The sequence below is a fragment of the Amblyomma mixtum genome, chromosome 3 (assembly GCF_055824585.1).
Source record: "Amblyomma mixtum isolate Tamu chromosome 3, ASM5582458v1, whole genome shotgun sequence".
Classification (NCBI taxonomy): Eukaryota; Metazoa; Arthropoda; class Arachnida; order Ixodida; family Ixodidae; genus Amblyomma; species Amblyomma mixtum.
The window spans coordinates 273,855,684-274,432,399 of record NC_143014.1 but is presented as its reverse complement, the minus strand read 5'-3'; the positions used below and the strand labels follow the sequence as shown (position 1 = coordinate 274,432,399).

General features: G+C 47.7%; 1 protein-coding gene, 2 long non-coding RNA genes, 1 other non-coding gene and 4 pseudogenes across 6 annotated transcripts; 4 read left to right on the top strand and 4 right to left on the bottom strand.

Annotated features, from left to right (window-relative positions):
• The first annotated feature begins 156,830 nt into the window (after positions 1–156,830).
• On the top strand, positions 156,831–173,306 carry LOC149354895 (uncharacterized). 2 transcript variants are annotated; one of them, XR_016291398.1, is made up of 4 exons: positions 156,831–157,028; positions 168,814–169,056; positions 171,465–171,537; positions 172,970–173,306. It is a non-coding gene; the product is annotated as an uncharacterized LOC149354895 (long non-coding RNA). The 2 variants fall into 2 exon arrangements; XR_016291397.1 differs by having other exon boundaries at positions 168,814–171,537.
• Positions 173,307–181,006: 7,700 nt separating this feature from the next.
• Positions 181,007–185,978, bottom strand: LOC149354894 (uncharacterized). The gene is made up of 2 exons (XR_016291396.1): positions 185,579–185,978; positions 181,007–184,848 (listed from the first exon to the last, which is right to left on the bottom strand). It is a non-coding gene; the product is annotated as an uncharacterized LOC149354894 (long non-coding RNA).
• Positions 185,979–279,104: 93,126 nt separating this feature from the next.
• On the bottom strand, positions 279,105–454,912 carry LOC149354891 (uncharacterized). Of its 2 annotated transcripts, XM_089583546.1 has the most exons (5): positions 454,815–454,912; positions 367,438–367,544; positions 362,021–362,157; positions 290,061–290,309; positions 279,105–281,189 (listed from the first exon to the last, which is right to left on the bottom strand). In XM_089583546.1, exons 2-5 carry the CDS (start codon positions 367,453–367,455, stop codon positions 280,670–280,672), a joined length of 924 nt encoding a protein of 307 aa, XP_089439672.1. In that variant the 5' UTR covers positions 367,456–367,544; positions 454,815–454,912; the 3' UTR covers positions 279,105–280,669. The 2 variants fall into 2 exon arrangements, with proteins under 2 accessions (XP_089439672.1, XP_089439671.1); XM_089583545.1 differs by lacking the exons at positions 362,021–362,157; positions 367,438–367,544; positions 454,815–454,912 and adding an exon at positions 327,517–328,272 and having other exon boundaries at positions 290,061–290,313.
• Positions 349,923–351,028, top strand: LOC149354893 (uncharacterized; annotated as a pseudogene).
• LOC149354892 (uncharacterized) lies at positions 375,638–381,345 on the top strand (annotated as a pseudogene).
• LOC149354889 (uncharacterized) lies at positions 424,975–540,752 on the bottom strand (annotated as a pseudogene).
• On the top strand, positions 513,112–513,182 carry TRNAG-CCC (transfer RNA glycine (anticodon CCC)). Its single transcript has one exon. It is a non-coding gene; the product is annotated as a tRNA-Gly (tRNA).
• An 8,103-nt stretch (positions 540,753–548,855) lies between the features above and the next one.
• LOC149354888 (uncharacterized) lies at positions 548,856–549,570 on the bottom strand (annotated as a pseudogene).
• Positions 549,571–576,716: the final 27,146 nt, after the last annotated feature.

Below are 576,716 nucleotides of genomic sequence, written 5' to 3'. Positions count from 1 at the left end.
TCGGTCATTCTCTATACATTTGGGCCGCCGCAGTGGCTCAGTGCAGGTTGTGGCGCTCGGCTGCTGACTCGAAAGACGCGGGTTCGATCCCGGCCGCGGCGGCCGAATTTCGATGGAAGCGAAATTCTAGAGGCCCGTGTACTGTGCGATGCCAGCCAGTGCGCGTTAGCCCGGAACCTCAGGCGGTCGAAACTTCCGTAGCCCTTCATAACGGCGCCCCTCATAGCCCGAGTCGCTTTTGAACGTTAAACCACTATACACAATCCACTTTACATTCATAGATCCTTGGGAGTCCTTATACCACTCCTGTCGCAGTGGTGCACTGGTTAAGCGGTGCGCCACTGCCCTGGGATGGCAGTTGCTGCCACTGGTGGGCCTTGTGCGACCCAGGTTGCTCTTCCCGAGGGAGCAATAATTAATTTAAGTGCCGCCTGCCACGGTAGGGAGTTTTCTCACTATTCGACGGGCAGCTTGTGATGACGCCGCAAGGTAGGTGCCCCCCCCCCCCCCCCCCCCCCCGACGCCGACGATGCCGACGACGCTTATGGTGACGAAGGATTTTCTGCGACACGAGCTCCTTAAAGATATCGCGTTAAAATTAGTATTTTTCTTAGTGTTTTAGCAACCACAACCATTATACTGTCCTGAAGTTATGAGAACCGCAACTTGTGTATATATACCGTTGCCGACGCTGCAAACATTTGTTGAAGCCCTCAGCCAGCGCATGGAGTGGTGAAATGCTGCAAATTCGTAACTGATGTCCATCTATCTATACGTGGAAGTATGAAACCGGAAACTATCGGTAACATAGCCTCTGCGAATTCAGACTGTGCAGACATACTTGTAGATTCCTTTGTACCTCAGTATGACACCTCAGTATGACATCATTGCTGTAGCACCGTAGCAACGAAATTACAAATAATAATAGGGGAGGAGGAGCAACCAGCAATGATTGTTATTGTGGTACAGCGCCACTTGCTTAGACCGGTGTAAGCACAGCTCAGGAGAGGCCCAGACCCTGGGTCGACCGACTTGAAATTTCTCTTCGCGGGTTGGTCCCGCCAAGCCGGTACTCTCCGTCAAGCCATTATGTGTGAGCGCATTTTCTTCTAGATTGAACGACACGATGTAAAATGTGTCCACACAATGTAAATACTGACCACTTCGGCTGCGCCTAGAATGCGCCACGACATCGCCAACCAACCGTATAGCCTCCTACCTCGTCACCTGGCGAACTGTATTAAAGAAGCCGCGAGGCAGAGAACATCTTGGATATGCGATTATAACTGTGCGATATAGGAACCTTGCTCTTTTCTCCTTTGCTTCCTTCTCTTGGCTACTGATCTCAATATCTTAGCATCGAATCCCTTGCAGTGATCTCACGCCGTCCAAGTGCATCATGCTGGGGTGCCATTCTCGACTATAGGTAAATTTTTCCCCATCCCTAATTTCAACCGCGCTCGTCAGTCATTGAAAGTTATGCAGCAGTTTCAGCCTTGTCGCGATGCAATGGACCAAGGCATTCGCATGCGTTTTAATAATGCCAGCCCATCAAGCGCTCATCCTAGGCTTCGACTAAGTGAATCACTGTGTTTCGGTTCCTTGTTCTTACTTCATCCTCATTCTTAGTGCCAATTCAACGTTTCTTGATAGTCAGGAACTTACTTCTGGCTTTGGATGGGAGCGACGATAATTGTTCTCATTGGGATACGCTTAACCCAGGGTTATTTGATGCATATGCTATTATGAAGCACTTTTTTCGCGGCTAGGTAGAAGCACTGTGAACTTTAATTCATTTCCATCAGAAATTAATAGAAATTGAAACATATAAATGTCTTCATTTTTTTTTCTCATCAACGCTTCCAAACCCCTAGTCGTTGGTAAGCACGAGACGATTGAAAGATATATCGTACTGAAATAGGTTTGACATGAGTGAACCTCACGGCTGGGCTGCATCACAAAAAACCGTCACCTACGCGTACATTTCAGAGACGCTGAGACGCTCCACACATAATTTCCAACCCAGACACTTCCAACGAGATTGACTTTGCGGGGCCGTTCTTATTCTGGAGAAACGAATGCCCACGGAGTTAACAAAAAAAACCGTCACCTACGCGGACATTTCAGAGACGCTGAGACGCTCCACACATAATTTCCAACCCAGACACTTCCAACGAGATTGACTTTGCGGGGCCGTTCTTATTCTGGAGAAACGAATGCCCACGGAGTTTAAAAAATACCGCGTGACAGCGCACTCCGTGCGCCCGAATGCGCCGCGATTACAGCGCTCTCATCTGTGCTTTGTAAAAACCATCACTCGCTTCGCGCCTTTCGTGCTGCCCAAGACAGAGCTTCGCGTTGTGCTTGGTTCCAAGATAAGCGCCATTGGGTACAGGCGGCAGTTGAAAGAAAGCGCGGCTCCCGTTTATGAGGCGATAACTACGCTCTAACGTTATCAGAATGCATGCGGAGGAACGATGATAATCTCATGAGTTTGAATTTCGGAGCAAGATCCCAACAAGCAAAGACGCATATAACGAGCCCTATAACGTTGTGTGAATTACGCTGAAAAACAGGAGCCGTGCTTTCTTTCACCTGCCGCCCGAAACCATTGGCGCTTATCTTGGAACCAAGCACCGCGCGAAGCTCTGTCTTGAGCAGCACGAAAGGTGCGAAGCGAGTGATGTTTTTTACAAAGTACGGATGAGAGCGCTGTAATCGCGGCGCGTCCGGGCGCACGGAGCGCGCTGTCACGCGGTATTTTTAAACTCCGCGGGCTTCCGTTTCTCCCGGATAAAAACGTCCACGCTAAGTCTATCTCGTTGGAAGTGCCTGGGTTGGACAGTATTTGTGGAGCTCCACAACTCTCCTATTGCCGCCGGAACGTTTCAAGCTATATTTAAAAAGTTAATTTATTTATCTCGACTAATTATTCAAGCAGAACGAGCGAAAAAAAATGGTACTGTAACTTTAGATAAACCCTAACAACATCCACACGATTTCAGTTCTGAAGAACGCTTAGTTTGTTTTTTTTTTTAAATAAATCTTGATCTAAGTTAGCTGGGAACCCTGTATATCTGCGTGATGTCACTGCATTTCCAGCTCTTTTTTTTTTTGTACTCAAATATCCTGAAAAGGTGCACTACGTAGGCAAGAAAAATGCAAAGATGCATAATGCGCAAAATAATGTCGCGCTCATTTAAGCAACTAGCAGTTTAAATAGGAGCACCTAGAAAAGAAAAAACAACAAAAAGCTTGGAGAATTTCTTGTTCGCAGACATATAACGTTCACTTACTTGCCTCCAGAGGGAAGGAGGAATTTGTATGTTATTGTTATATATGTTCGCTCGGGATCATGGCTCTTTGGTTAGGCTCTAATGTCTGATGCGCTGATGGATCCCAGATGTTTCAAAATTGTTTGATTCCATCTCCTACGGCAGCGCTTGCAGTACATCGTGCTGTCTCGGACCGCTGCGCTCTATAATCATAATTTTATTCGGAGCATCTTGTGCAAATTTGAGTAGTACTTACGGCTTGCCTTATTTAAGCAAATTTTGCCTGAACACAGAATAAATCACTGGCGTATATAGTGCTGCGCCGCCGTGCATGCTGCCTGAATACAAAGCACGTCCTTATAATTTCTTCCTCGTTCTAAAACACCCACGGGCGCCCCGTCATCTTTCGGGCCCGTCCGTGCTTCGCTCAGCGCACGTCCTCCAAGCGCCTAATTTTTCTCTTCCAAGACCACCAGTTTATGCCTTATCTGTCAGCTATGAGACGAATGACGAGGAAGCGACGGCTGAGCAGGAAGGTATTATGGCTAGACAAAGCAGGCAGTGGCTGCAGCCACGGCCGACGCGGAAAAGGCAATCACGGCGATCAGCTGACTGTGACGGTTGACGCGAAAGCGCCGCGGTTCTCTCAAGAACTCTGCGCACGCACACACGCACGAACTCGAGCCGCAGAATCCGCGCACATCAAGCGTGGCACCAGAGCTGTACGTGTATATGCATTATACTTTGCCACAATGTAGTTCCGTGCAGAGAGGGGCAAGCCGCGACTGCGGTGGAGAACGCGCTTGTAGCGCCGACTGACTGCTGCGGGCAGCCGAAGCGACATCACATTCTGGGCACGCATCGTACGTCAGGATGGGAAGGATGTAAACTGTCGGGCACACTACTCGGCTTGTTAGTGCAAAGCACAGGAACAGTTCTATTCTTGATCCCGCTGAGAAAGCAGATGTGGGGCGTAGCTTGCTACACTGGAATGTTGGTTGGTTGGTTTATGGGGTTTAACGTCCCAAAGCGACTAAGGATATGAGAGACGCCATAGTGGAGGGCTCCGGAAATTTCGACCACCTGGGGTTCTTTAACGTGCACTGACATCGCACAGTACACGGGCCTCGAATTTCTCCTCCAAAGAAATTCAGCCGCCGCGGCCGGGATCGAACCCGCGTCTTTAGGGCCAGCAGCCGAGCACCATAGCCACTGAGCCACCGCGGCGGCGCTACACTGGAATGTAAATGGGGTGGTGAACCCGTAGTCAAAAGGCGTTCATTTAATTAAGAAGCGATATTGCGAAAACTCTGCAGATATTGAATTTCACGCTACTATACGAAGAATATATAGCTATGCACCCCCCGATGCACGGTCGTCGCAGTATTGAGAAGTTCAGCCAGGCGAAGGAAGTTACTATGAGAAGAACTTTTTTTTTTTTTTTTAACGAGGAGAGGCTTCTGACGCACATTTCAGCTGGCAGTTCCCTTTCGGATAATTATTTATATTATTCTAAACACGTTTCCCGTAGCGCGTACTGGTTGTACCCTTTCAGCTGTCGCCTTTGCCGCCAGGACCTGCAAATGTTTTGGACGATTGTTGCCGTGGTAGGCTGCGCATTTACCCAGCGAGAGGCTGCGCGTGTTCCATTCTGTTCGGGATGGCAACGTCGCCGTCGCGTATACCCTTTACTGCACTGAAAACTGAGGAAGACGCATATAGACAACCTGCCTTTTCTTCTCTTCCCACTTATTATTAAGTGTTACGCCTCGCGGAGAAACGCTCATTGCTCACCTCTTGAAGCCCGCACCTCGGCCTACGCTGCACGAAACTAAACGTTCACAGCTTACATGTAAGCCGTCAGCGATTGCTTGTGCGCGCGTGTACGCTTCCACGCTGCCGACGTGGGAAGCAACGGGCGAAGTGGATGGGCTTCCTTGTTATCTCTTCATTGTATTATTTCTCGCGATAGAAACGTGTAACCGCTGATGCTTTCTTACACGCTTTGGAAACCACGCTGGCAGCGGAGTCGCGGTATATAGCCGAGGACGATGAGGTTCGCGGCTTCGGCGCGAAGCGGACCACGGCGGCCGCTCCGTGTACCTGAGAAGACGCGCGCGCTCGCGCAGACGTCTCCACTCTTAATGGATCGGTTCCCGGTCCCGGCGCGTATCCCTCCATACACGATCGCTGACGTGACGCCGAACTCATTCTCCGCGAACGCGCCCCGTGCGCCCGGATCTGTGTGCGCTGCTCTCCAAAGCGTAACCCGCAGCGCAGCCAGCGTGTGTAGCGTGATGTGCCGTAATAGGCGCGTTTGGATCACAAAACATCTTTAATTCATTAGGGCCCTGCGTACGGCCTGCCATTTTTTTTTTATTTTTCTTCGTTCTATTCTTCTCTGAGATGCAGGTAGGGAACGAGAGAAAGAGGGGACGCCGGCTGTCATGCCCGTTGAGGCCAGGAAGTGGATAAATTACGTGCCCTGGCTCTCATCCGTGTTCTGCACGCTGTTCCTGTAAAGCGCGTTGCGCACTCATGTGAGCGCCAGCTCCGCTCAGATGCGAAATAAGGAGAAGGGGTAAAAAAAAAGAAGCCGAAGAAAATATAAAGTGCGCGTTTTTATTGCCCCGGCCACGGACGAAAAGAACGACATCCATATTAACGCGTCTTTTCACCGTGAAAGACATCCGGAAATGAAACGGCCTCTCTGGTCTCAATGCGCAGGTGAACATGCAAAGAGGCTCGTATACGGTCGCTGCGCAGGGCTTCGGTCCATTATAGCGTGGGGTCGAAGACCCTCCACCCAATGACTACACCCTTAGCAAAAACTAATACGTTTGGAATATACGGAGGTCTATTTAAAATGTATTTTAAACATATTTTGTATTCATGAATGCACTAAAAATATGTAGGAAATACGTTTCTGAAATTTCATGCTTGGTATTCGAAATATATTTTTAAAATGTGCCAAAAATACCTCACTTAAAGCATACTTCGAGCACTTTTCAAATACATGAAAAAATATGCATGCAGTTTTAGCATCTTGTCAGTGTATTAAAAGTGTAATTTCGGAAATATGAAATTAATTCATCGAAAGTATACTTCAATTCTAGAAAACGGGCAGCCCTTGTAAACGTATATGTATGCAGTTTTAGCATCTTGTCAATGTATTAATAGTAAACTTTCGTAAATATGAAATTAATTCATCCGAAATATATTTCAATCCTAACAAACGGGCAGTCCTTTTAAACGTCTTTGCACACTTCTAGCTGCCATGAACAGTCGAGTGCTCGAAATCGTGTTTCGGGAAATGGCATTTGCGTGTCGCCAATGTATTTGAAGTGTACTTCCGTAAATACGTAATTAATTCGTCCAAAGAACACTGAAATTCTAGCAAATTGGCAGTCCGCATTAGCATATTTGCAGCGCACTACAAGCTGTCGTTGAACAATCCAATGCTCAAAATCGAGTTTCGGGACATCGCATTTTGGTGCTGGCCATCTATTTAAAGTGTACTTTCGTAAATACGCAATTAATCCGTCTGAGGTATATTTAAATTCTAACAAATGGGTTGTCCGCGTAAACATATTTGCATTACACTTCAAGCTACCGTGGAACAATCTAAGGCTCGAAATGACGTTTCAGCGAAGAGTGAAAACTTTCCCTTTCTTGTCATCCTTTCGTTTATGGTAACTTCTAGCAGGAAGGTGATCACCACTTATACCCCTGCTACACGGGCGCTTCGAATGCCTTCCAGCCGAATGTCATCTAACGATGCTACATGTGTTCTGTCTAAGGGAGTGCTTGAAGATAATATTACGCCAATGAATATTAACCGCGTCAGCATGAAATTTCCCCGGGAGTGCGCCGATGAGGACGACTGCACTCATACTGTTGTTTACATCGCTTGTTTACATAACATAAAACGCAATCTGCGCTTTGGTTCTAATAAACAATCTGTTTTCTTTTTTACTGGTTGTACTCGTGATTCTTTACGCAGTGCTACAATGTGTGGGAAGCGATGATGCGATCGCACGCCTGAGAAAGCCGGGTTGTTGGCATCGCGCAGGACTGGCGCTTCTCGCTTCTTGTCCCGGCTTTCTCCGACGTGACCAGTACTTTTTTTTAAACTACTTTATCCAGAAGTATGTATGGCGACTGTTCGCTTTAACTGAAACGGCCTAACTTGTTATCCACAAGCTAGCGACGGCGACGACTGCTGCTGGCCGTAAAGCACGGCTCGGCTGTCTGGGTCACACCGGCGATTCCCGTTCATCGTACGCGTGCCCTGCGATGTAAGCAATAGTTGATTTCAGGTCACTGTTGCCAAAACTACACCTGGTGACCATTTGCATTCGCTAAAGCTTGTGATTCGCTCTTCACAACCGCCGAAATCACAGATCCAACCCTGCGAACTCGCTGGGCCTAGTCGTCGCGGAAGGGAACAGAGCCGTCGTCGATTGAAACTGATTTGGCAAGCGCTTATCGCTGGTGAGTGTTCAGGTATGCACACGTGAAATATAGCCGTTTGTTTCGCTCATTTAGAAGCGCGAGCATGCACACACCGCCGCCTCATCACCGTGCTCTCGCTCAGCCGCCGACAAGGCTGACCGTCCGCCGACCGGATTCGTCGGTGTCGTTGGCCTGAAAAACGTGTCCCTCTAGAATCATATTATAGTAATAATTACATGCTGTTGTTCAGCGTGATATATACTGTCGTTGTCGGACTAGTGTGACCGCCGTCGTCGTCGTCGCTGTACACTGAAAACGAGCTGAGGCTTTCGAATCCGTTTCGAAAGTGTCGTGCAGCACCGCGGCAGTCCATCGAGTCCGAATGTCATTCCTATTCTCGAATGCCATTCCACTCAATGTCATTCGAACATTTCCGTGTGAGAACGTGATAGCATTATACCAGCAAAAGCGCCTTGGGTACTTCTGGGTCCGAATAAGCCAGCGGAAAGGACCCCGTGTGGCAGGGCAGACCGGCTCCCTTACACGCCCATGTATCTGTTGGTTGACAGTTCGACTCCTGAGCTGTGCCTGACGCAAGTTTCAACTAGCAATTCCGTTCTCAATTAATCCCAGATTCGAACGCGACCAGTAGGGTACTTCTGCGATAATTTGGAAGCCCACAGTATTTGCGCAAAAAAAGGTGTCACCGTGCAAAATAGTGCGTCGCTTTCGCTGGGTATATATACGGCAAGCCAAGTATAGCGGTTGTCGTAGGATTTGTTGTTTGCTGTGTCGCTGTCGTCTTGGTATGCTGTATGTAGGTATCTGCCGTTCCCATTCAATCACGTGACCTTATAATATCAGACTCCTGTTGATTAATGATAAATACCCGTGTACGATTTGTTCTCCACTTGATGAATTAACCCGTGTCATTCCATGGAGCCGCCCAGTAGACTCTTTTTTAAGCCCGAGTAAACACATTTTTAATGTATTAAATGTATATTTTTAGTATATTTCTAATGTATTTTTGTATTATATTTTTAATGCATTATAAATATGCTAAGCGGGCAAAAATGTACTTTTCACGTATTTTTAAGAACGTTTAAAATATTATTCCTAGTATACTTAGAAAGCATTCGTATTGCAGTTTAAGCATAGGGACAAAAAAATGCGAAATAAATATGAAATTAATACAATACGTTGGAAATGCATTTTTAGCACATCCTCTTTTCGCTAAGGGCACGCACGCAGCACACCAATGTGAATAGTGCAAGAGCATTAATTCCATTCCGACGTAGTTTAAGGGATCATGAAAGTGTGGTTCGATTCCGAAGGTTCGAAAAGGAACTATAAGTTCGTTTTTTTTCTGTTGATTCTCGATTCCCAAGTAAATAAGCAGGTAAATCACAACCTCTTTCTGAAGACCCCGTTTCTAAGCGTAAAAATTCAACAGCGGTGACTGGCCCCTACGATACCAGCGCAGTAGTTCGCAAGAAAACATATGAATGAAATTTTGCTTGATTACCTACTGCTGAATACTTCTTGCAAGCTCGTGTGTTGTATCGCGAGAATGTATAAGGATGGATGGGAAGACGAGGAAGGGACACAAGACAGAACGTCTTCACGTTCGTGTTTATGTTCTGGCAACCAAACAAGCTTCCATGTCAAACTAGAACACCCAGCCTACTTTTAGACCCCTTGATGAGACCTTATTGTCTGATATACGGGGTGTTTCACCTACACCTTATGAAAAAGGGACTAAAGGGGGCGAGAGGTTAGACCTCTTGCGGACTGGGTCATTTCACGCCAAACGTCCCAAACCGATGGCAGAAGCGTCCACCGCCGATTCTTTTGAAAAGAGTTGGGCTAGGTGGCGATTGTCAGAATGAAGTTTCAGTGAAGTATTTTTTTCGAAAAAAAAAAAAATTTTGCTCACCTGAGCGCTCTCTGAAGCTTAGCTCAAGGAAGAAAAAGTTGATTGGAGTAAAAAATTTGAAAGGAAACGTGAAACAAGGTATCATGACAAAGTTTATTTCAGATAATTTCACTTGCTTTGTTCTTCCATCTCTCTTCATTAATGTATCCGTGCAAGAATTTTTCTTTTTTTTTGTCAATGAAAATGCAATAAATGTGGTGTTGTTAGAAATTTTTTGACATAAACGTCGTTAATGTTTCAACCAAAAGGATTTTCTTCTGCTTTCAGCGGTTTCTGTACCTTCTGCTAAAAATTAAAAAAATTTAAACAGTATTTTTATTAAAATTTCTTGCAAAGTTCTTAAAAAGTGAATTTTCCCCGAGATTCAGACCTAATTTAAGGATCAAGGCCCTCCAGATAAAACTACGATAGATGGCTAATAATACACAGCAACTTTATTGCATGCGATCTTGAAATTTTAAATCAGTAAATTTTGTATGAGGCGAGAAAAAAAAAACTGAAATCTGTTGTGAGCCCCCTCGGTAGATAGTGCCGAAATATACCTTCACTGCAGAGCTCCAACTATTGTTCTCAGTACGAATTGCCACGCAGGAGATGTGACAGCACGTATTCACTTGGCAGAGGGCCACAGGGCTAATAAGTCGCATAAAAATAGGTGACGGCACGTCATATTGCACTCCATATAGCTTGCAACACACCCGATGAGAATCAACTGAGGTTTCCGCTTTACGGTAAATCAATGTACCATGTAGTAGAGCAACGTTCAGTGTACTTTGTCGTTTGCATCAGCAGCGAACTCCAACGATTTATAGCACCATTGGGTTCGCACTGCTTCCAGAACTGAGCTCCTATAACATCTTATGCGTTGCGTTTAATATTGAGCGCAATAGCGCGTGTTCTGCGGTGAAAACAGAGTTCGGCAGAATCTACAGAGGCGGCTGGTTGCGGGTTTAAAAATTTTTTTCTCGCCTCATACAAAATTTACAGAAATCAAAATTCCAACACTACAAGCAAAGAAGTTGATGTGTACAAGGAGCCATCTCACGCATTTTTATTTGGAGGGCCTTCATTCTTAATTTATGTCTGAATCTAGGGAAAAAGTAACTTTTTGCAAACTTTGGAAGAAATTTTTTCAAAAAGTACTATGTTTAATAATTTTTTTTATTTTTAGAATAAGCTACAGCAGCCGCTGAAAGCACGAAAAAATATTTTTTTTGCTGAAATGTTAACGATGTTTACGTAAAAAAATCCTTAGATCGCCACATTTTCTTGCGTTTTCACTGCATCAAGAAAACGCGGAAAATTCTTTGCATGGCTTCAGTGATAGTCAGATGAAAGAATAAAGCAAGTGAAACGAAATTTTTCATTGTAACCAGGTTTATATATCATTTTAAAATTTTTACTCCAAGCAACTTTTGCTCCTTCGCGAAAACTTCAGACAGCGCTCACGTGAGGAAAACATTTTTTTTTTCAAAAAAAAAAAAAACACTGCACTGAAACTCCAATCACACAGTCGGCAACTATCGCAATTTTTTTCAAAGGAATCGGCGGTGGTCGCTTTTGCGGTCTCGGTTGTTACGTTTGGAATCACCAAACTAAATTATTTCCCGCAACCATGAGTTCCTTGTGGTACTAACTGCAAATGGTCTAATTGTTGGTCCCTCTGGAACTAACTGCAAATGGTGCAACACTCAGTCTCCGGGAGCAGTCATTTAAAAAAAATGCCAATGAAGAGTAATTCAGAGGGGGATAGTTTCCGACAGCCCTTATCACACACAATAATAAGAAAGGAAGCAGAAATAAACACACAACAGAATGGCAATATTCGAACCCACAAACTTTGGAGTAGAGACAGAGAGTGGATATGACAAGGCCACCACAGCAGATGGTATGGAGCAGGAATAAAAGCCTTCCACAGGGTGCTTCAGGAAGACTAATTCTCAAAAATAGGTTTTTTGAGGTAAAAATATGGCTCTTTCAGCACAGTATTATAAGTGTTGGCGGACACCAGAAAACCGGTGAATCCTTCTAACTAATTTTAATAATAATTAACTAATTTAACTAATTTTTAATAATTAACTAATTTAACCATAATAGTTAGGCGCCTTGTCGCAATTAGAGATTTGTAGCCGGTCGTTAGTAATAGCCATATCAGTTTTGAGAATTTAGAAAACGCGATTACCCTTGGCGCAGTGGCTTGACAAAATTTGACTTTTTTGACTAGTTAGGTGCACTAGAAAGGATGCTTCGCCTGCGTGTTTTTCGAAAGCGTATGCATTTCGCCACGACGTAGCCACACTTTGTCGAGCCACAGCGCCGAGGGTGATCGCGGTTTCGCAATTCTAAAAATGATAAGGCTATTACTAACGACGACCGGCTACAAATCGCTAACACACCCAACAATTGTGGACAAAAGCATTTTTGATCGGGAAAGCTTTTATGAACACAATTTTTTCCTTATAATGTAAGATTTAACTATAACAATCAATATATCCGCAGGTCACCCGTTGGCAGTCTTCGATATTTTTTTCTAATAACGTTATTGCTATCATCCAAAGCGTTCCCCATAGGTTTTCTATGGCTGTATCAACTATTCAATGCGATCAATGGAGCCACATTAAAAGAAAGATATTGCGACATATCAGAAGAGTGGATCATACATTACCTTCAATATTTCCATAACAGTGTCTTACAACTTTTCAACTTTCAAAAAATTTTTGTCCGAGAATGTTGGACATGCTGCAACCAGTTGCCTAGTTGAGATAGTTAAAAAGTTAATTCTCAGAAATTAGTTAGCCAGCTTACTACTCAAGACAATTCACCGGCTTTCCGGTGCCCGCCAACACTGGTAATACTATGCCGCAAAAGCCATATTTTTACCCCAGAGAGCCTATTTTTGAAAATTACTGAAACTCTTCCCTGAAACACCCTCCATACGAAGGTCACACATTGCTTGGGTTTACTGCTCGCAGTTTTATCAAACGTATTGCTATATAGAGCAAAGTATGATGATTTTGCTTTTATATTCTTCTGCAACAAGCTACGGTGAACATTAAAGCATACGCTCAGCGGTCTAAATCGCGTTTCTGGCCAAAAAAGAAATGACGAACCGTGTATACCTCACGCCCGGTACTTTACAACCACAAATCGTCGGGTTTTTTTCCCTTGTTTTTTGCGTACAAGGTGGTCTTATTTGTAGCAACTGCCAGCTGCACATTACGGCCTGTTGAAGAACAATATAGAAGGCCATGGTTCACTCCATTTTCTCTTTCTGGCGGCAAGCGGCTACGGGGAACTGACTGCTTGCCACTCATCGTTTCACTAAGTGTCTCTGATACCAGCACATCATCACGCAAGCTCATAAATTAAACGCAACAAATGAAACTACTTATACTTGCTTAACGCAAACCCTTACAACTCACTTTCGGCACGTATTGCAGCTCGTAGTACTTCTTTGTGCACTTTCTCACCTGCCGGTCGCTTCGGTTCTGCGAGGCCTTTCATTGTGAAAGCATCACTACGTGAGTCGCCGAGCCATTTCGCGGAGCTGACGAAAGGCCATACTGCGCATGCGCGAGGAGCAGTGACGTCACAGGGCGCACAGCTGACGCGCCGCCGCCGTCGCTGCGCGGGTGACTAGAGGTGCCGCCGCCGCGCTCGCCAGTTGCGCATGCGCAGTAGCGGCGCATAGCTAGCGTGCCGGGGCCGCTGCCGCGCGCTCTCCATCGCATCTCTCTCTCTCCTCGTTGATTTCGCAATCCTCCAGGTTTAACCAGAGCTAAACCACTGCCAATTTTTCTCGCGCAACGGACAGCGGCGGTGCCCTCACTGGCCCTAGCCATCCTGCGCTTCAAAAATCGGGTACAATTGTAGTCGACGTCTTCTCACGCGATTTTCAAGTGTTGATATGCTGCGGTTCGTCCCCCATTTAGTCTCTTCCTCTGCAGCTACGCTGAGTTTGGGCGGCGTGCATTTGCTACAAAAGGAATGACTTGTGGAAACGTAGGGACTAACGGGGGTTTTTGAGGACTAACCTTGTCTTTCCAGAGCCGCAGGGAAGTGATGATGGTGCCGTCATGCAATTTTTTTTTCAGGTGTTCATGTGTATGAACAAGGGTGAATTTGTCAATGTGGTGGTTCTTGCTGTTGTCCGGAGCGTCGTATATGTTTCCTCGTTTCAAGCAATAAAACTTTTGTTGCTAGTCAGCACCTGTCCTGGTGTTTCTTTCTTTTCGTCCCTGTCAAAAGACGCGTCGATCCTTTTTGAAATGGCGTGCCGGCTCCCCCAAGCATCAGTTCTGTTGTCTTTGCTCCTCTCTCCTAGGCCGGTTTTTGTTTCTGATAGTGTACGACGTTCTGCGATTTCAAAAATGGGCTTTTTGAATTGGAGGCGCGCTTTTTCCGGCATAGCATTATCAGCGGTGTAGCGCGTCATAATACAGCTAAGACGTGCTATCTAGTAGGCTGGTTAACTAATGCTGAATAGTTAACTTTTCAACTATAGCTGTGAGTCCCCTTATTTATTAAAAGGCGTGTAGCCGACCGTAAGTAAATTCATACAGTTTTTAGAATTTCGAAAACACAGTTACCTTCGGCGCTGTGGCCCCATAAAATTTGACTCTTTCGACGAGTTACGTGGAGCTTTGCCTGCAAGCTTCTTGAAAGAGCATGCATTTTGGAGCGATCTAGGAAAGATCTATTGGGGCCACAGGGGCGTGGGTAACTGCGTTTTCGAAATTCCGAAAAACTGATACGGATATTACTTGCAGTGGGATATACTATCGCGCTCAATATGAGTTGCAACGCGCGGCCATCGACCGGGGCTCGTCCCGTGGTGTGCCTCCTCCAAACAGTCGCTCGGAATTCTGGGAGAAACTGCTGTTCCAGGGAACAACAGCACCCCCACTCAGGAAAATGTTTCTCCCAGAATTCCGAGCGACTGTTTGGAGGAGGCACACCACGGAACGAGCCTCGGTCGATGACCGCGCGTTGCAACTCATATTGAGCGCAATAGTACATTTCTCAGTAAATAAGGAGACTATAATGTAATAGTTAAAAAATTAACTATTCAATATCAGTAACAGAGTGAACAAGGGTGGGGAAAGACTCATGGAGCTTGCCAACGTTTGGACAGGAGGACTCGTCTTTGTCTGGGCAAAGCCTTCATCATTGGCAGGGTTTAAATAGAGGCTTCACTCCGAGAGGAAAGGCCTGGTGAGGGGGAAGAGGGCGTGAGGGGGGAAAGATGTTTAGAATAGGGAGCGTCAATTTTGTCCAGGCATGATGGCTGCTAAAGTTGATTAGCCGGTTGGCCCGAAAAACTGCGAAAAGAAAAAGGCCAGCTCGGCAAAAAGGAATCCGGGGGAGTGGAAGAGATAGCGAGCGTGGGCTTGAAAGGCTTGTGTGTCCAGCAGCGACAGGTGGCTTGGTATGACTGGCTGCGTTGACCTGAGAAACACAGATAAGGAATTAGTTAGCATGGTGGAACGAAATACCAAAAAAGAATAAAAAGTAATAAAATTTTAACGAGGCGAAGTAATTAAAAAAAGGAACAAAAGCTAACAGTTAACAGCCTCCTGCACGTATAACAAAATACTCGAACGCCATTCCGAACATAAACGATATTCTGCTGAAATATCACCCTATTTAAACTGGCAACGATCGTTTCAAGAAAATATTTCCTGACGCACCAAGCGTAACTTACAAGCGCAACACAAACCCGAAAGACGTCCTACACACGATAGGCTTGATAAGAAACCCCCGCCGACAGCAAGCCAATGCTTTCGACCATGATTCAAGACATGCAAGCATCTGCAAAGCGACACTACAGTTAGAAATACAAGTGACTTCAGCTTGGATATAAAGACTAGATTTAACTGCGTGTCGTCTAATGTTATCTACGTGCTTCCATGCTCCTCTTGCCGGAAACAATATATCCGAGAAACTGCGCTCTCGATGAGCGCCAGACTAAACGGTCACCGAGCTGACACAGCAAGGAACCCACAGAAGGCCGTGTCGAAACATTTTAATCAACGCGTTCGCAACTTCGATGAACTTAATCTGTTCATTCTTCCATCAGGCTTCAAATCTGCAAGGGACAGAAAATACAGAGAGGCATTCCTAATACACAAATTTAAAACCTAACAACTAGCAGGAATCAACGTATCCAGAGAAAACTTAGAAGCTCCCAGGTACACTCCGGCTCTGGCGTAGTTCTTTAAAAGAGGTATTGCACATGGTCAGCGTATTTCGCAATACTGTATACCGCCGCTTTATCGTTTCTCTCACCCTACTCTTCCGCGCCGACCCGTCCTTTCCCCCACAATGACAATTTTTTTCCGCTCTTTTTTTTTCAGTTTATCTTTCGCTTGTGCCCTGCTTCTCTTGCCAGCATTTCTCAGGAACGCTTGCCTTCCGCATTTCTTCCCTCCCTCTTCCTTTCCTGCTTTCCCTGAACTCGCCCCATGCTTTCGCTTTTTTTACTTTTTTATTCTTTTTTTCGGTATTTCGTTCTGCCACGCTGACTATTTCTTATCCGAGTTGTTCCAGTCAACGCAGCCAGTCGTACCAAGCCGCCTGTCGCAGCTTGACACACAGCCGTTTAAGCCAGTGCTCGCTACCTCTTCCACCCCTCCGGATTCCTTTCTGTTGAGCTGGCCTTTTTGTTTTCACAGTTGTGAAAACAAATCCTTTTTAGCAGCCATCATGCCTGGACAAGATTCACCCTCCCCATTCTAACACCATTTCCACTTCACACCCTCCTCCCCCTCACCTGTCCTTCCTCGTCGAAGGGATTACCCTATTTCCCGCCAATGATCAACGTTTTGCCCAGACGAAGACAAATCCTGTTCTCGAAACGTTGGCAAGCAGCCTGAGGTTTCCCCCCCCCCCCCCCTCACCTGTCCTTCCTCGTCGAAGGGATTACCCTATTTCGCGCCAATGATCAACGTTTTGCCCAGACCAAGACAAATCCTGTTCTCGAAACGTTGGCAAGCAGCCTGAGGTTTTCCCTCCCTTGTTCACTCTGTGAGAACCGTCTGGCTAATCTCCCACTACCATCTACTCAATATTAGTTAGGAAGCTTTCTAGTTAGCACATCTTAGCTCTATTCTGATAAGCTGCACCGCTGACACTGCTACACCGGAAAAAGCGCTCATCTAACTGACAAGATCTAGTTTTAAAAATTGCAGAACATATAAGGTGAAACACCCGGTATTGCAGCTTACTCTGGACAACGATAAAGGACGTCAATGAAATATCGCGTAGCATAAGGTTTTGTTACTATATATTGCTATTACCCCCGGTTAAGATCCCTGCATTTTCCTTCTTCACACTCTCGTGTCATCCCGGACGCAGACAGCTGCATTCCATTAGCGGCACACCACGCGTCGCTATGATATACAATTCTCCCTATCCACGTATAGTTAAAAAAACAACAACCTGCATTTGATTATAGCCAGGAAATGGCAACTAAGCAATTATGACAGAGAGAAATGACGATTGCTGTGGCAGTGAGCAAGTATGAAGTTTATGGCGAAAAGCTGAACCACTTGGCCGACTGCGTTCACATGATGAAAGTGTTAAAAATCACAACTTGGGACGTCGCTTGCAGCGACCTCATTCGCAGAACTGTTGAATGCAGAAATTGTTAAATATGTTTGACAGTGCTCAACTTGCGCACAGTGCATCTGTGCGAACTCGCTGGGGTTGCTCGTCATATAAGGACGCGAAAATTTGTGATGGTTTTCATTTTCATTTTGTTTGTCAGGCCAGTGGCAATCCAACTCTTCTGGAAAGATCGCAACCGCGCAAGAGTCTCTAGGACGTTCAAGATTGTTAGCGGCGTCTCCTGCGCTTTATCGCAAAAGAATTCTCATTTACCTTTAAATTTAAGGCGGCCGATAACGACAGTTTCTGTTCTAAGTCGACCGCCAAGCGCACTTCCTGCTATCGCCGCGCCGAGTTGTTTCTCTTAGTTAACTAGTTTGATGCTTTTACGCTAATGAATACTTTTACTCTAAGCCGAGACGTGGTAATGGTGGGTCGAGGGTGGGGGTGGACAGGTGGGGAGCCCCCTACTAGAGGGGTGGGGTGATGAGGTGGTGCTTCAGGAGGGCAGCTGGCTTTCACTCTGCGTCTTTGAATACGATTTGGCGGTCACTTTTAAGAGCGTCATCTCTTACTACTTACGTTTGTCAAGGACGCGTCTGTCTGCAATCAAGGTCAAATTGACCAGAACAGTAACCACGTTAACGCACTATATCACACAGCTGCAATTGATATCTTGTCGTGTCCGGTCGCTGTGTTGAATGCAGCGAAAGACGCACACGGTACTTTAAGACTTTGTTTATTTAAAGCCGATGAGGGTGCGACCAGCGTCGACCGAGGCAGGAGCCGAACTGGCCGCCCGAAGAAAGGAGGGAGCGGAGAAGCGTCCACGGGAGGGAGTGGCTTCCCAAAACAGGAGGAGGATGCGGGGGCGCACCATGGGGGGGCATCTGGCGACAGCGTGCGACGAGGGGCAAGTGGTCGTTAGGAGGAGGATGCGAGTGGTCGTTAGGAGGAGGATGCGGGGGCGCACACACACAAAAGCAATAAGGGGACACAACACTTCCTTCCCCCTTAGAAAGTTGCCTGGTATCGTGCAGGGGGTCGGCGCTCACGCGTGGAGGCGCGCTGGCTTTGTGCGCTCGGGGGAGAAACACTTGTAGGCTGGCTGTTGTTCGCTGTGTCTCCTAGGTCTGTCCTGGGCGAAGTCTCTTCTTCCGGGAAGAGGTGCCAGGCTATGTGGGAAGATGGTGCACGTGCTCTCTCCGCTGGCGGACAGCTCTCAGACGGCGTCGTAAATCTACGCAGATGGTTGAGATGTCGGCGTGCTACTGTGCCATGTATGTTGACGAGCCAAGAGCGCAGGCCTATGCGTCTGACAATTGTAGCTTCCTCCCAGCGTGGCTTTTTCAGAAACTGTCGGGCGAGGACGCGCTGCCCCTCATTAAGCGTGCCGCAGCGCGGAATTGCTTTTTCTTCCCGGAACGTCTCTGCCTTTGGCTCGGGGAGGATGGCTGTGAGCTGGGTTCGCATTTCACGCTCGAACATCATTTTCGAGGGGGTCTCGCCTGTTGTGCTCTGAACCGTCGTGTGCTGCTTGAAGAGAAAGCGCTCAAGGCGGCGCTGCAGCGAGCCTGTCTGATCTCTTTCAAGGGCGCGTTTTAGCTCGGCTACGTAGCGCTCGGCTTGTCCGTTTGTCGCTGGGTGGTAGGGGGCCGATGTAACTGATGAGATCCCGTTGTCGCGATAAAACTTGAGGATCTCCGCAGACACAAACGGTGTTCCGTTGTCCGACACTACCTTGCGCGGCAGGCCGAACGTTGCAAATAGTGATCGGAGGTTGTCAATGACTGCTGCCGAAGTCGTCTGTCCCATTTGCCTTATCTCAAGCCACTTTGTGTAGGCATCTACGACCACAAGGAAAGTGCAGCCCTCAATTGGTCCTGCAAAATAAATGTGCAGTGTGTGCCATGGTGTGTCTGGCTTTTCCCATTCTGGGACAGGAGCTTTCGGCGGGGCGCTCCGGCTGCTCTGGCAAGGCTTGCATTCTCGCACCACTGTTTCGATGTCGTTGTCAATGCCAGGCCACCACATGTAGCTTCTGGCACACTTTTTCATTGCAACGATGCCCCGATGTCCGGCGTGGATGAGAGACATAGCTTGTGCGCGTAGTTCTCTCGGCATCACAACTCGGGACCCAAATATGATGCAGCCGCGATGGGTGCTCAACTCTGTAGCTCGCCTGCGGTAAGCGTCGAAGTTGTCCCCTTTGAGTTTATGCACGTTGCCTTGTTGAACAGCTGTGTAAACTAGCCGGAGAGCTGCGCACTTCTGCGTAGATGCTGCAACTGTGCCTGCTGTAAGCGGAGGTTCTGGCAGTGCTTCGAACATCAGAACGTCTCCTGGTGGAAATGGTTCGTCAACAGTTGCGTCTAGTGGCAGACGGCTTAGCGCATCGGCGTTTTGATGTTTACTCCCATTGCGGTAGACCAGAGCGTAGTCGTACGCTGAGAGTTTGATGCAATGCTGCGTCGGCTCGATGACACCTTGCTGCTCCAGTTTGTCCAACTCTTTTTCAACTGAATCTCGGAGAGCAAACGGCACCGGCCTGGCCTTCAGAAATTTGGGTTGCGCGTTGTCCAACAACTCCAGTGTGACCGGGGGCCCTTCGTTTCCTGGAATCTCTTCCGAGAATACTCTTTCGTATTTCTCTTGCAGTTGCTCAACCATGTTCTGGCTCGGCGTCTGGTGTATGCCGCATATCATCACGCCTAGTGGAGAAAACCAGTTTCTCCCTAGAAGGCTTGATCCTGTGCCCTTCACAACAAGCAGAGGTAGCGTATGGGTCTGGCCGTTGTAGTTAACCTGCACGTTGGCAGAGCCCAATAGTGGCAGATTCTGTCCTGACCACGTTCGCAGGTGCGTGTCGTCTTGTTGCAGGGCGGGTGCGTCAGATGGCCATGAAGTTCGGAACGTGTCCTCACTGATCAGAGTACAGGCTGCGCCGGAGTCCACCTCGAACTTAATCAGCTGGTGATGTACGCTTACTTCTGTAAAAATCTTCGGTCGCGTGCCGAGATTCATGGTGTTCAGGTCGTACAACACAGATGGTGTTGCTGATGTTGTTCCATGGAGATCAGATAGCGGCGTATTCTCTGAGGCGTTGACGCTGTGATTAGGCTGGGAAGGTGACTTTATCTTGGCAAGTCTCCGTTTCGTAATGCATGCTCTTTCGATATGCCCTCGCTTGTGGCAAAAATTACACGTGGCTGACTGGAATCGACATCCCTGGGGGTTGTGTTGGTCGTCACACCGCCAGCAGCGTTGTGCCTTTTTGACCGATTTTACAACAACAGAAGGCTTGCGCACCTGGTTGCTTGTCTGGTGTACCGGCTCGGTGTTCCGGCGAATCCCTCTCTGCTGGTGACCGGCGCTCTCCGCTCGAACGGCGATGTCGTAAGCTTTGCTGAATGTGAGGTCCTTCTCAGCGAACAGGCGCTGCTGCAGTGACTCGTCACTCAGTCCGCACACAAATCTGTCGCGTAACATCACGTCCAAGGGAAGCATGGTGGTGTTAGCAGAAGAAGCTGCGTCTCCCTCCTGCCCGGTAGCTGTTGTCGACAGCGTTCCAAAATTGCAGTCGGCAGCGAGCTTCTTGAGCGCGGCTACGTAGGCGCTCACAGTTTCTCCTCCCAGTTGATCTCGTCGTTGGAAGCGAGCCCGGCTGTAGACCTCGGATGGCCTTGGGTCGTAGTGCTTTTGCAGCGCTTTTACGATGTCGTCGTAAGACACTGCCGCTGGTGTGCTTGGCTGAATAAGGGCGCAGACAGTATCGTAGGTCTGCTCCCCGCACAGCGTCAGCAGGTTGGCCCTCTTCAAGGCTGGGTCTGTGATGTTGTTAGCTTCAAAGTAGAACTGAAGGCGTCCAACCCACGATGACCACGATGAGCCGTTGAATTCTGGGATCTGATTGGGAAACCCTCGCGTAGCCATGGCTTGTCAATAGCGTTGCGTAGCGCGGGTCGAATCCACTTTCTCGTCGCCACTGTCGTGTCCGGTCGCTGTGTTGAATGCAGCGAAAGACGCACACGGTACTTTAAGACTTTGTTTATTTAAAGCCGATGAGGGTGCGACCAGCGTCGACCGAGGCAGGAGCCGAACTGGCCGCCCGAAGAAAGGAGGGAGCGGAGAAGCGTCCACGGGAGGGAGTGGCTTCCCAAAACAGGAGGAGGATGCGGGGGCGCACCATGGGGGGGCATCTGGCGACAGCGTGCGACGAGGGGCAAGTGGTCGTTAGGAGGAGGATGCGAGTGGTCGTTAGGAGGAGGATGCGAGTGGTCGTTAGGAGGAGGATGCGGGGGCGCACACACACAAAAGCAATAAGGGGACACAACATATCTATAGTTTCGATCCGTTATATACGTGCCAATAGAGCGGCCATCGAAGTGGGAGGACCCCCCTCCCCCCGGGGGGACCACAATTTGCATAAAATTTGGGGGCCAACCGTTTGATGCAGAAAGTTCGAAGTGGTGTCAAATCACTTGGCATGTTCCCGAGGATAAAATCACTAATTGCGATGAAGCCCAAAATATGTGTGGGATTCGCACCGAAATCCTTTCCGCCCCCAAACCATGCATTCCGAGGACCTTCAGACGGCCATTACGGCCGAGTCGTTTGTTGCAGGAGGTTTTGTATGGGGTCGAACGATTCGTCGTGTTCAGATGCACACGCTGACGAAATTTTATAATTGATATAACGAGGAATTATACCGTATATAGCGAAGGTGGCTCTCAATCGGAACAGTAGGGCAAAATATATGAGGTAGATGGCGCTGCTTGTGTCTTAGAATCGATGTTCCCGGAAAGGAAACAACGGCGGATGTTTAGATTTGTCTTCACTTTTGCTGAGCACACCAATGTAAAGACTTGAAGCTTTCCCGTAGCTAACCCTATAAGCAGAACACTGAGACAGTGTTCGCAGTGTTGGCAGAGCCTTTTTTCGTTCTGCTCGTGCGTGGGCTTCTATTGGGTGCAAGCATTGGGCAGGGTGAGGTAGGTGAGTGTGTGTTGGTTTAGCTTGTGGAGGGTAAAGTTGGGCGGATGGATGACGGATGGCTCTTCTGGAGAGAGGCGGGGGTTGGGTGCGACGATGGATCCAGGCTGGAAGCTGGCAGGCAGAACCCTAATAGGGTGTGCGTAAGGAGGTGGCTGGTGGTAGTGCTTCTTTCTGGAAGGTGTAGGTGTAGGCTTCTCGCCTGGGTTGTAGGCTTCACTTCAGCAGACGTCAAATTTCCGGCGAGCGGGGGAGGTGACTTCAATCGAACTTGACTCCCTTCAGTCTCAAGTCAGCTCCATCGCGAGTCATAAACCAAACTGAACTTGAAAGGCAATAGCGATTGACTTGGCTCGATCGAATTCGGTGCACCTTTCAAGTCTGCTCAGGGCCTAGTTTGGCGCTGCCTTCATGTGTTTTTTCAACATGGCCGCCTGCCCAACGGACGTCGCGCGGGGGGAGCTGCTTTCGAGTTTGCTTGCCACGCCATGGAGGCAGTGTTTTCTGAGGATCATTCTTTGCCGAAGGTTCCACGGGCAGCATTATGCGATCGGGGGAACCCAGTGGAATTCTACAATCGCTAGCAATCCTCTTCCGTTATCGGTTCTCGAAGAACGCCGCGCGGAAGCTGCTCACCATGTTGCCTCTCCGAGGAAGTCCCGACAAAAGGGTACAGCCTGTGGCTCCGGTGCTGCAACTGCTGCTGGCTTTAAGGTTTTATGGGGCCGGCACGTTTTAAACGATCACCGGGGACCTGGCGCGGATTTCGCAGTCTGTGCCGCGCAGTTAGCAAGTCAACTTGCTGATTGCCAAGCACCTACGCCCGACGCTGGTGCAGTTTCCAGCCGTCTCGCAATTGGCAACGCTGATGTGGGACTTTTGCGAAATTGCTGAGATGTCGGGAGTCTCCGGCTGCATCGAATGCACGCATGTCCGCATCAGCAGCCTCTATGGCGAAGGCGCAGAAGTCCACCGGAACCGTAAGGGCTATTTCTTCATCAACGTGCAGGTGCGTAATGAAAATTGAAGTTCTCTGAACACTACCGACTATTTAGCTTACGCGTATTCTTTCCTGTAGTGCACGTGCTGTCTTTTTATTTCTACCCCGAGGTGCTACGAACGTACAGTCACAAGCATTCTTGTTCAAGAACTGCGTTTTCTCAACGATCAACTATCGTGCCAACAGAACTGTCGTGTCAATAGCCACATTATGAGACGAAGAAATAGAAGGCGCCGTATGTCGCCCTAGTTTTGATGACTGGTCTATTACGGGTTTGTTGCAGGCTGCCAGCGGACCACAACTGCAGTTTTTGTTGCGTTAGCAACACTACGCCAGGTTTTCGCCTCGTCGCGTAGCCGGTGGCCGGTAGGCACGAATGGCGTTGAACAGCCGTTGCCTAGCATTCGTTTCAACCGACCTCCGCCAGATGGCGTCGCCGTCGTCGGCTCCGCGCCGCTGACGCGCGCGTAGCCGCTCGCTCCCGCCAGATGTGTGCTCTCCTCCGAGGTAGAGGGTGAGGAGGTGGCTCTGCGCGCTTCGCCTCGGTGGAATCTTGTCCTTATGGAGAGCAAGAGAAGCAATGGCGACAGGACCAAACTAGAAAGCGACAACGCGCCAGAGAGACAGCAGAAGAACGCGCTACACGACTCGAAAAGCGTCGCAGCTAACGCAACTGACCAGCCTTAGCCAGAGCTACACCAAGCCTAATTTTTTGACATTGTTGTCCACTGGCCAGGCTCTGTCCATTACAGTCTGATATTCGACAATTCTCGGCTGCGGCTGCTCTTCGAGGAGAGCCGGGTGCCTGGAGTGCTCTTAGGAGATGCTGGCTATGCATGCCACCCCTTCCTGATGACACCGCTCTCAGACCCTGGCCCAGCAAACTCACCACAAGGCAGGTTAGTCAATATGTTGGCAATGACGCTGCATGACAAACTTCCACCCCACTTTTGAGCCGTGGCATTCAGTCAACACATATAGGGCGACGTGTAATATTTCTTTATGCATGCAGGTACGAGAGAGCCCCCATAAAGACCCGCAGTGTGGTCGAAAGAAGAATTGATGTCGGCAAGTGCCGCTTCCCCTGTCTGGATATGGAGCTCCAGCACAAACCAAAACAAGCTTCGGTTATCGTTACAGCCTGTGCAGCACTGCAAAACTTCGCCTGTTTTATGAAGGAGCCGTAGCTTCCTGTTCAGTTCTCCCGTCCAGAGTGCTCCGCTAAACAGCACCAGCTAGACAGCAGCAAGGCGGCCACAGCACCGGCCACCTGTTGATACTATCACTGACAGCTTGTCGGGAATGCATGAATGACAAGTGCTCATGCAGAAGAGCGTCACTTAGGTAAGAAGTCCAAAATCTCCATGCTCTCCCATGCATTTGGAGTCAAGTATGTTTATAATGTGCAGCTACTCATTCTACCCGCACCCCTACTTTTGTGCAGGAATTAAAGGAATGTTAGAATTTTTTCCCAGCTTGGGAAGCGTTTGAGTTGCGAGCTTATTGCACTTAACAAGTTGCTGTTCTTGAACTTCCTCTTCAAGTTCAAGCTCCTGCATTTGTCGCTAGAGTGTCCTATATCGAACGCCATTTTTCAAGTACGCTGTATTGAACTTGCAGAAGGTGAATACTATTGCGTAATTCTCCCACCAGAAACCTATCCACCCTTGTCACTCGCCACTGACCACTTCTAAAGGGGAAGGACAGCTGATCTCAAGTGCACGAGCTACCGGACCACTGTTGCATGCTTTCTGCACCTGGTGACGGGGTGCGCGCGGGTGACTTGCACATAAAAATTCTCCCATCTGCCTGGTGGATAGTTGGAAGTACAATTTTGCGTGTTGCATTGTAAGTGTATTGAAGTGTTGGCTGTAGCAAACAAAGCGTACACTGTTGTAGAGCTGACTACTAGTATTGTCGACCGGTATGGCTTCTACCTGAGATATTTTCTGAGGCAGTTATTTGACTACTTATTTTTTTTGAAGAGTTGGATCGCTGATGCCTCTTCGGAAATCTTGCAAAGTCTTCACAGTTGCTTGGACGAAACGTGAAGTCCAGGATTGTGATATTGTGCTGCTATTTTGTTCAGTGGTCCAGCTGTCATGAGACACAGTTCAACTGCTGCGTTTCTTCGAACGTAGGCCAATCATGGTGTACCGCTGCAAGAGTAGTTATGACCTCCGCAGTCAGAGTGACGATTTATTCAGTAGTCCAATCAGTGGCTTTGTGATCCGACTAGATAGTGACTTCCAGCACGCAACTGCAGTAGCCATGAAATCTCACTTGTGAACACTGGCTAACAGTTCTTCCTTGATTTTTACCTGCAGCTGCTGGGTGGTTGTCAAAGCTATTAAAGCACGAAGACTGCTTTTAGGTCTGCCTTGCGGTAATAATGTTTCCATTTCACAAGAACTAGTATCTGTTGAAATTGTTTTGAGCGTTGGAGGATCAAAATAGCAGAGTACGACTGTCATCAACTGTTCACTGATGTTGTATACTTCATTTGAGCCTCCACATGGCTGGTGCATGCTGGTGCCTCGCCTTAAGTGTGCAAGTGGTTGCAGAAACGCATTGACCTTAATTGCAGAGGATCTGTAACTAACAGTATGTCATATTAGGGTAATGTATTGCAAAGGCTCAAGGCACTTAATGCACCCAGTAGAGAGCAGACACGCAGCTGTGTTCGTTAAAGCTGGAATTATGTAGTTCTTGTAACCTGAACTCGTGCGGTCACTAAATCATGTTGAGGCCAGCTGAGGAGGTGATGGAGAGGTGCACAGGGCCGCTTTGAAACAGCAACGTTGCTGTTGTACATTTAACCAACAGGCTCGCTTCTTGGGAAATTCATGCTCTCTATATGTGTTGCTCATGGCTTACCATGTGGTGGAGAAGCCTACAGACACATCTGTCAAATTTTGTAAATTTTTCCCATCGGCTGCCAGCTCTTTCTGAACCTTGTGATCTGTTGTGCTCGATGCTCAGCATGGCGGTGGCACTGTAGGAGTTACTGCCACTTTAGATCAATGCCTTTCTCAATGCCTTGAGATACATCAGAAAAGCCACCAAGCACATTTTGCATGCCCTGAATTGATGTGCTTACAAATGAAGCTCTATAAGGCTGTTATTTTTTTCATAATAGCTCAGTGCTATCAATGCATGTGCTACCATTGATTCAGCGGTTGTAAGGACGCAATTCTGTTTTGCGACGTTTTGCAGCGGACCTCGAAAAAGCGAATTTATATGAATTCTCATAACAAAGTGCCATACGATACCTTACTGCAGTGCAATATGTTCATGAACATTTTCATATTCTTTTTTGTGATCAGTCTACACTGCTTACGGAAAACTAGAATGATGGCCCGGCAGTGTGAATCAGTTGTTTCGACAAAACCTCATTTCCGCCAAATGATTGTTCATCCAGGGAAGTGTATGAACAGACAGAGTTAAAAGCAGAGCGGCACTCCCTGTTGGTGGTGGGCTTAGCTGTACCTCCCGTCGAGTGCTCTGCTGCTCTGCCTTTCTTTTAGATGCCTTTCGTTCCGTTTCTTAAAAGCTTTTTTAACAGTTGATGTAAATATAACACAATTTCAGTGTAATAAATATCATGTTTAAAAAAAACAGCTTTGTAGCCTATGGGTTGCGTGCTTGCCTCGTAATCCAATGTCCTGGTTTTAATTCCCCGCATCTTCGGAAGAAAATTTCATTTGCGGGTAACCGGGTTTTTGTAACGCCCAATTTTGCGTGGACATCAGCTTTCGTTGCCGATCAGCCATATAATGCTTTCGCATTAAAATATTGCAGAACAACTACCCTGGTTGTCTACCAATGGCGGGAGCGTTCGTCATGCTACTCGCAACACACTGAGAGTATCTCTTTGTCTCGCTCTTGCACAGTCCTGTCCATAATATCACAGAGTGCGCTTTCGCGACTAAACTATTCTCAAGCTTCACCTAGCGAAAATTAGGAAGTGCTTTTACATATGGCAGCACATGGAGGTGGTGCAATTGCGTATGACCCCAAGAACACATATTTTGAAACATTGCAGAGTGCTCCGTAATATTTTGGACACACCTGTACACGCATAAGGTACGACGTAAACGAAAGTCCATCGCACACGCTGCAAGACATTCGGAGCTCATCCTGAGTGAAGTGCTTCGCAAAATTGGCATCCCGGCAGTAGACGGTTGTTGAAGCACACGACGATGCCTAACTTCACGCATCTTTTCGAGCCTTGCCTCGTGTTCTTCGGCGCTTATGTGGGCGCGTCCTTGTCAAAAGGCTTGCGGCATCTGTTGTAGGCGCTGTTGTTTCCCATAGTCCTGTTTCGCCGCTTATCGGCGGCGCTCGACGGCTTCACCTGGATGTTTTCTTTCAAAGAGCTCCTCTTCTATGAGTGGTGGCCATCTGTGAGGCCCTATCTCGCCTGACACGACTGCTTCGAGTTCGGTACGGCGGCAGTGTACCGACTGGTCTCTATAGCTCGGGGAACGAGCGCCGGCTAACTGACCGGTCACATGTGCGCATGCGCGGTGGTAGAAAAATTGCGAAATCTTGGTGAGGTAGTTAAAGAAAGCGGGGGAATTAAAACTTATTTATTTTTTTTTTATTTTTTTAATACCTCAAAGGTCCCGATGTGGGACATTACATGAGGGGTGGGCGGGTGTACGGCGATAAATTGTGACACGCTTGTGGTATACACGGTTATGATGAGAGAGCTTCTTCGGTGGTGTTATTGAAGCGTGAAGCATCGCCAATGAGCGCCAGATGGTTGGGAAGGTCATTCCAGTCGTGAGCGGTGCGCACGAAGAATGACTTATGAAATGAAGTTGTACAGGCATGGGGTGGAATGACGCTGTTAGGATGGCCTGCGCGAGGCGTTCGATGCACTGGTTGAATGAGCCGACTGTCACGGGGTCATGTATGAACAAACTTGCGATATAGGCAGAGGCGTGAAATCCGGCAGCAAGAGGCGAGAGGAGGCAGTTGTAGCTGAGTTTTAATGGTAGAGATGCTGGAGAGGTACGAGTAGTTCGAGAGAATGAAACGAGTGGCACGGTTTTGAACAGATTCGAGAGCTTTAGTAAGGTTAGAGTGATGTGGATCAAAGATAGCGCTGGCATATTAAAGTTTAGGTCGCACAAAGGTTTTGTAAGCAAGTAGTTTTACAGAAGAAGTTGCAATAGGCAGGTTACGGCGGAGGTATCCAAGAGTACGATTAGTGGAATTAACTATAGAGTTTACGTGGCAATTGACCATGTAAAATTATCAGTGAGGTGAACACCGAGGTACTTGAACAAGCTAGTTGGAACAATAGTAGAGTTGTTAATTTTGTAATTCGGGGGCGTATAATTTTGGCGGCAGTAGAAAGAAATAAGCCCAGTTTCAGAGGCATTCAGGGACATAAGCCATTTAGTGCACCATTGCTGTATGCGAATTGGGTTATTTTGGAGGGCGGAAGCATCGGACGAGTTAGTTACAGAGCGGTATAGTGCACAGTCATCTGCAAAAAGGCGGATGGCAGAAGTTACTGATGTAGGAAGATCGTTGATGTAAATTAGAAAGAGGAAGGGGCCAAGGACGTTGCCTTGGGGCACACCTGAAAGAACACGCGAAAAAGAAGAGGACTGACTACTAGCGGAAACAAACTGCATGCGGTCGGTTATTAAGCCTTTGATCCAATTAAGAACTAGTGGATGGATGTTTAATCGAGATAGCTTAAGCAGAAGGCGGGAGTGAGGTACTTTGTCGAATGTTTTCGCAAAATCAAGAAATATAGCATCAGTAGGGATGTTGCGATCTAGATTTCAATGAATGTCTCGAAGAAACAGAGCAAGTTTGGTTTCGCATGAATGACTTTTACGGAAGCCGTGCTGGTTTGGATGAAAGAAGTTGACAGATTATAGAAAGGAGGCTATAAGGGAGTAAATGTCGTGTTCCATGATTTTATAGCACTCACTAGTTAATAAAATTGGTCGGTAATTACCTGGGGATAAACGGTTACCTTTCTTGAAGACTGGAATGACCTTCCCAATACGCCAGTCTAGAGGAATGGAACCAGTATCAAATGACTGCTGGAAAATGCGGGATAGGACAAGGCTGCAAACATGTTTAGTGTTTTTTAAGACTTTGAAATTGATTCCGTCAATGCCGGAGGAGGATGAATACTTTAGCGAGTCTATGATTTTAACAGTGCCGTGTGGATTAAAAGTAATCCCTTCCATTGGTGGATGCGAGAAAGACAGGAAATCGGGAAGGTCATGGGTGGTTTCGTTTGTGAAAACAGAAGAAAATGAGGCATAGGGTACATCGGATACGGTTACAGGCGAGCCGGAGTTGTCACAGAGCGAAATGTATTAGTTACCCCATGGTTAACTGTATTCCAGAAGCGTTTTGGGTTGGTCTGCAGCGTGGCTGAAACGGTAGAAAATAGAGCTGGCGTTTAGTTTGGGCAGCAAGGTTAGAATAATGTTTCCCGATAGTATTGTTACGTGGCAGGAGGCGTTCACACCCCGCAGAACACTGGTGCAGTCACACTGAACACAACACAAGCACAGGGCGCACCGGACGCCAAGACACAAGCCACCGCGCCGGATTCAGAGCCCGAGCACGCGCCAAGCGCCCTCTCACTTCGTCTGCCTCATCTTCTCTGAGTCGACCCGTAGCATGACCCCCGGGCGTGAAAGCACCGTCGCGGTGCGGCTCAGCGAGTGTCAGAAGAGGGTAGGTGGTAGGGCTTAAGGCGCGACACGTGCACAATATCGGAGGGTGGAGTACGGGAATTGCACTCGGTGAAGGCAGGCTCAATCTCGTATGTGACGGCTGTGACTTGGCGCAGCACGCGATACGGGCCCACATATCGAGAAAGAAGCTTTTCCGAGAGCCCTACACGGCGAGAAGGCACCCAGAGCAATACAAGGGACCCAGGCAAGAAGGCACTGTCCAGGTGGCGGCGGTTATAGTGCTCTTGCTGAGAAGCTTGGGAGGCTTGCAAGCGGGAACGGGCGACTTGGCGAGCATGGTCAGCATGGGCAATGGCTTCACGGGCGTATTCAGAATGTGCGGGAGGAGACGTTCGATACAACGTATCAAGCGGCAGTTGAGGCTCACGGCCGTACAGGAGGTAAAACGGAGAGTATCCGGCAGTGTCGTGGCGGGAGGAGTTATATGCAAATGTAACGTATGGGAGTGCGACGTCCCAGTCTCGGTGATCAGAGGAGACGTACATAGCGAGCATGTCAGTGAGCGTCCGATTGAGGCGCTCAGTGAGGCCATTAGTTTGGGGGTGGTAAGCGGTCGTCAACTTGTGCTTAGTTGAGCACGCGCGAAGAATGTCGTTTACCACTGCGGAAAGGAAGGTACGGCCACGGTCAGTGAGCAGTTGGTGGGGTGCTCCATGATGAAGAATGACGTCCTGAAGAAGAAAGTCGGCGACATCAGCGGCAGTACTCGTGGGGAGCGCACGCGTTATCGCGTACCGGGTGGCATAATCTGTGGCGACTGCAACCCATCTGTTCCCAGAAGTGGACTCAGGAAATGGGCCGAGAAGGTCCAAGCCGATACGGTAGAACGGCTCCGGAGGGATGTCAATGGGCTGAAGAAAGCCAGCGGGAGCAGATGCAGGGCGCTTGCGACGCTGACACTCATCGCAAGCACCAACGTAACGGCGCACTGAGCGGTAGAGGCCAGGCCAGAAGAACCGACGGCGGATGCGGTCGTACGTGCGAGTAACGCCGAGATGGCCAGCAGTCGGGAGGTCATGAAGTTCGTGGAGAACGACTGTTCGTAAGTGCTTCGGGACGACGAGGAGAAGGTCAGGACCAGTTGGTTGAAGATTCCGGCGGTATAAAATACCATCAACGAGAGCAAAGCGGTTCAGTGAAGGGTCGGTTGGGGCGGACGTTAGGCGATCGATGATGGAGAGAAGCTCCGCATCCCGACGCTGTTCTTCGCCGATAGTTGTAAACGGAGTTACAGAGAACAGGTCAATGGTGCTTGCGCTCGTCACAGTATTAGAGTGGGCAACAGGGTAACGAGAGAGACAGTCGGCATCTTTGTGCAACCGGCCAGACTTGTAGATCACAGCGTAGTCATATTCTTGGAGTCGTAGCGCCCAACGACCGAGGCGACCGATAGGATCCTTCAGAGAAGAAAGCCAGCACAGTGCGTGATGATCTGTCACAACTGTGAATGGCCTGCCATATAAGTAGGGACGAAATTTGCCAACAGCCCAGACGAGGGCCAAGCACTCTCTTTCGGTAATGGAGTAGTTCTTCTCGGAAGGGGATAGGAGACGGCTAGCATAGGCAATTACACGATGTGTGCCGCATTGACGCTGGGAAAGGATTGCACCGATGCCATGGCCACTAGCATCAGTACGGACTTCCGTAGGAGCGGACACATCGAAATGTGCCAAGACCGGTGCAGTGGTAAGCTTTCTTATAAGGTGGGCAAAGGCTTGGTCTTGGGAGGACCCCCAGGAAAAACTAACATCCTTTTTAAGAAGATCGGTGAGCGGCTGAGCAATGTCGGCAAAATCTTGAATGAATCTACGAAAGTAAGAACAAAGGCCCAAAAAACTTCGGACGTCATTGCTCGAACGGGGTACTGGGAAGTCTTTTACTGCTCGGATCTTGTCTGGATCGGGACGAACCCCCGTAGCATCGACGACATGGCCTAATATATTGAGCTGGCGACGCGCGAAACGGCATTTTGAAGAGTTGAGCTGCAGCCCGGCATGGCGAAAGAGGGAAAGAACTTGTGAAAGGTGGCCCATGTGGGACGAAAACGAGGGCGAAAACACAATTACATCGTCTAAATAGCACAGGCAAGTGGACCACTTAAATCCTTGCAGCAAGGAGTCCATCATGCGCTCGAAAGTGGCTGGGGCGTTACATAAGCCGAAAGGCATAACCTTAAACTGATATAAGCCATCAGGAGTAACAAACGCAGTCTTCTCCCGGTCCTGGTCATCCACAGCAATTTGCCAATAGCCAGATCGGAGGTCTATGGAGGAGAAGAATTTGGCTCCGTAGAGGCAGTCTAAGGCATCGTCGATTCGAGGAAGCGGATAGACATCTTTTTTAGTGATCTTATTCAAGTGACGGTAATCCACACAAAAGCGCCATGAGCCATCTTTCTTCTTGACCAAGACGACGGGCGAAGCCCAAGGACTGTGAGAGGGCTCAATGATGTTCTTCTCCAGCATTTTTGCCACTTCCGCCTGGATGACCTGTCGTTCTGCATGGGAGACCCGGTATGGTCGGCGGCGGATAGGAGGAGCATCGCCGGTGTCGATGCGGTGCGTAACGGTAAGAGCTTGGCCGAGGGCGCTGTTATGGAGGTCGAAGATGTCGGAATAGGACTCGAGAAGCGCACGCAGCTGACAAGATTGGGCAGGGAGCAAATCGGAGGGCATCATTGCCGTGATCGCGTCAGTCGAAGTAGGATCGTGAGCAGGGGCTGCAGGAGCTGATGCATGGGCAGTGTCCAATGGGGCAACTTGGCAGGAGCCAATAGGTGAGAACGTTGCCACGCATATGCCAGGTGGAAGGACTTGGGCTGAATAGCTGAAATTGATTAACGGAAGTGACACACTGTTTCCCCTGATTGTAGCGACAGTATGGGGCAGTGCAACGTTGCGGTGCAGCAAGACATCTGAAATAGGGGCGACTAAGTAGTCACCATCGGCGACTGATGAGGTAGGACGTAGGGTAACGAATAAGGCGGCTAGGGAGGGCAGAGAAACTTGGTCGGGCGAATACAGTCTGGGAGAAGGCAAGGGTTCAGGATCGATGGCTGGGAGATCGAGGTGTAGGATGCCGTGCGAGCAGTCTATCAGGGCGGAGTGTTCTGATAGGAAATCGAGGCCGAGGATGAGGTCATGAGAACAAGGGGTCAAAACATTGAACTGCACCGGAAGGTCATGGCCAGCAACACTAACGCGTGCAGTGCAGAGTCCGTCAACACTAACTGTTCCGCCGTCCGCGACACGCACTCGAGACCGAGCTGGCGTGAGAACTTTACGTAAACGACGACGAAGTTGTGCACTCATGACAGAGATATGCGCTCCAGTGTCGACAAGCGCACGCACGGGAACACCATCAACACAAACGTCTAGTTGGTTCAAGTGGGAGGTCTGTAGAGGATTTGTGGGCCTGGGCGTGGATGCAGCGTCACCTCCGGGAGCTGCATCAGCTAGTTTTCCAAGTCAGAGCGGTCGTATGAGGCTGCAGCCGATGATCGAAGGGACTGCGGGGATCGGAAGCGGCGGCCTCGTGGAGATGGAGAGCGGGAAGAACGACGGGGTCGGGAGCTGGTGAGATCGTTGGCCGAATCTGATTGGTCATGAGGTGGTCGGGGCGGAAAACGGCGGGGAATATCTGAACGGTTGTCGTAGGAGAGCTCGGTGCGAGGAGTCGGAAACCATCTATTGCGGCAGTGCCGGGAAATGTGACCGACACAGGAACAATTGAAACATATGGGGCGATCATCAGGCGTGCGCCACTCTGCTGGATTTCGGTAGCGACGAAAGTTCGGAGCCCTGGGACGGTAAGCATTCCTGGTTGGTGGCCGGACGCTAGAGTTCCCGATGGAACAGATGGCAGGTGAGAGATTCAAATTTGCGAGTTCCTCTCGTACGACGGCTTGAATCAGGGACACATCGGGCAAGGGGTGACTGGGGATGGTAGGTTGGAGGGCCGCAGGTGCACAGGCCTCCATTTCGCGGCGAACGATCCGGGTGACTGTGTCGTTGATGTTGAGAGGCGAAGTGGGAGGTGGGCTAGTTGGCGGCTGCTGCAAAACACACGAAGATGTGGCGGCCGTATGGGGAAGTCTTTGAAATTGTGGAAAGATGCGCCGGCTCTTTACTTGCTCGAAGAGACGGCACTCCTTAATAAGGGCATCCACGGTATCACTGCCTTTGCAGAGAAGTAAATGAAAAGCGTCGTCCGCGATCCCTTTTAGGATGTGGCCCACCTTTTTCGATTCCGACATGGAGTTGTCAACCTGGTGACATAAGGCAAGGACGTCTTGAATATACGTGATGTAACTTTCACAGGTGGACTGAGCACGCGAGTCGAGATGTTTTTGGGCTGCGAGCTTCGAAGCATCTGGAGGTCCGAAGAGAGCGCGAAGCTTTTCTTTAAAGGTGTCCCAACTCGTTAATTCGTCTTCATGGGTTTCGTACCATTGCCTCGCTGTGCCAGACAAATAGAAAATGACGTTGGCCAGCATGACGGTGGGGTCCCACCTGTTATGGGCGCTGACGCGTTCATACATCGAGATCCATCTGTCGACGTTTTCAGTTGAGGCACCGGAGAAGATGTCGGGGTCACGGGGATGAGCCATGACCATGAATGTAGTGGCAGTGGGACTTGGCGAGTCACCGGGCTGCGTCATTGTAGCGGTCCCGGTGTAGCGACCGCTGCGAAGCTCCGTGATGGAATAGGCCAGAACGAGAGGAAGGGGAAAGTCCTCACCTCCACCAAGATGTTACGTGGCAGGAGGCGTTCACACCCCGCAGAACACTGGTGCAGTCACACTGAACACAACACAAGCACAGGGCGCACCGGACGCCAAGACACAAGCCACCGCGCCGGATTCAGAGCCCGAGCACGCGCCAAGCGCCCTCTCACTTCGTCTGCCTCATCTTCTCTGAGTCGACCCGTAGCAGTATGATGTTTGTTCCAAGCTAGTTCAGTGTTAAATGAGTTGGCAAGTCGAAAAAGTCGTTTTTTCTTGTTTTTTAGGCGTTTGAGTGCCACATTACAACGCGGCGTTGCGTTCACTCAGTTAAGATTACAACAGGAATGTAAAGCCTTATCAAGCGTAGGAACTTAGATTTGAAAAGCATCCAGTTATTCAGTAGAACGTAGATGATAGGTAGAGGAAAAATTATTATAAAAGGTAGTGATGTCACGATTCATGCTTATGTAGCCACCTTTGTCATAAAGAGTTAGTACCTTCTTAGACTTAGTGCTTTTGGAAATGTTTGGAGAAAAGGTGGAGTAAAGGGTGGTTCTTTTCTCTTCTTCTTTGTACGGAGAGGTTGTCCCTCCGTTCTTCTTTCTTCTAACGAAGTACTGAGCCAGTAGGATGAGACTTGCAGGAAAGACAGGGACTCTTGTCGAGCACTGATATAGGTTTTATGTACACAGACGACTATTTACAAGGAGTATGTACATGACAGCATGATGTCTGACCAGCCGCCCCGTGGACCCACTCTACGGCTACTCGAGAGCACGGTCTGCGTGCCTGGCTCCGGTCGAGACCAAAATCTCTGTGTCGCGATGGCGGCAGAGCATAGCGCGCCCCCGCGCTCTCTCCCCACGCGAAAAGAAAAAAAAAAGCAAGAAGTTATTCTTAAGCCGCGAGCAGGACGAGCCTCGTCACTACATGTGTTTTTGCTCTCTCCCTAAAAGTCCCGGCCTCGGCGCCATACACAGCTTGCAAACGCGGCGACGAACGCCCTCCCGCCACAGGGACCGCGACACCCCCCTCGGGGCAGGTAAGATGCCCCTAACCGTTCCCAGATGAGGCTAGCAAATGGGCGCGCAGCCACCGGGCATTGTCCGTACCGCGCCACGCCATGTGGCACCGGCCCTGTCAGAGAAGGGATGTCTTCGATAACCTCAAGCGCGCCCTCCGCGAGCCTAACCCTTTGAAGAAAGCCGCGAGGCGCCCATGCTGCCCTTCCCTCTCCCCACAACAGACCTGTGGGCGATCCGCACTCGGCCACGGAAGATGCTTTCTTCCCGCAGGCCGCTACCGGGCAAAAACGCGACCTTCAGCTGATAGGGGAGACCTCTCGTTTACTTTGGGAAAAAAAGAACACGGAAACGAGCTTCTAGTGAAACAGCGAACGCCGCCCAGGCTAACGACCACGATGCTGTCGCCGCGCAGCTCGTAGAGCGGCTTTTTCAGTCGTTATTACGGCGCCGGTTAAAATGCCATTCAATCGCCGGTTAAGGCGATTGAATGGCGCCTACCTTACAGGTGGCGTAAAAAACGACGTGATCACTAAGGCCAGGAATGTATGAAGGGGCAGATTATTCGTCAGGGTGAGATGTCAGTATGAGATCAAGAATGTTGGACTAATGATCAGCCTTGCACGTGGATTCCGTAACAATTTGTAACAAGCCGAAAGAAAGGCATGTGTTCAAAACTTTACAAGCAACGTTACTTTTTATCAGGGTATTGGCTATATTATCCCAATCTTTGAACGGGAAGTTAAAATCACCGAATAGTAAAATAGGGGTATTAGGATAAGCCAATGTTATTGACTGCAGCGCTTCATGAAGTGTTATGAAGGAACTGTCAATAGCAGGCGGACGAAAACAAACACCGATAAGCACTCGAGGAAACGAAGCATGACAACATATCCAAATCCATCAATACCATGTTACTAAATTACGAGCAGATTAGATCACACAGCGAGTCACGTTTCGGTGTTAAGCTACGAATGTTAGTGTATAGAAGGGACAGATGGTTACTCTTATGCTGGAAATTCTTAGTGGATGCGATTGGTGGTTACTACGGATTACGTTCAACCACTTTTTGCGATGCATGATCAAAAATGTAAGTTTTCTCAGCTGAAATTAGTCTATCATAGCGGAGTTTGAAAGACAACTGGTTAGATTTGGCGAATTCAGCTAGGCGTTTGCGGGCGAGTCGAACGCTGGAAGAAAAATCTTCGCTGACTGCGTATTCAGTTAATTTGAACATAATGCATGACAAAATTGGCTCTTTCTCCATAAAATGAGAAAATTTTATGATTGTGGGACGGTTTTTTTCTTCTACAAAAGCACCAAGTCGATATGCTCGTTCAGTGCCCCGATTTTCGATAGTCACACTTAGTTTATCCTGGCAGAGGTCAATTATCAGCTTCTCAGATTCCTTCCAGCTTTCATATTGCGCATCCTTCCGCCTGTAGAACAGCAAGTTGTTTCTCCGAGATCTAGTTACAAGGTCATCAATGCGGGCAGTCAGTGTGGGTACCTGTGCAGAGCAATTGGTCGCAATACTTTGCATGCTATCGACTTGACACGTTAGGTCAGAAAGAGATTTGAAGTCGGACTCAATCTGTGCGAGTCTGGTATTTAGGCCCGCGAATGTTTCCTCATGATAAGAGAGAGTTGTTTTAATAGAGCTTAACTAATCGAGTATCGTCGAGTTCCCGGATTGTAAAGACTTGAGCGCGGCAAGCACATCACTAGAGGAATCGGCACCGGAACCACAATTGGAAACGCTCAATGCATCGTAACTGGGAAGCGGAAATGTGCCGGAATGAGTTGCGCTAACTTGTGCGGATCAGATTGTTCAACTTAGACAGGCTCGAAAAGTCTGGCTTATCAGATATCGTCTAAGTGGAAACAGTTCACAACTGTGTCTCTGGAGATGACAAACCTGTTACAGCGCAAAACCTTTCGGGGCAGTCATCCGTGTAAAATTTGGGAATGAGCTCATCATTTACTGGAAATAATTCATGTTTGTATTGTTACGTGACGGCAAGCCGATAAAATCAGAACAACATGAAAGATGGCGATGGCACGATTTAATGGCGGAGGGCCTGGCGCGAGCACTCCTGCCCGCGCCACTGCACGGTTCGTCCTCTTCTAGCCAGTCACAATATGCATTGCTATCTACCATTCCAATATTAGAAGCCCTATGTGGGTATTTTTCTACTGGATTTTAATTAGAGGCATCGGCTTAAAACAGTTGTCTAAATAGTTTGGGAAGACATAACTTAAGTGGGACACAAATGTTGATTATAAACGCACTTTGGTTTGTAGTAATTAATTTTTCTTGAAAAATTTTTCGTGTTAAATGTAACATCTTGTGAGCCAACTGCTTACGCGTATTGGCTATGTGGTGCAGGGGACCGTCCGGTGCCCTGTCCATACCTCAGCATGCGCCCATGCATTTTGCCCCTCGTGCGCCTGTATTTCGGGTATAAATGCAAGCCTATATTTAGTTTTGCTTCTGCCTGTGACTAAGGAACAACGTGGCAAGTACGATTAAATTAAAAATTTGATTTCATTTGTAAATGAATGCCAAATTTTAATTAGCTGCGACCGCAAACAACCAAGCGGATGCGTGCCAGTGAAAATAAAAATAACAGCAACAATGGATCGCCACCATTGGAACTATCGGTGTGGTGACGCATTGCAGACTGCTTTCTGATGCTGCATATGATCATCGCATCCTGTGTTGATGCTACAGTAATTGCGTGTGCAGGCCAGCAGTGACGCTAATGTCACCATGACAACCACGTCGCCCGCGCTGATCGCATTCGCGGACGGCCACAACTATTGCCGTCATTTCATCACCATAATGAAAATTTTGTGCCAACGATGTTAATGGGATCGGCGGCGAAATTAAAAGAGAACTCGATTCAGCGAACGACACACACACACGTGGGCGCACACGCGGCAACTCACGGTCTGAACGTGCTGCCGAAAAGGTAAGCGCTTGTAGACGTGATGTGCGCAGTAAAGATACAATACGCCGTGCCAGTTTATGGCTTTGTGTACGGTCCTGCACAACAGAGATGCTAGCGGTGTCGGCGCATGGGATGATTTATGACTCCATACGCATTCTGGCGCATGAACACCCTGACAGGGGCTCACAAGCTGACGGCGAAAACACTGGTGTCTGTACATTCACTCACAAGACTACCGGTGTTGTACACGGCAGTTGCACACGGGAACACCTCTTGCATGGGCTACATGGCAGCGTCTTTTTCACGTGAAAAGGCGCCAATTTCCCCCAAACCACAGGGGCGTCAAGAGGTCAGTGGGAGCCACCGGTTTCGCTCCTTGCCATCTTCACATCGCGCACGAACGAGCGCAGGTGGTCCGGGCGGTAAAACGGAATGAAGCGAAAAGGTGATACACCCCTAGTCCTGCCTCTGTAGCGCCCCCTCCTGACCCCGCGCACGACCCGGCCACACCAGAACAAAAGCGGGATAGAAGAGGAAAAGCGGCGCCCTGCCTGCGCGATTAGCCTAAATGCCTGCGGGATGCGCCACCGTGCTGTAGGAGGGTGGAAATCTGAAGCGGCGCCTCAGAAGTGAAGGTAGCGGCGTGGCAGCTGTACGCCAATAACAGCTTCTCGTGCTCTTGTCTAGCGAGCAATGACACGTTTGCAACTGCATAGGATCTCCTACTGTTTCTATGCAGCACGCTTTACTTTATAATACAGGTGTGTTTTCCATGCCGCTCCAAAGGTCACGCCAAAGTTTTTATGATTCGTTTTTCTTAAATTACGAGGACACACAGTTGTTGCGTGTAGCTTTTTTTCAGGTTGATAATAAAAATGAGCTCAGAAAAGAAGAGCGCAGGGTAAGTAATTAAGTACAAGCTATTTTTTGTCATTAGTTCCGATATTGCCTACCGCTGTTTCGAGGCTCCTCTTTGACGTCATAATCAAGCCACTCCAGCGAGTTGATCATTTGGCTAGAGCCTGGATGCATGCATGATCACGTGGGCTCGGGAATCTCTGAAGCATGCTCTAAGTGGGGACAAGTTCGTCTGCGTGCGTCTTCATCATGCGCCGGCAAGCACAAGCAGCCTGTCAGATTCCCCGTCACCATTTTACTGGGCAGCAGAAATGCTTTTCACTGTCTTTGTCCTCATATGGCCGCTAAGACGCCCCGCTGTTTACGATTTGCCCTTCATACATTACTACCGCGAATGGATGTCTTAAATCTGCACATACTTCTGTTCACTGTAGTTCTCTTTCTCCACTCCGTTTCACTGCACATGACAGACAGACAGACAGACAGACAGACAGACAGACAGACAGACAGACAGACAGACAGACAGACAGACAGACAGACAGACAGACAGACAGACAGACAGACAGACAGACAGACAGACAGACAGACAGACAGACAGACAGACAGACAGACAGACAGACAGACAGACAGACAGACAGACAGACAGACAGACAGACAGACAGACAGACAGACAGACAGACAGACAGACAGACAGACAGACAGACAGACAGACAGACAGACAGACAGACAGACAGACAGACAGACAGACAGACAGACAGACAGACAGACAGACAGACAGACAGACAGACAGACAGACAGACAGACAGACAGACAGACAGACAGACAGACAGACAGACAGACAGACAGACAGACAGACAGACAGACAGACAGACAGACAGACAGACAGACAGACAGACAGACAGACAGACAGACAGACAGACAGACAGACAGACAGACAGACAGACAGACAGACAGACAGACAGACAGACAGACAGACAGACAGACAGACAGACAGACAGACAGACAGACAGACAGACAGACAGACAGACAGACAGACAGACAGACAGACAGACAGACAGACAGACAGACAGACAGACAGACAGACAGACAGACAGACAGACAGACAGACAGACAGACAGACAGACAGACAGACAGACAGACAGACAGACAGACAGACAGACAGACAGACAGACAGACAGACAGACAGACAGACAGACAGACAGACAGACAGACAGACAGACAGACAGACAGACAGACAGACAGACAGACAGACAGACAGACAGACAGACAGACAGACAGACAGACAGACAGACAGACAGACAGACAGACAGACAGACAGACAGACAGACAGACAGACAGACAGACAGACAGACAGACAGACAGACAGACAGACAGACAGACAGACAGACAGACAGACAGACAGACAGACAGACAGACAGACAGACAGACAGACAGACAGACAGACAGACAGACAGACAGACAGACAGACAGACAGACAGACAGACAGACAGACAGACAGACAGACAGACAGACAGACAGACAGACAGACAGACAGACAGACAGACAGACAGACAGACAGACAGACAGACAGACAGACAGACAGACAGACAGACAGACAGACAGACAGACAGACAGACAGACAGACAGACAGACAGACAGACAGACAGACAGACAGACAGACAGACAGACAGACAGACAGACAGACAGACAGACAGACAGACAGACAGACAGACAGACAGACAGACAGACAGACAGACAGACAGACAGACAGACAGACAGACAGACAGACAGACAGACAGACAGACAGACAGACAGACAGACAGACAGACAGACAGACAGACAGACAGACAGACAGACAGACAGACAGACAGACAGACAGACAGACAGACAGACAGACAGACAGACAGACAGACAGACAGACAGACAGACAGACAGACAGACAGACAGACAGACAGACAGACAGACAGACAGACAGACAGACAGACAGACAGACAGACAGACAGACAGACAGACAGACAGACAGACAGACAGACAGACAGACAGACAGACAGACAGACAGACAGACAGACAGACAGACAGACAGACAGACAGACAGACAGACAGACAGACAGACAGACAGACAGACAGACAGACAGACAGACAGACAGACAGACAGACAGACAGACAGACAGACAGACAGACAGACAGACAGACAGACAGACAGACAGACAGACAGACAGACAGACAGACAGACAGACAGACAGACAGACAGACAGACAGACAGACAGACAGACAGACAGACAGACAGACAGACAGACAGACAGACAGACAGACAGACAGACAGACAGACAGACAGACAGACAGACAGACAGACAGACAGACAGACAGACAGACAGACAGACAGACAGACAGACAGACAGACAGACAGACAGACAGACAGACAGACAGACAGACAGACAGACAGACAGACAGACAGACAGACAGACAGACAGACAGACAGACAGACAGACAGACAGACAGACAGACAGACAGACAGACAGACAGACAGACAGACAGACAGACAGACAGACAGACAGACAGACAGACAGACAGACAGACAGACAGACAGACAGACAGACAGACAGACAGACAGACAGACAGACAGACAGACAGACAGACAGACAGACAGACAGACAGACAGACAGACAGACAGACAGACAGACAGACAGACAGACAGACAGACAGACAGACAGACAGACAGACAGACAGACAGACAGACAGACAGACAGACAGACAGACAGACAGACAGACAGACAGACAGACAGACAGACAGACAGACAGACAGACAGACAGACAGACAGACAGACAGACAGACAGACAGACAGACAGACAGACAGACAGACAGACAGACAGACAGACAGACAGACAGACAGACAGACAGACAGACAGACAGACAGACAGACAGACAGACAGACAGACAGACAGACAGACAGACAGACAGACAGACAGACAGACAGACAGACAGACAGACAGACAGACAGACAGACAGACAGACAGACAGACAGACAGACAGACAGACAGACAGACAGACAGACAGACAGACAGACAGACAGACAGACAGACAGACAGACAGACAGACAGACAGACAGACAGACAGACAGACAGACAGACAGACAGACAGACAGACAGACAGACAGACAGACAGACAGACAGACAGACAGACAGACAGACAGACAGACAGACAGACAGACAGACAGACAGACAGACAGACAGACAGACAGACAGACAGACAGACAGACAGACAGACAGACAGACAGACAGACAGACAGACAGACAGACAGACAGACAGACAGACAGACAGACAGACAGACAGACAGACAGACAGACAGACAGACAGACAGACAGACAGACAGACAGACAGACAGACAGACAGACAGACAGACAGACAGACAGACAGACAGACAGACAGACAGACAGACAGACAGACAGACAGACAGACAGACAGACAGACAGACAGACAGACAGACAGACAGACAGACAGACAGACAGACAGACAGACAGACAGACAGACAGACAGACAGACAGACAGACAGACAGACAGACAGACAGACAGACAGACAGACAGACAGACAGACAGACAGACAGACAGACAGACAGACAGACAGACAGACAGACAGACAGACAGACAGACAGACAGACAGACAGACAGACAGACAGACAGACAGACAGACAGACAGACAGACAGACAGACAGACAGACAGACAGACAGACAGACAGACAGACAGACAGACAGACAGACAGACAGACAGACAGACAGACAGACAGACAGACAGACAGACAGACAGACAGACAGACAGACAGACAGACAGACAGACAGACAGACAGACAGACAGACAGACAGACAGACAGACAGACAGACAGACAGACAGACAGACAGACAGACAGACAGACAGACAGACAGACAGACAGACAGACAGACAGACAGACAGACAGACAGACAGACAGACAGACAGACAGACAGACAGACAGACAGACAGACAGACAGACAGACAGACAGACAGACAGACAGACAGACAGACAGACAGACAGACAGACAGACAGACAGACAGACAGACAGACAGACAGACAGACAGACAGACAGACAGACAGACAGACAGACAGACAGACAGACAGACAGACAGACAGACAGACAGACAGACAGACAGACAGACAGACAGACAGACAGACAGACAGACAGACAGACAGACAGACAGACAGACAGACAGACAGACAGACAGACAGACAGACAGACAGACAGACAGACAGACAGACAGACAGACAGACAGACAGACAGACAGACAGACAGACAGACAGACAGACAGACAGACAGACAGACAGACAGACAGACAGACAGACAGACAGACAGACAGACAGACAGACAGACAGACAGACAGACAGACAGACAGACAGACAGACAGACAGACAGACAGACAGACAGACAGACAGACAGACAGACAGACAGACAGACAGACAGACAGACAGACAGACAGACAGACAGACAGACAGACAGACAGACAGACAGACAGACAGACAGACAGACAGACAGACAGACAGACAGACAGACAGACAGACAGACAGACAGACAGACAGACAGACAGACAGACAGACAGACAGACAGACAGACAGACAGACAGACAGACAGACAGACAGACAGACAGACAGACAGACAGACAGACAGACAGACAGACAGACAGACAGACAGACAGACAGACAGACAGACAGACAGACAGACAGACAGACAGACAGACAGACAGACAGACAGACAGACAGACAGACAGACAGACAGACAGACAGACAGACAGACAGACAGACAGACAGACAGACAGACAGACAGACAGACAGACAGACAGACAGACAGACAGACATGTGACGATTCGTGCGCATACACCAGTGGCCGCACAAACACGGTCAGTGACTCCCGGGAGGCGGCAGACCGCGCCATCCTGGCGGCGTGTCTCCACGGAGGGGCAAGGCCATATAGCGCATAGGATGGCCGTCGACGACTCCTACGGTGGGGATTAAGCCTGTCACGAAGATTCCAGGGGAGATCTGCGCGGAGGGAACAAAAGGAAGCGGCGAGCGGGCGGCGCCGCGGGGGCACCAGTGGCCGCACAAACCCGGTCAGTGACTCCCGGGAGGCGGCAGACCGCGCCATCCTGGCGGCGTGTCGCCACGGAAGGACAAGGCCACATAGCGCATAGGATGGCCGTCGACGACTCCTGCGGTGGGGATTAAGCCTGTCACGAAGATTCCAGGGGAGAGCTGCGCGGAGTGGACCCGGTCAGCGACTTTCCCGGGAAGCGGCAGACTGGCGTCGCGTCGCCACGGAGGGGGCTCGACGCTGTCACGAGGGAGATCTGCGCGGAGGGAACAAAAGGAAGCGGCGAGCGGGCGGCGCCGCGGGGGCGGCGTGAAGCAGCCAGCGGCTACGGCGAAGGTGGAGGCTGCAGAAAGAAAGAAGCAAAATGCTTAAAAAGGGGGAGCCGACGGGAGGAAAGGACAGAGAGGGACGACTCGAACGAGCTGACGAGACGGAGGAAGACAGAAGACCGGGGCCGCGCATTGACCAGGGAGCCCGGGGTCTAGCCTTCGCCCACGTTCGACCTCCGACAGCACGCTTCCACACCAGCAGCTCCTCCAACGCCTGGCCGAGAACGAGAGCTGCACAGCTGCGAAAAGTCCCCAGCCTGGCCGCAGAAGACATCCAGCCACTCGTCGAGCCCGTGCCACAACAAGCTGACTGAGCCCCGACGTGGACGAGCCCTACTGCATTTCCCGTAAGCGGCATCAAGCCAGATCCATTTAATTAAATCATATTCTAAAATCATTCTTGGAGTCTGTGTATCAATCTCCTCGTGCCCAGTGTGGGCCCAGGGCCAATTTAAGAAACCGGTCTATCACAGACAGACAGACAGACAGACAGACAGACAGACAGACAGACAGACAGAGACAGACAGACAGACAGACAGACAGACAGACAGACAGACAGACAGACAGACAGACAGACAGACAGACAGACAGACAGAGACAGACACAGATAGACACAGACAGACAGAGACAGACAGACACAGACAGACAGACAGACATGCATCCATGATGTATGTGTGCGCGTGAGTGTGTGGGTGTTAAGACATTATGAGACAATAAACCGTAAAAAAATAAAGGCGACAGAAAACTACGAATACGAAAACCGAAGGACCAAGCATTGGCGTTCTTTACATGCACGCTCTTTTAGACAAAATGTATGCGCAAGTTAGGATAAGATGCAGTACCATTAAGTCAAAGCACTTTTAAAAGCTAGGCGCAGCTCAGAGATGCTGGTTCAAGTGGGCGGCTTATCGTGCGGAAGTTGCCACCATTCCCTCCCTCTCTCAAAACGGCATACTTACGCAACGCGGTCATTTAACCTGTTATTTCTACTCAAAGCTCCGCAGAAGACCCCGCTGAACACGTGCTCGTTACACAGAGGCGCGATGTGAAGGCGGCAAGTCTGGAAGACAGCGCACAGCGTCGCCCGTCCGTACGCACGCAACACCTTTCTATTGTCTTCGTAATTGCCGAGTTGCACTTCAGGACACGGCTAATAAAAACGCAATATCGTGAGATGCACGTATGGTGCACGCCCCTTTATCTCCGTAACGCTCCACATGTGCCGCGTTTATTTTGCGCGCTCGCGCCGTTTTACCGGGCCCACCATTCCGCGCCAGTTTCGGGCTTGCGAAACATATCTGCACTTTTGCGCGGAAGCGGACCGAATGTGCGGTGAATTTCAGGCTCCAGCGCCCTTTAATTGCTCCTCCGAATAAAGCTTGCGCTTAAAAGTCTCGGCTACGCCACGCGCCATGCATACTGCAACCTCCGTGCATGCATGCCGCGACGCCCTTCGGAAGCATGGAGCAGGGTGTATGCTCACAAGTCCGTGTAAAACGAGCGCGGACCTTTACAAGGCGCCGCGGTAGAGCAAACAAACAGCAGAGCGACGTTTGGAGCGCTTGTAACCTGGCACACGGCAGTAAAGTCTGTTTACTCCGCGGAGCAAGTGCTGGCCGATGGCCGGCTTGGTCCCAAAACTTTCCGTGGCTATAATGGCATAGAAGAACGTCAATTTGGGCTAGATGGTGCATTATTTGAGACAGAATAGCGCTGCAATAAGACGTACACAAGAAAGACTGACACAGGACATGCGCTAACTTCATCTGATTTTATTTACTGCAAAGCCAGCAAATATATAGAAAATTCAAGGCATGCGCAAAAAACACCGCTACGACAGGCATCAACAAAACCGTTCAAGATATGCTATCTCAGTCTTGAAAAGGCGGACCGAGGTATCACTCACGCAATCTAATCCCCTCTTCCTAATGTGGAATGCTTCCAAAAGCTTCCGCGCCTTCGTATCTCCACTCCTGCCCAGAATCTTTATCTCCCGAAGCCAAGATCGCTAACAAATCTAGGAGGTGCACATCTTTCGCAGCACTGCGCTGAGTGCTTCGTGTGTAATCGTGCGGCAGAACATGGGCCGGGTCAAAAAAGATGCCAGCAATGCAAGAAGTGTGAGCCACGTCTTCGGGAGATAAAGATTCTGGGCAGGAGTGGAGATACGAAGGCGCGGGAGCTTTGGAAGCATTCCACATTAGGAAGAGGGGATTAGATTGCGTCAGTGATACCTCGGTCCGCCTTTTCAAGACAGATATCATATCTTGAACGGTTTTGTTGATGCCTGTTGTACCGGTGTTTTTTGCGCATGCCTTGAATTTTCTATATATTTGCTGGTTTTGAAGTAAATAAAATCAGATGAAGTTAGCGCATGTCCTGTGTCAGTCTTTCTTGTGTCCTGTGACAGTCTTTCTTGTGGCTATTACCATTTCTGTCCCTCTAATGGCAATTTTCACGAAATTGGCATCACATGCGGCGGCGCCGCGAACTATAGTCTAAGGAGGATCTACGCCAGAACACACTCTGTTGCGTGAGTGTGTTTGCCGGCACACTCAGATGTTGGTGACAGAGTTTTGCTTTAAAAATATATCTTATGAGCTCTGTTACATGGATGTTCGCATGCTGACGAGATAGGGGAGGCGGTAGATGTCATTGCGCGAGTTCGCTTGCGGCAGCAATACGAAGGGAGTATGGAGGAAGGAAGTTTGCACGCTTTGTAGTGGAGCACTTACAGGACTATGATAGCGTAGTTCTTATCAGTCATTGAGCCTCTATTTATAAAGAGATTATTTGCGCGGAGCTATTGAAATACGAGGTGCTGTATGTTAACAACCATCGCTGAGCACACACGGCTAACGGTAGCGCCAAGGGCTTATGCATGAATGTCCCTCTATTGATTCGCCTTATTGCAGCATGCATTTTTGGCGGTTTTTTATCGAAGATATAGGGGTAGGGAGAGGGTGACATGATTTACTCGAACTCTAATTGGTTATAATTCTTTCTGCATTTCTTCATAGCCCTAGGCCTTCCCTATGACTGAAAATATGAGCTCAGACGGACAGATGGTAAGAACCGAATAGAATCCGACGAAAAGATTGTTTCATAGCGGCCTTCCATTCATTAGGTGTCTTCCATCCACTGCTTACGAGACAAACAGCTAGCACAAGGAAATGTTGTTCCCAGAAAATAGAGCTCGCGGTAAATGTGACCTCACACTGTTCTCGCTTTCTACATGTGCACACGATTAAAAACCTCTACTTGTCTGTAAAGTAGCAGGTGGTCATTGAGCTTTATGAGCACAAAAAATGAAGAACGAGGTCAGCTTTAGCAGTTACAACTCATGCTTCAGTGATAAAGTTTCTAGCTTGTTTTCTGCCTAGCTAAACGACAGTCGCTGAGTCTTGCTTACCTATAGTGCTGAATGCAACAAAAAAATGCTTACAGTTCTGTCATTTACCCGTTGTACGAGTCTCCAACGTTACTGATTTCAAATTTTGTCCGAACTGCGGGTCCACCACTCCGCACTCGCACCAGCTGTTTTCACACGCCACAAAGCGATTTCTTTTTGGTCGCTTGCAGACCTTTTACACCGCCGAACAACACAACCCTTACTTACGCGAGGTCGCCACCGCTGTCAAACAAGTGCGAGTTTAACGTGAAATTTTAAAACAAGCACGATTTCACCTAGGCAGCGCCCAGAAGAGTCTTTTTTTTTATTCGAGATGTTTGCCATTAGGCATAATGAGAAAGGGAGAGAAAGTTAGAAGAAGGAATGTAAACAAGCCTCGCTTAAAAAGTGGTAAAAGTTCTCGATAAAGCGGTTATCATGAGTCCCCTTGCGATACTCGCCTGCAACGTCCCATCGCAGGCCTACCTTCCTTAGGAAGCGTCGTCTCACTGAGCCTGCAGCCGGGCAAGTCCACAGCAAGTGTGTTTCGTCACACTGGTGACACACACTAACGCATCAGACATCCCGCCACCTTCCCCTCTTCCCCCAGGTCCGTTCCTGTCCCATGTTTCCGAGAAACAGGCTTTGCGTCAACGAACACGCGCTCTAATTCCTCCTTGTTCGTACCCTCTCCCCCGGAGTCTCACTCGGGAGGAGGAGGTATCTGTGCGCCGGATTCGAGCAGGAGCGGCTCTGACTCCTTCTGTGCGTCATCGGTGGCGTGACAAACGTTTAGAAGTGACTGACAAGTGTCCCCATTGTGGTGGTGCGGCCCAGAAGGAGTCTTCTGCAGCGCTGCCATACTACATAAACTAAGACGCCCCATCTAGGCCGTGAAAACCGCCAACAGTTACCAATTACAGCTTGAACAAGAATGGCAAATAGAAGTCAGTAAATTAGGGAGATAAGTGAGGCAGGTGAGCCTATCAAGGTTTTTGCAATAGTTCATGCAGAGCGACCCATAAAGCCCAATGATAATACGTGTAATGTTCTAGTCCTGTAGGGTCACGTAGCATTAGTAAGTTCGAACAAGTATGGGGCTTTCATCCATGGAATTCCTTTCAGCACGCTTGCGGGGTCATGGGCGCACGGTTTTCCTATCACACGTGGGGTGATAGTTGCACCCAACCACGGCACCAGCCTGGCAGGTTCGTCGTGATTTCTAGAGTACCTCGATGAGCTTGGTTGATGGCGCCAATGCTTCTATGACAGCCGAGAGGGTGGCGCATGGGGCAATTAAGAGAGTGAGCGTTACTGGACGTTACTGAGGGGCCCTGCTGAGCGTTACTCGCCGTTAATGAGCGTTAATGGGGCGTGGCTCATGGGGCACGGTTCTTGTGGCCACGGATTTTCTATACCTGTTTGTGGCAAGTTGCATCCACCGAACCATGTCATGGAGCGTGCGTGAGGTAGCGACGTTCTTTTCTATGCTTCAGCGATAGCTTTACATCGAAGCGCATTGCCAAGAGCTCCATAACTCGTATCGCTTTGCTACAGATGGAGGTAAGTTTTTTAATGGTGCAAAGGCAACTAAGGCCAAAGAGCGCCATGGCGCAAGATATTCCGGTCTACTCAAGGTGAGGTCAGAGGCCCATTTTCCTAGCATTTCACCCCAGAGAAGCCGAGCACCAGGACAGGGGAAAGCTTGTACCCATTGTGTCACCGGTGGGTACCCGGCGGCACTATGGGATCGAACCTCGCCGATTTCGCATACGAGGCGGATTTTCACACGACTAGGCCATAGCTGCGGCAGTGTTGCGGGTTAGTGTTCAACTAACGACAATGCTCCTGTTAAAGCTGCTGAGGTCGTTGCCGTGTCACACCTTTCACTCGGTTCCTTGGTTTTGCTTGCACTAAACCGGTGTTTGGCGTTTTGCCTTGTGGCTGCGTTACTCGTCGGGCGAGCGCAGTCTCGCGAAGCCAACTGACCAAAAGGCGTGACTTTCGCATTTTACCTATCCCCGTGGAAGGACAGGGACGGCAGCCATACGCTTACTGTGCTGGTTAAAAAGCTATCATTGCGATCTCACGTGTTCACATATACCTTGTTCAGCGTCAAAAGCGCGAAGCTAGGCTTCGCGGTATGCGTTTTTCTTTTTTCGGCGGCTTTTGTCCAGCAAAATACCCGTAGAATGCATTTCAAGTCACGACCGCAGTAGCATTGTCGTTGCCTTCGCACACCACTTCCACCCGCTTCTATGCATTTTACTCGACGTTGTTCTCCCCTCTCTGGTTTCGTCGTTATTGCATTTTTCCCTCTTGAGCGTCGTTCTGCGTGAATGCCGGGTAAAAGCCATACCTGACATGAACGCCCTGAAAGCCCGCGTGAATAGCTGGCCGAGTGGCCCCATGTATGAAACCGTACATTTATAAGCATTGTCAGCTGGTTCGCGGTGAACAGCGCACAGCCTAGCACAGCCGACCGCCGCGCGTCGATCGGGCAGCCCGAGAGGTGTCATTTGGCGCGTATCGCGGTTTTGCTCGATGAAGGTGTTTCGTGTCAAAAGAGCTCCTGCGATCGCCCCTTGCTTTGTCCGCGTCTGCTTTCTTTTTTTACCCCGGACGATTATCCAACAGCTGCAGACAGGAGTCAGAATTCAATCCTCGTTATTATACGAGCCGACTACTGCACGCGCGCACTTTGGAGCAGCGGGGAGGGAGGATTGCTCCTTGCGTTGTGCTGCTCGCTAGCTTCTTGCCTTTGCAGTGGCTTTTATTTTCTGTACGGCCGCTGCGCGCCTTTCTGGCCCGTTTACGCATCAAGACGACGGCTCTTTGCGACTGCAATGTGACGCGTGTTCGTGCGTATCCGTGTGCGGTCGTCGCTAAGGGGAGCCGCGCGCGTCTCGGAGGCCTAAAATTTTCTCCGCGGCTGGCGGCTTGGTGACGCCAGGGTGCCCTGCTGTCGCGGTTTCGCACGCAACGCACCCCTCCAGGAACCCGGATACCGTGCGTGTGCGCGTGCAAGACGACATCTAACGGAGGGAGGGCGCGGCGAGGAAAAGGAGCCGTTGTACAAACGCCGGTCTCAAGACCGGAAGCCGTCACCAGTCATTACATGCGGCTAAGGAGCGATTGAAAAAACATGGCCCCGAGTGGCCGCGAGACAACGTCAAACTGTCCATCGTCCCGTGCCTAGCGCGCACGGCGCAAAGCTACAGCTCGGCAGTTCGGGGCGCCAAGCGGCGGGTGTCGTCCGCTCGCAACACGTCGTTAGCGCCTCTGTCTGTGTACGGGCAGCCGCGAGACTGCGACCCGGGAGGAACGAAAGATGGAGAAGCGAAGCAGTAAGAGCGGGGGCAGCGCTGCTCCGGGCCTGATCCGGGCAAAAGTGCGCCGCAAAATGCAGGCAACAGATCAAGTGATGCGTGTACGCTGGGGTGCTGCCAAAACGCCGGGACATGCGACCGAAAGTGGACCGTGCGCTCTTCCGCAGCCGCTGGCGACGCCGCATAATTCTATGCTGTCACGTGGTCCGCACGGGGTCATTTGGGAGCTCTCGCAGCTCTTCGTTTGCTTCTCCTCGCGCGCTGGCGCCTGGCGTGTGTTTTGCGGCTTTGCGGACGCTGCACTGCGGGGCTAAGTAACCGCGTCTCGCCATACTGACGCCTCCTCTGCCCGGATCAGGGTTGTGTGTAAGTGCGCGCCTGAGCAGCAGCTGCTCGTCGATCGCCGGGCGGATGCGTGTGGCAAGGCGTTTCTTTGTCGCTGCTGGTGGCTTGATTTTAGCGCTCCTTTTTACTTAGCTGGGACTCTTTGAGGGGTTTGTCCTCTTTGTCGCTCACGCCTTGGTGATCGTTCCCGGTGGCTGATGCCAGTCTCTGCCTGAAAATTTGCGAAATAAGCCAGGTAGAAGCTTGGGAGTCGGCGGCAGGTGACGGAAGAGGCACACCTCCCGTTCTGCGGTGATCGCCTCCCCCCTGTTGTGAGAGAGGGCGACGCGGTTCCGGCGGCACAGCCCTTGACGAAATTAGCCCACGACGAAAATTGCATGGGTCCAGATAGTACATGACGATGGTGCTAACGACGGGTCGAATTGCTGTCGTTTCCACACTTAAGCACAAGAGCAGACAGGCTAAAATTCTAAAAGATTTTTCTCTTTAAATGCCCTCTCCCGTTACATTTCATTGAGGCATGCCGTGTAGAATGAGTGCCTTTCCTTGTGCGATTATTTTCACGAAGGTTTCATTCAGGTGCCTTCGGAAGAACTTCAAGCGGCAGCAGCGATCAAGCTAGAATAGGAGGGATGTGCAGACCTGATACAACTGTGATTCTCAAGAGCTGGCATGATGTAATGAATCCTTTCTTCCGATGTTATTGGGCCCATTATTATAGTCAGACACGCTCATCGGGCTATTGTGGAGCGAGCAGAGGTACGCCTGCGCTAAAGCAGGACAAACGATGAAAAAAGTGGGGATTAAAGGACAACGGCAGAGGTGACAGAATTCGAAGAGCTTATAGGGGTTAAATGTGTAAAACTCGCAGGTAAAACATGCGAAATACTTTTGCGCTAGCATATTAAATGGTGATGTAATCACCAATTAAAATCGAAACGGCCTTAAAGCTTCTTCGCGGCGCACAGCGTCATGGGGGGGGGGGGGGGGGGGGGGTGGGGGGGGGGGCATGACGACTTCGTCTACGATACCGTTACATTTCCTACACATAAACACTTGCTTTGAACGAAGAAAACCAATGGCCCCGAAGGCAGAGGCTGCCGAGCGTTGTTTCGCAGCATCCAAAGATGTCCGACGGGGTGTGGTTGACGGCAGCGGAAATTTGAAATCTTACGATCCGTGACGCCGCATTAAGCTTCCCCGCACTCCTCTGCTGATGTGAGGAGAAGCTTAAAATTTAATCGTTTATTACGTCATCATTTTAAATGCTAACGCGAAAACCTTGGAATGATTTACCTGCAGCCTGCATAGATTCGAATCCAAGAGTATCCCTAAATTCTCAAAAAGTGATGCAGTTACCATTTTATGTAATGAAAGTGCAAAATGATTTTTACATTGTCCGCCTCATGGATCGCTCTTCCTGGGACGATGCTCTTCATGACGCCGACCTGATGAGCAAGCGAAGACTGTTCACCCGGGCGAGGCGTGAGGCGGATGCCAGAGGGCCCCTGGACTTTTAGTAGCCCTCCCAGGGTGCAAGAGATAAGTATTTTTTTTTATAAAGAAAGTTTATTCCTCCACCTCCGCCTCATGCTCGATATTTCACATGACTGACACTTACCGAATTCAACCTTTGGATTAGAATTCAAGGTCAAAGCATGGTTGCTTTATCAGCGGGAGGCGCGCAAAATACCAGTGTCCTGCCGTAAACATGCGTCGTGACTCTTTATAGTGTACAGAGCCCAGCTCATGTAAAGTGCAATCTGAAAGCTTCTATAGGAATTCTTGTTGGTTCACTGCATCGAGGTCTAGAATGCGTTTAATCGTTCCTACTTATTTTGAGGTCAATAGTCGAGTGATGCTGCAAAGGTGGTTTCTATGTTTTAATAGTTTCAGTGATTTCGCCGGATTCATTTTGCCTCTCTACAAGAAAACAATTTTCACATCCTGAACAGAATGAACGCTTTGACGTTTCGCATTAATGCTGCTGTTCATATCTGAAAAATAAATAAAAGAAATGCTGGAATTCAGACACCAGGAGACCTATACCGTCAAAGTTCGCTGCATTGTTCACAGATCGCGAGGTAGACTTACGGCCGCGGCATTCCGATGGGGGAGATAGTACTTCACGATGACAGTGGGCATTAAAAAGCGCACAAGGTCAAACTTAATCCGTAGATCTCAATACGGCGTCCCCCATATCACACGTGAAACACGGGGGCATTAAATTCCATAATTGTAGTCACTTGCCTAAGAAGCCATGTTTCATTTAACTTTTCCTTAACTGCATTTATTCATGCTGTCAGTATTTTCAGGCCAGGAGTGACGTGGAAAATATAATGAAAAGAAATGCGCAATCCATAATGACTAGAATTAAGCAAACAAAAGGATCGGACACAAAATATATACGAACGCACTGTATGCAGGGCTAAAAAATATATTACGTAAAAGTTAAGACACAAGTGCTAATACTCATGCGCACTGGGATGCATAAATTGTTTGAGCTTTTCAAGAAAGTCATCAAGTGAATCACTCCTCACAACGAAGTCGGGCAACAGGTTTCAGCTTTTGCCGCCGCGGTGGCTCAGCGGTTATGGTGCTCGGCTGCTGACCCAAAAGACGCGGGTTCGATCCCGGCCGCGGCGGCTAGAATTTCTTTGGAGGAGAAATTCTAGAGGCCCGTGTACTGTGCGATGTCAGTGCACGTTAAAGAACCCCAGGTGGTCGAAATTTCCGGAGCCCTCCACTACGGCGTCTCTCATAGCCTTAGTCGCTTTGGGACGTAAACCCCATAAACCAAACCAGGTTTCAGCTTTTAACAGATGGTGGAAAGAAGCTTTGTCGAAAGCAACCATTACGAGAAAGTGGCACAGGGATGTGCTGTCAGTGAAAATAAACGTGGACAGCAAAACTGGATCTCAGCAAAACTAGATCCCGTCTCCACTGATACGGACTTCCGTATACAAAAAAAAAATTGAACCACCATTTCTTTATTTACACAATATTTGTACAACAATTTTTGTGCACTTTATTGTTGAAAAATCAATAGGATGTTATACCACAACTCATGCTTTGAATGCTAACTGTTACGTGAACCATATTCATATATAATGCATATCTATTTATGATTTATATATCAATATTCCTCACGTAACCATTGACTTATATAATTCATATGTACTTACGCGTCGGTCGAATTCCGATCGAAGAAAATTAGCCGCCGCGGTGGCTTAGTGGTTATGGTGCACGGCTGCTGACCCAAAAGACGCCGGTTCGATCCCGACGCGGCGGTTGAATTTCGATGGAGGCGAAATTCTAGAGGCCCGTGTGCTGTGCGATGTCAGTGCACGTTAAAGAACCCCAGTTGGTCAAAATTTCCGGAGCCCTTCACTACGGCGTCTCTCATAGCCCGAGTCGCTTTGGGACGATAAACCCCATAAACGAACCAACCGATCGCGAAAAAATTCTAGCGGCTCGCGTACTGTGCGATGTGAGTGCACGTTAAAGAACTCCATGCGCTCGTAATTTCTGGAGCCCTTCGTTACGGCGTCCCTCATAGCTTGAGTCGCTTTGGGACGTTATACCCCCCTAAAACACATAGATATATTTATCTCGCATTATTTCAAATTGAATGATAGTTCCAGTCATGAAGCTCAAAAATAACTGTGAGGGCACCGCAGGGCCACGATACCTCGACAGTCATGTACGAATTGCACTCGTATAACTACCAACCTGTTGGTAGTTATACGAGTGCAACTAATACTGTTGTTAGACAGTATTTGCTTACAACGTCCCTTACTAGCAGTAGGACACTGGTGTGAAAAATGGCAAATGTCTTTAAATATTGCTAAGTGTAAGGTCATGCATTTCCATAGACGCTCCAAATTAATACCACATAGTTACTTTATCTGCGGTTCTCGTTAACATGCTACTGAAGCATACAAATATCTTGGATTACACCTGTCTGACGATCTTACGTGGTCAACGCACATCAACCACATCACTGCAGCATCCAGCCGATCCCTTGGCTATCTTCAACGATCAATAAAGTTTGCCCCGGCACATGTAAAATTACTAGCCTACACCGCATTAATGAGCCCAGAATTATAATATGCAGCAGCCATTTGGAGCCCACATGAGGAATACCTTTCTGAGAGCATAGAAACTATCAAAATAACGCCATTAGATTTGTTCATTCAGATTATTCATTCTGCACAAGTGTAACCGATCTTAAGAACCGATTCACCTTGCCATTATTGAAGCATCGTCGATAATTAATCAGTTTAGCCCCTCTTTATCGTTTCTAGTGTTCATTTCCGTTAAGCATCTACGTCGCAAAACACTCTCTGTTTTCAGCTTGTTACAAAAACAGTCAACAGGTGTCATACCCTTGCCCAAAAATACAAACATTTGCGCAGTCTTTATTCATCTGAAAAGCAAAAGATTGGAACGGCCTTCCCAAGGCCGCTGTAATAATAGAAGACACGCTTGCATTCAAAGATAAGCTTAAATCTTTAGACACATTTTAGGTTTTCGTGTACCTTTCCCCTCTAACGTTGACCTATTGCACTTTGTTTTACTATGCGGGTTTTACTGTTCTATAATCCGTTATGGAATTCTTACCCACCATTGAGCGCTTCTTCCTGTCTTTTATTCTGGTCTTGTTTTTTCTTTTGTATTCGAAAGAATTTCAGCGTTTTGAATTTCGATTTTCTGAGCTGTTTGCCTGTTTCATTTGTATTTAAACCTTGATGTTGGCATTGTACAGAATATGTTCGTTTTGCAACTTTGGCAACTTATCAAATTGAACGCCAAAGATGCAGTATCAGTTCCGCCGCTCGAAGATAACGGCAATTTGATCCATATCGACCATGTAAAAGCAAAACTTTTCAGCGAATACTTTAGCTCTGTGTTTGCTGGACGCCTTAGCAGCCATGACTATAACGCGCAGACAACCGATGTGGGCGCAGAACACATGGAAGACATTGATTTTGATTTGCGAGGAATTCAAACATTGTTAGAAAAATTGAATGCTTCAAAAGCCACGGGGCCAGACGGCTTACCGGCTGCATTACTTTCTTCGTGCGCAGGCCCGGTATCAAAATACTTGTTTGTTATTTTCACGAAATCGCTTCAAGAAAGTGCTTTGCCAGATGACTGGAAATTTTCTCACGTCGTGCCCGTGCACAAGTCGGGGCCCCGCAGTATCGTTTCAAATTACCGTCCAATCTCGCTGCCGAGTATTAGCTGTAAGGTGCTTGAACATATCTTCTTTACTAGCATAATAAATCATTTGAACGCTTTTTCGTTACTATCCCCCCAGCAACATGGTTTCCGTAGTGGATTTTCTTGTGTCACGCAATTGAGCGAATTTACATATGATCTGGCTGGTGCCTTGGACGACGGATTCACTATTGACTGTTTATATTTGGATTTCAGAAAAGCCTTCGACTTAGTCCCCCATTCTTTACTGCTTGAGAAACTATCGTGGTACAACATAAATTGTTCAGTTATTGCCTGGATTAAAGAATATTTACATTTGAGACGTCAGATAGTAGTGTTAAATGGAGCGCAGTCTGATCAGGCAGACGTATCGTCTGGTGTACCTCAGGGGTCGGTTCTGGGACCACTGCTCTTTTTAATCTATATGAATGACATATGTTGTGGTATTTCTTCAAAAATGCGTCTGTTTGCAGACGACTGCGTTCTATACAGGGTCATCCATACTTCCAACGATTGCAGTGCCCTACAGAATGATTTGTCCTTGATTACTAACTGGTGCAATACTTGGCGCATGGATATTAACGTGAAAAAATCTGTGTACATGTGTTTTACTAGGAAAAAAAAATGTCATGACTTTTCATACAGTATTAACGCGGAAACATTGTCAAAAGTGTTCAAACATAAATATCTTGGTATTTTCTTTACTGCAAATTTATCCTGGCGTGACCATATAGATTACATTACTAGCAAGGCTTCCAAAGTGCTGGGTTTTCTTCGCAGAAATGCGAAGAATTTACCGCCTAAAGCCAAAGAGCTCCTGTATAAAACTAACATTAGACCAGTACTTGAATATGCTTGTTGTGTCTGGGACCCTTGGCTGCTGGTAGATATTCACAAGATTGAAAGGATCCAGAACTTGGCCGTGCGATTTGTTAATGCCAACTACTCCAGAAATTTTAGCGTCTCCGCTGCAAAGAATGACCTTGGATGGGAATCACTCCAGCAGCGAAGGAAACTTCTTAGACTAAAATTTCTCCACAGTGTCTTTCACAATAAGACTGGTATTAACAGGGAGCATTATTTGCGACATCCCGATTATGTCTCACCGCGTCTTGATCATGCCTTTAAAATTAAAGAGATCAGGTGTAAAACGAACTTCTTTAAGATGTCCTTCTTCCCCCAAACAATTCGAGAATGGAATAAACTCCCCCATGATATTGCTACCATTACCTCCACTGATGTTTTTTTTCCTCACTGCGAAATATGCATTGTAATTGAGCCATTGTTTCTTCAATGATTGTGAAAGTGTTACCTGTCTGCTTGTTTGATTGTAAATTCAGTTGCTTACCTATCTTCTTTTTATCTGCATTTCCTGCTTTTTCGACTGTGTTTGAGTCGTCTTCCCCCCCACTGTAATGCCTCACGGCGCTGTGGGTACTGTAATAAATAAATAAATAAATAAAAATATTTTTGTACAACCTACCCCTCATGCAATGCCCCTTGTTTGTGGTCCTTGAGGTACCAAAATAAATAAATAAACCTGTAGAACGTAGAATTGTGTGAATTAAGAGAGACGCTAACACGGTGAACGTACAAAGTAGGAGACTACTTGACGCATCACAGACGCAAAAGCTTTCCATTTCTACGTCAAAAATCACATCTCGCCGTATGGGAGCCCGAAAACGGACGTTCGGGAAAATGTGCAAAGGCTTTTGGGGGAGGAGGGGGGGAGGGGCGACGAGGGGTGCAGAGGAAACGGAAGAAAGAAGAACTTGAGCTAGAAATGCTAAAGCAAAAGGTTAATAAAGAGGAGGAAGCCATGGCGGTCGATATATTGACAAAATTGGGCAGCCTCTTGCAGCCCTTCTGCGTCGGGGGAGACATAGGTCTATACTTAGTAAATTTTGAGCGTGTGTGCAGAAAGAGGTGCTTCGTGGAGTCGAGCTGGCCACAAAGGATTCTGAGCTTGCTGCTAGCGGAAGTGGCCGACGTTCTGGCAAGATTAGATTCCAAAGAGGCGGATGACTACTCGTCCGTAAAAACCTGCCTACTGTAGAATTACAGGTTGCCCCCTGAGGTTTTTCTAATAAAGTTTCGAGAGGCAATGAAAAAGCCAGAAGAAAACTATGCTGAGTTCGCTTACAAGTTAATGGGCTTTCTAGTGAGTTGGCTCCGTGGTGTATACTCTTATGAGGACCGCGAAAAGGTGCTAGGACAGATTACGCTCGAGCAGTTTTTCTGTTCTATTCCTTCAACCCTGAAGGATTGCATTCAGGACAGGCCAGATGTAAAAACCGTTCAGTGGCGGCTTATTACGCAGACCTGTATTGCTCCAGACATGGGAAAAAGTTTGATAAAGAAAAGCCTAGCTTTGCCTGAAGCCACGAGCGTTATCTAAAAGTGCAGAGTGGTCGACGCTTGTTCCACCTTCAAAGGAAGTGTTGGATCCAGAAAAGCAAAACCTAAAACCAAAGTCATTTGAAGCAAGAAAGCGTATTCTTTGCTACAAATGTCACCAACCGGGTCATGTGGCTTCAGGCTGTCGTGTGCCTAGAGTGTCCCCGGTTAACTTGTGCATGGATAAGGCAGAAGACCTGCTTAGGCCGTACTTCCACGACATAGAAGTAAATGGTCAGTCTTCGCGCAGGCCTTAAGAGACACCGGAGCATGCACGACCTGGTTCATTCCTCGCTAGTGAAGCAAGACAATTTCACAGGTGACTGCGTGTGGGTTCGGCAGGCCCTGGAAGATCGTACAATCAGCTTGCCAGTAGCCAGAGTAAAACTAGACGGGCCTTTTAGTGTAGTAGACACGGAGGCAGCAGTGTCCGACGGGACATTGCCCAGCTGTCCGTACATTCTTTGGAACAGAACGACAATGCAGCTCGGTGACTCGGGCGTCTCGCTTGACATGAATCCCGTTCTAGTAGTCCCTCGCTCCATGACGACAGCGAACGGCTCCGAGCAGCAAACGCTCGCGAAGAGGGCAAAGCTGATAAGTCAGATAACGAAACGGCGGAAGCGATTCCGGAGGATATGCTCGAAGAAGCGGACGTAACCACGCTGATTTCGCCGGAAAGCGCAAACTTCAGTGACCTAGTAAATGTTGATAAGTCCATGCTTACCAGTGAACAGGCCACGGACCCAAAGCTAGAAAAATGTTGAGATAGCCTGTGAAAAAATCTCTGCCTCTCCCGTAAACGAGAGTAGAGTAAGCATGAAATGTCTACGGGCCTAATGTCATCTCGGTGGACACCCGAACCGCACCGTACAGGAAGGGAGGAACGCCACCACCCGTTCGGCGCGATGCGTTGGCATTTGAACGCAAGGTTGTTTGAGGAAAGGAAATGGCGCAGTAATTCTCTGCCATCTCGGTGGACACCCGAACCGCACCGTAAAGGAAGGGAGGAACGCCACCACCCGTTCGGCGCGATGCCTTGCCCTTTGAACGCAGCGCTTCTCCCCGGGCCCCTGTGCGCCTGCGCGGCTTTGCTTCGATGCGCGAAGCCCCTAATAGATCACGTATGACAACGAAATGTAACGTGGCATTTATGTGCTTTTTGCACGCGTTATTAGAAATCGGAAATTATAATTCCGTGCATTATCAAACCCACAGCTCCACTGATATCTTGATAAACATTGAGAAGGCACTGGCAGCAGTTATTTTTTGTCTCGTTTGGAGACCAACCGGCGCTTGCATGCCGGTCGCGTAGAAGGGCTTAGAGAGTCTCGTTAAATCTCGTTAAGTCTCGTACGGTGCCCGGATGTTCTCGTTTCAGAGCCCGGATGACTGGAATTCAGTGCCCGGATGAGTGGATTTCAGTGCCCGGATGAGTGGATTTCAGTGCCCGGATGACTGGAATTCAGTGCCCGGATGAGTGGATTTCAGTGCCCGGATGACTGGAATTCAGTGCCCGGATGAGTGGATTTCAGTGCCCGGATGAGTGGATTTCAGTGCCCGGATGATGGCGCTCGGTCTCGGCGTGACGTCACCACACTGCCGACAACGGGAGCTAAAAGCATTTCATGCTTAAAAACGTAGCACCGAATATATCCTTTCATGTGAAGAACGGCATTATTTATCGCCACTTTAAGGACAAAGGCGGGAATGAAGTAGACCAGCTGGTAGTTCCATACAAATACAGACGTGACCTCTTGCAACTTGCTTATAAGGAATGGTGGTCGGGGCACTTAGGAACCACGAAAACGAAGTGCAGGCTACTGGAAAAGTACTATTGTCCCGGTTGTTTCAAGGACGTTTAGGAGTTTGTTCGTTCTTGTGACACGTGTCAAAGAACGGGACGACCGAACGAGCGACGAAAAGCGCCCCTTACCCTTGTGCCGATAATTACGGAACCATTCAGGAGGCTTGTGATAGATGTCGTAGGTCCATTACCTACCAATAAGACTGCTTATAGGTATCTATTAACCATGTTCTGCCCTGCTAGCAAGTTTCCCGAGGCCGTGCCCATGAAAGACCAGACTTCTGTCGAGGTGGTAGACAGTCTGCTCACAATTTTCTCTCGGATCGGGTTCCCAACTGAGATTCAATGTGACCATAGTAGCGTTTTTTCCAGTGTTTTAACAAGCAGCTTTTTCAAAGGTGTGGCATCAAAATTTTGCACACTTCGGTAAACCATTCACAAAGTTATAGCGTGGAGAGAACGCATTCGGTCATAAAACGTATCCTCAGGGCCTTATGCCACGAGCTGGGACTTGGCTTTGCCGGCTATTCTTTTCGCTGTGTGAACCGTCGCTCCCGAGTCCACGGGTTTTGCGCCCGAGCAATTGGTCTATGGCAAAAACCTTCGTTCGCCTTTGCGATTGATGCGTGAGGGCTGGGAAGGCGAAGCCGAGAACCCCATGGTACCAGAGTATGTACTCTCACTATTGAACCACCTCCACAAACCTCGAGAGCGTGTACAAGCAAATCTAGAGAAAGCTCGGGCTCGGGGTAAGGTTTACTACGACAGAAACAGTCGCCTTCGAGTGTACAAGGAAGGAGACAAGGCGCTACACTTACGGTCTGCTAGGGCTAATAAATTGAAAGTACAGTGGGAGGGACTAGCAACGATCCAGCAGAGACTACCTGAGACAAACTATGTCGTAAAACTTCCTGGACGTCGCAGAGAGGTTCGCATATATCACTTCCACTTAATGAAGCTGTACCTGCAGAGGGTACACGTCGTCAGCATTGCCCTAAATCAACCAAAGGAAGCTCCAGCTTATATTCCTGACTTGGGGAAAACCGATGGAATGTTGACAGTCAGCGAAATCTTAGCCCTTACGACTGATACGAAACAGCTCAGTCGGGATCAACTTGCGGGTCTGACTGCCCTAATCGAAAAATACCAGAATCTGTTTTCCACAATTCTCGGAAAAACCAATCTAGTCCAGCACGCAATTGAAGTGGCCAGTCATTCGCCAATTCAGTGCAAGTCCTATCGCTTTTCCCCACGTCAAGAAACGCTTTTAAAACAAGCTGTAGATCAAATGCTTCAGCTGCAGTTAATTGAGAAGAGAGAGAGTGATTACGTGTCTCCCATGATTTTGGTAGAGAGCCCCGGCAAAGATCCGCGTCCCTATGTGGACTACCGGAAGTTAAATGCCGTTACTGTAACCAAGGTCTACTTGACCCCGAATATTGAAGCCTGCATCGAGAAAGCATGCAGGACAAAGCACATTTCAGCCATCGATCTTGTCAGGGGATACTGGCAAGTACCACTTACTGAACACGCGAGCAACCTGGCAGCGTTCATGACTCCGTTCGGTGTCTTTAAGCCGCTTGTTCTAAGTTTTGGTTTAAAAAATGCTCCGTATGCATTTTCAAGGCTAATGAATCAGGTTCTGGCCGGAATAGAGGCTTTGTCACTACCTTACCTGGACGATATAACAATTTTTTCAGACACATGGGCGGACCACATCCAACATATGCAGCAGGTGTTTTCCCGCTTGCAAGAAGCAGGGTTAACGGTTAAGGCTGCTAAGTGTAAATTCGGCCGTAATGAAGTCGAATATCTGGGTCATGTCGTCGGTCAGGGAGTAAGACGACCATAACAACTTAAAATTCAGGCAATCGGAGAGTTTCCTTTGCCGCAAACGAAGAAGGGTTTGATGTCTTTTATCGGACTGGTGAATTACTACCATCAGTACATTCCCCGGTTCTCGGAAAATGCGAGACCACTTACGGATGCCCTCAAGAAAAAGAAGCCCAACAACATTGTGTGGGACGATTGTAAGCGTCAAGCGTTTGAGTCCCTGAAGCTGGCATTGATAACTCAGCCTGTGCTGGCCACCCAGACTACGCGAAACCTTTCATTGTGCAGTGTGACGCTAGCGAAAGAGGGATGGGCGTGATACTAAGCCAAGAAAACAACAAGGGGGAAGAACACCCCATTTTGTTTGCCAGCAGGAAGCTTACTTCGAGGGAACAAGCTTACAGGACTATTGAAAAAGAATGCGCTTGGCTGGTGTGGGCTGTCCAGAAGCTTCGCTGTTACCTTTTTGGCTATGAATTTATTTTAATTACTGATCATCGACCGTTGACATGGCTGCAGCAACTGTCTCAAAAGAACGGCAGATTGCTCCGATGGAGTTTAATTCTCCAGGAATATGCTTTTGTGGTAAAGCATAGGAGAGGTAAACTTATGCGAACGCAGACTTTTTAAGTAGGACGCACGAATAAGTACGCCGTCTAGTGTTCTTGTTTCTTTTTTCTCATCTGCATCACTGTAAATAGTCTCATCAGGCAATCATTCATGCTTACTCCTCTTTTCAAATGCTCGCTACTAATATATTTTAGAGTAAAAATCTGGTTGTATTTAGGAATACTTTTTGGGCAGTATAATGAGGCAAACAAAGGCACTTTCGGTGAACAGAATTGACATCTTGGGCACCTCGGCGACTTCTGTGGGGCTTGGTTGTTGTTTGTTCCCCGTCAGCCTCTTTCAAGAAAGGGTCACCGGTGGCTTCGGCGGAAGGTTCAAAGGGACACCATCGGGGCAAACCTTGAATCCTGGGCAGTACAGTCCCCATCTCTTCAACGGCATGGAGGCCGTCACAGTTATGTGCGGGGGCTTTCATTCACGTGCTACAACCCCCTCCTCCCGCCAGATCTCGGAACAGTGTACCGATGTGCTGGTGCTTTCGTCTGTGGACTCCGCCGCACTGGATCTCGGAAACAGGATTTCACTTGCGCTGAACTCGTCGTCATGACTGTGTTATATGGAGCAGTGGTGTTGCACTTACGAGCTTCATTATTGTTGACTTGCGACTGTAGGGGAGCTCTTCACAGCGGTTTGCACAACAGCGGAGAACTTGTTCAGTTCATGTGGTGCTCTCCTAAAAGGGAGAGGAGTTGTTACATTCTACTGGTGGTAACACACTCTTTCGCGCGGAATGCATTGCTGATTTCTTGTTCATCGTGAGGCGTATGAAAAACGCTGATATCGCGGGCTATATAAGCGCCACGGCAGAGCGCTGCGTCGCTCTTTCCTGCCCGGCTGCCGAGATGAAATAAAGGCATTCCTGACAACCTTCGGTGTTGCCGCTCGCTCGTCGTTCGTCGAATCGCCCAGAAACGTAACACCATCGAGGGAGATAATCGAGCTCCTTTCGCTACGAACTTCTTTAAACTTTCTTCCTAGGACTGCCATGTGAAGGTGCAGGTGTGCCGTGTTGAAAGAAGTTCGGTCATGCCGATGCGACAGGGGTATTCGATGCAATTTAATCTTATGTTATTCTTCTGTAAGCAAGGATTATAGCAGTTGCAAACGGGATAGTGGAATATCTTAAACTGTCAATAGAAACTCAGAGATATGAATATTACCAAAGTGTAAAAATATTGGTTATTAAGACTTTGCTAGAATAAAAATTCTAGTGAGGAAAGTTGTTAGTAGTATATAAAGCAAAATAAACAGCAAAACCAATATATCACGTTGCTGCGTTATGCAATGAAACAAAAATACTGTACTGATATGCTGCCCTAAAAGCGAAAAGATATTTTGATGATTTTTTTCTCAAGAGAAAGCAAGATAGTCCATTTTTCTCCTTTATACATGGAATTTTCGACTATTAATTATGAACAGTGGCTGATTTCCGAATGGCATTGGCAAGAACTGTTACGCAAATTTCGAATGTAATACATGCTTTAGATTTAAAAAAAGAATTTATCGCTAGCCAACCTGATCACTTCAGTGCACTGAAAGAGAAGATTTTACAAACGTACATCACCAAAGATCTAGTTTTTTATTTTATTAGGCAAATGGAACCACTTAATTACCAAACTGCCCACGGCCCTGGCGCTTACCCACTTTTCCACAAGCAGGGCTAAGGTTGCAGTTAAATTTTTAATTAACGTTCCTCTTCGTAATGGTCATCAAGACCATTTCGGGCACCTTCCCAGCGCTATGGATACATCAAGCATATAGTATTTAATTTCACCCTGAAAGTTTTAGCAGCGTAGCACTTAAATGAGCCTCTGCGTGGCATATCTTGCAGGCACAAATATCAGGTGCACAGCTACAAGATCCACAGGGGAAAAAAAAGACCTTTTCAAATACAGCGTACGGCTTTCCCAGCGTTCGGGAAGACACTTTGGCGCCCGCCCGCGCAGTTAAAACAGACAGCGGAGGGGAGCAAGGAAATAGAATTTGACAGGGGTGGGAGGGTTCACTGTATACCGTTACTCGGGGCGGGAACGTGAGTAAACGAATTGCGCTTCATCGCCGACCTCCCGCTGTGTTTTCTTTTCAGCGTATCGAGTGAAAAGCGCTTTCAAAGGAGGCTGGAGGGGAAGGGGCAGGGTTGCGATAGCGGGGAACACCCACCGTTGTCCCTGATCCCATTTAAGAGAAAGCTACCGCTGAGCGCGGATTTTGTACGCGGGGCGGGCAGGCGTGAGGAAGAAAAAATGTCAAGGAAATATCCCTAAGTTTAGAATCACAGCTTTGCCACAGCGCCACCACAATCTGTCCACCTCTCTTGCTTATTTATATTTGCCTGGATTGAAATGTTTAGCCTGTTAAAGTTTGCCAGTCTGGCCGCACTGGAGGAAAGTGCACTTGATGGTCTTGATGGAAAACGCGTCTATTTTTAGTGGTTATCAACTGCAGTAACAAGATGCTTTAAAAGCAGGTAGCCTAATATACCGCATGATATGTTAATCAGCACTTTAAAAAATTCATTTTTGAGGCTTTACTAGTTTTTATACTTTAGTTATATCAATACGTTTGAAGCCCTAATAAAGCTACGAGGAAACTGCACACTAACGTAGCGTGATTTGGTCAATTACGAAAAAAACACCTTTCATGCACACTGTAAGAAATCCCCATTAAGAAACTGGACCTTCCCATTTTCAAGTTTCCACACAAGTCCAGTTTCGATAAAATAAAATTAACATTTCAGTAAACATTTCGTTAATTTTATTTTATCGACGTAGGCCTAGAATGTTATTTACATGAAGGACGCAACCTCCTTTTCGGAACGATTTTCCTCGCCTTCATGCAATATTCAGAGTTTTTTCTGCGGCCATCGTTCTTGCCATCCCGCACAATCGCTTAATGCAGCAGGTTAAGCTCTCATTGGAGAACACCATCGGAACCTCATGTAACTTATAACGATGCCGCAATTTTCCGCTGACTGCAAACCAGGCTTCTCTCTTTGTGTAGGAGGAAATGAACCAGCAACACCAAAGATGCCTATCGTTTCTAGCTGGAAGACGGTGGCTCTACCATAATATCAGTGCTTAGCAGTTCTGCAGACAGTTCGACCCGCCGCGGTGGCTCAGTAGTTAGGGCCCTCGGCTACTGAGCCGGAGTTCCCGGGTACGAACCCGGCCGCGTTTCGATGGAGGCGAAACGCAATGGCGCCCGCGTGCTGTGCGATATCAGTGTACCTAGAATATCCCCAGGTGGTTGAAAATATTCCGGAGCCCTCCACTACGGCACCTCTTTCTTCCTTTCTTCTCTCACTCTCTCATTTACCCCTTCCCTTACGGCGCGGTTCACATGGTCACCGAGATGTGAGACAGATACTGCGCCATTTCCGTTCCACACACACAAAAAAAAATAATGTTTAATTTCAGCTCGACAGAACTTATAGACTTCAATATACTTTCAAAGCATACTTTCGCTGAAAGTCCGTTAAACACTTCACTTGGATAAATTAGAATATCTGGAGCACGCACCATTGCTGGAAGTAATTTAAACTTATATCATATGCTGTGGGGAATTTAGTTGATGGATCTGCACGAGCGTAAATCGCCGTAAAAGAAAATCGTTTTCGTGGGAAACATATCTCTTAAGGTTCAACACACTTCCCTTACAAAAATGAGCATCGCCTTTCTGGTGACGTAGTGTTGAGATTTTATAGAAACTACAGCTATCGAACAGAAATGCAACGCTTCTAACCATGGTCGATTTTTTTATCAGGGTTGAACGTCCCAAAGCTACTCAGGCTATGAGGGACGCCGTAGTGAAGGGCTCCGGACATTTCGACCGCCTGGGGTTCTTTAACGTGCGCTGACATCGCACAGTACACGGGCCTCTAGAATTTCGCCTCCATCGAAATTCGGCCGCCGCGGCGAGGATCGAACCCGCGTCTTTCGGGTCAGCAGCGAGCGCCGTAACCACTGACCTACGACCGCCTACGACCTACGACCGACTACGACCGCTAAATATTTTACAATTGAATTTCTTTTCTGATGATATTTCGGTTTCGCTTTCGTCAGCCGAACGATGTCTGTAACGTGTAGTTGATCTTTAGGTCACGTGGGGCACTGCAGTTTGCAGTATAAACGTTAATACGTAGCCTTAATTGACTACAACAATTAAACGAGCCTGCTTCATGAGTTAGAATGATAACAAACCACGTATCAACAGTTGTATTGGCATTTATTTCATGCGTTACGTCACCTAACGGTCAACTACACGTCAAAGAGATCGTTCGGTTCCACACCACCGAAACATTGCCACTAGCTGTTTTTCACGACTGTCTATAACTTCGGAATTCACACTTAATTCCTGAAGTCAATAATTGAGAAGTTAGCTAATTCGTCTTTATTCATTAATCAACTTTTGAGAACGAGAAAAACAGTGCAGACAAGGCCACGCAATTCTCAACAGCCCTCATTTGGTTTCACTGAGCTAGGAAACTCCGTATTTTAAAAGCTTCGTCACCTTTAGCTGGGATGCTGGGACTGGGTGCTGTGGCAGCATCACGTTAACGAGAGGTACAGCAATGATGTGCGAGCGGTCATTGCCTGCTTTTTTTTAAAAATTAAAGCAGATGTAACGCGCGAATTTCTTTGGCAGTGGGCCTTCCAGCGTAATAGGAGCGCATACTTATTAATTTTTTAAAACATTTACGTGTAGTCAGCAAAATGTATACTCAACTAAATAAAAAGTTAGCAGGTAGTCAATAATTGTGCAGTACCACTGTTCATCGATTCGGCAACAATATTTCTTTAGTCGTTTCCTTTTCGATTTCGTGATCGTGTTGAGGCAATTCAACGAAAAGGGAACAAAACGGAAGCACTAATTTTTGCAAGGGATATATTTGCATCACGCCGCAAGCAACTCAGCCGTTTGTATACTAGGGGGCATCGCCTCATCCGAACGCTCGTTGGGCAGTTATAGGCGTCACTGCTCCTGGTGATTAATTTAGAACATATAAAGCATTCCCTATTCGTACTGCAATTCCCTACATCCCTTGCAGGACAGTTCTGGAGAGCTGTGGCTTAATGCATTGCCGTGATTTGTTCCTATTGTAGTATAGCGAGAGGAAAAATAAAAATAAATAAAAACAAACAGCACTTCTCTGCGTCTCTGAGGTGGCATTCTAAGACGCAGTTGGAAAGGTCGATCTGCCACTCCTTAGTTCGGCGGCTTGTGCAAGCACCTGCCAAAGCTATTCGCGCAGAATCGCCACATGAGCATCGTAGTGGATCCGCACCTCGGGACACCGCCGCCGCAACCGATGCAGGGCCGTGCTGCGATGAGTACGGTGCAGAGGGATGGCAGCGCCGCTGACGCGATTAAGGTGGCCGCAGCGGGAGTAATCCACTTTCGGACCGTCACCCCCTCTCTAACCGGTCCGCAATTGTACACGCGCGCGACGTGCAGGCCAGCCGACTGGCCGTGGCGTCTGCGAACGACCTCCCCACGTACACCCACATATCCTCCCGTTTCCCCGGTAGCCTCAGCGAGCTGGGTGAACGCAGCGCTTGCCTCGCCGGACACACGCATCGACGTTCATTTGTGGGGTTCGGTGATTGCGTTAGTTTTTCCAGGTGCCTCTTAGGGCGAATCCCGGGCGTTCCCCCTTGCCCGTCCGGGCTCCCATGATGGGCCAGTTTTCTTTCCCCGTTATCGCGAGCCTCCGCTGCCTGCCACCCTCGCCCCTGTTTGCACGGCTGCGTCTCGAGTGCCATTTTCCCATTCGCTTCCATTTATCGCCATTCTCTTCCCAATGAGGGGGGAGAAAGGCGCTTTTCTGCGGACACGCAGCGCCTTGTATCGTTGGCTTGTTACCACCTTTTGCTTATTCTTTGTTCCTACAAGAACAACAGTCACCTTTCTTTTCCATATACCGTGTTACGACGCTATTTTTCTCCTTAACTTGTGGGTCGTGTCCTTTCTGTACTTTTCTTTTTTTCGGTACGGTCTTCTTAGATGTATTCCTAATGGGGTTTGCTTTCCTTTCGAAGCGTTGCAGCGCTAGAAGACTTCAGATAATCCGTAATTCGCTCTCTTTCTGTTCTCACACCTCCTCTCGTGCCCACCTGCCTTCACACTCATTCAGTCGCTGTCACTCTTCGCCCACTTTGGATGGTCTCCTCATTGTTTAGGCTGACACATTTCTTTTTCTTCCCCTGTGGAGGGTACCAGTGCCTCGTATACATTTCCCGTCCGCTTTCATCTCCTCCAATTCGTCCCCACGTCCCCAGATGCTCGTGCCCCCTCTTTCTTCCTCCCCAACCGCGCTCCCGATGAAGCGCGAGCCGCGCAGGACCATTAAGTGATCGGGTGTCGCCATTGTCGTCCGCTGAATCCGGGAAGTGGATTCAATTTTACGCGTTCCGCCTACTCCGCTTTTATTCGGCCGCAATTGGCATATCTGCTTTTGCGCCCCGAGTACGCTGCTCTTCACTCCCGCGTCTCGTTTTTCTTTATCTCTCTATTTTGCCTTGATTTAGCGAGCCCTGCCCCACCGTGGCCCGCGCATTATACCGCCAATCCCGCTTCGTATTTCCCTCTGTTCTGCTTTTGCTTCGTTACCCGCCGCTTTCTCTTCGTTCGTCCCATTCTCGCCCTCACGCCCAATCCATCACTTTCCGGCTCGTGGCCGGTTCGCACGTCGGCGCGTGCGCGGTCGCGACTCGCTGCTTCCGTCCCGCCGCGTATATGGGCTGCGCGTGTCCACGCTTCGTTACGGCCTTTCAGGGACGCTCTGTACGGACTTTCGCTTTCACTTGCTGTTTTTCTCTCTTCCATCCCTTCGTCAGCCGCTGAGTGCACCCCAGCACAGTTGCGAGCTGACGGGATGGAATAGCACACCACACATTTTCATACCTGGGGTTTCGCTCTGTTGCAATGATTCACTGTTGGCTCACGGGACCGGTACACTCATGGCGGGCATGCTTGCGAGGCGACAAACCAGCGTGGAAAGGTCCATGTTTTAAACGTAGATTGCAGTGCCTGCTTGCTGTAATATTTTGTAATGCTTAGACAATAGCGGATGTATTGAAGAGCCGCGTTCTGTGCACTGCCTTAGACAATTTCCGAACGCATTCGGTGTGCCTTCTGGTTGCCGTGCAGCCAACAAATCCCTTTTTGACCTCTCTGTCCTCATGACGAGGCTTCCAAAGTTTCGGTGCCATTCACAAAAAAAAAAAAAAAAACTCGGCACAGGCCTCTTGAGAACGAAACGTTGCTCGTGTTTGATGTAGCCAGTCGTGAAATTTATACAAGCATAAAGAATACGAAACACTACAACAAGACGCACTCAGATTTGCATGTTGCATAGATTAATCAATGGATTGATCAATTAGTCGATAAAACGCGTGGTCCGTCATTGATCAGTAATGGATCGATTTCTTCGCTCATTTCCGCGAAAACTCACCGTAGACCTGCAAGCTCCTCAGCCAAGCCATACAGTATACTGCACTAGTGCGCACAAGGGTCTTCGGAGCATATATGTGCGCCATCTGCCGGGTCTTGCCTGATGTCACGAACGCACAAAACAGCGACAATGTTTTAATCTGAACTTCACATAGCCTGGTCGCTAAGCGCCAGCAGATTGAGCAGCTATATGTGCTTCGGCGGCGTATAGCGTGTTCTACACAAACATTTGCACATATCTTTACGAATCGCGGTTTCCTAAAAAATATATAAAAGTATATATTGTAGCATGAAGTACAAAAATACATTCAGGAAGTAAAAGATGATGACATGAATGACAGGTTGTAGTTTGAGGCGTTTAAATGGGTAAGAAAAAGGGCCTCTCCAGCACCACTTCACTCTAAACACAAATAAGCCTACATGGGAGTAAGAAGAACAAGTTCTCCGATGCACATCGCGAGAGTGTTGTGCAGTTAAACCCGAGGTGTATTGGCTGCGGCGATAGCCTAGAGGTCTCGCTGGGCGGCCCTCAAAGGAGGTCGGTTCGTGTAGCCGCGGGATCGACTCCCAGTCATGGATATGGATCCAATTTCTTTTTCTCTTTTCCATTGTTTGACCTCTAACTCATCTGAAGGTGAAAACTAGGCACCCGGCGATCGAAGCACGAGGTCTCGTAGTGAAGCTTTCGCTTCGAAAGCGACCCGAAGGACGCAATCACAACAGCTCCTCAGGAGTTGATCCTGCGCCAGTGCCCTCCGATGAGCAGTTCCGAACAGTGGCTGCTATTAGCGACAGTATTGTACTTGAGCTTGTGAGAGCACCGGATGCTACGGAGCACAAGGCATCCTCCCAACGCAATGACAATGAGCCGTCGCAAGCATCAGCCACCGAGAGGCGCTAGACAGTCTGTGGCCGAAATGGTGTGGAAAATCTGCATGCACTTAGAGGAACAGTGAGAGCGCCGCCATAAACACCAAATGGCATTCCTGAGCAAGCTTCTGGCGGATGCAGATAAACCAAATGAATAAGTCGGGGCCAGTTAAAACTCTCGCTTCGGTTTGCGTGTACTGACATATACAAGGTACCTCAGCTAACTTTAGCCGGGGTTTAAAAATACGCCGAGGCATTCTAAGACGACGCTACCAAAAGCATGTTACTGGCTATTGTATGGAGCAAGTCAAACTTTTTCTGCAATTAAGCCCCATACAAAAAAAATAGTGTGAGTTGCTTCATGCAATAGCCAGCAACATGCATTTGGACGCGTCGTCTTAGAGTGCCGCGGCATATTTTTAAAGCCTGGCAAAAGTTAGCTGGTACCCCTTTTAAACTGTACACATTAACGTTTTTTTTTCTTTTAAGGTTCTTTTCTGTAACACGACATTTGTTGCAGTTGCGTGGCGAATGTTTTTATTGCGAAAGCAATACTGCTTGCACTTTTTGCCATCGATGGAGGTTCATCCTTCGCTCCGGCGGAGCTGCGGCGCGCTACCACGTGACCGCGTGACGTCGCGACAAGAGGAGAGCTGGGGGCCCAACTCGTCTCATTGATGGAGGCTCATCCTTCGCTCCGGCGCAGCTGCGGCGCGGCACCACGTGACCGCTTGACGTCACGACAAGAGGAGAGCTGGGGGCCCAACTCGTCTCATCGATGGAGGCTCATCCTTCGCTTCGGCGGAGCTGCCGAGGGAGGGCGCTCGCTAGACTGGGCTGAAGGCTTAGCTTACAGTAGACCCATGTTGTGTCCAGAGTGAATCCATACGGGTAGCCATATTAGCAGAACCAAGTCGTGACCAGAGTTGCACTATACGGGATACCATGTCCAACTACCAGCAGAACCAAGCGCATCCAGGTGTTATTGCTTTCGCAATCAGCCAGGCTTAACCAAGCTAAGCCTTCAGCCAATTTTTTTTTTAGTTGTATATAATGTAATATAGTTTTAAACGAACGCTTATGTGTTGTTATCTGTAACTGCATTCAGCTAGCTTTTCAAAACATACACATAAAGCCACAGGAGTGCTATGACTTTTATGGCACACACGTTACACCAACACTTTTCCAAGAGAAAATTAAGGCATTCTGGTTACATGCGCGGAAGCAGGTAGCGCAGTCTCTTTGCTTTTGTTTTCTCCTAACTGCCGCAGCAACCTATCTTTCCTCGTGCAGACTGGCACCACTGTTTTGGTGGAACAGTGCTAATTCACGCTGCTTGTGCTTTCACTGTCATCAATGTGGGTATCACCTACTTCAATACACAGTTTGTGTAGTATGCAACAGGCAAGTGTCAAGAACATTGCTTTCTCCACTGTCCGAAACTCGAGGTAAAGAAGCTGCCTGAACCGGCCCCTCAATAGGCCAAATGCATTTTCTATGCGGACGCGTTTGGCTGAGCCTCAAACTGTTGTTCCTCTGTTCGGGGGTGAGAATGCGTAATCTCTTCACGGAGTCAACAGATACTCCCTAATGGGGTTTGTCGCATGCCCTTGGATATGGTATCATCCTACAGAGATCCATGCCAAGTTATCTGCGACAAACAAGCGCCTGAACACTTTTCCATAATTTGATTTTCCTGTGTGTCCAAGGAAAACGTCACTATATTTGCGGTCGCTGTCACAAATAGAGTGCACATTTTTTTTCATGCACGTTGAAATGTATGTTGACCTTATCTTATTGTCGGGGCACCTCGTTTTCGCATACGTTCTGTCCACACATCCAAGCACATCAGGGAAGCCGGAAATGCGAAACATGGAAACCATTCCACTCACCATTTAGCTTGCATTTCATGCTTATGAACACGAAAAAAGCTTGTTCTCAGGGTAGAAATTAAGTTAAATAAAGAACATTTAAATTATATGAACGGAAAAGTTGGATCGGAAAAGTTAAATTATATGAACGGAAAGAGCGTTTTCCGGACCACTTTCGTTGCTTCTGTGGCACTGTTGGCGTCACAAATAATCGAGTACTAATTACAAAGTGATGACAAATCACTAATTAAAGCTTAATTACTGATGACTGCCTGAATACTAATTCACTGCTAATTAATGACGCTTAAGTTTCGCCTTTACGAGTGGCACGAGACAGCGTGTTGTAGCGCTGCCAGGGAGTCCACGGAACGCCACCACCCGTTCGGCGCGATGCCTTGCCCTTTGAACGCAACGCTTTTTGAGAAAAGGAAATGGCGCAGTAATTCTCTGTCATCTCGGTGGACACCTGAATCGCACCGTAGAGGAAGGGAGGAAGTGGGAGTGAAAGAAGACAAAGAGGGCCCGTAATGAAGAAAATGAAAATTGTATTTGAGGAAAGGAAATTACGCAGTAACTGTCTCGCATATCTCGGTGGAGAGCCGTCAAAATTCAGGGGGGCACTTTTTTGACCTAAAGTGTGGTCACTGATGTGTGGTTAAGATGTTAAGCTTCGCCTCTAAGACTGGAACGCGACAGCGTCTTGCAACGCTGCCAGGGAGTCCATAGAACGCCATCGCCCATTCGGTTCTACGCCCCGCTCGTCGGTAAATTGGTTTTTGAGGAAAGGAAGTGTATCTGTCTCTCATACCTCGGTGGACACCTAAACCTCGCTAGGAGCAAAGGGAGGAAGATGGGAGTGAACGAAGACACCGTATTCACTAGACGCGCCTTTGTTCATTCCAAACCATCGCGCTGGCATGGCGGAGTGGATAGCATGCTCGTCTCGCACGCCGAAGACCGGGGTTCGATTCCCGAGCTCGACCAATTTCCTACTCGGTTTTATTTATTTATATGGCCTGACTAGAAAAGTTAATTAGGGTAATTGGGTAATAAGCAATTAAGTGAGCTCAGTCCCACTTACTTGGAGCATCACTATACGATCCCTTCAATTGGTTGCATGGTTACTAGCCAAAGTACAATTGGCCCCGTTTGAAATTCGCGCACTGTGACGTCACGACCGTTTCGACCAACTGAAAAGCGTGACATTTCTGTCGACAACTGCTGCTTACAACGATGAGACATTAAAGGCTTTCGCCTTAATAATGCTTCAGAATAAAGGCTAGCATTATACATCAACGCCTATTGGTGATGGAAGTAATGATCGCGGTAACTTACCTCGGTGTCATCAAAATGTCGCACCACCCCGTTCACAAAGTTCACAATTTTAGGCCGTTCATTCCCTTCGTTTTCCTTTATCAATGCGAGCATTTCTTCATCATCTGTGTCATACGAAATTGAAAGCATGTCAGCAATGATCGCAGCAAGCAGAGCAGGTTTTTTTTCCACGCGGACACCATTTGTCGTCTGCTTGTGTGCAGTCTGCTGAAATGCCTGCGGGGATTGCTTACCTGCGCATCTCGGATTTTGTCTGTGCGCTTTCGAACAACAGAAAAGTGACCCTAGAGAGTGGGCTCAATTTATCAAAGGTAAAACTTTGCTGCGGTGCCGTTTATCGACGACACGCGCCGTTTATCGATGACACACGCACACGCACACACACGCACACACACGCACACGCACGCACAGACACGCACACACACACACACACGCACGCACGCACGCACACGCGCGCGCACACAGACACACGCAAAGACACGCGCACACACGCACACACGCACACACGCACACACACACACGCACACACACATACGCACGCACACACACGTGCGCGCGCATACGCACGCACACACGCACGCACACACGCGCGCGCGCGCACGCAGCAAGAAAGCATGCACACACGCACACACACCTTTCTCCTGCCTGCGAGATTATTAGGCGTCACCTGACGAACCCTTGTTCTTGTCTGTTAGTAATCGAGAATATGACTTCTATAGTAATACCCTCGCCTAATAGTGATGCCGTCTCCACGAAATGTCGTGTATTAAATATATGACTGTTTTCAGTTACGGGCCTCTGCTGTGGCTGTCAGGTGATGATGAGAAGAATCATGTACAGTGACAGAAAATCTGTAGAGAATTGAACCCCAATAACTTGCAGTGCTTTAACAAAAGCAGGACTGTTTTAAAATAAATTTAGAAATGTAAACGAGCAAAAAAATTTTAAGCAGTGCTATCAGCATTCCTTCTTTCTATCCACAGCGAAAGGCTGGAGCAAACTACAAAATAATGTAGTGCTTTCATCAAGTGTAGATAACTTCTCTGCTGGTGTTCTTGAATTGTTAAAGTCTGGTGCCTGATGTAGGGTAGTTTTGGCATTGCGTTAGACATGGTGTTCTCGCACTGTGTCATATTTTGTTGTATCGAGATTTTCGCGAATGTTTGTTCATATTTTGTTGTGTCGAGATTTTCGCAAATGTTTGTTTGTTGCCAACAGATCAGTCCCGTTATGTAAGTGTTTAAACTTAGTGCCGACTGGACGGCACTTGTATTTTGTTACTGTGTTCACCCTTGTTACCTTTGTTGCACCACTCCTATCTTGGTCTCGACTGGACTGATGGTATCTCTAATGAATGAATAAAAAAGTACTTCATATTCAAAGTCAAATATTTGCTGTCGAAAGCAAAGCACTAAGCATCGACAAAACTCGGAGTACGCTCGCAAATCTTGAGCCAGTCGTTGCTAGCCGCAGTGAAGGAACGACTAGTCTGCTTAAACATGTGTTTCAAAAGAGGAACATGAAAGTTTAGGAACTCTTATAGGAAAAGTACTTAACGGGATGTTTAGCGCCACTAGGAAAGCGAAAGTAACTTTAGTTGAAAGAATTCACAGGAGAGGCAAAAAATTGCCTGGTAGAACACGTCCAACTAACTTGACGGTGGCAGACCGCAGGGATACAATAAATAGCGTGCATAAAAAAGCAAAATGGTTGCAGAAATTAGTTTTGGTGAAGCAAACGCTGGTCCCATACTTCATCCATTTTTCAAGAGCTGGCAAGCGCGCTACAATATGACTTCTCGTGAAGAGCTGCACCAGAATTTGATATGTATATATATATATATATATATATATATATATATGAGAGAAGCCAACAGCCACAGTAACCAAGGGGCACAGGGGATTTTTAATTTATTTATTTTGTGGTGTTGATCAATTTCTAATATTACTGAATATGTTATCACTTAAAGCTAATTGATTAGAAAAGCAGAAGAAAAAACAACCACATGCCGCCGGTGGGATCCGAACCCACGACCTCCGAATTACGCGTCCGGTGCTCTACCGCTGAGCTACGGCGACGGCTGTCAAATCTGCTGCTTTCGGGGGTATTTATGTTTACAAGTAACCTAACCTTGGGAGTGTTCACCAGCGCCACCTACGTTCTTAAGCGGCGGACGTAGCACGTCCTGAGTTACCGCTGATGTGACGTAGAACGTCATCGAACGGCGAGGGTGGAAGCTGTGTGAGAACCCTCTTATGCTTCCTATGGCGTCAAGGCTGCCAGAACCGAGGCCCTCGCTAAGCAATTAAGCAAACAAGGGAAGGTGAATGAGGGGCTCGTTATAAATATGAGAGAAGCCAACAGCCACAGAAACCAAGGGGCACAGGGGATTTTTAATTTATTTATTTTGTGGTGTTGATCAATTTTGATTATTACTGAATATGTTATCACTTAAAGCTAATTGATTAGAAAAGCAGAAGAAAAAACAGCCACATGCCGCCGGTGGGATCCGAACTGTGGGTTCGTCAACACCGGAGTGACGATGTGCTAATTAAGAAGCACTTCGCCCACATATCGCGGGTTCGGGCCGGAGCAAGCTCAGGGCACTGCCAGTGTTTGGTGCGCGCCTGCGCTCTGGCTCCGAAGGAAGGAAGGCGCAGTTAGTTGAGAGCACAAGTGTTTATTACACAGAAAGCTGCATTACATAACACTGCACTAATCCCCAGACCTCGGTGCAACCCGTAGCCCCGCCGCAGCACCCGAAAGCGGGCCCGCGGAGCCGCGCGTTCAAAGCAAAAACTACACACACGCGGGACAGCACAGCTAAGGGCGATCGCATGCCGCGCGGCCAACCAAAGGGTTAAATCGCGCGCAGCGCAACACGAGGGAGGATGGGGTCTACGCGGAGCACATCTTGACGACGCAGGTCGCACATCGATGGCTCATCGCGCGTCGTCACCGGCAATGGCCCGGCGATGACGGAGAACCAGCCAAATCAGGCCCTCCCGAATCCGGAGCGCGTCGGCGCCGCACAGGCGGGCTGCACGACTCCAGAGGTTCGGGCCTGGACTCAAGCATACATACTAGATGCGCACGTTAAAGCACCCGCGTTCTTGGGCCCCCGGCAAAGGCCGGGGCACCCGGGAGCCAAACTCTACGCACCTTTCTGCTGCCCGAGTCGGTGGCGATCTCCCCGTTCATTTCCCGCTCGGGACCTCTCGCCGAACAACGCCCCCAACTGTCACTCGGAGTGACCCAATGGGGACGCGAGGTCGAAGCGGGAAGAACGGAAGGGAGGGTGATTTACTGCGGTTCTCGAAAGAACTTCCCTTGCAAGGGAGGACAAACAGCGCGGCTGCCCGCATTCCGCTCGCGGACACACCACGGGGGGTCTCTCTAACGAACGAAACGGCAGAAGCGGGCGCACACTCGGGTAGCCCACAGAACCCACGACCTCCGAATTACGCGTCCGGTGCTCTACCGCTGAGCTACGGCGACGGCTGTCAAATCTTCTGCTTTCGGGGGTATTTATGTTTTACAAATAACCTAACTTTGAGAGTATACATCAGCGCCACCCACGTTCTTAAGCGGCGGACGTAGCACGTCCTATATATATACTAAAGGCCCTGTAGAATCCCCCTGAAAGGCCATCCGGGAAACATGTCTCGATAAGTCCGCATCTCATGAGTGAGTGCCACGTGATAAATGACATCTTTGAGTGGTTCTCAAGTGAAAGGTACACTTACTGCTTTGCACAACTCCTCTGAAAAGGGCTTCACCAGAGGCAGGAAGCACGCTATGTCCTCATCATCGGTGACTTGGGAGGAAGCGATACGCGGACATGTGTAATATTTTTCAAAATTCGGCACACTTTCGATCCCACTAATGACAAAGGCGCCACTATACCGTAGAGGTCTGGGATTCACATGACAGCCGCATGGTTGCGCATACTCAGCAAAGCCTGTAAAGTCAGTTTATCAGAGTGCAAGGCGCTGTTGGCGCGAAACTGAACACATCCCTTATGGCGTTCGACACTTAATAGTGGAAGCTCGCACCTAACAGCAGCAATTCAAGTCAGAGCTTTGAACTTTACTTCAGCCTTCAACTTACTGGTTAACATTTTGCAAGCTGAATATAAAAGCCTCCCCGTGGAGAAGGCATGATTCCAAATAAAAAAAGCATGCATGCTTTGAAATCCTCATCGCTAATTAATGGATGCAGCGTGACGCTTCAAGAGAGCCCACCGGGGTTGAAACTCCGGGAGCGCGCATTTACCGATGCGCGCAATGACTATGATCAGCGAAAGAAAAAAATCCGCAGGCAATCATACGATGGGACGCGACAAATCTGCGTTAGCACTACTGGCTGTTCATTTTGATTCTACAGTGATTGCTTTTCCGTTGTGTCTTTGAATTGTATGTCGTCATCGTCTTTTCGTACCAGCGCTGCATGGCCTTCTCGTGGGTGGAGGAGTCTCGAGGCTGAAGGTGAGAGGATGGATGACAGGGGTAGGACCTTCTGGAAGGTGGAGGTGGGTGAAGCTTCTGTAGGGCAAAGGTGGGTTGGTAGTGGGTGGAGGCTTTTTGGAGGGTGGAGATGAGGGGAGGGCAGGTAGGTAGCTAGGATTTTTTTTTTCGGTAGGGACACAAGGAAAATTCTCGCCAGGAAGGGGGACTTGGCGGTTCATGCCCAACAAAAGCAATGCCTAGAAAACTGCGGGGTGGGAGGTTGAAATACCCCCTCCCCCGTTGATGTAACGTGCCTGATGGAGGGTAAAGGTGGGTGGGTAGTCGGCGGAGGCTTCGTGGAGGGTGCCGACGGCAACACACAAAATACGGACAGATGTTGCCGTAGTGAGGGTAGTAATGCTAACGCATTAGATGTTTTAAGTCACACGAGATGTGACGAGTAAGGATTGCTGAATAGATGTAAATGCGGCCAAGACAGGCATGGGAATTTCCCGTAGTACGCATGTAAGAGCAAGATGTCCGCGTTGGCATCCCAGTAAAAATTAGTAATGCGTTCTCAGTGATGCAAGATAGCAGAGGATAACGCCTATCGCATTTTGCCTTTCTCCAGTATGATAATTCTAGTCAGACACGCAGTTAACTGCCCCATAAAAACAGCATAATGTTCACAACTGAGGAGGGGATCTAGTTTTTCTTCTTCAAAAAGAAGAGACTAGCTGCTTTGCCCCGTCATTAAAGGAGTATCGAAACGTAATTTTGGTGGCATGTTTTATTCTGTACAATGATGCGGAAGGCACTACCATGCATGAATCACCGTGTGGTATTCGCCTGCAACCGCTAAATAATTTATAATCGAATTTTTCTCTCAGGCTGTTTCGGTTTCGGTTTCAACAGACGAACTATGGCTGTGAAGTGTGCTTATCCGTCACGCGATGCATGTAAAGACGTCGATATAATCGCTGCTTTATCGTTTTAATTCTCTACAGTGCTGAAGCCAGCTTTCTCAGGAGTTTTAATGGCAATGAATGTAGAAGCAGCGATTATATTGCAGTTTTGTCATGCCTCACGTGACCTCTAACCACATTTGGACGTCACAGTCATCGTTTGGTTGTTGAAACCGAAACAGCACGAGTCAGAAATTTGATTATAAATTATTTAGCAGTCGTAGGAGAACACTGCGTGGCAATCCATGTATAAAAATGCCTTACGCATCGTTACAAACAACAAAACATGCAACCAAAAATTAGGTGACTATACTCCTTTAAAAGATCACATGTTGATCAACCGCACACGATTAGCAACACGTCCATGGAAGTCACAATACGTGAATCACACCTCTTTAGATATGTATACAAGAGCAGAATGGGGGATGTTCTTTTTCAAGAAAAGGGAACCCATCGAATGACCCAAAGAGTGTGAAACTCAAAAATTGCAGTTCGCTAAGAAGGTCGCGCGGTCCTTTCTGCTGGCTCACGAATTCCTATCTTCTGCAGCAGACATGACAGTGTTCAAATAAATGTAAGGCAATTACAGCAGTTTATTTTCTTCTATCGGCAGTTTTTAATCCAATTAATTATTTTTCTGGTTTAATAATTTAATACTAATTTTGGAGTGAAAATAGTTAATCACTCTCCAAACATTTATTAACAATGCACCACTGCTCTTTTTGTCGGCAGAGATTTGACCTCTCGTTTGCCTGGTCGGGCACCTCAATAACAGGAGCAGCGCGCGAAAAGCCTGTGCCAGCAAGCCAGCGAAGTTGCACACGTGGACGAGTGGTGATGTCCACGCGGCTTTAGCTGACACCTTGGAACTGGGGGAAAGGAAAAACTGCATATCTACATACCTACTGGCACTTCCCACGAACGCAGGCATGCCAACACGAGACTTTGCTATTTTTCATTTGCGCACAAGACTGAAAAAGTTTGTCACATGCTCAAGACAGGGTTGCCCTTAAATGCATCAGTAGAACGCCTATTCAGCATGCCACAGGGCTAGGTATCTTCAAAGCAGGACAAAAAGTTCGAGCCCCACTTTGAAGCTCAGCTGCTCCTGCGGTGCAATAAATTGAGAAATGGGAAATGAGTGCAGAGGTTGCGTCGTGGAGGGTTTTTTGTAATTTGGAAGATTAAAACGTCATTTAGGATTAGGTTTGGTTTGGGTTATGGGGTTTAACGTCCCAAAGCGACTAAGGCTATGGAGACGCCGTAGTGGAGGGCTCCGGAAATTTCGACCACCTGGGGTTCTTTAACGTGCACTGACATCGCGCAGTACACGGGCCTCTAGAATTTCTCCTCCAAAGAAATTCAACCACCGCGGCCGGGATCGAACCCGCGTCTTTCGGGTCAGCAGCCGAGCACAATAACCACTGAGCCGCCGGGGCGGCCCATTTAGGATTAATTACAATTACTTTATGCAAGTATTGCAATGTAATGGCATTGTTGTTTGCCAGCAGTAATTGACAATTTAATTTAATTACGTTTTAGCAATATTCCTGAAAGTAATTGGTAATCTAATTCAATCACTTTGAAAAAGTAATTTTGCCATGTATGCTCTATAGCAACAATGCCTAGCTGGCTGCTCGAAAACAGGAGGCGGGGTTGCACGTGTTCTTGTCGAGTATTGAGCCCACAAACGTCCAACGTTGCTAGATCAGTTGCTGGGCAGTTGCCATAGTGTCCAACCGGCGATTAAACCGCGCATTCGCAAGGTCGGGCAATGAACAGAAGAAACAAACATATCTGGAGGCAACATCCTTCCTTTTTGATCTCGAGCGGTGGGATTGTTTTCTTAGTGCGAAAACACTACTTAACACGGTCAAACCCAGCCAAGAATTTTGTGGCTTGCATGACCTTCAGGCTGACCTTGGCCAGCCTGCAGAAATCAAATACTGCCGCGACTGGGATCCCAACCCGCGGCGGCGCAAACAGCTGAGCTTCGCTGGCCACTGCACGAGGGCACTATGCTATCGCCGCAGCCGATCACACCTCGTGTTAAATTGCAACACAATCTCGCACTGTGCATTGCACGCCATGGTCTCCATCAATTTCCATCTGTGCACAGAAGCTTTCGCACGTATTTCTTGGTTTAACTACGTTACACCCTACCATTTTTTATTTTGTTCATGGATGTTTTGCACCAGGTATTTATGCCCGGCGCAGTATACGTCCTCAGGCTCCTCAAAAATATGTAACTATGCGAAACTCAATATTTCGGTGCCACACTTGCACAGTACTGGTGAGCACTAGAGTGCACATCGGTCTGTAGAACACATACTAACACTGGCTTTCAGGCGGCTGCACGGTGCATCCGCTCTAGGCAGCACATCGTTGGAAAACACATTGCCATCTGTCGCGAGTGTTTCTGCCCCAACATGCCTGTCACCGGAGTGGGCGCTGAGCGGCGACACAGTGAACGTGGGCATCGGTGCATTTAGAGATCGCAGTTGACGAAGGGATATCACTCTCAGGCCTCCACATCACCTACGCTTTGGGTAACCTTCACACAGCATCCAACTGCAGCCTCAATCCAGCGACCTGAAAAGCAACCCGGACCTTCGGCGCGAAAAAAAAAGGCCTCTCTTGCTCACTCACTCCGAAGAAATCAACCCCGCTATTTTGTTACGAGGTTTTGCTCGTGCAGGCTACAGACGCCTGGAAGCTGCGACAGATGGCGCCGTCGCGTAGTTTCGATTTCACGTTGGGTGGTACACACCACAGCTGCGCCCCAACGAAGAACATTGTTTGTGTTCTTGCAATTCATAGGTATTAGCTCGAACAGCAAATAAATAAAAGCGCTCTCACTCGAGATTCGGACTCATTTTGTTGTCTGCATTTAGGTTGTAAATGCATTTCATCCACATAACTTTTGTTTAGCCGATGAATAACCCACAATAAACCTGTACGCTCATTGCTTGTTACTGACATGTTCAGTTGTCATCATGCTTAATGTGACTGCAGGGACAGCGTGGGAAATCTTTCCACCTTAATTTCGTAATACAACTGCGCCAAGTGACTTTCGGGTAACTGATAACTCAGGTATTTAGACCAAAAAGCGGTAACTGGTCTGTGCAGGCTCATACCCAGCATTTCTGAACAAAACCACTTTTGAGCGGGAAACCGTTCATGAACGCAATTTGTTCTTATTATGTAAGATTTCCCTATTTTTCTATGGCAGTCTTAAACTGTTCGATGCGATCGATGGAAACACTTTAAACGAAAGATTTTGCTACATGTAAGAAGAACGGACCATTACCTTCAATATTTTCAGAACAGTATCTTGCAATTTTCCAATTTTCAAAATTTTTTTTCCGAGAATGTTGGACATGAACTAAAATAAAACAGCGTGATGCCGATTGCCACGGCACATACATTGAAATGGTCAGAGAGCACAAATTTACAAGACGATGTTGCAGGTAAAGGAACAAAGTAGTTGCAGAATTTAGTACATGTACAGTCACGCGCTGTGTCCTGTCCACTTCAATCCTTTCTCCTCGTCTTTGGGTCAGATATGTACCAACTTGCCTTTAAGAATATCCGTGTACAAAAGTTGGCGGGATACGGATTCGGGCAAAAAAAAATTATTTCTGCGTTCCCTCACCAGGCAGTCAGCTGATATTTGTCGGGAGGATGGAACACGTATGTCCCCCTGTGCTTGAATACCTTTTATTTAACTTCTTTGCCCGACCACACAGAAGTAATTTTTTTCCCGCGAACCGGATCTCACAGACTTGTGTCCATGACTGTACCACAGAATATGGACTATAGGGAATGGGGTAGGTAGTAATTCAGAAAAGGGCACACAGTGCGCAAACACGGGAGGTAAAACGTTGCATTATTCCTGACCGTAAAACTCCCCTTGAAACCTCTGGTTAATATGCAGTTACCTTCACTTTTCGTCTATCCAAAACAAGACAGCCTGACGAATTTCTGTAGTGACCGTAACACTTTTTGTCCGGACAAATGGAAAAAAAAAAACCATAGGTCATGACTTCTAAGAGAGATATCGCAAAAGTATGTCAAATTATGCGATGGCTGTCTTTGTCAGGTTGATGCGTCTCATTTTGCGTTTTGATACGAAGCGTTACTCGAAATGACAACTGCGAAAGGCTTTACGAGTGTCTGCTTGAAAAAGAGCGCCGAAGTGACCTTTTCATGCGGCTCGGAGGCTGTCCTTTAGTTTAATGCGCTTCACCGAAAACCGATCGCACAGAAGCTGCGCACGGTGCGTGTTTCAACTGGCAGGCAGGGTAGTCGAATCTTGCCGGCCCTTGCGGCGCCGCATATATCGACCTCCGGAGCTTTTTATCGGCTCCTTTGACCGCTCTGCTCGGATTGGCCGACGAGCCGTTCAGGCGTTGAACGGCACTCTTCGTGCGCGCTCCTGGGAGACAGGGTTTCCGCGCTGGCGCGCGCGCGCATATTTATGGAAAATCTCTGTCGTTCTAAAGCGACTTCACTTTTACCGTCCGAGGCAGTTTATGTCCAATGATTCTGCGACTTGTGGAGCTCTTAGCGTTCGCCGCTCCTGCTTTTCTAAAGTCTGCAGTAAATTTCTCAAACAGCGTAAAGCGCGACTTAGACGTCTCCCCGATTGTGTAAAGAAATAAGAGCTCAAGCACACAAAGGGAGCGAAGAGAAATGGCTTCAGTCTTCAGTGTTCCTTTTTTCCCTTGCTTTTTGCTCAAGAGCTGCCAGTTCTTGTCTCGATTATGCCTCGTTGATTCACCCTCGCAAACTTCCGTTATGCAGGGTGAGCCCTTTTACAGTCCCCCGCTGGCGGACGATTCTTTGCTGTGGGAGCAAAGGGGGATAAGAACTTTCAACGTACCTCGAAAGCGAGTGGGACGAGGGCCAGAGCGCGGGGCCAAGGGGGCGGAAAGCGACCTCCTAATGGACATATTTAAATAGCGGGAGGCCCCGCAGCGCGCTTCACTCTGGCTGCAGTAGCAAAGGCGGAGAGCACGCCAGGCCCGTGTAGAATTAGCGAGAACAGAGTAGTACTGCGGGCTTCTGCATGCTCAAAATGCAGTGGTGATCTGTCCGGAGGAAGGGCCGACGTTAATGCCGTATGTGAGCTTTTTCCACATGCAAATGTTGGGCCGTATCATGCAACTATTCTTTTTTTTGCGATTTATTATTTTTTCTTTTTGTTGCTTGTCAGCGCCTTTCTTAATATCGGAGCCAGCGGCATACATTGTTTCCTAGCCATCAGCTGCCATGAAGGTATAGCTGCTTATGGAGTATAAGAGAAAATGGAGGAGCCAGAAACAGAATCGTTACGAAATATGGCCCTTTCATCGGGTGATATAGTTTTAAAGTGGGTTGACTGAGGCATCTGCATCACTGAGTGAACTTCAGTCACTTCCGGAGAGGAATGATAGTACTTGGAATGCTTATAGGTACAAGCACATGGAAAAGAACGCATATCAACCCCTGTGTGTGTCTGAACCAAGTAAACGAAACGGAAAAGTGAACCAGCTCATTTAGAAAGAAGTTTCGCAGAAGGTAGCGCTGCTGCTTAGGCTAACCGTTCGCGACAGCTGTGTACAAGCTTTGCCTGGTGGAAGTATGTGTGTCCTGGCATCAGAATAGTTATTAAATTCCTACGTTCACCAGGGTACTGATGCATGGTGGGTCACAGGTGTCGTGGGCAACACTTATTAATGAACGTTTTGTGTTCGGTAATGTGTACGTGTGTCGCATCGTGCAACCAATAAGCCGTTCTGCATATAGTCAGCGGGCACTCGTCACTGCAAGGGCCATATAGGTGTATGCTGAAGGCACTTGCGATGTTTAGTGCCCCGTTATGAATCACCCGCGTATATGTGTCGCACTAACTAAAATCAGAAATGGAGGCAACATTGACCCACGAGACGTCCGTTTTTTGAAACGGGACGAGAATGATATTATAGGTGGAGCAGCGTGGGATAAGTTGGCTTTCTTCCAAGTGCTCGGTTTTTCCGCGCGCACTTGCGCCGTACGCCCTAAGTAACCTCGAAGCTTATGACCGCCTTACAGTAAGCCCAGCCTATACACAGAAATACGGGGAGGGATGATGGCCGAGGCAAAAGCCTGTCACCCGGTTGAGAAGAAAATTCCCCCAAAGTTCGAGCCATTGTGATGCACATCCAAGCGCTGGCAGCTGAGTGCCCCTTAACGTCTGCTTGCTTTGAGCGCCGCACCCACTTTGCGCTCTGGCATTATGATTGATATGACCATCATCATCTCCAGCTCACGGTTCAATGCTGGAAAAGAGGAACTTTACTGCAAGTGTGTCGTGATAAATCGCCAAAGTGCAGCTTTTGCTTTCTTTATCTTTCTGATCTGTTGCATCTGTTTGCGATTTACTTAAGCTATTTGTTTCCCCATTCCTTCGATTCCAGAAAAGTGGAGCAGATAAAGCCTGCAGTGAGCACACTGGTTTACAGGGGGAAAAAAAACATAGTTTGTCAGGAAAACCTATCCATGCGCTTTGCTTTCTTGTGATTTATTTAGTTCTTGCTAATAGTTGCGTGTTTAGGTGTGCTTGGGTGTGCTCAGCTTTGCCAGCGTTTGCGACATTCATGTTTATAACCGAAGACTACCCGTTCATGTCGATAAGCAAAAAAACCCCAGCTTTCTCTCGAAGGACTCGAATCAGAAGCGCCACTTCCCTTATGGAACCAGTGGACGCGTATAAAGGCAATAAATGCTCTCCTCAGCGTCGTGTGTCTTCTTCTTACCCCACGTTTTCGTGCTTCGGAGCCTTCCCAAGTATGATCCAGAACGAAGTTTCCATCACAGCATTTCCATACACGCGTAGTGCTGGGTGTGAAAAAGCTCGCAAGATGAGTTAAAGAAGACATTGTATCGAGTTAATTAAGTAGCTCGAGTTTTCATTTTCGAGATCAAAACCACTCACCTCATTCTCGCTCTGCTTTTATTTTTCTTTTCACAGCTACCCAGCCGCAACCATTGCTTTAGCGCATTTAATATCAGTAATTGCTGCGTTTTGTCGCCGTCTTGAGCAGAAATGGCCAGTTATAACCCTTCTGCTATATGGAAAGTGGTCCCAGAAGCGAGGTACCCGAACATGTGCCTTAACTAGTGCTGTTCTAAAAAAAATGGTGAAATATCCCATTCGCGGAGTTTTCATTTCGAGGCCAACTTGCGAGAATTCGGAGTACAAATTGGCGCGGTGAAGGTTAATCGTAGCCAAGGAGCCGTGAATAGTGAGAACAGTATTTGTGTTTTCTTCATACGGAGTCATCCTGGAAAATAATGAGAGTTATTCTTACTAATTGAAACAACCGTAATGAAAACAATTTACAAGCCTATGTTAAGTTTTTCTAAATATGACGCTTGACCTTGAAAAATGCTATAGACGAAGGAAATTACGCGATATTTATTTTTGTGGACCTGTCTAAAGTATTTGACAAAACTCATTATTAAATCGCATTTTCTATACTCGGAATAACTAAGGTTACTTCATAATTACCTTAAAGTCAGAGTCCAAGTAGTCAGCGTTTCAAGCATCTATTCCAAGACCATGGTAACTAACATTGGTGTGTCTCAAGAGTTCATATTGGGCACTGTTGTGTTTTTTTTTTTCACTTTATGTTAATGATTGGTCAAATTGCCTCCTTTCTTCGAATTGCATAATTCACGGAGATGGTACAACAATGATTAACTCGGGCAGATATTTAAATACCCTAAATTCTAAGCTCAGTGACGATTTAACCTCTTTGCCGAATTGGTGTGATGTTAATCGATTGCATAAGAGTCCGTCAGAAACATAATTTTTTTTTACCTGCATCCTATCAGCTCTCAATTGTTTATATGCCTTCAATCTTCATGTTTAATTCTTAATCATGCAACACCTGCAATTATTCCTGCAATTACTTAGGGGTTGAGTTAGATTGCGATCACAAATTCATTACACATGGGGTGAAAGCAAAATATCAATTTTTTTTACGTGACGAGGTGCCTTTGAGAGCACGTTGTGCTTTTAACCAGCAAGCAGTCGCCTCACTTCATATTTTGCATTCATAATATGACACCGACGCAGTAGTTTTGTATTTTATGACGGAGCACTACTTAACCAAGCCACTTGCACTCTCTGCAAGCCTTTCAAAATCCGGTAACCAGGATTCCAATTTTTGGTGACTGTACAAGGACGGCAGACTGGGCGAGTTTTCTTGTCACCATGGAATTTTCTTGTCAGCTGCTTGACGCTGCTGAATGACCCCTGGTGGAGCACCAGCGCAGCGACGAGGTTACTGTGAGCGCAACGACAAATGCGAAATCTATCTTCAAACTTTTAGAGACACGACCTTATGAGGAGTTCACGGAAACTCAACGCTCATTTTTGTGATGGACACCCGGTAACAGCTTTCTTTTTTAATGCTCGCACTACAGCCGGTGCACAGTGACGGACACAAGAGGAGGCGACGAACGAACGAGCCAGAGAACGAGTGAACAAACGGGAAAAGGTGAGAAGGCCAGGCGAGAGGTGCTGCTTTGTCATCAAGACGCCTGTCCTTACCCCTGTGACAGGTTCGAATAACGTGCGAAAATTTCCCGCTTAGCGAAGAGTCATCTTTCGGAGCCTGGAGGAACAATAACAGACTTTATCCGTCAACGGAGTGGGCCGCTGTATCGCCGCCTGTATTGTAAACGACGTAACCTAAAAAACTTAGCACCTAATCTTCGCGTTTTTCGCGAATAGCGCACAACTCACGAAAAATTGTTCACGCGAATAATTGGGCGAAATGTCCAGGTACAATTCCCCCAAAGAGCAGCCTTTAAAAAGAGCACGTTCCTCTTAAAAGCATCATGTACTTGTTACGAATAGCCACTGCCACGCGGAATTCACACGGGCTCAAAAACATTTACTTCACAATACTTGGCATAAGGTATCTGCTCATCACCGCATCCTTCCCACTTCGAGTTCAGTGTGAATGGACTTCATCCCTTGCTCTTAAAGGGGCTGTGAAAAACGGGCAGGTGCCCCGCGTTTTGCTTGTGAAAACGGCAACTGGTGGCGACTCACGCGTTTTATTTTCTGGCCTTTTATAAGTTATGAAGGCTTCGTTTTCAGTTAAAGTAGCCTGTTTGTCACTAGAACGCGGTTATCTATCGATATAGGCCTATCTAAGACGGCGGCTCGCTTAAATGCTGCAAAGAGTGGTCACCAATGTTCGGGAGGTACGACTCGCCTTGCAGCTGAACGATTAGGAAAAGTTTCGTTTTCACGCCAAGGCGGGGCTAAGTACCGGCCTTATTTGATAATCTCTCGCACGGATCTCTTTTGGTGGAAACAACTGTTACAACGGTGGCAGTGAATACCGCACTTTGTGAGCGTTCGAAGGCGGCAAGAGGGCAATCAAGGCTTTCGGCAGTAGCGTCGTAGGCGTCGTCCTCTGTCTTCCTTTTCTGCGTTTGTGGTCTGGTTTAATTGCTCCTTGGCCTGGCCGTTATCAGCATACTGGTCGACCCTCGAGTTCAGAGAACGCGCAATTACAAAAAAAAAAAAAAAAAGAAACTCGTGGAACTATCTGCTTGTAAATACATTCATTCTGCTAGCTTCTAAGAAGAAATAAATTTGATTTCATTCGTGGGGGATCGTAAACGAAAAGATGAGCACTTTTTAGCTTTATTCCTTCTTTCACACTCACAAAAGCTTTTCTGTGGGGCGACTTCCTCTCACTGCGCAATTGCTCTTATGCTACGCATACTACGCAGTGCGGCGCGAGAATTCCTTTGTCTCTACCCCTTGTGCCGCTTCTGAGAGCAGCACCTGTGCATATTCGTCCTGCCGTGGTCGGACTTGCGTTTGAAGATGCTATCAAATAAGCGCTACTTTCGAAATCTTGTCCTAGAGGAAGCTTCTTGGACATCGTTTTGAAAGAAGATTCTCCGACTATAGAGCTCTTCCTCTTATTAATGCCTTGGTAACGGCTGGAAGGTGATAGAAAAAGCCGTTGCGGCACTGGCAGTGCCTTTGGTGCATTATGTTCTCTACGCTCATTCGATACGAAATTAGGCTAGCGAGCCTTGCGAAATTTCGATGTTGGTCTGAAACGCTTTTTTCTTGCGTGAGAAGTGTTCTCCACGGCATCACCAAAAAGAGAGCAAAAAAACAAAAGAAAGAACTTGTCAACATAGCCTCAGGAGCGTTGAAAATGCAGGGACTTTGCCCCGGCTCCGTACTCGCGTCGTGGCTTTCAACGCGATCAAAATGCGGAGACGAAAAAGAAAGTACGTCGCAGACATTAAAACGCCAGTATCTGAGCAGCCTGCTATGCGCGTTCAATCTGGGTGGTGGTGGTGGAAAGCGTTTATTTGCTCTATTTTACAATATTTTTTTGCGGCTTCAGATGGAGTCTTCCATCTTATCATCAGGGTCGGTTCCACTAGTCCAGGGCTCGGCTGAGGGTAGCTGCCCTGCGTGCACGCCTTACTAGTCCTTGTTGGACTTTCAGGATGGGACAGGCTCTCTCAAGTATGCTGCGAATCTCAGTGGTCCGATTAAGCGCCTCAATCCTCAGCTACATCATAGATGAGGGGTTAGGCGCCTAGATAGCGCTGAAATTCGCAGCTTCTGTGACGACCACCTTAGCTCCCTTTTTTCTTTTTTTTTTTCTGCCCCTTCTGGCGGTACCGACAATATTCCTCAGTGATTAATTAACTTGTACTTACGTTGTGAAGCGGCACACGATAGGCGTTGTATGAAAGAGCCCGTGAATGCTGCCAAACCTGTCCATGCGATGGGCGCATTGCCTATCCCCAACTCTTCATTCCAGCGCTTGGAGAAACGATCCTTTTAGAAAGGGAAAAATATTGCTAATATATAAACGAAAGGAAAAGCGCCTAGGACGTGAATGAATAAAGGAAAAAAAAGAAAAACGGAGAGCGATGTGTATAAATCTAACGGACCGCACGAGTCGGATGTGTGTATTTGTTTGTCCTCAGCATACAGCCTGCGACGCCGAGCGCGCGGCAGTTAGCGCGTTGGCGGCATTTTTCAGTGAGGCATGACCCCGCGAGTAGGGTGCTGTCCAAGAGCCAAGCCGCGAGGAAGCGTTCGGAGAAAGCTAACGCGCGAGCACACTTTTATGGCGCAAATCTTCCGGCTCGGCTCAGGCGGGGGCGTCGTCTCGCCTTTTGTCATGGAGATGAACGGTCCCCGGATTTATTTGGCGCTCTGTAAGCGCTCGTTTGCGCCCGCCTTTGGCTGTGTGCGCGCCTCGTCCACGCGGAGAGGGTGGCGGTTCGCGTAAGGCGCCCAGGCCCCAAAGTGGCTCCGAGATCGCCACTTTCTTGCAGGAAAAGGAGGAGGAGAAATAACAAAAAAATAGGCCCAAGAAGAGAAAACCGTAAATTATCAAAGTGACCTGCAGTAAATATACAAACAAGCCACCTAATATGACGGGGGGCTAAATCGCGTTGTTAGCTTTCTCTCGCGAAGGCTTTCAAAGCATACACTTTTTAGTTTTCCCTTTAGTGGCGCGAATCTTGTGACGTCATTTCCTTGCTCTCTTTCGACCTCTCCTAATGCGGCGTATAATCTGCGCTCGCAAAGTGCGCCCGAAGTGCCCGAGAGCTCTTTCGACGGCTCTCTTGTGTCTTTTTGAGTTGCTTGCATCATCCCCTTTTCTCACTTTCCCCGCCGATTTTTTCAGCTTGCCTTCATGCGCTCTCAGCCACCTGCTATCATTTTTATTTTCCGTGCACACGCGCTACGCATATCTACAGCGAGTTATTTTTAACTTTTCTTCTAGAGCCTTTCCTCGCATGTGTGCATCTTTCGCCCGATCTACGGTGAGCACTGACTGGCCGGCATGTTTTAGTGCATCAGTTACACCGAGGAGTGTTCAGAGCAAACGATCTAATTGAGATCATGCTAACGGAAAATTTTTTCTGCGTCTGGAAGGCGGAATTAATATGCTCCTCAAGATGCAGAGGACGCAGCAGCGATGGCCTAGCGGTTTGAGTATCCGCCTTTTTTGCGGAAGGTGCAGGGTTCGAACCCCAGTGCTACCGGGTATCAACCGGTGGTACAAGGGGCGCAAATTTTACCCTTTCCTGGTGCTCGGCTTATCTGGGGTGAAATGCTTGAAAAGTGGGTTTTTCACCTCACCGTATGTGGACGAAAACCGCTTGTGCCATGGCACTTGCTGCCCAAAGCTGGCCTTGGGCCATAAAAGTTCATTATCATCATCATGAAGGCGCAGAGGAAAGCAGCACGTGCCGCAGCGTAGAACGAGTCATCATCTTTATCAGCCTGACTACGTCCACTGCAGGGCAAAGGCCTCTCCCATGTCTCTCCAATTAACCCTCTCCTATGGAAGCTGCGCCCATCATGTCCCCGAAAACTTCTTAATTTCATCCGCCAACCTAACTTTCTGCCGCCCCCTGCCCCGCTTGCCTTCTCTTGAAATCCACTCCGGTACCCTTAAGGACCAACGGTTATCTTGTCGTCGCATTACATGCCCTGCCCAAGCCCACGTCTTCCTCTTGATTTCAACTAGAATATCATTACAGCGCGTTTGTTCCCTCACCCACTCCGCGTAGAACGAGTATCTTACCCTAAGTTTTTGCAAGCAAACTTTCTGGCGAATATCTTACGTGCAGCTCTAGTAATGCTTCTCTTCATGTCAGCTGTTCCAGTGCGTTTACTCTTTTTCTGAGGCACACAAAATGCCTTTACTCGTGCTTAAACAGCGTTACTCAGACAAGCCTCTGTGGCCAACGTATACATGGTATCATTAGTCAGGTACTCTATCACACCAGTCTGCTTATTTGCTAAAATGGGTTTTAACGCTGCAATGCTTTACTGGAGGAAAATATATGCCAATCGCGTCCATCAGTTCGACCCTGTTGCTAACGCCGGCCGCAAGCTCCGCTGTTTTCTGTGAATCTGCTTTGCACGCAAGACGCGCGTTATATCCGTCAGCCTTCCTTCTAAAACGAGGGAGCATGATGAGTAACGAGTCTCTGAGCTCATCCCAACCACATTGACTTGACTTCGTATAGCTCGTCATGAGCAAGCCACGAGGTTGATGAGAGAGAATGTTTTCACAAATTAAGCTGTCTTTGAGGCTAAAAACAGCGCTCTTTGAGGCTTTGAGGCTCAAAACAGAGAGATCCCTCTCTCTCTGCTTCGTCCCCGTTAGCGCTGTTTTTAGCCTCAGATCATGCACCAACCAGCCCAAATTTCCACCCTTTTGAAGCTGTCTTTATATTATAAAACAAGGGAAGTGCGTGTGTACAGTCCCTCTGTACTCGCGGTCAGGGACATTTTATTTTAATTGTTTTTTCTGCGCGCACTCTAAAGTATGTAATACTTTACATACTACTTCAATACTACCCCTTACGTAATACCCCTTCCCTGGGCCTTTAGGGAAATAAAAATGTCACTCTAGTAATAAATGTCACTCTATAATCGCCGCTCGAGCTTAGTTTTCTGCGATTAACCTGCGTTTCAAAAATGGGTTTCAGCAGGAAGTTCCAATCGTGTGGGCACGTAGCGAAATTTTCCGTGAAGTTCCGTTCAGTTCAGTTTCAACCAGCCACCCTACCTACCCTCTCCGGAATGGCACGCAGGCCTCCGGGAGAGGAGAAGGGGGATTATTTGCGACAAGACTAACACTTAAATTTAAGTGACGCTGCAGCTGCCAGTTGGGTCAGTTCCTTTTGCACCCTAGAATCTGGGCTTCTTAATGCTTCACTCCACACTCTATCATCTTCATACCTGCTTTTTTCTGGAGCTTGTTCGCATTTTCTGATATTGCGACCCATGTCGGCCACTCCTTCATAAAAGATGCCTTTTTCTTCTTGACTTAGTGCCTTTTCTTCTTTGTTTTTGGGTTTGGTACATGCGCTCCACCTTGGGGAGGGGTAGTCTACAGCTTGTAGTCTTCTTAATACCTTGCACTCTCTGTCTGGAACGGGCAACCTCCTCCTATCCTCCCTTTGCTTGGCCATCTTCTCCCTTGGAGGGGAGTGTTCCGTGGAGTACGAGGTAAAATTCTGCCCTCTATTAGGGCCATTCAGGGCCTCATAAAAGGTTGGAGCAAAAAGAAAAGAAAAATTCATAGAGATTATGCGTCCGCCTTTCCCGCTTAAATACCATCGCGAAAGAACTAAATACAAGAGGTGTGTCCTTCTTGGCATGGCGATTGTATTTTTTCAGCAAAATATTTCTCTCCTGACATAAATATGTGCCATTTGGATATACTGTTGCTCCCGTCAGGCCAACAGAAACAGACGATAGCATTAACGCTCCAGTACAGAATAAACTGATTGATTGATTGATTGATTGATTGATTGATTGATTGATTGATTGATTGATTGATTGATTGATTGATTGATTGATTGATTGATTGATTGATTGATTGATTGATTGATTGATTGATTGATTGATTGATTGATTGATTGATTGATTGATTGATTGTACCGTATTTTTGCTCAAGCGACGCCCCGGAGGGTTTCGAACGGTTTATAGAAACTAGAAACAAGCTTGCGCAGACTGGGATTGATAATTCATGAGTGTTGTTTCGACGACGTGATTTTTTTGCACAAAGGAATTCAACGGTCTCATCCAGTGACCCAGAGTAACTGTGGGTCGTGCCTAACGGGCTGACCTGAGTTTAAACTCTGAAGGCCCAATTCCACTGCGCCTTTTCGGCTGTCTGAGGAGGCGCGCAGTATATAGATGACCCGCGTGCGGCGCGGAGATCATGCATGTCAATCACAACCGCGTTGCTTGCCGCGTACCTCCTTGGGTAGATGCAGACGCAGCTTTATGGTCAAACTCTCAGATTCGTCAAACTTCCACTCAGTTTTTGAGCCGACATGACAGTGTGCAGGCAGTCTATGAAAAGATTGCTGAACTCCGCAACCTTCTGCAGACAAAGACAGCTACAAGCTTCCGAAGTTTCTCGGGTCTATGCCCTTATTTCCCTCTATTTATTAGAGACTATTAGAGGCTACGCAGCTTGGTATCCGCTCAAAGTGTCTCTACTCCACAAGGCTACCTGCAAAAACTATAGAATGGGAGTCTTCTCCATTTCGCAAACAAAACAAACTGCGGATTTGTGTTTTATTGCGAAAGCAATACTGCTTGCACTTTTCTGCCATCGATGGTCGTGGCGCCTCCTTACACAGCGGCGCGTCACGTGACCATGTGACGTCACGACAGACCGAGAGACGGGGCCCCAGCTCGCGCCATCGATGGCGGAGGTACAGCACCGAGAGCTGGGGCTAGAGCGGGATAAAACGGAGGGGAGGGGGGGGGGGGTGCAGCGGCGCTCCTCTCAGTGCGCTATGTCGGATGATGTGTACAAGGCTCGAGGCTGGAACGATCTGCTGCGGCCAAGCGACGGCGCCGCGCCGAAGAAACAGACGAAGAACGGGAAGAACGGCTAGCTAAACATCGTGCGTATCCAGCAGCCTGGCGAGCACGCCGGTCAACATCGCTTGATGCGGGTGCATCTACAAGTGTAGGGCCAAGTTTAATGAGTGGTGTTTATCTTTCCTCATATATTTCAACTCTATTCTATCTGCACGTGGCAGCGGTGGTGGCTCGGCTGGACCCAGTAGGCAGGCCCGTGCACTTTCCTTTTCATCCTTCACTCAGTCGCAACAACCAACCGTCGGCGCAGAGCGGCGGTAGACACGGCGGATGCGGGCTGAAGAAACGGATGAAGTTGCTTTCGCAATTTCCGGGCTTAACCAAGCTGAGCCTCTGCCAATTTTTTTTTTAGGTATCAACAACCTGCGCCTTCGACTGGGCTACGTACCGATGCTATAGTCGGATAAAACTCAAAAACGAAATTTTAAGTGCCTCTCTTTGAAGGAATTAAGCAAACAAGGGAAGGGGAATGAGGGGCTCGTTATAAATATGAAAGAATCCAACAGCCACAGAAACAAAGGGGCACAGGGGATTTTTTTTTAAATTTATTTATTTACTTTGTGGTGTTGATCAATTTAGAATTTACTGAATATGTTATCGCTTAAAGCTAATTGATTAGAAAAGCAGAAGAAAAAACAACCACTGCCGCCGGTGGGATCCGAACCCACGACCTCCGAATTACGCGTCCGGTGCTCTACCTCTGAGCTACGGCGACGGCTGTCAATTCTTCTGCTTTCGGGGGTATTTATGTGTACAAGTAACCTAACTTTGAGAGTGTTCATCAGCGCCACCCACGTTCATAAGCGGCGGACGTAGAACGTCCTGAGTTACCGCAGGTGTAACGTAGAACGTCATCGAACGGAGAGGGTGGAAGCTGCGTGAGAACCCTCTTATGCTTCCTATGGCGTCAAGGCTGCCAGAACCGAGGCCCTCGCTAAGCAATTAAGCAAACAAGGGAAGGGGAATGAGGGGCTCGTTATAAATATGAAAGAATCCAACAGCCACAGAAACCAAGGGTCACAGGGGATTTTTTTTTAATTTATTTATTTACTTTGTGGTGTTGATCAATTTAGAATATTACTGAATATGTTATCGCTTAAAGCTAATTGATTAGAAAAGCAGAAGAAAAAACAACCACTGCCGCCGGTGGGATCCGAACCCACGACCTCCGAATTACGCGTCCGGTGCTCTACCTCTGAGCTACGGCGACGGCTGTCAGTTCTTCTGCTTTCGGGGGTATTTATGTGTACAAGTAACCTAACTTTGAGAGTGTTCATCAGCGCCACCCACGTTCATAAGCGGCGGACGTAGAACGTCCTGAGTTACCGCAGGTGTAATGTAGAACGTCATCGAACGGAGAGGGTGGAAGCTGCGTGAGAACCCTCTTATGCTTCCTATGGCGTCAAGGCTGCCAGAACCGAGGCCCTCGCTAAGCAATTAAGCAAACAAGGGAAGGGGAATGAGGGGCTCGTTATAAATATGAAAGAATCCAACAGCCACAGAAACCAAGGGGCACAGGGGATTTTTTTTTTAATTTATTTATTTACTTTGTGGTGTTGATCAATTTAGAATATTACTGAATATGTTATCGCTTAAAGCTAATTGATTAGAAAAGCAGAAGAAAAAACAACCACTGCTGCCGGTGGGATCCGAACCCACGACCTCCGAATTACGCGTCCGGTGCTCTACCTCTGAGCTACGGCGACGGCTGTCAGTTCTTCTGCTTTCGGGGGTATTTATGTGCACAAGTAACCTAACTTTGAGAGTGTTCATCAGCGCCACCCACGTTCATAAGCGGCGGACGTAGAACGTCCTGAGCGCTTGACCTGCCGAGTGACATCGACTGATTTTCATGACGTCGTGGTTAATCCGTGGTTAAACCTCTGTCACGCTTTATCAATCCGTGGTTAATACCCTGTCCCACTAGCGTTACAGGGGATTAAGCACGGAATAACTAGACGCCATGAAAATCGGTCGACGCCATTGCCTGGATCAAGGGCCTCCTTTGAGTGACGCTAGCGCTGCTTCGTTAAACTTCGCGAAGAGACCGTGGATGCCACTTACGCAAGGCGCAGCACAACTAGACGAGAGAGAGACAGACGGAAGGACGTATGGCTATACCAGGGGCCGGGCAGACGAAACCAAGAGTCAGTACTGAGCTAGTCTTCGTCGCGGCGCTGCCCAAGTCATCGTCAGCGACCTCAGATGTCAGACGTAACTTCACCAGTGAAAGTACGAGACACCAAGAGAAGAAGAATGCAGTTCAACACTGGACTAACGACTGAAGTTTAAACGAGAAACGGCCAACCTAGGTCAACAGAAGACGCATGCGTATCAGACATTGCTGCCCAAAATCTTACACAGCCCTTACATTTGCGCGCCATTTACACGCGTCGACTCGCACTTCTTTGCCTGAACGTATTCTTGCCGCAAGTCCGCACTGAAGCTTGCTGCAAAGCGCAGAATATGCCATTCAGTGATATCCTGGTCGACCTTATTTTGTTGTGAACACCAGCGCGACTATGGCCATTTCGCAATAAACGCGCTCCTGACCGCCGTCGTCGATGTCGTCGCTGATGCGACGTGTCCTGGCCGCGATTCAAGCAAAAGACAAATCCGTCACGTAACCAGACAGGCGCAGACACAACAGTCCGCGCACCCTGTTACTGGCTCCGTGAGATTCATACATTCTCAAAGAAATTTTCAGGCAGCGCGGCAGAGGAACAAGAAGCAAAGTGGCCGGGTCGTAAGCGGGCAGTAGAGCACGGTCGACAAATGCATATATTATCCATCGATAAAACTAAGGTTGCAAAAATATCTATATGTGTGGACGACTTTCTGGTAACGACGAATTCCATTACACCGGTTGAAACGTCTGTAGTAACGTTATTAGTGCTTTCTAGATGCTCCGAAGGGCTTCGCTTTACTTGTGAAATGGCCCTAATTTAAAAAAATTGAAAATTTTGTACAAAAACCTGCGCATGCTGGAAAAGAAAGTATCCTGGATGTACAAGCCCAGGATGAAGAACGACATTCTTAACTGCGATTCAGCCCATTAAAAGTTAGTTAAGAGAATGCTGGCCAAGAAGTCCATCCACAGTGCTGTAGAGACGTTGTGTGTGCATCTCGTTTACACGAGTGTTCAAGAAAAGAAGAGAAAGGCTCAACAAAACAGGGCACACCGGAAAACTGGCTACTCCTGTGGCGGAAACACTTGTGAAAGTGGTCAAGTTTAGTGACAGAGCTAAACAAGCCCCGAAAAGACCCGACCTAAACTGAGGCCTGTCGCGGTGCTGTTTGTGCACAGTTCGTCCCAGTGCTTGCAGTAGATGTCGGAGAGATGTGAGGTAGCCATCGCTTTCGCCACCCTTGATAAGCTGTCTTACATGTGCCGTGCTGTGAACGGAGAACCTAAATAACTAGAGTGCCGAAAAGACGCGCTACAGAGTTCGCCAAGTGTACGGCAGGCGTTGTCTGTGGAATCACGCTTAGATGTGGTAAAAGCTGCATAGGACAGACAGGTCGATGCCCGTCTTCGAGAGCACCTTATTGCGTCGCAGGCTACAGCTGAAGGACGACACCTGGCCAGTCGTTGTCGGAGGCATGATTGTAAGCCATTATTTCATCAGTGAACCGTGATTAGAAGGTTCAGGGTTTGTTTGGATTGTAAAACCTTATTTGTCGAACACATGTAGGGAAGGTTTCAGCCTTCGCATCTAGACGATAGCCAGGAGTCCTTGGACCCTAGCGGCTCCTTCGGCCAGTGGGACTGTCTTCAGTTGAATCTAAGATTCGGAGCTGAGGGGTAGGTTTCCCATTGGTCTAAAGACTTCGTGCTTCTTGCATCAGAGGGAGCGTGAGGGAATTCCCAGAGGATGCGATTCAGAGATCAGCTCTGGGTTTACATAGCTTGCACAGGCTTGAGTACTGGCCCAGGTAGTAGAGGATGCACGACACCATGTTTGCAAAAGAGTTGGTTTGCAGGCGACGCCAAGTGGCGGCCTGACTCTTGTTTGAGGATGTATAGGCTGGAGATCGTTTAACCCACCCTACAGTCTATAGTGATGTGCGATCTCTCTATAACACACTCGGTCAGCCCACCAGCTCGGAAAGTCAGTCCTTGAGCTAATTAGTGGGCCACCTTGTTTCCAGCTAGGGAGACGAACTTTCGGTGATGCGGTGATGCGGTGATGAACTTTCGCAGAGGGAGATTTTCTCTGCCTCGCGAGAAATTCTCCCTCTGCGAAAGTTCACCACAACCTTAGAGTCGCTGACTAGAATTTTGGTGGGCGCACTTGCAATTTCAAGTGTTATGGCAGATTCTTCAGCAACCTCAGAGCAATCCGCTGGAACCGTGCCACACGCTTCGCGACAGGTCGACTTTGGTTCCTTGCTGTCCTTCAGAGTTAATGCTTAGCCAAGCTAGGATTTTCCTGACTGTAGGACTTCCCGCGACTCTTTCTTGCTGCGAGGTCCTGACTGCTTCAATAACTATCTCAAGAGTGTTGTTTAGCCCTAGATCTAAAAGCTTTTCATTGGCACTGAGGAATGCAAACCCCAGCGCCTGCTTCATACTTTTACGTATTATTTAGGGCAGGCCAACCTGGGTAGCATTTCGCCACCGGCACAAATGCTACCCAGGTTGGCCTGCCCTAGACGGGCAGTCGCATATGCCCGTCTTCCTTCGCACGGAGGATCTTTGGCAACGCGGCTCCTCTCAATATTCTTCTCGAAGACCCTAAGAGCTGTGCATGAGCCCTATGGTCTGCTGTGCGCAGCCGTATAGTTAGCTTACTGTTCCGCCATAAAAGCGATTGGCCCAAATCAAGAGTGCCGGAGCTCTGATTCTGCCGACTTATGGAATGGGGATCCCCCCTGCTATGAGGAAGATTTGCGGGTCCTCCTGCGTGTGGCCTGGTATAGAAGGAGTTCAGATTTTTGCGGTGAACATTTAAGTCTCCTACTTCCAACATAACCTCCAACTTCCTAGATTGGTCTTTGAATGGTCTCTTCTATTTAGGCATCTCCGCCCCTAGCTGTACACAGCGTGATGTCAGCAGCATACATGCTGCGGTTCAGTCCTTCAATAGCCTCCAATCTCTCAGGGGCTTGATCATAGTCACGTTGAAAAGAAAGGGTGAGAGCACTGAGCCCTGAGGGGTGCCTTTGCTGCCTAATTTAAAGGTGCAGTGAAGAGGAATCTGAACTCTTCTTTTTACCGCGAGCACTCAATCTGCACGTTCCGAGCATTCTTAGAAGCTTCGATTTATTGCGCTGTGTGGCCGATTTCCCTAATTAAATCGAATTAACGTCCGGCTCCCACCTTTTTTTTTTAATTCTCCCTCGTACGGTGGGTGGAGTCGACCAACGCGTGGAGTGCCTTTCACCCAGTCCCGTGGCGGCTTGCCGCTCTGCCATCCTTGGAGTAATACGTAGTAGTCCGTAGAAGCAAATAGTCCGCGCGTATTTTTATTTCTGCGGGATAATTTTGCGGCTATATTATCTGCGAATGCAACTATTTATTCACGGAAACCTAAAAAACAAAATAAAGCGAAAGCAAAGCCTCCACGGAGCTGGCTGAAAGGCACTTCCCGCGTTAGTCAACTCCGCCCACCGTACGGGGGAGAATTCGAAAAAAAAGGCGGGAGCCGGACTTTAATTCGATTTAATTAGGGAAATCAGCCACACAGTGCCATAAATCGAGGTTTCTAATAATGCTCAGAACGTGTACATCGAGTTTCCGCGGCAAAAAGACGAGTTCATATTCCTCTTCAGTGCACCTTTAATCTCTTCCTATCTTCATTCTCCAATTTGGATTCGTGTTTCTCGGTAGGACACAAAGTTCCTGATGTACTTGTAGGTTCGTTCGCCTACTCCCATATCGTGAAGGTTCTCCAGGACGACTTTATGTGTGACGTTACCAAAGTCCTTCGCTAGGTCGAGCTCTATGATTGCCTTTGCGTTTCCTGTTTCCGCATCGAGGGTTTGGTGCTTTAGTTGCAGCATCACGTTCTGGGTTAAACCCCACTGCTGATTGCGGTTAGAGGGGATTATCCTCTATGTAGTTATTGAGCTGCGTTTGAATAGCTTGCTCCACAAGCTTGTTTGCACAAGAGGTTAGAAAGATAGACCTTAAGTTCTTTATCTTGAGTGTCTTGCCTGGCTTAGAGATGATCACCACCTAAGCAGTTGTTCACTGGTTTGGTAGTTTACCTTCTTCCCAGCTCCTTTGCATAAAGGTAGTTATTGAAGTTATGCAGTTAGCGTCCAGACTGCGAAGCATTTTATTGCTAACGCGATCGAGGCCTGCGGCTAATTTGTTTTTGACCTTTGTAATCTGCACCCAGACTTCTGCTTCGCTAATGGGTTCGTCTAGCTAGGAATTACGCGTGCCTTCCTAGTTAGAGAGGGGGCCTTTACTAGTGTACCGAGCGTATCTCCTCTGTATTTCCTTGATTAGATCTTCTTCCGTACATTTGTACAAGTGAAGAATTTTCTGAAGGTTCTGTTGTTGCGCTTTCTTGCATCCTTCTGGATCCAGCAGATAGCGGAGTAGACTCCACGTCTTAGCTGGACCTATATATTGCAGGTGGACTCCCAGTTCGGCCTGGTTAGCTTGAGCACGTGATATTTCTCTTTATTGAGCCTAGCGATATATCTCCTGAGATTACGGCTCCACCTTTGCCTCCGAGGCCATTTTTTCAAGCTCACCTTGGCTTACCACATATGGAGGAGGCGGCTGTCCGTTATCTCTAGTGCAGAGTCCTCCGTTGTCTCCACGGTAACACTCCCGACATCCTGGTACAGTTTCTTAGCCCAATCATCAATGTCCCTCATCTCACTTACTTCTGTCTGGCTTCTAGCCGCGGGAAAGGTATCCCATTCAACGCATAACTCCGCCTTTTCTCCTGGCAGGGCCTGCGCTCTCCACCGTTTCGAGAAAAACGTGGTCGCCACCTAGACTTTTCTGCGCGAGAACCCAGGTTGCATCGGGCACTTTTTTGACAAAGGTTGTGGGGACGCCTTCGTCCCCTGCGTTCACTTTCCCGCATTGCACCCCCTACTGTAGTTAGCTCCTCCGAAACGCGCTCTTCTCAGTTTTGGTTACTTTAACTAACAGGGGAGGGCGCTCGCGTCGTAGCGACACCAGCGCCACGGATGGCGTGTTTTGCCGCTCGCGCGCGGGGGAAGGCTAGCTCTCTTCTCCCTGGGATCGGGAAGCGACCGGACGTTTCGCTCGCAGCTCCGCTCTTCGTCGACGGGCGCTCTTGGTCGGAACTGGCTAGAGTTACTGTATATGCTACCAAAGGTAGCAGAGTTGCGCGTAGGTCCGCCATCTTGCCTGCCAAGCAACCGAAGTTATGCGGCGAAGCCGCACTCCGTTTCTGCAGGCGACATGCCTAGCGCATCACTGATCGACCGTGGGCGCTTTTCCGAGGTTTTTAAAGCACTTTTTCGATTGATCGCAAACAAAAAGCATCTAAAAAGCTGACTGCGTAACCCAGTAAACAAATGTAGCCAAGAAAAAACGGTGCTCTAGCGCGCGCCGTGAGCTGCGGCAGCAAGCGATTCCCACAGTCACCTTCCCCGAACTATTTACCTGATAATCTAAGGGCAGACTCAGCATTCTAAATTCGCCGTGCAAATGCAGCATTCATTCATCTTTGCGTCAACATTTATTCACCGGACCAGCGTTAAAAAACCTGCTTATAGTCTCCTTTACTAAATACGAAACCCTGCAAAAAATTATGAGCCGGAACTATAGAAAGGACAGTATAAAAATCCAAAATACAGTTTACTCAAAACTTGATGAACGTTATCATCTGAAGTAAACAATCAGATGCCTAAACAAGTTTCCCTCGATTAAGAATGGTTTGCCATTCAGGTTTTATGCCAACAAGGATAAATACGCAACGCAGAGCTCTATTTTAGCGTTTCAACAGTGTATACGAAAAAGCGCAGAGCCGCAAGTCCAGCCTTTTTTCGTAAAGAAACCTCAATGCAACTTTTAGCAAAAACAAAACCAAAAAAAGATGTGAGCTACGCACGCTAGACACCCCACAGCAGCGAACGTAAACAGCCGTTGGATAGTGGATCCGCTTCGAACATGGCCGGCTGTCAATCCAGTTCGCTGCAGCTTCGGCCGGCCTACGTCATCAGCGCACATGTTTCTGGCCGGATGGGCAAAACGTGCACCGTACCGAGTAGGCTCTCACAGGGAGAAGAAAGGCTGCAGGGCGTCTCGAATCGGGGACAGAGGCGGCGGGGGAGCACTAGACACCGGTAAAACCGGTTCAGAACCGAAAGTGAACGATTTTGCCCATCGAGCGTCGTCTTCTCCGCAGTACACGGTTGCTTGGACACCACGTGATGGCGCTCTACCAATAGAGTCGCGAACGGCGTTTATCAAACAGACGCGCAACTCTGCTACCTTTGGTAGCATATGCAGTAACTCTAGAACTGGCTCCCGCCGAGCCCGTCCCGCTTGGCCTCGGAGTTTATCCCTTTGCCCTACCGTGGGAGAACGTTCGCTCGTAACCGTGCTGGTGAGTCGGACTTCCTCGATTCCTCAGTGTATTTTGTTGCTAGCTGGCGTTATTGTTGTTATAGCAATAAATGTCTTGTTTGTGTTAGACAGTGTGTCGTTCCTTTGTTCCCGTAGAGCAAGGCCCGCCGTGGTCGGCGTGCGCTCGGTAGCGTACGCGACCACGGGGTGGGGTCCGCGCGGTTTTGAACCATGTCAGCCGCGGTTAAACGGGGAATACGTATTTATCTCCCCCATTTCAACCCCACAAGGTACAGGGAAAAAGTTCTGGATAGTGGACTAAAATGAAGTCAACTGTGCGATGTCTTTATATGTCCGGAAAAGGCATATAGAGACATGGCACTGCATTAAACGTGTTATGTGATATCGTCCACGCGTCAGTGACGGTGTCAGACGGAGCCGAGGGGTGCAGAGTAATGCCATAAAGACATACTGCCCACTCGATATTTACCCCCTCACCCTGCCTTCGTGCTGCTCCGCGCCACACCCCGCCAGGAATATTCAGGAGTCGTCCCTAGTTCACAGGTGCCGACTTAGCAATCTTTCCACTCAAGAAAGTAAGAAACAAAGAATGTTTGCGCGTTTATTTAAGTCCAGCGTTCATGTCCTCCGTTTCTGTCTGTTTTTGTACATTTCGTGCTGCTGAGAAATGTCACCTTTTTTAGACCAAGACAGACTAGCCCAACTTTCTGCATCCCCTTCTGTGGCACCACGCTGTAACGCAGACTTTCCCTTTGGATGTTTTGCCCTAACATGTCAAAAGCAAGGGCACCCCGCAGTAAAAACAAAGTAAATGGAGGTAATCAACTATGGCTGGCTTAAAACATATCAAAACCTATAAGCACAACAGTTCCTTGTCTTAAGCACTTTAGCGACCGCGCCATGACGCTTTACTTTTCTCAAAGACATTTACTGAGACGCGTTCATGAGTTTACATAGGTTAGGACTGTCTGTACAGATAGGTTATTTGCACAGCGGCCAGCCAGTGACGCCCACATCCGTCATAATCCATAACGGAAACAGTGCACACAGGTGGCGCTCTAGATACACAGAGAGGTGTCTTTGAATATGCGGAAATACAAAAGACAAGCTATGCAATAAACACACGTCAACATGGAAACCTAAAAAGTCACTTTTGTCCCAGACATCCTTCACCTAGGCCATCATTTGCCTAAATGATTTTGGAGGGAAACCATGCGGGTTCAGTACTGATCTCCGACGTGCCCCCTTTCCAAAAGATTTGCAGTCGAATGAAAGAGAAAAATATCAAGAAATCAATGATGGAGACTAGTTATGCTCAGCCATAAGACTGTGTGGGAATGTAAAGGTTGAGAAAAGTATTTCTCTTTCTCCTGCTCACCATCACCTGTGCGACGTGCCGGAAACCGTCGAACGGAGTTTCTTTAATCACAGAGATGCGTATAATATTACTGAGGACGTTTTGCGAAGGACACAAGAAAATAAAAGAATCACGCCAAGGCTCCAAGACCTTCATGAAGGGCTAAGGACCTTGCGTATGTCTTTATCGATGCAAGCATAGTAGCGCTGCAGCTGTGCGACGTGCCTGCCGTTTTCGTAAATAGGCATCCGTATGTATGGCACCAACCTCTCTGTGCCCATTGAGTACACCTCTCATGTCCGTAACACTGTGAACACGTGCGAACGATTGATTAGTTTGGAAAAAAAATATAGAATAGCGCGAATGCGCAAAAATCAAACAAAAAGTGGAAAACACACGGACGACCAGGAACAAAATTATCTGAGAACAAAAGCACCAGACCAGGAGAAAAATAATTGTCCTGTACGTACAATGTCTGACTATTCGAAGAATAAATTCTGCCATCTCCCAGCAAGCGGAGCATTCGTGACCTTTGTTCGAGCACAATACTCCCGAAAGCCCGGAAGGCACGCAAACCTATTTTCTCGCCACTGAACACGCTCTGAAAAAAAGGGGGAGGGAGTGGGCGCGGGAAGGAAGGAAAGCTCCCTGGAAGACGCCGTTAGGGCGGCAAGCTCCACAGCCGATACCGTGAGTGACACGCGGCGATCATTGACGCACAAAGGGGGCATTGTATGCGTGCGAATGAGACCCGCGCCAACGACTATACGCCGGTGTCAATGTTTCAAAGATACGCGCGGAAACGAGCCATTCTCCCGAAAGGAAAGATGCGCTTCTTAACGGGAGAGGGCGCATGGCGACAGGCAGCACTCCCTGGTCAGCTAGAAAACAACAACAGGCGACGATAATAGCGAGACGTTCCTCCGTACGGACAATCCGGGACCGACCGCATGCTGCGAGAAGAACGCTTTTATTTCTTTCACTTCAGGCGCTAGGAATCTCCTAATGGGCGTGAGAGAGAGGGGAAAAGAAAAAGCAAAGGGCACCGTTTGTTAGCTGGTCTTATTCTCACCCGCACGCGCAGTCGATGTGGTTTCCGCGGGGAAATCCACGCTGGGCTCAGGGTGGGCTTCTCCAACTCTCCATGTACGCTTCATTTACACCTCGTAAACGCGCGCTGCACAAAGGCGGAGGCGAAAGCGAGCGTGCGAGGGAGCTTTCACAAATGCCGCCGCGGAGCCGTTACTGCGTCCGTCGTGAAAGCTATTCGAGGAAGAGAAGCCAAGCTCGCGGAGCGGAAGACGGAGGAGCGGCGGTGGTACGGCGCCTCCATTCATTTAGCCGGTGCGAAAGAAGCGATCCATCTCTCAGCCATCGCTGAGGAGGCGCTCCTCGAGGAGCGACAGACGGACTGATGATGATCGGCTCCAGGCTCGGCAAGAGATCGCGCTTTTCGCCCGCGAGCGAGCCTCGAGCGCGTTTTTGCCACTCTTGCGAGGGGCTTGTCTCGACAGCTCCTCAAAGCGATTGTCTTTCAGACGTCATCCTCGCTCTTTTGTGCGAGTCGGCACGCTCGCTACTGTTCCACGCACCATTTTCCCTCCCCCACTCTCGTCTCCACTGCCACCGTGTATGAGCGCATCTGCGGCGCACTCACACATGCGCTCGAGCAAATGTATGTGTATCTGCGCGTACAGTTATCGCCGAGCGGGCTCGTTTCCGCCGGCGAAAAAAAGGAAGCTGTTCGGAATCTGCGCGCGAGTTTTTTCCCTGGATCTCACTCCCTATTTCGAGGTGCCCGTACGTTTCGGCTTGTTTCCAAGCGCCTTGTCTCGGTGGACGACGCGGCTACCGTGCGAAACTGCCGTTGACGACTCTTGGGAATTCCCCGCAAGCTCCCCCGGCCTGAGCGGTCTCTGTTTGTACGCCCCGTTTCTTATTTTCGTAAGTGCAGACAAAGCAGAAAGCTATCGCTTTAGATGGATGCAATTTTCCCCCCACTGTTCGCACAGGTCAACTCACTGCATACATTGCGGTAGGTATTCCACAGAAAAGCTTGCGAAAGTAAGAGATGTTTTAGTTTTATCCGCGCCCGTAGGCAGTCATCTATATTGCTATTTTTAAGATGATCTAAGCGCAATTTTCCTTCTTTTTCTCGCGGTCGTGGTAATGGTGTGACACTTTTATTGAACAGCCTTTTGATCAGGCGTTTAGAAGGTCCTGGGCACAGGTGACAAGGGCGCGCTGCAGGCTCAGTTCCCGGGAGGATAGCCAGATGGGCCACGGTAAGGGTGAGAGAAAGGAGAGGCGGGGGAGTGGAAGGCTGTGCGGCATTGTGCAAGGCAGCGTTTCATAACTGCGCTTGTGTTTGAGCAGTTGGAGCACTGGGGTGTGGAATTGTACAGGTAAAAAAACGGCAGTCTTATTTCCTTCAGCGGGAGAAGCGAGCGAGAATGAGTCTTTATTGCCCATTGGAGCCACTAAGCCGCGGTGGCTTAGTGGCTGCGCTCGGCTCCTGAGACCGAGGTTGCAGGATCGAATCCAGTCGACGGCGGCCGCGTTCCGATGGTGGCGAAATGAAAAAAGAAAGTGGTGGTCAGCTTTGCATACTTAGGCCAAATAAGAATTTGGTGCGCTCAAGTTCGGTTCTCACTTCGGTTTCGGTGTTCATATACAGTGTTCACGGAAGGCAGGCAGACAGACAGACAGGCGGACAGGTGGGCGGACAGGCGGACAAGCGGACAGGCGGACAGGCGGACAAGCGGACAGACGGACAGACGGACAGACGGACAAGCGGACAGACGGACGGACAGACGGACAGACGGACAGACGGACGGACGGACGGACGGACGGACGGACGGACGGACGGACGGACGGACGGACGGACGGACGGACGGACGGACGGACGGACGGACGGACGGACGGACGGACGGACGGACGGACGGACGGACGGACGGACGGGCAGGCAGACGGGTAGGCAGACGGGCAGGCAGGCGGACAGGCAACGGCTAAATGCGGGGAACGGCCAATTTAAGTGCTAGCGCAATAAAATGAAAAAAAAAATGGATAAGATGCTCTTGTACTGTGCGATGTCAGTGCGCGTTAAAAAGGCCCAGGTGGTAGAAATAAATCCCAGTCACTGCACTAAGGCGTCTCTCCTCATGAAGCCTTGCCGCCTTTTGTCAATCTTCTCTTTCGTCTCCGAAAGAAATAAACCTCAACTTCATAGCCCACGTACAGCTTCGTGGCACTAAACTACGCATGACACAACTCCCTATGCGCCACTTGTGTACGTGCCCAACCTGCGCGAAAAAGCTTCCTCGGGTTGGCTAAACCATGAGAGTGACTATGAAAAGTGGACAGCGAAATCGACATATTTTGGGGCTTTCTTAGCAAAACTCGTTGCATTCGTTCTCTTATGTTTCTCGCACATCTCCATCCCTCTTCCTTAACATATGATTTGCGGCTCACTTGTTCAATAAAAAATATATATATATATATTTGCACGCGACAGTATACCGCGCATTGGACGTAAAGAAGCGTCAGTTTGAAGGCAATCACTTAATTTCGTGCAGGCCGAAGCAAACAAAATTTTACAGCGAACACTCGCCGGCCGTTCAGAGCCAAACAGAATCATCTCTCGCGTTCATGTTCCTGGCGCGAGCGCTCCTCATCGTCATCTGCCTAGCACTTCCTACAGCGCGAGCGCTCCATCCCGCGGCACTGCCCACTAATCGTAGTCTTCTACGCAGCACTAATCTGGAGGTTCTGACCCGAGCAAAATCGTCTTGTGCGTATCCGCTAAAACTGAATCGGTTATCGTGTGTGCCTCAGTTCAGCAATTCATGCTTGTAAAATCAGTAAAATCAGTCCCCCCCGCCGAAAAAAGAAAGCCCGCGCTTTGGCTATGTATCCAATGTTGTAAACATACTCTGCCTTTTTTTTCCCTCCTGATAAGACGATCCCTCATTCTCCGAAAAAAGTGGTGTTGAAAGATATAGGATAACGGAGCAAGTTAGCACATGCGTTTGATTCGTATTTCAGGCAAATATAAACAGCTTATGGGCACTTTATCCGAGTAGGTTTGCCATAAAGTGATCGCCTTCGTAATGATTCTGAATGCACGCAAATTGGACGCAAAAACGCTTGCACTTAGTGATGAATGTCCACATCAATCCTTATTCGCAGTAATGACTGCCACTCCTATAGGTTTTTACACGTGAAAACAATTCGCCTTTTCGACGGCGTCAAGGCGAAGGCGCTTGCTTAATTTGGACAGTGGCCATGATTTAATATGCACTAAAGCATTGCTGTGCGCGTTTGTATATTCGTGCGGTTGTAAAAAGCTTTGCGTCATTTTAGCCGCAGGAATTGGCAAACGAACGAATGCCTCTACCTTAGAGCTCATTAACTGAATGCCTAAGAGAACAGCTTTTCGGCCGCAATTTCGTTTTTCTATAGCACGGACTCGTGAGTGAAGGAAAGAGCTTCGTTCAGTGAGGAAATGGAGAGGTCATCCCTGGCCACTTGCCCCGCTTTTTGCGGGAACCTCAAGAGCTAGATTTGCGACATGCGTTCGCAAGTCATGCGTTCTCCTCTCGTCCTTCATAGTGCGACAGAGGATGAGCAACTGTAGCCGGTGGACATCGTTATCGTCATTATTTATAGAAGTATCACAGTGTGCCGCATTTAAGCAGCCTGCTTTTGTCTGCTCTGAGAAACCGCGACAAAAAGAAGGGTCCATTTTTAGGTCCCGCCTGCGTGTCACGTCCGAGCAATCTACCCGATCTCCTTCGTCCCACGCTAAGCGGCCGTGGTTTCATTAAGCCTTAATGCTGAGAAACCGTGTTCTCGTTAAGTGCGATGCGGACTGAAGGCGTAAGGAAGTGCATGCACACTGTGTCGCAAGAAAGAGACTCGCTGTAACGGGCATGTCGTTGTCGCGTTTCATTCGCACGCCCTGCGCACACGTGCCTGGGGGCGCTGAAAACGCGTTTCCGCGTTCTCCGCAAAAGCGCTCACGTCGAGGCGATTTGTACCATTCATCGAATATGCGTGTGCTGGCTCACCGTGCCGCACCGGTACATGCGCCGTGTGATTTTCTCCTCAACGAGTCTTATGCCAACGGCGACTACACGTGTACTTGTGTAAAACAGCTGCTGTCTACTTCTCGGTTCTGCTCCTTGTGATTGTATTCGCTGCTATTTTTGTGGTTATTGTTATCTTCGTCGTTGTCGGCGTCGTCGTTGCTCAGCCGTATTTTCTATTCCCCGCAGGTTGTCGATCATCAACGGCGAGTCCTGAAAGCCACATAGAAGAGGGTGCTTTAGTCAGCGCCGTGGTGTCGCCGCCCCCTTCATGTTTTCCGTCGTTCCTTCGAGTACTTTGCATCATGTTGCGTAAAGTGAAGTTGGAGTAAAATGTGCGTGGAGCGCGGCGAACTGCCTTGCAAACAAAGCGACACCTTGCCGCAGTCACTATGTGACAACGCATGCACGTAAGTGGCGGCTCGTCGATCAATACAAGCCAGGTAGGCATGTTACCTGAAAACCAACAAGGGCAGCCGGATTTCTCTTCCAGTTGCCCGATGCTCACCGCTTGAACACTCTACGCACGTTCGACGCCGACTGTCTGTGCGATCTCCTCTAACGCAGTTCAGTGACATCCCCTGCACGACGAACCTGCTCTAACTTTTTCCATCCAAAAAAAGAAGAGAAAAGTAGGCTTACGCCACAGGCTTCACCCGTCTAAGAGATTGCTGGCTTCCTCGTGCGTAGCGCGCCCCGCATCTTGCGTGTAATCGTTTGGGTGAAGCGCCTAAACGTGCCCAAAATAAAAACCCCGGCGCGAAAGCGATGCTACAAAAATTAACCGGCTTTAAATGCGGAGCTCCCAGCGATGCATGCAAGTAAATGCGGGGGAGATCTATCTGAACCGCTTTATTTTTTTTCTTTTATTTCAGTCCCACTACCCCTTTATTACGGAGAAAAATGCCCAGTGTTCGCAAACACGACGGCTGCCCTGCTGGACATGGTTAGGGCGTGATAGATAGTGAACTGCACGGTGCCGTACCCAGCTCTTCCACATCCCGTTTCCCGTCAGAGCGTGCACACACAGGCGAAAATTAACTGCGCCTCGACTTTATGCATAATTACTCAGCTGACTTCGCCGACGGTGCTGGCGAGAAAACGCATGAAAGGAGGATATGGCAGCTGTAATCACTCCTTTGTTTACCGCCTCCTCGAGCCTCTCCGCAACGCTTGAGATGACGCACCGCCCCCCCCCCCCCCCCGTTCCACGCTTTATATATATATATTTTTTTCTTCATTCGAAAGAGGCTACGCCTTTCCGCGCGAGGTTCTCCTGCAAGTTTCAGTGCAGGAAGGGTTGTGTTAACCCGAGCGAGCAAGCTTGCGTTTACTGCAAATGCAAAAGAAAGCGGGAGATGTAAGGAAAGAGTAGGGGACTTAAACGAGCCTGAAATGAACGAGCGGCGATGAAATTTTGCTGTCTCAACTCTTTATGTCAGCACTTTGTCCTCTTTTCGCGCTTCTGTTTTCGTTTATCGTGCATATCGCCTCTTTTGTTGTTGTTCGCAGCAAGGTTGCACTTGCCTTCCTTCTGAACCTGCTGGGAACAAAGGAAAGTGTGGCGCTGGTCTTGTTTACCAGCGTTAGAGTGTGTTTACATGCGTCAGAAGAGTGTCTTTCTTCCTAACGCAGCACATTAAATCGCTATAAACTGAACTGATTCTTTTTTTTTTATTGCGACAGTGTGCCTTCTGGTATAAAGTATTCCGGCTCTTTCCAAGAACATGTAAGGAAGCAAAAATTAAACAGAAAAATTTTGCGACGCCATTACATCCAAACGCTACAATTATCCTATAAGCGCGAGTGGAAACTTTCAAGTGTAAGTTTATGCCCGCATAAGAATAAAACAGGGTCTCTACAGAGTCTCTATATTGGTGTCGCCACGTTACGCATCCTATCATAGTATTTCACATTTCTATAGTTTAATGTAGCTCGCCATACGTTACTAATAAGCAAGCCCGTGTTGCTGGGTGCGTTGCTCAAAGAAGCTTATGCCGGATCTGGATTTGAGCCTGAAGAGAACAAGGAACAGGGAAGGCCTGGAGGCGTAAGACGGCGGGGTAAGTGGGGCACTCGAACCCATTCGTCCATGAGTAGCTTTAGCAAAACAGCCAAATGGATGGCCCGAAGATACTTGGAGTTGTGTTTAAAATGGGCGGCATGACTTGTGCGCGAAACTTTATCAAGAAAAATTTGTAATTTCGGTGCCGAAAAGTAAATATACATTCTTCACGTCGCATGACGCTCAAATCAAAACCAGCAGACGAAAGGAAGCAGTATTCAACAGCATCTGAAATAAGCTCTATAGATGTATTTAGGTCCCCGAAATTTTATGCGCAGCTGTAAATTTGTTGGCGGGAAACAAAAACTTTATATTCAACGCAGTTTGGGAAGAGTGAGGAGGTAACTCAAAAGGAGGAAAGGGACGTCGTCTCATCCTGTCCCGATGTCCCGTCCATCAATGGCAGCGAACGGTTAAAGTAACTTCTAGATGCCCGATAATACCTGTCTTATTTTTCTTTCTTCCTAGGACTGTATTGTTCAGAAGATAGTTTTGGGCTGATGTAGCCCGTTTTGTAGGAAAGCAGCTGTGAGGAACACAGAAAACATTGGGGGCGTAGGGTATGACCAACTTGATGATGTAAATACATTTTAAGGACGCCAACAGCCACCGAAACCAAGGAGCATAGCGGAATGTTTCAATTTTTTTTAACTTGTGGCGCTGATCAATGGGAGATGAATAGTGTGATTATTTGATCTCTTAAAGGTAGTTGATTATAAAGTAGCAGAAAAAAAACCAAATGCCCAAAAGCTTCGAATTTCGCGTTCGGGAGCGAAATTTGGAGAACCCACGGATTTACCCTCGATGCAGTAACACTGCTTTCGCAGCAAAAGTAGATAAATGGCACCTCTTGAATATACCAACGGATGCCAACGGGCCTCAGTCCAGGGCCACAGGGCCCTTTGCCGTCTTACTAGTTCTGTCGATCGGTTTGAGCTGTTCTTCAGGCTTCGAAACAACACTCAGGATCCTGCGCATATGGCTACAATCCAACCACAGAATGGACCACACGCTCAGACTCCTGTCCAACTCTTCAACCCAAGTGACTCGGATGATCACCCGAGTAGCCAACAGAAGACGAGGTTTCACAGAGAAGGACACGGTCAGACTGATACGAGCTCTAGTCGTCAGTAGAGCCACGTACAGCCTACCGCACCAAATCCTCACATCACAAGAGGTCGAGCAGGTACAGGCTATGCTGCGGAAAGCATATAAGACGGTGTTGGGTCTGCCTCTGAAAACATCAACGCTGATATGTTTCGCCGGGCTAGTAGCGTGTTTCACCAGGCATCGGGTCCAGGAGCACCACGGCTGTGCCGACGGAGGAAGGAACGCGGGCCGGAGACAGGGAGTAGGAGAAGCAAAGAAAAAACTGTATTTACATATTTACAAAAATTATTTACAAACAATGACAAACAGGGTAAAAGCTGGGAAGTCTCAGGGAAACGCTGAGGGAATCCGCTGCTCGATGAACGTGTCGAGCGCTTTAAATAGTCCCTCCCGAGGTCTTCCCGCCTTTTTCGACCAGTCGTAGGGACTTCGTCCGGGTATTCCTTAAGGGCGTTCCCCGCTCCATCGTCTTCATCGGCTGAGTCACTTGGATACCCGGAAGTGTCCTTTTCGGGCAGGTGGATCCCATATCTTGTTTCAAGGAAACGTCCTAAGGCGAACACCTGCAGCGGCGTCACCCGCGCAGTTGACAAAATAGCGAGGCGCGGTTGAATGGCAGACGCTCGTCTCCGCACGTGGCAGCAGGCGTTGAGTCATGTCACCCTGGCGGATGTACACACAAGGTCGCAGGGTCAATACTGCTGCGTTGGGGGCTGTTTAAGGGGAAGTCGGGAAAAACACGTCGTGGCAGTTAGGCAGACGTGGAGGTACGTGGAATCAAGGAGCCGTATCCGTCCATCGTGTCCGGTTCCACCTTTCTTTTAGGAGGTCGCATGGGAGCGCGTGCACGGAGAAAGACCACTTCAGCAGAACCACGCACTGCCTCTGGGAATGCCCTATGTGGATACAGATGTGACGGGAACACACAAAGAGAGTTGGGGGGGGGGGGGGGGTCGAGTCACAACAACGCGTAAATTAATCGACCTCGGTGTCTTCAACACATACCTAGAGCATCAGGAAGCACCCTTCATCCATCAGAAAAATCATCTGCGACATATGAGCACGGGCAGGGCCTTACTCAGACGACTATGCAGCCACAAGCCACTGACAGCCACAAGGAGATTCAAGAGACGAATGACGTACCGGACGACATCAGATCGACCTACATATTCCTACCCATCCATAAGCACATGCGCCCACAACTGCAACGAGACAGGAGGGACGCAAGGGCTCAGGTGTTAAAAAAAACGCATCGCTGGGAAAAAGAATCTGTCTTAGTAGATGCATCCAGCTACACAGGGAGCGAGCGAGCGTCACCATAAAGGATTCTGTCTTCTCTACTGAAGCAGAGGAGAGTGTGATTGCCCCCCTGAAAACATTTGACCAATACTGTCTTCACTTCAAGTTATTGATCAATTCGCTGTCGTCCTACCCTATGCTAGCCGTCCAGGTTAGCTCAGTAGGTAGAGCGACTTCTCCGGTGAAGCAGTGGTCCCGGGTTCGAACCTCGGACCAGCACGAATTTCCCTTGAACTACGAAGTTTCTGTGGAAGCTGTATAGCTTTCCTTTGTAGCCGTAAGGCTGCGCTTGGGTAGATGCCAGTCAGTAATATGCTGCCTTATTGCTTTATTTATTTGCAAGGTCGCTGTTGAAAACAGTGAGAGTATCTCCCGAAGGTCGCATAGCGTATGCATAGCTTAGCGATACAGCTAATAATTGTTTCCCATGTTTTGCGGGCAAATGCATGCCTTCGTTGAACAGCACTTATTGATTGCGTATCCTGAGGAACAACATTTGTCAAAGTATGCAGCCAAACAAGTTTCTTTCTAAGCCTTGTAGTTGGGCTTTCTAGCACCTATTCTAAGCTCTGGACCAGTGAGAAGTTTCTTTCGCCTACGAGAGATTACACTGACGATGCAAGCCAAGCCTAACTGCACGACCCGTAAGCCCACAAAGTGGGCTGTACATTTTTGACAAAGGCTATACATCAGATTTGTGCCTGTCACTCAAAAGGAGGTCCCGGTATTCACATTCAGCGGAGTCAGCGACTGAATACGTTGCCGACAGATACGAGTGTAGGGAGCGGAACCAATCTCCACTTCCTTCTGCATATAGGGGGAGTGCGCAGGTTGATTTACACCTTGCCGAAGCAGACGTCAACAGTGCAGATAACTCCGCGAGCAATTTAGGCAAAGTAAAAACCTACTGTAGCGGAGTGAACAGCTGCTGGAAAGAGTAGAAAAGTCGGTTTGCTCCGGCGATGCTCAGTTTGTAGAGCGTTCATTCGCCGAACCCAAAGCGAAATCGTAAAATTTTCAGTTTCTTTTTGTTTAAAAGAGCCTTGAAGGAGTCGTGCCCCGTATTCTCGAGTCTGAAACTAAAAGAAACGCCCAACCACGCCGTACGGGGATTTCGAGCATGTTTGCTGGCGGCCTGCAACAAGGTGCCTTAAATACTTTGAACTCTCTTCGCTTAGCGGTTGCGAACGCCACGGAGATAGCGCGTTACGGCCGCTTAGTATTCGCGCGTGCGCAGTTACTTCGACCGCTGCGCGCTTCGTGGGACTTGCCCTGAGATAAACGGATCAGTGGTGCTTGCTTTTGCTGCATGATTGCGTTTGCCTTGATACTTTGTGGGAAAAGCACTTGCCGTGCGTTTCCATTCCAACGTGCCTTTCTCTCGCGAGCATGATCCTTCTGAGCCCCACTCCTTGTTGAGCTTTGCGCAAGAGCGCACAGAAAGAAAATAAAGGCAAATGAAGCGATGTAGCTATGCCTTACAATTTGTTGAAGTTTCTTATTCAACAAAGCGACATTAAATGTCCGGTGCACAGCAAGGGCTCAGAATAAACTGCCATGCCTCTAATGGCATAATCCGCAGCGTATACTAGTCAACATAAGTGGGCGATCACTAGAGACTTCGGCGTAAGCGCTTTAGTATAACAGCTTCTGACGTAGTCCTATGTCAGAAGCGATGTTTCCCAATATATGGGCAGCAGATATGGCTACCGTAATTTTCGGTATACAGCCCCCGTTCTTGACAAGCTTGAAAGTAGAAATTTTGGGCTTTTGCGGAGTATCCATAGGTGCCGACAATACAGTATTTTTTTTAAATATCGCTGAATATGGCCCGAAATTCCCGGCGCTTATTCTATTACGAGGTTTTGTGGTACTTGCTTTGTGCGTGCACATACATTTTTTTGTGCATGGGTTGAACACTTTGGGCCTGCAGACTATACGCCCGGTTATACTTAGGGGCACCGGCCGGAATAGTCTCATTTTTCAGTGCCTTTTTATTAGTCCCACCATAGTATTCAGCTATGTACCCGGTGTGTAATATACACCGGGAGTGGACTGCATACTCAATATTATTGCATTTCCTTACCTATTGATGTGTTTTTCTTTTAGTTTATTTAGTTTAGTTTAGTGTATTTCTTTTATGCATGTTAAGCTGTTAAAAAAATTTGGAGCCTACTTAAAAACATTCTTAGAGGAAAATACGATGGCGTTTAGATTGCCTGCAATGGTGTCTACAGTTAGTGTATAATGTTGTTCTTAGAGATTTTTCCGCAAAAAGACCTGTTGGAAGAGGTTTCATTGCCTTTATATGGTACTCATGAGTCATCACTTTACAGAATCTTCCAGTACCTTCATTGGATTATCTTATGTTTTATCCTAACCCGACCATATAGTTGCCTTCATCCACCCACTAAACCCCACTAATCCATCTTAATCCATTTTGTAGGATGAGTTTCCTTCGAAAATTTCGGGGTCCTTAGAAATTTTGGGGGGTGGGCCAAATTCCAAAACGTTGCTGCCCACCTGCCCCGGTGGGCAGGTTGTGATGACGTCACAAAGTCACATGGCCTCACTCGTCCAATCAGGATGATCCATCAGGGCGGATTGTGATGACGTCAATCAATCAGGGAATTTCGTTACGGATAAACCGGAAACTGCATGGCGACAACCTAAATTCTCTACATCTAATGAACTATCACGCGCATGTCCAGCGCGAGAACATTATTTTGGTTGTGTAGACGGTCGCCTTTCTGGCTGCTACTTCATCTCTAAAGGTTCTTAGTTGCAAGGCTGTTTTCGTTTCTTTGATGGAGCAAAATTTCTTTTAACCCTCGATTCACCGTTTGTTTTTGTTTTTTGTTTTTTTTTTATGACACGGGCAAATTTTAAGAAACTCTGTCATTTAGGTAATGGCGTCCTCCTCGTTTGCAACTATTCCAAATTCTGCTCGTAATCTGGAGTCACAACTTGACCGCCTTCCTCCCTCACATTCTGAAATTCTGAAACAGCAAATTTTTCAACGGGTGGTTGTTTGTGTGCGAAACCTTTCGTATATCGCAAGTTTGCACCGTAACAGACAATGTATTCGCAGATCTCTCCTCGGAATGCTTGTAGTTTTCTGCTATTACTTATCAAAAAATGGCTGAGGCTTAGCTTAGGTTAAGCCTAGTCAGATGCGAAGCATATTGTCGCCGAGTTGCATATCGAGCCCGCCGCTTGGCTAGACGTTCTTCACGCTCTTCATCAGTCTCTGTAGCACGCCGCAACTTTTGCTTCTCATTCCAACGAGCAGCCCTGTCTCCAGGAGGCATCTCTATCCCGTGTACGCCTAGCAGAGGCAGGCGCACCCCATTGTATAGACCAGATTTTTTTACCCTCGCACGCAGGCTGCGGACGCGCGCCTACTCTCGACGCCAGTCGCCATCTGTCGGCGCGCGCGGCCCGAGGGACTGCGGGTCGCGCCGGCGCCGCGCATAGAACGCATGTTTACGTGTTCGCTTCTGCCGTTTTGTGCTCCATCAGCTAACGTATGAGGGTGTGTGCTGTGCGTCACTACTCACATTTGCCCTCTTCCAGACAGTGCTGCGGTTATCTTGTGCGCAGTTACTCGTTAACGTGACATCCGAGGGTAGTCGACCAGGTAGTGTACGGACTGGAAACCGGCACTTCGAAGCAGATTTCTGCGCTGTCGTGTCGTTTGTTGTCGCCTTTTACGTGCGATATCATCTATGATAATATTATGCATCAGAATGTAGATCTATTGACTTGACTCAGTGGAGTAGTAACTGGATAGGCGAGCTGCAGACTGAAGGTTGTCCCGACGGAGCGCGTGTTTTCGATCACCAGTACGTGTTCAGCATCCGTGCGCTGAGCTTGCTGTTGTTCCCATTAAGAACATTTCATGCACAGGATTGTAAGCACGACCGCTACCGATTTCAGCTGCTTTGTCCGCACGCATGTCAGAGGTATCTGGGGGGTAAAGGTTTATCTATAGTATCTTTCTGCTGTTGGTATCTACCTTAGCTTGGTTTGGTTTATTAAGGTTTTACCTCCCAAAGCGACTCAGGCTATGAGGGACACCGTAGTGAAGGGCTCCGGAAATTTCGACCACCTGGGGTTCTTTAACGTGCACTGACATCGCACAGTACACGGGCCTCTAGAATTTCGCCTCCTTCGAAATTCGGCCGCCGCGGCCGGGATCGAACCCGCGTCTTTTGGGCCAGAGCAGAGAGCCGTAACCACTGAGCCACCGCAGCGGTGCGGTATCTACATTATTCATAGGAAAATATGCGCGATTTCATTACATTTTCCACACTTAGCCAAACGCCTACGCAACGCTCTCACACGCGGCGAGAGCTCCTGAATAAAATAACGCGACTTCGGACCTCAGAATTAGTGAAAGCTGGATTAGCTGCTCATATCTATTCAAGCTTTTATAAATTAAGTGGAAGTACGTTTTTATGCACCAGGTTGCATAAACCATGACAAAATTTGTTTTCTGTTGGCGCTGCGACTCAGTTGAGCTCACAGCGGTAATTTGTTGATAAACTGGCGCGGCGACAAGAAAGCCGTTTGTGGAAGGGGGGGAGGGGGGGGGCTTTATGGCCGGCAGGAAGGAATAAGAGCGCATGGGAATTGGAACTGCATACTAGCCGCACACCTAATTCTTGATATTGAATAAAAAGTTTCTTTGCGGTGGAGCACCAAGACGGAATTCGATTAAGCACGAGCGCGTTCTAAGCGCCGGCACAATTAACCTGAATGTCAAACTAAATGTCATTAAAACGCGTCAATGTTATCGCTTTGATAACGTAAATACTTCCTGCAACACAGCCACGCAGCGGAAGTATGCTCGACAATGTTTTTTTAGCGCCCGAAGCGCGGCTATATGCAGGCGCGGCCGCGGAACTGCCGCAGCCCCGCAGTCCCCAAAGAAACGCCCGCACCGCGGCGCGCCAGTCGGTGCAAAATGGCCGCGCCCAGGAGAGGCTCAAAAATCTGGTCTATACCGCCGCTCCAGCACCACGTGTTCACTAGAGCGCACCTAGCGGCACAAGCAGGAAACACATTGGTCGCGACGCCTCGCGCGACGGCGCGAGCTGGGGCCCCGTTTCTCCTATGTCGTTACGTCACGCATCACGTGGTCCTCCTTGGTCGCGACGCCTCGCGCGACGGCGCGAGCTGGGCCCCCGTTTCTCATCTGCTGTGACGTCACGCACCACGTGGTCATCCTTGGTCACGACGCCTCGCGCGACGGCGCGAGTTGGGCCCCCGTTTTTCATCTGCTGTGACGTCACGCATCACGTGGTATGACATGGAGGTCACTAAAGGTCAATGGTAACGACACCGCCACGCTCGAGGAGCTGGGTTGGGCTATTTTAGTATGCTTCGCATAAAACGCGGCCTTTTGATTTCTACGGCAGTCTTAACTACTCGGAGAGAACGCAGGACAAACTTTCAAAGGTAGATTCATCTGCGCATCGGACGTTTAGACCATTCCCATCAATGTTTTCATAACATCTTGCAGTATACCACCGTTGCCTTCCAATCAAAAGTGATATCCAAGAAAGCTGAACTTGTAAAATATTTGTTGGATTTCTAGCCTACCATCCGTTTTACTCGTATAGTCATAGGAGTGCCAAGAGCAGGCCAAGTCCACGTACACCAACCTGAACTGCATTTCCCTAGGTGAACTAATGGTAAAGTGATGTTGTTCCTCATCCTTTGTGTTCAAGGTGTAATTTAATTACCCAGAAAAATCCTATGAAAAACACAACGTAAGCAGCTTTTAGAAGGAACTTGTTGAAACAAAAGGCAAATTAAGCCCAGCTGCGTCTTGTGTCCCTGTTTCCGCCCTGTCCTAATTAAGCACCGTTTCCACGCTGACCCGTCTCTTGTTCAATCTTTCATTTCTGTTTCGGCAGCCCTTATTTTCTGAGCGTTTAATTGCGGAGGTGAAGACCAGAGGAACGCAGCGACACGTGGCCTGTGGGCTCGAATCTTTGGCGCATTGGCGCTTTCTCTTCAGCCGCTCGCTAGCGAAACAAAGACGCTTCTCTTTCCGAGTACAAAACGCGCGGCTCCCTGGCCGCGGCACTCTCTTCTCCGACTCGGTGGGTGCCCAGGTGCCTCGGCTCCAAACCGCACTGCGCGGGCATGCGTGCCCTCTTGTCAGCGCCCGCACCGCGATGGAAACGGATAGAGGAAACGGCTTGCCGCGCCGCGTTGTGCATCTGCCGCGCCAGGAGGCGCATGTCTGCAGGTACACGGTCGGCGGACCCACTCGCAGGGCGCGTATTTCGCCCGCCGGGCCCGCGGCTTGCATGCTCGCATGCGTGAAATGATTGTGAGAACGGGATCACTCGCGGAGAAAAAGAACAAACAATAACAGCGACGGCGAAGAACTCCTGTAGAAGGAGGAGAAAGAAAGCCGGGTCGACTCCTATTTTTTTTGCCACGCGTTATTTCTCATCGAAATGGCGCACCGGCTGTTGCATGCACGAGCAGCGCCACCGCGTTGTCTCTCACGCAGTGCACACACGCACATACACACCGCACCGCTGCAGCCTTCTCGTGCGCCTTCGGCGTGGTAGTAAGTGTGCGTGCGTGTGCGCCCTTTAAAGCAGGCAGCCGTGAAATGCTTCCAAGCCCGTGTCGGGCTCTAAACTTCACCGCTTGCAAACTCGCCCGGCTCGCGCTTTTTCTTGCTACTCTTCGTTTTCCACTTCCTTCACAAGGAAGCTCGCGTTGGTAGCTGCCGCGGTGCGCGCAGTTCCCTGCTGGGGAAGGGGGTGAGACGGCAAGGAAACCGACTGAGTCACGGAGACAAAACTGGCCGCGCGCTGAGAGAGGCCGCTTCCTATAATTCCCACTGGGCGCCTTCTCGAGCACGCGTGGTTGACTGCCTGATTTGTGCGCGATTTGCGCGCGGAGAAACGAGAGCGGCGCAGTTACAAGTTACTTTGCTGCGGCGCACGGTGGTTAGCGCACTTTTTGACTCGGCCCTTTCGCGTTCGGGAGGTGAAGGCTCTCATTATACGCCGCCGAATGCGAGCAACAAGTTCTGTTAGCCGCCCTAACGGCGTCTGTTTTAGCCTGTGGGAAACGTGTAAAGTACCGGTGCTTGAGTTTTCTTGTTAACTAACCCTAACGCCAAAAAAATAACAAAAGGGAGCAGTAAAGCGCATGCGATGATTTGCCTGTAGACGAGCAGTTCCTCCACCTGGGTCAGTCAATAATCGCGTGTCGCACTGCGCGACAATGGGCAGAAGTCCCATAAAGGGATTGAGCTACTTTGAAAAACTGAGGACTCGTTTATGAGAGCAGGGCTGCTGCGACACAGGGATGAGTTGAGCTATATGTTTAGCATACTCTAAGTATTCAGCCCAGTCGGCTGTTCCTTTAAATACTTCCGCAAAAAATTCTTCCCCATGGAAATGCGCCGAAACCTGCTGCACGTTGTATGCAGTACTAGTTGATTCACTAAGGAATTTTTGCCTTAGCTTAGCTTATGGGGTTTAACGTCCCAAGGCGAATTAGGCTACAAGGGATGCCGTAGTGGAGGTCTCCGAAAAATTTCGACCACCTGGAGTTCTTCAACGTGCACTGACATCGCCCAGTACACGGGCCTCTAGCATTTCGCCTCCATCGAAATGCGACCGCCGCGGCCGGGATCGAACCTGAGTCTTTCGGGTCAGCAGCCGAGCACCATAACCGCTGATCCACCGCGGCGGCTTCGAGGAATTTTTGATTGCAGAACACACAAACGTCCCGTGATCCGCCGTTAAAGACACGTTAAAGAACCCCAGACGGTCGAAATTGCCCGGAGCCTCTCACTACGACGTCTCTCATAGCCTGAGTCCCTTTGTGGCGTGAAACACCGTAAAACGTAACGCAAACGCGACATGGTGTATGATTGCGCAACCGTCATCAGAATTATCGTGATGTAAGCTGTGCTTGCTGTCGAGACTGCTGAACGATATTTTTTGCTGCACGACTTGCGTGCAATTAAAGGATACAATGCTGCTTTATGTGTGGCGGAATTTATTTTCATGCGTATTTTGTTTGCTTGGTCAACGCTCTATGGTCGCAAAAGTACACCGCGATTCAGAGAAGCTTCGCGTACCTCACTGCCCCGTTGACACCGCAGTGGACGCCACGCTGTGCGTCCCGAAATCCGTTGGTTGTGCTGCTGGCATCTTTGGTTGCAAAGTTGCGACCTACCAGCGCGGCTAAGAACGCGAGGGCGAAGACGTACTGTCAGCGTCAAGTGGGCACGGCGGACGCAGCCTGGCTATGTCGCTAACCAGAACTCTGCTCTGCATTCTGCAGCTCGGCGCATCTACGGCAACAGGCGTCTACACGCATTCGCAAGCTGATGGCATCATCGATGCCTTCCGTCTTCGTCCTGATTATTCCACCGACCAGATTACAACGGGGACATTTCCTGATAATGTGACTGTGCTAGCGACGCCATTCGGAAGTCGTGGTGTGACGTCACCTGACCGCATCGCTATGAAGGAAGCACCTCACGAGTTCGTCTTCTGTGGGCACGGCGGGCGCAGCCTGGCTATATCGCTAACAAGGACTCTGCTTTGAATTCTGCCGGTCAGTCCTCACCCCGTTTCATTACGCAGCGATTGCCGTAGCATTATTTCCCTGCCGTGCCCACGGAAGTGTCTCGAGCTAGCATACGAGTGTGTTCATGTTTGCAAGTTGCTTCTTTGTGAGGACATCGAGGTCAACCCCGGTCCAACACAGAAAGAGCTGTTTGAACAACTGCTTGAGGGTCAAACTGCTATTTGTAATGACATTTCAGAAATGAAAGCTCAACTGTCTAATGCCGAAAAAATGATAAGCAACCTTCAACAGATGTTCATTAAAATTGAAGAAAAGATTTTAGGAGCTTCTCCTGCTCACGACGATCGGGTTGAAACCACCCTTCAATCCCTGCAACACGTCATTGACTTCCAAAAGGCTAACAGATCTTGAGGACAGAAACAGGCGGCCAAATATAGTTATTGATGGCATAACTGACATGCCGGATGAAACAGAAGCGCTGCTCAAGGAAAAGGTTATTACTAAGGTAACGAAAGATAAGTTGAATGTTGAGTGCAAATGTATCGGCCGCATTCACAGGCTTGGCCAGGAAGGCACTAACTATCCAGTCATCATCTATCTCCAGGATTTCAATGAAAAGAAACTGATTCTTGAAAACTGCACAAATCTTAAAGGATAAAACATACGTATTAGGAATGACTACTCGCAAACTACACTAAAAAAAAAGGAAGCTTTGTGGGACAGCGCGCAAGCCGAGAAACTTGAGGGTAAAAACATATACCTGGTTCATGACAAACTTAAGATTGATAAAGAACTTTTTTTCGTGGTTGAAACAAAAAACATGCGCGTAAAGATGATGAGTAAACCCGCTCCGCAGCCAGACACTTGGCGCTCTTTGCAAGAATGCGACAAGCACTTGGGTATTATCAACCTGAACGCTCGCAGCGTGCTAAACAAAATAGAAAATCTCGAAATTACTTTATTAGGGCGCAACCCACACATCGCAGTGATAACGGAGACATGGCTACGGTCTGAAATAAGTGATAAGGATGTGTTCCCACAGTCTTATCAAGTTCTCCGCAAGGATCAGAGTTCTAAGGGAGGCGGCGTTGCTTATTAAACACAATATAGACGCTGTTATCCCGGAAAATGATCTAAACCTCGATGCTTATGCATAAAAATGACGTCTCGGGGCCGCATATTTATTGTGTGCGCAATTTACAGACCTCCCGATGCGCCACCTGAGTACCTTGTCAAGCTACAGGAAAACATTCCTCATTTCCAGTCAAATTGTTACTAGTAGGCGACCTGAACTTACCTGACATTGATTGGGAGCGTTTGCAAGCACTTTCACGGAACAGTAAATATATAAACAGCATGTTTATCGTAACGCTCACGCTTTACCTGGTTCAAATAGTTCAGGAGCCAACACGTGTGCAAGGGCTTTGTTCTTCTGTGTTTGATATGGTATTTATGCCCAGAATGCTAACTGAATATACTATTGCGGTTGTAGAAGGTATATCTGATAGCCGGATTATCAGTATCAATGTACACATAGTCGCTTCTACTCCACCTGAGAAACCTGGAAGCGTTTCTTCAATGACTACTCACGTGCAAATGATGCAGCTTGTGGGTTTCTACGTGGACACAGGCCACCACCCACCGCGGGTTCGAGCTTCGCGCGAGCCAAGGGCCCCGATCAGCCGTCACCACACACACACTGGGACACCGTCGCGGCGCACTCAACCTCCGCTGGGAGGAGAGCGATTCGCCGCAAAGAAATAGGCCTCCAAGTTCACAAAGGAGACGTTTATTCACATCGTCCTCCAGCTGATACACACACACTCAATAGTCACCTCGTCCCGGGGGCGCGCGAGGAGCAAGGCTCCGCTGCGCGCACGAAGCGACTCGAGTAATGCGCACCGCTAGCACGCCGCTGCAGGAGAATGTCCTCGCGGCAGTGCTGTGATCTCTCTCTCGTGTCGACCGTTGGGCCGGTTGCGAGAGAGAGTGGGCATTCAACGCAAGGTACGCCTGTCAGAGGTCGCTGGACCCCGCTGGACAGGCTCGAGCCGCTGCAGGTCAGAGGACACGTGCGGGCGAGCTCGAGTAAGCACTGGTCCGAACGGCAAAGGCCGGCACGGACAAAACAGTAACGTACGCACCTTACGCTGTCTCGGAGGGATCTCTCTCTCTCTCTGGGCCCCGCTCGGACGGTCGCGGGATGCGCGGCCGCCCAAAGCGGGGTCCCGAATTCCCGCCAAAAGGCGCCAATGGCAAAGGCCCTTGGGGAGCCGGGGCGGAGCTGTGGCTAAATGACAGTGATTAGTCACCCAGCCGCCTCTCCACCGCCTGAGGCGGGAGCAAGGGAAAGAGGAGAAACAACGCGGGCGGCCGGCATAGCCGCGCAAAGGCGACGGCGGAAAGCCAGATTCCCACATCCCCCTCTCCTTAAATGCCCTCCTACCCATCGGCAAAGCACGCGGCCAAAATAAAGAAATCAATACACAAAAAAAAATAAGCTACACTTCAGTTCCAAAATAAAGAAATGAATACACAAAAAAAAACTAGCTACACTTCAGTTCCAGCCAGAACAACGTAAGAAAACAAAGGGAAAACAAGGCAAACAAACAAACACTGGCATACGCTTCAGTAAATCAAAACAGCTTGCAGATTATATACACGGTACACAAGAAGATGTGAATAAAACTGTACAGCTATGTGACAGGTGGATGTCAGCCTCAAAGTTCGATGGCACGGCCCAGTGGGCCTGTCGGCGACTCACCGCTCGCAGACTTCAAGTTGAACGGGTTGGGAGGGCCGACGACTGATGGCGGTCTTCTTTCCGTTGATGTAGGGTGCGTTGATGACGACGGGGCCGCGGCAGAGCACTGACCTCGCGCCCTTGGACACGACATCACGTTCGGCACAAGAGAGTTAGTGCACCCCCTTTACGCCGGCTCAAACGGGCGAGGACGTTCGGCGGCGTCCAGATGTGTAACCTTGTCCACAGCGAGGGGTCCTTCTCATCCTCGCGCTTACGCAGAAGCACAACGGCACAACTCACAGGCGTCACCTTGGCTCATGGTTACGCGCGCACACAGTCACAGCCACAAACACGCATACACCGGCACGTGCGCGGACGCTGGTCGGCGACAACGATCCCCTCATCAGAAGCGTCCAGAGGCGCCGCGGCGAGGGTCAAAGGGTGCACTTTCCGCCCCCCATCGTCCCAAACGCCCCGCCAACTTCCCCTCCATACGGGCCGCACAAAACTCGCACCGCGACACACGGCTCCTTAACGAGCCAACCACCCACAGTCGGGCCGGAAAGGAGAAAAGGCGCGCTGTACAAACGACACCTAATCCAATCTATTCCTTCTAGAAGATAAGAGCAAGCACGAGCGGGCTGAAGTTTGCCTATGTACATCTCGGTACGTTAGATCAAAAACAGACGAGCAAGCAGGAAACGAAAGTGGCTAGAAACTGACTCAAGCAAAACAAATAAATAAATAGATAAACACACAAGGCTGGAACTGAGCATGCTGCCAAAACAACAAAAAAAATAACACACCGTGCTTCACCTGGGTAGGGCCTGACGAGAAAGCTCGCCAGCTAGCTGAGGCTGCGTGCCTTCGGTTGCGGAAAAGTCCGCCGTCCGGCATAAATCACACCGGTGACCGTCGCCTCAGATTGTACCGGTGCTCCGTACGCTTGCGTTCCGCAGCACCAGTTGTGCCTTTGCGCTTGCCTTTGATACCAATGGGTACCGGCGCAAGCTCGTCAGACCGTGACGCGTAGGCCTTCAGATCTGCGATGTGGGCACGGCTGGTTTTCCCCGTAAGGGAATCCTCCAGCAGGTACGCGAGTGGCGACCAGACTCTGACCACTCGGTACGGACCAAGCCACTTAGGAGCGAGCGAGGCTGAGAACCCCTTGCTCGCATCGCTAAGGACGTGGTTGCGCTTCAGGACAAGATCACCCACCTGAAAAGTCAGGCGGCGGTGCTTGCGGTCATACTGAGCCTTCTGTTGGGCTCTGGCTGCCGCCAAACTCTGCCTTGCTCTGTTGAGAGCCCGACCAAGCCGGTCCCGAAGCGTCGACGCATAAGCAGAGCAGTCTGCCCGCGTCTGCTCATCCCCGAGCTGGCTCTGCACGACGTTTGACATCGGATTCGCCAGCTCCCTCCCGAAATTGAGGAAGGCGGGAGAGAAACCAGTTGAGCGATTCTCAGCTGTTCGAATGGCGAACGCGAACTCACTCAAATGGTCTGCCCAATCCTTTTGACACTCGGCAAAGGCCGCCAGCATTGGCTTGAGCGTTCGGTTGATTCGCTCGGTCAAGTTGGACTGGGGGTGGTAGGGTGAAGTGGTGTAGTGCTCAATTCCGAGGGAACGGCACGTGTTACCGAACACCCGAGCGGTGAAATAGGACGCATTGTCCGTGATCAGTCTTTCCGGAAAGCCGAATCGACAGAACACTTCCTGGAGTTTATCCAGCACCGCTCGTGCTGACACTTTCCGAAGGGGGTACAACTCAACCCATTTGGAAAAGTGGTCAACGACTACCATCAAGTAAATGAACCCCTGCTTGCTCCTGGGGAAAGGCCCCATCAAATCGCAGGTGGCCATCTGCCACGGACGCACACTGTCAATTGGTTTCATCATTCCAGGCGGCTTGCCACCCCGTGACTTCACCGCTTGACAGACATGGCAGGAACGGCAATAGCGGAAAATGTCACGCTTCATGCCGGGCCACGTCACCGATTGACTCAGTTTTGCAAAAACTTTGGAGCCACTCAGATGACCGGCCAGTGGTTCGTCATGAGAGAATCGCAAAAGTGCGCCTCTCAGACTTTTGGGGATAACCACCTTGAACGGGTCGATGGACTCGTCATCGGTGGCTATGTACTTCAGCACGAGCCCGTCATGGTCCAGCAAATATGAATCCCCGGGGTTCGCCGCGACACACGCTGGCTTCTGCCCCCCTGCGCCCGCTACAATACCAGTAGCGTCACGGCGCTCCGTCTCCCTGAGACCGTCGCTCACCTCGCGACAAAAGGGGTCATTTTGCTGGGCTTTCAGTAGCTCTTTACGGCTGAAAACGATTCCAGTCATCCCAGAGGGGAGCATGGTCTCGTCCCCACTCAGGTTTGCAGCCAAAATTTCCGTTCGCGTCGGCAACTCCGAGGCGCTCACGAAGAGCTTTGCCTCTCGTCCGCTTTGCGAAGCGCTGCTTGCCTGGTTTGCGGAATGGGTTAACCCGTTCGCGGGCTCTCCCTCCTTGCCGCCCGGCGGCTCGTCCGCTGTTTCGCCCCCTCCGCCTACAGGCGTCAAGGCGCCGCTGGCGAGTGGGGCACGGGATAGCGCGTCAGCTACCACGTTTGTGCTCCCCTTTCGATACTGCACGGAAAAGTCGTAATGCTGTATCAGGAGAGCCCAGCGCGCCAGCCGACCCGCAGGCTCGCGGAGCCGCATCAGCCAACTGAGCGCACTGTGGTCTGTCTGCACCACGAATTGCGTTCCATCAAGGTAGACGTCAAATTTGCGCAGTGCAAACACGATGGCGAGGCACTCCTTCTCGGTCACGGAATAATTCCTCTCCGAGGGCAGCAAGGAGCGGCTGGCAAAGGCCAGCGGTTGCAGCACGCCATCGAATTCCTGTAGGAGAACTGCTCCTAAACCCAGATCGCTCGCGTCAGTCTGGACTACGAACTGTCTGGTCAGGTCGGGTAGCCTGAGCTGCGCTGTCTCGGCAATGGCACTAGACAGGAGGCGAAAGGATCGCTCTTGCTCGGGCCCCACGTTGGGCGCCAGTTGTGGGTTTCTACGTGGACACAGGCCACCACCCACCGCGGGTTCGAGCTTCGCGCGAGCCAAGGGCCCCGATCAGCCGTCACCACACACACACTGGGACACCGTCGCGGCGCACTCAACCTCCGCTGGGAGGAGAGCGATTCGCCGCAAAGAAATAGGCCTCCAAGTTCACAAAGGAGACGTTTATTCACATCGTCCTCCAGCTGATACACACACACTCAATAGTCACCTCGTCCCGGGGGCGCGCGAGGAGCAAGGCTCCGCTGCGCGCACGAAGCGACTCGAGTAATGCGCACCGCTAGCACGCCGCTGCAGGAGAATGTCCTCGCGGCAGTGCTGTGATCTCTCTCTCGTGTCGACCGTTGGGCCGGTTGCGAGAGAGAGTGGGCATTCAACGCAAGGTACGCCTGTCAGAGGTCGCTGGACCCCGCTGGACAGGCTCGAGCCGCTGCAGGTCAGAGGACACGTGCGGGCGAGCTCGAGTAAGCACTGGTCCGAACGGCAAAGGCCGGCACGGACAAAACAGTAACGTACGCACCTTACGCTGTCTCGGAGGGATCTCTCTCTCTCTCTGGGCCCCGCTCGGACGGTCGCGGGATGCGCGGCCGCCCAAAGCGGGGTCCCGAATTCCCGCCAAAAGGCGCCAATGGCAAAGGCCCTTGGGGAGCCGGGGCGGAGCTGTGGCTAAATGACAGTGATTAGTCACCCAGCCGCCTCTCCACCGCCTGAGGCGGGAGCAAGGGAAAGAGGAGAAACAACGCGGGCGGCCGGCATAGCCGCGCAAAGGCGACGGCGGAAAGCCAGATTCCCACAAGCTATAATAGAACATATGAAAACATGCCTTGACGACTTTAACGACAATGGCGTGATAAATCTTTGGCGCCGTTTTAAAGAAATGTGTCAGTTCTGTATTAATAACTTTGTGCCTGGTAAATAAAACTAGTTCACAAAAAAAACCGTGGATGACACGTGAAATTATCCATATGACACCCAAAATAAAATGGTTAGAAAAAAACGCTTGCAACTCGATCACATTAAAGAAATTAAAGAAAACCTTGAGAGTGCAGTACGGGCCTCGAAGGAACGCTACTTCAATACAGTGTTACCAAACTTTCTTGTTGAACAGCCCGAAAAGTTCTGGAACTATCGGCCGAAAAAAAGAATCTAGTATCACATATTTGCATTGACGGATCGATCATTACCGACCACCGAGATATTGTGAGTCATTTCAACGAATATTTTCATACTGTATTTTCTCATTCTAGCATTTGCTCATCCAAGGACGAAATGTTTCACCCATCTGAAGCCAATTTTATTTCGTACCCTGGCATAGTTTCGATGTTATTAAACTTAAAAACTAAATCTTCATGTGGTACTGACAACCTCGCAAACATTTTTCTGGAACGATATGCTGAATGTATTGCTAAGTTCCTTGTAATTATATTTCGTGCTTTACTACTTGCTGGAAAATTACCGGATGACTGGAGGATAGCCAGAGTTGTGCCCGTGTTCAAGAAGGGCGACCGTTCATTGTTAGAAAACTACCGTCCAATATCACTGACATCCTCATTTTGGAAACTAACTGAACATATTGTTGCCAATCAGATAACGAATTTCTGGATAAAAACTCCGTACAGTCTAATGTTCAACAAGGATTTAGAAAAGGCTTTTCAACACTAACACACCTCACGTCTTCATAAAAATGGTCAAATTGACACTGTGTTGCTTTTGATACACTTCCACATGACAAGCTAATAAAACTTAGACTTCTTGAGCTTCCAGAAATCCTGATCACATGGATAACAAACTATCTAACAAACCACCGCCAGTTCACAGCAATTAATGAGCAACAATCTGGCTGTCTTCCGGTCAACTCAGGAGTCCCTCAAGGAAGTGTCCTAGGACCATGGCTTTTTTACTTTACGTAAATGAATTACTACTGCAATTAATTACAACGCCAGATCAGGTTGTTTGCGGACGATGGTGTAGGTTTTCATGAAATCACTTCAACAAATGATCAAATCGATTTAAATGCTTCTCTTGCTGGCATATTTGATTGGTGAAAAATCTGGGGAATGCGGCTTAACACTGAAAAGACGGTCTTCCTTCGCTTCTCTCGTCAAAGAGCTCCATTATCCTTTACTTACATGTAAGGTTCGTCGCCTTTGCAAGAAGAAACGAAATATAAGTATTTGGGTGTCACAATTGCTAACAATTTATCATGGAATTTACATATTGACAATATTTGTTCTTCGGCCTTGCGTAAATTATATTTTTTGCGACATAAACTTAAAAAACTTAGAAATCTACTCCACCTTGGGGGATTCCCCTAAACATTTGGTCATAAACTTAAAGACTGTCCCCCTAACGTAAAATTGCTTGCTTATTGTTCAGTAATTAGAACTAAACTTGAATATGCATGCGTTGGTTGGGGCCCGTTTACTAAAAAAAACATAAAATGTCTTGAAAGGGTACAAAGGAAAGCTGTGCGATTTATCTACTCAAAATTCTCTCGCTATGATTCTCTCTCACCAATAATGAGTTATAATGGCATTGAGCTCTTTCAGCAGCGAAGGAAAAATCTTCGATTGCGGTTCCTTTCCGTGCTTTTTTTGGAGGTTTAGCAGTAAACCCTTCATCCTATCTGTCTCGTTCAACCTCCAGGCTTACTCGACACCATCATCCGTATTCACTAACCCCTTATTTTGCACGGACGGATGTATTCAAGTTTTCATTTTTTCCTCGAACTATAACAGACTGGAATGATTCATTGTTGCCTGCTTCCGTTGACTAATGCATTGTTGATTGTATTACCCTTTTTACAGCCCTGCTTGGGCCTGATCAAGGAATATGGAGTATGGAATAAAATAAATAAAAATGCGAGCCGCGGAAAAGCGCGGCCACTGGCCCATCTTATGCCTCAGCGTGTCGACAGGAAGCATAGGCGTGCCCGTCCGGTTTGCGATACTTTTGCTTCTGTTTTCTTTGACGTTCGTTGTCGCGTCTTGCCACTGGAGTGCCATATCCGTTCTTTCTAAGTACGGAAACTTGCGAAGCGCGGTTTCGCTGGTGGCAGCAGCTCTGGCCCGCGTGGTTCAGCGAAGCGGGCGTTCTTGGCTCGCTTGCCTTCAGCGCTATAATTCTGCTTCTGTCCCGTCGCATTATCAGCGTCTGGCTGCAAAGCGAACAATAAAAAACTGATAGGGTTATTAAGATCGGGGTTCTGAATACCTTCTTTCTGGTAATGAGTGATAATGAAATCCACAATGTTTGCAGACGAGTGCACGAAGTTGAGAGCGACATACAGTATGCTGTGTGCACCGTTCTCGATTTCTTGCCTTCGTCTGCAAGCGCTATGAATCCCATAATGACTGAAGGAAACCAGCTCGCCCGCCCAGCAACCAATCCTGTTCTATTATGGTGTCTTCGACTGGTCGTTTCAGATCGCTCTAGAGCGCTCTGAGATGCAGCCGCACGTTCGGCTGGTCGAAATCAAGCGCTCTGACTACATTCGGCTGGTTCTTTCAGAGCACCCGCCTCCAGCTCAGAGCGCTCTGAGGCGCTCCGAGAAAAAAGTCGGAGCGGCCCCGAGATGTGTTCACGTGACAGAGCCACTTCCGCCGTTTCGCGGAGACGGATGCGAAGCCAGGGTAGCCAGGACACACCACGACCGGTCTGGCGAGGCCTAACGCGTCGGTTTTTACCATAGAGTTAATATAACCAACTGTTTTTACGCATCCGTTCAAGCATGTTTAGGCGCTTAGGTATTAGACGCATTTAAAACGTCCCTGCTGTGTGGCTCTGTGAGGCGAAATGTCAAAAAAAGACGAATCATTACGCTGGGTACGCCGTTACGGAAGTTACGTCCTTTTTCTGCTTCCTGCGCTTTCGCTCTGAAAACTTGCTGACCATTCGGCTTGACCGGTCTCGCTATGCGCTCGGAGCTAGAGCGGCTCTCACTTTGCCAAATCCGAACCGGATCGTGGGAGCGACCAGTCGAAGACACCATTAGTGAGCATAGCTTTATTGCAGCCGGGAAGACCGTAATGAAATGGGAGCCGATCATCGACGCGTCATTTGAAAGCGACAATGCCAAGCGTCCGGACGGAAGATAGACAGCGAATCGGTTCCCTTTACCCCCACGGTGTGCAACAACGTGCCATTGCAAAGGAAATGGGTCGACCACTGTCCCAAATTAACAGAATTTGCAAGGCATATCGTGATCAGGGACGGCTCAGTAACCTGCCCCGTGGGCACAGGCAGCGGGTGACAAGCAAGGAACTTATTGTCGCCTCTGCAGCCGGCACACCCAATATTAGTACTCGTGAGATAAAGGACACTTTTCAGTTGAGTGCCAGCACGTCGGCTATTAGACGTCGTCTGCTACTCTGCGAAGCCGAGTAGCGTCGCAGAAGCCGGCGGTCTCAGAAGCAAACAGAAATGCAAGACTTGCATTTCCGCAATACCACTCATCATGGACGGTGGAGGACTGGCGCTGCGTGATGTTCTTTGACGAGTCAACTTTTTCAACACGTTGGTGCCAGCGTCAGTGAATCTGTAGAGCTGTAAACACCAGGTGTGTGTTTTCTGCCATGTGAGCATGTAGACTCTGCCACATTTGAGGTAGAATTGCTTCAATGCGATAGCCGTCATGTTTAAAAATGCTACGCGGAAAGAAGTTTTTGTTGTACTCTGGGGCCTATGGATACTTGGTCCTTATCTGTATACTCTTTGTGCTACGTTTTTGTTTCGGCATTTGCGCCGTCTCTGGTGATGGCAAAAAACACCCTGCCATTAAAACGAGCGTGAATTAGCTGTCAAGGGTTATCCAAAAACTTTTATTAAAGTATAGTGTATGTCTTCTAAATCACACGGTCTTTGTATAAAGCAGTCTTTTTTTTTTATTCGCAAGTTTATTCGAGGAATTCTGCTCCTGCTTCAGCATTCATAAAAATGGGTTACTGTGCGCATCTAACCGCCTTAGCGACGTCCGCTGCGGTCGCCTGAAGGAGCCTGGACAGATTCCCGAGTGTCAGAGTGGGCGCTCCGCTGTACTAAAGAGAAGAAAACTCGCACAACTGCATCGAAAGTCATCTGTCTTCAATTATATGTATACCACGAAAACTGCATGCACTCCGCAAGAGCGCCATTTCATTTTGGCTCTTGTTTCAATTTTGAGAGGATGAAGCCTCAAACAGGTGGGCTTCCTTTGTGCAGCTCAAAACACATAATAATGACATTCAGGACGGCACTGGATTTTGCTGCGAAAACTGCGTGGCGGCATACATTCTCGATTGCTCAATATTTTTGAGGTCATTTTAGCAAGAAAGTTTGCATTCATTCATTCATTCATTCATTCATTCATTCATTCATTCATTCATTCATTCATTCATTCATTCATTCATTCATTCATTCATTCATTCATTCCATAGCTTACGGTGTCTCCAAATGGGAACTAAAGGACGCTGTGCACGTAGGATTACCTATAGTGGACAAAAAAAAAACTGGGCGTCATGCATGACGTTGACATAGCTGTCTTTCACGATGACTTATCAGTCGTAATTATTGGCGTGCGCCGAAGGGGGCCAAGTGAGGAAGTGGCTCCACCAATAGACGTGGGGAAGGGGGCACAAATTTTATGGGATATTGTTTCTAGCTACCCCCATGTCATGAACGTGCGCTGCTATGAACTTTCCCCCCCCCCCCCCCCTTTCCTCTTATGGAGAGAGCTGTGCCCGCCTATGGTTGTATCAAGTATGAAGCTTCGCCAGCTTTGGCGCTATGCTTGTTTTTAAAGGCGATTACCTCCGTTTGCACGTTATAGCACGCCAGTTTTAGTCCGATGTTTACCTTTCCATTTCCAACCTTCATTGTCGCATTCAAATGGGGCCGCACAAGTGGCCTTTACGGAATTATTGCGCGGTGCTCAGAAAAAAAAAAAGCACAAAGCACACACACACTTTGAATTACCATGTGCACTGCTGCTTGTGTTCTTATTTCTTTTTTTTTTTGCACACAGTTGACCCTCGAGTTAATCCCAGAACTACGAAGGAATGGAAGAAGTCCATTATAGGCCCAGAGTACTACATGTGTACAGCCTCCCTGATTTTTAATAATATAGCGCGAGCGTCGACCAAACTGCTGGTCAGCGCCTTATAACGGCGATAAGCGTGCAACAAGGCGAGAGTTCGCGCACGCGCACGAAGGCAGAGCGTCGTCTGCTACGCTGTTCCGAGCACGAGGACACACGCCCTGCCAGAATATCAGTTCGCTAAATCCCGCCACGTCGTAGAGCGCATGCGCATGATTAATATGTGATACTCTCTTTTCTTTATTTTTTCTTATCGTAACTTTGCATCGCCAGGCTGGCCTCCCGTAGTAGGCAAAAATAAAAGAGGGAAAGAAATCATGTCTCATGCAGTCTCACATATTAATCATGCGCATGCGCTCTACGGCTTGGCGGGATCTAGCGAACTGATATTGTGGCAGGGCGTGTGCCCTCGTGCTCGGAACAGCGTAGCAGACGACCCTCTGCCTTCGTGCGCGTGCGCGAACTCTCGCCTTGTTGCACGCTTATCGCCGTTATAAGGCGCTGACCAGCAGTTCGGTCGACGCTCGCGCTATATTATTAAAAATCAGGGAGGCTGTACGGTCACTAAGCTACACGTAATCGGGCCGACATTATATTTCAGCCAGAAGCTCTCACTGCAAACTCTAGTCAGAAATTTTAAGGTAGAGGCTGTCTCCTGCATCAAGAGCCCTGCCTAGCGCGTGACTAGCGTCTTGAGCACGATGTATCTCAGCCTTCGTCACGTATATGCGAAGCGCTGGCAGTATCCTGGCTCTTCCACTGCGAAACCTCTTCATGCCTCACCTACCGAGAGCGAAGAGAGGAGGAGAATGCGATGTCATTTGGTCGGCTCCAGCCACCTGCCAGCCTCTTCGTCTTTCTTCTTGTCAGTGCCTTGTGTAGCGCGCCTCACTCGGTGCACAGCGGTCACGGCCGACAGTAGACCCTCCTGCTGGACAAGTGTTATGACGATTCAAGACTGGAAAAGACAGCGGCGAGGTCGTCGAGACCCCGCAGTTCATGCAGCTCAGAATACGAGGCCAAAATGCGTCGGCGTCAAGACCCTGCAGTGCGTGTCATCGAATCCGCAGCCAAGAGGATGTGGTGTGAAGGCCCTGCGGTGCGTGCCGCCAATGCCGAGGCAAAGCAGCTTCAGTGTCAACACCCCACAACGCATGCCGCACAAGCCGAAGCAGAGAGGCGTCAGAGGCAAGAGCAGGCCGAAGGAGCCACGCAAGCGTTTCAAAAGCAATTCCGGGCCACCTGGTTTGGTTAAAATTGCTCTTTATGTAACCGTCTGTGGTTAAACACTACCCTGACATAATTACTATAATGGCTCGCCGTCAAAAAGCCAACAAGTGTTTCCGACGCTGACATCATCACATTTCACTTGTGCACCAGATGCCATTCAATTCTGCATTGCACAGCCGCAACCATGACGTCATCTTTTCTTATTGATGCTTGAGTACCAAGGCTGCGCTGACCGCGGAAAAAGCGAGCTGCCGATGCAGCGGACGCCAGCGCTCGCCGGCTGCGAGAATACACGCGTGACGTCAGACTGCATGAGCCATCGCCATCCTCCTCTGGATTATGTTGTCTCCTAATAGCATAAACTGCGGTAGGGGCAGCCTAGTCACATTTGAGCAAAAGCGGTGCACTTTCACTTTCCCGGGTCTGATTTCCTCGTGCTCGGGTTTCTGCGCGCGCCCATTTTTGCCCGTTAGTCTATCCATCCCTCCACTCAACCGCGGACGGACATTTCAACTGTATAGCAATGCACTTCCAACCTCGCGTGAATAACAACGACCAACCTTTTCCTTTTGTTAGCGTAAACTGTATATAAGGCCACGTATAGCATACGCACTGCATGCATGGTCGCGTAGGTAGGACGATATGCAGTCCACCTTATCAAGCTGCGCTCGAAAGATAAAGAGGAGGAGGAAGCAGTAGTAGACGGAGAACAGAGCGTCGATAGAATACAGAGGCTTCTACGGGAGCCCCCTAAGTAAACGAGCGGAGGAAAGGGATGCGGAAACCCCCTACGCCTCTCCGCTCGATGTGTTCGTTGACAACTCCTGGTGTGTGTTTGTGCGTGCACATGGCAGCACAATACTGCGCAACATGCATGCATTACGTGCTGTATGACAGGCTAGGTGTATCATGGATTGGACTACATGCTGCACGCGTACAATCCTCACGTTTCTCCCGCATTTGTTTTTACTGGAGGTTGTTTCATCGAGCGCTTGATTGATTGATAGAATGCATGCCGGCGGGCTGTCATTCCGGCAAGCGCCTCTGTCGACGCCCAATTTTTTAACAGGAGACGTGATGTCGCAAGCTGACGCGGTCAGTTGCAGGCGGCTGAGGACGCGTAGCCATGTAGGCACGCGGCGACCCAGATCGCTCTCACTGGCATCGCAAACTAGTGTGACCCCGATGCCTTCGGCACTGGCGTTTAACCCGTTCCGGCCAGTAAAGCTCCTGCCCGCTCCCTGGACGCGCATGCACGTGCCTCCTCTCTTGGGGGCCTTGTTTACGGCGTTGCTTCCAGGCGCAAACGATTGAGCGCATACTTTCCTCGCGTTTAGTCACGTCCGGGGTGTTGCCACTAACAAGGCGGCTGATTGCGTCCTCCACCAATCCCCCCCTCCCCCAGTGCCAAACAAACAATACTGTAACAGAAACTGTAAAAAAGCCTCCTCAAGCTTGGATGCGCTGAGTGGGGAAAAAATTCCACCAGGAAACTGGGATGGGACCAAACGATAAACGCAAGTAGCGGAAGCACTTATACTCAGTGGATGTTTATATATATGAGAACGCAATGATTAAGGACTCCGACAGCGAGGAAATGCTGCATTAGGCGGCAATTAAAACACAATTTTTGACTCATTGTTAAATTTTTCTTTAGTCATGCGAATGTCTCTGTTTATCCCCTCCGGTTATGTTGAAGCTGATTTTGGGGCCGGATTTTTCCAGAGCAGGGCATTGTCGAAGGAGGACCGCTTTGACAAACTGGTCTTTCTTCGACGATGTTCTATAGGAGTCATACCAGCAAAACTATAGCGTGAATGTACTTCAAGGACGGGTGTTTAAGTTGTACTTTGGTCTGTTGTATTACTTCCTTGAGCCGACGGCAGACAGTAGACACGAAGGTGGGATTCTGGCCAAATCAACCAAAATGAACAGGGACTGAGGGGAAGACTACGTCCGCTAGTCAACGTTTCGACAAAAGCAATGCATTGTCCGGGCCATGGGCTCATCATCGGCAGGAAGTAAATAGGACCTACGCACTGAGGAGGGAGACCGGTGAGAGCGGTGAGGGTAGAGAGGGCGGGAAGGCGGCAGAAGTGAACTTGAAAAATGCCTTATTAAAGGAAGGGGGACTGTGACAGGTGGCATGGTAAACAAGAAGTTCCAGAAGATGAGAGCTCCTCTTGTCGAAACCTTGGCCAGATGTCTGAGGCTCCCCATGCACCCTTGTTCATTTTGTTTTGTGGTTTCACGAGACAATATAGCTATGGATGCTTTGAAAAATTAGTCCAGGATTTCACATTCATAAGCGTACTTCGGAGCAGGGTGGTCACTGCAAAAGGCTGTAACTAGTTGCGACATATGTAATATTAACATATATCACGTTTGTCCGCAAACATGGCCCCATAACCGTTGACGAATTTCAAATCTATGGGATTATTAGTGATATATAATGGGGCTTAAAAATTGCCGATGATTACGTTCATTCCTAATGCGAAATTTGAGCGCAGCTCATCAGTCGTTTCCGCTTTTCGATAGATTGACGCAAAGAATTGAAGCAAGATATGTATGTACAATTACACACAACTTATTTTTCACACATATTCCTTTTTCAAGAAACACTTCACTAACAGTTCTTGACTGTCATGAAAGAAGCTTTGTGGATGGAAAAATAGATGGATATATGCTCGACTTGCTGCTCCAATGCCTGGTTCTCAAAGACGAGTACAGCGCAAGTATTTCGCGAGGTTGTCACAGCTGTGGGAGCCGTTACGAGCGAGAGGGACGGGATGTTCTCCCGCATAAGTGGTAAGAAATTCCCGCTTGTCTTTATTTCTACATTAAAGTCCCCACCCACCCTGCCAACCTGGCAGGTGGCAGCGTTTCTGACACAACGTTGTCAATGCCAAAGCATGCAGCGCACATCTGTCCCTACCGCCGCGTAGCTTAAGGCACGAGCCTCCCCCCCCCCCCCCCCCTCTATTTGTTGCGCAGCTGTGGGAGACAGATACTGCGCATTTCCTTTCCTCAAAAAAATACCGAAGACACTTTGGAAATTCTAAAGTGTGCTTGGCGAAAGCCTTGTGGTCAACCCACTGCCGCTTCCCCGAACCGCTTGGCGCGGAATCACGGGGCCGCTTCGGAGCCATACGTCTCACTCACTCGACTGCAACGAGATGTCTGGCGAGGGAGCGGCGGTGTAGCTGCCGCCACCGACGCGCGCACGCGCTCGTTCTACCGCTAGTGTGTGACGTCACGGTTGCTATGCACAGCTGCGCCCCCCACTGGCGCGCCGATTGCTAAGGAGGGGAGGAGATTGCGCTTTTACTTTCTCTTTTCCAAGCTCCCGTTCCGTTGCTTTCGCAGCTTAAAGGGTGTCCACTGCTGGTTACAACGGACAACGGGGACGGTGACGCCGCGAAACTCAGAAACGGACGCCTAAGAGCTGCGCTCTAAAACTTTTCTGTCGATCTAATGGTAATGAGTAGCTGCAAGAATGAAATGCATTGAAGGAATAGTCGCACCAGGTTTTTGACGGCTCATCTATGGCTCTAACCACACTTTTTCAGAGCCTCAGTCATTTCTGATAGACGTATCGCCGACTTCGCCCGCTGCTGTTGTTCGATTTGGGCAGCGCCCTCACACTTCCTGGGTGCTTTCGCGCTTATAGGTGCAGGTGCCATGATCCGCTCTTCTTCGTCCAACAGGGCGGCGCGGTCGGTCTCTCTGGCTGCTTTCGCGACTTCACGTACTCACGTCATCATCTTCTACTCTTCTTCAAACCGGGCAGCGCTCTCGGTTTCTCCAGCTGCATTTGGGGCTTCACGTGCTGACGTTATCATCCGCTCCTCGTCTAGCTAAGCAGCGCGCTCGGTCTTTCTAGCTGCTTTCGCGACTTCACGTACAGGCGCCCATCATCCTCTACTCTTCTTCAAACCGGGCAGTGCTCTCGGTTTCTCCAGCTGCATTTGGGGCTCCACGTGCCGACGTTATCATCCGCTCCTCTTCTAGCTAAGCAGCGCGCTCGGTCTTTCTAGCTGCTTTCGCGACTTCACGTACAGGCGCCATCATCCTCTACTCTTCTTCAAACCGGGCAGTGCTCTCGGTTTCTCCAGCTGCATTTGGGGCTTCACGTGCCGACGTTATCATCCGCTCCTCTTCTAGCTAAGCAGCGCGCTCGGTCTTTCTAGCTGCTTTCGCGACTTCACGTACAGGCGCCGTCATCCGCTCCTCGTCTTCCAACTGAGCGACACCCTCAGCCATTCTAGGTTCTTTTACCACTTCACGGGCCGGAGACATGATCCGCCCCTCTTCCTCCTACTGGGCGCAACTCTTGGTCTCCAGCAGTTTTTACGACTTCACGTTCAGACGCTATCAACAACTCCTCTACCTCTAGGTGAGCTGCGTGCATGGTCTCTAGCTACTTTCGCGACTTCTCGTGCCGACGCCATCAGCCGCTATTTTTCTCCATATGAGCAGCGTGCTCGGCCTCCCTAGCTGCTTTTACGACTTCACGTGCCGAGGCCATCATCTGCTCCTTTTACTCCTACTTGGCACCGCTCTCGGTATCTAGCTACTTTGGACACTCACGTGCGGGTGCTATAATCCGCTCCTCTTTATCTAGCTGAGCAGCTTGCTCAGGCTCTCTAGCTACTTTGGTACTTTCGTATCTACATATGCCGGCGCCATTATCCGCTCCTTTTCATACAAATGGGCGTCGCTCTCGGTCTCTCTATGCTTTTGCGACTTCACGAGCCAATGTTATCATCCACGCCTCTCCTCCAGCGGAGCAGCGCATTTGGTCTCTCTAGCTACTTTCTTGACTACAAGTGCCGAAGTCATCAGTCGCTACTCTTCCTCCAACTGGGCGGCGCTCTCGGCATCTCCAGCTACTTTCATGACTTTATATGCCACCGCCATCCACTTTTCTTCCTCTAGTTGAGCTGCGCGCTCGGTCTCTAGCTACTTTTGCGACTTCGCATACCGACGCCATTATCCACTCTTTTTCTTCTAGCTGAGTAGTGTGCTTCGTCTCTCTAGCTGTTTTCACGACTTCACTTGCTGGCGCTATCATCTGCTCCTCTTCCTCCAAATGGGCGGCGCTCTCGGTCTAGCTGTTTTTACGACTTCGCGTGCGCTATCATCCGCTCCTTTTTGCTGACTAGTGCACTCGGTCTCTAGCTGCTTTCGTAAGTTCACGTGCCGGCGCCATCATCCACTCCTGTTCTTTGAGCTGATGAAAAGCTCGATATTTCGGCTGCTTTCGCAACTTTCCGACGCCAACATCAACACCTCTCCCTCAAACTGCACGGGTTGTGCGCTCGGTGTCCTTCGGCACTGTTGATGGTTCAGGTGACGCCGAGTTCAGCTACGAGGGGCGTTCAATAAATATTTCCCCTGACCCACTTCCTTTGGACGGAGAGCAACGAAACTTTGCAGATTTATTAGTCCTTCTCTACATAGGTGCCACCCAGGGATACACTCTTCTCCCGTCTTTTTATGCAACTGTAAACACCTGGCTTGTAGAAGTCGACAGGTTGCTCCAAAAGCGATGTTGTGACTTTAGAAATCAGAGTCTCATCATCTGGAAAATGCTTGCCCTTCAAATATGACTTCACTGTTGGAAAGAGGTGGAAGTACGATGGTGCGAGGTCGGGTGAATAAGGTGGATGCGGTAGAACTTCAAAGCCGCAGCCGCGTACTTCCATCTGGGCAACATGTGAGTTGTGAACTGGGGCGTTGTCTTTCAGCAGGCGGACACCTTTGGAGAGCAAGCCACGCCTCTTACTTTTGATGGCCTCCCGCTATTTCCACAGCAGTGAAGCATAGTATGCCCCAGTAATCGTGGTAACTTTTTCTAGAAAATCCATCAAGACTACTCTGTGCTGGTTCCAAAACACTGTGAGCATGACCTTGCCCGCCGAGGGCTGGGCGCGTTCCTTCTTTGGAGGCGGTGAGTCCAAGTGCTTCTCTTGCATCGACTAGACTTTAGTCTCTTGATAATAGTGATGGGACTAGCTTTCATCCTGTGTAATCAGCCTGTTGAAAAAGTCTTCCTGGTTTCCATGGCACATGGACAAAAGAGCCTGAGAGCGTTCGACTCGTTCCTGCTTTTGGAAAGGTGTGACTGCGGGGGAACCCAGTGAGCGGATATCTTACGCAGATGAAGATGGTCCTAAATGATTTTTTCCACGGACCCCACACTAATCTTGACATTTTCGGCTAGGAATCCAACGGTTACGGGGCGATTTTCTAAAATGGCGGGCTCCACTTGCTGGATAGTGTGCTCATCAACAGCGGAGTGGGGTCGTCCTGCAATATGAGCCGTTTCCACTGAACTCCGACCACATTTGAATTGACGATGCCAGTTCTTCACTGCATCATATGATGAGAAATCTTCCCCATAAACCTCTTTTGTCTCATCGAAAGTATCCTTGGAGTGCGGCCTTTCAAGTACAGGAACTTGATGACTGCTCTGTATTCTATACTGCACCCATTATCACACCTCACACCACTTCAGCACCTATAAAAGAAAGACCGTTATTACCTGAGAGTTGCACATTGGCACGTGACCTATAGTGACTTCAGTCATTACATATGCGCCGTTTCAGCATCCTGCAATAAGTAGAAGTGAGTCAGGGGAAATCTTTATTGAACACCCCTCGTATTTCTGTACTTCCTTCTGGGCTACGTACTGAGCCTCCCTGGCTGCTTTTACTGCTTGACGCGTCGCAGCCTTGGCATGCTTTTCTTCAACATTAGAGACCCTTCCGGCAGCCTTTTGCCTTTTCACCTTAGTGCCCGTCCGGGAAAAGCTGATGCGTTGCCTTCCTGGTCGAGCCCTTTCGTGCTCCGGCGTCACAGTCGCGTAGCGGCTCACATCCAGAAGACGCTTCCTCTCTTCTCTTCAGCACTACTGCTGCCGACCGTTTGGTAGCGCGGAACGAACGGATGGAGGATGACGACGACAACGACGACAGTGATCTGTCTTCTTCTTTGTTCACTGGGTTAAACTGCTTCATATGGAATGCAATTTTTCTGCAACTGCTACACCTGCTTCGTCGTTAACGATTATCTTTTCCAACCTGTGCCTATCCATCGTTTACCATTATACAGTTCAGCCCACTTATGACGAACTTGACTGTCGTGCGGATCACGTTCGTTGTATGCGAGGTTCGTAGTAAGTGGACTTTGCATGTTGTAACCAAAATTACTAAGTCGGACAGTGTAAGTACTTTATGCGCGTGTGCTTATTCAAACTAGACCATATTAAGGCCCTTTCCAAGCTCTCCAGCGCAGTCACATGCTCCTAGCCGATACCCTTGCTACTATCAAGCTGGTTTAGGGATGCAATAAACTAATCGCTGCGGCAGCGCTCATGGTCGCAGATGGTAGGTTGGCCTCCTCGCCATCATCCTCATCAGATTTCTGGCAGTTCGAGTGTTCTCGTACTTCGCGTGCTGCTATTGTCGCCAATGTACGATTTTTCGATGTCGGCGTTATCATCTGAATCAAAGAAATCCTTGTAGGTGATATTAGGTCGGACCAGCTGCGCATCAACTACGCGTCGCCACAAATCCACATGCGTCCGATAAGTGGTCTTCGACAGCACCTTCCAGCATGCCTGGGTGCCTAAACGTTGCCTTACGGAAGCAATTCTTGGTGCACTCATAGTCACTTCCATCCACGGGACTTTATCATTCCTCGGCGGGGAGCAGAGAAATTCGAACTGGAACGTTGCAGCACCTGGTCAGTCAGTTGCTATCCGTATGCGATGGTGACGCGCTGCCGACAGGCCACCTTGAAAACGTAAATTATGCTCATGTCGCGTGGTTGGTCTTGCTCGTCGCGTTCAGTTGCAGAAAAGCATAGTGCCCGCAGTGAGGAGAGAGAGAGAAACTTTATTGTCCACCGATATAGGGAGTACCCCTACCTTCCCAGCTCAGGTACGCAGACCCGGAAGGGAGTAGGGGGCTCCGCGCCTAGGGGCCAGTGGCGCAAACCGCTTGGTTCTTCGAGGCCTCAGTCGCCAGGCGGATGGCTTCAAGTTGGTCTCCGAGTTTCGAGCTTCGAAGGAGAGACTCCCAAGCCTTCTCACTACGAATGTTTACGGCAGCCCCAGGTGAGTAGGGGCATTGCCAGATTATGTGGTGTATGTGCCCCTATTATGTGGTCCCTCTCTGGGCGCATTGTTTACATCGGTTGTGTTCTCTGCCGTCTATGCTAAGGAGGTATAGCAAATGTGGGTTCGGATAGTTGCCCGCCTGGAGTCTTTTCAGGCTCCTGGCTTGTTCGTTGTCCAGTTGTTTGTGCGGTGTGGTGTAGAATTGTCTACTGAGTTTGTAGTAAGGCAGCGCACGAAGTGCTCCTTACGGTTGTCGAGCACGAGAAGGACCTCCTTTTTATATTTTTTTTTGCCATGTCGTGGTCGAACACAACATGACACTCGGCGAACAAGTCGGCTGTCATCCTCATGCCCGCTCTGAACTCATGCCTAGTGGCATTGTGTTACTAGCCCAGCAAAAGTTACTGTTAAGCCTAGTGACGCACCCGTCGTATAAGTCGCGTATTAATCAAGCCTTTGTGTCGTGCATGTAGAGTGCGAGAGCAGCTTCCAAAGCACTGCGCCTTGCGAGTCTTGATGAGGAACGCCGACCACCGGTTGCTGCCATTTATGCTCATGCACAGAAAACTGCTAACGCTAAACTTCCTGCTCTTTCCACCAGCGCTAGGCGTCGCCTTTCAAGGAACGCTTTTTGACTGCCCCATCCGGTAAAAAGTTTAGTCGGCATTTCATACATCCTGTATTTCTTATTTATGCGAAAGCATTTTTAGGCTACGTCGGCGGGGTTCCTGCCACCAAAAGATGTCCGCAGCAGTTGTGGGGTTCTCAGAAGATGTAGCGTCAAATGAGTGGTTGTAATTGAAAGAGGGTAATGTTAGGATGATGTCGCAAAAAGAATTATGTGGATAGGATGATTAGTTAGTTAATTAGAGCCAAAAATGTCCAAAAAGTGGGCGGAGCTAGGGCGAAGCTTGGCGCCAAATTTGAAAAACCGAAATGGGCACTAAGACGAAACGAGGGAATATCGGAGTTAATCGAAATCCAACCAATCAATTAATTCATGATTATTCAGAAGACAAGTCGTGGATACGATTAAGTATATAATTAGCGATCAATGATTGATTAGATTGACTAATTAGATCCGTTAATTAGATCGATTAAGTAATTGAGTGTAGATCAACCAATCATCGATCGTGTAATCAATCGATAATCGATCAATCAAAAACAATTAAACGTTGAATGAGTGTACCAATCACCATAATCGTAATGATGTAATTGGGAACATGGTGGTGATGGATTACCGCAGTTAATATGGAGCGGATGACGCAGCGTCGTGACGCCATAGCGTGACGTTTAGTTGACGTCACCGGTCGGTGAAGGAGCGCGCCCACCGCGTCGAACATAAGGGAGCCAAATAGGCTTTGATACAGTATCAATTAGATATGTAAAGGTGCTTGAGCGAAGTTGAGATGTAAATTGTCCAGTGTGCGATTTCCGTTCGTAGTAATGAACTTATTATGCACGTTCCATGAGAAGTTACATGTTATGTGAACACCAAGATATTTGTCACTTCGTCCTGTCCTTCCTACTTCAGTGTGTTTCGGCATTTTGGAGCTCTACATAATGGAGCCTTAGTAGAATTTGATAGAGTACGAAGCGATACAGTTGATACAAACCGGCCCTGGCCACAGCCCTGCAAAAGGGGATGGCAATGGTATCAATAAATCAATCAATCAATCAATCAATCAGTCAGTCAGTCCGTCCGTCCGTCAATCAATCAATCAATCAATCAGTCAGTCAGTCAGTCAGTCAGCCAGCCAGCCAGTCAATCAATCAATAAATCAGTCAATCAATCAGTCAATCAATCAGTCAATAAGTCAGTCAGTCAACCAATCAGTCAATCAACCAATCAATCAGTCTGTCTGTCAGTTTGTCAGTCTGTCTGTCAATCTGTCTTTCCGTCCGTCCGTCCGTCCGTCCGCCCGGCACAGGCCACGACTTTTTCACCTCAAGATGACTATAATGCGATTAGCGTAAAAAAGAGATTTGAATCTGGAGCAGCGGGAAAGCATAAAAAAAAACACCAGACGGTTACCTCTCAAACGGGAGATTCAGCGACAGCTGTTATTTTCATTTCGCGATGTATCGAAGCAAAGAATTTGAGAGCGGCATGCATGTATGTGTACTGGTAGTACTCTTCACTACTGGGCGCATTTTCGGATTTCGGGAATACGCACGTACCGTCTGTGCCAAAAGTAACCAAGCAGTCTCGACGGCGTCGGGAGCGGCCTCGCTGCCGAGCAGCGGCGCTGCGGTCCGCGGCGCTGGCCCCTGTTTCTCAGATGAGAGTGCAAACTGGCTGACGTAAGCCTCCGTCCTCGCTCTCCTTCCAGATATTATAAAAAGTAAGCGGACAGCTTGTGTGGCCAGCGATTTCTCACTTTGGGAGCCCTGGCATAATGAGCACGGGCGAGGGCGCAAGCTAACGTCGAAGAAACTGTTCAATTCTAGTTCGTAATCTGGCAACCTGCGTGATGTACTCTAGCTCGAGAAGGAGCAGCCCTACGGTAATAAACATTAGACGTCACCGTATAAACCGAAGCAATGGTGTCGTCATTTGTGCGCGTCTGTCAGTTTTCCTATACATCAGCCAGTTTACACTCGCAGCCGGGAGGCAGCGGCCAGCACCGATGACCGCAGCCCCGTCGCCCGGCTGCAAGCCTACTCCAGCCGCCGGTACGGCTGCTCGGTTACTTTTGGCGAAGACGGTACGTCCCTACGTACGGCCCCACGTACGTACGCCCCTGAAGCCTGCTTTGTGGCAGGCGGCCCACCTGCCCACCGGATTCTGGGCAAGCTGCCAAGTGTGTACCCCTGGCAGGCCTTCTAGGCCTTTACCCAGGGTGTGTTCGTGTTCGAAATGCAGCATAGAGAGGTTTAAAGTTCAAAACGGCTGCTCAGCTGGAGGACTACAACTTTATTCTCTGTTAGGAGAACTTTCTCTTATATTGAATAGCACTCACATTGGCACAGCTTTTGTGTACGGTAGTGCTCTTATGCGTGTATGATCGAGGAAGCACGAATTTCGTCGTGCTTCGAAGTTGTGCGCCTGAACGGTATTCAAGTCCAGCTAAAGCAGAGATAAATGCTTGATGTTCTCCAAGTTCTAAGTGGAATAATTATTTACGATCAGAAGAAGCCGGAAGAACGATATTTCGACGATTCTGTCTTCCTGTGATGCAGTCGTCACGCGGTATGGCCGTATTGTTCGTAGTAATAATGAATCTTTCATCGTTGTTCAGGTTCATGCCCTCTCACCAACAATCCGCTACCAATAGCAGCAACTGAATCTACAACGTGATGACGACGTCGGTCGCGCGCTTTTCTCTTTGTCGAGCGAGGCCTGAAAGCGAAGCTGCTTTGTTTGACCCGGTGCTGTTTCGAATCCTGCTCGCGGTGTTACAATGGGAAAGTCTTTTCACGCTTCGGAGGGAAAATTACGGAAAGTTTCGGCTTCCGGCGCAGGTTTCATCGTGGTCCTGGCAACACTCGTTATTGCGGGGCTGGTCGAAAGCGGCATATGCTGGTGATGTTTAAGGTATTCCATTCCGCGGAGTGTTTCCTTGGTCGAAATTTGACCAAACATAGGTCCAGAGTTTAAATGTGCTACGCAGTTAGAGGCAAACAAATTGCTGCTTTCATTAGCGCGCCTTTACAAAAAATAAAAAGCCTTCATATCGGCACAACTCAATACATAGCTCTATAAGGGGAGCACGGACATCGATATGCTTAGGCCTGAACTGAACCGCAGTTAAACCTGGAGATGTACACCAAATTTTAGGCTTAATTGTTGTGTAAACCAGATCAACAATATTTCGATGTATGCCAACCACGAGACGTGGCCTACAATTGTATAATTGCAAATAAAGTTCTGTCTGGCGCTTCATCTGTCCTTATAGATGATGTAGAGACAGGATGATGCGTGTTTTCATCTGCAGCCTCTTGCTTTCTTTTCGTTTCTTTTTAGTCTGCTCAGAATGGACCACATTTTGCTGCGGTGCAACGAGTGCGGCTTTTTATTATTGGTATATTATTGTTGTTTTTGGTTTATCATATCAGAAATCGGAGCATGCAATTATACCTATAGCCCCAATATATTCCAAGCACCAGCAGTTTGAAGTGACAGTGAACGCCTTGCAGGGACGTTTCTAAGCAAGGAATGTTAATCTTCGCAAGCAGGCAGCTCACCTCATGAGCGGAATTTTAAGTTTACATGCAGCGCAGGCAAAGCTAGAAAATAGGCTATGTCGGGATAATATTTTAACGTGACAGCGTTAAGGGTACCGTTCAGCAGAGAACCAGGCTTGGCCTGTCCAGACTATCAGGATTGGTCAAGCACGTGGTCTCGCGCGAGTAATTCAAGGAATTTCGCTGAAAAGAAAAATGATCTAGCAGGGACTGGAACCGCTGCCACTTGGGTCGTGAGCTGGTGGTGGAGGGGGCTGCCCCTCGACCACTGAGGAACGGCTGTTCGACTTCGTTAAAGGGAGGCCTTGTGCGTGTTGTGATAAATAAAAAAAAATCATAAAAATGAACTAAAGATAAAAAAGAAAACTGTTCGCATCTGCGAAGAGATATGCAAAGACGACCCCAGATCGATGAAGTGACCCATCAACGCTGTCTGGTCACAGCCTTAAGGCGGAGTTCAAGTGTCTCCCGAATTTTTATTTTACGGTTTGCACTCTAGTTTCAGAGATGTGGGACGAAACAGCAGAAAATGTGTTAAATGTGGTTTCAAAGAAATTGAATATGACCTTTATGAGTGATTCAATCGAAGAGGCGTATAAGATCGGTGTTTCTTCGGAAAACAAATGTAGGCCGGTTGTTGTCGTTTTTTTTTTGTTGTTGTTTTTGGAGACAAAGCAACCAATTTTACTTTCAAGCGCTATAAACTTAGAGATAGCCGTATCACTTTTAGCGAATATGTTACTTTTTGCAAACATGCCAGACAACAAAAGGTCTATAGTTAAATTTTCCAGGACGAAGAATTATTCTTTGAAGCTCCGGTACGAAAAGCTGTATGTTGACATTAGGTGCTTCGTCTATGACTGCGTTGACTGATTCGTCGTAGAACATGCTAGCTCTAACAGACGTTCTATCGAACATCGATCTTATACCAGTCAGGCTTCGATGCCAGAGCGCCACATGCCACAAGAAGAGGCGAGGGCAGGGTGGCTGAAAATTCAATTTCGGTTTCTATCACCAAAATATGAAGTGTCTTCCCGAAGCGCGACGAATTGAACTGCGTTGTGAATCCAGCTGACGATTATGTAGTGTTTTTAACAGGAATGTGGCTCTCAGAAAAGTTCCATAACTGCGACTTTCTGGACATTAAAAGGATCGATATTTAATATCTGCCGGTTTGACACTCGGAAATTATGGGGCGGAGGTGTTTTGATTGCCTTTGCAGACCACCTTGTCTGGTCATACATATGTATTGTACACGGCGCGCAAATGAGGTGGGTTGCACTTAATTCCTATGTATTTGAAGAGAAAGATCGGGGGCATTCTCTACCCATCACTATCGTACAATAGTTGTTTTTTAGGTGATTTACTAGAGGCTATCGACATGATTACTGTATGTTTTCTGGATGTTCCTGTTCGTTTGGTCAGTGATTTCAACTGCCCATCCATCGTGTGGTCTTTTTCATCCCCGTAACGCAGCTCCTTCTCGAATGAATGCAGCAACTTTCTGTACAAGTGTTCAGAATTTAGTCTATAACAATTCAACACTGAACCAACCATAATTACGTCATCTTCATCAGCCCGTATTCGACCTACTGTGGAGCATGGCTGTCTTCCTTCAGTGCATGCTTTTCCTCATCTATAAGTTGTGTGATTGTATTTCTGTTATCATGTGTACTTTCGGCCAAATGAGCAACAGTTATTTTGTTCCCCCCCCCCCCCCCCCTGCAATAATGGCCTCGGGCGCTAGGTATCTGTAATAAATAAATAAATAAATAAACCAGGCCTCGACCGTCGTGTTTCGTACCTTCCCTAAGGGATCATTTGTTTCATGATTATCAACTAAGCATTTCTGTTCCTACTCGCGATGAAGAAGTAAAACGCGTCAGGAATTATATTAGAGCTCATTTTGCCACTATTATTAAAAGATTATGACTTTTTTTGAACGACTACTCACAAGGGTTCTAGAAAAGTCTGCTTCGCTCAGTAACACACTCACACCGCTAAGAACCGTAAGGATGAACGGGCCATTGTTTTGTTTTAGCCAGTCGATAAAAAGACGTGCTACCGAAGAAAAATGTTTCTTTCGTTCTGTTAAGTGATGGAATCCTCAGCGTCGGTGGGAGGTATATTTTAGTGCAGCGGCAGCTTACAGAACGGTCTGGAAAAACTGCAAAGGACTTAGTTTTTGACCACACTCTACCGTAGGTGCTGGTTAATAACGCACAACAATTTTGGAATGTCGACAACGAGAATTGTCTCTAGTTTCCTCCTTAGATATCTAGATGGTGTAGATTACCCTGGGAATGAATATGCCTTTGGATCATGTTTTGTATTTTCTGCCTCCTTTTGATTCAGTGTAACTGGTGCCATTTTTCCTGATTATCCTGCTTTTAATTTTCTTCTGATGGACTCAAACGTTTTTGACAGAATAGGGATTTTGCGCATAACTGAAAAACTTGAGGTTTTCTCACCCTCTGGGATTGATGACATAAATTTCATATTTTTGCTAAATACTAAGATGTGCTCTTCTATAGTCCTAAGTTTTTTTAGAAGTCGCTTCATTCAAGCTGTGTATCCAGTGACTGAAAGGTCGGCAAGGTAATTCATTTACACAAGACAGGTGATGAACACTCTCCTAATAACTACCGTCCAGTATCGCTCTCCAGCATACCGTGAACCGATCTCGGAACACGTCATTTACTCTCATCGTGAAAACTTTCTGATATTTGAATTCCTTTACGGCAAAAGCTGATGTAATTTTGGCTTGGCCTTATAGTCTGAACGAAAAAACGTAGCGTTGAAACACGACACAGAAAGATGAGGACAGGACGGGGCTACATTGAGGGCCTTATAGCCCTGAATGTTACCCCAGAATCTACAGCGTCAACCGCAAGACCTTAATTACTTAGTGAATTAATGCACCTTATTTAATGAAATTTAAGTGATATTAGTTTAATTCAGTTCGATTCCTACTCGCCAACCACGGCAGGCCGCAAAGTGGAGACAGTAAAATCCCCCTTTCCACCCTCGTCCATAGCGGTAGAAGAGGGTGGCTTTGCTGTCAGGCATCATGAACACCCCCGAAAATAGAAAATGGGACAGCCGCCCACGTAGTTTCGTGGGTATAACACCGTACGCGAAAATCGGTGATCGTGGGTTGGGATCCCAACGGCAGCGTGTGGTTGTTTTCTGTTCCTTATAATCAATAATCCTTAAGCCATAAAATTAATCACACTATTCATTTCCCATTCATCACATCAGGACCTCATATAATATATATATATATATATATATATATATATATATTGCGAAGAAAAACTTTATCGACTGCTGTTTATAAATTAAGTATTAGGAGGAATATCGCTTCATACCGAAACATTCATTAGGTCGACGTTTCGGCCAGAAGCTGGCCTTCATCATAATGAATGTTTTGATATGAAGTGATGTTCCTCATTTTGCTTGCTCTGCTGAACCTATATATATATATAAGCCAATCGCCAAGAAGAGGAAGGCATAGGGCAGTGTGTATATATATATATATATATATATATATATATATATATATATATATATATATATATATATATATATATATATATATATATATATATATATATATATATATATATATATACACACTGCCCTATGCCTTCCTCTTCTTGGCGATTGGCTTCCTTTGTGTCATGTAACGAGCCCCTCAAATCCTTACCCTTGTCTGCTAAATGTCTTCATGATTCTCCTACCCAGCTCTTTAGTTGGAATGACATCTTTCTTTTTTAGTCTTGTATAATAAATTTTGCTCTTTTCTCTGTGTTTTGTTAAAGCCACTCCTATCTGTAATGTTCTTTAGCCCTGAATGTAAATAAATCAGTGAATAAGCCCCAGTTCAGTACTTATCGAAAATCTCCCATACCACATTACCGGTCGGATTGTCTTGTGTTCAAGCAGGCCTGGAAAACTTTTCTGCCCCCGTGGTGCAGTGCACTAAAAATCACCTTATTTGCAGCACCTAAGCGACACTGCAGTCGCAAGTACTCCGCCAACGCTTGCACACGGAAAGCATGCGGGCGTCCGTTTACGCAGCAGTCTCTCTATGCCCCATTTTCACTGACCTATTGTTTGAAACATATTTCGCGGAGCGGTATTATTCCGTATGGCGGCTGCGTGACCAAAAACTTTGTCCTCATTTGCATACGCAACGCCGCCCGCGTCTAACTGTTCGCCGTGCATTCGCGCCCACTGACCGCCCTCGCACGCAGCCGCGCACTATATTCCGTACATTTTCGTCGTCTTGCTTCGGAAACCATGAACGGCCGGCGCCCATGAAAACGGTGCACCCCGAAAACCGGAAGCGCGCTCTCGCGGACACCGACCGGCGCGCGCACGTGTTGCCCCGTTTTATTCGTTTCTTGTTCGCGGCTGCCCACCCCGTTCGTGTTTCTTTCCCATCTGTGTAGTAGTTGTTGCTGCTTGCCTTGGCCCGGTTACCGGGGCAGCCCGGCATGCCACCCCCCACTACTCCCCTCGACTGCGACGACACCTGGTGGACGAAACTGCCAACGAGACGTCCGCACGCAAAAGTTCCAGGAGACGCGCGCCCGAGTGCTCGCGAGTATGCCTTTCTCGATGTTCCTCTGCGCTCCACTGCGCGCGGCGGGTGGGTACTGCTGGATCCGCTCGCTGGGAAGATTAACGGAGGTCGAAAGGAGGAAAAAAATAAGATGCCGAGTGCTCAGTACGGGCGAGTATATCCGCGTAGCGTGATGGCCCTTGTGGCAACGAAACTTTCTCTGCTTTTCATTTCACGTGAATGAATGAATGAATGAATGAATGAATGAATGAATGAATGAATGAATGAATGAATGAATGAATGAATGAATGAATGAATGAATGAAATACATTCTTTTCTGCCTGCAGTTGATTCAATATTTCAGCCGTGATGGTCTGGAGGGAAAAGTCGAAAGCATTGCAGGCTGTTCAAACAGGTCAGCGTTCCTTCAGCGAGTGGTCGCGCCGATTTTAGTATGTGGTTGGATCAACAAGTAACCCATCACCTTCTAGCGCATGGTTTGGAAATCTGAGTCATATACTGCGCAGTGTTCAAATATAGCGTTTATTTCATGGAGTTGTTCTCCGTACATTTAATTTTTGTGGATTCATTTACACCCTGAGTCATAAGAGGAGAAATTACTGAATGAAAACTTCAACAGATAATCAAGCAGTACAGTTGTAAGTGATGATTTGTGACTGTAGTGGCGACAGTTCGATAAATTTGACCTTGAAACTGGCACATAACCGATTGTTTTTCAGCGGTATGCTCGAATAATGAAGGTGAGTGTGCTTTGCGAGCGTTTTGGAAAGACTTCTGCCAGTAAAGCAGAAAAGCCGCTGCGCTGGCTGAGCGGTCATGGGGCTCGGCTGTCGACCCGTAAAACGTGGATTCTATCCCGACCGCGACGGTAGTATTTCGATGAAAGCGAAATGCTAGACTCGTGTACTGGGCGATCTCAGAGCATGTTACTGGTGGTTGAAATTATCCGAGGCCCTCTAGCTACGGCGTCCCTCATAGCCTGAGTAGCTTTGCGACGTTACTTCTTACTTCTTCTTACGTTAGCTTCTTACTTTATCTGCAGTTTATGAGTGATAACGCCACATGTCCTCAAGACTGGCCCTGACATCGACACAAGTGCACTCACCGAGCAACCCAACCTCACGACATACGCTGGAGGTAGCGGAAGCTCCGCCACGTCATTTGGGAGATGCCATTCACGTGATGTCGAAGAGGAATCGCAGTGCTTTTTCAAAGTGCTCCATTTACGTTATTCGTCATGTCCGTGCTGCACACCAGCCCTTCATTAACAGCCATTTGACCCGCAAGCGTGCGCGAGGCCGATGTGTATGACAGACGTACTACATTACCCCTTAAGTCACAGACCATCACAGATCATCTACGCATTCGCAGCTTCGTCCACAAGGCGTACGACGCTTTATACATGCGGCGGAACACTTTACACCTTACGCGATATGCCGTAGTGAAACGGGCGGCTCGTTTTGTGGTATCCACTTGCGAAGGCGATTGAAATATCGTCGTGAAACATCTCGCGCGACTTGGTTTTATGAAGCGTAGAAATTGCCGTCAAGTCCCGGGAGAAAAAAAAACTGGAGGGGACACTTAAGCTCAGCCTAAGGGTATGACGCGATAGAGTCAATGGGCTGGCGCAGATATATGCAGAACTGACCATTCTCGGCTTTGCATTCATAGATGCCTGGGAGTACTCGCTACCACTCCTGGCACAGCGGTGCTGCGGTTAAGCGATGCCCCACTAAGCTGCGATGCCAGGTGCTGCTACCTGTGGGGCTTGCTAGACCCAGGTTACTCTTCCCGGGCAACCTCTCGCGATCAGTCATTCATTTAACAGCCACCTTGCCATAGCGGTCAGTTTCCACACAATCCGGTGGGCAGGTTTGTGATGACGCCACAAGGTCACGTGACCTAGGAGGCACAACTAGGTTGCTTCTCCGGAGATTTTTTGCTCGCAACGCCGCCGACGACGCCGGATTTTCTGCAGACCTGTGCCATGTTTACTAAGGGCAACAACAGCAGGAGCCTCAACACTGTCGCGTAAAAAAAAAAAAAAAGAATCGCCAGGCAAACAACGGTGACCGAAAGATGCGTGTGGAAACGCTCCAGCAGCGAGCGCCCTCGGGAAGGAAGCCTAGGCGCTACGCAGTACAGGAGGGTATACGACAACACGCAAGTCATTCACTCTTTGGGATGGACGCCAAGCCAGCACTCGACAAAGCGAACGGTACGTCGATCGGCAGAGCACCACATCTTCCTCGCGGTTTTGTAGCTGACCGGCTCGAAACGGAGCTGGACTATTAACTGCACGGTTGGACCGACAGCTGCACGGGGCGCGTGTTTCCGTTTGCTAGCCGCTACAGACAAGCCCAATGTTGGCCACGCCCGTTCCCGACAAGTGCAATGTTGCCAAAACAGACGTTGCAGCCAAGTTCAGTGTTGCTCACGCCCGTTCCCGACAAATACAATGTTGCCAAGGTGTTGTCTGCTGTTGCCATGACGCCCAAACAGACGCCCCGCTGGGTGAATGCTAGGGAGCCTACATGTTGCGCGCCACCGTCTTTTTACATGTAGGCTCTCTAGTGAATGCAGAAATGCAGCGCCGCGTCTTTCCTGGCCCAAGTGTATTGTAGCAACGTTTGCCTGGCCTGCATATGTGCGAAAATTATCGGTGAGTGGTTCAGCGGTAGAGTGAGATTCCTGGCCTTTCAAGCCAGCATTGGTGGCACTTGTTTTGATTGTCGGTGATTTGACTGTGTAACTGTCGCTTTTTTGAGTCTTTTCTCTTAGCGGGTTTCGTGTAAAGTACACGGCGGAGTGGTTTTTGTATGATGTAGGTTTTGAGCGTATATTTTCGTGGTTTACTGCAAAAATGGTCGTGACAGCCCGTACTCATTGTGCCCATTCTTCGTCTTAGGTTGTGGCACAATTTTTTCAAATTGCTGAATCGTCAAACTCATATCTATCTCACACCTCTCATGAAAGCTGCAGTTACGGATGACGTTGTCGCAAAACTGAAATAAGGGAGCTGGAGTCAGGTAACCTAGAACAGTGCATTGGGCTGTAAGATCATTTCCTTTAGACATTTTTGCAAACAGTTTCATGATGGCATATACCTGTTGTCTTATCTTATATTGGACACAGGAATGATGATACGTCCACACAAAGTACTAGTGTTAAACGGTTCCGAGTGCAAACAGTAGGCGTTAGTAATATTGCACCCACTGCTCTGTGTGTAATCTGAGATGGATGTGGCAGCCACATATTTTCTGTGATTTTGTTGGTAGTTCCTAAGCATAGATGATCTGAAAGTGCAAGCGTCTCTCATCTAGAGACCAGCTTTCCATGCTTGGCATATGTGCTTGCTCCTTTTCTCCAATGCATAATGACTCTTTTGGTGTAAATTGTACCTTGATGGAAACAGCGCTGCTAGCGATTTTTTTAGACAATTTACAACTTCTACATTGACACTTTGTTCCTCAATTCAATAATGAAAAAGTTAGCTAATTATGCTGAACTAATTAATTAACTTTGAAGCACGAAAAAAAAACTGCAGACTAGGTCCATAGGTCGGCACACTCACTCTTGAGTGCACTCATATCAGCTCACATGTGAGTGAGTGGTCGTGCGTGTGAGTGGACGCGAGTGCGAGTGAGTGTGGGTGGTGATGGGTGTGAGTGCGAATGAGTGGACGTGAGTGTGAGTGAGAAGTTGTGATTGCTAGTGAGTGATCGTTGTGAATGCAAGTGGTCATGAGTGTGAGAGTAAGTCGTGAGTGCGAGTGGTTAAGAGCGTGAGTAGACATGAGTACGAGTGTGAGTGAGTGGTTGAGAATGCGAGTGGTTACGAGTGTGAGTTGACATGAGTGTGAATGCGAGTGATTGGTTACGAGTGTGAGTGCACATGAATGTGAGTACGAGTGAGTGGATGTGAGGGTGAGTGGCTGTGAGTGCGAATGTTATTGAGACACCCCCCATGGTGCCGAGGTATGACTAGGTCACATGACTCTGAACTACCCTCAGTTGGTCTCACGCAGCTAGGACATTCTGTGTTTTTTAAAAGCTTCGATACTTTTAGCTGGGGCACCTCGTATATGACGCATGATAAAATATGGTAGATAGTAACTGCATACCGGAAAAAGGTGCAGTGGGAATAAACAATCATAACAAAACATTTTATTAAGCATGCTCAATTTTACAAACGTATTAAGGAGCACCGCAAAAAGAGAACACAATACTATATAAAAGCACTCAAGCAATAAAAGCCGTACACAATAAACACAGGGTTCATTGGCATGGCAAATGAAGGTATTTAAAAAGTACACACTTTCAAGTTTTTATGGAATGATGCTTCTGTACTCGATGATTTGATGATTGTTAGTAGTGAGTTCCAGACACAAATTAATAAAACATAAATGAACAAAATGAATAATGAATAAAAACGAAATATCATCATTTTTCAAGCCAGGTATAGGGCTGTTGTCCTCACCAATATCTCTCACGTATTCCAATTACTCCGGGGAATTAAATGCCTTGTACTTTTGGTACACTTACTGCTAACTTTGCATAAGGGTTCCTAAGTCAGCACTGAACCGTAGTTTATCTCAAGCTTGCCTAGAGAATAAACTCGTGCCAGGACAGAAGCATTGCATTTTTGAAACACTTTCTCTGCAATTTATTTATTTATTTATTTAGAGCATACTGCAGTTCCAGGGAAGGGCCCTGGCAGGAGGGGCACAATAAGCACAAAACAAATTTGTACAAGGCAAGTCATGAAACAAAAGCAATTCAATGATGATGGTGGTAGCTGATTCCACTAAAAGAAAATTTGGATATGTTAGTTGTAGCAGCTCTGCATGCAGCACACTTGTCCGTTTTCGTTCGATGTTATATGAAACTAGTTGGGACGATGTGCTGTCTTTAAAAGACGTGAATGACGCATATAATGCTTTTTTGTTCAAAGTTAAAACTGTCTATGATAAATGTTTTCCACTAGTCCGTCCGCGCAAACGCAATCCAAAGAAGCCGTGGGTTACGCAAGAACTGCTGCGCAAAATAAGGACCAAAGAGAAAATGTTTGCACAATTCATGAAATCACGGGAGCCTTCCAAGCTTGAGAAATATAAGAAACACCGAAACCAGCTGAATAGAGAATTGCGAACTGCTAAGCTAAGCTATTTTAGTAATGCATTTTCAGTGGGGTCCAATAGAAGTGTTCACAACCAGTGGGACCAACTGAACAAATTACTAAATCGCACCTCAAAAACAACTATTACGACAATAGTGAAAGATGGTATACCAAGAGGTGGGGAGGAACTGTGTAATGAATGTAATAATTACTTTGTTAACATAACCAAAACATTATGCTGTCCCTCTGACACACCTGTGGGTTACGCGTATAATACACCATGCATTCCTGAATCCCTGTTCATGTATCCCACTGATGAAGGTGAAACAGTGACAGTGTTTAGAAATCTAAGAAATAGCAGAGCTGAAGATAAAGATGGCTTTCAGATCAAACCCTCCAAATTTGTAGTTGACATACTAGCTCCAATACTAATGCATATCTATAATCTAGCTATAGAATCTGGTGTGTTTCCAAAAGAAATGCAGGTAGCAAAAGTGGCTGTCATTCACAAAGGTGGTGCTACCTCAGATATGGCTAACTACAGGCCTATTTCCATTCTTCCGATATTATCCAAAGGTCTGGAAAAGATTATTTATGTGAGAATCAATACTTTTCTAGCCAAACATTCAATTCTAACAGACAGTCAGTTTGATTTCAGAAAACAAAGGTCCACGGAAACGGCACTAATTAAGCAAAAAGAAATAATAATAAATGCGTTTGAGGAAAAGCTCCTTGTACTAGGAATATTTGTTGATTTTTCCAAAGCATTTGACCTGCTTAATCATGCTTTACTGGTACATAAACTCAATAACTATGGAATTAGAGGTAACAGCTTATCTTTAATTGAATCATATCTGAAATATCGTAAACAAATCAACCTTGCAAGCTATCCTCTCTGGTGTACCACAAGGCAGCATTCTGGGCCCCCTATTATTTAATATTTACATTAATGATATATTTTCTGCTCCCCTTCCTCTCAACATAATAGCGTATGCAGACGACCTCAAAATGCTTTCTTCAGGTAACACAGAAACAGACCTGCTAGAACACGTCAATAAGTTCTTAGAATTCCTGCGTCAGGGGTCCTTTAAGAACTACCTAAGGGTAAACATCACGAAGACCAAAGCAATAACATTCTGAGCTAAAAACAGAATGGTGCGTGCAAATTTTGACCTTTGGTTAGCAAACAAAAAAATTGATGTCGTGCCAGCTGTGAAATGTCTTGGTGTTGTTTGGACCGAATCACTTAATTGGGATAAACATACTGAGAATATCTGCGCTAAAATAAACAAGATTAATGGCATCCTATGCCGCCAGAGGCACACACTTCCGCCTAGAGTTAAAGTATTAATTTACAATGCATTAATATTGCCACATATAACTTATTGTCTCATGGTCTGGGGGACAACAACCAAGCAAAAGCAAATGAAAATTCTAATGGCGCAAAAACGAGCAATTAGATTAATAGCTAATGTGCTGTGGTGTACTCATACAGGTTCCTACTTTGTAAGGTTCAGTATAATGAAAATCTCTTGAGTTATTCCCATTCAAGTTAATCTCTATGTATAAAAATGCTGTTTCAACTAAGAATGATTTCCTCTTATCAAGTTTCAACCTCATTCGTTCGATTCCATCTTATAACACACGGAACAAAATGTTATGGTCCGTACCTTTCTGCCGCACTACATACGGTAAGCAGTCACCGACATACAGTCTACCACATTACCTCAATATTGTGCAGAAGAACAACATCATACTTGAAAAGACTTCACGGCATAAATTAATAACACTTATTCCTTTGTTTCAATGTGCATAATTTTTGACGTCATGATTAGAACATATACATATAGCTTTGTGTATCTTCTTTCTACTTGATTTGTATCTCAGTTGATTATAAATGCGTTTCCTGTACATAAATATTTTGAGCAGTTTCTTTTGTCAAATAATGTCGAGTGATAATAGAGGCATAACATCATGCAAATGTTAATGTATATATTTTGTGGCTGTATTTTCTTTTGTGCTTGCGAGTGCGCTCTTGCACTGCTGTTGTGATTAGCTGCCAGGCGATACCGCCGGCAGAGGGCGCAGGGTGGCCCTCAAGCTGCACCAACGCAGCTTTTTGCCTTGCGTCCTCTCTCCTCTGTTACTAATGTAACCTTGTGAGAGTTAATAAAGATGTATGTATGTATGTATGTATGTATATGTATGTTTTAGTTAAAAATGCAGAATCAAGCCTGCCTTTCACAAATGCACAGAACTGTCTCAAAGAGGAAACTTACTGAAGCGTTTTAACACACAAGGGACAAAAACACTGACTGGGCTGCTTTACCAATGGCTGTTCTGACAGAGTTGCTCGATGGGAATGCTTACAAGGTGATCTTGAGGCCCAAGATCAGATTATGTTTGATTGGTGCAGCAAGCATATACTTTCTAGAAAGCCCAAGAGGGAACCTAAACTCAAATGTCAGCATGTGTTAGTTAATCCTCTAGGTCATCCTGCTAGGATTGCAGCCACAGCAGAAAAAATGTGAAGTTGCTTCCATGCATGTTGCACAAAGCATTATCTATCCTAAGTTTCTGTGTACTCCATAAATGCAGAAAGATGACCCCTAGAAACTGCCAGAAGGCCCATGTTAGGTCCAACAGGTTTGCAGCATAAGAATCCAGGTATCTTAAAGCTTCCTGCTACATTTTATTCCATTGCAAAGAAAGTAACTTCGAACACTCTGTGGACTGCAGCTACTAGCCTGCTAAATGTACCTATTAATTGAAACAGGTGCAGTCAGACTTCACAGCCTTGGCAAAAGAAAAATAGGAAATTGGAAAGGGGTAGGTAATGCAGCCAGCACTACAGCAGAAACCCTCCCATAACCAAACAGTAAACATGAACATTCATCGTGAGTCACTGAATGGAAGAACTGTAAAGTGAGAGTGTGATTGATTTGTGTCCTAAGTCTGTGTACACAATGCTGTATCAAAAGTATCGTTACAACAGGATGCATGTATTCTCAAAGACTGAATAGAAAATTCCTGTTGACAGTGTCAGCATGGAGCCTCTTGTTTTGTTTTGAGTTTCAGATCGCTATCTGTTTTGGGGCAAGGAGAATGTTGGGGAATGGAAGATGCCCTTGGAGTGCACATTCAAAATGTAGTCCATTAAGGGAAACACCCAAGGTGAAGTACATTTCAATTAGGCAGTAATTACTCATGAGTTTGTACTTGATCGCAATTATACGGTTGTAGAGCAAAGCTAAACAGCTTTCTCAGAACCTTTGCAGCTGAAGGGAAATCCGTCTTAGTCTGGCGATAGAGCCAGGGACCACTGCCTGCCTGGGCAGTCACTCTACATTTAAGCTAACCAGGGTGCCTAGCAGATGCCATGGTGAGGCTGAATTGATCAGCAACCCAAAGCAAGAACGGTGTTAGTCTCGCTCTGAGTTGTTGATCAATTAGCTCTCTTTATCTAAATGGTGTGAAGCTTCTGACACCATGAGACACTGTGCAGGAAATAGTTGGTGATAGCCCTTGGCCTTTTGCTTCTGACAGCCTATGCAAAAGTTCTCGAGGCAGCATGGTCACATTGCATTAAGTGTATGTCTCTTCAGTCTTCTTTAGATGCTTTAAATTAATCTGGAGCCCTCCACTAAGACGACCCTTGTAGCCAGCGGGTTCTTTTGGGATGTTAAACCGTACAATTTACAATTTTTCTCACGCGCGGGATGCTGGAGCCATAGATGGGGCGGAGAGAAAGTCAAGAAGAGAGGCAATCCATTGATCTTTATGCTGCTCACGAGGCATGACGCAGGTGGTGAGTGAAGGCACAGCAGAGTGGAGGGCGGAGAGGCTGGCAAGCTCGGCCGGGAGCGGGACAGGGCATCAGTGTCCTGGTGCTTGCGGCCCGACCAATAAACGACACGTATGTTTTATTCTTGTAGACGGAAAGCCCATCGAGCAAGGCCGCCGGAGCGAAGAAAGCCAACATAGGGCATGGTGGTTGGTGATCACGTGAAAATGACGCCCATAGAGATAAAGTCTAAACTTGCCAAGGGCCCAGGCAATGGCCAAGCACTCTTTTTCTGTCACGGAGCAGCTGGATCCGGCTTTCATGAGGGTGCGACTGGCGTAAGCAATGACACATTGTTCGAAGCCAGACTTGCGTTGGGTGAGCACAGCCCTGAGGCCAATGCCACTGGCGTCCGTGTGTGGTTGGAGCTTTGCGGGTCGAAGTGATGCAAGATGGGTGGTGCCATGAGGAGACTTCGCAAGGTGTTGTAGGCGTTGTCACAGGAAGGCGACCAACTCGAAAAAATCCACGTTGCTGCCGAGAAGCTGAGTTAAAGGGGCAACAATGGCCACAAAGTTGCGACTAAAATAGGAACAGAGGCCTAGGAAGCTGCGCAGTTCCTTAATGCAAGTAGGTTTTGGAAATGCAGTCACAGCATGAAGTTTGGCGGGGTCGGGGCAGACGCCCCCTTTTGACACACAGCGTGGCCTAAAATTTTCAGTTCACGAGCAGCAAATCGACACTTCTTTAAGTTCAGCTGAAGGCCGGCATCCGTAAGGCAGGTTAAGACGTGCTTCAGCCAGGACTGATGAGTCGCAAAGTCGGGCGAAAAGATCACGATGTCGTCGAGATAACGGAGGCACAACTTCCACTTCAGGCTGCACAGAATGGTGTCCATCATGCGCTCAAAAATAGCTGGAGCATTACAGAGGCCAAAAGGCATGACATTAAATTCATACAGGCCATCAGGGGTCACAAATGCGGTTTTAGGGCGATCGTTGGCTGCCATGGTGACCTGCCAATAGCCAGAGCATATATCGAGAGAAGAGAAAAGTTCCGCTCCTTGAAAGCAGTCCAGAGCATCATCAATGCGGGGAAGAGGGTAAACATCCTTTTGCGTGATTCAGGTGGCAGTAATCAATGCAGAAGCGAATAGAGCCATCTTTCTTCTTCTCGAGTACCACGGGTGAGGCCCAGGGACTGTGCGAGGCCTGAATCACGCCGCTCTGAAGCATGGTGTCAACTTGTTGTTGAATAACTTAGCGCTCACTGGCGGAGACACAATATGGGTGCTGACGCAGAGGGGCATGGTCACTGGTGTCGATGTGGTGGGCGACAGTCAACGTGCAGGTCAAAGTGGGTTGGTGTAAATTGAAGGAGGAACGAAAGTGATGAAGCAGTGCGAGAAGTTGAGTGCGTTGAGGTGCAGGGAGAGAGGCATTGATGGAGGGAAGGAAAACGTCTGGAGGTGAAGTGTCGAGCGAAGTGTGGAGGGCATCTACGTCGAGGGACAGCGAAGCGTCAGTCTCATCGCAATAGAGAATGAAATCAATGATCTGGACGGTACCAAGGCACTCACCGCGACACACAACGGAAGCATATGTAAACAGACTGGTCATGAACAATGCGCTAAGGCCAGCTGACAGGGTGAGGACGGCGTAAGGTATGGGCATGTACTTGTGGCACAGAAAGAGGCGATGGTGTAAAAAGTATGTTGCCGTCGCGAACAAAGTCAGAAGCGATGGGCACAAGAACAGAAGAACAGGGAGGCAGTTGAGTGTCTTCAGCAGTGACGGCTTTGGCAGGAGCAGCAGAAGGGGCATCGGGCGACAAAGAACCGCTGAGAGCAAAAAGAACTCGAGTTCAGCCCGAGCACCATCGATGACTGCGTTTTGGCACGATAGGAAGTCCAAACCCAAGATGATTTCATGAGAACAGTTTGGCAGAATGATGAATTCAATCATGTAGAGGAACTCCTGAATAACGACGCGAGCTGTGCACGTCGCTAATGGTGCAGTAGCCTGCGCGCTTGCGGTGCACAACGAGAATCCAGAAAGTGGGGGCGTCACTTTTCGCAAGGAGCGGCAAAAGGCGACTGACTAGCGAGGTGGAGCTACAATGGACGTTTTTCCAAGAACTCTCCTCCAGCAAACTTTTGTCCCCGATAGTACATATGTGAACAGTGGTGTGTCGCGTCCGCGAAATATACGGTGCGGCACTGCTGCATTCTTGTACACGTGGCTTATCTTGGCCTGCATTCTTTACCCGTCCTTGTGAAACGCAATACGACGCCTTGAGAAAAGGGATTGAGACTGCTAAATTAATAGCTTCGCCACATATTCCGTGAACCTCCATGAATGCTAGCACATCCATTCAGCCACTGCTGTGGTTATTGTGTTCGGCTTCTGACCCGAAAGACGCGGGTTCGACCCCGGCAGCTGTCGTATTTCGATGGAGGCGTTAATGCTAGAGGCCCGTGTACTGTCCGATGTAGTGCACGCTGAGGAACCGAAATCAATCCTGTTTATTTATTTATTTATTTATTCAAAATACCTTACAGGGCCCAGAAGGGCATTGAGTAAGGGGGCAAAAACAATAGATTAAGCAAATAGGAACAATGAGTTAAAAACAACGCGTGATACAAGGCAAAAAGTAAACAAAATTATAAATATACAGGGCAAAACGTAACTACAAGACATACATCACCGCATCAAAAGAAAAAGCAGTAGCCATAAAAAATATACTAATGGTTGAAATTGCACAAGAAACCAAAACTTAATACTATACCAACGAGAAGAAAAGGGAACCAAGGACACAGAACAACCTGAAACAAGACACAATGTCGTTAAAGAAAATGTTTGTGCAGCTTGTCTTGAAATGATTGGTGGTTGCCGATAGATGCGATACAGTTGGGAAGATCATTCCAAAGAATAATGGCACGTGGAAGTGCAGATGAATTGAAGGCTAGGGTTCTTCCGTAAATGCGTTTAATGCTGTACTGATTATGTAGGCGGTGTGAAATGCGTGAAGGCTCTTCGAGGGGCAAGGGAGATGGCCTGGTGCTGTGATGATATTTATGAAGTAAGCATAAAAGAGCGATGGAAAGGCGAATATGTAATGGTTCGAGGGAGATATCAAGTTTGATCTTAGTGATGCTGGACGGGGGTGGTACTTTTGTGTGATGAAACGAGCGGCTCTATTTTGTACGGGTTCAAGCATGTTGATTAGGTAATTTTGATAAGGAGACCACGTAGGTGAAGAAAATTCTAGTTGAGGACGCACGATTGTTAAGTAAGCGACTTTTCTCACGTTATTAGGGGTGTTTCGCAAGTTCCGCCGCAGGTACCCAAGTGATCTTGAAGCTTTGGCACAGATGGATTGAATGTGCGTGACCCATAAAAAATTATCCGTGAGGTGAATACCTAAATACTTATAAGATGATGCCCGAGACACTACAGTACCTTCAATGGAGTACGAGAAATTAGAATTAGTACGCTTGCGGGTGAAAGAGATAACCTTGCATTTAGATGAGTTGAGCATCATTTGCCATTTACTACACCAATTTGAAATTAAGTTCAGGTCAGTTTGGAGAGCAAGGTGATCATCCATAGAATTAATGGGCCGGTAAATGATGCAGTCGTCAGCAAAGAGTCGTATAGAAGAAGGTATGTCTGTGGCCAAGTCGTTAATGTATATTAGAAACAATAAGGGACCAAGAACACTGCCTTGGGGTACGCCAGACTCTACATCACTTAGTGGGGAGGTGAAATTGTTTACTGTAGTGAACTGCTGGCGAAATGAAAGAAAGTTACGTAGCCATGACAGGGTTAAAGAATCTAGGCACAGAGCAAACAATTTTGAGAACAAGCGGGAATGTGCAACACGGTCGAAGGCTTTAGCAAAATCTAAAAAGATACAGTCACTTTGAAGGTTAGCATCCATGTTGAAATCCAAGTCAGTTGTAAATTCTAGCAGTTGGGTGTCACAAGAAAAACCTTTCCGGAAGCCGTGCTGATTAGGAAAAAAGAAAGAATTAAGTTCCAGATGGCAGTAAATGTGGGAAGCGACAACATGCTCGAGTAATTCACAGCAAATGCAGGTTAGCGAAATGGGGTGGTAGTTTTCTGGTGAATTTCTGTTTCCACTTTTGAACACTGGAATGATCTTAGCAATTTTCCAATCTGTAGGAAGTAAACCAGATGATAATGATTGCTGATAGATGAGGCATAGAATTTCACTGGAGATTGATACAGTGTTTTTCAATATTTTAGAATTTATGTTGTCAACACCAGCTGATGAGGAAACCTTAAGATTTTCAATGAGACGAGCGATACCTTCAGCGGTAATTGTAATAGGGGCCATATATTGGTAATCACGATCAGGAACAATGTATATGTTGGAATGATCTTCCCGAGTGAACACTGACGCAAAATATCTGTTAAATGCTTGGGGACATTCACTCTCCGAAAGCTGCACGTGATCGTCGCTGTACAATGAAAATTGGTTGCTAGTACTGTCGGGAGATATCACACGCCAGAGCTTTTTGGGATTAGATTTTAGGAGGGCGGGTAGGTCATGAGAAAAATATTTTTTCTTTGATGCCCGGAGGGCCGAACAGTGAGATTTCAGACAATCGTATTTTTTCCAAGCATCCGATGTAGATATACCAACCGAGCTTTTCTGTACAAACGCTTTTTTTTGTTTCGATGACGGCGGAGAGATCTATTGAACCATGTATTAGATTTGTCGTTTGAAATTGAAACCAAGGGAACATATTTGTAAACTAGATTGGACATCATGATCTTCATGATCTTATAAAGTACCCAGTTCTGATCGACGGACCTGTCTGCAAATGAGGGCAATAACGTTTGAATAAAAAAATCATTAAGTGCAATATTCATATCTCTATAATTAGCTCTACTGTAATCGCGAATTTTCCTGGATGTAAGACCTTGAAACGCTAATGGGACATTAAGTCGCAGATGAATGAGCTTATGGTCACTAAAACCGTCAAGGAGTAACACTTCGTTAATCGTTTCGGGCGCATTGCAGAAAGCTAAATCTAAAATGTTTGAACCGCGAGTGGGTTGGTTAATCACCTGAAAGAAATTAAAATCTAACATAATGTTGATAAGCTCTGTTGAGGCGCGGCAAGATGACGACAAATGTCACCAACCAGTAAGAGACAGCATTTCTAGACCTCCGATATACATATACAGCTTCTAAAGTTCTGCTTGAAATATTACTCATGCCTGGCAGAATTGCCGCTGCCGTGACGCAGACACGACTCATACAGAAAAAATAATTGTGCCGCTTTCAGGAATAACAGCGTTTCAATGGCAAAAAAAAACAAAAACAAAGTCGCTTGCCGAGTTTCGGTTTTGATTTCATGGTGGGCAGTTTTGTGTAAAATCTATTCTTTCGTTAATTTTGCTGTCAGCTCTCATTATTTTTATAGTGCTATTGTGGTGTCGTTTCTTACGAATTTTGAGCCATGCTTCCAGCGCATTTCGCATCAGTTGCAAAAAAAAATTGCATTTCGTAGGTGGCGCAGCAGCGCCATCTGCCTGGGACGGCCTGCCTATCGACATCAGCATCATTCTCTGCGTGCCGCGGGTTGTTTATATCTGTGGCTGGATTGGTGCTGTTCGTGCTGTTCGTGTTTTTGTTGCGGTCGTGTACGTTCCAGCTTCAGTTTATTGTGCAGTTGTAACACTAAGTGCATTTTTAAGCGTAAACAAAAAGTCATCCTGCAGTGTTCAAGTATGACACGTTGGAACCAGTTCAGGTGAGCTCTCCGTGCTGCGCAGCTGCCTACACGGCCTTCTTTGGTACTGTACTAATTTATGAGAAAACAGCGGTTGAGGTACCTTATGGTCACTTTTATTTTATCATTTACTTTTATTTTATCATCCAGAAATCTTGAGTCACAGTCATGACCTTGTGCTGCACTGCTATCTTCTATTTTGTCAGCCTCAAAAGTTTGCGGAATGTGGCTGTATAGGAAAAACTTCATTGCTGTGCCTTGTGTACCAGTTTCCTGGCATTACACCAGTGAATGGAGCGTGCATGTTCTCTCATGATTGCCTTGCAAATGTATATGGGTTTTTCTGCGCACCCAAATTTCGTTGGGTTTTGTCAAGATCATACATGTCAGAAGGGCTGGTGGTTATTACATCAGAGCAGTGTGAATGTGAAAAATGTACTGCAGTGGGTAAATGAAAACTAAAAAGAATGGTACAAGGCAAAGCTGCCGAAACCGCTCACCAGTTCTTGAAACAAAGTGAACATAGCAGCACTAATTCTGTTTGGGCGAGTTGGTAATGATCCATTTTCTTAAGCAGTTGTGTTGCTTGTCTTCCTTTCATGTGTCCCCTCTTTCCGCACTGTTTAACAATGATATCACTACTATGCCTCACCATTTTTTACCTAATGTGTTTCTCTTGGGTGGCTTGCAAAAATGGCTCACGCTGGCATATCATGGTCCACTGAATGTTAAATTATGGAATAACTTGGATGGTTCTCTGTGTGCATTGCCGAATAATCAGTTTCAAAGAGAACTGCCATACCATTTCTTTGACATTGCTGTAATCAAATGCTGTGTAACCCATCCCTGTTATGCCTCTAACAGAAGAGACAGCAGTATGTGTAAGTAAATAAAAAATACTCGAATGCTTCCTTCTCAAAATTGACGCCATGCAAATGACACCATTTTAGTGAGCAAATTAGTCATGAACTGATAATTCTTATCACATGCTTTGTAGCGTTTCAATGCCTGTTTTTGTCAGCCTGTCTGTAAAGGCTTTCTTTGTTTTTGTTTAGGCGAAGTAAGTGCCGATTATACCAATGCGCAGTGTTAGTGCATGAATCTGTCAATAAGAGCAGCATGTTTATTACTGAACAGGTTCCAGTTGACCTCCACTGAACGTGTTCAAAAATTGAGAAGAAAGTGCTCAGAAAAAACTGTCAACTCAGCATTTATTTTGGCGAAGTTTGCTCGGTTGTAGCACTTGATTTGTTTGTTGTGAGTTGCTTTTTTGTGGGGCTCGAAATTGAGATTTCCCGTGATTATGGAACAATTAGTAAGGCCTTCTAAAAGCGTAATATTGGAACAAAGGTTTACTGGTTAGGATAAGATCAAGAACTGTGGTATAACGACGCGTGGGTTCAGAAATATGTTGTTGCAATAAAAAAACAAGGCAAGACTGGAGGAAAGTCTGAGCTTCAGGATCATTAGCTGGAGCTGTTAGTGAGGACCAACTAATTGCTGGAAAGTTAAAATCACCTATCAATAGTAAGCCTGAATTAGGAAATTGAACAGTAACTTCCCTTAACATTTTACAGAATTCACATAAGATTAAATGTTCATGTCGGAAGGGTAGTAAACACCAATAATGACATCCGTAGAGTCACATTTCACACGAACCCACACTGGCTCGAGGCATGACATGACCTCAATAAGCACAGCAGTGACTTCTTTTTGTAATGGCAAGAAGTACACCCCTACGGCTTACGCGGTCACAATGAAGTATGTTAAATTCGGAGTCGCAGAGGAAAATGCAATTGTCAGGAACCATGTCATTTAACCAGGTCTCGGTAAGTGCGATGATAGACAAACTGCATGAATCAATTAGTGAAGAAAGAGCCTTATTTTCAGATGGAACGCTTCTTATGTTAGTGTACAGGAAACTAACATGTGTCTCGTCTCCCCTTTCTGCGTCCTTCGTGAAGTTCGCGCTGTTTTCGTGTGTGTGCTAACATCTAAATCAGTGTGGCGCTGCATGTGACTGAGAGTGTGGTTTGACTGCCAGTTTATGAGGACTGGAAGGAATACATCACTTGTTTAACATCCGCACTGTGCAGAAGAGTTGTCCAGTTCCTTAACTTATGTTTCGAACAGAGAACTCGCAGTGCCTTGGTGCGAAGTACATTGTAGGAAATGTCTTGTTCGTTGAGAAGGGGTCTGGTCTCGCAGCATCAGTACTAGTAATTTTTATTTTTGGTTAAGTACACAGACAATGAAGACAGAGGAAAGGATGACACACTGCTGTTGCTGCTTGCCATTTACTGTTCGCACTCTTGCACAGACTTGTGCAGTAAAGAGTGCTGGCACTGTGAATGCATAAGCATCATCATGACTGCAGGTTTTTGCAGTAAAATGTCGGATGGAGTAGACGTGCATTTTTTTCTTTTCAGACTAGGAATTATTTCTGCTCAGACAATTTCTCGGTTTATCAGAAATGCTTCTTCCCGTGACAATATGTCAAAGGTATGTTGGCATCTGCATACTCTGCAACGAAAGTTGAGGAAACCACCATTCTGTGACTTTGACATTTTTGCAATGCTCATGAAAACAGTCATTTTAATGTACCCCAGTCTGCCGTTGAAGAAACCGTACCTAAGACAGCGGGATCCAATGTACAGTGAATCCTGCGCACTGAACAAATCTGATATTATGTTTGTTTGTTTTTTCACATTCTTTTCATGCAAGAAATGGCTGGCCTAGTCATCTGGCATAACGATTGCAGCTCGTCTGGCACAGAAAACAACCACTTCGACATTGCATCACTGTCCGATTTTCTCTTGGCTATATATATGGCAGTTTGGTTGCTCTGATGAGCAATGAGGAGACAGTGCCTTAATAAAGGACTGCTTCTGTACAATTCATTCCACCGTAAACTTGTCAAGACAGCTATCGTGAAGACAGCTCTTGAATGTCATGTTCACACCATGTTGGCATCAGGTCCTCAAACAATGCACACTTAGCAGAAGCACAGTACCTTAACTACATTTTGGCCAATGTTGCTGAAGGCTTCACTGATATAGTCTCCAGGGCACCTTAGCTGTCGCATAGCTTGAAGAAAATCAGACAGCGAAATAATGTCAGTGGTTTTTTCGTGCATAGCACAAGCTGCAGTACTTTGTTGGATGACGGGGGCTTCTGGAAAAAAAAATGTTCAAAGATACATGGAAGGGAAAAAATCTTCACTGCACAATATTCATTGTATATTAGATTCTGCTGTCATTGGGCAGGTGTTTAGAAGGGCACACTGGGGTATATTTTTTCTTTCATCTCCTCGTGCCACAGTTTCACCTGAGGCTGCAGGATGTGAAGATAAATGTTCAAATGGCCATCTCCATAAACGTTTAAACATTGTAAGAAAAGAATGGAAGCTTCCTCAACCTTTGTTGCGCCAACCTGCGTTGCAAATTAAGCAATGTTTGGTATTGAGATATGACTGCAGTTAAGCGCAGAAGAACTCAGCTTAACAGCAGTTCGAAGCTCTAAATTTATAGGTATAAGCAGCAGGAACAATTTTAGTCCAACCAATGAGGGATGAAACTGAAATTAAACTTTGGGAGTTAGACAGGTCCCACGCTTGACCTCAGCTTTGACACACACTCTAGCATCGATACTGCTGGACTGGGGAACGGCTCAACTCAGCAGTGCAGTGTCTGTCATTGTGGAGCAACATCAGAATGACAGCAACTCAGCAATTCATGACAGCAACATGCAAATGGTGCTGTCATGAACAGAGAACCTTATGCAAACAAATAGGTGTACCAGGGAATCTATGACTCCAGTACAAAAGGTGCAAATGCACACACAAACCTAGGATTCCACAAAGCCAACAAAGCCCACCTATACATTGGCTCACCATCGTTGTCACAGATCAGCCAAGAAATCGCATTCTTTGCAGGAAGGTCACAGGCAAATGAATGTGCGCATCAATGACATCCTCCTTGCAAGTCTTCAGGAATGCCTGCAGCTGATGCAGTAGACCCAGGAAGTGGTGAACAACAAGTCATCTACAGGGCTATTGTGAATACAACAGCAAACGCAGAATCGGACACCCAGTGCTAATCCTGACATGTCTCTCAAGGCCTGGGAGGCATTTCGCACTGCAGTGCAATTTTTGTGACCAGGAAAATGTTCAAGTTTCCAAGATTATAATTTGGAATTCACTGCTTGCTGTTATGCAGAAAAGCATACTGTAATCTTAGTGTATATATCTGAATAAATGTGTGTTTGTTTTATTTTTCTTCCCAATTTGTTATGGACAGTTTTGATGGAGGACCAATGTACCATAATTAACGAGGCACGCCTGTATAACCATACAGTATCCAAAAAACACCACCTGGTTTTGCATGATATGTATGGCCTTCCTAAGAAACATCCCTCGTCCCTGCTATGACAAAACAAATGCAAAAATGGTAGAGCAGTTAGTTGAGCTCACAGAAAAGGTATTATGCAAAACTTTCTGAAGTAAACAGCAGCCAGCCAAACAAGTGTCGGTGCTCATTTTCAGAGTCCTTTCAATGCTCCTGTTATGAGGAAGCCCACTAACTTTGCATGCATCTTCTACTGCTGTGCCTGTATCAAAGGATGAACAGCACGATAAACACTGCCACTATAGTGGGAGCAGTGTATAGGAAGACTCTCAGGATACCAATGATGGCAGGGGGTCACCTTTATTTTGGCCATGGTAGAACAGATGCAGTAACTTGCAGACAGTGGCTATTTAAGAGGGCTAGAAGGTGGCATTTCTGGAGTGCACCCATGCCAATAAACAGCCTCACAGTAAAGGTGTTCCTGCATCACAGTTGGCTGCTGAAGTGTCGAGAAGCTTGATTTCTGCATATTTCCAACCAGTGTGTCGCCGTTTAGTGACTGCAACGAATATGACCGCTGCTTCAAACTACATTTCTGGTCATGTACCGCTCTAGTGTCAAAAAGAGGTGGCACCTTGCTCATTTTAAAAGTTCACTCGCACTTGACAAGGAAATGTGAGAACCAGTCAGAAAGGCAAAGTAGCAAGCAGTACGGCACTTGATGTAAATGATAGGATTTCAAGTCAACGTAATGTGCCCAGCAGTCTGTACCACATCTCCATTTGAAGGGACACAGCTTTCAGCAAAATTTACTTTATTTCTAGCAGTATGAGGATCCATAGCGCACAAAATTGAAGGGACACAACACTTCGAATGAGACTAGAGCTTGTGTTGTGTCCCTTCAATTTTGTGCGCTATGGATCCTCATGTTGACTACCCACTAGCCCGAACCCTGACCATTCTAGCTGTATCTACATGAATTTTTTTTAGCAATTTAAAAATAATTTTACTCATCAAATGTCACTGTTTTATGTGCAGAAAATTATTTTATGATATATATTTTTCCTAAATCTTATGAAAAGGCTGCAAAGCTAAAAAAATGTGGCAGAAGGCTAGTTCAGCATTCATTGCTCTTGCAGGGTGAAGTCATGTAATTTTTTTTTTGTTTTGCAAAGGTCAAATTTTTGTTTTGAATTTTTGAGATTCAGTGTTTGTTGACATATTCAAGTTAGAAGACAATTTCATACACGAAGTTTAAAATTTTTAAATGTGAAAAACAAAGGTTGCCTAGACCTGCCGCTGTGGTCCTAGGAGTGCAACAAAACAAGTGCTCAAAAAAGATAAAACTGTTGTGAAGAAGTATGCTCCAGGAGGCAGCATCTAGGCAGAAAACCTGAACAGAGAAAATTGCCCGTTTCTTGAATGTTTCGTCACAATTCACAACCGCCGAGGTTCATGAAACAATTTTTTTACAGTTCTTCCCAGTTGATTTCAGAAATAAAATTTGGGGACAGGAGGGTCATTCCACGCGAAAGGAGATGCGCCAAATTTTTGACATTTTAGATTTGGCTGAGGAAATTCATGCCAGTTAAGACCAGTCCCAACATAAGTGTAGAGACCTTTCGAAGAAAAAAAAATTTGTCTCCAAATATCATGCTCCAAAGTTTAAGAAATCCCCTTTATGTGGGCATTTTGTGAAAATTATTGTTCAGGAACCGTTCTGCCGGCAAAGTTTCTTTCCGCATGTAGTCTGGTATTGAGATGCCCTGTCATGCCTCAAAAAGTAAACCGTGGATGATGCCATTTTGGTTTCAAATGGAAGTGAAGATTTCCGCATTTTTTGAACTAAACTTGGAGTCTAAATTTAAGCAAACTTTTTTGCAGTTTTGCCTGAAACCTTGAAATAGCACTGTTTGCATTAAAGTTGAACCTTGCGTTGTTCTGTAATTTAATTAAAAGTATATCGATTTCTCCGAAAACGGCCACATTGTGGACCAGAAAGCTCTAAGTGGGCAACGGTGCTAGACAAAAAAAAAATCCAAATGGTCAACCCATTCAATTAGTTTCACATATAAAAAAAACTAGAAAAGTATTTTTTGTTGGTGAGAAATAAATTTTTAAAAAGGAGTTGCAGAATGTGGCGCCAGCATCTGTTACGGTACGGTAAAACACTGCTTTTATTTCCAGCCTCGCTAAACTCTAGTAGCTGCCATTAGCATTTGGACATACTGTGAGAAGCCACTGCACTGTTTCAGTTATCTTTAAAGAATATGTTTGGGCAGAATACTCATGGTATACAGGGTGTGCCATGTTATTCCCTATAGATCTGACCTAAAAGCAGGATTTAAAAAGCCAGTCTGAACGGGTTAGATGGATAAGCATTTATTATTTACATTTGACTTGACTGAGGCATCAGCCTGTCAGATTATTCAACTTCCAAAGCTGTGGTGTATAGCGAATACATGCAATGTTTAATAGACCATTTGTATTGAATTAAACAGGATGCCCTGTATATACACAAAATATGAAGGGGAGATTGCATAGTACAACAACAAAAAAAAAAAGGATTATAACATCATGTAGGTCTCTTCTGTGAATACTGAAAATTTTTAAATACCGAATCAAATATCCTGGTATTTTATTTGGTGAATGAATGAAACAGCGTATGTTTAAAATTATTTGGAATGAACTGAATCTGTTCTCAAGTTTGCTAATCATAAGCAAGTTCAAATAGAGCACGTCAAGCAGAACCTGCTCTGGCATTGCACAACATGTTGTAGCTATCCCTCTGTGCAGAAAGGAGGGTCCAGCACCACGGCGCAGTTAATTCGTGAGACGGCATTCATAATGCTCATATATCGCCTTCAAGATTGTGCGATGCTGCAGAGTTGAACCTGGTTTAGCAAACACTGCCGTTTTGCCCAGTCTCTGAGGTCATGGCCTAAACTGTCGTTCCTCTCATCAACCGAGATATTGCATTAGTTTGTATGCTGTCATCATCGGTAGCAAAAGGTAAATGCCCTATGCAAATTTCCTAAAGATCATAGTGGTAACATAGACTTCGTGTTGCATGTCCCCTGGAGGACATCGGTGCTGCGTCTTTCGATTGCTACAGCTGCAATTCCATGACTTATAGCGTAGCCGTTGGTGATTCCTTGTTTCACTTAAACATTTGTTTTGCACTAATATTCATATAAGTCTGCACAAGCAACTTCAAAGCTGCAAATAATCGCACATATATTCAATTCATATTTCATTCGGTCCTTTCACTGTTTGATTCCTGTTCGATTTGGTTTTTAACTACATTATTCATGTTTTATTCGCAAAGCTGGCCTGCTTGTATTAGATTCAATTTCAAAATAACGCTGTTCACACGCCCCTAATGCTGGATTTCCCAAACAAGTTTGCAAATTGGGCTCTTGTACACCTATTACATACGCTGGAAGAGGTGCAGACAGTACTCTGCAGTGCAGAATTTTCAAATATCATTCAGTTTAGGAAGACTGAATAGAGGCTGATACAGGGGCAAAGAACGGCGTCCCTCATAGCCTGAGTTGCTTTGGGGCGTTAAACCACAATAAACCAAACAGAGGCAAAGAACAAACGCATAGCAAGTTCAGCATGTGTACCATTGACTGCTTATTCTTTTGTCTTCTGCGGTAAGTCAGCTGAGTATGCTCAAAAACAGAAATGCACCAACTTGCCGAACTTTCACTTGTAACTGTAATATCCTAGAAATTAAAAATGTGTAATGACAGGCACAGTCCCTTGACCTCCGCAGACTGCCACTAGTGACAATTTCGGTGCACTCAACAAAAGCTCTTAATCGGAGCATCAGGAGCAGTTCAATAAGTGAGTTGCTGGAAGACTGACAAATAAAAAATACTGCTAGCTGCTTTCTATGCAAGGGTGTGCGTTAGCAATTTTTCAAAACCGAATCAAATACGGAAGTAAAGCTGGAAAGTGGATAGAATATGAATAGGATAACTTTACAAATATTCACTGTTTCACCACTTGAGCGAATATTTGTATGAAACAAGTATGATGTAAAACAGTGAAGCGAAAGTGGTGGCATTGTAGCACGCTGCTATGCTATAATTTATCAATTTTTAGCTACAGCTGTCAAAAAACAGCAGTGGTGACCTCAGCTAGGCGCTATGCAGCACTAAGAGTATAAACTCTGACTATCATGTCCAATGTATAGAAAAAATTACATTTGCTATTGATTGCACTATGCTCTGCAAGACCTTCATGCGCGTGCGACTTGTATATATGTTATTATGTTAATATGTAAATAGATTAGTTGCCAGTGTACCTCTCCCCTGTCCTTTCTACTTTCCCCTCACCTCTTTCAATTCCTCTCTACACACTGCCTGCTATCCTTTATTTCAGCTGCCCCAGCTCAGATGCTTCCAGCAGCAATGGCAGATGCCAGGGCGAGCAAAAATCTTTTTCCTTCCATTTACCATGTTTAATAAAACTACTTACTATTGATTGCAACAGCAAATACACCAACGCCCTGCGTCAATAAACACATGAGAGGCAAGAAATACCTATAAGTATGGCCTCAGAGATCAGGGCCATTTGGTAAACCTGCCAGAACACTGTTGCGTCGCCCAATCTTGGTGGCCATGAGTGAGCATTGTGAACCCCACCACACAAATGGATGCCATCACGAAACTGAAACCTCTATCTCATGCAGACCAGTACCAGCAAAATGCTGTGTGGTGTTGTAGTGAACGCTGTTTTTAAAACGGTCATCAAAGAAAACTATGAAAACTATGGTGTGCCTGATTCAAGCTTCATGCCCATTATACAAAAACTACTTGAGAACAAAAGAGCATATTCGAACCATTTCACATAATTTTGAATGTGTACTATTGAAGGCGTTCAGAGTATTGAATAACATGATGATTCGCTATAACAATTTTTTAAACGTTTGCTCACCCATAGTTTCATGGCATAGCATCACCATCATTTCATCTAGCAACAGGCATGGGCAGTATTGAAGATACATATATCTTCTATACTATTTTATGTATCGATATTAGGTATCGCTTGCCAAAAATGAAAGAATCAGAGTATCCGTATCAAAAACATATATTTACTATACCGTGCATTTTAAAGATACAGTGAATGAAGGCACATTAATGAAGGCAGTGATAGCATAGCAGTAGAGCATCTGCCTCACGTGCAAGATGACCGGGTTCGAATTTCGGTGTTACGCAATTCTCCACTGGGTTAAAACAAAAAACCATGTCGATCGAATTGCACAACCAGGCCTGGTTGTGAAATTCGATCAACATGTTTTTTTGTTTTAACCCGGTGGAGAATTGTGTAACCGGTGACCAGAACCGACAACGCACTCCCTCACCAGAACAGGATTTGGCCGCGTTTGAGTTCATGGCATGATCGTAATATTGACATTTTTTCACGCAAGTCGAAGAGTTTCAAAATGAGTGGTTGTGTCTTGTTTGTTTCCTTTTAACTCATCCTGAGGCATCTTTTGACACCACTCGCTGTTAACCCTAGCCTTTCCATAAAAACACCATCAATTACTTCCTTTTCCAGGTCGTCACTAGTCTCCTCGCTTAGCTCTTTTATACTGTAAATGACCAGGTTATTTCTGCTGCCTCTGTTTCCTAAACAGAGGTTCCTAACTGTACTGAGCAGCTCCCGAAGTTCCAATATTGCCGATTCTATGTCTTTTACCTTCGTGGCTAAGACATTTAGGCTCTACAGCAGTTTCTCAATACCATCAATTACGAATGCTCAGTTAAATTGGAAAGTTTGTTCTCAATTATGTTTTCAGATGCCTGCAAGCCCTACATTGTCAAATTAATCTTGCTCTGGCCTTCTAGCAATTCCAATAGCATTTGTTTTTCAGTCGGGCCAGGATTTGCTTCAACATCGCTACAATGTCACGGATCCCCCGAGAACACTCGGGCCAAAAGAATGGACTAGGCGAAAGGTGTACCCCCACAGACGCACATTTAATACACCCTACATGACACAAACACTAGCACACAAAACTAATACAAAACACAAAGACTACCAATACACACGACCCGGGAACACCCAGTCAGCAACTAGCGTTCGGCGTTCGTGCTCATGGTTTGGTGCTGATGAAGCGTTGCATGGGTCCAGTCAGGGGCATCTAGGTAGCTGACGTCGAGGTGGCATTCGAAGTGCTCAGGCTGGCGTCGCCTCTTTAAAGGAGGCATTCAGAGGACTGGATTGGGAACAGTTGGGGATAAGAGTCAATGGAGAATGACTTAATGATCTGCGATTCACTGATGATATTGCCTTGCTAAGTCACTCAAGAGATGAACTGCACATCATCATCACTGACTTACCTAAAAGATAACACGCAGAAAACCAAAGTAATGTTGAACTGTCTCGCAAGGGAACAGCAGTTCGCAGTTGGTAGCAGATGCTAGAATTGGTAGGGCAATATGTCTACTTAGGGCTGTAGTGACCACTGATCTGTATTATGGCAGGGAAATAACTAGAAGAATAAGAATGGGGTGGAGGCATATGGCAGGTTCTCTCAGATAATGAATGGCAGTTTACCAATATCGCTCAAAAGAAAAGTATACAACAGCTGTATCTTGCCGTTACTCACCTATGGGGCAGAAACGTGGAGGCTCACAAAGAGGGTTCAGCTTAAGTTAAGGACAACGCAGCGAGCTATGGAAAGGAAAATGATAGGTGTAATGGAGGTGGGCGGAGTGGGTGAGGGAACAAATGTGAGTTAATGACATCTTAGTCGAAATGAAGAGGAAGGAATGGGCTTGGGCAGGGCATGTAATGTGAAGGCGACATAACCGCTGGTCCTTAATGGTAACGGAGTGGGTCCCAAGAGAAGGCAAGCATAGCAGGAGGAGGCGGAAAGTTAGGTGGGCAAATGAGATTAAGAAGTTTACGGGGATAAAGAAGCCGCAGCTGACGAGGGACACTTAATTGGAGAGACATGGGAGATGCCTTTGCCTTGCATTACGCACAGTCAGGCTGATGATGATAATCATGCAGAAGATAGACGGCGTGCTCATATACTTTTGTCGGCATTCTTGGCGACATGAAAGTCTCAGTTACCTTCCTTTCAGTTTTACCTCTTGCCTTTGCAAAGAACACTGTGTTTTCAAGGACAGGGCAGCAGCCATGCTTCTTGCACTTACTACAGTGCATTGCCAAATGGGCATACTCCCACATGGTAGGCGAATCTCGGCCTGCATTCCAATGTGTGTCCCCTTTGAAAACATCCCTTTCAGCGATACCTGATTGGCCAAAATGCCAGAAGCAGATGTGCATTCACTTCCGCCATTTGGGCCAATCAGTTGTCACCGAATGGAATTTTGAAAAAACATGATGCGCAAAACAGACAACACAGGAGAAAGACAGGCGAAACACGCGCAACTTTGCAACTGTTTATCCACTTAAGCGAGTGAATAAAAGGCAAGAGCAGGCTTCAGCAAGCTGGCTATCCTACTTTGCTGATAAGCTCAGTTGCCGAAGCATTACTGAAAAAGGTGAAAAAGTAAGTGCAATAACAGTGCAAAAAATGATGTTACCAAACAGAAACTTGTGATAATTGCTTATATTCATAAGATGGCACACAATCTGAAACATGTTGAGAGAAAGTTTAATGTTCCTGTAGTTTTTTCCACCCGCAAGAAGCTGTTCTCCTTGTGTGGCAAAATGGATCCCAACAAACTGAAAAAAGCAGAATGCCAGAAAAAGCATGTGATGCCGCTTGTAAAATGTGCAGTGGGCATAGTTTATCAGATCCCGCCAACGTGTGGGAAATCTTACATTGGCCAAACGGGCTGATGTATTAATTAATGATTGCCTTGCTGACCATAATCGCGCGTTAAAGAAAGGCTCGGGTACTCTCTTACCACGTAATTGTAAAGCCTGCGGGGAAAAAGAGAAAAAATTTCAGGCGAAGCTGAAGGAAACAAAAATTCTACGCAGGGGCAAAGACACCACAGCCCATGTAAGCACGCCCTGTCTTACAATTTACAAAAAAGAAGGTGTCTTTTTAGATATGTGCTGAGACACATTTTTTTTTAGACACCACAGCCCATGTAAGCACGCCCTGTCTTACAATTTACAAAAAAGAAGGTGTCTTTTTAGATATGTGCTGAGACACATTTTTTTCCTTGAGCCTTTTGTTATCTTTTTGTTTCTACTTGTGCGCATGTGTGGGTCCTCTCTGGTTTTGCCTGTTTGCCTATATATTCACTCGCTCCCTAGGTGAATAAACAGTTGCACTTGTTTTGTCTGTCTTCCTCCTGCATTGTCTCTTTTGCACGTCTGTTTTCAAAACCATGCACCAACTAGCCCCCCCAGCATGTATTACTGAATGGGATGTTTTTGAATGAGCCGCAAGTTGGAATACAGGTCCTCGTTGATGGCCATGAGGCATATTGTGTTTGCTGATGTCTTTTTTTTTTTAACTCTTTCAGCTATTAATCTTTTGGTCAACCTTGGGTACACCTCAGCAAGCTTACGAGAAGAGGTCTAAAATTTTTGGCCTTTAGCTGATGGAACGAAGGACAAGGATTGTACCAAAAGAGTGTATTCATGCAAACATTTTCAACGTATTTGCCACTGATGTCAGTGCGTTTTTTCTTGTAACAGATTTATTTTTCCTAATATGCTTTGAAATAATTCCTTTGTGACTTTTGCAATTCACTGTTCCCAGTGGCAGTGGTCTCATTTGTGGAAATAAACAGTGGTCCTAGATGAATCTTCACTCCAAAGATGCTGTTGTAGCTCGAAAAGTCAATAGGTGGGCCTGAGACCACAGTGAAAATGGTACAGTATCTTTGTTCATTTTTGTTCTTTCAAGAATGCCGCTATTGTCTTTGTACCATCTCCACTTTTTTCTCATATTTATAGTCAGTATGTGTATTTGGAAAAGCACCATGAAGCAGTTATGGTTCAAAAACGACGTAGAAACACCACTGTAAGCTTGACAAGACAGAACATTCATGTATTGCCAAAGTTCACAAAAATTGGACCTCCTTGCATAAATGGCATCAAAAACAGGCTTACTCGTTACCTGCCTGCAACTTTCTTGACGTTGTGGGAAACGTAATGCAGGTAATGCACAGAACACACTTGCTTCCTCTCTTCCTTGCCCTTCAAATGGTGTGTGTGTGTGTGTAGTTCTCATTTCTCCTCCTTCCTTCCTTTTTCACGCAGTTTTTTTTAAAAGGAATATATAGCCACTAAATATTTTCTTGCATGTTTTCTTGTTTGAAACGATGCCTTAAGATATTAGTATATATGGATCACCCCGTGTATGCCAGGACTGCTAAATAATTTACAATCGAATTTCATCTTGGTGCTCTTTCGGTTCCAGCGGCTGGGATGGTTGTGACATCAAAGGTCTGCGTACTCCACATGCGGCATAAAAAAAAACTGCAATATAATTGCTCCTTCTTTGTTTCCATTAAGTGCAATGCTAAAACCAGCCTGTCTCAAGAGCGATAGTGACTACAAATGAAGAAGCAGTCACCTATATTGACCTTTGATGTCATAGTGATTGTCTGGCTGTCTAAACTGTTCAAAAACAGCACAAGAAAATAAATTGAATTTCAAATTATTTAGCAGTTGTAGCTAAATACCATGTGGTGATCCATGTATTCTAATATTGTGTGCTTCACTACAGAGAAAACAACATGCAAATAAAACTAGGTGTCATTTCCAAAAGTGAGTGACAGTATGACATTCACTGCGACCTCCCTTTATCCTTGTTTAACCATGTTAGGACCTTGTTCATAATTCATCAACCTTTTCATGCAGTTCAGATGATAGTAACTGCATGAAGCTTATCTATGTAATAAGGTACACTACCTGTGCAATATATGACACAACTCGGATTGGCACCTACAAAATGTGCCATCTTCTGTCAGGAGCATGTTTGCAATTCGTAATAGTGGGAGAAAGCTAAGCTGGCAGCACAAGCGGCCACTTCAGTAAGAATGAAGCAATTAATGACCTCATTGACACCGCGCCTGGCCTCTTCTTTTTTTTTAAATGCATATCATTTCGTGTATGTAGAATTGCTAGCAAAATTAGCAGAGCTCAAAATGGGACTAAGCCTTTGCAAGTTTGTCCAGTGTTACACTATGTGTATGACCGTTTGAATTGTTGAGGACTGGCAGTGATTTCCTCACTAAATTCCCTTGAGATATAGTTTCATGCACCTACATTTCGAGCAATCTATCCCGAGTCAACATACACTGCAGCTGGGTGCAACACTAATGAGGTGTATATTTCAGTGTTTGCCATTCAGCAACTTTGTACACCACAGCTGTCTGGAATATGAAATTGCACATACGAAAGATCTGTTTTTAGATGGACAAGCTTATTATTAATCATTACACAACCTCACTTACACAGCTTTAGACTGGATATCTAAAAGTAATCTTTGTACAACGTGCAGTTATGAGCAGGTTTTATTGCTCTCTCAATGCATAGCAATCGTGAACTTCATGTTAACAGTAAATTATTTAAAGAGAAAGTGCACTTTTTAAAGTAATTTTAAAGAAAGCTGCACACAACTACACACAAAATAAGCTTCAGTTATCACTGGACAACCAACTGATCTTAAAAGGGAAGCCGCCGCTATGGCTCATTGGTTATGGTGCTCGGCTTCTGACCCGAAAGACGCCAGTTGGATCTTGGCAGTGGCAGTCGCATTTCGATGGTGGTGAAATAGACCCATGTTCTGTGTGATGTCAGTGCACTTAAAGGAACCCCAGGTAGTCAATATTATCTGGAACCCTCTATTACAGCATCCCTCACAGCTTAAGTCGCTTTGGGACGTTAAACCCCATAAATCAGACAAAAATTAAAAGGACACTGAGGATAAATTAAAGTTGACCTGCTTTTCGACAGACTGTGATATTTTAATGAGAAAGGAACTGCTCTCGCCAAAAACTGAGCTTTAATAAGATGAAAAACACCAAAAGTCGAACTACAGGTGTTGTCATCACCAGCTGATTTTGAAAGTAAACTGCGTACGTAAGCACCAAATTTTTGGGTGTGGATTGCGACACTGCCATTCACTTCAAAACAGCGGTAACCCGACCTTCTCAGTTCGGATATCATGAGTGTGACCATAGAGTATAAAGGAGGCTATGGTGTGACTCATGGGGCGGGGAAATTTTTAAATTCAAATTCCTCAGCCATAATTAGCGTTTGCCGGACAAACTTCAGCATATCCAAAAAAAAAACTCGAAAATACCAGAAGATTCTAAAACATTTGCATGACTGAACAAGATGAAAATAGCCCAAGTTGTGGGAAGTGGACAATAGTGGCTTCACCCCGACAACACACCCGACAACACACCAGCACACAAAGCTGCCTGTGTGTGAACCAAAAACAGCATTACCTAGAATATTTACCTCTACCATTCACATCACCTTGTTCTTCACAACTTCTTTCTGTTCCCTGAAAGAAGAAAGTCCACAGGGTAAACTATTCTGTGGTCGTGAAAGAGGTAGAGAGAAAAAAAGGTGCAGCCACTGAAAGACCCCACTTCTCGCAAGAATTTCTGGACTGGTTCAAAAAAGTGAAAAACAAATTTCACAGCAGAGCATTGGATCAAATGGGCGTTACCTTGAAGGAGATTAAATGTGGGGCACCGCAAACTAATTACACAATTTTTTTTTATAACAAATCTCCCCTTTTAAAACAAGATGTTTAGTTCATTTCGGCCATACATTTGTTCACAGTATGAAGGACGATTTTGTGACAGAGGTGACAAGATGCACAACAAAAGAAGCACTAAAAGAAACATACCTCTATATGCGGCTCACAGTCATAATTTCACACATTTGTAAAATCATGCGTAAAGTTCGTAAAGTTAGTCATGTATTTCATGCAGTCACCGTGGTGAAAAATGCTACTTATTCAAGTCCGAGTTCCTCAACTATAACAACTGCTGTACAATGTTGAGCAAGTGGAAAAATAGATGTGAGAGTAAACTGTTACACTTCAAGAGAGAAATATAAAATGAATATGGTTTTATTTTCCTGCATTAAACTTATCCCAAGCGGCAGACATCGTTGCTTCTCAAATGGCGTGTAAAATTACTCACCGGCATAAAATAGATTACCTGCGTTATCGAAAAGCACGACAAGCTGCCATCGAAAAGCATGAAAGCGAATAAATTACTCACCTTGAATTAAGCTTGTCCAAACGGCACTGTGATGGTCACCGCAAGCGGCAGACATCGTTGCTTCCGAACTGGTGGGCATCGATACGCCCTAAGCTTGCCCAAACGGCACACATCGTCGCTCCTGATAATCACCGCCTCACCGGCGTTAAATAAATTTACCTGCGTTGTCGAAAAGCTGGACAACTTGTTATCCTAAAGGCACGAAAACCGGAAGGCGGCAGGGCGCCGCCATTTGCAATTACCAGCGTCGCATTTTCTTGCCTGAGTTGTCGTAGCAACAGCTGCTCCGCGCGCGCGTTGGCGTAGGCAACATTGGCGTGTTCATAGTTGTCATGGCAACAGGTCCTCCGCGCGCGCGTTGGTGTGGGCAACATTGCGTTTGTCTGTAGCGGCTAGCAAACGGAAACACGCGCACGGGGCCCAGTCCGCAACCACCGCATCCGTCTTTGCTCCCGCACCGCGGGCGGGCGCCCGAGCAGAGGGCGAGGGCGCGTCGGAGGGAGAGGCAGGCGGAAAGGGCTGCGCGAAAGCGTTTTCTCATTACGGCCGTTTACGGCTGGGAGGTTTGTCGGAGACTGAGGGCTAATTTCTCTCACGGCACCCATGACCGCCCGCGCGGGCTCGCGAGGCGACGAAACAAAAACACAACAACCATACCCTGACGGTTCTCTGCGTGCTGCACGTATGCGGCTTCCCTCCCGTTCGCTTTACTTGTTACCTCTCGGCTCTATTCCACGCTGGGTGCCCGTCCAACTTTCCACGCTGGCTGCCGGGAGGCTAACCCTTCTCGCGCTACTGACCATGCGCGGCCAGCCCGCCAGATTAGTTCATAAAAGCGTTTTCCAGAAAAAGAAGGACCGACAAAGGGACGCGGTGGAGTATGCGCAGCCAAAGCGCAAACGGGGAGAAAGAAGGCTGCTAAAGAAATAAACAAGCGGGCGTCGTTGAAACGGCGGCGCCTCTACGCGCAGAAATGGGTGGAAAGCTGCGAGCGACGCCGCGCCAGCGCGTGTTGCAGCAGAGGCGGCGTTGGCAGAGCGGGAATTTCTCTCCGATTCCGCCAGGCTTACACTTAGGCCGTGTGCTGCCCTGTTGAGCGCCGCCATGTTGAGCCCATGGAAAAAAAAGGAAAAAAAGAACACCGGAAAAGAGAAAGACGGAGGGAGGGGCTGATCTATTTGCCCCTGGTTGTAAATAAGTTTTCGCGTGCGAGCTCGGTAGCCAGCGTCGTATACAGCTCACGGCCAGCCGGCCACATTAGCTGGCTTAGCGCTGTTGGTTATTCTCTCTCAAGCGTGTCCCGCGTGGTCACTTTGAGGATCGTTTTTTGTTCCCTTAGTGAATATGTTTGGCCTCCGTACGTTTTTCATAACACTGTTTTTTTTATATTTTGCTCGCAGGGGCTCTGTGCGTGCGATGAGAAAGGGGCAGAGGCTCCCCTAAACTCTCGCCGCTCTTTGCCCCCAAGCTCATAGCGGGCTTTGCGAGTTTGCGTGCATGCCGGCGCTCATACGAGATAACCTGTCCGTTTTTGGACCATACCTCCTCGCCGTTCCCCTTCCAACCACATCCGACATTTGTGCCACATTCTCAAATTTCTCTCGTTCTCTCTCATTTTTCGCTTGGAGGAGCCGTGGTATGAGTGATGACTGCGCTTCCGGCGTCTCGCAAGCCCAATAACGGAACTCTCAAGCAAGCAGCCGTGTAAATAAGGACGGCTGTCTTCTTCTGCCTGGGTGCACGACGTTGAGCGGTGCGGTTGTATGCAGTCCCTTATTTTGGGCTCCTTCTGTCTTTAGTTCTTAATGTGAAAGCATTGTATGGCTCATCGATAACGAAACCTGGCGGCGCTGACCGGCAGCAGTGGTCCGAAAACTGTCCAGTGACGTCACCATGGTATCTCATGACGTCGGCAACAGACCATAAGATAGTGACGCCTACAGCAAAGACAATTAAAATTTCTCCCGATGCTGCAGGGAATTGAACCAAGGACCTTCAGACTGCGAGGCGAGATTGCAACCAGAGGCCATAAAACCGCGTTCCTGCTTAGCCAATAAAGGTGAACCTAGTGTATGCGTTTCCTCACGCCTGTATGCTAATGAGTAGGTGTGTCATTAGAAAGGAAGCCATTATTAATGAACCTCGCAACAGAGCTGACGCATTCAAAGCACGTAAGTAGTCTGTAAGTGCCCTCCGTAATTTTTACTATCCCGTTGATCGAAATGAGCCGATATAGTATAAGTAGTGTGACGCACAGACGTGAATCACTCAGGTCTAGCAAGACTGATCTTGCTAATCGCTGCTTGGTGAATGAATGCATTTTAGTGTGCACTGTGAGATTTCCCTGGAACCTTCCTCAGGCTTTCTTCGGAAGAGTACTTTCCTCAAAATAGTCTTTCTGTGCACAACCGGGCCGAGTCAAAGTACATATTTCTGAAAGAACGGCTCAAGGACTCACAAAACTATCTAGGCGTATAGGAGCAATGGCTGCCAACGACCACCTCGTTTGACTACCAGACATTAGAGGACGTTAGTCCAGCTTTCACATCCACAAATGTGGTCACGAGCCACTAGCTTGCTAATAGCAGATGGTTCCCTCTCAGGCGCCCTGGAGACTTTTGTCCCTTCTAGTACAGTCGGGGACAAAATTTTGTGGACCACGTGCTCCGCAAACAAAGCCCATAGCTCTATAACTAGACGCCGGCTGGTGACTACAGTTGTGGAGGTGAAAAAACATGATTTTAACTTTGTCCTCCACAAGTGTCATGTTCATTCGCCGAATAATAATAGAGCTATCAGCCTCGTTTGTGGAGACATGGTCCGGAGACTTTGGTCCCGGACTGTACGTCGGCTCGGGCAGCCTGTGCATACAGCTTGTGAGCTGTTTCAAGTTGAACCCATCAGTAGCAGACATAGGGCACGGCCTTTATCATAGGCATAGAGACCAAGGGAGTTTGCTTCCTAGCCGTGCAGTGGAGCTTTTGCAACACCGGCGGAAGTCCCAAGTTTCGCAGGTGCGAGCGCAGGATTCCACTCACTTGCAAGAGAACTGCAACGCTGGCGACTATTAGCGAGCCACACAGTATTGCTTCGAATGAAACCTGTTAGGCTTTCTTCTTTCGACCATTAGGTGTACAGTCTTTGCCAAAAGTCACCAGGTTGCCGCGAAGGTTGCGTTCGCTGGCGTTTTCCGGCGCTCGTCAGCTCCGAGCTGACGCAACTTTGACCCCTCACTCTCGTTCTTCGGGTGATAAAAACTAGGCGCGTACGATGTGAGGGCTGCGATTTCACGTTTTTGGACCACGGTTTTGCCTAGCCAGGGCGCTCAGTATAGCAACGGTGCTGTTCGCTCTTTTCGGGCAAACTGCCCTGAAGCGGATATAAGTAGCGTTTTTCGCTATACTATAATTATGCGTGCTTACGTTGTGTGCACCGCTGCTGACACGGATCCGCAAAATAGCGTTTTTCTGCGCGTTTAATGAGTCTGTAAATTAAAGCAGGGTAACGGTCCTCGAAATTTAAATATTCTTTAACGGGGGCGCCTTGCGTACTAGCACATTATGCGGCTTGAGTGCAGAAATACGGGGAAGCTTGTCAGCCCTTTCCAGCCAACTAATCTCTTTGTTATATTTGTACATCGTCCCTGTTAGCCCCTTTTAATGCAGAAGCATTACTTCGCTATGTCGGCGGGTTCGTGTCACCAAAACTTGTCGGCAGCAGTTGTGGCGTTCTCAAAAAGCGGTAGGATCAAACGAATGGTTGTAATCGAAAGAGGAAGTGTGGATGTTGCGCAAAAAAAATCTGATGTCAATAGGATGATTAGCCACTTAATTAGAGGGAAGAATGTCAAAAAAACCGTCGAAATAGCGAGGACGTCGATTTAGTCAGTGGGTGGGAAAACAGCCGTGGACCGCAAAATAGTGGGCAAATAGGCAAAATAGTGAAAATAAAGTTTGAAGTGAATTGAAGTGTGTTCGATGAGTGATCATTAATTGAACAAGAAGCGTTGATTGACATAGATTAATTAGTTAATAAATTATGATGGAAAGCCAATGGTAGGTTGAATAGGTTGGACGGGAATATAGTGGCTGGACGTAAAAGCAGCGCTGGTGCCAAATTTTAGAACTAAAGTGTGTGACTGATTTGATTTATTGAGGTGTAACGTCCCAAAGCGACTCAGGCTATGAGGGACGCCGTAGTGAAGGGCTCCAGCAATTTCGACCTCCTGGGGTTCATTAATGTGCACTGACAACGCCCAGCACACGGGCCTCTAGAATTTCGCCTCTATCGAAATTCGACCGCCGCGGCCGGGATCGAACCCGCGTCTTTCGGGACAGCAGCCGAGCGCCGTAACCACTGAGCCACCGGGGCGGGTCCTATAGTGTGTGATTGAGGTCAAGAGATGTAATTCGAGTGAAATCAATAAATTGGGTGATTAATTAAGGTGACTAACATGAACGGTATTGAGACGATGCTGACCGAAGTCCAGCTGACGTGCCCGGTGACGAAGCAAAGAAGGGCGAAGAGTATCAAAGAGGAGCAAAGAGAGACGACGAGTGCCGTGGAGCCGTCAGTGCTTTCGCATTCTGCCAATGCGGGTCGTCGCATTGATCTCTAACGTTTTTACGCTGCGTATAAACTGTCTATAAATTTGTGCAATGCTTGATTGTAATAATTTCTTGCATTTGCTTGTGGGAAAGTTTCTTGTTCAGGAAACAGACAGCGATGAAGCATTGCTCACGCTCAACCATTAGGCACACGTCATTAATTTGCACAACACGAAGAACCCTTTATTTCTGGACAACGCTCTCTCGCAAACCTAGCACATTCGTCCTAGAAAGGAATAACCCGAGCTCACGGTACCAGAACTGCCGCCTGCTTTTGTGTTTTCCGCTTTTATCTGACCACCCCCTTGATCGCTTGCTAGCCCATTGACGCATCGGGGCGTCAGCAACACCTTAGACGACAACTGTTCCGTGCAACAAAAAGTCGTGGTGACAACCGAGCCTTTTGGTGCCGTTTTGAATCATCCGGTTTTAGGGTGCTCTGAAGGCTGAAAGCAACCACTCAGATGATTTCTCGACTGAGCCCCCGCTAACATATGTCTTCCTTAGTAGCAGAGCAAAAAACCGACTTGTAAGCTTTACTATCTGGCGTAACGCGCCCGATGGCGTTCGCATTAGAGGTTCTGCTTTGCCGATTTCTGAGCAGACCGCAGTTCTATTTGCTTTGCTGTCATGCATTTGCTGCGACGTAAGCCGGGAACAACGTTGTTCGAGAAGAATAAACTGGAGGAACTAACCGGAGGAGCTGACAGGGATGGTTTGCAAATATAAAAGAGAGATAAGTGGGCTTGAAAGGGCTAAAAAGCTTCCCCGTATTTCTGTACTCGAGCCGCATAAAGTGGCAGTACGCAAGGCGCGCCGGAAAAAGCATATTTAAATTTCGAGGACTGTTACCCAGCTGCAATTTACAGACGCATCAAACGCGCTGAAAAGCGCTATTTTGCTGATCTGTGTCAGCAGCGGTGCACACAACGTAAGCACGCATAATTATATAGCGAAAAACGCTACTTATATCCGCTTCAGGGCAGTTGACCGAAAAGAGCGATCAGCACCGTTTCTATACGGAGCGCCCCCGCTAGGCACAACCGTGCTCCGAAAACGTGAAAGCTCAACCGGCACATCGTACGCGACTAGTTTTTATAATTCAAAGAGCGAGAGTGAGGGTGCAAAGTAACGTCAGCTCGGAGCTGCCGGGAAGCGCCAGCGAACGCAACGCCTCCGCACGGCCGCGCACCTGCTGCCGCAACCTTCGCGGCAGCCTGGTGACTTTTGGCAAAGACTGTACGTGCATGCAACCTGGAATGCGCTCAAGATAAACGTTTCTACTTTCACAAAAACGATAAGGAATCTAGAAGAGTGCGGTGAGGGGCTAGTTGGTACTATATTATGAGAACAAAGAACAACTGCGCAAAAAAAGAAGGACGGGACAAGAGACAAGAACCACACGGGACCGTGTGGTTCTTCTTTCTTGTCCGGTACTTTTCTTGCGCAGTCATTCTTTGTTCTCATAACGATAAGGAAGCTTGCTATAACTGCACGGCGGGATAAGAGAAGAAAAGTAAAACCGGTACAGACAACCAGAACATGAAATGCAATGGGCAGGCATGTTCGCCCCTTCTTTTTTTCGTATGCAAAAAGAGCATGCTCCCCTGCGCGTTCATCGAGCAACAATCAACAGAGAAGAGGCGATGTGCAAGCCGCCATCAAACAGGCTTTACGTATGTTGGTTTAAGCTGCTTGAACCAAGTTCCTCAAACTATGCTAGTTCGTTTAGGGCGTATAAAACCTTCGCAGCACTCTTCGCAAGCACATAATGCGCCTGGAAGTAATTTTAATGTTGAATTGATTATTTCATTGACAACATTGGTCTCTGGAATCGGTGGAGATATGTGAAGAAGTTTCCACTACAAAAAGTTGTAGGGCACCAACAGAGAGTAAAGAAATGGCTTGGAAAGGCCCACTTTGTCCTGCACACCTATAGAATGTATTAAACCCGAGACGCGAATCTTCGGAGTCGTCTGACATTTCGGCCGCTCGCGCGTGCTCATATAGTGACTTCGTCAGCGCCACTAAGAGAGTGCCCCTCATCGGCAACTAATATGCTTCACAACGCTCTGGACTGTCCAAACAAAGCGCGTATTGGGGGGCTTTTTCCGGGGCCGGGCCCCCTCGGGCCCCCCTTGGATACGTGCCTGGGCCCCACTCCACGGCTTAGGGGCAAACCCCCCGGGCTCTCTACTTTTTATGGAGGCTGGAGACAGGAAGCGCCGCGACGAGCTCGCGATACTGTGCTTGCAACATGGCCGGCGCCCTTCAGCACTACCGCGTAGCAGCGGCTTCTGGGGGTCGAGCAGGTCGAGCAGGAGCGTAGATTTCGACCCGAGAGCGGACTGTCAGTCTGCCAGCCTGCAGATACGGTTAAAGAAAGAACAGCGCGAAGAAACACGGACGCACGTAGAAATGACACACAAACGAGCGCTGACTCACAACTGAAATTTTATTCTGGTGGAAAGACGCTCAAATAGAAAACATGAGGGGGCGGGTATCAGGGCTGCTGAAGCGATAACCGGCAATCAGTGTTTTAGCGTCACAAGATGACAAAAAAAACACAACAGGGAACAAAAGAAAGTTATAATCGATAAAAGGACGGTGTAAAGGGCCGCGAAACGTGGTCAGGTAGGTAACATTACCAAAAACAAAAACCATGAAAACGTACCCAAAAGGGCGGGGAATGGTAAAAACTATGAAGGAGACAGATGAAATTATACAGGTGAAAACATAAAAATATAAAAAATAAAAACGTGAAGAGGGTAAGAGTTTTAAAAAACGCGCCCAAAAGGGGTTTGGAACTAAAAGCAAGATAAAAGCACTACCAACGAGGATTCCGTGAATTAACAAGCTGTGTGTGGCGCACCAGAAATCTTAGGTGCTTGTCAAGTCACCCAGAAAATCCAGCTCTTTTTGTTTTTTGACAAGGAGAGAGATGTAGTGTTTACGCATTTTTGACCGCCATAATGGATTTTGAGGGCTTCAACGATTTCCCTAGTCAGCCTATCTCGTCCTCGCCCAATAGTGGTGCAACGATTAAAGTCAGGGGTGCAGATTCCTTCAGGGGTGTTTTCTCCAATTTTGCACTTCTTACAGTGCTTAGCCAGGTGCCCAGAAATGGCTGTACTTTTAACATTGTTTTGATGTTCCTGGAGTCTGATATTGATACACCTTCCCGTTTGACCGATGTACCTCTTCCCACATGATACTGGCATAGAGTAAATTATTCTTGAATCACAGGGGACATATTGGTCAGAGTATGTCACTCTGCACCCTCGGGGTTCCCGCGGGTTATTCACTTTGGAACAGAGGGCAGAAAGCTTGTTGGGAGCCGTGAAGACGACATCCACACCGGCGCGCTGTGCGACTTTTTTTAGAGGATGACTGACTGTGTGGAGGTAGGGCATTATCACAACATTTTTGCGCTTATCGTTTGAAGTATCAGGTTCGATGTGCTGCCGGGACTTCTTGATCATGGAGCCAGCTACGGAGACTAGCAGATGTAAAGGGTAGCCTGCTGCTAAAAGGCGATCGGTCTGGTTATTGATGCTTTCCAGGAAGAAATGCTCACATGATTTTTTCAGCGCGTTTTGGAAGCGTTTTAGAAGTTGTGAGCCAGCGCTCGTGTGTGTGTCATTTCTACGTGTGTCCGTGTTTCTTCGCGCTCTTCTTTCTTTAAATGCATTACCAACTAGCCCGGAACCTTGCTCTTCTGAACTTCAAAGACTGCTTAAGCGCTAATCTGAAGCACTAATTATAGCGAAATGTGGAAGAGAGACGAGATGAAGGGCGCTTCCTCTGGGCGTCGAATGTTCTACTTAAAGCATCCCAAATTATTCGATGAAATTAAAAGTTTACGTTTCGAAGCGTTGTAGATACGCGTCCATTTTGTCGCGCTCGCAAGAAAAGGCAAATTTTCGAAAGGTAGTTTAATTTGATACCTTTTAGTTTTTGTGCTCTGAAGAATAAAATTGCCCTTTATATAATTACGGTGCCTTTACTGGGTATTTTCCCGACCTAAAAGGGATGCCACGATTTACCCAACATGGCGGCGTTACAAATGGCTGTTTTTGAGTCTAAAGGGGTCAGCCTGGGTAGAAGCGCGCTTGCTTCGGAATTTCACTAGAAACTCGCGCTTGTTCCTCTATAGTGGCAGCCTCACGTGAGCCAAACAAACTCGTTTCTCAACTATACAAGGCAGTAAACGAGAGATGCGCTAGAACTTTCTGTCTGGCGTTTGAAACCATCAGCCATGAAAGCGGAGCGCTAGACAGGCGACGCGCTTTGGACAGAATTTCCCATCCTTGGACATCAGCGATAAAGGCTTTTGTCAAAACGGGCAAGTGGCAAAAATGGAAGTCCAAATTTTCAGCGTCAAGCATTACTGGAAAGCACAACCCAGCGACTGTCAAGCTGGTTCCGCAGAAAACAACCTAGAAAAGTTGGCCATTCATTGTCCCTTCAGTTGATAAGACTGATTAAGATGCACACTTTTGTCAATTTTTCCCTCATCAATTTTATTAACCAGGTGCTACATCAGTTGTGGAAATAAATTTCTAATTGTGAGGACAAGTCGGAGGTGAGAACAATGAGGCCGTCCTTCCCGGTGCACTCTTTCCACGGAGCAATCGACCGCGTCCTGTGCTCTCAGTTTGCTTGTGAGCAGTGGATGGAATGCACGTAGTGAATATAAGGAAGCTGTAATATAACTCTATTCGTCCGATTCTCTTCAATTCTTACCAGCCGCTCGTGTTACTAGCTGGTTCCGAGGCCACCACGGTGGCTCAGTGGTTATGGTGCTCGGCTGCTGACCCGAAAGACGCGGCTTCGATCCCGGCCGCGGCGGTGGAATTTCGCTGAAGGCGTCATGCTAGAGGCCCGTGTACTGTGCGATGTCAGTGCACGTTAAAGAACCCCAGGTGGTCGAAATTTCCGGGGCCCTTCACTGCGGCGTCCCTTATAACCAGAGTGGCTTTGGGATATTAAACCCCCATGAACCAAACCAAACTAGCTGGTTCTAGTGACAGCCGGCGCGGGCATGGCGCAAAAAAAAAGTGAATAAAAAGAAAGTAGAATAGAATGAAATGGGAATTATTTTTATTAAATTAATTTTTTGTTTTGTTTTCAACATTTTCTTTCTTTTTATTATCGTTTATTCTTACCTACTTCTACCTTCTGCTCTGCACCACCTGCTGCCATTGCTCAGGAAACCTTAGCTTTTGCACTCCTCACCCCCTTGCTTTCGGTCTTTCTCTGCACCCCACTCCTTTTTTTTCTTCTCTTCTTCCTATTTCGTTCGGCCTTGCTGATCAGTTGTGTTCTTCTAGTATTTCCAGGTCAGCCCACCCAGTCATACCGTGCCACCTGTCGCAGCTCCCCGTCTGTGGACCCACGTTTACCCACTCGCTATCTCTCCACCCATCCCACTCCCCGGATCCTTTTCTGCCGAGCTGGTCTTTCTCTGTTCACAGTTTTGCAGGTCAACCGGCGAACATTGCGACACACTTGAACATTACGACACACTTCACTTTATTAGTGTAGTGCAGACTGCAATGGTTCAGCAGCAAAATTCAGCTACAAAGGAAATGGGGAATTCGGCTAATATTCTGGCAGCTTTCTGAAAGGGGATAGATGGCCGCAAAGTGGCTTCTTTTCGCTATTTCTAAATAGTCGCAAAAACAGCTCCTGGATTTGCAAAATTCATACCCACCACTACACCTTCATACCACTCAGGTGTGGGAGGTGTTTACGGGGATACCGGGAACAAATAGAAGTTGGTCTGTATCAATTAGGGTACGGTGTTCTGATCACAAATATACCGATCTCAACCGGTTAAGGGGCTCTAATAAGCCAGAAAGGGCCAAGAAACAAAATACAGGTGTTGCCCTCATCGGCTGATTTTGTTTTTCGCGCAGATCCGAGAGGATGCGCTACGCCGTCATTTCCTCCAAAACGGTGGCAACCTGTCCTATTCGGTAAGGACGCGTCACGAGTTCGAATCGACTTCCGGGAAGAATTTTTAATGCACTTTTCCTGCAGGTTGTCCTCAGTGACCCTTCAAGGGCCAAAAGATGGGGATCGCCTTCAGTGTCCCAGTTAAACTCCTTGGCGGGGACATTTTCTAGAGAGTATCATTCAGGCAAAGCCAGGGCTGTGGAGAAACAGAGGACGACGAAGGGAGGCTGTTGGCTTCTAAAATATTGGTGATGATGATTCAGCCCGAGGACATCATCATCACCAATGAGCGCTTAGAGTCCGCGGTGCATGTCGCACCGTTTTAAGAACGATTGCATCGATATTTTGAACGGCACAATGCACTTGTATCCTGAAGCGGCTTTCTGGGTGTGGAGATGGCCAGTAGCGATGGCGTGCGCTTCAACGTTGGTGAACCATACATATATGTGAACCTTAACTTTAAACGTCCCCTCTCCCCCCTCCCCCTTGTCCCCTTTCTTCTCTCCGCCTTCGTGAACAACTGTAGGGAAGCGTAGAAATACTAAAAGTAAAGAGGAAGTAAAGAAAACTTTACATGCAATGAAAAGGGAGAAAGCGGCTGGTGAGAATCAGGTGACTGTAGATATGTTGAAGGCCGTTGGGAACAGTTTCCTAGAAAAACTTGCCACATTGTATACGCAGGGCCACAGTAGCAGTGCTCAATATCTTCCACCGGGGCTAAAATATGGAATAACGTTCATTGTAACCTGAAACAAACGTCGAACTTCATGTCCTCAATAAGTCGGTACTATCTTAGCAAGGAATTCAATGCACAAAACTAAATGCATATTGTTGTTCGTAGCATTGCTCCATAGCGTGATTGTTTTTATGTTTGATAATGTTTGTAATGGATCCATCACTAGATACGCAGCACTTTCTGTAATATTTACGTGTAAATAAACGTTCTGACTATGATTCACGACCTCGAGAGTAACGGAATTTGGAAGAGCGCTAACACAATCAAATCCATGAAAAGGCGGACGTCAAAGATTTGGAAGATTACAGGCCGATAACCTTAATATCAGTTGTCTACAAGGTATTCACTTAGCTAATCGCTAATAGAATTAGATCAACCTTTGATTTCAGTCAACCAAAGGACCAGGCTGCCTTTCGAAAAAGCTACTCGACAGTATGCTATGTTCGCACCACCAATCAGGCGATAAAGGTATGCGCAGAATACGTTTAGCGAACCTCAATAGGTACACTGTATATATAGACCACCTGTTTACAGGAGGCACTCAGAGACCTGCATAGGGGACAACTGTCGATAAGGGTTAAAGAGAACACCTTAGTAATCTGCAATTCGCTGTAAGCCACTCAGGAGATGAAGTGCAACGCATGATCAAAGACAAACAGGCAAAGCAGAACGGTGGGCATAAAGATTACTATGCTGAAAATTGCAGTAATGTACAACAGTCACAGAAGGGAACAATAGTTTATGATTGGTAGCGAGGCGCTGGAAGTGGTAACGGAATACGTCTATTTATGGCACGTAATAACTAGAAGAATAAGAATTGAGTGGAGCGCATTTGGCAGGTACTCTCTCATTCATCAATGGCAGTTTACCAATATCCTTCAAGATAAAAGTATATATTACAGCTGTACCTTTCCGGTACTCACCTATAAAGCAGAAACGTTAACGAAATGGTTAAATCTATTTTGACGACAAAGCTGCGGGCTATGGCACGGAAAAAAATAGGTGTAACGTTAAAAGAAAGGAAGAGGGCAGAATGGGTCAGGGGACAAAGGCAGGTTGATGACATCCGAGTTGGAATCAAGAACAATTGGGCTTGGGAAGGACATGTATTGCGAAGCCAAGACAACCTACGGTTTTCAATGGTAACGGACTGGATTTCAAGAGAGGCAAGCCTAGTGCGGCAGATGGTCGGGTGGGTGGATGAGATTAAGAAGAACTGCAGATTGGGCTAGTTGGTGTAGATTCATAATGATGGTTCAACAGCGTGAACATACACAGACCAAGACACTAAGACTGTAAAAATATTTACGGGCGATACATTGGATTGAGGCGGAGTAATGCGACAGCATGCTTCTTCACTCGCCAATCTATTAAGGCGGAAGCCTTTAATGCCTCATCGTTGTAAGCAGGAGCTGTCGACAAGAAATGTCAAGCTTTTCAGTTGGTCAAAACGGTCGTAACGTCACAGTGCGCGAATTTCAAACGGGGCCAATTGTACTTTGGCTACTAACCATGCAACCAATTAAAGGGATCGTATAGTGATGCTCCAAGTAATTTTCAGTATAGTTAATTGCTTACTTAACCAATTAGTCCAATTAACCTTTCTAGTCAGACCAGATAAATAAATAAAACCGAGTAAGAAATTGGCCGAGCTTGGGAATCGAACCCCGGTCTCTGGAGTGCGAGTCGAGCACGCTACCACTCCGCTATGCCAGCTCGATGGTTTGGAATGAACAAAGGTGCGTCTAGTGAATACGGTGTCTTCGTTCACTCCCATCTTCCTCCCTTCCCGTTACGGCGAGGTTCAGGTGTACACCGAGATATGCGAGACAGATACATTTCCTTTCCTCAAAAACCAATTTACTGACGAGCAAGGCGTATTTGTCCTCGTTTCAGATTGGTCCAAATTGTCGTGATGTCACCACGCGCGAATTTTGACGGGTGTCCACCGAAATATGTGAGACAGTTACTGCGCCACTTTCTTTCGTCAAATACAATTTTCGACTAGTGTCTACTGAGATATGCGAGACAGTTAATGCGTAATTTCCTTTCCTCAAATACAATTTTCATTTTCTTCATTACGGCCCCTCTTTCTTATTTCACTCCACTTCCTCCCTTCCTGTACAGTGCGGCTCAGGTGTCCACCGAGACGACAGAGAATTACTGCGTCATTTACTTTCCTTAAAATGCGTTGCGTTCAAAGGTCAAGGCGTCGCGCCGAACGGGTGGTTACGTTCAATGGACTCCGTGGCAGCGCTACAACACGCTGTCGCGTTCCACTCCTAAAGGCAAAGCTTAAGCGTCATTAATTGACAGTTAATTAATGCACCAACAAAAGGTGAAGTGAACAATCGCGTAGCAGAATGCAGCACTCAGGCTTTCGCCTTTCAGCACTTTAGCCGCTAAAGTTCCGCGTAATTTTTTCAAGTTCTGATTCTATTCAAGTTCTTAGTTCATTATCTTTCACTTCTGAATCTACTCCAATTCCGATTCTAATCCAATTCCCACTATGCAACTACGCAAAATGTTTCACATTGTTAGATGGCGGCGAGCCCTTAGTGACCACTACCGGCGTAGTGGCGCAGCAGTTAGCGATGCGCCATTGCACTGGCAAGTGGATGTTTCAAAGACAGCCACCGGTAGGGATTGCGAGACCCAGGCTTGTGTTCCCGAGCAATGCGAGAAGGAATAGCGCCCGCAAGCTTCATTTATGGACAGATAATTCTTCGGGAGGCTGTATATTTTGCATATAGGCCTGCTGTTGTCTGAGTCATTTCCTCCGTAGCCATTTTCATTTTTGCTGAGTCATTCTTCGTCCGATGTCTCCCTCCACTGCCCTGCAAGGGAAGAGGGGAGGTAAAGAAGGTGTGGTTGACAGGTGGCAGGTGGAGAGAGACAAAACCCCTGAACACCACTTGGCAGGTGGAGGCTCCACACAGACGCCGACGCCGCCGGAAAGTTGTCGCCCTCATGGCCCTCCCAATGCTATCGCATTAAAAAAAAAAGTTTATATATGTATACACCTAGACGTGACTCTTAAAAATGAACCCCGTGAAGGCTTTTTGTACCATAGAAAAAAATGTCCATGGTAGAGAGAGGTTGGTCGGATGGTTTCTTGGGACTCACAAAGTGAACAAGGGAGGGTTAAAGCCTCAGGGTGTTTGCCAACGTTTTGACAAGAAGACTTATCTTCGTCTGGGCCTCTTGTAGAAACGTTGGCAAACACCCTGAGGCTTTCCCCTACCTTGTTCACTTTGCGATCATGAGAACAATGGGCACTTTTGTAGGTTATTTTTTATATCTTTAACCGAAAAAATTATGTTAAACATGCAGTACATCAAAATGAAGCTTAAGAAAAGTACTATTTGAATGTGTGCATATCAGGTCAAAATATTGTACTATAGAGAAATTTTATTTGTCTATAGTAAGTTGTGGTGAAATGTGCGAAATATTTAAAACATTTGGCTTATAACACAGAAACAAAAATATTGCAGAAATTCAGAAATATACGTACTATACGTTCCTTGTTTTGTTGCATAAAGCGGGTTCAAGTTTCAATGGTTCGATTTCGAAATAACTGGCTCTATAAAAAAAAGTTTACCTTCTCATAGAAACCAGCTATCTTTTGGAAGTTTTGCGACGTTAATATTTAAATATTTTGATTGCAAGAAGCTACAAAGTGTTATCTACTAACGTCAATTTCCTTCTGAACAACACACAACGAAAGAGTAAATGCGGAATTGTAATCCAGAAGAAAATTGTAAAATGAAAAAATTTAGTCACGATGACAGCAGAACTTAGAAAGAAATGAGAATATCATGAAACGAAAAATTGGCTAATATGTATCTTGTGTAGTAAATGTTTCCAAAGGGACTAAAGATTACGCATAGAAATAGGGGCACGGCAGCAGTGGACATGTGATTTGAGCCTCCGGATCGCAAGCAGGAGGTGCGGGGTTCCATCACAAGTGTCGCCTGGTACCCACCACCGATACAATGGGTACAAGCTTTCTGCTGTGCAGAAAACAGCTCACTGAGAACAGTTCCCTGCACAGATCTAAACCCGATTCGTCCTGCGTGCTTCATGCGAACGGCTGATCGTGGCATGTACTCTGATCTATACACCCTGCCAGAAAGCAGTTCTATACTGTAAACGATCTATTTTTCGCTAGCTCAGTATTTCACGAATCCGGTTTAAGTCGCAGTTTTAGAATATTTCGCGAAGTATACATGGAAGCACACCCTTATTTCTGCCCTCACGCCTGATGCCTGCAAGATTTCTGACGCTGCAAAGGCTGGTACGTCGCTCATGCTACATGGTGCCCCCCGCCTCTCTCTCGTGGAACGCACCTTAGTAAAAACTCGGCAGTAGGCAAAAAAAAAAATCAGGGGACACTTTGCTCACCTAAAGTGCGGTGAAGCGAGAGCCTTAAGCGCGGTGTTGCTGCTTGCGTCACTGATGTGAGGTTAAAAAGTTAAGCTTCGCCTCTAAGAGTGGAACGCGGCGGCGTCTTGCAACGCTTCCAGGGAGTCCACAGAACGCCATCGCCCGTTCGGCTGTACGCCTTGCTCGTCGGTAAACTGGTTTTTGAGGAAAGGAAATGCATCTGTCTCGCACATCTCGGTGGACAACTGAACCTCGCCGCAACGGGAAGGGATGAAGATGGGAGTGAACGAAGACACCGTATTCACTAGACGCGCCTTTGTTCATTCCAAACCATCGAGCTGACATGGCGGAGTGGTTAGTGTGCTCGTCTCTCACTCCGGAGACCCTGGTTCGATTCCCGAACTCGACCAATTTCCTACTCGGTTTTATTTATTTATCTGGTCTGGCTAGAAACGTTAATTAGGCTAATTGCTTAACTATTATTACTCAATTAGTCATTAATAATCGTGCAATTATCACTGAATGACTTAAATCGCGTTCCGATATTATTCGAATGCCATCGATTAAGTATCAATTAAGTAATGATTGGCATATGCCCATATAAGGCACGTAACCGAAACGCGGACACATCTGCCGACACGGCTGCAGACACGACTGCTAACGACAGCATGAGGCATTAAATGCTTTCGCGTTAATATAAAAAAAGCTGATCACTGCTGTTTCCTGAGGGGGACATATTTTAAAGTGAATTTAACTCCTGCCGAATTCCGCAGCCTTCATCCAGGACTTTAGCATTCCTTTTTTTCGTGAACTCACGTCGTTCTCGCAGTGAACACAGAACCGTAAGCAGACGCCATCAAATGTCCTGAAGGTTCTTAGCTTGCCGCTGAGTTCCAGATATTTCCTGTGAAGCGAGGCCCTACACAAAGGAGCAGTAAAACATAAAACAAACTTAGAGACACTAAGGTTAAAAGTTGTGAAGAGTACCCTTAACACAAGTCCCTTTTAACCCCGATGGTACAGTCGCCTCTGCACTTTTCACTTCTAATCGGAGATCGGGACGATGTGCTTATCTAAGAGATATTTTGTTGCCGCATTATATGTAGATGTTTTGCCGGAACAATTCGCATTACCTATTTTTCGTGAGCTATCTAAGATTCGAGAAAAACACGAAAAGTATGGTGATCGCGAAAATTCAGTATGCAGCCACTTTCCTATGCGTAGAGCAACTGTGCCTTGTTTCACGAGCAGCTACTAGCGAAATCTTTACTAACCTGCGATTAACACCTGGCTTATAGGTACGAACTGCAAAGAAGTGCACTGGGAACCGCGTTCCGTCGCCTTCTTGACCATCGCATTTTCTCCAGTGATAGCTGCAGGGACAATCTCCACTAGTACAGTTTGTCTTAACAAAAAAAAAAAAAAGAACCCGTGTTCTTTAGCTGAACAGAGGTGATGTTATCAAGGTGGATAGTCTTCCCTAAGCACTGCGTGATTTGTAGTCACGTGGTTCATGCCTTTAAAAGTATGCTATGCACACATACACGTACTGTCTTTGCCAAAAGTAACCAAGCAATGGGTTTTGCTTCTCAGCTGTGGGGTGGAGCCCTTACGACACCCCCGAAGACCAAAAGGTCACGAAACCTGAGGACCATTTGAGGACATTACGTGACACAGATTTAAACATTATGGGGTGGAGTATGTGCTTCAATAATCGTCTGAGAAACAAACACCTTATCTTGGCGGCTTTTGGAAAAGATGATACATTCATGGGCAAAAGTCGGCGCGATGCGGGTTGACAGAAAACATATTTCTGTGCGGTCAGCAAAGCAGGTAAATGAAAAGAATTGAATCAAAAAGCGCCATGCGTGCTTCATCCTCTCGAAGAATGTCATCTGATTGATTAGTGAGGCAACACAGATTTTTTTTTTTTTTTTTGCGAATCCGATTCCCGCAATTTTTTTTTATGACTGATCAGGGCACACCGACAGGGTATGTGTGTTATTCAGGTGAGCTCAGCAGTTAAGGAAGGTGAAACGAGGAAGGAGGAATGCGAGGGCTTTTATGGACAATCGACGGAATGCATTCCTGTAGTCGCTGTACCCAGCGTGCCACGCGTCTATCTGTAGTTTTTTTTGTTTTTTTTTTACAATAGAGGTTGATTCATGCAATGATCGACGAGTGCACTGAGCAGGCAGTGGAATCGTGCGTCATTACTGAGGTGTGTGTAGCTTGTGTTTCTGTTCAATTCTGTTGACTGCGCTTCTTTGCATCTTTCTTTAGATGTTGATTTAATATCTCTTTGCAGTCTTGTTCATTGTATCGCAGGTAAGTTACAAACAATCTTGTTTTTAAGCTTTCTGTCCGTATTTAAAAAGAGAGCATGCGGTTAGCCATATTATCGCATCAAGCATTTCTTCGCTCTGACGTTTCGATGGCCCTCTTTCGAGCATATGAGTTTTGCTCATCGAACAAATCCTCCGAAATAAACCCGGTGACAGAAGTATAGCCAGTGTCTCCTAGTTTCATGAAAAGCTAATCTATCAAAAGTATTAAAGGGTGGCGCTTTAAGTTTCTTCCCGGTGTTATGGCTCATAAACCCGCTATCTTGAGTAGTTTTAACCGACCTGCCAGAGTCCACTGCTGTTACTTTAGCGCATGCACGCGCCACGCGCGTCCTTCGTGAGGCGTTTCATTGCCCCAGCGAAGGCATGTGTCAAAACGGGCTAAATCGGCCGGCCAGCGACGTTCAGCTGTGTTTGCCGCCGTCAGGCCGACACGCACCCGGCGAGAACACGGCTGACGTGTGCTCTCTCTATATCTCCTCCTCGCTGCTTTCCCAGTGCTCATTCCCTCGGCAGTGAGATATGGTGCCCGGAAAGTCCACATCCATACAAAAGATATATGTCGGCGCAGCACAGCCAAGCCTAGCCGCTCATGGCACGGCGTAATGGGTGAACCTCCTTTGGGTCGTGTTTGCCGAGCCAGCCTCTCGCCGTCGCGCCCGGTAACAGTGCCCGCGAGGGACAATTTATAACGAGCGGAAAGCACATTTTTATCTATTTCTCTAACAACCGCCGGCCTTCTTCGCGTCTGGACCGCGAGGCTTCCAGCGAAGGACGCCGCCATTAGGCTTCTTTACTTTACGCAGAATTTGTGGCCCGGTGTGTCGTGGAGCCCCATTTGGCGCCGGCGCCTGTTCACATACGCGTGTCGAGCGAGCATAGCGATAGAAGCAAGACGGGGAGAAAAAAAAAAAAGGAATGCGAAAAGGGGGGGGGGGGGGGGGATTTTTCTCGTCCCAGCGCGTGCCTGTGCTTAAGAGACGGCCCTTGCTCAACACCTACATTCGGTACTCTATTTCTGGAAATTCTGGAGAAAGAGGCAGAAAGGCGGCAAAAGTTGAGTTCTGTACAAACACCTTGTTCCTGACAAACAACAACACCGAGACACGCAGTTAACCCTATGGGCTCAACCGTAAGGGTTGAGGAGCTACTGGTGCTTTTTGTGATGAACCGGGCTGCATAATGTTGCGTTGGGGCTGGAAACGAAGTGGCAAAATGCTAAAGTTGTTTCAGCGGTTATGACAGGAATGGAATGCAAGAACGTTCGTGTAATGAGTTTTTGGCGCATATTTTGACATGGTGGCCCGAATTAATTTGGTACCATTCAACTACACCTGCCTTAAAGTCAAGTGTGTCTGTCTTTACAGTTAGAAATGATTAATTTATAACAAATCGCCGCTACACAATCAGGACCACGACTACAAGAGAAACGAGATAACCGGCAGCGTGAGTTGTCGTAAGCAGATGCCAATAATTCCAGGCGATGATGCCCCAGAAGATTCCTCTCAAACGACGTTAAGCCGGACGGAAGTGGCTCATAAATTTAGCAGATTTCACGCGTGGTCAAGCAGCTTTCTCGCAACTTCGTTTTTTAAACTCATGACAACTCCTCTCATGGCATCGCCTCTGCTCCTCTGTCCTGCACGCGTCCCTCGTTGCGACGGAAAACTCGCGCTCAAGACAGACGTTTATCCTCCAATGTTTTTCTCCCTTCGGCCGCGAGTTTCGCCATTGCGTGCGCGTCGTTGCTATCGGGAACACTTATTGCAGCTGCCGCCCGAGAGTCGTGGTTTCTTTTTGTCCTTCTAAAACACACGCGTGTTCAGCCAAGTCCTTCCACGCTCGCGCTCACGTCTTCTCTGCTGTAGCTGCTTCGTCGCTTCCTCAAGAGTGCAAAGTGTTTTCTCCAGCAGCGCATAGCCGGAATCCATTTGCAACCGATTTCTTCGTTTTTCCCTCTCGTTTAGCCCTCGGCCGCGGCGAGTCACTCGCTCGAGTTATTCTCTTCACTTCGCTCCATCCTGGGCTGCAAAAAAGCTTTCGGAAGCCATTTCAAGCGTGACGATGGTTTCATTTATAATATTCGCGCGATGTGCTTTCCCGATGCTTTGTCATTCCTTCCCCGCTCTCCATTCTCTGCCAGTCTGTAAATGCGTCAACGCTTTCTCCTCCCAACTCCCCCCTTGGCTCCGCACTTCTGGTCCAATTTCTTCGTATCCGCGTCAACCTTGACGTTGTGTTGAACGGTCGCTTTTTGCTTGTCTTCATTTTGCGCGGAGTTCATTGTTACGCGTCTAATAGAAAGCCTCCGGCCCTTTCGCTTCTCTTTCTTTCGGCCCTCCTTACGCAATATCCTCCGGCTACTGAGCTCGTTGAAATTTGTTTCTTTCCCGCCGCGAGCGGATACATCGCGCGCCCGCAGGAGGCTCGTTTATCTACACGAGCTTTCCACGGCAGCAGGCGGCGTTTAGGCAGCCAGGCGGGTGACATTGACGCATGCCTCGGGTATCAATCTCATTTTCCCCTTGAAGGCGCCTCGCCGTTATATGTACAAGTGCGCGCCGACGACAGCAAGGTTTCTTTTGTGCCGTTCCGTCTAATTTTCTTGTTGCTTCCTTGCGGTCGTTTTCTTGGTTTGGGCTGAATTGTTGTTGCCTGTTTGCACGCTTCCATGGCACGCATTCTTTTTGGTCTACAGTGCCTCTTGTTGGGGACTCGAGCGCTGCCGGCGCTTCTCGGTGAGCCGCTCCGCCCCTGCGCCACGGTTGGCTGTCGAGGAAGGAAAAAAAAATGATATTAGGAATAAAATAAGCCGCGATGCGCTCGGCGTGAAAACGATCTTTCTCCGTCATCCCAGCCGTCGCCGTATTCTGTTCACTTCTCCGTGGCGGGGTGTTTTGTGCGCGCGCGACCTAGCAAAGCGGTCGGGTTAAACGCGTCGCATCAGAACCGTTTCTGGTTCACTCCATTCTTCACGAAGGAAAACTTCAAGTTCCGCACTGTTGTTTCGGTTATTGTTGGGCGCGTGTGTATTTTTTATTTGCCTGGAGCATCTGCACGCTTAGGGCCGACGCTAAGCGCCGAGCACTTTAAGATGGACAATGTGGCAGCAGGCGATCGTCGATGCGCGGTGAAACAGTTGTTTCGGAGTTTTTTTTTTTGAGCCAGCCCTTTTTTAATGACTTGAACGCTGCCTAAAGGGCGAGCTGAGATAGGCCGCCATATCAGCTGTTGTGTCACTAACTCCGTTGTTTAATTCTTTGAAAGTGGCGTTATGGGAGCGATCTGCATGCATCCCAGAGATGATGCGCAAAAGTTTCCGTGGTTCTCGCAAGAACAGCGCCTCTGTATTGCACAGCCCTAACGTTCTTTTGCTTCAGCTGCTGCCGAAATTTTATATCTGCTGTCTTACATTCCTGGCAATTTCTAAACGATTTCATTCCCTCGGCCCGCTTTTAGGGAGAGCAATATTTATCCGAAAATCCCAATTTATCCCAATTTATCGTTCCTTCATCTTACTAGCTTAAAAAGACAGAGTTATGCTCAACGCTTTCCACTCGGCAGCGGCGCCGTGCACGACTATGTGTGACTTCTTGTTTCTTCGTACAGGAACTCGGTCTACCTCAACTGCTTTGGGGGCACTGTTGACATTTTCGCGTGGTATGGGAGTACTTGCGCGTGTATTGTCCCTTTTTTTGCGTTGAATTTTGCCCCGCCTTGTACATTTTTCCTATCGTGTTATTATGTTGTTATGGTTTCATCTTCTTTCGATTGATCTTCTTTTTATATTAAGAGCGAGACTTGCTCCTAGCACAAAAGTATCCCTTCCATTTGTAAATTCAACGTCCATCTCCCGATCATCCTCACTGTCAACAAAAAAATGTATTCCCCCTCCTCTTAGCTCATAGCCATCCTCTACACCTATGGCCCCTCGACTTGCCACACACCCAATTTGCCGTACTGTCGCGCTGCTCAAAGCAAAGTGAGAAATGAATTTTTGGTTTTTTTGTCAGTTAGCTTTTACCACAGTAACTAGGTGTTTAGTTACTTTCCCATAGTTACTACCAGCAAGGGCTGTTTGGATTCAATATTTAAATAAGTCTTGCATCTTGAAAAACGCTAGCCTTTGCAGAAACCTGGGTCTCGGCGGGCTCGTTTTGATGGAGTCGAAATGGCCAAAGACAGCCCATGTGCAGATGTAACGAAATCAGTCCACAGTTGTGCCTCCTAGCCGACAGTGTTATCCTGGCAGGCGAAATGTCAAAACCAATCAATCAATCAATCAATCAATCAATCAATCAATCAATCAATCAATGAAACAATCAATCAATCATTCAATCGATCAATCAATCGTAGTAACTTCTGGCGGCAAATTCTAACGATTCTTTTTCAGATGCTTCGTTTTTCTTGTCAATCAGTAAATAAATAAACAAAAGATACCATCAATGACATTTTAGATTGAAATCTGGCTTTTGACTTCATTCGTCCACTTTCGTCTTCCTCTCAACGTTCTTAGTTTAATTCGGTTTAAGACATTGAGCTTCCCCGACGGTGTACTGGAACTCCAGCTCGTCTTTGCGAAGCTAGCAGAGTGGTGTTCAATATGGTAAGAGGAAATGAACATTGAAAAATACTTAACAGATCAATTTCTTCCCTGTAGCACAAACTTCGGCAAATTATTCGGGAATTATTAATCGCATACTTCAATCAGGCTTATGTATCAAGTATCTGGGAATAGTATTCAGTTCTATTCTAATCTGGAATACTCACATGTAATACGTACAGGACAAAAAAAAAGTAAAAAAAATGATTTTCTGCAATGCCATTTGCTTCTTGCAAATGCTGAAAAAAGGAACCCTGCTTGCACCTCGCTAGTCAGGTCATCTCTTGTGCACGCCTCTATTGTATGACACCTTTACGCCGCTGATGTTACGTACGAAATAAAGCCGGTAGATTCATACCGCTCGCTTACTTACGTCATCAAAATGTGTAAGCATTAAAGCATTTCCTGAATCTTCCACATCTTGCCATACGTAGAAAACTTGCCCACATATCATTTATTCATACATTATACTATCTACTTGAGGCCTCATTTTTCATCTCACCTATATCATGCACATAAATAAGATCATGCGCACAATCAAAGGAACGCATTTCCATCAAGCACCATCAACCATGCAGAACCTCTTCAAGTAGTTTTACGAACGTGTTCGACAAAACAAACAACCCGTTACAATGCTTGAATTTTTTCTTGTGACATCAATTTGCTGTGTTCTGTCTGTGCAAGAAACATCTGCATTGTTAAATGTGCTTTTGTTATTTATATTATGATCTAATGTGACTGATGCCAAAGCTTGGTCTTTGCACCAGTCAGTTTGCGCAGTAATTTGGTATTACTTGCGACAGCAGTAGTACTGCCATTCCACAAAATTCCGGCGCCGGCGTGTGACAGCAAAGGAATGGAGCCTCAATCTCCATCAATCTCCGACCACTCACATGCACCCAACTTCAGCGTCCAGAAGGCCTTCATTGACCAGAAGCCCGCAACCCCCACCCACCTCCACCAACCTCCATCCTCCAGAAGGCCCCCTTACATCAGAAACCCATCGCTCACCTCCACCCTCTGGTAGGCCTTTACCCACCACCACTCTCCACCCGAAGCACACGCAGAAGCGGACCGAAAAAAAGACACGGCGAAATCAAATTCAACGTATGCCGTATGATAGTCCGTCAATTTCTTCTGTTTTTTTTCCCTAACGTTGAACCGAACTTTACTAAGTATCGGCTGGTATGAGATGCACATCCTGCCCCGTGTGAATCATGCACAGCAAACAGGTACTGCGATGTTTATACGATCTGCAATAACCTTAAAACTTCCAGCTTTTTTTTCTCCCTTCATATCAATATTATTCACAATCATCACAAAGAAAAGACGACTTCTTCCTAAAACACCCAGCTCAGCTTGTAAACGATGGTTGCATTATGGTCGTCACAAAGGCAGCCCAATTAGGAATGAACAGAGAAAGTACCTGCACCCGCTCCGGGGAGTAGCGAGATTGAATTGCAAGCGCCTGCCTGCGGAAGCGGTTGTTTATTAGTTCCCGTTCTTGCTCGGTCGAACTTAGCGAGTCAGTAATAGGAGCCTTGAACAAAGCGAACCCTTCATAGAAGTGAGCCCGCGCTGGTTTAGCTGCCGGGCAACAAACTTTGCTTAAGAATGCTAAAGTGTACAAGCCGCATGCAAAAGGCAGCATTAATGCCTCCTCGCATTAACCAAGCCGTTGAAAACTTGGTCTTTGTTATGTTGCTTAAATAATTGGTAGGGTTTTAACGATTTTGCTTTGCGGTCGTCAGCACGTTTGGCGACACTATTAGACTCAGGTTAAGCTCTGATCGTGGTTAAGCTGGTCTGATCTGTTGCCGCTGCAGATGGAAGTTGGCGAAGACGACGACGGGCAATGCATAGCGCGAGAGTGTTCTGCAGTTTAACACGAGGCATGATCGGCTGCGGCGGTGCCATAATGCTTCCGTGCGGTGGCTAGCGAAACTGCTCTCTTCGCGCCTCCGCGAGTTTGAAGCCTAGTTGCGGCAATATTTATTTTATTTCTACAGGTTGGCCAATTTCACCCTCAAGGTCACCCTCCCATTGGCTAGAGCTGGCGCGACTCTCAAATTCAAATTCAAATTCTTTATTTCTGCCTTGTAAAGTTACAGACAGCGGAGGCGCAGAAAAAGCTGTGAGAGACAGCTTGACTAAGCCGCAGCCCCCTTTCGCTTGGCAGCAGCTTGACAGCAAGGCTTTTAATACAAAAGGCAGTTGCAAACCGTGATAACAAGTATACAATAATGAGCAGGTACAAGAGAAAGCGAAAGAACATTATACAATACTGACACAATATTCACATTGGGTAGACTCAGGTAATGGCAGCAAAGAAAAAAAAAGAGAAAAAAAAACACACAAAACAAAAATTCTACATGCTAGCATACAAAGCACGCAAAGACCGAAATAACCCGAGCTTGCCCGAGTTACTCCGAGGTTTCACACAAAACTATACAAGATTCTTTCTCAGGGTTCGTACATCTAGAGCAGTGGTTTCGCACTAAAAAGAGAAATACGTTTTACCGTGGGCCCAGGGACCCCGCCTTTCTTCAAATTAAAAGAATAGTGTTCTGTGTAATGATTCAGGACATGGGTAAAACGAATAGTCTGTGGACATGAATACACACCTAAAAATTACGGAGAGCACTTAAGACTAGTACTTACCTGCTTTGAAGGCATTTGAATTCATATTTTTTCCTTCTTTTTCATGACGCACCCACTCATTAGCATACAGTCCTAAGGCAACGCATAGACTAGGTGCATCTTTATTCATCTGTAAGCAACGCGGTTTTGTGACCTATGGGTTGCGTGCTCACCTCGCAATCTGAAGGTCGTTGGTTCAATTTCCCACATGTTTAGAAGAAGGTTTTGTTTGTTTGCTGATGATGTCATGGGGTTCTTTCAGGACCACATTTCCTGGACGCCGCCGCCGGATTTCATTGTCAATGGGCCATATAAGGCTTTCGGGTACCGTCGAACTTGTGGCCGCACAGCCACAAACTCGGGGTTTTACAAGTGGCGACCGATTTAAATGGGACAGATGAAACCCGGCGCAGTCAGCTATAGCTTTCTGTTGTATTTGTCCTGGAGCAGTGAGGCAATTTTTAATAACCTCAGTGCAGTAAATGAATTGCCCTTACGTGCTTCGACATATGCCGCCCCGAAGATGCGGAGTAATTACCTCAATCAGTAAGGTGGTTTCCTTCATTCCACAGCGACAAACTTTTATCTGAAATAATGGCAGCATCACTACGTTATGCGCAAGTAACCGGAGAGGCGCAGGACTGAGAACTTCGCTTAGTTGCCTGGCGAAAGTTTTTCAACTCAAAATACGATTGATGACAGTTTGCAGCGCTACTCGGAGAGAGCATCGAGTTAGCTCAGCACCAGGTTTTATTGACAGGGTCCAAGAACAGCCCTGCATGCATCGATTATGGCACAGCACAAGCGAAGGAGTGAGGAACGAGGCCGTCACGCAGCGAAGCAAGACGCGCATAAAACTGATTCATCGCGTGCCAAGCGGGAGCCTGGGAGCCCCCCTCTTCGCCGCTCACTTTGGACCGTTTCGTGCTTCCGAATCGTGTGGAGAACAAAACAATTGGGCCAGGCCCAGCCACACAGACAAAAGCCACGCGCTTGCGCTCCTTACTCTGCCCCCTCTCTCTTTCTCTTCTTTCCTCGCCTCCCCTAGCCCTTGACTTATGCCGGTTCTTTCTGTTTTGCCCCTTCCTATTTTCGTCAGTTATACATTTCTTCATCTTCTCTGGGGAAAAACACAAACGACGCACGCGGAAAGCATCTTCGTGCTGGCCAGGGGAGATCTGCGAGCATATTGCCCGACTCAACGAGGCCAATTATTTCCCGAATGCGCGATGCCTTCGTGCTCCGCCGTTGAGAAAAGACAAAAGCCAGTCTAACGGACCGTAAGGGCCTAGGTGGGCCCGCCACCGCAGCCATCGCTCTGCCCACGCACGGGCCACAAACGCCGGAGTTTTCGCCCGATTCTCTTGTTTTTCTTTCCCTGCCCTTTTCTTTCATTATTCCGGCGGGATGCGTCAGCGACAGGAAACGCTCCTCGCGCAGATACGTTTGTTGGTGCGCGCATATGATTTTGGCGGGCTGTTCGTGCGCCCGTTCCCCGGTGCGGGGAGGACCGGCGGCCGGGCGCGTGCGACTCGCGAGCAAAACAGGCGTCCGTGCGCGCGTGCCCGAGCGAACCGCGGTCCGCTGACGCTCGGGGAATAAGAGGAGAATTATCCGTCGCGGCATTGAGGTGAAACACGTAAGCGGGCCCCAATTAGACCGACAATCGGGCAGAAAAACCAAACAGGAGCAAGACAAAGGCAGATAGAGAGACCTGGAGGAAAACGGGGCCCTGGACTGGAAGAAACTCGCGGAATTAAGGAAACCGTGCAGAGGGCGCATGATAAAAGAGACGGTGATTGCCTAATTTAAACGCACTAACCTTGTTCCCAAAAAGCGAGGGAAAAGCAGCGAGTGTGGGCGTACATGAACGGAGGGAGCCGAGCGGAGGAAGAGGCGGGGGTAAGACCGGAGCTAACTGCCGCTTCTCTCCCTCCTTACGACCCGCTATTCTTGATTGTCCGGCGATGCAGCAGCGCGAGATGAGTGGGCGCCTTGAATGCGCGCAGCTGCTCGCTGGTAGCATGCTCGTTAGACTAAGGCTTGCTCAATTTGGGTGTATACGGGCTGTGCCAATTGTGCTGTTGCGTAGTGCGCGGCCACAGCAGCGCGTGCGCTCTCTGGTCGAGCACAATGCTGTTTGTGACTTGCGGAGGCAGAAACGCATTGCTGAGAAATGATTCACCGATGTGTCCGCCCGCGGCGACAGCGACTGTCCCATGCGAAGGAACGCCTACTTGGAGCTGGAGCTATGTTCTTCGTGTGTTCCGGGGGATGTGTCCAATTGGCGCTCCGCACAATCTGCGTGCAGTCCTCGCTTTCGTCAAAAAAAAGAAATGACTTGGAGAGGCAGCAGCAACCTAGAAGGTCTCAAAACGTAGCTATGAGCCGATGGAGCTGCCCGTGGAGTAGTGTATAAGGATCGTAAATGACGCAGTTAGTGAGGGATTGATGCCCAGGGAGCCGCTATTTTGTGCAGTGCTTAGAATCGGAGCTCACAGAAGGCCTACAATTCGCCTTCTATTCTAAGCCAGTGTTGGTAAAACGTAGAGCATCATGCCAGCATGACTTGCCCCCTCATTGGTCGCATTCAGTGGTGGGTTCTTTCACTGAAGCATGTAAAGCAGGGAAAAGTTTCAAGATTACAGCAGCAGAGAAATAATACTGAAAGCTGGAGTCTGTGATCCATACTGGTGTTTTAATGCTGCCGTTTTTGGGCTGGTGATATCTCTGAAAGCTCTTACTGACTGCGGCAGCAATGGATTCTTTCGTGGCATTGTCTATCGTATCCGGCAGTTGCCAGCTGCTCTAAAAGGAAAGGTACAAGACGTTATGGATCACGAGAGATTATGATTTGTAAATTCTTAGGAACATCTCGCCAAACATCGCAGTCAAGGAGGCAATGATTGTTTTTGCTCTAGTTTCAGCCCGTTACAGTGCAGTACGGCCAGTACAGGAGACGTCATTTTAGAACGGGCGTTGTTACATGTTGGCTTTTCAAGAAAACATTCGTGCATAAACGGCGTCGGCGATCGTCTAGACCCCATCGAAGCCTCGTGGGAGCAAGAGGCACCACAGAGGTAAATGTTGAGATGGTGGCCTTAAAGAAAGAGAGGTTGACCTTATCTGGTAAAATGGACAAGACGCGCACAGTTGCGAATTTCAGAAAAGCTGATTCAGCAAAACTGAATCAGCATGATTAACCAAGTGCTAACAAATTGCCTATTTCTCGGGCGACAGCTCGTACAGTCAGCTTCCGCTAATATGACGTCATCAAATCTTTTATTTTCATTCTACCGTGTCCAGAAACTCCAGATTTATAGACAAGAACTTGTTCTTTAAAGCGCCACAGTCAAAGACCAACAATTTTGAACGAGAAAGAAATGACGACCGGCAGATCACAAGCAACCTCTACCCGTTGTGTCAACTGTGCTAGCACGGATGTGTTTCCTTTATGTGGACAGGGCCTGCGTTCACGGACACACTTGCTTCGAATCTGGCAGGCTCCGAAAAAGCGCGCCACCTACCATGCGCACAGAGAACTATACACGAAGATTTGCAGTTATCCGCGCGTGCGATTGCTAGACAAATATTACTGACCGCGTCGTCCAAAGTGGTCGGAACACACGGCCTAATTATTATTTTTGAGCGTTAGGACAGTGTTTTCAAGGCTTTGCGTTGCATGTCGGCATTGCTGGTTGAACACTGCCCGCTTCCGAACTGCCCGCTGCCCGCGTCTTCATTATGAGATATTTCAAGTTGATGGGGAACTGAGGACAATCCCAACCAACTTTTGTTCTTGTTAAATATCTGTTCTGTCACTCTTTCCGAACGCTGATGTCTGGCAGCAAAAGATGCATTTATTGCCTGAAAAATTTTACTTAAACATCCCCCCCCCCCCCCAAATCTCCGATTCAAACTCGCGGCGTGAAGACCGAAAGGACTCCCTGATCACCGATTGGAATAGTAGATGGTGTGATCACTGAGGCTAGGCTCAGTGATCCGCGCTTAAGAGGACGTTGGCTCACCGCAGTTTACTTGCGAAGACCGCTGGTGGTAGCAACACCTGCATTTCATTTCTTCACATTTTCTACTTCACAAAATCTCCCGTTTCGGTGAAGCAGTGTCTTTTTCTTTAAAATGCAGTAATCAATCGACACGGACCAACTTCAATTGGTCATCAGTGTCCCTTTAATGTTTGCTACCCGCCGCGGTGGCTGAGTGGTTACGGTGCTCGGCTGCTGTCCCGAAAGACGCGGGTTCTATCCCGGCCGCGGCGGTCGAATTTCGATGGAGGCGAAATTCTAGAGGGCCGTGTACTTTGCGATGTCAGTGCACGTTAAAGAACCCCAGGTGGTCGAAATTTCCGGAGCCCTTCACTACGGCGTCCCTCATAGCCTAAGTCACTTTGGGCCGTTAAGCCCCATAAACCAAACCAAACCTTTAATGTCTGCTTCCGTGCATACTTCGAGCGTGGTCTTTAACTCGAACCTTGAATGATTCGCAGAAATTTTGCGTGTTCTGATTGCAGTTTTTACTCAGAGAAAAAAAAAAGCGAATTACACAAAAAGTGGCACGAGACGGTTGTGTTCAGGTCACCTTTATCTGCCCTGCTTGATATGGTGAGCTGTCAAAATTGAATAAACAACGCGAGTCGACTGGCTCATAGTTGAGAGCACGAAACGGTGTGCGTGTGAACATGACCTCTTCTAGTTGGGGTGCCTCTTGGTTTTGCATACGTGTGTGGTTCAAATAAGAACACCTTTTATGGGCCATTCTCTGAAAAAGTATCCACGCGTGTAAAGTACCCACGCATGGGTGAGCGACGCAGCCGTTCGCACATCGCTCCATGGAAACAAAATCTCGCAGTTTCTACAGCGTCAGCTGTTAGAGCGATGATCCCGCACCCTCGGTGCTGAGCGGCGACGGCGGCGAGGCCAGAGCGACTGCGCTTGCGAAAGTACCCCGTGCACATAGCCCATGCCTCGTGCCTTGCGCCAACTTCGCGATCATTAGGTGAGGCGCGGGATCGAAAAAAGGCGCCTCTCAAGAAAACAATCGGGAATGGCTGGTTGGCACGGCGGCCCGCGTGCCTGTGCAGTAGCAGCTGCAGCAGTTAAGATAAAACCGCTTGCTGTGACGTGGCACATCAGTAGATTTACGGGAGGGCTGAAGCCGAGGCGGAGCGTCGCGCTCTCAACGTTGTACGCATGCATGAGGCCAGAGACTCAAACGCGTGGCGGGTCGAACTGAAGACGAACGTCCTCGTGACACTGACCGCAAACACGCTGCGCAACAAGATGACCAAGTCCACGCCAACACATTTCTCACACCATGACGCACTCGTTGTATCCCTCCCAAAGCAGAAACGCAATCGTCACCCACTCACACGTGGCAACAGCATCCAGAGCAAATGCAACATTTGCTAGAGCACAATGTGGACCAGCTAGCGCTAATCATCCTCGTTACCACGGGTGAAACCGCCATCATTTTTTATAGTCAACTGCCACTTTGCTCTCTTATGGGCTGTATTCTTTATCCTGAAGATTGGAGGCTTCGAACTTTGCGCCTTGTCTGAACGTCGTGACAGGTGAAGTTCGTAGATCCGCCATCGCTTTGCTGCGCGTGCAACGGCCCATGCCCCTCACACTTTTCGGAGATGCGCTTACTCCGGCATTGGTCCCATGTTGGTATTGGTGGAGCTAACCGAGATGGAATTCAAAATTTTCTCCTAGGGAGCTGCCCACATCTGCTCAAAGTACGGCAGGTGTGGGAACTAGGTGCACCTGCCTGCATTGCGTAATGGAGGAGTACGGGCCAGCTGTCTACATGGGTCCCAAGTGGGACTCATCGGGATGTTTCTGGGCGTCCACTTGTGGCCCATGTGAGCCCCCGTTGCGGAACCCATAATGATACCACCGGAGTTCGGATGCGCTGCTACATCGGCACCACAGGGGCCCCAACTTCATAGCCCATTTTGTGCTGCATATCATTTCTTGCCTTATTTTTTAGTTCGGTAGCACAATAGGCACATTTTCCGATTTCGGGCATACGTACGCATGTGTCTGAAGCCTGCATTGTGGCAGGCGGCCCACCTGCCCACCGATCTGTTAGCAACCTGCCAGGTATATTTATATGGCAGGCCTTCACCTAAGTGAAGGCCTTCGAGATAAATGCCTTCAGGGTAAGGGTCCTCAGGTCAGAGTACTTTGTGGTAGAGGCCTTTAGGGTGAAGAGCTTCATGGTCAATGCCTTCCGGGTAAAGGCCTTTAGGTCAATGAACTTCATGGTAAAGGCATTTTGGTCGAATACCTTTATCACGCAGGGACCTGAAGTGTCAATCGTAACTTATGCTACTGCACAATTTTCCGCGCTTAACCATGCTGAACCGTCTGCTTTTTTTTTCTATTTCGTTTGCCATAGCTATTTCTTTATTTCTTGCGTTTTTTTTTTCTTTTGGCTATTCCATTCTTGTTTTTTTTTCACGTTTTCTGCAGAATAATTCATTTCGTTGGAATATAATATATCTGGCGGCCGGTATATGCTTTCTTTCGACTCCACGCAGACTCGTTCGTTTTTTTCTGGTCGGAAATTAATCAGCCCAGGTACCACGTCGTAAATAGTGATGGGCGTAAAAATATGACAAAGAAAGCTCTGCCACTCTCTGAAAAGTCGCCTGTCAGCTGGTTTTTTTTTTCGAGTATAAAGGACCTCGAGAAACGTGCACCGCAAAATCAGCGCCGAAAAGGGCTGAGTCGCTGTTTTCATAAATGTATTCTGTTCAGTATTTTATTCTGTTCAGTATTCAATAGCTATTACGAGAACAAAGAATACCTGCTCAAAAAGGACGGGAGAAGAGAGAAGAGAAACCACGCGGGACAAACGCAGACGAAAAACATTTATTCCACCAACGCCATCAACAGCAAAGCGCATGCGCAGAAACCACGAAGATAAAAAGCCACAATCATCTCGTGAAATGAAGAAACCCCAACTCCGTGCGGTACAGGTGTACTGAAGCCTCGCTAATACATTTGTCAGGCCCTAATCTCGCGATTTCCAAGGCTTCGATAATTTCCCGTTCTTTCTTATCCCTCGTGTGTCCTATAACATTAGTCCTGTCGAAAAGCGGATTACAATCTTTGTCATCATGCTTGCAAGTGTTACAATGCTTAGGCAAATGCTGCCCCTTGAATCAGCTAAGGAATTGGCATGCTCTAATAATCTAATGTTGATGCAGCGGCCAGTTTGGCTGACGTACACCTTACCACACCTCAGCGGAATCTGATAGATTACATTGCATGTACAGTGTACAAACTTATTCCTGTGGTTAACGCCACACACAACCTTCTTTTTCTTATCTTTCCTCGCTAAATTGCACAAACGCCTTTGTTCGCAGTCCTTTTTGCGCAGTTATTCTTTGTTCTCATAATGTAGTTCCAACTAGCCCCTTACAGCACTCTTCTAGATTTCAATAGCTAGGTGTACAGGTCAGCAAAAGTTAAGGTCCAGTCTTTTTTTTCAAACTGCATGCTTTTCCGTCAGACTAAGAAATCCAGAAAGATAATTTATTGCTGATCGTGTATTTTCTTGCTGATAACCAATGAAGTTTAAAATAATTGTTTGCAGCCTCACACCCTTGTTCACGCGCGCGCATAATTCGGCCAGCCGCTATGCGCAAACGCACCATTTCAAAGGCGACACGCATGCGAGCTACCAGCTGTTTGTGGGAAGGTACAGGTTTGTATATTGAGCGTGTTGTTATTCCCGCTTCTTTTTTTTTTTTTTAATTTCATGCACTTTCCCGATAAACATTCTCAGGTTCGCCCGCTCCTCCGCTTAGCTGAAAAGGCAGGCTCAGTCCCTATTCTGCACCTGTATAGTGTTATACTTCTCTATTTCACAACGGTAGCAATGAATCATTTCAGTAAAACTGAGGGAGAAAAAAAGGCCTCGGAGAGGACGCCAGTACCGTTAGGAAGGGATGTTCCGATCATTTTTAATTTAGCTCTATTGCCTAAAACATGGTGTTTTGACTTCCACCACATGGAAGCTGCTGTTACTTTCCCGCGCCTTGAAGGCCACCCATTGTAACATTGTAGCCTTTGCCATTTCGTACATAGCATACCACCGATCGAACTTCTACGTCAAGTGAGCCGGCCATTTATTCCCAGTTCTAGGCAGTGTCGCAACTTACGCAAGAAGTGACCAGCCCTAGAATGCACAAATATTGCGGCAAAAACTGCCATGAACAGCGCTCTTATTATGTTGTTATACTCCGCGGCGTGCGGAAGTACGAAATCGCTGGAGAAGTATACCCCCCGTGCATAACACCCGCAAACACAAAAGGGGGTATACAAGAAACGACCACACTCCGGTCTCAATGGCTTCCGAGGGGGCGCACCTTCTAAGAGCAGCAGAGTGACGGTGAGCCGGGTAAGAGAGGAGGCCATATTGTGGCGTGCGCGGTTTGAAGTTGGGCAATTTGCAAGCAATTACTCGTTGCAGCTCCGGAAATCCAAACTAGATTGCTCTCCTCTGTCTGCTGCGTGACGCCGACTCGTGTGCGCGTCTATTACGCGTCACCATACATGCGTTCGGCGCACGCGTTCCCGCTCGGTGAGTAAGCGCCAGCCCCACTCTCCACCCTACCCTTTCCCGATCTCGCTGCCCCCGTAGTTTCCCTTCTTTCTTCATTTTTCGCGAATGCGTTGCAAAATAACGCGCGGATCACGGCTGTACGTGCCGCACACGTCGGCTTGTCTGAAAACACGCGATGAGGAGAGATTGCTGTTTGCCATTTCTTTTCCACTCGTTCGGTCTTCCTTTGAAGGTTACTCCTCGCGTTTTCGTTTATTTCGTTCCCATTGTTGGACAAACGATTCCGGCGGTGCGACGGCATATCTAGTTCCCGTGAACAGCGCTGGGCCGAGAATCGTCCACACGCCACATTCTGTCAGGGCAGGGAGCCGTTGCCTTTCCATTTATTTTTTATTTGTTTATTTCTGCGACACCTTACAAACTCCTACTTCCCGTGACGGTGTTGCATACACGCATATCGAGTGCAACTGAAGGTTTGCATACTTGATGTCAGGACGGCACAAGGACGAGAGAGGCACAAGAACACAACAGGTCAACTCTGAATAACCAAGCTTGACTACGCTGTTCAAATAAAAAGAAAAAAAAGAGGAAAAAAGGGATATCATTCGCATTCACCGAAAATCATTCCAAATGCCTTACTGTGCCATTCTGCAGCCTCCTTCCCTTCCAAGCGGTTTACTAGTAATCACATGCGCATTGGTCGGTGAATTTTTATTGATAGCTAGCTTTCACGAGATTGCACCCTAAATTCACCCTCAAGTAGGGGCGAGTGATTTTGCGGCAACACCAAGCCGCTCGCTATGCGGGGCTACGCTGTGCATGCAGGGCTGCTTTCCATTTAGCACCTGGAACCTCCTCTTCAGTCTTCCACAAAGCCATATAACGCCTGAACAGGCCTATTGGCGATATGCGTCCTGTCTGGTTTTCGGCTATAATCCCGTGCTGTTAAACTCATCAGCTTTCCTCTCAACTAACGGGCCATTGGTCAGGGAATAGTTGTGTTTGGCTGCCCACAGGACTCAGAAGTTGCTGGCGACATTTCTCTTTATTGGTTGCTGAAGAATAGGCAGAGCTTTATCTATCAACCGACCCGTTACGGCTTCGCGAGCAGTGCTGGCAATAACAGCAGATTTGCTGCCTGTCGGTTATGAGGCACAGGGCAGTCAGCAGCTCCGGCTGCTAGGATAGGGAAAGAAGACGAAGTACAGGCATGTAAACACAACAACAGCAACAATCACCGCCTGTGTCTTGGCCACTCCCCCGTAGTGGGTACGTGCCATTTTATTTGAGGCCAACCAACCAACCAACTCCAGAACAGGAAGTAACCGCGGGGGGCTATCGGCCTGGAGGCTGTTTATCAAAGTGGAAAACTTGGCGAGTTGGCACCGGCGCACAGATAGCAAGTAAAAAGCATGGCAGACATTGAAAAGACCAATGCTGAAAGCTAAAAATGTTTCTGATATGTCAGATTTTTCATTGCGTCGTGCGAGCTGTCGTACGAAACTCGACACATAGAGGTCTATGAATTTACATAAATTTAAGTCATCGCAAGCATACTTGTGGAAGCTATCGCATCGCTATATGTACCTTCCACTCCATTACATGGCAGAAATTAAGAGATGGATTAAGGACAATGCTACTCCCTTTTTAATTCCTTCATTCCTTCTCTACCAGCGTGTCGACCAAAATAGAGACAACTACTGCATATTTCCTTCCCTCAAAGCTTTCTGCTCCCAGACGAACCGTTATTGCGCCTTTCCTTTCCCCATAATCTTCAACTGCTCCTTCTCCTCGGCTCATGGAGGGGCGTCTGCCAACACTCAGCATTGCAGAGCTTGTTTTAACATTCTTTATTGAGGTTTCAGGCATTATATTTCTTCAAACATTACGTCTGACCAACCGGCCCCTCCGCATATTTTGTTAAGTTCATTTCAGGCATTCCGTACCACAGTATGGGTTCTCGTGGAAAATGCGGAATATTGCGACCTGCAGTTTAACAGTGCGCAGTTTGAGGAATGCAACTTCCTGCTTTTATTAGGCTATCTTCCTAAGAAATGAAGCGCCCTGTGCACACAGCGTCTGTGCTGGGGAAGTCTACTTGTGCATGCTGAATAAGAGGAGCAGATATCGACCCTCATTAAAGCTCTCGATCTCAACAGAACCAAATGCTAAACAGAACAGACATTTAACAAACGAAGCTGTGAGAAAAATGATATTTGGACGGTGCCATTTCCTTGCGATAATGAAGCCCTCATCTCTACCAACATTGTCAAAAGCAGCGCGTGTATCTAGAACGTGGTGTGCCTTAGTCGTTACAGTGCGATGCCTCAAGACAAAGCGCGGGCTGAGAAATGCGATTTACCATCAAGTGCGGTTTCAAAACGCGCATTCTTGACGACTCATGGTTTTCTTTACCCTGTTACTTCGGTTTCGCTGAGCAGGTAGGCCCTAATTGAGTCGGTAAAGTTCATAATAACTGAGTCTCGCATTTCTGGGCGACAACTCCAGAGTGTTACGGCAACAACCGCTACTTTCAAGCCATTTCATTCCAAACTGAACGGGCAAAGGTGCTGCGTCATACTCTGTTTCTCCAAAAACGTCCTCTCTTGACGTTATCCTAGATTGCTCATGCAAGTGGCAAATAAAAATAGTGATCTTGAGCGCAACCACGATGCTCCGAGACATATTTTGCGGCCGTGTGAGTTTAAAAACCGATTATACAGAACTGGAAAAGATCAACTACACATGAGGACTTCGCGGGCGCGTATTTCCTCATCCCGGCACCGTTGTCTCCTTTTCTCGGCATCACGAGCTTGCATGCGCGGATCTTCAGAGCTTTGACGCTTTCGCTCCACTTCACGGCTGCCCAACTCCGGATATTCACGTTTAGTCGTGGACTTGGCTCGCGTTCGCGGCAACGCTCGCAATGTTCTCCTTCAAGGCAGTGCTTCGGGCGACCCATCTTCTCTGCGACGGTAGAGAGCGACTGAGCGACTGCGCGCTAACGAGCAACGTACCCTCCAACCCTGCTATCCCCCCTTACCCCAACCCAACCCGGGAGGACTGGGAGGCGACCCTGCTCGGCTGCTCTGACCTGCAGGCCCAACGGGCCTTGGTCGCGCGAGCCCGGGCGGCGGCCGACGCCACTGGGGTCCCGAACAAGGGACCTCCACCTAGTACTTGTAAGGGCTGGCCCCCTCTGGGTCAGCTCATGCAATACCTCCAGTAGTGCATGTGTAAATAAATGTTTTCCACCACCACCACCACATGCCACGAGACGCTGTCATTAAAAATTGGCAGAGGCTTAGCTCAGCTATGCCAGGACATACGCAGAGAGAGCTACCTCGGCGTCTCCGCTTGGCAAGACGTTCTTCTCTTGCTCAGGCGTCTCTGATGCTCATTCACGCCCGCAGTCGGGCCGGCGCGGCTCCTCGCGCGGCGGCGGTGGCGGCGAACTTTGACGTCACGTGCCCTGCACCTGCTGCTCCTCTCTTGTTTCGCGCATGCGCACTATCGACCTCCCAGGCTCACGGCGAAATGCTCGACTGGGTAGCGTAGAGTAGCTATCGCTACAAAAATAGACGGCTTTGGACGACGCGAAACATTCACATGTCCCATCATCAGCAAGCGCTAGCAAGCCAGGCTGGAGCCACCGCGCACACCGAAGGGTAGCACGCGCGAAGCGCTGTTTCGAACCGTCTGCCGAGCGGTCATTACGTTCGAGTGCCAAATAGTATCGCTATGCGCACTCGTCTTCGCCTTAATTCTTATTCTGAATAACATGAGGTGTCGTGGCCCCTGGCAATAAAGTGTCCAACCAGCCTATGTTATTCCGGGAGGCTCCCGCCGGCCATCGTGCAATCCAGACATTTAGTGTTCTGTCTCTGTAAATGGTGCACCATACCGTTATGTCAATTTTTCTTAAAATACGGGTCCTCGCACAAAGGGGGTGCCATAACCTTAGCTCCAGGGTAATCGCAAACACTGAGAACACTGAGTGGAAAAACACCGCCTTCGTGTGAGGACCATACCTCGCCTAAATTATGAAGAAAGAAGAAAGCGTAGCACTTATACGAATGTACACGGTACCTGAGAGCGGAAGTAAAGGTGGAAAGGTAACCCGTGGAAAGCATTGGCATTGGCTTGCCGCTGTACGCCTTGCGCCGGAAACCATGCTGTGCTTTTTATTGCGCAGTGTTCCCAGACGACCGAGCTGTAACATGGTTTGGCGAACTCAGTGTTCGCTGGGAAGACGAGTCACTGCCCTTTTGTCAAACTACTTTCTGGCAGGACACGAGCATTTCACACACGAGCCCCACACCATCTATCGTAAGCGCCACCTGCACGTAGTCTGGCTGACAAAAATTCAAGCAAGTTACTTAAGCTGCAGTTTTAAGAATCATGCAGGACGACACTCAGGTGCAGACAACAGAGGTCTCTATGTTTACCTAGAAATGGTAAAGATGAGCGCCGTTCTTTACATCCCTTTTTCAGAGTAAGAAGAGCCGAACCAAATTCTGCTTTGAAAGGTGGCGCAGCTTATACAAGAAAAAAAAAACGCTTTATGAGCGAAAATTCAATAATAATAATAATAATACTTCATTGCTATATAAAAAAACAGTACATATATTCAGGCATGCCAAAGCCATTGATGGCCTGAGCGGCAGTGCCTGGCAGGCAGCAAAACCATGCACGGTAATTAACATAAATATAAAGCAGCGAAACGCGAGTACAGGAAACGAAAAGAAAGTAAAAAGATGATTAAACTTATGCAATGTCTGTGAAGAGAGACCTCCAATGAACATAATGTATAATAGACAAAAGCAAATGTGTGCCAGCAAAATGACCGTGATACAGGAAATCGTACACCAATCAGGCTTTCCTGGTACAAAGAGATTGAGCACGGGCAAACAAGAGCAGTACAGGTAACCAAAGCAAATACGCCTTAGCGATCTTTTTAACTTGTATTTCGTTTTCATACGAAAGATGCTGGGAATCAATTTATTGAAGTAAGCTGGAACATAATGAGCGTGTGTTCTAGTGCCGTATCCTGTGGAACAACGAGGTCTGAAACTGAAAATTGGTTTTGAGAAACGGAAATGGCGCCGTAACTGTCTCACATATCTCAGTGGACACCCGAACCGCGCCTTAAGGGAAGGGACAAAGGAGTGAATGAAAGACGGAAGGAAGAAAGAGGTGACGTAGTGGAGGGCTCCGGAATAATTTCGACCACCTGGGGATCTTTAGCGTGCAGTGACGTCGCACAGCACAGGGGCACCCTATGCGCTCCGCCTCCATCGAAACGCGACCACCGCGGTCGGGTTCGAACCCGGGTGCTCCGGCTCAGTAGACGGCTCAGTAGCCACTGAGCCACCGCTGCGACTCAAAGAGGTCTCCAAAAACGACTTTTGGGCTTTAAGCAACGGGAGGAAACATATAGAACTAAGAAACCATTGGACCAAAAGTGTTTTAGAGCAACGGTGTGCATGAAAAGATCATTTAAATTCAGCATTTAAATTCGGCGCACTCCAGTGCTAAAACGTTTTCTTTTTTTTTTTTCATATTCAGGCGAAAGCCTTTTCGCCTGAATATGAAAAAAAAAACGCATTAGCGCTCAAGTGCGCTGAACGCAGCGATTGCGTAGAGGTACAGCATCCGCCTCGCGTGCAACAGGACCGGGGTTAGAATCCTGGTCCTGCCCAATTCTCCACCAGGCTTAAAAAAAATACATGCTGGTGTGCCACAAACTCCATTTGCTTTTTCCTTCCAAAAGGATTGCCTCTCTGTGTGCATCAACAAAATGTCTGCAACTTCACAACTCAACACAGTTGAACAGGTGGCCAACAAGATTATGAACAAAAGGCTTCCCAACTCAACGGATTTCAGCAGGTGGTCGACTAAAAGGCGTTCCACTATGCAAGAATTTGGCAACAATATGGTGTATGGCCATTTTGTTGCCATGTTATAGGGTGTGTTGACGGAAGTCCGCGCAATGGTCACTAAAACAACACACCAATTTTTGTAAGGGATATAGCTTTCATAGAATATTCTGAGTTGAGAAAAGTTCATCCTGGTCCGGACGAATTCCCTTTAAACACATTAGATGTTACAGGTTGTTGCGATGAGCTATTTATGATGCGGTGTTTTTTTCTAATCTGAATGTCGAAACGAATGAGTATGAGGGAGCAAGACAAAGATAAAAGGTGACAGCATCACAAACTGCTGCCCTATATACGTCCGCCGCGATAACTGGCTCATCGCCCACTTGTCCACAAATTGCCTTGGCCTGCTCTGCGTACGCCGCCGTATGACGTATGGCCACGCAGAGCCAGAAACTGTCAGCAGCTCTCCGGGTGTACTTAAATGCTAGCCTGGTTGCTCACTCGTCAAGCATCAATTTCAGCAATGCTAACAGCGCTAGAAAACAATACCGAAAGCTCGACGGCAAGTTCAGTTGTCAGAGAATGCGTTTTGCTAAACCCAACCACGACCACAACATGATCATGCGACATGAAATGAGTGATTATAAGACAAGCTCATGCTTAGAGGAAACAATGACGTCCCCAGTGAAATGCTTCGAACAAACCATGGTTGTCGTTCCTTTTCTTCCAATCCTTAGGTTTTTGTTCGGTAACGCTCAATGGGGCGTGCCGTCTGATTCTATCGGGGAACGGTAAAATAACATTGCGCGCACTTTCCAGCGAGAATACAAACAAAATGGTGCGCAGCAAAGCACTTTGGGCATTCGCTTTTCGGTTTTTCGCCCTTTTCGCGGTCGCATCACAAGTCGAGAACGGATGCCGTTTTACTGCGAAAGCAATACTACTCGCACTTTCAAGACTTCGCGTGACCCGGCCGCAGTTACGTTTGACCTTTAGCGGAGTGAATATGGGCGACCAACTCGCTCCTTCAGATAGCCCGGCTGCAGTTACGCCGCGCCGCGCACCTGTGGCGCTACTGCCGCTGTGACGTCATACCAGCTGTAGATTATGGGCGACCAACTCGCTCCTTCAGAGAGCCCGGCTGCAGTTACGGTGTGTGTTTGCCGCGCTGCGCACCTGTGGCGCTACTGCCGCTGTGACGTCATACCAGCTGTAGACTGTTTTCTTTCTCTCAGTCGCAACAACATCAAAAACAAAATGTAAAAAAAATTACCGAAGACGTTTTCAGTCTTCGCGTAGCGGCGGCCGGTAGCCACGCGTGACCTGTAGACGCGGCGTACTGCGTTCCTTCAGTTGGAGGCGCTGCGCTTTTGCTTTCGCAACCCACCAGGCTTAACCAAAGCTAAGCCCCCGCCAATTTTTTCAACGCACAAGCAACGGTAACCCAGCCCGCGTTACCATGCGGGGCCTGAATCAGCGGTTTGTCGCACCGGCCCCTATCGATAGCGAGGAGTAATTTTTAGTTGCGAATTGTGTGCACCAATGCAGAAAAGAGTGGCAAGAAAAAAAGGGTACGTTAATTCTTCAGCGTCAATCTGCTGGGACTTTCTTCGCGACGTTGTGTACCTCATTTTGTACTCTGAAGTATCGCTATAACATGTGGGCACGCCTCAAGCACCATTGAAGATCGTTTTTTACCACCGTTGAACGATCGCGAAAGCGCTACTTCACTACCAAAGCTGTAAAACCCGAGGTATGTGGGAAGCCTGAACCTTTGACGCAACGCCAGCGGTGAAGGCCTTGCGCAGATTCTCCGTCAACCCGCGGAACCGGCACCCTCCGCCCCCCCCCCCACACACACACACAGACACGCACACACTACCCGCCCGCGGCTGCCGCCCCCCCCCCCCCCCCCCTCCCCAGGGTGGGGAGAGTGGGGATGGCTCGCGCCGGCGCCGCCCGCCGTGGAGCTGCCGCCTCCTACCCATCTGCCTGCCGCTGTTGTCCCACGAAACGGACTCTTCGCCTTGCATCGCCGGCGTGCTCCGCCGTCCCCGCTCCCGACGCTCGAGAGCCGTCGGCGCCGGACTCACACCGCGTCCTCGTAATAAACTAACCAGCTCTTCAGGCACCGCGCGCCAACGAGACGCGCATGAAGAAAGGAAAAGAAAAACAGAAAGAAACAGAGAAGGAACGCACATGGCTAATTAGGTGCTTTCGCACGTCCTACATCGGTTTAAGTACGTTAAAACCTTACCATTTTTTTTTTGTAAAAAGCACTTGCAAGTTTCTAAAGCACGAAAAATATAAGATTTGGTGCTGCTCGATGCCAGACTAACAGAAACAAGGGACACGGAACAGAGCAGTCATGAGTTGGAATAATCAACGAGCGAACTCCACCCCGGATATATCGAACTCCAAGGGGATCGGGAAATAGTTGATGTATAAAAATGGCAATCGATCAGCTTATCGTGATGCAGCGAACCGCTCGCTAGGCCTTGCTAGGCCTAACCCGCTTGGCATCGAAGCCGCAGCGGACAATGCTTTCTGTTTTTTTTTTATTAACCACGTTCCGGCAGTAAGCCGCGTTTTTATTTTACAATTGGATTTCTCCTCACCCGCGTTACTTAGTGCTCACAAGGTGTATCATCTCCGACCTCACGCTACAGTGTGAAATGTAAGGTTTGACGACATCTCATTCGGTCGGGTAGTAGGTTCATATCGAAAGGATATGGAACGCCGATGAAAGGTTATTGTTCAAATGCTAGACGCTTAGGCTTCCACTCGGAAGCCTTGTTCACTATTGAACAAGCCTTGGGTGGAACCCTTGAGTGAGCAAGGTTTCAGTGGTGAAGCCGAAACTTCTAACACTTTGACAACAACCTTTGGTCGGCGTTCCTTTTCCTTTTAACCAGCTACAGCGTCTGTCTTCCTGTCTTAAGAGGTCTAATTCCGTTACTAGTACTGTGTAGAGTAATGTGATTAAAATTCAGGTATAGTTGGCTTCTGGAACACCTTCGGCAGTGAAGCGAGCGAAGCATATCAGGCCTGGGCCACCGCTCCTGTTTCAGTAAGAGAGGTTGGCTTTGCCGCATGACAGCAATGTGGCGTGGAAATGAGTGCAAGAGACTGAAGGCCATTCTCAGCCCACCCCATGTTCAACTCGCCGCACCGCTTCACAGTGCTAGTGCTGCCAGCAAGTTCCCAAAGCCGCGTAGCTGTCCCGTCTCTGCGCGTGGAAAGCAATCGAAGAGCTCCTTCAAGACGCGTCACTTACAGGGACGTGGTGCGTGATTCGATATATCCAACGTTCCGCTGAACGTGAGTTCGATAAACACGAAGGCCATGTTCTTACGGTTCGATGCACACAATAATTCGATATATCGGAGATCAACTGGATTCGCAAGCTTCATGTTCTTTTTTAATGCAGGCGCAGTAACACGTTCCTCTTTAGCAGTACTGAGATGCGTGTTTTGTAAAGTTCAGGAAGAGACGGAAATGTGCTCATGTGAAACAAACAAAGCTTCTGAAATGTGACCATGTGATAGATACCCTTGAAAGCTCAGCTGAAACATAGGCAGGCTTGCAGGTGCTTACGAGTCCTTGTTCATTTAGCTGCACTGTAGTGTCGCTCATTGACAGAAGATGGCAGAGGCGTCGCGGCATCCCGAAACCAGAGCTCTAGGAACCTACCAGGAGAACTGTCTGCGTGTTGACGTGACTGCATATAGGTGTCAACGCCTGATGAGTAAGAAATTAACGGAGGCATTCTGGAATGGGGGAATATTAAGAGGGTATAGTCTTCTCACTGGCACAGGCATACAGACACCTCACCCGGGCTCAATTTCTACCTCTACTCCCGCATACATCGCTGCTTAACTGGGATAAAAAAAGCAACAACAAAAACTCTATCCAGCAATGACACCAACGCCGCTGCGGCTCGGCTCACATTTGCATGGCGCACGTAAACATGGACACGCAGCCACGGAATGAATAAACAAAATGTGAGAACCAGTAGGAACGAGAAGGCTGAGAGCCGACTGCCAACTCGCGCAGAGCAGGTGCCTTTGCCTCATTCGCGCTCTATTCCTTGGGGGGAAGGGAGGGGGGGGGGGGGGGGGGTTGTCGTCACTTTCGTTGTATATTTTTTCGGCAACTTACTTATACCTCTGCGAACTTCGTTCGTCTCCGCTGGAGCGAAGCTCGAGAAGTTAAGAGCGTTCAGAGAAGCAAGAAAGGGCTGTCCTTCTTCCGTTTGTTGGCGTTCTTGCTTTTCCGTTAGAGCTTGTTTGTTCACTTTTGGCTCATTTTTTTCTTTATGCGAGGCCGGTTCTCTTTCTTCTTTTTCGTACCTACGCAAGCGTATACGCCTTCTCTGTTTCTGGTGTATTTTCGGTCGCAGCGAGATTTCTTTTTCTTTTTTTTTTCTCCCACTCACCGTCTTCCCGCTTTGTTTTCGCTTGCGCACTTGCGAATTTCTCGCCGTTTTCTGCGCTCCGCGGATGCATGCGCGAAGGCTGGGTGTGGATGTGAAGTGTCGCCGTTTCCGCGCGAACATTGTGACGGAAATCGGGCATCTGCGTGGACGAAGTGTAACGGGTGGACCGATGTGACGAATTTTCCCCCCTCAAGGTGCCTCGTGAGGGCCATGAGGAAAACTTTTTTTTTCTTTTTCTTTATTAAGAGCAATAAATGTGCCACGATATAAATCACGCCAGCTTCTGTCATTATTTTCGGCCTTTTTTTTTAATGACCGAGTATTGATGCGCCCTGATCTTTGTCGGCACGTCACTCAGCTAGTGTGTCAGCAAGTCAGTAGCCTCTGTCTCAAGCAAGCAATATTTCATTCTTGTGCTTTCCTGCGGCATTCATACTGAGCGAATTAAAGAGAGAGAGAGAGCGAAGTATTCCTCTACAAGCGCAACCAGCGTGAAAATCAAATGGCCAAAATTAAAAGGAATATGAATTTCATCCCAGCGTAGCCATAAGCCAAAGATTACATATACGGTGACCAGGGAGAAAGGAGGAATTGCGGCGAGCACCATCAAGTCCTTCCCCTGGTAAATGAGAGAAAGTCTGGGAGTTTTTTTTTTTTTTTTTTTGTGCAAACTTACGCTTATTCAATGTATGTAAAAAATTATAAGCCCCCCCCCCCCCACCCCCACCACACACACACGCACACCCGCACACAAATTTTTTTCATGGCATTCGAGCCCATCTACTCATCATTGTGTACACGAGAGATAGACAGCCCGATGTCCTGCAAGAGTGAGAATTCAACTTTCCTTTGTTTTTGTGTCGATATCGCAGTTGTGAAATGTACCTTGTTTTGAATGTGAATTTATTAGGTTTTCCACTCCTGTAATAGCCTGAGAAAGGCTGACAGTATCAATAAATGAATGAATGAATGAATGAATGAATGAATGAATGAATGAATGAATGAATGAATGAATGAATGAATGAATGAATGAATGAAAGGTAAATGCGAGAAAGGAAAAGTCACTTTTGGGTGGGATTCGTTGTACTGCCGCTACAGTTGCTTTCGCCAAACAGCACCTGAAGACATTAGCTATATTTTGCGTTCTCGAGTATCAGGTAAACATAATGGCCCCCGCCTTATGTCAGCGTCAATCACGGCGCGCTAAATGGAGAGGTTAAAGAGGTAAAAAATAAAAAAAAAGAGAGAGTAGGAAAACCTGGCCTCACCGACTGAACAGAGCTTGGAATTCAGCGCGGCGCGCGGCCCATGACTACGGCCGCTTATAAATGGCCGCCACGAGTCGTTTACGCTCAGCCGCGCGCTTTGAAAAGAAAACCCCGCGTCTGTTTCGTAAAATTACCGCCGTTTATGCGCAGTAAATGCCCTCGAAGCCGCCCTTAGCTCCGCAAGCTTGTCTATTCACAAAGGTGCGCGCGCCCAGCGCGGCGAGCGATAGCCATGGATTCAGGGCCCGCGATGCATAAACACACTCAGATTATCGTCCAAATGGCCGGCGAATTGTTTCGCGTCCTTAAAGACTCGTTCGGCCCCCAGCAGGCTATGCGCTGCCTCGGCTAGTGCGTCGATATGTGATGGACTACAGTATGGCGCTGTCCTGCTGGCGATCGTTCGAACCACATGACACGAGGGTCCGCTCCCTGGCGATCATTGGTTCATCCCTCATCTGACCATACTATGCGCGGGGTTGAACATCGCATGGGGTAAACCCCTGCTATGACAGCATCAGAGTTTTTTTTTCTCTTTGAGAAGAAAAGGGCGTCATGCTCATGACGCAGCTTTTTAATGCGATAGAATTAGAGTTGTCCCTCCAACCCCCCCCCCCCCCCCCCAATGTCCTAGACGAAATTCGCTGATTGGTCGAGAGAGGTCACGTGGCCTTGTGATGTCACCACTACCTGCCCTGACGTCGTTGCAACATGCCCGCCGTGACAGGTGGCAACCTGTCCCCACGTTTGGACTAACGTGCCCACCGCGGGAGGTAGCGATTAAATTAATGATTGGTCGAGAGAGGTAACGTGACCTTGTGACGTCATCAAAACCTGCCCACCGGTTTGTGAGCAACCTAGTTTCCTGAAAGTAGCCAAGCTAGAGAACAAAAATAAAAAATCTGAAAAAAATCGATATATGCAAAAGTAGGTACCGTCACAGCATAGGGATACCTGCTATATGCGGCAGCTAGCAGTCAGAATACGGCGGTTGATGGACCGACAATTGCAAAGAAACTGACGCAAACAAACAGAGAAGCTGACAAACATGGAATCTAATGCTATATCGGATCCCACTCTTAAGTTGACTTAAGAAACCCCATAGTTTCGTTAATAGGGCATTGAAGAGCGGAGGGAATACATGTACCGAATGTGTTGCAATGATTAGCCAATATAACCCTCTGCGCGTGTTTGCAAGGACACAGCTCGTAAACGCTGATTTTATTTATTGGAGTAAACCTCTTCACCGTTTCGACCACAAATTTTTAATCGATAAGCTCCAATCTGATGTAATTTGTGGACAGTATTTAGATTTACTCGAATCCTCCTTGAAAGTAGAGTTGAGTGTGTGCACTTAAACAATCAACATTCAATACTTCTACCAATTAGGCACGCAGTCCCACAAGCCAGCCTGCTACTCAAAGCCTGCATGAGCGATATTTAGAAAACATAGACTGTTAAGAAAATTTATTATACGATACTGCTGTGATATCACCGTACATATTTCTGGTTTAGTCAGTGGTTTGACGGCATGTGGTCTGGTCAGGAAACATGGTTGATGAAGGTGACCGCTCAGTGACCAGTGAACTTCTCCAATATTTTTAGTTCAAACATGGGTCGTTCCAAGCAAAATCACCCAATCTTTACGCTCGAAAACCTTCGATTTGTAACGAAAAATTATGTTACGTATTGTTGCAATGGTAAACGCTGTCCCAGCTGGGTTTTTGGTAAAACAAATTTTTCGTTCCGTGACCGCCTTATGATAGCAAAACATCGGCGAACAAAAATGTCTAAAAACCACAATTTTCGCGTTATACTTATACATTTTTGACATAAATAAAAAACATTGCGGTTTAATAATATTATGGCTCCAATTGAATTTCCTTTTTCTCCAAATATATATCTCCAAAAAAGCATCAAAAGAAGTGCAGAACCTTGCTTTTTGTATTTTTATTAATTTATATTTTCTCAAATAAGTCCTTCCCCTTTCTTTCTCATATTTTGCAGAACTAGTGAAAGCCGATAAAAATACTTCGGAGTGCCAACAATACAAACTGCTCTGCAAAGCCGCCCCGGTGGCTCAGTGGATATGGCGCTCGGCTGCGGACCCGAAAGACGCGGCTTCGATCCCGGCCGCGGCAGTCGAATTCCGATGGAGGCAATCGCAAGGCGCCCGTGTGATGTGCGATGTCAGGGGACGTTAAAGAACCCCAGGTGGTCGAAATTTTGCATAGAGACAGACATTGAGATACTTTTGCATTGAGACATCGACGGATAACGCCCATCTGGCTCACCCTCACGTATTTCTTCCATGGACGCAGCCGAACTAGCAAAAGGGCTAAGTCCGTGTTTCGCTCACGGCATGCGGCACGATTCCCCGGAACGGTTTTCACTTTGCTTCACTTGGTGATCTGATCGCAAAGGGCGCTTATTGCCGGAAGGGCAGTTTCGATTTTTGACAGCCCTATAGAGTATACGTGAAGGAGCACTGATGGTGCTCGGACTAGAAGCGGCACCTGAACTTGATAGCGCTTCGGGTAGGGGACAGATGAGGAGCGAAGCTGCAGCCATCGTTGGTCAGCCTCTCCAATTATACCACGCGGGGAGTCACGATGTTACTTGCCACACAGCGGCTTCGCTTCCACATTTTGCTACCGTTCCCTTGAGCAGATTCTCCACGCCCATGGAGCCCACCATCGCATTTGGGCTGTGGAACGCTGGTTCTATGTCTCCTATTGTTTCGCCAGCTGCGTGCACTGCAGTGAAGAGTATCTACGGTCTGTTGATGATGTAGGGCGCGGGTGCTCAACTTACAAAATTACTTTCCCGCTTATAATGAAAAATGCTCCGATTATGCTTCCTAAAATAAAGGCAACTGAATAGTACTGTGCAGCGTACTACCTTTCATATTTTACTTGGTTTTTACTTGGGCCACCTCATTAGGGAGTTGACGGTTGAATAGGAGGCAAAAAGCAATATTTTCCAAGTTTAGAATTTTTTTCTGATGTGGTTTACATTCCTAATGATGCGGTTTACTGATGATGACGATGTGATGATTCCCGATGTTTATGGGGTTTGCACTCCAAGAAGCCATCTTTCTTATGGGTTCTTGGAGTTCTCCCAAATGTCAGAAAATACTTCGAATGACTTGTGTAAAACAATAAAAACTAATAGAATAATCAAGGCACCAATGTTTTGTTCTTTTTTCTGCACTTTATACGTGGCGAAAAATTAAAACACCACTCAAATCATTATATATAACGGCACAAAGTCTTTGATTATGCACAAAATTTCATAGCAATGCGTGAAAATAATTTGTTAAAATTTTTTTTGTTAGAGTACTTTCAACTGTCATTTCGGAAGTTAAGATGGCGACCACGACACTAAGAAATTTTTGCAGTCAAGAAAGCGCTGAGCGAATGTTTGCCACAGTAAAAACCATTCACCATGACTTTTCTTAAGAAATTTCCGATAGTCGAGCTCAAAGTCCGAGTTATTTGGCGTGGAATGACCAACATAGATAGATTAATTTTGAAATGCTAAGAACTTATTACTAACTTGTCCGTGTGGTCTAAAGTAAGCGGAGTTAAGATTAATGCTGCAAAAATTTATGCAATATGTTTTCGCGACAGAAGTGAAGAAATTATAACTAAACTTACAATGAAAATCGAAAGAGAGAAAATAGAGGTAGTTGGCAACAAAATCCATGGCGTATACTTTTTTTCTAGCTTGGGCTGGAACACTCATAGTAGTTACCTATGTACAAAACTCTCTTCGGTTAAGGAGGTCGTATTAAGTTGTCGCAGTACGCTTCCTTTGAAATTCAAACTTCAGATATGCCAAGCGTTGTTTCATTCTTATCTAATTGATTATACTATGGTTTTGGTGTAACATCAAAAAGAAATTTGAACAGGCTTCTGAAATACCCAAGCGAATAAGTCATGTAATGGAAACATGTAACTCCGTCGAGTATGCCCTCCTAACTTTCTGCCGCCCCTGCTATGCTTGTCTTCTCTTGGAATCCAGTCCGTTACCACCAGTTATCTTGCTTTCCCATTACATGTCCTGCCCAAGCCCACTTCTTCCTCTTTATTTCAACTAGGATATCATTAACCCGAATTTGTTTCCTGACCCGCTCTGCGCTCTTCCTGCCTCTTAACGTCACACCTGTCATTTTCTTTCCATAGTTCGCTGTGTTGTCCTTCAGTTTAACACTTTTCTTTACCTCCACGCTTCAGCCCCATAGATGAGTACGGGGAAGATACAGCTGTTGTACATTTTTCTTTTGATGGATATCGGTAAACTGCCATTCATTACCTGAGAGAACTTGAGAAATGCGCTCCAGCCCATTCTTATTCTTCTAGTTATTTCCCTCTCGTGATCCAAATCTGCAGTCACTACTTGCCCTAAGTAGACATATTCCCTTACCACTTCGAGCACATAGCTATCAATTGTAAACTGCTGTTTCCTTGCGAGACTGTTGAACATTACTTTAGTTTTCTGCATATTAATATTTAGGCCCACTGTGCCCTTCCTGTCTAACTCATTGATCATGTTTTGCAGTCCACCTCCTGAGTGACCTAGGAAGGCAATGTCATCAGCGAATCGTCGATTACTAAGGTATTCTTCACTAACTCTTATCCCCCACTGCTTCCAATCCAGGCCTCTGAATACCTCCTGTAAACAGGGGGTCAATGCATTGGCGAGATCCTGTCTCCCTTTCTGTGACCCTTCCTTGTTGAATTTTATTGCTGACTTTATAAAGGACTATGGTAGCTGTGCAGTTGTCATAGATATCTTCCAGTATTTATACATAAGACTCCTCTACACCCCGATTCCGCAATTTCTTCATGACAGCTAACGTTTCGACTGAGTTAAATGCTTTCTTGTAGTCTATGAAGGCTATATATAGGGCTTGGTTATATTCTGTGCATTTCTCTATCACCTGATTCATAGCGTTAATATGGTCTATTGTCGAGTATCCTTTACGAAATCCTGCCTGATCATTTGATTGATTGGAGTCTAAGGTTGTCCTGACTTTATTAGCGATTACCTTAGTAAATACCTTGTAGACAATGGACAGTAGGCTGATCGGTCTGTAATTTTTTAAGTCCTTGACGTCTCCTTTCTTATGGGTTAAGATAATGTTACCGTTCTTCCAAGCTTCTCGTACGCTCAAGGTGATAAGGCATTGCATATATAGGGTGGCAATTTTTTCTAGCACAGTCTCCCCACCGTGCTTTCAAAGATCTCCTTTTACCTGGTACTCACGTGCTGCTTTCCTCCTTTGCATTGCTCCTAAGGCTTTTCTTTTTCGTTGGTGGCAGCATGTTTCATTGCTGTACGTTAATGCTTCTCTCATTTACGACGTGATTATAATGGCTACTGTATCGATTTGGGTTCCTACGTCGGGTTGCCATAACCACTGACCTATTTTGGCCGATCCCAAATCGAAAATTGATCAAATATTAGTAACCACGGTCGAAATTCTTCTAAAATAAATGAAAATAAAACTTGTCATTAAAAATTCCTGATGCACACTGCTCAAGTACTAGAGGGAATCTCAGTGAATACGTCATGTAATGCATATCTGACCGTCGAGTATGCGCAGATGCCAAAACACCTCCTTCGACTGCCGCTCGCGAACAGACGCAGTAAGGTCGTGCTATCGCTTCCACCGCGCCTAGTTGCGCAAGGTGCCCACAACAGGTCGGCGAGAAACACAGCGATGCTTAGGAAGCGTTCACTGGAATGGCCTTTAATACAGCACAAACATTTATGTTTGGCACCAGCGACCACCTCGTTGTCGTTCTGAAAAAGAAAATGAAGTCGTCCACATAGCGGCCTCAGCGCATACAGCTGCTGCGTGGCTCGAGGCACGTAGCTTGTGAGCGTGCCGTCAGTCAGTCATACAAGGCACTGGGAAGTACCAGGAAGAACCTCGTGATTATCGCCGCGAACGCAAGCGCAAGCAAGGCTAAGTGAGGATCCGTAGTTTGCACATCCGTTATGGGAAGTGAAAGCTTGAACGCCGGAAGAATCGTGATATGCGGACTCTCGATGCCAATCTCGCCAGGATGTGCACACAGAAGGCTGGCAAACCGCGATAGTGCCATTGGGCGTATGAGCGCCAATCCAAAGGCAATCCGTTGAGCTTTTATTGCGCGCTTGCAGTCTTTGACAGACTGTCAAAGTTACTGCAAGTAATAGTAGCACAATTGAGAGCTTAACCATCTAATTAACCATCACAATTAGGCAATGTTAAGTGACCAGTAGCGGTGCAATGTACAGCTTATTTGATGATCAAATGGTGATGTTTTTCTTCACCTTCGAAATAAAGCATTCACATATTTTTCATGCACCCTTATCGTTCGATAGGCTACTTGCTGTTATAGAGTAACCGACTGCAAACGACTTTTAGACCTCAGCCCCTTGAAGGGCGCTTCCGCCAAATGGTTACCCGTTATCCTCAAAGTATTTCTTCTGCTTGGCATGTGCGGCTGTGTAAACCGATTTTCACCTGCAATTGTGTTCGATGGTGCATATAAGCTCACACCCCTCCACGAGCAAAATAGATCAAAAGCCCTTCTAAATTATTAAAGCTGAATTAATTTCTTTTCTTTCCATCCTCTCCAAGTTTATTTTCCGCATATATCTGAGCGTTCCACGAGAGCCAGTAGGCATTTAGCTTCTGAGCAAAGATGAATTAATTAATAATTGACATGTGACGACACAAAATGCATATATGTACTATTGCGTACACTTCGTAGTGCGCGCCATATTACACTTCTGGATATGTTAAGCTCTAGGAATGCGCCTAAAAGCCTCGTACATACGGAGAGTCTGAGGGGTGCATGGCTTCTGCCAACGTTATTAAGAAACTCTGAACTGCTTTTGTCAAAACGAATACTGGCTGCGAAATATGGCTGTCTGGGGCCTGATAACCTCGGTAAAAGGGCCAATTGGTTTCCGGCGGGGGGTGACCCCACTGCAACGTGACCTGACAAACATTATCGCCAAGTCAAATGACATTTAACAGCTGCTGAGAGTGCAGGTATTACCAGTGTTTTGAAGCAATGTGCCTTGCCTTCCCTTTTTTAAATAAAATGAACCTACACCCCCAAGTGGATAGTGGCTCACGGCCAAACGCACTCAGGTGGTATATATCATAATCAGAACGCGTACTCAACATGAGTTGATACACCCTATAGAGCTAACCGACCGCTCCTTTCGAATTTATCCTCCCATTTGAAGCTTGCGCAGAGGGCTATCGAGAACATGTGCTTCACCAACGCCAAGAGAAATCTTGTCCCCTCATGATGACAGCTAGCCTTAACGAGTAAGCCATTCGCCCTATTTCAGCTTGCTACCCAAAGGGTGTGTTTTCTGAGCCCTTTGAAAAAACCGGCAAAATGACAATAGGGCGCGAATTACATAAGCAATTTTTCAGAAGATTTAATTACTGTTATTACTTTGGGTGTTTGCATTCTCTCCGGGAAAATACTTGTTGAGTGATCTAAATTGTACAAGCGTGCAAACTCTGACAAAATTAGGCCACGCACATATTTAACAGGGATTATTTGAATATTTTCGACGTCTGTAGCATGGCGATTTCTTAGCGAACTAAACGAAGTGTAGAGTTAACTCCCGCTTGTTGCTTCTATGAAAAGTGAGTCTAAGTTTCTGCTTTATAACAGTTTATGGCAGCTGTTTTTAGGAAAACGATTTAATGGCTCATTTATTTTGTTCCAAATTTCTTTGGGTTCCTCGTCGCAACCAAGTTGGAATATATCATATAGGTAATTATGTTTTTATTTCTCAGTGAAGTATTCGTTATTTTTCTATGTTTCTTAAACTTATTCCAATCACATGTCCAACATTCTCGAACAAAAAATTTGAAAACTGAAAAATTGTACCATACTGTAATGGAAACTTTGAACGTAACGGTCCTTTCTTGCGATATGTACCAAAAGAGTTAAGACTGCCATAGAAAATCAATGAGGCACGCTTTTTACGATACCAAAAGCTTTAATACCAGAAAAAATGCAAGACTGCCGTCGGATGATCTGGGATATATTTATTGTTATGGTGAAACCTTACATTATATGGAAAAATTGTGTTCAAAAACGGTTTCCCGCTCAAAAATGCTTTTGTCCAGAATTGTTGGGTATGTTTGCATCCCTTGTGGTGAGGAACTGCATAAATTGTTCGTCCCTCTTTCTTATCGTGTCAATGCATTTTTTTGTGATCCAAGACGTGACATTTCGTAGCTTTCTTAATGAAAATGAAAGGGAAGGACTGAGCGTACGCAAATGTAAAGAGGTTGAGAAACTAGTTCTAGGCGTCATTTGCTGAGTTCAGTCTCAAATTGTTGTCTCAGTTTCATTGCGTAAGCAATACTGCGCCAGGTTTCGAGCCGTCGCGTAGCTCCCGGCGGTGGCCACGGTTGACCTTTAACCGCAGCGAGGTGAAACAGATGTAGCATCGTTGCCATAGCAACCGTTTCAGCCACGCTGCTTACGCAACTTGCCTGGTTTAACCAGACCTATACCTCAGCTAATTTTACTTCCATTAATTTCCTTTCCTCGGAAAATCCGAAAATGTCAGGGTTTTTCGTCTCGCAAGCAAGGGGAAGAGCTTTCTATTTTACTAATGGCTTCATATAACAGCGAAAACTTGTTTATGGCCAATAGCAACCAGACATTCAGCTTGTTCATTGATAAAAGGAAACTCTTCAAGTAAATCACACTTTAGATTCTTCACGTTTAGCAATGAGGCACTATCTCGCTTATTTTGTCTATTTAAAAATAGATATTGTAGTTTTTCTCTATCCTGACGTCGCTTTCGCAGGAGTACATGTCTGCATTAACATTAAAATATCAAAACTAAATGTAAAACTTTCTAGGAAAACATGTAGCTGATCTTCTTTGTTCAATGCAGATTTTTTTTAAAGTAATGCTTTTAAGGTCATTTATTTTTTCAGAATAAAAAATATTATTAATATCCCGCAGCTTACATGCCATTATGGACAAAAATGAAATTTAATACTACTAACGTATGTGTGCATTTAGACAATCGCTTGAACGTCGCGCTCGCTTTGCACTGTGGTAACTTCAGCCGTTTCACATTTTCGAGCAAACATCTTGCCTTCGCTAGTGCACGCAGACTTTCAATCACATTCCTTCTTCCTTACCAGACGTTCCCAGCAGTCGCTTCATTACAAGACATAAGTGTTCATTTATATAAATGGGTGTGTGCGGGAATATTTCGTCCTGGTCTTTCAATCAGAGCCCTGTTTTGCTTGCTTAAGGGAGCAATAAATTCCTCTTGGATCTGTTCTTAATTTGGACAACATTGTTCTGAGACGACTCGTTTCAAGTCTTCACCCAGTGACATACTTCAATATATTTCGCTGTAACTGACCCAGACGAAGACAACACCACTTGACAAAACGATGGCAAGCACCCTGAGGCTTTCCCCTATCTCATGCACTTTGAGTATGTCAAGAAACCACCTTCCTGCCCTCACACTACCATGGTTCATCCAAGGCACTTCCAATTCCACTGGCAATCTTCATCAAATCCTCACTGTCGTCCGTTTCAACACCCTTGACTTCAACTTTCCGACTTCTTGAGTATACTGTTCACTTGCTGTGGTATTTTCATGCTCTTCAGGTTGCCTTTTTGCCTTTTTACACTCGCCTGCAAGTGCTTAATTTGTTTTCTTTAGTGCCTCATTTTCTCTCTCGAGTTGCTCGTTCTTACTTTTCGCTGTCCCGTACGCCTTCATTTTCCTCAGTTCATGTCTTCGACCACTTTGAGTCTCGATTTCAAACACTTTCGTTTTCTTTTTTAGTTCTTCTTCGAACTCTTCCCATGCCTTAGTAGCCATAATACAGCAGTTCAGTGAAGCAATAGCGAACACAGGAAATGCACAGTTGGCAGCAGCTGGGCAGCAAAAAGAGAAAAAATTTGCAGGGATTTAACGTAGTTCAACAGAGTAGACGTGCGCTCGCATGCGTTCATTCTTCAAGTGGAGGGGATGGGAGACTTAAGATCCACCTTAAGGGTGTGAAGCAATAGCTTTAGTGGGTTAATCTCTATATAGACACAATTAATCGTTCTCTATACTTAACATTCATAGATAGCGGCAAGTCCTCGTACCACTACCAGCGCAGCGGTTCAGCGATGCGCCACTGCACTGGCAGGTGGCTATTTCAAACACAGCCACCGGTAGGGATTGTGCTACGCATGTTGCTCTTCCCGAGAACCAATCATTCGGAGGCGCGACTCCCGTCCAAATTTCCCCCACCTTCCTCCCATTGGCTACAGCTTGCGCGAAGCTCCTCCGAACTTACCCGAATAATTCGTGCAAGCGCGGGTTAGTTCGGTGCACAAGACAAGAAAAGAGCAACACAAGATGACAAGATTCTTGCTCGTGGTTGGTGTGTATGGAGTAGTACTAGCGCACTAAAAAAATAAAAAAATTACAGAAGAAGTCTGAAATTCGAACCCGCAGAAACAAGCAAAGTCTTCTTGAGATGTTGTCCTTCGCAGCTCCCTGCAAGCAAATTGCCTCCAAACACTTTCATATTATGCTGTACATAGTTGTGTGGCGTGCATTCATTCTTTTTTTTTATGGTTGTTGACTTATTGTGCACGCATTTGACCATGCATTTTTCAGGATTCGTTTTCTCCGTAATAACTACTCGGGCACCCCTATTTTAGTTGGCGGAGATTTCAACGGCGCTCACACATCGTGGGGCTACCCTTTGGATTCCTCCCGGGGTGCTCACATTCATGGCACCTTTCTAGATCATTCATTTCAACTACTAAATCAACCGCAAACTTCAACGCGCCCTCGGGGTGGTCCGTATTCGCCTGATTTGTCTTGGTGGTTAGGGCCCGGCTACCCTCGTTGGAATGTTGAACCAGACACTTGGGGCAGTGATCACAGCCCTATTTTAATCTCCATCACAACTTCGCGTCTCCGGAAAATACGCCGCAGCGTGCGCTTTACATCATGGGATTCCGTACGCGCAGATAATAGGTTGTCTACGCTGAACCCATCTACTGTTCTGTCTACCCTCTCAGCTGTTTTGTCCACTCATACATTCGCCACTACTGTAAATGAGGATGATCCGAACCCGGACATGCATCTCCTTAATCTCTGGGCTCTTCGTCGCAGGGCGGATCATTATGCTTCTCGTAATCCCGACGACCCTTCAGCTCTTCCAGCTCTTCATCGGGCTACTGCACGTGCGCGGCGCTACTCAAAGCGACTTAGCAGACAACGCTGGGCTGCATGGTGTGCCCGCCTCTCCTCTACACAGGGTAATAGACATCTTTGGCGGGTATTTCACGCCATGGAACGCACTTCTCAAGTAGCTGATTATACCGAGAGCATTCGCTTGGCTCTGAATGTGGATGAAACTTCATTTGCACAACAAGCAGCCCGTCAGTTTTTCCCACATCATGACTGCCTCCCTACCCCTTCTCCCATATTATCGATTTCTGAGCCCCCTGATGAGGTTACTTCAGATTTTACCATGGCAGAATTGCTGGCCTCCATAGATCGTCTCAAAACAAGTACTGCTCCCGGGCATGACGGTGTACCTAACTCGTTGTTTCGCAACTTGGAAGGACCTGCTCTACATTCCCTCCTTGATACATTCAATGAGGTGTGGCATTCTGGAGTTATTCCTGCAGAGTGGAAACATTCAATCGTTGTCCCAATCCCCAAATCAGGTCAGCCGCCGGTTTCTCTTTCGGCCCTCCGCCCTATTTCACTTACGCCTACTATCTGCAAGCTTTATGAACACATTCTAGCAGCTCGCTTGTCGTGGTGGCTGGAATCGAATGATTGTTATCCAGAATCTCAAATTGGGTTCCGCCCTCACATTGGAACAGAAGACGGTCTGGCTGTTTTGGCTGCGGACGTACTAAACCATTCTCCCCATAGTCATCTTGTTCGCACGGTGATCGCGACTGACATCACAAAGGCATATGACAACGTCCTACACTCTTCTATTCTTGGCACCCTTCAAGATCTCGGTCTCCCGCATCGCTTTCTCCTTTCAATTCACTCATTTTTAACAAACAGAACCTTCAGTGTACGTATCCATGGGAAGCCTTTTGGTCACTTTACCTCCAACCGCGGTGTACCCCAGGGCTCCGTCCTCGCCCCCACATTATTTAATGTAACTTTTATACCTCTTGTCCGAGCCCTAGAGAAAATTCCTTCTGTGCGCGTCCTTGCGTACGCCGACGACATAACCTTGTGGTCCTGTAATCCAGATGCGTCTGTGCAACAGTCGGCGCTTCAGCAAGCGCTGGATGCCTTAACATCACGACTACCCCCTTTGGGTCTGACCCTCTCGTGTAATAAATCTTGTTTCATTCGCATTGGCAACAGAAGTGGCTTACGGAAAGCAGCACCTTTTACCTTTACGGTAGACAATTCTCCAATTCCTCAAGTTGAAAGTGTGCGTGTTCTAGGTCTTCTACTTCATGCATCTGGGACTGGGACTCCGTGGCTAAACGCGACCCGTAAATCGGCTCACGCTACTCTCGGTCTCATTCGACGCATAGCTATGCGCTCTGGCGGAGCGCGTTTTGATACTGCCCGTCAGCTCGTGCGCTCCATCCTTCAGCCGCGGATTGTGTACCAAGCGCAATTTCATCGCCTCACCCGACGACAGTGGGACTCCCTTGAATCAATCAATCGGGAGGCTATGCGCGCCATAACTTATCTTCCGCGTATCACACCCATACCCATTCTCCAAGAGTACGCTCAACTTAATACATTGAGTGAACTTATCGACCAGCGTGAGGCAAACAGAGCACGCAAGATGTCGCTTCAGCTTCATCGTTTACAGACTCTTCCCCCATGGTCATACTGTCAGCTCACAGACAATCGCCCCTCTGCTTCGACGCCGATATCAGCCGCCCATCTTCCTTCAGGGTGCATAATATACACCGATGCATCACACACAGCAGTGCAGGGAGTTACTGCAGTTTACAGTCCCTCACATCCTCATCTCAACTCCCGCGCTACATATAGCTCGGATACTTGCTCCCCCCTGGCCTTGGAGCTTCAGGCGATACACAATGCCATTGCATCCCTTCCACTCGTACCTACTTTCAATATTGTACACATTTACACCGACTCCCTTGCCGCCCTTAAACAGCTTAAGGCTGTCCGGCGCACATTCCAAGTTACACAATCCATTCACCAACTTTGCACAAAATACCCCTGTCCTGTGCGTATACACTGGATTCGCGGGCATGCCCAGGATCCGCATAATATTCATGTGGATGCAATGACACACCTTGACACATCCGATATCCCGCCACCTTCCCCTCTTCCCTCAGATCCGTTCCTGTCCCATGTTTCCGAGAAACAGTCTTTGCGTCAGCGAACACGCGCTCTAATTCCTCCGTGTTCGTACCCTCTCCCCCGGAGTCTCACTCGGGAGGAGGAGGTATCTGTGCGCCGGATTCGGGCAGGAGCGGCTCTGACTCCTTGTGTGCGTCATCGGTGGCGTGACAAACGTTACGAAGTGACAGACAAGTGTCCCCATTGTGGTGCTGCGCCCGACCTGTGTGATGAAAAACACTTGCTGTGGACTTGCCCGGCTACAGCTTCCGTGAGACGACGTTTATTAAGAAAGGTTGGCCTGCGATGGGACGTTGCAGACGACTATACCAAGTGGACTCTAGATAATCGCTATATCACGAACTTGTGCCGCTTTTTAAGCGAGGTTTGTTTGCACTCCTTTTTATAACTCTCTTTCCTTTTTCATTATGCCTGATGGCAAACAGCTCGAATAAAAAAAAAAAAAAAAAAGGTGTAAATTTCCATATGCGCCAACCCAGCGACACCCGCTATCCAACTCCAACTGTGTATTACCCGCTGGCGCTTTACCTTATGAAATTAATAACTAAGAAAAAGCGAGGGACTCAGAATTCATCGCTGCGGCACATCCGTTATCGTAAATAAATAAAAAGCGTGCTACAGCCGTCACCATGCACAAATTCTGAACGATTTGTTACAAAGAATTCAATTCATACCTATGAGCTGGAATCAATGCTCAGATTTCCGTTTCTTTTTTTTTTTTAAGAAGAAAGTTGTGCGGAACTTTGTCAAACGCTTCTCAGAAATTTAGGCAGTTTATACCTCCGAAACCATAATTAAGAATGGAATGAATATCGTCAGTCTAGGTGAGCAAAATATTTCGGAAGTCATGCTGAATAGGGGTTCAAAATAAGTTGCATTAAGGAAAACTCCTTAAGTGAGAAAATATGGCATGTTCCACGATTTTGCTGCAAATCCATCACTTCAGCGAAAATTGCTTCAGTGATCATTTGTCAGCCAATTATCACACAAATGCTGACACCCCTTCTGACGTCACTACAGCGGGCGCGGAAACATCTGCTCAAATAGAGATGCTTAGCGCGGATTGACGCAAGATGCAGCTGACGCGTGTCTATCTAGACGGAGATCTATTCTCCCTCGCACTTGCCCTCCTTGCACGTCTCACGACTACAAAGCGCGCACGCTTTTCAAAACTTATCCCCGTTCTTCACTAGACGCCGGAAAGAAATCTTCAGCTTATGCCTAACTGTACGGAACGCTGCAATTCACCGCCCAGATACACGAGCAAAAAGGAAGCGATAGCGGCGTGGAAACGCATCGCGCTCGCAGCACGCACGCTCTTTTTGCGGGCGGAATCTCGCACGCGGAAATTTCTCAGCGTTTTGCTTTCCTGGTTCTTTCGAGCTGCGCCGCAAACGGCTCGAAGGGCGAGATCACGTACGCGGGACAAACTCGGGCCCCGCTGAGCGGCTAGCGTGAAGCCCAGCTTTGCCGCGTCAGCGCTGTATATCATATATGTTCAAAAAGGCAGCTTTATTTATTTTTTTTTGATGCATTCGACGTGACTCCGGCCCATAATGGCTCTTTCCAAACTTTAGCCGGCCTCCGGAGCCGTTAGCTTGGATATCTGCTTAAGCAGGGGAGTATTATTCCTCTTTTCCCTTTTTGTATCGCGGAAGGGTAAGCGATGCGAATCGCTGCGAAGATTAGATAGCGGCAAACACAAGTGCCAAATGGCCGACCCGCTTCACCGTGGAGCGTACATTTCCTACGCCAAACGTCGCACGCTCTTCTCTTTTCCTCTGAAATGCGGTCCCCGTTTCCCCGCAGCATTAAATGAAAGAGTACAAAGCTTTCTGTCTTGAACGTCTACTTCCTCATGAGCCCACCTTGCATTGAACGTCACTCTTTTTCTTTTTTTCTTTTTTGTGAAGAGCATACGTACCCCCGTAAACGGCTTCCCGAAGCATGAGGTCTCATGTGTTGAGGCGCCACTTCAGTAAATAAAACAAGGAGCTGCGATGCGGAAGCAGTCAGTCAGTACCTTGGAGATCACTTTAAAACATGCTGAAGTTGTGGAACGACCCAGTCGCAGCAATTTTTAAACGCCACATAACCTGAAAAGCGCTGCCTTGCCAGCCTCTGAAGCCCCTGTACTGAGTTCTTCGCTATCTGGAGCACTTCAGTCAGAAAACTCGCATTATTAGCTAGAAAACGATCTCACGAATAATTATAGCAGTGTTTAATTCGCTGCAGCAATCTGAAGCAATCGGCTGCTCCGCACAATTATCTTACTTGAAATTCTCAATACCATTGAAACATCCAAGAAAAGGCGAGCTATAAGGGACGCCGTTGTGGAGGGCTTCGGAGTAATTCAGACCACCTGAGGCTCTTTAACATTCGCTGACATAGTGCAGTATTCGGACGCCTTGCGTTTCGCCTCCATCGAAACGCAGCCGCCGCGGCCGGGATCTAACCCGCGTCCTCGAGCTCAGCAATCGAGCGTGCTAACCACTGAGCCACTGCGACGATGCGTATAAAGATTGCTTCTGCAGCATCGTAATAGTGGTCTTGGCGGGCATCAGAAGACAGGTGTGCTCTGTTAACTAGTAGGCTGGTTAACTAATTTCTAATAGCGAACTTTTCACTTGTTAAAGTTAAGCGCCTAGTTGCAAATAGAGATTTGTAGCTGGTTGCTTAACAGCCTGTGATTTAAAGTTTCGAACAAGTGACTACCCTCGGTTCTTTGGCTCAACAAAGTTTGGTCACCTTGAGCGCTTTGCAAATAGTGCGCGTTTTCAGAGCGCGCGCAGCAACGCCAACAAGTATGCGTTAGTCCGTCGCGCCTACCCCGTAACCATCTCTGTGCTGCCCACGGTGCTCGGCGCTGCTCGCTGCTTCAGAGTAAACAGGAGAGTGAAGGTCACGTGACACCCGCGCCACGGAGTGACGCGCACCGATGGGCACTGCAGCGCGCGCTCCAAAAACGTGCACTTTATGGAAGGTCCGCGAGATCGCCAAAATTTGTTGAACCGAAGCGCCAAATGCAGTTGCTTTCTCGAAATTGTAAACATCGATATGGTTATAACTAACGGCCAGCTACAAATATCTGTTTGCAACCAGACACTTAACTGCAACAGTTAATTAGTAAATTATTAACAAGCTTACTAGTTAGCACTGTTCACTTGTTTTCAGATGCCCACCAACACTTGTAGTGCCATGTCGCCGAAGCCATCTGCATACCTCAAAAAGCCTTTTTTTTTTAAACATACCTGGCTTCTCCGAAACACCTGGTGTGTTATTCGAAGTTATCAGTGCGTGGCCACAAATGAACTGGACAGCACGCACGAGCGCGTACCTTCGTTGCCGACACTGTGTTTAAAACGGCAATGAAAATTCGCACAAAGCGAAAAATTAGAAATGAATTTCCCGAGAGGGGAAAAAAAATCATTCAGCACAAAATGCCCGCAAATTATCAAGCTCTCTACGCCTACACCTCCCTCTATCGCAATTCAGTACGGATGAGAAGCGGCTCTCCACGACTCCTTTCACGCTCGAGATAACGCGCGCTGCACAGGACGCCAGCGGCACACGCGTTCGAGCTGCGCTCAGATTTCATGCTCGGCGGCGATGGGTGCTCAACCCGTTTAGTCAGTACGAGCAGTCTAGCCAAGCGAGAATTGTTCGCCACCGCTCGAGCAAGCAGAGAGCAGCGCGTGTGCTGCGGCCATCGTGGCGCGAAATTAAACCCTTCCTGTAAAGGAAACGCACAACGTTGAGGAACGTCTCACGCCAAAACTTCCCCAGGTGTGCAAGATGCCGAATCCGCGCAACGCAGCGGTGTAAGGGGAACGTGGAGGGGTACGGTTTAGACAGGGAACAAAGACGGCGTTCGAGATAGAGGTTCGGTGCAAATAAAGTGCAAGGACATTACATATTGCATCCCATAAGGCAGTGACAAGAGGCACAAATATCGATGAAAAAATATAACAATGCCAGAATGGCACCAGAAATTTTAAAACCAACGTTCGCGTTATACGCAAGGTGAACTCACCGTACGTTGCGAAGGAAACTTGCGTTATGCTTCTTTCAGCCGAGCTCCTCTGTAATGTCCGTCTTCGGACTCCCCCAAGATGCGTAGAACTTAATAACACAATGACTATTTATATGCACCGTATTACTTACCCGCTCATTACATTTGAGAAATCCACTTCGAATTTAGGGCCGGAGGGAGAGGATGTCGCATTTCCGGAACCTTGCTCACTGAAGATAATGCAAAGTTCTCATTTATGTGAACACATTCACGACAACTTTCATGTGAACACTTATGGTCTACCTCGAGCTCCGCCTCGACAAACGCCTTTACCCTACCCCTCATCCATCACTCACGGTGCCGGACGCTCGCCTTCTTCGGCACATCCAAATGAATGCAGTTATCACCCCGTCCCGCCTCTTCCTCTATCGCTATCGATCGGACCCTTCCTGGCCCAACTGCCCCTGTATCTATGCGGACCTGGCCCATTGCCTCTTCTATTGCCCGGCTGCTCAGCAGTCGGGTTCCTGCTCCCCACCCTCTCTATCCATCACCACCTGGTTCGAGTGGCTTGGCGCTGAAGGGGAAGAACAGCGGCTTCTGGCAGCGCTTCTGGTCGCCCAGGCGGTCGACATGCTCGGCCTGTAAATTATGGTCGAATAAAGGTCTGCTACTACTTATGTGCATGCTGCGTCCGTGCAGTGCTTTCTCATTGCAATTTTCCTCTCCTTCGTTTCTTCACACATGCATATGAGGGTAGCCAATCGTATTTGGCTATGGTTAACCTCCTTCTGTAGTCTTCCTCGGCTTTCCCTCGAAGCTGATGTCGAGAGAGAGCAGCACACCAGTCGGGCGCCGGCAAAGGCCTGTCTCACCAGAACCCGCTGGTGAGACAAGCAAATAAAGTGCTGCTGGTGGAGGGACGTGAGCGCACACACGGAGGAATGAAGCATTCTTAAATACACGTCATATATCAGACAAGGACGGTGTGGCACATCACAAGTGACTGTTCGATGCACTACTCGCATATCAGCACGAGCGGCCCATGCGCTCTGATACGAGCACTAGTGTGTTAAAGAAACGAGAATAAATTCCGCTTATCGCAGTAGGGAGAAATTCCACAATATTGAGTATTTGCTCGCTACCACACCATCATGTGGTACCGCTTAGTGCTGTTCCCTTCGTAACTCTACACGAATCTGTGCTTCACGATAAATTAACTACTGATTTGTTCTTGTTTAGAAATCTGCGCTTTTCTGCGGTTGTTCCAAATTTCAGAAGACAATCATTGGTTAGTGCCCGCTTCTTATAAGACACTCAGGACAAATTTAAGGTCACCCCTATCGATAGATTACTGCGTTCTAATCACAAAGAGGCTACCTTCCCGAAAAACGGAGCTTTGCTACGCTAGAAAAGGTAAAAAAAAAATGACATACAGGTGTCATTGTTGTACAAGAAACTGAGGAGCGTCAAGACGGGTTTTTTTTCACAAGGATTCCTTAGGATAGGCTACGCAGCCATTCATCTTCTAATGGTGATCCCAGGAGTTCTTTTCGATCTTGACGTCACAAGTTTGAATCGAGTGATAGGCAAATTTTGAAATCCAGTTTTCGCAGCAAAATGTGTCTTTTTCTGCTTCACATGCATCAATACAGCCAGAAAGGGCTATTAAGTTGCTTTTTACTCAGAACAAACGTTTGTTGGTCTTGTCCTCACTGCTCTTTAAGAACACGTCCCTCTTAAAGGATGCAGAGCGGAGCTCTCGGTTTGTTGTTCAATTATTGTATTAGTTTTGTGCGAAGAAAACGTTTGTTGCTGCGGGTGATTTTTTGGCGGTAAAATCATAATCATCGAAGTCATATACATGTGGCGTCAAGTGGATAAAACGTCAACTACTGCTTGTACATAAATGCTGCACTTTTATGGCGTGCTCGTGAAAAGACTGCCTTTGCTTGGTGAAAGCCACGATCTATGAGAGCAGACATTAGGCAACGCGAAGGAAGATTTCATTCACACCTCAGATTGTTAGATGGTTCTTTAGAAAACAGTGGCTTCAGTGGCCACTATTCATTAGTGCATTTACCGTTAACGTGTGCGCGCACACGTGAATCACGCCCTTCCCCTCTATCCCCCTCTCCTCAGTCACACACTCGGTGGCCCTTATATTTGTGCTCGCTGTGCAGCCAAAAAAGAAACAAATAAAAGCGTGAAGCAGCAGTTCTCACGGCTGATTGTTCCTTTCCAGACACACCCCGCGAAACGCACCGTAGTGCAACACCTCTTTTCCTCGAGGAAACTCCCGTCCGCTCGGCCACAGGCACCAACGGAAGCTAGCGCTCGCGCGGCCAGCAGCTCTTCCCACGACCGTCCCAAGCCCGCTCATCTGTCGGCAGTTTCTCGGGCCCCTCTGCTTCCCGGCAAACGCAATAAACGCACCATTTTGAGAGGCGGAGAAGAGTGGCGTCCGCATGACTCGGCGTGTTTGCGTGCGTCGCAGTGTGTGTATGATGGGGCATAAGCGCGTCTCGAGACCTCTATCACTGCCGCAGTCTACCAGCGCAGACACTCAGCGCAGCTTGCTGTCCGCTCTCGTCTTCCGAAGAGGCGCACGCACAAGTTCGCTTCGTCGCTCGCGGATTTCACGAAGTGTTGTCTCGTACCGAGTTATACGAGCTCTCAGGAAGGCGGCGCGGTATGCTAGCTCGGCCATGCCGCGGTCTGTAGCAGTGGTGCGCTCGGCTTGAAAAAAGGATCAAGGCCAGGACAGTCGATAAGGCGCTGGTACAGAGTGGTGCCACCAAGTTCGGCCGCGAAGGCTGCATGCCTAAGGCACTGCAATGCATACAGGGGTAGTCGGTAAGAAGTTATCCAGGCGAGTACTAGCAAAAGTCTGTACAGTGGAAGTACGCGATACAGAGGACAAGAAAAACGCAACGCTCAGGTAACCTTGCCCCTTGTGCGTCGTCACTTCATTGTTCAGAGTGGTTCCGCTGTAATTAAGGGATTGTAACCCGCTCTCGGACAGCATACTTTTTTTTCTGCCTAGGCGTGACACTGATTGAACTATAGACCGGCCACCTTTCACATTGTAAGCGAAAACCGTGGCGCTGTTTGAGGCAGTGGCAAGCCCAAATAGCGTGGCGGAGCTCGCTTCACGCAGAGCGACAAGTGCGAAGCTATCTCATTGCATAGGTCGCGAGTCGTGGTGAGATGGCTATCGTCACTTTACCCTTAGCCTGGTTAAGGTGAGTCGCTCCACGCTCCCTTTGGTTATATGTCATGTTTTCATACTTTACGTGCAGAAAGACTGTTGGGAAAGCTTTCTTTCGGTTTGCAATGAAAGCGGAGAATGCGTGTAGATTTCTTGAGGCTCACTGTTAAATTTTACACAGCTTGATGTATAGTGAAGACTATTAGCCGAAGAGACAGCCTTACGCACACAGGAACATAAATAGGACTGAAGTTTTCTGCTATTGCCACCTACAGTGCTCTTTAATGCACCAACGTGGAAGAAAAGTCAAGAGCGCGGATGGATGACGAGTGTATGGGAGGCAAAGAGATAAAGTAGCTGGTGGCATTTTCACGCTTGCAAAACTGTTTCCGGGCAAAATGCAGTCCAAGGTGCTGCTAGAAAGTGAACGTCATCAACGCCACCCACCTCGTGAAAGTTGGAGAGTGCTTTGCGGCGACTTTTCATGCTCGTGCTCTCCTCCGTCGCAGGCTCCTGCGTAATTCTGTTCATAGATGGGTATTAGTTAGCTTTAGTCAGGCGTCACGCAGCTACCATGGCCGCGGACAGTCAGCAACATCACTCCGGCGGGTCTGGAAGCTCCGCCCCCCCCCCCCCCCCCCCCCCCTCCGAGGAATTTCCGTTCGCGTCGGCGACGGGGCCTGCGGAGGAGCGCCGACCTTTGATCGTGCAAAATGTGAAGAGAGGAGAAGGAAAAGTGCGAAGATGCTCAGATTTAAATTTTCACTATGAATAGTTTAGGTTCTACAGAACGCATTAAAAAAAATCTTGCTAGAGGATATTCGCGAAGCTGCATCGTTCAACATCCGAGGAATATCGCACATTTATTGAAAGCCCCCTTTCAGAGTCTATTTAAGCCCCGCAGAGTGTGCCGCCGAAGACACAACAAAGAGGAAACTTGAGCTACTTGAGTTCGTGCAGCGCAAGCAGAAGCAAGGAGGCGTAGGAGGCAAGCATTGTAACCTACCGCTATCTGGTTTAGGTTGTTTAAGAGCAGCGTTGCTTTTATCTGACAGGCAGCGATGATTAAGGCGCGGCAGCCTTGCGCTGTGTTGGAGTAACACAGAGTATGGCATGGGGTCAGTCCGGATCTCTACTGCGCTGCCCTTGTGCAGCACCACTCCGTTCATTTATAAAGCTTGTTAATTTATTCTCATTTATGGCTTTTTTACTGCAATAATAAAAATGACGGCTAGAGTCAGCTATCCGTGATGTAGTTTTCTGTATACATGACTGATGTGATCATGCTGGAGTTTTTGCTGTTTCTGACGTGTATCTCCTCTGTGACGCAACTGCATGTCCTTGCTAGGCCTAACAACCGCTAACACTGAGGCGCAGTCTTAAAACCTACGGCAGCTCATCGCTACAACTCTGCACTGCAGAAAAACTGTGAAAGAAAAAGCTTCGTGCACCAATCATTTCCGTTTTGAGTGTGCATGCTATTTCCCGAATCCAGGATTTGGGCCGAATGCAGACCGAGAGCCCAGAGCACTCTTAGCGTTTACCGCATGCGTCCTTATGGCTCCTAAGATATAGCATCCCTTGTTCTGAAATTAATCCGAGGCGAGAGGATGAATGCGTCGGTATATACAAGGTCAGATTCACCGACACGTATTTTCACAAACGCGACACGAAGTTGTGTGGAGCGTGCGCCCTGGCTACGGAGACACGGCACCAAATACTGTAAACGTCTCATTTTTCACGAGCTCAGCATTCTGCGAATTTGACTATAGTCGCAGATCAAGAGTAATTCGCTGGCTTTGAACTCTTTCAGATAATATACGTGGCTCGTGCTATGCGGCGCCCGACTCTCGCGAAACCCACTTCAGCAGAAACTCGGCAAGTAAAATAAGGGAATGCGCACACTGACACACACTGATGGCTGTTGTACTAAAAGGAGGACATTTTCGCAAGTAATTCGAACGCCTGCCAAATCGTGTAGCTGCCGGCCGAACCTAAACATCCCTTTTCATAAACTCGCCTCGTTCACACGGCGAATTTACAACCACACTCACAAAAGTCGACAAAAGCTACGATGGTTCGGTAATGCTCATCGCCATAGGTTGCAGATATTTCACGGAAAGAAGAGTGGCTCGTTATATAAAAGCAAAGAAACAGAAAACGAGCGAATAGAAACTGCATGGGGCCTCTGACTTGTAAGATTACCTTTTGAACACTTCCCTTTAAGCATTAGCGGTCGATTTCCCTCCGGGCTTTCCATTTCCAGTTGCGTCTGGGAACAATGTAGAATTGTAATTGTAAGTTGCGGGGTTTAACATCCAGAAGCGAACCATGGGCTATAGGATAGACGCCGTAGTGGAGGATTCCGGGCTACTTTAGACCACCTGGAGTTCTTTTACGTACGCTTTCATCGCGCAGCACAAATACATTTTTATATTTCGCCAGCATCGAAATACGGCCGCCGCGGCCGGGGTATTAAACCCGCAGCCTTGGGATCAGCAGCCGAAGACCAAAACCACTCAGCCACCGCGGCGGGTCTGGAACAATGCGCTAATACCAGAAATATTTCTGTGCCGAATTATGAGTGGATGTTTTCAGGAAATTATTCGCGGGAGTTGTATTTCTTGAGCTGTGTAAGATACGCGAAAAACGCGAAAGTTAGGTATTTGCCAAAATGAGGACGTTCACAGTACGTGGCGGAGCCTCCGCTATCTCCAGCTTATGGTTCCCACTTCGACGGGAGTCTGGGTTGCTCGGTGAGACCATTTGTGCCGATGTTAGGGTAAATCTCGAGGACAAGTGGCGTTACCGTTAATAAACTGCAGATGAAGTAAGAAACGTGAAGGTTAGAGCTTTATTATAAACTTTTGGTTTGGTTTTACGCGGTTTAAAGTCCCAAAGCGACTCAGGCTATGAGAGGCGCCGTAGTGTAGGGTTTTACGTAATTTCAACCGCCTGGGGTTTTTTAACGTGCACTGGCATCGCACAGCACACCGGTCTCTACCATTTCGCCTCCATCGAAATGCGACCGCCGCGGCCGGGATCGAACCCGCGTCTTTCGGGTCAGCAGCCGAGCGCCATAACCACTGAGCCACCGCGGCAGTAGACGTTAAGCATACGGGAGGCTTACTACCGCAGACGTATACCCGTTTACCGGACGCCTCCTGTGCATGCGCAGTAGCAGGGGCGGGGCTAGGCGAGGCCACTGCGCGTGCTCAGTTGGCGTCTGATGGACCGGTTTACGTCTGCGCTAGCACATCTCCGCTTTGCTAAAACTCTCTATTTACTGCCGATCGAGGGAGTGGTTGGAACCGCGGTCGATTTGATTTCAGCCAGGATTTCAGGCCGCGGCGCGTAAATCTGAGCCGAACATCTTAACAGCTCCGGCGGACGCGGCCAAATGTAGAAGCGCCCTTGATGACGATTAGCGGTGTAAAACTAAGAATTCGTGTTCTGAGGCGCCCGGCTCTGTTAGAAGTACGTTTCCACAATTGTTATGTAGTCGCGAGCAGACTTGTAACCCTACTCAGTATTGCCGTGTGGAGGAAAAGAAGAGAAATTTTAAAGCCTATATATAGTTTAACCGACAACACTTTAGCTCGAGCGCTACCGAATAGACGTACAAACCGTGCAGGCACAAGCATCGTGCTTTTAGCAGAACAGCTGTGCTAACATTTCACTGCGTTTGCACAGCATCACACTGCTCGAACGCTCTAAGCGAGCTTGTTCACGTCTGTACTCGACTAATAACGGTGTTCACACCACCGAGTTTAAGACCCTCGATACCAGACAGCCAACCCTTAGCACACTGGCCAATTCAAGCGGTCCGCTGGCTTGAGGAAATAGTGTCAATGCGACAAATCGCCCCGGCACGCTGTTGTGTATACCCTTCGTATCAACACCGCTCTAAAATACTTTTACCCATAGGAATTTCTCCGCAATGAGGTTTTACTCTGCCATGGGGGTTCAAACGCACCCTGATTGCCTCCCTACGTCGCCGCCCCGAGCAAACTCCATGTTCGCACGCGAGCACGCGCGAACTTTTGCGCATTTTCCGACGGCTCTACACTGCTCTACCTGCCGCGCCCACCGTGGCCCGCTGCGGAAGCACTCCGGCGGAGTTCGCGTGTGCGTTCGGAGTCGGGGCTTCTTTTTTCCCAGAAGTGTTCTGTTAGTTGCTTTTTTGCTCTCCGCTGTCCGCGGACGACAGTTAATCGAGCGACTTGGTTCTCATGGTCGCGATCGTTTTCTCGCGTTTTTCGCCGCGCTTTTTCCCTCCCTCTCCCCCCTGGCTCTACGCCGCGCAGGCAGCGCTTCCCGGCGGAGAGCGTTCCTATACGCCGCGCTCGGCGAGCGCGTCACGCCTGAGAAGCGCTGTTTAGAGCCTGGCCAAATTGCGCGCAGCGCGGCGAAGGCTGATACTCCGAACCAATCAGGAGAGCGAACTTATACTCGACTGGATAGCGCGCATCCCCGATGGCGTCTAATCAAAAGGCCGTTGCCATTCAAGGCAGCAACGCGTCACGCGTGTCCGCGATCGTTCGCCAGAGCCGAGACGATGTCGCTGTCGTTCCGAAGCAGGAGCCAATTTTCAGTTGCGCAACGCTTCGAGGGCGCGTCGTGCGACACCCGCGGCCATCGCTGTCGCTGCACCCAACTGATCCCACGCGAAGTATACACATTCTGGCATCCTCCCACGCGCGCGCGGCGACGACGCATTTCAGGGTCGCTTGACGATCGCCGGAGAGGTTTGCCCGGCTCCCTCGTTTGTTGCCGCGCTCGGACGCTCCGCAGCGCTGCGTGCGCAACGTGAGAACGACGGCGGCGGCCCCCACTTGATTGGAGGGTACCTGGCGTGCCGTATGGGGTATGCGCAAGCGCGCACGGGTTGCTCGCAGTCGGAAGCATATGCGAGGCCCCTGCCCCGCTATATACCGTGCTGCACGCGCTCACTCAAGTGATCCTTGCGTTAAGAGCAAAAAGGAAGATGTGGTCGAAATTGCCTTAAGCGGGTTCGCGATATTTCTCGCGCACTTCTTTCCACCCCCCCCCCCCCCACACACACACACACACACACCGAACGCCTTCACCTCCTCCTCCTTTTCTCGCTGTTTCTGTCGCTCTTGCGAGCGTGAGAAGTGCGGATGCTTTGCCGGAGCGGGCGAAAAATGTTCCCGCGTGGATGCCACTTTTTTGGCTCATCTTAGGTGGAACGCCATTTTTGTGCTGCACGGCAGTGGACAGTGCAGCTAGCGACCTGAACGCGCTTTTGTGCAGGAGACTTCCCAAATAAGGAAATACGCGGGCTATTTCAAGAAAGGGAGCATTGGAAGTATATTGTCGCTCTTGTGTTGCAGGAAGTATCGAGTTTTTCGCTCAACATAAATCACACCGGTCAAGGTATGAATCTGCGTTACCGCTTCTTGTGCGCTAGCCCCGATCGGGTCTGTCTCGCGTGCGCCTCCAGCGTTACAGCGATGCCCATGCGCAGGCAATGCTTTCCACGGGAGTAAAAACAGGGTTGGAGCGGCGACGACACGCTGGCTAAGCGTTTTAATGAGCTCTAGGCCTCCATCTTGAGCCTGCCGACACCTCAAAGGAAAACGATCTGTAGCAGCGCTTTTCGGTGGCAAACACGTTTGCGTCAGGCAGTGTCGGCATTATAGGATCCGTTTAAACCAGTGACGTATTTCAGTAGGAAAGCTTGAAACGTCTAATCAATCGACCTTTTCGTGCCTGGGCCAACTGCATCATTCTCTCAGAAAAGCGAGCCCTGCTATAGCTCTCCCATCGGTCAATACAGCGGCCTGATTCGCACAGCAGTCTGCGCGCGCAAAAAGTGCTTATGACTGGCCGGTTCCCGGTGCACGTGGTGAATCACACGCGTAGCATACCGTCTACCATTACCGCTTACCGCTGCCAGGTGCAGGCACCTGGCGCAATCTACGCATGCGTATTGGAGGATGCCGGCCGCGGTAAGTGATGGCGATGACGCTATGTTAAAGCAAAACTGAAGAGCTTCAGCACAGCGTGTACAGCTACCATGACACGCCAGCAGGGCACGCGCACATAGCCTGTCGAGATCGCCGGCGCATGCGCACTGGCAGCTAGTGGTAGCGGTATGCCATAGTGATATACGGCAGCGCCATATATATAGCCTCTCATATAAAAGCTCTCATATATACAGCCAATTGTGAGCATGTTTTATGTGCGAAACGTATGCCGGACTTACGAGTATATCGAACTATACGTTCGTTTGTGATTGGCCACGCACGTAGCTCACAGATGTCGGGCAGCGACAAGTCCACTCTATACTGAGACATTCTGAGCCCGTATACTTTCTTAGCGCTGCACTGGTAACGATGGGTAATTGCAGCATACGCCTCTGACTTAATTAGCAAAACATACGTGTTCAGCTGACGGCATGCATACGTGCAAGGTGCTCTTCCCCGACGGTATTGCCTCGAGCTCCATCAGTATGCAACGGCACCAGTGTTCGAATATTTAATCATCTTGCAGAAAGACACAAATTAGAAATTCGCGAGAAATCGTATTCAGTCGTATTTTTCTACTCCTTGTCGAACAGGAACGCGCAACAATTTGCAAAGCGCGAACGAAGCAGAGGAAACTGAAAACCGGCTATTCCTTTTCACCAGGCTAGTGGCGTCACTAGTGCGGACCGAACGAGGTGCCGCGCTGAGGGAGGGTGCAAGTTCAGCGCGGGCGAGGAGGGTGAGGGAGGGTGAGTGGTGAGTTGGAGGGGGATGGTTAGTGTTGAGACAGTGCGCAATTGTCAATCGAGAATATTTTTAATTGTAGCACGTGGCGATGAAAACGTGCTTGCCTTTATTTTCGCGCAATTTGCAAGATCATTGGTACGCATATCAATAAACACGTTTTTGCACGGTTGGACTAATTTCTCTTTCTTCTTTGCTCCGTTGAGTCAAGCATTCGTCCATCTCGCAAAATGTTAACAGTGTGTTTTTCTTCGTAAATTCTCCTTTTGAATTAATTTTGTGCGCGACGAATGTGGTCTTCCCAACGTTCATGTCATTCACAGAGATCCACTTTCTGACAGATCTTGATATATCCGTTTAAAGTGATGTCCTTCATCCTTTTTACCATTCCGGCCGTTTTCAAGCGGGTGATGGATTCTTTTTTTTTTTTCTTGGCTTCAAGTTGAGCGCTTGTCGGCGCTACCTCGACGAAGTTGTGATCTTCTCGCCTACACTTTTTGTAGACTTAGTACAATGTTTTAGGAGAGCCCCCAAAGATGGAGTAAACCACGAACGAATTTCTACCATTGTTGATATTTTTACTCTTGTGCGGCTTGAGCTCAATCCCGGGAAGTGTTAATTCCACTGCCTACAGCTCACCATTCTTTGCCATATGATCGACGCCTTTGTAAACGACCGGACGCGGTAGGATCCATGCCATAAAGACTTCGATATTCTCCAGTGAACAAAGGATATTCGGAGCTTTTTCGGCCTGTGCTCCTATGTCCGCCGTCTTTACTGAGCTCCCCAGTAAAGACGATGCTCTTAACTGGAGGCTGAAACCTGAGGAAGCTTTTTCGTCGCTCCTAGTGTTGCTGACCACACCACCTATACTAACCTATACCGAGGCATTAACCTATGCTCAAGTTCGCACCAACGCCAACGGACACATTACCAGTGCTGTTCATGTCCAACAATAAGAGATAAACGTGCCAGCCGCTTTCTTTCCGCCGCCGAACTAAATTATCTCCGGACACCACTGTTTGGCGACTGGGCTCTTGTCAAACTCCGGCCCTTATCTGTATGGTCCGCATTTCACAGCCGTGGCAGTCACCATACTTTTTGCTGAGCGTAGGAGCAAGTCACCTACGTCCCTTCAAGCAACTTACAGCTGCGAGTTAACAAAAAGTTGCGCGACCGAATTTACAGATTTTCTTCTTCAATACGTTATTCTTCAGCATTGTGCTCCACGAGTATCACACACCGGCAGAGACCGCTACTTTCTGTCTAAACTTGTCGATGATATCTTCGGCTGATGTTCCAGCACCACAAGCTTACCCCATCCTATAATCCAGACCAATGGCCTCACTGAACGCCTCAACCCAACGTTGACCCAACCTGAGCGTCTCAGCCAACCCCGGTATTTTGGACATAACGCTACTTTGTGTTACGGTCGTCGACGATGCTTTCCGCCACACCACCACTGACCAAAGCACACATAATGCGCGCGAGATGCCTACAGCAGGCCAACCTGCCGTGACAACGTGTCGGAGGCCGCCTCTCGGCGGCAAAATCCTATCAGGAGTTGGCTTACGACCACTGCCACCGGGAGGACCACTTCTATACGGGTTCCCTTGTCCGCCAGTGGTGTTCATTTCGCTGCGTCGGGCTGTCTGAAAAAATATTTGCTGGGGTTTAGCTTTGGTTAAACCTAGTAGGTTGCGTAAGCATCCACAGCGTTCCATTCGGGATCATCACCGGTTGTAGACGATTCGGTTTCGATAAAGACGCGGTGCGCCCGTCTAGCAGCAGCAGCGTCTTGAGCGCGCCGCTTAGCAAGGCGCTGTTCACGTTCTTCATCTGTCTCGGAAGCCCGTTGTCGTTTCCTGGCTTCGTCAAGCCGACGTAGCCTCCTTTTCTGTTTATCAGGCGGCATAACAACGGAGCCGGCAAGCGAGCGAACGCATTTTAAACCCCGCTCCCTTTCTCCAGCCTCCTCTCCACACTCCGCAGTTGGCAAGAGCTCGGCGAGGGCAGTGCCTCCACTCGGCGGCAGCGCGGCTACTGCTGTAGTGCGCCGCGCCTCGCGCCGCCCTTCAAGGTCAAACGTGCTTCGCGGCCGCCCCGACGCGAAGGGCTGAAACCTGTCGTAATATTGCTTACGCAATAAAACTCCTGTCCCCTATGCCCCGTCCCTCGTCCCGTGTTTTGTATGGCGGCCGATGTGACCTTCTCTGCTCCTCTGCTCAAACCTTGTCGCGCAGCTGATCCTCTTCAAGCTTAGCACCGCGAAGGTGGTTTTGCCTCCGGGGGATCATCTCACTACGATGGTGCAGTTAAGTTCTACTGCTTGACGCCGCCAGCCTCTAACTGTTCCGCTGAGCGTGTGCCTATGTCTTCTGTTCTTTTCCTTTCTTATAGTACGCTGAGGAGGGTTGCAGTAGGCATGCAGTCCAGCGTGGTGCACATAAGCAAATAAAATGCGTGAGTAGGCATTATTCGTAAGCCACAAGTGCAAGTGGGGGTCACTGTACCCGAGCAGCCCAGCCTCGCGAAGAACCCAATCGCACACTTTTAAAGGGACACTGAGGAGAAACTGAAGTTGGCTTGTATCGATAGAATAACAGCTCCTAAACACAAACAGAACACTCTTTCTCAAAACAAAGCTCTTGTAAGGTAGAAAGGAGCAAGAACTAAAATGCAGGTATCGCCGCAACAGGCCAATCTCGCAAGTACAAGCGTGGTGATGAAATAATAGAACAGAACCACAGATCTCTGAGGCTGACAAACGTGCATGATTGTTACGTGCTTGATCGATACTGAAGTATATAAGTTTTGTTTTGAAACCACCAATGCACTTTTATCACACGAGGAAGACGGAAAAAGACAACCTGAATGTTGGAATACAAAGAAAACCTGCAACTGGCGGCGCAACAGGAGGCCAGTTGAGTTTCGGTATGTTTTGGGGTGCTTCGCGGCAGTGCGTTCTGCGTGTCCGCATGGTTTGATTAAGCGCCTCGATTTACAAGGGCGGAGCAGCGGAGGACCTTCAAGTGCCTCTTTAAGAGCTCCTCCGACAAAGTTCGTGCAACGGCTGTTCGGGCAACGGCTGCAACTGCGTCAAGGAAATAGAGCTATGTATAGGCAATGTTCAGCGTGCCTTCTCGTTAGCAAACGCACCGCTCGGCGTGTTCGCTTCTTCAACGTACCAAGACACTGGGCTGCATAACCAGCTCTACGAGGACTATTGTTGGAAAATTTAAATATGCTCGCACGTTCAGGTGCCCCAAAAGTTTCCGGAACGCCGAAATCAGGAAAGAGCAGAATTTCCTTGCTACATAGAGCGTTCGGAAGTGCATTTATAAGGTCGCGTACGAAAGTACGGAGCCCATCCATCAGTTTGTAAGAGCATGCTCAGACGGCAGAAATTAAGCCCTCTTCTAATTTTCGTGTTCCGAAAACTTTTGTGGCCGCCTGTACCAGTTGCTACACATCAGTCGTGACGGTGGCTCGGCGGTGACAGGACGCTGCCGACTCCTCGGCGCTAGGTCTTTCTTTCTAGACCTGCCGCCTCAGCCCTCAAAAGCATCGCATGCTGTGTGGGGTTGAGGACGCTGAATGCAGGGCGCAGTTCTTTGCGAGTACTTCATTGTCGGAATTGGGAACGGGATCCATCGTAACACTGATGCAAACGTGCACGAAGGCCTTCAACGTCCTTCCAGCAGTAGTTTTCATTTCGGCTGCTGCTAAGCGGAAGCATAGCACTCACCGCCAGCAAACACAGAGTCTTCGTTTCCGTTTCAGCCGCTTTAAGTCACTCTTCTCCTATTTCGTCCACAGAGAGTCCCGAGCTTGAATCGCAGCGGCAGGAAAAACTTTTTCAACATCGAATCCAAATCTCTTACCAATAAATGCACCTCACGCTGCCGGACAAGCGACAACAAAGCCACGAAATGCCGAACTATCGGATTCTACTAACAACAAAAATTTGATAGCGTTGTCCTCAGTGTCCCTTTAATGTTGCAGGCCATGTCCATAATAGGTGCCGCACATTACTATTAAACGCAGGTGCCGCACAATTGGGCACTGGTCAGATATTCGTAAAGTCTAGCTGCCCCGCCGGTGTCGAAATGCCGGGTTGAGGGCCGCTCGGACACTCTGAGCTGCGGCAGCTTCCTCGGGGAGACCTCCTCCACCGGAGTCAGATTGCGAGTAAGGGGTTAGGTACACGCCGGAACGAGGGAGCATGTACGCTAGCTAAGGGATGCAGATGTTAGGTAGGTTAGGAGTGGACCTGTTGGCTAGATGTAGGGGGAGATGCAGGGACGTTTGCTGCACGGGAATTAGCATCAGCTGCGACATTACCTGCGTTAATCCGTACACAACGAATACGTATAGGCGCCAGGTATGAGCCGCCAGCATCATGGATTAACTGGGAACCTTGAAGGATATTGCGAACTTTCTGAAGGTGTTTTGTCTTGATTTACTATATATTTCAGTTTTCGTTAATGCGTCTTTACGTGGTGTTATTGTTATCAAAGGAAGTTTTAAAGCGTTAGCATAGAACCACCATGTCGGGAAAAAATTAGGGTAAAGCTGCGCCTTAAGGGTACGACGCGATATGCTTAGTGGGTTAACTTAGTGGGCTAGGCTTAGTGGGTTAAGCGGAATTGGTCACTATCGACTTTACATTTATTGTTCCTTGGGTGTCCTCATCCTAATTCTGGCGCAGTGGCGTAGCGGTTAAGCGATGGCGGCTGCTGCCATCCATGAGGATTGTGCGACGCAGGCTGTTCGTCCGGGGCAGTTTCTCGCGACAGAGCATTACTTTACCTGCCACCTGCCGCGGTGGCCAGTTTGCTCATAATCCGGTCGGCAGGTTGCGATTGCGCCACAAGATCACGTGGCCTAGACTGCCCACTTAGGTTGCTCCTCGGGGACTGACGCCGACGACGACGCCGGATTTTCTGCGCAAAGGAGCCTTGAAGCTATCGCGTTAAAATCTGTCCGTCCGTCCGTCTGAAGCCTCGGTTGGCAGGGGCAAAGTGGGTAGAAAGATATCCCCTTCCCCGCGTACAAAGGAGGAGGGAGAGAGAAAATCGGAGAGGGAAGACAAAGAGAGAGTAGGAGGCAACATGTGGAGGTGGAAAAGCGGAGAAATCTCTGTCTCCACAGAAATACTCGTACGTAGAGAGGGTGGGAGGCGGCGGGTGTCATGAGCGGGAGAGTGTAGAGAGGTTAAGACATGTCACACGGTGATGGACGAACTGGACCACGCCACCCGCTCGCACAGCTTCAACCCGTCAGGAACAGCGGCTTCTCCTTCCGGAGGGTACGGTAATGCTCACGCGCACTGTGCCGTATCAGTCGCTTCGACAGTCTATAATTTTTTCACGTAATTTTTCTGATATACTTTGTACGGTACAGAGCAAGATGCACAGTGAAGTAGGACATCAAGGGTGTATGTGTAAGGAGGGGGGTGGGGGTGTAAATGGAGGGGATGAGACGCGCAGGACGGTCTCGCCGGGTTTCGTTTGCAGTAGTGTCATGATCGTACTTCTGGCCACGTGGGCCCGAACAGGCAGCAACGAGCAGCAGCGATGGCGGCAGACACGTGTAGTGCTTGTGATGCCCTCCTCCTAGCCTAAGAGGAGTAGGGCAGCGCACTTGCTTGAGCGGAGGTGACCACGGCAGCAGCGGCGAAGGCCGAAGATTCGAAGGGGGCTTACGGGGGCACTGACAGCGGTAAACCGCAGCGGAAGCGGCGGCGACGTGGCGGCGCCAGTCAGGCCGAGTCTATACCCTCGAGTCGCCGAAGGACTGAGGGGTGCTACGCACAGTCAAGCTGGCTGTTAATTGAAGACGGCTGTGTCCTCGACAGAGGTCTCGTGTTCTGGACATCCGGCGGGGAAGCACGTTCGTTCACCTGCTGGTAGACTGCGGGAGATTCATTTCCAGCCGTGTTGAATTAGCATCTACCCCTTCCCATCGACCGAGCTGCGAGAGAGCGGAACAGCCCGCACCGCCCCTGCCGTGGGTGGTAACACCAGCGTCCACTTCGGTCCATTCGATTGGACAGTGCTCTTCGAACTTTATTCCCCAGTCGGGGATCTGGGGAATCCGAACCCTATTTAACTCGGCTGTCAGTGTGGCCGAGAGAAGCCTGCTAGCTCCCGTCGACTCCGGTTGACGAAGAAGTTCCCTTCCACTGAGAGTCATTCTTCGCTCTTTGTAAATAATGTAAATAATTGTATAAAGTTTTCGTTGCCTTCCTCCTACCCCAGTCTCCCATCCTCCTCGTCTCATCACCGGTCCGGCCATACTACCCGGGTCGCAACAGTAGTGACCCCACTGCGCCAGGCTGCTGTAAAAGTACCAATACTGCAGTACCTCCCCCTAGTGTTGCGTAACTATGTTTTTTAGTGGCGCTTCCTTTGAAGCGAGCCGGCATTTATGCTGTTACCTGGGGCATCGGACCTCTTTTTTGAGTGGAAGGGCCAGACTTCGGGTTTGTTTTGTCAGTGTTTTATTCTTTATTAATATTTCAATGTTTAAATTGATATTTTTGGTTATATCTGTTCCTATTTTGCAACGCTCAAAGGTGTATTTGTGGATGCATATGAAACCTAAATTGAAATCAACCGCTTTATAAAGATGTGCACACGAGCTCGACTGTACTTTAAAAAAAAATTGAAAGAGTCTATTTCAATGCTGCTAATCATGCGTACGAACAGAAATCAGTCAGTCAATGACCTCTGTTGAGACATGATTGGCTTAGGTTACTCAAACGAATTGCTTTACGACTTGTTACGAAGCCAACTATCTCAGCCGCACTGTACTTTATATTAAGAGAATTCTAGAATTGAATCATTTGTGATAAGTCTGAGTGGAAGCAGTTGGAGACATGGGGGCACTGCACCCCCTCAAAGAATGTTGGGGGGGGGGGGGGGGGGGGGCGACGCTGCCCTTGCTTCCCTCCCCTCGCTGTTTTGGGGACCCTGGTTGTTACAGACGTTTTTCACACGTACATTGCGTGACACAAGCAGCTTGAACACGGTAGCATCTGAGCGACAATCATACTCTAGTCATGGCCGCAATTGTAAGCCATGAACACACCTTCCTACCGGCCTATTAAATCATTTTCGCGGGTTCATTTCGGTACACTGTTTTACTCCTTATGGCGGACGCTTACGCGAAGCGGCAGAATCTGCGGCCAGTTGGTTTCGCACGGTGGCATGCGGTGAAGCAGTGCGACGTATCAAAATCGCTCCCAACGCAACGGACCCATTGAGAGGCTATTTGGCCTGACCATTCGGCTCCTTCGGGGATGACGCACTTTGCACAGCTCTGTCATTAGGCGGGTCAAACGTCCGCGATCCGATACAGCCAGCGGCGCACCGCTCCAGCGCCTGAGCTCGCCAGATGCCCTTCCTTCCGCGCTTGGGCGGGCGTGCGGGGCCCTCGGTGCTCGCGCGTTTGTCCGTGGGAGCCGCCAAACGGACAAAACTGGCTATGATTGTCGTCGGATGGAGGAAAAATAGGGAGGGGGGCTGGCAGCACCGGCAGACTCGCTTTGGAAGAGGGCAGGACCGGCGAGGGGGATCTATTACGTCGTCGCCTTTCGTCTCCACCCCCGCGCTGGCTCTGGCGCATACCGTCACCGTGCGTGGGAACCATTAGGCGACGAGAAACAGTTCGCTCTGTACGGCGCGTCCAGCGAGCAACAGCTCTTTGGGAAATTCTTTCCAGACTGACCCCCCTGGGAACGGGAGCAAGTTGTAGAGACGCAGTTAGGGCTTCCGCCTGCGCCGGTGTAACCCATCTGGGCGCTGCTTCGTAGAGGAAGCTTCGGCGCGAACGTGCATGCCCGCTGAACGGGCGATGTTCCCGCGCACTTTGGGCGTTCGCGCGCGTCGTATGCGGCTAATGCGGGCTAACATCCGCCAGCTGAGACAATGGGGAGGCTCTTCGAGATCTTTTCTTCACACGTTCACGCCGATGCTTGCGTGCGTCGCCGTCCGGCAGAGGTGTGGTGTGTGCGGTGTAGCACTGCTCGTGTTTTCAGTGCTGTTTACTGCGAGTCGTCGTAAAGCATGCGAGAAAACAGCAGCGTTCAGTGAGTATAGTCGCACTTTATATCACGTTAACGAGGTTATCGCGTTGGACTGACGCGATGTGAACTGGTAGACTTTATCGTTCGCGTGTGCACACGGTTGCATGCAAGCGCCTCAGCAAGCTGGAGTAGCATACTTCGTTCCATTTCCCTCCTGTGCTTATTACATAAACGTTGAGGCTTATGACGCTCGAGCCAGTGTGTCGGTATAGTTTAAGTGTGGCTCTGAGGCAAAGTTATCTTGATGATTAATTTCGTCATCAGCCCACAGATGGGGAGAGGGCACTCGATTTGCGGTCAGCCTCTCCCTGAGACTGCCAGCATATGCCGTCAAACTTCGTCTCATTTCCGCTCCAAGTCCAGGATTCTCGGACATCAATGTTGATTGTGAGGCAACTGTTGACAATTAAAACTGATGTCCGAGAATCCTGGACTTGGATCTGCGGCTCCTGGTTCTGCAGCTCGGAGCACGAACTGTACCACTGGGACCGCAACCGGTACTTGTAATTTCACTCAGCCACTGTCGTCATCAGAACCCAATCACTATCACTGCCACTGAAGTGTCCTTACCAAGTTGCTATCGCCGGTATTTTATTATAGCCGGTGTTTCGTTTTCGCCAATGTGATAGCAGGTAGAGAGGTGGCAGGTAGAGTGCGGGAAGTCCCGCTAAATACCACCTTCCACTTGCCATGGGTGCCAAGTGGAGGTTTCACACAGACGCCTACGCCGGACAGTTCTCGCCATCATGGCCCTTATAATGCACTTGCATTTAAAGCGACGGAGAAATCAAATTCAAAGAAGCAGTAAGAAAGCCAGCTGTCCTCGAAAAGCACCACCCGCGACCCACCAGCCACCTCCCCGCCCCACTCCACCCACAACCACCATTACCCTCAACCCACCCAGTAAAAGCATTCGTTAGAGCAAACGCATCAATCTAATCATCGAGGATTAATCCAGCTGTTATCGCAGCTTCCTCGCACCAGGATTCACGATCGTGCTGTCATTGTTTGTTATTTCAGGCAGTCTTCGCAGAATCGCCTACCGTGAACCTCATCGAATCGATACCTTAATTGCACTTCATCCTTTTATGCCTGTTCCTTTGGCAAAGCGGCGGTTATCAAATGCGCTGCTTCAATTTAGCCATATTGAATCTTGGTTGCGATCCGGTTAAAACGAGCATTAATCATTAATGGATGCAAGTCGTTCGGATGAAAAGAAACGACTTAATAAAATGCAGCAAACTGCTCGGTAATCATTGCAATCATTTTAATTACCGCAAGGTTTTTCTTTCAAAGCTCAAAACAGCAACTGGTGCACACGTGCCATGCTCACTGTCGTCAGCCATGGAGCTCATCGTGACGCCACGGTGCCTTCTCTCACTGCAGGCCAAAACAGTGGAGGAAGGTTGCCCTTTCTCTGGGCACGCACAGTTTTCTGCAGTTCTCGAGTGTTCTAGAATATGTAAGGACACTGTTGAAATAGCTATAAGAAAACATCGCTGTCAAGGTCGACGCTGCTGTTGAGTACAATAAAAATGAAATGTACAGCGGATACTGGCTTGCAGAGTGCACTGACGTCCGGTTTGTCGACCGGAGCAGATAAAAAAAAAGCTACTTCTCGGTCAAATAAGAACATGAAATCTATTTTCCCGGACAGGCACCGAGCATTCTTGAAATTCTGAGGTAGTGTAATTACGACCGATTGCCCACCCTCGTGTGCATTTTAAGCACTTTTAAGTATGCGCAGGTAGAGACTACATGGAGCAGTAGAAGCGTGGCGATGAAAGTTAAATGGCCTGCCAGGAACAAAGGCAGCAGTTAGTAGTGTGCAGACTGCAGCGCGACGCGGATCACCCGTAACTCTTCACAAATTATAGCTGAGCTGACTTAGCAACCGGGAAAACTTTTTGTTCGCTTTCTCGTCCCGCTGCTGGGAGCTAACGAACTAACAGTGTTATACTCTGATGCCTTACTCTATTTTACTCCCATGACGGACAGTGCCCGAAGAAGAAAAGGAAAAAAAAAAAGCTGTAAGTTCGCAACTCGGCAGGCGGCTTAACAAAAGAGCGGCGTAGAATCCCAATGGCCGTCTCCTGCGGCCGCCGATTTCGAAACGTTTCGCGGTTAGGCGCAGAAGACTCGGAGCCGTCGCCTGGTCTGGCCAGCGGCGGCGTGTGTGTGTGGGATATGAGCAGGCGTCTCCTGGTTGCAACAGCGCCTGCCAGTCCTGCACAACGAGTAAAGCTTTGCGAGCCGAGAAATCGCGCGCTGGCGTTCTTTTTCTCACGACCGTAAGACGAAGCAGCGGCGAAAAAGAAAACAGCGCGCCGACGAATACGCGTTGAGAAAAAAAGAAAGAAAGGAACAAACTAGAAAGAAAGATAGCCGAGAACGAGGGGGAAACGGAGGAGACCGGTCATTTTCTGGCCAGTTGCAAACTGGAAGAGGGAGGGAGGCAGCCAGGAGGCTTCCAAGCGAGACAGGCGCGTTTGATAGCCAAGTGTGTAGCCGACTGCGTAAGAGTATAGGCTTCTGTAACGCGATTAGGCGGGCACGGACAGAAGCCGGCTCTTCGGCAGCGGCAGCGGAGATTGTCTTCGGCGGCGTTCCCAAGAACGTCGGCGGTGCGCGGACACTGCCGACTATGCATCTCCGCCTGCCCGTTGTCCAACGCTGCTATTAGGGTCGATCGCCGCGACACCGGCGCCTCTTCTCGTCTTGCCCCGTTCTCAAGGGGACGGCACCGGACCCTGTGGAGTGGGCATGGCATGCGGCGAAAACCGATTCTTCCTTCGCCAAGCCGTGGTGCACGCCCCACGGAATGTACACGTTTGTTTCTCGCTGCTCTCTCCGCGTACTGCGAACACATTGCGAGAAAGTGTGCGTCAGAGCCACGCGGCTTCCTTCTTCTGACTGCTTTTTTTTTTTTTTTTTGTGCCGCGTCTCTATACTCATCCTTGCACTGGGGAATTCAGTGTGCATATATGGGAGCTCTTCTCTTTTCACAAAAGGGAAAAAAAAGTTTCACCGTACGGGCTGTTTCAGATTCCCGTGTGAGCAAAGAGGTGGGCAAAAAATAATCGTTGTTAAATTTCACCACTCAAGAGCGGCAAATTTTTGTGATAGTAGAACTCCTTTTTCGCGAAGATGGAGCTTACACATGAAGTCTTGCAAATATCGCTGTGTAAAGTCGCGGTTATATTAAAACATATTCTCTAGAAACTTTCGTGAAAGTTTTCATCAGCCTTTTCCTACCTGGAATCATCAATATAAGTGCTCGTTCGTGTGAAACGAAGTTACACACTCCACCTTGGTTGCAGATGCGAATAGAAGTCAAGCAAAGCGCATTCCTTTTCGCATTCATTCGGCAACTATAAAGCTCTTTATCAATCACCAGGAATTACATTTGCTGCCATTGGCAACTTGAACACAGGCGCTGTTTTCCTTTAAATTCGTTTCTATACGATGAGGAAACTACGCCGCCAAATTCCTGCGACTAAACCAGATGACCAGCATATACGCCTGGATGAGTACTATGAAGTTATTCCGGTCCGGTTTGTTCGTCATGCAGCATGGACCATAGGCTGTCGTTAGAGCTGTGTCAACTACTCACTTCTATACATGCTGCTTTTTCAGTGGACGCATACTTGATCGAAAGAGAAGTGACTGCCTCTGCCTCTCTCTATATATATATTTTTCTCTCTCTCTTCGCAGCGCCCGCGATGTCCACTCTTGACTGCACAATGCGGAGAAGGTGCAAGACGTTTCGAGGGGGCAATCGTTCTCGTTGTGTATACTTTCGTACGGCGCAGCGCTCACGCGTGTCCATGCTGCGGCTCAGTATATGCGGACACAGCGAAGCGCGCATTCGTGGGAAAAGCGCGGCGTAACAATGGCCAAGCACCAGAAGCCACTTCCGTTTAGTCGGCTATTGAGCCTAATGAAAGGACATGTCCGATCATATGGGGCATCCAGCCTAGCGAGGGGCGCGGACCGACCGTCCACTTTTATACGAGTGTTGCTTTCAGGTCGACCGGCGTGCCTTACTTTCTCAAGCATTGTTCCCCTCCCGCCTGAGATGAAGCGGAGTGAGTGCACTGAGGCTTTCGGGCACATTTATCGCTTATTTTTTTTAAAGTCCCCCTAAAGGTCCTCCCGTCAGGGTATCCCATACACTGCAGAACGATAAAACACATGCTGGCGTGCAGTCAGACGGGCTAATTTTAACAGGAGAATATTAACGCGATAACATTAAAGGTGCACTGAAGAGGAATCTGAACTCGTCTTTTTGCCGCGGGAACTGGATCTACACGTTCCTAGCATTCTTAGAAAGCCCGATTTATTGCCCTGTGTGGCTGATTTTCCTAATTAAATCGAATTAACGTCCGACTCCCGCCTTTTTTTTTTTTAATTCTCCCTCGTACGGTGGGCGGAGTCGACCAACGCGTGGAGTGCCTTGCAGCCAGTCCCGCGGCGGCTTGCCGCTCTGCCATCGGCGGAGTAATACGTAGTAGTCCGTAGAAGCAAATAGTCCGCGCGTATTTTTATTTCTGCGGGCTTATTTTGCGGCTATATTATCTGCGGATGAAACTTTATTCACGGAAACCTAAAAAACAAAATGAAGCGAAATCAAAGCCTCCACGGAGCTGGCTGCAAGGCACTCCACGCGTTGGTCGACTCCGCCCACCGTACGAGGGAGAATTAAAAAAAAAAGGCGGGAGCCGGACGTTAATTCAATTTAATTAGGAAAATCAGCCACACAGGGCAATAAATCGCAGTTTCTAAGAATGCTCAGAACGTGTAGATCGTGTTCCCGCGGCAAAAAGACGAGTTCAGATTTCTCTTCAGTGCACCTTTAAGAGAGATCGCTTTCACAGTACATTGAAACTGATAACTACAGCGCTCGCTTTCCAGGCACTGAGCATGCTCTACACAAGTGTGCCTGGATTATGAGGACCTTGCGAGCAGCCGTGGAGTAGGCGCATTGGAGAATGCGGACCCTGTAGCAGTGTAGCTATGGTGGCCAGATGGAGCAGGTGGGCCGAATGGAGCCCAGAGAGCGTGCCTTGTCTTCATGACACCACAAGGTGCCGCTACAGCCAGAGAGAGAGAGAAACGTTTTATGCTTAGAAAGGTTGGGTAGGCCCTCATGCCAGGAGCCCATTGGCTTTTGCCGCCGCTGTTGCCCGGTTCACTAGCGAAAGCTGGTCTTCCAAATGCGTGCTGGACAGCGCCGCCTACCAGTCCTCAGTTTTTGGGTTATTGATTCTCGGTATAGCTGAGTTTTTCCGGCGTACCCATGCCATATGGTATCAGTTAGCCGCATCATCGCAAAAGGCGCTATGCGAATCGTTCAAATTTGGAAACAGATAGCTGAATTTGAGAGGATTTATATAAGTATTCGATTGCAATTTCCTTAGGATGACCACTTACTCCATGCTTAGAGTTTTGAGCGGTTCGGCGTATAGCCTCCTCGTTAATCTCAAATGTTGGAATAAATTCCTATAGCGTAATAGCTGTTCTGAATAATTATGTTCCTGCGAATGCTGTGGGACCCGCGGCTAGAGCACGCGGGCAGCGGTGTGAGCGCCTACGTTTCCAACATACGCATAGTGTCCTGGAGTTCATATAACTATGGATGTAAAGTCTGTATCTTTTCTATAGGCCATGAGCCCAGAGCTGTATGCGCCGCCTGTCGTCGCTGTTGCGAAGCCGCGACGGGGCTGCTTCCGCTGGCTTGGTGCTTGCCACTGGCTTGTTGCTGCCGTTCGCTGGCCATTTTCTCACGCGTCTCTCGCCCAGGAACTCTGCATAACTGCATGTGCCGCCAAACGCAGGCTTTACGGATTTGAACGATAATCGGACAAGCATGCTATTAATCTCGGAAGCATGTTTAGCTTTGGAAATCACGAGTTTCCTTCCTGTGCAATTCGGGCGTGCTCTCTTGTTTGCGATGGGACTAGCAACCAACCCATGGCTAAATATCGCGAAAAGAGAAACGGTTCTGGGGATGGGATGAGTTTGAGCCTACCTCTGACCCCGTTTTATTTTACGCATGAACAGTGCTACGCTGTTAAGCGTTGTTCAAAACTCCTAGCCGTGCAGCCGTGCACTGGTATAGCAAACTCCACTGGCTGCTATAGGTCACATTGGATGCCTGCGTTTTACGCTGCCTATTTACCACTGTAACGTACTATATGCTGTGACATGTTGTGCTTCTGGCTCATTCCTGTGCGCTCTTTAAACGGCGACATTATCTTTACAACATGCGGATCCCCTTTCGACTTTACTAACATAGGCCTCACTACGACACCTGAGCACGATTCTGCGAATGATATATGACGCTGCTCCGCAGCTCAAAAAGCAAATGTACTGAAGTATGAGACTTCATAGTGTGCCTATCTGCTTGCAATACTTTTGGTTGCAAAGGGCTAATAATGCTCCAAAAATATATTGATCTGTTTTTGTTTGTTCTTTTTCTTCTGCGTTAATTGTGCATTATTTTTAGTGAGGGAAAAGTCGTCTAACTGTATGTGAGGTGTAATATTCTGAAACCGCACGTGGACTGTGAAGGATGACGTAGCGGAGGGATTAGAATAAGTTAGATCATCCGAGGTTCTTTAACGTGCACTGACATTGCACACCGCGGGATAGCTGCTGCATTCTGCTTCCGTCAAAATGAGGTCGCCGCGGTGAGCATTTTATCCCATGGCTTTAGGCTCAGTAGCCATGGGTGAGCGGGCACCTGTTGTGCTATGGCCAGGGATTTTTGAGCAGGCACATGTAGAGCACTGCACGGGCCTCAGTCTGAGGCCCAAGCCCGGCCAGAGCCCTGAGACCTGAAGCCCGAGCCCGGCCCAGGCCCGCGGCTTCAAGCCCGTGCTCGGCCCAGGCCCGCTAAATTGTCGCTCTAGCGAGCCCGGCCCGGCCCGTGAATCTCGGAGTGAAGCCCAGCCCGGGACCGGCCCGGCCCGTTTCACAGTAACGCTTGAGATATACTGCTCACTCTGAGCAAGTAGACTGCTACTAGAGCGATGAGAAACTGGCCGACAAAGGCTCTGAAACCATAGTTTGGCTTGCAGAAAGTTGGTTCTTTTTAACCCAAAAGGAAGTGATTAAGAGTATAGTGTTCGCCAGGCCCGTCTTTTGGACAGTGATCTCGTGTAGGTGCGCAAAGATAAACTCGGAAGTTCCGAGAGCCAAATAAAAAGGGCGGCATACGCACGTAATAGACTACTTTGCATTCCTCCATGATTTTAATCAGTTATATTTTGCCGCCCGGAAGCATAAACATTAAAGCTGCCTAGCAGGCAGTGGGATGACATTTTTTTAGTGAACGCGATCTCACAGGTTGCACTCATAGCCGAACTGGTCGCCTTTCAGCAGGAACGAAAAGCTAAAAGGCTTGAGTATTTCACGGTGTGCGTTTTGAAGACTATAAGCGTCCTAAAGTAATATATTCTTCCCGAATGCATTTCTAATAGTGTGCAGGTAGGTTTTGGGATGACGAACGATCAATGGCAAATTAAGAGCGGTTGAATTTTACTCTTACTGGTGGAGCAGAAGATAACGCGCGAACCACGTGATAATTACTTACAGGCCAAAACACTTGTCATGACAACCAGGCTGAAGAAGCGAGGAGGGATAGATGTGGTTATGAGGTGAAATTTACAAACTCTCGCGAGCTTTTATGGCCATTTCATTTACGAGAGGTTCCGGTCAGCTGATCAAAAAGAAAACCAAGCGCGCTGTAGTTTGTGAATATTCTCACATGAGAAAAATATAGCTATAAAATAAAAGCTACGTTTTTGGGGCTTAATGGCCCAAGGGGAGTCAGGCTGTGAGAGACACCGAAGCAAAGGGCTCCGGGTCATTTCGACCACCTGGGTTTCTTCAAGGAGCAATGTTGCTGCAAAGTACATGGCTGTCATGCTTGCCGCCTAAATAGAAACGCGGCCGCCGAGGCTATGAGCAAACCCTGGTACCCTGGCTCAGTAATCAAGCGCCTTGACCACTAAGCCACCGCGGCGTGGAAATAAGGAAATAAATAAGTCAATGAATCAAGCTTAGTTTTTCTCTCAGCGCGTACTATAACCCATAGCTCATCCGTATCGCTGCTCCAGTGCCGCAGTTGTGTACTTCACTCTGCAATAGTGAATGAATAGTCGGACACCAGCCGTTTCTGTACGGACCCAAGCCCGACTCGGGTCCGCAGCTTCAAGCCCGAGCCCGGCCCGGGCCCAGCCCAGGCCCGGCAAAACAGATCATGCCCTGTCCCGGCTCGGCCCGCGGGCCGGGCTTTCGGGCCCGGGCTTTCGGGCCGGCCCGAGCCCGTGCAGTGCACTAGGCACATGGCGCATGTTCGCGCTTCAAGGGCTCTCCACGCGCCTCGCCCTGTTGAAATGGGCGTGCCAAAGGGCTCCATTTTGTCACCCTTTCTGTTTAACGCGGCGTTATCGGCAGTGAAACGCCAAAGCCATCAAGGTGGGCAAGCGAGATCTCGAGCTAGCATTTTGCTAACTTTATTAAATTTTCGCAAATTACTAGCATTTTGTTTCGGTTTTAAACCAAGGAGCCCCGAGTGACAAAGGCTACAGCATACAACACATCGACAATATTACCTGTATAGTGCAGTAGTTCGGAGCTAAGTTACCATCTAAAACTGGATGTTTAAAAGTTATGTCTGATTACCATTATTTGAAACCAAGCGCTATAGCTGCTTTGCTAAGTGCTCTTGCATACTATGTTTAGCACAGATACCATAACGCAGTTATTTCAAAACGAGCTCATCGGTTTGTTCGGTCTGCTCAGGCGTTAAAATTGACCGGATTACGGCGGTGCCACAGAACATAATTTCATCGAGCATCGCACCGTTTTTTCAAACACTTCTGTAACTGCACCGAAAGGTTAGGTTTCTGCATTGGTGTGGTAATTTACAGGCAAGACATTCCATCCGTGGCGCACGGCTGGGCTTAGCAAGCACATGCCTTGGGCTCGGCATATTGAAACGGCGTCGAGGATGCGACCACTCTCGTTGAGCGTCGATCCATCTCTACCTCTGGTTCTGCAGTTACAAAAAACATCCTTCACTGGAAAACACGAAGATGAAATCTCAGCCACTAAATTGATTCGCTGTGGCCGCGACAGGCCGGCAATGAGGCCGGCAGATGCGTGCCAACGCGCAGGAGCGTGGCCAGCGGACACCGCCGCTGTTCGCAGAATCGGCCGCGAGAGGGATTTCAGTGGCGCCCCTACAGGCTGCAGCGCTCATGGCGTATTGTTCTGAGTATTCTGTTTGCGGCCTTACCAATCCTTTCTCTGGTATAGTTTCGACGTGCAGTCTGAGAGTCCGTAATTACACACGAGACCTTCCGGGAAACCATCGCCAAAGCAATTGCCACCTCTTCCGCCTGGGCTATCCCCTGACGCGATCCCCTGGATGCTCCATTAACTAATATCTCTTGCGCATCCGTGCGTGCTACGGTTGATATCCCGTTGAGCACTCCAGCCGCGCCCACGTAAATTGCCTCTTCCATCCCTCCCCATGTTCTCCATGTTCTCCCTAGTCAGACCGACCAGGGTGCCTTGATGCAGCTTCTGGAAGCTGGATCGAGGCACCCTAAGGCCCGGCCACACACGCTAGCTTCGTTGTGATCGCCGTGTGCGCTGAGCTGAGATGATTTGGTGCAGTCAGGGATTAGAAATACGGGTGCTAATTCTACAAAGAACGTTCAGCCTTTGCCAAAAGTGAAGAGAACAAGTGGACTGCTTTTGAGCTTTGTGATGGGCCTTACACAGTATTCGTAGAAATCCCAGCTTTTCCTGGGGTGAGGACGACAGTTCCTCTCATTTTTCAGAGATTTGTAACGCTAGCATGCATAACGAGCCACGCAGCATGACCCTGAAGCCATTACCAGTTCCTACCAATCCAACCATTACCAAGCCAGGAATTCGGGGCAGCGCCCAGCAGTGCCGCTAAGCCAAGCGGCCTATAGTGCTTGAATGCGAGGCGACAGATATTTTATTAGGACGCGGAATGAAAGGCCGGATTATCCAAAACCATATCCATATCGCACGTTTGGTGCGGTGAGACACGTAGATGTATGTTCAATCGGCCACAAATACTCTGTTTTGAACTTCACATGTTGACCGTACCGTGGAAATGGGGTTTCATGCTAAGGAGATGCTTGTGCTATGGTCAGTGAACTGCCGCATGTATCAGCAACCAGAGGCTATTGACATTGCTTTGTGCTTTGTGGTGATGACGTATTTTTTTATTTTTGAAGGGGAGGGGGGGGGGGGACATTTTTTAACGGGCTCTCCAAACGGGCATTGGGGTTACGCCCTACACTGTAAGATTTTTGCCTACAATGGAAGGTTCTAAGGAGTCATGTCATCTTTTTGTGTTCGTGGGAGTGTTTAGCCTGTGGAAGAGCCGCATCGTAGATCGCCACTCAGAGCCGCCAGCTCCATCGAAGTGTCTGTTGAGGGAGCGGAGCGCATTGGTGCGGGGGGTATTTGCTTCGCAAGATCGAGCACCTGTCTGGCTGCCTTTACTCAACGCAAGTGTGAGCCTCCCGGAACGTTGGATGTGCATGCAGAGTGGTAGCAGTATGCTGGTCTGTCTGTGTACGGCGAGTTCGCGGATACGGCCTGATTAAGAAGTAGAAAGAAGCCTGTCATTGTTGTTTTATTTCCATGCAGTAAAGAAAAAAAAAGTTGCTCTGTGGCCCAGTGCGCCGAGGAGGTGTGATTAAATCTCAGCTGTTGGCGCATATTTTTTTTCGCATGATGTCAGCACTCTATTTTTTTAAATATTACGGCGTGCGCCACCTGGTGACAGCCAAGGGAACTAGAAGTACTTGTTCTGAATTCCTGGCTCTTTTGCTTATGACGGTGGCTCTACGTTGTATCCCGTGAATACAGCAGTGCGATTTTCCGCGATGAGTTGTTGCTGAGAACATATTGATGTCAGTTGGAACATTTCTTTGCCAGATATTAATTGCCTGTGGCCAGCAGTATTCGGCCGTATTTATGTATATGGTAGTATTTTTGTTTTTTGCACCTTGTCCGCTATGCAGCATAAGAGGGATTCGATCGAGGTTTACAGGAATCTGTGAATTTTTATGCGATGTAATTGCGACGAACACAGCTTGAGCAGTCGGTGAAAATGAAAACCAATATAATGAGCCAAATGGTCTAAATGCGATGAAATAAGTTTAAGGAGCAGGAAAAAAGACGTCGATAGTGCGGCAAGACATGATATAAGCGGTGTGTTAACCAGTTAAAAAAAAAAATCTGACAGCAACACAATTTTAGGTGCCGTCTTTCCGCTCTAGTGAATTCACGCGCCGTGTTCTCGGACGTCAGCAGAAAGTGAACGCATATGATCGCTTAAAACTTTGCAGTATTGTTTGCGAGGTCATCCTTGTATTCCTAACATGCCACACATGCTGTCGGCCTTCTGCTCAGTCCGGCTTTTTCTGTTGCAATAGACTTACTTGAACGATAAGCACGGACACCGTAATGGATTAAAGCTGCCGCACCGTTCGTTAAGCGCGGACTTCCTCGACATTTTATCATCCTTACCACATGAAGTGACGCTCGCGAACGTTTCCTCAAAGCGACACTCGCAGACCATTGAATGGGGCTGGAACTGTCTGCCACCGCGATAAAGCATGCAATTTCATGTCCCGAATAAACACTTCCCGAGATTTTGTGCCGCCAAAAACAATGAGATTTTCTGCCACTCCCCTGTCGGCGTGTAACCGAACTTACAGCACGGCACGAAGTAACTGGTGTCCTTCTTCGTCTGAAAACCTTCTTGCAGATGATATCGTTAACACCGTCACCCGTTGCCTATACTAGCGCTCACTCTCGCAGTCATCTGACGCGCCAGTGAGATGCATACTTAACTGCCCCGGTGGTCTGATTGAGTCAAAACACGGAGACCAGCAGATTACGCCACTTGTGGCGCTCAGACGAATTTCTAAGCGCTGCTGAAAACGCGAACTTAGTGGAAACGTAAACGTTGCACGGTGCCACCGAGAGCTCACGGCTCAACTCACAGGCGGCGCCACCGTTTCCTAACCTCTCTTTAGTGACCACGGGGAATAGCCTAGTTTCGATGCGTAATTTACCAACTGATCGAAGAGCTATGACATCCGTCCTGTCAGTTGTGTGTGTCGTCCGACAGTCTACTGGTTGCTCGGGGCTTCTCGATAGCTTTTTAATACGAAATTAAGGTAGTTAGAGGTGAATAGCTTTTCTGAGAAAAAAAAGAGAAACACACGGTACATAAAATATTCGCAAGCAGTCTAGCGGGTGCTGTGGAGCGCGGCCCGATCGCGCAACACCTGAGGTTGCACACGACGGGCGCCGTTCTGCACCGGGCCTCTGACGACGCCGCCACTTTTGCGTCGTAATGCGGAATAACGTTGAACTACGCTTGGAACCGCAGCGGTGGGCACACCTACCACTCTAGCCACCGAATAGTAGCCCAGGTGAGTAAGGGGGTGGGCGTTGTCATGGGAACTGCGGCGCAGCTCTCGCCATCTGCGTCCCCAAGAGCCTGTGACCAGTCATGGAGTATATTTTTTCTCGTATTATTAGCACGTTTTTATTGCCATATCTACGCGTGGTTACAAACTTATATACACAGGGCGCATTCAGGTGGGCCGCACACCCGAGCTTCCATTCACAATGTCAACGGCGCACACATCTCTCGCATTGTTCACACTCACTTTCTCAAGGCCTGGCTCGCTGTCCGGCCGCGCACAGCACACCTAGGCGTGACTTTACGCCAAATAAGAAGGCAAAAAAAAATTGGAGCCAAACAGCGAAAGGTTGTAGTGAATGTAATACGGTGGTCGTGTCGGAGGTCTCTCGAACAGTTGGGCTGCTCTGCAATGCCGCTTGAAGAAGGTTCACGGCGCCTTTCTGCTGCCGCCAGTAGTGTTACTAGCGCTGACTTCTTCTCGGCCATGCCGTTGTCTCGCAAGCGCTTGGTTTCTACGGCTTTGACCACACCAGCTCTCGCTCACGAGACTGTGGGCTGACCTTTCGTCCGCAGTTTCACTTGAGGCGTTTAACGCTTGCACGTCTGATCAGCTCTGGAGCGTACAAGCACAGTGATTCCGTGTGCCAGCGGTTTTCTTACTTTTCTCCTATTTACACACTGTGGGAGTTTGCCCTCGAGCGTGGAATGCTTCAGAAGTTACACTTGGGACAAGTCAAGGACTACCATAGGAAAACAACCCATTCCGTTTTCTCTCACCTTCGCTCACACTACCCTCGTACAAAATTTGCAAAGCTTTTCAAGCTTATACCAGCGTCTTCAACATTCAAGTGGTTCCTCAGTTTTCCTTGCCATCAGTGTGATTCCATACGGATTGCACCGCACACAGTCAACAAAGCCAAATCTGTTCCATAATACGGCCATGTTAAGACGGTGGTCGCAACAAAAGCACGAGTTCAAGTGGAGCATAAAATTCTACACTGTGCAGCTAGGAACTACGTTTTCGACAGTCCATTTCATTTCATTATCTCCATTTCATTATGTGCTTCGTGCATGATGGCCTTAGTTGCCTATGTGCCATTAAACCCAACACAACACACAACACAACATTTCATTTAGGTGGGTTTGAACGCATTTGGAAAGCAAAGTACGCTACGGTCGACGCGACTGATCGGACCAGTAGCCCACAGGGACGGCAGGGCACTCAGACTAAAGTCTGACTTCAGTCTAGCCGTCCTGCGAAATAGTGCTCTATGGGTATATTCGCATGTTGAGGAAAAATTGAACATGCCGTCCTCTCTTCCCTTCTCCTCTTTGACACCCTGATTACACATGTAAAATAAAACGATCATAAATCGGAATTTGATTCCGCTAAAGCCCTGTCCTCACGGTTTCAAAGCACCAATGTTTCTGTAACGGCGCATTTCCGTGGCTCAGCTCGCCTTTACGTGAAAGCGACAAGTGCTCGAATTCCGTGAGTGTAACGACTAGACTTTCCGCTTCGAGAGCTTGTGATCCTCCCACTTCTCTTCCTCCGCATTGCGTCACAAGACAAGCGAACCGTCCAGGGAGGGAGAACGCTGCTTTCTACAGGGACAATGAGGAGCAGGAGGCGCAGTACGTCCCCGCGGGAGTGGGTGCGGCACGGCAGGCCGCTTCCTTAGCAGGACTCCCTACTCGTCGGCCGGAAAGAGGACGCCGATGACGACAGGGACGACGACGACAAGGAGGAGGACGACGTTGTCGGGAGGGCGAGGGGTGCATGGGAAGCGGCCGGCGCTGCGGGCGACGACGGCGACGGCCGGGCCGTCGCGCTTGGCGAAGCGCTCGCCGCCGAAGAGCAAGGCGGCATCTGCGGCGACACGACGGGCAGCCCGTTGCTGGCGGCTCCCGGCGGGGGATGGCCGTGCGGAGGGGCACCGGTCCCCGGCGGCGCGACTCCGGGCACCCCCGGCGGTGGGACGCCGGGGTACAACCGGTAGGCCATGGGCTTCTGGAGGGCGGCCTGCCGGTAGTAGAGATCCAGAGCAGCCATGGTGCTCAGCGAGGACTGCGGCGACAGGCCCGTGTAGCTGGTCAGCCAGTAAGGGGCCGTCTGAAGCATTCGCTGCACGGCCGCGTAGTTCCCAGCCTCAGCAAGCAGTTCAAGGCCAACAGCCGTCTGGCGCTTCCATTTCGTCCTGCACCAGGAAGGAGGCACGCCACGGGTTAAGGAACAGTCAGCGAAAATACGAGGTTTTGGGCATACGGCTGGGTGTATTAACCATATTTGGTTAGTTAGCATGTTTACCACCGCTCGCTGGTACGAATTGGTGCCGAACATGGCATCTCAAGTGTCAGACCACCAGATCTCGCAAATGGTATCTCGTTTCCTTTTTTTTCAAGTGCACCGTACTACGGCGCACTATAAACGCAATAAAAAGAAAAGCCGACCAGAGCTTAAACACGGCACGAGCGTGGCAGAATCAACAGATGTGCTATTTGAACATCTCAGCACTGACATTGGAGATCACCAGAAGGCTCAGCTACACCGAAGGCTCAGTGAGCAAACTTGGGAGACCGTGTCCAACATGCTCACGTCCTTGAAACGGCAGCGTAAGGCTGCGCCACCGCAGGTACTCAACTTATGGGAACCGATGCATGCATTGTTCGTGCCAATTGAGCACGTTCACAAAAGGCCAGAAGACGACAGCAGAAGGGGGCGTGGAAACCAGCGAAGCGACTTCTAAAAAATTAACCAGACTCACAAATGGCTTCTCGTTTCCTTTTGCCGCTAAGTGCTCTACACTACGGCGCACTAAAGGAGAAATAAAAAGAAAATCCACCCTGAGCTTAAACGCTCTAAACGCTCGTTTTGTACACACGGCGGCGGTGGCGGCGGAAGTCCTTTACGTGAGCGCTCAAGAGATAGCAGCCAAGGGGGACGAAAACAAAAACGCCGGAGAACGCTGAATACGGCTGCGGTCATGCGCGGTCATTCATTTGTGAGCGCTTTCCCGGGCTCACAGCTCCCGAGCGTTCTCCCTCCCAGTGCTTTTTACCCTCTTTCTTTTTTCCGGCGCACGAGCGAGCTCTAACGGGCGTGCACCTCGGAGTCTTCGTCCAGCGCCGGCGCACGCAGATACATCGCGTGCGCGCCCCTCCTCTGCTCCCTTCCATTTTCCCTTGCCTTTTCGTCGGCGCACAGACACGGTGCGAGAGCGCGGCAGAAGCAGCAACGCGGCAGCAGCCGTTTAGTGGTCGCGGGAGAGAGAGCTCGAACGTATATATCTCTCTCTTAAGCGATTCCTGACAGGAGCAGCCGCTTAGACGACGACGACGTCTTAGCGACAGAAGGGTGCGCTTTGCCGTGCCTCGTGGCTGCGCCGCGGCCAGCTCGTCTCCCACGATGCTCAGACACCATACTTCCTGCCGCTAAGTTGCGGGCGCCGGAGTGCGCTTTGGCGAGACACAATTAAAGGCGGCACGCAAAACCTGGAAATGAGACGCCCTCCCGGCAGCCGCTCAAGATGCGAGCGCCTTCTGTTGAGGGCAGGCCGCGCGACGAGAGGCGACGTCGAGCGCCGTCGCCAGAGGCTCCGTCCCCTCCCGCTGTCGGCGAAGGGGACCGAACGCGGATATGCCAGCGACGCCGCGATACGGCGTCCCATGCATGCATGGATGCGGATGCGCTGTCCCTGCCCGGCACGTATACAGGCGGTGAAGCGATGACGCGACTCGCGTGAGTGCAAACGTGCATGGCCGCATGCTGGAAGCTAGCGCACAGCGTCGGTTGCAGACGTTTGGGCACATGGTTGTATCGGACCAGCAGCAGTAACGGCGGTGAAGCCGATAAATTAAATTGGGCGCCATGATGTGCATTTAATTCAAGGGACCTCAGAATATGCCGTCGTTCCACGCCCGTCTATTCGTGGGCGCTTGTCCCCACTTACGCGCCCAAGGTGGTGAATTACACACCGTCTGAAAGCTTGTCGCGTGCCGACGCACATCATATGCTATGCAGCCGCTCAAACCACGAAGTGTGCAACGCGCCAGAATTACTATATGCATACTATGCAAACCTCACACGGCTACGGACGCCTACACATGCATATCGCTGTATAAAGTGAAGAGTTAAAGCGCACAGAAGTACTTCCATTTATGCGCATCCCGCATATACTGCACGTCTATCGTCCGCCACTGGGCACAGCGGCAGTGGCCTACCCTCATGCCTTCCCTCAGCTCCACTAGTGGCCCGTTTTCGGAACCCCTTATATCCTCCAGCTACCTAGGCATTATTTGCGCTATCCAATATTTTCCTTCCCCTCCCCCTTCTTCGGCCTATGTAGCTTACACGGACTCTCAGAAGGCCCTCAGAGCTCTCCACCGTAGAAACCTTCCGCTGGGCCTGCGCACAGCCCCAGATGATACACTCATGCAACTGCGAGCACGCCCTGTAATCCTTCAGTGGATTCCCGGTGTTGGAAGTGGGCCCACACAAGCCCACCGCCGGAACCAGTGTTAAAGATGGGGCTTCTATCCCACCGCTGCCACCAGTGTTGGAAGTGGGGCCACACACCCTCTGCTGGAACCAGTGTTAAAGATGGGGCTTCTATCCCACCGCTGGAACCAGAGTTGAAGACGGAGGGGTCCTGGAGATGACTAACTCGTTTAGCCTCACAGGTACCGGCTCCGAATGACGATGTCGGACTGCGTTATCGAGGAAACTGTACAGAAGGGTTTATTCTACATATTTACAGATGAGAATCGAATGCAATGCAATGCGAATGCTCCGATCACACAACAACATCCCGTTAAATACGGTTCGCGTTCCCCAAATCCCTGACTAGGGAACTTAGGTCGAATAACGTTGTCCAATCGGATGGGCCATTGATGACGCTGGCGGTACCACCCCCGGCACGGGGCGGTGCTGAAGCTCTCTCGCTCTCTCACAGCTTGGGGGGATGAGAAGGGGAAGACAGTCATCAAACACAGATGCGTCACCTTGACCACTGCCGCAAGTGTTCTGTGCGTTGCCTCCGTGGGAAAGCAGAATCCCGCAGTCTCCTCGCAGGTGGTTTAACTTTCTCGAACTACCCCGCCGGATGGCCGAAGCACGAGACCCCTTCGACACAGCGTCTTTCAATTAGCAGCCTCGCTCAGCGTGACCTTGCGTAGCATCATCCCGTTCGGTGACCCGAAGGCCGACTCGGCCAACGTATACCGCTGCTTCCGCCGTGCTGCTGCTGTCAAGCTCTCGCCGCAGCTTTGCCTAACGACGACACTCGTCTGACGGTAATTTCTCCCAGGCCCGTGGGAGACAGCCTCCTTCGATCGATTCGGAGGTTCGGTGATTTGGAGTGCAACAGCCCCGGACGTCGTCGTCTATGCTTCTGCCGCCGGCGCCAGGCCTCGTCATATCCCTTGCTTTGCGATGAGTCACACCCGGCTGCCAGGACCACGTTGTCCACTCTTAACAGCTCGTCCGCGGCCCGAAAAATCTCGAATGGCCAGCGTTCACGACCGCTGGGCAGGAAGAGATGAGGCCGGAGTCGGGTGGAAGGGCTGGTTTCCAGAAATGGCATCCAAGCTCGAACATTCAACAAAGAATGGCATCAGTGGACTGTTCCACGAGACAGGGCACTGACCCACAAGCAAGCGCTCGGAATTTGCCAAAGACCCACCAGGCTTCCCACAATGACAACAAATGTTTACTAAAACATGACTGAATTTTGGCGTAATTTTGGTGCCAAGAAAGCGCAAAATATCCCGAATGAAATCGCCAAAGACGGACTGCTTGGACCAAGGTTAAAAACAAAAACCCACACACAGTAGGTGGTCCTACCAAGTACTCCTGTCTACAACAATCGGCTGAATCCATCAGCATTTCCGTGCGGTTTTCCGTTCCTGAAACGCATCGAGAAATTCTGTTTTTAGAGAGCAGGACTCCCGTCTAAGCAAGCGACCATTTTTGGGGGGACAAAACTGTCATAAGCACGTTTGAGACGGTGGTCAGTCTCAAATATGAACTTTGCGCCGTTCAAGTAGCTCTGGTAACCCGACAACGTCTGTGCCGCCTAAACCAAACGCGCGCTCTTTGTCTGAAGCGCTGAACGCTTCTTCTCTACAGGTCAGCCTGCGGCTGACGTACTGAACATGGTGCTCTTCGTGGCCGTCGCCAACTTGACTTAAAATAGCACCTAGTCCTCTCTCTATCACTGGCGTCACACTGGACTTAAACTCTTTACCATAGGCAGCGGTCCGAAGCAAAGGTCGGGACACGCGCGCAACCTTTCGGCTCCTTCAAGAGTTTTCTCTTAGGTCATCTCAGTGTACGTCAGTGAGGCTCCCTTTCGTCAAGGGATCAACGCTCCGTCTACGCGACTCTAAGCGTAGTTCTACTCGAGCTGCACTCCTGTGAGTGCCGTTATCTCTTGGTAGCATGGGAAATCGACATCTGCGATTTCTAACTCAGTGACGCCCTAGCCTTGTTAACTCAGTGACGCCATAGCCCTCGTCTAAGGTAAGGAAAAAAAACAGTAACCTCCGATCAACTCTTTTTAACTCACAAAGTAGCCTTTCCCTTCCTGATTTCATAAACACACACAGGAAAAAAAAAGAGGAATAAAAAAAAAAACGAAACAGCTACTTGGAGTCGCCACGCGGGGGGGGGGAAAGCTGACTCCCCGCCGCCGAGTTGAAAGGATTAGTCTTTCAGACGCGCCCGCCGCGGTCGCGCTTTGACTGATTGTACTGCGGTCAACTCGTGATAAAAGGCTGCAGAAAAAAACGATCCCCTACTCTCAGTGTCGTTTCCGCGCCCCCTCGAGGCTCTCCGAAAACCTTGGCCGCTCCTACAATGTCGATAACCGACTCTGGCTCTGGACAACGAGCAGTGACCAGCGCGAGAAGGTACCTCTTTCTCTCGCCCCACGCAGGAAGCTCGGCTACCCATTCGCCATGCGCGCTTCCTAGAATGCGGTGTCAAATGTGAAGGACGATTCCTTTTCAAGTGCGCCCGCCGAACACGCCTGCATGTGTCGTCTCGGTTGTTCGACGCCTGCGTTCGCATGCGCTGAGTACCGCGCAACCTTGCGCTTTCTGATCTCTTGGGCCGCTTTGCTTTTTTTCGAACTGGCTTTTTGTCCCGTCTAGGCTTTCTTACAGGCCGATGCCCCTTGAAGCACTTCGCGCCTGTTCTGGTCGGAAAACGCACACTTCCTTTTTCGTTGCTGCAGTCAGCCTTCGAACGAGCTGCACATGTCTCCAGATCATTAACTGCAGCTGCAAGTCTGCGAGGTGCAACGCAGGAAGGCTTCGCCTTTCTTTCCACCGCATTTCTTTCTTTCGCACCTGTCCGCGCATCCGAATTTAGGGCTTTGAATTTGATCCGTTTCCGCTTGGTTCTTGCCCTTTTTCTCTTTCTGCGCCTAGACTGTACCGCGTGCGTTTCTTGATCACAACTAGCTATCTCTAGTTTTTCCGTCGCACTTTGGAAATTTTCCTCGAATTCAAAACTGGCCTCTCCGGCTTTGCAGCAGAGTGCCAGCTCCACGCAGCTGACAGACGGACATGAAACTGCCCCTGAGATCCCTAGCTCATTCCTTTGGGGGTTGTCCTCTCCAGCTTGCCTGTCGCTCTGCGCGCCATTCTCTGCATTGCTGCGCTCAGCTACAACTGAGCCCGCCTGGCTGTCGCTCTGTGCGGCATGCTCTACATCGCAGTGCTGAGCCACTACTGAGCCCGCTTGCCTGTCGCTCTGTGCGTCTTTGTCTACATTGCAGTGCTCAGCTACAACTGAGCCCGCCTGGCTGTCGCTCTGCGCGCCATTCTCTACTCTGCAGTGCTCAGCTACAACTGAGCCCGCCTGGCTGTCGCTCTGCGCGCCATTCTCTGCACTGCAGTGCTCAGCTACAACTGAGCCCGCCTGGCTCTTATGGCTATCCTTTTCCTCGGCAGCCTCGCACTCTTCTTGTGCCAGTATTACCAAGGTAGCCTCTCCGGAGCCTTTGTCACTGAAGCCACTGTGACATCCCAACTCGCCCTTACCGCGGTTGTTACTCTCAAAAGGGGTTTCCGCTGTTTCAACTTCGAAACCTTTCTCGCTAGGAAAATCTCCCTTTTCGCGGTTCTGCCGGTTTGACGCCTGTATCGACTCTACTGAAAGGGTCGCGCTCGTAACTGTCCCGACAAAGCTGTCCATTGCCACTCCTTCCTCACTTGGAGGAGAATCCTCGCACTCGTGTAGTTTAGACGCTATCTCGGAATGCTCTCTCTTAGCATTACGTCCAACTTCTCCGGACACGGTCTCGGATTCTGCGGCTTTCCTTGGACTACCGTACCGGTTGCACACGTTCTCTGCCACTTCCCTCGTGGTGTCGCGATTTACCAACTCGGCTACGGTCACAGACTTTGCGGGTCTTGCCTGCGGACCTATTTCATAAGCATCGCTTGCTCTTTCAGGAGTTCCGGCTCTCACACTACCGCCCTTTCTTCGTATTTCGTTTTCAACTTCTAATATCTTTAGTTTCGTTGTTTCAATTTTAACCTTCCACTGTTGCCGTTGCCGTTCCTTCTCTTTTTCCCACTCTCGATCAGCTTCCTCTTTACGCGCTTTTTCCTCTGTGCGCGCTTTTTCCTCCTGTTCGGCTTTTTCTTTACGGGCTTTTTCCTCCTGTTCGGCTTTTTCTTTACGGGCTTCTTCCCCCTGTACCAAATTCCACGTATCTACCAGCAGTTGATCGTTATTGTTGACCTGTTTACGAATGAATTCGCACAGTTCAATTTTGGTTATTTTGATAGGCACTTCAAAAGACAGTTCCTCGCATATCAACAGCAAGTCCGACCTCCACAATTCCATTAGTTCCATGACAACGCCTTCTCCGCTTTGGCTCTGCTAACTCCACAATGCCTTGAGAATAACCCCTCTCAAACGACAAAGCCCTGATTCCCAGTCAAGATTATTCTCTGAATCTTACAGCCTGGCGAATCCCATAGCAAAAGCCAAAACGCTCACCCGTGGAGAAAGTACGATGTCGCACGGTCCATCCCAGCTGCTGCCAACCAGTGTTGAAGATGGGGCTTCTACCCCACCGCTGCCACCAGTGTTGAGAACGGGGCCACAAAGCCCACCGCTGGAACCAGTGTTGAGAACGGGCCACACATCGACCGCTGGAAACAGAGTTGAAGACGGAGGGGTCCTGGAGATGACTAACTCGTTTAGCCCCACAGGTACCGGCTCCGAATGACGATGTCGGACTGCGTTATCGAGGAAACTGTACAGGAGGGTTTATTCTACATATTTACAGATGAGAATCGAATGCAATGCAATGCGAATGCTCCGATCACACAACAACATCCCGTTAAATACGGTTCGCGTTCCCCAAATCCCTGACTAGGGAACTTAGGTCGAATAACGTTGTCCAATCGGATGGGCCATTGATGACGCTGGCGGTACCACCCCCGGCACGGGGCGGTGCTGAAGCTCTCTCGCTCTCTCACAGCTTGGGGGATGAGAAGGGGAAGACAGTCATCAAACACAGATGCGTCACCTTGACCACTGCCGCAAGTGTTCTGTGCGTTGCCTCCGTGGGAAAGCAGAATCCCGCAGTCTCCTCGCAGGTGGTTTAACTTTCTCGAACTACCCCGCCGGATGGCCGAAGCACGAGACCCCTTCGACACAGCGTCTTTCAATTAGCAGCCTCGCTCAGCGTGACCTTGCGTAGCATCATCCCGTTCGGTGACCCGAAGGCCGACTCGGCCAACGTATACCGCTGCTTCCGCCGTGCTGCTGCTGTCAAGCTCTCGCCGCAGCTTTGCCTAACGACGACACTCGTCTGACGGTAATTTCTCCCAGGCCCGTGGGAGACAGCCTCCTTCGATCGATTCGGAGGTTCGGTGATTTGGAGTGCAACAGCCCCGGACGTCGTCGTCTATGCTTCTGCCGCCGGCGCCAGGCCTCGTCATATCCCTTGCTTTGCGATGAGTCACACCCGGCTGCCAGGACCACGTTGTCCACTCTTAACACCGGCCATATGGGGTTCACTAGTGATCAACTTGCACATCAGCTCACACGGAAAATTTTTCACCGGACGACAGTGATCGCAAGGCCAAGCCCACCGAGGTGGACAAGGCGGTTGTCATCAGAACGGCCATAAAGCTACACTGCACACGCATGCGATCACAACTAACTGATATTACCCCCCCCCCCCCCCCCCCCACCCCGCATCTGTCCCTCACGATCCGAGAAGCTAACGTATACAGCAGAATTCAACTCAAATTACTTGTAACCCCAGCTAAACTACACCTGTACAAACTTGTACAGCAGCCCCATTGCCCTAAATGCCCATCCTCCTACACCGACCTGGAACAACGTCTCTTACTTAACCTCGTCGCTCTCACTTCCCCCACTATACAAATCCCCCTCTCCCTACCTGGGCCACCTGTTTGGCGGGCCCCAACGAGGGCCTATAGGGAGCCGTGGTCCGGCTTGCCATCGATGTCCTAGGCACCTGATTTAAGCCTGCCAATTAAAGTGTTTTCCTCCTATTCCTTTTCCTCCGCGACTCAAGGGAAATGTTTCGTAATTTCGCTCAGCACGCTGCGATGGCCTCAGCTCTAAATTATATATCTGCAGTGACATACGTATCACTACTACTCTTGCCTGCGCGAATTGCTCATAAAAAGAAATCGCAGAATCAGCCAAACCGTACCCGTTCCAAGCGTTAACCGAGCCAGAGCGTTGCCTAATCTGAGGCAGTTTAATCCTCTGCCCAGGTCAAGAGCTCCTGAGCTCGCCGAACTGGCAGACACGTGAAAGCACACGCGCCTTTCTATCGATGTCACCGCACATCGATACACTTTAAGACACCGGCTCCTCGTCACTCTATTCGATAACTTTTCGTGCCGAGAACCCGGGCTGAATGTATCTCTTTGATTCGGTATTCGTGCGCTGCAGAAAAAGAAATTCATTTCTCCTCGTACTATTTCGCTTATCGCACTCCCGACACTCACAATCGGGAAGAGGGCTGCCGCATCCCGTGCATGCATGTGTCCGAAACAAGCGGGCGTACCTCCTATTCTGGTACCATGTCTTGACCTGCGTGTCGGTGAGGTTGAGCTTCGCCGCCAGCTCCATGCGGTCCTGGACGCTGAGGTACTTCTGGCGCTCGAAGCTCTTCTCCAGCGTCTGCAGCTGGTGGTCCGTGAAGGCGGTGCGTGCCTTGCGCTGCTTCTTCATCTTGAGAGCGCACATGCCCCCGCCTCCGCCCCCGCCGCCGCTGCCTCCAGGGGGCGACTCGAGCGTCCGTTCCGGAGATTCGCTCCCTGCGAGCACGGAGACAAAGGGAAGGCACGATGAGCGCCACAGAAACGACTCGCGTCGAATTCCACAACTTCGAACTGCCACTATCTCAGCAAGCCCAACCAATACCTTCAATGCACTGAAATCGACTCATCATTTCGTTTAACAATTACACTTAACTCCTTGTGTCAGTCTGTGGTAATCGGTGCCTTTATCGCCCCCCCTTGGCTCTTTTTTGCAGTTTCACGAGGTGGTCCGTTTCGTAAGCACATAACATGATCAGTCTCCAGAATTTTGATGCGTGGATTGTTTGATATAGTGAAACATTAAAAGGCTGATTTCGTTTACTGTTGCGATTGGCCAGCGGAGTAATAAAGGACGCCGCGAACCGCGGCCCAGTGTTAGCAACTGCTGTTTTTTTAAGTTGTATCTTACTATAGCAGATCTGACCCGAGCCACAGAGCGCCTCCAGAAACAATCGGCCCGCAGGGCAAAAGGGGACACCTATTGTCTCATCTCTAACCTCCAATTTCACATCTGAAGAAGATAACCAACACGATAACACTATCCGTATAAGGCAGCTACTCAGAAATGAACACCTGCACTTGTAGAATTGTCCATCTGGCTTTATTCATGACTTTTTAAAACGTTCTGTCGAGACTACCAGCTACTAACAGCGTGATGTGTAACATCATGCTGTAACGGGCGAACGACAAGTAGAAAACTTTTCCCCACCCACCAAAGCTCAGAAAATAAATGCTCGCGGCAAAAGTATTACTCCGAAGGATAAGAGTTCCTATCTCTTCCAGGCTTTATCAGCCCCTTGGCATTCCGTCCGACGCGTGACGCAGGCAGCACTCTCGTGCTACTTTTATCACGCTATTGGTTAGTGTCCTCATGGCTGCATGGAGCCACAGGTAGTTTTTGGTCGTTGTTCTCTTGCTTCAAGTCAGCTTGTCCACGGCTGTGCGATCACAAAAACTAATTCCTGGTCACCAAACCACCGAAGAACTTAAGCTTACTTTCTGCTCTATTTTCAGTCCTGTACTCTTAGGTCTGTTAAAAAAAAAATACAGTTCTGCCAAAACAAAGCGAAAGCACACAGCTTGTCTTTCCTTCGCTTCCATGTTTACCATCAGGAACCTGTATTTCTCTTCAAGATGCCTCTTCTGAATGTCTACCCGGGCAGAATATTGGGACAACTGCAAGCGTGGTCAGCTGTTCCAATAACCGTGACTCACGTCTGCGCGGCTGAAGTTGTGCGCGTGTGCTTAAGTTCCGTGACCCCAATAGTGGGCCCAGTTTCGTGGTTATTAATCCCCATTTTACACCGAACTTTCCCCCTACTATTGAGTGCAAGAGAGATACAACTAGTCTGAACTGTTAAAGAGAGAACACATCGGTGTTCCCCGCTGAATTGCGCCTACGTCATAACTGTACACTCAGCCTAGCACACAGACACTGGAATGGCGTAGCTTAGGCGTTGCCTACTACGAAAGCCCTCTTAAAATTTCTCAAGGACGCGGGTCTTATAAGCACTCAGTGGCAATCTTGCGCGTGTATGTGCATATACGAGAGTTTTCTGTGAACGTGTTTCGCGTCATCACTATCCTCCTCAGGAGCTGCCTGACATGTAGATTACCAGGCTAACGTCTCCAGTGATCACTAAACAGAGAGCCCCCCAACCCGCGACGCCAGTTCACTAAATTTCGGAGTTCAGTGAGCCGCGCGACGCCTGCATAGACACGAAGGCGCACTGCGAGAACGTTCTTCCGCCCCTGAGTTTTAGCCGCAGTTGCCAGTGGGAAGGAGCATCGGCGTGTGTGCGCGCCCAACAAATAACTGCTCCGGGCTTCCGACGGGCATTTCCGAGTCGCCGGTGGCGCTCCCATTCAGCCGCGGTCATATCTGGCTGGCCGTCAGGTGTTCGGGGCAGCCTCGTGCGCAGCCTATTCACGCGGTGATGGACCAAAACGCCCTCGCTGCCGCCTCTGCATGCAGTGCGGCAGGAGGATGAAAAAGCGCGGAACGTTTTAGCCGCGCTTGGCGTGTTTCGCATTGTGGCGGCTTCCTCTTTGCGCGAGGCAAATCGGCGCGCGCGCGCCTCCGCAACTGCCGCGGGAAGTAAAGGGCCATCTGTAATGGCGCTTTTTCGGCGGCCGCATGAAAGCGCACCTGCGCTCGCTGCACGGAAGCGCGAGAGTTGGATGACATGAAACGAGACCTTTTACAAAAGACAGGCTCCATTTCCTTCTTTTTCCTCCCCTCCGGATTCGGATAACATTTCCACGCTCGGCGCGCCCTTTGTGCGGATTTATTATGCACTGCAGTATGAATGTATATACAAGGTCGTGCCGGGCGCTGTAGGAGACCGAGTGCTCGAAGCAGTAACGTGCGACTCGTGCATCCTTTTGATACTGCTATCAACCATGTGCCACCGTGTATAGCGTCGGTAGCAGAATATCGTGGCGCGGATGAGCGAGTGCTTGGATAGCGTAGCGGGAATTTATACACTGGCCTATGCCTTAATGGTTGTTGGCGAGGTAGCCTCGATCGCACTGGTGACCTTGCTTGGGGACGATACACGGGAAGGGGTGCGTATATCGGCGTCGAAAGGGTGAGAAAGCTGCGGGGCAGTCGGCAGGAACAGTGAAGCCGTTCGACATTTAAACAGCGGGACAGCCTATACCATCTCAATCCAAGCCTCACAGCGCAAAAGCCCTGCCTCAGCAAGTGAATTCCTTCTTGAATAGACATTTAGCGAGGTGAGCGAGTCGCAAGCAGTAATATCAATGAGATCGGCCTTCGAAACATTACCAGTATTTTTTTTTATTCACTATTTGGTTCCTTCGACCAGCTTTTCAAATGAATAGACGTAAAGGCAACCACGAACGTTGTTATCACCTGAAACATCCTCCTAAGGCGGTTGTTTCTCGGCATGAGCGACAACTTGTCACACCGACGCCTCTCAGTGTTGTCGTTTGCCGGTGCACTTGTGCAGACAGTGACCCGTAACCGACCGTGCAACCCTGACACGCCTCCACTTGAAGTGCATAAGTGTTCACCGGCCGACCTGTGAACACGTTGCAGCCCCTTCCATTTGCGCGCATACACGCGTGCGCCAGCCTCCCTCACGGTGCATACATCGCGGCTCTTGCAGTGAGACCTCGCGGCCAGAGGTTATGCTCGGAGGCAGCCAAACACGCACCCACCGGTGAGGCGACTGCGGACAGCTGAATGGCCGGCCATCGCAAGCACGCCCCTCGCATGGCAGCTTTCGGCCCTGCTCTTCAGCACAGTTATTTGCCCCCTCTCAAAGCACGGTTGTCTACGAAATGACAAAACGAGTGAGTGCGTTAGCTAGTGAGAAGGAGTGAGTGAGTGAGAGAAGTAATAGCGAGTCAGTAAGAGTTAGTAAGAACATTGTGAGTGAATGAGAGAGTGAGGAAGTGGGCGAGTGAGTGAGTGAGTGAGTGAGTGAGTGAGTGAGTGAGTGAGTGAGTGAGTGAGTGAGTGAGTGAGTGAGTGAGTGAGTGAGTGAGTGAGTGAGTGAGTGAGTGATTCTCCTTTTTGCTTTCTCCTGCGTGGGGCAGGGTCGAATATGAATGGAAAGTCACGATGCGCTCTCGTTCTCTGTGCCCCAGTTGTAGAAATAAATGCTTATGTTGCAATTGTGACATTAGTATTTAAAACCACGGCCCGCGTGTTTTGGGCTTGTGGTACCCTAGGAAGCCATCATTATTCCTCCGCTTACAGAGCTCGGAACAGCAGGTCTGAGAAGACTATAGTATATCCGTACATCCCGCCATCGCGAAACTCCGCTTGCTTCGAAAACCCATAGTATTTAAGTTCGTTTGCTCAGATATGTGACACGTTCAGCTGAGCGAGGACACTACTGCTCCCTTCCCCTGCTCTCCTCTCCTTCACAGATGTCAATTCCTCTAAACGCTTCCGTCATTTCTTTTGAGCCCACTCCACCAAGGCAAAACGGAGCGCGTGCGGGAGCAATTCGTATTGTGGCCGCACGCATAGACACACACAAGCGCAGCCGAAAATGAGTCTCTGGGATGGCCGCATACCATGCGGGGCTGAGGCCTCGACCGACGCGACGTCTTCAAGTCGCCTCCGCCGCTGGCCACCGTTCCCAGGCGTCACACTCTGCATGGGATCCTCGCGCTGCCGCGGGTAATTGCAGGGGAGGCATCATCGCCGCGGCTTTTCCCTGACAGACGCCAAACGTTTTGGGAGCCTCTCAGCGCGCCGGCGGTGGCTTCGCGGGGCCTTCTTTTTTTACGAGCGCCTTCGCCTTTACGAGGCTTATATATACGTCTGCGTGCGGGGCGCCAGGTAGTCCAGACGGGGCCCCGGAGACTCGCGGCAGAGTGCGCTGCCCCCCCTCGAGAAGAAGCAGTGCGCCACATTGCGTGTCTCGCGCCGCCTGGCTGCTGCTGCCGCCGCGGACAGGGGCGCGAGCACGCAGAGGGCCTTTGATCGGCTCTAGGGGCACATGGCAAACCGCGTAGCCCCTGCGCGACTCCGCGGCCGCCGGGCTCAGGGGAAGTACGCTGACTGGAATAGGGACGTAGAGACACCTTTATTACTGCTCCTCAACCCAGTCGTTCTTTCATCACTCCGTTCGGAGTAGAAGCGCGTTTTTCGGCGAGAAATTTCCAGCCGAGTAAAACCGGCAGCCTCACCGCACAGCGGAATCGAAGACGCCGATTCGACCAGCAGTGTCGCTTCTCGGCACCCGCACACTCGTGCGCGTGAAAGGGCCGCCCGCGCAACGCCTCGGCCGTTGCACACGTGAACCGCATGGAAGAGAAGTGAGCGAAGTTGCGGCCCCTCTCCCTTCCCCTCTCTGCGAATGGGAGCGCATCAAAACCCTGGCGGGGCACGCGGGCCGACGTGACTGTGCAAACAAGCGCGCCGGGCGTCCCCCGAAGCCGTACCCAGCCCACGCGATATCGTCGACGACGAGTGCGTACGCAGCTAAACGACTCTTGCGACCTCTGCCCTAGGAGCGGCGATCAAGTCGAGAACAGCTTCCTCCCCGGCTCGTTTAACAGGCAAATCGTTCCATGTTTATTGGGATGCACGAAAAGATGGCAACGACGGAGGGGGAGCACCACGGAGGGCCCTTATATGCCTGTCACGAACGCAGCCCGCTCCGAGCGCAAGCCGGCCGATCGCTTGTATCTTCGCGCACTCCATCTGTAGGTGGGGAGCCAGTTTGCGGAACAGCGCTGTACCAACCGCGCTCCGCGGGGCGTGGAAGAGCGACTCCTTCGCCATAAAGAAGGGCATCTGGGGGTCTTCACAGCTCTTAACAGCCATACACGGTGTACAGAAGTTGCTCGAAATTGCGCGCCGCAGGCCCTATTTGCGCCGAGCCTCGAAGAGGTCTTTATTTACGAGCGCGTGGACGCTAATACTCGTAACTGGCGTTGGGACCTTTTTGGGACCGAGCACTCTTCGTGACCACCGCCGGCGGTGGCCGTGTCATTGTCATAATAGCTGCAGTTGGCACTTCAACGCCGTTCACCGGGGGCTCTGGAGAATGCTCGCTACGGAACTGCGTAAGCACAGCTCAGGGGAGAGAGTAAATTATGTATGAAGTGTGTGAATTATAACGAGCTAGCGAGATGGCGAGTGATTGATCGATTGACTGATCGGACGGGATGTCGATTGATTTATTGCCCAGCAGGTTGGAGAGGAACTTAACTAGTGAGAGAGTGAGCTAGTATATAAAATAAACTCCTCGCGTGCGTCAGAAATAGTGTGACCGCGCGCTCATGTGACGCACTACTGAACTATTGCGCGCGCACTGCGGAATGTTTAACCGAAGCTTGTATACATCACAGCCCGCGTTGCTCTGTGCGTCACAAATCACTGATGCCGCAGACTTGCTGTGCTGTTCATGCTATACCTTTGTAGGAAAAAAGAAAGAAAAAAAATGCATGAAGCCTTCCTAGTTTCAAACTGCCTAACGCCAGCATTGGTAACCAAGTTCACCCGAGCCTTAGCGAGCTGTGTTGCTCTAACATTCGTACAGTGCGCTGCACTTGGACAGTACGCTACACACGTCTTCCGACGGCATCGCAGGACAGAACCGGCCGCTCTAACGATTCTGCTTTCGGATACTTTTCGCAACAAACGTGCGGTAATCGCCCATGGCACTGCAGGTACCCGTCGCCGATCATTTATCGGCGGGAGCACTCGTAAAACGAGTGTAAAGCATCGCGCGTTCGCGAACGACGCCAGCCCGCGGGAGGTCCGGTGGACGTTTCTGAGAGCGATATAATCCGACCTCGGCAAACTGCGTGCATGCTCGCGTTTATATAGACGCGTTAGGAATTACAGAGCTATTTATTTCAGTTTTACCGCCGCAAGAAAACTCGCGTATGTGGACGTTTATGGCGTTTTTTTTTTTCTTGGCAACGAGATCGCGATGAGCGGAGCCGGCTGCCATCGCTACAGATAACGCGGAGCAGAGCGCAAGGCGCGGTTGTAGAACAGGACAGATCTGTGTACACAGCGCCGAGTAGTACTTAATTCGGAGAGCGACTTTACTCCTTCGCCAGATTCGCCACATACGATGTACTAAAGATGCGTTCGTTTTCTTACTTTACGAGTTCGGAAGAGAAGTTGTGTTCAGAATGAGACTCCGCAAGACGAAACTGCGCGGACCTTCAGTTTTGTTCGACCTTCACGATCTACCGTTCGAGAGAAGGGACAACCCTTTTATGTTCCAGACATGCTCATCAACTCGGCGATCTTCGAGTTATCGGGCGAGGCGGTTTTAACTTGCGACCAGCGTCACAGCGTCTTGCAACCGCAGACTGTGAGAACCGAGACGGACGCATGCAGCCACGTGACCTCATCCGAATTACAGAAACAGCAGCCGCACGACTGGTCACAGACTAGCCGGCAGCTGTTTGGTACGCCATGAGCTTCGCTGCGCTGTCTGTCTCGTACATGACGCCTCGACTGCGGGTGAGAAGAAATGCGCAGAGTAATTTTTCTTTCAGCGAAGGAGAACTACATGCATGAACCACGACGGTCAGCACGGAAATTAAGAGAACATGTGTCTGAAATTTTATTTCTTAATGATATGTAGAACAACCCTACGAATCGCGGAAAATCGCTGGCGCTTTCAGCGCTGGGCTTGGTGCAGTGCTGCTTCTAAAGCCGCCACGTAAAATACAAGTGACAGGCATGCGCTCTGAACCTGCAAGCATTTAGTCTCTGTAATGGCCCGCGATACAACAAGCGTGTGAAGCAGTTTACGCGCAAAAACTGAAAAGCAAGGGACCTAAACAGAAGGCGAACAGAGAAAAAAGCGCCAGTCAGGAGTTCACCCGGGCGTTCGTCACTTCCGGCCGGCTCTTCCAGCTTCCGGTTGACGCAAGCGTCATCCGCGCACGCGATCAGTTTCTTTGCTGCGCGGCTTGTTTCCCGCTCCTTTTTGTCGTGCGCGCGCGAGGGGAAAAAAAAAAAATGCGGTTCCTGTTCTTTCATGGCCCTCTGATTGTTCTCGTTGGCGCATATCTCTCTGTTTCGCCCTTAAAAGGCTGCAGTGACGCTTTAATTTCGCCCCAAGGGGGACGCGCATGCGCAGCCGGAGATTTATTCCGACGCACGCGAGGCAGGAAGCTTTCGTGCTCCGAGCGACGATTATGGCCGCGTGCGCCTAGTAATTCGTCCCACCCACTGCCTAGCCACTGCCTCCCCTTCGGAGCCATTTTACGCAGTAGTGGTTTTTGAAGCGCAGTTGAACATTCACTACACACGAGGATACGGACGGGTGGAGTTTGTGCCGCTTTTGTGTGCACGTGCGAGCCTTCGGAAATAAGGAGAGCGGGGAAAAGTTGTGCGCTTAATTGGGAAATCAATTGTTTTGTTTTTTTCTGCTGTTCCTTTTGCATGTGAACGAAACGAAAGTGCACGGGAGGACACGACGCTGAAAGTGAGAATGAAACCGTGCAACGTTCTTGCGTCTGAGCTCCCCTACATTCACGATCAGTGGTGCATGAGCCGGAAACTATAAACCAGTCGTGAAAAGTGCCAGGCTCTCAGCCAGTGCAGTTGGTAACAACGGTGGAGGGTTCGGAACTCCCACTTGCGAGTGCCAAAAGCAACACATCCGAAGTTATGGAGCAGGCAACTGGCTGATATATTTTCTTTTGCATTCCACCACTGAACCACCTACGCAAAATTGAGACAGACAGATCAAAGGAGCGAGGGAGAGAGCAACGAAGATAACTTAGTGTGACCGCCACCAAGGCACTAATGGCTCGCGTGCACATAATCTTGTCTTGATTTGCGCAGTATGACGATCTCAATCACTTTGGAGCTCCCGGACGTGGCGGTGGACGCGTAAGCATGCAAATACTTCAAGCAGGAAAACAGCACATGCAGGTTCAGTCGAAAGTAAAAGGAAGGCTATAATAGCGAAAGAAACTTAATTTCATTGCCCTAATTCCATGCATCCTTGAATAGATAAATGTGGAATATCTGTGATTGCGCGAATTACGCAGCGCTCCGATAAATCTCGACCGCCACTCCTTGGATTCACAGAAATTAAATTTTTTTTCAACAGAGTCGTCTTCCATTTATTTTCGACGTCGGGTGTACGTATACATAGGTACATACATCTCACGGTTATGATTTGTTGTGCTTCACAATATCAGTAATTCAGAGGCATCGAGAAGGCCACATGGTCAGTAGTCGCATTTTCTGCATATATTTTCAAGACAGTCGGCGGAATTATGAGACCGAATAATGTAGTTCTACGAGCGTAGAGTAAATCATCTGGTTACATGTGAATCAGTTATAAGAAAGTGGCACCACAGCACATCACTTGAAAGCTATTAAACTCCGAATCAGCAGCCGCGTTCTATACTTCCCTCTGCTGCATAGCTACGTCGCCTTGAAAGCGTAATGGAAGGAGAGAGGACAAACAATAACGCATGCTAATATCACGTATATAAATACATATGTCGAACAAATCGCATATATCGCACTACTTTTCGGTTGGTTTGGTTTATGGGGTTTAACGTCCCAAAGCGACTAAGGCTATGAGAGACGCCGTAGTGGAGGGCTCGGGAAATTTCGACCACCTGGGGTTCTTTAACGTGCACTGACATCGCACAGTACACGGGCCTCTAGAATTTCTCCTCCAAAGAAATTCTAACCGCCGCGGCCGGGATCGAACCCGCGTCTTTTGGGTCAGCAGCCGAGCACCATAGCCACTGAGCCACCGCGGCGGCGCACTACTATTCGGTTATTACCTTGCACAAAACAGTGCTGCGCCGTAGTATGCGCTGTTTTTATTCCCTGATAAGCAGAAGCAAAAGTTGTCTTCTATAGCCAAAGCCGATTCGTGCTCATTCATCAGATGAGAGAGAAACGCGAGCGCAAACTATCCTCCTTCCGTGTGACCGCGCCTAACAGCGCAGCAGACGACATTTTTGGTTCGCATCTTCGCATCTGTTCGTCCGCAGCCACAAATGCCCGCATAGAAAACGGAAGTCCGCGCTCTTCCCGAAATTCTCAAAAGAAACAACATTGCGTGCACGTCTAATTCCCTTCATTATCCCTTTGCTTTCCGCGAGTGCGCCATACCCACCCACGCAATTCATGGTATACCACATTCTGCAAAAAAAAAAAAAAAAGAAGAAGAAGAAGAGCAAGGAAAACCTGGGGATTTTGTTGTTCTGGTTTCAGTAGACGCGCACGTATTGGGGAACTCCCACGCTTTGCGAACAAAGGCAGCAGCAATTAGGCGGCACAGCGCGCTTCCGGTGTGTGTATATATTTACGGGCAGAATCACTCAAATAACGTCGTTTGAGAGGGGGAAGAAAGATGACGTACGCACGTCAGTGAGCACCAGTCCGCGTGCGCACTCGTGTTCAGTCTTTATCTCCTTGCCGAGCACGCACGCTTCGGTGTAGTGGAAAAAGAATGATTGCTATAGCACGAGGGCCTTATCGCGTGCTTCAGCTACAAGCATGTCCAAGTTCTGCCCACCGGACCCTCTGACGAGACGCTGTTCGGCTACTCTGAATTTAAGACCGCGGAGCTGAATACGCCGCAGCACCGTATTACGATATTTAGTTGCTGTCTTTATGTAGAAAATATGCGTGCGAAGTATAGAAATGTGTGCAGCCAGAGGTATTCTAATAAGGACAGCGCCTCTTAAGGGGGAGAAGAGAACTGACGCGGCTTTCATTCGGTAATAATAGTGTTCCATTGCTTAACTAACACTTCGTTTTGACTGTTGAGCATTTCAAAGCATGTCTTGTTCCTTTTTTTTTAGTTCTAATGGCTTCTTGAGGTTGGTATTGTTGAGCACGCATATTTGTGGAATAACAGAATAAGTAAATGGAATCTATAAAAACTTATTACAACACTTTATACATCAGCAGGCGGCCAGACACAGGAGCACATCGTATTGTAATCTGACGCATGCATGACAGGTGTCACTTACAGCGGAAATATAATGTACTCCGCTATTTTTTTTTTAAAGCTACAGCTGACTCTGCTGTCCAGATTACTGTGTTCGTTGCGATTAACTGTTTTTGGCTGTCCTTTTGAGCAGTCGCGGGCGCGTTCATACTTGAAATTAGCGCATGGACCACGCGGAGTGATCTGTCGTCATTTCCCAGAACACTATTGCAGATAAATTTACTCAACACTGCTTGTAGTCGCTTTTTGTGCTAAGTAAAAGAAGCGAAACTGTAAAGGCATTGAAGCACTTCCGTAAAAGTAAGCTGATGCATGAACGAATACTTGGCATCTGCAATTTTCATGCAATCTCGAATAGGAAAACTTTGCTGCACATATTGGGCGGTTATAAAGAGATCAGGCATTGGAAAACTATTTCTTAAGCGCAGCAGAAAAATTAAGATGTTTTCGGCTCAAATAGCCAGGATTATAAGTGAGAACGCTGGAGAGAAACTTGAAAAAAGGTAAAAACCTCGCAAGCAGATATACCTGCTTTTGTAACATGTATAGCTAGCTTGCATGTGATGAATTTTTGAATAAAAAAATTCCCAGCAACTGTACTACCGGGCAGCGTTCTCTTCAACACATAAAATAGAATAATCGCCTCCTGTACATTGTTCGGTGTCGACTGCAAGGCGCAATTCTTAGTTCCGTTTATCCGCCACCGCGCATTTCTCTCTGGAGAGAGGCAATGGCGGCCTTTTTTCCTCTTCCTTCTACGCTTGAGTAATCGCGAAAGCAATCTGTTAAGGCATTTAGGATAACATAATCTAAGGGACGTCTTTTTTAACCAGCCAGACTAAGCTGCCGAGTGCACGCATTGCTCGAGAAGATTCCTAGCGTGTGCCCTGCTGCCGAACTCGGCTTCCGATTTGGCGGCGGTCATGGTCCGAAGCATGTGAAGAACTGCTGCGGCCCACCATGTGGGCCTTTTTATGCGGCAGGTTTGCATAGGGATCCAGTGCGTGCGACGAATGTATAGTTGTATAAGGGGTTCCTCTCTACGCAAGCTGCATAAGCTTTGGCAGACCACCGTTCCGCAGCTGGTGCCGTTACCGTCTGCGCAAACCCGCACTTGAGCTTCACTTGCTCGTCTTTCTGTTTTCTTCGTTGTTATTATACTGTCGTTATTTGTAGCTTCGCGAATGCGTGGCGCATGTTTCTGGCTTGGGACAGTACGCGGCAAGTTTCAGGAAGCAGTCTTAGGCTTTTTTCTTTAATCGTCTTCACTGATATTCGTCGCAGCAAGCTTTCTTGCGAGCTGACGGCTTTCAGAAGCATAAACTTAAAGTTTATTATGCGTCCCAAGCACGCTGAAATATGCTTTGCACGTCACCCTAGGTGCCACTCTCTTAACTAAGTAATATATGAGCTGACAGGATGGCGTAGGTGCGCGTATAATGTTCCGGCCAAGAGGCGGAGAGGAACTTCTGGCAAGCAGGAGCCTAAACATGGACACCTTATCTCGACAGCGGAGTTTAACTATGTCTCTGAAACTTTCCTAACCATGGTGAGCTGTCAGATCAAATCGCCTTGCTAATGAGTACGACATGCAGCCTTAATGACTTTTATTTCCCTCGCTGTACATGCTAAAACAAACCCTTTTCTCGCCCTATCAGGAGTGAGGAACTCCTTGAAGTCCTTCAAGGAATTCAAGGAACTCTTTGAAGTAGTTCAAGAACTAGTCGATCTTCTCGCAACCGGTGCATTTTGAAAAACCTTATTGAATACAAGCCCGATGAGTGTATACCTCACATGAGATCTGCTGTGAACATGAGTTGTGTTCGTCAGCGTGGTGCTGAATTGGGCAATTCATTTGTGGAATCGGGAAATGTATCAACAGGCAAGTAGCAAGCGACTAATGTGCACATCTGGCCTATCCACTCATAAACCGCTCGCGGCGTTAAATAATTAACAGAACGACTGAAAACAGCATTCATGTCCCACTGCGCCTCTCGTTTCGGAAGAGAGCGAACTTAAAAGAATTGAACAAAAGAGTCGAGCGATGTTTGTGGCTCGCGCAACCATTTCCAGGTTGCCGACCGGCTTGCTGCGGCCTCGTAAAGCTCGGGCCATGCAGGTGCCATCGATCCCCGTAGATTCAAAGATGCAGCAGAGAATGCAAGCCCAGCCGCTTGCTATACGCAAACAAATGAGCGCACGCTTGAGCATGTCCGGAATGTGGTGCCGCGGTGGACAGTAAAGAAAGGCGGAACGAGCCTAGTTCTAAACGGTGACGCTCAAATAGTGCAACTGACGGCCACGTCGTCCATGATTCCCAGCTGTCCTTCCGGATAGCATACACCACAAAGCATGTTCACTTTTGCGCGAAGCTTCCCTTTACAATGACGCGCATTCGCAGCTTTGTCTCGTTGAAACCTGGCAGAATTACTGAAGGCAAAGCCATTTGCAGTAGATCGGTAGCCAGTTTCTCCAAGTGCTGGTTCACATGGTGGGATCGCGTGGTAACCTCGACAATCTCGAGAGAGTGCGACTGCCGATGATATAGCCAGTAGTTTCTCCTGGCCCATGGGCCGCTCTAATTGACGCGCCGGTTAAACACAGATCTGTGCAACGTGGCTATAGCCTCAACATATGCATGATTCCCTGACGCCATTTCCTCCAGAACGTTGTGAGATTTCACTGGGGTATTAAAGAGAACAGGGCCTGGGATCACCGCGGCTGTGGCAACGCGACAAAGGTGCACTAGGATCGTCCTGGTCCTAACAGCGTATAAGCTCGTCCTATAGCGTGCTTTATTTGCGCTACAGTTAGCGTGCACGCCCATCTATCATCGGGTCATCCGTCGGCGCATGGAAGTCGAGTATGGAAGTAATGGCGCTGCGACATGCGCCTGTACCGGGGCCGGCCGGCGACGGTCGCGAGGCGGCATATTTTCGTCACGCTTGGTTCGCGCGCCCTTCTCCCGTGATGAATGTCCGGTGCGTCGTCGCCGCTCGGTCCCGCGCCAACAGGTCGGAAAGCGAGCCAGCCCGCATGGCGGCACGACACCCGCGCACGCTTGGCTTCTCGGCGCCGATCGTTGAATCCGCGTGGCGGCGCATGCATAGGCAGTGGAGATAAGAGCCGGTGTTTAGCGACCCAGCGAGCAGCCAGTGCATGGGGGAAGCCATGCGAGGCAGCTTGGCTCCCTTCGAGGACTAATACGAGCAATACCGACCATCCCGCAAGAAAAAAAGAAAAAAAATTCTTCAGATAGTCGATAGACAGCTTTCAAAAACGATATTAACTTTATTTATTTTATTTTTTTGTGAAGAACAGCTCGTTACGAAAAGTCTACGCGTAAGTGGCAAGCCTTTTTTTTTCGAGATGCCGAGATCCCTTTACAGCCTCAGAATACTCCGAAGAAAAAGAAAAGATCGAAGGTTACCACTAGAGGACGTCGCAAATCCGCTTTAAAAGCAATTATTTGCATCATCAAAGTGCATCGTTTGTCGTGCTCAAAATATCGCCCCCAGAAGAACGTGGCATCGTTGAAGATTATCGGGGCGGGTGAAGGGAATCTTTCCTCTTTTTCATCGTCATATTGCAGATGACGAAAGTGCAGTGAACAAACACTGTGCCAAATGAGATAAGATGGACGACAATTCTGTCTCCGCGAATAATTTTATCTCGATAGACCTGATGGTAATGAAAAATTATGTTTAGTTCACTGAGTATCAACTTACAGCGTATACCATCAGTCTATAAGGGATGCCCCACGTACCTTGAACCTTAGTTCATAAAAAAGAGTGGCAGATGGATCGCCTCGCACACTGAGGAGCAATTTTCACTCCTTTTTTCTCCACAGTAAATTACTTAAGGGTAACTAATTAACTGTGTGACTCCTGTGAAGATATGAAAATGAAAAGTTTCAATTAGAAACTTATGAAGCTTCGCAATAAACATCCGATGAAGTAAATCTTGTAAATGACACGTTGCCCTTTCACGTTACCTTCACGCGTATATCGCGCTCTGATCATATTGACAGAAAGCCAAAGTCGCAGCTGCGTGAGCGGCTTATTTGAAATTGCCGCGCATACCATGCAGCACACGTCCCCTGCACTTGTAGACGCAAAAGAAACCTTCGCAATAAAGCCCCCTTTTTACACATGACTCTATTGGTGCCTTTCTTTACGCCGCTCAGCATTTCATCTGAACCTTCTCATGTATTCTCAACAAATAAAATATCGTCTAACCGTTCCTCACTAAACAATCAGTTGCAAGACAGACCTTCGGCTCCGCAATCCCCAGTGGCTGGCGCTCAAGGAAGAAGACAATGACCTGGATAAATTAATTTTTAAGTTAAATTTGTTTAATTAATAATAATAAATACTTTATTATGCACTAAGTAGCCGTCGAGGAGACTGTTGGAGGTTAACTCTACGGAATAAAACATATACGTTTACACCTTCGTTTAGATACACACGTGAAACGCCGGCGCACTGCCGCCTGATAATTTGTACCCGTCGAGTTTCCTTTCTTAGAAGCAGGCGCTTACTAAATCGAGTTTTCTAAACTGCGACAGTAAAGGCGCCTCACTCCCAGTCGACGGCAGCTCTAACGCAATGGCGCAGGAACTTAACTTGTCAGGAGCTCCATCCAGCTCATCGCCGACATGTACGCGTAGCCGGTGCAACTGCTTTCGATTTATGTGTTTCTCGGTCCAGAGTCTTTCGTCTTCTCAACGAATTAAGCTGATTTCCCAACAGACGCTTAACCGAGACCTGTCGATTCATCCGCCCTCGCCCTTGCGCTCGATCGTATTCGTTTCGGTAACTTGATCAGGCGCATTTATCTGGCGCAAAAGACGATCGCGGCACGGTAAACGCGCCTTCAGTGCCTCCCTTCGCTTTTCTCACTTCTTTTTGTTGTTTACTCTCGTTTTTCGTTTGGTTTTCTCGAGCGGCCTCCGAAGGGGTATCTCATTCGCTCGCGAGTCAAGCCGTATACCGCTGGGCGGCGTCGTTGGAAAGTGCATTAGCCTGCAGTCACTCCCCGCCAGCCTCCTGGCCTCCGAGCGCAGTGTTCGTGCTTTTCGTGTGACCAGGAACGTTTTGGAGAAACGCCGTCGCCCGGCGTTCACAAACACCAAGTGCGCAGGAAATGTTATGCAGTGTAGTTATATATACACGGAAGCCGCGCGAGGGACTAGCCCCCCTAAAGGGCTGCATGGTTTTATTGAATCAGCCTTAATGCAGTTTTGTCACTCGAAGAGGGCTCTTGAACCGTGAACAGATTCTGCCAAGAGTGCTTACGCCGACCGACGCCGCTTCTCTTTGCTGGTGCTTTTTTTTTATTTTTACTCCGTTCCGAGCTAGTTTACGTTCCCTCCCGCGTTGCGCGTGCCTAATCGTTGCTTTTCTTCTTCTCGTTTGTTTTTGTTTGTTTCTGAACGCCATGATGCTCCACAAAAAGAGATCCCTTTTTTTTTTTTCAACGTTTCCATCGACTCGCTAACACTGATGACATATTATGTTAGACAGAAATTGTCAAGTAATATTTAGCGAAATGTTCTCATCTCCAAACGAGAAGGTACCATTCTATGGAAGTCATCTGTCCTCACAAGCCTAACTCTTACGGCAGGCAAAACGTACAATACGTACCAGTATACGCGGCAAGCTTTTATCCAGTGTAACGTTTCTAGACTGATGCAACAAAACGAGAATGGCATGTGAAGCTTCATCTCGCAGATTAGCACGGACTAACGAACGAATACCAATTGAATACTTGTCCTGGTATGAACCGCACCATCAGAAATCTGCATCGTTTCCCTACAGGAAGGAAAATGTAGCGTTAATTTATAAAAGCGTGTTTGGGAACTCTGATGTCCATGTTTCGGGATGCTGTTCAAGCTTATATATGATGCTCGCAAGTCCAAGAGGACATGTGTTCAAGTACGCGTATGTGCGAGCATTGAAGCTGCATGCAATGCGACTTGAAAAATTGAAACAGAGTAGAACAGTGAAAGAAACTGAGCCCAGCAGCTGTTTTCTCAGGAGTGTAGTGAGGCCGAAAATAGTCAGAGCCTCCACTAGCGGTCAGAGGTTGGGGGAGGGGGGTTCTAAAATGCGACAGCGTGCAGCAGGCCTTCGGGCGGTCGCGCTGCAACTCGCGCCGCACCTGCGCGGGCGTCAAAGCTCAGGCAGGGCCTGCCCTCTAACCCAACCGGGCTCCTCGGAGGCGCGCACCTCTTGCACCCTGTACGGCGGCAGCCCACCGCCGCTTTGTTCCAGACGAATGTGGACCGGCGAGCGGACAGGAAATTGTTTCCGACCGTGGCACGGGTTGATGAATGATGGCCGCCAAGAGGGCGCGCATGTATTCGCGACGCGCCGCTTTCTCTCTCGTCGGGCGCGCACGCCCGGCTGCCGTCACGGCCATCAGGCTCCACTTGCGGTGTCGGAAACAAATTAGTGCGCGCGCCCTCCCGCGGCGGCACTCCGTTAGGCCGCCCCTGCATTCGTTTGCGCGTGCGCGAGTCGGCCTCCCCACTTCGTCTTTAATGAACTTGTAGGGAGTTATAAATACAGCGGCGAACGAGCTTGCGAGTCCTTTCGCTGAAAGGTGGGAGCGAAACAAAAAGAACAGAGGGTGAACGGTAGCAGGAAAGACGGCATGCTGCGCGCGGATGCCTTTGATGACGCCACACACGCCGCGCCGACCGGGGCGCGCCGATAGTGGCGCGCGTGTTTGCCGGCGCCGGTAAATGCGGCTGAGTACGCTGCGCGGAGCCATTGTTGTTCACCGAGTCGAGAAGCGGTGCCCTTTGAGAGACCGCGGAGCGCTGAAGGTGATACCAGCGGCCTTTCAAGGTGTATAGGTCTACCTTGAGAGGCGCGTTGTACAGGCTGCAGCGGCAGCAGAGCGGATGCATGAAGGGGATAATCAAGAACAAAATATGTCGCAGTGTCTGTCAGACAGGTTTCAATCCTTTTCGCAGGTGGTTGTATGCAGTCTAGCCACCGCTGAGCGGACGACTGTGCAGCAGAAAGAAAGAATGAAAAATTGCTTGCAAAGCACGGCCAGACGGAGGTGAGCGGATATCTCGTTCTTTTCGCCTTTGACGATTTCTTTGCGAGGCAACTAGGCGAGATGCGGCTAGTCAAGCTCTATCCGTGGAATTCCGAGGCCTGCGCAAACCTAGCGGAATGGCGGAAACAAGCGTAATAAGAGAAAATAAGTGGAACACGTAATAGCACTGCTTTCCGCATTGCATCACGTACAAGGTTATGAAGATAAGTGCACGGACATATGCATAGTCCTTTAGGCTTCATCTTCAAGCCCTCTGTACCTTCCGCGAAAGGTAGTTCATTCCTTAAAATGTTTCTGCTTCACTGCCTTCTTCTGCGCAAATAAGCGAGTTTGCCGCATTATGCCGGAGAAGAGCTTAAATTCTTCTTGTAATTTTCTTTTTAGTCTTGTAGTCTTGCTTAGAGCAACTTGGTAACATATAACTACAACCCTAAAAAATCTATCTTAAAGGTGCACTAAAGAGGATTTAAGCTGGTCTTTTTACCACGGGAACTCGACCTACACGCTCCAAGCATTCTTAGAAGCTTCGAACTATTTTCATGTGTGGCCGGTTTCCCTATTAAATCGAATCTAGCGTCCTGGGTCCAGCCTTTTTTTCTTTTTAACTCACCTCCGAAAGTAGGAGGAGTCAACCGACGCGTGGAGTGCCTTTCAGCCAGTCGCATAAGAGCTTCGCTTTTGCTTTTATTTTGGTTTTTAGACTTCCGTGAATAAATAGTTTCAGTCGCAGACAACACAGCCGCAAATTAGGCCCAAGGAAATAAAAATACGCGTCGACTCTTTGCTTTACGTATCACTCCGCTGATGGCAGAGCAGCAAGCCGACACGAGGCTGGCTGAAAGACACTCCACGCGTTGGTTGACTCCTACTTTCGGAGGTGAGTTAAAAAAAAAAAAAGGCGGGAGCCGGGGCGTTTAATTCGATTTGATCGGGAACTCGACCGCACAGGACAATAACTCGCAGTTTCTAAGAATGCTCGGAGCGTGTAGATCGAGTTCCCGTGGTAAAAGACGAGCTCAGAATACACTCTAGCGCACACCTTTGACATCTGTATTACAGAACACTGGAAATCACTCTAAAACAATGCCGAAACAGGGCACAAAAGCATCTTAGCGCAGCACCGGACTACTCGACCAACGACCCTGGCACCGCCCAAAAAGCACAGGCTGTTTGCAAAAGCTATTAGCTATCGGGTGATTAAGGAGCAAATGGGGAAAAGAAGTCTAGCTTTATTGCTCAAGCAACACGCCTCGCATTCAGAAGCTCTTGCCCCGGCTTGTGTACATAGCGTCGTTTTTAAGCCGCAGCTACCTTTATTAGGCGATTACTAAAACTAGCAAAAGAAACTTCCTACATCGTGTCACGTGGGAATTTCGAAGGTATTTTAAACAACAGTCGCTTTAATCAGCAGTCAACTGAACCTTGCCAGGTAGACAGCGAGAACGGCGACGAAGTCAGGGGTGGATAGACTCGACAGAGCATTTCGAAAGGTCTTGGACGGGCGGCATGCAGAAGCATGCGCTCCGGCAAGCAGCGCTCTCACAGCTACAAGTGCTGCAAAACAGCAGCAGGAGTTTCTATAAACTGTGAAATAAGCAATGCCGCCAGTGGAATCGTAGAGTCATGCGCAGAAACGATGTCCACTCATTCATTAATGGCCCCATGTGCGTGTCTACGAAAGCGGAGTTTATTTTAACCGCAAATATCTCAGGTTTAAACCATTCGGTATTTGACTCTTTGTAGTAAAGTTTGCGCTGCATTCTTTCCGCACGCACCTGGAAAGCTACCACGGACACGGTATTTCCTTTTCAGACAGCGGAGCACTTAAGGCATCTCTAATGGCAAAAATGTCTCGAAAGGTGAGTACAAGGGTTTTCCTTTCTTTACACAGATTTGGAGCTTAAAGGGTGCTAAAAATTATTCGCTAGAAGGCTAAGAAACAAAATCGGTTGCTTGGTTACTTTTCGCAAAGACAGTACAAGGCCATTAGTGGCGACGGCGTGCCAGAAATGCCTGATGTAAAATTATTGACCCTTACTGGCGATCGATTTCGTCGTGAAGCAGCGAAGGAACTCGTTTGAGTTCGGTACAAAGCTTAATAATTTGGAAGTCCCTTGGCTCGATTGCTTATTGAATGTGCGCGGGTGCCACAAGCAGTAAATAGGTTAATTTCATTTATAGCCAAGATTTTCCTAATGGTTGTTGAGCACTTATTTTTTAACGCATGTGAAAAAACTTGCCCAGAGTTAAACCTTAGGCGCCGCCGAAACTGCGCGTTTATATCCAAGTTTCAGTTTGGCATAGTAAAACTGAAAGTACGCAAACGCTGTGAAACCTCTTAACGCTAACATTGAGAGATCGAACGTTGCGCGAGGTTCCATGCACTGATCAACTTATTCTCGGCGTTTGTCTCAGCTGATGTCCAGTTATAAGGGAATTACTCTCCGAAAAGTCTCCGTCCTGAAAGCATCTATTCCCTTCTCGTCCAGCGAGATTTATTGATACTCAGTCTGGGCGACCAACAACCCAATACAAAAAAAAAACAAAACACTCGCTTAATTATTGACCTTTTTCTTTCGGTACACCAACGATCACAGCGCCTGAGCTAAAAGTCCGACAGGATTATCCATGCTGCTCAAGCGCGTGATACCATTTCTCACTTACTATCATTTCGAAAGCATTCACTGGTATGTGCGAGCAAATAAGGAACTTTTTGATCCAGCGGCCGCATGCGCGCAAGTCTCGGAGACAGATCTGCGCGTGCACAGTGCACCTGGAGAGTATCAGGTCGCACTCGCAGGAGGCAGTGCCATGAAACTTTCCAGTGATGCTCCCAAATAAAACTACGAGAACAGCCCCTGATCGCCCGCGAACAGTGAGCGTGTACCCGATGCTAGTAGCGCGGCCGCGCAGGGCGTCCCCCTCATTCGTGCAAACAGCCCAAAACAGCGAGGTCAAGCAGCGCGCTCGACCGGGAGGTCATCGCGTCGCGGAGAGTTCCCGCTGCCGAGTGCGGAGGTCGTGATCCAGACAAGCGCGGGGGGCTGACAACCTGGCTGCCGGGCACCCTCCTCCCGCTGTTCTTCTCATCGTTCATTTTGCGGCGGAGCTCTCTTCCTCCAGCGGCTCTCCCTCTTTTTCCGACAGCTTCCCGCGCGGGGGGGCCTCGTCCGAGGAAGAGAGGCTATTAGCGGCCGGCCTCATTAACCCATTGAGGGCGAAACCGCGAGCGACTCGGAGCCTATTAAAAAGCCATTTCTCACGGCCACCCGCCCTCCCCGTCCCCCCCGGCGGGCACAGCGAGCCGCCGACATGATGCTCTCGTCACTTCGCGCCGCCGCGCCTCTTCGGGAGTGAGCGCCTCGAGCTTCTTTCCACTCTTCGCGTGCTGCTGCTGCCGAGCCCCGTTCGCCCCTCGGAGCGACGTCTCTCTTTGTTTTATCAGTGGGTGGGGGGATAATCATCAAACGCGCACGTTCGTTTCGTGCGGTTTCTCTTTCCTTTCTCTTTCCTTAGATAACGGAGCGCAGAAGTGGGAATTAAATACGTGACACTGCCTGCTACTTTTGGCAAGTGAAATTCAAGAGTAGTTGAAAATGGCTGTGCACTCCATACACTCGAACACATGAAAAAAAGGATTCCGAAACAGCTTCCAACAGGCGTCTAATAGTATATAAATAGGCGTCTTTGATTGTGAGAAAGAACGCGACGAAAATGAGCGGCTGGTATGTGCGCGCGCTTGTGTGTCTTCATTGCTAGACGCACTTAAATTGCTGTCAACCAGTAAGAAATCCGAGGACGCTTTGTTCAAAATCACAGTTCGTAATCAACAAGTTCACTCAAACTGTGAGCTCAATCAATTTTTTTTTAAATATATCCGTTCTCCGCAATAGAAACTTTACTATGACTATAATACACCTGTGGCGTTGATGCGGCGCGTAAATTGTCGTGAGTGTAATCGTTATGCTAACACTTCGATGAACCGCCACGTGATTGTTGCCTAGAATTCGTTATTTCCTGAAAAACATTACTGCGCATGCGCAAATGGACACGGCAGAGTGGTCGTTTCCTCACACCGAGAGAGGTTTCCTCTGTACTGCATGGAAGCACAGCTGGACCCCCTGACAGAAGCATGGCTTCCACGATGTTTGATAAATTAGAGACAAGAGACATTAGAGACAAGGCTACCTTCTGTCGGTGTTTTCTTTAGCGAGTTCTTTTTTGCCGTGAATATTAACATAAATATGTGATCATCAAAATGCCGATCATTGCTGCTCCATATCAAGCGTTCGGCTTTCAGTGAAAAAGCATCTTTGCAATAGTAACACTTCCTTTCATCGTCATGTACCCGAGTTCCGTTGAGAGGCATTGTTTATCAAGCTGGTAAAAAAACCTCCATCAGCAGATGGGCTTCCCGACTGCTCTCCGCTGCCACACATCTCAGTTTCAGAAACGCGCTCGTGACAGCTGGAGGGAGGAAAGTACAAAACTTCAGTGCTCGAAACCTGAGCACGGTTGCATGGGCACAAAGCACGCTTAAGGCTACGCCAGCGAACCTGCCGCTACCCATGAGTGACGTCTACATTAAGACGGGCCCACCTCATGGGAACTTGTGGTCGGCAGCGACGAGGGCCACCTTTTGTCCTGTCCGGGGTCACCGGGCCCAGCACGTGCTGAATGCTCGGGGAACCACGGCAGGGCACGGGAATTGAGCTAAACATGGGTTGCGCTGTTACTTGAAATTTTATAGTGTGTATGTCTGCAACATCCTCCCAGCCGGGCACACGATGAGTGACTGGAACCGAGTGGAGCGGGCAAGTCGAGTACAGCGAATTCTTTTATCTAAGCAGTGGAACTCTTTTCAAGAGTCATAAAGGCATCTTAGTTATAACGAAGCGAGTTTTTATACCTTCGGGCTAACTAGAATTCCTAAAGTTTCGGAACTTTGATGGCCGCGGTGGCTCAGCGGTTATGGTGTTCGGCTGCTGACCCGAAAGATGCGGGTTCGATCCCGGCCGCGGCGGCTGGAATTTCTTTGGAGGAGAAATTCTAGAGGCCCGTGTACTGTGCGATGTCAGTGCACGTTAAAGAACCCCAGGTGGTCGAAATTTCCGGAGCCCTTCACTACGGCGTCTCTCATAGCCTCAGTCGCTTTGGGACGTTAAACCCCATAAACCAAACCAAACCAACTTTGATCATATTGAAACCCATACACAACTCCTCCGTGTGTGCTCGGTATTCTGTATATTTGCGATAAAACCAATCGCTTCCATTTAAAGTCGAAAGCGAAAATTTGCAAGAACATCTGTGCATTTTGAAATTTTTGATAGAACATAGTCAACCTGAGCGTTGGAGTTCGGTTGTGAAATTTACGGCTGCATAACCGAGGGAGTAGACGTCCAGTCTAGGTAGAGGCAGTCAGTCTACGGTTTCTATAGGGAACATTGCTAGTAAGCGCATGTGATGCTAACCTAGTGTGCGATATCCACTTCTTGCGCACTGGACGAAAAATACCCTGCGTGAAAAATAACTCCTAATGGTTTAAGAGAACCCAAAATTTGTATAGTGAAACTCCCATCCTCCCATCCATAAGGCGCAGTTTGGAGGAATTATAAGTTGCCTGGAATTAAATATAACTGCTTTAAGAAAACTGTGCACAGGGGCTGGTTATTTTCTGTACATATGTGTATAACCATATGGTATAACCTACTTCATGGGGTCAATATGATTATTGCCCTCTTAACATTGTAGAATAAAGGCTAAGACTGCTCTGATTGTTTCAGTAAATACCTTGTAAGGAACGGGCAGTAAGGAATCGGTCTATATTTATCAGTCTTTAACATCCCCTTTCTAGGGGATTAACATGGTGTTAGCATTCTTCCATTTTTCTATTAGGCCTGAGGTTATGAGGCAGCGCGTATACAGGGCGCCAAGTTTTCTAGCACAACGTCGCCGTGGTCTTTCAAGGGATGTGGATTTAGTTGATCCTCACCCACCGCTTTTCTTCTTTGCATTGCTGGTAAGGCTTTCTTCCTTTTTCTTCCTTACTACTGGCTCTGTTATTATGAAAATTATTTAGGCTACTGCATAAACTCGTGTATAATTCATTCCACTGCTAATTTAATTACATTCTCCGACGTTTGTGAATGTAACTAACTTGCACGCTGTTCGGTACATGCGCAGTGCATTTTAGAAAGTCCCGCGAACTTCTTTCACACAAAATCCGACCGCCATTTTATTTGCCTGATGAGCCTGTGATTACTTATAACCATAGTAATTGAATATGAACACGAACGGCAGTGTGCACCGTCTTAGTCGATGTCTCCGCATTGAGGAGCTGATCTGAATATTCTTCGTAGGTTCTTCGAGATTGCTGGCCACATTTCAAGAGCGCCTTTAAAGTCAAGTGGTAATCAAAACATCATTTTGCTAAACGAGCACCTTTTCTGAATGCAAGAGGTGAGCAGCGTTCCCCAGTGGCATGCAGACCCACCTCAAGTGCAAACAATGAAATCGCGCTGTTTCTCTGTAGTGTGAAGTGATCAACGCAAGACTGCATGGAATGGTTCACTCACTGAGCCCAAGATGGTTTCTGGGATACTTTGTAAGTACTTTTTTCTTTCATATCACGCACTCTCCTGCTATCAGCATCAGTGGGCAGAACGTTTACGTTCAACGTAATAATAGTATTACATTTTTTCAGGCGGCATCGAAATAAATCACGTATTTGAGATGCTACCTCGACATGACAGCTTGCCACGAGCTCTAACCTGAACGGCATAAATATATCACGAAAAACAATATCAAGAGCTGGACTTCTAATCCACATTTGCCCGCTTTAAATATCTGCAGTCCCCATCGTCCAGATTAATGCCCACAACATCTTTACGGGGAAGGTGACTACAGAGAAAAATCAAAGAAAAATTATTGCACGGTGCCGTTATGCTTGTGGCTGCGTAAAAGGTACAAAGCCATTAATGAAATATTGCTTGAAACTATAGTCAGAAGCCGCGAAATAATAATAAAGAAAGCCTTCTGGGGTAGGAAGAAGACAAAGAGACAGAACTGCAGAGCCGGCTGCAGGCGTCACCGGTGACCGGTCACTAAACTCCGGTCAACAGTACATTCTCTGCGAGAGACGGTCCATCCTGCAGCAATGTTCCAGCCGAACTGAAAAGGGCGTTACAAAAAGTGCAGAGAGAGAGAGAGAGAGAGAGAGAGAGAGAGAGCGAAATGAAAGGACGTTCCCGTACTTAGCTCCGGACCACTGCCTACAGTCTATGCCAATTGTCAGTGTACGGTCGTTTGCGCTCCATCACCGCGCAATACTCTAGCTTTTCTTAATTTATTTCCTTCCATTTTTTTCTGCGTGTTAACTGTGTTTGTTCTACGAAGGTTAACAAAAAAAAATGCTCTATTTTCTTTATGTTGCTTCCAATGCTGGCTACATCCTCCTTTGTGATTTTTTGCTTTCTTTCTCGGACGATTGTACGCTTCACCATTCTGGCCGGAGAGGGTCCGGCTCTTTTTGTCAGGACAGTGTTCCTGTTTTTATGCTCGTCTCAACAGCCTTTGTTTCCTACACGCGCGTATACCCCCCTAAACATCAGGACAGCCAAGAGAGGAAAGGGGGGGGGGGGGGGGGGGTAAGGAAGGCGAGGACAGCCGAAGAGCACAACCGCCCCCCTCGCTCGCCGCGTGGCCTTGAACGCAGTTTCACGCATTACTAACGCCCGCGCTTGCCAGGTGTCGCCTCGGTTCGTGAGTCGCCTCGTACAGTTTCTTGCCAGCATTTTCAGCTCTTTACAAAGGTATGCACACCCCCCCCTCGTTTTGCCCTTAGTGGCGTAAGTGCGCCAGTTGTTTTTTCATATATATAAAGCGGTTCCACTCAAGCATTATAAGAGTATATCATGCGCGTTTAGTAGACCCCTAAGTATACTTTTGTTTTCATCGCTCACTGAGTTCCGTACGAGTGTAAATTTGAAGACGCCGGTTTTGGTCTAAGTGCCGACTAGCTCTGTAATGATAATTGCGCCGGCATCGCAATGGCCAACAATAATGAAAATAAATGGCCGGCTTCCCAGGTCTCATTGCTGTCATCCGATTGTCTTTACTTTAAGAGGCTCATCTTCGTTTCACCACTTCCCTCTAGCAACCGTTAAACGCACTATAACGGAAAAAGTCCTGCGTCGAAATGGGGCTTTTTGCTGTATTTTCCCTCTACTCGCAGCGCCTTCTTTTATCAAAGCCATGGGAACGTCGCGGTGTTCCCGAAGATTGGGAGCGCCACGATGCATAACTTTTCGGCCTTTATTATTTTTGTTTGGCTTCCGTCAGTAGGTGAAGCACGTTGGTCGTCCACGCATAGCTACCACAAAATATGGAAGTAACTCGAGCACTCAGCTGTTTAGAATACCTTGTTGAGTGCTATACTATACTTTGATCATTACACCACTCCCTCCGTGTTGTCTCTATAGCGACGGGTGCAAGTTCTGTGCCGAAGCGCGCTATTCAGTTAACAGACCGTCATTTTATTTGTTTTTTCTATCCCAAGAGGATGGCATTTGAGAAAGCGACGGTTTATGCACTGCATTTCAAGCGGACGTTTCATGATAAAAGCCTGTGGAAACAATTATTTACTGTGCTACGTTCCTTAATGAGAGGGACACACTGAGGAAAATTCCACCTAATTTTTGTTCTTAGTAAAAATAAATTACATCCATTTGTCTGGGCATGTTTGTGTGGCAGCTAAAGACTCATTTATTGCTGAAAATTTTTGGATTTAAAAACTGAACATTCTGTATTCCCGCCGCTCGATTCAAACTCCCGACGCCAAGATAAAAAATAACGGGTGGTGGCAAGACCTGTGCCTTAATTCTTTTCTAACCCTTTTTAGTTTATAAAAGCTCTATTTAATTGAAAATATAGGGTCTTGTCTACAACTGTTGCTGTCTACAATCTTTGATCATTTCATTTAGCTACAAGATACAAACGCACTTACGGTTATCTCGAATGCGTATTTAAGTCAATGAAAAACCTGTCGCTGAAGACACAAACTTACCTCACGCGCTCAACTAAAGTGTGGAATGTATCGTTCTCGCGTTCTTCATATTGATACCAAATGCTTCATTACTGTCTTCCTACTTTGCTAAATTATCTCATTGACTGTGCTATGACTGTTCCAAATGTGAGCAATAAGGTGCTGAAAAACTTTCTTGTTTATTGTGCACGAGAGTGACATACATGTAAATATTGTATAATTGCGCCTCTTCTGAATCATACATATATTTTCTACTGCGACGTACCCGCTGTGTGTTTTGTAGCAGGGGGCTCGAACCACGTCAAGTAGATGAGTTTCTACTTCTTTTAGAATCACCTCCTCCTTCACGGAAAAATCGGAAGAGGGCGGAGTGGGTGAGGGAACAAACGCGGGTTAATGACATGCTACTTGAAATCAAGAGGAAGAAGTGGGCTTGGGGCAGGGCATGTAATGCGAAGGCAGGATAACCGCTGGTCCTTAAGGGTCACGGAGTGGATTCCAAGAGAAGGCGAGCATATCAGGGGACGGCAGAAAGGTGGGCGGGCGGATGAGATAAAGAAGTTTACGGGGATACAGTGGCCGCAACTGGAAAAGGACAGGGATAATTGGAGAGACATGGGAGAGGCCTTTGCCCTGCAGTGCAGTGGGTGTAGTCAGGCTGCTGATGATGATGATACTCTATCTGTCGTTAAGCCGAACGTCACTTTGTCCTCAGTCTCCCTTTACCGCTAGAGAACTCCCATGGGGTAAAAATGTTAAATAAAAGTTCTGAAATTTCATTATTTTGTCGTAACTGGATCCTACTTTGAGCATATATAAAACACTACCGTAATTAGGCATTATCGATGAACGTATTATTGTACAACAGAAATCAGCAAATTAGGATAATTTTGGAACGATTGGCAACAATAAAACTGCGAACGCACACCTAGTAGTGCGCAATAAATAAATCGCAAAATTAAAATGATTCGATCACCTGGTGTAGTACATCTGTAAAAATATTAAGTATAGGTTAGATTTTGGAGCGAGCGATTTCACAGCACGACTCTCAGACAGCCGACTCTTTAACTTCGCTTTGCAAAAAAATATTAAGAATTGCAGTTTGTAATACTCCAAGAAATTTAAATTTGTTTTCGACGAGAAACAGCGAATTATTGACATTCGTGCAGCCGGTACTGTACGCAATACGCATGGCATTACAGGTTTGAATGACTCGGAACTTTTCCCACTTTATTTTTTTTTTCTCATCGCGCTCTTCGTGGCCAGAACCTACAGCGGTACGCAGCTGTGAGCAAATCTCGCTACTTGCGTCCCTGGGGCTTGTCCAATAGCCGGCAGAGTTAACGACAGAGAAAAAAAAAGTGCTCTTCACGGGGAGATGCGTGATTCCAGGTATCTTTGGTAAAGGCTCACACCTGTCAAGAGCTACGACCTCCGTGTGGGTGTTTGCCCCCTTGAGCAAGCGAGAAAACTGAGTGCCAGGACGTACGTCACTTCCCGAAACACTGAAGCCTGCGTCCAGGGGCAGTGGAGCCTCCAAAAGGTGCAGGCTCTCCGAACCTGTGCTGCCTAAGCGAGCAAGCCAGATAGAGTAACGTGCAAACGATCGTAAACACGCGGGATCCCCAACAGGGAACAAACCACGTCCTCTAACGACAAGCGCGTCCATCAAAGTCCCCGGCTTCTGCCGGAAGGAGAGCACCTCAACGCGAGCGCGCGGGGGAGAGAGAAGCCACCCTTGTCTCGCACGTGGGTGCGCTGCTAACGAGCACTGTGTGAGGACTATACACACCGCCGGTGGTTCTGGAACCATGCGAAGGGCTCTGTTTGCCCGTTCACCTCGTGGTGGGAGACCTCCGCGAGGCACAAAGGACAGCCAGTCTCGACAAATGGTCGCCCGGGTGCATAGCGCTGCTTGAGCATGCAGTCGTTTCTACGCGTATCTGCAAGTGCGCGCGTAAAAACTGGGCTCATCGGAGTTGAACGACTTTGGTCGTTTCGAAGAGAGAAGACGGCTCTCAAAAAGCCCGAACGCTGGGCATCGACTTCGTGTGCGATGTTTCCTTTTTTTCCCCTTCTCGCTTCCCTCCTCCGTTCCCATGGGCGTAGGGTCGTCGTCGTGCGTTTTCTGCGTACGGTCCGGAACTTCTCCGTCTCGGGATGCTTCTTCGGAGGGTGAGAAGGGCATAGTGTGCGTCTGTGTGAAGAGGGGGTCGCGTGTCCTTCTCAGCGTCCGCGGTAGCAGTCTTCCGCGTACACCTGTCCTCAGATCGCTGTCTCCCTGAAAACAGGTACTTCTAGATGAGCTGCCTAGTTCCAGCTTCTTTCACTCTCAGCGCGTCGGTGCAACTGTTTGCCGTCCTGTGTGCACACTCACAAGCAGCGCTCGCGCCCATGAATGGTACGCTCTGCCAGCTTTCCTTTGACCAGTAGAGAGAGAGAGAAAAAAAAAACTTCAAAGTTCGAAGTAAACGCCAAGTCTTTGGTGTGCCGCGGACACCGCGCGCTCACACGCCGGAGGCAGTGTGTCAGCATGGGAAGATGTGAAGTGCTTCTGTAGCAAATGAGCGTGGCCGCCTCTGCCGTGCCCAGCTTGGTTCCTCCGACTCCCCCGCCGCCCCGTTTCCTTAGCACACAGGCGAGGCGCGTTCGATCCAGCGCGACGAATCAGCCGAACAATACGCGCAAAGACCATTTCAGCCATTCTCGCGGAGATTTCAGCGGCGAAAAAGTGAGCCGCGAAAGCGCTCCCAACCAGCTCTGAGGCGCGACGCAAACCCATGCCTGACATGAGACCGCTTTTCCAACGTTCCCCCCCGGTTTCCCGAGAGGCGGGTAAAGGGTAGAGCAAGGGGTAAGGAACGCCGCATTTTCACGGTGTCCTTCGAAGAGTGGGAAAGAGGTGTCTGGCTTCCCCTGCGTGCTCAATCAGCGCGGGACGAGCGCCGACCTCTTGTCTCGACCCGCTGTATGACTTTGACCACTGGGACAAGAATGTCGGGGAACGGGCATAGTTTGAGACTTTTTTTAGTTCGCATATTTCTGGCAGACGGTGCAGAAGAAAAAAAAAATCCGGCTTACAAAGCCATGGAGACACTTGAAAACGGCAGCTGGACCTTTCTTCTCGGCCAGTTCGGCAAAACTCGCTCCAACGAAACCCCCACGGAATGTTGTGGGTGCTCGCGACATCGGTTGCGTGAATCAGTACCGACGGCAGCCTTCCTGTCCGCTGTTGCAGGTGCACGGCCACGTGTCGCCCAAACAAGCTGAAACACGTCTGTTCGCGAAGAGCACTAAATGGGCACTGAGGACACACAGACGTTGGCCCGCATCGATAATGTACCACGTTCTGATTGCAAGATCAATCTCGCCCAAAAACGGAGCTCACGAGCTAGAAAACCCCCCAAAACGAAATCATACCCAACAATTGTGGACAAAAGCGTTTTTGAGCCGGAAAGAGTTTGTGAACGCAATTTTTTTTTGTATATTGCAAGATTTCGATATAGCAATCAATATATCCGCACATCTCCCGTCAAGAGGCTTGCATTTTTTTTTTTTTACGTTTTTGCGATCGTCAAAAGCGTTCCCCATTGGGTTTCAATGGCAGTATTAACTGTTCCATGCAAGCGATGGAAAAATTTCAAAGAAAAAGTTTGCTACACATCGGAAGAATGTTGGACACGACAGGGGTCGCCGTCACCGGCAGATTTTGCAAGTAAAATGCGTGCGTTACACCGATTTTTGGGCGCGGATCCCGGATGCTACGCTACATCGCCATTTACTCCAAAACGGTGGCAACCCGTGCTTTTCGATAAGAACGTCGAAAACCCGTATTACAAATCTACTCCACCTTGGGGGATTCTCCTACACCATTTGACCAAGAACGTAACGAGTTTAAATCGATGGGCAGGGAGATTTTTAAATACAGTTTTCTCGCCAATAAGTGCGTCTTTCGCTGCCTGAGAAACGCCAACATGGCCAGAAAGAAGCAAATAATTAATTTGCACTGACAAGAAATTCACCAGCGCTGTCACCGTCCTCTCTGTCCTCTCTTTTGTCCCTCTTCTAGTTTTCGCGCTGACTTCTTCGCAATATGCAATACCACCTAGTCCGGCAGCATGCTCTCCTCAAAGCAAAAAAACTCGCGCAGCAATTGTAGTTAAGTGTTACAAAGTATGGAATCAATGTTTAAAGTTAGAAATAAAGAGAAAACATTATTTTTGTTTATAAATCTCCACCGTGTGGCGTGATCTGATCTCGAAGGTGAACTGAGTTTCGCGGAACATGCCATGAACATAAGTACAGCCGACTGCCGTTCAGCTCAGTCACTGAGAAAGCTGAACTGCTCGAGTAACAGAGATATAAGACTGCCATCTTCGATACGTTGCATCCCAGCACTAGTGCAAATGCCCTAATAACCAGCCGCCCCGAGCAGGCATATAGCCAAAAATATTTTTCGCGACGAGCCGAAGGTAATTTCTTGTATCCAGCGTGCGGGGGATGGCGGTACGTTTACGTGAGCGCTGCCGAGAGTGCCATGAGAACGGACAAGGGGGATGCCCCCCCCCCCCCCCCCCCCTCCGCCCATTGGATTCGTGCCCGCCACTTAGCAGGCGCACAGCGAGAAGGGATTGTCAGTATTGGTAAGTCAGAGCACTAGAAATTATTAACACATCGCTAAGAGCAAAAAATAAATAGTTAATAATTAATAGATTTTATATGGCAAAGCAACATCGGGGGTGAAGATTGATTTCAGATCTGAGTATACACGAGTTCCTCCGTCCCGAGTTCACCTCCGTAAAATGCTCACTCCGCGGTCGGGAGTGAAGATCGCGGCCTCGCGTTCGGTAGCAGAGCGCCACGGCCACTGAGCGACAGGCGACGGTTATCGAAAATATTCAGCGCAAACTCGTATACAAATAAAAACAAGGAACTGAGGGCCGCCTATTTCCTCATACCCGTCAATTCTGGACTAAAGCATTTCTGAGCTGGAAACCGTTCATGAACGCGATTTTTTCATATAATGTAAGATTTCACTGTAACAATCAATATATCCACAGACACCAGGAGGCAGTCTTTTTATTTTCTTTTTCTATTAACGTTTTTGCTATCGTCAAAAGTGTTCCCCACTGGTTTTCTATGGCAGCCATAAATGTTCGATGCGATCGATGGAAACACTTTAGAAGCAAGATCTTGCTACATATCACAAGAATGGATCATCACCTTCAACATTTCCATAATAGTCAATCACAATTTTCGAATTTTCAAAATTTTTGCTGGCGAATGTTGGACATGCCGCTCATTCGGGAAGCGCGCACGGAAGATGGCGCTAGCATACACAGCTCCCTGCCCATTGCAGGGAGGCGAAGCAGTGGTTCCCATAGATATATGCCGTGATGCTATTGATTAGCCTGTCACCTACTGTATCTCGTTCGTCTTTTTCTCACGTGCGCGGCCTATAGGGGGCGGGTATATACCCAGCAGCCTTATAGAAAAGACCTGGCGCCAGTCGCATATATCGTGATGCTCGCCGTCTCTTCGGTGACACCGCGAGGCGCCTCTCTACATCCTCAGGGCCTCTTCCACGGGCGCTTGTGTTTATTTTCCGGCTGATAAACGCGTTCGTTGACAGCCCGCGGGCGCCGTTTCTTAATTCGCTTCCAAGTGTCTCGCGCGGCCATTTGGGCCCCAGCAGCGGTGGCGGCGGCACTTGCGAGGCGCGGCCGCCTAAATGGGCCCCAATTACACGAGTCGCTCTCCAACAGCGGCCCAGCGGCGCGCAGCCATGCGTCTAAGCGTCCGAATTAGGCGCCTCGCTCGCACATGGGGCCACGCACCCCGATCGCCCCTGAGGACTCCGCGCGTTTGTCCGACATACACGCCAGTTCTCAGGGGTGGAACATCTCAGCGTATTCCAAGTCCCTTTTCTGAAAGGTCACGGATATCGCGGCACCGATGTCCGACATCGTAACAAATTATTATCACGACGTCGGGGCCCTCGGATGAGCGCGGTGTTTGCAGCATGAAATGAACAAACGTTTGAGCACTCGCGCATTCGCGCGGCAACAGTACGAGGCTCGTTACTATGGCGACCCGCGTAGTTCATCAACGTACGCGAACATTCGTTGCAGCCCACTGACGTTAAGACAAAGTCGTTCGTAGTTCCAAGCGCGACGGGCGCGCATTCCACCAAGTCCACTCGAAATGTGTTTGAATGGTTACACATGGCTGTTCTCAAAGGATCTAGCGTTTATGTGTATGTTTGTTTGTTTTTCTGCTCTCCCGCTCTACCCTGCAAAAGAGGCACTCTGACTTAGTCCTGCAAGGTAATGTCGCACTATTCGACGCTCACACGCACGTAACATGTGCAAAAACCATCTATGAATGCACGAATAGCCTCCCATCGGCGTGGCGACACCCGGCTTGCGTTTAGTTCAGAAATGATTTTGAACGCTTGCCATTTCTCAATTCGCTGAAATCCCCCCCCCCCCCCAAAAAAAAAAAAAAAAAAGCAGGAAGGAAGAAAAGGCATGCAACAACAGAGAAGCTGAATACTTAAAGGAAAGCTCACGACCTTATCTAGCCCACTTGGCGGAAACGGCGTCGGACATAGTTTGCTATTTATTGGCCCGGATCGTGTTTCGTGGAAACAAGTCTGATTTCGCTCGTGATTGACGATGTTTACGTAAACGTGTTCTTTATGTGAGGAGTAGAGAGAGAGAGAGAGAGAGAAAAGGACGGAAAGGCAGGGAGGTTAACCAGGCGATGCCCAGTTGGCTACCCTACACTTGGGGAGGGGAACAAAGGGGGAAAAAGGAAAAAGAGCGGCAAGGAAATGAGTTTTCTAAGTGTCCAGCGACCACCATGTCACAGGGACAGAGGGCGCGCACTGAAAACTTAAAGATTATAGACGGGAATGCAACCCCGAGTCCCTTAAGAAAGTCAGGAGTAGGTGCATAATATGGCAGTAGTATGGCGATATCACTGCGTTGTATTAGTTAAGTATCACACGTGTATTGGTTATGTATAACCACTGCCGTAAACGCAGCTTTCAGGTGTTTTATGCCGATGCGCTCACCATGCGTCTGCGCATTCCGCTCATGTAATTATGCGGAACACGCCAAAGACGCTGCTGCTGGAGGCACACGGCTGTAACGGCGGGCTAAAAGGTCGTCATGAGTGACAAACGCCACTGGCAACTGACAGCAGCCGCGATCTTGCAGATCGTTTGGGCTCTCAACACCGACGGCTGCAACTCATTCTGTAAGAACCGACGCACTGGCCGCCTCTCTCTACTCGAATGTGTTCCAGACACATTAGGGGGAAGGCACGATTTGTGTGTGCCGCAGCTGGCAAATGATAAGGGGCGGATTTATGGAGGGGCAGTGGGGACGGTCGCCCCCTATTTACATAGGAAATCCATGCCGAACTCCCATTTTTCGGCCAAAAAAATTTGAAGACACGGCTCAGATGGGACCCCTCGCCCTCCGTATCAACCGCACTCTGCAAGAGTGACCCGAAAATCCGCCCCTGCATAGGATCGTCCGGGTTAACTGAAAAGATATGGGACAGGCCTTTGCCCTGCAGTAGACATAGTGAAGCTAATGACGATCTACAGAGCTTCGAAAAACGCGTTGGATTGTAGATGTCGAACTATTAACGAGAGATTCAATTTGATATCCTATCATTGCACATGCATCGCCGACTAGCTGACCGCGGTGTTAAAGCGGCTGCAGGGCTGGGATTCGATAGCTATATACAGTCGGTATTACACGAAATATATCCGGTAGCCGCAGTTTCGAGGCTTCGTTGTCGTTCTGGAAAACTACGATGTAGTTTGCGTTGGCTTTTCACCTTCGATCGACTTCTTACCCCTTCCTCTGTCTCTCCCTTCCCTCTCTTTTTCATATCTTCTTAAGGAGCGACTTCCACCCGAGCCCACGTCGGCGGTAGCTCACCGCTGTACCTAATGCCTCTTTGAAAGGCGAGCTGACGGGGGGCACACGTGCTGCGCTGCCGCCGCGGGACTTGCGCTCACGATTCTTCCCGCGGTGGCCACCAGCAGTCGCCTGGGGCGCTCACGCGCAACTCTTGCCGCCGCTGGGAGCTACGTTTCGCGACTCCGCGTGATCTCAGAGAAGGTTGGCGCGCGCATGCACTTGGCGCGATGCGCCTCGGCCGACCATTGTTCGCCCGAAACGTCGCCTAACGACTCCCCGCGTCCTGTCTGTCCCCCCGAGCGCATGGCGCGGTGGTCATCTGTCTGTCGTCCGCGGGTGTCCCTCTCTGTGTCCCTACACACTCGTAATGCTCGCGCTCGTGATTCGGTCATGTGAACTGGGTTAATCTTGGGAGCACGCCGCCGCGGCGCCGCTATACCTGTCACAGGCGCCTCTCCGTAGCTTTTTTATTTCTTGCTTTCTTATGTCTCTCATACCCTAGCGCGACGCCAATGCGATCGTTTTAGAAACGTCCGCAGAGGTTTTATACTTGAGTGCCCGCGTGCGGCGAAGATCGTTGCAACTGAGCGAAGCTGGGCGGCGAGACGCTGGGGCCGCGATTACAACGTTAGAGCCCCTCTTCAGCTCTGTCATATGGGGTTGCATTCAGAGTGAGCTTCTGATTTCGGACTGCACGGGCGCATGCAAACGGGTCGCGTCCCCCGTTATTTTCCATTGTGGGAGAGCGGGCCGAGATTGAAAGGTGTTCTTGCTTTTTCAAGCGCTCCAGTCGGCTTCTCTGCACCAGCGCGCAAGTCGAGGATGTCAAGAACATTTGGAAGAAGAAGCGCTGCACGAGGAGCTGCGGCCACGGCTTATCAGGCTCATGCATTCGAAATCCCGAGAAAACTTTTCTTTCTCCTCGGGGCCACACTGTAGACTTCCGTGACAAGCACGTGTGGTGTCGTACTTGTGTCAAATTCGGCTACCGTATACACCAGCCCACAAGTCATAACTCTGCAGTTAGGGAGAGCGCAGGATTTGGTTGGCCTGTACTCTGAACGAAAACCGCCACGGTATATTTTTGTATCCTCTGAGCTGAAATTTCTCTGACGAGAAGGAAGAAGAGTAAATGTCCTGTTGAACGCTTGTTGCGGGTTAACTGAGGAGGTAAATTCAGCCACTGAAAAGTTTCAGCATTTAGCTCACGCCATCATGATGTATCACAGAGAGGCTGCGTTTCAACAGACATAGATGCTCATAAATTCGCTGTCAAATACCTATCTGCCGTCACGACGAGGATAGTTTTTGAAGACTCTCAGGTGTGGCGAGGGTATCAACCTTGAACATGTGCATCGCTCTCGCACGTGTTCAAGATCGACGCCAAAAACATGAGTGACTCGGCTGGAAGGGATGGCCTTGAGGAATTTTTCCTACATATCGTTTCAAATTCTACTCATGTATTCCCCTTGATATACCTTAGGGTGGAATTTTACGCTAAATCCACGTAAAAGCAGCCACGTATCTGTACCGCCGTTACTGATGGTACTGCTACTTAGCAGTACCAGTACAATTTCATTTTCCAGCCACGTAACAGTACATTCATCTATTTGTAGCATTCAGGTGCTGTCAAGAAATCCCACTAGCGTAAGTTTGATTGGTTTCTCAAGTACTGAAGCGAAAATAAAATAAAAACCGCATGGAGAAATTATTAAATTTTAATTCAACATAAAGCAGCGACCTTAACGACTTTGCGAGTGTACATATGTGTAAAGTTACGTACGTCATCGTTGTTACGCGCAAAGTATCAGCATGTGATAAGGGCTTCCATATACAAACGTACCAAAACTGTCAGACCGCGCGGAACGAAGAGGGTTCGCCGCAGCGAGCATGGCGGATATGTTGTTCATCATCTTTTCCAACGTCGTTGAGTAGAAATCGAACTCATTCGCCGGTAGAAGAGAACATTAATTTTCTCGCCCACGTACGTCCAAGAGGGAGCAATCGGAGCGAAGGGCAAAGGTCCGGCCACTCAGCGTCTATACATCCCCACCATTATTATCGTCAAGCAGGCTGCGTTCACTGCAGGACAAAGGCATTTCCCACTGATCTTCAATTAGCCCTGTTCTGGGGCCTACAGAAGGCTATTCGATCCCGACAACGGCACCGAGGATCATTGAGGCTATGCTAGTCAAGGTGCTGCAGCACTGAAGTCCAAACTGAGGGAGCAGCGAAAACGCACCCCCTCCCCAGAACAGCAGTTGGCAACCCTGCTGTATGTAGTGCGTACCCACTGCCTCCCGTATGATCCTCAGGGCCCGCGACAACCTGTTACATGTATGCGACCTCTATACATGCCCCAATCCCTCGCACGAAGGAACTCAAACCTATAACGTAAAAGCTTCACACACACACACATACTATACAGCATTCGCTTGTGCCGAGCAGTTTGATCTAGATGGATGGTAAGAGATGCCGAGTAGCTGAATTACTTAACGCGCATACTATTAAACTAATAAAATCGTAACGGCGGAAAACGACAGAGAAGGCAGACATAGGAGCTTGGGCAGGCAAGCGTATATATATGCCTTCTCTTCACCAGCTCACCCCCGTTTAAAGACACGTTTGGTGGCAGAAGAGCGGACTGCGGTGCGCGGCCTGTCATCGTCGATATTCGGCGGCGGCCCCACTCACTCACCGTGGCCGTCGTCGCGGTCCGAGTGTCGCGAGTAGCTGTCGGCGGGGCTGGGCGGCCGGGGCAGGTGGTGGTGGGCCATCGGGTGCAGCGGGTGGTGCTGGGCGAAGGGCATGTGCACCAGTCCCTGCGCGGCCAGGCTGGCGGCGGCAGCGGCTGCCGCAGCGGCCGCCGCCGCCGCCGCTGCACCCTGGGCCCCCGGCTCGCTGAGGATGTCGCGTATGAGGAACGAAGGCGGCGCTGGTCCGCCAGGCATCGCGTCGCCGTCGTGCTGCTGCCGCGAGCACTTGGACTGCTGCTGGCCCGGCGACAGGTCCACGGTCATCGGGCTCGTGGTCTTCGCCGCCACCCTACGTTGTCGTTGCGCGAACACAGCCGCTCAACACGCGCCGACGGTGCTTCGACAGCCCCACTAGGCAGTGGCAGTGCCGAGAGCGTCGTCCCCACTTCTACAGGAGTCCGCTGCCTGAGGCGACGGGATCACTGCTCTCCGATGCTCGGATGGCAGGGCTGCTCCGGCTTGTACGGTCGTCCGTCCGCTCGCTCTCAGACGGTGCTACAGCAGACCGGACGAGCGTGGTTCATTCCAGCGGGGATCGAATCGCTTCTGGAGGCGAGATGATCGACGCGTGTAGCTCGCTGACGGTGCCTTCGATGCCTACCGGAGCAGTGTGCTTCGCGTGGTGGCGAGCGAGAAACCACGTTCAACTCATTCGCTCGGAGAAAAATAAAGAATAACGGCGCGCAGCTCGCGTGCGAAGTACTTGAACAACTCGCGCCGAGTGAGCGGCCGCCAGGAGCGAGCCGGTCGTTCCGCCTCCCGTCCGGGGCGGTCCTTCAGTCCCCGCCCATTGTCTACTACGTCACGTTTGTGCCGACCAATGCCGACTCGCCGTCGCGCCTCTTTCGCTCCGGCACCGGCGTGCACGCGTGCGCGCAGCCGCTCGATTCTTGGCGATCGTTTCTTCCTACTTTATCGCACGCCGCGCGCGGAGGTGGGATGGCGGCGGAGGCAGGAGAACGAGGAGGGGAAGGCGGCGAGCCGCTTCTGCTCCGCTCCCACTGGGGGCAAGCCGGCTTCTCTGCGCGAAATAAGCGGTTCGTTTTCGGTGATTAGGAAAGCGCCACACCGATAAAACAAACACACGTTCCTCGGGGAGCGGGGAGGAGGAAGAGAATAAAAAGAGTGTGAGGCGGATGGCCGAAGAATATAAAGAGAAACCTCTAAACACAAAGAAGCAACAGTGGGCAAAACAAAACAAAAAAAAGAGAGGTAAAGAACAGAAGGATGCGAGGAAGTGGAGGGGAAATATTGAAGACGGGGACGCAAGAGCCGGGCGCGAGAAGCATTTTTCTTGCTCGGACGAGCCTGCGTCGCCAGAAGCCACCGGCGGCGTGGTGGTAGGTGAGTTCACGGCGACGGCGTGAAGTGGTGACACTGAACTCATTAAAATTTATCAAGGAGCGCGCGCCCTCCCTTCCCCGTGAACGACGACAGCGCCCTTCGCCGGTGCTTCCACGTCGCGTGCGGGCGCCTCCTCCAACTCCCTCTTGCGCGCTTTCTAAGGACTTCCTGACTGCGCTATTAATTCGTTCCACTCGATTCACGCTGCGCGCTTCCACATCGTTTTTTCCCGTCTCCCTCCCCTTCTCACGCTTTGTCTCTCTTGCCCACTCATCAGTGGCGACGATGCCGGCCTCATCGCCGCGCTGTGAGCTCTCTCTTGCTTTCTAACGATCGACACTAATTCCCGCCTGGGGCAAAGCGGCGACTGCGCTGTGGGGCGCGGGTACCCTAACGAGGCCCAGGCGCGACGACTTGTTTTAAACGAGCAGTTTAGGTCGGCGGTGGTTCGCCCACTCTTAATTAGTCGCGGCAACCATGAAAGGGGCGCACTAGCGAGGCTGGCTCTCCGGTCGCAAGCGCGGCGAGAGGAACTCGAGCGAGAACCGGGCTGCGCCAAATGGAGACTCGCGCCCGCTTGTTCGGCCGGACGTGTTGAAAAAGCGCGCGGAGCGAGCAGTTTGTCTTCGCCTCTTTTCTCCCGCTTCTGGTTCGCTCCTTTTCGGGCATGTGCTCCGACCGAAAGGAGCCGCAGACAGCGTCTCATGGCCGGTCCGCCTTTTGTTTGAAGGACGCGACGCCGACGAGTCTGTGTGTTTTAACCGGGTCGTTAGTTTGCCGAGCCGCGGGATGGGGCTGGCGTGCAACGCATACTAGCGCGTATAGAAATCGCGTCGAATGAATTATGGTTTCGCTGGCGCGTTTATTAGCTCGCATCTGTTTGGGAACTCGCAATAAACGTGTCACTCATCCGGCGATTCGAAAAACGCGCGCGGATATGGGTGTTGCGTTTCCGGTCGCCCTCCTGAGTTTTCTTTTTTCCTTTTGAAAATTTTTTTTTCTCTCTCCGCCGGCGTGTGTCTTCTTCCCTCGGGCCTTCTGTGTGGCGGCGCGCTCCTCGCAACGGCCTCTTATTGAAATTAAGGCGCCGGGGAAGGTTATTAATGAAGCGCTTTGTGCAGAGGCTCGACGGTGGCGTTGCGCGCGCGACGCTGATGGGCAAATATATACGCCGCTTTGATTCGGGTGTTTGCCCATGGGGGGGCCCCGCTCTTCTTTTGGTTGGACACGCGTGTGAGTAATGGCGGGCTGCAGGCGTGACGCTCGGCCAAGTTTTGTACGTGGCCACCCCCGTCGGCCGTTATGTGTGGCCGCGCCGGTGACACTCGAGACAGGGCGTTGGTCGCTCCTGACGGGCTGCGGCTCAGATGCACGAGAACAGAGAAGAAATAAAAGAACTCAGCTGCGTACGCAGGGAGGAATATATGTTGCAACACTTTCGAGGGCAGACAGGAAATCTGTGCAGATACTGTGACTCAAACTATTGTCTACGGCGGCTACACGAATTATGACCCCTGTATACGAAACGCGGCCAGAACGGAAGGCAAGAGAGTTTTTTTGTTTAGAGTAACACGTATATAGCTCTCCGCATCCCCACAGCTTGCGAAACATACACGGGAGCGCTATAGTAAACACGAACACAGTAACATAAGTCATGCGCTCAAGCACTCTTTACCTCTGGCCGCCACGGTGGCTCAGTGGTTTAAGTGCTCGGATGCTGACCCAAAAGACGCGGGTTCGATCCCGGCCGCGGTGGTCCAATTTCGATGGAGGCGAAATTCTAGAGGCCCGTGTACTGTGCGATGTCAGTGCACGTTAAAGATCCCCGGGTGGTCGAAATTTCCGGGGCCCTTCACTACGGCGTCCCTCATAGCCTGAGTCTCTTCGGGACGTTAAAATCCCAATAAACCATATTAAACTCTGACCTTTTTTGAGAAATCACATGCTGAAACTTGGATGTGATGGTGTTATGCCCTGCTACGAGTTCAGAAAAAAAAAAACATTTCTTGGGCAAATATATAAAGAATACAGAAACAGCGTTGTGTGTCAACAGACGAGAGGCCGGAACGCTCTCGAGCGCTGCCATATTCTGCCGGCTGGCGAGCCGCAGTGCGGGCGTTTCTTTGGGGACTGCGGGGCTGCGGCAGCTCCGCGGCCGCACTTGTATGATAGCCACAATTTACCGCCCTTCGAGCGCTGGAAACTATTGCCGAACATATTTCCACACCGCAGTTGTGCTGCAGCATGTCTTTGCTTGTAACAGACATGAAATCAATGCGTTAGTCATGAGATTTAGTTACAAATGTAACTTATAGTCAGATAAAACTTAAAAAAAAAACAGTTGTTGGTAACACAGGGCAACGGTCAGCGGCGTCCTGTATTACTCCGATGGCTGATCACAACAATAAATGAAATAAGCTTTTTAACGTTCGACTATATTGAACAATCCAGGCATCAAAATTCTGGAGCTTATAATTTCTTCCTTGAGATTAGCTTCTTGTTTTGATAACGAGAAAAGTTTTGCCAACGGACTACGTTTTTGTCGCGGAGGAATTCTGTGCGGCGGTCCTGACAGTAGGCGGAGGTTCACTTTAAAGGGAGACTGAAACACTTTTTTTGAAAATCGTGCTGGCAGCGACGTTCTATAGTTTTTCATGCTGTATACTGGAATGTCGCGTCCAAATAAGGCAAAAACAAGCGTGAATTGCCTTTTTTAGCAGAAATATGCGGCCTGTGCTGCGGGCCACACCGTGACGCGCGCCGCCGCCCGTGATTGGTCAAAGACGGCGTGACGACACTTTGAGGACTGGAGAAGCTGCCGATGCGGATCCGGCGCTGCGTTGAGGGCAGATCGCAGCTTTCCGTGGTGTTGTAAAAGCGAATATGGCGAATGTTTTTTCACTGACCTCCAAAGAAAAGTATACTGCAGTTTGTTCGTTCCAAGTATCACCTGAAACCGAAAAAACGCCATAAAAAAATTCTACACCTAGCACACGCATACGCCAGCGTGCAAGACGTGTACACATTCCATGCGTAAAAGGTGCCAGCACAACCTCGGCTCGCATATGCTCGGAAAGGAAGGAGTGCGAACAATACTCAAGCGATTACCACCACCGGACGCCTCATGGCTCGTCCGAAAGCGTCACCCTAAAGAAAAGGCTCAATGCATTGTGTACCAACATCCTGTTCTCAGTAGCCTACCGAGCCTTGTAGGTTGGGGCAACAAAGTATTTCAAGGAAACGATGAAGCAGGGCAAAGCTGATGTCGACCCCTGCGAGGGATGCGACCACAGGATTCGGTCGTTCCAGCTACGGTGGCGGCGCAACGCGGCCTCTTCCGGCACCAAAAAGGGCTCCCTGGGCGCTGCCATATTGTTCCCTGGACTGCAGTGGGCACCTCCCGCTAGCACGGTGGAAGCGGCGAAACTCCTCCTCTCTGGACTGCTGGAAACCGGTTCCGCCCCCGCTTCCACCGTGCTAGCACGAGGTGCCTACTGCATGCAGTTCAGGGAACTTCTCGTACATACAGGGGCTGCGTAGCTCGCTGTGTAGGGCGCTTGGGCTTTTTTTTTCTCCTTTAAATAATCAATCAATCATTTTATTTTCGCCTCAAAAAGTGACAGAGGAGCTGCAGAAAAAGCGGTCATAGACAGCTTGACTCAGCCGCAGCCCCCTTATACCGGGCAGCAGTGACAGGCGACGAGAAAAAAAATAACAAAAAAGCAAAAGAAAACAATTCAGAGAAAAACACATTATTAACACCAAGAAAAATCTTACCTCTAGTTTGTACATGTGTGCAATTTACATGGTCATCCAAACATCATTGCATAAGTTAAGTATCTCTTAGCAGTACAACAAAAGCACAATGAATCAAACAATACAAATTAAAGAAAACAAAAACACCACATAGTGCAGTTTAAAGAAAAAAAAATCATTTGGTAAAACAGTCTATGTATAAGGTCTCGGTTCTGGCAGCCTTGACGCCATAGGAAGCATAAGAGGGTTCTCACACAGCTTCCATCCTCGCCGTTCGATGACGTTCTACGTCACACCAGCGGTAACTAAGGACGTTCTACGTCCGCCGCTTACGAATGTGGGTGGCGCTGATGAACACTCTCAAGGTTAGGTTATTTGTAAACATAAATACCCCCGAAAGCAGAAGATTTGACAGCCGTCGCCGTAGCTCAGAGGTAGAGCACCGGACGCGTAATTCGGAGGTCGTGGGTTCGGATCCCACCGGCGGCATGTGCTTGTTTTTTCTTCTGCTTTTCTAATCAATTAACTTTAAGCGATAACATATTCAGTAATATTCTAAATTGACAAACTCCACAAAATAAATAAATAAGTTATAAAAAAAACCCTCTGTCCCTTGGTTTCTGTGGCTGTTGGCTTATCTCATATATAAGCAACGCAGCTCACGATGAGTACAGGTAAACAAGTTGAAATTGGCAGATGTGTATGTGTTTAGAAGAGAAGGAAGTCTATATTGCAGGCGCTGTTTACCGGTATTTGTGCGTGGTGTAGGCACCAACCAGGTTTCAGGCTCTCTAAAAGGGTAACTCGCTTCTTTTTCTTTCAGATTTGCCAGACGTCGAATATGACCTATGTTATTTTTGGTTTCTAGCTTAAAACGAACACTCAGTCAATATAGATATAAATAAAAGATTTTGATTACGCCAGTTTCACGAAAGAACGCTTTGCTGGGTGCTCCATAGTCCGCATTAAAGACGTAGCGAAGAAACTTTTTTTTTTGCAGAACATGAATTTTTTGTAATGAGGAATACGTTGCAGTGCCCCATACAAGCTGGCAGTAGTTAATGTGGGCACATAACAGTGTGTTATATAGAAGTAGTTTAATTGATTTAGGAAATAGATTGACTTGATAGCAAGTTTCTAAACGTAACGCTGAAAACTAATCTGTGATTTGCCGAGGGTGGGCATGCAGCACGAAAAAAAAATCACCAAAGGTTAACAGCAAATCGTAATCATGACAAAGTGACGAAAAAAGACTGGAAATGGCCTGCGAGTTGTTTTTTTTTCTTTCTGAAACAAGTAATTTCAGATGAATAAGCAGTCCCGTTCCGGATGAGACAGCGTCTATCGCGTCCTGTCTTCCTGCGTGCTCATCTTAAGAACAAAAAGAGTATAGCGATGAATTACTTTTTTCACAACTAGCACTGCAGCGTGTTCTGTGCGAGTTATGCGCGGAAAACACGAAAACGCATCTCTCTAGAACCATATTAAAATAATTCTGCAGCTTGTTGCAGGCAAGCAGACTAAAGCAACGCCAATGCATTGAACAAGGCGAGTCTGACATGACGAAAAAATTAGCATTGATTGCCCAACACATTTCACAAAATGTACCCCGTTGCTAAATGCCGTGATAGGGCGGATCTTTAAAGGACCTTGAAAGTACTCTTACACGTAGATATTATTTAACTTTCCTCATTTTTTATCGAAAAGCACTATCGTTTCACCTTAGTTATTAAATTATAATAGTTGTTGATTACTGTGGTAGGTTTTGCAGTCTGCTTCATCCTTATTGTTCGGAAAAAACTAATTTCATGTTCCGCTTTGGATTTTTGTACTCCTTCTTCGTAGATTCGGCTTAGGCCGCAGTATCAAAACATTTTGCGACTCCTGGATTCGCGGCATCAAGATTTTCGACACTTGTTTACATGCGATTTTTGCCTATCCTATCCTCACATCTCTCACTTAATCCTTGTCAGATGGTTCTAAAGGGCATTTTTATAAGAACAATACTTTACAGCATAGGCAGACAAATGGTTTAGGGGGTTTAACTTCCCAAAGCGACTCAGGCTATGACAGGGAACAGTACATGGGCTCTAGAATTTCGGCTCCATCGAAATTCGACCGCCGCGGCCGGGATCGAACCCGCGTCATTCGGATCAGCAGCCGAGAGCTATAACCACTAAGCCACCGAAGCGGCTGCATAGGCAAATTAAATGTTTATGCAGGTGAGACTGGCATCGAAATGTAGCAAAACTTTGCATGGAATTTGCTTCTTGAACATTCATTGTCCCTTATATTTCACCTCGAACCATCACTACAGAAGGCTCGAAGCAGCAGTATAGTATGCAGAGCCTGCCCTAGTGAAGGGCCAAAAAGTTGCAGATGCAGACTGTAAATTCTGTACAATTTTAATGCAGTGATATGCTACAAATACTGCTTCGAAGGACAGGTATAGGCTCGAACTAGTATCCATAAAAGGACACTAAGTGAAAGATATAGACAAACAAGATATTCGTTGCCTGTTCTTTATTTGATAATGTGTGTAAGTTAGAAACAAAAAACTAGTGATTTGTTCAAGGTAAACAAATGTCGACACATGAAAAATGTTTTCACCAATGCAATTCTGATTTCGCTGTCGAAACAGGAAAATGTTGGTTGTGATGGCACTGGTAGATCTTGGAACATGTTAGAAATTTTTATTTATCAATACTGTAAGCCTTTCACAGCCGCAAACAGGAGAGGGCACACAAGATGGAAGGATAATTTCAGAGACAACTTTTGGTGACAAGCACTAATGCAGCAGTATCGACAGGAACAAGATAGAAAAAAAAAAAAAAACTCGTGAGGATGCCAAGCGTGCTAAGCGTGCCGTTTCCCGTGCCGTTGCTGCAGTTTGGCGCACTGCACCCAGTCATAGCCTACGACTGCGTCCGTCACTGCCGCTTCAGAACACCAAACCTGACGCCACAGGTGTGCACGGAAAACAAATGAATGTAGCCGACAGCGCGGGCTCACATGATGCGTCAAGCTGACAAGGGTTCACTCGGCACTGCGCCTGGGAAGTCAGCTTCTCCGCGGAATGTAGAACACACGACGTCACGAAAATCATTGTGAGCACGTGCCGTCCTGCTCGCGGGCGCACAAAAGTGGTGTTGCCGCTCGCTGTGAGTCATGGCTGGAATTCCGGGACGTTCTAAGAGTGGAGAAACTTGTTGTGTCAGGGGCTGTCACAATAGTTTTCTGAACATCAACGGCCAAGGACTGCCCGTGGAATTCTACAGATTTCCTGGACATGTCCTACATTCTTGGAAAAAAAAATTAATATTGGAAAATTGTAACGTACAGTCATGGAAATATTGAAGGTAATGGACCGCCCTTTCTATATGTAGCAAAATCTTAAAAATTTTTCATCGCTCGTATCGAGCAGTTGACGATAGGAAAAACGTTAATACGAAAAAACAATGCAAGCCTATCGATGGGAGATTGCTATAGTGAAATCTTCCAGTATATGAAAAAAAAATGCGTTCATACACTCTTTTCTATTCAAAAATGTTTTTGTACGGAATTGTTGGGTATGAAATGGATGAGAACGAGAAACGGCAGGCCTCGATAACTGCTGTGGGCAGGGTGAAGTAAGCGTTTTTTCTGTTGCTAAACACGTTTGGTATGTTGCACGCGTAATATTATTTCTGAGCAGTTTTTGCTGTAACTCACTAAGCATGCAGTGTTTAGTAAAGCTCGCGCTAACGAAACTCATTTTTCTTGCCATTTTTTTTATTTTGGACACTGACAACAACAGCTAGCGGCGTTATGCAGACGCGTGTGAGGCAAGGTCAGTGATCGCCTCAATGTTCCGACGTGTGACGCCTGGCTCAATTTTCGAAGTTGCTTTACATGTAAAAAATTTCTAAAAATAAAAATAATCAGAATGTTTGCTTGCACATGAATGAGGGTTTGCATATGACCGATGGCTCTGCAAATACATTGTTTTGGGGATGCGCGTGCGCTGTAATCGGCATTAAAATTAATATACCAACTGCTTATCTCCGTTGTAGCGATTGACCAAACTAGAGCATATTTTCTCTTAGCCGTGTATAGCAAGCAGCTCGTAGGCGCATTTCGTGCGTGCTTTCGTTTTTCTCTTCAGCTTCGCGTGTCCCCTTAAGGCCACTTTATTTTAAGTTAAAATAAAAATTATTTCCATTATTATTCAGCGAAACACGTAACAAAATCCTTATTATTTGGCCAACAAACCTGCATAGAGCGAACTGCTCAGCCACCCAATGAAATTAAGTATCTTGCGAAGATGGCCGCGCAAAAAAAAAAAAATGGTATTTACCTCGAATTCCACGTCTTAAATGATCTCGTCAATAACTTGTGATACACATTTCGCCGTTACGGTACCGGCTTTTTCGTTAACAATCTGCTTCCCGGAGTGGGCCTGATCCACTAGCAGTTCTTTTTTCAAGTTTGCGCAGCGAAAAAAAAATTCACTGTCCCTGTTTTTTTGAACCTACATCTCAGAGCGTACTGCCGCGACAGAAAGAAATGCGACCAGCGCGGTGCCTAGGCGCTCCGCTGTTGGAATTTATTTTCGTCACGCTTATACTTGGCTCGCAACACAAATACGCTAGAGACATCCGTGATACAATAATGTACCACTCTAGCGTCCTTTTGTTACTACCGAGATAAAAACGCATTGAAGATAAATTCCGACTGCGCATCGCGTGGGCGCCGTGCTGTTCGCATTTCTTTCTAGCGCCCATGTACAGGCGCTACCAGAATGACCTGCAACGCTTTACCGGGCACTTTCTCTTGGTTTGCGTTTAATAGCGAAATATTACTCTGTGCTGCACAGTACCAGGCACCCATTAAAACTGCTCAGCAGCTATATACGAACTTCGTTACAGCCACGAACTAGCATAGCTTCCTGACATAGGCTCGCAAAACCTGATGCGTGTTGCGAGTCATACTGAGCGCGATAGTATATTTTGCTAATCCTCTGAAGCTCGTCAGCGTTCAAGCACGAGGGGGAAAGCTCGCGACTGCACAAAGAGATTTGCAGTCCAGCCAACACGTGCAAAGTGCGTGCAGAACTGGCTTTTTTTCAGGAGAAAGCGCGCTGCTCGCGCAGCTACTCAATGGGAGGGGTGACCGGTTTGCCCGGTCAAAAGTGAGGAGTCGGCCGGAGAGGGCTGCCAAATATGAAAATATTCTGCTATTCTATGATGCTCGAGCATTCGAAAAAGCAAACATGATTCTGCCAACACACAAAGACTGCAAAACGCAGAGACTAAGTGCATTCGGCACCTTGCTAAGGCATTTCAGCCCCTTGACCCCTGTGGTCCTCAGCGACGTACTTCGTTGACTCCACGACAGCGCGTCGTCACTGCTTTCCAATTAAGAGTTTTGTTTGTACGACCTTCGTACGCGTATTGCAGCTACATATAAGCAGTGTAATGGTTAATAGCTGAGCTAATGTGAAGTATATTGGTTATATTTTGAGACGGACGTTTGGCGCAAACGAAGATTTTTGGATCAAACACGGCTTTCTGGCCACAGCTTGATTGCGAACTGGTAATCTTAATGGCAAGAAAATGACAATTTCGTCTTTGTTTCTCGGGCGTAATGCGCAAAGCGGCTGATTTACTTCAAACGTTTGTTATCAAATGTCGTCCGCTGACTCGATCAGAGCGATTTTCCGTCGTTAGTCGTAAACACATTTCGAGCGCTAATTGCGAATGCTTCAAACAACAGTATACATTCATTTCCTTTTCTAGATCCGCGTATGTCACAACAGAGGCTACATACAGTCGGATACAACTGAATATGCAGTGAAGCTCCGCTTGGAAAACACAGGGCGCTGGTGAAGATTTTATTTTCACCTAATCACAAGACGAAATTGTAGGCTAAGGGTCTCGATGTTTCTGGCTTGTCTGATGTATCCAAACCTTAAAAAGCTGGTTTTGTTCACTGTTGTAATTGGCAAGTGGAGTAGTACATGTCGCCGCTCACCGTGGCCAGTGTTGCCGATTGCTGTGTTTTTTTTTTTTTCAATTCTGTCCGCATAAGATCAGCGCGCAATAAATAAACCTACCGTATTTATCCGGGTAAAGGCCGCAATCGTGTGGTCTCAAAATATAGCGTCAGACTGTATGGATGATTAAAGTATAGTTTCTTCAGGCGCTACCTTAAAAACTGGACCGTAGAATTTCCCTTTAGCGTAAAGCGTCGAAAGTGACCAAAATCACGAAAAAATGTGACGCCTTCATCCGCACGGAGACGGAAATAAATCTCTTCAAAATAAAAGTTTTCTCTTTCTCGCACTGCACAGAAACGCGCCGAAAGAAAAAGAAAGTGAAAGCGAAGGAAGATAACTGTTAAGTGTTTGTCGCAATTTAGTATACTGAGTCTGGTGCACGCTTTAGCGCCGACGTAGTTTTTGCGGCACTTGCGAACTAGCCATTTCATGCCCATATCAATAAAAGTTTATTTCGAGCCTCTAATGATGACAGACTGAAGCATAGGCTGTCGTTAATAACTGAAAATGACTTACTGCTCCTTATATATGCGCTAAATCGCACACGAACGATATCACAGCGTCAAGAAGCCGCTTTGTTTCGCTCTATAGCGCCATCGCCGCCTCGTCCGCCATGTCGTACTGCCGCCGCGCCACCTATAGGAGCTGGAACGACCGAATAGTGACGCAGTCATTGTGAGCTGGAAACCAAGCCAAATACGCGCACAAGGCTGCTGCTTCAGTCGTGGCGCGTTCAGAAGATGCTGGGAAATATTAATAGCTCCCTCGAAAACGCTCGCCCTTTCTAGATTAGCAGCTTAGGTTCAGTGACCTGGTGGTCAACTATAGGCAGTGTTGTAGGCGTTATCGAAAAAAACTAGCTAAATACGTTACTCGTTACACTAAAAAAAAAGGAACGCGTTACCGCACTACGTTACCTACAAAAAAAGGTAACGCGTTACCGTTACCGAAAAAAAGTATCGCACGTTACTTTGCCGTTACTCCATGGCCATAAATTTTAATCAGTGCATCTTCGCTGTAAGAACTCAAGATAACAATTTTCGTGTTTCGTTTCTGTTGTGTCTTCTCTCCTACTTTAGTCCTCGTTTTTGGCGCTAACTTCATCATGAATAAGATTCAACTCGCCCAACTTTCCACCTTACTAATAACAATTTTATAAAGCTCATAATTCATAAAATTCCAACTTCACAAAGAAAACATAGCTGAACTTAACAAATTTGCAGTAATTCTGGTGGGCTTCTGCTTACGAAATTACGTGGAAATTGTGTAGCAATAAAGAAATGCTTAAATTTCTTAGTTCCGGAAAAAATGTATTTGCGCACATAAACAATCTTTTTTTACTTGAACCTGCATAATTATCGCAAAAATGCTAGTGTTTACGTCAAGGTGTGCAAGGTCAGCTTCGCTCGCTTAGGAACTCAATAACCAGAAACGTAGCCGCAGTTGCAGATAGAAAAAGCCGGTTGACTGCAACCCCCTTTTGTGTGCTGTACCATTGTACTCTTTCAACGGCTCTCTTGGGGCCATCTTGAAGGAAACTGGCGACATTCCTGAGTTTACTCAGAAGAGGACACTGCTTCCACCAAGAATGCGAGAGTGTCGCCTGGGAGCGAGACCTTTTGGTTGGAAAACAAGCTTACGCAGAATCTGACTTATAGATTTCGGCAAATGGTCCATTGGTGGCTCGGCATGCGTCCACTCTTTAGAGAGTTGTGTGTGTGAGTAGTTTGGGGGTGAAGACAAGTGTGTGTCTGCGTGTTCGTGCTTTTTTTTTTTGGTTGAGTGCGTCGTCAAGGGCAGGTGTTTTTTGGCATGCATGCGAGCCGCAACAAGGGTCGCCGAGAGCACCCGTAGGTTTTGTTTATTTGCAACATCATTTTCGGCGTTTTTTTATGAAAAAGAGGAGGAGGCGGACAATTGAAATAAAAAGTAACTAGTAAAGTGACACCTCACGTTACCGAAAAATGTTAACGTAAGTACGTTACCCGTTACAGTTCCGAAATGGTAACGGGTACGTTACTAAGTTACCGAAAAAAGTAACGCGTTACCGGTAACGCCGTTACTTGTAACGCGTTACCGACAACGCTGACTATATGTGTGTTTAAGAGCCAAGCTGCAACTCGCCCGCTGCCACAACTTGATGAAGAAAGTGAGTAAGGTTGCGAAACATCGTGTTTTTTTTTCTTTTGCAAACACTTGGTTGGCGTTCATTCCTCTCTTCAATGTGCAACCGAAATCAAACAGACCTCTGTCGAACGCTCTCATTTTAATCGCTTAGTTACGATTAAACGAGATGCAACATACGAGTAGCTTCGATGCTTGCTTGTTTGCTTGGACGCGTCGAACCGAGCCTAAAGTAACTAACCGAGCCTTGCTGAGAACGCCTCAGGTGGTCTGGCCGCGCCTAAGCTGAGGAGAGCGACACATGCTTGAGCCTCTATGAGCCTCTGTGAGCCTCTATGAGTGAGCATGTTTCCACATTTAAAACAGGCGATTCTTGGAAATGGTGTCACGCATCACATATGCGAGAAAATCGAAGGAACTGTGTAATGGTTCAGTCTTGCCTTCTTGACAGAAATCCCTTGAGATCACGTAAGGATAAGTTCTGCATGCAGCCGCCCTGACGAAAGTGCTTCGAGCAGAGTACGACTTCTTTGGTCGGCTTGAAATTCTCCCTCTTCAGAGCAGCGACCCTCTGCGCTGCGAGCTTATAATATTGTGGAAAACAGTGGAAGACGACACAGTCGCGGCCGTAGTTATTCGTGGACACGAACCCAGAGCAGTGCCTCGTGTTGAGCCTGGTACAAGGTCGGCTGACGCGCTTTGTACGTCACAACGCCCTCAATATGAGAAACAACGCTCGCTGAAAACTCGCTCGGATGCGTCGAAGTATCCCCGGCTCCTCAACGTGACGCCACGTTGGTCGACATGGACGAGATTTCCCTCGCCGTTGTTCCCTCCTCCGCTCGCGCAGGAGGCGGGAGATTTAAAAATCGCGCTTTCAGTTGGCGATTGCGTCACTGTTTTAGCAAAAATCGAAAAAGTAACTTCAACGACGTTATCAGCAAAGACACTACTTCAGAACCCTAGCGGGTTAGTTGATTCGGAAACCGCCTCAGTATCCCTTTAAGGCCTGTTCAGACTTGCCCAAAAATCCGGCGCGCGAAGCGGATTCGTCCGCTTTTTACGCCGACCGGGGTGGAAAGCTGCACGGTGAAGCCGATTGGTCCATACCGACTTCCGCCGGCGGAAAAATTCAGCGGCGACAAACGTGGTGGCGCCCTTCGAAGCCGGACCCTTAGCTTCGGACTGAATTCTCGTTGTTGCTGCCTTTTTCAGTGCGTTCACTGGCCATAAATGGGGCTCCGGTCTTTCGATTCCTCTCACCTCGCCTATAAGGAAACGTATAAGGGATAAATTTGCTTTATTTGTTTATTTAGAGTGACGATTCTGCCACTTGTAGGCTTAAGAGGAGAGTCGTTTTGTTGACAGTAATGGTTCCTGTCCCGACAACCAGATGGCGCCACTAGGATCATAGCGTCTGCGCTAGCATACCCTGAATTAAAAGTGGAAATGCGCCTTGTGTTTAGCGTACGTAAGCATGCATACCCCTATGGTACGTAGACATCGTAAATTTAGCTGTTTTCTCACTACATCTGTGTATGCAGCGAGCGGCGACGTGGTGCTGAAAAGCGGTAAACACTAGCGCCGCGGCGGTTCCGCCTCGCCCAGGCGTCAACAGACCGAGCAGGTCCTAGTTTTTCCGGCGAGTGAATCTGCTTCGCTCGCCGGATTTTTGCCTGTAATAGCGCCGGTGTTTAGCACGTGCTCGCGTTGTCATTGCCATCTTATCCAGTTCTTAGTCTCTGTGTTTTTTAGGGTGAAAGTTCTACTTCACGACAAAAGCTGCAAAAGCCGGGCCATCTTAGCTTTGAAAAATGCTTTGAGATCACTGCGGCGACGCGCACTGGAGCAATGCGAAAGCAAAATGTCCCCATACTATACCGATGTCAATGGCTGTTGCAACGTTCATGTACTATGTCGACGTACATGGCTATTTTGACGTCTAAAAGTATTTTCCGCGGTTTTTCGCGTTAAAATAATTCGCTAGTTGCACTTCATCAACCAAATTTTTCCCACGGCAACATTTTATCACACACCATCACAATCACACTTTCGCACATTTATCTTCAGTGAACGACGTAATCATGGTGACAAAATTTGCTGACACGTTTTGCGAACGCCTTTGTTGACGCGACATAGCCATATAATAACTTCTCATTAATAAAGCAATGAATATAATAAATATTGCCGCGATCGGGGATCCAGCGGCGGCGCGAACAAATCAGCCTCGCTGGCCACTGCACGAGAGCACTGTTCTATCACCGCAGCCGATCACGCCTCGTGTTAAACTGCAACACACCCTCACGCTGTGCATTGCACATCATCGTGTTCATAAACTTCCATCTGCAGCGCGGACAGATCAGCTTCGCTGGCCACTGCACGAGAGCACTGTTCTATCACCGCAGCCGATCACGCCTCGTGTTAAACTGCAACACACCCTCACGCTGTGCATTGCACATCATCGTGTTCATAAACTTCCATCTGCAGCGCGGACAGATCAGCTTCGCTGGCCACTGCACGAGAGCACTGTTCTATCACCGCAGCCGATCACGCCTCGTGTTAAACTGCAACACACCCTCACGCTGTGCATTGCACATCATCGTGTTCATAAACTTCCATCTGCAGCGCGGACAGATCAGCTTCGCTGGCCACTGCACGAGAGCACTGTTCTATCACCGCAGCCGATCACGCCTCGTGTTAAACTGCAACACACCCTCACGCTGTGCATTGCACATCATCGTGTTCATAAACTTCCATCTGCAGCGCGGACAGATCAGCTTCGCTGGCCACTGCACGAGAGCACTGTTCTATCACCGCAGCCGATCACGCCTCGTGTTAAACTGCAACACACCCTCACGCTGTGCATTGCACATCATCGTGTTCATAAACTTCCATCTGCAGCGCGGACAGATCAGCTTCGCTAGCCACTGCACGAGAGCACTGTTCTATCACCGCAGCCGATCACGCCTCGTGTTAAACTGCAACACACCCTCACGCTGTGCATTGCACATCATCGTGTTCATTAACTTCCATCTGCAGCGCGGACAGATCAGCTTCGCTGGCCACTGCACGAGAGCACTGTTCTATCACCGCAGCCGATCACGCCTCGTGTTAAACTGCAACACACCCTCACGCTGTGCATTGCACATCATCGTGTTCATAAACTTCCATCTGCAGCGCGGACAGATCAGCTTCGCTGGCCACTGCACGAGAGCACTGTTCTATCACCGCAGCCGATCACGCCTCGTGTTAAACTGCAACACACCCTCACGCTGTGCATTGCACATCATCGTGTTCATAAACTTCCATCTGCAGCGCGGACAGATCAGCTTCGCTGGCCACTGCACGAGAGCACTGTTCTATCACCGCAGCCGATCACGCCTCGTGTTAAACTGCAACACACCCTCACGCTGTGCATTGCACATCATCGTGTTCATAAACTTCCATCTGCAGCGCGGACAGATCAGCTTCGCTGGCCACTGCACGAGAGCACTGTTCTATCACCGCAGCCGATCACGCCTCGTGTTAAACTGCAACACACCCTCACGCTGTGCATTGCACATCATCGTGTTCATAAACTTCCATCTGCAGCGCGGACAGATCAGCTTCGCTGGCCACTGCACGAGAGCACTGTTCTATCACCGCAGCCGATCACGCCTCGTGTTAAACTGCAACACACCCTCACGCTGTGCATTGCACATCATCGTGTTCATAAACTTCCATCTGCAGCGCGGACAGATCAGCTTCGCTGGTCACTGCACGAGACCACCGTGCCATCGCCGCAGCTAATCATGCCTCGTGTTAAACTCCGATGTGTGTGTGTGCGTGCGTGTGTGTTTGCGCTCGAACTTTCTTTTTACAAAATATTTTTAGTAATGACGCACACAGTTATGCGCTTCCGGTAGGAATAAGATTATACAACGACGCTTCGCTCATCTGCTTGTAACAACTAGCTTTGTGCACTTTGAAAAAAAAAAAATTTATTGTGCACCAATCGCGCACTGTGCGCAACAGAGATTTTGGTGTGCCTTCTTCAACGTTGAAGCAGCTCGAAGCATCGTTACAAACGTAAATAAACACACGTTGCATCGCATCGGCTGGCATCGGGAGTAGCGCGCTGTCGTTTTGAGGTGGAACATTTTAACTCTCAGCTATGTGAAGGCTTATAAGCTAAATATGGGCCATTGCATCCGCTGTATTCCTGTTACACGAGGAAGTTTCACTTTTACTGAGACTCGACTTCAGTATCATTCGCGTAGAGTCTGACGACGATCTTTACTGACTCGCGATCTCGCCTTTTGAGTTCAGAGTCGAGGTGCGAACAGGTGAAGCAGGTCGAACCTGTTATCTGTAGACACCATTGCATTTTTTCGACAACTGCCCTTTTCACTCGGTCTTGAAAGGTGGTAGCAGCTGTCGAGGCTTCAGGTTCACGCAGATTAAGCGGCATTCCCCTCTCTCCTTTTTCGAAAAAAGTATACAACAGAGGGTGGCGGATGCACCTGCCCTCGTGATAACTAGTTTTGTGGGCAGAGTAGGAAGTGAAAACGCAGACTGTGAACAAGCATTTTTGGTTACAAAAAACCTGCCTGTCAGTGATCAGCCATCCTGGAATTCTGTAAGTGGTCTTTCCACAAGTACTCTTTTTGTTAACATATCCGCGGGAGCAACTTTTCGCGAGGTCTTTGCGATTCGCAATAAACGTGGCAAAACGCGAACCTTTTAAGGCCCGTTCACGCTTGCCCAAAAATTCGGCGAGCGAAGCGGATTCGACTCAGCTAAGCTTAGAAGCGGCGGAATCGTCACTCTGAATAAAAAAAGAAAGTAAATTTATGACTTGTACGTTTTCTTGGAAGCGAGGTGAGAGGAAGCGAAATACCTGTGCCGCATTTCTGGCCAGTGAACGCACTGAAAAAGGCAGCAATAACGAGAATTCAATCCGAAGCGGCGGGTCCGGCTTCGAAGGGCTCCTCCATGTTTGTCGCCGCGCGTCGGAAATGGGTCCAGCCCATGGAGGAAGGAAAACTTCCTTTTCTTTCCTTCCTCCATGGTCCAGCCCGATCGTCCTCGCCGCGCCGCTATCCGCGTCGCTCGGCGTCAAAAGCGGCCGAATCAGCTTCGCTCGCCGGATTTCTGGGCAAGTGTGAACGGGCCTGTAGACAGCGTAAATTTATGCCCTTTTCTCACTCTATCTGTGGATGCCGCCAGCAACGATGTGGTGTGGAAAAGCGAGAAACAGCAGCGGCACGGCGGTTCCGCCTCGCCCGGACGTCGAGAACGTGAGCCTCCTAGCGGCAGCCGTTGGAACAGAGGGCTGGCCGCCCGCTGCGGCTTCCCGCTGCCACTGCAAGCTTGGCCGAGACACGCGCGTTATTTGCTGTCCGCGTGCGTCCCGTTCAGTTAATATTGCGGCGAAAGCTTGCGCAAGGGAATCACACTGCATGAAAGTGGACGGGTAGCTGATGTTACATCCCACAGGGATGATAGTGTTTGCCGCAGGCGATCGTCGGCGAGCCTTGCTAGACGAGCAGCTGTTCTATACTATGCCGCCTATGCCGACAGACATTTACCCAATGAGAAATCTTTCTCATTTGTTTATCATGCGAACTATTTTTCCCTGCTTACAGTGAAACTGTAGAATTTTCGTGTGTTGGGGATGTAGCATCAGACTTGTGATTATTTGACATAGGTGCGGAGTTGGAAAAGGAAGCGATAATAAAGCGTGGAAAAACAAATGCACTTAATTAAGAACAAGCGAAATTTATTGCTGGTTTCTTTAGACTGTAACTATGCATTTGTTGCTGAACTAAAATCATAGAAGTCTCGCCTTCACGTGCACCGCTATATTTATCGCTTGAAGAAACGCGGACGTTACATTTTGTAGCTTGCTATGCTGCAATTAACGTGGAAAAGATAAATATTCGAATTCTTTATAACATAGTAAATTTATTTTCCCTGGTGAATAGCACGATCAGCCTGATATTAAAGGCCTACTTGACCGAAAGTTTACTTCGGCTAATTTTGCGCTCGATATAGTGTGCATGTTATGAACAATATTTATATTTAATATTAGGGCTGTGAAACGTCTTGAATTTTAGTTAGAAGCGTTCAACAACCCCTGTAGCAGACGGCGCAGTCCCCTAGCGGTGAGCTGGGCAACTAACAAGCCTGTCCGGAAATGACGCACCATTGAGACACCGGCTCGCCAGTTTCAGGCGTTCTGAAGTGAGCGAGCGGCCCTTGTAAGCCCTTATTCTGACGCGTTTCTGGCTGTTTTCACCGCGAAGCTCGATGGCCTCCGAGAAAAAAAAAACTGCTGGCATCATGTCGACAAGTGCGTGGCCGCGGAAAGGAATACGAGGAATGCGGAAAACACCATGTGTACTTAGTAAAACACGTTGCGGGGCTAGTTGGTGCTACTTGATGTCAAACATAGTTGGAGTCAGCGCCCGTCCTGTCATGTCCTCTGTGTATTCGTCCTAAAAGTTAGCGCTGCTAAAATTTTAACGAAAGAAAAAAAACCATGTGTACCTCTCGGCCACTGCCCTTCATCCCCGATCTCGAAAGCTGGTGTCAGCTGTCTGGAGCTCAGGTTTTAACATGAATTCCCCTCTCTTCTTCAAAAAAGATAATGATGGGTGACTGACGCTTCTGCCTTCTGCCTCGCGCTAACCCCTTTTGTGGGTTGGGCTTTGTCAATAACCTCTCCCGGTCTCCAGCATGTGTCAGAGCACGCACGTCTTTCTGGCGCCCGATCAGCAAAGCATGCCACGAACCGAGAAGGTTATAATTGGGAGAAGAAAGGCTTCGAGGCGTCTCTAATCCCGAGAATAAAGAAGACGTGGGACCACTCGTCACAAGCTAGCTTAGCCGGTTCAGAAGCTAAAGTGGACGGCTTTGCTCATTGAGCAATGCCCTTTTGACGTCACGTTGTTTACACCAGGCAGAACTCTAAGGAGAGGTCTGCTTCTTCTGAAAAGGAATCAACATATGCACGCGTTATTGCAGGTACAGCTCTGCTCAATGCGCAATATGCCGCCGTGCGCCCAGTGTATCTGCTGCCTCGAAGATTTGCAGGCCGGGCTGAGAATCCTTGAACGCCACACGAGCGTTACTGAAAACGTCCAATTTCTTACTACCTCACGCCGTTCATACTTGACGTCGATTAGAGGAAGCTTCAGCATTACGTCTCCAAGACCTCAGAGACCTGAACGCATGTTATCTGAATGATAATAGTTTCAAACGAAGATAACCCGTAATATTGATTATATGTTCTGGATTATAACTCAGTCGATACAGATACACTGCATGCCTACCGGCAATCTGCGTGGTAGGCGTATACAGTCGACTGGGGTCCGGCAACCACGTCGTTCTGTCCTGCTGTGTGGTTTGAAAAGATTAGAAAAACTTTTCCGTCTCTGCAGTACACGGCCTTTAAGTGATTCTAGGTAAGTAAATAATGAACGCAGCGCATAAGTCATTGTTCATATGAACCGGCATGTATTTTGAAACGCGCAGTGGTTCGCCCGACCGAGGCGCGCAAAGATGAAACAGCCCACCATCGGCACCACATTGATGGCACAGTTCTCGAAGAGAAAAAATGGCTGAGGCTTAGCTAAGGTTAAGCCTAGTCAGATGCGAAGCATATTGATGGCTAGGCTTGGTCGTCGCTCAAATCAGCCCTGCTTCTAGGCGGCATCCCAACACCTGGCCGCCTCGTAAGTGCCCGGAGAGCGAGGCAAGCTCAGCTTTATACCGCTGCTGTAGTGTCACGTGGTCAGCTGCAGCGCCTCTGATGTGGAGCCTCCACCGCCGCGACCGACCGCGCGAGCCGGCAGCCCATCTCTCCTCTGCTGTGACGTCATGTTGTCACGTGGACAGCCGCCGCGCCTCTGATGTGGAGCCTCCACCGCCGCGGCCGACCGCGCGAGCCGGCAGCCCATCTCTCCTCTGCTGTGACGTCATGTTGTCACGTGGTGCCACGTGGTCACGCTAAAGGTCAATGGTAGCTCCACCGCCGCGCTCGACGGGCTGTAGTGTAGCTCTAGTAATATGCTTCGCATAAAAATATATATTTATTTTACAACACAAATTTTGCTTCCGAAATATTCTTTCGCTTAACACAGTGCTTAATTCTCTTGAGGTCCCTTTTTAGACATGAAACTGTTTTTATTGATTTACCTCGCGTTCATAGCACCTGTTCCCAATTCCTATGCACAGGAAGGAATACCTTTCGACGGGGGAGAAAAATGATACGGAGAAGGAAAACGAGAAGACAGGTCAATTTTTTTATACCAAGACAACAACCATATTGCACGCACAGCAGAGCGCATGCACATGTACTGTTGGCACGCACGTGCCCGCTCAAAAAAGCCGACTTGATAATACAAGCACTTCTTCTACTTGGCCTCCATTTGAATAGGCTTCCTTCCTCCGCTATGTCCCAACTTTGCACAAGCTGTAATCGAATACTGCCAGGCAAACAACGCTCACTAGCATTGCGGCGCGATCATCTTCGCTGAGGTTCAGCGAGGAGTTTTCTAGTCTACTACAGCAAATAAGACACGTTTAAAACTTTTTCTGGGGCGTTTCATCCGATTTAAGATGTGTCTTTTCATATATTACCAGTATTTATTGCGCAAAGTTCTGCACGCGCTACCGGTACCAGCGCTTTGCACGAGCCGCAACGAGCAGACGCTCCGAACCTGTCCGGACACAAGTCTCAAACATGCGTCACTTCCGGCGGGCGGCAATGGCGCCCGTTTTTCCAGTTTCGCTATTGAAAACTGATTTTTGCGTGCTGTTGGCAGCGTAACTGCTTGAAACTGGAGCGTAGTGTTTTGTTGGTAGCATAATACGGGGGTGTACTATGAAAAAACAACCTTTTTACGGTTTGAAAAATTTAGGTCAAGTAGGCCTTTAAGGCACAGAAATGGATCTCCTGACAAAAGAATTCTCTTCCATGGTCTGCCCTGCGCAAACTTGAAGCGTTTGATCGTTAGAAGTGCGGAGAAGTGCGGCAACAAGGACCTCAAAATTGCTAATAAACTGTCGGACATCCTCGTCAGCAACGGATACTTCACTAAAATGAAAGTTAGCATCGCAGTGCAAATGTTCCGCGAAGCACGTCCTGCCATTCGGTATCTAATCAAGCAAAACATCTTGAAGCCGGAAGCAGAAGCAACTGCATGGTTTTTTGACCTTGTGACTAAGTGGTACACTTTGATGTCGTCACGACACCCCATCGTCGCTTTAAGCCATTTTGATCTCGCAAAGCACAAGGAAGCAGGTACAACCTTGGAGCTTGCATGTGCCACATTCAGTCGAATGAACATGGGAGTGACTGCACACTGGAAGCCATCTCAAGCTGGTCTTTTGGTGTCGACAACTGTTGTACTGCGCCTGTCGGAGGAGCTCCTGGCGAAGCGCGGATGTACCTCCTCACTGCTAGGTTAATCCAGGACTGCCTTGAAAATATTTTCTCAGTAGTGAGGCTCAGGAAACCTGTACCAAGTGCGTACGAGGTAAAATGCACATTGAAGGCCATTTGTGTTTGCCAGTTTCTGCATACACCTAAGTCTTCTAGCTACAACATTGATGACAGTAGTCATTTGGCTGACCTCCTTGATCCAAGCCTGACGAAGCTGGCAGAAGGCCCCAGCCAGCAGTCTGAAGAGTTGGAGAACCTGTTTGTGATCGGTCTGACGACTGCGGAGTGCGACATCATATATAGCTTATGTGGGTGGTTTTCTTCTCAAGTCGATTATGAATTCTATAGACAGCTGCAAGAGCTGTGAAAAAGTATTGATTGACAGTACTTTTGTCGAACACAGCCGCCTTATTCACCTGAAGGAATATGTCAAGAATTCTGGAAACCTCATTCAGCCAAGCCAGGTTGTAATGAGTATTTTTATAGATTGTGAAGAGAACTGCAAAACTTTTGCAGAAATGGACGAAGTCATGAAGCTCAAGAAACCATTTTCTAGCATTTTGAATGCCCTGCAGAAGTCTGTAAAAATGCACATAGGATGTTGCGACTTGCACAAGCCTAAGGTAGAGAAGATGCTTCTCGAAAAGTATGTAAAAACAAGACTGAAGATTTACCTGCGACAGCAGCATGCACAACGGGTAAACGGGGCATCGAGCAAAACCTGTGCTGCCGCAAACTTGGAATAGCTCTGCAGTCAGCTTAGACTTCAGAGTAGTGCTGCAGTTGCGACAATATTTTTTTATATGTGAAGAAACACCTGCAGGGCGTTAATACGAGAGGCTGTGTGTTGACTCGTTGCGGACTGTGCGTTTGTTACGGACTCTACGCAACTTCATTGCCGCACATTGATGATCAAGGGAGATGTTTACCTTTTCTGCGTAACATTACATAGGTGTGTGTTCAAAATAGCTTTGCAATATTTTCCGGTTAAATTTTCTTTTTACTGTTCATCACAGCTTGAAAAAGGTACCCAAAACCAAGAAACGCTGGCATGCTTTCATTCAAATCATGCCTTTTCTTAAAGGGTCAGTCTACTCACCGAGATGAGTGTATAAATAATGGCATATTCTGGTAGTTGGCACCCTATAACATCAATAACGAGGGGTCTGCGCCCGGTTTAGGCAGGAATTTATATTTTATTTCGGCGTTAAAAGTCGCGTAAAAAAGCATGGTGGCGACCCCAAACGTTCATTTTGTTCAAGAAAGTGGTAGTCTTTTTTTGTAGAAGCATAAGTGAATATAGTACGTACCATTTGTATGCCCCAATGTCAGAGAAACGCACGTTTTGTTTTAGTAAACTGTAGAAGGCGTACCGCTCGCTTTTTCTGTAAATCACATGAATATTTATAGTTACACGTACGCAAAACGCAGGCACATTCCCACTTTTAGCTCAGCGTATGCTAGCAGAGACGCAAAAATAAACTCAGCGTATAGTGGCGCCATCTGGTCGTCAGGACGGAAATCATTGCTGTAAACAAACCGACTCTCCACTTAAGCCTAGGAGCGGCAGAATCGTCACTCTAATTATTAAAATAAAGCAAATTTATCTCTTATATGTTTTCTTAGAGGTGAGATGAGACGAAGCGAAAGACAGGCACCCCATTTATGGCCAGTGAACGCACTGAAAAAGGCAGCAACAACGAGAATTCAGTCCGAAGCGAGAGGTCCGGCTTCGACGGGCGCCGCCATGTTTGTCGCCGCGCGGCGGAAATCCAGATGGTTGCCAGATGAGACTACCATCTCATACAGATGTGTTCCCACATTAATAAATTCTATTTTAAAATGTTCTACCGCACTCCTTGGCACCACAGCTGGCTAAACGGTAATTTGAGTAAAGAGCTATCGGTTGCCGCAAAGAAAATATGGTCGATAAAATTCAGTAGACTGACCCTTTAACTTGGTTTATAGCTGTCATAGCTAATTGCACGTTGCTAACGACGTATTTGTTCTGTACATTATTTTACCATGTCAAGTAATTTTCAGCGTTTTGTTTGAGGTAAGTAATTTCCTTATGTCTGTTGGTTTATCCAATATTTCTGTTCGTGTATGTGTCCATGCTCAAAATACAACTTATGCAGGTATTATCGCATTGATTGCTTTCCCACTGTGACCAGTGTAGCAAACTGTATTCTTCTCCAGCTGCTTTGTAGTAAAATGGTTATGTCTGCTTTGCTGGCATCAGCATTGTACACTTGTGCAGCCCATTTTGGCTTTTTGTCTTCTAGCCGCTGTATTTTCAGGTTGTTTTTTCAGTACATGCATTGAAAAAGTCGAAAATGATCATGTTGCTTTTATATGCCTTACCCTGTTGGGCAAAGTGCTGTTTGAAATCTGATACTACTGTTCATAATTCGGACATATGTTTATATGCTTGTTGGATTTCCCATGTACCCCTTTGATTCGTCGAGCGGGTTGTTGCATGTCAGGCAGGCATTGCAATAAAGTAACCTGTTGTGAATTCTGTGTGTCTTCCCCACTAATATATATATATATATAAATAAAAGGGCGCTTGAGGCTATGCCGACTTGGCAGTTGAGTCATAAATCCGCTATTGTGTGTCGCAACAGCAACTTCTATAATATTTCTGAATAAATGCATGGCTGCGCATTAAATCGATACATTGGGCACGTTCAGCTCGCCAGTTTCTGTAGGATGCTTCAGGGAATTGACTCGGAGGGTAGTGTAATCGTGGCCTAGTTTACTTGCAGCATTTTTCTTATTTTAAGAATGGTAATGCTCCGGCAATGTGTAAGCATTGTTTGCGATCTACCCTAGCAAAATCTCTCCTTAACGCCTTGTATCTGCACAAAAATGAGCAATTGGCGACGTTACACATTTAATCGTTATAATAGCGTAAATGTGGAATACTGGTAGTTTTACAATTTGTTGGGAACAATTTACATGTACATAAAGTAAGAAAACCAGGAAATTAACTAACGAAATCATTGTCTATTTAATCCAGCGCCTTCACGCGATTAACAAAAAAAAAAAAGAAAGAGTCGTTTTCTGGATTACAAATGACATCGAAGAAAGGCGAGACAAAAGCCAGACGCGTTGCTTCAATGCCACCAAGAAAACGTAATTCTGGCAAAATGAAGCGGCGTAAGAGTGCTTCCACCTTAGTAGCTAGTGCTCAGATGTTTTCCTGTCTGTTGCACGATTTCACCTGGGAAAAGTTAATTACGCCTTAGCAGCATTCTGAATATGAGAAACGAGATGACAACGAATTTGCGAAACGCGTACTCGCGCGCTTCTACGAATAGCCTTTACCAAAGACGTGAATCCCGCAGTAAACGATCGATCCTGCAATCTCGATCGTGTTCAGCAGGAGGACGCTCTTGAAAAGCTGCTTTGTCGATATTCCTCAAGCAAGCAGGGCGCTTCTCAAAGCAGGCAGGGCATACGCCTGTGACCAAGATGGCGGCCCGTCAAGTTTGGCAGCCGCCACAGCCGCCGTTAGGCAAACTTGGACCCAGCTGTCACCACCCTAAAAGACGGACATGTAGGCTCTCTAGCGGCGTCCGCCAGCTGCGGCGGTTGCTAGGCAACGGCTCAAGGTCGGTCTCTGCCTCCTCGGAGCACCGCCACAGCGAAATCGCAAGTTCGTGGCCAATGTAGCTTTCGCTACAAAAGTTTTCGAGCAGCCAACTACGCAGAAGTACGTTTCTTTGCATCACTGAAGGCTTACATGGAAATAGATTCACGACTAATCAATACTCCACACGATGTAAGCTATCAAAACACAAGAGCATCATAAAAGCGCACTAAAACGGACGGGGAAAGCGATAGACAGCCCGTCGACGCTTCGCAGGCTTGCCGACAGTCGGCGCAGCCATCGTCATGCGCGCGGCGTATATCCGCGCCTTTAGTCGTTTAAAGTATGTGGCTGGCAGTTCGACTATTCGTACAGTACCGTATTTTCCGGTGTATAAGGCGCACCCTTGTATAAGACGCACTTGCCATATATGCAAGCTGTCACTGGAAAAGTTCGTATATAAGACGCACCCGTGTATAAGACGCACCCCAGTTTACCCAGTTAGGCTAGAGAGGCTTAATTAAATACGCTTGCGCGACTATCGCGAAATGCACCGTACCTGTGAGCAATTCTTAAGCAACGCTAAGTGATCGAAAAAGGCAACACTCATGCCATACTCGTCCACGTTCTAGCAAAAAAGAACGGAAAAACGATACAGCTCCCCATATGTCCATAACATTTTATTCTACTTGAAACCTTCGAAGTCTTCATCTTCAGATGCGCTATCAAAAGGTTCACCCATTTCTGGAAGCAACTCGGCTGAAACATGCACTACGTACACGGAGCAAAAAAAAGTTGCAAAGGGTGACTAAAAAAGAACGCCGGCTTGTCTTGACAATGGCGAGAAGCGCGATTGTCACCATCTTTTGGCGCTTCTCATTACTTTTGCTTGGGGCCTCCGAAACAGCCGCGCGTTTGTGATCCCGGAAGTCGTCATCCCCGCCGTTTCATAATATAGATCACCTAGAATGTCGCGCACGGCGGTCCCGGTATTGAAGTATTAACCGTGTTACAACCGCGTTATTGGTAGCGATATTTTTTAGGTGAAAAAAGCTTGAGCATGAACTGGAGTAATCGATGAACGCGCAAAAAAAGATGAAAAATTCGCATATAAGACGCACCCTTGTATAGGACGCACCAGCAAAATTTTCGAAAAAAAGCCGCGTCTTATACACCGGAAAATACGGTACAAAAGTTCCTCCCGAATGCAGCTTTTTCTTCCCCGTGTAATGACACATCGATATCGAGGCGAAGTGCACCCCTGTCAAACACGCAGGTATACCCGTCTGCGGTTAAGCCAAATGAAGCGAAGTTGAATTTGCCCGTCTGACACCCGAATTAGTGCTGTCGCTTGGTTGGCATTCATAGCAAAATTGCGTGGTGGCATGCATGTAATTACCGTATCGCTTCCGTAATGTTTGTTACTATCTCATTTATTTGAGTGCACACGACCAAAGACGCAAAATGACAGTTTCATCGCCTCTCACATTTTAGCGTCACTTCGAGGAAGGTCAATTTGAGGGCAACAGAATCGATGGTCTGCGGCTTCTGAAGTCATCGTCTGTCCCGACGTTGTTTGAATTTAGACGTAAGTGTGTGCCCACATTCCGCTTGTCTGCCTAGTATCCGCATCACATTGTCTGAGGCGCACTAAAACCTCGGTTTTGTTTAATATGAATTTCTTTCCTGCGCGAACATCTCAGCCGAAGCGAAGAAAGCCGCCTGCACCTAGACTTTTTCCCGCCAGTGCTGCACCTGACGCCGCAGAAGGCTCTTCGCCAACCCCTGAGGCGCCACCTGATCAAGAAGAGACCCTAGCGATGCCGCAAAACACGCTCGAGGATTCATGAGAACACATCGACATTTTTCCGCGAGTGAGCTGCGAAAAGAACTGCAAGACGCAAAAAGTAAACGCAGCGAGTTAGAAGAAAGTTCGTTGCGGGCAAAGAAAAAGCTGGAAGAACAAAGCAGCGCGAAGGAATTCTTTCAGCTTTGACTCTAAATTTGGCCTTCCTAAACCAGGACCAAAAGGCTGCCTTGGAAAAGAAAAACCCGCTCTTGGAGTGCCGACAAAATCAAGAAGGCGCTACAGCTGAAGTTTGCATGTGGTTCAGCCGGCTACGACCTTCTATTGGAACAAGGGCAGCCGCTTACTTCTAAGGACACTATGCCGGAAACTGCAACACTTGACCTTCCTACCTGGTGTGATAACAGAAATTCTAACCTTAATGGAAGCCAAAGTGGCTGCAATGTCCGACATTATAAGGGTCCTCTACCTGGATCAGCTAGAAATTCGGAGAGGTGTGGAGCTGGACCGTAGCAGTGACGCAGCTTTCTTGGTAATGTCACGCTCCAAAAAAGTGACGAGCCTGCCAACTATGCCCTTGTTTTCATGGCAGGCGGCTTGAATAGTCCATGGAAGCAAGTAACTGCTTACCGCTACACAGTGCGTTTGTCAGTGGAGACAAGCTGAAAGACAGTCATTCATTTAATACAGTTGTGTACCCAGATCTCACTGAGCGTGGCATGTGTCACATGCGACATGAGTAGCTCAAATCGTTCCATGTGCAGGTCACTGAACTTGTCAAGTTCTCGCAGTTCTGTAACTGTGTGTTCTGCGCCACATCCATGCGACAGTGCAAATGTTTTGTTTTTCATACTAGACCCTGCGCATGCGCTAAAAAAAAAAACTGTGAGTGTACTTGGTGCGAAAAGATGTGATGCATCTCAACGATGACATCGTCGCAAGATTCAGGTTGCCCAGCAATGAGGTGTCGATCGGGCATGTGGAAGCTGCTTTAAAACTCGACACAGACCAGTTGCAGGTCGCATCGAACTTGAGCAGCATTCACATATCTAACGGTAATTTCACAAAAATGAAGCTAGGGATAGCGGTCCAGCTGTTCCGTGAAGCCCCAGCAACCATTAGACAGTGCATCCAAATCGGGAAGCTGTCACCTGAAGCCGAAACAACTGCGGGATTTTTTGAACTCATTTCCAAATGGTTCACAATAGTGACTGCTCGCCATCCTTCTGTCGCTCTGAGTTTGAAGAATGAAAGCAAATATGAAAAAGCCCTTGCACATCTCAAACTCACAATGGAGGTCATCGAAGGCTTGGGAATAGGAGTAAAGAAAGGGCGGAAGCCAAGCCAGGCAAGGGGGCTCATATGTCAACAACTGTAGTCTTGCAGCTGCACATCTTTCTGCTGAAAGAACGCCGGTGCAGTTTTGCTTTGACTGGCAGGATGATGGAAGATTGCCTGGAAAACCTTTTTTCGGTCATAAGAATGATTTCACCTGTGCCGAGCTCATATGACCTCATGAATGCTCTCAAGATTGTAACTGTCAGCCAGTTCCTCAAAGTCCCTAAGACTTCAGGCTACGACATCAATGACAGCACTTAACTGGGTGATTTTATTTCTGCCGAAATCAAAGAAGTTCAGAACGAAACTGAACTGCACGAAGGACCTGTAGCATGTGATGAAATTGTTGAAATAATCATCGACAAGAGCTGAAACTGACACCGCCGCTCACCTGGCTGGGTTCTTGGTAAGGCCCTTTATTCTTTCTGAAAGGTCCTACGCCCCGAGCACAGGAATGTTTCTTTCCGAAGAGAGACAAGAGGAGCGAAGCATAGTGCAATTGAAAGAATATAATGCCGGAATACGTAACCTTGTTTATGTGAGCGAGAAAGTTCTCGACTTTGTTTCTTCGTGCCAAAGTGCCTTCAGAAACCTATCGGTGCAAACGGACATCTGCCCTTTTAAGGGTCTAATGAAAACCATTAAATGCCTTATCGAACAAAGCATCCTCATTTCATCGGTTGATTGCGCGGAACAGCCAAATCTGATGAACAGACTGTTAGTGCGGTTTGTGACGATGCGCCTACGCATTTACTTGAGTTGACCAGAAGAATCGGACGATGGGTACGGCAGCAAAACTGTAGCTGGCACCAATCTTGAATAAGCCGGTTAAGAGAAGTCTCCTCCTAGGCGTGCAGCCACAGGAAGCTTCAAAAGATTGGTGAGGATTATTTGGAAATAAAATGATAGTGCATAAGTGTGCCACACGAGTCTTACTTATCATGGCGCATCTGTTCCTGCTATGTCAATTTACAGTCTACGATAGACCACTCCGATGCAAAACATTGTCGATATATGCGGCTGACTGAAATGTAAACTACTTGTTGATCTGCAGCAAGAGACGGAATTGAAGCCGACTGCATGCTATGCACGTTATGAACTCATTCATGTTCGGTAAGCACAAAAGGCATTGCTTTATAAAGCGGCCACTGTAGCCAAAATAACCGCTCTGAGCATACGAGACGGCCAAAGAATACGTGCTGACCTAGCTGCATAATGATTCTTTTTTCTGTGAGCATGCAAACAAACGCTAGTTCTTTTCTCATTTATTACAGTCAGCAAAAAGGGCTCAGAATTGCGAGCATATATGCAAAAACTTCATACAGCTGAGCTTGCTAGCGCAAGCGCATGCTGAACAATACCGGCCGACGCTCCATAGCCCGGCATTTCTGTGCTTGCCCCAAGATGGCGGCGACGAAGGTCGCGTGATCCACACTGCACCCTAGTAGTGACAAGAGATGTGCGCTTCTTACGTTTGCGTTGACGTTTCGGCAGTAACCTACCACTGGAGCCATAGGCCGCCGGCGTTGTATGGGTTTGTTGGCGTTGACAACATTGTAGGCTCCATTGATTTTGAGGAAAGGAAAGGGGTATAACTGGTTTCCTGAGTCAGTGGACACCGCAGTCGCGGTTGCAGGTAAGTGGCGATGGTGTACACATACAAAACACTGCTTGCGCACCTTATATCGTGCTTAGCAATGCTAAACCGCCAGCATTTTTTTTTGTTTTACGGTTGCAGTTAGGTACCTGGGTGGGATTGCGGATTTCTAGTTGGCCGTCACTGCAGACATACCAGTTTTTAGAACTTCGCAAAACCAAACACGCTCGGCGCTATGGCTAAAGGAATGATGCCATCCTGTGTTCCATTCGAGAACCGCGCGAATGTGGAACGGTGCAGGCCACCAGGCGGCGCATGCACATCTAACTCGAGCTTCTTTGTCTCGCCCCGGACGCTGCCCGAGCTGCTTCTGCCCACAAGCAAGCACGCGACAAAGACGGACACGTGCGCGACCTTTGAGGTATAATCCACCTTTGTATAAAGGGCATTAAAAAAATGAATACTGTCGTGCCTAGCTGAAGCACGTGATAGTTTTCCGTTCTTTTTTTTCCGCAATTGACCTGCATTAAAGAAAAACATCCTTCTCACAGGCTGCATACCCCCATTATTGTTACCCATTACATGAGCGGGTCTCAACGCGGAGCCAATAAACGCCTAATAAATTCACTCATCTGACTCTTTAGGGGACGCCACGCTTTGTGAAAAACTGTCTGAGTTGCCGTTACTAAATTGCACCAGCGAAAACGGCGCGCCTGCTCACACGTGAAAGGGGATACGCAACCGGCTGAGCGCAACTAGGCGTAAGTAGTCAGCGTTGCTGTAATTATTTACGCCGAAAGAGGGGGATATGGGCGCAAAAATGAACTGCGCGCCGAACGAACACGCAATCACGCAATAAGAAAAATTCCAGCCCAACTTTCAGAATGTAAATCGGCAGCCGACCAGCCTCCAGAGAAAAAGAAGGAAGCCGAGGGACCGCAGGAGAAAGGGAAGGGAGAAGGGCGCTTCAAAGCGCTCCCGCACCATCAGCGCGCGCTATCGACGCCAACGGAAGTATATAAGCGAACGCCGTCCACACGTATGTAATTTCAATTCACGCAGCCGCGCTACGCTGTATATCAAAAGCTGCCTCGGACGCTCGTCCCTCGCGTATACGGGGCTTGAAACGCGACATACACGCACAGCCTCACCAGAAGGACAAAAAAAAAACGAAAAAAAACGTCAAATTTAAAAGAGCTCAGCAAGCGGACAAGCACTGAGTCTGCAGGGACAGGCATGCAGTCTCTGACGTAAGGTACAAAGCCGCGTTACACACGCGCTTAAGAAGCGAGACGATGAAAAGCTGTCTGTGCCGCCGCCGCGGCGGGCTCGAGAGCGCGCGACAATGGCCGGCAAATGCGGGTCTCCGCGTTGCGCACATGTGTACGCACACATGCGTGGACGGGCGTTTCGTGTCCGCGACACCCATGCATTTGCGGCGTCCAGTCGAATGATCGCCGCTCTCTCCTCGGGAGCCTCCGGTCACTGGCAATTTTCAATGGCACCGCTGCAGGGGAATGCACGCATATATACTTCTCGTGTATGCGCACTTCAGTTGTTCGGTTCTTGCCCGCGCGAGTGAACTGAACGGCTTTTCCGCATGTGCGTTGTATATTCCGAAGTGATTCCGCGCACGCAATGCACGTATGCAGGTTTCGCGTTTAGCATGCTATTCTAATGGCATGCGTATAGATCCGCTGCATAGCTGAACAAAAGTTTTATTGGTCAGCATTAATGAAAGCATATTTCTCAAGCTTGGATGCCCTCATGAACGCGCGCAAAAAATTTTGTTTGAAGCCATATAATAGCTCGTTATCTATGAGCTTCCTCCATGCTCTGTGGTATATTTGGGTCTTAATGCCTTCACAAACATGCCGCGGCGCCTTATGACGCATAGTTAGGAAATGCATAAATATAAAAAAATGTATTTAAATCACAATGAAAAATAATCTCATGGACGCCGAGCCGGAGAAGCGCGGCTCCGGCTCGGCGTCAAAATAAAATAGACAAATGCAAAGACGGCCTCGTCTCTTCTGCTGCGAACGGCAAAGCCTTTGCTGGAAAAGAGGACGCTGACTTCAGTGGTCTATTTTTTATTCTTTGCCGTCGCTGTGACTATCATTGTTTTACGATCTGGCAGTGGAAGCGAATACATTGATGGCCGGGAAAATTATGGTCTGCTAGAAAAATGTGACAAAAACGAAATCCAACCGGGTAAAAAAAAAATCTCTGCCTCTCCCGTAACCGAGAGTAGAGTAAGCATGAAATGTTTACGGGCCTAATGTCATCTCGGTGGACACCCGAACCGCACCGTACAGGAAGGGAGGAACGCCACCACCCGTTCAGCGCGATGCCTTGTCATTTGAACGCAAGGTTTTTTGAGGAAAGGAAATGGCGCAGTAATTGTCTGCCATCTCGGTGGACACCCGAACCGCACCGTAAAGGAAGGGAGGAACGCCACCACCCGTTCGGCACGATGCCTTGCCCTTTGAACGCAGCGCTTCTCCCCCGGATCACGTACGACAACGAAGTGCAACATGCAATTTATGTGGTTTTTGCACGCGTTATTAGAAATCGGAAATTATAATTCCGTGCGTTATCAAACCCACAGCTCCACTGATATCTTGATAAACATTGAGAAGGCACTGGCAGCAGTTATTTTTTGTCTCGTTTGGAGACCAACCAGCGCTTGCATGCCGGTCGCGTAGGAGGGCTTACGGAGTCTCGTTAAATCTCGCTAAGTCTAGTACGGTGCCCGGATGTTCTCGTTTCAGAGCCCGGATGACTGGAATTCAGTGCCCGGATGAGTGGATTTCAGTGCCCGGATGACTGGATTTCAGTGTCCGGATGACTGGATTTCAGTGCCCGGATGACTGGAATTCAGTGCCCGGATGACTGGATTTCAGTGCCCGGATGACTGGATTTCAGTGCCCGGATATCTGGATTTCAGTGCCCGGATGACTGGATTTCAGTGCCCGGATGATGGCTCTCGGTCTCGGCGTGACGTCACCACACTGCCGACAACGGGGGCTAAAAGCATTTCATGCTTAAAACAAACAAAATGGCACGCAATCGGGAGCCAGCTTGCAAATAGGTTTCAATGGAGCTTATCACCTTTTTTGCTTAACAAACGACTATTTTAATAAAAAGAAAAGTTCTCCTACGATCTGCATCATTAGACGGTAAGCCCAGCGCCACGTGTTATCTGCAACAAACAACTTACACGGCAGCTAAACGAGCGCACAATTGCAAAGACCTTGTGCCAGACCGAGAACAGTGGTGCAGATAGCGCGCACTTCAGGGCCAGGTACAGTGTTTTCGCATTCTGAACGCGTGCAGAAAGCTCAGCCTAGCCGAGTGTGCCCGAAGGGCTGCCAGAGCCACACGTGGCCGCCTAGGCGGCATTATGCGCGGTTACGTGCCTCTTGGATCCGGAGAAAAGGTTGGCGTCGTCCCTCCGTCGACAGGTGGAGCATCGTTGGTTGCAGGACCTCTGTCGGAGAGCATTGTGGAAGCAGGGAAGCCATGCATGTAGTAGGCGAACCTGGAAGAGCCCTGGAAAAAATGGGATTACAAGGTGTTGAACTTACTCGGACGATGAAAATAACTTTTGGGACGACAGAACGAGAGAAAGAAGAGGAATAGGACGGGCGTTCATGTCGCTACTTTCATCGTTCCAGTATGTGCCTGGCTAACTGGCTCTCCAACGTACACATTGCTAGCGAAGAGCTTGAACGCCACTATTGTCGCTTTCAGCATTGCGCACTGAAGCGACATGTGACGCACAGCCAGAAAGGCTACACTGCCAACAAAACGGATCGCATTCCTGGTAAGGCACGTAAAGGTTAGAGCGAGTTGGTGCGAATGCCGCCATCTTTCGCCTGACACTGCATTCCTGGACTTCTGTTCTCCTCAGCCGAGTCGTCGAATACCCCCATACCGGTATACACGCCCTTTCATTCGGGCAACCGGTAGCCCGGCCGAACGACTATGCAGGGTCGCTCTTGGGCGCTTGAGTGCTATGTCATACCCACAAAGTGTACTTCCTCGTCTTACACAGGAAACTGCAGCAACTATTTTGGCCGCAGTTCATACAGTGGTAAGAAAAAAAAAATAATTTTTGGTTTCCCTCGTGCCTTCACACAAATTATTCTGACACTCCCAAATTCGCTCCGCCTTGTCAAATGGCTGCCTGAAGTTCTCTAGAAGAAACATTTCTAGGGAAATAAGGTGAAGAGCCTTAACTCACCAAAAGGAAGCGTGTGAGGGGCAGGTGCAACAAGGATAATGCACGGAGGTTTTCCATGTTGTTAGCGAAGTCGTTCGTTTTTTTCAGAACTTGCTTTCCAGCTCTTTTTCATCGGAGCTTCCTGTATCGCTCGGAAGTGAGTAGGCTTGGGCGTGTTGGTAATACAGCGTAACTTAAGAAACATAGGAACAAAAAGACGACGACAACGACAAGCGCTTGTCCTGTCTCGTCGTCCTCGCCTTTTTGTTCCTGCTCCATGTTTCTTAAGTTTCGCTGTATCGCTCAAACGCCAGAAAGTGACCAGAGGGCTTGCATGACCCTCTGATGTAATTTCCGCGCCTACTGAAGCTTCTTGAAAACCATTTAGTCCCTTTGCGCTCTCCTTTCCTGATGCCGGCCGGACTTCCTTTTTTAGTCTTAACGTGCGCAGAGAAAACGGAATGCCTTGTATCGCTCTAAAGGCGAGAAGGTGTGTGCTTGGGCCAAACTCGGCTAATTGTTACTCTTAATATGCATTGCAAGACAGAGAGAGACGTGAAGCTAACACAATACCTATGCAGCATTTGTTCATAAACCGCTCATACCAGTGTACTTGTGCCAAAGTTGAAGAAAATAGCACGTGCAAGTCGGGGGCCTTCGTTCGGTAGAATCTCTGGGTTTTTAAATCAAAACTCTATCAGGAATTTGGGGCAGTTAGCTAGTTTGATTGTTTTGCCACCAATCTGCGCATTACCCAAAAATAGCGGCTACATTTTTTTTTTGTAAAAAAGAAACCACGCCGGCAGCAAAGTTTCCACCTGAAAACCTCTTTGTCTTCTTGGTATGCTACGCCATTTGGACACGGCGCGATGTGTACGTGCGTGTGGAGGCATTAACCTATCCCTGCAGCGTGAGGCTTTGTTTCGACAAACCGGATATCGAATAACGAAAAGTCCAGCCCCTGTTCTATTTGACGCCATTGCAAACAAGCGATTGGGGCGCTAGATTCTTCAAAAATCGTGTTGTCATCATCGAGAAGGCCACTAAATTTTCGTCGTTTCCCATACACGCCCATTGTTTAAGCTTTGAATGGTTTTGAAACAAACGGTAGGCGAGGCATCGAGGCGCCGAAGCCTTTGAGAAGTACGCGGGATCATCTAGAGCCTAAACTCGTGAAAACCCCCTTTGTTACCTGTATACGATTAGTTATACGAAGTAACGAGACCTCCTATTGAAGCGGCATAGGGCGCAAAGTTTAACAGCGCTATAGCTAGCTGCTGTCCCTAAATATCTGATAACAATGGAATTAAAATGTGTAGATATATATTAATATGTGTTCATTGTCCCCTCTGATAGACACCCTCTTAAGGAAATAGAAGAAAAAAAAAGAGTACCATTCCCTCAATGCTTTCCTTCGCTTTCGTGGTCGCTGCTTCTTTCGTACCTCTGCTGCTCACTGTTGCACATATGCAATGCTCCGTGTGTGAAAACTACTCCTCTCATCTTTGCAACCACTGCACAGAACTCCAGCCGCAGAATTATGGCTAAAAGGCCTTATAAAATATGTTCGGAGTTTGAAGCGATAGCTGGGAAGCAATAAGCTCTTCGAGTGATTCACACTACCGCACAGTGTCGTAAGGTTCCATTTGCATGCAAGTTTTCCGTAATACGCGACCCAATTATAAAGTGCGATTTCGGATACGATCACGCAATGGATGGCAAATTGACATCTTTGAATTAAGTGATAGTTTTGCCATAACGTTTCTGGTTGTTCTCATACTCGGCTGCCAGACGGAAATGTTTTAAATTTGCACTTAACTGCCTGCGCCTTGAGTTTTTCCGTTTTTCTTGGAAAATGCTGTTTTTCGAGTGATCTTCTTTGTTACCCCTGGTCGCTTTCATGTTTTGCATGTTGATATTAAATTCTTTGTGGCCAGTGTTTTTATTCCTTTGAATTATTTGTTTTCTCCCAGGATATGTTTTTTATATCTTCACCACTCTGCTTGGCCCTCGGGCTACAGTATTTTGTGAATAAATAAGTAATTATGTCATTTCCAGGTCCCTGGGAATAACCGGTTCAATAATATTTTTGTCTATTGAAACATTTTTGAGCGCATACAATTTTTATCACGAAGAGCTAGACTGCCGCGCCCTCGCGCACTTATGTGTTTGCCAACTTTGTTAATGAATAACTGAAACTATATTGAGAGGAGATACATGACAATTTCTACGAAAAATTCAGCCTTACTGAAGAGTTCGTCAAGTTTATTACTATCCAATTTGTGAAGGTTATTCATTTCTCGAGAAGTTTGCAAGCCTCGCATATAGAAAGTTCTTTGCAAAATTTCGAGTTCTTGGAAAATAAATAAGCTATAATCACAAACATTCAACTCTGCATTCTGAAAAATGTATCTACTGAGGAGCATACAATTTATCGACATATATTTTACGGTTGAAGAAACAATATTGTGCGCACTTAAATATAGCGTAGAATATTCAGAATTTGGAATAACGATAAAAAAAGAAACGCATTGTGGATGTTTTTTTATATTCTCTCCATATCTTTACACTATATCAATATAAATGGGCATCAAAAGTGTGTTCATAATATCGTCGTTGTAGCAGATGTGCTTGTGTGCTATATGCTCATATGAATTTTCATTACCATTCTAAACGGTGAAGGAGGAACGCTGGGCTAGTTGGAGGCCCCCTGTACTATAAACAGAGTCGCGCTTCAGACGGGGGCCAAGAAAGAGAAGACAGGACGCGCACTAATTAGCGTGCGTCCCGTTCCTTGCTACTCGTCTGAAGATTTAGTCGTTTTTTAACGCGATCTCAACTGAACATATTCCACAATACTGGTGGAAGATACACCATGTCTAAAGAGAACTTCCTGCAGAGCTCGACACGCCTTCGAGCTGCGACGCGTACCAAACGCCGGTACTTATTTGCAGAATGGCCGTTAAATGTTAAATAAACGAACCGCGTAATATGTAGAACCTCCCGTTAGACCATTAACTTAAAGCACCGATGTGACATACAGCCGGGATTTCAGTACTCGTAATACCTTTGCGGGAAGCTTTATTTGACAAGGCAAATTCAAGGACCAGCTATAAAGATTTTGATGCCTTGTAAGAGTAATGCGAAGCTCCTGTCTTGTGGCGTGATTCTCGTGGCAATGATAAGCCCCTCGCAACAAATTTCCGGCTGTGTTATTATTATTGCGCACCTGGCCAATACTTGGACTGCAGCAACAAAACTGCTACAGAACGACACGTTTTTTAATGCTCATGTTATATTTATATTATGCAGAATGCTTCGCCTCAATTTGAAACGGCAATATTAAAAATGCTCTTTTTGATCAGTTTTAAACAAACAAACAAAAAAAAGGCGGCGCGAAAGAAGGGATAAGAAAGAAAGAAGCGGAAAAAACAGCGCTGTGTCTGCCGCTTATTTCCCCCTTGTCTCGTTTTTTTGCGTCATTTTTCTTGCTTCAATCATAAAACAAATGACCACAGCAATTCGCCCTTTTTATTCGCCATCCAAAATAGGTGTTGCTCTGCTCTTGCTTGAAGTTCGCGATATATATTTCTTCGCCATAAAAGATACAGAATTTTGTAAAGTTAAATAGATAAGTTTACACCAAACACAGTGGAAACTAGCAGTGCTTCTATTTTACTTTCAAAGAAAGGTTACCACACTTAGCAAAAGACTTCCGATGAGCAAGGTTTGCAAAGTTTTAGAAAGAATAATAATATACAGAAATCGGCAAGAATAAATTGCTGGACAGTGATCAAAATGCCATCTGAAATTTTAAGCATGTCCTTGGTGAACGCTAAGTTATTCATAATCAAAGTTTGCGGAAACACCAGCGAGTAAGAAGTTCCCCATTAGAGGTGCTGTGTGTGCGGCACCACCAATATTATGCGCCATGTTTTCAATCCTTATGAATATTCATCTAGGGTACAATATCCGAATATAAAATAAAAATACCTGAAATGTTTTTTTAATCCCGATACAAAGATGTTATGGTATGGAATTTCTTAAATTTCGCGCAGTGTAACATTTCATTTCAACACGGCTGCATGGAATGCTGCATTGAATGTTTGTTACCGTATACCTTATTTATTCTTCGACCGCAAAGTTAGCAAACAAATTTTTGATGGGCTAAATTTTAGACATTCTCGAAAAAAAAGCAAACAGAAATCAACAAAAATAACTGCACAGGCTCTACAGTAGGCAAATATTCGCCGAAAAAAACGGCCACGTGTCTCCTCTAAATATGTTTTCAGTTATTCGTAAAGAAACTGGCAAAAACAGAAGTGCGCGCAAGTGCGGGAGCCCACCGTTTCGTCATCAGGAATTTGTTGTGCTTCGAATGATTTTTTCTGCACAAAATTAATTGCAGATCCGTTATTCCCAACAGTCAGTCAATGACATAGAGAAGAGACATAGAGAAATGTCGATCAACCGCTAGTTGCATAATGTTTTCTGAACTCGCCCCTTCACATTTTCATGCACTCAAGTTATGCTCATCTACAATAATAATAAATCTCAACCGAGCTTGACATCGAAAGCCTAAGGACAAGTATGGTCTTCTAATTTACCTTTCTGGACGCATCCATATTCCGACTGGGCTGTGGCAGCAGCGTTCCAGTTGGTAGATTTCACAGAGGCAGCTTACTGGGCATGCGCGGCACACTCCAAAGTACACCTGCATTCAATCAAGTTATAAACAGTGAAAGTGTCTGAAGGCGGTGACCTTTATTAGACGAGTTTTATTTTCATTTTACTGTGCTGAGAACAAAAATGAGCTACGCTGAAAGGCAGAAAGCTTGCAGCAGCTGCCATTTACTGCAGGCAACTGGCGGTATGTAAGCTGGAGCTAGCGCCTCCGCAACGACGGCGGCTTGACCTTGCAGAACGACGTCAACACTATTATCGCTGTAAAACTCACTGCAACACATCCGCGCCATGAAAATGTACTTTGTCGATGTTTGGCAGCGGCCGAAGGTCAATCAGCCGCGGAAGGAAGACATGCAGGAAGGAAGAAGGCAGGAAGGAAGACGTGCGGCGCATGCACACGTGGGTGGCAAGATGTAAGACGATGCTTGGAACTCTTGCACGACAGAGACCACCATTGAGCTGACGATGAACGAGCCCAGAGAGACGGAGATTTACTGATCAGTTTTTACTACGGGACCATGGGGCGAGGGATTCGATGCCACAAAGCGCTCCCTGACAGCAGGGCGCCGCTGAAGCCCGAGGGCCGGACAGCCGATTGCCCATTCTTGGAACAGCTGGGCACAATATGTATGTATACCTAGGTGGCGGGGTTGCACATTAATTGGACGTTTTTAGCGCACCGGGGACGTATTAGTGACGACGTATGCCGGTCAACCGGACGCCGGCTGCGCACGCGCAGTAACGATGGTGATACGCAACTAGTTGCCTTTCACCACAGTCCTCAGAATTATCTGTGCCATCGGTTCCAAACAACCGCGCAAGATCGGAGGGCGGATTTATGAGGGGGGAGGTGGAGCGCCGCCCACCAATGAGAGAAATTTGACATAGGAAAACCATGCCCTTACCCTATTTTACCGAAAAAAAAAAGTCAAAGAAATACATGGTTAAAATAAAACTGCCCCCCCCCCCCCCCCCTCCCTCCCCTTGAATTGCCGCCTCCAAGAGTGACCCAAAATACGCCTCTTGCAAGGTACACACGCAAAGTGCATACGTCTGAGACAGCTTGAAGCAGCGTCTTTTTCACTCTCCGATCTTCCTGGATTACGGTTCTTCCTCTTCTCCACAGTAAACATGGCACATACCCACGCGGGGGGATTGGCCAAGGTACGGTGGTGAATGGTTTCTTGAAGTGCTTCTTTGTTTTTCATCAGGCAGCGCTATGAGAGCGCGACGCCACCCCAATTTGTCGCAACTTGAGCACCTTGCGTCTCCTTTCCCGTATTGCAACGGTTTCTCGAGTGCTCGCCCAACCAGCGTTCAAGCACGAGTTGCGCATTGTCTTTTCTACATGGCTTATCACACATTCGTAGCCAAGCAGTTAGCCTTTCAAAGCGCATTAGCCAATATGTGTATTGCCTATTTTTATGAACCAGAGCGGGCGCATCAAAGAAGCCAATATAGCGTATTAAGGAGGACTGCTTCAAAAATCAGCGTAGGTAAATTCTTCCTTGCGTTTAGAATGCGCGACTGACTGCCATTATTTTGCCAATGGCAAACCCCTCCTATTATACGCTTTTTGTCCCGAGCGTTTACAAAAAAAAAAAAAAGGCCGCCAGAAATATATCGTTCGTTGGCGTTTTAAAACGTTCATACTGGAAAAGAGCGGTAGTCTGTTGACGCACGCTTAAATTGAGGAGAATTTAAAACTAGCGGCGTCGATGCGTGAAACTTTTGTACTGCGGACGAATGCAAAAACTGTCAGCACATTTTTGTGTGTCTCAACGCTAGGTAAGCAATGCCTAGCGATTGCTATTCAGCTCGAGCATAAAATAAAAAGATATTGAAGTCTGGAGCCATCGTAGCTTGAAAATAAACTTTTATCGCTGTGCCCTCTTCCGTTTAGTCGTGCCCATGAATTTCATTAATCACGTGTGTCTTGAATATATTTTCAGATTTCTGATCCTACGTACAGACGGGAAGCTATAGAAGCATGAAATCGCCACGAAGTCGCCTTTCCCTCAGCAAGCTGCTTTGTGCGCTCAGTTTCCTTGCCTTGTCGTATCGTTCATAAGCAATGCATGGAACGCATGTAATGCTTGTAAGACCGGTAATATAACAGTTACTTACGTGGGAAAAATCATGGAAAGAATGATTCTGAAGCGCGCCTTGAGTGGTACATCGAGCACTATAAAGTATACCCTAATTCCATGGCGGGTTTTCAACGGGGTCGCTCCTCTATAGACGTCATTTATCTTGTGTCCACAGTTCAGCACCAGAAACGCCAGAAGCGCATATGCGTTACACTTTTTCTTGATGTCAGATGTGCTTACTATAACATCACACATGAAGACATCCTTGATGCGCTTGATTGTGTTGGAGTCGGTGGTCGGATGTTCAGGTGGATACAAAGGTATCTGACCAACAGGTCATTTTTTTTTATCGTGTGTGAAGATGGCCCGACACCTGTGCATTGCACCTACCGGGGTGTGCCCCAGGGCGGTGTTCTTAGCCCCGCTTTGTTTAATCTGACACTTATAGCACTACCAGACAGCCTACCTAATACCGTGCACATCTCAATGTATGCGGACGATATCTGCAATTGGGCCTCCTCTGTGACATGCCTCCAGGCGCGAGCAAGACTTCAGAGGGCAAGATCTTAGCGTTTCATCCGAGAGGCACGCGTTAGTGGCATTTACACGCAAATCCATATCCTGTAACTGTCGACGGTCATACCATTTCCTATTGTACCTCTCTTGGTTTTTAGGGATTATCATGAACCAGAATCTATCATGGAGCCCGCATAGCACTTTTTTAAAGAAAAAGCTAACCTCTATCGTTCACTTACTCAGATTTCTGGGTTGAAAATGATGGGGCTCATCCAGACAATGCTGCAGCTTTACATAACACTCTTTTTGAGATTTATGCTGTAAAATACACCCGTGCTTTCGAACACACGCAATAAATTTGCGTGCCCTCCAGGTTGTACAAGGTCAGCCTCTTCGCACATGCCTGGGTCTCTCTCGCAGCGCATCAACAGTTGCAACCATTGCTATCGCCAATGACTACCAACTTTCGACTTATATGGTCCTTGACACACTGCGGATTCGCATACGTAAATTTAACAAGGACTCCCCAGCATCACCTTATGTCAGTGCCGGTACGGAGACCGCACGCTGCGTTCTCAAAGATTAGAGGAACCCAATAGTCGTCCATCCCACCAAATTTTAGCCCCGCGGCGCGGCCTTCCTCTGCGCTGTGGTGTCTGCGAGAGACGTGTGTGCATGAACCCGCAGGGACATAGAAAACCGCTGCGCTTAGTGAACGTTAATAATGGGCGTAGTTTGGTTAATAAGACAAACATGCTCAAAATAACCCTATGAACCACGATCCGTACGTTACAGTGACTGCGGAGGCATGGCTTTGCAGTGAAGATGTTAGATTTGTTGTTCCTTCCTCGGAATATTGTCGATTTCACAGTTACAATTAACAAGCGCTATTTAATCACTGCCCAGTTTGAGCTTCATTACCTCTATTACGACACAAAAAACAACAAACAGTAATCACTACGCTGCTTTAAAGACTATTCACGTGCTAATGATACATCTATAATTGAATATCTAGAAACCTGCTATGTAGATTTCGATGGTAATGATGTCTGCGCATTCTGGGATCGGTTTAAAGAATTTAATTTTCACTGCCTCGAAACTTTTTTACCAAGCAGATGCAGCAGGAAAGTAAGAAGACCCCATGGATGACACGTAGCATAATTCAACTCATGCGAAAATGAAACGGCTCAAAAAGAAACGCTTGAAACCTAATCTGCTAAAGGATTTCTTGTACAATCAAGCACGTTATTCGAAAGATTTTTTTTGCATATTATTTCAAAACTTCATAAAAATTACCCAGGAAAGTTTTGGAAATGTATCAGGGAAAAAATAAAGCAGTGTCGCATGGTGTGGTGATCAGAAGGCCTATTTCAGCAGTTTAGCTTTTGTGGTATTCATCGTCATTTGGGTAGATAGTGACATCACGATATAAATTTAAGAGACTGCCCGCAGCTCAGTTTCTTCAGATGAAGGCCGGTCCCCGGCCAAAGTCAAGTACATTATTTCTTCATCACATCTGTTTTCTTTCAAGTGTGTCGCCAACCTAGCCCTAGGAACTTTTTCTGCCATATATATATATATATATATATATATATATATATATATATATATATATATATATATATATATATATATATATATATATATATATATATATATATACATACGAAGCCAATAGCCCCAGAAATCGAGGAACGCGGGGATTTTTATATTTATTTGTTTTGAGCGCCCCATCGGCGAGGCGAAGGGGCGCTCCCCATCGCCTCGCCGACAGTCTCCCTCTCTCTCCCTCTCTGATGCGCAGTAGCAATTGCGCATCGTAATCTGCGTGGTTTGTGGTGTATATAAAATTGGCAGTGGCTTAGCTCTGCTATGCCAGGATATGCGTAGCGTGAGGTGAGGGCGAGGTGCCCCCATCTCGGTGGACACCTGAACCAGAGGAAGGTGCATAACTGCCCTCTTGGAACAGTGGACACCTCATCCATGCTTTAAGCTAAGTGGCGGTAGTGACAGGTGTGGGCTGCATGCGTTGGCGTTGGTAACATTGTGCCAGAAAAGTGGCGTTGAAGTCATAGGCTATCGGCGTTCGTTGGGTTCATTGGCGTTGGCGTCGACCACGTGCTACACTCCGATCATTTTAAAGAAAGGAAGGCGAGCGCGCGCGGCAAGGCACGCTAGCTGTGCATAGTGACGTCACTTGCTCCTCGTGCATGCGCAGTATGGTGGTGCAGGAGCGCGCGAAACGGCGAGACTGTGGGCAGTGTAGCTCACACAATATATGGCTACGAACAGATGTTGCTTTCGCAATCCTCCAGGTTTAACCAGAGCTAAATCCCAGCCAATTTTACTTGAGTCCACAATACTATAGTCTCATTAATTCCTAGCTTTGCAGTTTAAAAAGGTAGTTTATGATGCGAAACTTTATTAAATGCCTTCAAAGTCTATACATATAGCATTTACCTGCTGGCTTTCGTCTATAGCTGTATGTACAAAAGTGCGCTGCTTCGATTAACTGTGTCACTATAGAAAGGCCAGTTCGGGAACCATGCTGAAATGGACATAATAAATCGTTTTTTTTTTTTTTAAATGAAGAATGTGTTTTGCTATTATATGTTCTAAGAGTACAACATACAGAAGTCAGCGAGACCGGTCTGTAGTTATATTTACATACCGCCCATTACCGCCTTTAAATGTCGGAACATGGTCGCACTGCGCCAGTTCTGAGGTACTGAATGATCTCGTAAAGATTTTGCAAATAGAAGCTGCAAATAATACGAGATATATTCAGTGTATCGCTGAAGGAATTTCAGCGGTATTTCATCTGGCCCACTCGATCTTTTTTTGGTCCAACGTAAGAAAGAGCTGGAACACGCCTTCTCTTCTAAAGCGTAGGTTTTCCATTGAGATTTAGTGTCCGGGTGGATGCCAAGTGAAAATCATTGCCGTCATTCAATGATGGCGTCTGGGATTTAATGTCCTAAAACTGCGCATGGTCTATGAGACACGCGGTAGTGAAGAGCTACAGATTAATTTCTATCACCTCGGTTTCTTTCTATCACCTGGGTTTGTTTAACCTACACAGAACCAATTAATTTTTTTTCACTGGAACAAGCGTACATGTTTACAACGGAACATTCAGGGCGGTCGTATACCTATACCACTCCGTCAGGCGCAATTTTCGTAGTCGAATATTCAGGTCCCATGTACAAAGAGGTAATCGCTGCACAGTGAAAACATGGACGTGTCGGGAAATTAGAAAACATTTAGGACGAGAAACACATGCGGATGAATTCAGGAACCTGAGAACCTAAAGTGTCTCGAGGCGTTGCTTATTTCATATATTTTGCGCGTCTTCAACGTAATTGGACAGCTATGTAACCTAGCGAGGTAACAAATGATTCTTTTCGAAGCATGCGTCGCCATTTTCCGTTCCTCCGAGGCCGCGAAGCAGCCCACGGTGTTCACGTCATGGTGCTCTCATATGCTGTGTTCAACGTGTTATGGGCTCTACATGTTCCTCCTCTACTTGCTCTGGCTCGACTCTTCCGGACGGTGGCGCTAGGTGTTAGAGCCGGGGCGCCTTGATACCATTGCACAAGCACTATAACCTTCACTACGTACTCAATCAAGGAAACGCTTGCTGCGCACCCTGTAATTTTTTGTCCTCTAAGAGGACCTCGCCGACGTGCATCTGGCGCACCATATTGCGCATAAAGCCGAATAGCCCTTCGCTCACTCAGAAAAAAAAAAAAAAGTGAATAAAGCATCTACCATACGTGAAGGCAGCGTTTAAAGCAGGTGATAAAGGCGGCTGCAGATTTTCGCCCAGTCTCAGGGCGGTCCCGTTCGAGGTTAAGATAAAGATTCCCGCATTCGTAAGCACGCACATAACTAGGCGTCCACCCGATTGAGAGAGAAGGAAGACGAGACGCGCCGCGAAGAAAGGCAGGAGAAGCGAGTGCCCCTAGTCCCTGGCGTATATATACAGATCTTGGCGGCCGATTCCGCTTAAACGATTGGGAAGAGGCGCGGTGGCAGGCCGTCATCGAAGGCGTCTCCTTGCGTGATGGGAGACGCGTCGCCGATTTCAGGAGCAGCGCGCCTGGCGCCAGCGGCGGCGGCGGTGGAGGCGGCGGCAGCAGCAAACGAGATTACAAACCGCGCGCGGAATCAGCGCACGCATCGCGGGAGAACCGCAAGCGAGGCTCGGCTTGCTCTGCGTGCGCGCGCACTGCCCTCCATTGTGCCAGGGGTGTAAATTGCCGGCAAAGTGGCTCGAAGAGGCGCTGCAGCCAGAAAGGCGGCCAGTGACCGATTCGAGGCTACCCGGTGAGGTTTCGGCTGTATATACATGAGCGTCGCTCGCCATGCACGGGCACATGGCGAATCATGGCTTCTTGCTGCAGATAACCTGGTAGTGTTCTCGCCGCAGTTGTTACAGGCAGTAGCCGAGCCGCTGTGAACGAAGTTGCAGAAAAAAAGGCTGGGGAGCCCCATGACCCATGTCTTTCGAATGTGACCAAGAGTGAAGTCCTCCCTTGCGTGCACATGACATCCAACAATGAAAAAAAGGTTGCCAAAATTTGACTTTTTCTGTCAATTTACAAGCTTGCCAAGCCCCACGTCTTGGCAAGTGTGACTTGGCAACACGCAGAAGAGCAGTGTGTCGCCTGTACTACCGGTCTACTCGATCCAGGCACGTATCCAAGAAAGAAGGAAGTTTCTTGGCAGTTTTCTTCTTGGGCGCGTACCTTCCAGCACCCTCCCACCGCTCGATGCAAAAACTTCGTTTAGCCCCTCCCGTAAAATATTCCTAGCTATGCGCCCCGACTCGATTCCTGTGATCTATATATCGGCGCATACACAAAGACCGAACGTAAGTGTACCTTAGTGTCCGCTTGCAAGAATGCCTACTGCTGCGGCGCTGGGATGGTGTGCGTCTGTTGGAGTGCTGCGCTGATAATGGCTGCTTCCTAATTTTTCATAAAATTGAAATTGTCAGCTGGGTCACGCGCTAACTTTAAACGGAAGCCCTTGAAGCTTGTTTGCTTCTCGATATTAAAAAAATAATGAAACACGGCAAAAATATGGCATGAATATCTTTTTGCTTGACCTGCTGTCTCGTAACTTACTTTTTAAAATGCCGTTGTTCCACTTTAGACCTTGCTTGTTTTGAATCATTCCATACCTTTCTGGTTTTCATGTCAATGCCTGTTTAAAATTTATCTGTTTGCGACTCTGTCGTGTCGCAGGGCTTGAATTTGGGGTATTTTCGCACGACTGGTGCGTTTTCTGCGTTTTCGTCTCTAAGAGCAATGCGCGTTTCATTAAGACTTTCTTTTAATTGAACGCCTGCCGTGCACGCTTCTGCAGTTGGTTGTCATGTTGTGTCCAATTTTTTTAATGAAATGCATTTTTTTATTTCTTCAAGTTTACCCAGAGAAAAAATGATGCTGAGATCTTGACTCGGAAACACGTCCCATTAGAGTGGCAGCAAGACTGCGAATGATGCCTTATGGACCTCGTGAACATAATCTCGTCTGACCCTGCACAAAGTACTCCCGGTTGTACTCTGGCGTTTGGGTTGTGCACAGACGCTTCATATTATGGAACCAGCGCCGTTCTCTACCAGAGCCGTATAATGAAACCTGCAGCAAGACAATTCCATGTGGTAGCTCCAAGCTCCAAGTGTTGCTCCTACACTCAGTAAAAGGCAAAAGTGAGCTGCGCTGCAACATAGAAATGGGCGCTAGCAATGGTGATGGCACTAAATTATTTCCGCAGCTATTTAGATGGTACAAATTTCAAGTTGCTTAGAGACAATCAAGCTTTGCTAACCTCTTCATTAAGGCCATTGTCGGGCCATCGGCGGTGCGGGAAGGGTAACATTATTTTTATTTCTTTTTCTTTCCCACCCTAATAAATAAATAATGATGGACCTCCTTCTGCTTGCTCAAGAAACAAGACACAATAGAGGGCCTGTGGATGAGAACTGTTTCTTGGTCCTTCCGTGCTGAGTAGCGTTTACTACGTTCCAAAGGAAACCGTCGCCGCAGTGGCTAAGCCGGACGCGTTCTAATCAACTTATGGTGGAGGGGAGCCCGGGAACAGCACTCCCTATCGGTTTTCGAACGTTCACTTCCATCGCAGATCAGCGAGAGACGTTCTTGCGTTTTGCTCCGCGCTGCTCAAGTGCGTCTCAGGCCACAAAGTATAGCTCTGGCCGAGTGTTTTGCGCAGATTACCTTTCCAAGCACAAAAAGTCGTTGCGAAGCAAAATTTTCGCAGCGTCACCGAACTAGGCATCAATGTTTTGAAGCAATTTCTAATATCCGAAACACCTGTGAATGTCAGTGAGACGGACTACTTGTGCTACCCGTGCTTTCGCTACTTCTCCAATGAAATATGTTCACGGAAAGCACAGTTTTGTGATTAAATTTTTGTGCCCCATGAAGAAGAAATCGACGCCATCAACCGGAGCACTCCAACTACCAACGTGTCCACGCTGAAACCGCCGGGAGCAGTGAGAGTCAGGACAGGCCTGCTTACATCAAAAGGAAACAGTGAGGTGCAGCACGCGGTAATCGAAAACGTTCGCTGCAAGATACGCCGGGCCTACAGCCAAGGTGACGCATCGGGAAGTTCAGCCGAAGAAAGGTGTTCCTTGTGTGTGCGCAGTGGACTGAAAGCTTTAGGTAAGCCTATGAAGCATCTACGACACCCTGGGAACGGTGTCAACTTCTCACTCTCTTGCCATCAACCCTGAGAAAAAATGTTATAAAGAAGCTTATTCCCAGTAAAAAAAAAATGTGATTAAGAAGAGAATTCCCCAAACATCGATATATCTGAGCAACAAGTTCTGGAAAGATAAAAAAAAAATCACGGTGTGTGGTACAAACGTTCTTGCGTTTTGCTCCGCGCTGCTCAAGTGCGTCTCAGGCCACGAAGTGCCACAAACCGGCTCCTATTACCAGGCATAAGGTGAGCCCTGTGTGCATATCTGCGGCGCATGAGTATTACACAAAGAATGAGTTGGAATGCTCCAGACAAAGTACTCTTGTTTGAGATATATGGAGAAAAAAACATTCGTAACAAAGTGTTTCATGACAAGATCAATCAGAGAGGCATTCCGCATATACAAAGATGATCATCCTGATTCTGGCACTGGCCTACCAAAATTTTACACCTTGAGACCTCGATGAGTAAAATGTCATCCACAGCATGATGTTTGCGTGTGTGCTATTTGCGTCAACTCTAAACTTTGTCTCGGCGCTCTCGAGAATGGCAATTGCCACTGAATTGATGCTGATGACATTCACCCAGCATTCATTTGCATTCCGTCATCATCGCAGTACTTTTAGGCGAATGCAAGCAGTGTCTAAAAGGCAGGTCTCTGACATTGAAGGAATTTCATACCCCAGAAGACGAAGAAACATTCTTAGCGGCATGGGAGTCAGGCGACCTTGAGAAAAAGACTTTGGATGCTGACACTTTTCTTAATTATCTTTGAGTGTTAGTGGCCAGATGGATCGTGCACAACCACATTAGGAACACCCGAGGTAAAGTGATCTACGAGGAAAAGCAATGCACACAGTGTGAGAGCATTGTATTCCAGGTCGATTTTGCCGAAAATTGGACTGTCGTGTTTTCTGATGAGGATCAGGCATACCAACGGCAAAAGAAACAAGCGCCAGTGTTTACATGTGTGGTCACAGCGTGAAAATCTGCGAACAGTTTCGCCACCGCGGTGGCTCCGTGGTTATGGCTCTCGGCTGCTGTCCCGGAAGACGCAGCTTCGATCCCGGCCGCGGCGGTCGAATTTCGACAGAGGCGAAATTCTAGAGGCCCTTGTACTGTGCGTTGTCAGTGCACGTTAAAGAACGCCAGGTGGTCGAAATTTCCACAGCCATTCACATAGCGTCCTTCATAGGCTGAGTCGCTTTGGGATGTTTAACCCCCTTAAACTATAAATCTACGAATGGTTTCGCGATAGTTAATGACGATTTCAGCCACGACTCCGCTCACCCCTCCTTGGCTCTAAAGAAAGTGAGAGAATGGGTGGACCCCAACCTGCTGGTGCACTCCAAGGTGACATATCTCAGTTATGGAGCCGCCAGTAATTTCAAAAATAGATACCAGCTTTTTGAGTTTGGAAACAGCGATTGTCCCAATACCCAGTGGATATTCTCAGCAACCGGACGCAGGAAAAACGCGTGCGATGATGTTGGAGGACTCGTCAGGCACCAAGCAATGCTCAACAACCTGAGAACAAACCCTGGAAGTGCAATTCGGCCAGCCGGAGACTTTGTAAGTGTTTTATCGACGAAACTCAAAGGTGTGTATCTGAGACATCTGGAAGTAGAAGAAGCTGTGTCCTTCCGCGAGTTAAAAAAGGAAGAGTGGATGGCAGTGCGCGCCTCCCATGGGATTCAATCTTGTCATGCGTGGCAGCTATCAAAGTCGTCAACAGAAGCATCCTCTGAATTGTACGTTCCATGCACAGCCGAGTCTGCATGGAAGAAACTAAGTGTACAGGAACGAAGACATTGTGCGTTGTCGAATCAGTCGAATAAACGATTGCAGCCCAGAAACATTGTTTTTAATGAAGCAGATCTCCATGACCTTTTCAAATTATTAATTTCGTTAAAAATTGTTTGAATAATGTTGCTTGCTTCTTCACTTTAAGCTCTTTTTGTGAAATCTAAGCTGCGCATCGAATCCTGACTACGTTTTGGTGGAAGAAAAATGCCAAAAACGTGTGTTGCGCGATGCCGCAGCGCATTAAGGAATCCAAGGCAGTGAAAAATAATCCCGCATCCTTCACTACAATGGCTCTCAAAGCTAATCTGACGCATCGATACATAAATGACTACATACAATATCCTACCAAAATTGCAATCCCGTTCACGATTCACAAATGACATAGGTCCTTAGACCTGCATGGTGTGCTCAACCTTGCGCAAGGGTCTCATTGGAAGCGTCGTGACTACTAGACAAACAAAATTTTGCAACATGCTTTTAATGATTCCAAAATTTAATATGAAGGAGAATACGCCGACAAAGTTTAAAAAATATGAAATGTTTTTTTTTTAATTGTCGCCACAAGTTTACATGGATCTGTGTTTTCTTGTAGTTAGCGCGATCATATCTCTTTACAGAAAAGACGCATAGCTATGAAATTCAGCAGTTTGATAGACCAGTGTGCATAGATGATAATGCACAATCATAGCCTTCTGCTACAAGCGATTTTTGAGATAAGACCTGCAAACTAGACAGAAAACCGTCCCTTAAGCGAAATTTAACAAATTTGATAAAAAACTTTATAGCTTGCAGACAGACAAAAATAACGGAGTACAAATAACAAAATTCATATGTTTCCTCAAAATAATTTTTAGCTACCTAACTTTAATATATTTTATGCAAGTCTTAGCCACAGTTGGTCGAAACCGTAAAGCATCTAAGCGCGGAACTCCACTTCTCCATCGATAATAATTTCGCGTGCTTAAAATATAGTTTTTTTTTTGTGTGTGGGGGGGGGGGGGGGGGAGCTAATCACGGATGGCTTCTGTCCAGTCATCAGGCAAAAATATATAAAATTTTCAAATAAATTTAAAAGGTCGACCGGCCATCCTTTGATCGATCGTAAGTGGGACGAGGCTACTATTATAATATACTGTTCATCCGAAATGTCGAATTGCCCGATGGGTCAGTGAAATGCAGGAGTACACATTAGATATTGTAAACCGCCCGGAACAAAGGAATCACGATGAAGAGGCTAGGTCTAGTCTTCATGCTATTAGAAAGGCTAGCCATGAAGCTGTAATCCGCACGACGCTGTGGGAAGGAACCCAAGATACTTAGATGCGAAAGGGCAAAATCAACATATCGGAACCGAGTCTACAATCTATACTGAGTCGTTATCGTGGCAACCCAGAGTCAGGAGCCCATGATGATCATTGGAGAAAATACTGAAAATTGACGCAGTGGTTCACTGGACGAGCATGAGTGGGAATGTTGACAGTTCCATATAGCCCTCCCATGAATGGAAGCTCTACTAGCACAAGGCGAACTTCAGGCCGAGAGGTAATCAGATGGTAATACCGGTATACTCGAGCAACCCGGAACAAGTGATTCACCTCGACTTTACGGAACTGAGAGAGAAGGAGTAGGGCGTTAATGACGACGAGCAACTAGTTTATTTTAAGAAAAAAAAGGACCTAAATAATGGCCTCCTACTTGTCCGATAGTCCACAGGCCTGGGCTTCACGGAGAGCTCTGTCCACTAGCCATGTTTGACCAGCTGGTTGAGCAGCACGCAGAGCGGACTGCCATGAGCAGGGGGATGGGTTCGGTATGGGAGGCATTCCAACAGTGTATGAGGGTAGCCTTGGCCGCCCCCCATATTGAACAGATTGGGAGGGTCAAGTTAGGGTGGTGGTGATGAAGGAGGTAAGGTGAGATGTAGCAGCTTGTCTGCAGTTGCCGACAGACCGCACTATATTTTGAATCTAGTGTTTACGGTGAGGTAGTGGGAGTGTGGAGCGCCTGTTTTTGTAATCAGTGGTGATTTGGTGGTATGTGAGCAGAGCCCGCGAGGTTTCCTGCGTGTATTGGGTGTCCGATCTTGTGGAGTCCGGAGGGATAGTGAGCAATCCGCGAATTCAAGGTGTCGAATTCACGAACCCGCGAATGAGCAATCCGTGAATTCCAGATGTGCTATCGGCAGTAATATTACAGCTCTGCTTCGTGGCCTAGTAGCCTGCTATTGTTACCAGCGAATGAAGTATGCACTTCCCTCACATCTGCCGGCATTTCAGGTAATTGGCAGACTTGGTTGCGCACAAATAATGTTTTTGCACACACCTGCATCCCGTAACCTTTTGCTGTCACTAGTACATATCCTTGTACCCAAACTTCAAAGACGGTTAATTAAAAGACTAGCGCATAAAACTAGGACAAAGACAGAGAAGGAGACAGGACGAGCGCTCTCCTTCTCTGTCTTTGTCCTAGTTGTATGCGCTAGTCTTTTAATTAACTATGACACACCAACTAGCCCAGCTTTCCGCCTTGATTTCAAAGACGGCCTGAAGTGCGTGCTAGGGGCTGATGGGACCTATCGCAATCGTTCAATAACATCTGGCTTTGGTTGCAACCTGTACTTTACAGTTTTTAGAAATGCAGTCTGGCTACCAGCCCACCACGAGTTGGGAATCATCGACATAGTTGTCTGACGAGAGAAACAGATGACCCCAGCACGAAGTGACAACTACCGTAAGACGAGGAAGAGAAGGTTTGACAAACTGCATCGATATACACTCCAAGATATTCTAGATACTGAGGTATTGGTGCTAAAGAGATCGATTCAAAATCGCCATTCATAGGTCCATGCTTTCTCCCCATGATAGCAAGTCAGCAGAGAGTGCGAAGACCGTTTACTGCGAAGGTCGTCCTGAAAAAACTCGAAGAGGCCACAATTAGAGGCATCCTTCCATGCCATCTTCGGAGGGGTGAAGATACAAGTCTTGGAGAGCGTAGTGACCCAGTATTCAGCGTTGATGAAGAAGACGACTACGACTACAACGATACATCCAGTAGAAGTGAGGAAGCCAAGGTTGCAGTCAAAACTACAAGGTCAGAATAAATTAGATTAAGGCCAGAAAGTTTCCTGAGTTTTTATAGTAAATTAATTATGATTATGAATAACGGTGTTGTTCCCTTACGAAGGCTGTTTTTGAGAGGCTAACATGGAATTTCACACTGCACTTGTTAGCCATGAATCTAATAGATTCGGAAATTGGACGAATGCTCTTTGACACAATGACACCACGAGATTTCATTCACTGGCTTGCAGTATCGTGCCGCAGGCACCCTAGGCTGTACACATCGACATGTGGAAAACGTGAAACGCAGCTCGTTCGACATCGCCGAAAAATATGAGCAAAAATCTCAAGTTCGCTTTTTCGAGCCGCAGGTGGTGTACACTGCGTGCCTCGAGACTTGCACTTGTTGAAATTGAGAGTTGGAACAAATAAAATAAAAATACATTTCTTTTTCTTGATCGGCGTCAAACCACGCCCTCCTTTTTGTAGATGACCGTGAGCTTGCAAAGGGGCATCATTTTCATCCGGATGTGAGGAGGCCAGTTTTCGCATCCCTCCTAATGAGCGCTTGGCGCTTGCTCGCTGTTTGCTTCGGTCCCCCCCCCCCCCCCCCCCCCCCGCTTCCTTTTTCTTTCTTTATAATGACTTCACTTGCAACATGTGACATAGATGATGCCTATTGAACCCGATTGGCAGGGAGGTCTAAAGGAGCCTGGCGTTTAGTAGTGAACATTCTTTTTGTTCAAGCAGCGGGTAGTACTCGTATATCCATATGAGAGTAGCAACAGCTACATGTAATCCAAAAAAACATGTTCAGTTCCTTATGCAAGAACTGACTCAGAAATGCCCTCACCGGACAATTCCTCCTCTGGCAGCGGAAGCAATATCCGCAGTCCATGGCACGCACATGAGACGACACCATTGAAGTTAAGCTTTGTTTTCGTTTCTTGTTTCGTTTCATTTTTTCCCTACAACCTACCCCACTGGTCGTCCGCTCTTCCGAGGAAGGCGGAAGTTTAAGGCAGGAAGCCGCATTCCCTACGACCGCGCCAGTTGTGCAAAGACAACTTTCCCCGCGCACTCGGTCCGCCATGACGTCTTCGGCGCCGCCGGCCACTTCACGGCGCCCCGGTCGGCGCCAGAGTCCCGCCTGGCGCGGCCGCTTCCACGGTAGCACGGCGCGCGCCTGCGCCAGCGGGAAGAGATTCGCGGCGGACCCCTTTTTGATTACAGGGAGCGCCACTTGACGCTTTTTGCCGCGATCCGCCCCCGTCCGTCCGTCCGCCGTCAAGAAGCGGCGCGCTTCGGGACGGGCTCCTTTCGCGGCACCCGTGCTGCTCCTGCCGGCGGCGATGGGCAGGACCGCGTGATGAGAGGCCGCGAGCGCCGTTTGGCCCGACGCTTTCTTTGCTTGTTGTTTTTTGTGCGCTCGCCCTGCTTCTACGATCTGTTTTGTTTGTTTCGCTCTCCACGAGTTCGTCTAGTCCATGTCCCGGGGCCTTGTGCGTCGTCGCCTCTTCTCGAGTGCGTGCGTGATTCTCTTATTGCTATTCCCGCGTGGCCGCCGCCACTGTACGCCGAGGCTTTTGTGCTGCCCTTTTCTTTCGTCTTCCAGCCTGCAATGCCTACTGCCTGCATTCGAGCGCCATTATTATTATTAAAGGGTCCTCGCATGCGAATTGCGCCGTTCCGTTGGTGCGCCGGTCGCCTTCCTCCTTTCGATATTCCAGCGCGCCCTTATTTAGAGAGGGTGAGGGACGCCAGCAACGCGGGCCGAGCAGGGCGAACGCTGGCGCTGCAAGCGACGCATTGTCGGCGCACGCCTACGTCTTTCAGTGATAGCTCCCGAAACCTTGTCAACCGCGTCCAGATGACGTGTGTGCGTGCGTTTTTCTCTTGGCTTGCTTTGTGGCACTCTCACGTCTCCCCCAGTCCCCCTCCATTTCACACCTTCGAGAGCCTGTCTCCACTACAGCAAGTGCACCGCGATCATTCCCAAAACGACTCTCTTCGTGTTATGCTGCTTCCGTGTATGAGAGACGCCGCGCAGTCTCCCGACGTAAGGTGCTCACGCCGCTCTTGGCCGAGCTCGCCGCTTGATACATTAAAGTGCTCTCGGCCGGCGCTCGGCGACATTTATATTTTCCGAGCGGTGGCCGCAGCTTGTGACCGAGGAATGCGTACGCCTCGAAGTGTTTTCGGGGTGCCTTGAGTCATCGCTGATGCCTTTTGCGTGCTCACAGGGCGCCGTCTTCAAACCGTGCGTTTCCAGCGAGCACTCTGGAGTTTACACTTCTCTCTCTTTCCCTCTTTCTGCGCTGAATGCGCCGGCGTACGTTTCTGTAGCGGGAGAGTATTACCTAGAGGAGCTCAATGAATCGCGGGGGCGAAGGAGTTCATTCTTAAGCGGCTCCCGGCGTCGGCTTCCTTTTGACATTCCTCTGGGGCGATCAAGGCGAATGTTCGTGGCCTAATGATCGTTCAGGGTCAAGAGTGTACACAACGCACATCGTGCTTCGGGTGCTGTCTCGGCGATCCACTCTGACTCTCTTGACTCCCGTCACCGCCTCTGCCGCCACCGCTGCTTCTACGCCATGACTTGGATCGTTTGCGCACGTGCGGTGGTTTTTCACACCGTTTATTTTTTTCCTTTGCCACCGAACTACGCACATGCCCGGGGGGGTGCTTCAGGCAACTTCCATTTTAACTAGAATTTAGGGCTCACTGTAGAAATGATGTTGATGCACTCCTAAAGGCGCCGATCTGAGCTCTTCTTCCGAGCACCGGAAATACCGGCTCTATGACGAAAGCTATATTCCGTTCTTTGAGCTCATTTTATCAGGTGCCCATGCCCGGTGCAGGTATCTTTTTTCCCTCTCTCTGGAGATGTCGGTGGGCAAAGGGGGTTAAGGGGAGGGCATGGGGAGGTTTGAAATATCTACCACACTTCTTAGTGAGCGCTGTTATTGCACTCGTTGCGTGTTAGATGAAATCTAGATGTTTCCGGGTTGTGAAACGCTCAGCTTCACCGCCATACACTCAGCGCCGTCCATTCAAGTGCGAGCCGAGCACAGCCGGCCGTGTTACAGCAGTATTTCACCAGTGTCCCGAGTGTAGCAACTGTCTTTAACAGAGAACAGAAAATCGACGGCGGAAAAAAAGTTATCCATAGTATGAGATTTGTTGCCGAGTGTTGCCGAGTGTGCCGGTGGCTGGTAGGTACAATTGGTCGCAGTTTGAAAGGCTCGCTCAATAGGCTCGCAGTTCAATAGGACGCTTGTTCAATAGGTTCAGCCATTCAGCTTTTCCATTTGATGAGCTCCATCGCCTAAAGTCAAAAGACTGAGGTTGCGTAAGGCGACATTTATCTTCTCACATCTTTTATCCTTAGCATTTGTCTTCCATGCATTGACCAAAGACGCGCGAGACACATATATTCAAGGTTAGTTTGCCTGACACGTATGTCTGTTAACAGAAGGGCCAACAACGAATTACGACGAAGGGAGCAGGCGAGCACAAGCAGAAGCGCTTGCTTTCGCTGACGTCCCTAAGATTTTCGACTTATAGCGACAAATTCGTCGAGTATCCGGCGTTTTCTTCCCAGATTGCGTAATCGAAGGACAGCGCTGAAAGGCGCACTGTTCATTTCTGTCCATCGACGGCTTCTCCATTGTCGACTTTTTTGTAAAGCCCACCAATTGGGACATTAGCTGGTGTAGTTGGTCAATGTTTCATGTGTCCCTGTGTGCGTACCCACACGCGCCAGAACCCCACACGCTCCTTTCGACAACGCCCGACACATGCACCAAGGGCGCTGGTACGGACCACAGCTTCGAGAAATTGATCTGCTGGCCCGGTTTTTGACTCAGAGGAATCAAGACTTGTTGAGGAAACGAGAAAAATCTAAAGGACACACCGATGAATCAAGGGCCCGATTGTCTGTGAATGAGTGCACTCTCTTCCCTTCGCCCACATTCTGCTATCTTGGTTTCACCTTCCAGTGGTATAAGTAAACAACCACAGCGCTGCTCAATATTGGAAAACGGAAAGTTGGGCAAGTTGGATAACGTTCATGATGTAAAAAATAGCGCACAGGGAACACACGGGACGGAAAGTAAACGACGCAGACAAGCGCTTGTCTGCGTCGTTTACTTTCCGTCCCGTGTGTTCCCTGTGCGCTATTTTTTACATCATGATCAATATTGGAAGTCTGATGGCCTTAATTGCAGCCCGCGAAGATGTTTTTGTTTGTGTGTTGTAGATGTTTCTTTGCTTTTTTTGTCTCAGTTGCCCCAGAGGCGGAGTGTACTTTACTTTCTTTCCCTCAGTTTTCTCGCTAATCCTATTCTCAAGTGTCGGGTATAGCCAACCGGACGTCATGCTTGGTGAACGTCCGTGCCTTTCCACTTTTCTTTATCTCTCGTTCTACCTCTTTTCCTCTTTTCAGACGTTCAATCGAGCGAGATTTTTTTTTCCTTTCCTTTGACCACAAAATGTGTTCCATACATTGTTACCGAGGCCTATGGTATAGCCCTACTGGTTGCTGCAGCTCTTCCAAGGTCGGCCCGAAGGAAGCTTTCTGCTCCTGGTGTTTCTTACTTTTCTACTTCGCGCGATTGCCCAAGTTTGATATTAATGACTTATGCGAGCGTGCTTGCACCTTTGCGAGCAACATGGTAATGCCCGCTCGATGCACACTGTAAAAAAAAATGCTCCACAGTACAGAAAAACCCGCTGGTAATGCGTTGCCGGAGGGTTTTCCGCAACATGAATACAGCGACTCCGTCCGACGGTCGTCACATTCTTGGTAACGGAAAGTTACGCTATGCTATGCACGAGAATGAAATCGTTTCTTTGCAACGAATGCTTCTCTGTTGTGTTCTTATTAAAGGTCCCGTAATGTGTATGCATACTTCCTCCGTTCACTTGGAAGTCATCTGATCTAGAACGGAAATAATTTGCATTGTAATTATGTACTATCGAGAGCAAAAATAACAGACCCCTGCCAGCGCGTGCCGATCTGTGCCAAACTGCATGCGAGCACCACCTGACGAAGCGCTCCTAGTGCCGAGACCAGCGCAGTGGCGTGCGCCCATCTCGAGGAGCGCTACGCATTGCGTGCCACTGCGCTCGTCTCAGCATCTGGAGTGCTTCGTCAAGCGGCGCTTAAATGCAGTTTGGCACAGATCAGCACGCGCTGGCAGGGGTCTGTTATTTTTGCTCTCGATAATACTTTCAGTAGCACATGCACATGCATCTGTGTATAAATAGCGAGGAAATAAGTATTATGTACAAGACTTTCATGCATATTATGTATTGCACACATAAAAAGAATGCAACTTAGAATGAAAGAGTGGCAAGTGTTTGGTTGAGTACAAGTACATACGTTTTATTTTCATGACAAATTGCACGCATTGTACCTCTAAACATTGCTGTCGGATCCATCTGAAAAGATAAAAAAATCCTCATTTAGTAGCCACACAACACCTATTATAAATTTCACAAATACATTTGAACCATCCACTATTGAACAATCGGCTTTTGTAGAAGCTTGTAAAAGCCATTTACTGAGAACCAAACCAACATGATTCATTGCCTAAAATTCATTTCTCATAACAGTAAACAGCAAAAACCACAGGGCCAGGAAGAAACAGACAAAATGCGCTTACTCGGACACCACTGTGTGCATGAAAGTCTTTACGGTTGTCTACAATTTTGTGCAAATATAAAGTAGCTAAGGATGGGTGCCAAATACAATTCAATGCAGATGCCTTTCATTACATAGTACTCAATGCACAACTTAGTGAGCAAGGAACATTGGTAACATCTGAAAAAGGCCAGACACTTGCCCACAAGCATGATGATGATTGTGATTTTTGATGGCGCGAGGGAATCTGAGGACAAAGAGCACCATGGCACAAGGTATTTTCTTCATCTCAAGGTGGGGCAATGAACCATTTGGCCGGCATTTCACCCTAAAGAAGACGAGCACCAGGTGAGGAGAAAGCTTGTACCCATTGGATTGGTGGTTACCCAGCACTTGCCCACAAGCAATCAGAAAGCATACTTCCCCGAAACCTTATGCTTTCAGTCATAGTTTCCATTATCTCAGCATCTGCAAGAAAATCTACTAATCTCTGATGTCAGTGAAAATGCAGCCACAGGTGCTGGTTGCAGCTCACTAAGGTATTCAAATATCTCTGCAGTGCGCCTCACGAGGAACAGATGCTCAAGTTTCCACAAAGGGCTCTTTGCAGAAATTTAACCGAAGGCCGCTGCCATGTTAACCTTTTCAAAATGATGGCCCAGAAAGACAAAGTGTAGTCGTGTCTGATGTAGAAAAAGGATGAAGGCGTGAATTTTTCAGCTTCTTCAACAGCTGTGATGTGTTTGTAACTGGTATTGCTTGGTTTGGTTTGGTTATTAGAGTTTAACGTCCCAAAGCAACTCAGGCTATGAGGGATGCCGTGTAGAAGGGCTCCGGAAATTTTGACCACCTGGGGTTTTTTAACGTGCACTGACATCGCACAGCACACGGGCGTCTAGAATTTCTCCTCCATCGAAACTTGGCCGCCGCAGCCGGGATCGAGCCCGCGTCTTTCGGGTCAGCAGCCAAGCGCCGTAACCACTGAGCCACCGCGACAGGGCTGTTGCTGGCATTGCTTCGCACAGCTTCAGTCTTCTCTTTGACATTTCGTGAAATCATTCCATGTCTGTGAAAGATCTCGCTCGCAAAAATTTTGGTTCAATGAAGGAGCAAAAAAGACCCATGTCCTAGGCCTTTTTTTGTGACACTAAAGGAAGGCTCGCTTTTAGGGTCATTATTACGAAGAGGTCCATGTAGCAACAAACTTTGAAACAATTTCTGCAAGGGCTGAGTGTTCTGAAGCCTAAGAATTTCTCATGAGGCGCCCTGTAGATTGAGTGCTCTGAAGCCTAAGAATCTCTCATGAGGTGCCCTGTAGATGCATCAGAACACCTAAGTGAGCTGTTACTGGGTCCTGTGAGTGCTGTCACTTGACATTAAGGGTATGTACTTTTCCTCGACACATGCAGTGATGATGTATATGTCGAGCCAAAGCATAAAAGACTTTGAAGAGTTGCGCTTCCAGATTGCTTGCGGAGGAAAGCACAAGAGTCTGGCCATGCTCAGCTGTTACCTTCCTTTGCTTCTTGCTTGTTGAGTTCTGCAGTGAGTACTACGTAATGACAGAAGGTATCTGCATCGACTCATGTTTAACATCTGTCTGTGCGACCTCCATCTTGCACGACACGACAGGCAACTCCATAATGCCCTTCATGCACCGAGTGTCAGTGTGTTCTGTCAGCTTCCTGGTCCTGTGTTTTCTGTTCTTAAAGTTATTACTGCCTTCATTCTCCGCTCCATGAAGCCTGAATGTGCTACACTGGGTTGCTCCATGCGTCATGCAGTAACCTGGCCATTTTTTTCATACATCGGAGGGACTCAGGTCGCAAGCCATGCTTACTATATTCAGCACATAAGTGTACATGTGAGACATATAATTTATAACCAATTTTAACAGTGGTATTTCGTGCAAGAATATCTAAATGCTACTCAAATTTTGCTCAAATTTTCAGATACACACTCTTATTCAGATTAAAAACATAATTTGGCTACTGTGCTCTCGTGATGCCACGTCTTGAGTTTGCATCAGTAGCTTAGAATAGTGCCTCTGCTACCTCTGGCAATGAAATCGAAAATGTTCAGCAGAAGATTGTATGCATCCTTTGTGATAGATATATTCAGCGCCGTCGTTTCTAAGACTACGACTTTCTTCTAGCAGGACTTGGTATGTCTACTCTTTATGACAGGTGACTCACGCGTGACATGCATTTTCTACATAAAATTGTGCTCGGCTCTATTGACTGTGAGCAGTTATTGATGTCACTGCGATTTCATGTGCCTCAGGGAAAAACCGCCAAATGCTATGATAGATTTTATCCTGACATGCATGCCATTTCACCAATGACTCGTTTGCAAATAATACAATTCAACTTTTTATGACAGAAATATTTGCCTAATTTGCTGTTTTCATTGTTTATTTCATTATGCTTGTTTTTCTTTACTACTATTATCAATGTATTTGTGACCATTTTTCTGTATTATGTCTGTTCACGTCATGGTGTTTGTATTGACTTAGTGTGCACTTGTTTAGGCCAATTGGCTGTTCAGGCACATTTAAAATAAAATATCTACCTATCTTTTTAAGCAGAAGCACAGCACCAAGGTACTCACCAACTGTTTGAAGCACTATGCGCAAGTTCTCGTGCCGACATGAATACAGGTACTTTGGAATGCACACTGTCCAAGTCTTCATCATGCCATGCCGCTCCGACTCTCTGGTAGCAAAATTTTCCACTAAAAAAAAGAGCAATTTTGTTCATGTTAGACTAGTAATATTAAATTTTACTATATACTAGGTACTTCTCATCATTCTACCCCAGACTAAACCATACACCAGTGATCATCATGTTTTGAATTTTGTTGTATATGATCACAAAATGTGGTGTAATACCATGTTAGAAATTCTGGTCAAAATTAATCTGACAAAGTATTGTTTAAAAAAATCTGGGCACAAGGAAGAAGGAAGCTAGCCAGATAGCCTGGACGAATGTTTTAAGTTTCATGCAAGCATCAGTACCCTTGCACACAAAATGTACAATTTAGTGGGTTTACCCTTCCAGAATGGAATTTCATGCTGCAAACATCTAGCTATGCGAAAAAAATTTTTAACTTCCATTCCAGACAAAGGAAAGGAAATTCCTCTGGTTTTTCTTCACAAGCCTCTGCAAGTATACAATTCAGTGAATCTACTCTACAAGTATGTGAACCTACAAGCACGAGACAATGACAAGAAAGGAGACAAAGCAGGCGCTGACTCGCAACTGAAGTTTATTGAAGTAAACAGGGAGTACATAGGAAAGCCAAACAACACCACGAACCACACAGTTACAGATAAGCTATACCACAACATGAGTAAAAGATCGCCCTTAACTTTCCTCTCATCTAGATAGTCCAACTCGTTGCATATTTACACGATGGACAGCACACTCACAGATTTGTCACCGAGTCATAGGATGTGTCTAGCCTCGATAATTTTCCGGTTAATCTGCTCCGAATGTATCGCCAAAATGAGTGTTTTCAAAAGGAATGGCTAGCAGCCTTCACATTCCTTGCGATGTACAGATAAGTTAGAACCCCTACCAATATCCAAATATCTCTTGTTCTCCCGTAGTCTTACATTCAAATACCTTCGAGTTTGACCAACATAAACCCAACCCCAAGATAACAGTATCCGATACACCACATACATTTTACAAGGCACATATGCTTTTTCCGGACCAAATTCACAAAATTATTCTTAACAATTTTACAGTTTGTAGACAACTTATTAGGGGCCAAGCGTCATACCTTCTGCGTCATACCTTTTCTGCGTCATACCTTCTGACCACATTTTTCAAATTGTCGACAATCTTCGTATGTACAGTAACACAGTCGATCTTTTGGCATCTCGATGGCTGGCCCTGGCCGTATCCTGCCAATCGCTGTGAAGGGGTTTTAGCTTTAACATGCTAAAGGGAAGAATGGCGCAGCATCAAGTAATAAGGACAGCACGACAACAAGCACACGCACAAGTGCCAACCTTGGAGCGGATACAGAATCCAAGAGCATGTGCTTGACAATCAGCACTGACAGTCAAGGAAATGAGAAAACACTGATTTGAACATTCAAGATTGAATGAGCCCGATCCTTGACTGTCAACGCTGAATATCAAGCATACGCTCTTGGATTCTGTATCTGCTCCAAGGTTGGCACTAATGCGTGTGCTCTCCTGCTGTCCTCGTTAAAGATGCTATGCCATTCTTACCTTTAGCATGTCTGACCAACTTGATCAATCTTATACGCTCAGCTTTAACAATTTATCACACACTCCTGCAATAGCATGGTTGGGGAATAATGCTTTCGTAAGCCTTAAAATCTGCTCTTGGAGACCACTTGTCATGCTGTGAAAGCATCACTTCATCAATACCGAGCCTAGCCTAGAAGACGCAATGCTATCTTTCACTAGCTTAGAGTGGTTCGGCCAATAGTCAAGTAGCTGCCTGACACTCCTGGGTGAATATCGGCAGCATACATGGCATGTGCAGAACATCAAGGTGAAGCCAAGAAACCGCAGCTCTTTTTGATGGGACATTTCCTCTAAGGAAAACCTACCTAATTTAATGAAAGGCCTTGCTCCTTAAACAACTTGACAATATGCACAGGTCTCACACTATCGCAACCTTTTGTAAAAGACCAGAAAATCAGACGCAGTGAAAGATTTTCCCCCAGCCCATGCAAGTTCTTGGCAATCACTCCATCCACCCTGCTTAAGAGAATATTACTTAGCACAGAGGCGTTCAATCGATACATATACTAGACTTTTGAACATATGCTGCACAGCCATACTCCAGAAACATGCTCTTCAAATAAAAGGAGGTAAGTCCAAAATAAAAAACACTATTACGCACCTGCTCCTAAACACAAGCTCATCATTGTGCTTTGATATGCACATTCACAAGCTTTTCATAAGGTTCTCATACGGGATGGAATAAAATAGTTCTACATCGACACTAACCGCCAGACAATCTGTTGAATTGCCATTCTTGAGATACTCAACCACGCTGCGAATTGAGTACCAGAAACGGATCTTCAAGATGCGAAGTAGACAAATGCTTTTGCAAATAACCAGACAAAATTTTGCAAGAACCCTTTTCTGAAATTTATCTGAAGAGCATGCTAGTGAATAGCATTTATTTTAAGAGCATGGCTGTAGAGTATTGTAGTGTGGTATGTGTTCAAAAATCTGGTATATGTAGTGGTTCGAAGATGCGCCTTGTGCTAAGAGATATTTTAAGTAGGGTGGATAGAATGGTTGTCAAGGACTTGGATGGACTGGGGGAAAAAATCTTTTGCTATGTTGATGATTTTCTGGTCTTTTACAAAGGCTCTGATAATTTGGGACGTGAACATATTCTCAAGCTGTTTAAGGAGCAAGGCCTTTGTCTTAGGTTTACCTTGGAGCAAATGTCGCCACAAAAAGAGCTGCGGTTTCTGGACCTTACCTTGATGATCTGCACACACCATGTGCGCTAGTGATATTCACCCAGGAGCGTTAAGCTGCTACTTGGACACAGGTTGGCTATTACAAGCTAGTGAAAGATAGCATTGGACTGTCCAGCCTGGGCTCAGAATTGATGAAGTCATGCTTTCACAGCATGACGACAAGTTTCCAAGAGCACATTTTAGGTTAATGAACGCAGGATTTTCTAACCATGTTATTGCAAGAGCATACAATAAATTGTTAAAGAAGCCGAAAGCTTTTCACGGCGACCGGCGCAATCAGGCCGGAGCCAGCCAGCAAGATGCCAAAAGACAGGTTGTGTTACCGAACGTCCATAGATTGTCGCACAAATTGAAAAATGCGGCCAGAAGGTATGATGGAAAAGCGATTTTTTTGGCCCCTAATAAGTTGTTTAAAATATGTAAAATTGTTAAGAATAATTCTGTGAATGTGGCTAGAGAAAAGTAGACATGTGGAGTGAAATGTATATGTACCTTGTAAAATGAACATGGTATCAGACACTATATCTTGTGGTCGGGTCGATATAGGTCAAACTGGAAGGTGTATCAATGTAAGATTACAGGAGCACATGAGGGTAGGGGTTCTAACTTTTCTGTATATTGCAAGGGATGTGAAGGCTGCTACCCTTTCCTTTTGGCAGCACACATTTTGGCAGTAAATTCAGAGAAGATTAAATGGTAGATTATTGAGGCTAGACACACCTTACGACTCGGTGACTAATGTGCAAGTGTGTTGTCTATCGCACTAACACGCAATGAGTTGGACTATCTCGATCAGGGGAATGTTCAGGGGCATTGACTCATGTTGTCATGTATGCTTATCTGTAATTGCGTGGTTTGTGGCGTTGCTTGGCTTCTTCATGTATTCCCTATTCACTTCAATAAACTATGGCCGCGACTCAGCGACTGTCTTGTCTCTTGTCTCGTATTTCGCACTGGTAGATTCACCATGATGTCTCACCTCTTCAGAAATCCAACACGACATTTTCCTCTTCACACTTGAGGTTCAGTGCATAAAAAGGCCAACACTAGTCATCCGCAAGAAACGTTCATGGCTCCATTAACACCGCCTCCTGCTTACAAGACACAGTGCGGCATTCATTGTAGATTCTACCTGCAACACAGAACGCAAAGTTTTAGTTTGAGTGGACTAAACTAGGAAAGCAGCACAAAATATCACAGCCAAACGGCCGAGCTGAAAGAAATAGAGGGTAGTGTAATAGTGAATATACTGATATAGTTTTGTGTAACATCTTCTGAAGTTTAACAGAGTACACTGGGGCCAGTTGGTCATACATAATCTGAACGAACAAACGTAGCGTTTAAAACAGGACACAGAAAGATGAGGACAGGACGGGGCTACAACTTACAACTGAATGAAATCGATAAACGAAAGACACATCCCTTCTCGAGCAAAGACACGCATGCGCAAACTTGAAAGAATGACAAAACTGTGATAAACTAGAAAAAACCGGCAAAATAAAAAGAAAAAAAAAGAAAAAAGATGAAAAGGCGTGGAATAGCCACCGGTCATGAAACTGTTTACAAACATTAAGTGCGTCTTAGAAAGTTTCTTTCTTTTTCCATTAGATAAATAGATGGTGTGCTAATGCACGTGTCATTACCGCGTTGTGATATTTCATGAGCTTCCAGGATTTCCCTCGCCAATTGATCTTTACCCCTTCCTAAAATCTTCGTGCGGTTCAAAGAGGGAAAGCAACCTGGGCAGCTCTTGCAATGCTTTGGCAAGTGCTCATCAGTTTGCTGACGAAGCGAAGATGCGTGTTCACTCAGCCTCACGTTTAGACATCTGCCCGTCTGCCCAATGTACACACTTTCGCAGCGTAGAGGGATCTGATAAACAATATCTGTGGCGCATGAGACGTGTGGCTTCTTGTGTTTTGTGCTACACCCTGAATTCTTGGCGCTGTCATGATCTGCCAGAGCGCAAAGCTTTGCAAGCTTGAGGGGAGCTGAAAATACTACATCAATACCAAATTTTGCCGCCACTCTCTTCAAGTTGTGCGAGAGCCTGTGTACATAGGGCATAACTTCAAACTTCCTTCTCTGTTCTCCGGGTACATTTATCTTAGATAACTGTGTGTGTTCTCTTGCTTTGTGCAACTTTTTCTTTAGAGTTTCTGCGACAGCCACAAGAACATCGCCAGGAAAGCCTGCTTCTTTAAGTCTTCGAACCTGGTTGTCGAAACTACTACCAACTTTGTGCGGACATGACATGAGGAGCGCTGACCTGAGACATGTGGCTGCTATGCCTCGCTTAATGAGCTTCGAATGAGAAGAGTCATAAGGTAGAAGCGCTTTCTTGGACCGTGGCTCGTAAGCCCAGCAAAAAATGACCAACAGAATTAAAATACAGGTGAATATCTAAAAACTGAATGGAATCGTGAGCCGGAAGTTCTATGGAAAAATTCAGTGACTTTATGATACCTTTGAATCGGGTTAAAATCGAGTCTGCAACTACACTCAAGTCATCTCTAGACGAAAGGTTGAGAAGAACAAGGAAATCATCTACATATCTAAAGACACGTACAACGCGCTCATCGTTCAACTGAGACTGAAGCAAACGTCCAAACTTGGCAAGAAAAATTTCACATAGCACAGGGGCGACACTTGAGCCAATGCATATTCCACGTTTCTGGACATAGAAATGTTCTTTGTAGCTTATGATTGTAGAATTGAGGTACAGGGCCAAGAGTTCCAGAAATGATTCAATACTAATACCACATGAATTCTGAAAAGACACCTCACCCGCCTCTTCAATACACTCTCTCACAGCAATGAACAGTTCATCGTGCGGCACCGAGTAAAAAAGTTCCTCTATATCCACTGAAAATGCAGAGTTTGCACCGCACACGTCACTCCGTAGAATGTCAACTAAGACGGCTGAGGAGGCGACTTTAAAAGGGTCCACAGTACAAAGGCTGTTCAGGTGATGCTGGAGGAACCTGCCTAGACGTGCCTGCCAGCTGTGTCGCTCTGTGATAATGGCTCTGAAGGGACATTCGGGCTTGTGGGTTTTTGCGTTGAAGAAAACTTTCAGTGCATCTCCTTTGCAGTTGCTCACCTCCTTTCCCAGCCTGTCCAGCTTGCACTCTTTTAGCAACTGCAACGCCCTACTCTTAGCCTTAGCTGGCTTAAGAAGCGAGCGCTTAAAGTTCTTCTCAATTGCTTTTGTAGCCTTTGCATCATACATCTCCCGAGGAAGAACGACAAAGCCTCCATCCTTATCGGCTTGCATCAGAGACAGCTTTGAATCACGAAAGTGCCCAACGACTTTGTTCACCTTTGAGTGTCTTCTTGTTCTTGTTTGAGACGTGTAGGCCTTTTCAAGAGTGTCAACACACACCGAAATGCAATGTATTCTCTCCTCGCCACTGGCCTTCTCTGCTATTCTGTGAACCGAAGCAAGCATTTCATGCTTCGGGACAGTGACCTCCAGACTGAACTTGGGGCCCTTTTCCAGAACGCGCTGAACTCCACTTGGTACTGGAAGCTCATGAAATATCACAACGCGGTAATGACACGTGCATTAGCACACCATCTATTTATCTAATGGAAAAAGAAAGAAACTTTCTAAGACGCACTTAATGTTTGTAAACAGTTTCATGACCGGTCGTTATTCCACGCCTTTTCATCTTTTTTTCTTTTTCTTTTGCCGGTTTTTTCTAGTTTATCACAGTTTTGTCATTCTTTCAAGTTTGCGCATGCGTGTCCTTGCTCGAGAAGGGATGTGTCTTTCGTTTATCGATTTCATTCAGTTGTAAGTTGTAGCCCCGTCCTGTCCTCATCTTTCTGTGTCCTGTTTTAAACGCTACGTTTGTTCGTTCAGATTATGTATGACCAACTGGCCCCACAGTGTACTCTGTTAAACTTCATTTCTTCTACATTGGGCACTTTTATTTGTTCTCGTCCCCTTCAAGAGCAATGTGCGCTCTGCGCAAGCCTTATTGCCGTTTCAACATGCCGAGCCCGATTCTTCAATTACTGCCTACGGAAACGTTGCTGCCCTCCTGAACTAGCCGGGATGTTTGGAGTCGTCGGTGCTTCCACAGGCCACTGGATGCGGATTGCGAAAATCATAAAAGCGGAGTGCTGGAGACAAGTAGGCCTTCTTCAGGACTGGCTGCGACTGCTGTGTTTGAACTCGCAAGGAGCTGGCTCGTCTGGCTTCAAGATGCTCAGAGATTTCCAAGGTCATGCAAACGCGGCGAAGGAGTGGTTGTGGGGGAAACAACTTCAAAACCGCCCGAAGACGCCCAAGAAGCAGGTAGGAAAAGTTCCAGTTACGTTCTTGGGGAATTCCTCAGTACCAAGTGGAGTTCAGCGCGTTCTGGAAAAGGGCCCCAAGTTCAGTCTGGAGGTCACTGTCCCGAAGCATGAAATGCTTGCTTCGGTTCACAGAATAGCAGAGAAGGCCAGTGGCGAGGAGAGAACACATTGCATTTCGGAGTGTGTTGACACTCTTGAAAAGGCCTACACGTCTCAAACAAGAACAAGAAGACACTCAAAGGTGAACAAAGTCGTTGGGCACTTTCGTGATTCAAAGCTGTCTCTGATGCAAGCCGATAAGGATGGAGGCTTTGTCGTTCTTCCTCGGGAGATGTATGAAGCAAAGGCTACAAAAGCAATTGAGAAGAACTTTAAGCGTTCGCTTCTTAAGCCAGCTAAGGCTAAGAGTAGGGCGTTGCAGTTGCTAAAAGAGTGCAAGCTGGACAGGCTGGGAAAGGAGGTGAGCAACTGCAAAGGAGATGCACTGAAAATTTTCTTCAACGCAAAAACCCACAAGCCCGAATGTCCTTTCAGAGCCATTATCACAGAGCGACACAGCTGGCAGGCACGTCTAGGCAGGTTCCTCCAGCGTCACCTGAACAGCCTTTGTACTGTGGACCCTTTTAAAGTCGCCTCCTCAGCCGTCTTAGTTGACATTCTACGGAGTGACGTGTGCGGTGCAAACTCTGCATTTTCAGTCGATATAGAGGAACTTTTTTACTCGGTGCCGCACGATGAACTGTTCATTGCTGTGAGAGAGTGTATTGAAGAGGCGGGTGAGGTGTCTTTTCAGAATTCATGTGGTGTTAGTATTGAATCATTTCTGGAACTCTTGGCCCTGTACCTCAATTCTACAATCATAAGCTACAAAGAACATTTCTATGTCCAGAAACGTGGGATATGCATTGGCTCAAGTGTCGCCCCTGTGCTATGTGAAATTTTTCTTGCCAAGTTTGGACGTTTGCTTCAGTCTCAGTTGAACGATGAGCGCGTTGTACGTGTCTTTAGATATGTAGATGATTTCCTTGTTCTTCTCAACCTTTCGTCTAGAGATGACTTGAGTGTAGTTGCAGACTCGATTTTAACCCGATTCAAAGGTATCATGAAGTCACTGAATTTTTCCATAGAACTTCCGGCTCACGATTCCATTCAGTTTTTAGATATTCACCTGTATTTTAATTCTGTTGGTCATTTTTTGCTGGGCTTACGAGCCACGGTCCAAGAAAGCGCTTCTACCTTATGACTCTTCTCATTCGAAGCTCATTAAGCGAGGCATAGCAGCCACATGTCTCAGGTTGGCGCTCCTCAAGTCATGTCCGCACAAAGTTGGTAGTAGTTTTGACAACCAGGTTCGAAGACTTAAAGAAGCAGGCTTTCCTGGCGATGTTCTTGTGGCTGTCGCAGAAACTCTAAAGAAAAAGTTGCACAAAGCAAGAGAACACACACAGTTATCTAAGATAAATGTACCCGGACAACAGAAAAGGAAGTTTGAAGTTATGCCCTATGTACACAGGCTCTCGCACAACTTGAAGAGAGTGGCGGCAAAATTTGGTATTGATGTAGTATCTTCAGCTCCCCTCAAGCTTGCAAAGCTTTGCGCTCTGGCAGATCATGACAGCGCCAAGAATTCAGGGTGTAGCACAAAACACAAGAAGCCACACGTCTCATGCGCCACAGATATTGTTTATCAGATCCCTCTACGCTGCGAAAGTGTGTACATTGGGCAGACGGGCAGATGTCTAAACGTGAGGCTGAGTGAACACGCATCTTCGCTTCGTCAGCAAACTGATGAGCACTTGCCAAAGCATTGCAAGAGCTGCCCAGGTTGCTTTCCCTCTTTGAACCGCACGAAGATTTTAGGAAGGGGTAAAGATCAATTGGCGAGGGAAATCCTGGAAGCTCATGAAATATCACAACGCGGTAATGACACGTGCATTAGCACACCATCTATTTATCTAATGGAAAAAGAAAGAAACTTTCTAAGACGCACTTAATGTTTGTAAACAGTTTCATGACCGGTGGCTATTCCACGCCTTTTCATCTTTTTTCTTTTTTTTTCTTTTTATTTTGCCGGTTTTTTCTAGTTTATCACAGTTTTGTCATTCTTTCAAGTTTGCGCATGCGTGTCTTTGCTCGAGAAGGGATGTGTCTTTCGTTTATCGATTTCATTCAGTTGTAAGTTGTAGCCCCGTCCTGTCCTCATCTTTCTGTGTCCTGTTTTAAACGCTACGTTTGTTCGTTCAGATTAACATCTTCTGTTCATATAAAATGTACACTTTTTTTTTCTTATGCTGACGCCTGGGTACACTATATTGTGCACTTATTGCATGGGCCTGAACTAGCAGCTTGCTAAGGGCCCAGATGCTTTTATCACCCTGTTTGTATAACCTTCACCCAAAGTGAATAAAGTGATACTGATATTGCATGCAAGATATATGCATGATATATTGTGATATTCAACACTGCTACCACTGGCTTAGCCAGCTATTTATGCATAATAAAAAATGCAGTATCACATAAATACTGATACAGTACTATTAGTGTTAATATTAGCAGTGCAGGTTCAATGAAAAAAAAGGGGCCTAGTGCTAGCTGCCATTCCCACAGCAGGCTTGTGACCAATCGCCAGTTTAAAGGAAAAAGGAATGACTGAAAAGGGAGAGAGCCAGTAGGAAGGAAGACAGGCATAAAAGGACTTAGGATACAATAGGCAGGCAAAGTTATTTAGACAGTAACCACAAAAGAAACATTAACACTCAAGAAAAGATGTACAAGACCAACCATACCATTATGCACAGTGGATAACTTGTTAACCTCATTTAGCACAAAATATATTTTCATATATACTTGTGCTATAAACTGATTACATTCATTAATAGCATAACTGACCGACTGAAACCAAAACAGGGATGAAGGGCGGTGAATGAGCCCTAGGCGTGATGCTTTTGCCTTCCTAGTGGGACACAGAAGGATCATTCAGTTGAACATCGGGTCTCTGAGATTAATATGTAGTTTAATATTAGTGGAAAAATAGAAGTAGTAACAACAAAGCAAGCAATGTAGCTGAACATTGTTCTATGGACATGAGAAAAAAAAGCATTATGAATAACCAAGTATGCAATGTTTGTAGCTGCACATTTCTTCACACACGTGTCTAAAACATATGCGCATGATTTGCCACAAGAGAGTGTCTCGTTTAGATAGGGTACCTGCTATGGCAGTAGTGCACAATCAGGCTGGAATGAAATGCAAACAGTGCCTATGAACAAGACAAAATATTTCACCTGTGTGATTTCAGCTTGAGTATGCAGCTAGCCTGATTCCTGTTTCAGGATAAGAGATCTACCTAATACACATATATGAACTCTTTCTAAATGTATACCTCGCTACAAAGTAGAAAAGTACTGCACATGTATGTTCGCATTTCGTTCCGGCCTAACTGTAAATGCATAATGTGTGTCTAATGCTCATCATTATCAGTCAAGGCTGTAACTTCCAACACCAAGCAGATAAATGAAACCTGTAAAAACTCCTTGAAGGCAAGAGTCTGGAGACAAGCTTCTAGACCCACTCTGAAGGATGTAGATTTGGTGTTTAGTGTGGCATATAATTACTTCTGCATTAATAGCGAGCATGTAAGGCCAATACAAGGTGCTTCTGAATTTGGTCGCCTAAAATTTGCTTGGGAGAACGCAAAATAATGCTAAAGAGCAATCTATAGACACAATATTGCATGCCGAATAAACAACAAGAAAAAAAGAAGGCAATGCTCTGGAAGCACCTTCAGTCATTCAAGACAAAAATGATGAGGCATGCTGATGCTGCTGCTTGAACAATAGAAAAAAGCGACTACTGCTTACTTACAAAAAATTTGGAGTCACTTTGGCGACTAAAGTGGTGCAAGGCGAAAGCCTTAGTACAGCATTCTGTCACGAATGTGGCTGTGAATGATGATTCAAGTGCTGCCAGCGAACGACGCGTCCATTGGCTGTCTGCGTGTGTTACTGATGTCTGGTTAACATGTTAAGCTTCGCCTGTAAGAGTGGAACGCGACAGCGTCTTGCAACGCTGCCAGGGAGTCCACAGAACGCCATCGCCAATTCGGCTGTACGCCTTGCGGGACGGTAAATTTATTTTTTGAGGAAAGGAAATGTATCTGTTCGCATATCTGGGTGGACACCTGCACCTCGCCGTAAGGGAAAGGGGGAAGATGGGAGTGAACGAAGACGCCGTATTAGCTAGACGCGCCTTTGTTCATTCCAAACCATTCAGCTGGCATTACGGAGTGGCTAGCGTGCTCGTATCGCACTCCGGAGACCCTGGTTCGATTCCCCAACTCGACCAATTTCGTTCTCGGTTTTATTGATTTATGCGGTCTAACTAGAAAGGTTAATTAGGCTATTTCATATTTATATTATTGTATTTCTATCCATCATGTTCTGTCATTAACCTGTCAATTGTTGGAACTGTCTAGGATGTTCGACACAACGTATATGAAACGAGCAACGTCGAACTGAGTGGGGAAGTGCGTGGTGGTGGAGCGAACGCGGCTTCGTACTTAACTTATCTGTTTTTTCAGCAGCGTCTCCTTCCGCGGACGCTGTTGTCGCTGCGGCACGCGTCTTTCTTTTCTTTTTCCTCTTTCTTCTGTCCTCTTCATTATCCTCTATCTTAATTAGGCTAATTGATTAATTAAGCAATTAACTAAACTCAGTCCAACTTAGTTGGAGCATCACTATACGATCCCTTTGATTGGTTGCATGGTTACTAGCCAAAGTACAATTGGCCCCATTTGAAATTCGCGCACTGTGACGTCACGAGCATTTCGACCAATTGAAAAGCGTGACATTTTCTGTCGACAACTCCTGCTTACAACGATGAGGCATTAAAGGCTTCCGCCTTAATAAACGCTTTCTCTGAGCAAGCAATGAAAGACAGCTGTAACTCATGAAACCTCACGTCATTCTTTTTACAAAAAAAGAAATTTAAAAGGTTGCAATGCAAGAATCCCTGCCATAGTAGTATTCTCCTCACACTTGGGTTACACAAGCCAAGGCTTTTAACAGCATGTGTTTTTGCATGTGTTCATTCTGAAGCATTACCCGGTTGAAGCGACACAAAATATTTACTTCCCCATGAACCTGTGCGTGTAGCATAATCACAGAAAATATTTTTTACACTGGACAGAAATACAACAGCATAGTGGCGTAACTGACACACAACAGGCTTCGGGGACAGTGCAAGACAATGATCTGAAATCCTACACAACAGACCTGTGACATTACAATGGCTAAATCCTTGATAGTAGTATTTAACAGCCATCTAAATGCTCGTGCGCAACAGGTGGGAGCACTTTACTGCGAAGCAACAGTAAATCTTTGCCACTAGTCTAAACAAAAGTGCACCTCATTGCGACTTCCACTAAACTTTTTTGCTCCCAGTGCAACAAAGCAAGTACACAGGGGGCTCGAATGGCAACGATATGATGCGTTAGGCTATCATGTCATCATCTTAACATAAACAATGCATGTGGTCTCTGTTCCGGGACTGCCAATCAGCCTCGAGAAGACAAAGATGCTTATAAAAAAAGAACAAAGCAACAAGCTCTCAAACCTCACAGTGAACATAGAAGTAGCAGAACCCTGTAACCTAGCCAATAGTTCGAAGCTAAGCAGCAGAAGAAAATATGTTAAGGCCAGGACTGAGCAAACAGAAAATCATGGAGGAAACCTAAAAGCAGCAAAAGCAATGAGAGTGGAGTTGTCTTGATGTTCACTGTCAATACCTACCGCTAAAAGTAAAGGAAACCAGGGTATAAGAAATACAGCATTTCATACTATGCTTTGAGCAAATGCAGTGAGAATGAAACAGACTAGAGACTTGTCTTATAACATTTTCACTCTTTACTTTGCACCAGAGGAAAATAAATTTGTGTGCAGTTCACCTACTGCTTGGCACTGTCCTAGAAGGAATGAATCCAGGTCTCGAAAAGTCTACAGAGAGAATACTGATACTGCATGTGCATTTCTCTCTAGACTCCCTCGTTTATTCCTTCCCTTAGGTTCAGGAGTCCACCGAGAGACAGTTACTGCCCCATTTCCTTTCCTCAAAAACCAATTTTAATTTCATTTCTCTCAACTGTCCTGAAATGTGTATAAGTTGCCAATTTTTTTAGTGCCTAATTACATACTGTAATTTTTGCAAGGAATATGAGGTTGATGGACAGAAAAAAAAAGCCTGGAATGGTATCTTAGGTAACTTGGCACCTGGACAAACAGCTGACCCACTGGGCGTCCCCAAGGGCTGTGCTGCGAGGCGTCCCTAGCAACAGTAGCCGGTTGTCCAGATCCAAAGGAACCACGCGAATGATTACCGAAAAGTTTAAGGACAGCAGATGCATGAACACAAAACAGCTTTTCAGCACTGTTGCAGTGGGATGAACGGTTCCAAATCTCTAGACTATACCTGGTAATAAATAAATTATCAGAAGACCATCTCGAGCGCAGAATGATCTCAAAGCACATTCGACACGCACTACCAACATGGACAGCCTGTGCTTAATTGAATCCAAAAGTTTACGCTGATCGACCAATGTTACTTCAAACAGAGACAGAAAGCGCATGCACGTTGTGCTGATGTTACCGTGAACATAACATGCGACGAGACACAGGGTTACAACAGAAACAAAAAACGGCTTTCAAAATCTGAGAACAAATTGCTCACCTTCTCACAAGTTCACCAAACCGGAGACGATGCCGTGTGGCTGCCGCCAGTCACTCGCGATGCACAGAAACAATAAAAATGCAATTCCGCTGACTTTCCTTGAGCAATTTTCAGCCGATTAAACTTCAAGCTGTTCGCACCGACCACCGTTCACCTCACCAAGCATGTGTGCACGGAGGAAGTAAAATTTATGCGGGCAAGTCAGCCGCGCAAAACGCCGAGCACGATGCCATTTGCAGAGCTATAGGCACTATAGCAGAGCTATGGTCGCTAGCAGAGCTGCACGGGAAATTCATAGCGTCATTCTCGTATTCGCGTCCATGCTTACTTCGCTGACGCCGCAAAAGCGCACCAGCTTGAAAACATATCAGATGTATTTAATTTTACCGTAGCTTTTTTAGCTGACAACTTGAATGGTTTTACATATTAAAATTTTCTTTTCGTTTCATGAGCGTTGTTACCACAAGAGCGCAGTGCATGCAGCTTGGCCGTGACGAGTCGAAGCGCTAGCCAAGCCCGCAGTCGGAACCATGCGCGGAGTATGTGTGGTGTTGAGTGAACAGGTGCTTTAAAACGGTTTTTGTTCTTCCGTGTTCGCTGCGTGCGTCCTGCGCGCTGTATTGTCGTTACGGTGTGTGTATGTGTGCGGTCCGTACGCTGCATTGGAGTGTACAACCGCTTGCTGTCCCATGCGGCATCGATGCATAGTAAAACGACCGTGCAGAATGTGCGTTACAATGCCAGTGGCCCTGCACGAAAGAGGAGACTTGAAGCCGGCGGAAAAGCTGCTCACCCTCGTGGGACTGCAAGAATCTGGCGAGGAACAGTCGACACGCGTTTCGGTGGATGATTGCGTTTATCAAGCTAAAAAGTTCAGCACTGGCCGATAGCACTGATGAGCTGCTGCTGCGTCATGATAAACACCTGTCTAAAGTTTATTACAAGCTTGTTGGATGTGAACGTGGCCATGAGTGGTATTCGTCGAGCAGCGGCCCTCAGGAGGTGGAACCAGTCGATACCTGAAGATGATTACTGTTTGCCCGCGCCCTGGCGCCTCGCTTCCAACCGCATGCGTTGGCGTTATTTATATCTGAATTTCACACGTAGTTGAACTTTCGCAAATATTACAGCCGCATCTTTCAAACGTGCCTTGTGAAGAGGACCCTTTTTCATATTTTTTTGTGGGAGGGGGTGGGGGAATGAGCGGCTGCTCAAATGTCATTCTTTATTATTGTGAGCTTATTTTCCACATATGTGCCAGGTTGGCCCATTCTTGCCTCTTGGTTGCATGTAAGCAATGCATTTATTGGGCATAAATTTCTTTGCTGTTGTATTGGCACAGGGTTAATGATTCTCATTGTATTGTGGTGACACATCATTGTATGCACTCCTTGCAGAATGTCTAAGGGGGTAATAAATTACTGAGCAGAGAGTATGCCTTGTGATAAATGCGAGGAACATTACTGATTTACTTCACACTTAGCATGTTCCGTTGTCGTTAGTGGTTACGTATGCCTTGCCTGCTGCTTTCCAGTGTAGCGGCGAGAGGCATGTCAAGCTGCACTTAGCAGCTTTTTTCTGTCCACTCTTTACTGGTCAACATGGTAAAATAAACTGAACGTAATGCATGCTTGCTGAGACTTAGCTTAGACTACAATTCATTTATTTACTTTCAGGGCCTATCGGCGCCAGATAGAGGAGTGGGTGGCTAACAAAAATACATTTGTAATAGGCAAATTAGTTAAGGTGATTATACACAGCATACTTGAAGGCGTCGGGTGCAGTGATGGACATGACGAAGGCAGAGAAGATGTGACAGTTGGAAACGTAGAAAAGTAGAGATCTGTGTGAGCTTACACATGACTTAAGGTGAACACTAGCAAAAAATTAAGAAGGTGCAGAAGACTGAGGCCAGAGTTAAAGCTAGTTTAACAAAGAAAAGAACCTCTCAGCAAGCCAAAATGAGCACATGCAAGCAGTTACGTAAACATGGAACATAAAACTTTTTGGATGGAAGAAAAGCCAAGGCACATTGCTCATTGTGACGTTGCTTAAAAAGTGGGTGTCTAGTTGTCCACCTTCATATCCAGTCCTTCCACACCTAGCAACTGAAATGCCATCAAGGAGGAGCATCTCCAATCACTCTAATTGCATGGGAGGTACACATCTCCAGATGCCAGAGGCTTGGTGTCTCATTTTAGTCTAGATAGTTTGGTAGATATAAACATTACCACATGTAAGAGGCATGTGGTAGCCTTGCAGGGGGTGTATTTTGTAAGTCTTACAGCATGTTGTGCAATGCTGGCATGTTTCATTATTTACATTGCAGTAATATGTTAGCACAGGCGAGAAAGTTTGTAACTGAGCAGAAAAAAACAATATTCATGCCATGTCTTAGCCGCATTCTTAGTACCATATAAAACATAGTGCGTATAAGGAACTCCGCATTTTTTTTATAATTTTTCTTTCTGAGCACTGGTTTTTTGCAAGTTAGCACAGTTCTACAGTCTTCTGTGGCTGCCGACTGGCCCGCATGTTTGTCAAAGCTGCAGAGTTCATGATGGCTCGTGTCAGTGCAAGCTAAATAAAGGTGGATAGGAAATTCATGCTTCCAGAGTACATTCCAGAAAAAACAGCTATTATTTCCTAGTCAGGATGAGGGAGCAGCACCGACGGTGCACATCCTCCTTGTCACTACAGCAATTATGGCTGCTCACTGCTTTTCTGCAGCGTTTCATTTATCCGCAGGAAGACCAGGCATGAATGGCCGGCTATAGGTACCTAATAAATTGAACATTGCAATGAGCAATATTTTGTTATGCCTGTGCTTTTGTTATCCCTGAAGGAGTTAGCGTTTTTGATTGATGGTTGTGTAGCAAAGATGTGACTGCTACATTGCACTGCATTCACAAATTTGTTTGCCCATGCTTTTGGCTTTCTCAGTGGTTCGTTTCCTTATCAAACGGCAGACGGAAATTCGGCTTTCACCTTGTGCACCTTCATCATGTTTGTAATGTATTTTCAGCTGGTGTTCAGTTTCAATTTAGAGAAGTTGTCTAACCATTGTCTGTGTCTAAATGTTTTTTAACTCTTGACCTCATTACGCTGCATTTCTAAATTATTTATTAAATGCATTTGTTAATTGTTACCCTGTCATGGGGTTAGGAACATGGTGAAAATATTTTTTTATGAAGTCAACGTTCTTCTTTTAAAGATATAGCAAAGTAAGTCCTTTGTTATTTAATGTTTCTCACAATTTGTAGCAATCCCTCAACGTTGAAGCAACATTATGCGTCACTTGGGTCTAATTTGATTATCACCCCCCCCTCGGATCTTCATCTTTGCACATGGGGTTAATCTCATTTTGCCATGCTAGTTTGTGGACATTGTTGAACAAGAGTAAGCCACACAGATCAGAAATGGGACGTCATGTAGTGCCTAGTCCGGGGGCCAACAGTTACGGCGAGTAATACGTTTCAGAAAATGCATAATACGGCCAGCCACCTTCACGAATGTGTTACGGATGGACCCTCCATTTTAGATGCAACAGAGCAAGTGTTTGCTCTGTTATGGAGAGTTTGTACGTAACATTCACGGAATTTTTTTGCAGTGCATACATGAAGCTGCAGCGTGCGTTCTTGAAGCGCTCTGCATTCCGAATGAAGACGCGCAACCCATCTGTATACTGTTCTGGCGCGTGTAAGTAGCAAGTCGAATAAGGAAGTGCTGCTTGCTCCCTCATTATGCTTAGTGTCGGTGTGCGACAGGGTTTCATTTTTTTTAAGGCTGTTGTTAGGATTGGGGAAGCACCTTCGTACACACACTGGACGAGCACAGCTTTCACTTCATGAATACGATTCGTTAAACAAAGTCTTCGGAATGCTAATGCGGACAATGGGGCACTATTTCACCCATTCCTGACGTGCGACCCTATGGTATGTCAGCCTGTGAGGCTCAGTTGCTGTCACGGCAATGTGCATTACACAAATGCCTTTTTACTTTCGTTTACTTGCGCATGTGTTTTCTTACACATCCGGCGACTTGATGCATGCAACGCCACACCACGCCGGGCTCGTCTTCGAATATCCTTAAAGTGCGTCCCCATCTTATTATCATATTCTTGCGTATGAAGCTGCAGTCAGGCAATTTGCATTCAGTACAGTCTCTCGTATCCTACAGCCACTCTGTCTGCACCGAATCTTGTAACTCAGGCTGTGGTGATGTGTAGACGTCATCATCGTATTACTTCTTTCGTCGCATGCGTCGGATGAGCAACCTAGGTCCCCCCTGGCTGACATTACGAAGATAAAAATTACCGCGCAAGCTTCTGAACATAATTAGCCTAACCAGACAAGCACAATTAAGACTTCATCAGAATCGTTACTTGGTCACCTTTCGCTAGCCGTATGCAATATTTATGCGACGTATGGGACGAGTGGAATGCTATCCACGTGGCCACGCTATCACTTTAAATGCGTCAGAAGCATGGTGAATTTTGTGGCGACCGTATACTTTTATTCCGAGCAGCTTGGACGCTCATTGTATAAAACGGGCCTGATTAAGCTGGCACTGGACGCAGCATAGTATGAGATGCTTTCAACTTCCTCTGAAAGATCACATTTTTTAATTACCCAGCAGGGAACCGGTTGCTGCGTAGTAAAAAAAAAGAAAAAAGAAAACGCGGTATGGTTTGAATACGGAACAAAAAGATTAAGCAACCGGATAATTTTTTTTCTTCTTCCAGAGACAACTGTGTGAGGGACACCTTGCGTTAGGCTAACGCAGGTCGAGATGTGGATCGGAGGAAAATTAAGAAAATGACGCGGTAGCCTGCCATTGATATCGTGGACGCTCTGTCGGGATCCAAACGCGCTATAATGGCTCGCTCTATACAGACAAGGCATGTTGCAAAATATGTGCAAAATATATGCAATATAAAAAATATGTGCAAAATATATGCAAAATAAAAAGGCAGCAACGTTAGACACCGTATCAACAGCCGAAACCAGACCGGTAGAAAGTCTTTTTCATCATAAATGTCTCTAAGTTGGAGCAGCCGACCACGCCTCGTGTTGTTGTTGTTGCCTCAAAAACGATGGCACATACCGACGGTGGGGGATTGGCCAGGGTGTGGTGCAGATCCAAACTGGAAAAAACTCATCCAGGTTTACCTCAAGCGGCTCTTAAATATAAATAGAGGAATCTGTGATCAAAAAAATCCCGAATTTTGAGATATCTTGGGGAAATCGAAATTAAAATCGAGGAAACAAAGCGATGTGGGTTGAATAACTAAATATTAAAGCAATAATCAGAAATAAAATAATTTTGAGAGAAAAGTAAAGGCCTCGAGAAGTTAACACAAAAATCTCCCGGTTTCAATAATATAATTGTGAAGGAGCTGACACACCTGCTTAAGGGCATGCCCTTTCACGGTTGCACCGAAGGAGAGGAGGACGGGAAGAGTAAACGGCAGCCCTAATTGAGCGAGAGGAATTTGCAAAAACTGAATTCTATGCCGTGCAAACCGCCGGCAGTAGATGACGAAATGATCTATCGTTTCAACGTCCCCGCATGCAGCAGATTCGACGGCGTGAACCCAGAACGGCATAAATATAGATTAAGGCGAGGAATCCTGCAGCACAACAGCGTTATGGAAACCTCACATTGCCTTGATGCGCAAGAACGTAGTTCCATGGGAATTTTAAATGTTCGAAATCCGCCGGACCAAGGATGGGCTCATGGCTCAGGCACTGGTGTATTTGGCAGCGTTCATAACGGGTCGTGGTCAGCAGGGTGAGGTTCGTAACGACATTGATGTCTGATTTTGCTAGGAAATCGGCCATCGAATTTGAAGTGCCCTGGGATCCACTGAAAACGCACTTCTTGCACATGAAGTGGCACAAAGTGCAATAGAGATCCGTACAAGAGACTAGTTCCCGAACTTTCAAGCGCTGCCAAGATTAAGAGACAGTCCGATAGAATGATTACTTGAGAAATATTGCGGGGAACTTTTTGGAGGGCCAAACCAATAGGGAGAAATTCAGTAGCGAAAATTGGTGTATAATCAGGGACCCGGATAGATTAACACCAATCTAGTGTGCGGGAATAAACACCTACTGCTGCTTTTTTGCCGTGTTGAGAGGCATCTGTGAAAATAACAGTATGGCTCGAATATAGAGCAGATATTCCTCCAAGAGACCGTTTAGCACATTGGCAGATAAGTGCTTTGCATATAGCGGTAGCGTATGGTCGAAGCAAACAGCTACTGCAGCCTGCACATTACTAACGCATTGCACCGACCTAAGCGAGACTGAAATTCATGACAACAGGTGCTCTGTAAACACAAATTGAAGCAGTTTGTTGAGCGGCCAATGTTTATCTAGAAACAAAGCTGGGTTATTAAAAAAAATTGGAGGAGCCACTCCAGGCATAGTGTTGTGATAACACGGGAAAACCGGCGTCCTGAAAGGTGTCAAGTAGTTCCTGAGGACAGGCCGATGGGTGCACGCCGCGGATGACACCTTTTTAACATGCGAGTTGCACTGGAATGAAGGGCTTAACTGGAAATGATGCCAAGGATGTGCAAGGCAGCAACTCCGACACGCACTGCACATCCGAGGATTGGCACAGAATGCCCCTACGGCCGAAAGGACGCACTTCAGACATCACCAGGTGGCGGCTGGTAACAGCCTTCAGCTGCTCCTGGATCATTTTAGAATTTTTCAATTTTAGGGCCCCGTCTGCAATGGGTACAAGCGCCACTGGAATGTCACTGACGCCATTCCGTCCGAAAGAATCAAGGGGCAAACTCTGGGCCGGCAGGCTGGCGAACCAGGGAACCGGACCCCCACCCGGGAAAGCTAAAGACATTGCTCGAGGCCTAAGGGTACATTGAACCCAACTATCGTATCAGCAATAAAAAAAAAACGCCTGGCCAAAACCCCAACACGTGGAACAGCCTCACCGTAGAAGAGAGAAGAGGGAGACCAGAGGAGGCAACAAGGTCAAAGACAGGAACAGCGGCAGGAACCGGCAGGTCTCAGATCAGCAGATGGCTAGGTCGGAACAGCTTCAACAGTTTTATATCTGCTCCTCGTGTTAAACTGCAGCTGTGTATTGCGCATCGTTCCCTTCATAAAGTTCCATCTGCGGCACTAACAGATCAGATCAGCTTAACCTCGATCAGAGCTTAACTTGAGCCTAACATCGTCGCCAGACGTGCCGACGCGGCCCAGCAAAGCAAAACCATGAGCCAACCAGGCTAAACACATGCTTTCGCACGTCTGCTCGGTTTAACTACGTTAAAACCCTGCCACTTTTTTGCTTCACAGAAGTGGTTGGCCAAAAATCTTTTTGAAATAGAAGGGGGGGGGGGGGGAATGCAGGTTGGCGCATGCCCAACAGGAGCACTGTCAGTAGGGTATTGGGTGGCAAAGCGTGCCTTTTTTTCTTTCTTTCGGAAGAAGGGGGGAGAGGGGAGGAAGCTTGCTTTTGAATGTGTGGGGTGCGCGGAATCCTGACAGCTCGGCGAATATTTCTGCCTGGTACGAGCGCACGTCTTCAGCATAAAAGATACTGATTTTATAGTAACTATCTATGTATTGTTGTGTTGCCTTGTCCACACATACTGGTGAAGTGTATAAACGAGTGCTTTTCAGTGGCATGCCTATTACTGAAGCTTTTGAGAGATCTTTAAGAAAACCCAGGACCACTTACAGAAGCAATCCTAAACGGAATTCTTCAAACACCAAATGATATCTTGGAAAAAATTACTCTAATAGAGGAAAAACAGACATCATCTGAGGCTGGTATGTTGCAAACGCAGATCAGGTTGGCAGCCATTGAAAAGAAGCTCGAGGTCTTAGATGAAATTCGGATAAGGCTTACAAAGATTGAAACTTCTGTAAGCGACTTCGAGACTGAAATTGTTGCACTGTGTAAACAACTTGATAACTAGGAAAATCGCTCCCGGCGTAACAACCTGATTTTACGAGGAATACAGGAAGAAGAAAGTGAAAAAGAAGAAATATTATTAAGGAAGGTAAACGGCGATGTTTTGAGGCAGTCCTGAGACAGAAAATAACTACAATTGAAAGGTTACACCGCATAGGTAAGAAAACTCTCGATAAAGATCACCCAGTAATCATTAAGTTTGGAGACTTCGGGGAGAAACTGCTTCAAAATGAAAGGACAGGACATCAGCATTTCAGAAGATCATTCCAAAAGAGGCCTTCAAATACGAAAAAATCTCTGGGATTCAACAGCAGACAAAAGAAAAGGGGGAGTCAAGCTAAAGCTCGTGTTCGATAAGCTAAAAATGAATAATGCCTTGTATGCTTGGAATGAAACTACTAATGAAAGGTACAAGTGCCATGCCTCCTCCGAGAATAATTAATGACTTGAAAAGCCTCGGTCTAGACAATTCGAAATCATAAACCTGAATGCCAGAAGTATGCTAAATAAAGTGGTCGATTTTGAAAGCATTACATTGAACACGAACCTGACATATTAGAACTCATTGAAACGTGGCTTCATAAGGATAAGCTTTCGACAATCTGGTCGTCATGGCTGGATGTAGGCGCGTTGGACTGTGCCACCCTCAATTTGCACCTTTCATTAAACTTGATTACGATAACTGCCACCCTCTCGTTAATAGTATAGAATTATTCTATATTGCCAGCTATATCTATATTGATGAGGAATTGCGCTCCTCGTTCTTGTCTGTATGCTACAATATATCTCTCCTAATATCCGGAGTCGCGAAAATTCTTAAACTTTGCATGTCATTTATTGCCAGCTAGTTACTCGAACAGCACTGCTAGGCTAGTCTTATTGGACAAGGTTCTAGCGTTAAATGTTGCCAGGTTCAGTTTCCAATGGCAGCCTGTCTGGAGCTAGAGATTCTTAACACCCTCTGCTGCGTCACAGGTCTGACCGCTGCCTTGGTCAGTTGCACCGCAGCTGCTGGGGAATGACCTGCTGAGGGTTAAATGGTGTTTTAATATTGATAGTTGTGGCCAAATACTGCACTAGGGTGGCCAAATCCTGTTCTGGTGAGGGAGTGCGTTGCCGGTTTTGGTGATCGAGTTATGCAATTCCATCTACACGCGGATTTTTTTTTCATTCGGTGGAGAATTGCGCAGCACCGGGATTCGAACTCCGGTCCTCATGCACGCGAGGCGGATTCTCTACCCCTACGTCATCGCTGCATCTCCTTATGCAAAGTTTCTCATCATATGCAAAGTTTAAGAATTTTCGCACCTCCGGATCTTAGGAGAGAATTATTTTCGCAGCAGACTACACGTGGGGCAAAACTCGACATTCTGTGATTCTGGAGGAACTTACGTAAAGGTAATGGTTTCATTGCCTGCTTTTAACGTGCAAAATTAAAACTCTGAACACCGACTAGCACGCATATTACGTGGAGAAAGCTCTGGAGAGACGCAAGCAGTGCCGCTGCCGTCAAGCGTTTTGGTGTTCTCACAGATGACCACCGCAGAACAATGAAGTAAGCGAGAGAATACGAAAAGCAGCAATCTCATAAACAATATTGGGAACCTCAGTGTCGCACACTTCCCTGCGAACAAGAACAGCTATTTGTACAACGCCTTCTGACAATGGAGCAAAGTCTCTACGGTCTGGCCTACAATCACATTCAAAGCGCGGTGTTCACGTGCTACGAATTGAACCAAACCGTACGCCCATTCAACAGGGCTGAACGTAAAATGAACAGCTGTGACAATGAAACAGGAAAAAAAAGGGACGGAGGCAGCGAATTAAAAAAAAATATCGCCTAGCAAATCTACATGCAGAGCACGGCTGTAGAACTTCCCACTACGGACCAAGGTCTGTAGTGGGTCAACAGTGCTGGGTTCGGTCTGGGTACCGTGTGTGTCGAATAGGCCCCAAAAGATTGTCTCGATGTGCACGCAGACAACTTCGTGTTCGTTCATTCCAAGGATGAGTAATGTTTATTTTTGAAAGTCGTCTCATTTTCCACCGTGCAGTGTCACATTTTGCCTCGCAGGGTGGGCCAAAATGCAATGTTTGGAAATGTTAAATATCATTAAATTTTTTGTGCTCCCCTTCAGCGGGCCTTTTCACATTTGCTGGGCGTGAGGTCAGAAGAATAGGAATAATTGGGCAACATTTGTTTTTTGATACCTGCAAATAATAAAAAAAAACATTATTTGAAAACTTGCGTCGTGTTCTGCCCCACTCTCCCCCATGAAATTTACAGCTGAATTTCCTCTCTCATAGAGTTGTGGTTAGTGTTTCAACAGTTGAACGGTGGCTGTGACGTCACAAGTAAGTTACAGATCACTTAACACAAAGCGAAAGGGCACACAAATGGCTATTTCATCGTTTTAATTCGCTCGAACTTTTACGCCAATGTTGCAAGAGACGACAGAATTACTACAAGTGAACAAAGGGCGCTTCATTACAACGAAGATACGTGCAACGAAAATTTGGTCCTTGACCCCTTAAGTATACGTCGAATATATCTACGCTATAGAAATGAGCCGTACGATTACTGTAGGCTCAGGCGACACCAGAGAACGGGGCTAGTAGCCGGCGAAGCGTTAAATCGAAAAAAAAAAATAAAAAAATAAAAATCCTCCCCACGCGCATGTGTGTGGGGCAATTTTCGTCAGAACTTACGCGGTTCTTGTTAGCGTGTTCTCACTTCTGACTTTAAAGTGACGCCCTCCATCCCCTTGCTCTTTACGGATAAAGAAGGGGGACATGGTGCCGAAGCTGAATGCAGTTGCGGACTCTGAGCCAACCAAGAACTATTCCATTCTTGGCGGCACCGGGCAGCATTCTCAAACCGCCAGCCGACGCCCGCACAACCGGAAGGCGACTGGCGTCGTCTGCTCGCCACTCTAACGGCTTCTTTGTAAGCGGCGAAAGACAGCGCTTCAGTGTGGCCAGCGCAAGTTTCAACACTTTCTGTGTTGCCAGCTGTTTCTAGCTAGCTCAAAATTGGCTTCGCTACAAAAAAAAAAAAAACTATAAACAGAACTCGGTTTAAAGCATGTTCTTTTCCTTCCTGCCTCCTTCCAATTTCTTGCCTTCAGTTTCCGTTCACTTTTTGTTTCAACTAACCTGCCACTAGATGTTGTAGCTTTAACGGCAGTCCGAAAACAAAATAAAGAAGAAACGCAAGAGAAAAACGCGTGGGTCTGTAACTTCCTGAGCAGAAGCTGCTCTGGAAGAGGACTTCACTTTTGCGTGTAACCTCCGCTGCTCGCTCTTTCAGGCTGTCGCAATTGTTTCCACCGAAAGCCGCCGTTTTTCCCTTCTCGCTCGACCGCGCCTCGTCATTTGCGAAAGCAACCTCAAACCAACTGCTGCGCCGCAAGTCAAAAAAGGGAAAGAAAGAATAAAGACACCACCGCAAACACCCACCGAAACACACCCAGGACGAGCATCTTCCGCATGCCCCATCTTGTCGAAGTACCACCTCCTCTAAATTGGCGTCCCCGGAGCCACTGTACACGAGCTGGGAGAGCACGGACGAACGGGCCCTGGACCACCCGAAAGACGCCGCCGCGGTTGAGAACCGCGAGGAGCAGTTGAAGCAAGCCTCAGCATGGCGTTCGAATAACGAGCTCGTTCGTGCATACGTGTTGGCCTATACCACCGCACTGTGAACAGCGTACACAGCCCCGCGCTCTCGGCGTCTGAATGAGCGTAAGAACTAGTAGTGGCCGTACGCTACAGCCTTGTTGAAAAAGCCGACACCGACGCTTCCGCCGCCAGCCAGCCCTCGCACGAGGGGAGGGTCTGGCCCGTAATGCGAGGCCCCGTCACCGCGCGGCCGGTGCGGGCGGCTGTGGGGTCTCATCCGTTAACTACACAGACGCATACGCGCGCGAGAGAGAAAAGACCTCGTATTGAGAAAAGCTTTGTCTGCGGCCCGCTTCTGCACCACCGCCGGCACTTTCGTGGTTCCAGTTTGCGTACTACTCCGGCCGCCAAGTGGGAGGGGCTGTGCGCATCCTTTCGGGTTTCCGGTGTTGCTTACGGTACTGTCTCCTCCCGTTCGCAGGTAGCCGTCGCAGCGGGCACCGGCGCCGCCCTTCCGGCGTCGCAGGGTCAAGCGAAGCTTGTGCTCAGTCCGTCGGCCGTGTGCGCGGCCGTCGCCGCTGACTCCTCTCTTCCTTCGTGACGACAGCTGCGCTTTCAAGAGGAACCGCGCACGTGGCGCCCTCCGGGCTTTAGTTTTATATTGGCACTTCGAAGGTTTTCACGTCCATATCGCATGTTGGCTGTTGGATAGCTTCGGTTAGGCGGCACTTCTGTTCGCTGAGAGCCTCTCTCCCCGCTCACATTGGTTAGCATGTCGTTCATGGGCCTGAAAAGGAGCACTGCTTTGGTGGCAATTTTTTCACACCGCGCTGTGGATTGTGTGGACAGCTGTGTTACTGTCATGCTGCTGTGCTCATTTTAAACACTATTTACGTGGTAGCTCGGGAAACCTACTTACTACTGCTCTCAAGTAGAAGGTGACCGACGTGTGATCTACATTGGGCGGATTTGCGTTAGGAAGATCAGCCGTTATGTCAAAGACCACCAGCGTTGTCTGAAGCCTAATGGCGAGCATAATCGAACTGGCATGAGCGAAACTGCGCCCTTTCTGGTAATCCTTCTTTGCACACGCCTTCTGTGCAAAAAGGAGCTCATTGCTCGGTCGCAAGCCCTCTCCTCCCTTCGACCATGCTTCCTGAACAACGAGTGAAAGAGAAGACAGCATTCAAAATCAAATTGATCATTGCTTAGTACGTTTACCTTGGTAGTGTTTGTTTTGCGAAAGTAGGCCAGGATTCATGATTTGCGAACTTAGTGTAAAGTGTTGCGGAGAACGTAAAAGGTGCCTGCGGGGACATCTGTAGTTCACCTAGAATGTACCACACATGGGAAGTTCGCAGCTGCCTTGAGGTAAGGCATTATATATAATTTTTTTTTCTTTACATGAAACGTGCAGCCTCGTTTCCTTTGGTGTGGTGTGAACCTATTTCACTCTTCTTTTTTAGCAGCCTTGGCCAAAATAAGACGAAGGGCTAACGACTCGGTAATTTACAACAAGCTTGGTGTTCCCCGTACTTGCACACTTTGCTAACGAAAGCTTTTAAATATTCGCAAGTACTTTGTTTGTTAGGAAGCACTTGTATATATATCTACAGAATGGTGCCTGAACTCGGAAACAGGTCAGACACACACTTGGCGACCTCATCTTCTTCTGATCTGGAAAGTATGCGTACAAGCAGCTGACGGCTCATTCATAGCTGATGCAACAGAACACCTTTTTCAATGGCTTATATTTTCAGGCAGTTCGATAAATTTATCTTTGTCAGTGTGTTACCAGAGTTAAACAAAGTTTAAAGCATCCCCAAAACAGAGGGTTTTAGTACGTTTGCTACACGTGAATTTTATTACTCTTGGCGTCAGAGTGTAGAGATCAGCTGCTTTTTGGGATAGTTTGTACAATGCAAAGCCTTATTTGCCTCAAGAGCAGCACCATGACAGACGACGCCTGCAGTCTTATCCTGATCAGCAGAAGTGGATTTCTCGCTCATTCTTTCTTGAGTGACATCGTGGATTGAAATAATTAGTTTTTGTATAGTTGCTTAAGCCGCCATTTTATTCAGGCATGCCCGCTACCACGATTTCCTATGCTCTGGCTACTTCACGGTGATTTTTCTTGTTGCTTTTCAGTGTCTGTCTGATTCCCTAAAGAAAAGAAGCAGCAACTACCCACATAACGTTCACTATCCAGTCAAGAGTGCATCGCCATAGACCGTGCTGTACCCGAACACAAACGATTTCATTGTGCTCCGTAAGCGGCGGCGACCGCACATATATTAGGGGCCTGGTTATTAATACACGGGTGCTGCAGAAACGAGTACTTGGAAGCGCAGAAAAAAGAAACCAGCAGAAAGGAAGAGGAAAAGGAGAGAACAAAGGCACAAAAAAAAAAAAAGACGACGGCGCCAAACGACCCGGGCCATCGCCAAAGCCGAATCGGACGCGCGTACCGTGCAATTTGCGGCTCTCCGTGCAGCCGCTCCGAGTTCCCGCAGCGGGCGGATAATGGCTTCCAATGTGCTCCTACTCACTCCTCATCCACGAATTGCTGCGGCGGCTCTCTGTTTGCCTTGTGCATCCCCTTCCCCCCCCCCCCATTCCCTCGCAAACGCCCCCCCCCCTCCCCCTTTCCTGCTGCTGTCAAGGGCCACTAGTCCCTCCATCTCTCTCTCCACCTCGCGCCTTCCAGTTTCGTTTTTCACATCGGCTCCTTTCTTCTCTTCACCTCTGGATAGAGCAAACAACGTTTAGCGATGGTGCCACGTTTACCGCCTGTTGCCGCCTGTCGTAGCCTTTATGGGCGTGGAGCGGCGCCGCAAATATCTGCGGACGCTCCTCTCGCGTTGGCGAGCGCAAGACTCGCAGACACCGCTCGGTGCGCCGCCTGTTTTGACTGTCGTGTGCGCGTACGCGTTTATTCCTGTGAGTCTTTATATGTGTGCGTGTGTGCGTGTGCGTGCGTGCGTGCGTGCGCGGGGGGGGGGGGGAGGAGGTGCATGTGTGTGTGTGCGTGAGTGCAAGCGTGTGTACTTGTCAAGTGTTTTAAGAGTACTTAATACGTCCAGGGAAGTAAACGTTCGCGCTCATGGCACTCTTAAAACACGCACACTGAAACATCATGATCACGCACACACTCCGATCGACAGAGCTAAATACGTGGTTCCTTCGTGCCTAAAGAGAGTTGACAACCTGAAGAGCGTAGTGAATTCGTTTATCGTAGTGACTGGCCATGCCTTCCCGGGCCGGGTGTATAGAATAGAGTGGGAAGGAAGGCTATATTTTGGTACTTGACGCCACTTAACTTCTGAACGTGCAGACATGATAATGAGATAATAAGCTGGTGTGACATGCCACATTGTCCACTGCAACTCCACTTAAGGCTGACGATATTCGTTTCCGCCAGGCAAGAAAAAAATTGCGAAGCGAACCTTAGAGAACAAAAAAAAAAAACGGTCGTAAAGGTCGCGGCTTCCGGAACGTCGCATTTTTTAGTACTATGCAGCTCAACCGACGAAGCATCCTTGAAGAAATAGTTACAATTTGTTGTTGGTGTTACCTTATGCAAAGTTTAAGAATGTAAGCGCTAGGAGGGAATTACTGAAGCAGCAAGCTACACAACTACGCAGCTGCACGTGACATTTGCGGTGTTCTGTGGGGCCCAAACTACATATAATAATTTGATAGCTACCTCCAAAACTTTACCCTTGTTTTCTTGGCGTCTGGAATGATCCGAACTTGCAAAAATAAATCACTGATCCCCGAATTGCGCAAACATGACGCGGAGAAAACTCTACAGAGCATCAAACAGCACCGGTGCAAGCATTTTGATGTCCTTAAAGACACTCACAACAGAACAATAAAGAAAATGAGTGATTAAGAAGGACAGGAACCTCCACCGAGTTTCTATACAACTTAAGCGGAGAACGCTTTCCAGCCAGCAAGAACAGTTACTTGTACAACACATTCTGACCATGGAACAGGCTATGCTCGAAAGAAGACCTTCGACAGAGGTCTGTCTGGTTGGGAAAAGCAATTTTAATTTAAGTTAGAAAAGAACGCCAACCAAAAACTGAAAAGAAAAACGCGTTTCAGAACCTACTCGGTTCCTTCATCAAGTGTGACTGCGGGCGAGTTGTAGCTTGCCCTTTTAAGCCCCCGCTTAGTCAGCCATAGGGACCTTGTCCTTAGACCGTGAATGTAGCAGGAGGGAAGGATTCCTAGGTTCAGTCATAGGTCGGCGTTCTTTTATAAATTAAAAAAAAAGGCTATTTTCGGTCTGGCTAATAACGAAGTCCCAAATCAAACCAAATCGCATGTCTAACCGACAAGGCCGAAGCGAAAGAACAACAAAAGTGAAATTATAGAGAAAAATGTTGCGAAGAAGGAAGGATATTCAAATGGACGGCGTAGACAGGCTACACGCAGAGCGTGGCTGTAGAACTGCCATAGTCTGCAGCAGCTGATGAAACAAATTAGGTTTTTAGGTTTACTGGGGCTTAACGTCCCAAAGCGACTCCGGCTATGAGGGACGCCGTGGTGAAGGGCTCCGGATATTTCGACCACCTGGGGTTCTTTAACGTGCACTGGCATCGCACAGTAAACGGGCCTCTAGAATTTCGCCTTCATCGAAGTTCAGCCGCCGCAGCCGGGATCGAACCCACGTCTTCGGGTCAGCAGCCGAGCGCCGTAACCACTGAGCCACCGCGGCGGGGGAAACAAATTAGCGCCGATTTCTGTCTGTGTACAGTGTTTGTCGTGTGAATAGGCCCGCAAGTATTGTATTGGCGCCCATGGATCCAACTTCGCATCAATGTCTGTGCATGATAGGAAATCTTTAAAAACAGTTTTCGATTAACATTGCAGAGTACTGCAAGCGCGATCGAGGCCATCGACATTCCCTGCAGATGGCCATTTGGGGCCACCACAGGCGGCGACGTTTGCATTGGACCTACCCTTGGACCCAAACAAGTGCACGTCTCCTGGCCATTGCAAAGTGAGCTATGAAGCTAGCTGTCTCAAAGCTACCTAGCAACTCTCGCCTCCGCATCCTCGAATATTACCATGCTTTTTGGGTGACTGAAGAGGTCTCTACGGAATGGAAGCTGGCGAAAATTGTGCCCGTTTTGAAACCTGGAAAGCAGCCAACAAACTACACATCTTTCCGGCCTATCGCCCGACTGAGTAGCGTAGGTAAGCTTATGGAGAAAATGATCTACAAGCCCATCACATGGTCAGCGCCCACGTTTCTTTACTTGAAGAGGACGGTGATGCTGGGCGGATCCTGAAAGCTGTCTTTCTTAACAACAAGGATGCTTTTGACTCTGTTTTTCGTCATGCCATACTCGCAGCCTTGGCCAGTGTTGGTCTCGGAGCGAAATTATACAAATGGATTGAAAACTACTAAAACAGCAGCAAGTTTTTATGAGTAGAACAAAGGAACTAAGGTTGTTTCACGCAGCAGAGAAGGGTGTACCTCAGGAGGCCGTACTCAGCCCTCTCCTGTACAACAGCACCCTGACACATATAGGAAACCGACCCCGAGGAGTACACATTACGATTTATGCCGCTGACATCTGCATCAGGAGCTCGATAAATTTGCTCCACGTCACTCAGCAACGTTTCCAGAGAGCGTTATTGAACATCTCCATGTATCTGGCACCCCGAGGTCCGCAATTCTTGCCAGAAAAAAGTGTTGTCATGGCTTCCACAAGAAAAAAAAAAATGACCAGGTACGCGCTTCTCTTAGGTGGGCGGGCATTACCTTATGTACGATACTAACAATTCCTTGCCATTGTCATAGGCAGGAATCTCTCTTGGACTTGCCAGATTAAAATGCTTCGTGAGAGGCTTGCCGCAGCATCCCAAATTCAAGATTCATGGCGGGAACATGATGGCGCTGCAAATGCCGCTTCATGGCTCTTTTTCAAAAAGCGTATGTTGAAAGAATATTCCGTTACTTCTTGCCAGTTCTTCACAGACTAACTCCAACAAGTAAAAGGTCACTAGAGGCCGCGCGGAATAACAGCCTGCGAATTTCTCCTGGTCTCCCAAAGCATTCATTAGCTTCGAGAATAACGTTTCACTAGAATCCGTATACTCATACAAGTACCTAGGTGTCACCTTGTGCCAGGATCTCTCCTGGCGCTCTCATGTAACGAACATCGTCGCATCAGCTAACCGGTCATTGGGTTTTTTGAAACGTAATCTACGGTACGCCCCTCAAAGTATTAAACTTCTCGCCTACCAATAACTCATTCGACCAAAACTAGAATACGCATCTGCTATCTGGAGCCCGCAACAAGCATATCTCATCAGTTCACTAGAATCTATCCAAAATCGCGCCACGAGGTTCATTCATTCTGCCTATTCATACGACATCAATGTATCGTCACTTAAACGACAATCAGGTTTATCAACTCTTGCCCATCGTCGTCGCATTGCTTCTCTTAGTCTGTTCCATAAGTTTTTTTGCAGTTCCCTCGGACAACCACCCTACATCACACCGCCAGCTCGCATATCTCATCGCACCGGCCATCCACTGCAAGTTTCATGCCAACGCGCCCGCACCGTCACCTTTTACGCATCCTTTTTTCTTCGCACTGCTAAAGACTGGAATGGCCTTCCCCACGACGTTGATGCCATCACCTGGCAATCAAGTTTTGTTAACAATTTAAGTATGCACTGCATAAATAACATGTAAGCAATCATATTCAATCTATGTTTGTACTCCCGTCCCCTTATGTAATACCCCCAAAGTGGGGTCTTTAAGGTAATAAAGTGAAGTGAAGTGAAGTGAAATTGTAGCGAAAGCACGATGCCTTCCGCTCGACGTCATCGCCTCTCAGGAAATTATGCGAACACATCTCCGGCATATGCTCCTAGGAAAAAAAAACACTTCCTGCACCGGGTTCACATAACCCAGAGTAACTCTGGCTTCGGCCAAGCTCTGCAACTGCTCATCCTCCCTAGTATTACTCAGCCATAGAAATTCCTGCCTCCAACCTTTCCACTCTTGACACTCTCGCCTCAAGATAAATCAGAACATGCCAGGTGCAAATACGAAGAGACACATGCCACAAGCTGCGCTACAGCAAGCTGCTCTGGCTTTCTTCGCTGAGAAATACTCTGCGCACAACCACATTTTCAGAGATGGTTCAACTTCACAGGAGTCTTCCTCTTGTGGTCTTTATGTGCCCTCGACAGGCCACACGTTTTCCCATCACCTGCAGCGGAAGACATCATCCAAGGCAGCAGAGCTTCACGGGATTAAAGAAGCTGTCTCCTATATCTCGCGCCTAAGCCTTGGTTGTCTTCGCAGACTCCAAATCAGTGCTACGATCTCTGTCCAACCTACTGAAGAAAAATTATCGCCAGCTTGTTTCTTTTGACACCAGCTACCTACATCACCAATCTACTTCCCCAGACCACTCTATCACATTTCAGTGGATTCCAGCTCACTGTGGAATCACAGCCAACGAAAAAGCAGCTGAAGCAGCCCGCAAAGGTCATCAACACCGGAATTACAAGCTGATTTACTTCACGAGGTCTGAGGCATCCAAAGTAACTAAAAAAAGCGCTTGCGAAGAAAAAAAAAACGATTGTGGAGCTTGCGGAGACATCATCGACCCACCCTTCAGAACAAGACTGTCACCCAGACTTCCTCGACGTCTGGACGCTCTTTATCATCGGGTTCGTGTAAACACTGCATTTACGAACGCCTTGCAGTTCCGTTTAAGTCAAGCGAACAGTCCTTATTTGGACAACTGCGGCTAAGCAGAAACAATGGAGCACATTTTGTTAGAATGTCCAATGTATGCTGAGGAGCGTGCACATTATGCACACCTTATGGAATTATTCACTGAAGTGCCTCTAACACTCGACTGTGTATAAGGTCCCTTAGCCTGTCATAGGCAGCACAGACGCGCTCTGAACTTTATATTGATTATTTAGATCACATTGTTCTTCTGGACAAACTCCAATCCCTCCGTTCAGCACTCTCACTGCGCATTCCCTATGCCCAGAACTTTGTCATCGCATTTCCTATATCTCTCTCACTCCAGCTTTCTCTCCCCGAATCCCTTCCCCACGTAGAGTAGCTGGTCAGCGAATTTAAACGCCGGCTAAATTTCATGTTTCTTTCAATTAAAGAGCTTCTCTCTCTCTCTCTCAAAAGAGAAATACACACCACTGCCGCTTAAGCTAGCATCTTCATATTTACTGAGCGCAATGCCAAGATGGTAGCGAGCAAATCTGTAGTATGGGTTTTTAATGCTTGCGAATAAAAAAAAGAAGGCGACGATTAGCATATATTTGTGTCGCGTTACCCCTGCTTTCATGGGTGAAGAAAAATCTTTTGTAGGCAGAGAAAAAGAGACAACAAAGAAGCTATAATCGGTGTCATATTATTCAGGAGGACATTGGAAAGTAGCCGCAGGCACTAATCCATTGGGCAGTTATGACATTATCTACTACCACTGCGTATCTTGCTCTGGCTGGCTATTGACGGATATCTGTCTATCTATGCGAGGATAAACCACTGGCAGAGCTGTGCTGTCTACAGCGGCTGCCGGGACGCGCGAACGCGCACACCGTTCCTGCCGTGTGCCAGGAACCGACACGCCTGTACGTGGAAAAGCGACCCCCGTCGGAAGAGGCGGACGCCAAGGTGGTAATGGTTCGCTTTGCTCCTTTGCACCGCCACTGCCGCCGGCACGACTGCTGCCTCCTGGCTGGGTCTCTCTCCCTTCCCTCTCGCGGCTGCCCGCCCGTTGAGAGTCTCCGGGAAACGGCCTCACGTACGCTGCCCGTCGGCCGCGTCAGTAACCAGAGTACCACAGCGTTGTTATAGGAGGGCGGAAGCAACGGCTGTGTTCGTGTTCGCTGAAGCGAACATTCATTTGTCACAAGCCCAAATGAGACGCTGAAGGCAGAAAAAGAAGCGTGGAGCGGATGGCAAAATGGGTGCGTAGTCCGATGGGTGATATTTGGTTTATAACGAGCGCCTGGGTTGTATATGACCGATTGGTAGGGGCTGTTTGTTCATTTGTACGCGTACGTGTTGCGTGCGTACATGCGATCGTTGTGAGTGGCACTGCTGTGCGCGTTTTAGCTGCCACAGACGTTGGATAACGGTATGTACGAGGAATGAGCGTCTATATCATATAACACTAGTTGTTTCACGGGCGATGAATACGATGAAGAAATTCTTGCGAGCTGCACGACACTTCTTGACGTCCTATAGCGCATCTCTGTCCTTGTCATGCGCACTGCAGATCGCCTCCTCCTCATCCGCCACATATGTCAGGGCCACCTCTCACACTCGCTTGCGCTAGCAAAACTTCACCACGCATCAGTTTATGCTCATGGCGTCCTTACGACAATGCAGCTACATCATCACTTCGCACCAACGAAGACGAAAAGCGTCGAAGTTCTTTTTTTGCAGCAAGAGCCGTTAATGAGAGCTCACCTTGAGTCGTCGTGTCACTGAAGCCCGTTGTGATTTTAGTCGTAGTCGTAGTTGTAGTAGTAGTAGTAGTTGTAGCAGTTGTAGTTGCAGTTATTCCTTGGCTTGGCGCCGTTCCGCTTGGGCTCGAAGGGAAACCATGACAAGGAAGAAGAACTGCAACTACAGCTACTACAACAAGGGGATCGGTGCCAAACCAAGAGAAAATGACAATAGAACGATGAAGACGAAAGAAGAAGAGTGAAGATGAAGAGAACAGATAAGAAAAAGAAAGAAGGTACTGGAGTTGTGCGGAAGGGGTCATGGACGAACGCTGTTATGGAGAGAGATATAGACATGATGACTGTCGCTGAATACCCTAAATAAGCTGTAGCTTTGTTTAGCCAGTTCTTTTATTTTCGTATTTGCGTTTATTAAATATTGCCTGTAATTTTATTTAGCAATTGTATCCATGTGAAAAATAAAAGAAATATTCACCTTTAAAGAATATGACCTCCACAAATACGCAAATTGCATTCTTAGGATATGGAAATGATTTTTTGACTCGGTCTGCTATTAAACAGATTATTTCAAATGGGGGCTCAGTCAGCTATATGCTGTTCGCTACGTGGTGCCACATGGGCGTAACTCGGCTTTTTTCACCGAGCTGCTGCGAGATACTTCAGATGGCAGAGATGCTTGTGCTGATTGAACTGAACTGGCCAGCTATACAACGTGAGGCAATCGGCAGTGGGTGCCGACTGCAGCAGATATTAAGGTGAAAGCCTTCATAGGCTCATGACTCACCGGAGTGTGCGTACGCAGTTGTCCCACCCTAGTTGTCAATCAAACTGATGACGTCATCAATAGGCGTAGTATGTCATAAACTGTCACAGATTAGCTGTCAGTTAATTAAAAACTCATGACGTCATTAACATGGCGTAGTATGTCGCAACACGAAATTAATTAAAATTATTGAGAATTGATTAAACGAATACAAAAGTAGTAAAAACTGGTGACGTCATAGACATTGCATATTGTGTCGTAACACGAAATTATTTAATTAAAGTACAGTAATAAAACAATTTAGAAAGTTAATGCAAATTGTTAACAAAAACTGATGACGTAATCAAATGCCGTAGTATTTCGTAACCGGAAATGTACAGCGCATGCGTGACGTCACATGATGTCATCACCACAATCTATATAAGGAGCGTCGACCGCCTCTCCAACTCCACCTGGCAGCTGCCGGCGCATGCGCGTGACATAATTTGCGGCTGGCATGCGCGTGACATATCGACATAATTTTTTTGCGCATCATCCTAGCATCATCCTCTATCGATCGCAACCATTAGTTTGATGCTACCTCTTCTGAGAACGCCACAACTGCTGCGGACACGTTTTGTGGACACATTTTGGTGACACGACCCCGCCGACAAAGCCTGGAAATGCTTTCTCATTATTAATAGGGGGCCTAGAATGCTGCCCTGTGGAACACCGGACCGTTCTCAGCTCAGATCTAAAATTATTAATTTGGAACTGCTGCTGGCGATCCCGCAAGTAGTTCTTCAGAAGGACCATGAATCTACCGCGAAATCCGTAAGATTCTAGTTTTTCAGTAAGAGTTCTGTATGTTAATGTGGTTGAATGCCTTTGAAAAGTCAATAAATAACGAAAGCATGTACTCTTCACGCTCAAAAGCTCCCAAAATTAATTCTTTCTGGACGAGTAGTGCAATTTCTTTCGAGGTTTTTTTGTGAATCCGAACTGATACGGTGTAACGACGTTATGTTTGTTTAAAAAGCTGTTCGTTCTCTCATTAACTGATTTTGTCACGCCCTTAGAAACAAAAAACAGGAAGAATTGATACTGGCCTGCAGTTAGACATGCAGCTTCGATCCCCCCTTTGGAAAATAACGGAAACTTTAGCAACATTTAATCTTTCAGGGAAAACACCTGTTATGAGTATTAAATTATAAAATGTGCTAAAATAGGACTTATTATGTGAAGGACATACTTCTCGGAGCTATCTGCAATCCGTACCCGGCGGCACTGGGGATCGAACCCTGCACCTCCCCGGGAAGAGATACAATTGAATGTAGATATGTCGTCGGTTCGAATCTCTGTCGCAGGCTAGCCTCCAACTTGACTAGCACATACAAGCTATATGCAACGAGAAATCGTATGACACCACCCGAAACGCCGGCCGTACGACAAACGGTTGCGTCCCAGTTTTGGTACGAATGTAGTCGGGAAAACTGGCGCCTCATCGAGGTCGGTCAGTGGCGAGTATACAGGGTGTTTCACCTAAGACTTTACTCAATTTTAAGAATGGGCTTACTGTACTGGGTAAGAAGAGCGATTTTTTAGGCATAGCATTGTCAGCGGTGTAGTGCATCAGAATACAGCTGAAATGGACTAACTAGCAGGCTGGTTAACCAATATTGAGTAGTTAACTTTTTAACTACTATTCTTAGGTTCATTAATTATTGAGAGGCGTGTAGCCCACCGTAAGCAATATCTATATTAGTTTTTATAATTTCGAAAATGTGGTTACCCTCGGTGCTGCGGCCCAACATATTTTGTCTATTTCGACGAGTTAGTGCACTGGAGAGGTTCTTTTGCTTGCAAGATTCTAGAAAGCGCATGTATTTTGGCAACATTTAGCGAGAATTTGTTGGGCCACAGCTCCGAAGGCAGCCGCGTTTCGAAATTATAACAACTGATATGGATATAAATTACTGTACGCTATAAGCCCCTCAATAATTAAGAAGCCTAACAGTAATAGTTAAAAAGTTAACTGTTCAATATTGTTTAATCAGCCTGCTAGTTAGCACGTCTTAACTGCATTCTGATTTGCTACACCACTGACAATACTATGGTGAAAAGCGCCCTTATTACTCAAAACACTTTTTTTTTTAAATTGTACGAAGACTTATGTGAAACACCCTTTATATATACCAGATATTTCAGAGAAGACTAAGTAATTTTTAAAAATCGAATTTTTGAGGTAAAAATATGGCTTAATTTTGTCGCTTAGTATTGCCAAGGTTGGCAGACACCAAAAAACCGGTGAATCATCTTAATTAGTAAGGTGTTGCATAATTTTCAATAATTAACTTTTGAGCTATTAGAGTTAAGCGCCTGGTTGCAATTAGAGATACGTAGCAGGTCGTTAGTCACTGCCATATCAGTTTTTAGATTATCGTATACACGATTAACCTCGGCGCTGTGCAGGGTTGCCAGATTGGGCTATTAATAGCCAAATTGGGCGACTTTTTGTCCGAGTTGGCGTCAGAAATTTCGTTTTGGCTATGTGGCTACTTTTGGGCTACATCTTTTTCAATGCGTGAAAAAAAAGTTAAAGTAGTTATAATGTGCTCTATTACAATTATACAGTGACAGAAATAAAAGGCATGCTGGAATCAAAATGCAGGCTATAGCAGGTTAAAGGAATTGAGCGCGTCTGCTACAAAATGACAATATGTAAACGTTGTGTTCGAGAAAACTTATGTGTTTCATGTGGTCAAGGACCATGGCCTTTCGATTTATTTTATAAAGAGTGGACACTACGTGAAAGTTGCCCCCCGGAAACACTTCACGGCCTATAGATTCCACTTAATCCGCGAACTAACGCCACCCGCGCGCGCGTGCCACCGAACATAGACTGTTGGCATCTCCACATGTGAGCGTTCTCCCATTGACGGTGCACCACAGGTGACCATGGTACCAGAATAGAGGGAAAACATTAAGAGAGCTTAAGTCTCCCTACGTGGTGCGAATGCGCAAGCATTAAATGCTACTGTTTCGCTTCTGTTGCCTGGTTTCGTGATCCTCACATGTTAACCGTTAGCCATAGACGTGGCCTAGGGGTTTGGGCGCCCGCGTCGGCTGCAGTAGGTGGCTGGTTGGAAACACACCGTCAGACATGTCCTTTTCTTGCATTTGTTATCCTGGCTCTGCGGACACATCCTGCTCAAGATACGCATGAGGCAAGTAATGCTTACACATTAATAAATTATTTTTCTGTTTCTTCCTATTCTCGTGGTGGACACAGCAAGCGCGCCACTCGCAGGAGCCTACGCTTTTTCTGCAGCCTCAAGCGGCACACGTGCAGCCCTCGAGATTCATTGCGAGCGACGCGAGAGCGCCGTGTCCGTTGCGTAATCTGCATGCACTCATGCGGAGCCATGCAGCCACCCTTCGGCGCGGCGCGGAACCCACTGTAACTAACGAAGGCGGAATGTAGCTTCAAGAAGGCGCATGCTAGATGCTTTTATTGAGGTGACACTCTCAGTCAGAACCTTTCTCTTAAAGCATATAAAATTGAAATGTGAGGCTGCGTAAGAATACAGTAAGGTATTTTCACTGTCCATGTGCCTAATCTGCGCGCGAACATTTAAAAGGTGAAATATTCCTAAACTAGAGCTGCGATTGCGTTATATAGCGCCGCCGTTCTTTTCCGCGTGCAGACTGGCTGTCGTCACCTGCCTCAGGTGATATGGCCTACTGCCGCACCTGAAAAGTGGAACTGCGTCCCCATCTTTAGGACCTGATTAGCGCACCTGGTTAGCCGCACTGGTTAGCGCACATGACGGATGCGAAACATAACAACGGAAAGAACACGCCGTGCGCACCCCCTCAGACATCATGTGCGGGAAAGAAATCTAATATGTAAATATTCCTGCCGAAAATTAATTCAATATGCTTAAGAAATGTCGTCACAAAAACAAATATTTTTGGCTACTTTTGGGCTACGCAAAAATTTCGCTTTTGGCTACGTTTGGGCTACTACGGAGGCCAATTTGGCTACCTGAGGTCGGAGCCATCTGGCAACCCTGGCGCTGTGGCACAACAAATTTTGGCTACATCGTGCCAGAATACATGCGCATTCGGAGAGCAAGCAAGCAAAGCAATCCCTCCAGTACAGTAACTAGTGCAAATAGCTACATTTTGTAGAGCCATAGCGCCGAGAGTAATCGCGTTTTCGAAATTCTAAAAACTGGCATAGCTATTACTAACGACTCGCTACAAATCTCTAATTGCAACCGGGCGCCCAACTGTAATAGGTAAAAGCTTAATTATTGAAATTTGTTAACTAGCTTACTATTAAAGATGATTCACCAGTTCTCTGATGTCCACCAACTCTGGAAATACTATGCCGCAAAAGCCATATTTTTACCTCAAAATCACTATTTTTGAAAATGACTTAAAGTATTCCCTGAATCACCTGATATAACAAACGACATTATCTGAAGTGGTGGCACTCAGCTTGGTGTTTGCGTTAGACGGCCGCTTGATGACGTCACCTGATTTTTCTTGCCATTGCTGGGATTTCCTGCACCTTCTGCAAGTACACACACACACACACACACACACACACACACACACACACACACACACACACACACACACACACACACACACACACACACACACACACACACACACACACACACACACACACACACACACACACACACACGCACGCACGCACGCACGCACGCACACGCACACGCCGGCTTTTATCGTATTGGGACCAGTACTACTTTCGCATTAAAAAAAAATAAATACGCTATCCAGCCTATAACTGTGTAGATTCTCATTCATTCGCCTTAAATTAGGGCGAAAAGTTTAGGGGCTTCGTACGAACCTTTTCGCCAGCACTACATCGTAACGTTTTGCTCGCAACGCCGAAACAAAGGCCGTTTAAGCTAAGCACAGTGGGAAAATTGGAGCGGGCACTTAAGCTCTGCTTTCAGGATGTGACGCGGTAGTGCTAATGAGTTAGCGCCCATATATGTGTAATCGGTCACTCTAAACTTTATACTCGTAGGTCCCTGGGAGTCCTCGAACTACCACTTCTGCAGACGCCGCAGCGGTTAAGGGATGCACCACTGCCCAGTGATGGCAGACGCTAACATCAGACCTAAGTCCCTCTTTCCGAGCAACCTCTTCCGATCAATCCTTAATTGAACTGCCACTGGCCACAATGGGCAGTTTTCTCACAATACGGTGGACAGGTTGTGATGGCGCCACAAAATCACGTGACTTAGGAGGCCAACCTAGGTTGCGTCTCCGGCGCCGCCCACATGGGCCGCCCTATGCCACCCTATTCAAGCGATTGCTAAGCATTGCTAGGCAAAGCCGGGTGTCGCCGTGTGTGCAACATGACCTTCGGGAGAGCCACCCACCGGATAGTGAGCAAACTGCCCACCGTGGCAGGTGGCAGTTAAATTTATTATTGGTCGCTCGGGAAGAGCAACCTGGGTCGCACAAGGCCCACCGCTGGCAGCAGCTGCCATCGCAGGGCAGTGGCGCATCATTTAACCACCGTGCCAGGAGTGGTATGATGACTCCCAGGGGTCTATGAATGTAGAATCACCAGTTCTGCTTATATGGGAATTAACCAATTACGCTATCGCGTCGTACCCTTAATGCGGAGATTATGTGTCCCCTCCATATTTTCTTTCGCTCACAAAGCCAGCAGCGCCAACGCCGACAACGCCGAAGCTGGATTTTCTGGGTAACGAGGCCTTTAACGTCCTCGCGTTAAAACATGCTGACGGCGGACTGAACACAGCAGTCAGAAAAGAGCTGAAGAGAGAAGTTAGCCGGTGCTCTGAAGCGTCGGGAGCTCTAGAAGTAGCCAATGCCGTCATCTGGCCGATTCCCACCCGATGAATTTTTCACATTTTTTCCCAGTTCAGCCACAATTACATTCACCTGTAGTATACATCATCTTCTAGTAACCCCTGCATCCCGGCTAAGTCTGGATGTGACAGATGACAGATGGCGCATGAAATTTGTGGCACGCCGCCGCCATCTACCGGAACAGTTGGTAGTCAGGTGAGCGCATTCCTGTGACCATAATCTACAATGAGTTTGCGTGGCTATCCTTCAGTGGCACGCTGAGACTTCGCCAAAGCAAGGGAAAGGCCCAAAAAAGCTTCAAATAAAGCCCAAGGGAGAGGGAGGGAGAGCTGCTTGTCGCGTCTCTTGATAGAAGCAGCTGTGAACGGCAGGTGGCAATACCGGAGTTATGGCGAACCATGCAGGAATTAAACTCAGCGGAGGCCTTCGCTATCCGACCTGCACGCCAAAAAATCGGAGGGGAGCCCTGACGTCCGGCTTAAAAAATGTGACGTAACAGCGTCACTTAAATTCTTTCCTTCATCCTTGTGGCGAACTTATATACGGGACGTTCAGTGTATAGCCACGGCCGCTAGATACAAAGCGCAAAGCGAGGTGCGGCCCGCCACGTCGCACAGAAACGGTGTCTTGGGCCTAGTTCTCCGTGCGCCCGCCGCGGCGCCACTGCTCGGGGACTTCTACTCGCAGGGAAACGCCGCGCCAGCTGCGTCGGTACGCCCGTTGCTCACTCCTTGAGGCGTAAACAGTGCGCTTTCTAGTTGCTCATTAAAGACTGCATATTTAAGTAGTCATTGAAAACGCCGATTATGTCACAATCACCGCGGCAGGTAGGAAGTCTATACGATGCACGACCGGGCGAGCGGCTGTACCTCAGGATGTTGCATTAATGCGCCTGAAGCTTTCGATCTACTTTTAAGGCGTAAGCCTTTTATGGCTCATGACTCGCCAGCGTGTCCGTCCGTCCATGCGTCCGCGGCAGCTGCCATTAATGGTTACTTGAAAAGTCAGTAATGATAGTTAATGGTGTAGTAGTAGATGCACGAACAGTAATGATGATTAGTTAATGATACCCACTAAACGCGCACACTGCGCATGCGCAGTGCCCCATGCGCAATCCTCAGGTGGTTTAACAACGGCGCATGTGCACTGACGTCAAAAGTTTGCACAATGGTCGTATCAGCCAGAGCTCTCTCAGGTGGTCTCTGAACGTTGATCGAGGAAGGATGCAGGCCGCGCGCGCTCCAATGTCGCCCGCTACGAAACGTGCTCGCGATGCCGTACGGAAGCGTTCAAGAGTCGCCAAACGATCTTCAACAGTCGCCAAGCAGAGGGCACCGACAGAGGGGGTTAAAGGCTTTCGCCTCTTCGCACTTTAGATCGTCAAAGTGCTCCCTGATTTTTATTCACTTCTCGCTACCCCATGTAGACACACGCACAGCTGGTCACACGCAGTACATTTCCGCTTCGTGTCACGTCGAATTTTGGGTCTTAATAATAATAACAATAATAATACTTTATTGCGCCAGATATTAAAAAAAATGTACAGAAACCCGGCCTGCCAAAGCCTCATAGGGCTTGAGTGGCAGAGCCCGAGCCCTTATATACACAAGTTATTGCAATTCATAAAAAAGAAAAAAAACGATAATTATAGCTGAAGTTGTGGAACTTCATAAGCCCACCTGCAGCCGAGAAAACAACAAAGTACTTGACACTTTTATTGCATGGTCATACAAGAAAGGAAGGAACCATTCACAGACGAACAACCTTCCTTGATCTTACTTTTTGTTGTCATTCTCTGTAAAATGCAAGGAACATGCCAGAGACCTGTCGCTTGGCGCCCACTTTGTTCCTTTCCCTGACAGTCCTTGGCGAGCGATATTTTCAGCCACGCTTCTCGACGCTGTAGTTCGGAGGGAAACTCATAATATCTCACAGTTGGCTGTTTTCTAGAGTTTGTGACGGACAGTGGCACACAGCAGATGCGCGGCATCGTGCCCCGTGCACGTCCCTGACCTCCACACACGCATGCACGAAAAGCTCAGAGTGCACGGCAGACACGAGGCAAACATTCATTCACGCGCATACGAAAAGTCCAAATCCAGCACCGCAGACGCGAGGCAAACGTGCTCACTGACGCGCACAGCAGAAAATACAAAGAAAGCACTGCAGACATGAGGAACGTGAGTAGTAGTAGTAGTGGTTTTTATTTTGCATTGAATATGGAAGGCAAACGCGCTCGAACACGACGAAGCAAGGAGCGCATCGGGAGTCCACTCCCTGGACCTGTCCCCGAACAGTGGCGCCCCCACCGAAAACAGCGGCCGCGACTGTAAACTCCGCCAGGACATGCTCACCCATTGTCAGCGGCGCGACGTGGCTGGCCGCTTTGCATCAAGCATCAAGCGGCCGTGGTATAGCCCGTCTTACAAAATCTATGTTTGAAGGCGGCGTTACAACTTGTTCCTTATTTCGCTAGTCTAGTTCTGGTACTACACGGGGGCTTTTTCTTGCTGTAGCAATCGCTTTGGCTAATGTCGCCGCTTCGACGCGCCTACGATTTTGATTCAACGCTGTGGTCAGCTGCGCGGCCCCGTCATGCGCAGTAACTGGCGTAGCACATCCTAGAGAGGCTGTCGTTGACGCATGCGCTGCTCCGGAGGCAGCTCAGCCCACATAGGCAACTTGGGTGATTGAAAGTGAAAGTAGTGAAGAGCTCCGGAAATTTCGGCCACCTGACGTTAAAGCACCCCAGGTGGTGGAAACATCCGGAGCCCTTCACTGCGGCGTCGCTCATAGCCTGAGTCGCTTTGGGACGTTAAACCCCAATAAACCATAAACCATGAAAGTGAAAGTTTTGTCAAACTGCGTTTAGGTTCAACTCAGTGTTCTCCCTCCGCTCCACCAGCGGCATGCCGACAACGGGGGCTAAAAGCGTTTCATGGTTATACGCCGTCGCTGCCGGCTCTTTTCGCTGCCAATGACAAGCGCTCGACTATAACCAACCGCTGCCTTCTTCTGCAGGTGAGGACATTGACGCACTGATGCTATTGACCTGTCACTGCTGCTGTATTAGTTAACATGCTGACAGCTTATCGTAATGACTGTGGCAAATGTCGAAAAGTATTACACACTGACAATTTTATAAATCGTACTGAGTACATAGTAGGCTTTCACTACGGAAAAAAACTGCGCTGGAGTTAGGGAAAGCGATATGCCTCGCAAGGAAGCGGGAAACATTCCGGTGCAAAGAATGTGAACGTAATGCACACAGTGCAGCAGACGACAAGACCCTGGCACCTGCAATGCCACTTCCAGAAATATTGGCAAATGCAGAGCTTACCGCCGCTCAAGGAGACTACCATAAGTTGCCAGTGGAAGCGCACACTGCAGCCCCATCAAAGTGCGCCGACTGATGAGAATATATCTTTAAAGAGGAAAACGAACAATTTAGAGTAGGATAGTTAGCGGCCCAAGACGGAAGTTCATGGTTTACCCGCAAGGCCAGGGGAGCAGCTTTTGCCATTAATTTACAATGCGGCCCAACAGTTGACATTTGATTTCCTCAGAACTGAGTTTGAGACTATTTGCCACCTTCGTGCTAGAAGGGACGGCATCTCTCCTGTTAAGATCAGGTTCTCTTGCTTGGCTGTCATAGAGTTTCTTACTATTACCTAGAGGGAAAGCTGGCGGCGCTGCCCTTCAGCCACCGTGGACGCCCAAAGCATCATGGGGCGGTGAGCTACTTGTTGCGGAACAGTCGTAGTTTTTCGGGAACACAGAGTGGTACTACTCAGACGTTTCATTTCAAAAACGTTATTCGTGTGTGCGCAGACGACTTTCGCGCGACCGCAGTGTGCAAAAACCATAGTAGTGAAAACGCGACGACACACGACGCCAATAAAAGGTTTTACTCTTCCGAAATGCCATTAAAAAACCTCTTAAAGTATCTAAACAACAACATTTTTTTTGAAAACATATTTACTTTTAAAAGTGTGCCTGTTAATTACGAAATATTAGTTCTTATAGTGTTCATTGCTTGGCCAATAGGAGAGCGAGTCGTCTCTTATTTTGGGCAAATTTTGCACTTAAATGCTTTTCTGCTCGTTTGTTGCAATCACTAGACAAGATTTTCAATGTCAGGACGTTTGTAGTTATCAAACAGCTTTATTTCTTGATTATTTTTTGGCCAAAAGTTGCAGTTCCGCAACAAGTAGCTCACCGCCCCATGATGCTTTGAGCGCCCATGGTGGCTGAGGTGGTCACGTGGGGTCTCCATGCAAACTCCCATAGACGGCTTGCCAGCTTTCCCTCTAGGTAATAGTAAGAAACTCTATGTTGGCTGTCATAGAAACGGGGTTGCACGCCAACGTGACATTCAAAATCTTACAGAAAAGGTATCTTTACAGTATCTTTACATGCTTAACAGGAAAAAGAAATTGTTTTTTTTTTTGAGGAAAGAAAATGGCGCAGAAATTGTCTCACATCTAGGTGGACCCCAGAACCGCGCCGTAAGGAAGGGAGTAAGGTGGGAGTGAAGGAAGAGAGAAAGTGATGCCGTAGTGGTAGGATCCGGAAGATCTTTGGACTAGCCCGACAAAAGAGAAAGGAGAAAATTAACAAGTTCGAGCGAATAAAGGATGCCAAGATCTATACGCCAGAAAATCGGAAGATGCATCTCTTGTTCTTATAAGCAGCTGTTCAGATTTTGATTCAATTGCCTAAACATGGTCACTTCTTTTTTCTGTGTTTTGTTGCGAAATACTTCTGTAAGCTATCTTAACTGTAACATAAGATCATTTAGCGCCCTCCGTGTGAACATCCGGAGTATTCCGAAACGCTGGGACGAATTTGTTTCTATTTTAGGTAACACTGAAAACGTGACTGATGCATTTGTACTAACCAAAAGTATACTGACCGAAAAAAACTTTGCAGCAGAATACATTACTAATCTTGCTATGCGTTTACAGGTCAGTCTGGCACAGGAGAAGGTATTTTTGTATTTCTTCGCGAAACTGTGGCAGTTTCCTCATTTGACATCGAATTGTCTACCACTAAATATGTTGGACTTCAGCTTCTTTTGCAAGACGCGGATTTAGCCATCGCTCCAATTTATAAGCATTCCTCAGGAAATTCAGACGTATTTTTAGTCGAACTAGATAGTGCCCTATCCTTTTTGTTGCCCAATAGTTCTGTCTGTCTCAAGGGGGACTATAATCTTGACACCAGGTCGATATCTCGCTTTATGACATGTAAGTATCTTAACACCCTAGTGAAATGGGGAGATAAACCTATCATAAAGTAATCTATACAGGGAGAATATATTGCGACAAGTTAGTTTCCTCTTGTATAGATCTCATAAATATCAGAGTTCCAAATTCTCAGATTACATACTCTGCTATCAAACAGAAGCTATCGAGTAATTATTTCAGTGGTTGTCATAATTTCCCTATCACTTGTGCCTTGCCATGGAATCACCACTCTTTAGTTGTACTAGATGTAGCCAAGATTATGTAGCTTTGATTGCACTGCTTGCTCTTCTTTGCAATGTCACTTACCCAAACATATGCCGCGGTTTTATAGAAACCAAAAACACCCTAAATGATGCAGCTTAGAAGAAAATAATAGTAAAAAATCGTAACAATAAATTTCTCCTGCTTACACCTGACGTTCTAAAGTGCATAAATTAAAGGGATACGCTTTGGACGTACTATAGATGATGCCCTAATAACAACTCACTAAACTCTCCATAAAAAGCATTAAGGAAGAAAGTTATAGACATATGATGCGTAGTACAAGTCTTCCTGTTTTAATAAACCCTTTTCTGATAACAAGCGCCACTCGAAAACAACATGGTGGTCTGCCATTAATGGCTCTTTGGCTGTAATTCAAAACAGTTCTCTTTTGAAATAAAACACCGAATATGTTGTGGATACTTCTGTTTATCAAAATAAATAGTTTAGCGCAGACACTCAGGACGGACATAAAAACACATTTATGCTCCTGTTCAAGATTTACGTATCTTTTGCGCCAGTGCCTATCCCGTTCACTGAACTGTTGTAAAACTCTTGAAACAGCCCCTAATAATGTTGCATACGCTGTAATTCGCCCACGACCGCTTGTGTCTTGCATTGAATTTCGTGAACTATCAGCTCAAAAAATGAACAGGGCATGATAGCATTTCTATGTACGAACTACAACGGAACTCCAACATACTTCAACTAGCTGGGACTCTTGCAGATGATCCGTGTCTATATTGCTGCCTGGTTTGTTTCTATTAAATTAAAAATTGCAATGGGCAGACCATTACATAAAGGAGGCTGACTTTGCGACATTGAAAACTACAGGCCCATTTCAATCTTGCCTATTATTATTAAAATCCTGTACAAACACCTTCTTGCTATAACCAGTTTTCTTGAAAAACATGAAATATTATCTGAAGATCAATACGGTTTCGATGCCGGTAGAAACATAGTCACATTTCCGTAATTTTTTATTTATTGTATCCTTCCTTTGAGAACAGTAAGTTTCATGCGCTGTTATCCTACATGTGAACAAATTTCATACACAAGGAAAGCTGTCAAGTTCGTATTTGAAAAATCTATAACAGAAGACAAGCCGTCAACGTTAATGCATTAAGACAACACCAAAACTCTAGAAACCCGGTAGAACAATAAAACGACTGGCGTTTCTCTACAACAGCTTGACAGGAAAAAAAAAAGTTTCAACTTCCACACTGCATTAAACGTCCTCCAGTAAGAACAACTCGTAACGTTCACTAACACTCAGTTCCTCCAATCTCCGCTAAAACAAATACTTTAAAATGCAGTTTTTCCAAGAACTGTCCATTTCCTTTCATTTGCCTGGAAGACTACCCTTGCCGCCAAACGCGAAAACTTTCCACCGATTCTCGTCAGCCAGACATCGTCCAGCCGCTTTGACATTCGCGCCATTGAACCATGGAAGCATGTCGCCACTTCGCAACGACAAGGAAAACGGATCGCCGCCATCAACCAATGCGCAGTGTATAAGTAGCCGACCAATACATGCGCTCCTCAGTGGGCATGGGACAGCAGCGATGATGCTGCTAAAGCCGTTCTGCTTTCTTACGTAGGTTAGTTACCCCTTTTCACTTTATTCTAAGCGTATATTGTAATCGCTGTGCACTGCTCGTCCCATGCCCACACACTTCCGGATGCATCGTTGCCAATTGTATTCATGTTGCGAAAATGCTTTCGTCATCCGGTGATGCAGAAGTGAACCTTGGCCCTAATAGGCAAGACTTGTCGAATTGCGAAGATATTAGCTGCCATAAATGGTCTTAAAATGAATATGGAATCGCGCCTTGCTGATGTGATGGCAAGTTTAAGCGAGGTAAACGCTAGCCAAAATGAGCTTGAGGCCGGTCAAAAAAAGGTTGAGATTGGGCAAAAAGATCTTGAGACGGGACAGAAGCAGTTTGAGGCCGGTCAGAAGCATCTCTAAGATGCGGTGTCGGACGCATTAGGCCGACTGGCAACTCTCAAAGCAAAGGCAAGCAGTTGTGCAGCTTTTCAGAAGAGCACAGAGCCTAGCGCTTTGTATCTAATGCTGCTCATGATTCAATTCAATTTCGATTCAGTTCTGTATTTCTTCCAGAAATAATTCATCTTGGAAAGGGTCACGGGAAAAAAGCTGTCTCGACAGCTTGGCTCGGCCAATGACCCCTTGTACAAGGAAGTCATGGTTTACATGAGTAGGTATTACTCATATTAATAGACATCGAGAATGCGAAGAACAGTAAATTATAGTGAAGCACAAGTTCACAGGAATTATTAAACGAACAACATATGACTCAAAATGAGTCTACAATACCAGTATTAATATTTGTAGACACGTCACAATACCAGTACCAACAAAGCAAGTAAGTAAACAGAACAACATCAAGAAAAAATAGAATACATACCTGTTCAAGAAAAACAACACTAGAAAAAGAAAAGGCAAACACACCTAGCTACTGATTGCATGCCTAGAAAATACATTCTCAGTTCTTTAACGCCATAACTGGCCACACATTTATGCTCATTTAGAATAAATGGGAGGCTATGGTGTAACGACTGAACTTTATAATTGTTTCGAAATATAGGGAGGAGGCAAACATCATCACTGCGTATTGATCGTGTATCAGGTCTTATTCTTAGAGATGCTAGATTCAATAAAAAATCTTGAAAAATAAAGCGGGAAATTAAAAAATAGCGGAGAAGGCGATTCGGATACATGTGCTCAGCTCTAATTATGTTGTAGCTTATAAAAGCACTTCGCGTGGGAGACAGGCAATCGAGGTTAGCGATATGCCGCACGATCTTCTTTTGAGGTATAAGTATATTTCCAATGTTCCCCTTTGTCGTTGTAGTCCAGGCCGCAGTAATTATTGTGGGAAGCAAACAGTGCATGATAAATTGGAATTTTGGCCTGTGTTGAAAGCAAATGTGGGCAACGAGATGAGACCCCCCGTCACTGCGGCTAATTTTCTACAAACATCTTTCATGTGTTTATCCGAACTTAATTTTACCGTAACACCGAGAATTTTATGTTCAGTCACTATTTGAACTAGGTTTTGATGTCTGATAGTATGGCATGTTTTGACTATCTCATTTTTGGCTCTAAATATGAGTACTTTCGTCTTGGGATTTATACTAATGCAATGCAAATTTGAGTAGAGATATAATTTGTAAAGTGTTTGATTATATTTCATAATTAAGCCATCTGCATTAAGACCTTAAATAAATATGCTTTTGTCGTCTGTATATATGACAAATTTTACGGTTGAATAAATTCTTGCAATATCATTCACATATATATATTAAAAAGCAAAGACCCTAACACACTGCCGTGTAGTGCACCGTTTTTGCACTGGTAAAAAGAGGATTGCTGACTATCAACATATAGTGTTTGCTTCCTGTTGTCTAAATAGAACTTTATTAGAGCCAGGGGTGTTCCACGGATTCCATCAAGTGAGAGCTTGTAAGACAAAATATTATGGTTGAGACAGTCAAACGCCTTACTAAAACTGATAAACAGGCCTAGGGCAAAAAGCCTGTTTTTAATATTTTGTAGAGTGATCTCCTTAAGGCTTAGCAGAGTGATCTCTGTTGATCTGCTTTTCCGGAAGCCGAAATGGGGGCCACATGTAACGTTCCTACAGTGGAAAAATTTAAAACCTCCGCGAGAAGATAACCTTTTCTAATCCATCGGGAAAAAAATTAGGGGGGTGCCTTGACGATCTCAAGTGCGCGAGGCGAAAGCCTTTTCGCGCCGATTTGACTGCCTCTGCTGCTGATTGCACACTGTTTGCGAATGAAATACTGCGCTTCTGTTGCCAATTCTTCTACTGACTTTACTGGCTGAATCATTCTACTGATTCATTTGGCCGAATCTGTTGAGACACTTCAGCCACTTCCTTTCCTTGTCTTTCGATTTCTTGTTGTTTGGAGAATCGGTAGGTGAGCGAGCCACCCAACTGGCGTCCCGTGATTTCCGTTGACGCTCTGCAACGCGAGCGCGCTTGGTTGTTGGCGAAAGGGGAGAACACTTGGGCGGCATCCGTCTGGCGCGACTCCAAGGAGACGTCCGGCTCGGTCGGCTGAAATGTCAGCGCCGCATGACGGTGGCGCCACCAAGGCACCCAGCGTTAACCAAGCAGATGCGCAGTAGGGAGCTGGGCAGGCGCCGCCAACCACGTGGTGATTTCTAGGAAACGTCCAGGAACGTCTTGGAATGACTAATTACTATAATAATTAATGGTTACGACATAACATGCCAAGATGAATTCACTGATTTTTGGTTACGGCGTATGGCACCATTGATGACGTCATCAGGATGATTAACAGCTATAGTGTGACAGTTTTCGCGGACGGACGATGAGCCATAAAGGCTCTCGCCTTAAAAAACAGGAGTGACAGAGACTGGCCCATAAGTGCTTGTGTCATTGCTGTCATCGCCTTTAAATACGACCGTCACCCTACTTTTTTCATTTCAGTAGGATACACGCTTCTTTCTAGAATCAAATTAAAAATGAGAAAGATGAAAGTTATCTTCTTCAGGTGCACCTGGACAAATTTGCAGATCGGTCTCAAAGAGAAATTCTTATATTTGCGGTGTAAATTATGCAGCTACTGAAACATGGGCGGAATCTGAGGAAAGGTCTATAGTGCCATTATCCTTTCTAATTTATTCTAACAATCTCTTGAATTCAGTTCCTTCCCCAATGGCCGCAGAGGGGCAAGGGGCTCCTTTGCACAAGTCTGGGAACAAACATCCACCGAAAAATCATCGGCCCATTTCACTTGTTAGCATCCCGTTCGAGATCATAGAACATGTAATTTACTCTCATCTTGCCAATTTTCTTGAGTCAGTTTTCTTTTTCAGTCATTGCCAACACGCGTTTCGTAAAACGTTTTCTTGTGAGACTCAGCTTCTATGTTTTGCACACGATCTGAATCATTCTTGACCGGGCTCCTATGGCAGACTGCATATTCCTGGATTTCTTAAAGCCTTTGATAAAGTTTCTTACTAATTACTTCTTTTCAAACTGAGCCACCTCAATCTCGACTCTATCGTTATTTCGTGACTGCGTTCTTTCCTGACTAATCGTTCTCAATTTGTGACTGCGAATAAAACTATCTCTCGTTGCTCTTGGTTCAGGCGTTCCCAGGGTTCGGTTCTAGGGCCATTACTTTTTCTCATTTATGTAAATGACTTACCTAATAATATTACCTCCTCCGTATGTCTTTTTGCGGACGATTACGTTATTTACCGTGAGATTAACAGTGAATCTGATGCTTCTCTTCTTGAATCTGATATTAACCAAGTTTCGGATTGCTGTAAATTACGGCATATGGAACTCAACGTCAGTAAGGTAAGCATATGCGTGTTTCACGATGTAACGCCGTAGCATCCACTTATGAACTAAATAACACCCCTTTGGAGACTGTGTCTTGGTACAAATAGTTAGGTGTGCCTATAACTTCTAATCTCTCCTGGAAACTGCATGTTGAATTCATCGCTAACAATGTGAACCACATGTTGGGTTATCTTCGTCGAAATTTCTACCTTTCTTCATGAAATTGCTTCTTCATAAAACACTCGTTCGACCTATATTGGAATATGCAGCATCTGTCCAGGACCCTGGCCTTGAATCACTAACATCTGTCAAAGAATGTGTTCAAAACCTAGCGTCGTGTTTTATACTTTCCAATTATCACTGTACCTCTAGTGTCACCGCTATGAAAAGTACCTTATCATTGCCACTGCTTTCACACCAGATATTAATTTCTGGCTTGTGCCTATTAAGGCGAAAGCCTTTAATGGCTCATACTGTCGTGACCAAGACGTGTTAGCAAATTTGATCGCGTTTCAGATTGGTCGAAATGGTTGTGACGTCACTGCGCGCGAATTTTGACGGGTGTCCACCGAAATATGTGAGGCAGTTACTGCGTAACTTCCTTTCCTCAAATACAATTTTCATTTTCTTCATTACGGCCCCTCTTTCTCTTTCTCCTTTCACTCCACTTCCTCCCTTCCTGTACGGTGGGGTTCAGGTGTCCACCGAGATGACAGAGAATTACAGCGCCATTTCCTTTCCTCAAATAGCGTTGCGTTCAAAGGGCAACGCATCGCACCGAACGAGTGGTGGCGTTCCGTGGACTCCCTGGCAGCGCTACAACACGCGGTCGCGTTCCACTCCTAAAGGCGAAGATTAAGCGTCATTAATTGGCAGTTAATTGATGCACCTACAAAATGCGCAGTGAACAATCGCGTAGCAGAATGCAGCACTCAGGCTTTCGCCTTTCACCACTTTAGCCGCTAAAGTTCCTCGTAATTTTTTCATAAGATCTACAATAACAATCCTGTCCGAAAGTGCCGGCTACTAACTCCCCCTACATATGCTTCAGGCCGCATTGGCCATCGCCACAAAGTAGGTGTTTCTTCATGCCATACTAAACATTGTTTTTATTAATTTGTCCTCAGCACTCCTGTGAGTTGGAACCACCCACCCAGTTATGTAGCAGAAATTACTCTCTTTAATACTTTTAAGACTACCGTATGTAATCTTTCTTTATAAATTCTGTTAGCTTCCCTTGCATTTGTTCTCCCTGTCATTTTTTTTTCGCCACCACTGTTTTTTTTAACTCGTTAGTCGTTAATTTTTCTTTGTTTCTTTTTCTTTTTGTCGCCTTACACCAGTTATTGTTCCTACTGCACTGTATGTTACCAAATGCATGTCCTCCCACTCCCCTCATTAATGCCTTCGGGCCGTGAAGGTTTATAAATAAATCAATGAATAAATAAATAAATAAAGATACGCACGCATCTTCTGACCTCTCTTTCCCTGCAACATACCGATGGAAGCATTTCAAGGGCACATCGTCTCAGAGCTTTCATTCGAAATAAATGCCGGCCTATCGGTGTGAAGTTCGCGCCGTTCAAGGTTAAAGACAGCATTTGAACTCAGCGATCAAAACTGAAAAATACTGGCGTTTAAGTGGAGGAGGACTTTTGTAGAGCAACCAGGCTCTCGCGTAAAAGGCTATTGGACTACAGAAAAGCAAATGTCCATAAATATAACTTGCGTTACAACAGGTTGTACGTGAACGAAATATGTGACCTATATTGTGCAGAAACTGATGCGGTATGCGAAGTAAAGCACCATATGCGCGTGCCTCCGACAGTGTTGCATCAACCTCGCGTGCATCAACTTCACCCTCTCGCACGGTATAGCAAAAAGTAGTCGCTCAGGTGTTACCCGGTCCTCGTTCCTTTTTACTAACATTAGGAGCATTTTAAATAAACCTGATCCATTGCCATATTCAGGCGACACGTTCTTTGCCGATGTGATTATCCTGGCAGAAACGCAGTTGTACGAGGAAGTTTATTCTCGAGAACTATGCACTTGTGGAAAAAATTACAACGTTTACAGGTCAGATCAGTGCGGGCTAGTAGAGGGGGGGGGGGGGGGGGGAGGTTGATTGCCGTATCAGATGATTTGTTTCCTGTAGTGTTCCAATGGATTCTTCACTGCAATTTCTTGGCACTGTATCCATTTGAACCACAAGGACGTTGTATTTTGCCTATGCTGTCGACTGCCTATAGCTTGCAGCCTTCCTCCTGCGCCGACCTACGAGTATGTGACGCCATCAATTTGGTCCTTTCTAGGTTTCCGAGGGCTCCTCTGTATGGTCTTGGTGGTTTCAATCTTCCCGAAATTTCATGGCAGGGTCCGCTTTTCACGTCTCACCTGCTTCATAAGAATGTTCTGCTTTTATTTACTTGTGTTCAATGTGTGGGATTCTACGTGGACACAGGCCACCACCCACCGCGGGTTCGAGCTTCGCGCGAGCCAAGGGCCCCGATCAGCCGTCACCACACACCACTGGGACACCGATGCGGCGCACTCAACCTCCGCAGGGAGGAGAGCGATTCGCCGCAAAGAAATAGGCCTCCAAGTTCACAAAGGAGACGTTTATTCACATCGTCCTCCAGCTGATACACACACACTCAATAGTCACCCCGTCCCGGGGGCGCGCGAGGAGCAAGGCTCCGCTGCGCGCACGAAGCGACTCGAGTAATGCGCACCGCTAGCACGCCGCTGCAGGAGAATGTCCCCGCGGCAGTGCTGTGATCTCTCTCTCGTGTCGACCGTTGGGCCGGTTGCGAGAGAGAGTGGGCATCCAACGCAAGGTACGCCTGTCAGAGGTCGCTGGACCCCGCTGGACAGGCTCGAGCCGCTGCAGGTCAGAGGACACGTGCGGGCGAGCTCGAGTAAGCACTGGTCCGAACGGCAAAGGCCGGCACGGACAAACAGTAACGTACGCACCTTACGCTGTCTCGGAGGGATCCCTCTCTCTGGGCCCCGCTCGGACGGTCGCGCGGCGCGCGGCCGCCCAAAGCGGGGTCCCGAATTCCCGCCAAAAGGCGCCAATGGCAAAGGCCCTTGGGGAGCCGGGGCGGAGCTGTGGCTAAATGACAGTGATTAGTCACCCAGCCGCCTCTCCACCGCCTGAGGCGGGAGCAAGGGAAAGAGGAGAAACAACGCGGGCGGCCGGCACAGCCGCGCAAAGGCGACGGCGGAAAGCCAGATTCCCACAAATGTTAAACCTTGTTCATGTCATAAAAGAACCCACCCGTGCTACCCAGACATCTGCCACCATACTCTGTCTTGTGCTGACCACCTCTCCCGGAACTACACCTTCAGTTAGCTTCCTCCAGGCTTAAGTGACTTTAAGGCGATTCATCTAACTATGCCGTCACGCTTTTCCCGGTGCTTAAGGTGATATAAGTTACTATAGAAACTAGAACAAGGCGGATTTTCAAGCGATTAATACAGAACTAGAGCGCTTTGCCAATACCTTCTTCCCGTAGTTCTGGGGGCGTCCCATTCCCGAGTACTGGCGCGTCTTTAAAGCGAAGTTGAGTGAACTCACTGGCGAATTCATCCCCGTTCGCCACGTTTTTTGTTCTAAACAAGCACCCTGGTTTAACTTATCGCTCAAGCGCCTGCTAAACAAGAAAAAAAAGCTCATCTATCGGCGCCTGCAGCGTACAAGCATTGCTGGGAAATGACATCATTACCTTACTGTTGAGTCACAGTACAGGCAGGCCTTGAAGTGCGCTAAGCATACTTTTTATAACGACACACTGTCTCAGTTGCTCACTTCCAACCCACAAAAATTTTGAAACGTAATTAATATGCGCAAAAGAAAAGATATTCGAATTCATTCCTAAAATAGTTTCTCGGTTCCACTTGACAAGTGTTGCAATATTTTAAATGATACATTTTTGTCATCGGTAACTAATTCTATGCTGTCTACTTTACTCGATAGTGTGGTTTGAGAACTGGTTTCGATGGAGCCAATTACTATCACTGATGAAGAGGTTGCAAAGCTAAATGAGAAATCAAAGCTTGCATCAGCTGCAAGGGTTGACGGCATCAATTATGAGCTCCTCGAGAGTTCATGTTTATAATTATCCCTGATGCCCGACATTTTTAAGCAGTCCCTCCTTAGCGCATCGGCACCTGACGACTAGGGATTGGCAAGGAGGTTCCTGTCCACCAGTCCGATGATGTTCATAATCCTAATAACTACAGGCCTATTTCATTGACATCAATTTTGTGCAAGCTCCTTGAACATATTTATTGACACCTTGTTGATTACCTGGAATCTAATTCAATTTTTTACAGACGCACAGCATGGTTTTTGTAAGTATAATTCCTGCGAAACTCAATGAAATTTACTAATGATTCCATTTCTGTTTTGGATGGCTCATCTCTTATTAACTGTATAGTTATCGACTTTGCAAAAGCTTTTCATACCGTGCCACACCAAACGTTACTTTATAACCTGAGTAAAGAAGATATTGATGCTGCTCCTAAAATGAATTGAGTGTTTCTTAAGTAATCGGTACCAATATGTAACTGCTAACGATCATGACTCTATTTCCCCTGTAACATCTGTCATTCCACAAGGATCAGTACCAGGGCCTGTTCTTTTTCTAATCTATATTATTGATCTTCCATCCTTAGTTACTTCCAAAATAACACTTCGCTGATGAGTGTGTTTTATACAGAGAAGTTACTAACCTAGGTAAAGCATGTGCCCTTCAAAATAACCTGAAAAATACTGGTACTTGGTGTAACATCTGTAAAGTGATGAAAATTACACGCATGACTAAATAAATAACATCATGATCATACTCCCTTCATGACACCTCACTCAAACAAGTCCACAAGTATAAGTATCTTGGTGTTGAAATAAAAGATGATCTGTCCTGGAATGCGCACATTGAAAATATCACTAATGACGCTAACCGCATGCTTGGTTTCATCAATGCCAACTTGTCCGTGGCACCTATCCCTTTAAAACTACTGCTGCATAAAACTCTAGTGCACTCGCTGGCTCAGTATGGGATCTATGCAATTGCTTTCTCATTGGTTTACTTGAACCAATCCAAAATCACTCTGCAAGATTTATGACGCCTAATTGTTCACGTCATGCCAATGTTTCACAAATGAAAATAGCACTTAATCTTCCAGATTTTTCCACCCGACGTCGCATTTCTCGCGTGTACACTTTTCATAAAATGTATTAGCTAACAATGCCTAAAGTAATCCTTTTTTACTCCTCCATTGTACGCATTGTCCCGCAGAGGTTACCACCTAAAGGTTCATATGTTCCACAGTACACTACTGACCAATCCATAAACTTTTTCGTCCTCAAAACTTCCTCTGTCTGGAACTACCTGCCTTCCGCCATCGTCACGATTATGGACCATGTCAAATTCAAGGATGCTGTATTTACTTACCTCCTGCAACCACTCGTGTTTTTTTTTTCATTATCGTCCCACTTTTCTCTGTAACGCCTGACCGGTCCTTAGAGTAATCAAATGAGATTAATTTAATGAAATCAAAGCCCGGAATTCCTTCCCCACACATGTGTTCTGATCTGAAGATTTCGTTGACAAACTGGGATGCCTCTTTACAAGCTAAATTGTGTGAATTCGTGTGTTTTTGTATTTCGTACGTTATGTATGCTGCTGGGTATTGTAAGTTTTCATTCTCTTAGTTGTGTGCTGAAAGTATGTATTTGACTCCTGTTTGGGCCAAGCATTGGCCTGCGGTATTTTAAAGTAAAGTATTCTTCGACTGAAGCATATTTCAAGCAAGTCCTAAAAAGCTACTTCGATTAAAGATCGCAGATTGTTCGAATAGGTGACTACCTTCGTCCCCGAAGAATTTTTGACTTCAGGTGTCCCTCAGGGTTCTGTTTTTTCCCCTACTCGGTTCAACTTATAGGCTAACAACTTGCCCATAGCAGCTTTTAGATTATGCATATTTCAGTATGCTGATGACACTCTGCTTCTTTCCAGTAGTTCGGATTATACGAAAGCAATTCCAGAATTTTAGACCATTAAAAGAGATACTCTTTCAGCGGTGAATTGGTTCACATTTGAATGCGTTTCTGTGAACACGCATAAAACAAAACTATTTTGCTCTCATAATCAGCCCCCAAAAATAACCTTGATTACCCGTTTATTCCTCATAGATTTCCTTGAACCCATTATAAGACTGTATCTGTTACATATAAGAAAACAGTAAAATATTTCGGCCTGTCTACTGACAGTGATATGACCTGTAATACTCGTTTTACAGACATTTGTAGCAAACTGCGTTTATTATCTTGCGTGTTCAGTAACTCGTTCCATGAAGCTAAAAAAATTGTTTTGTATGCTTTCGTTCATAATGTGCTCAGGTATGGAATTATTGCATATCACTGCTCACCTTCATGGCGATCAAAAGTTAGCTGTATTTTAGTACAAATTCTATTAATCTAGTAGATGTAAAAATGTTTTGTTTTCGGCTCTAAAGCCACGTTATTTTGAAGCACTTTTGTTACGCACTGTGATGACCAGACATTTTTGCCTATTTATTTTATAATTGATCATATGCACGCACGTTATTTCCTCTTCGGAGGTGTTTGACGAATTTTCATCGCTTTTTTTAGGAATTATGATGTTCCCAACACTGTAATGTCCTTCCGAGCCCATTATTTTCTACAAGATAAAGAACTGCCCTAAAACTTATTTGCATGAAAATCTTTGTTGATTCGGGGTATTTTACATTTTACTTTCAATAAATAGTTTGTATTGCACCTGTTATACTGACTGCAAGCAGCACTTTTTTTTAGTTAATGGGCGAAACATTTCTTCGCTGCCTGCGCGGCGGTGTGCTCCGTGGTTATAGCGTTTAACTGCTGACCTGAAAGACGAGGGTTCGATCCCGGCCGCGGCGATCGCATTTCGATGGAGGCAAAAGGCTAGAGGCCCGTATACTCTGCGATGCCAGTTCACGTTAAAGAACCCCAGGTGGTCGAAATTATCCGGAGGCCTCCACTACGGCGTTCCTCGTAGTCTGAGTCGCTCTGGGAAGTTAAACCCCATAAAACAAAACCTTCGCTGCGCTACTTGAAATCGTCTCAGCCTAAAACAGCACCAAAGTATTCTTGCTTCTTGGAAGAGAAAAACATCCTTATTCAAAGACTACAGCTTTAACGTGTGTCGCTAATGGCCACACGGTAGGCCCTGTACTTGCCATGTATTTTGAGGGATGGTTAAGACCCGCTATCTCTGCAGCTACAAACATATATCGTTCAGGTTTTTTCTATTTTCTTTCCATTTTGCCTTATATTAAATGAACTATAATTGTTGTTTTTTGAGCAAATATTCACAGTGCGCTAATTTTTTCCGTGAAACCATAATTTATTGGTATGTTTTAAGAATGAATCTTGTCTAAAAAAATACCACTGCATAGATGTGTACCATTCTAGTTTACTACATTGCTTTAGAACTTTAGGAAGAGAAAGCTGGAAAAAGATCAGCCTTGTAGCTTTTCTTGTGTGTCTGTTTTGTTTGTTTTTTACTAAAAGGTGAAATGGAACAGATATTTATGTTCTGGAGATAATTACTCTTAGAGACAAAAAAAAATGCCTACTTTAATTTTTTTCCCCCAACAACATGGACTGAAATATCGTTTAGTAGCCACCACCAATGTAGTCGTATACCAGGGTCAACTTTATGCTTCTTTGCTTGTCGCTTTGCTTCTGTGGCTTGCTATGCGATCTGTTCAGCGTCTTTCCCACCAAAGTCTACTTTCGACGACGGTCCACATCACCCAAACGAAACCGCGATGCAGCACCCAAGTGATATATAGTAAATATCTTCAGGACGTTACCTGTGACCATGCTGTCATCACTGAATGTGGCAGCTGTATCTGACATGTTTATTCGAAGATGCGCATACTGAAGAACGCATTCCTTGTTGCGCGTTCCCAGACGACGTGCTGAAAGGCTTCGTCGGCACTTTGGGTTTGCCCGTGAAGGCACTTCGTGAGCTCTGTGGAGCTAGTTACTGGAAAACAGACCTCATGGTGTGAAGGACTGACACGTGTAAGTATCTGCACAAGGGGTTTGTTTGCCACCTGGCTCTTGTTGTAATCATAATAGTGTCTGGCTCTTAAAGAATACAGCCCGTGACAGGGGTCACTGTCGGTAGCCAACACGTTAAGTACGTTGCCTAAACCGCCTTATCTTTTACAGCAAGCTCTTTGGCGCCCGTTTTAAGGCGAAAGCCTTTAATGTCTCATCGTTGTAAGCAGCAGTTGTCGACAGAAATGTCACGCTTTTCAGTTGGTCGAAACGGTCGTGACGTCACAGTGCGCCAATTTCAAACGGGGCCAATTGTACTTTGGCTAGTAACCATGCAACCAATTGAAGGGATCATATAGTGATGCTCCAAGTAAGTGGGGACTGAGCTTAGTTAATTGCTTAATTACCCAATCAGCCTAATTAACATTTCTATTCAGGCCATGTAAATAAATAAAACCGAGTAAGAAATTGGTCGAGCTCGGGAATCGAACCCCGGTCTTCGGAGTGCGAGACGAGCTTGCTATCCACTCCGCCATGCCAGCTTTTTTTTTTATTTATTGCCTGTCTTTGGCTTATGACATTGCACAACAAAAATACACATAACGCTATATACATACGACACTGTCGTGGTCAGCCAGCACGAGACTGGCTTCGTCAGCTTAAAATTCCCGCAACATGCACAACGGCTCTAGTCTTGAGAGCCACTCGGGAGGCTCCGCAGTTGCTTTTTGGATTGCAAGAAACCAGTCCATGCTTTCCCGAAAATAAATTCGGGCCGGTCGTGCGTCTTTGTCACAATGGTAGCCTGCCATTCTGGAGCGCCATATACAGTGGAGGCCCAAGAGCATTATGAGATCAAAAGGTGACCCATCCTCATTATCAGTGCTTAAATAGTGAATTCCGTGCGCGTCAAGTGGTAGCTCTTTCTTTATGGTCCTTTGTAACACGTCCCAAAAATAAACCCCTTCCCAGCAATGCAAAAAAACATGGTCTATTGTTTCAGGCTGTTTACAAATTAAGCAGTTCGATCCCCACGGTAAAAAGAAATCCTTTCCCTCTAGAAACTTTTTAACTGGTAACGTCCCGGTGTGTAACTTAAAAAAGAAAGTGTTTACTCCTGGTGGCACCTGCATTTTCTTCAGCCTTTTTAAAACATCCCCTCCCGGGCCTCCACTGTACAAGGCCCTGTACATGGGCTCTGGGAAAACAATATCACAAAGATCATTGTACAACTTTTTCCTTTTGCTTTTCCACAAATAATCGGTGGAAAAACGTGCCGAAAGAAACCGAACGCTTGCTACAATCTCTTTGTAGTAACCAAAAGTTCCACCAGAGAGCTCTTCTGTGGATACCACAACCTGTTCCGGAGGGTAAAAGACGGGGGGCTAGGGCTAGGGCACCTCTTTTTAAGGCAGCTGGTGAACCGTTTTTTGTTTTTTCGCGACGTCACAGACCCGTTCTTGCGCACCGTGTGCCAAGTGAAGCTGCGGCGATTGCTCCGCCATGCCAGCTCGATGGTTTGGAATGAACAAAGGCGCGTCTAGTGAATACGGTGTCTTCGCTCACTGCCATCCTCCTTCCTTCCCTTCCGGCGAGGTTTAGCTGTCCATCGAGATATGAGAGAGAAATACATTTCCTTTCCTCAAAAACCAATTTACCGACGAGCGAGGCGTAGAACCGAATGGGCGATGGCGTTCTATGGACTCCCTGGCAGCGTTGCAAGACGCTCTCGCGTTCCACTCTTAGAGGCGAAGCTTAACATCTTAGCCACACATCAGTGACCGCACTTTAGGTCAAAAAAGTGCACTCCCCACCCCCTGAATTTTGACGGGTGTCCACCGAGATATGTGAGACAGTTACTGCGTAATTTCCTTTCCTCAAATACAATTTTCATTTTCTTCATTACGGGCCATCTTCGTCTTCTTTCACTCCCACTGCCTCCCTTCCTCTACGGTGCGGTTCAGGTGTCCACCGAGATGACAGAGAATTACTGCGCCATTTCCTTTTCTCAAAAACCGTTGCGTTCAAACGGCAAGGCATCGCGCCGAACGGGTGGTGGCGTTCCGTGGACCCCCTGGCAGCGCTACAACACGCTGTCGCGTTCCACTCCTAAAGGCGAAGCTTAAGCGGCATTAATTAGCGGTTAATTAGTATTCAGACATTAATCAGTAATTGACCATTAATTAGTGATTTGTCATCACTTAGTAATTAGTACTCAATTATATGTGACGCCACCAGTGCCACAGAAGGCGTCAAAGTGGTGCGGAAAACGCTTTCGCCTCTACGCACTTTAGACAGTCGAAGTGCCCCCTGAATTTTTTTAGTTTCGCGGTGTCGCCGTCGCCGTTGTCCCTCGTAACCAGCTCCGCAGCCGGGGCAGCGCGCTGCTCTAGCTGCGCGCGCTCCTGGCGCCATCTCCCGCGACCTCCTGATAACTTAATTGCTCTCTTCGCTCCTCCTCCAATGCCACCCTTGTGCGGCGGCAATCACAGCCGTGCGGGAGCCCGTGCGGTAGCCGAGACGTTATTACAAAGTTCATTTCTGGTTGGTGTTCGGCCTTCTTCTTTATGTACACCCCCGACCAGACGTGTTTCCGTCAAGCCCTTGACTTTGATATTTAAATAAGAGAAAACCAGCGCACTTCATTTCACTAAAGAGGCGCTGTCGATTATGCTTTCTAGAGAGAAAAAATGTTTTTAAACATGGTTTTCATTAGGAGGGACATTATTTTTTGGCCTTGATCCACTGGATGCCAAGAAATGAGGTGCATGCTTCACACTCAGCCAATCATCGAAGATACAGCCAGTGGAGACTGCCACCTCATGTACGTTTCCAAAAATAGTACCGCGAGGCGACAGCATTGCACCAATAGTTTAAGAGTATTGAAATATTAAGTAGTGTAATTTATGAAGCGTATTAAAACAATGAAAGCTACGATTTATGTGCTGTAACAATCGCGGAGATATTGCCCACACTTCCCGCACTTGTGTGAGAAACAAATAAGAACTGCATGCCTGATCTGCGTCGAAAGACCCCTTTAGGATTACACGCGCTCAGTATGGCGACAGGGATCAGCAGCAGGCTCTTTCGCCTAGAGCGAACAGTTTGATTCGATTGAAGCCGCGCAGCGTTGGTCTCACGCACCGTGGGTGGCCACCGCGCTTTCGGGCAACCGTCACAAATGTTTCCGGAGAGCATGGAGTTAAAGGACAGCGGGGGTTTTGCTCCTTTGGTCAGAAATTGCTCACGACTCACCTCTCTTGTACCTCTCAGAGAGATCGCCGCCAGTTCCCATGGGGGAGAGGGGAAAAAGCAGGCGCTTCGCGTAATTCCGGGCTAATCAAAGAAAGCCGGCACTGGAAACGATCTGCACGCTTTTTGGTCTGCTTGTTTTCTTACCGCTCCGAGCAGTTAGGGAGCAAGCTTTACGCCCGCCGGCCACCGCGAACGCTACAGTCGCGAGCCGCGCTCGGGAAGGCGATCCGTCAGCGGCTCAGACAAACACAAGAAAGCGACGCTAGCGGCGCGCTCGAGGAGACGAAAAAAGAAAGCTGGCTACGGTGAGAGCAAAAGATAAACGCCAGAATGGAAAACGAAACGAGAAGGGCAGAGAATATCCTTGACAGCAACTCATGCGCGACGAAGCTGTATAGCTAGTGCTTCTCCCCCGCTTCGCGTGGGAATCGCAAAGCACTGCTGCTGCCGAACCGCGCGGTCAGTCAAAAGTACGCGAGGGGGCGAAACAGTGGGAGACAGAGGAAAAGGGCCAGGACCGTTCAAAAAACAAGGGAAATCGCGCGGAGTCGGTAGCGCAGGGGTAAACAAAACAGAAGCAGCTGCTGCTTGGCTGCCGATCGGAAAGAGCTTCTTTGCCTGCGATGCGCGTGCGCTGTAGCGAGCGAGCCGTGCGTTAGCTCCGCAGGGAAAGGGGAAGGAGTTGAGGGAGGGGCTGCTGGGGAGTTCGTGAGCAGTGAACGACGACCGAGCGACTACAATGAGATCCGGAGAGGCCAGACAAAACGTGCACTTTACTCGAGAGATTGAAAGTTTTTGGAGGCTGGCGACCTTCCCTCTTACACGAATTTTGGCCGCAACCAAAACACGGATGGCGGAGAAGGAGGGGCAAGGGGCGGGCGGAGAAAGGAGCAGAAAGACTAGGGCAACAATAACAAAAAACAAAAGGGGAAACGTGCCCGGCTCCCTCATCCCCTTCTTTCGGCTTGAAGTGAAGTGCTCTTGTCTCTGGAGCCTCTGTATGCATACAATGCACGCATGTCGCACCCACGTACCTGTCTATTTGGCGCTATCCCCTGTCTGCATGATGCATGCGGCGGCGATCCAGCACTCAGCTGCAGCGCTGTCGGGGTGGCGTGAGTCAATGAGCGGCTGCATGAATGAGAATGGCGCATCGCAACGAGCCGGGAAGGCATACGGGAGGGGGGGGAGGGGGGGGGGGGGGCGTTCTGGGGCGGAAACGGACGCGAACTTGAGCGCGGTGGATCACGGAGACAATGAGAAGGAGAGAGGCCCAAGCGAGAACGCGCGTATTTCCTTTCGGGAGCCACGTGATTGGCGGAGATTCGCCACCGCCGCGGACCATTGCAGCACGGACGCAGCACGCACGCATCCACAAAGAGAAACGCAAGGCGACGGCGGCGGCGGCGGCGCGCGAGCAACCGAGACCGGCGCGCGAAAGGCGTGAGAACTCCGCGCTCAGCCTCTCTTGTGTGGCGGCGATCGCCTTTTGCCTACCGCGTTTGCTCTTGTTTTTCCCCGTCGTTCTGGGGAGAAAGCGAACGGTGGCGGCGGCGTTGCTTCGTTCCCACTTGGCGTTTGCTCCCTGCCTGAGCGCCCACGCTCCCTGCATGTTTAGCTACCGGGTGACCAGTCGGCCAGAATGGGGCAATTTCTTTCTCTCTGCGCTTTCAAGTTTTCCTCGCTCATTCTCTCTCCTCTAATCTTGGAGGGTCTGTCCGGACATTTATTCCTTCGGCGTGGCTCCCCTGTCACTTCTCAATAGTCATTCGCCGACCGTGTTTCTCTTTCTTCACTTAGGACTTTGTTCCTTAGCATTTATTTCGGTGTTTCGTTTCCATTCCTTTAGCACACACGCACTGTGTGCGAATATTTGCTTGCACCGTAACAAAATTTTTCCATCCTTGCGGATGTACTCCTTTTATCTGTCAACATCACCCTTTCTTCGGTGCCCTCTCCGAACATTCCTGCGTCTCATTTCCTGCCTTTGCTTCCTGTCCGGATTATTGTCTGAATGTTCTTCTCCCTTTGTGCTTCCCTGACGGCTCTTGTGCCGCGACACGAACACAGGCGAGGGAGAAAGCTACGCTGGGCTGTGCGCGCTAAGATTGCCAGCGCCAGAGGCCAATCAGGAGAGCAGGCACTCACGTCGAGCGCATTGTTGCGTCCAAGAGACATATGCACCCCCCCCCCCCCCCTCTTTTCCCTTCTCACGGCTTCACACCTCCCTCTTACACACGCGCAGACAATCAAACTCGCATGGACCAGTGCACGGCGGTCCCATTCAGGCGTGGTTGGCATCGGCGCCAAAAGACCCATTTGCACAAGACGAAGGTGTCACCGAAACGGGCGCGGCGAATTCTGTCATGAGGTACAGCTCACCGATTCTGCCTTTTCCGCCGTCATTCCAAGCGATGTTCGCTGCAGTAAACGGGACTAGCTCAGAGAATGTGATGTGCTTAAGCTTTCTAATAGCGCTGTCACTGTGGGTTGTAAGCCCATTTTAAGCACGCAGCTGTGGAATTTAAGCCCATTCGGTGTCCAGAGTTGCACCTCTTACAAAGCGTATCCTCCCCCGCCCCCCCCCCCCCCCCCCCCCCTAACTTTTATACATTTCAGCGACTTTGAATTTTCCTCTGTCTGGACATGTGGTCTCATTAAAGTTCAATGAATTTAAATGCGCCTATTGAGAGTTACCTTATTGTTTCCCGACATTTTAACCCGTTCTCAGAATAAAAGCTGCGGCTGCCATCACTAAGTCAAGGGCCGAGCCTTCACAGCTGTTCGCGCATCAGAACAGTTCATTTCACGCGCTCTCAACGTCGGCAATTATGACAGTCGTGAGTACAGCAGCCATGGCACCGACCAATCATGGGCCATTCAAGCGTGCGAACATCGTCGAGAATTCGGCCCTGGTTTGCTGACGCAAAATGGGGCGTGCATAATGCTGTGACGCCAGTGTATCGTCTCTGCAGCGTTATTTCACCTCGACCTTCGAAGCTGCTGTCTGTCCAGTATGCTCACGCCGCTTTGTAATGGTTATCCTTTCGATATTTTCGAGAAACTGATCACTGGGCAACTGAAGAGGTTTTAGAAATCGATTATCTTAAAGGGGCCTAAGGAAGCCTCGTAGGCTTTCAGGCTTCCCCGCAGTGCACAGTTCCTGGCAGGTGTTGCAATGATGAATGCCAAGCACTGCAGCGCTACATAATCATCATCATCATCAGCCTTACTATACGCCAACTGCAGGGCAAAGGTCTCTCCCATGTCTCTCCAAATAACCCTGTCCTTTGCCAGCTGCGGCCAACGTATCCCCTTATCTGCCCACCTAACTTTCTGCCGCCCCTTGCAACGCTTGCCCACTCTTGGAATTCACTCCGCTTCCATTAAGGACCAGCGTTTATCTTGCCTTCGCATTACGTACCCTGCCCAAGCCCATTTTTTCCTCTTGATTTTGACTAGGATGTCATTAACCCGCGTTTGTTCCCTCACCCACTCTGCCCGCTTCCGATCTCTTAACGTTACACCTATCATTTTTATTTCCATAGCTCGCTGCGTTGTCCTTAACTTAAGCTGAACCCTTTTCATTGGCGTCCACGTTTCTGTCTTATAGGTGAGTATTGGTAAGATACAGCTGTTGTATACTTTCCTCTTGAGGGATATTGGTAAACTTCCATTCATGACCTGAGAGGACCTACCATATGCGCTCCACCCCACTCTTATTCTTATAGTTATTTCCCTCTCATGATCCGGATCAGCGGTCACTACCTTCACTAAGTAGACGTACTCCCTTACCACTTCCAGCATCACGCTACCGGTTGTGAATTGCTCTTCCCTTGCTTGACTGTTGAACATCACTTTTGTTTTCTGCATTTTTAAATTTTAGGCCTACCGTTGCTGAAAACTGTTGCTTGAAGGTAGGAAAGCAAAGCCACCGAAGGTAAAGCTCACGAAGAGTTGTTTGGTCGTGCCGGACGACGCACGGCAGCATGTGTGAGAAGGCAGCGCAAATTTGAACTTTCGGCAACAATGACGTTACCATGAGTTTCGCCGCATTCCTCCAGAGCAGTGAGAAGAAGCCTAAACATTGTCGCTGTTTTAATCGGTGATTACGTCATCATTTTAAACGCTAGCAGAAAACTACTTGGCATACTTCAAAGAGATGCTTCATACATTCGGACCGTTGAATCAACTCGAATTCTCGAAAAAGCATTTCACCTTCAATTCATTCTATCAGCATTGATAAAACTTTGGGAATCAATAATACCCCGAAGAATAAATGTGGGACATAGAAAAGTAGGAATTTCGGTTTTCATCGTGATAGTCATTAACTGAAATAATAAGGCCAGCAGAATAATTTTCAGTGACGTCTCAAGTAGAAAAATCTGCTTTAACGCGTTAGAGTTAAGGCTCTCGTTCTGCAGAAAATCTAGTGTCGTCGTGGGCGACGGCTGCGGCAGCGCTGTGAGCGAAAAAAAAAGTTGCCACCTGCCATCTAGGTCACGTGACGTTGTGACGCCATCACAACCTGCCCTCCGGATCGTGAGCAAAGTGCCCACCGTGTAGGTGGCACTTAAATTAATTACTGTTCGCGAGAGGTTCCTCGGGAAGAGCAGGCTGGGCGAATGACCAATCGCGCTTACAAGCGCATTAACCCATCAACCCTACCGCGTCATACCCTCATGTGGAGCTTACCTCCAGTTTTTTTTTTTTTTTGCGTGCTATTAGAGTGATATGATATAGTAAAGACGACCTTGCAAATCTGTACCGTCCGTTAACTATGAAATTTTGTTTCAGCATTTGTGTTCTGATGGCTATTGCACTGGACGGGTTATCGCCCAACGCTTATACTAAAGTGCGTGTGTGTGTTGCGCATACAGCTGCACAACGGGCATGAGGGCATATTGGGCCAAGCAGATATATTCACAAGCCCTTGAAGGGAAAATAATTTAACCTTCGTTAACGCGTGGAACTGAACGTAACAGCCTAAAAACTGCATTTCATGAGATCAAAGAGTTTCCGTGCAGGTATAAAGCGCGATGCAGAGAACTGGCACGTATATAAATTATTCTTAGATTTGTTCCTTTTTTTTCGTTTTGTTTCATTTTCTCGTTAACAGTAGTTATTAGAATTCTCAGAGAAGGCAAGCGTAACAGGGGACGGCAGAAAGTTAGGCGGGCGGAAGAGATTAAGAAGTTAATGGGGATAAGTTGGCAGCGGCTGGTACCGGACAGGGTTAATTGCAGAGGTATGGGACAAATCTTCGTCCTGCACTGGGCGCAATCAGGCTAATGATGATGATGATGATGCTTTCTCCTCTAGTTTTTTGCGTGACACAAGGATATGAGAAATAGCAAACAAGTAAGACAGCGCTTATAACGGAGTGTATTTTCCCAACAAGGTATAAGTAAGCGGTGAATATCCAGTTATGAGCCTGCGTTAGAAGACCTCTTTTAGTCGTTGCTGACGGTGAGTGGTTCGCCATTCACAAAGTAGAGACTTTATGGAGTGCGTTTTCTAATCTTTCATATCCACGTGTAGTAGCGGCAGTTCTATACGAATGGAGGGTTTTTCACGTTATAACAAGACACGTCTCTAGAACTTCTCGGAAGTGAATAAGCGCAAGATGAAATTCGTGAGGTTCCTTGACCAGTAGAAAGGGACAAAATAACCAAAAGCAATCTCTCAAGCAGTACTTTCACCCCGTCTAGTATTCCCGAGGAAGAGCGACATTCTCACTGTGCTTATCGTCCTTACATGTAGCAAATGATGCCGTCACTGTTGAGGGAGAACCGTCACAACCTTTGCCCAACAATGACGAGCAACGGCGAAGCCGCAGAGGTGTTAGCAAATGCTAGCAAACCATACAAAAAAAATTGACGTAAAGTTGAAAGAAAAATCCGTAGCAGGTTAGCGTAGTTAAACCGAGTAGACGTCCGAAAGCAGTTGTTCATTCTTCAATTAGAGGGGAGACTTAAGATCCGCCTTAAAGGTAAGAAGTCATATCTTTAGTGGGTTAATTCCCATATATGCAGAATTGGTCACTCTCTGCTAAACATTCATAGACGGCGGCGAATCCCCTACCACTATCAGCGCAGTGGCGCAGCGGTTAACCACTGCACTGGCAGGTGGCTGCTTCAAACACAGCCACCGGTAGGAAGTGTGCGACCCATGTTGCTCTTCCCGAGCAACGGCCCCGCCGCGGTGGCTCAGTGGTTATGGCGCTCGACTGCTGACCCGAAGGACGCGGATTCGATCCCGGCCGCAGCGGTGGAATTTCTTTGGAGGAGAAATTCTAGAGGCCCGTGTACTGTGCGATGTCAGTGCATGCTAAAGAACCCCAGGTGGTCGAAATTTCCGGAGACCTTCACTACGGCGTCGCTCATAGCCTGAGGCGCTTTGAGACGTTGAACCCCATAAAAACCAATCTTCCCGAGCAACCTCTCGCCCAGCTGGCGCGATGCTCCTACGAACTTACCCGAGCTGACCCGAGTAACTCGGGTAAGCTTGAGTAGTAACTCGGGTTGGTAGGCAACGGCGCAAGATGGTAGGTGCGGAGAACGAACGTACGGTGAGAAGATTCTTGGTCGGTGTTGGTGAGCGTATGAGTGCTTTCGCACTGAAGCAGTAGGCGTGAATTCCCACCGACCTAGAGGCTGGACAGCCATATAACAGCGAAACACCGAAAACAAAAATATAAGATAATTTTTTTTATAAGAAGGAATTGCGAAACATCAGTTTCAATAAAATTTTCTTGGCGCATGGCAAGAGAATAAGCATAAAATATTATGTCACGTAGTGCCCGAAAATGGGTGGGAGGGGGGGGGGGGGGGTGAAGTGGTCTTGATTAACAGGGGATTGAAGCAATGTAACATGCAGGGAAGCTGGCATACGGCGCTGCTCTGCGAGCAAATTGTCGCTAGTGCTATTTCAACGAAAGGAAACAAATTAAGCCGGTGATATTAGTTGCAGGTAGTGCACTTTAAGTTGTTTAGATAAATTACGCAAGTATTTTAATCACTCCAGTTTCTCAGTGGAATTGGCGTTCGGCTGCGACTCCAATGTCGCGGGATCGAATCCCTGCCGCGGTGGACGCATTTCGATGGAGGCGAAGTGCAAAAACTCCGTGTGCTGTGTGATGTCAGCGGACGTTAAAGAACCCCAGCTGGTTAAAATTAATCCAACGCCCTTCACACGTGCAGCTTTTGGGACCATAAACGTGCACGTACATAACGAGTGTTTCACGTAAGATGTTAAGCAGTTTTCAAAAACAGCCTTTTTGAGTAAAAAGAGCGCTCTTTTCAGCATAGCAATGTCAGCGGTGTAGAGCATAAGAGCGCAGCTCAAAAGTTCCAAGTAGTAGGCTGGTTGGCTAAGACTGAATAGCCAACTTTTAACGATTACTGTTGGCCTGTTTATTTATCAAGAGGCGTGCAGCCCACCGTAATATTACATATTCGATATGGATATTACGGTGGGCTACACTCCTCTCGATAAAAAAACTGAGTTTTTTAGAATTTCGAAAACGCAGTTAACATCGGCGCTGTGACCGAACAAATTTTACGCACATCGGGCCAAAATACACGCGCTTTCGGGAACCTTGCAGGCAAAGCACATTTTGCGCGTAATTCGCCGAAATAGCCAAAATATAACTGCGTTTTCGAAATTCTAAAATCTCATATGGATATTACGGTTAGCTATAAGCATTTTAATAAATAAGGAGGCTAACAGCTGTAGTTAAAAATTAACTGCTGATTATTAGTTAACCATCCTATTGGTTGTCCATATTAGCTGTATTCTGATGTGCTACACCACTGAGAAAGGTATGCCGAAAAATTCGCTCGTCTAACTTAAATAGCCTATCTTTAAAAATTGCATAAAATTTTAGGGTGAAACACTCGGCATACGTAGTGAGTGATCCTGAACTGCTACCGCCGGCCGTCCTTTCCACCTTTCCTTTCATTAAACTACTTCGTTCCCTCTCTCTTTCTGAACTGTTTATAAGTGCAAACACAGTCATACACTCACCAACGCCAACCAAGACACTTGTCCCCCACGTACATACGTAACAAAAAGAAATCAAATAAATAACCACGACTGGCAGTCGACCCCGTGGCGTCGCAAACAGTTCACTTCGCAGGCCGCTGTGCGAAAGCACTAGGCTATCGCCGAATTTTTTCTTTTTCCAACATGACATTTACTACACGAGGTCATGTATGTATGTACATAAAGGAGATATATACACATTATTTACAAAGCACGCAGCTATTTACTGAACAGCACTAGCTAGCTTAACGGAAAACAACACAGCTAGAAGAGCGGCAAAGACAGACACCGCTTCAACAGCGGAAACCAGTGCGGTAGAAAGTCCCTTTCATCGTAAATGATCCCTTAATTGGAGCATCAGTCAGCTAAATGGCTTCTGGCTGAAACAAGGGGCTCAGCGTTGCGGTCCAGCATGCGCGTTTTCCTCAGGCTGTGAAGTCCAGTTAGGAAAAGGATGTCATATGTTTCGTAATCAGGTTGAGTAGCCGCAAGGTAACGAACATTGTAAGAATTTAAAACAAAGTATTTCGTTAGCGTCCTCTGCAACACATCACAAACGAAATCGCATCCTTGCAGGTAATAAAACAGTGTTCAATAGTTTCTCGTATATTTCACAGACGGCACAACAGAAGGAACAAATATATTTTCTTATCGAGCCACGTGTTAACGGGTACAGTTTCGGTTTGTAATTCGTAGAAAAACATTTTGGGGCAAGGAGGGATCAGCATCTTGCGCACTCGCGTTAACACATCATGACCCTTGAGGCCAATGTACACAGAACGATGCAATGGCGGCGGAAAGAAGAGCATCGTTATCAAATCCCTGCGCAGACTCTTACGCGAAACCGAAAATGAGTACTCGCTAGAAAGTCGCACTTTAAAAAATCCCACCGAAGCACAAGCTCCCTGCAGAAAGCCCAGAAAAGAGGGGCGCTCAGTAAAACTTGAAGAAACCACTAAGTTTCGAAACAGGGTCATGAAATTAATCTGCAAGAATGCTCTAATAATCGGATCGGAACAATCGCGAAAAAAGAAGAAACGGGCAGCTAACTTTCTGACATGCAGGTGAACTAAGCCCAATCCTCCTGCACAGACAGGCTTGAAAAGATTATGTTGTGTCCCCTTATTGCTTTTGTGTGTGTGCGCCCCCGCATCCTCCTCCTAACGACCACTCGCATCCTCCTCCTAACGACCACTTGCCCCTCGTCGCACGCTGTCGCCAGATGCCCCCCCATGGTGCGCCCCCGCATCCTCCTCCTGTTTTGGGAAGCCACTCCCTCCCGTGGACGCTTCTCCGCTCCCTCCTTTCTTCGGGCGGCCAGTTCGGCTCCTGCCTCGGTCGACGCTGGTCGCACCCTCATCGGCTTTAAATAAACGAAGTCTTAAAGTACCGTGTGCGTCTTTCGCTGCATTCAACACAGCGACCGGACACGACAGTGGCGACGAGAAAGTGGATTCGACCCGCGCTACGCAACGCTATTGACAAGCCATGGCTACGCGAGGGTTTCCCAATCAGATACCAGAGTTCAACGGCTCATCGTGGTCATCGTGGGTTGGACGCCTTCAGTTCTACTTTGAAGCTAACAACATCACAGACCCAGCCTTGAAGAGGGCCAACCTGCTGACGCTGTGCGGGGAGCAGACCTACGATACTGTCTGCGCCCTTATTCAGCCAAGCACACCAGCGGCAGTGTCTTACGACGACATCGTAAAAGCGCTGCAAAAGCACTACGACCCAAGGCCATCCGAGGTCTACAGCCGGGCTCGCTTCCAACGACGAGATCAACTGGGAGGAGAAACTGTGAGCGCCTACGTAGCCGCGCTCAAGAAGCTCGCTGCCGACTGCAATTTTGGAACGCTGTCGACAACAGCTACCGGGCAGGAGGGAGACGCAGCTTCTTCTGCTAACACCACCATGCTTCCCTTGGACGTGATGTTACGCGACAGATTTGTGTGCGGACTGAGTGACGAGTCACTGCAGCAGCGCCTGTTCGCTGAGAAGGACTTCACATTCAGCAAAGCTTACGACATCGCCGTTCGAGCGGAGAGCGCCGGTCACCAGCAGAGAGGGATTCGCCGGAACACCGAGCCGGTACACCAGACAAGCAACCAGGTGCGCAAGCCTTCTGTTGTTGTAAAATCGGTCAAAAAGGCACAACGCTGCTGGCGGTGTGACGACCAACACAACCCCCAGGGATGTCGATTCCAGTCAGCCACGTGTAATTTTTGCCACAAGCGAGGGCATATCGAAAGAGCATGCATTACGAAACGGAGACTTGCCAAGATAAAGTCACCTTCCCAGCCTAATCACAGCGTCAACGCCTCAGAGAATACGCCGCTATCTGATCTCCATGGAACAACATCAGCAACACCATCTGTGTTGTACGACCTGAACACCATGAATCTCGGCACGCGACCGAAGATTTTTACAGAAGTAAGCGTACATCACCAGCTGATTAAGTTCGAGGTGGACTCCGGCGCAGCCTGTACTCTGATCAGTGAGGACACGTTCCGAACTTCATGGCCATCTGACGCACCCGCCCTGCAACAAGACGACACGCACCTGCGAACGTGGTCAGGACAGAATCTGCCACTATTGGGCTCTGCCAACGTGCAGGTTAACTACAACGGCCAGACCCATACGCTACCTCTGCTTGTTGTGAAGGGCACAGGATCAAGCCTTCTAGGGAGAAACTGGTTTTCTCCACTAGGCGTGATGATATGCGGCATACACCAGACGCCGAGCCAGAACATGGTTGAGCAACTGCAAGAGAAATACGAAAGAGTATTCTCGGAAGAGATTCCAGGAAACGAAGGGCCCCCGGTCACACTGGAGTTGTTGGACAACGCGCAACCCAAATTTCTGAAGGCCAGGCCGGTGCCGTTTGCTCTCCGAGATTCAGTTGAAAAAGAGTTGGACAAACTGGAGCAGCAAGGTGTCATCGAGCCGACGCAGCATTCAGAATGGGCCACACCACTTGTCGTAGTTCGCAAGAAGAACGGAACCATACGCCTCTGCGGAGACTACCGGATCACCGTCAATCTTGCGACTAAAGCGTCCTCTTACCCGCTACCGACACCTGAAGAAGTATTCAGTGTACTACGTGGCGCAAGAGTCTTCAGCACATTGGACCTCACCCAGGCGTATCAGCAGCTGAAGGTGAGCGAGTCAACTGCTGAATTATTGGCAATTAACACACTGAAAGGCTTGTACAAAGTCAAGCGACTGCCTTTTGGCGTAGCTGCGGCCCCGGCCATATTTCAAAAATTCATGGAGACAGTGCTTCAGGGCATCCCAGGAGTTTGTGTCTACCTTGACGATGTCATCATCAGTGGCACTTCCACTGAAGAGCATGCAGTGCGCCTAGAGCTCGTTCTCGAAAGGCTAGCAAACGCTAATTTGTGCATAAGCAAATCGAAGTGCTGTTTTGCGGTGCCAGAGGTGCAATTTCTGGGACACCGAATTGATGCGGAAGGCATTCACCCTACCGAGGACAAAGTGCGAGCGATCACAGAAGCACGAGCTCCAACAAACAAGCAGGAGCTACAGGCTTTTCTCGGACTCTTGACGTTCTACGACCGGTTCTTGGAACAAAGAGCTACCGTGGCCAACGACTTATACCAACTCCTTCGGAAAGATGTGACATGGACATGGTCGCCACGCCATCAGCAGTCATTCGATGCCCTGAAAGACCTGATTCGAAGATGTACAGTCCTCCGCCACTACGACGAAAGGAAGCCTCTGCTTTTGGCTTGCGACGCATCACCGTACGGAGTCGGCGCGGTTCTATCGCAAACTGACGAGCAAGGAAGGGAAGCTCCCATCGCCTTCGCCTCACGTACGTTGTCGCAAGCAGAACGCAACTACGCGCAACTTGACAAAGAAGGGCTAGCCATCGTCTACGCGGCGACACATTTTCACCAGTACATTGCCGGCCGGAAGGTGACCTTTATAACCGATCACCGACCGCTATTGGGCATTCTGGGACCACAAAGGCCTATGCCACCAACTTTGTCTCCGCGAATGACACGTTGGTGCATCAAACTCTCAGCGTACGACTACGCTCTGGTCTACCGCAATGGGAGTAAACATCAAAACGCCGATGCGCTAAGCCGTCTGCCACTAGACGCAACTGTTGACGAACCATTTCCACCAGGAGACGTTCTGATGTTCGAAGCACTGCCAGAACCTCCGCTTACAGCAGGCACAGTTGCAGCATCTACGCAGAAGTGCGCAGCTCTCCGGCTAGTTTACACAGCTGTTCAACAAGGCAACGTGCATAAACTCAAAGGGGACAACTTCGACGCTTACCGCAGGCGAGCTACAGAGTTGAGCACTCATCGCGGCTGCATCATATTTGGGTCCCGAGTTGTGATGCCGAGAGAACTACGCGCACAAGCTATGTCTCTCATCCACGCCGGACATCGGGGCATCGTTGCAATGAAAAAGTGTGCCAGAAGCTACATGTGGTGGCCTGGCATTGACAACGACATCGAAACAGTGGTGCGAGAATGCAAGCCTTGCCAGAGCAGCCGGAGCGCCCCGCCGAAAGCTCCTGTCCCAGAATGGGAAAAGCCAGACACACCATGGCACACACTGCACATTGATTTTGCAGGACCAATTGAGGGCTGCACTTTCCTTGTGGTCGTAGATGCCTACACAAAGTGGCTTGAGATAAGGCAAATGGGACAGACGACTTCGGCAGCAGTCATTGACAACCTCCGATCACTATTTGCAACGTTCGGCCTGCCGCGCAAGGTAGTGTCGGACAACGGAACACCGTTTGTGTCTGCGGAGATCCTCAAGTTTTATCGCGACAACGGGATCTCATCAGTTACATCGGCCCCCTACCACCCAGCGACAAACGGACAAGCCGAGCGCTACGTAGCCGAGCTAAAACGCGCCCTTGAAAGAGATCAGACAGGCTCGCTGCAGCGCCGCCTTGCGCGCTTTCTCTTCAAGCAGCACACGACGGTTCAGAGCACAACAGGCGAGACCCCCTCGAAAATGATGTTCGAGCGTGAAATGCGAACCCAGCTCACAGCCATCCTCCCCGAGCCAAAGGCAGAGACGTTCCGGGAAGAAAAAGCAATTCCGCGCTGCGGCACGCTTAATGAGGGGCAGCGCGTCCTCGCCCGACAGTTTCTGAAAAAGCCACGCTGGGAGGAAGCTACAATTGTCAGACGCATAGGCCTGCGCTCTTGGCTCGTCAACATACATGGCACAGTAGCACGCCGACATCTCAACCAGCTGCGTAGATTTACGACGCCGTCTGAGAGCTGTCCGCCAGCGGAGAGAACACGTGCACCATCTTCCCACATAGCCTGGCACCTCTTCCCGGAAGAAGAGACTTCGCCCAGGACAGACCTAGGAGACACAGCGAACAACAGCCAGCCTACAAGTGTTTCTCCCCCGAGCGCACAAAGCCAGCGCGCCTCCACGCGTGAGCGCCGACCCCCTGCACGATACCAGGCAACTTTCTAAGGGGGAAGGAAGTGTTGTGTCCCCTTATTGCTTTTGTGTGTGTGCGCCCCCGCATCCTCCTCCTAACGACCACTCGCATCCTCCTCCTAACGACCACTCGCATCCTCCTCCTAACGACCACTTGCCCCTCGTCGCACGCTGTCGCCAGATGCCCCCCCATGGTGCGCCCCCGCATCCTCCTCCTGTTTTGGGAAGCCACTCCCTCCCGTGGACGCTTCTCCGCTCCCTCCTTTCTTCGGGCGGCCAGTTCGGCTCCTGCCTCGGTCGACGCTGGTCGCACCCTCATCGGCTTTAAATAAACGAAGTCTTAAAGTACCGTGTGCGTCTTTCGCTGCATTCAACACAGCGACCGGACACGACAGATTATCACTTCGCATCGCCGGTCATGCCTCGTGTTAAACTGCAACACACTCTCGCGCTGTGCACTGCACATCGTGGTCTTCCATCTGCGGCGCTAACAGATCACATCAGCTTGACCTCGATCAGAGCTTAACCTGTGTCTAATATCGTCGCCAGACGTGCCGGCGACCCAGCAAAGCAAAAGCAAAACCATGAGCCAAACAGACTAAACACATGCTTTCGCACGTCTGCTCGGTTTAACTACGTTAAAACCCTGCCACTTTTATTCCAAGTATATACACCAGCAAACGGTATTGCAGCCGTCGTCCATAAGTATTCGAATCAAGATTAAGATTGTCTTATGTAGCATTTCTAGTGGCGCAGGTTGAAGCGTGGAACAATTAGGCGTAAGGGTATTGTTAAACGTTACGCTATGAGCGCTCAGGTCCCGTAGTGGATCAAACATTAAGAATTTTAGCTTGGAAAACAAAGACTTGCTCGAAGTAGTGTAAGTGTAATGAGTCATTATTATAATATTCTGTCGCATATGCATGTCCTGTGCGTACAGTCGGCAGCAAAAGTTGACCGGATGCATGTGCTCAGAAACAAATTTGTTTGCGTTGGCTCGCAACCTATTCACGTGGTATTGATACCAACGGACGGAGCACGCACATCGCTTCATACCTGCAGGCACTTCAGGCGGTCGCCAAAATCAGGTTTTTTTCTGCGCATCCGCACCCTGTAAACTTCTGTTGTCCACTGTGCATCCCTAAGTTGGGACGCAGTCGGATAAATGAATAGGAATTCATGCAAAATACTAAATGCGCATTATATTAATGCCAGATCAGTTCCGTGTTTGCAATAGCGCATGGCATCAAATGCAATTCTGATGCAGCCGCCGTGGTGACTTAGTGGCTATGGCACTCGGCTACTGACTCGAAAGACGCGGGTTCGATCCCGGCCGCGGCGGTTGAATTTCGATGGAGGCGAAATTCTAGAGGTCCGTGTACTGTGCGATGTCAGTGCACGTTAGGGAACCCCTGGTGGTGGACATTTTTGGAGCCCTTCACTACGGCGTCCCGCATAGCCTGAGTCGCCCTGGGACGTTAAACCTCCGTAAGCGATAAGCCAAGCAATTCTGATGCAAACGGCGTTAATCCGCTCATTCTCAGTTGATTCTTATCGGAAAGGGCTCTACAGTATTTAAATAACTTTGGAAGCAGTTGTTAATGAGTTATTTTATTGTGCCAGATCAGATCATTTTTGGGCGACTATGGAATACAACGTACTATCAGCGTCAAATGAAACGCGAACAAAACACCTGAAACGCGAGCACAAAAAATCAAGCATATTAGAGGCTGGAGATAAAATACAGGCGTGAGCTATTAACATTTCAGAAGAGCGGTCTTTTCGGCTTCGATGGGAAAATGAACTGCTCATGTATTTTGCCTCCCTAGTATAATATCTGCGAGTTGTGCTGTTCTTGTTTCAATTGCCTTGTTCGCGTTTCAATTGACGCTGATAGTACACTGCCTTCTTAGCATTAACGGTCAGTTTTTTCGCTAGTAACAACTGATAAATGTTATCGCGTTTTAAGCCAGCTATTGATACGTTCCTTGTAGTGTGTTGACACATGCAATCGGCGCACAGAAGACAAGAAAGAAAGAATAAAAGGTAAATGAAACGAACACTGGACACCAACTTAAGTTTATTACTATTGCGATGAAGTGAGTCCACCAGACCCCAATAGGCATAACAAAATATGCGTAAGAAAAACGTTGACATAAAGAGGAGCATTCTCATCATTCTCATAAAGCAACGAAAATCACATATTATTTTGGCCACATGTCGAATAACACAGCAGCAAACGGGCACACTTTTTTCTTTTAGTCCCTCATAGCCTGAGTTGCTTTGGGACATTAAACCCCAATAAACCTTTTCTTTTTTACATCTCCAATGGTCGGTTTTGGTTCCTAGCACGTTAGACATTGAATAACCAACATTTATACTGGAAAGACCCCTAAGCATGGGCTTCCAGGACCGCGGAAAACATTCGCAAAGAAGCACGCTAGTTTATACAGATATACAAAGATGCCGGCTCGGAGCACTGTGAATGCCAACCTGTACGCCGAGTGCAAGCGGCTGTAATTTACTTTATAGGCCTAATGGGCTGTGGTGCAGTGTATCTCTAAATAACGTTTGGAAGCTATCGGTCAAGGGAAAGTCAGGCTGGTTGAATGAAAATCTTTGTATTCATCCCAAAGATTATTTGTAAATATTAGTGAACGACACTCAAAACTTTAAGCTTCAGGGCAAGACGTTGTTTTGTATTCTTACACTGTCGCAGAATGTAACAATTGCAAGGCCTGACGTAGGCCACATAACGTATAGAGCAGTTTTTCTTGTTCTCAAAGTAAAGCGAAGGCAGCAGGACTTCTGTTTGGGGCTACTTATTACAGTATGAATGAAAATGCCTGAAAATGCTCCTCCTCGGAAATTTCGAGGCATGAAATATAACTTCTATGGAGCTTTTACTTGCTACCGGTGTGCAATTCATAAAGGAGCTGGTTTGTAGGGGGTTTAACGTTCCAAAGCGACTCAGGCTATGTGGGATGCCGTAGTGAAGGACTCCGGAAATTTCGACCACCTGGGGTTCTATAAAGGGCAACTGCAGCACTTTCTGAGAATTTATCGATATTCAAGGAGTCAAATCTATAGGCTGTACGTAAAGCATGCCAAGTATTTTTGCACTAGCATTTAAAATAGTGACGTAATCGACGATAGAATTTTTCGCTTCTCCTCAAAGCACCAGAGGAGTGCAGGAAAATTAAGCGTGATGTCACGGAAGGTATGATTTCAAATTACCGCTGTAGTCAGCCACACCCTGCCCTAACTCGTTAGACGCTGACAAAAAACTCTCGGCAGGGTTTGCCTTCGGTGGCGTTGGTTTGTTCCGGCGTTTGTGCGTTGGAAATGCACGGATACCTTCGATGACGTCATCATGCCCCCCTCTCCCCCCACACACACACTTGGCGTTGTGCGCTGCGGAGAAGCTTGAAGGCCGTCAGGATTTTATTTGGCGATTACTTCACTATTTCTAGTGCTTGCCCAAAAGAACTTCGCATGCTTTGCCTGCAAGTTTCACACATTCGACCTTCTTAAGCTCGTTAATTTCTAAAACCTATGCAATTTCCCTTTAACGTGCACTGACATCGCACAGTACACGGGCCTCTAGCATTTCGCATCCATCGAAATGTGACCGCCGCGGGCGGGATCGAACCCGCGTCTTTTGGGTCAGCAGCCGAGCGCCATAACCACTGAGCCACCACAATGGCGAAACCTACTTGGGGTACAACAATCGTGTAAAGCCGGGTTTCTGCCGAAAATGAAGGGCCCTAACTAAACGGTAGTGGGAGTGCATTTCTTTCTGTTTTGTCACTTCAGTACGTGCGTTCGCGTTCGAAATCTCTTAGGGGTTGATACTGATTAGTCGAACCCGGATATATCAAACTCCAAGGAAATTGCGAAATAGTTTGATATATCGATAATTCGATATCCAAAAAGTGGAAATAGACAAGCTTATCTCTGACGTTGAAGCACGAACACATTGCACCAGCGCTAGGGACGTGCTTGTTGCAGCGACGCGCCACCCGGCGTCGTGCTGGCAGCGCTCCGATAGCTAGGCGTTGCTATAACCTGCTTCGCTTGAAAGCCGCAGCAGACGGTGCTTTGGAAGTAGCTACTGCCTAGAAATTATGCCTAATACTTCTACAAGTACTATATATGGTTGAGATAATCGCTCATTCAAATTAAGGTACAGTTGGTCTCCGGAACGCCTTCGGCAGCGAAGCACGTCGCGCGAGGGCCGCCTCTAGGCTTTAATTAGGTTTGCTTCACCGCATGACAGCTATGTGGCGAGGAAAATGGGTGCCGTAGGCCGCCTTTAAGCACATGCCACGTTCACATAGTCCTGCGGTTTCACAGCACTAGCGCTGCCAGCAGGTGCCCATGACCACGCAGCCGACCTGTCCCCGCGCGCGAAAAGTGATCGAAGAGCGTCGTTCGAAGAAGTGCTACTTGCAGGACCGTGGCGCGTAATTCGATATATCGAACGACCGACAAAATCGGAATTCGATATACTGCGCGACTTTACAGTACTTTTACACAAGATTTTCAAGGCGAAATCTGTTCGATATAGCCAATAATTCGAAATATCCGGGTTCGATGCATCCGGGCTCGATTGTATTCAAAGAGCGGATACTGAGTAAATTACAAGTGAGTACATCCGTGGCGTTTCCCGTGGCGGTCAGGCTGGGCAGTATCGTTAGGCCGCGAAACATCCGGGATGGCTCTTTACATATAAGCTAAACGTAAAGAGCGGACGTGCACCTTATAGCATTCTGTTTACACATAAACGCTAAGGGTTGTCCCTCCGTGTAGCTACGTTAGATTAAAAATCCCAGTAAAAACAGTTTCTCTAATTTCCTCTAGCTTTTTTTTTTCTGAAGCACAGAAGAGCAAAACAAGTGTAGGACCGAAATGAACTCTTGAAAACGCCTTTTCTGCAATGAATACGGCCGTGTCATGGCTTACTTACTGTGCCGCCGTGACGTATCCGTGAAGCCTGCTTCACATGCAAGCGAAAACGTTATCGATTCCTGCCGCCGCGGCGCAAAAAAAAAAAAAAAAAAACTATTTCTATCCGTCGCGGCGGCTCGAGCGGCAAGAGCGACCAGGTTGCAACAAGTTGGAAATTTTTCACCGCGACGAGTCGTTCAGTCGCTTGCATGTGAACTAGCCTTGAGCCTTCATTGCAGTTGCCGCAGAAGCCATGCCTACGCGCACCTCGGAACTTGTCAGTCATTCGTGTTCACGTATGATGTGCTCATCGTCTTTTGCATCGGGCATTCGTTAGGGCATTTTTTTTTCATTACATCATGCGCAGATAATACCAAAAAAGTATAATGGGGCTCCACTCCTACAGAATCTCGTGACTGGTGCGTATGAAATTGCGTCGCTCCCTCCAGCAGGCTTTCTGTGTAGTTAGTTTTTATGGAGCGCCTTGCTCATTGGACGTGCACGTGGCGGCAATTACAAGCTACTGCTGACTTCTCTAGTGTAATCCCTAATACACAGAGTAGCGCAATTTCAGTAACTCTCTGAGGTCTGTCACTTGTACCATTTGTCACTAAATGTATCTCTGCCAGAGCCCTCCACTACGGTGTCTCTCATAGCCTGAGTCGCTTTGGGACGTTCAACCCCATAAATAAACGAACCAAATGTATCTCTGCGACGTATGTGTTCAAGAGGAGGTTAGAAGGAGATTTCGGCGAGCCATCATCACAAAAAGGGATCGGGTAACCTATCTTTGGACTCGCAGGTCACGTGCATATAACTTCTGATGAACGTTGACACCATATGGAATTACTACTCTGTCCAAAATGCGGCCATGCTTACCATGAAGCAGCAGCAGTAATCCTAGAGTTTGTACAGTGCGAACAAGTTCCGCTTGCATGAGTTTCTTCGAGGACGACCGCCACTGAGCAATACAAGCCGGTGAACAATCCCTGTATGCGACCTACAATGCTGACAATACATGGCAGAGGAATTCTGGCCGGATATATTTCACGTCAGCATCAGTGGCAAATCGCGTATTTTCCTAAGGAAAAACTCGAGACGGCGTGAAATCAGCGTAAAGCGTGATCATCGACGACTGTAGACAAGAAAGCAAATGTACGCTCACAGCTACTATAAACTACATCTTGGGACGACCAGAATTCTTCGCACGCCGCAGTTGCGAACGTAATCGCACTTTGAAAATTCTCAAAACTCAATTTGCTATTACTGCTCGGCCAGCGACAAATCTCTAACTGTAATGCTTAAAAAGCTTAGTATTAAAATTTAGGTAACCAACTATTAGCATGATTCCAGTTTTTTTTTGACGGCCGTCATCACTATAATACTACGTCACGAACGCCACCTTTATATCTAAAGAAGCCCATATTTAAAAAAATTATTCCTGGGCTTCACTGAAACACACTGCCACTGAAGTAGTGACCGTGGATACAGATTACCAGGAAGAAAGTAAGAACATTATAAGGTTGCGTTGAAGTACATTGGGCCGGTGATCTCAAAATATGAACAGAACCTTACCGACATCCCTCAAGAGACAAGTATAAAGCAGTAGTATCCTGCCAGTACTTCCATATGGGGCCCAAATATGAAGCCCAATGGAAAGGCTTGGAATTAGATAAGGACAGTACAGCGTGGTTTACGTAGTACAGCGTGCTAACGAAAGGGAAATGACAGAAGCATCCTACAGATGGAGATAGAGCAACATGGGTTAGATAAAAACTCGAGTGACGATGTCATATCGAATATAAAGAGGAGAAAAAGGTCGCTGCCGGGACATATGATTGATGAAGCGTGGTTAGCCAACGTCCTTTTGCAATAACAGAGTGGATTCCCCGTGAAGGCAAACGCACCCTGGGGCGGCAGAGTCAGGCGAAGGGATGAGATTAGGAGTTTGTTCAGATAGGATGGCCGCAGCTCTCCCAGGACAGAGTTGATTGGTGGGATATGGGAGAGGCCTTTGTACTTCAGTGGACGTAATCCGGTTGATAGTCATGCCATGATTTGATGGCGTTTTTTGTTTTCTTCCTTTTGAAGGGCGTCATATGGTTCAATACTCCCAATTGAGGAATATTTCGTCAGTATTCGGAATAGTCAAGGAGCCCTATTCTAACTGAAGCACGACTATACATAGTGTAGCATTATTTTATTCGATATTCGAAACGACAGCCTCACAACATATTTCCACGCTGCCGAAAACAAAGGAAGGATATAGTATGCTGAAATACGCCTTTTTTATTTCAGTGCTCGAATGATTTAGATGCGCGATTTCGTTAATAGCATTTGATGATGCACTTAATAGCACCGTATCTACACGGACTGCCAGAGGTATTGGGCAAAATCCTATTTCGAACGGTACCGCATATCAGTGTTAAACTAGACCACATGAGAAATAACTGATTGAGTTAATTTTATTCAGGAAACGGCAAACCAGCATGCATACCATGCATATCCCAGGTAAATCTGACCGAGCTTTAAAAAAAAACAGAGTGTCGTAGCCAAGTGAGACAAACTCATGGCTGTTGAGAGTCGCAAGACCTAGTAAGCAGTATTTTTTCGTTCTCCAGGATGAAAGGGCTCATTCAGAAGTTGCAGATCGCCTTTGCAAACGTCTGGCTCAAATGTTTGCTCCAAGGTACCTTTTACGCCGATTTATTTACCAGCCTTTAAGGCTGGTAAAGCCACCACGCGACTGCATCTGCGCATATTTTTCGCCCAGTGCATACGCAAAACTCTGTAAGGGACAGCGCTCCAGAGAAAAGCGGATTTTCTTCTCTGAGACGTGCGTTGGGGGTCTGAAGTAGCACCGATGTCACGTGGAAGCTTTAGTATTCTGCGCGTATAGGGATGCGCGAATAGCACTTTTTTGAAACCGAATCGATTACGAATAGGCTAGCTTCGGAACCGCATAGAGTAATGAAAAAACCCAATCGAATGCGAATCGAATACCGTATGATTATTCGCTACTAATGAGAATATGTATGCAAAACGAGTAGTTATGCGGAACAGCGAAGAGCTAGTGGCAGCGTTGAAATTCATGGTCTTAAAGCTGTAGCTGTCAAAGGCCACCGCGGTGGATCAGTGGTTATGGCGCTCGGCAGCTGACCCGAAAAACGCGGGTTCGATCCCGGCCTCGGCGGTCGAATTTTGATGGAGGCGAAATTTTAGAGCCCCGTGTACTGTGCGATGTCAGTGCACGTTGAAGAACCCAAGGTGGTCGAAATTTCCGGAGCCCTTCACTGCGGCGTCCCTTATAGCCTGAGTCACTTTGGGACGTTAAACCCCCATAAACCAAACCGTAGCTGTCGAAAGACGCAACAGAGATCTCTACTATGAGGCATGCAGTACGAAGTCAGTATTTTAACTCTGTCTGTAAACATAATTTCACGCGAATAGTAAAATTGTCTTTTGCTTTACTAACGACAACTGCGAACTAGCGCCACACCTTATCTGAGGAGACGGACGATAGTTATGAGTAGGGGTTGGACTTTTCGGTTTTTATTTTGGGAAATTTTGCCCACTGTTTTCTGTTTTTTATATCAAAAGGCAAACTTCGCTTTTTTCAGCGAATATTATTTTGGACGAACGAAATACGGACATTCTTCGGTGAATTAATGTAGCAATTCTGTGCCCTCAAAAGTCGCTTAAAATCTATCTCGATGCTTTTCTCATTCTGAACAATTTGCAAAAAGATTTGCCGGGCTAGTTCGTTCCTTTCTGAAATAAAGAGTTAACTGCGCGAAAGGGTTAGGACACTAGGGAGACACATTCACGACACCTACAAGCGCAGACTGACAACTTTATTTTTCAGGAACACGCAAGCCGTATTTAAGCGCTCTCTGTGACAAGCCGGTACATTGCACAAGATAAACTCGAGATTATGCCATCTTCGAATTCAACACTAAACCATGAAAAACACCATTGAAGCTATCATTGGGCCGGCCCTCCCTATCAAACAAGTGAAAAATGCTCAGCAATGCATACATGGTTACTAAAAGTGAAACCAAAGATGAAATAACTCACGACGAGATGGAGAATTGATCTTTCTAAAATCAACAATGCACAAATCTTTCTACAGCACTTGATGCTTGCGTCAATTTAAAATACTGTGAAAAACAACAAAGCACCACGTCAAAACCAAGAAGAACGCATCACCTCTGCGACCCTGACAAGAAAGCGGCGTCAAAACAAAGTAAACAGTGAACAACACTACGCCATAATCTAAAAAACCACAGCGAACATTTGTGCATCATCTCAGAAGGCTTCGTCGAAACACGGTGAAAAAATTCGAGGAAAAGTAAAACTTGCAACATATTGACAAACCTAAGGACATCCAAACTGAACTAAATCTACTAGAAAACTTTTAAAAACCTGTAAGGCAGAACGAAAAGAAAGAGCGTTTTCTATACATGAAGAAAAAAGCCTCAAAGAAAACTGATTCAAACCGGAAATTTTTCTCGAAGTTTCTTCCTGTCAAACCTCACAGATAGTGACTAAAGACTTGCAAACAGGGCAACCTACACGAAACCATTCAAAAAAGAGAATTCTTCCGAGGTCAGGGATATAGACGTCTTGCTGACGCATGTGTCTGATGTGCCTTTGTAAAAGGCTTCTATAACTAATCTTTCCCATTTATCTTTTGCCCTTGCCAAAAACCTTGTCCTTTCAAAACACGGTGCGGAGTCTTCCTTCTCGCATTTCATGTAGTGATCAGCCAAGAATCTACCTGTTTTGTTATTCACGTTCCGCCAGTGCTCTTGCGCTCTTTCGTTAAAGCATCTTCCAGTCTGTCCCATGTATACTTTACCGCAACTCAGCGGAATGCTGTAAATCACCCCTGAAACACAATCAGTATACTTGTTTTCGTGGTTGATGACGCATTGGCTCTTCTTTTTCTTTTCTTGCATCTTTGAACACACCTTTGACAGTTTGCATGGGGCTGAAAACACTACATTGACGCCGAACTTCTTGGCAATTTTCTTCACATTGTGTGACAGCCTGTGAAGCCGAAGATGGCATAATCTCGAGTTTAGCTTGTGCAACGTACCGGCTTGTCACAGAGAGCGCTTAAATATGGCTTGCGTGTTCCTGAAAAATAAAGTTGTCAGTCTCCGCTTCTAAGTGTCGTGAATGTGTCTCCCTGGTGTCTTAACCCTTTCGCGCAGTTAACTTTTTATTTCTGAACAATTTATTTAACAGTAATTGACGTAAAAAAGATACTGCTTGTAGCTGTCCTTGTAGAAGAAATTACTACTGTCATTAAAAGAGTAACTCAAGCTAAATGAGATAGCCTGCAGACAAAAACGGAAGTGGAGGTTCACTCCTAAGAACTAGGCTGACTCGTTATCGCTTGTCGAGCTGGGTTGAGCGTGAGTGCGGGGCATCACGAGGTCTGCGTGCTGCGGGCAGCGATGGAACTGCCGCTAAATCATCACGGTAGCCAGGACATACTTCTTCGTGACGCCCATGCGCGATTTCGTGTCAATGTTCCTACATGCAGTTGATTGAATAATCTAACCGACGTACTGCTCTGAGCAGGCAATGATAGTGAACGCACAGTATTTAGCTAGAAGGCTGCGTGAAGGTAGTACTTCCCAGTCAGCAGAGGCGTGTGAGCTAGAGGAGCAAAACTAAAATCACAATTGTACTGCTCATCAAAAATACCATCGTCACATCATGTCCCTTGCTTCCCTACTTAATTTTCTACTTTGAGTATGACTTGTATTCAACAGCCAGCTAGCTATGTATTGTGTGCCAAGAATATTGAACTTTTTCGGTTAAAATCGAACGTGGAAAACTGAATTCGGAGTACCTTATCGTTGTTTTTTTTTTCTGGTTTAAACCGAGAAGTGTAACTCCTATAATTATGAGCCATGACCTCCAATATCGGGCATGAAGGCACGATTTCCTGTACCCTGTCCGGTCACCCAGTCTCGGTGGCCATATTTTTGAGCATCGTGAATGCCACCCCATAAATGGACGGCACCGCGGCGCTGAACGCGCAGACAATGTCGGCATCATGGTGTACAATGTCGGAGTAGGTCTTGTTGTTGAAACAGCTCTCGACGAAAACTATGGCGTGCCCAATTCGAACTTCGCACCTGTTATTCTAAAACTTTTGGAGAACTTCAGATCGAATTCGACTCGTTTCGAGTAATTTTAAATGCGGACTATTTGATTCGTTCAGAGATTCAAACAGGATGATATTCTCTTTCATATTTGAACAGTTCGAATATTCGCATGCCCCTAATTTCGCGAGCTTTCTTTTAAGGCCGCTAAAAAAATAGGAACTTTCCGTAAACGGTACCTTGGTGCAAACGTTTCGGCCCTACAACTTCCGTATTGGCACTTTATTTCTGACCTCAATATTTAATGTAATAAGGGAGTAATTACTCATTGGCATCCACCCGAGCGCAGCCATACGGCTACAAAGGAAAGCTATACAGCTTTCTCAGAAACTTCGTAGTTAAAGAAAAATTCGTCCTGGTCCGGGGTTCGAACCCAGGACCACCGCTACACCGGAGCAGTCGCTCTACCAATTGAGCTAACCAGGACGGCAAGCTTATGGTAGGACGAGAGCGAATTGATCAATAACTCGAAGTGGGAACTGTGTTGGTCAAATGTTTTAGGGGAATCCCCCAAGGTGGAGTAGATTTGTAATAAGGGAGTAATTACTCATTGGCATCCACCCGAGCGCAGCCATACGGCTACAAAGGAAAGCTATACAGCTTTCTCAGAAAGCTGTATAGCTTTCCTTTGTAGCCGTATGGCTGCGCTCGGGTGGATGCCAATGAGTAATTACTCCCTTATTACAAATCTACTCCACCTTGGGGGATTCCCCTAAAACATTTGACCAATATTTAATGAGGTAGATAATTGGTCTTTACGGATTAATTAAGCATCCAGAACGAGAAATGCACTGCTGACTAGGCCGGGCGACTGTCAACAGCACCCAGTTTATTTCAATCGCACAGGACACTCCGTATTTATTAAAATATTCGTTACATTTAGCTGGGACACCCGCTATAAAATAAACAAGGATTTGCAATATCGCCATTCTCCTTCGCGGACAAAACGCACTGCATGTATCCAGCCCTCCTTGCTAGTATACTTCGACTCGTTTGCCTGCACATCACCGAGTTCGTGCGAATTATTCTTTTGACTAATGTCGCTTCTGCAGCTTCCTGGGACACCTAATAGTCAGCCTGCTTGCCTTGTGCCCCGCAACTGTGCTGAAGAACCGCCCAATGTCCGCGCTCCCGGCGCGTAGAATAGCTCACAACTCTGTTTGTTCACCGAATATTACGCGCATCTTTTGCGTTTTTTTGCGCGTGGTATTGAGAACAAGCTTCGCGCGCGATTCTATAGCGGGGATATTCCCGCGCGTATTTTGTGCGATTTTCGGTTCGCATAAATCCGCCGTCTTTGATTACTACACAGACGCGCGCGTAGCCCAGTCGGGGCGACCGGGCCGTCCAGGCGGCCCGCACGGAATGTCCTCACATGTTATGTACTGCGCGGCCAATCTCCGTGTGGCGGCGATCGAGAAACGAAGCCGGTGCCACGCCACGCATATTACGCGGCCGCGGCGTGTCGGCGCGGCGGCCTTTTTCTCTCTCCGCTCCCGTTTCAAAGCGAAGCCATCTCGTCTCGTGAATGGCGATCGTGACTCAGCGCCGAGACCACGTCCAATTTGGCGACGCCGCGCTGGCGTGGTCCCTGCCACCGCGTCGCCGTCAGCTCTGGGGGTGGAGGGGAGGGAGCGCGATCGGATCTCCTGCTGCTGCCGGCTGAGCTACCGCGCTTTCCTCTCCTTTAGCAACGCAACCACCTTCCTAGCAGCTCTGCCTTCCGTCTCCCCCCAGCAGGCCGTCCGCAGTTCCGAACAGCGGTGCCCGAGGCGGGCTCTTGAAAATGGCGCTACAGGCCGCCGGCTCTTCAGAAGAGGCAGTCGGCTTTGTATCTAATAGAAGTGTGTGCGAGTGTTAAGAATGGGGCGGCGGGCGCTCTTCGGGTCTGATCCGAGGACCATCTTGTTGCAGCGTCCTGCTGTGCCGGAGACATTCGTCTGAAAAAAAAAAGGGAGGAGGGGGGGGGGGGGGGGGGTGAAGATTTGCTTTTTATGGGCTATCTCAATCGGCAATCTGGAGCAAGTTTTCTTGCCCTGTGAAACCGAACAGCGTGTTTTAATGCGCGATTTGGATTCAGATCCTCACTCCTGATTGGACCGTGATGGTATGGTCCCTACAGTCTCTAGACATCTTGCTCATCCGCGGATTTGGAGAGCTACTCCGGATCGCCGTTAGGAATACGCCATTAGATCCCCTCCAGGAGTGACCGGATGTGGGGCGGGAGAGCCAAAAGACTGAAAGGGTACGAAAAGTGTACTGATAGGTTAAGAAGGCCGACAGTAAATGCGCTCATGCTTGCAAGTGCTTCACTTACTCAGCATTCCACGGGCCCACGTAGGCATTAACTGTCTGTTGCATGCTGTGAGTACAACGTGAAGTTATGAACACACGTGCATACAAATCTGTCTGAAAATCAAGGACTAATCCACTGATCTTGTCGGATGTGATGCCTCATTTATTCCAGGTGTAGCACAAGGAAGTCTTGATCGTGTACAGAAATTTACATTCGCTGATGTCTTAAAGAGGTTAACAAATGGCACTGCGCGTACAACACCGCCTCCTTACAGGGCACTGAGAAGGATACCTGGTGGAAAGATTATTGTGTTCGAGTGCTTGGAGATATGCTTTTTCATTTTATTTACCTTAAAGGCTCATGTTGCTATTAGATGAAGAAGGGGGAGGGGGGGGGGCACCATGTAAGCAAACGACGAACACAATTCCGCAGTAATATAACTGCACTGATAATAACATGCAATGAATGCACCGTAAACGATGGTTCTTCACTACACAGACAGCACGTTACATGCTTACATAGACAATCGGCACCAGGCAATCTCGCACAAACAGACAGAACACGCATTGAGTATAAAAAGAGGACAGATGACTCTTTTCACGAGCACATCGCTTGGTTAGTCCGCACCGACAACTCGAGACACGCTTGTTGATGCGATTCTATACATTCTTTTTTTTTTTTTTGCCAACTAGGGCCATTCGCGTTCGGCACAGCCAGTTTGTCGGCGAACACACTCGACATCTGCGCATCGCACGCCCTTTACACAGCATGTCCGAAAACCGTCACATGTTCGCCAAAACCCGACTCAGTCACGGCGCGCGAACTAGTGCTGTGGCAGTTCTCCCTCGGCCTATTGGGGCCCCGTGCTGCACGGAACTGCCCCGAGCGCGCACACAGTATGCGTTCCATGCGACCGCAGTGTGTCGTGGGGAGCAGGAGTGAAGTGGACTGAAGTGGACTGGCCGCCGCCGTTGTCCCCGCGGCGGCGCGCTCTATCATTGCGCGCCACCGTGTACTTAGGCGCGTTCGGCTGTCAGGAGGTTGGAGCGCTCTCGCCGCAGCGGCGGCGGCGAAACACGCTGCTGCTGCCCGAAGGTCCGGCCCACGACGTCGCTCCCGGTTTGCGCCGCGGAAACACGCGCGCGCCTTCCTTCTGCTGCTGCGTCTTCACGAGTCGTGTCCCGACGCGAGAAGTAAAGCAAAAGAGCGTGTGCGTGAGCCGGTGGGCGCCCGCGGGAGTTGGCGGGCGGCCGCGCCTCCCCGATGCCGAACGGGTCAAGGGGCGAGAGGGGTGGCGGCGACGGCCGCTGGGCTACTGGGCTTTGCGCCCCGACCGCCGCCCGACGAGACCCAGCGCCCGGACTTGAGAAGAAAGGAACGCACGTGCAAAAGGGACCCTCGGGTTTTGCGGGTCTCTTTTGGCGACTGGTGACAAGCTGCCGGATGATGAACAGCGGTGGTGTGCCGGGAAAGTTTTTTTTTTAACCTCAGGCTATGAAAATGTACAAATGAACTAAGTACCTTCGTGGCGTTAAAACAAAACAAAGCTTACATTAAGAAGTTGATATCATCCTTCCTGCCACCTTCTTTTAAGGATTGCTTAGAGGCTACTGAAAAAACAAAACAACAAAAATATGTGCATGCAGAAAAGCGACGCCGAAGTAGCCACAAAAAGGCCTCTTGATGTTTTCTATGCAGAAATGCATATCGTAACAAATAGTTCTTCGACAGTGATAATAAAAACAACTGATTCATAACGTGCGAACATGTTCTCCATACGAGCGGAGGATGGTGGTAAGCGCTTGATGCCTCAGTGAATCCTCTGCTGCCTGAGTCCCGGCTGGCGCACGCGCGGTGGGCCACTTGGCAAGAATCGCGGAGAGTGGCGATTGATTAGAATACGCCTAGCCTCTCATGGCTGTTTAAAAGAACCGAAACGCCTGTGCAAATGCATGGTACGGTCGGGCCCAATGAATAACAAGAAAGCTGCTTTAGCTGGGCGGCAGTCATGAAGGTAGAAACGCTCTTGCTGATGTGAATTGCGTCAGGAACGAGGTGGAAGTAATTGTAAAGTAAATTTAGATAATGCTTTGCTAGTTTCATAAAAAAAAATACACGAAAGTTAACCAGGTGTAATTCACGGCTGTCTACTGTGCACTAGAAAGGAAAAAAGGGGCGCGAAAGAGGATGGAACAAAGCTCCAGGACATGGTATCTGTTGGCTGCCAATGAAAAAATATAATGACAAAAGCAAAAAAGAACCCGAACTTCGCCTTTTAAGCTTTTAAGTACCTAAGTAGTGCTTTAGAGGCCTGTAGTGTGTCCAACAACGAGTGAAACCGTGCTTCCAAAATCTTGGCGTCCGGGAAGGGACTAAAGTTTAGAGCGTAGTTTATTCACAAATACTACTACTCCGCCTTCTTCTGAGCTCACAAGCCAATAATATCTAGATGGTGTTAAATACAAGGCCTGTATTTTTCTTATCATCAAATACGACCAAATGACGACAGAATACTGCAGCAGCAGGTGGGGGATGTTGCCGGATGTGCGAAAGCTAATAGTCAGCTCGTCGTACTGCACCAGCTGACCTTGCGACTTTATTGCCTTCATAGAGATAGCTGGACACCCGAAGCCTTTCTTGGCTCCCGATGTCGTCCGATGAAATGACGTCACAACATCTCACACTTCGAGACATCACGCCCAGGTCCTCGCACTCGTTTTCTCAACGGTGCGAGCTGCGCCAAAAGAACGCTTCAATACACTGTAGACATATGTCACGAAGCTTTGCGATGCCTTGAGGAGTGCGACCGCATGCGACAACACGCTCTTGAACGTGAGCAGCGGTAGCGAAGTGTGCGCAGAAGCACAAACAAGAAACAACACAGCGGCGTACTCTCTCGTTCTAAGAAGTTGTCGCTGTGCACTTTATCGACCGCAGGATATTGGCTGCTATACATGGTGGATTTAGGTTTTATGGGTTTAACGTCCCAGAGCGACTCAGGCTATGAGGTACGCCGTTGTGGAGGGCTCCGGATAATTTCGGCCACCTGGGGTTCTAGAGCTCTGATATCGCACAGTAGACGGGCCTCTAGCATTTCGCGTCCATCGAAATGCAACCGCCGCGGCCGGGTTCGAACCTGCGTCTTTCGGGACAGCAGCCGAGCACCATTGTCACTGAGCCACCGCGACGGCCCACACGGTTGATAATGTAAAATGAGTTTTGCATGCGCCCACATAAGCCTTGTTCTATTTACTCCACAGTGGACGTGCCGTGCAAATGTCTGAGATTGCTGACTGAGCCTCGTCTCTGTTACCGAGGTGCGCTGAGCGCCGGAAGGTGCACTAGACGCATTTAACGATCATTTTCAGCGGAAAATGTGCGGCTATACCCACAGATGTCACTGTCGTGCACTTTATGCGACAACATAAGGGCATTCAGTTTTTTTCTTTTCTGTTTGAAACTGCCAACGTTTCGTTATATCATCTCGTAAGCTCGTGTCAGAAAACTTCGAGGCATTTCACAACACACAAACACAAAGGACGCACACGTTTCAGCAAACTATGCGCAGTATCACTGCATGAAACCGCTGTTTCCACAAACTGTAGAGGAGTCTCAAATAGATTATAATGCCGGTCGCGCTCAACGCAGCTCAAAACGAATGTCACCATGAGAAGGAATCTGCGCACTAGTTACCAAGTTTTTCTTTACTTCATTAACACCATAGTTGTCAGAGACTAAGAGTCAAGCTACGCATGCTTAATAACTCTGCCTGGTTCTATACGCACACAATTTGTATCAGTCATTGTAGTAATTATGCTTTGGCACCTAACGAGTGACACGAAAGTAAGGTGCAGAAGCTCCTCCCCCCTTCTATACCCTCATCCCTCACTTCTCCTTTGAACAATTATCTGCCTAGGCAAATGCCACTGGTTGCGACATGAATCCTAGAGTCGAAATGTCCCTAGGCAGTAAATTGATGATAAATGACACGACAATGGGCAAATTTATTTTTGTTCAGGTATTCCTAGAAATACAGCCGCCGCGGTGGCTCAGTGGTTATGGCGCTCAGCTGCTGGCCCGAACGACGCGTGTGCGATCCCGGCCGCGACGGTCGAATTTTGATGGAGGCGAATTTCTAGAGGCCAGTGCGCTGAGAAATGACAGTGCATGTTAAAGAACCCCAGGTGGACGAAATTTCCGGAGCCCTTCACTACGGCGTTCCTCATAGCCTGAGTCGCTTTGGGACGTTCAACCCCCATAAACCGTAAATACGAAAACATTTATCGTTTTGTAGGGGTTTAGAACTTGGAAAACTCACGTGCATTGTGGCGAATCGCAGCGCATTTATCTTACAAATTTAGTTTCGGTTCGTTGCCCAATCACGCTCTTCGCTTCAAGTAGTTTCATGAAAACAACTGCTTTTGCAGCTCACTTTCTTTCGAAAATTTGATGCCTCGCACTGTTTTGTAGCGCTTGGTGAACGAAACACGAATTACTGCATATTCCAGAGCTGCAGTGAGGAGCGATTTAATCAACTTTCGAAAAAATAATAGCTTTCGTAATAACGCAATAATAACTGGGATATGTAATAACTGTTTTTGAAAAACTGATATCGTTACGGGTAAAACAATATCTAAATGAAAACAATGTCATTACACCTTCACAGCATGGATTTAGGTCCCAGAGGTCAACGTCCACCGCAGTAATGGAACTGACGCAAACGATCTACTCGTCTTTACATAACGGTAACATATATCAGTAGTTTTGTTTTTAGACCGTAATGAGGCATTTGATACAGTCGCGCATTCCGTTTTGTTGCAGAAATTAGAGCACTATGGCTTTAGGGGAAGAACTTCGAATTTATTCGCTAGCTACTTGAAGAACCATCAACAATATGTTTGCGTAAACAACTTTTCGCCTTCATACTATGCAGTTTTAACAGGAGTCCCTCAAGAATCTGGTTTAGGACCCATCTTGTTTTCTCTTTACGTTAGTGACCTGCCACAAGTGCCAGTGCATCTAAAAACGTTATGTATGCTGATGATACTGCCCTCATTTTTTTTCTGGTAAAACAGTTGAGAACATAGGAGCCATCGTTAACAAGGAACTAATAAACCTGTCAGTTTGGCTGAGGCAAAATAGCTTAACCCTAAGTAACGCAAAAACAAAGTACTATGGGGGACAAAAGCGGTATAGATCACGCAGCGGGAGCCGGAACAACGAACAACTGCGACATTTTGGCGAGCTAAAGCACGAAACATTGAAACGAGCCAAGAGCATGCCTGCTGATAATAATGGTCACGCATTGGCTGTCTCCATCCCAGATGCCGCCTGTAGATGACGTTGCAACGCAGTTTTCCGTTGCTCCGGCTCCCGCCGCGTGGAGTATACCACTTTTGTCCGCGATAGTGTTTCGCTCTGCCTATAGACATATTGATACGCAGTTTTTGAAAATTAATTTCAACAACTGTCCAATGGATGAAGTTGACCAGATTAAATATCTTGGAGTTGTGAGCCTTAACTGGAAAATACATATAAACAACTTGTGCTCAAAATTAGCATCATCATGCTTTGCAGTATTGAGATATAGAGAACAGCTTGGTATACCTGTGTTAAAAATAATTTACTACTCCATATTTCATTGCCATTTATTTTGTGCACTGCTGCTACTCGTGGGCCTCTACGTTTAAAACACATTTGGATCCAATTATCCGTCTTCTGAAAAGGGCTTTACGCGTTATCACGCCTTCCAGCTGGCGCCAGGCAAGCCATCCACTCTTTCAAGAACTGAAAATACTTCTATTTATGCGTGTGTTCCAATTAAAGGTGTGTATATTGGTGTATAACATTATTTGAAACAATCACACCATTAAAGTCAACCTTTACTCTGCCAACTCGTAACACTAGGAATGCAAACAACCTTAACTTTAATCTCCCTGTAACGCGCAACATCTATGGCCAGCGCCTAATACAGTTTGATGGTGCACAAATATGGAATACGCTTGACGTCAAAGTATGCAGAGACTTAGACTATTCTTTGAAAAGATTCTTTCTTGATAACGTATAGTGACATGATAGTTCCCAATCTTTTTCCTTTTCTGTTTCACTAGCCTGACTTTGCGCTTATTTTATCTTAACATTGTATTATTTTTTGCTGCCAAGCACGTACATATGGTTATGGGCCACAACTAGCTGCGGCTATGGGCCCAACAGGTTTTGGTGTACTGTGTATATGGTGAATAAATAAAATAAATTAAAAAAATAGAACTGTGCTATCACCTAAGTGACGAGTGTGTCAGCATCCACTCAGAGGAGCTAATGATCTAGCGAGCAGTCCTTGTCGAAGCAGGAGTGAAGTCCTCGAATGGTACAGTTATACAGACAACGATGCTTTCGATATGGGTATGCAGCCGCCATTGATAACAGTTAATAGCTGCTCGTGGGCTTCATTTCTAATGTGTATCACTTTCCGGCTACGGAATAGGCAGAAAATGATCTTACGAGCCGCAGGTAAAACAAGATGTTGCGAAGTTGATGAAAACTGCCAACACTTCAGCGAAGTGGAAAGAGCGAAATTGATGGTTTGGTTTGGTTTATTGGGGTTTAACGTCCCATAGCAACTCAGGCTACGAGGAACGCCGTAGTGAAGGGCTCCGGAAATTTCGACCACCTGGGGTTCTTTAACGTGCACTGACATCGCACAGTACACGAGCCTCTAGAATTTCGCCTCCATCGAAATTCGGCCGCCGCGGCCGGGATCGAACTCGCGTCTTTCGGGCCAGTAGCCGAACGCCATAACCACTGAGCCACCGCGGCGGGGCAGAGCGAAATTGAGAAACGCGATAAGCTCTTGAGCAAAATACTTTTTTTTTCCCTCACGACCAGGGCTGTGAGCGTCTGTGCGTGATTTGCAAGCAAATGCGCTATGAAGCTCTAATGGCTCGCCAGAGCATTAAAACATTAATAGCAGAACCTTCTCCGTTCTCTTCTGATAGCAAGAAAATCGCCCCAGGAGAACCTCGGTACCTGTAGGCTCTGTCTACGGCAGCTTCGCTATCGTCATCGTTTTGACACTAAATCCTTGTTGGCAATACGCTTCAGAATCTCTGTGGTCCATTTGTTCTGTCCACGTATGAGGTCGGATACAGCATCGGCGCTGACGTAGTCGCCGAGGTTAGCTCATGCCTGAACGGTCCGTGCCAAGCTAGCGAAGATGTTCCCAGTACCGTGAAGAGGAGTCAAAGAGGATTCCCCCTATGGGGGCTCCTCCCAGCTGTGGTTGTACTTCTAGCTAAGGTATACCGTGTGGACTACACTTGTTACCGTACACAAGCAATGTTCAGAATAATGAAGGCAAAAAAAAAAGAGGAATGGTGGGAAATTTTATGTTTATGTCTATTTTAAGCTTCGTGCTAACTATTCATTATTGGGCGATCTTGGGTGCAGACAAACTTTCCCCACAAATGCACTTGCATTAAACAATGGATCCCCTTGAATTCGTATAATATGCTCAAAACCGCACGCGCGTTAAGGTAAGGACTCCTGCACTCCCCCCTCCCAGCCACCGAGTTACCAGGAATTCGGGACGGTGGTCTGATTCACTTGTTTTGCCGCCATGTGGCGCATGTGGCGCTTGATAAGAAACCAACGGCTGTATATTTTTTTTCGAGACAAAAAAAAAAGAAAATACACGGCGACAGCGAATGTTCAATCTGAGGGCTTCTCTGCTTTTTTTTTTTCGATGTAGCGTTAGACCACTCGCCTGCAGCGCGACGCATATTTGTTCGTGGACGCAGCGGTTTATTGTCGTGCATTGTGAGGCGAGGTACCATGTTGTGAAAATGTCACTTTTGGACAAATTTTCTGTTTGTTTTGACAAAAGCGATATTGGAAAGCATGGAACAGTTCTATATATATATATATATATATATATATATATATATATATATATATATATATATATATATATATATATATATATATATATATATATATATATATATATATATATATATATATATATATATATATATATATATATATATATATGTAAATTATGTTTTTGTACCCCGAAAGGGCTCCAAATTTTCGTCCACAGACACCCACTGTTTAAACTTTAAATGGTTTAGACGCATTTGGAAGGTTCTTTCAGATCATGACTGGCAGTTAACCAATACCCCTCTATTAAAAGTATACAACAGCTGTATCTTATCGGTGCTCACCTGTAGTACTCACCAAAGCGGCAGAAACGCGGAGGCTAACGAAAAGGGTTTAGCCTAAGTTAAGGACGATGCAGCAAGCTATGGAAAGAAAATGATAGGTTTAACATTAAGAGACAGAAGAGGGCCAGATCGGGTCAGGGAACTAACGCAAGTCAATGACATCCCAGTGGAAATCAAGAGGAAGAAGTGGGCTTGGGCAGAGCATGTTATGCGAAGGCAAGATAACTGCTGGTCCTTAAGGGTAACGGAGGGGATTCCAAGAGAAGGCAAGCGGAGCAGGGGGTGCTAGAAAGTTAGGTGGGCGGATGAGACTAAGTTTGCGGGGATACGGTGACTGCAGCTGGCGAAAGACAGGGTTAATTGGAGAGACGTGGGAGAGGCATTTGCCCTGTAGTGGGCAAGTCAGGATGATGATGATGGAACAAACGTTAGGAAAGGTATCGAGACACCGCTGGATCTGATCTGTGCAGGAGATCATCTAAAACCTAAATCACATGGAAAAACAAAGTTCCTTATGTGTAGGGTTAGTAATACCAAAAAAAGCGGCTTCTCTCACTGAAGCAGCATAGGCCTCAAGGCTTAACATAGCTAGCTAGTCGCTGTCCCAAATTCCTGATAACGAATGATTTAGTTAAACTGTGTTCATAACAAGCACATGTAGTGCTGTACTCTGAGGTATAATGAAATAGTTACTTGCCCCGATTTGGGCCGCCAGCGTAAACCTTTGCTCTTGGTGGGAGTCATATGTGGGAGAGCGTCATTATACAATACAATGGAGGCCAGCACTCGTTCAAAATTATGCTTCCTTTGACGGCGGTACATGTATGAGGAGCTTTTCTTGAATGAACGATGTAAAAGACACGATAATCCAAGGAACGAATGCTCTCGAGGTTGTGACCACAATGTCCCGGCGGTCTTGACATAAATTAGAAAGTACGGGAAAAAGAAAGAAGAAAAGTGCCCTGCACGCACCACCGTTTGACACAACGTTGACAGCGGGGCCACTCGTGAGGGGGAGGGGGGACAGTGGATTTGGGGTGTGCTGTACTCATCGCCGTCTCTTCTTAGCCCCGCCGGAGGGATAAAAGATGTTAGGAGCCTTTTAACGACTCGCGCGCTGCAAGACAAGTCGCAACAATTTGGCCCACACACTCGAGTTCCAAGACAGCCGCACCAACTTTGCATTACACTCGATGTCAGCCTTGAATGTCCGCAAGGCATTCTGTAGTCTCTCCAGGGAAAGATGCGCTTCACATGGACGATGCGTCAGATGGAAACCTATGCCCATCAGACTCTAATACATACGTAAATTTGTTACGCGATCACACAGAGGAGGAGGTTCCAAAGTCGAAGGCTTCAATGGGATCTCCTTATCGACGTTGTACAAAAATATAGGTTAGAAAAAAAAAACGCCTAAAGGAGAAAGCACACCGTTTTTCGGCACATATTCTTCAAGTGAAGCAAAGTTATTGTCCAATTATGTGAACGGCACACGGCGCCTTTCCCGTTGTTATCCAAGACCTTTGTCGGCAGTGTGCTCCGTACGCTCCGGAAAAGTTCCTGCAAACTCTTGCGATAAGTGCGCAATAATTAACGGCAGTCAGCAGCAGTTTGAATTTGAGATTACCGCACCATCTAGTGCTACGATGAAGACTACACGCACGCGCAAGGAGGAACACTGCGGAGAAAAAAAAATATAACAAGGAAGAAAAATTGTTTTGCCCCACATCACAGCTAAGGGTGGGAAACGAAATGGGCACGTTGTTCACGCCACACGTGGAAATAAGATGACTGGGATGGTTGCGAGTTTATCAAGATTGCTGAAATGCACGCTATGTTAACTGCGTGGCACTAATATTTACTATTCTTACAGGAAGGGGGGGGGGGGGGGGCACATTTCGCTGATTCGGTGAAAAGCAATCCACTAAAACACTACAGCGACATCTTTGGCGTACATGTCGCACAACATTTCGTGTCCGCGCACACCTCCTATACAGATAGGGGAGATGATGCTCCCGCAACTGGTTCTGATCAGGAAAGTGAATAGCCTTATATTATTATTAGTGGCCGCTCGAAATACCGAAAACTGTACGCATGTTTGCCATTGAAGAACGCTCGGTGATTAGAATTTTCCGCGCTTTCCTTGTTTCACAGTGTGTCGCGGCAGCAGTATTGCCTCACGCAAGTAGCGCTTGTCCGCGTCGTCCTGTCCGTCTTTCGTGTTTGCTTCGCGCAATAGCACGAAGCAAATCATGAGCAATACTGCCTTTTTTTGAAACGCCCCCGAGTTGGCGTTCACCGACAACGTGAGTACGGAGCTGCTCCACAAGGCGAGGTTTATGCATCATCTCGCCTCCAGACGCGGGCCCACAGTTTTGCGCGCCCACCTTCGGGACTGCCACACCGAATTGCTGAGGCGGAGTGGCGTCACTTATCAAGCGCATATAGGCGCGTCCCTGCGGGGCACCCCGCGGCCGGGCGTGCTCTGCGTACTGGGGACGGCGCCACACGCGCGGTGTAATTGGCAGTTGGTTTTCACGTTTGTTAGGTGATTAAAACGGGGGAGAAAAAAAGTGTGTGAGGGGGAGTGAGGGAGCTGGGCTGGCAAATAAAGACAAGTCCGACGGTGAATGCGCGCCTTTGTTTCTTCCGCAGTACCTCCGGCCGGAGCGAACCGGACTAACAGGGTCATTACGCAATCAAACTCCGCAATGACCCGCCGAGCGGCCGCCAGTTGTTCGGCCGGCAGCCAGCGCGCAATTGAGCTGTCACACTCGTTGCGGACAGACAACGGGCGCGTGCTGCTTGCGAGCCTATATACCCGCGGCGCGCAAAATATAACAGCGACAAACGCGAGAGGGCCCACAACTCGAGAGATTACACAACAAATTGTAATGCGAACGGGCAAAAGCTATAACATATGGACTTTATGGCTGTCAAACGACTCTCTCTCTCTCTCTCTACCAAGCTCCTTCCACTACGGGCGCGCGCGCACGCGTATGAGGTCATTTGGCGGTGCCGAAGTACATGGGGCGCACGTTCGCGTTACGGGGAGTGGTTGAGGATGAAAAAAAAGGGGGGGCCATCTTGACACACCGCACCGACTAATCACGTTTTGTGCGGGCTGTTATTAGAGGCGAGGAGAAGCGGCGAGACATCTGCGTGCAGCCATCCCTTCCCCCTCTCTGCACCAGGGATGCTGCGGGGAGTGCTCGCAGCGAGAGATGGTCGGACGCGTACGACGCGTACTACGCAAGGCAGTGGGCAAGCGCGTGAGGGCGCCCGAGCTCATGTCATGGGTATTTGAACACATGACTGCCAGCTTTCGGCAGCTCGTTATCAAGAGCCGCATTGCCTCGTTTGTGGAGTGTTTCGGACGCTGCGAGTGTTTCATTTCGCCCCTCCGCTTCCGCTCAGCGCTGCTTGACACGCGCAGCAATTAGCATCGACGTTCGCCTGTTTTTTTTTCTTTTTTTTGCTACATCCGCAAGACGCAGAGGGAACAGAGGTGCGAGAGGGTCGGACATTTGTGTTACCTCTAGAGTAATGCAGACGTTATCATGCGGACGCCGCACATTATTTCCCTGTTCTGTATACTAGCCCCACCGAGGTACGTATGCACCATAGCTGATCGCGAGGTTTAGGGAGTCTTTTGGGACCCATTGTAAACGTCGCGGCGGAGCACGGAATGGCAAAAATGGATTTGTAAAACAGGAAGGATGTGTCGAGGGTGGTATGTATCGTTTGCCGGTGAAGTGACGCGTCTGACTCATACAATTTTATGCAAAACGACCATCTAGTAGAAAACGTATACTGGAAACATTGAAAAAGTAAATGCTCTTCTCTGAAACTTGGCTACCTGATTTTAAAATTTGCCACTAACGTGCCTAATGTGAAGCTAGTTAAGTTTGGCGCTAAGAAATGACCCAGGCGTTGCGCAGCTCGGCTGCACGAAGAAAGCAAAGGTCTGTTGTGCTGTTGCGACTCGCCGCTACTGAACAGATGCCGAGATTTGACCATCGAAGGTTTGTCCAGCTATACTTACATACTGTAATTGCCAGTAACACGAACACTATACGGCATTGTCATCGCCATCGCGTAAGTATCCACTGCTACACAACTCATGTGAATCGTGAGCATTTATTAATGCATTCTTAAGTGGCATATATGACCTACTATCTACTCTGCCTTCGCCAGTTTTTTCCGCAGAGCGATATCCGGGCAGACTTTTCTGTGCCCTTGTGATTGATTGTATTTTGTTTTAATAAACCTACAAACCCTGCGAGGGCTCTCTCTCGTAACCCTGTCGGACCACACGCACGTTATAATTCACAGTATTCAGAGCGAGTGTCAAATTTGGTTGAGTGGCGTGATGTCCAACTTGATTGCTCCGTAACCACATAACGTGATTTCAACGTAAGGGGCATGTACCGGCTAGCATAAGGGCAAGTCATTCCACTAGGAAGCCTGTCAGAACTGCACCTACTATTTTATGTAATCACCGTAGAAAGTCGTCTTCGCGGCCTGGCTGTCCCAGCTTTCAGATTTCAAATTACATGTATTCGAGACATGCCTATAGCTTGTCTGCCGCTAGTGATGCTGGTGACCGCCATTTTTATACTTTGCTGATTCCGCATGTATTTTCTGCGGGTCGCTATGGTCAGGCTGCGCGTTATCTGCTGGTTAGGATGCCGCTCGATATACTTCTTTCCATTTTTAGTAACCAGACCTGTGCTGCGTAATGCACTGCGTACTCGGTTTTGTTTGCAATCATCATTTCATTGCTTTAGGAAAACGATATCACTGCCGCCAACAGCGCCACCTGCTTTTCTCTTTATTTGCTTCCTTACTGAGGCAGCAAGAATGAGCGGCAAAAGCAGCGCGCATGAGTGGAAGCAAAAATCTGGGCAAAGCAGAACGTCCTCGATTATATCTGCGTGCGTGTGCGCGCTTGCCCGGCCAAGAGAAAGAACATCTCGGATGGCTGGCGCGGGCGTCTCAAGCCTAACCGAAGGCCCGAAAGCACGCGAGAGTCAGGCGTGCATGCGTGCGACGCTCTTTCCGGCGCGCGCGTCTATAATAATGCACAATGGGAGGCATTACTCGCATCACGCGATTGACAAAAGCACATTAGGGGACGCGCATCTGTATGTACGAGAACGGCTCGTTAGACGGAGCCCCGACGAAAGTTGCACGACAATGCGCGCATTAAGGAAAAATAACCGAACGGAGGATACGACACCGCGCTCGAATGGGGGGGGGGGGGGGGGGGGGGGGGGGGGGGGGGGACCAGGGCTTGCGCGCGCATTCGTAATGAGCACCCCCCTCCCCCTCTTCCCGCCGCCCCCGCAAGGAAAAGGGAGAGCGTCTCACGAAACAAAGTAAAAAAAGAAAAATAAAGCAGGTCTACTGAAAGCCTCGGATCATGGTATTCATCGTACGCGTGCATGCAAACAGTGCCGCGATTCAGCTGCATACGTATAGGCGGGTGTGCGTGCGCCAGCTCGGCTCCTATCTGGGTCGCTTCGCAGTGTTTGTGCCCAGCGACGCGCCATTGTCGTCGCAAGCGGGGAGCGCCGCCCGGAGATCCATAAGTTCGCGGAGGCGAGTTATCCGCTGAGTGCCGAGCTTCTTACACGCACGGCTGCCGGCTCTTCTCTCTCCACCCTTCCCTGCCTTCCTCTTCTTCTTCCACTCACCGAGAGTCTGTGCCCGATGCGCGCGGGCTCACATTTATGCGCGCAGTTTGTTCGCGTGCGTCGCAAGCCATGGTAGTGGCTCCTTGTCGCCAATATTTTCCCGAAGTCGCCGTCTTTCTTCATTGAAGCGCGCTTTTGTACCGCTTCTTTGCTCAGACGACAGAGCAAGGTTATCCCTTGACTGACACCGCTCGATGGAAGAGGCGACCAAGGCGAACCTTTCCTCCGCACCACCGGCCATTTTCAACGCTTATTTACGTCTTGATATTCCCCTATCAAAAGCATGCCCGTAGAAAAATAAAAAGAAAGAAAAAGTGATTTTTTTTTGCGTGCTGAAGCCACAGCTGAGCTCTGAGGCACGCTGGCTTTGGATTTATATCGACCGCCTCCGGATCTCTGCGCACAGATGTTTTCGCCTTCCTCCTGTGACGAAATTCTACCGTCGTCGAAGTGGCCCCTGAGCCATCGGAGCATGTGGGAACAGACGAGTGAGCGCTGCTCTGGCAGGCCTCGTCAGATATATCCTTCAAGATCGAATTGAGCAGTAAGCCTCATGAAAAGAGGGAATTGCAATTGCACAGGCCCGCGGCATATAACGGCGCTTTCCACAAGAACTATACTCAGTTAAGATCGACTCGAACAAATCTTTCGGGTTCCTTTGTTTGCGTTTTCTGAACGAGCACCCCTCCAAAGCTCCACTGTGAAACCTCTACTGGCATTTACGAGTTTCTTATTCTCCCAGAAAGAAAAAAAAAAGACAGAACAGAGCCGCTCGCGGCCCATTCGTAAGACAGTGAAAGTGGCTGTCTCATTTGAATAGAGAGAGCTCCCAGCTCTTATCCACCTGTCTCCGGTGACTCCTTCGACGCCTACATTTTTTATCGCTCAGCTCCTAAAGGGCTCTTCTGGAGCGTCGCAACGGAACTCCGAAAAGGAGTGAGCAGAAAATAAGCGCCCGCATGCTCTTTTTGCGCGGCTATCGTCGACAAAAGAAAGCGCACGACATGCCCTGGGTCTCCATGGCTCTCCAAAGTGCGCGTCTGTTGTGAACCGTCAGCTCCTTCTTTATTCCCGTAGCGCACGCGAACGGCGGCTCATGCTGAGTGACTGGACGGAGTCGATCGCCGACGCTGCATGCATTCGCTTCCAGGAGGGGGGGACAAAAAGAACGCTTCCTCCCGCCCTTTCTTTCTCTTTTCGTTCTCTTTTCCTGTCTTCTCTTTTCTTTTCTTTTTCTCTCTCTCTTTCTCTGCACTATGGTCTTTGCGTGCCCACAACTGGCGCATTCAAGACGACGTACGCCCTCGACCATCTTGCACACGCTCTCTTATTTTCTGCCTCTTTTGTAATTATCATATTCAGAGAGGCCGAACACCGGTCAGTGTTTGCCGGCTCTACGCCGTAAAGGTGCCTGTAGAATACGCCCACTATATTCGTGTACGAGCTTGTTGTGGTCGTTCGTGATACCGATATGTTTGTTCACTGTATATTTATGTTATACTGTAACGACCAACCGGAATTAGAAAGGATGAGACATAACATTATGCGCGATGAAAACAAACAAACAAACTTTCAGAAATAAAAATTCGAGGAGTGTACTTAACATATTCAATACCATTGTAGTCAACATGATTAGAGTTTGGTCCAGGCACGATAAAGGCATCTGCAGGAAATCCGCACTTTCCGCTGTCTCTGCCCTAAAGAATAGCGGTAAAAAAATTCGCGCATAGCGTTACTACGCTTAGTACCATGAACGATCGCCAAATCTCTGCCCAAAAGTCGGCGTCTGTTCAGATCCACCTGTGACTCCCTCACTGCTGTGGTATTTTGTTCGCAACACTGTCATAATACCTCCGTAAACCCCACGAAATACGCTTGGTTCAACGCTCTCCGCCGCAAGGGTGACGCTTCGTGCAGACCTCCTGTAGGTCGGGAAGCTGTGATGCGACTTCCGTGCACACCTCAAGGAATGCCGTGGCTTGTGTTGCAATATTATCGCCGGACAGACTTCCTATAGCGGCTCGTTGCCCTTCACGGTATTATTACGCTGTTAAGAAAGCGGCCAATGAACGGGGGCAAGAGGGCCGTCCGGTAAAACGGTGGCACTGCTACCGTTTATAGCATTGCAAATAGATGCGTGTTACTTTCCAGTGCTTTTATTATGCCGTGTTTGAAAATACATTCAATTGAAACGCGCTGCACGTGTGCAAACTTGTGTGAGAAGTGTCTTACGTCATGACGGGTGTCCTATATACCGTGCTCTGCTCATTTGATTGCTCTGCAAAGAGGAAACTGTGCTAATACCGTGTTATTCATAATATTTTCCCACTAAACCGCCATCCGGACCCGCTTGACGCTGGCCCCTGCGTAACTTTTAGTGAACCCATATTTACCCGGGAACAGACAAACGGATTAACTAGGGCATATATGTTGCATGAATCATAGTCAGTGTTAAATTTAGGCTCGGTACGTACGTCCCATTTTTAGCATGATTTTAGTGGAATTTTCATCCTGCATTCTCAGAGACGTGAGGTGAACCTTAAATCCTCTGGCTGATGGTCTTTGGCCTTAGTTGCCCTGGTGACAAAAAATTCATTCACCCATCATCATCATGGAGAGAAAATGTTTTGAAATTATTTCGTCGTGAGCTCTCTGGTTTGTCGTGGTGTGGTCTCAGCTTGCCCGGCGTAACGTATGAAAGACATGCATCGATCCGAATTGTTTCAGAGATTCTTAGCTGCACTGTAGTGAAGCACGGCAAATTTGTCTTTGAGCTTCAGTTTATTGCTTAATCGTAGTAAGGTTTATACACATAAGGAAGAGTGAGAAAAACGCGACATTTTATTTTTTCATCATAGTAATGTGCCATCATACTGACTGACGTTTAGCCGGCATGACCCACTACATGTACACTACAGTTGAGCTTATCATTCCCCAGATTCACCTCTTTTAAGCAGAAAAAATTATTGCGAGGTGACACTCGGTGCACGGGAAAGCGGGCGAATTAAAACGCGAGAAATTCTGCGTGCCAATTTCTTCAGAACTATGCAGCTCATTCGACCTGACGTCCGAGATGAATGTAATTGTTTAGTTACCACAATTGGCTATTGGTCTCATCTTGTGCAAAGTTCAAGAATTTTACGCCTCGTATTCTTAAGCAAGAATTATTTTAGCAGCAGGCTGCACCTCCGGCAAAGCGCGAGGTTGCGTTGTTCTTGATGTACTGAAGTAAAGATAATGCTTTTATTGCTTGCCATGCAGCTCTACACTTGTTTTGCCGTTCTCTGGGATAGTCGAAACGTACAAGAGGAAAACCCTGAATCTCGAACAGCGCGCAGAAGACGCAAAGAAAACCCTGGAGAGACGCTAGCTACTCCGGCGCTATGAAGCCGCCCACCACAGAAAAGTAAAGAAAATGTGAGTATGAAAGGCAGCAGCTGCATAAAAAGTTTCGACGGGCAAGAACAGCTACGTGTACAACACATTCTAACAATGGAGCAAGCTCTGTTCGGTCTGGCCTATACAATCATATTCAAAACCCCGAGTTCACACCTTACGAACCGAACCAATTCGCTCATCCATTCAGCAGGGCTGAGCGAGAGCGCAGCAACTGTGACACTAAAACAAAAAGAAAATGGGAAAATATCGCGTAGCCAGGCTGCACGCAGAACGCTGCTAGGCTGTGCTGGGCGGTGGAAGAAAACAGTGTCGGTTTCGATCTCGATACAGTGTCGTCTGCCATTCAATTAAGATTTGAAAGATAGTCTAGATGTCCACGAAGCCGACTTCGTGTGCGTTCATTGCAACGATGAGTAATGTCTTGATTTTTAAAGGTCCTCTCATTTTGCCCCGTGTACTGCTTGATTTTGCCCCACGGGGTGGGCCGATTTCCATATTCTGAAGTTTTAAATTTTCCTAAATTCTTAAAGCGAGCCTTTTCATATTATTTGAGCGTGATGTCAGGACGGTGGAAAATAATTGGGTGATATTTGTTTTTTTTTTATACCGATGAATAATAAAACTAAGGAGGCGATCTGTAAATTTGAGCCCCGTTTCGCCCTGCACTCCCCTATCGAACAATATTTCTTTTCGTGATTGAATTTGTGTAGTAAATCTGATTCTTCTGATTCACATGTGGCACTTGATGAATGAATCAAAATTAACAGCTTGTTCATGATTGCTTCACGTGCTCTCCGATGCTCAGTCGCGTGTACGCTTCGTTTTAGAACGCAGCTCTTAGGTGCCCGTTTCTGCGTTTCGCGGTGTCGCCGTCGCCGTTGCCGTCGCCGTCCCGATGTCCGTTGTAACCTGTAGTGGACACCCTTTAAGCTGCGAAAGCAATGGAGTGGGAGCTTGGAAAGGAGAAAGTAAAAGCCCAACCTCATCCCCTCCTTATCAACCGGCGCGCCAGTGGGGGGCGCAGCTGTGCATAGCAACTCTGACGTCACACACTAGCGGTAGAACGAGCGCACGCGCGTTGGCGGTGGCAGCTGCACCGCCGCTCCTTCGCCAGACGTCTCATTGCAGTCGAGTGAGCGAGACGCACGGCTCCGAAGCGGCCCAGTGATGCCGCGCCAAGCGGTTCGGGGAAGCGGCAATGGGTTGACCACAAGGCGTTCGCCAAGCAGACTTTAGAATTTCCGAAGTGTCTTCGGTATTTTTTTGAGGAAAGGAGATGCGCAGTATCTGTCTACCACAGCTGCGAAACCAATAGAGTGGGGGGGCTTGGAAAGCAGACGGTAAAATTTGTAGATTGGTTGTTGAGGAAAGGAAATGCGCAGTATCTGTCTCACACATCTCGGTGGACACCTGAACCAGAGGGAAGGCGCATAACTGCCCTCTTGGAACGGTGGACACCTCAATCGTGCTTTAAGCTACATGGCGATAGCGACAGATGTGTGCTGCATGCTTTGGCATTGACGACGTTGTGCCAGAAACGCTGCCAGCTGCCAGGGTGGCAGGGTGGGTGGGGACTTTAATGTAGATATAAAGACAAGCGGGAATTTCTTACTACTTATTCGGGAGAACATCCCGTTCCTCTCGCTCGTAACGGCTCCCACAGCTGTGACAACCTAGCGAAATACTTACGCAGACCCCGTCTTTGAGAACCAAGCATTGATGCAGCAAGTCGAGCAAATATCCATCTATTTCTTCGTCCACAAAGCTTCCTTCATGACAATCAATAACTGTTAGTGGAGTGTTTCTTGAAGAATGAATATGTGTGAAAAATAGCAAATTGTCAGGAATTGTACATACATGTCTTGCTCGAATTCTTTGTCTCAATCTATCGAAAAGCTGAGACAGCTGATGAGCTGCGCTCAAATTTTGCGTTAGAAAGTAACGTAATCGTCGGCAATTTGTTTTGCTCTCCGTAGTGACCTCTTTCCATTTACCAGTGGGCTCTTCGGTACTATACACATGGGTCTTATCAGTTTTACTAATGGCACTTTATAGTGGCTTTTTGCTCGACCTTGCGACACGTGATAGCTGCTGCATGTTTTAGACTTCTTTTATGTGGTTGTAGACAAGAAGCACGAAACAGCCTATTTTACAGCCTGTCGGGCTAGTCGCAGCGAATCACACGGTAGAGAAAACAGAGCCCGCAAAAGTCCCGCAGAACACGGCGCTATACGACACTACTAACTTACTACTAACCGGCGCCTAGAGCATCTTGGAAGTTGAGCCAAAGCCCACACGTCGGCTGCACTGACCATCGGAATCAGAGTGGAAATGGCTCATTGGGTGGGCCACATTAGGAGGTTTCCTACGAGTGCTCGAACACGATTTTAACCTCCCCTCTGCTTCAGCAGCCTGGTCTAATTGTTGTGAAAAAACGCATCATTTCACACTTTCTGCCCCTTAATAGTGAATCCGGATGGGATAGTATAACTTAGTGAAACAGTTTGCATTAGATGAGCTTGCTCGGCTAGAGCAAATGATTTTACACAGTTACTGGATTTGAGGAACGTGCATTGCGGAGTCCCAAAGAGCACACAACCAAATAAAGGTTTCGAATCATCGATGAACGCTGAAGGATGTTGCGGTTAGTCGCCTCTTCTTCTTTTGGTTAATCATTCTTCTGAAGTGAAAACAAACCACACCGTTGTTTTTATCTCCAAGTATTAGCATTTTCTCCTTCTGGGTTCGCAATAGAACCATCTTGCTCATATTTCATTTGTCTAAGAAATTCCAGTAGCATGAAAAAAAAAAACACTATAATAGAGACTTCTCTAAAAAAACACGCGGCAAACTACTGCGAATTTTGTCCAGGTACAAAGGTACCATCATGTTAATTTCTAACATACACGGTACACCGATGACGAGTGGCACTACATTAGCTGCCCTCAGCCACGGGCCGTCAAGGCTTCAAACAGCCGTGTGGTGAGAGGAACTCTGTCAGCTCAAACGTTGAAATAGCGCATATCTCACGTATTCTGCGTAATTAAAATAGTGAAAACAAACAGACGCTGTGGCGCTTGAATCTACGCGACAGTCATGTGTTAACACACGTGTGCGGCGGGAGCGGCTCTTGATAGAATGACTGAAATAGTTCTTTACTTTTTTTAAATGCTTAGTGGCCTTGGTACAAAAGTGGTCATTTTTGGCAATGGTAATGTTTACAGTTAGAATATAAATATAGAATTGGAAAACCAACACCGCGCTGTAACATGAACACATGCGGCCAATCTCGCGCTCATTTCCGCTGATTTTTGAGGTAGAAGGTAAGGAGAGACATGTTCGGTATGCGCACATAACAGTTATCGTGAGGGTTCGACTGTCCAGTAGAGAAAGTTTTTGGTGTTGATCAAAGCAGTGCTGCACTGATCGCTTCGTGGAGTAGGTGACAGTGATCTTTGCAAATTCACGACTGGCACGGAGGTATTTCAACGCATGATTTACTAATAATAACAGATGGCCGATCTTCGGCAAAAAAAGCAGAATAAAAATAATTACTAAACAACAATAGAAGGACCACTCACCTCAGGATAAGATTAACCGTTTAATTGGGAAAGTACTTCTGTATGGGAAGCAGTATTAAGACATTTTTCATTCATTAAAAGTTATGTTCGATTATTCTGTGTTTTTGGGAGATAGTCGCGTTGGTGTCGCGACGCACGAAATTCTCGTGCAAGAGTGTTAGCAGGAATTCTTTCGCTTATATGGCATTAAGAGAAAAGATTGAGGCTGTATACAACTGCTCCAGCAGCCCCATACATACAATGCGTACAATTAGTATGTATTATCGTCATAAGGAACTAAATACAGCGCTGTTTTCTTTGTCTTTGCCCAAAGTAACCAGGCAACAAGTGTTTTTTTTTTTCGCCGCGCAGCGGAAATACTTCTAGCGCCCCTTAAGCTACAATGAATCTGTGTGAAGTAGGAAGAAGTCTTGTCCTCACCTTCAGACACCTCTTGGTGTTTAGGGGTGCCGTAAGGGCTCCACTGCACTACTGGGAAGAAAATCCTGTTGCCTAATTACTTTTGGCAAAGGCTGCACTAAATAAAACATGAACAGCAGTTACGCAGCCTGAGTCTGACCCATACCTCCCTTTCACACGAGCAACACCAGCTTCTAAACGCTGCCAATTTTGCGCTGTTCTTGATGAAAGCGACGGCTGTCGTCGTTGTCACCCCTTCCACATGACTTTAGTGACTTCTCCTATGTGGGCCACTCTTAGTTTCATGTACAACACAAATCAACAGCACCGCACTTGAATATGTTTGGCCAGCTCAGAGCGCACTGAAATTACACAAGCTTCAGTAGCAATGGCCATGGACAGGTTATTGCGAAATACCTAGCAGCATGTACCGTAACAGAAGGGATCCACAAACTCTGGTGAGTTGCGGGAATCAGCCACGTGCAGCGGACCGACGAGAGCTCGAAGTCTACAATAAGACATGCCAGTGGTGCTAGAAGCAAACAGAACACGATTCTAAGATCAGAATGCTCTAATTAGCGACCTTGTGAAATTTGTGAAGCATGCTCTGCCCGTGTGTGAGCGTTCCAGGACCACGTTTGAACAACAACGTACCAGGCATTCCAGTTTCAAATACATCATCAAAAGTGCTGTTAGATCCAAAAACCATGCTTTTGTTGCCTTTAATAGGACTCGTACGCTCTTGAAACTTGTCGATGTGCAGAAAGTAAAACACGGGTTGTAAAACCTATCCTGAGCGCTGCGAAAAAGTCTAAGGCAGCACTAGCTCCTTACTTGAGTACTCCTTCAGGAACGGGTGTTTTACGTTTTTAGCGTCAGTTGCTCGCAGACACGGTCAGTGTTCATGTAAGCTCTCACGCAGTCCCACCAAAACGTTGTCTGCCATCAGTTAATGAAGTAGTCGATATGATGTGCCTCCGGGGGCCTCTTCAAAACCTGTCTCAGCCATGAGCCCATTGGCGTCACTATACTCTTGGACATGTACCAGAGAGACAATAACGGCCATGGCTCAGTTAAAGAAAAACACACACACTATGGGAGGCTCACTTATACAGGGCTCGTTGTGTGTGTCTTTCCCACCATCCCGCCCAAGCCACAGTCATTACGACGACGGCATTCAGAACGCGCTGCCTTGCTGATAGCGAGCAAACAATTTCGTGCTTAGCTCGACAGTTCCAGATACCGGCATGCTTCCAGGTACCGAACGTGCCACGCATAAACGTACTGAAAAAGGCAGTGAAACAATCTCTGATTGCTCCTGGCTGTTACAGAGGGGCGGGAAACCAAGTGGCTGCTCTCGTCGGTGACGTGGAGGTGTACATACAGTCGTGCCTTCTACGCACTGCAGCACGTCGAAGGGCGCCGCAGTTTTATACTGTCTCCCTGGATCTTTCCTCTTCGACCAAGAAGTACGCGTTACGTATTCAAAAGCACGTACGTCGGTGCGCCACTTCGCTGCTATTGCTTTGCATCGCTCCATTGCAAAACTGATAACGCAAGGATCAGTGCAAGCACCGATCAGGGGCTGCTGAGCCGTTTGAAAACGCCGAAATAATATTTCAGACATCTCGACTTTCGACGTTCGACACTGATGAGCGCCACAGTCCAACCTAGAAGTTCCGTCTAGTACGACCTTCCAAGCTCTATATAGGGATGCACGTCCACTTGGAACTCAGCGCCTCTTAATTTGTTTTCAGGGCATATCAGAAATGCTGTCGTGAATGCAGCGACATTGCAACATGGGGTCACCCCTTCAAGTCAAACGTTCCGGGGGCTGACGTCAGTGAGCTCCGATGTTGAAGTTGAAGCACACAGAATGAGACTGTCCTCTGGGTTTAGATGGCATCAGATAATGAAAGCGATTCATTAACAATTACGGCATTTCTTTTCGAAGCTCATATTACAGAAGCACGAGTATGCAAGCACCGCTTTCTATTATTGCGAAAGGATTTTCTTTACGCAACAGCCTGATACGGAGATTTAGCTTGACATTTTCATGCCGAAGCGCAACGCCATAAGACACATCCCAGTCAGCGAAGGCAAAGGCTTTAATTAGCACGCATGGCAATCTCAAGGCAGCAATTAGCCAAAAGAAAAACAAAGGAAACGTTCTATTCGTGCCCATCCTCCTACTGTGGGTATAGGCTATTTCCGAGTTGACGATAGCAATAATCTCAGGGCACGAGCGTCCGCGCTTTCCTGAAGGTACACTTATACAGTGTGCCTCTCTGCGAGTCATGTGTGCGTCACTCATAGTTCCTAATACTGTCTCGCTTTTGGACATAACTTCACCAGCGAAAGTACGAGACACCAGAGGAAGAAGAACACAGGACAACGCTGGATTGTCCACCAGCGTTGTCCTGTGTTCCAGTTCTCCTGGTGTCTCGTACTTTCGGTAGTGAAGTTATGTCTTAAATACACCAACTAGCCCACATGGTTACTTTGTTATTGTCTCGCTTTTGTCGCAGCTCAAGCGGCTGTTGCCAGTAGCTTTGTTGCGCAGTGGAACAAATTGCAGCGCTGCCTGGGTAGCGTAGGACTCCTATGTACCTGTGCAGGCACAAATGTCTTATGAAGATCTTGTTTGGCGGTGCTACAGAACCAGCAAAATAATTAAATCCACGTCTGTCTAATCATTCCCTCTTCCTTTTGTGCACTCCGTTATGCACAACTCTTCGTGCGTCTGTCTCGGTCATCCTTGCTTGCTGAATCACTTTCAACTTGCAATAAGCCACATTGGTTGCTCACCCAAAGCTTATTTCAGTCTTTTAGTAGAGGCATTTGACACACACAGCAATCAAAGTTGACTCGTGAGAATCTAACTGTTAGGGTTCATGAGGGCCAGGAAATCAGCAGTGACTTTTCACCATGAAATATATGCGCGTCGAGAGATGGCACAAGCGTCCTCTCGATGCGGGGCGGTTGCGCATACACTCCCGCCTAATCTACGTATCAAGCTCATCTGGACACCAGGGCACGCCGGGTTAGAGGGAAATCAGGCTGAACATGCCTCGGCCTGAACGTGCACTAACCGGGCCCCCTCATACGCTCTAGCAACCTCAGTGGTGCAAATTCCCCATCCACCCTTCTATTGCACTTTTGCAGAAGTGCTCGTCTACAACTCTACACTCCGCCGATAACAGTCTCCCTCTTCACACCCGGCTACATTCTGAGGGGACGCTGTCACTTGGCGCCTTCCTCAAACTCTCACTTTCCCTCACCTCCTCTAACGCCCTCTCTTCTATCCCACCAGATACTCACCCCACTGCCCTTTCCGCCAGCCACAAACCACACTATATTCCATTACACCTGGGCCAGCCACGACAGCCCACACTTCCTACAACTCTCCTCGGCGACCTTACAAGCAAAGCGGGAACATCGTTGGTTGGTTGGTTGGTTTATGGGGTTTAACGTCCCAAAGCGACTGAGGCTACGAGGAACGCCGTAGTGGAGGGCTCCGGAAATTTCGACCACCTGGGGTTCTTTAACGTGCACTGACATCGCACAGTACACGGGCCTCGAATTTCTCCTCCAAAGAAATTCAACCGCCGCGGCTGGGATCGAACCCGTGTCTTTCGGGCCAGCAGCCGAGCACCATAGCCACTCAGCCACCGCGGCGGCTGTGGGAACATCGTGGGAGAGAACACTCGGCAGCACTAGCCGCGAGGGCCAGCTATGGCTGATCTCCCGAGCGCGCTGTGCAGCCGAGTTCACTGGACCGCTGGACTGAGGGCCACTCCCTCCAGGATGAGCGTAAACGAATAGGATGTAACGCCTCCGTCGACCAATAAATTCAGTATGCACTAAGTAACTCAGGAAACTTCGCATAGCTCTCATGCTGTCTCGTTCGACGCATATTTGATTACACTTCCAAGCACACAAGGGGTGAATCAGCGAAAAAAGGTGAGCGTACAGTACCGCGTTCTCCGAGCCTATAAACAACAGCTAGAGAAAGAGAGAGAGAGAAAAAAACGAAAAGTGCGATTCCATGTTCTCGGGGCAGCGCGAGCGATAAATAACGGTGTCAAGCGTCTAATGCCATGGTATAACGCCGCGGCAGTACACAGGCTATTGAGTTAACGATACAAAACGGAGCCACGCGTACCAACGCCGGATAGAGGGTCGAGCCAGGGGTGCAAGGAGAAGGAAGCGAAGGAGAGAAGGGTCATTCCCGGCGAATGGTCTTTTCACTCTGAGCAGCAGCTTCAGGAAGCAGGCCATTTCTATTTATCTGGCTTCGCTGGGGCTCGCCCCAAATGAAGAAAGTTTTCCGCGCGTCGTCTTCGCCTTTCCTTTCCTCCCCTCCCTTTTTCGTCTGCCCTCAAAGAGCACCCGAAAGAGGTTATCAAAGGGAAGGGCTGAAGTGCGTTTTCACCACTGAACTCTTGGGAGCGCGAGCCCAGCGCCTTTTCGCGCGCCGCTTCATTTCAAGTTCCGCGCTGCTGCCGGCCACAAAGAAAGCCAGCAGAAAGAAGAACGCTTTCCGAGCGGCGGATGCAGCCCGCCCGGCATTTTCCCAGTGCTTTGCCGCCAAAACTTGGAGTCGAACTTGGAGTGCCCCGACTGCGCTGTTGTGGTTTTCCCTACAAGACGCTGATGATTTCCCCGCGTTTATAGCGAGGGGAAACGAGGCAACTAAACAAAATAAAAGCATGAGGTAGAGAGCTGGAGGTCAGTCGCGCAGAGCCGAAGCAGACGAGTTCTGTGGCTGATGAGAGCAACTGAAGAGAAAAAAGCTCATTTGAAGAACTCGCAGAAAGAAAGCATATGTTACTACTTCGATAATTTTCAGGCGGTTGTGCAGCAGTCGCCCATGGAGAGATTCGCTCCAGCAATTTGGGCATACAGAAGGAACGGAGCCATAAGCCCATCTGCATGACTGGTATCGTGCGCGGCCGCAAGATGATGGGGGGAAAAACGACAAAGGGAAAAGTGTAAAGACCACACGATTCAGTAAATCGAGAAGGACACAGACAAAAGCACATGAAAAGCCAGCGAGCAAAATTGGCTGCAATCAGTGCATTGCGTTTATGGGCGCGCGACGGCAGCTCTCTCTTTCACTCTTGACTACAGACTGGGAGGAACTACAACGTACCCATAACGGAGCCCTCATATGTAGCCTCATTCAGTGGAATTATTTTCAGCCAGGAACAAAAAAATAATGCGCCAGAAAGTGAATAGAAAGCAGCAGAGGAGCGACATACGATAAACAGAAAAAAAAAAAAATAAGTCGAGACCGGAAGCGGAAAGAGGCCTAGGCGATTTGGCGTTCACCGCATCACTTGTGAGAAGGACGTCAAACGCAGAGGATGATAATAGGAAAGAAGGGCGAAAGGCATAAAGGAAGAGCCTGGCGAAACGTATTGGGCGGGGCGCAGCAAACATAAGACGAACGCTTGGTTTCGGCGAAGACCATGGTATATACACAGACAGAGGCGGAAAGTGCCCAATAGCACGATTTAAAAATAAGAAGGGATCGCTGGTGTTGTGGCAGCAACGGTTGCATGGTCGCTATGGCCGACCTTTCAACTCGATGAAGCGCTAGGCATCGCCATCGTCATCATCGTTTCGGGTCCTCGGAGGAAGAACCGGCGGAAAGAGAGCTGCTCGTCGACTTAAGGTGGTGGACCATGGGGACCCTCCCCCCGGCCTCGGCCACCGGACCATAGCCCGACCCGCAGCCTGCGCTTTCTGCGCCAGAATGAAGAGAAGGTGGCGCCGAGTGCAACTCGACAGCTCATGTATCTTGGCCGCTTAGGCAACGCCTCGCGACCAGTCGTCTTGTGCCGGCCAAAAGAGGAACGTCCTCTTCTTCAGGGCGGTGAAACGATGAGGGAGGGGAAAAAAAACGAGAAACATCAGTGGTGAACCTTTGGAGTAGAAAACCGAGGAAAGATGGGCGATTGCTTTCCTGCCTTTCTTGCCTCTTGAGTAGGCGTGGTATTATTATCGCTATTGTTAGTACTTGCTTATACTTTAGCGGCTCCGAAAAAGCTTGGTGCTGTTAGGTCCCCTTGGAAGGAAAACGAGCCTCGGGTTTTGCACTTTTCCACTGCTCTTCTGGGTTTCACAAGAAGAGCAAGAAAGCGTCACAGAAGTACGGTGCCGAGTTTCAAAGCTGGTAATCTTAATATTTCTTTTTTTTTATTTTCAAGTAAACAGTCTCGTTTCTTTCCTCAGTCGTTCCTCAACTCGACTCGACTTTGTGGAGAAAGAGGTCTTTCTTTAAGTCACCATTTTTTCTATCTTTGTTTTCTATTGTAGCGCATTCAACGCTGCACAAGCTTCTTTTTGTTCTTAAGTCCTTTGAAGTGCCACATTTTGGCATTTTTATTCAATGCTTCCTCTTTGTTTCATGACATGGAATAAAAAAACGAGCAGAGCGTTTCCTTTCTTCATGTACTGAGTACAAGCATTAAAAACACTGGTTCTTGCAGCCCCGTGGAACTGTTCTTAAACTTGCCTCCACTTGACATCAACTCCACCGGAATCGCGTGAACGATACCCACTGGTCAGTCCTTTCAATCGATCTACTAGGACTCTCGGTTTTCTTCTGATGTCATCCCTGCCGTCGGTCTCTCTGCTTTCCCTTTTCTTCCTCCTCCTAGTCACTGCGCATTGCCCTATAGGCTGCCGCCAAGGGTCACATTTCATTTTTGTTTATACTATTGCGCCCTGGGTCCGCGTCTAGCGCCAAGTTGATCCATTAGAGAGCTTAGCCCCGCTCTTCATGCGACTTTCTGTACTGGGAGTCTTTCGCTAGATTCTGTTCTTTCTTTTCTTTTCACCTACGTATCTATTTTTGAACATTCTTTTTGTTATTCTGCTCTTTCCCTGCAATGTCAAGCGGAGACTGTGCTTTGTAGAGTGAGTTATGGTCACTATAGGTCTTTGAGAGTCAAAAGAGAAAGCCAAACACAAAGAAAAAGCAGGGCTTGAGACCGTGCGCGGCTGGGTTCGCGTGAGAAGGACGCAAGAAGGCTGACGATGAAGATGAGGAAGGAACCAAGGCTTCAGGCGGCGATACTTTGTCGTCTCTTAAGAAAAGGAAGTGAGTGAAAATGATCTTGCGTCCGCGACGAAGGCCGCTGGCAGATGAACACGATGGGGGGCCGGAGGGAGGACTGAGAGGCGCGCGCTTGATAGAGGTTAACTTTCTCTGACCGGAAAGAAGATTTATGTGCTGCGAACGGCGCTGGTTGTCGGACTCCAATTCACCTCCCCGCGAGGCGCTTCACTTTTTGACCTCGGCGTCGTTTCTTGGTGTAGAGACTTCTCTGCGATCTTTCATAGCCGGCGCTCGCGGGCGCCTTATTTGACCGCGCTCCCTTTGAGCGCTGTGGACTTTCTCCGGGCTTCACACACAAAAAAAAAAAGTGCAGGGAGAATGATAACAAGTAAATCCTGCAGTTGTATCTCGATTTGTGCGGGCGTGCTCCTTTCTTTCCCGCTCTCTCTCGCGCCTTTATTGCGGAGATGCCACTCGAGTGCACGCTGTGAGCGCGTTTGGTGGGAGCTCATTTTCTGGCCAGTTTGCATTTGCAAGCGCTCTAGTAGGGGCTGCGCGGATATTCCGAGACTCGAGCGCGTGTCATTTGCAATCAGTCCTAGCTGGCTGCACTTCCGAGAGTCGCACAATAGAATCAAAATAAAAAAAGGACGCACACTCACTTAGAAAGGTCCCTTCTCTACCCAACATGAAAAAAGAAACAAATTAACGAAATTTTCAAAAAAATATAGCACCAAATAATGAGTTCACACTCCATCACATAAAATGTTAGGCATCCTGAAAAAGAAAAGAAATTAACTTCAGCCTTACGCTGATGGCGTAGAAAGGAGCAAGTTGCTGGAAGATACCTTAATTAATAGACTGCAAAACTGAAAAACTTAGGTGGTGATTATTGCTACAATTTTTCTGCTGTTCTAGGTTGTCCAAAAATATTGTAGTTGTAAACAAAGCAGTTTACAAAATCCCCACATCCTTCTCTGCTACAGCTTTACATAGGAATTAATTGGCTTCTCCGCAAGACGTTTAATATTGAGGTGAAGCTACCGTTGCAGGCATGAGGAAAAAGGCCGGCTTTAATCCCGTAGAAAAGTATGACTCCGTTCCTGCTGCGGCCTGCAGCCCATGCCATTCGTAAACGCTGACGCAGACAGGCGTTGTTCTTTTGCACAGCGTTTATTCGGACTTCAGTGCTTCTTTCGAACAATGTAGTTGTTTTATTTACTGTTAACGTCTGTCTATGTGATCAGAAAGTTCGGTTGCCTTCTTTTTTTTTTCGTTCCAAAACACCAGTTAATTTAGCGTTATTTATTGGAGCTACGACAGCTTTTTATGAGAGAATTGAAGAACAGAATGGTGAAGTTCTTTTATTAAGATAGCATAGTTGTAAAAGTTTTTATGATCTAAAAAGGTGTGTAGAACACGGCCGGAGGGAGACTGAAGGCTGTGCTCAGCACGCACGCAAACGTTCTTGTAAGAACTTGGACAGAGCATGGCAAAGCCAAGATCTGTTGGTTTCTTTGATACCCGTTTAGAAGGTTGATTTTGTTTATAGAGATGACAAGAACCATGAAATCTGTGTACATAATAATTAAAACCAAGACTTGACATACTTTACGAACCCAATTTAGAGCGAGCGTTAAAAGACTTTCAAGAGGTACGGACAGAATTTCTAACTTAAAAAAATGATATATTTGTTTTGTTGGTGTAAGGAGATGCCTCGTAGGAAGTTTCAGTCAACATATTTAATATTATTCTCAATGCTAGCAGCCGCTAGGAATTTCGACCCAAATCGAGTGACGTCAAGGTACACTTGCACCAATTATTCTGGCGTCATCAAGCCCAGTGGTTGTTTACAAGAACAACCAGTGCTTGGCGATGACGCCAACGTCACCAGAAAGTGGGAGTCCAGGTTGACAGGCCGACCGTGACGTCAAGATGTACTCCAGAGCTGGCACTGGCCGAGACCGAAACTACCGGTGCAAAATTGTCTGTAATTTATTCACTTTGCGCATTTGTGTTTTAACGCCATAGCGTTAAAGGCTTCGTTACTCAGAAAATCCAGCGTCGGTGTTGTCGACGTCGGCGTTGTCGACGGTGTGAGCGAAAAATCACGAGCATGACTTGGGCAGGTGGTCCCCAGAGAGCGACATAGGAGGCAGGTGGGCAACCTGGGTCATCACAAACTACTCACCGGATAGCGAGGAAACTGCCCACCGTGGCAGGTGGCAGTTAAATTAAAGATTGGTCGCTCGGGAAGACCAACCTGAGCCGCACGAGGTCCACCGCTGGGAGCACCTGCCATCGCAGGGCAGTGAAGCATCGCTTAAAGGGCCACTGCCCAGGGTCCGGACATTTTTGAAAAACAAGCCCACTGCATAGATGAGGCATCGAAGATAACCTCTGCAAAATACTAGAGCCATGCGCGCCCCGAAAAGCTGCGAAAATTCAAATCAAAGCCCGCTCGTTCTTTCCTTCAACAAAAACGGGCCCGGCCCACTACTCTGAACCCCGCTGACATCAAGGGGGGCTACTTTCGCTGAAGGCACTCCATTGGTGCATCGTTCTGACTGACGGGAGAAGGTTGGGCGTAGCCTTGGCGTCGCGTCGTCTGCACAACGCTTTCCGCAGCGCCTTCTGTTCTGGCTCATGCCTACAAACCCGCATGAAGGAACAAAAAAAAAAACTGCGGAGGGAGCGTGCGGCGACAGCCTTGAACTCTTGCCATAAAAAGTAAAAAATAGTAATACTGAGGGAGTTGGTTCACCCCCCCCCTCCCCCCGCCGTGATCACCTCACGAGACGCTCTGCGTACGCGCTCCCTTCTCAGATTTTTTTCTTCTATGCAAGCCCCCAAAACAAGGTTTTAATTACTAGTGCAGCAGAGCCTTTCCGTCGCTCGCCCACTTGACCGCTCCGCACACACACCGCTTATCTTTCGTGCATCTTGCGTACGCCTTGACTCCAATGAATGACATATGCTTTGGAGCGGAGAAAAGACACAAACACACAGAACACAAACACGCATGGAGAAAAGCAAACGGGCGGTTGCCGGGTCCGCGCTTCGCCGTGTGTTTCGAACACAACCGACTTCCGCCCCTCCGCTCGTGAAACGGTGGGGAGGCCTAAAAGAAAATGAAAAGGTGGCTCGTTAACTGGGAATGACAAACAGATGTATGAAAGGATGCGCTCGCTAACAAGTCTAGGTGGTCGAGCCGATCGCGCCTCTCGATCGTTCAGTGTGCGGAGAAAATGCAAAAACCAAGAAAAGAATTCTATTGAAGGCGGGGCCATGACGTCGCCCTGTGACGCACTCCACAGACACCACGCCTCCCGCTTACACCGGAGAAGGAAGGGGTGATTTTGCCTTGCCGAGCCTACTCGACGAGGAGCGGGAGAGAAAAATTTCGAGGAGGGAATGGAAGGAGAGGAGGCTCGCTCAAAGTGAGGTAGAGAGTGTTTGGGATCATGGGGTGGGCAGGGGCCCTTTAACCACTGCACCACTACGCCGGGAGGCGTATGAGGACTCCCAGGGATCTACGAATGTAAAGTAGAGAATTACCTTCTGCATATAGTGAAATTAACCTATTACGCTATTGAGTCATACCCTTAAGGCGGAGCTTACTGTCTCTTCTAATTTTTTTTGAAGTCATTTTCATGATTACTAAACCCGTAGAGCACGGCAAAAAAAAACGGACACTAAAAAATCTTTGTGTCTTTACCCCATTAAAGGACGAAAATTAGTAGTAGCCTATCACATCATGTCGAGGTGAGCAATCAAATCAGGAAAACTTCATTCTTGCTGCAATATCAGTGCGAAATATTACGGCTTTTGCAAAAAAAAGTAAGAAAGAAGATTCTCATTCGCGACGTGAAGGAAGCTCAATTCTCCTGAAATAAATAAAATCAGTGCTCATTGCAGCACATTTTCAGAGCAAAAGTGCGAGTTCGCTTTCTACAAAACACAAAGCACCGCAAATATATATCTGCAGTATGAGTTTCACATATCTAGGCAGTGCAGAGTGCCAGCCAAAACATCCGGCGCCGCTGGTGTAGTGGTATCATGCAAGATTCCCATTCTTGCGACCCGGGTTCGATTCCCGGGCGGCGCACTACTTTTTTTTTTCTCCTTGCCCGATTCTTTTTTTTTTTTACATTCATTCTACTGCAGACACTGCGCATGGATAGATTTTGTGTTTACGTACTTTCTTATGTCGTTTTCTTCAGCAACCACCTCCGCCGGAATCTACAACAAAAACGCATATCTCGACGAGCCACCAAAATTTCACATAGATGCGAGTACCGGGATCTCCCGGACACACGGGTCGTCATCAGGACCCCAGCCTATGCGGGACTAGAGAGAAACGAGGCTGCAGACGCCTCAGCCAGCGCACTCAACCACCGGGCATCGCCTCGACACTCGCCGCCTGAGGTATCGGAACCTAACCTCGCTATGACTTACAAAGCCACTATTCAATTATATCAAACCCAGCATAGCCGCTTCCATCTCCCTGCGAAAGGGCTAACCAAAAGCGAGGAGCGTTGGCTCCTTCGCCTCTACACCAACACGGTACTGTGCTCCGTCAGCGGCGGCGGCTCCCGTGGAGAGGGAGCTCCAACCGGCGATCCGGAGCAGCCCTCCGAATCCATGAGGAAGCAAGATGCCCTTCTTGGTCAAATCGGAACACAGGATACGAATAAAATAAAAAATGTAGACCTGGAACAAAAATATCTGCCTCTCCCGTGACCGAGAGTAGACTAAGCATGAAATGTTTACGGGCATAACACGAAGCGTACGCGGACACGACGGGACGCAGGCCTGACAAGAATGTATATGCAGCGCGTCGGAAACTGTCTCAAGTGCGTAGAGGCGAAAGTGTTTTCCGCACCACTTTGCCTATGTGACACTGGTGACGTCACCAGTGGATTACGTCACACATAATTGATGACGAAGTAATGACAAATTACTAATTAGTGACTAATTACTGATTAATGATTAAATACTAATTAACTGCTAATTAATGACACCTTAAGCTTCGTATTTAGGAGTGGAACGCGACAGCGTGTTGCAGCAGTCCACGGAACGCCACCACCCGTTCGGCGCGATGCCTTGCCCTTTGAACGCGACGCTTTTTGAGGAAAGGAAATTACGCAGTAATTCTCAGTTGCCCCGCCACGGTGGCTCAGCGGTTATGGCGCTCGGCTACTGGCCCGAAAGACGCGGGATCGATCCCGGCCGCGGCGGCCGAATTTCGATGGAGGAGAAATTCTAGAGGCCCGTGTACTGTGCCATGTCAGCGCACGTTAAAGAACCCCAGGTGGTCTAAATTTCTGGAGCCCTTCACTACGGCGTCCCTCATAGCCTGAGTTGCTTTGGGACGTTAAACCCCAATAAACCAAACCAATTCTCTGTCATCTCGGTGGACACCCGAACCGCACCGTACAGGAAGGGAGGAACGCCACCACCCGTTCGGCGCGAAGCTACCGGCGCTTGTATGCCGGTCCTGTAGGAGAACTTAGAGAGTCTCGCTAAATCTCGTACGGTGCCCGGATGCTCTCGTTTCAGGTCCCGGATGTGTGGAATTCAGTGCCCGAATGAGTGGAATTCAGTGCCCGGATGTTGGCTCTCGGTCTCGGCGGGACGTTGCCACACTGCCGACAAAGGGAGCTAAAAGCATTTCATGCTTAAAAACGAACTCCTGTGCGTGAAACGGGTGGTTTACTGCTGAAAGCAAAGATGTCATCTGTGTTATTTCCTGCAGAGCGGCTGTGGTGTGCATGTCAAAGGCAGCATCCAAACGAACTACCTGGATCCTGAGTTACCTACCGAGACGCCTCTTCTTCAGAACCTTAATGTGGATTGTGCAACAACATGGTGAACTCGCTCGCGATCTTCGCTTCTTGCATGTGAGTCGACACACGAAATCTCCCAGACCTCTCAATCTCCAGCTAGGTGATCTAGTGACAACAGTTGCACCGCCCCACCGCTCCAAGAGAACGCTCATTTCACGCCCTAGCTGAATCATGTGATTTCACGAGGCACATTCGCCGACTTTAGGTCTGCCTGAATAACGTTCTCATCCACTAGGAGGTGAATCAGTTATTTTTCTGCGATGAAGACACTTATCGTTGCAGAGACGGTCATAGCAATGTATAACCTTTGTCAAAACTAAACAGCCCAAGGAGTTTGCTTCTGGGCATTGCTGCGCGGCTTGTTATGCATCACCATCATTGCAAATCTCTGGAATATGGTGGAATCTCGGTTACTCGTCCCCTCAAACCTTAGACCTACGATGGATGCTACACAAGGGTTCCGTTCCCCTGCTTGGAAGCAAACCCTTTGGGATCTTCCCTTTTGACAAAAGCTGTACAAGGCCAAAGAAAACTGGGGTCGTTCTTGAAGTCGGTGAGAATCTTTTTCCCGCCCGTATTCGACGTTACGGCACCGCCAATCCTAATGCAAAACTGTGATGGCCTTTGCCGTTGTTGCTTACGCACATACTGCGGCGTTTCTGCCGGCGACTTCCAACTAGCTAAACTCTCCAGTGTTTTTGAGCAACTATATTTGAGCACGCTAGATCTTTTAGTCGAATATCCACGTGCTGTGTATGGCTCTGAAGTTAAGCCTTTGGACATGACAGTGCTGAAAGCATGGCGCATATGCAGAAGAAGGTACTCCACATGTAAACGAAACACTCTTGGCGGCTTCCAAGTAAGTCAGCGGGATCGATGACATTAATAAGCGAACTGGATAGCCTTGCTATCACCCTCATGGCTGACGACGCTGTGTGCATCAATTTCTGGTCCCGAAAAGAGATTATCTCCGTAGCGTCTGCCTCTGTTAATGGAGGTTTGGTGAAATGCAGATGACACATTGGGCCACGTTTCTGTTCCTGAAAGTTTCGTACTCGTGATTAGATTTTTCTTCGCCGCTGACACTGGCCAATCGACGTCGAAGCGACAAATGAAGGAAAAAAAAAGAAAGGGGGGAGGTAGAAGCCAAAAAACTTCCCAAAAGGCGTATCCAGAATAGTCACGTCCAACGTTCGTGGGAGACGCAGCAAAAACGCCAGCAAGACGAAGTTCTTCGGAGAGCGGAAGTGGAATTGGAAACGGAAGCGCGAGATTCGGAAGCGGTGCTACGCGGGCATTAGCCGGAAGCTGCCCCGCAGTGAAGCGCGTCTCGAGATCCGGCGGCGGCCACTGGGGCGGCAGCCAATTCTCAATCGCCACTGGACGTCGTTAGGCATCTGCCACGGGAAACAGGAAGCAGAACCGGAAGTTGGCGGTGATCGTCGCGCTTAAGCCTCATTTCCATGATGCTCGCCGCAGCCAATTGCTCCGACCGCGCCAATCGGAAGGCCCTACGCGGCACCACGTGGGCACTCATGTCTTCGGCTTGCTGAGGTACTAGATAAAAGCAAATTTTAGCGACAGATAAAGAAAAAGTTTCCAAACGGATAAAGGAAATAGCACGGCCACTCGACTGAGGCTGAAGGACTGCTGTGTTTGAAGTCGAGTTAAGAGACCTACAGATATCGTACTTCTCTAGTACTTCCTGGTTACGCTGATTGCGTGGACCTGAGTGCTAGCCTTCGTTGGCATCTCAAGTTTAGTCGCTGAACGATAGAAGGCTGAGGAATGCCAGAAAATACTCGCCCCACAGAACGTTATTCGAAAAGAGCAAATGTTCAGAGAAGATTCAGGAAAAGAGGTCTGGCCAGCAGAGGACGAGAATATTGGGGAACTATTCGCCACTGAGAGGAATAAACGATACGCACAGCCGGGAAGTTAGATAGGCAGACGGCAAAAATTTTGTTAACAGACATTCTGCACATCTTAAAGTTAAGCTGCGGGCTGTACAAAATTTCGTAGTGGAGCAATGGTAATTTTTTTTTCATCTAGAATTCTTTACCAGAGACCAAAATTAACCCTGGCCTGTGCCAGCTGCGGCCACCCTATACCCGCAAACTTCTTAATCTCATCCGCATTCGTATGGAGTTGTGAAATTGTGAAACTATCAGCAGGATTTGCTCTGCGCAACATTACAACGCCACCAGCCCCGTTGTGGTAGACTGCATTCAGCACTGTTCATCATGCAGTCAAGTTCACAAAAGTTTTTCATCGACATGGTAATAAGTACTATTGGTTAAACATAAATAATCAGCTGCTCTCTCATTACGTACACCGCATGCATCTGTGCGATGACCACAACGCGCAACCCGTCCAGACGCCACGATAGGCTAGAGGATTAGCGGTGACCTGAAGCCCCAAGATATTTGTTATACTTCTACATTTCGGAAGTCCTTCTAGCACCTACCAGACGAAAGTGTTATATCACCCACAGTTTCTTATCTGCATAGCAGCTGCGAGGCACCTTGCATCATCTGTTGGGACGAGCAGCGGGAAGGGCCGTGGGGTTGAAGAGGTGCAGCTCTCTTGTTTAAACGCGGCAGCGTTAAAGGCCCTGTTACGCAGAAAATCCGGCGAAGGTGTTGTCGGTGTTGTGAGCGAAATATCATGGGCATGGCTCTGGCAGGTCTTCCCAGAGAGCAACCTAGGAGGCAGGTGGCCCACCTAGGTCATGTGACCTTGCGGCACCATCACAACCTGCCGAGCGGGTAGTGAGCAAACTGCCCACCGGAAAGGCATAGCGTCTACGGAAGGCGCGACGACAACCAGCGAAAGCTCAAAATTTCTCTTGGTGTCTCGATCCCACCGGACACTTCAGTGTACGCTGTTCCCGCCCATGACTCCCCTGCCTTTGGACGAATGGACGAATTAGGTTGTTCACAGGACCGCACCTGGTTACATCGCGATGATGATTATAAAACTCTACTTGGCAAAGATGGCCTGTCCCTATAAAGTACGGGTTAGGGCCATACAATTGTGCTGATTAGGCCAGCCATTGAGGAGTTCTCACATCCAGCGGAAGATGCCGGTCTCTGTCGACCGACAGACTTCTGCTGAAGGACGGGCCTCCTCCTTGAAGCCGGAAACATGGCCCTGGTGCTTCAGCCGCAGATCCATTAGCTTAGTTCACTGTCAGAGCAATTTCTTAATGGTGACAGGGCCGTCATATTACACACAGGTCAGCTCGTTTGTATGGGCGTTATACGTGCCACATCTTGAGAACGTGGTCACCGCTATCTACAAGCCCGCCAGCATTCTATCTTTCACATCCGGCGTAAATGCCTTGCCTGTGAAGGGTTTTAATGAGCCAGCATCAGAACGCCCATTATCGCAGAGTGTCTGGCGTTGACATGTGAAGCCTCGGTCGAGACAAGGCAGAGTCTGGAGAGGGAAATTTTCCTCGAGTAAAAGTGGGAGAGGGAAGAGAGTGACAGGGCGAAAAATCGGGTGTGAGGCGTGTCAAGTCTCAGGGGAGAATGGACAAAATGGAGGGAGAAAAGGGGCTACGGAGAGAGGTAGGTAGAGGACAGAGGGAAAATGAAGAGTGGGAGGGCAATAGGCGGGGGGCGACGGCTCTCGAGAGGAAAACCGTGGTCGTCTATCAGAGTTGAGGGGTGAGGAGAGTGGCGAAGGGGTACGGCGTGTCACCCGCTGATTGATCGACTGCACCACGCCACCCACCATCTTCAGGGCGAGCACTAATGCTCACGCATACTCTGCCGCACGAATTGCATTGACCGTGTGTGACATTTTCTGCATATATTTAGCATCCACGTAGCAGGCCAGAAGGAAAATTAAGCGCTCATAGGCCTATTAAAAGGAGTTCACATAGCTCTTGTCGCCTCCGCCACTGCTCCTTCGGTTACCGTAACTCACGGTGGAGTCGCATTCGGAGGAAAAGGGCGTCGCAGAGGCACTTATAAAGATCTTGCTCAAAAAGGCGCTCGCAGCGTCGCTCTCAGATTTGCTCCACTAGACACCAGACATACGTGTCGACGGCGTGGGACGCACGCACCTACTTGCTGGCTTCTGTGATCTTCGCGGTGATAGGGTCAGCCAGCGGTGGATGCAAAGGCGAATCCCTGCCTGGCTGTCGGTGTAAACGTAGGGCCGTGCTGTGTTCGGTGCTTCTTTCTCCGCCCCGATCAGAACGTCCCGAACAGCCAGCTGTTCTGCCGTCAAAGCGTCTGGTGGTTCCTAGTGGTCAAATCCGTTCTGTTGGGAGCGCGTTGTCGCCACGTCTGGGTGACATATAGCCTTCCTGCTGTGCGCGTACCTTGGAACGTAGGCAAAAAGCAGCGTCTGCGTATTTATGCGCCTCCTTGCAACGTCCGAGGCTCTCCACACGATTGTTCGCGCCACCGCGTAGCCTCTGTGTAGCGGCGCGGATCGCGAATCGGCTAACCACAATACATTTCCCTTAGTGGCGCCTGTGGTACGGTCAAGTGCACCCGCGCATGAAATGTGGAACGGTGACATAGCTCGTCCCTGCTACGACGATGGCTTATGACATGATCAACAGCCGGGAGCTGAGCACAGCGGCACTGTCCGTCCAGCTGTGCGTGGCGCCGAAGTCTGCCACTGCCCGTATGTCCTCACTGCACACGACCTTCGGTGACTGCGCGTGTTTTTTGGCAAAGCAGTACCCAAACGTAACATATTTGGCACGGGAAACGAGTGCGGCCATAATGAGCTGAAGGCCGTACTTAATCCAGCGCTGATGAGGTGCCGAGTTATTTTGCAGATCAGGTTCAGCATACGGCGCCATTTTGGGCAGAGCTGTTTTATCAAGAGGCAGGGAGGGAGACTGTTGATCGTTGTCTTTCTGGATTTGGCGAAAGAACGGGGGCAACGTGCTGAAATATTGCGACCGCTTACCGCATTAAATTCAGTAGGTCACTGGGCAAGATCGGCGCAAATTATGCCTGCATATAATGCCTGTATTATAGGTCGCGGTGCTGGTTTTTTTTAAAAAAAAAGGAGCGATCAGCCCCTGTTAAAGAGGACTGCTCCAGGATTTCGCACAGGAGTTGGGAGCGCCAAGGAGTTCAAATGACAAATAAAAGTGCTCGGTCGAAGGTAGAGGTTCAAAGAGGCATGTGAGAAACAGGGAGGCAAGTCGAAAAAGGATATTAGTTCCACAAAAGAGATATAAGCGCCCAGGGAAAGTCGATGTCAAGGAGCATAGTAGTGGGGGAGAATGTCGTTCTAGCACGGGTAACGAAGAAACGGGAGAGGAAAAAGCCCGGCGAGGGTGGCGCCAATGCAAGGTAGGGGAGCGTGAGTGCAGAGGGTTGAATTGAGGAAAGAGGGCGTGGAGTGCTCCCGTCCGCTTTGCGCTAACGAGCTGCGTTACGCACGGCGCGTGCAGGCGAAAACTCTGCTCGCCAGCAGTGTCGCAGCTTTCCGCCTCGCCAGTCTCGAAAGAGCGGCGCAATTAAAGGAGCCGCCGCGCTCTCGCTCGTCCCGAGCACGCCACTTGCGTCAGGAGCGGGGCTCCGGTTCTGTCCTCACGCCGAGATTCGCCGGTTCGCCGCCCGCCTGAGCCACTTCCCTCGCGACCCACTCACCCTTTAGGTGGCGCCTCTTCCCTGCCCCGTGTGTTGTTCCGGGCTGCAGTGGAGGGACCGCGCTACCCTTTTCCCTGCCGAAGCTTATTAACACACACACCGTCCATCCGGTCCTCACGCTAGAGTGGACTCGATTCGTCCTAGAATGGGCACCGGCCCTGCTCGTGGCCTTCCCTACGCTCTCTTCTTCGCTTTGCCTTTGTGCCTTGTTGTCTCTCCGGCGCGCTGAATTGCGTACTCTTTCTTTCGCTGTAAATTTCGCAATGGATTTGGGTCCCTGACTCAAATTTATATTTTGTTTTTTTTAGGCTTATATCATTGCGGCGCCTTTGAATCTGCGGTGACTGGAAGCGTAGTCTGCATACACTGCTGCAGAATAATTGGGGATAAGTTAAGTGCGACTCGTTTTCTCATGGAAGCAACTGAGAACGGGGAGCACGGAGGGCATTCATCTCATGAAAGGTTTAATCTAGCCTCCTGACGAGGACAATTATTAAAGCCCCGTATAAACCATCTTTCTTAAGTATGTCAGTTAGAATGAGAGAGCTCTCACCGTTCTCTGCAAGCTTCTTCGGTGGTCCTTGACGACGTGAGGTTTCATCCATGATAATGTCAATGCCAACAGGTGCTGCGCTACTCTTCAACAGGCATCCTCACTCTAGCTGAGGCGACTCTGTGAAGCCACGGTCGAAAGCACCGGTCAGTGCGCTCCGAAGAGTACAGGTGCCTATGATGGCACAGAGATCATCGGTAAGATGTCTGCCGTACTGTGAGGTACTCATGGCGCCCTTTAGAACAGACCTACGAGAGGTAAAACCGGCGCCCTAGGTAAAACCGGCAATGCCCGGTCAGAGAAAAATCCGCAGTTTGCAAAGGCTGAAAGGAATGCCTCTTCGCCCTGCACCCTAACTCATTGTGAGGAATCAGTGCCTGAAATAAGGTGAATGTTTAGCCCAGAAGATAACTTTTCTCGAAAGAACTAGGAAGGTGTGAATAGTCTGTATGCTTGCTCTGCAACCACACCACATGCTATGCCTTTTTTAAAGTGAATATGCTCTCTGCCCGACAACACCGAAAAACTCTTCAATGTACCGTCCTTCTCAAAAGCAACTAGGCGGCTTCTCATTCTGAACGTGGAGCCCTTACGGCTTCCCTGAGGATAAAAAGGTCTTGAAAGGTGATGAGTGTTATCGCCTTACAGAGATTTAGAGTTAAAAGTCTGGTGCTCCCGAAGGGTGAGTACTTGAGTTCCTCTCACCTTATTGGGATTTGAAACGCTGGCGGTTCGAAACGAGCCACAATTAGGGGCCTTGGAGGCAAGCGCAGTGGGCTGTGCATTTTCTGATAAACGCTGTACCACAGACCTTGTACAGAGTGTCCGTCCCGCACGCTTCGCTGCCGAGTCGTGTAACAGAGCACTTACGGTCCATCCTTGCAGCCCCAAACATCCAGAGGGTCAGTGAACCTCTCGCCCTCACTCCTGCGGAGCTCTGGAGCTTCAAAGGTGCCGTAAGAGCCCTGCTACACGACTCGGCAGCGAACTCTGTTTGGCCGGACACAAGTAGCAAAGTCTACCCATCGAAGGTTCTCCGGAGACTACATACAAATCGGGCTGACGCCGATATGGAATCGAGCTTTAGGATCGAGTTAGTATCTGAAGCGCACTTCTTTATTTAACTGCGCGTTCTAAGGCACCCCGATCTTTCTTAAAACTATATGGCACTTCTTTTTTAATTAAAATAAAACCATTCCTTGCTGTTTTCGCTCTACCTCTACGATATACTTGTCCATAATAGGCTTCTCTGTCATCGAATTTACTTCCTGCACACCCTGGACCTCTATGACCCAATGTTTAACGCTCTTTAAGCCGTACTGGTCTCCCGCACTCTTACTGGTTACAGGTGTTTGTGCGGCGAAGGCCTGCTTCATCCCTACCTCGCAGTTATGTTGCCCCCTCCAGTGGAGATGATGTTTCCACGGGATTCATTGACCCGAGGATATGTTGAGGCGCAGACACGAGATTCTTCTAAGAACTGCATACACCAACTCGCTGTCCGGAGATGAACGCCCCCATTTGCAGCGCTGCCAAAACACGACGACGTCGACGAGTGAAACTGAATGAGCTGAGCGAGTTCGGGCAGCGCAAGGGGCACCAGGGGGATACCAACTGCACTGCTTCGTACTGGATGCAGACTACAAATGTTCCTCCGGCAAGCAGAAAGTAGAGAGCTTAAAGTGTAGCCCCCCCCCCCCCCCCTCCCCCCTCAGACGGATGTATGGTTACTAGAAAAGTCAGCTTTGAGCACAGTGGTATTTTTGACAGAGTCCACGCTCGTTTTTCGCTACGAAAGCAGTAACAGTGACAATTTGGCGAAAATGTTGACGTTGTCTATGTGAAGCCTCGGTTTAGCCTCGGTAAGCGAAGCCTCTGTGTGAAGTTCCGGTGAGTGAGACCTATGCCCTCCAGAATCACCACCCACAGCCGCATCCCCTTAGCTAGAGGGACGCTTACCTACTGACTCGCTCGATCCGCCTCCTCACCCCACTCCCTCGGCTGTCAACCTCGACCACCACCCCACTCCGCCGCCACCGACCCAGTAAAAGCATTAGAATAAGAGCATCAAAGTCATCGTCGAGGGTAAATCCAACTGATCGTAGCTTTCTTGCATCAGGTTTCATGTTCGCCCTGTCAATATTTTCCCTTTATATTCACCTCAACAATCTTAGTTGACGCGAACTTACCGCCGTCTGCCGGATGTGGACCCCGTCCGGAGTCTCTAGCCAACGGGCCGCCTCATGCCAAACCAGAATGCTGACGAGCCATACGCTTTGCAGCGCAAGTTCAGGAAACGTCTCAAGAATAACCCATTTGGCTGGCTTGCACGGTGCGCAGACGGCTCCGTTTCCTGTGGTTTTTCGCCGTTTAACTAGTGCGCTTGTGTGTGCAGCTCAGTGCCACTGAGCAACGTGCCTCAGTCGCGAGCCCTTAGATGTCCTTTGATGTCGATCTTTTGATTTGTTGGTTGGTCGGTTTATGGGGTTTAACGTCCCAAAGCGACTGAGGCTATGAGAGACGCCGTAGTGAAGGATCCTTCGGCGCTTGTGTCTCGTCTCTTGTACTTTGTGGTCGTGTGTGTTTGCGCCCTTTTAAAGTTTTCAAATATGAACCAACTTGCCCAAAAAGAAGTGTTAATGTAGTGAAGTGCTCCGGAAATTTCGACCACCTGGGGTTCTTTAACGTGCACTGACATCGCACAGTACACGGGCCTCTAGAATTTCTCCTCCAAAGAAATTCGGCCGCCGCGGCCGGTATCGAACCCGCGTCTTTCGGGTCAGCAGCCGAGCACCATAACCACTAAGCCACCGCGGCAGCATCTTTTGATTTGTATTTTTTAAAAATAAGAAACCGATCTCACCTGCTGCATAGAATACATGCTCGCATCGGGGTTATGGTCAATCCTATCGAAAGAAGAGTTAATCTGAATTTTGCTTTTTCCTTTCCTTGACTGAAGCCAAGAGGGGCTCTTTTATATATTCGTAGGCAAATATTAATTTAGGTCTAAAATTGCCCTATTTTAATCCACAGCACAAAGACATAAGAGAAAATTGATTTCTCTTCGTCTTTTCACGTGTAAAAACTCGAGCGAGCCGTTGAGTCTTACAAAGGATTCCTTGAAAGGCAGGCTGCCAAATTGACCCCTCGCTGCAACAAAGGTATGATAGGTGTCCTTACGCGCAAATAAAGCACGTGACGCTTTTCCTTACTCCTTTCTAAAAGTTCTATTGTCGCTATACCAACAAAGGTTTCTGCGACTATTTTTTCGGCCCAGGGCTCCGCAAAGGGGCTCCTTTTCATTGAAAGTCCCTATCCCGGCCTTATCTCCGGATCACCTGTGGGCACTTCATTGTGCCCGTCACCTGGGCCTAACGAGCTTTTTCAGACACACATGTGGCTTCTTCAATCGGTGAGTCCTGCGCGCCGTAATTGCCTGCCTCCCGAACAAGTTCCCTGCAGCGCATTCTCCGATTTCCCTTTTGCCCTTCTGCCCTTTCTCCTTGCTTATTAGGCACCCTGTAGTTATCGCCCTATTTAGCTCTCATTCCTCTTTCGTCTCGTTCTTTTCTTCATTCACTCCCGTTAACGCTCTTTGCCCATCGCTTGACTCGTCGTTCGCGTTCCCCCCTTAACGCCCCGGTCGCATTGTTAACAGCGCAGGCTCGCGCAATTCTGCCTTTGTTTGCAGCCGTTCACGGAGAGCGCGTGCTTTTCTTTTCCTCCTTTCGCGCGTCCCCTCCTACTGCCGTTTGCGATGCATGCCTGCTCCAGCGTCGTTTTTTAACGGTTATGTTTCATTTGCGTTGCTTTCGAGGCACACGCGAGCCTCTCACACGAAGGGCTCTCCTTCTCTTCCTCGTTCCCAGTCCGTTCCCAGATGATGTGAAAATGGTTGAAAAATATGGCCGACGGGCGCGAAAAAAGCTGCTTATACAGGGTGTTTTATCTAAGACTGTACACAATTTTTAAAAATAGGCTTTCAGAGTTAGGAAAGCGTTTTTCTCACCATGGCGTTGCCAGCTCTATAGTATTTTAGAATACAGCTAAGACATACTAACTGGCAGGCCTGTTAACCAGTATTGAATAGTTAACTTTGTAACTATTAGGCTCCTTAATTACTGGAAGGCCTGCAGCCCGCCATACTTAATATCAATATCAGTTTTTATAATTTCGAAAACGCGATTACCCTCGGCGCTGTGGCCCAACAAATTTTGGCTATTTCCACGAGTTACGTCCACTGTAGAGGTTGCTTTGCCTGCAAGCTTCTCGAAAGGGCATGTATTTTGGCGTGATGTAGTCAAAATTTGTTGAGCCACAGCGCCAAGGGCAACAATGTTTTCGAAATTCTAAAGACTGATATGGATATTACTCACGGTGGGATAAACGGCTTTCAATAATTAAGAAGTATGACAGTAATAGTTACAAAGTTAACTATTCAATATTAGTTAACCAGCCTGCTAGTTAGCACATCTGAGGTGCATTATAATGTTCTACACCACTGAAGATGCGATGGCGCAAAAAGCGCTCTTCTAACTCAAAAAAGTCTTTTTTAAAAATTGTGTAAAGTCTTAAGTGAAACACCCTGTATATCGGACACCCGATCTGTGACCGCCAAAGAATAGGGGGCAGGTTGGGGAGATACGTTGGTGGAAAAAGAAGACCATAAATGACAAAAGAAAGGTCTCTCCTTATTCTTAACGTTCGCTTTGAGCTTTGAGATTGTTTAGCATTTTTATTTTGTTTGCGAAATCATGCTGTAGCCGTCGTAATTTTGTCCTGGCTTCCTTGAGTGCCCTGTTCTTACTCGAACGCACTCGAGTGGATTCACACTGTGGATTGAAACCAGGACTAGCGGTTATCCTGTCGTTTCCGGTTTGAGTGCTATCTCGACAGTAACAATGAATTGAGGAAGTCAGTGCCAACTACCCCAACTGAACGGTTCAACATTCAGCGCAGCAGAGGTGCATTATTGCTTCCTTGGGAACGTTGCTAAAGGTCTCAGCGTTATCGCTGTCTTGCGGTTCAGATGCTTGGTTTGGTTTGGTTTATTGGGGTTCAGCGTCCCAAAGCGACTCAGGCTATGAGGGACTCCGTAGAGGAGGGCTCCGGATAATTTCAGCCTCCTAGGGTTCTTTAACGTGCACTGACATCGCACAGTACACGGGCCGCTAGTATTTCGCCTTCATCGAAATTCGACCGCCGCGGCCGGAATCGAAGCCGCGTCTTTCGGGTCAGCAGCCGAGCGCCGTAACCACTGAGAAACCGCTGCGGCTGTTCAGGCCTTCTGCCGTTCTCTTCATATCCTTCAGAGAGATGGTAAAGTAGCGCTAGAGAAGGAGTAAATGAAACCACTCTCGAAACAGTCCGACCTATGGGGCTCAAGCTGACAAAGAAGGCTCTCATGAGCAGATATGGCCAATTTTGATCCGTATACATAAGCAGGATCTGGCTCATTTTCAGAGCGAAAGCTCTACTTCAAGACCAAAAAGATGCAAAAGCCGATTCATTGCTGAGGCCTTCACCTTAATAAATAAATAAATGGAGCAAATATTGCTGTGACAGGGATTCGAACCCGCGGTGGCGCGAACAGATTATGTTATCTTCGCTGGCCACTGCACGAGAACACCATGCTATCGCCGCAGCCGATCACCCCTCGTGTTAAACCTGCAGCACATTGTTGCGCTGTGCATTGCACATCGTCGTCTTCATCCACTTCCAACTGCAGCACGAACAGATCAGCTCAGCTGAACCCCGATCAGAGGCAGAGCTAAACCTCGACCTGAGTCTAATATCGTCGCCAGACGTGCCGACGACCAAGAAAAGCAAAACCATGAGCGAATCAGGCTAAACACATGCTTTCGCATGTCTACTCGGTTTAACTGCTTTGAAGCCCTACCATTTTTTCTTTTTGAAATAGGATTTGTACGCAGGTTTTCTAGGCGTTATGGCGTACCTTTCGTTCTCAAAGTTTTTGCAGAAGAAATCTGTATATAGAGGTGTGCTGTTTTGTGTTATGTTGGGCGTTATGGCACATAGTCATTTAAGGCTACCATGCGCCAAATTCAAATTGGGCGCTGCATTCATTCCGACACGTCACCAGCGGACGCTTCGCTTACGCCATACTTCCGGCGCTCCTCATGCGCTCAGTTTCAGTCGCGTGCGGGAAAAAGCGTCGGATTTCTTCGCGCTGCAGTGCTCTACAAACTGAGTTTTTTCTTCGTTTCAAAAACTGATATGACATCGTCTTGTTCGCAACATCAAACTCCGAATTGGGACTAACCACCCAGCTACGATAATTTAAAAGTTAATTAGTGGGTTTTTGTTAATTACCTGGATAACTAGGGGGATAAGCAAAGACTGTGATCCTACACCTAATTTTTTGCTGTATTGAACCAAATATTTTCAGGAATTTTTGAGTCGAGCATCGTGTTTTTCTTTGATTCATTCGTGATTTGGGCAATGAAAGGTTAATTTGATGCACCGTCTGTTCCAAAAGAAGACAGGCAACGAGGTTTGCTTCTCGCCCTTATAGAGGAGCCCTTACGGCACTCCTAATGACAAAAAGGTATCGTAAAGTGAGGACAAGGGTTCTCGTCACCTTACATGGATTTAGAGCTCCGCTGCTAAGAAACAAACCCCACTGCCTGGTTACTTTTGGCGACGATGGTACACTTACATGGGTTTTGTAGTTTATTCAGGTTATCATCGTCATTCACTGGATTCAGATAATAAGCTAATTCATGCAGCACTTTTACCCGACTTACCATTCAGCCTCTCTATGAACGAGACGGCGAGATGATGTCAGTGCGGAAGAATCCAAAGTTCGCAATATGTCACACATGCTTCTATATTATTGCCTCCAGTGCCATGCCCGACCTTGGCCTACATTGGTGGAGTTACAAGACAAGCAGACGGTCAACGTAAAGCTTAGGCCATGGATCCGCTGACCTGAAAACTTGGTGGATGAACACAGAGAGCTATGGACAAGGAGACACAAAGAGGCATGAAAGGCTAGCTCAGCCGTTTCCATACTCCTTTTCGGTAGGCCTGCGCTTTCTCCCAGAAGCACGCCCTTTGCGGAAGCTTAAACTCACCCTCTAAACACGAATACGCCTATATGGGAGAAAAATAGAGAGTAAGCTCTCATCAAGCGCACACCTATTTTATAAAAGGGAGTGCGTAGAGGACTCCTTTCTGTTTACTGTGTTGCATGATCCTGAAAGAATGAAAAAAGTGACTGACATAAGGACTCAGTCTTACTCTGGGATAGTGTAGGTGATTATGCATTCATTTCTTGCGAATGCAATCAAAATTTCTCATTGAGTGAACCTCTGCGTCAGTTAGCCTATACCAACCGGCAAGTCGGGAAGTCACTGAGCCAATAATCCTGCCGGCCAGACAGCATCTGGCCCGACCGACCGAGTCAGCAACATGGAGAAAACAAAACAGCAGACAACGGAGGAAGGAAACCAAGATACTGTCTTACAAGACTGTTCAACACCGATATGGCATTTGCAGCATATGCGAACAAAAAAATTAGGCGGCACTTAAGCTCCGCCTTTAAGGGTATGACGCGACAGCTTTAATGGCTTCCTTCAGAGGTTTCTCTTCACGGTTCTTTGTTCACATTCACACATTTATCACATTTTCTACATTCTTGCTTTTCAAATCTTCCACACTGCAGAGTACGCGCATAGTATTACTCTAATTAGTATCTAATTAGCACGTCTTTAGTTCGCTAATTACCGCATTGCTACACTTCAAATTAAGCCTACAGCCCCTCCCCTCCTCCCATTGTACCCTCCCTTGTTGTAGGCAACCCCCGGGTCGTTGGTTCGAATCCCAACTAAAATGCATAGAAAATTTTCTTTACGTAAAATCAATTACTTTATTAAGGTAAGTGTTCGAGATATGCGCCGGGCTCCAATTCACATCACAAATAATCTTTTCAATTATTTTGGTTTTATACATGCACGCGTGACGTGAATATTCCGCAACAACGCCGCCTGGACGACGCCTTGTTTTCCGCTGAACTGGAGCCTTAACGCTGACACTTTAATAAAAGCCAGTATTCTAGAGAGTATTTGCCATTCATACATGAGACTGTTAGACGGTTTTCTGTTACAAGTAGTCTCAGCTCAAAAGACTCCATGTTTTGCTTCATGCATCTTTTGAGGCATCGTGGTTCCGAGGCACCGACACACGTCCCCAGACATGCCACCATGCGAGTTACAAGTGAATGCGCCCACTTCTCTGGGTATCAAAAAGCAGATCAGTTCTCTGATCGCTTATCTGAGCCATCTGCACGCTTAGTAGGTCTCCGCGTGCGGGGGAAACGATCAAACGGAAAGCACCGGCAATGGGCGCGGAACTGAGCGCAACATATGGCTGGCTCCGCTGGGCCCAGCGCCGCGTCTCGGGTTACGCGTAATCTCTCGCCCCGAAACTCGCTCATTTGTCCCGCTTTTGAGGCCTTCTTTGTCACACAAGGACCACCCTTGGCCTGGCTTCGATGATGGCTGCCACTGCACTGCCTTCGTTAGTAGGTGAGTGTCACAGTAGTTGGAAAGAAAGAGCCCAGAGAACTTCGGGATTGACCCAAACAGCTTCCTGGCCGTACACTCACATTTGTGGTTTTGGTCCCCCTTCCTACGAGGTTGTACAGTACGAGCATGCTAATCTTACTCGTTGCCTCAAGCGTAGGAGTGTCAACAGCCCCACACAAGTCTCCTGGGACTGCCAGAAAGCTGCTCGGGACACTCACGAGGTGGCATGTCTATTTTTGACAACGGGTGCAAACAAGTAAGCTGTGACCTTTGCGATTCGTGAGCTCTTTCTTTGAATTGTATACTAAGGCAGAGGCCAGAAAGCACTGAAAACCTCTGCAGTACGAACACACGTGCAAACATGGAACTTCCGCACTGAGTCTATGAGCGTAATGCGCTATCACATACTACCGGTGACTGTGTTGCTGCGTCCACGCTGGAGACAAACCCGCTCCATGGCTCATAAATGCGTTGTTATATAAAGGAATATAAACAACAACTAGTACTTTTTTTACCATGCATCCCGCAAAAACATGCTCTCCATAACGGGCATCGACAAAAGCAATACTTTAATAACTTAGACCCCAGAACATTTTTAATTACGAACACAACGATAGGCACGTTCTACTATTGGGTATTGTGTGCATCATACAAATTACTAAAGGAATGAGCAAGGATGATGGCGCTGTTAGATTTTCAGCAGTCACGAACACGTGCCACGGTCAAAGGACAATTTCGGCGCTCCATAAGGAGATCGGAAGGAGAGGTCCCGTAATGCCTGACAGTCTCTCTCGCTTCGTAATTCGGGCTAGGAGATGATGCAGCCACTCGGTCATTGGTGCCGTAAAGAAGCCAGAATTACACGCACCACGGAGTTTCATAGTATTATTATCTCTCTTCCGAAGTAAAAACACCCATAAAAGACGGTGATGCGAAGTAGAACACGTTCTGTACCGTTGCAACACCTCATTTTTCACGTTCTTTATGATCCTTGTCATTTATATTTCGTTCTATGAAGAGAAGCAGTCATGAAGAGGCCATTCCTCTTTCTTTACTGCCTTAATCATCTTTCTTCCGTCATTCGTTTTTTTTTTTTTTTTTGAAATGTAGGTGACAGCTTCCTCCGGGTGTGCCTGCGCGAACCACGCTCACAGCGCATCTCGCGCTCATTCGTCCCCTAAACACGCAGCAAGCGTCCCGCTCCCGGCGCCTGCAGTGCACGCGGCGAGGGACTGGCACGGGGACCAGCTGCACGGATCGAAGCCTATCCTCGGCGTGCGGGTTCTAACTGACGGGAGCTAAAGGGGGAAAGGGAGCGGGCGGCTCTGCTTTGTCATTCTAATCACGGCCGCTCACTCGTTGCGTGTCCGTGCCAAGGGGGAGGGGGGAAGCCCCCTCACGCGTATAGTGCGTGTTCGCATGCACGCCTGACCGGACTGTCGGATCCCAAACTTTGCTGGTTATTCTACTGCTGCGAGCCTCCCTCGTATTATGTCTTCCCTTTTCACGCAGAATCCCCGCTGCTTCCGTGTGGTCTTCCCCTCTTCGCATTTTCAGCGTTCGCTGTTCTTTTACGTCTTCCCGCTCTGTGGACTGCGGCGCTGCTAGCGCAAGTGTCGTGTTTCTCACGGCTAAGAACTGGCTGCATACCGCCCCCCAACCCCTCGCTTCGACTTTTTTTTTCATTTTCCATTCCCTTTCGCCGTTTGCAGACTCGAGTCCGAGGATTGACTTTTTTTTTTTTTCGCCGACGGCGCCTCTTCGATCTTGTCGAAACCCATAACGCGATTTCACGTTTTCTTCTAGGATAAGCTAGTTCGACTCGCGCGTTGTTTTATTTTTGTTTCTATTTTTTTTTACGTTCGTTCAAGTTGATACTCCCAGGAGGCTCATTAAAACTTGTTGGCTTCGAATTTTTTTTTTTTTGCGCTGAATTGCGCTAATGTCAGAAAGCAAACGAGGTAACGGTGCTACATAAAATACGGTGTGCAGTAAGACCATGAAATGAGGAAGATTGCGCTTTGTGAAATCCCGAATATTTCAGGTGGTTTGCCCGTAGAACTTACCATAAGAGACTATATTTACTAGTTTTCTCGCATCTTCAAACGTCAGGTGTCTGATAAATTTTCTATGAGTTTGTATGATTTTATGCAGAGTTTTCAATAAGGGTTTTCAATACTCTGCACTGCATTAAAATAAGGGACCTCGGCACCACCGGCAAATTATAGGCTATGTGCAACAAGAACTTCAAAGTACTGCAAAGGGATATGCGTAACAAGTATTTGTACGTTGAGGTATTTCAAAGGGGTATGCATAATCTCATCTACTGTGGCACAAAAAGTGCCCGTATAAAATATGAGAAGTTCCTACTCATGACTAAGAGGGAACTGAGGGGAAGTGTGCCGAAGGCAATGTTCTGTTCCTCTATTGTTCTCCATAAAATATTTTGATGCATCATGCATGTGTTGTAGCGCGTATGTACTACACTTGTGCACAATAAATGTAATAATTTGCATTTTGCTTCTATTATTCTTTAAGCACTCCAGGATAGTGTTCACAAAATGATTTTGAAGTGATAAAACTATGTTGGTAAAAGTGTTGTACTCTGTAGTTAACACACACTTTTCCAAAAGTTGATGTAGGAATTATACTTTCTTCGTACTTGAGTCTTTTGAATGACGGTGGCCAATTGTCGGAAGACTGTTGATAGGGTGTTGGTAGACATTGTCGGTATGTGGTTGATAATGATCTGTTATTAATGTTATTAATGATCTGTGCAAGAATATTGATGCAACAGTACGTATGTTTGCGGATGATTGTGTGATGTACAAAGAAATCAATAGCTCTGCCGACCAAATACTGCTTAACAAATCCCTGCTGTACATATCGGAATGGTGCGACAACTGGCAGATGGCCCTCAACCTGGAGAAAACCGTCTGCATGACCGTCACAAGAAAGAAACAACCATTAAACTTCACTTATGGAATTGAACAGAAGTCCCTTACAAAAGTAGAGCAATTCAAGTATCTTGGTGTGATTATTAGCTCCGATCTACGTTGGAACAAGCACGTGACACACATTGCCACAAAGGCACATTCCGCGCTTTATACCGTAAGACGTTCCCTTCGACTTGCTTCACCTGAAACAAAACTGTTAGCCTACATTTCACTTGTCCGCTCAGTTATAGAATACAGTATTATTGCCTGGTTGCCCTACACTAAACAATATATTGATAGATTAGAAAGTGTTCAGCGAAAAGCTGTCCGCTTCATTTATAACAAATACAGTCGCCATGACTCTCCCTCACTGCTTTTACAAAAAGCCGGCCTATCTACAATTCACACACGAGCTAGACTGTTGCGGCTTAAGTTCTTGTTCCTCCTCTTGAATAACGGCACAAAACTTGATAAAACTAGATACCTGCTTACGCCTAATACACGTGTCACAAGAACAAAACATGAAAAACATTTATCCGAATATAGATACCACAGTGATGCATTCAAATTTTCATACTTCCCGCATGTAATCCGAGAGTGGAACATGTTGCCTTCTGAAATGGTAAGCCAGCTCACTCCTGAAGCATTCGTGTCGAAGGTAGCAAACCACTTTCAAAACGGTTAACATTGTCACCATGTGTCATTTACCATGTTTCTTTCTATGAGAGTGAAAAGTTCCTTCTCTGCAGTCTTTTATTGTGTACTTTTGTATGCATATGTGCACCCAATCCTGTTACGGCCTCAAAGAGAGGCCAACAGTATGTAATAAATAAAATAAATAAATAAATAAATAAGAAGTGTAAAGACTTTCTATGTACTTGAGTCTTTTGGATAACGGTGGCCAATTGTCGGAAGACCGTTAATAGGGTGTTGGTAGACATTGTCGGTATGTGGTTGATAAGAAGTGTAAAGACTTTCTATGTACTTGAGTCTTTTGGATAACGGTGGCCAATTGTCGGAAGACCGTTAATAGGGTGTTGGTAGACATTGTCGGTATGTGGTTGATAAGAAGTGTAAAGACTTTCTATGTACTTGAGTCTTTTGGATAACGGTGGCCAATTGTCGGAAGACCGTTAATAGGGTGTTGGTAGACATTGTCGGTAAAGGGTCAGTAGGAAGTGTATACAAACTCGATAAGGGGATGATAGGAAGTATAAAGACTTTCTATGTACTTGAGTCTTTTGGATATCGGTGGCCAATTGTCGGAAGACGGTTGATAGGTTGTTACTACAATGTACAAAGGCGTTTAAAAGACTTTCTATTCAATGTTGATAGGTTCTATTAACAATTGTCGAAAGACTTTCTAAAGAATGTTACTAAAAATTTTTGTAAGGGTAAAAATAACGCGGCATACAATCATTGCCATTTCCATCTGACTCATTGCTATCTCCCATTACAAGCCCCGCAGGCGTCTATATCTCTACAGCGCGCACTAAGGGCAGTACAAGTGAAGTTTCACAACTCTTTTTTTTTCTTGTGCTTTGATAGTTTTACGCTAGGATGTGTGCATGAATCTTTGCGTTCATGAATTGCTGTTTTGCTTGTGCACTGTTTATTGTTTGGATCTATTGTTCAAAGAATCATGCAATAACCCACTCCCCTCTATAACGCCGACTTGTGTCTCTGCAGCAAAATCAATCAAATAATTCAGAATTTGGCTGCGGTTCCAATATCATGCCATCAGTCCGCGACCTATTGCTCAGGCAGACCACAGCAGTGGATAACGTATCTCGTCCACGATCATATTTTTGGCAAACACCGATTCGGAAGTTGGTAAGCATGAGACTCCGCACGGCGGAAGGGATGCGCAACCGCCTTGCAGAAGAAAAGATCAAAGTGGTTTTCGTGAAGGACACACAGAGGCAGTGGACATACACGAGCTTCTTCACTCTCTCGGGCGGAAGTGCGCAGAACGTCCTTGCGCTCTCTGTTACGTGGGCTAACAGCTACTGGTCAGCCTTGGCAGAGCTTACAGACTAGATCACATGCATGCAGCCATCGTAAAAAACATTGTACATATGAAGTGGGACGCGTTCGTACGGGGCCTAGTTTTTACAGATGAGGTGTAGAAAAACCTTCATAATTCCAATTTTGTCCGGAAAAAGTCGACTAGTTTCGTTCACGGCAGACTGTTGTCAGTGACAAGGCACAGAAACCTGGTTTGGTTTGATTTGGTTTATGGGGTTTAACGTCCCAAAGCGACTAAGGCTATGAGAGACGCCGTAGTGGAGGGCTCCGGAAATTTCGACCACCTGGGGTTCTTTAACGTGCACTGACATCGCACAGTACACGGGCCTCTAGAATTTCTCCTCCAAAGAAATTCCAGCCGCCGCGGCCGGGATCGAACCCGCGTCTTTCGGGTCAGCAGCCGAGCATCATAACCGCTGAGCCACCGCGGCGGCGCACAGAAACCTGTTGAGAGGAAGTTCTCTGTTGAGAGTAAGGTCTCTGGTGATGTTAATTGGTTTGGTTTGGTTTATGTGGTTTAACTGCCCACAGCGAGTCAGGCTATGAGGGACGCCGTAGTGAAGGTCTCCGGAAATTTCGACCACCTGAGGTTCTTTAACGCGCACTGACATCGCACAGTACACGGGCCCCTAGAATTTCGCCTCCATCGAAATTCGGCCGCCGCGGCCGGGAACGAACCCGCGTCTTTCGGGCCAGCAGCCGAGCACCATAACCACTGTGCCACCGCGGCGGCCTGATATTAATTGGGTAGCGGCAGACCGATACTTCAGTGAATGCGGTCACATGGCACTTCGATGTTTCTAACTGCAGCCCTTGTTTACGTAGGCACATGTAGGCGGAAGGCATGCATACGTGCAAACTAGTGGTACAACCCCAGGATGTACCGCACGCGATTGCATTGCTCTCCGCAAGGATATGCCGTTTGTTTCGTCAGCATAACTGTACTGCAAGTAAAACCGCCCATTTTTCGGAGCGTTTACGCACAGAGATTTTCCTGCAACATAGCTTTTTTTTTTTTTGTTGCTGTCTACCAACAAACAGGCTCACCAAGCAAGAGGGAAAAAGCATTACGTCGGTTGCAGGGCGCGCATGACTGCGCGGCGAGCGAGGAAGCTGGCACTGTTATTCCCACAAGTATCCTCTTGAACGCACACAAAACGCTGATTATGATGATATAGATTCCGTGTCTTAATTAGAAATACTTTCCGGTCCCAGTAGTCGTAGTAACCGGCGTTTTTACATGTAACGTTTGCATAGAAAAACTTCTCGCTGCTACCTAGAGTCCTTGAGTTCTTTGTAGCAATGGCCCAGTGCATCAAGTATGCGGTACACTTACTTCAAGGGAAACTTCTGCATTATATAGTGTGTCGACGAATAAACTCCTATCTTCAGTTTTGGTAGCGTAGATTGCATGCGAAGCTGGGATCGCTTTTCATAAGATGTCGTTGGTGTGCAAGTTGCAATAGAAAGACAGCGCTCGTGCCGAGTAGCTGCTTTCAGCAGAACTAAGAAGAGTAGCGAATTAGGGTAATTCGTGGGGCTCTATTGTAAATGACAGCGTTGCAGGCGGTAAGTGCAGCACAAGACAAGAGAAGCTCCCTGTGCTCTGTTCAATGAGGAAAATAACCACGTTTGTTTTATTTTTTTGCACTGCAGAGCCTACATAGGCCATACCGCAACTTCGTAACCTTGCTAAAATTAAGAAACATCATGAGCGCCCACCAGTACAGTGAATTTATGTAAATCTTGACTGGGTCCCGTCTAACCGTGTGCTGCGTAGAGCACAAGCGTACTCCGAATTTCCTGAATACTGAAGTTACCTCAAGTAACCGCGGGGCAGATGACTACTTATATTAACGAAGCGGAAAGCGTCAAGCGCGCCTCGGTTGCTCTTCACGATGGAGAATTTTTGGTCCCCTTAGTATCGCGTTCGGCAGGCACCTATGGGCATCTCGTGTGACGTATTCTTGCATTTTCCAGCGTGTTTTTAGCGCTCACATAGTCGATAACGTCAGTCTTTCTTTACCTCGTTTACAACGAAGCTGAGGCAGTGCGTGCATTTTGCATTTGAACAATTCTCAATACTTTAGGACCATAGCCTACACTGAAAAATGAGGTTGACCGAACGTCCGACTTCTCAAACATTCGCGGAAAAAGCTTGCTTCGAACTTTATTCTGTGAGTGAATGCCACAGCATAAGCACAAAAATCCTGATTTTGACAGGGAAATATGTTGTCAGTGCTTCCCTTCTGTTACGTAGACTAGAAGTACTACGTATGGCGAAGGGTTCGTTTAGATGCCTGTTCTGTTTCTGCTGTGTTCAAGGTGACTTTTATCAACGAGCCTTTTCCACTCAGTTTTACTTTCATTACCATACATTTCACCATAAAAAAGCATTGCGGCACAAACGCACGGAGGCCAGTTTTGCATGGGAATGCTTGCTGTTTTGTGTGTATTCGGCTGCGAGTGGAGCTTGAGACGCCACCATCGACCATTCTGCTGGCCCACACAAAAGCACTGACCATTGTGCTAACGTGGCCGGGCACCTGGATCCACCGAGCGTCAAAACTCCCCTTTATCGACGCGCAGCGCGCACCAACGCTCGCCAGCGCGTCGCGTGAGCGTCAAGAGTTATTTCGGTCAGAGCTCGCTAAATCGCCGGCTGCGTCCGCGCCACGTCGCTGTTGCCGCCGCTACGTTGCCGCACTTTTGAGTGGCGCGCCGCGCTCACAACTCGCAACGTCAGAACAGTGGACCGCCGCCACGCGGTCGATAACGATTTTCCGACGCCTCTTTGCGGCCGTGCGCTCCGGCCACCCGCCCTCGCTTAGCAGCAGTCCATCGGATCACGTGACAGAGGCGCGCATGCGCGAATGGCGACAGCAGCAGCCTTAGGGGAACGCCCACCGCTGCACGCACAGGCGTCCGATGCGCGCGCGTTTGTGCCCGCGCTCCTGATATTTCGAGGCCCCCCTCCCCCGCATGCTTCAATCTCTTACTCCCACTCCTTTCCAACGGCAGTTATCGCCCTTGTTCCAACAGAGTTGTTGAAAAGAAGGCTGTGCAGCGCGCACTCGCTGCTGGGAGCGTGCACGCGTGGGTGAATCCGTGTCGCGGATCCATACATAACGCTCGGCGTGCGTGCGACGGGCTGCCGTTGTTTGTTGGCGGTGAGTTGTCGATAATGTGCCAGGGACGATGATCCGCAAGGCTGTGAGCAGCTGGATTGCGCCCGGAGTGGAAGCCAGCCGCTTTTGTGCGAGGTGGGCGTCGCAAAAACTCTGCGAACTTGCGAAAAAAGCGACTAGATCGCTTGCCCCTTTTAACACTAGCCCTCCGCAGCGATGTTCCATACCGTAACCGAAAGTTCCCTAAATGAGACCCAGCAATCTCCATTTCGGGCCATTTTTCTTGCAGCGGCTTGTAAACTCGGCAAATTAAAAGAAAAAAAAATGTCCGTTCTTGAAAGTCCATGAAACTCCGCAAAAGTTCCCGCTACGCCAAATTTTACCCCTCAGATTCCTTGATAAAGGGAACATTACCCGAGTGGAACATCACAGCCGTCATGACTCCTCTCGCCGTCCTAGAGGCCAGGTACTACACGTGCACAAGGCCCGACGCCCTACTGGCGTCCGCCCTACTACGCGCCTCACAAAGCAAAATGAACAAAGGTCGAGTGCGCGCCTCCACGCGCTATAGGCAACGTTCCGACGAGAGGACTTGCCCAGACGAAGACGTCTTCTTGCCGGAATGTTGGCTAGTGGTCTGAAGCTTTCCCTCGTCCTTGTCCATTCTGGCTCGTTTACCGAACTCATAAGTTTGCTCAGCTGAACAATATATATATATATATATATATATATATATATATATATATATATATATATGGGCGTGTTCAGATAAGAACGGTAATCGAGGTCCCATGACCATTTTTTGTTTTCAATGAAATTTTTATATATGACGGGCAAATGTGTCCACACAAAGGAATGAACCTTAGTTTTGCAAGAAGCTTCGTAGTTTTCTCGGAAAAAAATCGCATGTCACAAGAGGTGGAGAATGTTGTTTTTGGCACTTCGCAAAGTTGCAAGTTTGAAGCCTCATTACATGCACAAAAAATTTTTCCTGCGCATCAGCATTTTTTCAGAACTTCTTTATAACTGGTACAATCCGATAAAATAAAAAATGTTTTTTTGCTCTTTCAACCCTCCGATTAAAAAAATTGCAAACTTCGCTTCTGGAGCTATGGGGTGCAAAAAAGGCACTTTTCAGGGCAGCCTTAGGGCAAGATGCCTTAAGATCTTCCCACTGAATATTTTTCTCAGTATTTTTCAGCTGTTTTTACTCACCTCAGGCAAGTTCTGTTGCTCTAGACTTGACAGATAGTTTTCAGTACGGTCTCAAAATTGGCCGAAGTTCAAAAACGCCAAAAAAGTGACAACTTTGACTTGGGTTTAAAAAAAAACATCATCATCGAATTTTGTTAAAATTTGCCTGAATAATCCTCAATACATGATAATTTTAAGGCACTAGAAAAGTGTTGCATTATATTGTTTTAAAATACAAAAGTGAACACAAAACTGAGTTCATGTTTTTGTTATATAGAATTGCTTATTACTGCCTCTTAGAAATAGTAGCTGTCAGAAATTTGATTTAGCACTCATTGAACGTGGTTACATTTTATTTACCGCAATATCCGAACCATTCTCAATGCTTATAGAGCTTCTATTCGCTTGTTATCGGCGCTCTTAATGCGTGAAAATGGGAATAAATTCGCTATTTTGCCTAATGTCATAAGAATTGGCTGGTGGCGGTCAAACGTTGTTTGTATTCTCTAATTTATTCGTCGTACGGTCTATTGGTATATATAATCGATTCATTAAAGATATTAGATCATTTCTCGGTTCTTAGAAAAATTTTTTGCGTTTTCGAACCCGCGTCTATTTACCTCTGTGTTCAATGGTTCTACAAGGCACTGTCAGGAGACAAAACGTCGTCTCCTGAGGGGAACGATTTATCTGCAAGGTTTTTAATCATGTGGAGTTTTAATCGGGAGGCAATTTAAAAATGGGATGCCGCTTCATGTGCACATTGGAATTCAGAAAATCGTAACAAGAAATAAACGGCGGCAGTTGGTTTCGGTTTTGCCCACTGTATATTGTCCAGCACGAAGCACTAACCAGATCAGTCTCTTCCGTTCAGAAGCAGCGGGGGAGGCCACGTAGGATGCACTGCCTTCAGTTGACTGAACCTACTTCCACAGGTGGAGCGTCTGAACTCCAGGCACTTCCTTTGCCAGTTTCCATTCTTCCTTCTTCAGTTCGCGAAAGTCTGCAAGCTCCCTCTGTGGCAGCTCCAGAATGGTGATGTTCTTTAGCGTTCCTTGAATTGCGTCTGCGAAGCCTCCGGCTGTGTGTATGGCCTCACTTGCAGGCTTCCGCAAGTTGTGGTTTGATGCTCGATGTTTCACTAGCCCACCAACGCCGTCGCAAGCATTTTTGTTGTGTCCAGAGGCCGAAAACATCAATATCGTCCGTTGGCATTCACTGCGCTGCAGCTCATGAAACTGGTATTTATTCCTGAAGTGAGCGGGAGCCCCGTCGCTCAAATATATTACCTTGGTGTAGATTGGCGCGTTTTCTTCGAGATGTGCTTTGATTTTCAACAGAGCCAGGCATGCATGAGCGGAATCATGAGACATATCGGAAAGCGATATGGAATCATGAGACATAGCCGAATCATGAGACAAATTAACGGCGTAGTTACGAGTCGATTTTCTGGACATGACAACGCAGGAAAACACGGTTACCTGCTTTTTCTGCCAATGGTACGCTTGTACTGAGTCTGGAAGCGCAACTGTTCATTTTTTGGCGAAATCAAAATGTAAAACAATTGCACCTCTCATGCAGCCGTGTGTTTTTTCATGTATTGCTCTTACTAGCACAGATATAATATAGTTGTAGGGAATGCATTTCATGGCCACTCTTAGAAATTCTCTCATAAACGATGAAGCGGTCAGAGTTTTTTTTAACTAGCTCACCGTATTCCCATGTAGCGATCAACACCTTATCCTCGCTGCTCATTTAAAAATGTTCCAAAGTGAAAATGCCATCATGTGGATCGTGGCACAATTCCTGAGGAAACATGGCGCAGCATCACACCATCGAGCATCAAACCACAACTTGCGGAAGCCTGCAAGTGAGGCCATACACACAGCCGGAGACTTCGCAGACGCAATTCAAGGAACGCTGAAGAACATCACCATTCTGGAGCTGCCACAGAGGGAGCTTGCAGACTTTCGCGAACTGAAGAAGGAAGAATGGAAACTGGCAAAGGAATTGCCTGGAGTTCAGACGCTCCACCTGTGGAAGTAGGTTCAGTCAACTGAAGGCAGTGCATCCTACGTGGCCTCCACCGCTGCTTCTGAATGGAAGAGACTGTGATCTGGTTAGTGCTTCGTGCTGGACAATATACAGTGGGCAAAAGCGAAACCAACTGCCGCCGTTTATTTCTTGTTACGATTTTCTGAATTGCAATGTGCACATGAAGCGGCATCCCATTTTTAAATTGCCTCCCGATTAAAACTCCACATGATTAAAATCCTTGCAGATAAATCGTTCCCCTCAGGAGACGACGTTTTGTCTCCTGACAGTGCCTTGTAGAACCATTGAACACAGAGGTAAATAGACGCGGGTTCGAAAACGCAAAAATTTTTCTAAGAACCGAGAAATGATTTAATATTTTTAATGAATCGATTATATATACGAATAGACCGTACGACGAATAAATTAGAGAATACAAACAACGTTTGACCGCCACCAGCCAATTCTTATGACATTAGGCAAAATAGCGAATTTATTCCCATTTTCACGCATTAAGAGCGCCGATAATAAGCGAATGGAAGCTCTATAAGCATTGAGAATGGTTCGGATATTGCGGTAAATAAAATTTAACCACGTTCAATGAGTGCTAAATCAAATTTCTGACAGCTACTATTTCTAAGAGGCAGTAATAAGCAATTCTATATAACAAAAACATGAACTCAGTTTTGTGTTTACTTTTGCATTTTAAAACAATATAATGCAACACTTTTCTAGTGCCTTAAAATTATCATGTATTGAGGATTATTCAGGCAAATTTTAACAAAATTCGATGATGATGTTTTTTTTTAAACCCAAGTCAAAGTTGTCACTTTTTTGGCGTTTTTGAACTTCGGCCAATTTTGAGACCGTACTGAAAACTATCTGTCAAGTCTAGAGCAACAGAACTTGCCTGAGGTGAGTAAAAACAGCTGAAAAATACTGAGAAAAATATTCAGTGGGAAGATCTTAAGGCATCTTGCCCTAAGGCTGCCCTGAAAAGTGCCTTTTTTGCACCGCATAGCTCCAGAAGCGAAGTTTGCAATTTTTTTTATCGGAAGGTTGAAAGAGCAAAAAAACATTTTTTATTTTGTCGGATTGTACCAGTTATAAAGAAGTTCTGAAAAAATGCTGATGCGCAGGAAAAATTTTTTGTGCATGTAATGAGGCTTCAAACTTGCAACTTTTCGAAGTGCCAAAAACAACATTCTCCACCTCTTGTGACATGCGATTTTTTTCCGAGAAAACTACGAAGCTTCTTGCAAAACTAAGGTTCATTCCTTTGTGTGGACACATTTGCCCGTCATATATAAAAATTTCATTGAAAACAAAAAATGGTCATGGGACCTCGATTACCGTTCTTATCTGAACACGCCCATATATATATATATGTGTGTGTGACAGAAGCCAACAGCCACAGAAACCAAGGGGCACAGGGGATTTTTTTTTTCTAATTTATTTGTCCTGTGGTGTTGATCAATTTAGAATATTACTGAATATGTTATCGCTCAAAGATAATTGACCAGAAAAGCAGGAGAAAAAACAACCACATGCCGCCGGTGGGATCCGAACCCACGACCTCCGAATTACGCGTCCGGTGCTCTACCTCTGAGCTACGGCGACGGCTGTCAATTCTTCTGCTTTCGGGGGTATTTATGTTTACAAGTAACCTAACCTTGAGAGTGTTCAACAGCGCCACCCACGTTCATAAGCGGCGGACGTAGAACGTCCTGAGTTACCGCAGGTGTGACGTAGAACGTCATCGAACGGAGAGGGTGGAAGCTGCGTGAGAACCCTCTTATGCTTCCTATGGCATCAAGGCTGCCAGAATCGAGGCCCTCGCTAAGCAATTAAGCAAACAAGGGAAGGGTAATGAGGGGCTCGTTATAAATATGACAGAAGCCAACAGCCACAGAAACCAAGGGGCACAGGGGATTTTTTTTCTAATTTATTTGTCCTGTGGTGTTGATCAATTTAGAATATTACTGAATATGTTATCGCTCAAAGATAATTATATATATATATATATATATATATATATATATATATATATATATATATATATATATATATATATATATATATATATATATATATGTATATATATAATAAAGAGGCACAGTGAGTGAATTAAACATCTATTCAGTATAACTACTATTCAAGCATGGGCCCAGGACTGGAAGCAAGGATGTTCAGAAGCCTTATCTTGGCAAGTTGAACATCAAACGTCATATATACTTAATAGACGTCAAGGACACATTGAAATTGCCCTGAACAGATAGACTGTCGCGTTTTAATGACAAAATCCTACTTTCCTTATGAACACGGTGCTTTCATGACCTAGAAAAGGTGATAACATTAAATACAGATATCCCTACCACCGAAAATTTTCGCAAACAAACTGCAGTGACGTCAATACAGTCTTTTCTGGATGGATCCCTGAGGCCAGGCTGCACTCTCATCTCCTAACGGTAATCATGGAGTCCTCGGTCTTGACGTCACCAGTTTGATTGGGATAGTGAAAAAAATTACAATTTTTAAATCGAACTTTCTCAGTACTAAATGCTTTTTTTCGCGACCGGAAATAAAGTTCATCAACCTAGCAAAAAGAGGCATAGAATAAATTTTTACTAAGATCAAAAAGTGGACGAAATTACCTCCGTGTGTCCCTATGAACTTAAATTCCCAAGGCATAAAATGGTTTTGGCGGGGAAAAAAATCGGTTTAAATTCATCCGTTGAAACTGCCTTTAATCTCACAAACTGGTGGCTGGGTTAGGTGGACCTCAAGGTATTAAGTAGGCTTCAGCGCCATGCGTTGCACGTACTCTGGTAAACGCGGCCCAGAATTCCCGCCAACAGGCCGCGCAGTCGATATCTGTTTTGCAGCCCCCGGGGCTCGTGACAGGCGCCGCCGGCTGCGTCCGAGCGAGACTTGTTTGCTTCCCTCGTTAGGGCCGGAAGTATCGCCTTGCTCAGAGCGCGCCGTCGTCAACCGGTGCGGTTACGGTCGCGCCTGTCTCGCCCGCCCACGTCAACATGTGCGAACACGTGATCGCCGCCAGCCTAGCATTACCTCTGTTTACGGGCCCCTCGCCGAACGCGACTCCGAAGGACAACTGTCGCGTGATGCGTGCGCGCGGCCGATTGTTAACGTCGTTCGCGCCACCGTCACACCGGTGATTTTATCTGCAGGTGTTCTTTTATCTGTCTTTGCGCTAGGGACGTGAGCGCGCTAGCGTCGCTCTTCACTTGTGCGTGCATAAAACCAATTCTTTCCCTGATCAATTTCAGGGAGGCGAGCAGCTTCCAAAAAGAGAAAAGAAAGTTCGCCCACTTGCCACTTTGAAGTGCAAGGGTACACGATGGAGGGTGCTGTTGTGTGCACGGAGAAAGCAAAAAAAAAAAACAAAGCCTGACTGCTGTTAGAGTTCGACTTTTTGATCTGATAACCGCTTGCGGAGAGCACGATGCCTGCATAACACAAACATGCGTTTGAGAAAGCACCTGCAAAAAGTGCAATGTTCTTATTCAAGACCACATTTGGAATATTTTAGTCTTTCTGCAGTGCTTTCTTCTCTTTTTTTTCTGCGGGTGGGGGAGGGGGGTGTGACGGGAGTATGGTTTGACCAAATATGTTCAAAGTTAGCCGCTGGTTACTCAGCTGAGTTGCCTGGTACTCCGAAGACGTGCATGCGCAGATGAGGCATGTCTTTATGGCAGCTGTGGGCGGAGTGCGGCGACCATTGTCACGATTTTCATAGTTAGACTCAAAATACGAGTTAGCCTATATATAGGCGAGTAAAACGAGAGTAAGCTGTCTTTTAGAGCCCTCTCCTTTAGGGGGAGGGTATGCTTCCCATATACCGGGGTACATGTCCATCGCCAAGTATACGGAATGTTTACTGCGACGACCCCACTCAATGCGAGCGTCCACACGGGAATCAGAGGCAAACAGACAACGCTGGGCAGTCGGTCCTGCGGCGCCCCAAGCGCCCAATCCATCGGGGAGAAGCCTAGCATGAGCGAACGAAAAAGGTCAACTCCGCAGCCCCTCCGTCCGTCCTGACGAATACACCGGCGCGAATGCAGCAGTATGTAAGCTTGGACACCCCAGCCTCCGCATCATGTGCTCGTCAACATGTAATTCTTGAATATATCCGTTTTGTTCCGACTGAGTCTAGCGGTGTCTCTTTCCCTCTACGTCCCGTGTGGACCCGTGCAGTATGTGGTGCCGTCACGTTTCTCTTGGCCATGCAGGCACATTACCATTGCAAACCACAGTAGCTTAATCCAGTTAGCAATGGCAGGAGGCTTCTAAAAGCGGCACCGGAGGTGCTGAGGTTTGCAAATAGAGATTGAAACATCGGTTAAAAACTTGGCAACTGGTAAAACTTCGCTTGTTTTCAAGCCGAAGTTCGTTTCCGTTGTCAACCGTAAGTATTCCGTAATTTTAGTGGTGGAAATCTATACCCCAGGGCTTGGGCAAAATACCCTGTCCCTAAAAAGTTCTGCTCTAAAAGACAGGTTACTCCCTTTTTACTGCCACGTAGGCTAATTTGTGTTTAGAGGGTAGGGTGTGCGTCTACCAATTTCTTAAGTGTAGTGCCCCGAGTTAAAGCAGGAATAAGTGGCTCAATAGAGTCAGCGACTCCTCAATGGTGTAGTACAGCGAACTGCTTAGGTCAAATTTTTCCGTCGCGCTAGAGACCGCGCCTGTAGGATTCGTACACTTTTTGTGTGCGTGTGTGTGTGTGCTCTTGCCCTTCGCAGTGCCCTCTCTTAATGTATCTGGAGCCTTCGGATTCGCAGCGTACGGTAAAGCATTCTACTAAGCGCGTGACAGACACCCAGCTACATAGACTAAGCGCTAGTTCCTCAGCTTTTTCACAAACTGCTAGCAACAGGCAATCTCTACAGGCAAACAAGCATTCTGCAGTGAAAACACATTGCAACTGAGCGAACAAATTTGAGGGAACAAATTTATAGTGTAAATCGTTGTCGAGCGCAGGCGTAAGCAAGTAGTGCATTGTAGAAAACGCGTAGCTCATTTCATCGGGCAGATCATAGATGGCGGTAACCGCACTCGGGTATCGGGAAGGTCTTTTGGCTGCAGTACTTGCATCCGTCTACGCTTTCTTCTTTCCTCTGAACTGTGTAGCGCGCATGGTCTCTATGGCTGCTTCTGAGGCTTTATTCTCTGGCTGCTTAAAGGGAAGCTGAAACGGTTTTTTGATAATTCGAGGTTATTCAAGAATTCGAATCTATAAAGCTTCTAGATGAACCATGCAAAGTATTTTTGCACCAGCGTTTAAAATGGTGACATAATCGTCGATTAAAACCGCGACGATGTTCAGGCTTCTCTTCACTACGTTGGAGGAGTGCGAGGAAACTCGGCAGTGACGTCATTATCGCCGAAACTTCAGATGTCCGCTGCTTACGCCTGCATGATGCTGTGCGTCGTCAGATGGCGCCAAACAATGCATTGTGAGCTTCACCTTCGATGGCGTTGGTTTTCTTCCATGGAATAGCCCTTTCTTCGCTGGAAACGTAGTGCCGTCATACGTGACGTCATTATCGGGGCCTCTGCCCATCGCGGTGCACTTCAGAGAAGCCTGAACACCGATGACGACTTTATTCGGTCATTACGCCACCATTTGAAATGCTAGAGCAAAACGATTTCGCAGGCTTTACCAGCACATTTCGTACATTCGGCAACCTTAAACTCATAGAATTCTAAAACCGCTTCAGTTGCCCTTTAAGTTCCACGGTTCTACCAGTTAGAAAGCACAGCGCAAGAGGCTGCCGTGTTGGCCGAGTGGTTATTGAGAAAACCGAGCTGCTGTGTTAGTGCCGGCGTTTATTCGAATTCCGCTCGAGACTATGTTAGTGGAAAGTTTTATTTTCTTTCTTTCTGCTAGATAGTGCTCGGATATAGAATTTTCTGATGTTTCGGAAATGCTCGGCTTTATTTTCGACCTCGAGTTCACCGCGATTCACGGACGATGTTCGCCAAATTCTGCCGAGCAGAGGAGCTAAACGCCTTTCACGCTTAACATGTGCGATGTTGGGCATTTATATAGAACGCTCGAATGCCCTCTATCCGTCTTGCTGAACGGGCGCGTGGTTCTCAAAGCGCTGCATCGAACTCGTGCTTAGGAGAGCGCCGGGGACACCGATGTGAGCGCAGGGCGCTCGCGAGGCAGAGCAGCGTAGGACCGGCTGCTCCGTGGTGGCAAGAGGGTCGCGATGGCGCGAGATTACGTGAGATGTGTCCGCGGACAGGAAGCAAAGGGGAAAGCGCCGCCTTCGGCTGGGAGCGTGTCTGTGTGCGTATTCGCAGGGTCTGCGCGGATTTTAGCCTCGCGTCAGACGACCGGCGGCCGAGTCCCTTGATGCGGCGTTACACCTCACGGATTAGCGGCTGTCTGTCCGCGTTACTCGCGGCTGCCGGTTTTGTCCGTGCGTAAAGCCAAAGCGAGATTTTGCGCCGCTCTCTGGAGCCAGGGATGTGGATAATGACGGTCTTCGTGTTTCGTTTAGTGGCTCGACGCGAGCCCGAGAGGTTTAGCTCGCAGATAATTCGGGGAGCAGTGGCTAACGCGTTCTGATTAGGGTCTCCCTGCATTCGTGACGAACCCGTACGCGCGAGGCCTTTTTTTTTTTCTATCTCCGATTCTTCTTTGCGTTCGTTTACTTCCGCGGGTGTGAGCTCGGGCAGTGATCGATTGTTCGCCAGGTTCTGCGTTAATTATTGCTCAGTCATGCCACTGGCTTTGGCCATGCAGATGGTCAGACGAAGAGCAGGAACTTCCCGCTTACCAGTTTTTTCGAAAGACGCAGAAATTTACTTTCCATTCCTAGAACTTTGAACAACATTACCATATTATGCAATCCCCCTATATAATGATATGAAGAAGGAAGGTAAGTTGCTGGGTGAGTTGGTTCCGATATTCCGTGACTACAGCGCAACGAGCGGGACAAGAAGGACACAGGCAGGGACACAACACAGCGCTGCTTTATTAACTGCCAGCCGGAATAAATACCTAACTGGCGGCCAAAAATGGAAAGTAATGTGCACAGGTCATGCAGCGGAAAAACAAAGTTAAAAAAAATTCAGAAAATAAAAAACTAAAAAAATAAAGCACACGCGTGTCAACATTCACATTCGAGGTAGCGTTTTTCTTTTCCTAACAGCAATACAGATGGTGCGCTTATGCATTCTTCCAGGAGCCTTGCTATCATGTGTGCTTCTATGATTTCTCTTGTCAGTGAATCGGGGTTCCTACCTATCACAACGCACTCGTTGTACAATGGTTCGAAGGCATCGTTGTGATCTTCGACATCAACAACATCACTTTTGCAGTTTCTGCAATGTTTCGCTACGTGGCCTACGATAGGCCCACGTGCGACATTATAATCATGCTCTTTTAATCTTTCGTTGATACATCGGCCGGTTTCGGCCGATGTATTGCTTCCCACATGATAACGGCAAAGAGTAGATGACTCCCTCCTGGCAGGGGACAAATTGTTTTGCATGCCTTTTCAAGCAGCCGCCTGGTTCCCTGTTGGCCGAATTTACTTTCTTCACCAGGCTGGACAGCGCTCTGTTGTGTCCCAGCCTGTGTCCTTCTTCTTGTTGCTGTTGCTTTGGTGGCATGGCACATACCCACAACGGGGGATCGGCCAGGGTTTTTTTTTTTATTCACATACCCTAAAGGCCCTTTTCGGGCATTAGATAGGAGGGGGGGGGGGTGTTCAGTTAGAAATAAACAGTATTCCACACAATTGTACAGGCAATATAAATCCAAAACCACAGGCGAAATCGGGGGAAAAAAAAGTACACAAAATTCAAAGTTGATAGGACGCAGGAATAGAGGCTTCCTAATCCGAATTTGTTTGTAAAAAACACTTTAGTTTTTGCACAAATTCGTCATGATTTAAGGTCAAGACAATGTCATCTGGTAACTTGTTCTAATGATGGACGGCAAGAAGCAATGGTGAATGACTAAAGAGGTGGGTGCGTGCAAACACGGGTTCGACTTTGAGAGCACGATCTAAGCGCGGAAAGATACGATGGGCGGGTCTAATATAGTATGAAGCGAAAGAAGATGGACTGTGATACAATCTGTGAAAGTGCGATAATAGTGCTAGTATTCTTCTCTTTTCAAGTGATGATAGCTTTAGCGACGCTTTGATTGCCGTTATGCTGGAATGACGTGAATAGTCCTTAGTTATAAATCTCGCTGCTTTATTTTGTATTGACTCCAGTTTGTGAATTAAGTACAATTGATGTGGGTTCCAGATTACGGATGAGTATTCCATTTTTGAGCGGACGAGTGTAGTGTAAGCTAAAAAGTTTGGTGGCAGGATCAGCTTGGTGCAAGTGACGTCTGTTGAAACCAAGTGCTTTAGATGATTTACTGACAGTTGCATCGATATGGTTATTCCATGTTAGATCAGACGAAAGATGAACACCAAGGTATTTGACTGTGGAGACATTCTCAATGGGAATACTATTCATGGAATAACAGTGATTTTGGAGCTGATTATTGCTGGTGAATGTTATAGTCTTTGTTTTAGAGACGTTAACTTGCATTTGCCACTGTTCACACCAAGCGGTGATTCTGTCGAGGTCTTTCTGCAAAAAATTGGTGTCGTTAGGGTTGATAATCTGTCTATATAAAACGCAGTATTCAGCAAATAATCTAGTAGTAGAGGTAATAAATTCTTGTAGTAGAATTTCTAGTAGTAGTAATTCTAGTAGTAGAATAAAATCTAGTAGTAGAGGTAATAAATAATAGCAGAGGTAGTAGAGGTAATAAATAACAGTGAGGAGAGCCCAAAGAAGGTAAATTGGTGCCAAGCTAATGGATTAACTTTGGTTGCCAAGCTAATCATTTAATTTGGGCATGCATTCCGAGCAATTAAAGATGGAATTATAGATTTTAAAAAATTATGGGAAAAAATGAATTGGAAATAATAAACGGTTGTCCCGTTCGTTGCGCTTTAGTCATGGAATAACGAAGAAGGAAGCCAGCAGTCATGGAAGCCAAGGAAGGCATATATTAATTTCTTTTATCAGTGGAAATTAGTATTGCAATAATTTTTTTCCCTGAAAGATAAAGAAGATAGAAAAAAACTACAGAGAATGTTTACTACATTCGAATCGGAGCGAAAGCACGGATTTGTGCTGCGTAGAAGAAGACGGTGAGCAGGCAGTGCCGCGGGAGGGAACAGATGGACGTTGATGAAGACGACGCACTCCAATGCACAGCGCGAGAGGGCGGTGCATTTTAACACGAGGCGTGTTGGCTGCGGCGATAGCCTAGTGCCGGGTCAACTTACACTCTGTTTCGCGCAAAAATCTGAACAGGGATTTGATAACGACGCTCTTCCAGCCCCCACTGTGTCGTTCTGTCTACTTTGGGCTCACGGGTCATGACGTTTTAAAGCGAGTGCGTAAATACCAATTTCTCCTTGCACCGAAACATTTTTCTATAAATTACACACCGAAACTCTACCTGTCAACACGTGGCACGATAGGAAAAACATTTTGGTGTCTTCTGTAAACTGCGGCTTGTGCAATGTGCCTGAAACAATTGCACATTGTTTGATAGACTGCAAAGACACGATTTTGTTTCGGGATGTGCTGCAGAGGACGCTACAGAAAGATTTTCTGTAACACACACACGTGCGCGTACGTACGCACGCGCGCGCGCACACACACGCGCACACACGCACACGCGCACACGCGCACGCACACGCGCACACGCGCACGCACACACACACACACACACACACACACACACACGCACGCACGCACGCACGCACACACACACACGCGCGCGCGCACACACACACACACACACACACACACACACACACACACACACGCACGCACGCACGCACGCACACACACACACGCGCACGCGCACACACGCACACGCACACGCACACATGGACACACATTTCTGTGCATAACCATGTAGAATAAATACCATGAGAGGAAAAAAAAGCGGCGATAGCCTAGTGCATGGTCTCGCTGAGCGGCCCTTAAAGGAGATGTGTTCGCGCAGCCGCGGCTTCGACTCCCAGTCATGGATGCTGATTCAATTTGTTTTCCTCTTTTTCATGGCTTGAGCTCTAACCCAGCTGAAGGTCAAATTTACGCGGTTCGAGATTGAAGCCCGAGGTCCCGTAGTGAAGCTTTCGCTTCAAAAACATCCCCGTGCCACTGGTGGGAGCCGAATCCAAGACCTCCGCATCGCGTACGGTGCTTTGCCAACTGAGCTACGGTGGCCGCTGTGCACCCTTCTACATTCGAATGCATTTATGTTGCTTGCAACCTAGCTTTGAGAGCGTTCATCAGCGCCACCCTCGTCCTTTGCGGCGGACGTAGTACGCCCTGTATTACCGCGAGTGTCACGTGGAACGTGATCGAACGGTGTGGGCGGCAGCTGTGCGAAAACCCTCTTATGCTGACTGCCAGAACCGATGCCATCCCTTGCTATAGGACGGAAAAGGGTAGGGACATGAGCGCATCATTACGGCATACATATGAATGAAGCCTTCCTCCAAATGTACGTCATAACGAGCCCTTCATTTTCTGACCCTTGTCAGCTCAAATGATTCTCGAAGAGTCATGCAAGGAAGGCACTTTCCAAACTGTCGCATCTTCAGTTCTTTCCCTCTTTTTTCGCGGGTTGAAACGAGCCTTCGCACAAACGTAATGGTGTCTGACTGCGTTAGTAACTGCAAGCTCACCCAATTAACATACGCAGTGTGAAATGCAGGACCGACGCCTGTGGTCGCGCTGCTGTGGAACCAGTTACTTTGCTGCACGGACTCGTGAGTACCGAAAGTGGAAACCTATTAGCCAGTGAACAGCTGACGCATCAGTCTGAACGAAGAAACAGAACAAGAATGCAAATCGGGAGCAAAATATTGAGCTATACTGGTCTTCTCTATGTTCGTATACGGATGCGGTACGCAAAGCTGCCAATGAAGTTCACGGCTTGCATTCTATGCACGAAAAAACTGCACTGGCTTGTAGCTTCAACATGCAGCCGGGATGGCAGTGGTGCAGTTAACACCAGGGCATGCGAACGCAGTTCCCTACTGACTTTCAGCATACATCTATAAGATGCGCGGTAGTTCAGCTTTTCTAGCTTGGCCCTACGTGGCGAAGGTGACGCAGCTAGGGGGGGTCACTTCTCTACTTTGTTTTTTTTTCTATTTTTTTTTCTATGCGATCGTCATGTTGCTACAACCTCTTAAGACCCGTTACTTAGTGTCGGCCTACGACGCGCGTGCGGTAGACATCGATCACTTCTATATGGGCCGTCACGTGACAATAGAAGTAATTTACCCACCACACATGCGCTTTAAAGCCTTTTTCACCTCCTTTGTTTAACACCTCCACCCGCCTCCCATTCTCTTCTTGCACTCATAATTATACTGCGTGTTCGGGTAAGATTGCAGCCGAGTTTAAAATTCCCGTGGGCGCTCCGACCATGCCAGTTGCAGCAAGCTTTGGAGACCTGGTTTTAGAAGATGGGTCAGTTTACCACGCCCGTAACAATACTGGCGTCGCTGATGATGCTAAGAGGCACAAACATGTCGATCACGGATGCATGGGGGCGTATAGTCGCAGCAGAACGGGTCGGTTGTAGCGGTCTTTTATATCCCGAAATGGCACCGCCCCTAAGGAGGCGAGCCGCTTTCATCGCGCACCAATTACCTCCGATGAGTGTCCCAACTGCGTGTACGTGCCCGAATCTCTACCCGTGGCCGCAATGTGCGTACACACTGGACAACAAGCGTATACGAAGGCTGCGGCGCGCCTCGAGCACGAAAAATGACCCGAGAAGCAGCCATGGCGGCGGCGGCGCAGAATCGCGCGCAGACAGGGCCCATCGCGCGGCGGCCAAAGTGGCACTCAGCCAAGCGGCGGAGCGCTCGCTCCAAACGAGCGTCAACTTCCTCGTGCCATTAGGGATGCGGGAGGGGCGCCGCCGAAGGGAGAGCGCCGCGTTTCCCGCGAGGTCGCGTCCAAATGGATGATCAGCCGCCGCTCGCCGACTTCCGCGCAGCAGAACTATAGGTGTACCCGGTGACCGTCCCCGTCCTTTCGCGGAATGCGCACTCAATCAGAATGGCGCGGAAGCGGTACAGGCATTGCACGAAAACAAACTGCCCAGAACAGCGAACACGTCCAAGCTGTCTCAGCAGCACAACTAACTCTTGCCGTGGTGATCTCGGTTTCATTCGATTACAAAAAAAATAAAAAACTAAAAAATAAATGACAGAGAATATTTACTACATCCGAATCAGTGCGAAAGCTCGGATTTGTGCTACTTAGAAGACGATGATGAGCGGGCGGTGCCGCAGGACGGAGCGCTCGCGCTTCTCGGTCATATATTAGGCAAGATAATTTTGTTCGGGTCAGAACCAGCGGATTAGGGCTTTCGCACTAAAACGACAGCTGCACCGTAACCACAAGTAGAAGCGGACAAGAAGTGGGTAGAACCGTCCACTGCGTGCCTATCGCCGTCGTCACCTTCTGGCTCCGCCAGCTCCGCCAGCTCCTCTAGATTTTCGAGCTTATATTTGCCGACAACGCTCTTGTAGCGCTGCTTTCTGCAGAGAGAAGAGGCGTCATGGGCGGCGAAACAGCTATGATTCGCAGCACTACCAGCTTGACACCGGGTGGCGCTGCCACTTCGCGTTTATACCACAGTTCTCAGTACCGAACTCGACCCCAGGCACGCCATTCCAGTGTCACGTGCAGTCACTACCCTCAGCTCTTCTTGGCGGCCAAACGCGAATGAAACACGCGGACCCGTCGTAACTGACTCCATCGATGCCCCACCCAGTGAAAAGTAAGATGGTTGCTTCATTAGTTTGCGTGAATGTGCGCACGCCGACACAGCGACGCAAGAACACTCTGCGCCGTCTAATTCCTGCCAAGACAGGCTAGACGAGAGGAACGTTTTTATTTCACTTTTGTCAGCGAGTATTTCTTTTCTTTAGCGCTTGACGAGCAGGCATCTCGTTGTGCCTAATACGCCGTTCACTGAGGCAGTGTCTCCGGACACATCGCCTAAGCGCCCCACGTAGCATGCACTGCAGCTCGGTTCCGGTTCGCAGCAGCCGATTAACAGATATGGTTTGGTTTGGTTTATGGGGTTTAACGTCCCAAAGCGTCTAAGGCTATGAGAGACGCCGTAGTGGAGGGCTCCGGAAATTTCGACCACCTGGGGTTCTTTAACGTGCACTGACATCGCACAGTACACGGGCCTCTAAAATTTCTCCTCCAAAGAAATTCAACCGCCACGGCCGGGATCGAACCCACCTCTTTCGGGTCAGCAGCCGAGCACCATAACCACTGAGCCACCGTGGCGGCGATTAACAGATATACTGCGTACGCTTCGTATTTGGTTTGCACGTTTCTCCGCCCCGTTTCTGGCTGCCGTGCTGCATGCTTCATTAATAGCTCATGCTGACGCTTGCATTAAGCGATAAATTCTTTTAGCTCCCATTTACGGCAAACTCGGGCGAACGTCGTCCGAAACTCAAGAACATGAAGCCGTACCTGAAGAAGAACACGATTCCGAACTTACCCGAACTATTCCGAACTATGCCGCCCAAATGGGAGGCAGTAGGAAAAAACTTACCGTAATTTAGCCCCCAGCAGGATAGCCAGCACAGGCGTAAAGCGAGCAGCTTTGTTTTCCGATAAAGCCACTCAAGAAGAAGACGAAGAGCGCTGCGAACGGCAGCTTATCTTGATCGAGCTCCTGCTTTTTCGAAATAATTTGTGCTTCTGTGGCCTTCAAGGCAACCTCGCCGTCCCAGGCGATGGCGGATGACCCGCCGCCTCTGCTGCCTTCTGTGGTTAGCAGTGTGAACCGCACAGATCAACCTGGATGCAGTATGGATCTCCCCTCAGAGCTCCCGGGGTCGTCTAGTTTCTCCGACTCGGATGACATGGAGTTCGACGGTGGCTACACCGAGATTGTGAATCGTCGCCTGAAGAGGAAGCTTTCCAAAACCCCGACTGAGTGTGGGCCCAGTGTGCGTACGAAGCGGGCTAACAAGTCCATTGTGACCACGAAGATGCCTAACCAACACAGTGTGAGCAAGAAGACTGCTAACGAGGCCAATGTAAGTGAGCAATCTCTCACTTACACAATTTCATACATGCCTGTTGAGGATTTAGAGAATCTCAACTCCATCAACAGGCAGACTTTGACTCTTCTTCTTGAACGACTGGTTCCGGGCCAAGTCAAAGAAGTGCGTATTAATGCAAGAAGGAATATCCTCTCTGTTGATGTCTCTAGCCAGGCCACCCTGGAGAAGTTGAAGACCGTGTCTGTCCTTGGCAACATACGAGTCCGCTCGTTCTTCGCTCATGGACTTAACACTACTGCTGGTGTGATTTCTGACGTGGACATAGAGATCAAGGATATGGACTTGGTGCAACTGCTATCAAGTTCTGTTCGCATAACTGACATCCACCGTTTCGGCCAATCACGGTGTGTCAAACTAGTGTTTGAGGGTACTACTTTACCATCCCATGTGAAAGTGGGTTTTGTGAGGCACCCAGTGCGTCCTTATGTGCCCCGACCGGTGCAGTGCCGAAAATGCCAGAAGATTGGACATGTAAGTGCTGCGTGTACGAGCACTAAAGCATGTCCGCGTTGTGGTGGCGTGCACGAGGGACCTACATGTGCGATTGAGCCTCCAGTTTGTGCCAACTGCAAAGGTCCTCATGAGGCAACGTCTAGGGAATGTCCGAAGGTGAAAACAGAGATGAAGATCTTGAAGAAAATGGTGAGAGACCATTCTACTCACCGAGAAGCAGCAATCGCGGTACGTCGCTCCAGGAGGAGGACACGAAACCGGCAGAAGAAATTGAGCTCAGTAAATGACGTGTCAATACATCAGGAGGACCGAGACCACTCTGCCGCGCAGAAGCCACCGCCTCCAGCTCCGCAAGAGCCAAGACTGTCAACCACCCAGGAGGACTCCGCAGAGTGGCCACCTCTACCATCGCGTACTGTAAGCTCTGTGACACGTCCGTCTGTGCGTCCGCCGGATGTGTCTACAACAGATGATCAAATCAGGGCGATGCTGAAACAGCTGATAGGCACCTTACGGCTGATAATTGCTGGAGTGGACACGCCAATTGCTAAGGCTGCTGTCCAAATTTTAGACGCTATTGAACCGGTGCTTGCCACCCTTTAATAGCAGTCAAAAATTATGGCTCTACCGTCGTCAGCACCCTCACTACAGGAAAGAATCTCTCGATCGGCAGTATTACAATGGAATGCTCGAGGTCTGCGAGGCCGCCTAGCAGATTTCAGGCAGAGGATTTTCAAGTACCGATTTCCAGTGCTTGTAATATGTGAGCCTAATATCACATCTCCTTTTCGACTGTCTGGTTATGAAAGTTTCCTCTCTGAAGCGGCTGGGCATTTGAGCAAGGTACTACTATGCGTCCGTCGTGACCTCACTTACATTCGGCATCAAATTCCTGGGGGCAGTAGCAACGAGTATGTTGCAATCACTGTGACTCTGAATGGGCGCACAATTTCTATTATAGGTGGCTACATACCACCAAGGGGTCGATTTGATGCCCTACGACTACAATCGCTACTCGACAGCGTTTCGGAGCCCCATATAATAGTAGGAGATTTCAATGCGCATCACCACGGCTGGGGAAGCGCCATTACGAACGTTCGAGGACGGGATATCGCCACGTTCATGGACAATGCAGTTCTTGTTTTGCTCAATGATGGCGCGCCGACATTTCTACGAGGGACTACCTACAGCAGCTGCCTGGACCTTGCATTTGTATCCAGGCGCCTCTCATCGTTCGCAACGTGGTGTGCTGATATTGAAACTTATGGAAGTGACCACATACCAACGTATGTGCAGCTACGGTGGTTTCACCGTCTTCCAAATGCCAAAATACGTTGCACCGACTGGAGTGCTTTCCGCATTGCTCTAGAAGAAACCTGTGGTAACCTCGCTGATCCAACAGATGTGGAACAGCGTATTATTTCGGCCATGCAAGATACAACGCGCAACATCTCAGCGCCCAATTCCACAGCTCCAGTGGATGTGATCTACGCGCAGCTTCGGGCGATTCGTCGGCGCGCAGAAAGAAAATACCGGAGGACAAAGGATGTCTCGGATCTCCGGGTCTCTCGACGTGCCCAGAAGCAAATACAGCGCTATTTGGAGAACCTAGGCAAACAACGGTGGCGGTCATTTTGCAGCAGATTGGATCCCCGCAAACCACTCTCCAAAATCTGGCACGTCGTTCGAGCACTGCCGACATTTCCCCAGCAGAAACACTCTTTCCGTGCATTGGCACTTTATGAAGGACGGCAAGAACTAGAGGTGGCAGAGGATTTCTGTTCGAGAATTGCCGGAAGCGCTTCTTCACCTCGGCAGCATCGATGCGCTCCCCCCACGATGGACGATCGACTGGACATCCCCTTCACAATTCAAGAACTGAAAGCGGCTCTTTCTGCTTGTACGCATCCTTCGTCCCCAGGACCTGATGGAATAACATACAATGCGCTTCGTCATCTAGGCCCACAGGTAATGGAAGCCCTCTTAACATTGTTCAACCACTCCTGGGCCTCTGCCACTGTTCCACAGCAGTGGAAAAGAAGCCGCATTGTGGCCTTGCTCAAACCAGGGAAATCGCCACTCGACTTAGCATCCTACAGACCAGTAGCTCTGGCAAGTTGTATTGGCAAGACGATGGAGCGTATGGTGCTAACCCGTCTAGAATGGTTCCTTGAAAAACGTGAACTGTACCCTTCCACAATGACGGGTTTCCGCAAAGGCCGGTCTGCCATCGACAGTGTAATTGATCTCGTGTCAACGGTAGAACATGAAAAACGCCGTCACAGGTTGACTGCTGCTCTTTTCCTCGACATCAAGGGCGCATTCGATAATGTTCAGCATGATGCAGTACTAAATGCACTCGATGAATGTGGCATAGGCGGACGTCTACACAATTGGATTGCAAGCTATTTGACAAACCGGACAGTCTACATGGAGACTCTTGAAGGAGACACAGCAGATCATCATGTTGCTTGTGGTGTTCCTCAGGGAGGAGTGCTTAGTCCAACGTTGTTCAATCTCGTGCTCATTGGCCTTTTCAAACAACTGCCGAAGACTGTTTCGATATCCGCCTACGCAGACGATATTTGCATATGGACATCAAGTGTCACGCGTCCCCAAGTGCAAGCAAGATTGCAGCGTTCGGTTTCAATTACGTCTGCGTACTTGCGCCGTCAGGGGCTTGAACTTTCGCCAACTAAAAGCGTAGCATTGGCTTTCACACGCAAGTTAATGGCGTGGTATCCGGTCACAATCGACGGGCAAATTGTTCCATACGTAACACATCACAAATTCTTAGGTGTTACGATAGACCGTGACCTGTCCTGGACGAAGCACATTTCTGTGCTGAAGAAAAAGCTCGACAGCTTTGTAAGCATTGTGCGGTGTATGGCAGGAAAATGTTGGGGTCCCTCTGAGCGATCTTTACTAAATGTGTACCAGGCGCTGGTAGTCGGTCTTCTCAGATACAGTGCACCCGTTCTCTCGGGAGTCAGACTATCAGGCCTACATGTGCTTGAAAGCACGCAGGCTCGTGCTTTAAGAGTATGCTTGGGTTTGCCATGTAAAACTTCTACATGGGGCACATTTTATGAGGCCCGAGCCTGCCCAGCACGAATTTATTTTCAACAGGAGCCACTTCGTGTGCATTTGCGGCATCTGACCAGGCATCGTCATCACCCCCTGACCAACATTAGTGCGGCGCGTCCAGATGCAGCCTTTTCCAGAGCCCTTAGGATGCAGTGCAATGCGGTGCCTTCGAACTACGCGCCACACCAGATTGCGGAGGTGCCACTTTGGGCAGTACCAAAACCATCTATACGGACAACAATCCCAGGGATAACAAAGAAGACGCACATTCCAACAGTCGGACTGAAACAGCTGGCGCTGTCATACATTACATCTATGTATACTAACACCCAGCATGTTTTCGTGGACGGATCCGTGACGACCACTTCTTCAGCTGCAGCGGTGATAGTGCCAGGAAATGCCTCATGTCACCGTTTCAGGCTCATGCACAAAACGTCCTCTACGGCAACCGAATTGGCAGCCATACGAGAAGCCGTCCTTTATATTGGTCACCAGCCAGCGCAGCAATGGACTATATTCTGCGACTCGAGATCGGCATTGCAGGTCGTACAAACTTATCTAAAACCAAGGGCATGCGAGCAGCTGGTTCAACAAATTGTGGTTTTCTTAGCCGAAGCTTTCCACCGCGGCCATATCATAAAGTTTCAATGGATACCGAGCCATTGCGGCATAGCGGGAAACGAGCGTGCTGACGCCGAGGCTCGGATGGCACATAGTGATGGTGCTTTCATTGAGATAGCCTTTTCTAGATCAGACATTGGAGCCTTGTTGGCACATTTAATGCAAGCGGCAATGCAGTCGCACTGGCATGATTCGAGTCATCAACAGTACCGCGTCTGTAAGCTTGACGCTGGCTCACGATTACATTTGCCATCTATGGTGGTGCGACGTCATGGGACTTTACTCCACCGGCTACGGCTTGGCGTTGCCTACACCAAACACTATCTTCACAAGATCGGCATCGAAAGTAACCCAAATTGCGCACAGTGCCACACTCCAGAGACTATCGGACACCTTCTTTGCGAGTGCCCGAACTATACTGCTGAAAGAACAACATTGGAGGCGACCGTGAAACGACTGGACTCTCGCCCTCTCTCTGAGGAAACTCTTCTGGGCGCCAGGACGAGACGTTCTGATTGGTGCCGTGTGACAAAGGCCCTGCTCACCTTTTTGTGTGAAACAGGCCTGGATACTCGTCTGTGACCGCCTGTGCACAACCTACATGGTTAATGACATGTGTCGGTGTTTGTATTGCTGACACCAGTTTTACGAGTTTTATGTGCGTCTACTCACCGCGATGCGAGTGCCAGCCAGTGCGGTGTGTGTGGTGTGTGTGTGTGTAGACATCACCCGAGAAACTCATTGTATTATGCCATCATCAGCCTTCATTCGCACTTTCCTTCTTTCGCACTTTTTCCTCCTCTTCCCTTTCCCCTGTGTGGAGTAGCAGGCCAGGGCCATGTTACCACCGGCCGACCTCTCCACCTTTCCCTCATTAAAATTCCTTTCTCTCTCTCTCCACTCCGCCAACACTGCAGCCTCTCGCACTTTTTTAAACTCTGCCTCGCATTTAACCCGTTCGTTCAGCTCTTTCTACTTTTTCAAATGCTCGTTTCCAGGCTGGCGCCGTGGCCGTAGAATTCAGCCGGCTATATCACCTACGTAGGCGTTATGTAGCCGCATACAAATGCGAGAAAGCGGCCAAACGCGTCGCTATGGTTGATCGGCAGTGGCCGAGCGCTATAACGCGCCAAAGCACGAAAGCACCGAGGCACGCTAAGTGCTCTGGCCAGCACGAAAAGCAAAAAAGGATATTCGCGGTGGCACGTGAGGCACCAAAAGAGGCAAACTGCGCTGTCGAACTAAGAAAAAGTGTCTAATCGCGGAGGCTCCTCAAGCCGTGAAAGCAGCCAGGGATACCATGCACGATAGTTCGAAAGGCAGAAGCAGGCAAAGACGGTGCACGTCCGACAGCCAATAAATTTGGTCGGTACTCGAGTGCGGCTACAACCCGCTGCGAGCCGCCCTAGATTGCATTGCACCTTTTGAGCAACGCATTTTATGGTTACTTACACTTACTGTGGACAAAGAAATAGGCTGCAATTTTGATTTGAATAAATTTTCCCCCTTCGATGCACTGTATAGACGCGGATCCTCAAGGTGGTATTGTAATGGCACCGCACGAACTGTACGTCTAGCGGCTTTAAACCCTGTCTGACCCCATAAATCGAGAACCCTGGTGAAACGCGTATAGCATCTGGCTTGGCATGATGATATGCTGCGAGGGGTTGGCCGCTTCGACAGCTCTGTTTGGTCTTAGCAATATCAGAAGCCCGAGATTTTGGAAAAACTGGCCTATATCCTGGCTCTCTAAACTGTTGCACCGCTGTGCAGGCCGCAGCGTGCACAGGAAAACCACGACCGTAATTATCAGAACTGTTCGCACTCTATACAGCGACCCGTCATGTCGAACGCGGGGCTACCGCAATCTCTGACAGCACTGGTGCTGGTCAGTCACTAGCCCGAAGAACTTTGAGAATCCAACCCTTCCCTTGTTGCCGCAGCTGTGGATTCTACAACGGTGCTAGCTTTTAGGGTCATGGTATTAGCGTGTTAAGGATAGGGACATAGGTTAGGGTTCAGGGACGGTTATGGGACGCCCATAACCATGCAGATGAAACGCACTTTACCACGGGGGCACAATGCTATTGTCTCACTATGTGTATGCCCTGAAGTTTAAGTTACAGCTGGCGCCAGCAAATCAAGCACCATAGTCTCACAGCCTTTCGTGTGATTTAATGCTAGGTGCTTGATTGGCCTCCACAATTGCTATCAGAAAACGGGGCTATCCCCGTTTGTCGAAATGGCGAGCCACCTAAAAATCTGGCTTATACGTAAATTGCTGGCACGAGCTGCAGCTTCGAGCCAATTGTCACAGACTGAGCGTGCTGAAGGCGATGAAAATAAATTTCTGCGGCCACATTTCGTGACAGTTATTTCCTAAATTCTTCCCCGTGACCCTTTATCATTGCTAGGTACCACCTGTGACGTCGGGGCTGATTGCTAGCCAGCAGCGTCAGCCGCCAGCTCTGTTATCAAAGGCATGTTGACCTATGAAAAAAAGGGAACAAAATAACTGGGGGAAAATTGTGCAAAAAAAATTCTTGGGTGATCCTCGATGGATCGTTTGAATGCGCTGGCAGCGAAACGTTCGTTATATCCGAGGTTAACACAATAATGTTCGTTATATGCGAGGTGGTGCACTACAGTTCGTTACACTCGGGGTCCAGACACCAAAGTTCGTTACAGACGAGGTGGCATGCTTAGATTCGTTATATCCGTGGTTAACCCACGACAGATAAAATACGTCGGCAGTTTGCGGAAGAGGCGCTGCTGTACTTAAGGAAGTTTGTGATTTCTCGCAGACAAGCACAGTTCCGAATACATCGCATGCTGTACGTTTATTACAAGCTTACTAGAACTCAAATGAAGGTTTTTTTTACAGTGAGGGCAGTCATTTATCGATGTTACTGCCACGAGCGACTTGACATGGGAGTATCATTTCTCCTCCGAATAGCAACGCTTTTCTTCACAATAGCAGCATGGGGACGACGATCAGACTTTGAGCCGCGCCGTCCTTATACTGTATACATACAGAGTGTTTCAACTAAGGCTTTACACAATTTTTAACAATAAGCTTTTTGAGTTCGAATAGCACTTTTTTCGGCATAACGTTGTCAGCGGTGTAGTATAATACAGCTAAGACGCGCTAACTAGCGCGCTGGTTAACTAATATAGAACAGTCAACTTTTTAACTATTGCTGTTAGGCTCCTTAAATATTGGGAGGCGTGTAGCTCACCATAAGCAATATCCATATAAGTTTTTAGATATTGGAAAACGCGGTTATCCGCGGCGCTGTGACCCAACAAATTTTAGCTATTTCGACGAGTTGCGTGCACTGGAGAGGTTGCTTTGCCCGGAAGCTTCTCGAAAGCGCATGTATTTTGGCGGGATGTAGCCAGAATTTGTTGGGCCACAGCGCCGAGGGTAATCACGTGTTCTAAAATCTTAAAACTGGTATAGATATTAATTACTGTGAGCTACACACCCCTCGGTAATTAAAGAGCTTAACAGTGATAGTTGAAGAGTTCCATATTCAATATTAGTTAACCCGTTTATTCGTTAGCCAGTCTTAGCACTATTCTAATCTACGACACCGCTGACAATGCTATGCCGAAAAAAACACTTTTCTAGCTCAAGAAAGCCTGTTTTTGAAACTGTGTAAAGTCTTATGTGAAACACCCTGTATAGAAAAGGTTAGGGACGTAGGAGGCAGTATGTTTAGCACTTATCCCGCGATTGCTGCCTTTGTGAAAAGGGGGGTAGAAAAAAACGAAATATATAGCATGAGGGGTAGGTGTTATCTAACAACAGAACACTTTGCTTACTTCATGCTACATAATGACATTGTTTTTGAAATCTTCTTTAGTGCTGCTCTGTGGCAGCGCTCCAATGTAAGCTCTTCTCAAAGAGCCTGTCATTAGTTTGAAAAAGCTGCATGAACACACCAGTGTTGGCGCATCAACGAAGCCAACAGAGCATTGAGCATAGGCCAATAATGCTTTCAATGCAGGAATGCATTTAAGGACTATATCTTCGCTTCGCCGTGTCCGCGGATTTTCGTCCTCCGTCCGCGCACACTGCTAGGAAATTCCCGAAAATAAAATACGCCCGAAATGTTTTTAGGTATCTCCGTGTTGCAAACCTGGGTCCCTTGGGTGAGTAACCGCAAGCGTGTGTGACGCGTTAAACGGCTCTACTGTCAGCGCTTTCCTTTTTTTTTTTTTTATCCAGCTTGGTTATCACCACAACGCATCTGTGCATGTTTCAAGGAGGTATGTCCTCTAGCAGGATTTTAGTGGTCTGCGTGAAATTATGAGATGCGGCGGGTTCTTGGTAGAAAAGCAGCGCGCAGAAATCAGAAACAGAGCCACGACACACAAACACAGGATGATGGAGGCTGCATGAACCCCGATATAAAGAAGCTGGCAGCGTCGATGAAAGGAGAAAGGTTCAAAAGGCAGGGGGAAAAAAGATTTTTGTGGCAATTCTTTTCGGGGCCATTAAAGCCCCGACGAAGCATCCTGCCGCGTCCTTCGCCAGCAGCGGACGAGAGCCGAGAAGCGACGGACATATTATGCAGTCACGGACGTCTCCAGCATGTAGTCCAGCCAAGTCTTGAAGACGTCCTAGGACACTCGGCCGCGGGGGACGCTTGACCGGTGAAGGAGGTTTTGCTTGAAACTGACGTTGATCACCCGGCACTTGTACAAAACAGAGAAGAAAAGAAGCTTTGATTACTGACAACGCTCGGTGTCGGTTTATCGGTTTATGGGGGTTTAACGTCTCAAAGCGACTCAGGCTATGAGGGACGCCGTAGTAAAGGGCTCCGGAAATTTCGACCACCCGTGGTTCTTCAACGTGCACTGGCATCGCACAGTACATGGGCCTCTAGAATTTCGCCTCCATAGAAATTCGTCCGCCGCGGCCGGAATCGAACCCGTGCCTTTCGGGCCAGCAGTCGAGCACCATAACAACTGAGCCACCGCGGCGGCCAACGCTCGGAGTGTACGCATTGCAACAAAATACGGTGCAGCAGCACGCATGCGTTCCATCTGTGGGTTTGTCCAGGCTTAGCATGGATTAGAACGCTTTTTTTTTTACTATACGTAGATATCACAATATTTTGTGCACCTATCAAGCCGATGTTCAAAGCCCAGCCTCGTTTCGTACGGTTGGGAATCTTGAGTGCATGCATATACTTTGTTCAATTGTTTTTTTTTTTTTCACCAGTCTTCTACAGGTGCGGCATTTCTTAAATGTTCTTCCAGAAACATCAGGGGCTGATGTCTGTCAAACCGCAAGAGAACGAGCAATAGAAACACCTTCTGTGACTCTCCTAGCTATCAGTTAATCCCCTCATTAATAAGCAGCCATCATGTGCACACATCCAGCACTCGGGTAGTAGCCGCAGGAATCGTTGGCTCGCAAGGCATGCCAGACACTGCTCCATTTCTTGACGGCGTCGGGCCTGCGCCGAATAGGCTGTGACTGTTGTGACTGTGCCGTACACAACTTCCCTACTAACTTCATTTTAACCTTATAAATGGAGCGGAGGATCATTACTTGACAGCAGCCGATGAAGTAGTACGTCCGGAAAGCGTAGGCAAAAACCCGGTGTTTCCCTTCGCTGCAACTCTCCCTTCCTCTCCCGGGGTCAGCGCCTTCAACGTTGTTCCTTCTTTATTGGAGAGCGTTCCATTCTGTTTTAAGCATCGCTATTGTATTCTTCGAAATCCCGACCCCCAATATGCGCGGTGAACGACTGCGGTGTGCGTGTGCCCCTTTTCCTTCGCTCCCGCGGAAGGCCCGCTCCTCGACCTGTCACGAATGGGAGGACGCGGGCCGCACGTTACTTCGAAATTTGTCTTTCTTTCACGGACCCATATTTAGGACGCGCTTGGACCGCGTGCATCACTCAACATTCGCCCTTTGCTTCTCTCAACCCTCTACACGTCCGTTGCGCGATTCCGCGTATACACACACGCACAGGCAATGCTTACAACTCCACTCGCTAACCCCCCTTTTCATCCTTTTTTCCTTAAAACCACCGTCTCAGCTTTCAGCGGTTTTCGGTGGCCAGAAAAGTATTTTCTCCTAGACAATTTCTCTCGCTTCTACATCTTGCCTGCTCCGTCACGACCCATTCGAAGCCCATATAGATGGCAGCGGGCACTACGTTCCCCCATCCCCGTTCAGATCACCCCCCCCCCGTCCCACGTTTTTTTCTTTCTTTGGTCTCTGCAGCTCTATATAGACTTCCGTCCAGCTTGTTCCATTCGGTGTGTCCATGATCAAGAACCTTGTTTCTTGTTTTCAACTTTTCACTTCCCAGCTTCCGTTCTTAGTGGCTCTGGCACTTTGATACACTTCAAGGCGATCTTTTTTTCTGCTTCTAGTTTGGAAACGCCCGATTCTAGCAGCTCTGAACTTCGATTGACGACAACGAATGTGGACGGGCGTTTGAACCCGAGAGCAGTAAACTTGATCAAGAGAGCAGGGGTAGGTGAGGCCGTGGAGTCGGATTTCTAAGGTTTTTTTTTTTTTTTTTTCAGCGATGCTCAGAGGGGGAAAAAAAAGGTTCAGAAAGGTGGAGGGAGAGGTGGAGCAAGAGGAGGAGTGGAAGCAGTGAAGTTGAGAAAACAAAAATAAAGGAAGTGAAATTCTCGGCAGCGCGTTCTCTTCTTATTTCCTCGTCCATACTTTTCCTTTTACTCATTTGCGGCATAAGGTACGCGGTAAAGCGCACTGAAAAACGAACGGTTCGGAGAGTGCTGAGGCCGCGATGAAAAACTCTTATCTCGCTTCTAGAGCGCGCCAGGGCCCGTGTGCGGTCTTACACTGAGCACGCATCGCGGCGACCTTTTTATAAATAATGGAAAGCGATAAGAGGTCTAGGAAACGTTGTCTCTCACCTTATTTCTTGCGCTTTTTCCTTCTCCCTTTCGTCCGCCGTTCTCTCTAGCATCTTTCAGCCGGCCTGCGAGCCCTGCGCCTTATTTCGGCATCGAGTGAGCTTTATAAATAATAGACGCGCCGATAAGACGTTTCTCAAACGTTTCCCAATCCTTTAGCCTGAGTTTGAAGTTTCCTCGGCACCTCTGCCCGAACTTCATTTATCAAGCGCTGTGCTCCTTTGGGGATTTTTCTTTGCGCCTTCCCTTCATTTTGGGGCGCTGCTGCGCTCCTCCTTAAAAGTCGCAAAGAAGCGAGAACGTCCGTGATGCGCATTTCAATCTCGCGCGGTTCTTTGTGATCGTTTTTCATCACTGCGGACATGCCGTTTCAAAAGCGCTGCAGCCCACGAGATTTTCATTCTCCATTTGCGGACGTCCGTGCGTGCGTGAGTGTGTGCGCGCGCGCAACCCAGCACGTACAGTTGCTTCCTGCGGGAGATCACGTTCGGGAAAGAGAACCCGATCAGCACACTCATGTATAGCAGCTTCACCTTTGATTTCATTTGCGTATCGAGCCGTTGTAATTGGCAATGTACTAAGTAATGGAGCTCACTACTGTATTAATATTATATACTGCGCGTCCCTCATAGCCTGAGTGGCTTTGGGACGTTAAACCCTAATAAATCAAACCAATATTATATACTGCATTCATTAGCGTTCACAGAAGCACAACATGGAAGCCTGAAACCATCGCAGCGCTTCAACTTGCAGTAAAATCGCACCCCAACTATTAAGATGTTGACCAAAACTATTTAGCAGGGTTATTAGAACGCGCCGGTGATCAGAGTAGGGTGTCTCGGAGAGCGGCGGGCGCATTGAGGCACCCTAGACAAGAGTGCGTTTCATTGACAACGCTTTGTGCCATTACTTGCAGCTGTGCTATAGGTGGTATACCACATTCTTCTCTTTTTGTATTACCATCATATTCGTTTCCGCCATGGATGTGTTTGATGCTTTCCGCATGAATGCACCCCAGCTTTGTTTCTTCTTTACATGAGGGTGAGGGTGCGTGGGCTCAATTGCTCCCGACCTTTGGCGGGACAGGTGAGAGGAGGTAGGTATTAAGCATTGTTGTTTATGTGCAGGGTGCAAACTAAAATTCAATAGAAGGAAGCAGCCCCACGGTGTAGCGGTACACAGGGCAACGCAGGTTCGGAGTGCCACTACTAGGGAAGGGTGCTTCAGTTTAGTTATCCTCCGTCCCTCCCTGACTACCCCCTTGCTAGCCAATAATGCACTGCGGCCGGTTGAGCATACGGTTCTCTGCATCTACTCTCAATGGAATGACCAGTCTGATAAACTTACACCTAGCAATCAGACTGAGCTGTATGGAAAGAAAGAGAATACAGAGAGATGAGCATGCCCTCAAAAATGATTGAATAATGCTTAAAAATATTATTCTGCAAGATCGAGCCTAATGCGGCTTGTGACTGCGCGCATTCTGTACTGACGCAGGAAACACAGTTCAGCGAAAAAAAAAAATGATTTTCACACGTACATTCACTCCACTCGGAGATACCGTCATGTATGTGTCAACTGCATACTTGTGCGACATCTCACTCTTTCAAGTAGGGTCAGACGAGATGGCAATTTTTTCAAGCCGCCTATTGCAGAACACTTCTCGCATTAGTGGCCGCAGGATCACGTATGTGTATTGTGTGAAAACTGCGAGGCGTTTTGTTAATGCACACGGAAATCTCAAACTATTGTTTCAGCTGTGCTTTCTCACGCAGTCACGACATCAATCAATTTATGCTTGTCTAAATTTCAGTGATTGAAGCTGCTACAGGTTAATGCTGTAGAAATAATGCGCTTTAATTCGCAAGCTTGCGATATGTCTGCGCACTGTTTCGTAACGAAATTCCTGAGGCGGTACTTAACTCTGCCCAGCTGCGTGTCTTGCTTCCCAGACACGTGGTGTTTTTTTTTTTTTTCTGCTCCTTTTTTTTCTTTCTTCCCTCGTCGCACCTCTATGCAAGAGCTCGCTGCCACGCTGAGGTTAAAAATGAGCTTCAGCGGGGTCCGATGCCAAAAGGGTGCGCTTTTACCGGCCTGCCCACACACTCTCGGCATTCGGGAGGCGCGTTATACGTCATTTATCAGGCCAGCCGAAAGAAAAACGAACCGATGACGTCACGAGGAGGGCGCAATCCCTGGGCTGTTGGGATGGCAGCGAGAGTAAAAGCTGCATTCACAAGAAGAACGGACGCCAGGCTCCCTTGGATAATGTATAGAGTGGCGTGGTTGTGAAAGTGTCCCGCTATCACTTCGCCGCGAGGTTTCTGTTGGGGACAGTAATGATCACACAAGAGGTTTTTGCATCCTAAGCAGCGGAGGAGTGCGTTACTTGAGGGTAACTATCCGCTTTTGATATGTCGCTAAAAGTAGGTGCCAGTGGTCATTTCACATGGGGCTCCCCGTCACAGGAATGCCGCCTTTGAGGCCTCTAACGGAACTGCGCCACCCTCGCCAGTAATGCTACCTCAGACATGCTAGCCACGAGCATTATCACCACCTGCAGTTGCGTAGCAGCTAAGTTCCACTGCCGAACAATCGGTCGCCTATTCCGTGCCTGGCTGTGACGGCTGCATCTCGACGGCGGTGAAATGAAAGAACGCATGCGTACTAGCATTTCGGAGCACGGTAAAGAATCGCATTAGTTCGAAGGCCATCCGCGAGCCATTACTACAGCGCCGTCAATATCCCTAGTGTACCTTAGAGGTATAAATAAGCTAACTGTCCAGCGTTAATACGCCTGGCAGTCCTCCATAACCTGCGAGGCCGTTCGCTTCAGCCTCACATTCGCTCTTGATCAATCGCATTCACAGGGAATCGCATGCAAGTACAACCCATTCCGGCCTATTTGGTCTAATTCATGCAAACCTAAACAGTAATAAAAGTGGAACCCTGGCGGGTACTCAAGATCGGTAAAAACCTTAGCATTTCTGATTTGCTGCCAATAAAACAGTGCAAATACGATGTTTCACTGAGAGATTACAGTTGACGTAGTGCATTTTATACTTAATGTCTAATCAGCATCTGAAGAGGACCTGAAGGGACACTGAGGACAACTCCATACAATTTTTGTATTCTATTTCATTTTATTTCATTTTCATTTCATTTTATTTACTCTATTTCATTTTCATTTCATTTTATTACCCTCAAGTGCAAAAGCATTACAAAGGGGAGTGGTACATACATAATATATGGCGATAAAAACAAAAGCACAATAAAACCTAAGCCAAAACAAAAGCTAACACAGACCACGAATACAAAGGGCAAAATAAAGAACCAAATACATGTAAACCCGGAACAAACTGAACACGAGAAAAATTGCAGGGGACACTTAAGCCTCGCCTTAAGAATATGACGCGATAGCGTAATGAGTCAATCCCCATATATGCGGAATATCATTCTCTACATTCGTAAATCCCTGGGAGTCCTCATGCAACTCCTGGTGCAGTGGTTAAGCGATGCGCCACTGCCCTGCGATGGCAGGTGCTCCCAGCGGTGGACCTTGTGCTGCCTAGGTTGCTCTTCCTGCCACAGTGGGCAGTTTTCTCACTATCCGGTGGGCAGGTTGTGATGACGTCGCAAGGTCACGTGACCTGGGTGGCCAACCTGCCTCCTAGGTTGCTCTCTGGGGACCACCTGCCAAAGTCATGCTCGTGATTTTTCGCCCACAACGCCGACGCCAACGACACCGACATCGGGTTTTCTGGAAAACGGGGCCTTTAACACTACTGCGTTAAAAACGGCGATAATAAAGAGTTACACAATAGGCAGAACAACCACAAGCGGAGCAAGCATGCACGTAGAACACGATAAACTGAAAATAAGACAACTTGATTCCACAAGTAAAAAATGTCAGGGATCAGTTTCAAGGTACCTTACGAGTGTTGCACGAAATAAGTCGTGATGTCGTATTAGTGCGACGTCGGACGGAGTGGAAGGCGATTCCACTTTGCCGATTTACGAGGAAGAAACGAGTGATAAAGGGATTAGGTTTGCGACTGATTACGTTTACTTCATAAGCGTGGCGGCCGATACGGCACAAACTGTGAAATGAATGCACCGTTCAGGTGGCTATGAGACAAATTTCGTGAAAAAGGCCGAGGCGCGACACTTTCCTACGGATCCCAAGAGATGGCACTGACAACGTTAGTTTCGCTGAAGTAATGCTGCTAGTGCGGTTGTAATTGGAAAGAATGAACGCGCCGAATTCTTGAAGCGATAGCTTCACTCTGCTAGGTGATGCCGGGTATAGCCGTGTATGCAACACACATAGCCTGCTAACCAGATAATGAGAAAACTGTCCACCGTGGCAGGTGGCAGTTAAATTAATGATTCATCGCTCGGGAACAGCAACCTTGTTCGCACAAGGCCCACCGCTCGAAGCACCTGCCATCGTAGGGCAGTGGCGCATCGCTTAATCGCTGCACCTCTGCGCCAAGAGGGGTATGGGGACTCCCAGGCATTTATATGAATGTAAAGTAGAGAATGACCAATTCCGCATATATGGGAACTAACCCATTACGCTATCGCGTCATATTAAGTAAGAGCTTAGGTGTGCCCTCCATTTTTCTGAACCATCTCGAGTGAGGATTTTAAGTTCGCAAAACCGGGGTCCCGAATCGCAGAAGCACACTGTAATTTTTTTCTGGCTGAGTTGATGCTTGTCCGGCAGCAAAACTCATTTATTGCAGAGGAAATTTGATCCCCCCCCCCCCCCCCCTTCAATAGATTTAAATTCGTGACGTCAACAGCGCAAAAGACTAGTTTTCCGTGATCCCTGCTTTTAAGTGAGTGGCGATACCGCCAAGCGTCATAATCCACGCGCAAAACACTGTGTTTACCCACAGCAACAGCTTTAAAAATGGGACAGTGATCGCAACACCTGTATCTCATTTTTTGGCCTTTTCTAGTCTACGAAACACTTCGTTTCCGGCGAAAGTGCTGTCTTTTTTGTTAGAATAAGATAATCTGTAGATGCAGGTCAACTTCATTACCTACTCAGTGTGTCTTTAAGTGCTGCGGCTTACAGCTATTTGAAGAGTGCCATTTTATGCGCATTAGAATTTTTGGAACAAAACCAGGGCACAGGGCCCTCATCGGGCACATCACAGAGACACCACTGTCGCCTTTCATAGGCAGCGCAAGCTGACACCGCCGCTATAAATCACAGATTTAAACCTGCTTCAATCTAATTAAATTCGTGTAGTTCATCAAAGACGTGGTCTCAATGAGGTAAGGTGGGGCCGCTCTTGAAGGACAGCAGATGACGGTAACGAGCTGGTGTATGTATATACGGTAGGCATGATCAGTTGAAATGAACATGGAAGATGGCTTGATGCAATTCAGAATTCGAGCATTTCGCCTGCAGCAAAATGAGGCTAGTAACGTATTTGAACGAATATAACGCGTTTTTTTTTTTGTCGGATCCCCTGTTTCGCAACCCACCACATGTTATACGTGAAACCAAGGTACGAAGAGAGCGCGGTTATTTTTTTCCTTGCTCTTCGAGATACCTACAACAAGCTCCACCATTGTACTCATGAGCCGCGAGAAGAAGCGAACTTCTCGAGAACCTTTGGATACTCGAGGTGAAGGAAAACAAACTAACTACGCTTACGCCGTGCCACGTAATGCGCTGAACTCAGCGAGAGCTGTGCTGCTTGTGCGCGTTGCGTAGTTTTTCTGTTTTTTTTTTTTTTGCGAGCTGACTTGTTTCTGGCTGTAAATGTGTGGTCACAGACTTGCGGATGTTTTCAGGCAGCGCGTTTGCAGAGAGCGTCGCGTGCTCCCTGTGTTCAACCCGCTTCATGTTTGTGGGCTTTCGCCTCCCGGCTACATGTAGCATCCGAGAGGAGTTTCTAAGCGTTTAGTTGATGACACGTAAGACGACGCCGTATTCCCGCATAGCCCTCGACAATAGGTCCCGTGAACAGTTCGAGCCCGCGTTATAATCGTAATATTATTATTACGATTAATTATTAATTATTAATATTATTATTATTATATTACAATCATCTTCTTGTATAACCGCTAATCTGTCGTTAGTTTCAATTTGGCGCCGGCGCAATTCCTTTACGTCCCCAACCTGGCAAAGTGACCAGCCAGCGTTGATGACTCGATGATACTAACTGAAATCTTTCAACCTATCTCCCGCAAAAATTTCAAAAGCGCTTGTAGTGTGCCGCTCCACGCGCTATAACTAACACCTTTCGATAGTTGGCAAGCAGTCCTGTAGGCAAACAGCTCGGCCAGTTACAGTCATCTGACGGCGGCAGAAGCCTGCACAAGCTGTTACGACTCACGATTCTCTCTTGTGCGGCTTGTAGGCAGCGCTAGCATGCGATTATATGCCATGGTGATAGCGATGATAGCGGCTGCACAGCGCTATTGTGAATGCCTCTTTTTTTTTTCTGGGTATGCAGGCGCTATCTATAAACAGAACGTATCGGCATCATTAATAGAATCCGCTGCAAGGAACAAATCACGTGGTATACAGTTAGCCTTGCGAACAAGCCCCCAACGTATCCGGCTTTCGGTTGTGTAGGTGAACAGTGGTCGGTAAGCCGATGTCTGTAAGTTTCTACAATTAGATACGTTCGCAAAAGAAGTTCCAAACTGTTATCTCACCCACGGGGAGAATAGGCGGCAGCGATAACTGTGCAGAAACCCCAACCTCGTAAGCTCGCCGTTCAGAGCAGTCGTGCAGACTTGCTAAGCCCAAACGCCTGCGCAGTTTGCCACAGTTCCGTGCTCTCCCGCCTCTGCTATCGCCTTCGTGACCGCCTGCTGCTGCCAATAGTACAGCGCTAATGTTTTTTCGCTCGCTCGTGAAATTCTCTCCTTTGTCTTGCTATTTTCAGTAAGTGATTCGATTCACCGCGGATCGGCTTCAACGCCCTCTGTGTGCATGATTCGATTCACCGCGGATCGGCTTCAACGCCCTCTGTGTGCATGCATGAGACGGCGTTTGATGACCATCGCTGGGGGAGCCTTCGAAACTCCGGCCTCGCGAGCCGAGATGCCCGCGCTGCGTTATTCCGTTTCCTGCCCTTTGTGTCTCCCTTTATAACCACGGCTAGTGCAACGTTCGCGAGTATGGCTACGCGAGCGTGACACGTCCTCCAACAAACGATCCACTTCCCGTTCGCCCCCGAAAAGGAAGCAGCGGCCGCTGCGGCTCTTTCTGTGTGCTCCCGCACACGTCCCCGTCCGCCTCTGAATCCCGCGCCTTCCGGTACAGGAGCGCAGTCTTTGATTTCTTTGCGGGAGGCAACGAGCGGATGATCGAGGAACACGCCCTCTAGCCGACTTCACGATACACCCGCGCAAAGTGTCGTATGGCCATACTCAGCGGTCGAAAAGGATCACGGAAGGAGAGCTCCCTCGGTGCCTGTCGACGGGAGCGATCGAATCCACCAATTCGCGAGCACGCGCGGTGTACGTCGTTCCCATCTCTTAGCGATGTAATTCGAAGGAAGGCTGTGGAAAAATTACCGCCTCCTAAAGCGATACTGATGACCTGGCCTGTATCGACCGATTACTGCATCATGACGACAAATACGCTACTTTCAATGAAAACGGAGCTTTTCTAAACAAGAAAGGGGAAAAAATAAATAAAATGTAGGTGTCGCCACCACCGACCGAATAAGCATGGAAACTGCGGTGTGTCGACACCGTTTTCAAACTCGGATCCCAGAGGCTGAGCAACATTGCCATTCACTTCAAAGGAGTGATCACGGAGTCCTTTTTGGTGTAGACTTCACAAGTTTCATTTGAGCGGCGGTAAAATGTGTAAATGCAATTTTCTCACCAACAAGTAGATCTTTTGCTGCCGGAAAAACATAAACATAGCCAGAAAGAGCCACGGAGTTCATTTTTACTAAGGACAAAAATTCGATGCAGTTGCGCTCAGTGTCCCTTTCAACAATATATCCAGACTTAGTGTCGTATAACTGTCGCGTATTTTGTGCTAGATGCTGCGGCGGACGTAGCTATACAGACGTAGTGTGAGCCTACCCTTAGCTTTTTAAAACGGCTGGTGCACGGTGCTTCTTGATTCGCACCTTATATGTAGACATATATTCCTGCTTTGTAAGCACGGACATTCATGGACTCGATCGTTTATCTCGTTTTCGGTTCAGAAAGCCGGGCATAAACGCGCTGGCCTATGCCCTGTTGAAGTGTGACCGCATACTACGTGCCTTCGTCGTGCAGCTTCACTGCGCGAGGGCGCCACCAGCCATATGAAAATGGACCCCGAGCTGGCGGTGCGAAACTGAATTTTCGTCAAAGGCATCTTCTGCCCACACAAACCATGCAACTATCGCCACTGCTCAAGGATAGCTGCCATCTATGGAGAGTAGGCCGAATATTTAAAATCTAAGTTTTGGCATTGCTTTTCTATGCAGTGCAGCTTCCCCGCATCAACGGACACGCACCTTATCAAAGCACGGTAATTCGTCCCGTCCGCGGCTTTAATCGTGCATGTATTGTGCGTGCGTCTCGAGCCCGAGTTTTTGCGTCAGTGTGCGCTTGTTCTCGGTCCAATATGAGAGGTCGCGTAATCCCTGGATAAGCGACGCGATTTGTATAACCCGTGCGACTATTGCGGTAATCTGCGCTTAGCAGCCATGCATACCACGAAAAGCCTCGAGCATGCATGGAAGCAAAAGTTTAGACCAGGCGTAACACGGGCTATACTGAAAGCGTTACATGAAAACCTTTTAATGCCCCAAGAGTAAGAGAAACAACAGCAAAATCATGAAATCATGTCCTCCTGATTAGCTGTTCAATGCCTTCCGATTCCTGACTTTTGCGTCTTTTCTGACAGTGTCCGTGTCTGCGAAGCTTTATATGCAAAGAGGACCCCAGGCCGCTTAAGGGAGCCATTAACGCTATCATACTCCAGTGTTGGTATGTGCAACTAGATGGTCGGACGAAAACAACAACGTCTCTGTAACACAAATTTCAGCGACAGCTGTTGGTAGTCCTGCTTCTGCCGCCCAAGCCCTGCTGACGCAGAGGCGTTGTGGGGATCGCCGCGCCCGTGAAGGTAAAGCTCGCCATGCAGTAAAGGCCGCAAGCCAGAGAATAAAGAGACAGGATCAGAACGTGCCTCTTGCACCAACCGAGGCGAAACGCCGCCGACGGCGAGGTCGCTGAAATTTGTGCTAGAGTCGTAACCCCAGTGTGATCATTGTTTTTTCTGTAGCCTTCAAAGAAGTGATCATCAAGCGCCTCAGGCCTGCACATGACTGATACTGCCATTTTCCAAACGTATCTGCAAGTGTACCTCCCACAGATGATAACACAAATCTGCAATTGTTGATGTACACCCGGCCGCAAAAGTTCAAAGAACGCAGGAGCCTCCACAACTTTTCTTGCAGTCAAAGCGCACATTTTGAAAATAAATATCGATGTGCACTCGAGTTCACGGTCTCCAAAGCTCTCGTTCTCCATTTAAGACCGCACGCTCGCTCCACGAGATTAATCCTTTTTATTTCTCGGTTCCCATATTCGGCAAACTTTGGTGGTCAAGTGAGACCGCAAATCAGGGTGCGCTGGCGTATACGGTCACGCTTCGGGAGCGGAGAAGAACATGCGACAAAAGGTTCGCAGCAAGCTCCGGCCACGAGCCACGTGGATCCAAATGGATTCCAGATGTGCGCGCCGAATCTGCCGTCCGCAGTGCGCGAGCGGTGCGCGCAACGCGACGCGCTCTTCAATGAGGCAGCGGTGGCTAAAAGCGCGCGTTTTAACACTACGCTCCCCGAAGCCGAGCGTGTAAAACTCGTGCCGCTGAGCGCGAACGCACGTGCGCAACCGCGGCGCACAATCGCGCGCAACGCGCCAGCGCCGCGGACTGAACCGGCCCGAGTGAACGAGACGAATCTGAAGCGATAAAGAGGCCGGAGCAGCGGAGAGGAGTCGGGGTTCTCTCTCCTGGACGGGGAATTCATTGTGTGGGTCGCCCCGATCACAGCGCTGAGTAGCGCGTTTGTATATGGCGGTGGATAAAGCCCTACAGTGCAGCCATCGAGTGCTCTTGATCCCAGAGTGCTTAGTAGCCCCGGTTGGCTACGGGTGGGTCCGCACGCCGGAAAGGTTCGCGTGGTCTTTAGGCATGTATATACGCATAGGCCTATGGCGCGACGATAACGCCGTTCTACCGCTGCCTATCCAGTGTTCCTCTACTCGCTCCATTTCTTCCCCCTTCTTCATTTCTCTCCTTTTACAAGGTCATGTAGAGTCGGAGACAAAAGTCTATGGACCGCGTGATCCTTAAACAAAGCCGATAGTTCTATCATTAGACGCCGTTTGCAGACTACATTTGTGGAGGTGAAAGTCAAAATCTCTTCTTTCACCTCCACAAGTGTGGACTCCAGCTGGCTGCTACTAATATAGCTATAGGATTCA

Coding starts and splice junctions, on each gene's coding strand:
- LOC149354891 (XM_089583545.1), bottom strand. CDS start 327,838: ATGACCGTGGACCTGTCGCCGGGCCAGCAGCAGTCCAAGTGCTCGCGG. Junction 290,314..327,516: donor GGACCGCGACGACGGCCACG/GTGAGTGAGTGG, acceptor CCGTGCTCGCAG/GGAGCGAATCTCCGGAACGG. Junction 281,190..290,060: donor ACATGGTACCAGAATAGGAG/GTACGCCCGCTT, acceptor TTCCTGGTGCAG/GACGAAATGGAAGCGCCAGA.